The sequence below is a fragment of the Macaca fascicularis genome, chromosome 8 (assembly GCF_037993035.2).
Source record: "Macaca fascicularis isolate 582-1 chromosome 8, T2T-MFA8v1.1".
Lineage (NCBI taxonomy): Eukaryota > Metazoa > Chordata > Mammalia > Primates > Cercopithecidae > Macaca > Macaca fascicularis.
The window spans coordinates 62,038,810-62,558,795 of NC_088382.1; the positions used below are offsets into that span (position 1 = coordinate 62,038,810).

Consider the following 519,986-nt stretch of genomic DNA (forward strand, 5'->3'; position numbering starts at 1 on the left):
AGTACAACTGACTTTCCTCTTTGGACCCAGACTTCCCTTCAGTCAATTTGGCTTCATTACATGTGTTAAATAGATTTTTTTTTTTAACCAGATCAAATGTAGGTGGAAACTTATTCTAGAGATGTATGAATCTGGGCAGAAACGGAAAAATTACATTAGGATGACTATTTGACATTAGATAGAAAGAACACATAAGCAGAAGGCGTGCTATCAAGAATTTATTATCATTTTTCTTTAATTCAAGTTTCTTTAATTTTAGCTTATATGAATCTAGAGATATACTCTGTATCCAAAGTAATTTTGGAATCAGGAGGGTGGGCCCTGTATCTTGCCACCTATTAGATCTGAATGAATTTGCTGCCACTCCTAGCAAAGGTCTTCCTTATGTCAAAGCATTCCCTGTTCTGGAGGTGAATGCCACATCAAAGGCAGGGACAGCTTGTCAACTGGCCAAAAGTCCTGTCCACTTTAAGGCAAGCAGACCAGCTGTCAGAACAGAAATGTCTCCGAATGACTGGCAGGCTCAAGTGCACTCTGGGGACCTCACCAGGGCTCGTTCTGGACAGTGGATTCCATGGGAAAGGGATACTAGTCTCTAGATAACAGCCTGAGAAAGATCACATCAAAACTCGTTATCAGTTTTTATTTCCTACCATACACCAAATGTACAGCACTGAACACAATTTTGTTGCTTTGATGTAAGAAATATTAAATGTTTGGAGAAACAGTATACAAACAAACTACCTCAAATAAAAAAATGCATACATCATTGCCTTTTTGTTGTTTACAAAAGACCAATTTACAGTATTGATCATTAACATAGTTGAAAAGAAAATAAATTCAGTGCACATTACAAAACACATCAAGTACAAAGTAGGCAAATAAATACAAACATACTTCACAAAACATCCTGCTCAAACTATGCCAACACAAATAAATTAACCTGAAGTCATAGTAAATCATAGTAATAAATATGTAGGTTGGTAAGAGATTTCTTTTAAATTAAATAAAATATATAACAAACTTGTTAAAATATTTAGCAAATTAAACGTTTGTCTTTGTAATAAGTGAACTCATTTGTATGCATCCATGAAGTACTGTATAGCAAAATGTTTGCGAGTACATAACTGTAATAGAAAATTTTGTTTGGTGTCCCATTTATAACAGACAGCACATATGGTAGCTCATTTTTTAAATTGATTTTTAAATAAACACCGTTTCTACCTAAGAACAGACAGTTCATCTTCACTAAACTAAGATTCAAGAGTTCAAATGAACTCCAAACCAAACATAAGCCTCACTTAATGCATAACAATGACCACAATTTCATGGGAGTGGAATTATTATTGAGTATTGTTTTTCATTTGTGCAGGTAACAGTAATAACAGTGGGATATATCAAGCCTGTGAATGCCATCACGTTCCATCTAAATATCCATGAGGTTAATAAAAAATAAACACTTTCGTTTATAGCACAGAAAATTAAGCCCACACTAAGTTCATGTGTACATTTACACAGAGGCACGTCTGCACATGAAATGTGTGTGCACACCAAAAAGGCAGTTTAGCTGGTTGTCTATACCTTTTCCTTAAAAAAAATAAATATAAAAAAACTTTTGAAACAATGCTTAACTACTTTACAATCCCTGAAATAGACATTGCCTTTACTATAGCAACTATGAAACTCTGACCCATTCAGAAATTCAAGATTGTGGGCTCAATTCAAAGTGTGGATGAGTGTGTGTGTGTGTGTGTGTGTGTGAGAGAATGCCTGTGTGTGTGAGTGTGTGTGTATATTTTGTAGTACTTGAAGGTCTATGGCAAGATTTCTATCAAATTGAATGTTGTCTTGTTTCCTATGGAGGGTGAGACCCAAGTTGCCAGTGTTTGAAGTAATCACTCAGATTGGAGTAACATTTCTTCATGTGTTACTATATTTTCCATTCCTTTCCAGTCAACCCAGTAAGATAAATGCTATTTCAGGGGATACGGTATCTACAAAATTTTTCATTTGGATGTGTTTGTATTTGCTAAGTACAAATATACACCAATATTGTCACTTGTATATTGTACCAACATATGGCAGGAAAGCCTGGCTGGTCACACCAAGTCTTATTTTTCATCTTGGGAAACGAGTTGCCAACGATCTGATATGACTTGAAAAACAAACAGACAAGTCTGCATCACTAAAAAAGCTTATGTTTCTTTAAAACATTTCAAATAAATAATTCATATTAACGAAAACCGTCCAGCCAAGTCGAATACTTTGCTGATTGCTATGTTTAATTATTGCTAACAAATTCTGAGCAGGCTGTTTTCCAGCATCCTGTGCTTTTGTGAGTGCGGATTACCCACTAGTGGGCGCCATTTGTCTTCTTATTCCTTCTGTGCAGCTCACCTTACCACAAACTCATTTATAAATACAAAAACCAGTGAAAGGTGGGGGAAGAAGTGTGCAATAAAAATCAAACTCAACTATAGTGCAGTCCTTAGACAAGGATTTCCTTCACCCTTTCCTGTTTCCTCATTAAAACCCAGCAAGAAAGATGACTTGAGAATAGCATTTCTATTTAAATCCTATTGGAAAATAAATTAATAACACACTTGTAAAAATATGGCAGACTTCAAAATGCAGTTAAAAGATAAAAAACTCTTCGATTAGTAATAAATAAATTATAAAAATGTCACATTTATTTTACATATACTTTACAAAAAAAGAGTACAATGAGGAAATAAAAGAAAATCATATGAAAATAAATAAGATCTAATAATTGACTGCATTGCTTTTAATCCAAGAAGTCTATCATAGTTTTTCTTTCCTTTTTATATCAGCTGGGGAAAATAAAATTAGTGCAATGTTGCAATTGTAAATGCAGTACGGCAACCTCCACGCCTTAGCAGTACACGAACCACTAACAGATCCATCTGGAGTTTGCTGCTGTTGGTAATTTCTGTTGCCCGGCAGTGCTGTGATCCTACACATGGATACCCTTCACTGCCTGTTTGATACTTTCCAGTAGAGCTTTGCATTCCGGGGAATAGTCCCGTTCCAGATTGCTGTACATGTCTGTGAGTGTATTTACATATGCTTCAAAATTCTGCTCACTGATAGGTCCCTAAATGGAGACAAAACACATTGACCCAATCACAGTGGTTCAGGCTGAGGGAAAAGAAGGACCCAGTGACATCGAAGATCAGTGATCCGGGAGTCAGGAGGGAAGGCAAGGGTGCATATGGCTGCTGGAGTTGCAGGAGATGGAGAGAGATGGAGTGTGTGTGGGATTCATCTGTTCACTCTTAATTCGGGAGACGAATGTGACTGACTTGTACAGTATTTGGGGTTGATTTGGAGCGCATAAAGTATATGTCTGGCTGTGGACTCAGACTCCACAGAACTTTTCTACTTCTCTTGGGAGGCAGTCTCAGCCTTGACTGCACATGCCTTGCACAACAGAGGCTCCTGTTTGTGGAAGGTGAATATTTGTGAGGCTGGGAAGGGTTGCTTGTACTAAGTGGTGCCTTTAACAGCACTGGGCAGAAACTTAAGGTATTTAAGATTTGAGCAAGTTACTCAGTAACAGTTGTGATGGAAAATTTTCCTCCTCCATCCTCAGACCCTTTGAACCTGTTTCTCTCCTGTGGCATCATCGTAATAACACTTTTTACATTTCTCAGTCTTTGCAGGCAGAATATCAATTTCACAAAGTTTAAATTTATTCATCCCCTATTCTTTTTTTCTTTTTTTTTTGTTTGAGACAGAGTCTCGCACTGTCGCCCAGGCTGGAGTGCAGTGGTGTGATCTCAGCTCACTGCAACCTCCGCCTCCCAGGTTCAAGCGATTCTCCTGCCTCAGCCTCCCAAGTAACTGGGATTACAGGTGTGCACCACCACACCTGGCTAATTTTTGTATTTTTAGTAGAGATGGGATTTCACCATGTTAGCCAGGCTGGTCTCAAATACTTGACCTTAGGTGATCCACCCGCCTCGGCCTCCCAAAGTGCTGAGATTACAAGCGTGAGCCACTGCACTTGGCCTCTCTGTTCTTTTTGTATGTGTTGGTCTCTCCTTTACCCAGTGTGATGCTTCAAGGAGAGCACAGGCTGGATATGTGTAAATTTCACACAAATGTGAAACGGAATGAATATCACAAGGGGAATGTTACTCAGTCATTTCTGTTGCCACCATTTTCCCTCCTTTTTAAAAACACATGGCATGAGACTTACTTTGCAAGGTGCTTGGAAGAAAGGACATTTAAATGACAAAGTATAGTGCTATTGTTGCTATTTAAGGAAATAAGCTTTCTAAATTTGAAGCTATTTGGTTGTGCTCTGCTCGGCGAAGTGCTGATCTAAATTATTAGTATTGTCCAATCGTGATTCTCTGTCCCCTTCACTTTCCTGCCTTTGCTGTGCCTTGTGTTTCTTGGACAGTCAGGGAATGGGATGGGGACCCAGGTAGCACAGTGGATAAAGGCCACTCTGCAGGGCCGGGCCCACTTACCTTGTGTTAGCTTTGGAAACTTGATCAAATTAAGTAAGCTCTCTGAGCCCTGATTTCAACTATGGAATGGGAATACTAATGCTCGCTCTTTGGTGCTTTTGTAACATTTTGTGTGATCAGCCCTAAAAATCACCACTGGAGTGCTCTGTGTGGTGAGTACACAAGGCACAAGTTAACTTGTGTAGTACCTATTTTTTATGGCAGCGGTGAAGAAGAAAATACTAAGGAATGCATATTCAAAGTATGATTTATGCAATGTTAATAAATAATATTACAATGATTTTGAATAATTATCTTAATCCTTACCATAGTGGCATCATTTATTTTGCTTTGTGTTCATTATTACATTATTGATTTTTGGCAGGTGGGAGTCAAGAAACATATTTGGAATTGTTTAAGATAAGAACTCCATGCTAAGAACTTGGGTAAAATTGAGGGGCTTAATGTTTCAACCAAAATCAATTATATTTCTTTATCACATTGTTGCTTCCATAAATAATTTCATATATAAAATTGGCATCTTTGGAAAAATTATTCTAAAAATTTAGGTTCTGAGGAGATTAAAAGCATTCAGCAATATAGACTCTCCTCCAAATATTTGTCTGTATTTAAGAATATGTAAAAGAGGCTAATTTTCTATGAATTCCAAATACAGTCATGCAATGTATAACAACATCTCAGTCAATGATAGACTGAATATATGATGGTAGTCCCATAAGATAACAACAGCATATTTTTATGGTTTAGATATGTTTTTCCATGTTTAGATACAGAAATACTAGTAATTGCCTAAAATATTCAGTACACTAACATGCTGCTCCGGTGGGTAACCTCAGAGCAGTAGGCTGTACCATATAGCCTGGGTGTGCAGTAAGTAAAGTAGGGTCTGTCATCTGGGTTTGCAGAAGTTCACTGTATGATGTTCACACAGTGCCAAAATTGCCTAAGGGACACATTTGTTAGAATGTGTGCCCATTATTAAGTGTTGGAGGTCTATAGTTGCATACCTGAAAGACATGCTTCGATTTTGAAAATGAGGATTCCTTGCTCATTTTTTTTTTTTTTTTTTTTTTGCTTTTTATTTTATATGAGGAGAACTGAAGTGGGTTCTTCATACTTCCATATGAAGAAAGCACCTAGTCCATTGGGAATTGAACATCTCTGATTACAGTTCTTGAATTGGGTGGATGATGCAAATAATGGTCTCAGATTTTATAAGACATGGAATCTTCTACTTGGAAATAACATTTTCACTGAGGGAGTTTTGCCCATTCAACTTTCACATGACATTATGAACCAAGCTTCAAAAAAATCCTTTGTTTTTAAATGACTTTGGCCTCTAAAAAAATTCTTGGCCTTAATATAATTTAAATAAATGTATCTACCACGTTCCCAGAGAGGGAGATTACTCCAAACCAGACTGTGATGAAGTGTGGTCACTCTGTGACTGCTCACAGGTCTCCTCAAAGCTCAGTCATGGCAACCCCGTCGGTAAATGCATGATGACACTGCAAATGCTTGTAATGGAACAGCGAGGATCTGGCCTTGAACTTACCATCTGTGGAAGCTGGATGTCAGCAAGGCTTGAAATGAGAGCTTGGCTCAGACCCGCCAGCTCTTTTAGCAGACTTTCATTGTTCTGTTCTATGAGTTTGTTCTCCTCCTCTATCGTCTTTAAGTTGCTCTCCATAGACGTGATCTACAACAGAAATAACTTGGGAATGTGAGTAGTGGAGTTTGGAAGGATCGCAAAAGTTTTCTCCCTGAAAGAAAACACACCAAGTGAATCTGAACACTAAGAGATGCATGCATGCAACTTCTCAGCATGAAGCTGCAGCTCCATTGGATTGTTTGAAGTGCTAGAATCACATCTCCAAATTTTCATCTTCAGCCCAGACTTCCTCAGGAATTGTGGAACTTCTCCACGTGGCTGTATGATGGATATCTCAAACTCAACATGCTTAAAGCAAACTTTGCTATTTTCCCCAAACCTGCTCCATCTGCTGTCTCCCTTTTCCAGCCAGCAGCAACTCAGCTTAAGTGCAGATCCCCCATGACTCTTTCTTTCATACCTCTCCTCCACTGGCGCCTCCTTCAAAATATCCAGGATGAGACCACTGTCCCCTCCACACTGCTGCCCCCTGGGCCAAGCCACCAGTGTGACTGTGCTGCCTTCTCGTGGGTGGCCCTGTGTCTGCCATTACCCCATCTAATCTATTCTCAGCCTTTCCTCAACACAGCCACCAAGATGAGCCTCTTAAAATGCAAGTCAGCATGTCAATCAGAGAGGATGATGTAACTCGTTGGGTCAAAACTGTGTTACAGTTCTGCATACATTCAGAATAAAAACCAAGGTCTTTGAAATGGACTAAGATGCCCCATGTGAGCTGCCCTGTTGCATCTGAGACTGTTCTCCTGTGACCTGCCCCACCCAGCTCACTCACCTGCGACCACATTTCTCTTTGTTATTTCTCAAATCCCCAGACCTTCTCATGATGAGTGCTTTTGTGCTTGCAGGGTTTCTTCTGTCTGAAACACTCTTTCTCCATACCTGTTTGGCCAACTCCCTCATTCCTCAAGTCTTTGCGGATGCCTTTCTTCTCCCTGGGGGCTGGTGGTCCCATTAAGTATTGAAATACAGGTACTCACCCAGCCCCCTGCCATTCTAGCATACAACATAATTGATCATTTATGACTTTTTTGTTTAGTGTCGCTTCCTCCTTCTAGACGATAAGTCTCAAGAGGGCAGAGACTTGTGTTCTTTGCTAATGGTTTTCTAGAGGAATTCCCATGATTTCTAGACAAAAGTGTCAATCTGTGGACCAGATGGCCATTAACTGATGATGGCAACAATGGTCACTCTGGGTAAGGAAACCAAAATTTCAGATGGATTAAAACCCTTTGTCTTAAGCTGTTGTGTGAGGACTTCCAAGAGATCCAGTAACTATGGTGGTATAAAAATCCCCTGCAGGGAAAGGGAGAAAGATACTCAGTCCTATTCTCTGTCTCATTCTTTTGCTGCTAACTTGTTGCAAGAGAGTTATGATTTGTGTTTTAAAAATCTTGAACTGAACTGTTAATTTCCATGGGATGAGGCAGACATTATAAAGAAGAATGCAGAATTGAGAAATTACTTGGGTTTTTAGGTAAAGAATTTGCTCAAGAAAATGTTCAGTAAGATCTGTTTCTAATAAATACTTACACATTCAGAGGTGTTCCAAAAACATTAAATGAAAAAGTTGCTATATTTTACTTGAATTTTGAATGAAACCAAGGATTCTTACCTTTTCATCACATTTTTTTTCTAATGCACTACGTACTCCACCAGACTGTTTGATTATAGGATAATCTGCCTTGTTTGCTTATGAAACCTTTGATGCTACCAGGACAAAAACAGGAGACAGCTTGCCCACAGCTACTGAATCAATGGTAACCTGGGGTAATCCAGCTATTCAGAATTTTACAATAATTATGGAATCTAGAAACACTCAGCATATTGACTCTAAGATATCATATATTTTCACACAAGCTTTAAAAAGTTCAGTGTTTTGTTTCCACCAAAGATTAAGGATCATGAATTACTTTTTTTTTTTTACCTGAGTCTGAAGTTTCATCATATCTGCTTCAATTTTAAGGTTGGATTCATTCAGTTCCTTTATTTCTTCATCCAAATGCCTAATTTCTTCATCACTCTCTATTCCTGTAAAGAGTAAGACTACCTTAGTTCGAACTGAAAACTGTTAACAATTGAATCATATGTTTAATTTGTGATTTGCTACTTGAAAATGAGACTTCCATTTGAAGTGTTTTTACCAAAACAATGCATATCCAGGATTCTGAAAAAGTGGATAAGAGAAATTGCAGATTTAATTTCTTGGTAAGAAAGAAAAGAGAGAGTAGAAAAGTGCCACCGTTACATGTAGCTCGGTTATGTCCCGGGGTGCTGCCAGGCGTGTTTGTATATGTGTCTTCAATTACATCTCACCGCACCCTACAGCGGGACTCGCTCCATTATACCCTCCTCACATATGAAGACACCAAGCCCAGAGAGGTTAAGTGAGGCCTCAGGAATCACTGATAGAAGTTAAATAACCTGCCCAAGTTCAAATTAAGAGGCAGAGCTGGGATTAAACCTCAAAGCCCTTGCATTCCCTTATTCAAAATGCTGCAAGGACAGTTTTATGCTGAGTAATTAAATATCTGTTTAGTTGAATTAGACCTTAGGAACCATGACTGGAGGCAGAGCTGCGGGGCTGCTGGCAGGTGAATTAGAGTCCAGAGACACATTGGCAGAGTCTTCCACATGGACATGGATGAGGAAAATGTAATTTAGGGGGAAGGACATCAGCTTGGGAGTTTGAATCCTGTTCTTGAACATGGGCAACTTACTTATCTTCTTTGTGCTTCAGTTTCTTCTTCTGTAAAATAGGCATGATATCTACACTGTGAGAATGAATGCAATAAAATGTAGAGCGCTAAACATACCACAGGCTCTCAATGAATGGTGGTTATTTCCCATGATTACTTTGTAGAAGGAGTATGACTACATTTGAAAGGTTTCAAGGACTGGGGAAGGTAGTTAATATTAAGGATGCGAGAAGCAGGATTGGAGGTAATTTTATCTCCTAGAAGAATGAGTCTGAACCAGAGTGACAATGAAGAAGGACACGTGAACTTCCACAGTGAGACTTCATAGGAGCAATTTCATGAGAGCAGGATAAAGGGTACTTGGCCTGACACTTGGTTTGAAAGAGATCTGGGCTCTTATACTTTGCTAGGGTGACTACTTTGGGAAATAATCCATTACCTCCTGAAGGTGGATGCTCACATTCTCTATGACCCTCCAATTTCTTCCTTAGGTACACACCCAAAACAAATCGTTGTACACAGGAAGCATGCATAAGGTGTACACAGCAGTATTGCTCGCCAAAAGCACAACTTGAAAGGAAGCCACATGCCCACCAAAAACAACACGGGTGACTCTTAGTAATTTAGTGGGAAGAGAAAAAAAGTAAGCCGAAAGTTACGTCACATACAGCATGATAAAACAGATGGCTATTCTGTGGGTACTTACTGCTTTATTAAAAGTAACTACTTGATAAAGTGAGCCATGCATGGACCAAAGAAGAGAGTGTGTCATAAGATTGATATAATTCTGGGCTCTAAGATTTAATGAAAAAAGGAAAACAAACCAACATATAAGACTTAGGTATCTTAGTAGCTAGACCGGTCTGAATATGAGTCAACAGTATGACATGGCTACTAAGAAAACAACCAACAGTTACCCAGGACCATACTCATGGAACTACAGTATCTGGGACTCAGGATTCATTCTGCACTGTCCGGCTGTGTCTGGAGAATTGCACTGCATCTTGGAGCACCATATTTTACTGGTTGGTGCACTGGTGCAGGAATCTCCTCTCAGACAATTGATGGGTAAGAGCTGGGGAAGAAAGGACTGAAATATCTGGATTCTCAATGAAACAGGTATTTGGAGTGCTATCAGCACTTGAAACTTTTCTGATTTGAGCAATTGAAAACTTCTATTGCTATAAATTTCTTTGACATATTGTTTTTCTTTTCTGCCTTTTTACAGTAGAATTCCACCTCAGAGAATGCTATTTTCTTACATAATATCTGGTGAGGCAGACAAAAACCAAGGAGATGCTTGTAAAACATGAAGTGCTCTGAAGGAAGCACAGAGGCTGCGGGGGTCCCTTCACTGGAGAAGATGCACTCCTTTCAAGGCTTTCAAGATCAGAAGGAGGCAGGCCTGTGAAAAACCAGCCAGGAGTTGAGCATCCAAGAGGAGGGAGGAAGTCCAGAGTCCAGATGGGAAGGGAGTGGGTGCCCCACGGACAGCAAGACAGTAAATGGTGGGAGCAGGCCATGGGGACATCCTGGGAGCTTAGGTTTATTCCAAGTGCAACAGGAGCCAGGGAAGACTTTTAGGTAGGGGATCCGGGATGATGTAGTTGACTTTTCACAAATGTAATTTGGAGTTTTGAGTAGAGGATAGATTGGAGAAGAGACAGAGCAGAAGCCTGAAGACCCATGGGGAGATGATTGCTGGAGTCCTGGCTGGGTGTAGGGAAGTGAGGCCAAGAGAAGGAGGCAGACTCAGGACCTAATCTGTAGGCAGAATATGCAGGACTTGTGAGGGCTGGAGGTAGGGGGCGAGAGAAGAGAGGAATCGACCCCGACTGCTTGCTTCTGCCAGAGTAGGTGGGCAACTGTAGAGCTGTCTCTGTGATGAGGCAGACTGGGGGGCTGAAACTTGCAGTAGGATAAATAAAAGTTCAATTTTGGCCAAGTTATGGGTGCTTGTGAGAAGACCGTTTAAGTGACAGCCTGGGTTCTTGGTTCTGGGACTATATTAGGATTATGTTTCCCTGAGAGCCAACATTCCTGAAGACACCCCAGACTCATAATCAAAATGGGGCCATTTGGAAGATGCCTGGAGCTTGTGAGGGAAGATCATAAGATGAGATCTCAAAAAAGAAACAGTGTCATGGGATCTAATACGTAACAGGCTCCCCATACATGCTCATAGAATTAATCAATGAAGGAATTAATGTTTTTATTATAATTTCTGGGATCTGGGGAGCTATTTTAGCCACAGGATAAATGCAACCAATTTCTTTGTAATGTTTCCTGTTAACATATCACTTTATCTGTTTCCACTGAGTCACTTATCCGTCAAACTTCTCTCTATGCACATAGTCTTTAAAAACCTTTGGATTTCACTCTGCACTTCTGAATATTAACTCATATGATCCTCATTTAAAAACCATGAGATAGAAACATTTATTACCTCAAAGTATGCATGGGAAACCAAGGTACAAAGTAAGTGGTACAGCAGGGATTCAAACATAAGCTCTCTGGTTCCAGAATATGTTCTTTTAACCATGAAAATGCTATCTTTATTCATAGATGTTTCATCTGTTTTGGAAGTATCAGTAAAATGTGTGCCCTGATGTTTACAGATATACTTCTAGTAGGGTGTTGGACTAGCTAGGTATGGCTGATGATCAAGGAAACCATATAAACTATCCACTAAATTATTATTATTATTATTATTATTATTATTATTGAGACAGAGTCTCACTCTGTCACCAGGCTGGAGTGCAGTAGCATGATCTTGGCTCACTGCAACCTCTGCCTCCCAGGTTCAAGCAATTCTCCTGCCTCAGCCTCCTGAGTAGCTGGAACTACAGGCATGCGCCACCATGCCCAGTTGATGTTTTTATTTTTAGTAAAGACAGAGTTTCATCACGTTGGCCAGGATGTTCTCCATCTCTTGACCTTGTGATTCACCCACCTTGCCTCCCAAAGTGCTGGGATTACAGGCGTGAGCCACTGCGCCTAGCCTCTGCTAAATATTTTACTTACTCTTCAGCGACTTTGATTCTTTATATAATTCATCTATGTAAAAGCAAGAGATTATGCTTTCTTTTCATTTAATAATTCTAATGTTTAGTTGGTACTAATCTGTGCCTAATTTGCATATTTGGGGATTATGTCATATATTATATTTTCTTTATATTCTGTATAATTATGCAAGTTATGTATATACCTGTATAGAGCAGGTATTCTCAACTTATAAGAGGCTTTAAGTCCTATAGTTACGTTTTTTCATATTATACAAATGAAGCAATTCTATCATATTTCAAACAAATTCTATTATATTTCTTGAGTGAACTTTTATTTATTTTTTATTTTTTATTTTTTGAGATGGAGTCTCACTCTGTTGCCCAAGCTGGAATGCAGTGGTTCGATCTCGGCTCACTGCAACCTCTGCCCTCTGACTTCAAGCGATTCTCCCACCTCATCCTCCTGAGTAGCTGGGATTACAGGCGCCTGCCACAGCGCCCGGCTAATTTGTTTGTTTGTTTGTTTGTTTTGTTGTTGTTGTTGTTTTTGTATTTTTAGTAGAGACGGGGTTTTACCATCTTGTCCAGGCTGGTTTTGAACTCCTAACCTTGTGATCCACCCTCCTCAGCCTCCCAAAGTTCTGGGATTACAGGTGTGAGCCACCGCGCCCGGCTGAACTTTGATTTTTAAATTGTGTTTACACCACAAAATTGTACTTTTTTTTTATTTATGGGAAAATGAAGTAATGTAAATTTGGCTATTTAGTTACTAAAGGAGTGAAGAGAGTTAATATCCAGAAAGAAATGATATATAACAATGTTTAGGACACACTATTTTGTCACATGAGAAGAGCTAGAAGGAGCTCCTAAGTGCAAGACCATATACATAGACCAATTATCACAACTTCTGCTTGTTTCTACAAAGCACAGAAGGACTGGCATTCTTTCTTATACAGATGGCCTAATTTTATTATCAAGGACTAATAAAGGTCTTTAAAAATTAACGTGGCAATTTAATTATGGCAAGGATGGAGAACTAAGGATCAATTATTCTAAAATTAATGTACACATTTTTTGATATAGACCCTCCATGTTTAAACTGGCTTGTGCATAATATTCCCCTAAAATATTATCTAATTCAACTAATTGCATGAATGATTTGTACCTAGTTTAAATTAATATAGCGTGCTAAAGTTAAAGCCATATGCACTTTATATTTCATTGCAATTTGATTTGATATTTTTAATGTCTGAAGGTGTGTTCGTTTACATCTACTTTAAAGATCATCCAGAGAACAGTCATTGTGGCCTCACTTTAAGGTAAGGGATCATGAGACACAGTATTGTTAGAGAAGACCCCCAAATCACTTTAGGTCCTTCTTGACCTTCAACGAACCACTGACCTGAATTCAGGTGGGCTTTTTCTCCTGCAAAGTCATGGTAAGTTCTTAAGCTTTACAGAGCATCAGCCTCTACTTTCTCAGATTGTAAAACGTGTACTTTTCCAGTTAGTTACCTGTCCACATAGAATGACTGCACCCTGACACTTGTCAATGGGTTCAATCCAGCTCGCTGCTGCTCTATATTCTTTGAAAGCTCAGCTGAAGATGCTAGACGTATAGGGACCCTTTGAAGTGTATGTGCTCAGCCCTGCTGCTCCTGGGTCTCTGTGCAAGTCTGTTGTGGGTTCCGACAGACCACCTGCTGCTGGCTCCCTGCAAAGCTCCATCACAATTTGATGTAATGACGCCAGAGGACTGTTTTGTTTTTATCTTTGTTAGGAGTGGCCTTGTAATTTATATTCTGTTGGATGGATGGTATTGGTGTTCTCCTAATGAGAACTCATAGGAAATATTTTCTTCATGCACTGGGTTCCAGAAGGAGTTTTGCTCTGAATTTACTTACTGCCACGTGATCCACATGGCGATTATAGCTTTCTTCTGTTGTTGGTTTCTAAAAGGCAAGGTCAAATTTGCGATCCTTATTTACCCAGCGAGAAATGACTCTTCACACACGTCTTAGTGTCCTCAGGCTTGCTCCGTCTTGCATTCTTATCTTCAACTTTCCTTTATCTCATTTTTGAATTAATTTTTTGTTTTGTTTTGTTTTGAGACTGAGTCTCACTCTGTTGCCCAGGCTGGAGTGCAGTGGTGCTTTCTTGATTCACTGCAACCTCTGCCTCCAGCGTTCAAGCAATTTCCTGCCTCAGCCTCCCGAGTAGCTGGGACTACAGGTGCGTGCCGCCACACCCGGATAATATTTTTTTGTATTTTTAGTAGAGATAGGGTTTCCCCATGTTGGCTAGTATGGTCTTGATCTCCTGACCTTGTGATCGGCCCACCTCGGCCTCCCAAAGTGCTGGGATTACAGGCGTGAGCCACTGCACCTGGGCGAGTTAAATTTTTAACCAGCATTTAAAAAAAAGTTCATGTAGCTTTGCAGTCCTTATCCTTTAAATACTATTTGAAATGGGACGATAAATAAAGACACACTAAATTGTCCCAATGTCACTGCATATGTACTTAGAGGTATTTAGGGAATGGGGAGTATTTCCAAGGAGGAGTCAGAACATCTAGGGAAAAGCTCTTTTACTGAGCCTGTGAATGTTGGAAAGACGGGAGGAGGCAGCCGGGGCTTTATTCCTCCTCTGCGTGTACACTCCTCTCCTTCGGCGCTTAGCGGTGAGGACCCACGGAGAGAGAGCACCCCCGCCAAGGACCGCTTTAAATAAAGCAGATGAAGGCCTCGGAGGGAAACAGTAGGAAGCTCGAGTGCTTTCCCCCCCTTGGATACCACATATCTTCTTTTTAAAAATCACACACACAAGTTAAAAAGATTGAGCTTCAGGGAAAGTAACAACAGTGAAAGTCCCCAGCTCAATTCCAGTCATGTGCCAAAGATGCCATCAAATAAAGTCTCCAGAGCAAAATAATTGCTCTGCCATTGTTTCTCAAACACTTTGGAATGGTCTTTGATGGAAAACAACACAGGCCCCAGATAATGCTGATTAGAAATCTCAAGAAATGCATTCAAGAATCAAAGGAAAATTGGAGGATCCAAACAGAGAACTCAGAAACTGTATCTCTGAACTCGGAAAGCAGATTGACACTAAGGAAATATCTAGGGAAATGTAGACTTAGGTAAAGATCTGGATGCTAAATCCAAACCTTCCAGAATCTCTATAAAAATATCATGTTGAGCACAGAAGAACACAATTGAAGGATTCAAATACAGATGCTAGAAATTGCTTCCTGAATTTTTATAGCGGATTTATACCAGAAAAATGTGCACATACACACACACATGTACACACAAACACACATGAGAGAACACACACATGTGAGAGAGACTGAAGGACACAACTTCCACTAGTGTATCTTTGTTGCTGTTGTTTTGTTTAGAGATAGGTTCTCTTGCTGTCGCCCAGGCTGGAGTACAGTGGCACTATCATATCTTACTACATCAGCCTCGATCCTGGGCTCCTGGTCTCTACAATCCTCCCATCTCAGCTTCCAGAGTAACTGTGACTACAGGTGTGCACCACCACACTGGGCTAATTTTTTTTTTTTTTTTTTTTTTTTAAGAGATGCGGTCTGGCTGTGTTGCCCAGGCTGGTCACAAACACCTGACCTCAAGCAATCCTCTATACTTGGCCTCCCAAAGTGCTAGGATTATGGGCATAAACCAGCATGCCCTGCCAACCACCAGTGTATCTTAACCCATCATACCCCACTGCTTGACTTTCTCTGTTAGAGATCACTCCTTACTTAAAAATAACCCATCATACCCCACTGCCTGACTTTCTCTGTTGGAGATCACTCCTTATTTAAAAATAAGGAAGACACCAAAAAATTGTTTTTAAACAAAGTTATAATTTTAGTTCAAATCTGAGGAAACCTTTCTTCTTGTACATTAAAATTACACTTCCCACCTAGTGAATACTTTGACACACGAAACCCTTTAGGGAGCCAGGGTCTACACCCTGGAGGAGGTGGTGACAGCCAGCCCTGCGCTCTTACCCCCGGTTGCTTTGAGCTTGATGGTCATGAGTTCTTCAGAAACCTTGCCCTTTTTGATAGCTTGTGCATTGAGAGGACATCCAGATAAGCTGTGAAAATAGAAATTGTACTAATGTATGAGATGTATATTATTTCTTATAAACATTAAGATGTTTTATTCACAACCTACTATTTGTGTTTTTGCTGCCGATTAATTACATTATAACCCATAGTCTCTTTGTAGAGAGTAATGAATACACACCCACTAAAGCAAAGGCAAAATGCCCTCAAATAATGTAAAATGTTTTGCTTTCTTTCCTTAAATCAAGATACAAATAGTTACTGCTGATACACAATTATTATTTAATTTATTTTGTTAAATTGCTATTCATCTGCATTTAAGTAAGTTCTTTTGTTTAGTCGTGGTTACTTTATTTTCTGTAAATGTGAAATTGTACATATATATTATGAATAAGAATTGTTCCCAATTAGTCAAAATTCCATGAGTAATAAAGCAGAATCTAGTTCTTCCTGCCTTTATATAAAGTGTTCCTTGATCTTTATAGAATTACTCAATACAAGCCAAAATAAAGCCCTATCCCACACCCCCATGGCAAATTCAGTTTGGTTATGGGAACGTTTTTTAATATTTTTCTTTAATTTTTACAACATTTTTCATTTAAAAAAAAATCTGTACCCTGGAAGGAGAATAAGAGGAGCTGCCACAAGTGTATTCAGATGCAATCACTGCAGAGGCAGTCTATTACATTGCAGTGGTGTTTATAACCCTTTCCATTTAGTAGTGGCACTCTTCAGCAGGGTTTCTTTCCCTTAATGTCATCTGTTTTATTTAAATTGCACCAGCATGATAAATGACAACATTGAAGAAAACTTGTTTTTCATCATTTATGATCAGATAATTTTGTTGTTCTATCCAGCCATTAATTCCTTTGCAATCTTGCTGCGTTTCCGTAGAAACAATTTTTAGATCAAAATAGTGATGATCATGATCAGTCATTTAAAGTCTTTTTTTCTGCAGAAAGTTAGTCACAACTCATCTATAAAGCAATCATTTCACCCTGAAGCTTGGGACATTTGGCAGAGTGAAAGAAAATATTTCTGAAGCAAAGCCCTTAATAAATGTGTGCTTAATTACTGTATTTTTTTCAAGAATACTAATTATTCTACACTGAGTCTATGAAATATAAAAAATAATAGACATATGCTATTACATATATAGAAAAGGGTATGTAGTTTGCCTAATTTGATAAGCTATACATTTTTCTACACAGAAAAAGAAAATAAAGAAAAGCACAAACTCAACTTGGAAACTGTGTCTTCTATTTTCAGAAGCTTCTCACTGTCAATTGTGGCCTATAAAAGTTTCATTATCTGATTTATAGGGAGTTTGCACGTCTGTCTTGTTTTATGTCACATATTGTATTCTGAGAAAATAATCATGAATATTTATTTGGCAAACTGGATATTCAAAGGTGACCTTTAGTAAGTCCATTTGTAACATAATGGATATTAATATCTCATTAGAACTTCTCTGATCCTCACCCTTAAAGGATCTACTCTGTTCAGACAACACGCCGGAAAACTTTCAGGGTGACACAGTGTTGTGGAAAAGTTAATGAAGCCTCCATCAATAATTACATGACTTAGAAGCAAAGAACATAGTTATGAAAGAGAGGCTTTGCTTCCAAAATGCCACTTGATTTTGTACCTTCCAATGTAGAGTTTTCATATCTTCCAGAATATAAAATGAATCTTAAAAAAAAAAAAAAAGGGCAGGAAAAGCATTTTAAAAGTTCTTTTTCCTTTTGAAGGCAGATGTTAAGAGGCTGAGGTATTTGGCTCCATATTGGAAAGGCAGAAAAAAAAAAATGTGCTTTCTATGGTTTTGACCAAAATTACCATTCTATTACGACATAGTGAGGGATTTTTTATTTTTTATTTTTTTTTGAGGTAGAGTCTCACTAAGTCACCCACACTGAAGTGCACTGGTACAATTTGGCTCACTACAACCTCCACCTCCTGGGCTCAAGCAATTCTCCTGCCTCAGCCTCCTGACTAGCTGGAATCGTAAGTGCGCACCACACCTGGCTAATTTTTATATTTTTAGTAGAGACAGGGTCTCACCATATTGGCCAGGTTGGACTTGAACTCCTGACCTCAAGTGATCTGCCCGCCTTGGCCTCCCAAAGTGCTGGGATTACAGGCGTGAGCCACGGTGCCCAGCTGCAATTTTAAATTATATCTTCCTCTGCCTTCTTAAAGCAAAATAGCAGGTGATACAATGTATGTTGTGAACATAATTGCTTACAATATATTACTAAGCTTCAATAAAATCACAAAGATATGGCATAGCACTAAATGAGTTCTATCAGTCACAGGACTTCTGATTTTAAAGCTACAAATATCCATAATTGTGTGTGTGTGTGTGAGTGTGTGTGTGTGTTTTAACATATCAGTTATCTTCTCAGATTGCTATTTTTTTCAAAGGAAATATTTTGTCATATAGAGATTTAAAGCAAGGTTTGAAGGTAGTTATTATATAAATATAATATGGATATAGTGTGGGGGTCAAATTGTTCTTAACCATCCTACAAAGTGTGTTTTGTAATTATTCCCATTTTGGTTGAGAAAATGTCTATGCACTGGTGCCTGTGACACCTCAGCTTGGTGCCTGGCCCATGGTGAGGACCCATCATCAAACCTTAGGGGAAGCAGGATGACACTGGCTCTAGCATGCCAACCTGTATTCAAAGCAATTCCATAACTTTCCTGTGCTTGTTTCGTCTTCTATCAACTGAGGATAGTTATAATACCTGTAGTTCACAGGGTTTTGTAAAGGTTTAAAGGAATAAACCATGCAAGCTACTTATAACAGCGCTGTCTATGGGCGAGAACCCCAAATACGTGTCAGCTATTTTTAGATAACAAGTGATGGGAAAGAATACGAAGAACCTCAGAGATTTCAGAACCAAATTTGTAACATATAAAAGTCAGTTGTGAGTTATATTCCAAGTCATATAAGTCATCCTGCATATATACACATAGGCTTAATATTATCTTCACAAACAGGAAAGGCGATCATCTGTGTTGAACCCCTACTGTGTGCCAGGCATAAGCCAGGCGTTTTGCGATATTATTCCATTAAATTCTACAGATAGGCCTGGCACAGTGGCTCATGCCTGTAATCCCAGCACTTTGGGAGGCCGAGGTGGGCGGATCATTTGAGTTCAGGAGTTTGAGACCAGCCTGACCAACATGGTGAAACTCAGTCTCTACTAAAAATACAAAAAATTAACTGGGTATGGTGGTCCCAGCTACTTGGGAGGCTGAGGCAGGAGAATTGCTTGAACCTGGGAGGCGGAAGTTGCAGTGAGCTGAGATAGCACCCCTGCACTCCAGCCTGGGTGAGAGTGAGACTCCATCTCCAAATAAATAAATAAATAAAATAAAATATACGCACAGAAAAGAGACAGTTTTCCACCTTAAAGAGAATACCCCACATTAAATACAGTTTCTTAAATATTTGAAATCACAAGAGAAATTCAATTCCATTAAATTCTACACATAGAAAAGAAAGAGTATTCCACCTTAAAGAGAATACCCCAAATTAAATCCAATTTCTTAAATATTTTAAATTGCAAGAGAACTTTTGAGTCAAGAATGCTGAAATCTGAATTACCTTTGTCTACATTCTTCACTGCTTTCCATGTCCTAGAAAATAAAACCTTGGAGGCTGAGTGCGGTGGCTCATGCCTGTAATCCCAACACTTTGGGAGGCCAAGGTGGGCAGATCACCTGAGGTCAGGAGTTCGAGACCACCCTGGCCTACATGGCAAAACCCCGCCTCTACTAAAAATAAAATATTAGCCTGGTGTGGTGGCGTGCACCTGTAGTCCCAGCCACTCAGAAGGCTGAGGCAGAAGAATCATTGAACTGGGGAGGCAGAGGTTGCAGTGAGCCGAGATTGAGCCACTGCACTCCAGCATGGGTGACAGAGTGAGATTCTGTTTCAAAAAAAAAAAAAAAAAGAAAATGAAAAAAGAAAGAAAGAAAGAAAATAGTACCTTGGCGTTAATATTGCAGCCTATATTTTTGAAATCAGAATTTTCTTTCTCTCATTACGAAATACAGAATATGTAAACAGCTACCTATGATGTGTATTTGCAATTTAAAGGATATTCTTTTTTAGAAATGGGGTCTTGTTCTATCACCAGGCTTGAGTGCAGGGGAGCAATCATAGCTCACTGCAGCCTCAAACTCCCAGGCTCAAGCAATCGTCCTGCCTCAGCCTCCTGAGTAGCTGGAACCACAAGCATGTACCACCACCAATAAGCACTACTTATTTCCCCACTCCACTGTTAGTGGGCACCAAGGTTGTTCCCAGCGTGGAGTTGGTAGAGCAACGCTGCTCACGTGTGGTCAGACAGATCTCCGGGTTCTCATAGGCAGAGATCCTCTGGGCATAAGTCTGGCCGTGTGCTGGGGCAAGTGCATAGTTCAGTTTTCAACTTGACTCTTTAAAGACAATTTGCTTCTTAAAGTGGCACTACCAGTTGCTCTGCCACCTACAGAGTGTGGGAGTATCTGTTGCTCCACATCCTCACCAAGCCTTGGCATCATCATTTAAAACTTCTTCACTATTTTTAAAGATAACTTCATTATTGCTAACTGAGGGATGTGCTCACCACAGTACAGCATTAATATTTCATTAGCAGGATCAATATGGATATTACTGAGGTCATTACAAGGAAGTCAAGCTACTGTATAGTAAATGTGCCATTAGGCACACTTGATTTGTGAGTGAAGTTCCTGAATATAAAATAGTAATTCAAACTCAGAATAAAATAAAGTGTGCTATTGTGGACATAGGTCTACATTTGAAAACCATCAAAAAATAAACCACTTGAAAAAGTCAAGTTTTCTCCATAAACAGGTTTTACTGAATATTTAAATACCTTCAAACGAGCAATTCCTGGAAGGCTTTATTTTCTGATATCATCCATATAAATCTTTAGAACTGAGCAAAATCTCAAAAAGCCCCAATTTTGCTCAATGTTTACACTGCTCATATACAAAACATCAATGGTTTCCTAAAGCTTCATTGGATTTTAAACCAGCATCATGTACAGTGACCCAAAAGATGAGACAAGACCCCACTGATGGCAGAAGTATGTAGGGAAGCTTCTAATCTTTTCCTTTAGGTGGAATGTGAACCAAAAAGCTGGACAAAGATCCCTATTGCCCAACAAAGGGCTTGGTTGAATGCGTGACCCTCGGTGGTAAAGGAATGCAGTCACTGGGAACTATAAAAGGGTTTCCAGATCTCCTGTATCCTGCTGCTCACTTTGCAGTCACTGTGTCATTTTCTTTCTGGCTGCTGCGGATGAGTCACACCCTCCCAGTAGCAAAGTAACTACAATTTTGGCCCCAAATTGAGCCAGTCCATAAGACAGAGGGAATTCTATAAATATGTAAAGTGAAAGTTTGCAATTACATAACATAATAGAAGAGATATCACCACTTGGAACTGAAGTAAACCATTAAATGACTGAACCGTTAAGAAATAGCAGCCTAAGCAATATTTTAGAATACAAATAAAACCAACTCTACATTTTCTAGAGCACTTGAAAACTGTGTAGTAATTTTAAGAAATAGAGAAAATAACATTTTTCATTCTTCATGCTCATCCAATATCTATACAACAAAACTTCATGTTATGATATCTCAACTGTTACAGTGAACAACCTTTAGGGGGTTGTTCACAACCCTCTCCCCAAGGCAGCCTAGGTGACAACCGATCACAACACTACAACAAAAAGACAGAAAACTCATGTTACCTTCGGTGGGTGACAAAAACATTATTTACATGGCCCAGCCCATTGCAGCCTGGCAAGGGACAATGTGGTAGCTCTTGCTTGTTCAGTTTCCAGGAGAGGGAGGCTCCATTGAGAGGATTCTCCTTCTGTCTCTTGGCAGCCAGAGGACAACCAGAAGCTGTGCGGTGTGACGTGTATTTACCTGATATGTGACCTTGGCCATCACACCCTATCACAGGACATCTAGAGAGAAAGCAGAGACATTACCAGCCGGGAAGAAGGCAGTGATAGTCCTATGCTCTCCAGAGAACAAGCCATGCAATTATAGAGTTTTAATAAAAGATGCCAACATAACTAGCAAAACAGCATTGCATAAGCAGGCTCTGAGCTACGCGATTTTCATGTATTATCTCACTTAATATTCACTACAATCTACTGGGTAGAGAGTATTATTATCCCATTTTGCAGATGAGGAATAACGAGGCTTAGAGAGCTCAGGTAACTTGCCGCCCATTTTATAAGAAGTGGAGCCAAGTTCATGCCCACACTTTTTAGGTCTAGAGCCAATCACATAAGGACTATGTTATGTTGCTTCCAAGGACCAAAGGTATAACACGTTAACTGCCTTGACAGATGCTACATAGCACATTACTCATAGAATTGGAATTTGGGTTTCTAAATGTTTAAATATTGCATTTAGAACTGTTGTTGAGAAAACAACTTAAATTTCTACGTGTATATCTGCATATATCATCCATGACCTTCCTTAGAGGAAGGAATTCAATTTAGATATAATTTCTCCTTAAGCAAAATTAAAGTTTCAGGGGAAAATGCTGCCATATTTATTACTGTATAGCACTTCCACAATACTACTTTCCTTTAAAACAATTGAGAAACGTGTGAAACTGTTATTGTTTAAAAAAATCTTCTGCATTATCAAAGAGCTGTGGAAATGTAGCTATAAATTGGAAACTTTTCTCAAACCACCAAATAGTTTGACTCATACTTATATTTAATAGGGTGCACCTTCCCTGAAACTCAATCTATGTTCAATTGCATCCCAACCAAGGTCCCTCCCATTTTGCCAACAAGAGACAGCTGACCCCCGTGTCTCAACTGTTGCACTTACTTCAGTTCAGGGTCTTCTTTTTCTTCCTTGGTAGGGGTCATTTTGACACCACCTTTCCTTGCACGAGGGCATCCGGACAAGCTGAAATAGGGACCCGACAAAGAACAAAACAAAATTATGTGATCTCTCTGACTGCTGCCGACAAGTTCATTTCCACATCTCAGAAATAGGATTAATCCTACCTTCTGTGGGAAGCATAATTTCCAGTCACGTGCCCCGAGCCATCGCAGCCTGGGGTTGGACACCTGGAAGGCACAGGAAGAGAGCATGGGCCGAGAAGTTGTAGTGGAGGGAGCGGGGGTCACACCCCAATTATTTAGGTTCTTTGGTAATCACATTAATGTTCCAAGTCTCTGCAGTTCACATGGAGGTAGGCAGAGTCACACAGCCAAACATAACTAAAAACAATGAGCTGCTTTTTGTGTGAGACTGTTTTTGCTTAAATGTAATTATGTTTTGGTTAATAATCAATTTAAATATTTTTTAGAATATATGACTACTGAGCGACAATGGATTAATTGTTATTTATTGTACTTTTTTTTTTTAAACCTCATGTAGAAGGGACTTGAAAATCAGTCCACAACTTATTGCTGGACTTCTGTCTACGTCATGCAAAGCTCTTACCTTTTATGTAAAAAGAAAACTTTTCCAAATTATTATTATTATTATTGAGATGGAGTCTTGCTCTGTGGCCAGGCTACAGTGCAATGCTGTGATCTTCACTCACCGCAACCTCCAACTCCCAGGTTCAAGTGATTCTCCTGCCTCAGCCTCCCAAGTAGCTGGGATTACAGGCACACGCCACCACACCCAGCTAATTTTTGTATTTTTAGTAGAGACAGGGTTTCACCATGTTGGCTAGGCTGATTTCAAACTCCTGACCTCAGGCGATCTGCCCATGTCGACCTCCCAAAGTGCTGGGATTACAGGCATGAACCACTATGCCTGGCCTCCAAATGATTTTTATGAATAATTTATTTTCTCTGATATGCTGTGCCACTATGATAATCCATTGATTTCAGATGAACAACAGTGATACTTGTGAACTGCAGAGACTTGGAACATTTATGGGATTACCAAAGAAACTCAATAATTTGCACCTGGTCTGTCCTGCCTCATGGCCCAAGTTAAACAGTCTTTGGGGAAAATCCATCAATAACTACATCAACAATCAACCATTAAATCTGGAATGAGAAAAGTGAAAAACGACAGGGAATCCAATTTCTACTAGGAATGCTGGTTAGGAATAGGTTTCAAAATATTCTTAAATATAAAAGTTTACGTAGACTTTCACCTTTTTGCTGTCTTTTTTAGAAAATCCCAAATGCAAACAAAAACTAGAGGCCATCACAAAATGTTTGCTTTTCTGAATGCACACTGTGGTTCAGATCAAAAGTTCCATTTGAGAAAAACGATAATCCAAAGAAAAATGTGTTTACTATCCCTTTTCTTCAATTCAATTCCCCTGAACTTTCACAGAATGCATTTATATTCAAGTCTGAGTCAGAAAACAGGGAATAAATGCCTTTTTTTTTTTTTCAAATGTAATATAAAATGAGCACGCATCTCTTGCGGCTAACCAGAGCAACCTACATTGAGTCTTTTATTAACCATTTAAAGACATAATATGTATCCTCCATAATAAGAAAGTTTTACATGCTGGTCTTTCTCTATTAACATGTTTTAGTAAAAAAGTGGTTTTATAGCACATTGATATGGAAATATCTGTGTTGAATAACAGCTTTTGGGCATTCTCCATGAATATCTAAACAAGAAGTCAATAAAATGTCTCTTGGATTTTTCTTGCATGGAAGAGATTTTCTTGTATGGAAAAAACATATCTATGGAAAAAAACCAAAGACATTACTTATTGGAGAGCTGCATAAAATATTAAGTAATGAGTATTGCTATAGGATGTCTAAATTTACATATTTTCAGTGTATTACCCACATTTTTCTAGAAGTTAGTTTTAGAGAAAATATTTAAGAGACCCAATAGCTATAATTAAGATGTGGCAATGTAGAAATGTAGAGCTGATTCGGTAAGATGTTTTGGTACATCTCACTCTTCAGTCTGTTAATTCTTAGTTTCTACTTACTACTTATATTTTAGTCTAGAAAACTGCAAGTCAATAAAATGACTTCTAAAATCCACACTGACAAAGTAAATTGTACTTTACACCGAAAATGAGAAAAGTGGTCAGGCACGGTGGCTCACGTAATCTCAGCAGTTTGGGAGGCTGAGGCAGGCAGATCACCTGGGGTCAAGAGTTCGAGGCCAGCCTGGCCAACATGGTGAAACCCTGTCTCTACTAAAGATACAAAAAGTACTCGGGTGTGGTGGTTGCATGCCTGTCATCCCAGCTACTCAGGAGGCTGAGACAGACAATCTCTTGAACCTGGGAGGCAGAGGTTGCAGTGAGCCGAAGACTGTGCCATTGCACTCCTGCCTGGGTACCTGGGCAACAAGACCAAAACTCCATCTCCAAAAAAAAAAAAAAGACCAAAACTCCATCTCCAAAAAAAAAACAAGACCAAAACTCCATCTCCAAAAAAAAAAAAAAGACCAAAACTCCATCTCCAAAAAAAAAACAAGACCAAAACTCCATCTCCAAAAAAAAAAAAAAAAAGAAAGAAAAAAGAAAGAAAATGAGAAAAGTATATTTCATAGTTTCTTTTACTATTTTTGGTACTAAGATTCCAAATTTTCAAGTCTGTCCATTATCACACCTTCTTTCATAAACTTAGTTTTAAAAATTTTTAGATAAAAATATTTTAAACAACTTGAAAAAGTGAAAGACTAACAAAACACTAAGAAAATATAATACTATTTTATATATTATAATATAATATAATATGATGTATTCTAATATAATATAACACATGAAATGTTACATGTGTTTTAGACACCAAACGCTGATGCTGCTACCTACATATATTGTTTTACCAGTAGATATAACAACACTCACTTTTTCTAACACTTTATTATTTGTAAAAAAAATTAATTAGTTTTGTTTAATCCTATTTCTTTATCTTTTAAAATTTATGCCCTATCATATTTCTAAGGAGGTAAAAGGTTGATTATAAATGTTTATTGTTCTATATGTAATATAATAAGATATGAAAATAAACAAATGTATTAAAAGAAGATGAGCAGGAAAAATGAAATCACTAAGTAAAAGTTAATATATATGTGACTTTGAGATCTTGTAGATGAGGCAGGAATGAGCCCAAACTGTTTTTGGCACCCAAAGTGAAAGGCAGTTGTATGAATCAAAATATTCAGCAGGTTAAGAATTATGCAATTTCCTTAACATTAAATGGCAGGTATGCTTTATGACACCTTCACAGGTCTGATTTAATACATAGATTCTGAAATTTACAGAAAAAAGTATTGTGTTTATTACATCACTCTTTTAAAAAATATTATACAATACAAAGCTCCCAAAGCAAGCAAATTAACTAAATTAAATTACAGTGATTTTGTTTCAGTCATCCCAGCGCTTTAGTGAGAAAGTGCCTTTGCTGTGATCTCAGCAGGCAGGACGTACTGCTTGTTGCTGATCACTTGGGCAATGAATGGGCATTGAACGAGAGGGTCCTACCGTATGGATGAAGGGCAAGCCGGCCACGCTTCCCACACTTACTTAAGCTCCTGAGAGTTGGCAGCCATGAGGGATTTTAGAGTCTTATCTGCTAAAGGACATCCAGAAACACTAGAGAGGGATGAGGAAAAAAACACAACACAACACTGACATATACAAATCTGAGTCAAATGGCGTCCTGAGTCGTGAACATACATTAAATTATTGGTGACTGGGGATTGGGAAAAAAAATAACTGGCTTTGAATCTGGCTTTTCTTTTCTCACCAGTCTGGGCCGGTGGCACTTCAACTGTTTCTCGTAGACTCAGAGTTTCTGTTTATCAAATGAATGACTTTAGCCCAATGAGACTCCCCAGCTCTAATGCTCAGGATGCAACGAGCATTAGAGTCCGTTCCTGCTGCACAACCAGGTGATGGTGCTTTTCCAAAGGGAAGACAAATCCCATCAATGGAGATAGTAGGTGGAAAGATTAAAGCAGCCCCTTTGCACTGTTTAATCTCTCGAATGCCTCAATTTGTTATTTGCCCAGGATTGAGGGTATTACTTTCCCTGGGGCAAATGGTCTATTTGAGTCACTCTGTTGTATTTATTCCTCATTCCACATGAGTCCTCAAGCCACACAGAACCGAAGCCTGACATGAACTCAACTTTTCACTTATAACCCGGACTACAGGATCAGAAAACCATTTTGACCAAGAATCATGATTTTTATATCACATAATTTTATTTCTGACAAACCAAATAAACCAAAAACCCAACCAACTCACTCTCCATTTCCTGCTTCAGATAATACACAGCTAGAAAGGGTGAGAATAAGTATTTAAAATAGAACAAGACCATGAAAATCTGACTGCACATGAGGTCATCGGGTACCTGCGATGAGATGCATAGTTTCCTGTCACGTGGCCACTTCCATCACATCCTGGTGTTGGACAGCTGAGTCAATAGAAGATACATCATTAGAGACAAGCGAATTTCACAGGTTAATTTCCTCTGCCCAGTAGATTATGGAGGAGGTAGCTTCTCTGTGCCAGATAAGTTAACACAGTATAGGACATGCAGAAGCTAGTGTATCAAGGATTTATATTATATAAGAACCAGCAGACTACCTAAAAGAAAACTAAAAATCATAGCATGATGAGTTACTTCCTTAGGTATCTGTTTCAACATCACATTCAATTATTTGATTCCACTGATGTGGGAAAGTGATGTCCTAGTGATGTTGTGAGTTAGCAATCAAAGATGTTTCAATTCATTTGAAAAATATATATGTTGCTGGGCGTGGTGGCTCACGCCTATAATCTCAGCACTTTGGGAGGCGGAGGCAGGTGGATCACCTGAGGTCGGGAGTTCGAGACCAGCCTGACCAGCATGAAGAAACCCTGTCTCTTCTGAAAATACAAAATTAGTCAGGTGCAGTGGCGCATGCCTGTAATCCCAGCTACTAGGAGGCTGAGGCAGGAGAATCGCTTGAACTCAGGAGGTGGACACTGTGGTGAGCCGAGATCGCACCACTGCACTCCAGCCTAGGCAACAAGAGTGAAACTCTGTCTAAAAAAAAAAAAAAAAAAAAAAAAAAAAGAAAAAGAAAAATACATATGTTACAAAAAATAAATATTAGAAACCCACGCTTTACTATGATACCAGCACCAATTGTATGACATATTCCAGAAAGAAATTTTTGTGAGTTTTTAAGAGCAAGGCAGCCTAGTAACTTTATAAACATTTTAGAAAACACTGAAAACCTTTGACTAAAATGTAAACTGATATTTTAGGTGGGAAAGTTGCTGACAGTATGAAACAGGCAAGAAGATCAGTCTGTAAAGCATTCAAGCAATTTCAACCAAAGCTTGAAGCCAGCAAAGACAATTGCTAATTCACCATTAGCCTAAGAATAGGCTCTCAGGCCATCTGCCAAGAATCTCACTCCATTAAGATCTGTGCCCCTGCATTTCATTTTATCTCAGAACCTGGTCATGTCCTGTCCACCTTATGTGTGTTGTAAAAATAATGTAATCAGCTACTCAGGAAACTGAGAAGCAGGAGGATTGCTTGAGCCCAGGAGTTCGAGGTTTCAGTGAGCTATAACTGTGCCACTGTGCTCCGGCCTGGGTGACAGAGTGAGACCCCGTCTCTAAAATAATAATAATCATGAAAGAAGGTAGTTAGGAAGCAGTTTTCTTCCACAATTAATAGATTCCTTGGTTTCTCAGTCATTTAGTTTCCTCTGATGGTGTTCGAAAGTCACTCATTTGTAGGTGTCACTCATAAGCAGGTGAACCCCAGCCTACTCAGTGTTATTTGCGGTGGTGTCAATAATCAGAAGGGAACATCAACTATGCCAGTCATGCATCTGCTCTTTTTTTTTGACATCCTGCCTAAAGCAAGGCCTTATCCAGATATACAGAATACAGGTTTTAGCTTTTTGAAGGGACATTTTGGGATAGACTAACACTATTCCTATATTTTCTGAGTTCTCACTTTCTAAGTATTTTTATTCCTGTGATCCACTTTCCAATCATTTTCAGGTATCTAAAGAAACTATAAGAGTTACAGCATTCCCGTCTTTCAAAGGAATGGTTGATTTTCAGGGTCTGATCCAAGCTAAGTCATTCTGTCTCCTTTCCCCGTCCCTTTTCCTGGATATCAGAAAAATACTGTAAAAGCTATAAATATATGTTAAAAAGTAAAGACAAAAACCAGTTATTAACATTTTGACTGAGTTATCTTGCAAGTGCCATTCACTCACTAAATGTAAAAAAATCTTTTCTGAACATTATACAACTGGAATATTCAGAGAGGTGTTTCAATTGCCTGGGAATTCCCACTTTAGAAATATATCGCCACCTAGTGTTAAAAACAGCATTGCATTTTGTATACATGTATAATTTTTTTTTTTTTTTTTGAGATGGAGTCTCGCTTTGTCACCCAAGCTGGAGTACAGGGGCTCAATCTTGGCTCGCTGCAACCTTTGCCTCCTGGGCTCAAGAGATTCTCCTGCCTCAGCCTCCTGAGTAGCTGGGATTACAGGCATGTACCGCCACGTCCGACTTATTTTTGTGTTTTTAGTAGAAATGGGGTTTCACCATGCTGGCCAGGTTGGTCTCGAACTCCTGACCTCAGGAGATCCACCCGCTTCAGCATCCCAAAGTGCTGGAATTACAGGCGTGAGCCTCCACGCCTGGCCTATTTTATATTTTTAAGTTACTCCCATTAATATTGCCAGGAGAAGCCAAGAAGTGCCAGCGGTTTTTAAACATCAGCTATAAATTACCTATAAAATATAATAATAAAATATGCATTTAATTAGTTGATAATTTATTTTTAAGTTTGGCGGTATTAAAAGTTCAAGAAATGATGAAAGAACTGGAGACAACGTTATACAGGGAAAAGTTGCAGTTTAGAATTTTGATAGCTAGACTAAATTCCAAATCTAGAGTGAAATATCTTACATAATGACATGTGCCAATATTAGCTGGGTGATGTATTTTGGGAAAGTTTTCAGATGAAAACTTCCAATATAAAAATTGGAAGAAAGAAACTAGCTAGTTTTCTCAATAAGTGGCACTGAAACCGTAAGGAAATTCTAAGATAATTAGTGACATCCAAAAAGTCCTAATCTAAACAAAGTTTTTGGTGAGTAATCAAGGTACTGTTAGAAACACAAAGCATAATATAATAAGGACAGGGTGACATGGAATGTGGTATGACTTTTACAAAACAAATATACCAATGCAGATACATGCAAATAAGTGATAGCCATTAAAGCACTCACCCTGTCTAAAATGCATGAATTAGGCTGGGCACAGTGGCTCATGCCTGGAATTCAGCATTTTGGGAGGCCACGGTGAGTGGATCACCTGAGGTCAGGAGTTCGAGACCAGCCTGGCCAACATGGCGAAACCCTGTCTCTACTAAAAATACAAAAATTAGCTGGGTGTGGTGGTGGGCCCCTGTAATCCCAGCTACCCGGGAGGCTGAGGCAGGAGATTGAACCTGGGAGGTGGAGCTTGCAGTGAGCCGAGAACATACCACTGAACTCCAGCCTGGGCAACAGAGCAAGATTCTGGCTCAAAATAAATAAAATAAAATAAAATAAAATGGATGAACTATGAGGCCTCTGAGAGAGTAATTTCTTAAGAATTTTTGGAATGATTATATTCAAAAAATCATTCAAAATCTTTTTGAAATCCTCTTTTATATTTACCTTCACACCATGGAGAAGTGCCCTTTGCAAAATAATCATGCTTCATTTTTCTAACCCAAAATGTTATTGCAGGTTAATTTTCAATCTTTTACACTACATTTAGTTTGGGATGACTTTTATCAATTTCCAACAATCTACCTTTGAAGGATAAAAATTTGCCATTTTTGAAGATATTAAAAATAACACATGGAAAAAAATACACACAAAGATGAAAAGTTTCTAACAGCAGGTCCACGTGGGAAAAGGTGTCTGGCTGGCCTACGTGGCTTCTAAGAAGTTTCTAAAAAGTTAGAAGTGGCTTCTAAGGTCTCAAGTCACTGAACCTGAAACCGTGTTCAATCCGATTTAAGTTCCAGCATGTTTGGAACCATCCGTTACCATCAACTACCAAGCCCCAGGCAGACATCAAGTTTATAAGGGAGCATGCTATTTCAGCCAGTAATGTTTGCCTACAAAATCCTTCGAGAATGCAGAGTCTAAGCTTATTTTAAAGTCATTCACATGTCAACAGGGCAATCCGATGACAGACTTGGAATAATTTTTACTGAACACCTACTATGTGCAAGGCCCTGTTGTTGGCACCTGCATTTGAAATGTATTGCCTGCTCCCAAGTCACTGTCCATGTAGGTGGGTAAATAAGAGGTTGCACAGTGCATATGATGCACCAATGGTGTGAACAAGGTAGAGAAGAGGAAATAAGGGGAAATAAGAGGTTGCACAATAAATATTAGGAACCAATGATGCGGACAAGGTAGAGAGCAAAGACAGAGGAGAGAAGACCCCCAGCACCCACTTCGTGCCCTCTGAGGCTTTGTTCTTGGTGAGGGAGGCAGAAAATAGAGTGGAGGGAAGTCAAGAAAAGATCTGGGAATGGGAGCATCAGGTCTGGGGGTGGGGAAGCACAGTAGCCTGAAGGCCTCTCAAATAAGTGATGTTTGAGAGAAGAGCTGTGCTGAGGGAGGAGAGGATGTGGGCCCTGCAGAGGCCTTGGGGACAGCATTCTGGGCAGAGGGAACAGCAGGCCTAAGGCCCTGCCTAATTCCTGGAGTGCTTAGGGGAAGCAAGAAGCACAAAGCGGGAGGCTGGGGGAGGGGAGCACTCACTGCTCCTGTGGGGTGGTGGGTGGACATGTGGAGGTCACAGCACGGTGGCAGCCAAGGAGTCCTCAGCAAGAGTTAGTGCAGATGGCAGGAAGGAAGGGTTCCAGGATGGAGCTTAGAGGCACCCTACTCTTTAGATGGCTACACATGAGTCTAGAAGGGCTAGCAGTGAGATGAGGGAAGAGTCCAGAGGTGAGGCATCCTAGAGGCCAAGTGTAGACAATGGATTGTGGAGGAGGGAGATCAGTTCCGTGGCATCCTGCTGCCTGTCAAGTAGGAACAGGAGGCTCCAGGACCAAGATCCTGATAGGGGAAGGGGATGCTGAGGGAAGGAAGGTCCCTGGAGATCTGTCTGGGAAAGATTCAGGACGGAAACTGCATCGCACGGTAGCAACAGCTTTCTGGATATGTTCAGCTGGAAAAGGAGGGGGACATAGAGAGTCCAGGTGGAAGCTGCGTCAGGAGAGGTTTTTACAGTTTTTTTTCTTTGAAAAGTTTAAACATATTTTTGATGAGGGATATAGAAGAGAGGGTACAGGCCTGTCCTACGTGGACGCATTACTCCTTGCTGCAAACTCTCATTAACTGACAGCTTTAAATAGATTTATATATGAGTAGATTTGATTAATATTTCATCACACATGGGAAACAGTTTCCTGCATTTCATTCACTCATTCACCCACTAGTACATTACTCGTACTTACTGCCTTCGGGTACCCTGCCCTTTAAACTCTTCTGGGCCTCAGAACCCCTTTGAAAATGCGATGAAAACCAGTAACTCCCTTGCTCAAATAACAATTTACATCAAGTGTCAAAAGGTTGGTAGAGTCCCCAAAGTCAACCCTTAGATCTGCGGGTCAATGGTTATCAGGTTAAGAAGCATTCTAATTGTGTTACCTTATTTTGTTTTTTAATCAACAGGTTTTTAATTCTGTTAGCATATGACCACGTACACCCTCTTAGCTCAGGTGAGGTGCATGTCTAATGTTTAATTGCTGACTGGTAGAAATCACCCTAACGTCAACTGTATAAGCCAGGATATTGTAACTCTAAGTCATGAACTTGAATCTTCGTTCCAGAATCTTCGAGGGCATGGCACTGGGCACTACTTACGTGATTAGTTCCTTTTTGAGATCTCTCGCATGAAGCTTGGGTTTAGGGCTTGGTATAGAGGCCTCTCCAGGAAACTTTTTTTCCTCTAAATTTTCTAGAGAGCTCACTGGGTCTTTCTGGAAAAGAAACAAACAAACAAAAACAAACACAGAAGTCATTAGGGAACCCTGGAAAGACAACTAGATTTAAAATCACTGGGGTCAGGATTGAGTTTTTGGCTTTGGATTTGGACTTGGACTTGGACTTGGCCGAAATACCTTAGAGGATTTGTATAAGAAATAAATAAGATAGGCCAGGCAACATGGCTGATGCCTGTAATCCTCGGTCTTTGGGAGGCCGAGGCAGGGGGATTACAAGGTCAAGAGATCGAGACCATCCTGGCTAACATGGTGAAACTCCATCTCTACTAAAAATACAAAAATTTGCTGGACATGGTGGTGCGTGCCTGTAGTCCCAGCTACTCAGGAGGCTGAGGCAGGAGAATCACTTGAACCCGGGAGGCAGGGGTTACAGTGAGCCGAGATGGTGCCATTGCACTCCAGCCTGGCGACAGAGCAAGACTCCATCTCAAAAAAAAAAAAAAAAGAAAAGAAATAAATGAGATAATAATAATATGTCCTGGTTGCAACAGATCTTTATCCTAAGTGAAGAATGAAAAAGTGGAATTGATATGGAACACCTTTCAAAAGTTCTCATTTTGGCAAATGTGATTCCAGAGGTAGGTATTTCTTGAGCCATGTAATTAGTATTTTAGTATGTTTCAAGGTTTCTTGTATTAGAAATGCTCCCTAGAGAGCACAGGAATTGTTTATATATCCAGCAGTCATAACAGCAGTAAAGCCAAAGAAATATTGCAAAAATGAATCACACAAACTTTTAAACAGAAAAGGGGGAAGTTTTGGTTAACTGAATGCCCTTTTTAATGTACAAATAATTAAGATCTAAATTATTCGTTTAAATATGTAATAACTGAGGCTACAGTATTTAGGCATTTAATTTGATCTTTCTGGATAATTCCTTTTACTTTTGTATTACTTCCCGTTTTTCTGAAATTACTTATTTTGCTAAGTTGGTATCCTGTCACTTTCCTTCCTGGATGGAATGTCTTATTGGATGTTCCTAATTTTCATGCTCTTCTCTTAAGTTTAATACCGACCTTGATTTCATAAAGAAGACTCACTAATCCTTTCAAAGAGTTTATTTACCAAGTGATGTATTATTTCACAGATAACAAATGATGGTTTTTCTCGATCACATAATTAGCTTACTTTCATCATTAATCTTGTATTCAGTAAATATAATAATTTCTGGATTTAATATTAAAACCAGATGAACTAATATAAAAAAACTGTCTTCTAAATCTCAAAAGTACTGATATATTTAAGGTAAGTAAACTATTTTGAATTGTTCAAAATAAATATTTTTAAATTAAATGAATATAAAAATACTATAGCAAAATATAATTTTAGTAATTCTGAGTCTACATTCAAAAGCAATGAGAAAATAAACAAAATTCCTGGATTTTCCCAACCAAAGAAAAATTCTAAATACTGATCTTAGTCATCAAGGCAAATGTAATTTTTTTCATTAATTACTTGGATAACAATTCGATCAATTATTTTACATAAGAACACACTGTAGTAAATACATCGGTACACAGTCTCAAGTGACATTGTCTTCAGATTACATTAATGAAACCTGATTTAGGACAATTCATCAATATTATTGATGGTGTTAAGCGTTTCATTTGTTTTACTGGTAAATGTTTGAAAATAGAAGCCGATAAAAATACACAATTTAAAGATAAAGAGAAATGTGTGCTTGATCATAATTCCACACTAGGATGCAAAGAGAGGTGCTAGTTTAATGCTGCCTCCATGGGATCTACAGCAAAATAGATGATTAGCGCTTATCCTTTTAAAGTGTTATGCTGTAAATGGCTAAAATGAAAAAAATTCCAAATTTTAAGGCCTTAAACCTGATAATTCCACCATCCACTTTATTTAGTCCTATCTGGATTTGGCCTGAGTAGTATTTTCCACTATAATTTAAAAATGTCTTGGCTTTTTGAAAGTAGATACAAATGCTAAATCCAATATTGTCTCAACGTGGAACATCCTTCGTTTTTCTGTTTAGATGCTGATTTTTTTTTTTTTAATGAAAATGGCATAAAGTAAAAAGAGCCATTTTATTACTTATGGCAAAGTTATGAACAAAGTCTCTCCAAGAATACCTGTATATTTACAGATGATTACAAGTTTCTAGCTGTTGTTTTAGGCCTGAATCTATAATTATGGAAGGCAAGAGAATGGGGAATTTTGAAAGAAATAATCAATTATGAAAGTTTAAGTTATTATTTTACTAAATAATATAAACATAAAACTTGCAGGATATATGTTATTTATTTTGGTATAGTAATATGTGGTAATGTTTCAACAGGATAATTTTATTGCATATGACCTTTTAAATATTTTGTAACTTTAACACATAGACTCATATGCATACAATTGTTTTATGAAATAATTGTCTTTTCCCCTTTTCTTTGCTCAACATTCTACCCTTAGAAACCTGCAGAGAGTATATGTATTAAAATCTAGGTGGCTGTCACTAAAAGAATTAGTTTTGTTATGGAGGCATTTTATACTGAATGAATTCCTAAACGGCAGCCAGTGTAAATCAATAGCATTTGTAAAAATCTTTTTCCAAAATTTAAAGTATAATTTTGAAAATAATAATTTTATTTTGTGATTGTGTAAAAGAGGATGTGGTATATATGTGTGTGTTTAGAGAGTACATGCATGCAATGAAATTCCTTTAACGTACAGATGGAAGTTTATATTGATTTCAGTAAAGACCAGGACATAATGGTAACATGAATAACAGATAATAGCATCTGGCACTCTTAACATTTTAAGCCCTGAAATCTTTGGAGAACTGACAGTTGAATGAAAGTGACAGCCCTAGTTATTTCTCAACACTTTCCTTTCGAGATATTTTGAGTTTTTTCCAAATTCAGGAATTTTTTTTAGGGGGCATCTGGACAGGCTATTTCACTGAGAGAGACAGACAATATTTTCTGAAAATTACCACCAAAATTAAGCAACTGTTGTGCATATGAACTAGATAACAATGAATTAGAAATAATCACTCAATTTCTGGTTGTGTATGTGTCTTATGTGGTGGGGGAGAGGAAAGTGGCAAAGGGAAAGATGTGGGTGGGAGCAGGGACATACCACATTCCAGTCTCCAAATGTGAACAATAGATTGTCTGGAACACACGTAGCTATTCCAGGGAAGCTCACTGGAAAGTGACAAAATAGGACCAGTCCTGGAACTGGTTTTTGTAGTCACATCGTGTGTACTTGCCTGGGTCACACGAGTTCCAGTCCTGCACCCGCAGAAACACGTTAGACAACTGTTGCTGCCAACACACCTTGCCACCTGCCATTTCTTCATTCTTCTCTTTTGTCTGTACTATTAAATTTTTCTCAACATTCCCTAAGCAGTCTCCAGTTTTTGGTGATTTTTTTTTTCTTTTCCTTTTCCTCATTTACCTTTTTCTCTTTTTTTTCTTTGTTGTAGGGAATTCTAGGCCTATGACTTAATTTCATATGACCAGGAGCAACAACTTTAGCTCCCTAGGGTTCAAATTTCTCCTCTAAAAAATTTGATAATCATCCTGCTTTTCAGGATTATTGGGATAATGAGATATTGTATATAAAGGTTCCCTATCTTTATTTTATCGTACGTGGTATCCCTCTGATAGCTTCTCAATGAGCACATTTAATACAATCTAATTTTTCAGAATAATACCTACCAAACATTACATTTTTCATTTTCAAGATTCAGAACAGGATGTGAAAAGTACTGTTAGTAGGTTACCTTGGCACAGATGAGGGAACAGAGAACAAGGGTGAGAAACCATATCAGGAGTTAGAGTGATTCAGAAGTACTTTTATGTGTGTGTCTCCACCAGCCTTAGCGTCCCCAAGCAATGAATCACCCTGTTCAGATAGCTGGGACAATAAGCATTTAGCTTAGACAAATATTCTGTCAGCTCAAACCTAGGGCAAGCACTTTGAGTCCAAGAGCTCACTTAGCATCTCCAAAGTCCTCTCTGATACTCTTAGTGACACTGAATTCCCACATAGCTTCTAAATTCCAGATGTCACAATACTTAGGTTGAAAACTGTAGCAGTCCAAGCCTGTGTTGTCAGACCTGGAGTAAGTAAGCCATTCTGTAAAGAGCATAAATCCACTCTAAAGAATCCCATTTTGTGTGTGTGAATTTGCTGGGAAATGAAATACTGTCCCAGATATATATGCATGAGATAAAAACATACTCAAGTTGAATCTATAAAGCTACAAAGATAAATCCAGATGATTTTTTGAAATTAAGCAAAAGCAGGATTAAAAAGTAACGTAAAATATTTCTTACGAAATCTCATTTTCTGGCATTCTAGGTGATAAGAACTGTGGCTAAGGAGGTGATAGGAACGGGTCTCTGAGAACATGAAGAGTGCAATGTTGACATCGTTGCTGAGGGCACAAAAGTATAATCATTGTCAAACAATGCAAGACACCCTAGATGAAGATGAGAACCTACTTGAGGCAAATGTGTTTTGTTACTACCCAGGATTGGATGCTTATGCCTGACACTTTCTGGTGAATGCATTCGCCATAATCACAAGGATGAGTGCAGAAAGCCCAAATGCCACTCTGCACATGGCACTGAGATACTCCCAGAAATGAGAACATGTGGGATTTTGAACCTGCATGAAGCAGTTATACTTAATTCATGAGACACTGTCCTTCCTGTAACATAAGGACTTCTACTGGACCCACATCCACACATCCTGGGCCAAGGGTCAGGTTTCCCTTTAGGGCTGTAGACGCAATGTGCCATGATCTGAGCAGCAGTGGCCTGGCTGGAGATTAAGCAGTCGTGTGAGTTGAAGGACATTCCCTTACCCAAAGCTAACTCTGCGTCAACAATTTTGATCTCATCACAATTGTGCCTCTTAACCTTCCCACTTCCTAGCTTACTGCTTACTTCCATTTCAGTCAAGATGTGCAGGATACTCGAGGGATGTGAACACTGACAGACTTTTAGATGATACACATAGTCAGAATTAGGTGTAACCTCTGTTCTTTGGCACAAGTCTGAGGTGGCAGTGGGCACAGTGGTCGGGGGAAAGATGCACTCTTGCCAGTTTGTGGTTGTCATTTAAGGCAAATGAGCTTCTTATACTTTGCATGTGTCAGTTTCATGTTCGTTATAGTCAAACATGTATTATTTTAATAAATGATTCTTCTAAAATAGTACTATGATAGATTAATTAAGGCCATTCTTAGATGCTTTGGGTGAATCTTGAAAAGCCAAGCAGAATAAAATGACTAAGGCCAGTATGAGAGAATCGAATCAAAAGCTGCAGTGTGTGAATCCCCTCATCCTTTCATGTGATGGCTTGAGTGGTGGAGACACACAGGCTGCCTCAGATGCTGAGGGCGTCTTCCAGGGGTCCACACCCAGCCACCTGATGCAGTTAGCCATTCCTCCCTCTCCACATTGTGTGCCTGTGCATGTTACTCTGTTTATCAGTATATTTGGTTACAGGTCAGTCTTCTGAGCACACACATGACTGTGGCACACAGGCATGGTAGAAGCGTGTCCTATTCATTGCTGTATATCCAGGTCCCATGTCACTGACTGGACTTGGAGATGTTGGCAAAACTGTGCTGAATGAAAGAAGGAAGAAAGACAGAATGGAAGGAAAGAAGGGAGGGAGGGAGGGAGGAAGGGGAGCGGGGAGAGGAGAGGGGGAAGGGAAGGAAGGGGAAGGGGAAGGGGAAGAGGAGGGGAGGGGAGGGGAGTGGAGGGCAGGGGAGGGGAGGGGAGGGGAAGGAAGGGAAGGGAAGGGAAGGGAAGGGAAGGGAAGGGAAAGGAAGGGAAGGGAAGGGAGGGGAAAGGAAGGGAAGGGAAGGGAAGGGAAGGGAAGGGAAGGGAAGGGAAGGGAAGGGCAAGGGGAAGGAAAAACAGCCCAATCCTGTGATCAAAACTGTGTATGTTGACTTATACTCTGAGATGTTAAGCATGTGCAAAAATCAAATTAGATCTCACCACCCAAGGTCTCTAAACTTCAAAAAGCTGTAAAGGGTGTTGCACACTTCTGCAGAGAATGGCTATTTCAGTTCTTTACACATATCAACTGGCAAGCCCATCAACAACTTCCCTGACAAACAGCTAAATAGGATTACTTACTGTAATAATTAAGGTCACATCTGCAATTACATAGAGTCTAAACAATTGAGAGTTCTGACTATCGGTTCTTTTGAATGACACTGAGTAATCCATGGCTAATCAGGTCTAGTCAGGTGGCTCAAGCCATAAGGCAAAGGTTAGATGGATTCCTGCACCGTCGCACCATCTGGCTTTCGGGGCCAAAACCACCTCCAAGATAATCAAATACACAAATAGATCTCCTTGACTTTAAGATTAATTTGATTTAGACATCCAACATTTTGATCCAAAACAATGAATCTATACATAGGTATGCTAACACAGTTCCTTCACAAAACCATGGAAAGAAATCTGACATGACTCAAAGATTCTTACTTGACCCTGATTTGATTTCATCTTCAACCCTCTGGTTCAGAGAGAATTAGTAAGCTGGCATTTCAATGTTGAGCAATACATTGCCCCTTACAGCTGTTATATGAAGGGATAGATAATATAATCTCTTGGGCAGGGCACAAAATTTCAGCCTTAATAGGAATAAAATTCACTATAGTGACATTATTTTAGGCAAGTGATAATGAAAGTTGGATTTGTTAATGAATTTCCTCTGGCATTAAAAATCATCACTTTATCAAAATCTAAAGCAAGGTACAAAATTACATATCATCTAAACAGGAATGTGAAACATAATTTAGGAGGGAAGAGCTAGTGATACCCTGCAATCATGCTGTCTTCAACTTACTGATTGACATATGGAAACAGTACCTCTTTCTCCTCCTCTGTCTTCCCGTGAGTTTTGCTATAGTTGATAGGAGTGTCCCAGCCCTCTTGGTCACAAAGAGCCTGATAGAATGCCGCATTGACCAGAATGCTGCTTGTTTTGAATGGGGAAGAGGAAGGAGTTGGAATAGAAGTGTTAGAGGAAGTTAGGGGTGCAGCCTTGTCCAGGATTCGATTTTTTTTCATGCTTAAGTCCAATGTGCCATTTTCATCCACTTCTATTTCGGCTCCCTGGTATACAATAGGAAACAGAAAACCATTTAAGCAGTTTGCAGTTACAGCCTAGCCATGTGGGGCTTTTAAGGGATCATTTTAAATGTAAGCTTTTATGTAAGTATATCTGCTTTTAAATCTAGCTTTCTGATTTGCATTGGGTAATGTTCAATTCTTAGGCAGACTTTAAGAACAGCCCCATTAGTGAGCTTTGTGTTTCTGGGTTTAAACAAAGTAAGCTTAATGTAAATAAGATGCTCCAAATACTAAATGTATTGGCTAAAATGGTTTTATGAAAAAAAAAATATATATATATATATACACACACACACACATATACACACACATTTACAAGTTTAGCTTTACATCTTCTTTTCTAGTTTACAGAATTATCACTCCCAATTCATCATTTAAAGCATTCACATTTGTGTTTATCAAAAGGCATGTATAACTTTCCAACCCTTCAAATCATAATATTAATCTCACATGAGAAATATGCAAAAATAACCCGCTGGAAGATAATTTTTATTGGAATATTAAACTAATATAAAAGCAACATTTTACCCTAGGCTATTTGAGCCGTAAACGCTTTGCTCAACTGTAGGGGGCAGGGACACGGAGGCAGACAGTGCAAACCACACTTCACCCGGTGGTGATAGAGGGCGTGCTTTGGGTAGCAGCTGACAGCCTGACTGAGGTTGAAGCCCTAGAGTGAAAACTTCAGAATACTACAAAAGGGCTTATTTTCTCCACATTTAGTGTGAGACTTAAAACTAAATTCACTGCACAATATTTCTTCTTGAGATACCTTCTACCTTTTGCCATGTGTTATTTCTTGGTTTTGTTTTTCTGTGTCAGGAGGAACAGTACCCCATTCTGTATTTGGTTCAAGCTCCAGCAAACTGCTCACGTGCCTCGTATGTTCTGCAAGATTCGCACACTGGGACGGCTCATGTGGTGTCATGAATTGTGAACATTACTATGCAGTCATTCTCCGAAGGTAGGAGGAAGGTGCCTGTCATTTTTCTAAATGGGTCAAATAACACCTTTCTGGTATTTTCTCCATCTTCCATCAATTTAAAATTAACTTCCTGATAATTTGGCTACTCTCTTTTTTTCTTTTGGCTGGCCACTCTTCTTTGAATATTTAGCAAGCTCCTTAACTCTTGTGGTAACCAGATACTTCCCAGGGGATTTGTTTTAACTCTTCCCTTTAAACAACCCTCACTCCCAGCCCCTAAACAGGCGCCACTGGTCTGCGTCAGCTGGTCTTGCTGCTTGTGCCTGACTTAGAAAATAAAAGCCCTTCTTTTATTTGCTTGTTTTACCTGCAAAGTTCGTATTTTCAATCTCTCAGCCTACGAGATAGATATGCTTTACTACATTTGTGGGAGGTAAATACACTTCTAATATGCTGTACTAAGATGCTTTGGCCGTATCTTTCTGTCCCTTTTTAGTAAATAGTTTAATCTCTCGTGATAGTTTTAAGCCCCGAATTTGGCAGTACAGCTTATCCGGGATAATAACTTAGTAACCACAACATCTTATGCCATCTGTATAATATCAAATACATTTTTATACCAGCATTAATAAACCTTAGTTACAAAAATCCAAGATATTAACCATATCAGTGCCACGTGTGCTCTCTCTCCACAATCTCACAATGTATTCTGCCAGGAGCGCATCAAAACAATTTTTGGCTTCGTAGCTGACATGTAAATAGCAATGAAACAGAGCTATAGTAATCAAGTTTAATGGCCAACGTAAAGTAAAATGCTAAATATTGTAGTTGCTGACATTTTTCATAAAAAAATAAAAAAAAAAACTTGGGTTAAGACTGCACAACCAACATTCACATAAAATTCCAGACCTCTGTGACAGATGGCTTAGGAAAAAGAAGCCATGTGACTGGGCTGCAGAGTTTTATAGTGCAAAACCCATAAATAGTGCAGATTCGATTTCTCTGAAAAATATCAACTCTTCCAAGACAAGATTAATATATATTTTAGTTTTTACAGACAAAAATTCTAAATAGTCCATTAAGACAATGATAGATTCTAGGAGTTGTTACGATTACACATTTCGAGTCAATCGCTCCTAATGTTTAAAAGAGGCGCTTTCCTACATCCTGCGCCCAGCCTGCTGCTCTGAGCACCTGACTTCACTGGGAGAGAGCGGGCGGCTCGCTGGGGAGCAGGGTACAGATGGGCTTTAAGTGAGCGCACAGATGCCTTCAACAATTACACGCAGTACCAGAGAAGGGTCCCTTTCTGCCCATAGATGGGCGATCACACGTTTACAGCATGGGCTTTTATTCAGAGCAGTATCAATGGGCATCACTTCTCTCTGTGCTTGAAACTCCAAATGGCAGCACAAAAGGGAGGGAGGGGCTGGGGGAGCTGTGGCAGATATGCATCCCCCACCCCCTCAAACTTCTAATATTCTGATTTCTTCAAGTGTTATTCTGGATCCTTATTTTAAGTATTTAAATTTAAAGTTCTCTTGGGGGTAGGTATAGGATTACTGCTATTCATGCTCTTTCCGACTGAGAGGGGATATCCCAGGCCATCGATTCCAGCCACTTTTGAGCTACTGATGATACTACCTATGTTTTATTTATTCATTAAGTTATTGAGAAAGCACTTCACATTTTTAAGACACTATATTCTAGGGAAAATAAAATTGGAAAATAGGTTGTTTCTGCCTTCAAGAAACTTATTTTTTATGCATATAGATTTTTAGTGAAGGTAATTTTATAATTTAATGTAAATTATAATTAAACTGAAGGTTGAACTAATTACTCATTGTAATCCTTACCTTTACTACAAAATAAGAAGTGACCTAGATGGCCACTAACAGAGAAATACTTAATGAAAATATGCTACCCCTATTTAATGGCATATTATGTGGTCAGGAAAGTGATAATTATGAACACTGTTTCTACATGGAAAATACTTGTATCACTGACAGCAGAGAACAATGTGGCATTCCTACTATATTTGCAACTAGGGAAAAAAGAGAGAAATGTGTTTTCTGAAAAAGAACCAAAAGGAAAATACAAAAACGATTGTAGGTCTTTGCATATAGAAGGTAGGCTTGTGGCTATTTTCTTCTACTATTTTTCAGGCAAATGATAACATTATATTGTTTTAGCAATTTTAAGTGATCACACATTCAAAGTTTGCGACAAAGTAAAGATAAAATTGGAATTTTAACTTAAATGTTATCTTGTGAAAATTATTAATTTTCCAAACATTGATAAAACAAGAAAGCACTATTTTCCTGACTTGGCAAGCTGTCTGCTGAATACAGGATGGGTCACCTGCCATCTTTTCCCTGTTGACTTGGCTGAGAGGAAGTGCAAAACTAAGTGTCCTTCTGATTAGGTTTCTGCCATAATTAGCCCCTGGCTTTCATCTAGCAGCTGATGTTTTTTATTCTTGCTTCAAGGTTTTTTGTTTTGGGGGTATCTTTTCCATACTGAAAGCTATGTTAAATATGTTTCCAAAGTAAGCAGGGCATTAACAGTAAACAGATGAAATGAAAATATCTTATTCTTACTAAATGGTAATTATTAAAGCTGTTTAGATTATAAATTTGCAAAATACACTCAATATAAACAGAGGAGAAATGATCGGAGAAGAAATAACTAATATAAGGTATAAAATTTAAATGAAATTTAAAACAGCTTCCCCAAGATCTTTGGGACTTGGAATCACAGTTCACGCTGGTTGGCCAGGAGCTTAGCTGCTCTAAGATCTTAAGAAGAGAAGTTAGACAGGCATTAGTTAAAATTTCTGTTCCAATAATTATGGTTGTGCCACTCAGAGAAAGTACTTTAGTATCTCTGTACTACTGTTTTTTCATCTGCAAAATGGGATAATAATATCTGCTTTACAGAAATTCTAGGGGATTAAAAGGGATTAATGTGAGCCACATGCTTACTTATAGTACCTGGCACATAATACGTCTTGCATAAATGACAGCTGATAATCATAATAATTTGACCGAGTTTGTTTTTTCAACTTTTACTTTAGATTCAGGGATTTGGACGAGGTTTCTGAATACCAAAAGAGACATGTCCTTAGGCTACTATACACAGGGCTAAAAAGCCAATTATTAAATATCTGGTTTCCTTGCACCTGTATCAACCAGTGCCTTGTGATCCCTGACCCAAGACCCTCATAACATTTCACTCAGAATGTGTGGCAAATCTGCCCCGCTCTTAAAGTTACCAGAAAAGGCGGCATCAGGGTTCTCACCGCCCAGAGGGTCGCCAGACTTCCTGATACCAGGCGGCAAGAATGGCGATGCCACATCATGTTATTTCTAGGCCTTGTTCAAGCACAAAACAGACTTTGAACTTTAAACATTTCAAGCAAGTGTCAATTTTTTGTTTTCTTTTAAGGCACACTCTGCATATGCCATTTTGTCTAAACAGGTGGGGAAAACACCAAAACAAACAACAGAATGCCTGGCAAGCAGCAGTGATGAGGATAAAGATAGACTGTAAGGCCTGTTCCTACCTCTGGTGATCAGGGTGGGAGGAAGGAAGAAAACGGGGGTGCATCTGCCTGAGGCCTGTACCAGAGGAAGATGCTCAGGAGGCCCAGTAGACCCAGGACTCTCTCCCACCTGTGGCCCTGTGGCAAGACCAAAGGGGAGCTCTTTGGAGCTGTGGCCCCTTTGTGTCTTCCAAATCATATTAATTCCAAATTAAAATGAAGGACACTATATGCATCTTACAACCAAGTTCTAGAATCAGTCTGGGTACAGTGGTTCATGCCTGTAATCCTAGAATTTTGGGAGACTGAGGCAGGAGAATCTCACTTGAGCCCAGAAGTTGAAAGTTGCAATGAGCTGTGATCACACCACTGCACTCCAGCTTAGGTGACAGAGCAGATCTTCTCTCAAAACAAAAAAAAAGAAAGAAAAAAAGTTTTAGAATAAAAATAAAGTTGATATTGTGGCCCACGCCTGTAATCCCAGCACTTTGGGAGGCCGAGACAGGCAGATCACCTGAGGTCAGGAGTTCAAGACCAGCCTGGCCAACATGGTGAAACCCTGTCTGTACTAAAAACATAAAAATCAGCCAGGTGTGGTGGCGCAAGCCGGTAGTCCCAGCTACTTGGGAGGCTGAGGCAGGAGAATTGCTTGAACCCGGGAAGCAGAGGTTGCAGTGAGTTAAGATTACACCAATGCACTCCAGCCTGGGCGACAGAGTGAGACTCTGTCTCAAAAAAATAATAATAAAAGAAAATTTTAAAAAATTAAGTAAATAAAGCTAATACTTCAGACAAATTTACCTTTAACCATTATGTCATCCACTAAGCATTGATAGTGTTAATTGTTTTCTCCTGATTTAATTCCTCAAAGAGATACATATTGGTGGTACAAATATGTTATATCTATGCTGGATTGTATTTTAACAAATAAATAATTCCTTTGAAAATCTTCTGCCTTCGGGACATAATGGGCTCTGGTTTGGGCAGTGATTGGCAATGTCACAGCACTGGTGCCTTCAGACTGGAGCGTGATGGGAGCCTACACTTGAGGGATGCTGGTTGAGTGAATGGATGACCATGTGAACAGCAGCATAAGCCCTCTGTGTTGGGAAGGGGTGGATCAGTGACATGTTCCAGTTTTGGGAGCCAAGAGACTTTGCAAGGAGGAGAACATTTTGGAATGTTCTCCTCCTTCATTATATTTTTAAAGTGTGTAGGAAATCAAAGTTTTTTTGCCCCTCTGAAAACAACCTATGATCTTCTATAAGAGTAGCGATTTTACAAAGCACCAATTCAGATTGCCCATTAAGCTTGGAGTCCGTTGTAAGATTGCGTACAGCCAGTTAATCTGTATTAGCCCCAACATGTGGGCATGAAGGCAATTTCAAAGTTAGTGTTCTTTGGCTTGATGTCAAAATGGTTGTGCCCATGGGTGACGGTAAGATCTGTAATTCATGCTCCTATGGGATGCTTTATGCAAATAAGAGATTCTCATTGTGTAAAAGAAAGAACTGGATGCAAATAGAGGGGAACTAAGAAATCAACCCTCAACCAAGTTCTGGTCAAATTCCCTGCAAAGCCACCATGCCTTTCCTGGACGAAAGGAAGCTCGCCTTTTCAAGCTTAGCTCTCTACCCTGAAGGCAGGGACAGCTCCCAGAGGGTCACTTCTTTTCTCCTGCTTTATTGGTAAGCTCCTCAAGAGCAAAGTCTATGACTGACCCTAACCTGTGGCTGGGGCTGTCCAGCACTTAGAGACCTTTGGTTGGTTCAGCTATGAGTCCATCTACCAGGATAGCTTGCTAATATATCCAAAGTGCTCCGCTGAAGCTGTATATTTCAAGACCCTTGTTTCTACACATGAAACTCAAGAGATCTATGGATTTGAGCTATGAGAAATAAGCATACTAGTAGCCTACCATCATGGAAGAATCAAATAATAGGGGAGAGAGAATCAGGCTAGCATTCAATGTGGAGGCAAAGTCTGTCTCTTCTTATTCCTACATTAAGTAAAAGGCAGAACTGACAACAGAAAAGGCCCACATCAGGCATGGTTTCATCAGAGGCTCAGTTTCAGGGTGAATTACCTTGGCTTTCTCTCACTTTTGCTAAAATAATTATCTTTTGTTAATTCAAGAATATATGAGATTCTCTTCAACATTAAGAAAATAAAGTCCAACCAGGATAGATTCGAGAAATTGTTACAGTTGTATGCAAATGTGTGCACGTGCATGTGTGCACGTGTGCGTGTGTGTGTGTGTGTATGCATGCACTGGCAGAAGGATTCTGCACAAAGTGACCATCTAGGTCACCATATTTATCCCATTTTAGCAACTACTATGCAAAGAAGACAATTTTCATGGGAAAATGGTTTTTAGAACTCCCAGCATAACAAACTCCTTTGGGAAGTCAATCTGTGTGCTCTCTGTCTCCTCCACCCTCGTCACCACATCTATTGTTTGGTTTCTGCAGTTAAGACTTGGTTGGCACTGAAAGGCTGAGGCATGCGGTGAGCTCCTGTCACCTGGGCATGCAGGATGAGCTCCGTGGAGCAGCCTGGCACCAAGCTCTCCCACCAGGAGCCCGAGAACACACACTGAAAATCGACTATTTGGTTTTTTGAAATGTGTCCATCTACCAATTGCTTTTCTAACCAAAAATATGTTTTTAAAAGAGAACATATATTGATAAGGGGAAAAGCACTGTAATTTTAGTCATCTTTGATATGTTGCTTGGTGTCATTGTCATAGAAGACGGAGAATCTAAAGGTGAGAGGCAGAATTCTGAGGAACAGGAACACATCTATAGGCATAGATGGACAGTATTCATTCTAGAACCCCTTACCCAAGTAATTTCAGTAACATTAATAATTATAATATTGGTTCCTATATTCTCATAGGACAGCCTGAACAACCAAATGATAAGGCACTAAGAAGGAAGCTATTTTAGTATTTCTCCAAGTAGATAGCTACTAGAATATATATACCTTTTAAAATGAGAACTTTATTCAGATTTTAAAAAATGAATTTCAAAATAAAGTTGCTTTAAAAATTCCCTAAATCACCTAGGTAAATAATTTGTGGTTGGAATCTTTTGAATTTGGATGGCCTGGTATACATATGTATATCTTTTTTATTTTTAGAGGATGTGCTTCTCTTTGTTTAAGAACCTCATTTGTTTAAAAATTGTTTTTGAGTGGTTTTTGGCCACCAACTCTTCCTGGGGTTTACTTGGCTCAGTTTTGTCCAGAAGCTAATTCTGATTCTTCTGTCAAATGCTCGGTGGCACTGTGTTACCTGCTCTCCTGAAGGCCTGGCACAGCACAGGCAGCAGCTGACCATGCCGGGGACCCGCACACTTAAAGGGGAAAAGAGAAGCCGTGGTCTTCAAGTGCTCAAGTTTCAGGGTTGGCATTTAACTCAGAAAATCTTCCACATAAAGCAGGGTAACATTTCTTCTCAAGTGAGTCTGGGTAACTTATTTCCGTGGCTTCAGCCATCTAGGTAGGGAAATCATTTCTTTGAACTGAAGCCCTTTCTGTAAATAGGAGTTTCTGCTCCAGCTGACAGCAGGGGCAAATGGCTGAGCCGCTCTTACAAGCTCTGTGGATCGCTGTGACTGTGGCATCAGAAGCCCTTCGCTGTCAAAGGGCATGAAGGATCTTTGTTTTTTTGTTTTCATCAAGTTACCTCTCAGTATCAATTGGGAAGGAAAGGAGAGGGTATTGGAGAAATGTGATTAATTTCATGGGCTTCAGAAATGTGGTGTTTTTAAAACTTCACAGAATGTGATTTTGTATTTGAATGCCCTGAGTTCTCAACTCTCCCTGAATCATCTCCTGTTGATTTAATGTATCCAGGTTCTACCACATGTCCCTGGAGAATACTGTGGCGACTCAGACTATCTTATGTTACACAATAGTAACATGTGCAATGATAAAATTTCATGGGTCAATTTTGCAAATGTTTTACAAGTCACCCTTTGGTCACACATTTCTTACCATCTTTGATTTGCAGACACTGGAAAGCTTCCATTGTTGAGATTTATTTTAATAGCAACCCTCTTTTCTCGTGTGTCAAATTCCCCATCGCAAAAATAGCTTGGAAATGTGTAAATTCTCCCCAGCCCATCTCTGTAACTCACTTCTCCCCAAACTTTGGTACCCCAACTTCAAGAGGAGCCACGAGCAAGATGAGCACACTTTCATCCTTCTTTGACCCCACCAAACTCATCCCTGCCTGCGTTCCTCTGAGCCTCTTCCTGAGACAGGGAGGGGATCGCTTCAGAGGTGGGGGAGTGAAGTGGTAGTGAATGTGGTTAGGAACATGAAAGGCAGTTTATTCTCACGGTTCAGTCGCTGGCCCACCCTCCAGGCTCTTGGACTGGCCTACCTTGGCATGCAGACTCTGTGGCTTGTTGGAGAGGATGTCTGTGGCTTCCCTGCAGCGGGTGGAAAGGTTCAGGATGGCAGCAGCTGCTGCTATGTGGGTGTCTTCACTACATTGACCGTAGCTATAAGAGCTGGCACGGCCAGGGCTCTGGGTGTGGGCGCCTGCACTAGGCAGTCGATTAGGAAATTTCACTGGATTTGAAAAATGCTTTGCTGTTGAAGAGAGATTTGATTAGCAATTGCATGTACGTGGTTTTAGTCATTAAGTAGATTTGTTTTTTTTAAAGACGTAACTTCTTGCATTAAAATATGTGAAGAATAAATTAAAACACGATCCATTATCCATGGGAACATTAAATGAAGGTTATCCAGACCTGTTTTCCCAGAGATTCACAGAACAAATGATGTAATTGCATGGAGAGAAAGCCTATTCTCTTAATATTTTTGTATTTACACTTCTTATGACAAAAACTCCATAACTAATGTTATGGGGCAGGTGCACTGGCAACATTTGTGACAAAAATTGTAGATAGAAAAACACACTAGCAAAACCCACCAGGGACTACAGAGAGTTTAAGGCAAACCCACTGGAAAACTGCATATATGTGAGTACCAGTGATTCCACTGGTGGAAAAAAAAATGTGTCCTTTCAATATTTGTTTTCACAATAACTATTTCTACTTAGACATGGAATTGTATTTTTATTATTTGATATGCAGGCTTGTTTTGTCCTTAAACCAGTAGAAGTTGTTCTTCATCCAACTAGATGGAACTAAATAGATGGTGGAGTCTTTAATCAGCTGGCATTTTGCATATTTAGGAAGAGAGAGATAAATAAAGGGCAGGGAGGAAATGTTCTCAAGGTGAACAGAAAGGCAATTTAGTTATCAAGGCTGAGTTTCCATTTTATGTTTCTGTTGTGGGTACCAAAGCATTACTGAGAGATAGAATTAAACATATTTCTCTTCATTCTTGAGTATTTGTAAACATCACTCAAGGTTACAGGAGAAATACTCAAGATTTAATGTGAGTTAATATAAAAACATTTAGCTTTTTATTTTATATTAATTTTTTTATTTTAAATATTTGATTCTTACTTTTCATAAAACAAAACTTAAAACACTGGCAAATGTTATATTTCTATAATTACAAGAATATGAAAATGTCACTGAATGTTTTGCACTTTAAAAAATCAATATCCATACTATATGAGTGCATTGAATGCTCTTAGTAACTAGCTTTGCCAGAATTAAACATATATGTATGTGTGTATACTGCGTGTATATATAATAAAATTGTATATCTGTATAGGCACACATAAAATTGCATGGATAGATAGATATAAAACTATGTGTGTATAACTTTTCCCCTAAATCTAACAGGTTGTTAATGGTTATTTATGTTAGTTGGAACGTATATTTGATAAGATTAAGTAAAATATCTTTTAGAGTGTAATGTACCTCTCCCTGATAGGCAAATTCCTTTCAAGTCTGTTTACTACTGGGTTTAGATGAAATTCTAGTTCTCCGAAAGAATTCATCAACATCACACAATGCGGTAAACATTCTGTGCTCTTAAGAGCACTCAGTTTCCGTAGCCTGGTATAAGTTCAAAGGGATTCTATGGCTATGCAGAATGTTGTAAAAAATTCATGGTCTAGGAGAACGCAACGTGTGCATTATTTAGCTCCTTCCTTTGTGGAAGTTAAGTGACCATAATGAAGAAATCATGGCCTCGATTGGTTCCCAATATTTCCTTTCACACCTTTTCATTAGAATGTTTAAGGACTCCCAACAAGTTGAAGAAATGTGTAAGAAGAAAAAACACCAGGTTTTATATATTATACCATACTTGAGTTATGGTGTTCTATATGGATGTGTTAGCATTAAAGAATATTAATGCATTTTAAGTGTTTCCATATTAATGCTTCAGTTTGTGAGTAGTTTCCACAGCCACACCATTCTTCTATTATAGTAAAATCCTGACTTTCAGATTGTTTCTTAGACTTCTCATCTTCCCTTCCACCTTCAGTTTGAACGCTTTTGCTGAGTTGAGTAATATTTTAAATAGCATTTCAACATTTTACCTATTAATTTCCATAATTTCAATAAAAATAAATATTACTGCATTACAACAGTCATCACATTTTTCAATATAGTAATCCAAACTCCAGCTAACTGTGAGTTAAATATTTCTTTAGAATTATTGTAGTTAGATTTAACAATAGCATCATATTTGCAGAATAATTAACTCATTAACTATTCACTATATTATGCGTAACTTCAGTGTAAAATCAGTAACATTGATCAACTTATTATTGTTTTCCTTATTGTATTTCACTCGAATATATTTCCTCTCCTGCCAGCTGTATGTAGTATATCATATATTTAAGTACAGCCCCCTGGCCCCTGATACACACATACACCCATACACAAGAAGCATTTTGGAGAAATGGGTATTAGAGCTCAAAGCTTACATTCAGGAAATGGTGGTGTTTTTCTTCCTTGCACTGTTTGTATGAGAGGGCGTTTACCAAAAACTTGGGCATCAAAACTGGCATAATCAAATGGTACTTTTCCAAACTTCTCTTGTTCTTTTGACACTGTGGCTCTGGGAGAGGTGATGGCTTGTGACGGGAAATTGAATTCAATTTGCTTCACCAAGCTTGTCCTGGAGAAGGGAGATGAAGCAGTTCAAAAGAAATATAGTGAAACTACTGGTGAGCACATTAGTGTCAGAATTTACAATAGATACGTGCGTCGCTCCTGAAGGTATCCACAGAGACACTGAACAATAAGAGAGATGGGGCCATGGCAGGACAGAGCAGCGTGCTCCGGACCCATAGGGCCAGATGGAAAGATGCTCTGGGCTGTACGTCGCTACCATGATGCTGCGTACTCTGTGTCCCAGTCCTCCCATCAGCAAATTAAGAATATGCAATCCTCCATTCATCTTATGAAGACATCATGAGCAAATATTTGATGCTTGTTAGCATTTTGAGTTCTTAAAGGAAAGCCATGTCAGGTGGGTGTGGTGGCTCACGCCTGTAATCCCAGCCCTTTGGGAGGCCAAGGCGGGTCGATCTCAGGAGTTCGAGACCAGCCTGGCCAACATGGTGAAACCCCCGTCTGTACTAAAAATGCAAAACTTAGGCAGGTGTGGTGGCACACACCTATAATCCCAGCTACTCAGGAGGCTGAGGCAGGAGAATCACTTGAACCCAGGAGGCAGAGGTTGCAGTGAGCTGAGATCATGTCACTGCACTCCACCCTGGGAGACAGAGCAAGACTCCATCTCAAAAAAAAAAAAAAAAAAAAAAAAAAGCCATGTTACCATCAGTAAATACTGGTTAAGGCACTGACAAGGTGTGCACGTTCTGCTTGTTAGATTTGTTCATTAGATTGGCAATGAATAGTCACAACTGTGACCAGTGAGGAAGTGTCATTATATTTCGTTCAGAAGTGATGCTAAGCCCTGCTCAGTCCTGCAGAGCTGGCAGAAATCTGATGCCTAAGAGGGGCAGTGCAGATACCAGAGATTTGATTCCTGAATTGGGAGTTTCTTCCTGGGCTTTTCACCTTTTTTCCCTGCCTTCAGTCAGAATGTTTTTGCTGATATATGTAATACTTTAAATGGCATTTCAATATTTTATCAACTGAATTACCATCATTTCAATATGAATCACATTTACTGTATTATAATATCTATCACATTTTCAACATAATTATCACAATCTAAGCTAAATGTGAATTATATATTCTTTTAGAATTGTTGTATTTGGATTAAACAAGGGCATCATATTTATGTAGCACTGATTCCAGCCAAGTAAAACACAACTGATTTTCTGCTGTGGTCTAATGGTAAGAGAACATAAACAAATATACTTCCAAAATTTAGCAATATTAAAATATATATTTTTCTCTTTTTTCCACCAAAAATCATCAAACTCATCAGAATGTCAAAGTTTTCAATGAGTTTTTTTGGATTAGATTTTACAAAAACTTTTTAGCTGCTATATAAAAACATCTGAACAACGAGTTGATCTTATTATTGCCTATATAACCTGGTTTAGAGCCTTAAAGCTGTATATATATTCTAATCTAAAACAATATTAATATTTTAAGAAATGAGCAAAATGAAATTCAATGTTCTTTCTATATTTGCTAACTAACTTACCTGGGGAGAAACTAGAGTATACAGTCATACCAACCAAGAATCCTACTTTAAGATTTTTAATTGCTACTTATTCAGTAATTCATGATTTTCACTTGACATATGTTCTTCACACATGTGATTTAAATGCCAATTTTGACTCTTTTAATCAAATCTATAGAAGCAAAATATTAAGGGAAGCCGTATCTTGAAAACGTGGAAATGTCTAATAACTGGTTTTGTATTTCAGTGACTCAGTAACAATAGTTATCTGATCATCTAGCTTAATCCTGAAATCATTTTCCCTACAACAATGATTTTATGGCAATAAACATATAACTTCACATTAAATATCATACATACATACTTTAATATTTAGATATAAGATCTTCCAAATTTCTAGACATCACCAAGAGCCTGGGAGTTACCAGGACCAATAGGAGATATTTTATTAATAGCTGTCAATCATGGAATGAATTTTTGTTTTAAATACATTATATGTGCTTGTGGAACTGAAGGATGAATATATAACATCACATATTTTGCTATATATATGCGATGAAAGGTAGGAGTGACTTTTGATGGCATTTTCTCCTGGCGGAAAGGTGAAGTCAGTGATGAAGGGGTGCTCATTTGACTTGTGGGTATACTTAGTAACCCACAATTCTGATTAATGTAAGCTATGGTATATTCATTCTTTTAGATTCACCCCTATTATGTTACCTTGGCAAAGAGATGACTTTCAAGTTAAACTTCTGAAGAGTTTAGTAGTTCATTTCAGCAACGACGTCATTAACTAAACCAGCCTCTGGTCTAGTGGGGTGGGCTGCACACCCAGGTCTACTGGGGCTGAGAGGGGAGGCCGAGCCACAGGGAACTGACACACGAAGGGCCAGAGGCCCCGCTGTGCAGGAGCCTGGATGAAGAGAGCACCGAGAACATCGTTGGGGGTTCATACCTGTGGGCCTGGTCAGGACACTGCCCAGTTTGGGGAGAATCAAGCTGATTTTTATCCTGGGACATTGCCAGTTTTTCAGCTGCAGCAATTGGACAACCAGAAAGACTGTTTAAAAAAGGAAACACAGGAGGATTTGAGTTAAAATGATAATATGATTTGTTTTGGCATGTGCCTCACAGCACACTTGGCACACACTAAATGTTAAGTCATATTAATAGTTCACTTAGCACCATGCACACACTGAAAGATCCCAAAGGGTTTTGCAAACTACAGTGTCAATACTTGCTCCCAGCCCCATCTCAGAGGTGAAAGGTAGCAAACTCGTTTTTAAACATAAAAGCATTATGTAAGGGATAAATAGCGAAAGCTTTTGGAAACTTCTTAATATTCTAAGTGAAGGTGCTCATTCCAATTGCAATGTGTCCAACTGTAGAAGTTAGCATGATAACTCCTTGACTTATCTTGGCATCTTTAGAAACATTTTAGGAACTCAGTTCTTCATCTTAGTTGAAATTCAAAGTGCAGAATGTGAAGTTTGCTGGCATAGTGCTTATAGGTCACATAGTACCTCACTGCCACATAATCGACTTGTAATATAAAACGTGAATATCAAACCATCAGCATTTTCACCCCAAATATTTATAGATACACAATACATTTGCATGTAAATGCACATATGTGTGTCTTATGCTAGTTGCAATTTCAATGAAATGATGTCTACCCTACACCTGGTTTATAGTTACAACCACTGAAGCCCTGTTGGTACCTTTTTAATGTCTATTGGACAGGATACAGGATAACCTAGAAGCAACTCTTTGCTATGTTAAAACAGCAATGGTGAGGTTCTGGAGCAAACGACAACACATTCTATTTGTATGATTATATCAATAGGTAACCCCAGCAACTTCAAATGTAATGTTTTTTCATTATCATAACTGGCTGCTAATAGACACATTTCTAAGAAAGCAAATGATGAGGTCCTTTCTTTTTGACAATGCACATGCTGAGAATATTTCTTCTCTATTTCAAGTGTCACATATTGCATAGTGATGCAGCAATTTTCATCACACATTGCTAACCCATTATTTTATTGGTGGAACATTGCTACCACATTTTTTTAAATGCAAAGTGATTGTCGTCTAATGAGAATTACCTCCTGTGGGTGTTGCGGTTGCTGTTCACATGACCCCTTCCTGTGCATCCCGGTGTGGGACACTTGAGCACATTTTCATGCATGGCAAGAACTAAGCACAAAACAACACATAAAGGAAAGAATACTTTACCATAAATACAAAGCACACTAACACATGTATCTCTCAACTTTGCATTTAAATGACTTTAGTTCCATCATCCACCATGCTTTTTCTATTCAGACACAAACAAGTGAGCATGGAAGAACTTCAGAAATCAAATCCAGCAAGCTTGATGAAGTTTTAATTTCTCTAAACTCCACATTATGTTTACACTAGACTTCAATGAGATGATTCTGCTGATATTTAATGTATACTGAAAAGCTTGTAACCTTCCCTTCCCATGAATGTGATTTTCCCTGGGGGATGGATGGAGAACACCATTTGTCATATAGTTCTTTCTATCTTTTCCCCGCAGTTTGAAGTTCTGTGTATAGTCTTCTTTATTTTCTAAGTAATATTATTTTGATTCTTTGTCCATCCACCCCCTACTCCCCACACCCCACTGCCGTTTGGTTACTGGGAGAAAAGTATGGTTGAGCGAACAGCCAGAGAACCAGTCTGAGGAACTGCTAATCTGGCAAGACAGCACTGAGCTGATGAGACTTAGTGACTTGCAAAATCTCACTTTTGAGAAGATTGATGTTGAGCACTTCCATTTTTGCATTTTGTTTTGGCCCAAAAGATGTCTCAATAAGTAGGTTCACAAAGTGAACAGGTCGATATTGTACAGTGTAGAAAGTGGCAGCTCTCTACTCCACTGCCAGTGGACAGAGAGCTCACAGCAGGGCTGAGGGTAGAGAGGGGGCCAAGGCTTGCTCCTACTCAGGGCCCTCCATTGCTGCAGGATGCCCTGAGACAACACCAAGGAGCGTGTTCCCACTGGAGAGGAAGCCAGGAGGACAATGGTTACCGCCTTGTGATGCCTCAAGGCAGACTGGTCCTGAGCTTAAGGAATCCATGCTTCCAGGTGAAACAGAACTGTGTAGTCACACAGCTTAATAACCACGCCTTATTTTTATATTCTGATGATTTAACATCTGGGGCCTTGCTGACTGTGGAGGGACTGCTCCTCCCAGGCTACCCAATTCCCAGAGAGAATGAACAACTTTCCCACAGCACACTTTAAAAATGCAATCCAGCCTATCTGGAACCCACAGCCCAACTACCTCCTTTACTGGGCACTCACCGTCTGGGGCACTGTTCTTCTGACCTGATCGCTCCAGAGGCAGGTACTAGACAACTAGGGACAGCCCTTATGTCCCCATGCCTGCTGAAATCATTCAAACTGGCCAGTCCTAAGGTTGCTTACCCTGCCCCATCAGAAACCACCATAAAGACTCTGGCCCACTGTCTGCACTCCCTCTACCCCTGAACTCCCTGTGCTTTCCTGGGTGGCCCTCGATGCTGTGGCCTGGCCCTTCCTTTGGGCACTGTGAGGAGCTAGCTGTTTTCCTATGGCAATTGTCTCTTGATCTGTTGGCTTTCTTGCACCTTGAATTTTCTATAAATACACTGTGTTTTAAAACCCACAGCTAGATGGAATTGGCTTGACACAGTTTAAAAAACTCTGTTTCCATTCTTAATTCCAAATTGGGAGAGAAAGATCTTGATGATCAGGTGTGTATAAGAAGGAGGCTTCTGCTTTGAGGGACAAGCAGTACTCACTTTCCAGGGGAACCCGCACTTTGTGGGGACACCCCGAAAGGCTGCGGTGGTGGGGGTAGAGCCCCGTCACGTGTCCCGTGCCATCACACCCAGGGATCGGGCACTTGGTCTCCCTTTTTTCAGGCCTTGGTGAATCTATGGAGAAATTAAATTGAGAAATGCATTTGGTTATTCTTGTTTTTCTTCCCATTCAATAGAATGGCCTTGCAGGGTAACATTCTCACTTCATTCAGTTTTACTGTTATAAACATTCTTCTCACGTTGCCTTGAATAAGACCCTCAACTAAGACCTGTGGAAACAGAAAACATGTTTTCAATTTTCTTGGTTTCATAAGTAAAGGCTGACACAGGGCAAGGGAGTGTTAAAATACAGAGATGGTTTTAAGTTGTCATGTCACATATTGCAGTTAGAGCCTCATTATGAAAAATCAACCCTGTGCCAGGGGATGAACAGGCTCCCGAAAAGAAAAAAAGTCAGAAAGAATTTATTTAAACCAAAACCATTTCTTATTGAAAGTCTAGAAAAAGATGGATTCAAAATGACAAAAACAAAGAAACCACCATATCTGAGAAAGACCTGTCTGGCCTTGGCCCTGCAGGTCCTTGGGCTTGAGAGTGGACAGCAGAGCCTGCTCCCTGCAGAGCAGCTGGCAGAGTTAGGACAGGGCAAGGATACTGGCTTGTGTCCTGTATGTCCAGTGCTAGTGATTCACGGTCTCGAGATTCCAACACCCCCACGGGTTGCCACTTGGGATCAGCGTGCAGTGAGTACAGGGAAGAAGCTGCTGATCTCACTCTAAATGCAGAATCCGAAAACTGAGACAGCAGGAAGACTTGGAAGGGAAATGTTCTTGCAGGAGGCTTACAGAAAATAAAAGTGCAAAGAGTGCAGACCACGGAGCAGCAGTCCAGAGAGCACCCTCAGGAACACCAGTGTGGGTGGGGCCCATGGGAGCAGCCAGGCATGGCGAGGGACACCACCTGCTCATGCATTTTCTGGGAGCCTGGGGAGGGTGAGGCTCCAGACAAGCTTGGGGTTTGATTTTCTGGCACACACTTTGCCACAACTTAAAGGGTTACATAAATATATGCAATAAATGAGGACCAAACATGAATACTGGTGAGCTTAGAACTAACACAGATGAGGCCTTATTCAGAAATGTTCACATTCATGCCTGAGATGGCAGATAAAGTTGAAACAGAGATTCACTCCTAGAGCCAAATTGCCCCCCTAACTTGTGCTGGGAATAACACCAACCATGGGGAGCGCCTGTCCCACGGCACTTGGGTCAGGGAGAAGAAAGAGCATGAGAAGATGCACAGGAGCCCTCAGAGAGGGGCAATGCAGGAGGAAAGGAGGCTACCGGGGTCTGCAACATGAGGCCTCAGGAATAATGAGCACCTAGATGCTAAGAGTGAAAACAGGGGCCTGGCGCGGTGGCTCAAGCCTGTAATCCCAGCACTTTGGGAGGCCGAGACGGGCGGATCACGAGGTCAGGAAATCGAGACCATCCTGCCTAACACGGTGAAACCCTGTGTCTACAAAAAATAAAAAAAAATAATAATAAAAAAATTAGCCGGGCCTGGTGGTGCGCGCCTGTAGTCCCAGTTACTCGGAGGCTGAGGCAGGAGAATGGCGTGAACCCGGAAGGCGGAGCTTGCAGTGAGCTGAGATCGGCCACTGCACTCCAGCCTGGGCGACAGAGCAAGACTCTGTCTCAAAAAAAAAAAAAAAAAAAAGGGAGTGAAAACAGGCAGTGTGGTCCTGCCCGAGAAGATGCTGACAATGGAACACGGGGCCTGCGTGCGAGGGTGCGGAGCCTCCTGTGCTCCTGTGCAACGGAGCACAAAGTCTGGCCACTGTCACGGGATGCGACAGACATTTCCTGGGCGCTGTATTGCGAGAGCAGACGTGCCTCTGCCATACCATGGCACCCCAGTTGCTGGATGATCAACAGTCCTGGGCAGATGGGGCACAGCAGGTTGAATGTAATGCAATTATATGGGGGCATGGATTCAGCAGAAGGGGGAAGAGCCAAGGATCCTTCCAGTGGTTCTGTGCTGAGGGTCAGGGAGGTCAAGAGACAAGGCAGGAAGTCTCAAATGAGCAAGGAATGGCCAGATGATGGGGCTGCGGCCAGCAGGGGGCATTTAAGGAAAGATAGGACCTAAATGTGCCGGTGTCAACACTATTCTCTCTGCATTTCGTAATAGACAAATTAAGAGTTTTGCGATGCTCTGTGATTTGCGGATATATGTTTTATTTAATCCAAAAATAGTGCCAAATTTCAAGTTGATGTGAAATCTGTAGACCAGTAGGTCCAAATTCTTAAAATCTGATTAGGGGAACTGAGGGGCCTGACACCATAGGAGAGTAAGTTAGAAAAAAAGGAGAAGAGCAATAATGTGTATTTCGATGCCCTTCCTCTCTTGGACCTTGCCCAGGTAAGGCCACGTTTCTAAACCACATTGAAAGGATTGGCGTCGCACACTTCCCCTCCTCACCACACTGTTTGTCTGCAGGAAGCCGGAGAGGGTGCTAGAGATAAGGCAGGCTGGCTCCTGCCCAGGTGCAGCCCACTGACAGTCCACCGTGCCCCTTTGTCTGCAAGTCCCTCCTCTGCTGGGTGAAACACAGATGCAGGGAAATGCTCTGGAGGGCAGAACCTGTTTGCTTGATAAGAAGCCAGAGCTTGAGCTTGGGGCGACTCTCAGGCTTGGCTCTTCCTCTGTTTTCTTTGTACAGTGTTGCATAATGAGGGTGACCTTATACTCTGGTGATGTTACACCTTGGTTTTCCTGGGACTGTCCTCATTCACATCTGATGTACTCATGTAATGGTTCATAGTGTTCCCCTTTTCACAAGCAGGACAGTCAATGACATGGCGACTGTACTTACATTGCAACCTAAATCTCACTAAATGCTTAGTGGCAAGAGTCTAACCAAACTAATTTTAGAATTGCTGACTCATCTGAAAACTGGGGTTAAATGAGATTTTAAAACTCCTGAGTTTTCTCCTTAACAGTGAAGTTGCATGGGCAAGGTGTCTGGGAAGTTAGGCTGGTATTTTGGAGAATATGGCATCAGTTGGGATGAGCATTGAGTTAACAGCATGGAGCGCATGTCAGAGACAAAAAACATCCTTCTTGTGCCATTGGATCCCACATTGGGAACAAGGAACAGGAAAGGAATACTCAGTTTGGACTCTGCAGGCCTCCTCTAGACTAAGCCTGTGGCTCTTCAATGTGGGCTTCACCTTCTTCACCTGTTTTGCTGACTAGCCTGCCTGGTCTTGATCTTGCAGAGGCTGCCCCCATGCCTCAGGCACTAGGATATACCACTGACTCATCCAGCCCTAGTAGGAATTCGGTAAGTCTCCAACTGGCCCAAATGTTTACAAGCACAAATTATATGCCCTTAATTTTTGAAAACAAAAAAAGAAGTTTTAAAAGCTCTATAAAATTATCCAAAGGATCATCAAATACTTTAAGATGTGGCTCAAATAATTAAGTTTCTATAAATACTAGGTTTAATTGCCTGTAAGGTATCATCAATTGTTTAACAAAACAAAACAAATCATCATTTTGTGTGCTACTTAGAAAGAAAAAAATGATTGGTAATTAAACTATGGTATATTCTTCTGAGTTCAGAGATGATAAAATGGAGAAATGATCATGCCTGTAATCCCAGCACTTTGGGAGGCCGAGGAAGGTGAATCACGTTCGAGACTAGCCTGGCCAACATGGGGAAACCCCGTCTCCACTAAAAATACAAAAATTAGCTGGGTGTGGTGGCAAGCACCTGTAATCCCAGCTACTCGGGGGGCTGAGGCAGGAGAATCACTTGAACCTGGGAGGCGGAGGTTGCAGTGCACTGAGATGGCACCACTGCACTCCGGCCTGGGTGACAGAGCAAAACTCAAAAATAAATAACTAAATAGAAATGATATCTCTTAGGATCAATAAAATATAGTATGTCAGAAATTGTGGATTTGGGGAATTTTGAGTAAATCCCATTTTTTTTCTGATTTTGTAGTTTCCTTAAAAAGTTAAATACAATAAGTTGCACATTAGTGGGAGTGCAGAGCTAGATACAGTGTCCTGTCCTGAACCACAGGCTAGTCATTAATATTCTGTCCCCACTCCAACCCTTGCAGGATGTTTGCATGGCATTATCTTGCTCCTCACTACATGACACCATTTTATCCTTTTTTGTTTCCTCAGCTCGGAGCTGTAAGACATTATTTGTCAAGATTGCAGGTGAGTGCTAAAATGGATTTAAAATGACAAAATATACAATTTGTTTCTGGATAACTCTCAGCAATCAGAACTTCTCAACCACACTAACATGTTATTCTTGTAAGCTGTTTGGGTCCACTGCCCTGATTTTTCCTAAGGTACTCCTCTCCCTAATTCTGTGGCTCTCAGGTTTCAGAGAGACCAAGAATCACCTGGAAGCTGATGGGAAAAAAAAGTGCAAATTCTGGAGCACTGATGATGATGGAATCTGAAAATACTCATCTTAAACAAGCATTCTAGACACTAAGGATTGCTCTTGGGAAGCTCCATAAAACTGCTAGAACCAGCATCAGGCTCATCTGGTGTAAGACTCTGGGGAGAAAGAGCAGGGCGAATGCTCCAGTGAAGCAGGAACACACTTTTCCCAAGGCCTGAAGAACAACTCCAAAACCTCCTCAAAGCACACCTACTCTCTCATTGAAGTTTGGCCCAGAGATGTACGAGCCCCGAGTTAGAGAGCCAGTGAAAGTGTAGGCTCATAAACGCATTAACATCCAGGTTTATCCCAAAAAGGACCAGAGCATCCTGCCTGGCTTGCAGTTTTATCCAAGGATGAGGGTGGCAAAGGAAAATTAAGTTTCTGGAATTGATTTAAGATCCAATAAATACTGATGTACTTCCAATAATGTCAAATAAAGTTATTTCTAAAGGTATGATGCATTTTTAAAAAGCAGTTAAATTAAAAGAAATAGATTCAATGAACTTTTTTTCATGTGTGAAAATACCCAAAACTAACACAGCTTGACTGGAGAATAATCTAGAGAGTGGGGGAAAAGAAAGAAATTGTTTATTTTATAATTATACATTGATTTTTAAGTTGCATTAAACTGTCAAAAAGCTATCTGAAAAAAAATCAAATCTGACTTTTTTTTTCAAACCCTAAAGCACTTTTATTCCTAAAATAAATGCAAAAATGGGTCTTACGTTTATTGTGAAAGATTTGTCTTCCACCCATGTCGATAACTTTGGTTTGCCTCCTTTCTCCTGCTAGGTGCTCCAGCAGGAACCTGTCCAGTTCTTTGTAGGTGTTATGGAAAACACAACCTCGCTCAGCCTGAAGAGCAATTGCCTGCTCCAGCAAACTTAAGTTCCCCTTGGCCTTTTCCAGGTCACTAGACTCTTCCGTCATTACTGCCAGGCTCTCGCTATCTTCCTCCTCAATATCAGGGAATGAGGGCTGGGTGTTGCCATCCAGGGGTTCTGCATGAGCATTCTGTGGGTCTTTCCTTTCTGTTTCAGAATCACACCTGTTCTCACAAGGGATAAATTTGTCACCCTCAGTTTTTATTTCAGGAACTTCCAATAGGTCTTTTTTATGATCTGTTAAAACATACTTTGGGACTCTAGGTGGTTTGGTTTCTTCTGAGAAGTTGGAGCCACTGTCCCAGCCATTTTCTGCACTTTCAGAGTTACTTTCATTGTCATCAGAGGAGCAGAAGGGTGGCTGAGAATCATCGATCTTGTCTCTTCCATCATCAGAATGAATCAGAAAACACTCGTCTGCTTCATCGCTCTCTGCTTTTAAAGATTGGATGCCACTGTCATTTAAGTTTTCACTTGTGGTCTGAACAGACACATTTTTTTCAAATTTCCCCAAGTGCATTAAAGACTTGACCACGAGCTCTTGATAACAAGAGTATCTGTCTTCCTTCCTACTGGAGTTTTCTTGTGCAGCTGAAAGGAGACTTTCATCCATAGGTTTTATCATGACTTCCTCTACGGAGAAAGAAAACCAATATTTGAAGAGCAAGAACAAAAAATATTTTAGAAAATTGCAACAAGTTATATGGATACACACACATGTATTCACATACATATGTACATACACATACATATATGTACACATATACATACATAGTATGTGTAATATATAATCTCTATTAATTTTATAAACATTGGTGAGAAAAACATATATCCTCTTAAGAGAAAACTTAGACCTTAATATTCTAAGAACTGTGTTAAAAGAAATGAGCTATTATAATTTCCAACATGTTAAGAGGTAAGTACCTCTGAGGTATTGACCAAGACAAGAAGTAGACACTTAACACTAATAGTATTTGCTGAATGTGAAATTATTGTTACTGTACTTCTTATATTCCCAACTCTTAGGCAACCAGAAGAAAATCAAACATATATAATAGTATACATTGTAAAGGAAATATTAATCAGTTTCTCTGTTAGCATGGCAATGTATTTTCAAAGCCATTTGGTTTATGTTCTCTACTCTCTAGTCTTTCTCAGACATACTTTCAGATTTTATGGACTGATAGCTAAGATACAATACATCTTTCTGAGGTTTTCAAGACTTCCTGTTTACCTTTGTAATTGTCATCCTAAAATTCCAAATTGAAGGAAACACAAACAGGAAAATTAGCATGATCAAATCATATCTTAAATAGTAGTAACACATTTTCTGGTCCATTACGTGCATGCACTTGTGTAACAAGAAAATGAAACAAGGTGGGGCGTTGGAGAGTGCTGAATGGTAACTAGCTGTTCTCAGTACAAGGCTGCTTTGGGTCCTGAATGTTAAGGCACCCCGTGAGAGGCACTCCGTGAGAGGCACCCCGTGAGGAGCCCCCTCGTGCCTGTCCATCCAGCACAGTCTATGGAGTGGCTATTGTCCCAGGCAGCCATTGTTGTCTGTGTCATCCCCCCCTTGCTCTGGGAGTGGCCAGGTTGCGGTGATGGAGTGTATAGACGATAATCAGCCTACCCAAGCCTGTCCCAGTGCAAGACACAGCAAGTGAAAGTGGATTCACAGGTGACTCCAGCCCAGGCCCAGGCACTTGGGGTGTGCCCAGTGCACACCAGTCTGCGAAGTGCCTGCAACACTGCCCAGACATCCAAAAAATAGGAGGCCTGTTTCTGTGTCTCAAAGGCAGGGTGGGGGGATGGGAAGCAACCAGTAATAAGTCCCCATTAAAGACTGTTAAAGACACCAAGAGCAGTGCATTCTGTGCTAATAAACATCTTTGGAGGGAAGAAAAGCACAGCCATCGGTGTGAGCGCTGAGGGAGAGAGTGCCTGTGTGAAAGACAATGTGTCTTTTTGGTCTCATTTAATTTTTTATAAACATTGTCTCTGACAAGGACACTCAAAAATACATCTCCATCATCTTCCTTTCTGGTAATTATCTCCCTAAATCAACACTGGACTGCCAAGATCAAGTAAATATTGCCATAGTAACTAAAAGCATTTTTGGATGAAGGGAAGAATTCAGTCACAACACTAGCCCCTGTAAATAATGCTGATTATAGGGTGCAGTCTTTTGTTGGGATCTATTCAACATAAACTGAAAAATTTAACATTTTAGTTCCTAGAAAAGAGGCTGGATAAACAGGCACATAATATTTGATAGGATGGCCTAGCCTCTCCTGAATTCATATCAGAGGAACTCCAGGTTTAAATAATATATTAAACATAGTCTAAAATGCAAATGAAGTTTTTCTCAATATCACAGTTGGCTATTAAGAGAAAGTGTAAAGGGTTATGATAATTTTAAAGTATTATGAACTACAGAAAACAAATAAAAAGCATTTTCAGTGAATATGCTCAATTCATTGAACTATTCTCTCACTCCACTTAACTACCCACATGTGTATGATAATGATTTATAGACATTATACCTAATTATGCATATTTGGGCTGTGTTAGAGTGCTAACAAAAGCTCTAGAAAGCAACAATTACCTCTGTTGCTTAGCTACATAGTTTAAAATATTCCTATTAAGTGCAGATCACCAGAGAGGCGGGAGTGACAAAAATGCACATGTGCACGACAATGCATTTCACTGTGCTGCTGCCAACTGCTCGCATTTTGGGTCATTTCCAGTTTACATAATTGTTTGGTTCAACTGTTTGTTATATGCTAAAAGAAAATATTTATTAATTATTCCTCAGAAAAAGAGGAGCGCCACCGACAGAGGTGCCTGCACAGCACACGCGGGTTTCTAGGGATGTTCTGCAAATCTGCAAACCAACTTTCCACATTCCACCCCCCTCCCAGGCTTTCACTGGAGTCATAAGAAAAAAAGTTGGGTTTGCTTTGGAAGCTGAGAGATCTGTGATGGGGCGCTTGTTTCTCCCAGCTTTGCAATGAGTTGCTTTCGTTTTCTCAGGCTGTGTGTGTTTATTTCCTTTGGGGGCCTGGTGATTTATTTTGTGCCTCTGCCACTGAACCAACCTAAAAAACGCTGTTGTTAGCATCAGGTGGACTTAGGCTTGAGTTCTGATCCTGCCACCCTCTCTTGCGAGCTCAGTGGGGCTGCGTCACCTGTCTGAGCTTGGCACCACCACTGGCACATTGAGGAGAACAGTTATCACCCTGTGCACCCTGTGGGGGCCACACGGGAATACCCAATAGGCATCCAGTCAAGGGTGGCTCTCTTGCCCCTGCCCCAGATACTATTTTAGAAGGTAGTCATGGCAGGGGTTCTATGCAACCCTTATCATAAATAAGATGGGCTTTTTTACCTAGGATAATTACTAACATTGACCCCCAAGGATGGGCAGAGTTCCACTGTTGAGAAGGCTCAACTCAGTTCATCCCCACTCCCAGCACACTATGCCATGTTCACTAACTGCCTTTGGAAATTGAGTGAGTGCATGATGTGCAATGTGGAGGGAGAAACTTCTAGGGGGATGAGGTGGTGTGGCTGGCCTGGCACTACCTGCTATGTGACCTTGGACAGGCCCTTGGTTGCCTGAGACTGGGTCCTCATCTTCAAAACAAGGAAGATCCAATGATCTGATGACTGGATGGGTACTTCAAGGATCCCTCCTAGGACAACAAACTGTTATGTTCCTGGCATGGTGTTCAGCTGTTTATTTCATGTAATTGTCACAATAAGCACAAGAAAGGCATTTTCTACTCCAGTTCACAGAAGGAAACTACAATTTTACAGAGGGCCAGGCTTGCTAGAGACCACATGGCCAGCCAGTGCAAGACTGAGACACAGGACCAGGGCTACGTGGTCCCCACTCCAGCTCTGCCCTCTGAAACATGCTACTCCAGGTCCCGCAACCATGGAAGGCCATATGTCCTGGTTGGTGTTTTGGAAACACAGTGACCCTTAGGAGAAATGACTAAGAACACTAGTAGCTCATTATTTTCCCAAGTTTGGATATTTTCAAGAGTGAATTCATATGCAGAAGATACTAGAATGCAATTGCCAGTTAACTTTTTTTCTTTTTCTTTTTCTTTTTTTTTTTTTTGAGACAGAGTCTCCCTCTGTCACCCAGGCTGGAGTGCAGTGGCTCAATCTCTGCTCACTGCAACGTCTACCTCCTAGGTTCAAGTGATTCTCCTGCCTCAGCATCCTGAGTAGCTGGGATTACAGGAAAGCGCCACCACACCTGGCTATTTTTTTTTTTTTTTTTTTGTATTTTTAGTAGAGACGGGGGTTTCAGCATGTTGGTCAGGCAGGTCTTGAACTCCTGTCCTCGTGATCAGCCAGCCTAGGCCTCCCAAAGTGCTGGGGTTATAGGAGTGAGCCATCACACCCAGCCAGTTGTCAGGTAACTTTCAAGGAGAAGAACGATGATGCTCAAATTATAAGTAAAATAAACAACACGACCAAACAAAACTAAAAGTGAACCAACCTCAACTTTCTTAACAACAAAACTCTAATAGGTTAGAAAATTTCTAGGGTCAGCTCTTGGGAGGGCATAACCAGAGGGTTACAGCCAGAGAGCAGACTGTTCACTGGTCCAGGCCTTTCTCCATCCTGAGTGCATTCACAGTGCGGGGAGATGCTGGGATGCTTTTCTAGAGTAAAAAGTAAATGCTTCTGCCTGATACATACAAGGTCACAGTTGTTTATTTACTTTAAACCAAGACCTCTACTCGGAGTTTTCTGGTAATCCTACAGATACATATTAATGAATCCTGGCATAGATGTTGGCTGTTCTGCAACGATACAACTTTAAAACATCCTCTGAAAGTCACAGCATATTTTGAGTTTGTCTCCTTTAGTAACACTGGAAATATAATTGGATTTCAGTTCTGTTTCTGTAACTAGCTAGGTTACTTTTATAGGTAAATGGGCTTTCCCGGCCTCTTGAATATGTACATTTTGCTGGGAATAAAAGCCTTGGAAAAAATGAATTCATCTTTCAAAGTTCTGAAAGCAGAGTGGTTTATCCCTTATTTGCTATTAGTTGAAAGATAATATGTGTTAAAAGTGTCCTCCCAGCCCCTAGAACTTCTATGACTGTGGCAGATTTCCCCATGAGCTTGTGGTTATGCTGCTGGGGACCCCACACCGGGGCTTGGTTAATCTTCCTTCTGGTGACTCTCATTCTCCCTGCCTGTGTCAGGAAAGCCTGTGCTTATTGCTCTTCCTCCCTTCTGGCAGTACTTTGCAAGCTCGTCTCCTCAAGAAGGAAGAGGTAACTGCATGGTTTGTCCATATTCTCTTCTATCCCCTTAACAGTGATCTGCATCTTTTTGAAAGACAGCAGGTTGAGGATATGGATGAAGTTTGTGCTATAAAATGGAATAAAACTTTGCAGCATTCAAGCTTCTGACCTCAGTCTCTTTCTGAGCACTATCCCTTCTCTCATTATCTGAGCTTCCCAGCTGCAGATGATATAATTGGGAACACACCTGGCCAGGTAAATAGCCTGGGGCAACCAGAGTAAATGAGAGGCCAGATGAAAAGCCCTATGCTGGCTTGGGCACTAACTCAGCTCTCCTTCCTCGTAGTGGGGTGGGGAGTAACTTGTTCAGAGGGCCGAAGGCAACTTAGAATCTTTGTTCTTTTGACCAGGCACAGGGCCTGCCATTCCTGGAAACTGTGACTGCATAATTTGACATTGTAGGAACTTTGCCCAGTCTGCATTCTGAAGGTAGTCAGTGCGTGAGGACAGCTGAATTACAGAGCATAGTTAGCTGGGAAATAATTATTTTTGCTTGTCCTTCCAATTGTTTCCTAATTATCTTCCTTCTAACACCTATAAGATGCATTACTTTCAGCATCAAATCTCTTTGGTCCCCAGTGATTTCATCTGTAAAACTGTGCCCATAATCACACATACTCGTGGCATTATGTGGACTAATCGATATCATTTACGTGTCTGGAATATATTAAGAACTCAAAAACAATGGTCACCACTGCTGTAATTTTAGCGTATTCATTATTATTATTAGTGGTTCTAATATGAAATATGAAAATAGTTAACCTTTTCTTGTGAACCTGCAAATAAATGTCCATTAGTGCCTGTAACTGTGTGTTTAACTGGAGGACATCTGGACAATATATTCAGTTGGTTAATATGAAACATGTACAGTGGTCAACAAACTACAATAGAAGGTGACAAGTCAGCGATCCAGATATAGTCTGTTTTCACAACAGTTACAAGAATGTGCTGATGCAAAAGCACACACATTTTCTTAAACGCTTGGCTAATTAATGTCAGTTGGTGTATTATACTACAAGTCCAACCACAAATGATTCAAAGACTTTCCCTAATACTAGATTCAACCTGCAAATTTTCATGAATCAACAAATAAAACTGAGCCATGCACGGTGACTCACACCTGTAATCCCAGCACTTTGGGAGGCTGAGGCAGGTGATCACTTCAGGTCAGGTGTTTGAGACCAGCTTAGCCAACATAGTGAAACCCTGTCTCTACCAAAAATACAAAAATTAGCTGGGTGTGACTGTAATCCCAGCTACTTAGGAGGATGAGGCAGGAGAATCGCTTGAAGCCGGGAGGCAGAGGTTGCAGTGAGCTGAGTTCCCACCATTGCACTCCAGCCTGGGTGACAGAGTGAGACTCCATCTCAAAAATCAAAAACAAAACAACAACAACAACAACAACAAAACGAATAAAATTGATCAGTTCAAGGAAACAAAAAAGTCAAGGGTGATTATAATTTACAGATGAGCTATGAGGCTTTAAATCACATGCTAAATACAGAAAAGCCAAAGAATTTACTTAAATACCTTCAAATCAGAATACAGCTTTGTTTTAACCACAGAACTGCAAACTCTACTTTCAAGTCAGTATTACTGAATCTAGGATGATTCTGAACTGAGATTTGTGCTCACTCATAAGTATGCCCTTAAATCTTTTATATTAATTCTTATTGCTAACTATAATTCTACATACCATAAAAATGTATTATATAAGAATCTCATTGCCTTTTGTTTGCATATTTAGTACTTCTTTTTAAGTAACAAATTATTTAGTGTATTTTGATTCCTTTAAAATTCACATTCAGAAAAAAAAATTATGTTTAGTAGAATATACACCTAGTTTCATTTTTCTACTAAGTCAAGTTTTAGATCTTAATTTTTTCTATAACTTTTGAGAGTTTTTGCATGTCGCTCAGCTTCGCCTCATGCACAAAGTGATCAGTGATGGAATTCCAACTCCTAGAGGCATGTGACTACCAGGAACTAATGCGAATAACATTCAATGGGGAAAAAAGAAATCCTCAAATTTTGAAACAGTAACTATATTTCACTTAGCACACAAAAGTTTGTTTGATGAGTAAGTGAAGAAGTGAATCAATGAACTGAAATGTGCTGCTAAAGGGAAACTTAAGTAACTTATTTTTGAAATAATGAGCACAGTGATATACATCATTTTCCTTCAGTCTCCTTCTGAAGAAGACTCTAGTCTGCCAACTTGAGGTTGCTTCTATATGTGATTGCTATAAGCATTTATTCAAAAACGCTAAAAATATTAAGGCCACAGACCACTTGCATTGGTTCATGTTGTTATTACCAATTATATTTTGGAGTAAAAACCATACATGTTGATAAAAAAAATTTAAAAAACGTTTTAACTGTAATATATACATATATATCATAATCACTAATGAACATTATATTTAACTTGATCATTGCAAAGGTGTCTTAAAGTTTAAATATGCCCTTCAATCTAAAGGATTCTTTCAGGAATCCTTCCTATTAGGAAGAAAAAGTACTCTTCAACTCTAAGACTTAGTATCTTGCATTTTCTTCAAAAAGAGGCATAGTTCAATTATCTGCTTTTGAAAATGGATAGGGCAAGATTCTCTGTTGCTTATCAATGGACCCTCCACAGTTACTGATTAAAAAGTGGGTCCTCAATAAATAAATATCAGGTAAAATAAATGTTTGATTTTGCTTCCAAATCTGAATATACTTTTACAACCATACCAACCATACAAACCACACGCTCTACATGAATTAGCACAGAGTCCTTGGAGCCAGGGAGCAGGTAAAGTTTAGGCTCTCCTCCTTGCTACCTGCAGTAGAGTGATCATGCGTTTCCAAGGGGCCATCGTCCTCTGTCCTGTCGCTGCGGTCTTCTTGGCAGTCTGTGTTTGGGCTGTAGTGTCGGGGCTTCATTAGCAGGGACTTCCTTTTGTTGACTGGAACCCCCAAAGCCGGATCTTCAGCTCTTCTCTTCTTTGCCATGGAACAATCATAGGCAACACTGTAGTGATTGAGGAAAATTAAGAATATGGTAAACTAGCATTTACTGCTGTTTGGCATTTAACTTTCATGAAGTCTAACCTAAAGCCTTTGGAAACTTGGGACTAGAGGTTTAGGGTTGGTCATTGGCACTAACAAAAACATCCCATCTGTGGACTCCACTGAACTGTGTGGATTCTATTTTACTGCCTATCAGAATAGTTGTTGTTTTTTTTTTTTTTAAATCATCCTTAATCCTGAGTAAGCATATGTTAATCTGTGCTTTGCTTGGCACTACACTAAATACCCAGGGAGGGATGAAACAAGATTTGCACTGGTTTGCTAATCCTAAGAAACAGCTAATGTGAAAAATATACCACCAGATACAAAAAAAAAAAAAAAAAATGTGTCCAGTATGGATAAATCACAAGGTTTTTCAAACAGTTGTTTGCTACTGAAACTGCTTATCTCTGCCACAGTTGTGGCTCAAACTTGAAATGTCACATATCTTGTACTTTCACTTAAAAGAAAGAAGCATAGAGCAAGGGGGCTAGCTATGAACATCCTGTCTCCCATCTCCAGTCATCAAACACAAAAAAAGTGGAAAGATGCTACATGGCACTCTGCCTTCTGATTCTCACTCACTTGGCACACAGAACAAATAAAAGGAGGAGAAATAAGATTGGATTTCACAAAAATGGACAACAGTTTATCCTCACTCCTGTTCTCATATGGTTTTATTTGGAAATGCTCCTGAGGGTGGCCCTTTCAAAATAGATTTCCTGCATATAGCTCGCTCAGAATTAATGCAGATCACTCTATGTGTGAAGTTAAGACAAACATTCTCTTGGCAAGATCCATGAAAACCAGAGGGTTTAGCCAACTGTGAGTCTATGAGAGATATTTATTAAATGTACTTTGAAGAAAAATGTGGAGCTTTAGATGAAAAGATCCAGAGAAGAGAATCCTAGACTCAGAGTAAAAAGATATGACTTACTCCATCTCTAGAAGACGACTAAATCCTCAGGAATATTACTAAATAAAGAAAGGCCTTAAACCATTATTTTACAAACATCAACGCAAAAGATGGTGGCCTATTCATGACAATGATTCATTTATAGTCACACAAGAACTCTTGGCTTTAGAAGAGTAGATTCAAAAACTTCCAATGGGGGAAAAAGTGTCATTTCTTCTAAGAAAGAAGAAAAAAGATCCTGGAAGAAGAGATAATTAGAGAGCTGGAAATGTCTTTAAGAAGATTAAAAAGTAGAGAATTAAAAATCACCCTGATGGGTAAAAGAAGAGTGAAGTTTCTAAATCAAGCAATATGCTTTCACAAAACTTCTCTGATGAACCTAAATGTAAAGTGACCATGTACAGAATATGGAGCAAAATAGAATATAACCAGATGACCATGGGAGCAAACACCGCCATGATAAGAAGATGGGGCAGGAAGTGAGGACCAACATGGACTGCGTCTGCTCATTTGTCAAGGAAAACAGAAGTCTACACCATAGATTATGATGTAGTGAGAGCCAGCACAAAGAAGCAGAAACACCCTTATGCTTGCCTTCTTTGTCAAAGGAGACTGGCTTTGAGGGGCTGAACAGGGAGGCAGAATAAACGGATCAAAGAGGCATAGAGTTCCTAGAGAAACTCTCTTCAGGAGGTTCAAGAGGTTCCCTAAAGTAGTTCAAGTATCCTGAGTCAAATGAATTTCCACCAAAAAAAATCCTTGCAAAATATAAAACTAAGATCATTAAGCCATCATCATGAGCTAAGATTTGTAGCAAATGGGAGAGGCTCCTACGTCATTCAGATATTAAAGCAGGGAAAGGAAATGGATTCTAAAAGTCATAGTAATTTAAGCATAACATTGGTATTGGGAAAACAGCTAACAAAGGATGTTAAAGTGAAGATGTTTCAAGATCCTGATTTTAATTCTTTTACATAAATACCCAGAAGTGGAGCTGCTGGATCATATGGTGGTTGTATTTTTGAGGAACATTCACCCAGTTTTCTACATCCATTACATTTCTGTGTTCATTGCAGCTATCCCCAACAGCCAAGATGTGGAAACCACCTAAATGTCCATGAATAATTGACAAATGGATATGTGGTGCATACATACAATGAAATACTCTTCATTCTTTAAAGAGAAGGAAATATTGTAATATGTAACAATGTAGATGAAGCTTGAGGATGTTATTCTCAGTGAAATAAGCCAGACAGATGAAAGACAAATGCTGTGTGACTGCACTATAAGTATCTACAATAGTCAAAATTATAAAATCAGAGTGGGATGGTGGTTGCCAGGGAATGGGGGAGGGGGAAATGAGAGTTATTAATCAAACAGGCATAAAGTTTCAGTCAAGCAAGATGAATTAGCTCTAGAGATCTGCTGTTCAACACTATACCTAGAATCAACAATAGTGTACGGCACACTTAAAAGTGAGATCTCATGCTGCATCTTCCATAATAGAACTGAGGAAGGAGGAGAAGGAGAAAGAGGAGATTATTTGTTGGCATTAGGAAGCATTCATCAGTGAGACCTCGGGTGGCAGGGGTGGTTACTAAAAGATTGGTCATCAAAAAGATTGTCATTTATTTCTTTGATGACTGGAGTGATGAATGGGCCTGAACTCATACTACCTTTAAGATCCTTACAAACTGTATCTTGTTAATATCATCATCCAAATGTACTTATAAAAGCTAGTAACATTCCCAGAATCACATTAACTACTAATAGTGGGGCTGATATTTGAATCCAAGTCTATAGGGCCCCAAAGCTCACACCCTCTCCTCCATTTTACTACATCAGGACATAGACGTGGGTAATTTCTGTATGCATTTGATAATTGGTTAAAGTAGAACCCGGATGAAACAGCAACCTCTCTAACTAGAAGAAAGGTGCCTGACACAGGACCTTGCCCACTGATTTGAGTGAGAATATATACAACAGTCATCCAGCCTGAAGAAGACACTGAGTTACAGCAATGAGAAACACCTTGCAAAATAATAACTAAGACACTCCCAAAATGTCTATAGCCTGCGGCAGGAGAATGAACCTAATGAGATGGCAGTTGATGACTATAAAAATCAAGTTCAACATTTGGGTCCAAATAATAACTGTGTGAGTGTAAGATGAAGAGGATATGTAAGGTTTTTATCAGAACTACAAGTTTAGCTTATAATAAACTATTGTATTTTATAATAAGAGTATGTGAAATCACGTAAGTAATACTAGCTGTGTAATCTGCAACAGAGAGTTAAATTTTTGGAATATCAAATTCTTCATCTACCAAATGGAATTAATAACTTCCATATCACAGGGTTTGTGGATAAAAGAGATAATATCTGTGCTAGTAGTGACAAAAATAGGTAAAGATGGAACTGTCCTGGCTCCCAGCTCAGGGCTCTCTGGACTCCATCAACACTGGCTAATGCTGTCACTTTGCAGCATCACAAGCTTTCTCCCTGGCACGCTACAGAGATTTATGCATGCATGTATGTCCATAAATGCATTCTACTTTTTAACATATTATTTATATTTACATAAATTGCATTAGATTTACACATAACATTTGCTTTAAGTCTCACATTCTGTGCATTTCTCCACTGGAAAATACCCACAGCCCCGGCAGCATTTGGAACTAAAATGAAAGGCTTTATAATAAATATTACTCTTTGTGTGTGTATGGAAAATGGTCCCTTTTCCTAGTTTTCCCCGAGGGCACACTATTTTGGCTTTATTATGACACTTCACTGTGACACTGCAATGAGGGAAAGCCATGCTTTACATGTCACTGAGAGAAATGCCACAAAATGCTAACATATCTTCTCAAGGTTGCCAGAAATCATTTCCACTGGGTTGTGTTTTCCCATCTGCGGAGCTCTGAAATGTTAAGGAAATAAATGAGCTCTATTATCTATATTTTTCTAGTAGATGAGAAATAAAGAGAAAAAATACACTCAGCCCTGCATTTATTGTTCTATTCAATCAAACTGTTGCTTTAAACATCCAGCGTCCCCCAGGGAACTTTATCAATGCACCAAATATCTTTCAACTCTATACTTTTCAGGTTTTGACTATATTAAAATATATTTAAAAGATCTGTATTTTTTACTTGAAACTTTTTGATTACATATTTGAGAAATGCCTTTACTTAGAAACTTGAATTCTCATTTGAAATGGTATTCCCTTTGATGACAACAGTTGGCTGAACATTTTTTTGAAAAATAATTGAAGCAAACCATAATTACATAACACTAGTGATCAATTCTGCACTGGAAGTATGTTGAGAAGTCAAATAAGTTGACCTTTCAGGTTTCAGAAAAGATACATTAGGAAAATGTGAAACCCCCACATCTAGAGTTTTCAAGTTATCTACTATAGTAATACATTCTCAATGAAGTTTTCAGAAGGTATGCAACATATTTTTTAAATGTAGGTTCAGCAATAGATGCATTCTGTGCACACATCCCAAAAAGAATAAAATACAAAAATAAACAAAGATTGTGAACCTCTGAGTCCGAGGAAAACACTTACATGCTTTAACATTTACATGGAAAATTCTTAACAGGTATTCCTACTGATTTCTTCTAATTAGACAGAACACCACAGATTCATTGAAAGGGGCCAAGAAGTATGGATCTGAATTAAGACTAAGAAGATTGATGGAAAAAAACAAAGGTATGATGATTTAAAAAGAAAAAATTAAACTATTATTATTTGCAGAGGCATGATTGTGTCTGAGGAAAATCCAAAGGAATCTACAGATACAATTTAAAAACAAGTACATTTAGTGAGTTCACTATTCAAAAATTCATTGTACTTCTATAAACCAGTCACAAACAATTAGAAAATAAAAATTTAAAAACATTGGCAATAGCATAGAACTATGAAATACCTACGAATAAATCTAACAGATGTACAAACCTATACACAATAAAGAACATAGTGAGAAAACCAGTGAAGGCCTACATAAATAGAGAGATGCAAAGTGTTCGTGGATGAAAAGACTCAGTATAGTAATTTCAACTTTCCCCTTCTTTGTCGATTAGATTCAATGCAATTCCTACCAATACCTCCACAGGATATTTCTTAGAAGTTAACAAATTAACTCTACAATTTCTGTGGAAATGAAAAGAACCAAGAAGAGAAAAGACAATGTTGGAAAAGAACAACAAAGTTGGAAGACTTACAATGTTGGATGTCAAAACTTATCATAAAACTGTGGTAGCTGAGATGAGGTATTATTGGTGCAAACTTAAAAAAAAAAAAAACAGACCAATGGAACAGCATAGATATTCCATTCATCGGGTCCAGAAGTAGACCCACATATATATGGTTAATTGATGACAAAGGCATCATTGGGCAAAGGGTTGTTTCTTCAGTGAACAGTGCTTGATTAATCGGATATCTATCTGAAAAAGAGATGCCTCTACTTGTACCTCACAGTATATACAATAAACTCCAGAAGGATTGTGAATTTGTACTGTAAAATAATAAAATTTCTAGAAGAAAATGTGAGATAATATCTTCAAAATGTGAGATAATATCTTAACGACATTGGGGTAGGCAAAATTTTCTCAGGCAGATTACAAACAACACTAATTTAAAGGAAAACACTGACAAATCAGAACACATTAAAATGAAAAACTTTTATTTATCAGAAGTTGCCAACCAGTAAGGGGAGCCTCCTATTAACATTCCACTTCTCCATCCATTTACACAAGCACTGTCAGGTTGTGAAGAGTCATGAACCCCGCTTCTTCATATGCACACTCTTCTATACGTATGACACGCTATATGGTTTTCCAAAGACCATTAAGAGAAAAGATGCAAGAGTGGGAGAAGGTATTTGCAGTACCTACATAAAAAAATAACTTATATACGGAATATATAAAGAATTCTTCCAAATAAATAAGAAAAGACAGACTGCCAATTTTAAACCTAGGCAAAGTACATGGGCAGTCACTTCACAAAAGAACTTTTGGCTGATACACAAATGCAAACGTGCTCAGATTCTTTCATCTCCAGGGAAATGCAAACACCTACACTTCGGTACTGTCCATGACAACTGGGATGGCTAAAATGAAAAGACCAACAAAACCCCAAATGTCGGTGAGGATCTCAGGCAACTGGAACGCTCATACACTACTGGCACAGGTAAATCAGTATGGCTGCTTTGGAAACTGCTCGGCAATATCTACTAAAGGTGAACAGATGTCTACCCATGGCCCAGAAATTCCATTCCTAAGTGCATACCTGAAAGAGCCATGTCTATATATGCACAAAAAGGCATGTTCAATAATATTCACAGCAGTAGTCTCTCCCAAACTGGAAACATCGCATAGTCCTTTGACAGCAGAATGAATAAAAAGATGGTGGAATATTCATGCCCCTGAATATGCTAGCCATGAGGAAAAGGCAACTGTTGCTACAAATAACACTGATGAATCTCATGCACATATGGTTGAATCAAAGAATCTAGGCAATGAAAGTGCATACATAATGTCCAAAACCAGCACAATTAATCGATGAAGGCGGAGTCAGGGGTGATGACTTTTGTAAGGGTCACAGCTGGGGGAGGTATGAAGGAAATGGCTGGGTTGCTGATAAAGTCCTGTTCCTTGTTCTGATGGTGGTTTCATGGGTATGTTCATCTAGTGAAAAATCATTAGGCTATACATACATAAGTTGCAAATTTTTTGGATATGTGTTATACTTCAATCAAGTGTTACTTTAAAAAAAAAAAAGAGTCTTAGTAGGTCCATTTGCAGCCTGATTATGTTCAGCCAACGTAAGCTGCAAATTTCTTTGATAACCAAAAGTGTTTATAGACTAAAGTTAAAGGTCCTGACTTTAATTGTAGGTTCTAACCCAGTGGAACCAATGATAACAGGTAAGATTTAGTGAGTACTTGCAATGTGCCAGGGAGTGCTCTAAATAATTTACATGTATCAGCCCACTGGATTCTTGTAATAATATCCTGGGGTTGGTGCTATTATATCTCTAGAGCTCAGAGAGGTTGATTTGTAAAATATAAAATAGCCATTAATGAAAGAGCCCAGATTTGAACTCAGGCAGTCTGGACCTAAATTATACCTATAATTACTTAATACTAGCCTTAAAACTCTCCATATCATACTGTTCAATGATTTAATGAGCTTTATTTGGTTTAGAATTACAGTCCTCAACTTTTTCTTAAAGGATAATAGATCACTTTTTTGAGATACTGATGGAGAAAATTTTCCTTGACCTAGGAAAGGACAGGCATTTTTCATTTACTAAATATAAGATGAGGCATGATTAAAGAGAGGTGATCCTTTTTGTTTTTTGGTTGAGAGTTTGTCTTGCATATGTTCTCAGTGGTAGCCGCGTGTGCATTTGACCTAATTACCCAATACATAAATTACTTAAAGAACCATGTCTGAGTTAATTTGCATTTCTATACTACATTTCTAAAACAAATGCAATCTATACTTAAAATAATGATTATTAATTAATGCAATTGATTTTTAATTCCTTTTGCGTACTTCTAGTTAAAACAAAACTCAACAATTATTCAGCAATATCAATGTATATGGCCAGTACTATATTTCCAGCTTGTATACCTTTGGAAATATTCACCTATTCAATAAATATGTAATAAGTGCTAAATAAACATTTATTTAGCAATGTCCTAAGTTTTAAGGATATAGCATTGAATAAAATTGAAAAAGTGTCTCTCTTCCTAGAGTTTTATTATGGAGAAAGGAGATAGAAAATTGTTAAACTGAGTAAAATACTAGTATGTTCGAAGATGTTTGCTTTGGAAAAAGATACATCAGAGAAGGGAAATAGGAAATATAAGTTAGCAAAGGATCAGAGTTTGAGATCATGTGGTCAGGAAAAGCCCCATTAAGAAGATTGAATGTTAGTAAAGATCCGAAGGAGGTTAGGTAAGGGAGAAAATGCAGAAACAGTGGGGCACAAGATTGCACGCAGCAGAAACAGCAGGTACAAAGGCCCTGAGACAGCGCTGTGCAAGGCACATTTGAAGGTGAACACGAAGGCTCAGGCGCAATGAGGGAGGAGGAATAATAGGAGATGAGGTCAGGGAAATAATGGATTCAGATTATGCTGAGAACTACAGACCATTTTAGGAACTTTGACTCTTAGTGAGATTTGAATATGTTGTAGTGTTTTGACAGAGTGACAGGGGCTGATTTGTATTTTAGGAGGACTATTCTGGCTTCCATGTTAAGAACAGGTTGTAGATAGAAGGTTAGAAACAAGGAGCATGGTCAGGGGTTATGGCAATAAACCAGAGGAGAGATGTGAGTGATTTGGATTGTGGCTGTACTAGCAGTGGTGGTGAGAACTGGTGAGATTCTGAATACATTTGCAAGAGAAAGCAAATGGAATAATGAGAGATTAGATGATGGATGTAAAAGACAGTAAAGGGTCAAGGATGCCTACAAGGATTTTCTCTTAAGAACTGGAATCATGCAGTTACCATTTCTGAGATGGATAAGACTTGCAGAAGCAGGATTCACAAGGGTTGGAGATCGGGAGTTCAAACTGGAGCACGTTAAACTTGCAACGCTCACTGCATATGGTGACAGGATCTGGAACGTTTGGCTGATGCACTAAAAAATACTAAATCCTGAGAGTGCCCTGGACCCTCTGAGCCAAACAATTAGTCCCCTTCTCCCTGCATCACATTGGAGATGATGAATACATGCTTCCATCACCCCTCCTTGCCCCTTAACAATAACCAACATCAACACACCACAGCATCTGGCTTTCTAAGAGTGGGAAGGGTACATGGGCCAAAAGGAGCTGCAAGATCTAGCTCATATGCATGGCAGGAGCTAGAGGTTTACAGACAGGCTGGATCCTGAAGGTGCTGGATCAAAGGTATGGAATATCAACTTGGATAAGGGAAAGTTGATGTGCAAGCCATCTCCTATACTGCATTGACTTTTGAAAGCCTAGAAAAACAATAGCTCACACTAATCAGTGATTCCAGAATTGCCATCGCAAAGGATAAAGAAGGGATCAAAAGATTCAGAGAAGTGGACATTCTAGGACAGATACCTTGCATAGGCCAGGAAACCCATCCCAATAAAAATCCATGATCCTTGGCTTTTTGTCTCTGGGCCTGAGGCAGTTCTTAAACTCAGAACCCAATGATTGAAAGAGAACAGCCCGTCCTTTCAAGGAAGTTCCCTATGGTGAAGGTCTCCCTAGTCTTTTTTCTTAAGGACCTATGGTCATTTACTTGGAGAACAATTGCCCTGGGGAAAAAAGACTACACAGCATTCAAGGACTATTGCACTCATTGTCTGAGTTGATACCTAGGGACCGAAGCTTCATTATGGCCCTTTGATAGAGTGGGAGAATATGGGGGCAGATCACAAATTAAACCCTGTCCCGGGGGTGTCCTGGCTTCACAAATTTTTCTCATGGGTGTACCACTGGTCTCTGCATGTACAATTGGTGCAGATACATATTGGCTTCTTGGCTAGTGTGGTAGGAGCTAATAAAGTGAGACCCACAAATGAAATCCTCTAAAACTTCTCCCATTCTGTTACCAGATAATAGATTTAAACATTATATTCTAGATGGAATGGCAAACACTAGTACAGGCTGGGTATCTCAAACCTGAAGATCCAAAATGCTCCAAAATTTGGGGGTGGAGCAAGATGGCCGAATAGGAAATCATTGGAACGTACCTCAAAATAATAAGAGCTATTTATGACAAACCCACAGCCAATATCATACTGAATGGGCAAAAACTGGAAAAATTCCCTTTGAAAACTGGCACAAGACAGGGATGCCCTCTCTCACCACTCCTATTCAACATAGTGTTGGAAGTTCTGGCTAGGCAATTAGGCAAGAGAAAGAAATCAAGGGTATTCAGTTAGGAAAAGAAGAAGTCAAATTGTCCCTGTTTGCAGATGACATGATTGTATATTTAGAAAACCCCATTGTCTCAGCCCAAAATCTCCTTAAGCTGATAAGCAACTTCAGCAAAGTCTCAGGATACAAAATTAATGTGCAAAAATCACAAGCATTCTTATACACCAGTAACAGACAAACAGAGAGCCAAATCAGGAATGAACTTCCATTCACAATTGCTTCAAAGAGAATCAAATACCTAGGAATCCAACTTACAAGGGATGTAAAGGACCTCTTCAAGGAGAACTACAAACCACTGCTCAGTGAAATCAAAGAGGACACAAACAAATGGAAGAACATACCATGCTCATGGATAGGAAGAATCAATATCGTGAAAATGGCCATACTGCCCAAGGTAATTTATAGATTCAATGCCATCCCCATCAAGCTACCAACGAGTTTCTTCACAGAATTGGAAAAAACTGCTTTAAAGTTCATATGGAACCAAAAAAGAGCCCGCATCTCCAAGACAATCCTAAGTCAAAAGAACAAAGCTGGAGGCATCACGCTACCTGACTTCAAACTATACTACAAGGCTACAGTAACCAAAACAGCGTGGTACTGGTACCAAAACAGAGATATAGACCAATGGAACAGAACAGAGTCCTCAGAAATAATACCACACATCTACAGCCATCTGATCTTTGACAAACCTGAGAGAAACAAGAAATGGGGAAAGGATTCCCTATTTAATAAATGGTGCTGGGAAAATTGGCTAGCCATAAGTAGAAAGCTGAAACTGGATCCTTTCCTTACTCCTTATATGAAAATTAATTCAAGATGGATTAGAGACTTAAATGTTAGACCTAACACCATAAAAATCCTAGAGGAAAACCTAGGTAGTACCATTCAGGACATAGGCATGGGCAAAGACTTCATGTCTAAAACACCAAAAGCAACGGCAGCAAAAGCCAAAATTGACAAATGGGATCTCATTAAACTAAAGAGCTTCTGCACAGCAAAAGAAACTACCATCAGAGTGAACAGGCAACCTACAGAATCGGAGAAAATTTTTGCAATCTACTCATCTGACAAAGGGCTAATATCCAGAACCTACAAAGAACTCAAACAAATGTACAAAAAAAAAGAAAAACAACCCCATCAAAAAGTGGGCAAAGGATATGAACAGACATTTCTCAAAAGAAGACATTCATACAGCCAACAGACACATGAAAAAATGCTCATCATCACTGGCCATCAGAGAAATGCAAATCAAAAACCACAATGAGATACCATCTCACACCAGTTAGAATGGCAATCATTAAAAAGTCAGGAAACAACAGGTGCTGGAGAGGATGTGGAGAAATAGGAACACTTTTATACTGTTGGTGGGATTGTAAACTAGTTCAACCATTATGGAAAACAGTATGGCGATTCCTCAAGGATCTAGAACTAGATGTACCATATGACCCAGCCATCCCATTACTGGGTATATACCCAAAGGATTATAAATTATGCTGCTATAAAGACACATGCACACGTATGTTTATTGCAGCACTATTCACAATAGCAAAGACTTGGAATCAACCCAAATGTCCATCAGTGACAGATTGGATTAAGAAAATGTGGCACATATACACCATGGAATACTATGCAGCCATCAAAAAGGATGAGTTTGTGTCCTTTGTAGGGACATGGATGCAGCTGGAAACCATCATTCTTAGCAAACTATCACAAGAACAGAAAACCAAACACCACATGTTCTCACTCATAGGTGGGAACTGAACAATGAGCTCACTTGGAATTAGGAAGGGGAACATCACACACCGGGGCCTATCATGGGGAGGGGGGAGGGGGGAGGGATTGCATTGGGAGTTATACCTGATGTAAATGACGAGTTGATGGGTGCAGCACACCAACATGGCACAAGTATACATATGTAACAAACCTGCACGTTATGCACATGTACCCTACAACTTAAAGTATAATAATAATAAATAAATTTTTAAAAAATGCTCCAAAATTTGAATTTTGGGGGCATTGACATGATGCCACACGTGGAAAATTCCACACCTGACCTCATGTGATAGGTGCAGTCAAAACGTTGTTTCATGCACAAAATTTTAAAAAATATTGTACGAAATTAACTTCAGTCCATGTGCAAAACATGTATATAAAACAGAAATGAATTTCATGTGTAGACTTGGGTCCCGTTCCCAAGATATCTCATTATGTATATGCAAAAATTCCAAATTCTGAAAAATCCAAAATCCGATACACTTCTATGTCCCAAGCATTTCAGATAAGGGAGATTCAAGTTGTACCACCCTTAAAACTTATAGAATGCATGGTTGATGGTCCCTATCATTTTTTTTCCATTTAATTAACCAGTGTGGACCCTACAAGACTGATCCTGGAGGCTGACAGTGGACTGCTGTCAAGTCAAACAAGTACTGATTCCAACATAGCTGCTATGCCAAAATATGAGATCTTTGCTTTAGTGGATTAACATAGACTCAAATGCATGTTTTGCGGTTCCTGACATGGTAAATGTGTTCTTTTCCATCTCTATCAGGAAGCAGAACCAAGAGTCGTTAGTATTCTGACGATGAGATCATGCAGAGCTGTGATCTTGCTGAAGGCCGTGCTAACTGCTGTCCTTTGTCAGGATGTAGTCTGAAGGGACCCAGAGAATCTGGATAACCCACAGACCATTCCATTAGTAAATTTTGTTGATGATACCATGCTAAGGAGAACAGAGAAGTGTTTGAGAGGTGGAAGATAAGTCAAACGAAGATTCGGGGCACACCATATCAGTGAAGCCCTTAGGGGCTCAGTGGTCTGGGACATTCTGGCATGTGCCCACTTATAACGAAGGACAAATTATATTGCATCTCACACTTCCCACCACTGGGAAGGAAGCATAATGTCGTATTGGCTGTTTTAGGATCTGGTGATAGCATATTCCACACTTGGGACTACTGCTCTGAATCACACATTGAGAGACAAGGCCAGCTTTGGCTGCACGGTGAGTCCAGGCTGCAGTGTGGGAAGCCCTGTTGCTTGGACCATACAACCTGGTAAAGCCAATGGTTTGTTTAGAGGTATCTGTGCTCAGAAAAGATGCCAATGGAATTCATGGCAGGGTCTAACAGACAAATCACAATGCAGACCCACAGGGGACTGGAGCAATGCCATGTCATGTGTAGGAGAGAATTATACACTGCTAGAAAAACAGCCCTAGTAGAGATAAAATCCCTGACCGTGTGTCAGAGCCGACCATCATGAACTGGATTCTATTAGACCCACCAAGTCATAATGTCAAGCAGGCCCAGAAACAATCCATCATGAGATGGAAAGTCAAGATTCAGCTGAAGGAAGTCTAGCGGGAACAAGCAAGCCACATGAGCAGGCAGCCCAGACCCACGACATCCACCACAGTGGCAGGAGTTCCTCACATTTGACTGCCACATGCAGAGCATGTGCAGGTTTCTGAATGCCAGCTATGAAGAAAAGGAAGAGCTAGTTCGTACATGGGTCACGTGAGCATCTGAGCACAGTCTGAAGACGGTCAGCAGGTCGCAACTTGAGGGTGAGTCTGAGAGGAGCAGAGAGAAGAAGTCTTCCCAATGGGCAGAGTTATAGGTCAGGGCTTCGGTGCAGCTGGTTCTCCACTTTGTGTGGAGAGAAAAGTGGCTGAGGTAAGAAAATATGTGGGCCCATGGGCAAAGTGAAGAGCTTTGCTAGTCAGGCAGGGACAAGGGGATGAATGATTTAACTGGAATATCAGGGAAAAGGAGGTCTGAGGAGGAGGCATGTGGGTGAACTCAGGAGACTGGGGGTGAAATGGGAAGGTCTTAATTTTGCATGATAACAGTCACTGAAGGGCATTTACCAGAGGAGGCATTAATCCACCCACAGACAGAACAACCTGACCAGGTGTTGTCTAGTCTGTTTTCAAGCTTCCCAGGGCCGGCATAGTGAGGTCATTGATGGGACTGGGCAGGGACTGGGGCATTGAACAGGCCCAACAGCACAGGCTCTCACTAAGACTGATGTAGCTATGCCCACAGCCCAATGTCCAATCTGCCTCCAAAATAAATCAATGTTGACAATGAATCCTCCCAACACGGAGCCATTCCTGGAAGAAACCAAGCAATCACCGGACCCTTCCACTCTAGAAGGGGCAGTAACTGAACTTGACTGGAACTGACACGAATTCTGGGCATGAGTTTGCCTTCTCTGCCTTCAGGGCCTCAGCTGGGACAATATCTACCTGAGGTCATGCAGAGTGTCTGCTCTACCAACAGGAAATCCTCATGCATCTCCCTGGACCTAGGAACCCACTTAGGAAAATAACCATGGAAATACAATCATAAGATTCACTGATACTATCACATATCACACAGCTCAGAAATTGCTAGCCTGATGGAGCAGCAAAATGACCTCGTGGAGGCACAGCTGAGAGGCTAGCTTGGAGGTGACACCTACCAGGATGAGTGTCTTCCTGAGAGGCATCATGCCTAATAAAAAATCATTAGAGAATGCGATGTCTTCAACAGTTTGAATATAAGGATCCAAAAACAAAAAAGGTACAGTTAGAAGGAGATTGGTTTACCATAATTCCTTTACTACTTAAAGGATTTGTACATTTATTACCCCAAATCTAGGTCCTGTGGGTATGAGGATCTTGGTTCCCAAGGGGAGAATGCTGCCACTAGGGTACATGGCAAGAGTCCTATTCAACTCTGAGCTCAGACTCCTTCTCAGTCACCTGGGTTCTTGTGCTGAGAGACAACAGGCAAGGAAAATAGTCACCATCCTGGCGGGAGTCACTGACCCTGGTCACTGGAAGTTGTAGGGCTGGGGGCTTATTACATATTGGGACAGGATATATATAGTACCCAAGTGATCCACTGGAGGTATCTCTTTACTGTTTCTGGCCCAAACTTGCCAGCAAATCAACAGGTTAGCAGGCAGAGAATCTGAAGGTCATGGCGACCAAGGGCTCAAAGGATCTGAGTCGTGCAACCAAGTAAACTGTCTAGATAAGCAGAGGAACTTGGCAAGGATGAAGGGAATGGGTAGAAGTATAGGTACATAATGAAGTTAATATACAAAGCAAGTATAAAAGGATTCAAATTGAAAAGGTGTAGATGTTAGTGGATACCATGGTATGCACTTCCTCTTCCCTTCAGGACTAAGGTGCACATCTTCCCCACTGGCTGAAAGTATGGGGAGCTGATGGGCCTTAGCTGAATTCACTTCTGAAAATTGCCCTCAACCAGAGAGCCATTTAACCCAAAGTCATATCTCCCTGGGACAGCCCATATTCACACTTGCCTCAAGGCAGGACTGACTCTGAAGAGGAACCTATCACCAAAGCTCTTGGCAGAGTTGGCTAAGGCTTCCATAGAACCTGCACTGCAATTCAAACTCTCTCTGCCCAGTCCTGCTTCCCTCACATCTGACAGGTACTACTCCCTGGCAGGCTGTGCTGCAAGATACACAAACAATCTGTACATGGCTAACTGGGCTGCATTTTTAGGAAATCAGGAGACAGGACCCTGGGGAAAAGTTACAGTCTTGTGCATTCATCTGAAATAGGCCTTGTGATTCCTAAGAGAGTTAACGGGCCACTGTAAATGACAAATTCACTTTTACCCAGTGAGGACTGTGAAGCTATTGCTCCTTCTGTAAGGATAATCCCTGAACTTCATGAGCCGACTCGCTCACCTATGTCTTAGAAACTTTGTGACCACACTCTTGTTTACAGAGCTACAGTGTGTCCAATAGTGAACCTATAATTGAAGCCTTCTCCTATTACTCATGTCATAAATTCAGCAACTAATAAGTTGTTGCTATTTATTGATGGTTGGTTTGCTGTCATGGAACACTGATTCCATTGACAAGGTTATCTGATAATATCAGGTTTATAAAAGGGGAGAATTTTTTACCATAAGGCCAAAGCTAACAGATGCTTTTTTTCTCATTTAGTTGGGATTAAGTCTTATAAATGATAAATTAATCGAATATCGTCTACCACAGAATTTTTTTCATAAAATAACCAAGCCATTACAAGATACAATTTAATAACAGTAAGAGGAGTAACAGGAAATTTCCTCTGAATCGTGAGGTAATAGTAGGTAGGTGGGATTCCCCGGCTACCACTTCACGCTGGATGAATAGACCTTTCTTTGTGATGTAATTCCGGTGACACCATCACAACACATTGCTTCTGTGCCAGCAAGGCATTTGGCATTCACCCTGATTATAAACCTTATCTCTCTACATTATAATCATCTTCCCCAGTAACCTGGAAACATCTACAAGAGAACAGAAACCGTTTCTTGCTCGTTTTTATATCTCTTGTGCATAACATAAGGTCTGTGTGTTAGGAGCATGCTCAGTGAATGACCACTGAAGTTAAGCCCCAGTCAGATGCGAGCATATGAAGATGTATGTTGGTGAAAGCACACATCTTGCATCTGGAGAACTGCCTTCCTCCGGGAGAGCCATCAACAGCCACCCATTACTGTGCAGATGATGGGACTAACTTCCCTTATCCATGTGGGCTTCTCTGCCCAGCTCCCCACCACTGAGGATGTGTTTTTGCTAGACAGCCAAAGAAGAGACAGGAAGTAAGTCAGCTGAAGCCGGAGAGCCAAGTAACCCTAACTGGTCCACACAAAGATTGACTGAATGACCGCGACATCATGAACTGATCAGTTCCAAAATCTGCTCTTCAAAAACATGAACAATCATACAGTTTTAAAGATAATTTAATCCTCACATGGACCAAAGTTTTTAAAGAAACAACTGTTCAGTCATTGGCTAAAACACAAAATTATACACCAACATTTGAAATACCATTTAATATAAAATACAAATAAATGTCTTCCAATTTACACTCAAAGACAATATGTCTTAGTTAAATCATTTGGGCACTCCCAAACTCCTCTTAAGTGCCTAGAAATTGACTGAGCAGTTCAGCTACTGCATAGCCATGGATTAGCTATACAATATAGAAACAGGATCTGGCTTCTTCAAAAAGGTGACATAATGGATCATAGGGATGTACCGGAAAGAGTAGAAGTTGAATATAATAAGATAAAATTAGAAAATTGAAGACACTAAGAGATGAACATTATGTGGCTTTTAGAATCAACATACTGAAAGAATTCAGATACAAAGAGAGATTTATTACTATTTTTGTTTGCTAGTGAATTTGGCTTCATTAAAGCCCACACTGTTATTTTAATTTGAGTAATACTTCAAAATACTTTCTTTTGAGTATATAATACAATAAAATATATGTGATTTTATACTTATTTTGTCAAACAGCATTATAAAACAAAAAGTATTAGGAAAAAATTAAATGAATTATCTTATTTTGATCATAAAGACAAAAATAAAATTTACTTAGTTTATGAATATTTGCCTTACCAAAATCATCACTACATCTGAGGAAGGAATATTTAAAATAATCTTAAAAAAACATTTAAAGAATATTATTGCAGCATTTTAATTGATCTTGGATAAGTACTGAGTTTTATTATAGACTGTATCTGCTAAAAAATATTAAATGTGGTTGAGTAACAAAAACACATTAATCATCTAAGGTAATCATATTCCCATTAAATGAATTTATAGAATTGAGTTCAAAGTGCCTCAATTTTATCTTAACTAACTTGGTGAATAATCTAAATTATCTTGTTTTTTCTTTTTTTTTTTTCTTGAAGTTTGCATTTCTAACCAAAAAATAAAGTAAAACAATAAGAGCTGTGAAATGCCACAATAATGGGGGATAAAAATCCTGTACTTTATTTGTATATATCATCTTAGCATGTGATCAGACCACATCGATTCCACATTTTGTAAATTCACAAACACCTAGTTTTAGAAGAAAATAAAATGTTCCCCCATTTAGTATTTCATCTAATTTGAAATAGCAATCACGTTACCAAGCAGAAATTTTATTAGCAGAATATGCTTGCAAAAAATGGTTAATTAAAAGCAAAAAAGACTTGGGTGCTGCTTAAGCACAGAAGTAGAGGTCTAGGACAGAGGGTAAGACTGGGAGGTGCCCTTGTCTCTCCCCTTCTTTCCTCCCACCTGCCTAGGCTAGGGCTACAAGGCTGCTCCTGGGTCAGTGGAGGAACCAACCATGCCGGCTCAGTTTTTCCCTGGGAGAAAGTTTGGTAAACCCTAAACGTCATACTTAAAAGAAAAAGAAACCTTAAATACAAGTGTCTTCATATTCTTTTCAAAACCGCCCATGAATGATGCAGAAGCTTCATTCACCCCACCACGTAATCCACTTCCTCTGTTTTTATTTGGCAAATGCCTGCATTCGTCCTGTGAGGACTGATGTCCTATGAGGACTGATGTCCCGTGTCTTTTCTCCCTGATTTCATACGGCAGTCCCCCCTTGTCCATGCTTTCATTTTCCATGGTTTCAGTTGACTGTAGTCAACCGAGATCTGAAAATAGGTGAGTATAGTATAATATGTATTTTGAGAGAGAGACCTCATTTGTATAACTTTTATTGCAGCCTATTTTTATAACTGTTCTATTTTATTATTAGTTATGTTGTTAATGTCTTTATGTGCCTATGTTATAACTTAAACTTTATCATAGGTATGTATGTATAGGAAAAAACATAGTGTATATAGGGTTTGGTACTATCTGAGGTTTCAGGCAGCCACCAGGGTCTTGGAATTAACCCTCAAGGAGAAGGGAGCCAACTGCCATTCACGCATAGCACAGGTCCCAGGGCCTCCTGGAGGTAAGGGTTATTTGCTATGCATCTTCTAGGCACTGTGGAAACACTTTTTGCAGTTTGAGGAGAAATGGAACCCTTGCATGCATACTTCCAAGAAAAGGAGAAACAGTTAACTTTGTCGTAAAAGTTGGAGTTCAAAGTAAATTGCAGTTATTTTATAAACAAGATAAGAATTTTACATTTTAATGGAGGTTGTTGAATAGAATGCAGAACCAGGAGCCACGTCCTAGCAAAATCCATTTCAAAATTCTATTTCGGCTTTCGGTGTTGAATGGGGACATTGGAACATAGTAAGTGACAGTGATTGTAAAATACTTAGAAAAATGCCTGCTGCAAAGTTACTCTTAAACAAAAGTAACAAAGGCAATTAATATTTTATTCATGTACCTAAACTTAAGTTCATGTGAATTATCCAGACAACTCGGGATGTGTTGGGGAGGTTATTGTGGACAGCGTAAGAAAATTGTCTCTGTAACACATCATGTCCAAATCCATCAAATACTAAGTTCCTATTTATGTTTGTGATGCAGGCACAGCCTTACTAATGAAAACGATCTCATTTATTCACAAAGTAAACATCATTAGCTGATGATGGGGTTGGAGCTTCTTTGTTACTCTGGGTCAGTCACCCCCAGAAGCACTCAAACCAGGGCCACATATGTAAAATTGAGTTAATTTAGGAGGGCTTTAAGTGAAGACCAGGAAATATAAAGGTCTAATTAGTACGGTAATGAATAAAGTACAGATGTCCTTCTGTTCTCTAGCATGAACACTTAGAGTAGAAATCTGAAGAAGGAAAGATAAAATAAAAAGAAGGAACAGTGAGAAAGACTGGGTAAGATGGAAGAAAACAGAAGGAATGAAGGCAGGGAGGCCAGAAAGAAGGAAGGGAACTAAGTGTGCACATGTCACAGTTACATAGTCAAAGGTTAGCAGAAACACAGACACAGCACAACCCACAGAGAGACAGCCTACAGGGCAGACATGATAATAGAAGATAGAGACCCACAGAGGGAAAAAAGCAAAACAAAACAAGCACACACACACACACACATACACAAAGACAGAACTTCTTCAGTAATATGAGCAATATAGTACTTTTCTGGCTTTTTAAGTTACTAAGACAAAAGGCTTTCTAAAGACCATATGGCTGGGTTTTTTTCCTTTCTTTTTTTCTTTTTTCCTTTTTCTGGGAGACAGAGTCTTGCTCTGTCACCTAGGCTGGAGTGCAATGTGCAGTGGTGCGATTCGGCTCACTGCAACCTTCATGATTCTCCTGCCTCAGCCTCTTGAGTAGCTGGGACTACAGGCACCTGCCACCAGGCCTGGCTAATTTTTGTATTTTTAGTAGAGATGGGGTTTCACCATACTGGCCAGGCTAGTCTCAAACTCCTGACCTTGTGACCCCCCAGCCTCGGCCTCCCAAAGTGCTGGGATTACAAGCGTGAGCCACTGCGCCCGGCCATGGCTGTTTTATAACTACTATCATACATGTCAATTTCACTTGTTGACATTTAGCCGAATATGGAGGTGTGGCTCATAAATCTAGGCTCCTTTTTTAGTTTTCTGCACACACACAAAAAACTAAAAACCTATAGATATACACAGGTCTTTGCTAAATATGAATAAGATTTGTTTGATATTTGGAATACTTCCATTTATCCTTCTCCACTTCACTGGAACATTGCATGAATCATTTAACAGAACTCACTAACATCCTGGAGTAATATTTAAAAGAAGGACCATGTGTTACAGTAGTCATGTGCATACGGAGTTAGCAAGGATCACCTACTTTGATATATTATTATAATTATGTGTGTATAAATGTATGTGTAGTATCTCTATGTGTGTGTGTATGTATATATATATGTATACACACAAATCTGTGGAATGTTTCCGCAGCCAAGTATCCTATTGAATTACAAATAACTTGAAACAGAAATAACCTGATAGAGGAGCACTCAGCTGAAAATGAAGCCTGCAAGCTCCACATATCACTTCCTGTAGCCCTAACCCCTTCTACACGTACCTGTGCCTTCCTCCGCATGCAATACCAGAGCTACTGACAAATGACACTTCCCCAGGCCCACCTCCTTCCAGCCCCACTGAGGAGCTGTGGGCACCTAGAGGTCAATAGGCTTAGCCCCGACACTGCTTCTGCCATGGCCTCATTGGTACTCATGGGGTGCCCTGATGTTTCCATTCACCGGTGGAGGTGGAAGTGGCTGTTTTGCCAGTGCTTACTTCCTAGTTTAAGATTTCATCACATAACCTTTTTTTCTTTAACATTTAATATTCTTATTCAGGTTATTATACAACTGCTCTTTCTGGAGAATGTCAAAGCCACCCGTGACACGGTTCTGAGCCAGTCTGTTCATCTAGACAACGTGGACAGTAGCACTCACCTCCTGGTACTAAAGATCAAGCAAGCAAGACAAGGCATTTAAAAGTGTCTGCACAGTTTCTGAGACACAGGCAGTGCTTCAGGGCATGGAAGGGCTCAGGATGCTCAGTTTACCCTTTGAACCTCATGTTGGCTGGCTGGACTTCTGGGAGCTATCCTGCAAATGTAAATCGTTACTTATAGGGCTGTTCCCATGGTACACAGGCATCGCGTGGGGTTAAAAACCTGTCTGCAGCCTTGGTCTACTGTGTTGCCAAGAGATTGCCCTGCATCTGTTATAAATATAGAAATAAACAGAACATCAAAGCTTGATTCATGAAGGCATAAAATTATAAAAATTGAAGACTTTTGGATCGTGAACTACAAGCTTTCTTCTGATATATGATTTTCTGTTGCTTTTAAAAGATGAGGATATCTTGTTAAACAAAGGCCAGTAGAAGTAAATTCAAAGTAATGGAGAGAACCGTGTTTCACATGTACTCAAGGAGCAATCTCTATTCCTATATATCCTTGCTCCTTTGACCCAAGACCAGCTAAACCCATAGCAAGCCAAGAACCAGACTTCTGGAAGAGTTTGCCACACACTCTCGTTTAGCTCATTTGTATGGAGTGCCTGCTCTGTGACAGCAGAAGTTCCTGGGCAATTTCTTTTCCTTCAAACTCAGGTCAAACCCCCAGTCAGAAGGAGCTGCTCATTCCACTGTGCTCCCTTACATAAATCTGTTGTATAGGAATTACCACAATGTGTTTTCATGACTTGTAGGTGTTAGCTTTCAAAAACTGTGAGTTCCTGTGTCTCATTCCAATGCCTTCTACAGTACTCAGAACACATTTATTCAGTTTTTTTTTTTCATTACCTCCTATAATGTGGCAGGCACTATTCTAGATGTTGTGGGTATTATCAATGAGATAGGAGATTCCTGCTCCACAAAACTTACATTCTTGTGAAAAAAATACAGATTAGGAACAAAGTAAATAAGTAGTTGGATTGTGTGTCAAAAGGTGACAAATTTTTTTCATAAAAAATAAAGCAGAAGGAGAATAATAAAGAAAGCTGGAATAGGGGCTTGTAATTGTAAAGGCTAAGGTCAAGGAAGTTCTTGCTGACAAGGAGGCATTGAGCAAAAACCTGGTGCAAGTGAGCATGTGAGACGCACAGTTATGCAGGGAGCAACATTCCAGACAGTGGGAATAGCATGCCAAAGCCTGAGACTTGGCAGGTCTGGGGGACCCAGCACGGATTCTAGTTGGGCAGGGGGCAATGAACAGGCAGGGAGACCAGGCCAGAGTAAAGATGTGGTCTTTTTCTTTAAGAAAGGGGAAACTCATTGAAGGGCTTCTGACTGTCTCATGGAGTGAATCTTACATGAGGAAGAACAGAGGCAGGAAAGCCGTGAGAAGGTGCTGACAGTGATTGGAGTGAGCTGTGATGGCTTAGGGGCCTGTGACAGCAGCACAGGTGGTGAGAAATGGTCAGATTCATTTTGAAGTTAGAGCCATCAGGATATTTGGACAGACTGGATACAGTATCTGAAGAGGAGAGTCGAGGATGCCTCCAAGACTTTTGAATGTCCCCATTTACTGATATGGGAAGATGATGGGTATATCGATTTATGGCAGAAGATAATGATTTTAATTTTGAATACTTATCAGAGATCCATTTGCAGATGCTGTCTACACAGTCGGTTATATGAGTCTGAAATTCAGGAAAGAGAGAAGTGCTGGGGATGTAAAATTATGGACATGCAAATGTATTGAAAGCCCCACGGAGATCACCAAAAGATCACCACCAAAGAGGATCAAGGATGCACCTTGGGGAATCCAGTGTCAGAGACTGGGGTGTTGAGGAACCAGCAAGCAGACCTGAGAAGATGCAGTCTGAGAGGTAGAGGAAACCAGGGAGGTTGCAGTGTTGGGAAGCCAAGTTTCTTTGTCAATGGCCAGGCTTGTGTGAGCCTTCCAGCCCTTCCTTGAAGAACGCAGAGCTTGCTGATCCTCCAGGACAGACTGTAGGCTCTGGGTCAGCTTCCAAAGACCAGGAGGGTGGCCCTTAGGGTCTTGGGAGAATTACCTTGAGCACTTTGAGGAGTCTAGGAGTCTACTTCGCTCTATTCTCACAGGGGCAATCTGGAAGAATAGAATTTACCCTGAGCCTCGACATTGGAGCAAAGGCAAAGAGAACGCCCCCAGGGGCATGTTACAATATTTCCCTATGCAGGGTTCACTCCCCTGCCCTGATTTTGCAGGGGACCCTAGAAGAACATTCCCCACCCCAGTTTTGAGAACCACCCCCAGGCTAGCCTCCCAGAGTAGTTCCTGTGCCTCAGGCAGAGAACCACAGTGAGAATCCTTTCAACAAAACAAAACAAAAAACCCACTGTTCAGATGCAACTCTTCGTCCCAATCTACATTGTCCATGCCCGGCTGTTCAGCTTTCAATCTCGTCTAAGAGTTCCCGGGTTCTGGCAGTCACTTTGCTTTCTGGCTCGGCAGTCTGACAACACGCCCGTCCTCAGACTCCCTGGGCTGACCCCTTCCTACAAGCAGCTCAGGAATGGGCAGTGGGCGCATTGTTTCCAGTTTTATTTTCTCTTCCCAGTTGAAAATGACCAAATGAAACCAAGTGAGACATTGGCAGAATTAAGAACATCTCCTTTGTATGTCTGATACTTTGATAAAATACACTTATAAAGGAAGACCCTTATTGATTGTAGAAAAATGAACTAGAAACGATTAAACAGAATAGGCTGATTTGTAATTGAGGGGCCAATGGAAACTGCTGGCTAAACAGCCTTGGTTTTAAAGGGGCCAGAACTAGATTGTTACGTGGGTAGGGTTCAGGTGTTCTTATCACAATAAAATAAAATTTTCTTAAAAATATAAGTAAAGGGATAGAATTAGGGAAAGAACTTACGATCTTGGAAGGAAAGAAGTTGTAAGCACTTTAAAGACAGTTATAGAGAATCAACATGTTAAATAGAAATGCGTTTATCATGAATTACAAGCTACATTATTTATTCTCAAAACAAACAAGGGTAGATAATGTAAAATAAAATATTTCTCTAGTAACATCCTGTACGAGGCCTACACTGGTAAATAAAACAGATTTTTTGTCTTTAAAAAGTAGTCAGTATATTAAAAAGGCAGAATTATATATGATAAAGTTTTGTTTTCTAAAAAAATATAGTTTTTTCCTTTTTTATTGTCTCCCCAACGAAATTGTAAAGCCGAAGGCAGATAATCTGCTTTCTTCTTCTGAATGGGTGGACAGATGGATGAGTGAATGACAAAATAGCTACAATTCAAAGTAATAAGTGTTTTGAAACAGACAAGTAAAGAACTGCTTAGGGAACACAATGGGAAAAAGTCTTAGTCTGGGAGGTCATGGGGATACCTCATGGAGAAGGTGGTGTCAGTCTTGAGCCTGAAAGAACGAGTACAAATTCCATACGCCAAAAGACAAAGGAAAGAATTATGTCAGGCATGGCCTAGAACAGAGTTGAGATGGAAAGAACGTTTTCTAACATGAAAAATTAGAAGTAGCGTTAGATGTAGGATTTTCTCAGAAAACAGGATGGTGATGATATTGAAAAAACAAAATTTGTTGGTGGGAAGGGGGATAAAAATGATTTTCTCCTACAGGGAGAAGAAACTAAATGAGAAGAAAAATGATGCAAGCAAAAAACCCAAATGAAAAGGTAGCAAAGGAGAATATCAAAGATAAAAATGAACTCACAAGATACAGCTGAATACATCAACAGGTTAAACATACAGGGATAGATAATGTAAAATAAAATATTTCTCAAGTAACATCATGTATGAGGCCTACACTGGTAAATAAAATAGATTCCTTGTCTTCAAAAAGTAGGCAGTATATTAAAAAGTCAGAATTAGGTATGATAAATTAAAACTTTTTTAAAGGTATGTTTTGAGATGGAGGGGGCAGGGGAAACTGTGACACCAGGGCTCAAAGTGCTCTATGCAAAAAGTTTCATTAGTCAAGAAGGCAGCAAGGCTTGGTCTTTGAACACTTTTCCAAGGCCACACAGCTAGTCAGGGAAACAGCCCTGGAAACCAGGGCTGCTGTTAACCCAGTGTTCCTTCCACCACAAAAACTCTCGGCTTTTCTGCCAACCTTCATACCACAGAATTTGACAAACCAGTCAAATTCTAGGCAAGGGTTTGCAGTAGAGTTTTGAGAATTTGCCCATTGAGACGAAATATTGGAAACCAGAGCACATGATATTTGGATTGTAGGGAGTTCATTTGTCAACATTATGGGACACATTTTATTTCAGTTCACATTTTAAGCAGCAAAAAAATTTACAAGGTGTCAGAAACATTATGTTTACAAGCATATAATATAATTAAAATGAGACCTCAAATAGGTATAGTTTACTTAAAAGATAGCAAGATAGGAAGTATTCTGCCTGATGATTAAAGTTCATGCATTTCTTCAAGTAGGACCGGGGAGAAACGAGATATGCTGTCAAATAATTTTGCTTGCATTGGAGGTGCTGAAGAGTGCATGAGGGTGAGAAGATTTGGACCAAAGAGAGCCAATGACCTGTGCAGTGCCTGAGCAAGTCCAAAGGAGCTTTAGGAATTTAGTTTCTAAATTACCAAAGCTGCAAGGGAGCTGTGTGACAGACATATGGAATTTGACGGAGACTTCAGATTCTGTCAGAGACATGTAATGAAATACTCTGAGAACACAATCTAGGTGGTTATAGAGTCATCTGTGGAAGCATATAAAATAGGATCTTAAAAGTTTCCATCCTTAAACTCTGATTTCTGATACATGATGAATGTTTAAGGAAGATCTGGTTGATTTCAAACACTTCTAAGAGATAAAAACAAAGATAGACCAAGAGTTGTGCATTTTGCCACACTACTGTCAAGATTTGGACATTTGTTCTGTATTCTGCTGTTTTTCTTCAAATAGAAATGCAAACAATGATTAACATTCCCCAAGAATTCATAGATCAAGAAAATACCAAAGAAACCCAGACTTTTGACTTTTCAGCCAACCTTCATACCACTAAAAATTAGCAATGGTGAGAAGAGTTTTTCTAAGTAATTAGTAAAGTTCAACCTATGGTCTCTGTGATGTGTGCCTCTCACACTTCCAAACACCCATTAATTTCTTATAAATCTTGTTAAAAGGCCAGAGAGAGCCCTGGAGTCTGCATTTCCAGTGAGCCTCCAGGGGATGCCATGGTTCTGAGCCGGCAGGCTCTGGGGGCACCTCTGAGTCCCAAGCTGGACGTGATCTCCTCTCACACTCAACAATGCTGTTACATAACACCCTGGGTTTGTTACCAATGCTGTGAATTGCATATCCACTGCAACATCTAATACTGTGCTAGAGCACAAGAACAAATATCAAAGGAAATATTCATGCCTCAGTCAAGAGTGGCAAATTCTGCTGTGTAAAAGTATTTATGTTACAAGAAAAGAAAAGCTAAATGGATGAAAAAATTATCTCTGTAGGTAAGCTCTGACAATGCAAAAGCAGCAATACAAGTCAATCCTCACATATAGCCTGCAGTGGTGATATTTTGCCACAGTTTTAGAAGATGTCTGATTTTTAGAGATGTTAGTGCCTTAGACTCTCAAATCCTGTAATCTATTGGTTGACAGAGGCCACCAATATCCTTGTGATAATAGTTGAATGTAGAGAAAAACAAGCAAAGAAAATGAAGCACGTTTTCCTGCTCTTATTTTGTTTCTGAGTCTCTTAACTCTATGGACATTTATTCATTAGCTCCATAGTATTTTTCTAAAATACAGATATTAAGATTTAAAGTACACCTTAGACAAGTTGGGGAGTGCTCTGTCCTGTGTAATCACCATTTTATATATATACATATATATACACACACACACTATGCTTTATTACAGTGTGTTGGTTGGTATAATCATGGTTATATATATTATGTACTATGTAATTTATGTAATATATACATTTTATTACATACATGTGATAAAAACTGGAAAAACCTTAACTATTTAGTCCTTTGTGGTTAGGGTACTATGAAGGAAGAGGATTCCACTTTTAGTCCATTTGTAAATGACTATTACAGGCCTCAGGTGTAGGTTAAGTGACTCACACCTCCCATACTGCAAAATCAGCCTTGGAAGTACAAGGCCCTTGATAGGTCATCGCTTGGGAGATGGCATTTCAAAAGAAAAAACAAATAAAATGGACGTATATTTGAGTCATTCCTAGATATTTTAACATCTACTTAAAATCACATAATTATCTTCTAGGAAACAATTTAGAAGGAAATGGTAGTGGTCTGCTTTTTTAAATTTTTTTTTTAATTTTGATTTTATTTGTATTTTATTTTATTGTATTTCCTAGATTGCACAATCTAGGCTCACTGCAACCTCCACCTCCTGGGTTCAAGCAATTCTCCTGCTTCAGCTTCCCTAGTAGATGGGATCACAGGTGCGTGCCACCACCCCTGGCTAATTTTCATATTTTTAGTAGAGACAGGGTTTCGCTATGTTGGCCAAGCTGGCCTCAAACTCCTAACCTCAAGTGTTCCACCTGCCTTAGTCTTCCAAAGTGCTGGGATTACAGGGATGAGCCACCATGCCCGGCCAGCAGTCTCTTTATAATTAGCAGTGCAGGGAATTATGAAGATGTGGCAGGGTTTGTCGGAAGGTTAGGATACTTTTCAGCTTGATATATTAATTTATTGATAAAATTTAAATTAATAGTCCCCCCAAGTATGGATGGTAAAGTGGCATGCAGCAGCCTGCAGTGGCAGCAGACAATATCCCGTGGCTGCAGGGGGTGCGGGCTCTGGACTGGAGACGGGACCTGAGTCCTGTCTCTGGTTCAGTCGCTTCCCTGTCACAGGCCAGGTATAAAGCACTTAACTTCCATGAACTCAGCACATATGAGTAAATGCAGGTAATGTCATTTGTCCTGACGACCTTACGGGCTTGCCCTATGGCTCCAACCAGATGCTGTGCACATTGTTCCAACAAATCATTCAGTGCGTACCTGTTGAGGCCCACTCAATACACCTTCAGCGCTAAATGCTAGAATAGGCTATGCAAATACATAAACATACAAGAGCGTTAGAGGTCATCAGCTTTTCTTGTTAAACTACAAACTCTTTTTTGTTTTTGTTCTTATGGAAAGCTTCCCCAATATATTTTAAGACACTTTTCTGCCCTAGTAAGAACAGTACAGTAAACAAAAAATAATCTCTGCAATGCTTCTGTTGGTGTGAGACCTCCAGCCTCATGTTCCACACGGAGCCCCTCCATCACACAGAGGCATGGACAAGACCGATGCCGGGGTGACTGAACCCTACAGACAACTCCCCCACACCCTGGAGGGACACTTCTCCCTTCTAAATTAATCCTCATCATCAGCTTCTTGGGTGATCAGTCTCGAGTCCCTCTCAAAGTGGCTTATAGGTAAAAAGGGTTTTCTTGAAGGCGTTAGTTTCTTGGATTCTAATGTTCAGGTCTGTCCTAGTATTGAAAAAGATACATTGCCAACATGATATAGGAGTTACGCTATTAAATCTCTAAAACATTCATTGAGCCCCACATTTGGAAATAATACCACAAAAAGGAAAGAAGAGAGTTTCTCCCTTACTTTCTCTAACCTCATGATTAAAATGATTAATTTCCTTTTGCCTGGCTGATGGACTTATGGAACACTTAACTATTAGAAATCAGGATCAGTTCACTTTTTTCTTTAGTTGTCACCTCCAGAAATCTTTATGTAATAAGTTCCAATAAAATTATGACCACTAAAGGAAACTGAATTCTAAAAAAAAACTTCCAAAATATTAAAGTATTTATTACTGATATAAAGACTATAGTGAATGAAATAAGATAAAAGAAAAACTAGAAAGCCATCTAGATCTGTAATGCATAACAATTTTCACATACTCATGAAATGTTATTGTTAAATCTATAACTAGGCCAGGCATGGTGGCTCACACCTATAGTCCCGGCACTTTGGGAGGCCAAGGCAAGGAGATTACTTGAGGTCGAGAGTTTGATGGAGACCAGGCTGAGCAACATAGTGAGAACCTCATCTGTACAGAAATAAACAAAATTAGCCGGGTGTGGTGGCGCATGCCTGTAGTTCCAGCTACTCCAAAGACTGAGGTCGAAGGATTGCCCGAGCCCAGGAGGTTAAGGCTCCAATGAGCCAAGGTCACGCTACTGTACTCCAGCCTGGGTGACAGAGTGAGATCCTGTCTCAAAATAAATAAATAAAATAAACCTATAATTTATTGATTAGAGAGCTCATAAAATATTTAACATTTTAAAACTTAGAGGAAAATGCCAAATGATAGGATTTTATATAAAGTAAGAAATTATGTAAAATAAAACAAAGAGAGAAACTTCAATTAAAACTTTCATTACCAAACTTAAGCTGACAAATTGGTACACAGCAAAAAGACCGTGAATGGACAGAGAGATTTGACTCTAATATGCTTAAGAGGCCTGAATTCATTTGTCTCTCTAAGTAGTCACATACGAGTCATTTCAGGGGCTAGAATATATTTTCCTAATTAGAGGAAGGGGGCTGGACTGGTGTAAAAACACTTTGCCAATGCAAGAGACAATTACCAATATTAGTAGATGCAATAGCATGAGGTTCAGACTAAGGATAATAGTAATAAAAGAAAAGCGCAGAGATAATTCAATGGTCATGATTTAGAAAGACACAGGAGAGCCTTCTCGACACCACCTGTAACCTGAATCGTGTTAGAGGAAAGACTGGAAATGCTAATAAGGAATATGATTAAAGGTGGGCCTGTGGTTATAAATTGCTTTTTTAATGGTGATGATAGTAGCTGACATAGAGTATAATAAGAAGATGAGAATGTCAGTATCAATTTTATTAGTGCCATGAACAATATACAGTATATTTAAATTAGCTTCATTTGTATTAGTACTTTTGTAAGTAGTCGCCCTAGAAGCAATAACATGTCCAATGCATTCTAAAAAGAAGAACCAAATAAAGTTGCCAGTGTTCTCTACAAAATAGCCATAACTTTTACGCTGGGGAAAACATGCCACATTTCCTAAGATATTCAGAATTCAGGCACACAGTTGTGCTGGATCACAACAAACCTGTGGAAAAAATTGCAAGAGGAATTGCAGGAAATGGACAAAAATTTAAAAGATGCTAAAAATATAAGCTTCCATATGAATCAGTACTTTTCCCCCAAGATTTACATAGAATAATAATTAAAATCTATGTCTGGGTCAACTTAAACTACTTAAGAAACAACTTGGGGCCGGGCGCTGTGGCTCAAGCCTGTAATCCCAGCGCTTTGGGAGGCCGAGGTAGGTGGATCCCAAGGTCAGGAAATCGAGACTCTCCTGACTCACACAGTGAAACCCTGTCTCTACTAAAAATACAAAAAATTAGCCGGGCGTGGTGGCACATGCCTGTAGTCCCAGCTACTCCAGGGGCTGAGGCAGGAGAATAGCTTGAACCTAGGAGGCGGAAGTTGCAGTGAACCGAGATTGCTCCACTGCAGTCCAGCCTGGGCAACACGGTGAGGCTCCACCAAAACCAAAAAGAAACAACTTGGGACCTTGTCTGTCTAAGCACAGTCATTCTGTTGAACAGAAATGATTATAAAATTTCAAATAATCACTTAGTGATTTTTATAAGCTGGATCTCGTTAAAGAAAAATAGGTGAATTAATGTTTTTTATAAATTTTCCCAACAATTATCATCAGCTTTCTGAGTTACTCTAATAACAAATAAGTTAAAATGAAATATCTGACAAAAAATAATCTTTAGAGAATTAGGAAAACAGAAACATTATTATCTTAAACTACATTATTTGTCCAAATTTAAGAAAACTAGGCTGTTTGAAAGATAAACCATAAGGGTTAAAAATATAGACTGTGAGAAATTTGTTGCTTACATCGCTTTTTGGTTTCTACTCTAAACAGTATTAATTGTGTGTGAGAGAAAGACTAGTCTGGTGGGTGAGAAGCTGGCCTTTGAGTCCGAAGTCTGGATTGCCTACCAGCTGTGTAGCCTTGGGTTATTTCCATAAATTATTTATTTTCACTTTATTCATCTGAAAATTGAAATATCAGAGTTTCTGCCTTATAAGGTTATCGGGAAGATTAAGTGAGATAATAGAGATTAAGAAAGCCCAAGAGTGTCTGGCACATAGGACCCCAATAAATATTAGTTTATTGGCTGGATGTGGTGGCTCATGCCTGTAATCCCAGCACTTTGGGAAGCCGAGATGGGCAGATCACCTGAGATCAGGAGTTTGAGACCAGTCTGACCAACATGGAGAAACCCCGTCTCTACTAAAAATACAAAATTAGCCCAGCATGGTGGCGCACGCCTGTAATCCCAGCTACTCTAGGGACTGAGGCAGGAGAATCACTTGAACCCGGGAGGTAGAGGTTGTAGTGAACTGAGATCGTGCCATTGCACTCCAGCTTGGGCAACAAGAGCAAAACTCTATCTCTCTCTCTATATATATATACATATATATATAATTATTATTAATGCTACTGACATGCTCAAATAGTAATTTCTATTTCTCCACATAGAGCACAGTAAACATTTCTTCCCACAAATTTGCTTCTCTCTGCTAATACCTAACTTTTTCTCTATGAATTATATTTTTCTTTTTAGGCCAATGTACACACATTAATTCCTTAAAGATTATCTTGTATAAAAGTTGCCTTCAAGAAACATCACTAAAATTAAGGGCTTTTTTTCTCCAAATGGCTTGATTCCTTTAAAAGGCTCTGGTGTCCCTCACCATGTAAGTGAGTGGCCTCGTGTCCACGGGCACACTGATTCTACAACAAGAACCAAGAAACCACTCCAGGGACTGCAAACACGTCCCCCACTTGGAGCACTGGGTCATTTTAAACTTCTCTTGAACATTCTACAGGGGATATAAATAAAGCCTCCAGAAAGATAAGAATTTTAAATAAGAGCAAATTCTAAAGGCAATAATTTAAATGACCAAGGTTATTCAACAGTTTAATCCTGTCCAAATGTAGGGGTATACTATATGTCCTGTTCTTATCAAAATACTTTCAAAATCAAAATTCTTAAGCTGGGTGCAGTGGCTCACTCCTGTTAATCTCAGAGCTTTGGGAAGCTGAGGTGGGAGGAACGCTTGAGCCCAGGAGTTTGAGACCAGCCTAGGCAACATAGCAAGACACTGTCTCTACTAAAAATATAAAAATTAGCCAGGTGTGGTGGCACATACCTGTACTCCCAGCTACTCAAGAGGCTGAGGCAGGAGGATTGCCTGAGCCCAGGAGTTTGAGGTTGCAGTGAACCATGATCGCACCACTGCACTCCAGCCTGAGAGACTGAGTGAGACCGTTTGAGACCATGTCTCAAAAAAATAAATAGATAAAAATAAAATAAAATTCGTAAGACAAAATTGATTACACAGGTAGGGCCATGGATTCCCTACTGAAAAACTCCACAGAGAAGAGCATCTGCATGAATTCTAACAGATAAGTGTTTTGCTACATAAATGAACCAAGGCTATGACAGAGATCATAAGCCACATGGAAGCAACAGTGACAGCCTGTGTTTTAGGGGAATCACAAGCTCAGTTGCCTGGAGAAAGAACTGTGTAAATTGCATACCTTACAAAGTTTAAGTGTATTAGACACTGTTACACATCCTCCATTTTTCAAACATTTCCCTGAGGAACAAATACAGACCACTGCTGTTTCTGGAAAGGTGGACTACATAGTGGATTTGGGACTTCCTAGGTTGTCAATAGCACATGTAGATAAATATACAGAGCAATTATCTTGTTCCTGACAGAAAATGTGTCATCTGCATGTGTTTCTTCCTAAAAAAATATACTTTCTTTTGACTACACCTTGACAAAGACACTGAAAGAAAATCTAATTAGAATTTATCCTGGAAAACATGTTAGGGTGGAATTTTCACAACATTGTCTAGGTGTAGTAGCAACAATATCTGTGATGAAAATGCATGAACCCACTCAAAAAAAACTATTGGTCACACTATGTTCCCATGTTTAGGTTAAAAAATTAGTTGCCTGATGGAATCATCTAATAATAATAATTATTATTATTATTATTATTTTGAGATGGAGTCTCACTCTGTCACCCAGGCTGGAGTGCAGTGGTATGATCTCAGCTCACTGCAACCTCCACTTCCCAGGTTCAAGCAATTCTCCTGCCTCAGCCTCCTGAGTTGCTGGGACTATAGGTTCACGCCGCCATGCCCAGCTAGTTTTTTGTACTTTAGTAGTATCGGGGTTTCACCATGTTGCCCAGGCTGGTCTCGAACTCCTGAGCTCAGGAAATCTGCTCACCTCGGCCTGGAATCATCTAATTATTTAATGCAAGAAGTGGATAACTTAGGATCTGGGTTATCCACCAGTCAGGTTCATGGATAACAGCTCAGCTCTTCCCTGACCATCAGTGTGAAATCCAACCGCATGCGAGGTGTGCACAAAGGGAGCACACGCTTGATGAAGAAAAGTGGGCTACCACTCACATCACAGCAAAACGTTGTTTTGTTATGTCATTAATACAATAGATTGAGTTGTTCGGGATCAAGTATCAGTACAGTTATTCTCCTCTGCCTTCCTGGTGCATACAGAGCGTCTGGATGAAAAAAGCCCTTTCGCCAATTCCTTCTGTTAAAACAAGTATTCTGAGGCTTCAGAAGTACAAATTATTCAAATAATCAAAGCCCATTAATGTGAAAAAAAGTAATACAGGGCAAATCTTACCTGAGCTCCTGGATTAGCGAATCCATTGGCACTGTTGACAAAAAAAGAAGAAAAAGAAGACCCAATCAGTTGATAATTTTCAAAACTGTATAATGGAAACTTTTCACCCACCTAGAGGTAACGACCAACAAGTTTCTCACTGGGTGGGTTTATCTTTTCTTGCTCTGGTTCTTTGGAGATGAGAGGACAGATGGATGTGGCCCAGAATAGGCAGACTGTGGGTTGAGTACCTTGGGTGACCCTGGGGCCTGGTAATCATAGATTGGATTTTCCAGGTACCTGTCCTTAAAGATTCATTGAAAATTCACAGGAGCACAAATGACTCAGATTATTTTTTAAATACATTTTATTTTTAGTAGAAAATTATTCAAAAGGAATCTCAAGATTATATTTTTAGTAATATTAACACATATTCAAATAAAACTGGTAAAACTTTACTAAATAAATATGTCCCATGCTTTTACTCGTAAACTTCCTCCATATAGAAACGGGAGGATGAGCTTCAGCCATGTTAATATCACCAACCTTTTAAAAATGAAGAACTTACAGGAAAAACAGCTTTGATTTTTCTGACTGAAATGATGGGAACTAAAGAAGTTCATGTTTATAAATACCTGCCTACACAAGGATAAGCAGCATATTGAGAGAGACAACAGGTGGTTTCAAAGATTACTCATGCCTCACGAGAAACAGTTGTTTCATTTCTAGAAGAACATTTTGGCTCTATTAAGGGTGTTCATGCCTGTGCCAGAGGAATTTAAAGTCCAAAAGGAATTGCAAATTTTAAAAAACCCACATTTTAAAAGTATGACAGAATACTGTGCTTTTAGAAGTCAAAAGAAGAAATTCAAATAATCCAAATACACACCCTAGCATGCTGATATTTATGGCAGGCATAAACTTATTCCAAATAATGGGTCAAATAGCTTTTCTTAAGCTGGTATCCTATTGAGAAGTTTGCTCCATAAAAAAGCTATTGTTTAGAAATACTACATTCCAAATATTAGGATATATAATGTGGTTACTTTAAAAGTAATATAAAGTAAGACTGGAAAATAATACAGTATAAAATTTCTGTTTAGGTAGAAAAAAGTCTCATGAGCACAGCATTATTCTGCATTTTGGTTACCATGGTTAATGATAAGCATGGTTATATTTTAACTGAAAACAATTATCCTTGAATTTATTAAAAATTTTGGGATTCTGGACTTTGCTCAAAGAGGAATTAACTACCTTGACTACATATACAAATATACAGATAATGAAAGCATTCCATTTGATCAGCCACTGTCAACTGTACATCTCAACACCCTTCTAAAGAGCTGCAGGGTTACGGCTTTGCCGCAGCTCTTCCTCTGTGAGGTGGATTCCAAGGAGGGTGGGGTGGGGAGGGGGGGTAGGGAACAGCTATCCGAGTATTTTCAGAGGCTGTGGTGAACCTAGAGTTTTCCACTTAGAATTAAGGGTCACAAAAATATAGCCAATTATAATAAAATTTATTTTCCTTAAGGGGTATTATTGCCAGTCAATCCTGTTTTCCAGATGTTTAGATCATCAAGGGCCTGTTTATATTTCAATATTACATTACCATCTGTTGGTTACAAAAAGAGAGGGATAACCAGCAAGTTAAACCTTCCAAACATCAGAGCTGCTGGAAATTCCCAGCAGAGACAGTCAAAAAACAAACACCATCATTTTACTTGAACTGAGTTTAGGTTGGGAACCACTAAACCAGATAACATAAAAATCAAAACCTGCTTTGGCAATAAACTAATCATTCTGTCTTTTCCTTTGGCCATTAATTTGAAGTTTTCCATGAAACATCCTTCACTTGCTGAACCTTATGCTGTTTTGCGTGATGTTCAAATCCACTCATGATTGCATTTTGTAAAAATTAGCATCGTATATCATTTGGACTTTTCTGAATTCTTTAACTCCTAGTTCATAATATTTTGCCTCTCCATGCCAAGAGCCAGTGTCCTAGCTTGATTTGAAAAAAGAAGCCCCAAGGAAGTTGTAGTCATTCTGACTGCACAGGAGGGACTGAGCACTGGAACTCTCATATTTCATGGTGTGGTAGGCATAGTGTCATAGAACCTGCTTGCTAACTCACCCTCAGTTCCTTTAGAGCGAGTACGCAGCGTTTTATCTTCAGCCTCTGCATCCATCTATAACATGAACACAAAGTCCTAAGGTCATTCCTTTGACATTGACCAAAATATGAAAACATGTAATTAGAAGTTCTGAAGGTCATTATGAAAAACAGTAGCCTTCCATGCTCTTGACTCACAGCCCGGCTCTATAGTACATAACCGTGACTCCCCACACACACCACCAGCTTTGGAAATACATCCACAGTTGCTGGAAACCAGAGAGAACAGCGACAAGAGGGCAGATGTCCTTGTCCACAAGTGTTTGAAGTGACTCAAACACTTCTGGCATTACAAAGATGGAAAAAGGCTCGTCTCATTAACAGTGGCTGTGAAGGAGACGAAACCTCACATGTCAAACCAAAAGATTTCAGACCAATTTACTAAAATCTAAGTCCTTTCTTCTGAATACATATCTCTTTCTAAGCTTGGGAAAAAAATGATTCCTTGTGAAAAAAATACCATGAAGACAAACCCCTGAAATGCCCCCAGAAAATACCATTAGAAATTTTGATTATCAACAATGACATACGTTTACTCTTATAATTTCAGAATAAATGCCAGTTATAATCATTCAAAGGTATAAGGAAGGTGAAATTTGAGTGATATATATGTCAGTGTCAAATTCCCCAAAACATCATTACTAAATATTTTAAATGTCATCAAATCAATTATCAAAGGGATGCAAAGACTTTAAAAGCCTGTTGTTTTCAGACTCTGACCATGATACACTCATCCATTTCACTAGAATCCACTAATCATCTCTTAGTCTAATTCACTTCTGTACATTATCAGAAGAAATTCTTAAACGTAAATAAGTTGCTTTGCTTGTTGAAAGTCAGAGGCAGGCAGAAGGTGCGCTCAGTGGCTCCCATCCTTAAATCCTGACACTAGCTCCGATGCGGTGTGACTGCAATGGTAATGGGAGCTGCATTTCTGCTCTCAGAGGCTGAGTTGTGATTGAAGGCACTGACCTGCCATAGACTTATAATAGGGGAGCAGGTGTGGCAATGATGGACTTTAATTTCCTTTAATAAACCTTTTATGTGCCACACTTTTACTGCCATTCGACGCTCTCCAAGGTCCTGCACATAATAGGTTCATTACTTTTGATTACTATAGTCTATTGAGACAAACAACTCCAGAACACACTATATATTATGTTCAGTTAAACCAATATAGACTATTTATCCATTGTGCATTTTTTCACCTGCAACACTACAGACAAAATTAACGACAGCTCTCGTAAGCTAAAACTATTAAAACCACCAGAACTCTTTTGTCATCATTTCATAATAAACACCACACCAATCGCTGAACTGCTTTTTAAACTAGCAAACAAAAAGTGTTCACTGCCTTTGCTGAACGGCAGTTGCTATAGTCTAAATAAAATGGTCCATTGTTATGAATACTTTAAAACTACAAAATAAGAGAAAACAACAATGAAACACGGGTGATTTTTTTCCTGTCGATTTTCCTTCTTTTCAAGCCATATGAGTTTATGACAGATGTGACACTGCCTAAGATGAAAATGGCTTGGTTTACTCAGGATAGTAAGCACTGCGTTGTGAAATCCCCCTCTGCCCGTGAGTATCTCTGTTGCATACAAAGTGGCTCAACTCTAGCGAACGCCCCTCCATGTGCTAAATGAATAACTAGATGACAAGAGATCAGTAGCATGTGAGGGTTAAAATAATGAAAACCAACACATATTTCTGAGGAAGCCACTTCTATGTGTGAGCCTCCACAAAGCAACACCAATCTATTGTTATCTTGCCACATGGATGCTATTAACTCACCCTAACCCTCTGAAGAATTACCCAGAAGGCAAGAATGAACTCCGTGAGTTTCTTTAGCAAAACTAAACATAACCCGCAAAGAGTGCCAGTGGACACAAATCAAAATTTCAGAAGCACACTTAAGTGCAATCTTCTTTAGACCAGCTTTAAGCTGAATTCTATTTTGCAATTCAGCTACCCAAGGGCCTGGTTGCCTTGTCACCACTCCAGGCAGCCGCTCCCCACTAAAGTCATTGGAAAGGATACATAAATATTCATGGACCTCCCTTTGACTGTGCTTGGAATGCTGGTCTCATAATTGTGTTCTGTTTGAGCTATTGTCCTCTTGTTGGTCTAGGATATAGATATCCTATACAAACATATTTAAAAACTGAGAACTCATTCATAGAACTAAGTTTTCAAATTTAACTTGTGGGTCAAGTTGCAGGAGTGAAATGGATCAAGGCCATAATATACAACTCAATTGTTTCACTTGCTTTCTCTTCTTCACACGTAAAAAACAAAAGTTACTACATTGTGTCTACTCAAGTCTGGGGGTCATTGGGAAATAAGAACATAAGAAACCCAAGGCGTATGTGTTTTTCAGTGTGGAGAGTTTATTGCTCAGGAGATAGTGCTTTCTTCTCATAAATCTCAATTCAAAAATAGGTTTTGGTTTCTAGAACCTTGTCTATGGGAGTAGATATTTTAAGTATTCTTCATTTGGATTATTCTCATGGACCCCAATAAATTGCCAATGGAAAGGTTTAAGTCTTGTAAAATCAGGCCTCATGTTCAATGAGTTCCTTGTCCAAGTAATGGATCATTAGAAGTGGAAAAAGATTTCTACTTCAGTGTGTGTGTTCAGGCCCCTGGGATGGGGTGGAGGTAGATTATCATTCTTTCAAAGTCTTCCAGAATTAGAGATGAGGCACATGATTATGATGTGATTCAAGAAATCAACCTAATTTGTACTGCAGTCTTGAAAATTACACTTCTTATTGGGAACTTTGTTTTCTTCTCCCTGGAAAAGAAGACTTGATCGTCTTTACTGCTTAAGCCCCGATACTACTGACAAGCTTGTAATTAATTCTGTAAAACCTAACGAGTCATTTCTTTTCTCAAAACAGATGTTTTATTTTTTTAAAAAGCTGTCCCTTTCCAAATTTCTCAGGGCATTTATATACTTCATTCTCATATACCTCATTATAGATGAAAACCGACAGAAGGTATATTCTGAAATTCCTATAATGGGTTCTTCCTGGCTTTGAGAATCTACTTCTCGATAGGAGTAAGAACAGTAAGGGTAAACTCTGCCACTCTTATTTTCCCTAACTTGAAACTACTTTAAGAAAAAAGTTCAGTTTAAATGATAACTATCAACTTATTATGTACAATAGTTACATAAAAAGGAGAAAAAAGTGGTTCTTGCTCAGTCACTAATTCTTAATAATGCCACGAAAAAACATTTTGAAAAGGGCTTAATGTTCCAGTTTTCTGGGGAGAGAGGTGAATGCAAGGTGAAATGGCAATAGGAAAAGACATGTATAAAATAAAGAGGCCAAAAAGCAAAACTTGGAGGAAAACATGCAAGTGCTAACAATGGAAATAAGCAGGCATACAATGAGGAAGAAAAATGACCAGAAAATGGAATTGAACTCTTGAGTTGAGTTTGGAAAGCTCTCATTTAATATCTTTATGTACTTACAAACCTATAAACAGATGTATAAAGTGATTTCCTAGTACTTGTACTTGACGTCTTTTCTTACTGGAGTTTACATCAGGGGCAATAAGCAGGTCTCTTCCACATCGCCCCAGTGCACAGATCTGGTACCTTCTTTTGGACTGAAGAGGAAGTCCTGGAATTGCTGTTTTGTGGGAGGGAAGAGATTCAAGGAGCAGGACATAGAACTCATAAACTCCATTTTGCTTTCATTCACACAAGCCAATTACTGACATGTGTGGAGGTTTTATTTCCCTTAGATTTTATTTTTCACTTAAAATTCTATTTTAACCTAATGACAAATAAAATGAAAACACAAAACAAAACCCAGCTGTCCAAGTAAAAATTTAATTACTTATTAAAAAACACTGTCTAGTTAGATATATCATGCAGGTAGCTACTCTTTGCTTTTTTTTTTTTTGAGATGAGATTTTGCTCCTTTTCCCCAGGCTGGAGTACAATGGCATGATCTCGGCGCACTGTAACCTCACCTCTGCCTCCCGGGTTCAAGTGATTCTCCTGCCTCAGCCTCCCAAGTAGCTGGGATTGCAGGCTTGTGTCACCATGCCTGACTAATTTTTTTTTTTTTTTTTTTTTTTTTTTTTTTTAGTAGAGACTGGGTTTCACTATGGTGGTCAGGTTGGCCTTGAACTCCTGACCTCAGGTGATCCACCTGCCTTGGCCTCCCAAAGTGCTGGGATTACAGGGGTGAGCCACCACACCCGGCTGCCACTCTTAATTTAAGAAGTCCATCACACACATTCAACTTGCAGTAAGCTCCCTTTTGAACCAGATTTTGCTCTGCTCATCTCCTGAGATTTTTGACCTGGCAGTGCGGCTCCATCGCTGTTTCACATTGCTCTTGTGAGATGTCGTTTCAATCCTGGGGACTCACAGCAATGGTGGGAGGAAGATCTGTGACTGCTGAGAAGAGCAGCTGGGGTCCTTTCCATGAGGAACGCTTTATCTACAGTGGACGCTTCCTTTTCAAAAAACAAGTGTTTAAAAAAAATGGTGAAGAAAAACTCAGGAAGTTGGAAATGGCTAGGCCCAGAAAACCGAACAACTAGATGACGCCAGCATCTTGGACTGAAACTTGGCCAAATTGAAGAACAAAGAATCTTCCACTGAGTGCCCTTTCTTTTGATGATTCTGGCATCATTTTGTTTTAAACATAGCTTTGGGGCAGCTCACAATGGGAGCAAAGATGTTTACCTGTCACACAGCAGAAATCATGGGAAAAATGAGCTGCAGTACTAAAAGGATGCTAGTTGACTTGTGGAGAGGAATACTAAGAATGTTTAAGTATGTTTTTTCTCTGTTCTTCCCTTCTTCTTATTTTTCTAGTTTTGTTTTCATACATTTATTAGTAACTCAGGAAGAATAGGAACAAATTCAGAAAGTAAACTTTAAAAAAAATTAAATTCTAACAAACCCATATCTTTTTTATGCCACCTGTGATGACATATTTATAATTTTCAGAACTTTTCATCTTTTATTTGCACACTATTCTTGATTTCAATGCTCTGTTCTCATATACCTCTTATTGTACTGTCTTTGGTTCTATATAGAGAGCTGAAGAATCGAAGGATGTGTGCACTTTGGATTTATGATCTTTCTCCTTGTCTCCCCTAATCGCTCCTACCCCTGTAAATACCAAACTCAAAGAAAAACCTAGATTCAGTACGCTGTCATTTTAAGTACAGTTTTCTGGGAAGCAGATCTTCCTGAGGGCCATGTGTAGGCACATTCCCCTCAGAGGAGATGATTTTCAAAGGAAATTTCCTAGAGCTTAGGATGCACTGCCTTAAATGCACTGCCTTAGGCCGGGTGCGGTGGCTCACGCCTGTAATCCCAGCACTTTGGGAGGCCGAGGCGGGTGGATCACGAGGCCAGGAGATCGAGACCATCCTGGCTAACACGGTGAAACTAAAAATTTAGCCAGGCGTGGTGGCGGGCACCTGTAGTCCCAGCTACTTGGGAGGCTGAGGCAGGAGAATGGCGTGAACCCGGGAGGTGGAGCTAGCAGTGAGCTGAGATGGCACCACTGCACTTCAGCCTGGGCGACAGAGTAAGACTCTGTCTCAAAAAAAAAAAAAAAAAAAGAAATGCACTGCCGTAAAGAAATCTGAGACCTGAAACAAGCTTGGGTAGCATCGTAAGGTGAATGGTTGGTTTTCATTCTCCCTGATTTCTGAGTTGTCACTGCTGGTGTAGACTTCATCCTGCAACTTTGTGCAACTGGCAATGCTGAATATAAACCAAAGCCATGTGTTGGTGTCTTTTTGCCAAACGACTCCAGCAAATAGTCCTATTATTCCCTTAGGTAACCAACTTGTGCCAAGGATTTCTATTAGTCGCCGTACCACGGCCTCAGAGTCACAGCTTTGTGACATTAGGGGACAATCTCCAGCTTTATGTTTTAGAAGACGGTTTGTTTTTTGATATATATTTTTAATATGCCCAGTTTAAAGATAACTCGGGGCAAGTAACACACTAAAAGGGCCTTTAAAATTTTTTTCTTGCTGATATTTTGAGATGCATCTGTTGCAAAATATGTCAATGTTAGAAATCAAGCTCCTTCATATAGGGATAGATCATTTGAAATAGATTTCTCTCAAGAATAATCCAATTCCTTACTTTTTAGTGTTTGCATAAATTCACTCCAGAAGTCATCCACAGTACTTTTTAAAACATTGTGCTTTTAAAAATCTTGCTTATTTACTCTTAATCCATAAACAAACTAATTTCTAACACAAATGAATGTAAACTGGATTTCGAAAAACATTTTAACATAGAAACTTTCTTTAAAGGCAAACATGTGTGAACAAATAACACATACCAATCAATATGAAAAGGGCTGTAGGCTCAGAGGACTTTGCCTATTTAATATTTTAAAATATTAAATAGCTGTGCCTCTGAAAAAAATCACAATTCTAAATTCAGCACTAACAATAAATTTGTAAGCAAATCCACAGAGAAAGATCTGTTGTAGAGGAGAGCTTTCATATAAATTCTTTGATTGAATTCACTTTCTTTCAACGTGTTCTACTTTTTAATAAATAAAAATGTCGCCTTACCTCTCTTTTTCTCCAGGTAACTTGTATGCCAACTCAGTTTGCCCTGCTGTGTCAGGGGTACTAAATAAATGACTTTGTCTGATTTAGTGATAAATCCTGAAATTCATTCTATTGAGATAAGAAATCAAACAAGAAAAATATATCAGGCTGGACGAATAAATAGAAGAGCGGCAATAAACACTTAAGTGAACAATCAACAAAGTGTTGACACTTATCTATAGTTTGGTTGTACTAGAGTACAAATAGAATGACAATTCTTATACTATGTATCAATGGGAAAAATTGTTTTTTATTTTTTAAGGTAAGCCAAATTTATTTTTGTCTTTATTACCAAACTATCTATCTATCTATCCATCTACTTACCTCTGTATTACTTCTTCAATTTAGTTGGGAAGTTCGATAAGAGGGACTCTCAATGATCATTACTATTATTTTTATTTTTAACCACCAAAATAAAAAGTTTAGAAAAGATTTGGAATGTACTATACTCAAGCGGTCACAAAAGGCAGATCCAAAATGTATTCGTTTGTTACTTAGGGTTCTTTTTAAAGAGACCATCATAACATGATACTAATCCTTTTGCTAATGCTTTAACTTTTTGTCCAATGAAACGATTTGCCCTTGGTTTACTCTGTGTTCAGTCATCATACACAGAGCTGCCTCACCTCTATTTGGTCCTGGGGATGAGCACAGAATCAGTTTTCATCAGGCCATTTGGCCCTTGAGAGAAAACTTTGAAATTCAGTGTGGTGCACTCAACGTACTACAGGAACCAATTTATACAAATACCATGTATATCCATGCACAATTAAAATGTTTATGTCTGGCAGTTCTGATGTTTTAAAACACAAGCCACCAACCTTCCTTGCAGAAGATTTCTGCCGTCCTGCCTTCTCTACCCTTTGCAGTATATCAAAGTGCTCAGCTTTTTAATCATAGACTTCTGTATTTCTTGTAGGATTTGACCAGACATTAAGTAGATGCTTCTTCAACTCAAGTCAGCAACTATAGTTCCTGTGGAAAAATGGAGACAAAATTCTCAAGTGATAGAGCAGATTACTGCACATGATGTGAGAATTGAAAAGTAGCACAGGAGCTTGGGAATTCTTAGTTCGTGTTTGATTGCAACTAAAAAAAAAATGGCTTTCTCTCCAAATGTTTTTGGCCTGTTCTATTGCACCCTCAGTTCAGAAAGAGTTCTGAAGCTTTCCACCTGCCTATTCCCCTTTGTTTGCCATACACTAACCTAAAACAAAAGATCCTGGAAAACAGTCACACTGGCAAACAAAGCTCTTTCTAAATCCTGAAAGTAATGGCTTTTTGTCTAATACCCTATCGTGTTATGTATTTATTAGCAATACATTTTCCATTTATTTTCTCAAAGATTGCCAATAAAGAACTGAATCACATAAGGGAGTAGCTGTAAAGCCTCTGAGTTCCCTAATGTCAAACTCATTAGCATTCGAATAAGCACACAGCAGCACATCATCTGCACAATTGCAATTTTTTACTACTTTTAATAGCATTTCTCAAAGGGCTCATTTTCAACTTTCTTCAGTGGTTAGTTGGTTCTCAGGGGAAAAGTAGCTTCCTGACGCTCACAGCTTCCACTCAACAGCCCGGCCGTTTGCTGTCAGATGCATCAGCCCTCTGCCCTAACCCCATCTGCCGTGGCTCCCCTCCCTGGGGAAGAGAGTGAAGGCAGCACAGCTGAGATCGGCTTGGAGAAGTGCACAGAGGGCACTGACAAAATATAAGTTTAGAAATATGATTTGACACAATAGAGCTCATGAAGTCTAAGCACACCAAAATACAAATGGGAACGAGGAGCCCTGCAGAGGCTCTCCATCCATGTGTCTATCATTAATAACTCCACCCACCTGCTGTTTGGAAGCACACCCTTGGCAGATACCAAAAGGAATCTGCCACTGACATCGGATCCCTCTAGCCCCTGCATGTGCACTGTTAGATCAAGGAGATACCTTTAAAAAACCATTTGTCTTAACTGCCATACTTTTTTGAGTTTGATCTTAAGTACATTATGAGAGTTAAGGCCTTACCAAAATATTCATGCAGTATACATATTTTTGAAGGCAGTTAACCTAAGACTTAGAATCTTGATCAAGCTCTCAGAACTTGTAACTGTTAGTTTCAGCCCCCGCCTGCTTAGATGAATACTTCTGCATTGAAACTCATTTTTTAATGAAAAAGGAATCTTAAAAAAGGAAACAATAGGACAAGCAAGGTGTTAGTAACCTAATGGGCTACCCAATTCTTAAATGTGCTCTCTGATGATGACATGGCTTCGCTTGTTAAATGAAGTCATCACGAAGGACTACATTTGTCCACTTTACTATCTGCCAATAATTAGGGACTCTCAGTCCTTTATGGCTGCTTAATGGGTGAGTACTACTTCTGAGAAAGACAATTCTTTAAACCTGTGCTACAAGGTAATGAGTCTGGTGTGTTACTTTCTTCAAAAATAGAGTATATCAGATTATATTTTTTCAGGTAGAATGAATGACCTAAACTGATAATGATATACATGTTAATTGTATCCCCAAAGTAGACAATCATAGATTTATTTATGGGTCCTTGGCCAGGTGTGGTGGCTCACACCTGTAATCCCAGCACTTTGGGAGGCCGAGGCAGGTGGATCACATGAGGCCAGGAGTTCGAGACCAGCCTGGCCAACATGGTGAAACGCCATCTCTATGAAAAATACAAAAATTAGCCAAGTGTGGTGGTGCACACCTGTAATCCCAGCTACTTGAGAGGCTGAGACACAAGAATCACTTGAGCCCAGGAGACAGAGGTTGCAATGAGCCAAGATCGCACCGCTATACTCCATCCTGAGCAGCAGAGTGAGACTCTGTCTCAAAAAAAAAAATTTACTTATGGTTCCAAAGGATGTAATTTTTTTTTAAGCCCTCAGAACTAAAGTCAAAGGGAAAACTTTGTTGAAACAGCAAATGAGTTTAATATGAAATGTATGTAGCACGCATAGCCTTGTACTATAGTAACTAATACAAGGTCATCAGCATCACCAATTTCATTTTGGAACTTGCATACCACGGGAACCAGAACATTCTGTGGTTCTGATATAAACCACAGCATCCTCTCAGAAGTTCAGAATGTTGATACAGACTCCAAAGACCACTCTGAGATTTGTTTTTTTTTAATAAGTAAACATAAAAATTTTAGCACATTTACCTTAGTATTGCTATCCCTTGAGGCCATATCTTCACAATTTACAATAGATTGAGCTCTTAATCGCTCTTCTAACGTTAATATCTTCACCAATTATTTGTTAGTTGGAATGATGAAAAAGAGGGGATTAACCTTGCCTGGCTCAGTTTTTTGAATGTTAAGACAAGTTCTTTACAGTCCCAAGTTTCTAGCTTTAGTTTTATATTAGTCAGTATGATACTTTAAGTTATAGTCAAGTTTGTATAACCCATATTGCTCCATTAAATTTCTAATGAAAACTTAAACCCTTTATTTTAGAGTTCCTAATCAATCAGCTGCAGAATTGGTATTTTCAACATAGCAAGAGATTATATATTTAGAAGTTGATGAACAAAAATTATGTAAGCCTTTTCCACTTTATATTTATGCCATCAAAAATGACTTTCTTCTGCCTAGCTTTCCAGGTTGATATTAGGGCATATGCTTCGTTGGCTGGAGCAAATGAAGATAAGCACTAAATTTCATTTAAGATGTTTAGGCAAAGACAAACACTCTTTGTTGGCCATAAACTTCATTTTTACCACCAGCCCAGAATTAGGCCCCTGATCACAGCAGGAGTAGAAACAAGAGCTTCAGCAAAACTGGAATCACTCTGCAGGATAAACAGCTCCCATGGCAAAGTGGGTCAATGGTATCTCGCTTACTTTTAGGGAGGATGTCTCAGATTTTAAATCGTTGCATATTCAACAAGATGAATTATTTGATATTAGCAAACAGACTACTTTTCTTGATCACCTTTTAACATTTTTTGCCTCCCCGAGTGATTGCTGTAAATATACACACAAAACTTCTTGTTATTCAGTATAGCTTGTCATTTTAAAAGAATAAAATTTGTCAATGCACACAATTTCTGTGGATTAATTTAAATGATTTTTACCCGTTTGCCCAGCTTTTTGAAATCTCTGCCTTAAGAACCTTTCAAAGAATTTTCAGTACAGGGAATGCTATAGCAACTCTCATAGGCTCTCAGAAAAACGCAATTTTTGCTTTTGCAGATTGTTAAAGTCAGAGCATCACAATAACTTCCGGTTCTCACTGTGATAGATATGAAGTAATTGCACTTACACTAGTACGCATAACAGTGTTTGTATTTGTCCTTCCAGTCCCTGTAAAAATAAAACATAGATCTCTTCTCCTTAAGCTCTGAAGCAATTCCAATAACTTATGCAAGACCTATATTTCTCTCTGCAAGATGATTTAACTTTCACCTGATTTAAGTAACAAAATAGCCCTCAAAGATACTTAAAGCCTTGCTGTAATTAACATAACTGCATTTAGATGCCATTCATGACTGATAATTCTAACACCTTGTGGGAAAAAAAAGTTGCATGCTGTAAACATTATAAACATATTCAAATAAGCTTAACACAATCTGCCATGCTTATTTCTGCCTAGATCATGGACCAGCGAAATGGTTAATGCAAATGGATTTATAATTTGCTTTGGGGGGCCAGTTTCTTCTCCTTATTTATTAGCCCAGCTGATGGGGCAGATTTGATGAGGCACTTCTGGAATAATTGAGTCATCACACAAAGAAGGCTGCTAGCATTCAGAGTGGTTTTATCAGCAGCAAGCAGGCCTGATTACTGACAATTACACTCTGATCCGGTGATGGAGGAGAAAGAGCCAACGAGTGGGAAATGTCCGTGTTTCTATCCAGGAATAATTTCTACATTCATTTTACATGCTAAGTGTTTCCTATCTCTGCATAATAAACTGTAAACAGGAATAGATGGCACAATGTCCCTTAATATTTCCTGGTAATGAAGACACAAATGTACAGTGAGTGCTGATAAATATAGATGAAACATAAGCTATTCTCCCAGTCTGTATTGTTACCTTTAAAACAAATGCATTTTTGTGGTAAAAGCATAATCATAGCTAATGCAAAAAAATGACAGAAGATTGAAACTGTCCTTGTAACTACATAGAAACTTTGTAAAAGTCCTGTTAATCACTGCTGCTTTAAAGGCTGGCGAGCTGAAGGTGAGATACTAGAAACCACATCATTTTGTTTCTCAACAGTCAACTGTGAAGAACTCCTTGGGTTAGATGCAGCAAAGGACAGAGCAACAGTGACCTCCATTAACACTCAGAGAGAGCACATCTCCATGCTAAACTGAGAAAACAATGAAGCTGGCACAAGGCGACATCTTCACTAGCATGGATTTCAATTTCCCTTCCATCAGGCCTTTCAACAAAACATTGACCATGAATAGTAAAGTTAGATCTAAGATTGCTTGATTCGTCAAGCAGAGCAATGCATTGCTGTCTTTGGGGTGGCATTTTTAACCACTTGTTTACAAGGTTTATTAACAAAATACTATGAGCAAAAAACGCATCTCACAGAGATGCTGGATTAAACTAGCTTTCCCTGTAACCCGGAATCTACTTGGAAACACCTAGAGAAAGGAAATGTTCACACTTCTTAATGTGCTTCCGTAGATTTTAGTGGGAAAATTTTAATTTTCTGTAATATTAAGTTTCCTCTTTTAAAAAACCAATCAGGTACGAAGCTCCACATAATGAACCTGCCTGGGTCTGTTTGCTTAATCTTTTCTCTAAAGCCCCTTCCTGGCTTCCAAAGAAATAAAAGTTATTCTCTGTTTTCCTGTGGTAACTATGGAAACTCTGTTTTATTAAACTAACCACTTAACTTCAAGGCTTGTGTGGCAACTAAATGTGCTATTTTCAGTAAATCTATACTAAACAACCTGATAATGTCAAAACATTTTTAATAAAGTTCAAAGAGCACTTGTTGATTCACAAATAAAGCTTTTTATTATGTAAAGGGAATTTTCTCTATTTAAGCTATTTCATTATATAGATTATTACACAATGTACTTGATAGCTTTAGACATTTTCCATTTTCCTTATCTATCTTTAAGAGGTTCTTTAGAATTTTTTCAAAAATTCTGCTATTTTTCCCAACAGTAACTGTTTGTTTTTCAAAAAATCTTCCTCATATTTTGTACCTTTGAATTAAGATAAAATATAGTTATTTATCTTTGTTATCTGACTATGAAATATGGAATGGGAGAATATACTGAAATTTGCAAAGCAAATGACACAACTCAATTGTGGAGGTCAATGGGGCACTGGATTTTTGCAGAATGATCCTTGGATTTTATTCTCACTACAGTGTTTAATTTAATACAGATTTTTTAAAAATACGAGTATTATTCTCCTAAGAATTTACTCATTATTTGTTCAGTACACACATATTGAGAAGAAATCTACAGATTGCCCTGCTAGACAGTGGGCATAAAAGGATACGTAAAGCACAATTCTTGTTCTCAAGAGTTCAAACGAGGAAGTTGAATATTCTGATATTATGTGCAAGGTATTATTACAGAGGGAGGCAGAAGGAACAATGGGAACACAGACTTAGACCAGACTGGAAAAGCTTCCAGAAGATGATGATTCCTGAAAAATTCATCCCTAGAGAGATTCAGAGAACTATGACTAGGATAAAGCAATGTCCCCAAAGACCAATTGAAAGGACACCAATGGTTGAAATTGTTCTTGGCTTTGTTAAACAATGAATTAAAACCATATTTTTATATAGTTACAAGAGGGTCAGAGAATTGATGGTCAAATTAGATACCTAAAATGAAATGTTTTGAATTTGATGATTTCATTTCTACGTTTCAAAGGAACTTTTTCCTTTAGCGTCAGAACTGCAAGATCTGTCTGCTGAAATGTGATTTGTCATTCATATTGTGGTTGACAGCATCACCCAGAATTCTGTATTCCAATAGTGTTTTGATGGCACTCTCATCTTGATGACGATGTTCTGCCTGATATTAGCTTGTCTAGGTCCAGTTTCCCTTCCCTAGGCTGGTGGGTTCATGGAAGCAAAGGGCTCTATTGTTGACCTTTTGATGTAACATAATTTTGTGGCCATAATAGGTGCTCAATACACTATTATTGAATTGAATTGAAATAAGTGAAAAATAACACTTTTCAGATGCTTGAGATAATTGTTAATTGGATTTCAATACAAAACAACCGAGACATTTTAGCATCTGGAATAGTATAGATTTTATCTGTTTGATTGCCATGCCAGTTAAGAAGAATTTACAATTTTTTCTTCTTTTATGTTGAAAACATCAGCTCCCAACATGCAAAGGAGAGCAAGTGTGAAGTGTAATAGATTTTATGGTCAGATTTTTTCAAATATCTACTTTTATCTCATTTACGTGAAAAGTTATGGCTTATGATTTAAATGGATCCTTTTGCAGGAATAAAAGTTAAATGTAAAATAGAAATAATAGTCATATTTTTCCAGATTTGGAAAGAAAACTATATAGGAAGATCTTCAACTCATTTAAACTATAACACAGTCCCTAGTTCTTAGACTTCACTTTTCTCACTTATAGTTTCCAGACTGGCCTGACTATTGTGCACCTACATTTATTTTAAGCAATGTATGTTCATATATTCATACTGATGACTTTTGTATGGGAGAGAAAATGGCACTCACCATAAGTAAAGACAAAACCAATTTATTTTTTTAATCAAAATGATGAGGCAACACAGTATTTTCTAAATAAATACACCTCACCTTTACCAAACTCACAGAGTGATAGGCATTCTTGTGAGAATTTGTATGTGCTTTCTTACTTAGTCATCTTAGCATGTCTATGGTGAAGTATTATTGATGTTACATATGAGAAAAGGGAAGGAAATTGAGCTCACCACCTTACCCGGGGTTCACACAGGTAGAAAGAGGTAGAACCAGGATTCACATGGCCACCATCTGCTTTCAAACTCTAGGCTCGGCATTCTTTGACTGTCAGGTCTCTGCAGCAGAGACCTGGCCTTCTGTCCCTCAATGTTCCATTCCACTCAGCCATGCTCAGGTAAACGTGGACTCACTAAAAAGTCCAATAAAGCGTGTACTCATTTGTACCTTGGGTGACACAGGTATTGCATTTACAAATATTTCATATAAAGAATTTCTGGAGAAGGAGGGTGTCACAAAGTAGAAAACAGAACTCTCTGAGTTGGCAATAACCATCATTCTAATTGACAAAATCAATATTCCAATTCTTACAGACTACCAATCTTAGCCTCTCAAGAACATTTTCTCTTTACTCAAATACAGGAATTTACTTATAGGATTTAGATTGCCAGCTGCAAAACATGTCCCATCTATTGGGGGCTTATTTTATGTATTAGTTTTCTATTGCTGCTGTAACAAATTTTTACAAATTTGATGGCTTAAAAAGGCAGAAAGGTGTTATCTTATAGTTTTAGAGGTCCAAAGTCTGGTATGGTCTCACCAGACTAAAACCAAGTTCAGCTACACTCCATTCTGGAGGTTCCAAGGGAGAATGCATTTCCTCACTCATTGGGCTGTTGGTGGAATCCAGTTCCTTGCTGTCGTAGGACTGAGTTCCCTGTTTTCTTGAGGAGAGCCATTCCCAGCTTCCATAGCCCACTCCTTTTTCGGTGAATGGCCTGCTTCCTCCATTTTCAATGCCAGCAATGCTGGGTAATGTTGAGTCCCACTCACATCTCATCTCCCCAGCTCATTCCTTGGCCTTTTTCTGAAGGACCATGTGATTAGTTGGCCTTTTTTAGATAAACAGGATAATCTCAAAGGTCTTCATTAAATCACATCCCTTTTGTCATGCAAGATAACATATTCACAGATTTCCGGGATTTCATGGATATTTTGGGGGGAGGGTACCTTATCCTGTCTACCACATTTTTAAATCATACATGTTAATTCTGAATGTCTTACATATTAATGCCCCTAATATCAGACATATGAAGTCATGAATCAGGATGAGCAGGTATAAACACTCCTCAAAAATCTATATGAATATAACCCAAATTACCATGAGGATACCAACAATAACCAAAGCAAGCATCTTTTCTGGTCCTCTAAAATAAAGTTCCTTAACTTCTCAGGTTTTTGATGGATGTTGAGAAGTTGGAGATTCTTTTTCTTTGGGGGAAAAGTTTATTTTTAAATAGATTTTACTTACCTTCCCTAAAAGCTACTGGATCTGAACTGGAGAGTTTCCATCACTCCTGAGGAAAAGCATCGGAGGAGGAAAAATGGAAAGAAAAACAAAAAGAAAACATAATTAAATGGCATTTATCTACAGCTTATTAACTGTATAAAACAATCCTTTCAAGTAATTTCCATGCTGACTATTAGAATATGGGTTAAGATATTACCGATCTTCAATAGTTAAACAATATTCATTTGAAAGAACTCTGCCTTAATGAGAAAAACAGGTGTCTACTGTTATCAGAAAATGCTTTTTAGATTTGAGGCCTTTTGTTCATAAGTACATTTGAGAACCTTTTCTAGGGACACACCTGAGAGTGAAAGTGAATTATCAATGACAATCTTTTCTGGGAAAAAAAAAAAAAAAAGAATCAGTGGTTTAACACTAATTTCTAATCAGATCCTACAGAAAGGAACAGCCCGCACGGCAGCTGTACTTTTCCCAGGGTTAATTACCTTTCACTGCTCTCTACTAATGAGTCAGCTGTTCCTGTCATTGCACACTACACTGGTTCATCTGGAACTCTAGCTGTGGACAAACACAGGAGTGACAGTCCCATTTACATACGGGGTGGGGGCATGTTGTGTAAAGATTTCAAAAGGATTTTTTAAAAAATCCTTTAATTCTCATGTGTCTCCACGCTAAAAATATTTTTACAAAGAAGGTTGTACTTGGTCAGCTACTGTTCTTCCTCCCAGATCCCTGGGTTCACCACTAGTAGATATAAAATAGTGCCGAACCCTTGGAAAGAGGCGAACTTCACCATCTCCACAGAAAGCTTTGTCTCACTGATGCCTTGACACCAGAACAATCACCCTATAGGATGGAAGGATAGCCTCAAAAGTTTGCAACTTCTACCACTAGTAAAAAGACTTCTGGAAAAATTCATACTGCAGAAAATTAGATTCAAGGTAAAAAACAACCTAAGAGAAAAAGATCCCCAAAATATCTTAGCATTGCTTGTACATGAAAAGTGAATTAGAAAATTGCAAGTTCCACAAAAAAAAAAAAAGTTGGACTTGAAAGCTATGTTTTGACCTAATATGTCTAGATCACTGTGGGAAATTATATATATGTATGTGTAAGTGTGTATATATATACAATTTATTACCCAGATAATAGCTCTTTCATATAGTGGCTCTGCTTTCCATCCCATAATGCAGACACAGTCACAGTGGGCCCTTATATATTTTTTATCGTGGCAACCAGAAGTTTAAGCATCACTTCCCTCCTTTTAATTCCAGAGGTAACTGAGAGGGATGTCCAAACAGTAAGCATACACTGAGTTCCACTTTCCTAGCTTCCAGAATGCCTCTGAGTAAAGGATACCCTCTCACTGGTAAGTTCCTCACTTTAAGTCTTAAAATTTTAGAACAGTGGCTCTCGGACGTTAATATGCATCAGAATCACCTGGGCGGGGTTTTTTTGTTTGTTTGTTTTTTTGTTTTTTTTTTTTGATGGAGTCTTGCTCTGTAGCCAGGCTGGAGTGCAGTGGCATGATCTCGGCTCACCACAACCTCCGCCTTCCGGGTTCAAGCGATTCTTCTGCCTCAGCCACAGGAGTAGTGGGGACTACAGGTGCATGCCACCACGCCCAGTGAATTTTTGTATTTTTAGTAGAAACGGGGTTTCATCATGTTGGCCAGGATGGTCTTGATCTCTTGACCTCGTGATCCGCCCGCCTCGGCCTCCCAAAGTGCTGGGATTACAGGCGTGAGCTGCAGTGCCCGGCCGGGTGGCTTCTTAAGTGGCACGTTCTGGTGCCAACACTCTGAGGTTCTCACAAGGGTCCAGGTGCTCCTGTTGCTCCATGGACTGCACTGAACAGCAAAGTGTCAGAGCAGTGGCTGTGGAACCTCAATGACATCAGAATCTCCTGGAGGGCTTGTGAAAGCCCAGGCTATGCATTCCGTAGATCCGTGGTGGGACATGAGAATGTGCATTTCCAAGTTCCCAGATGATGTTGGTGTTGATAAGTTTGCAGACCATACTTTGAAAACTACTTCTCAGGTATTCAATATTAAATGTGTTGAAGAATCCCAACCCCCAAAAGCTAAATATACCCACGTAGAGCAGAAGTGCTTCCACTTTATTTTTGAGCTATTTATTTGCTCTGGTTTTAATACTCTACGATAGAAAGGAACAGATAAAAAGTGAATGTTCTGGCCCATCATTGAAATACATTCTCAGATCCACTTTATAGCTTATTGAACTTGATCTTCCCTTCAGATGAAGCCATTCATGTCAAGAAAGAAATGGCAATTATGTACTTCTTCATTCAAGGTGCCATTATCAAATATAAGCTCACAAATTACAAATCTAAGAGTTTGCACAATATTTAAACTTGCCAAAAGCAAATAAAATACGGGAATGAATTAATTACAAATTATATTATAAAAACAAATTTAAATGTCAAACAAAGATGCAAATTTCCTTGAGACATTCAATATTTTTATCAGCCCTAGTAAATTCTGACTTACTTTCCAAATGGTGCAGCAGGTTTCTTATATATAGTGGTATATGAGGTGTTCCTTGTTGATCATTGCTATTTTGAAGAACACATTATCCTGAAAACTTCTTGGAGGATGGAAACATTTTAGTCTAATACTAAAAATATATTTGCATTGCTGTTCACATAAATATCTCTGTGATAAAGCTGTTACAAGGGTATTTTGCAATATTGTTCACAGGAATACATATTTCAGGAAGAAGGCAATAATAAGATAAATTATAGAATAAAACATCTGCTGAATATCTTTCAATAAAGAGATGGAGGGTGCTTCTCTAAACAGCAAGTCATTCACCAAGCAGAAGTTAGGTGCTTTGGCAGTGATCTGCTCAGTTCATAAAGGACTAGTTAGTGTTCTAAACAAGAACTTATCAACTAGTTCTCCAGTAAAGCTGGGAGAATGTAAGCACATGAGAAAGATTTTAAAAGAATCAGTGCCCCTTCTGAATTCTCACTGCCACCTACTTGTTTTTGCTGTTCCACAGATATTTATTTTAAAAAGCTACTTTAAAATATCAGTCTCATCTAAATACAAGAGGATAATATCACAAATAAAAAAATGTGATTAATAGCAGTGTAACTAACCCTCTTGGTATAGAACACTATTATTTAATTAATTCATTAATTTATGTACTCAAATCTTCATTAAGCACCTATTCTTCTGGAGAATGTTTGTATAAACCAGTGGAGTCCTCAGTGAGTGAAGAGGGGTGTATAGTGAATGCCACTCCAATAGTGAATCTATTTCTGTTGCATAAATCAAAGAGATAATAAAATAAAAATCTCCCTGCAGATGTGGAGGCCAAATTTATTTCTTGATAACATGGGAGAACAATCTGATAAGTTTGACAAAAACTCCACCCTAGGAGTACAAACATCAGGGTGTGTAGTTTGAGTGAAGAAGAATTCCTAATCCTACAGATCTAGGATGGACAGACATTCTGTTGTCATGGTGTGAGCCTGTTGTCATGGTGTGAATGTCAAGATCCTAGTTGATCCCTCTCTCCTTGGATGGCTTTCAAGAGTTACAATGATTCAGATTAAATAAGTGCCTCTAGTTATTTGAATATCTGATTGATAGTTGTCTTCCATGACCAATGAGAGGTCAGTACAGTTTATGTCAGGCGTTTTGTCCAATGCTTATCCAATTTAAGTCATTATTTTCATTGGCTTTCACCAGCCAATTGGCTTCTCTCTAGATCACAGTGTCTCATTAGCTGTGGCAAATTACTGAGGGAATCTGACCTTTTTGGTTTTCTTTTTAAAGTCAATTAAATTTAATCAAATTTGTTATTGGATATTGACACATTATAACTATATGTTTATGGAATACAAAGTGATGTGTATGTAGAATGCAGAATCATTGAATCAAGCTAATTTGCACATCCATCACCTCAAATATTTATCATTGATTCCTCTTGCCTAACTGAAACATTGCACCTTTGACCAACATCTCCCCAATCCCTACTACCCCAACCTCTGGTAACCACCATTCTGTTCCCTGACTCTATGTCCAGTCCTTCTTGGTTTTCTGTCCAAGGTAACAGATTATTTATTTTTTGGCTATGTTAAATTTTTCCAAAAAAAAAGCATGCACAGGCATTCCCAAAAAATGCCTTAGAAGAACAACAGAATCCCAGCCTTTAAAGATTTAATTTATACAAGGTGCTTTCAAAGTGAATGACAACCACTAAGGAAAACGGTGTTGAGATTTCTTAAAGAACTAAAAGTAGAACTACCAAACTCGGCTCACTGCAACCTCTGCCCCCGGGTTCAAGTGATTCTCCTGCCTCAGCCTCCTGAGTAGCTAGGATTACAGATGCCTGCCACCACGCCCTAATTTTTTGTATTTTTAGTAGAGACAGGGTTTCGCCATCTTGACCAGGCTGGTCTGAACTCCTGACCTCGTAATCCATCCGCCTCGGCCTCCCAAAGTGCTGGCATGAGCCACCAGGCCCTGCCAGAACTACTGTTTGATCCAGCAACCCCACTACTGCGTATCTACCCAGAGGAAAAAAGTCATTATACCAAAAAGATACTTGCACACGCATGTTTGCAGCAGCACAATTTGCAATTGCAAAAAAATGTGAAACCAAGCCAAATGTCCATCAATCAACAACTGGATAAAGAAACTGTGTGTGTGTGTGTGTGTGTGTGTGTGTGTGTGTGTGTGTGTGTGTGTGTGACAGAATACTACACAGCCATAAAAAGGAATGAATTAATGGCATTCTCAGCAACCTGGATGGGATTGGAGACCATTAGTCTAAGTGAAGTAACTCAGGAATGGAAAACCAAACATTGTATGTTCTCACGCATAAGTGGGAGCTAAGGTGTAAGGATGCAAAGGCATAAGAATGATATAATGGACTTTAGGGACTTGGGAGAAAGGGTGGGAAGAGGGTGAGGAATAAAAGACTACAAATTGGGTTCAGTGTATACTGCTTGGGTGATGGGTGCACCAAAATCTCACGAATCACCACTAAAGAATTTACTCATGTAACCAAATATCACCTGTTCCCCAAAAACCTATGGAAATAAAAAGTTTTAAAAGCAATAAGCATTAATTAAAAAAAATGACACAGATGAATGCCACTTAAAAAATACATAAAAATAAAAAAAGAATGTTCCTTAAAGGAAATTCTTGCCTTGTGGTAAACTAGATGAACTAGAGTTCATCTCCTGAACTTCTCCTGCCCCACACCTGGTCTCTGGGTTCCCACAGGAAACCACACCTGCTCCTATGGTAGCCCCTAACCCACAGAGGAGTCCTGATTCAGAGCTCATGATCAGCTTCAGACTGGAAGCTCCTACAAGAAGGGCAAGGGGGCTCTTCTCTCTGCTTCTCCTTTGTAAGCAAGGTGCTCCTGAGGGCATGGCCTATTCACATGAGAACCAGCTGACTAAGTGTTGTATTAAGAAAAAAAGGGAAGTATGATGAGGCCCCTGACCCTGTGATTTGAATTTTAGGAAAACTATGGACCAAATATTTAGAGATAAAACAGTAAATATCCACAGCCTGTAGCAAAAAGTGATGCTGGTGAAAACATGCAGTTCCAATTCATTTGTAAGACTCATACATGTGAAGCTTAAACCAGGTAATTCTGTATTATTTGTTATATCTCAAAACTAGTGAAGTAGGAAATAATCTTATGAACAGTTTACTCATAAGTTGAGATTAGTTTTACAAATTAAGAAAATACAAATGGATAAAAAGCCTATGCAGTATTGCTGTATCTTCGACATAAGAACAACTATCAGCTTTGGTGCAGGGGGAGCGGATATTAACACTGAAGGACCGCCACTGCCAGATCAATCATATGCTACAATTAAAGGAGTGACTGGCATATTAAAAACGCCGAAAGAAAATACTAAACTAAACTGGGTAGTTCTGAAAATACCGGGCAATAAATAAAAAGAAAATAGAAGAAATAAAATATTATTTATCATGACAATATAAATGAATATGCTAAGCAACATACTGATCTTGGATTAAATAGTGGCAGTGGTGGGAAGTAGAAAATAGCAGATGATGCTTTAAAATGGTCTAAAGGAGGCAACAAGTAAGCATGAATCAGAGGAGGCTTCCAGCAATTGCTGCAGTCACTATACATTGCCACTGACGAAGGCATTGGACTAGGCATTGCATAGTTATGGTATTTAAATCTCACCACAATCTAAGGAGGTTCACATTATTATTCCCAATTTAAGCTGAGCAAACTTAAGTCACTCTTTTAGTACGAGCTAGTATTCAGAACTATATCTAGGCTGAACGCAGTGGCTCACGTCTGTAATCCTAACACCTTGGGAGGCCAAGGCGGGTGGATCTCTTGAGTTCAGGAGTTCAAGACCAACCTAGCCAACATGGTGAAACCCTATCTCTACTAAAAATATAAAAATTAGCTGGGCACGGTGGCAGGTGCCTGTAATCCCAGCTACTTGAGAGGCTGAGGCAGGAGAATCGCTTGAACTTAGGAGGTGGAGGTTGCAGTGAACCGAGATGGCGCCACTGCACTCCAGCCTGGGCAACAGAGTGAGACTCCCTTTCAAAAAAAAAAAAAAAACAACGATATCTGATGCCAACATTCTTTCTGCTGTGTAGCTCTAGCTAAGATGGCAGTGGAAGCAAGATACCTGAACATCTTTCTTTGAGAAAATCATAGAAAGACCCACAATGATAGGGTGGTCTCTTAGGGAATGTGAGTTTTTGTGCTGAATTAGACAGGAGATAGACTGGATAGACTATTGGAATACCAGTCAAAAAAGCTAAGATAATGGGAACACTGAAATACGGTAAAAATCATAAACCTGGTATGCTGGGGAGGACAGCAATAAATGACCTGGGAAATACTTTACGGATGATTGGAGACTGTGAGCACTGTCTGATTCAGCAGAGTTAGAACGGTGACACACTCTGTCTCTCAAGTAACACCAACCTACGTTCGAATCCTAACTCTGCTGTTCTGTGATTTCAGAACTGCAGTTACCTCCCTCACCATCAGGTTCCTCATCTGTTAAAAGGGACAAACAGATCCTCCCTCTAGAACTGCAAGGATCGCATGAGATGCCACGGATAAAAGCATGGTACACAGTGGACCTTCAGTAAAATGCCATGATCCAAAAAGAGATCAGTCCCTAGGCAAAGCCCACAGGTATGTGGTCCACAATGAATGCCCCAATGTGGGCATGGCGAGGACTTGTGTTGATGAGAGTAATTACATCTCTGAGGATTAAGCAGCTCATTTTCTTCAAGAGAACATGGAGTTAGTAGGATAATTCGTTAAGCATTCATTAAAAAATATTCATTTTTTTCTATTATTCTATTATTTCTTTACACTAGATACTATTATAAATGCTTTATGTATATTAACTCAATCTGCATAACAAATGTATGAATCAGGAACTATTAATTATTTCCATCTTTAAAGTTAGGAGATTGAAATGCAGAGCATCTCAGTGCTTGCCTGGGGCCACATAGCTCCTGAGGAGTAGCACTGGGATTGGACTCTTGCACTAAAGCCCATTTGTTAGATCAAAACAATCTATCATCATCACAAGATGGGTGATGGAGATGAAGGGATGGATAACACAGATATTATATTTCAGTGTGGGAGCCAAACTCAAAAACAAGGAAACAATAAATATTCAATGCAGTTGAAAGCAGTGATAAATGCAATGGGACAATAATGTAGGCTAGAAGATGGGCTATTTCACATTGAGGCAGGAATGACCTTTGCTGACTGAAGAAAGGATGCAAGAACCATGTGCCATAGTGTAAACAGTTAAAGCCCTTGTACCTAGAATAAATAAAAAACCATTACAGCTCAATAATAAAAAGACAACCCAATCAAAAATGGGCAAAGGACTTGAATACACATTTCTACAAAGAATGACCACTAAGCACATGAAAAGATGTTCAACATCATTAGTCATTAAGGAAATGCAAATTAAAATCATGATGAGATACCACTGTGAACCCATTAAGACGGTGAAAATAAAAAAGACTGACAATAGCAAGTGTCGAAGAGGATGCAAAGAAATCCAGCCTTCACATGTTGCTAGTAGAAATGTAAAATGTTCAGCAACATTGAAAAATAGCTGGCAATTTCTCAAATGGTTAAACATAGAGTTACTATATAATCCAACAATTGACTTCTAGGTACACACCCAAGAAGAATGAAGACATGTGTCTACTTGAGAAATTGTACATAAATATTCATAACAGCATTATTCACGGTAACCAAAAATTGGAAACAATCCAAATGTCTATCAACCAATTAAAGGAACACAAGAGGTGGTACATCCAATCAGTGGAATGTTATTCAGCAATAAAAAGGAATGAAGTACTAAATTAGTGCAACCTCTATAGAAAACAGTAAAGACATTTCTCAAAGAACTAAAAACAGAACTACCATTCAATCCAGGAATACCACCACCGGTATCTACCCAAAGGAAAAAAATTATTACACCAAAAAGATACCTGAACATGTATGTTTGTTGTAGCATTAGTCACAATAGCAAAGACATGAAATCCACCTAATTGTCCATCAACGGATGACTGGATGAAGAAAATGTGGCTTAAACACGCATGTGCATATACATGTATACACCATGGAATACTGCTCAACCACAGAAAAGAGTGAAACCATGTCCTTTGTAGCAAGATGAATGGAACTAGATGCCATTACTTTAAGGAAAGTAAGTTGGAAACAGAAAGTCAAATACCACATGTTCTCACTAATAAATAGGAACAATGTATGAACACGGACATAGAAAGTTGAATAATAGACATAGGAGACTCGGAAGGATGGGAGGTGGGAGGAGGGTGAGGGATGAAAAATTACTTAATAGGTATAATGTACCCTATTTGGATGATGGTGACATTAAAAACTCAGACTTCACCACTGTGCAATATATCCATGTAACAAAACTGCACTTGTACCTCCTATATCTATACCGATAAAAGGAATGAAGTAGTTATATATGCCGAAACATGGATGAGCCTTGAAAACATGACAAGTAAAAGAAGCCAGGCAAAAAGATCACATATTATGTGACTCCATTTATATGAAATGCCCGGAATAGGCAAATCTACAGAGACATAAAGTAGATGAGTTGTTGTGCAGGGCTGGGAGGATTATGTTGCATCTTCCCTTTGGAAGGTGAGAGATAAGGGGTGCAGAGTTTCTTTTTTGGAAAATAAAAATGTTCTAAAATTGACCATGACGATGAATGCAAAACTCTGAATATACTAAAAACCATTAAACTGTACACTTGAAATGGGTAAATTGTATGATATGTGAATTATATCTCAAGAAAGCTGTTAAGAAAACAGGTGGAAACACAGAGACCACAGTAAGATGCCTGCATGCTATTTTAAGAATGATAGGCAGTTCTTGGACAGCTTTGAGCGCTGGCATCACACAGGGAAATCAGTTTTTGGACCATGGCAGTCAACTGGGTATGAGAAGATGAGCCTAGATGGGGTGGAGGTGGTAAAGGTGAAGAGAATGCAAGCAGTTGAAGTTCTAACTCCATTACAAAAAGAAAAAGCAAAAAAAAAAAAACCACCCCACAAATTAAGAACAGATGTGTATCAGCTGCCTGCTATGATCCAAACGCATGACTTTCAACTCCCCAACATGGGGTTTCTATTAGAGAAGGCAAGCTCTTCCTTATCTCATGCCTCCTACTTTTTCTCTATAGGACCCCAGATGGGGAGAACAGTTTCCATTTCCCAACCCCAATCTCCTTTTTTGAGACAGGATCTCACTCTCTCACCCAGACTGGAGTGCAGTGGCATGCTCATGGCTCACTGCAGCCTTGACCTCCCTGGCTCAAGCAATCCTCCCACCTCAGCCTCCTGACTAGCTGGGACCACAAGCACAGGCCACCACACTTGGCTAATTTTTGTATTTTTTGTAGAGACAGAGTTTTGTCATTTTGTCCAGGCTAGTCTCAAACTCCTGGGCTCAAGCGATCCGCCCACCTCAGCCTCCCAAAGTGCTGTAATTACAGGCGTGAGCCACCAAGCCCAGCCTCCACTTTCCCTTTAGCCTTTCTAATTGCATGAATTGTTTAAGACTGTTTCAAATCCAAGAGAAAAATCGCTAGCTTTTCTGGTTCTCATTAGTTTTTTAGTTTTCTAAGTTTCTATGCCAATATCAATTATATATAATTGATGTATGATAATATAAAACTTAAGTGTTAGATAGAATGTTTTCTTTTTAATTATACTATGTAAATATAATAATTAACAAAGACTAACATGTTAAAGGAACTTGTAGTTTAAAACTGTTTCACACTGAGTCTACAGAATTTTGCTACCTCATTTTACAGAAAATTTTGAGACTATTAATTCTGAATAGTCTTAACATCTCATCTGTAGGCTTATACAGGTGTCTTAATCTGTGTGCATTCCTCCTTTCTTCTGGTTTTAGAGGAAGAAAAGAGATCCTCTCCTTTCTAAGGATGGGTTCTTTACTGGGCTCACTTTACATTTGTTTCCTGCTTCATCTACTTTTTCTTTCTTCTGTATCTGAAAACTTTTCTGTCTTCTTATCTCTCCTGGTTCTTTCTCCTCGGCATAGAAACACATTTATTCTTTACATATTACTATCTCTGTTTTTCAGGGTCAAACTTCTTAATAGTCCCAGAGGCTTCCTTTCTTTTCTTACCTTGCTTTCACTACACAACTCATGGACTGCTATCTGGCACATCTAATGGTGCCGGATCAGTCTATTTTCAGAGCAACTCACATGATTGCTCAGTCTTTTCCTAAATAAGCCATTTATGTCTCTGGTTTATGTCTCACTCTACATATTCTCCTTGGAAACCACATCCAAAAGTGTATCTCTTCATCCCAGGTCTCACTCCTGAATTTCAGATCCACTAATCAACTGTACATTCAATGTCACCACCCGGTTGTCTCTCATTCAATATGTACAAGAAAGGACCCATTACTTTTCCCTCTAAACAACCTCTTCCTTCCGAATCTCCTATCTTGGCTAACCATTCATCTGGTAATCCAAGCCAGATACCTGTCATTTATGAGTCTTTATCAGTTTTCAAATATATGTCCTGGGCTTGCCTCTTGCATAGGACAGGTCCTACTGTACTGTGATTGCCATTTGCTCCTGTCACCTGCATTGGAATAAGTTCCTTGAGTACTTATGTCTACATTCTCACTTCTTGATTCAGTTGCTGGAAACTAGTCAATGTTCAATATGTTTGTTGAATGGATGGATTCAAGACTCCTTAAATGCCTCTTCTGTAAAATCTTCCTTGATGCTACCTTTAAACAAAGGTGGTCCTTCTATTCTTTAAGACAGAACTTAATTTTTTAGAGGAAAATAGAATTGGCCACACCTGGTGAAGATGCTCTGGCCCCACATACGTTAAGGCTGAGTAATATAGTGAAACTGGATGTGGCCACAGCCTATTCTGTCTTTGTAGAGGGTGCTGTGCAAGTCTGTCCTAGCATGTGAACAAAAACCCAGACAAGGTTGGCAGCTTTGCCTACGTATCACTTTCTTCTACTGTGGCTTATAGGGTTATTAGGGGCAGATGCTGTGGCTCATATTCACTGTCTACACTTCTGATACTTTTAGGCCTGTAAATATTTCTTAGTCAACTGATTGCACAGAACCTAAATAACTTGCTCACAATTTTCTAACTAACGTTTTTGACTTCATTGTCTTGGAAACTTTAGTACATGAAAAATACAAACATCATTCTAAATCATATTCAGCTGGAATAAAATATCTTAATCTCCTGTGAACATGATGTGACATCTACCTAGGAGGAACTATAATAATGTAATTGAAACTCTTCCTTCTTTTTTTTCCATTAGAGGCACAAAAATGGGGAAATTCTTCATTTCTACATGCTTTCTTTTATAAAAGCAAACATGTACACATATCTCAATATGTTAAAGTTTCTTCGCTAGGTACTGAGAAGAATAAAATGATTTTAAATACAGTTTCTCTTCTAAGTGATTTTTGTCAACCCTCAATAACTTGACTCTTTTTACTTATTAGTACACTTTCAACATGGCATTTTTCAAAAGACTAAAAAACGCTTGCAGATTAATCTATAATAAGTTAAGGAAACTATACAAGCATTGTAACAGTAACTACCTAATTAAGATCTAAAATACAAAATAAATATTACAGTGTGTCTAAACATATTAGCAACCTGTAATCTATCTTTTCAAATATTTTTTAAAGCAATTGAGCCTTCTTTCAAGTGCAATCTTAGTGACAAGCCCATAGAGTAAAAGCACAGAGGCAGACTGTTGGGTGGCTGCACACCCACTCTGGGGGCTATGGTGCCTGAGGTTGAATCCAGTCTCTGACCAAGCAGCTCCGGCATCACGGACAAATTGCATGGCTCTCCATGGTGCAGTTTTCTCCATGATAAACAGGGGATGCTAGCCGACCTTATCTTATAGACTGTTGCTTTGGTGACATTGTGAGAATAAAAAGAATTAATTAATATAAAGTACTTAGGTAGCCAGGCACTGTGGCTCATGCCTGTAATCCCAGCAGTTTGCGGATCTGAGGCAGGCTGATCATTTGAGGTCAGCAGTTCAAGACCAGCCTGGGCAACATGGTGAAACTCCATGATTTAGTAGAGGTTTCTATTAAACCTCTACTAAAAATACAAAAATTAGCTGGGGGTGGTGGCAGGCACCTGTAATCCCAGCTACTCGGGAGGGAGGCTGAGGCAGATTTATTTGAATCCCGGAGGCAGAGGTTGTAATGAGCGGAGATCACGCCATTGCACTCCAGCCAGGGCAACAATAGTGAGACTCCGCCTCAAAAAAAAATATACTTAGAAGAGTGGTTGGCTCTATGTCAGTGTTATTATTATTATTATTGGACAAAAATATTTTCTGCTTGACACTAAAATACTCAGAGGAAGAATTCAATTACCAGATGTTTCTATGTATCTATGTTTATATTCACAGAGCTAAGATTTCTGGCTATTTGGCCAAATGTTGAACTTTGGATCTAATGTGTAGCATCAGAGCTGAAGCTCCTGTGATTCTCAGAACAGGCTACTTCTGATATCAAGGTTAATTGGTGTGCTAAATATACATGTCTCACAGAGGTATAATGAGTGCTTCTGCAGTCTTTGAATTATTTTTCAAATTCATAGGATGTTTTAAATTTTAAAAAGTTCATGGAGTTATAGAATTTGGGGATGTAAAGGGCTCCAGGGGTCCCCTAGCATGACCCTTAATATGACAGATCTTATTAATAAGAAAAATAAAGCAACTTGTCAAGTCACTTCATCAGGATCATTCAACTACTTAATGATATTTAACTATGACTGGAACCCAGGTGTACTTGGGACTCAGCATCATTTGACACTATATTGCTGTCACAGATTTTTCCTCTCTATTCTGTTCCCAGAGACACTGTATCCTAAGGAGAGATTAAGGGAAAGGGTGTGGGGAACAGTCAGATTTGGGCTCAATCTGGGTTCAAGGCTGGTGACATAAGGAAGGGCATCTTCACATCTCTAGTCAGTTGCTTCATTTGTAAAAATAGGATACTAATGGAATTATTATGAGCATTAAATTACATAATGCATCTAAAGAACTTGACACAATGCCTGGCACAGTGTAAGCACTTCACAAATGTTAAGGATCATTATTATAATTATTGTCACATATATCACCATTGTTCTGAACAAATTATATGTACAATGTTGGTACCAAAAGTTCTTTTTCTCATTTACCAAACCCTAAGACATATTTCTTCAGTCAATGATTTTCCATAGGGTGGCAGGGAGTGGGTGTGAAAGAGAGAAAGAGAGAGAGAGAGAGAGAGAGAGCTGTGCATATGCATGTTTCCATTATTTGACAAAGTCAGGTAGCCCTGGATCCTATGGCTTCTTCAATTCCCCTCAGCTTACTTGCAGTCCCTGTGATAATGGCCTGTGTGCTAACCCTAATATGCAAAACCTGACCCTTGGATCCTCCAGCTGATAAGATTTGATTATGGAAGAAACATTCCCAAGGAAGTAGGGCATCGGTTATGGAACTTCACCAAACTTCAAATGTTTACAGTAGCAAAGATGGGCCATGATGAGACTGAATGGGAAACCTGGTCAGTACATGATTTATACCAAGATAAAAATGCTTGGAAATTTGACCTCTAAACCAAAAGGTCTGTATTATCAGCTGTAGCTGTTCTACAATCTGAAATCGAAAGCTGGAAGGGTCTTCAACTGAATGTGAGTATTTCAGAAAAATAAATACCAGTGGGATATTCTATTAGTTCTGAAAGTCTAAGTGAAATATATCTAATTTACCTGTGAAAACCAATGTAAGCAATATCTGGAAGAGTTTTCTTGTTTGCTCATTTTGTTTAGAGTTGGAACCTGCTTTTCAGGAATGAAATGACAGAGCTATAATCCCTAGCAAAAAAATTCCCAAATACATCATAGAAACTAGGATAATCCTTCATGAAGTCAGAAGCAAAAAAAAGAAAACAGGAAATAACTTCCTTTATCATTAAAATAACCACAGCATCCACTCCTATCCCCATTCTTCCATTTCCCCAGGTCTGACACTCTGCAGATGACCGCCCTTATTTGTCCCTACATGTTTTCCAAAATATAAAAGTGAAATAGAGTCCCAAGGGCACTGTACTTGAAAGGTTATGAGAGTTAGAGAATTTTAACCATGCCTGCCAAACCAGCAGATGGCTTGTGATTATAATTATATGCATCAATAAAACGAATAATCTTTACAAAATTTGAATTTCTACTAAAGTAAGGGATTTAGTAAGCAGATGCAACAGAATGCATTTTCTTTAACCCTTTTGGTAGACACTAGTGTCTTTCACACACAAAAAAGATCCAGGACTGCGTAGATAGTAGGTTGTGTACTCTAATTTTTGCCCCTTTCTAGAGTAGTCATAGTGTCAGCCTCAATCTTTTCCTGATTTCATTTACTTCATGAACATATTTCAACCTCACCTCATTTTCACCCTTCAGAATAGAAATGTTAAGACTAATTCTCCACCATTGTTTGATATTTGAAAGAAAATTTAAAAGAGGTAAATACCTTCATTCTAATTCATACCAAGTATACTATAGAAACAAAAGAGCAAACAGTGGACACATCTTTCTATCTGATGGTATTCTTTTACAAATTAGATTTTCAATAACACGTTTTTGTTTTCATATTCTCTTTAATCTACATTCCAGGAATGAAAATACTCTTTATTCTATTTAAATAATTAACCATTTCCTTTCAGTTTGCTTCTGCCTGTCATTATAAGTAAGAGTAACTAAGTTTTATCTCATGCCAAGCATGAATTCACTCATATTGAAATTGGATATATATATGACACATCTGAAAAAAAGGATGGGGTGAGGTTTACACACTGGCCTTCTGCCATGTTTCCTTCATGAAGGAACCTCAGAATTTAGGGAATTAAGTTAAGCTAGCTTTGTTTACTTTCAAATCTTGGAAGGAGTAGAGAAAATGTACCACAAAAATTTTCATTCTTATTTTTTTATAAAATAGTAATGGAAATATTTTTATAGAATTACCAAGTGTAACTCTTCATTAGAATAGTATCAATTAATATACATTTCACCCAGCATACCAACAAATATAATATTTAAGAATATCTGGAGAACCTATATTTAGTGCAGATATCTCTAGCACCTTCAAAGTTAGTTGCACTATATAAATCAAAAAAAGTAAAACAGTCTGATCTAAAATGTTCTTATAGTATTGTAGTTAACTCCACTTAATAGTATAAACAAGTTACTAATAAAACTTTAAAGGCATTGACATTTTTGCAGGTCAATGCAATTTACCTATGGACACAAGATATACGAGATCAGAAATTCTCAGCAACAAAATTCTTTCAAGTTACAACTTAAATATATAGATCAAACCCTATCAGAACAAATGTTCTGACAAGTTAAACCAAAAGAGTAATAAGTTTTTGCCTAAAAATTTATAAATTTGATGTAACATTTGACAACACTATATTCAAATACTCGTAAAGAAATTCAGATATCTCTTGAGTTCACTAGAATGGAATTTTATCTCCTAAGATTAAATATTCAGCAATTAACTGGGTTCAAGATTCTTTACATAGGTGATAAAAATAAATAAAGTAAAATATTTTTCAATTATAACATCCTTAAAGAGGGAAAACTTAAACCAAATTCAATGTATCAATTAAAAGAAACAATCTAAGCCAAAAAACTTATGAAATAAATCCCAAAGGGGCAAAAAAATTAAAAAAAAAAAAACAGAAAGAAGAAAACCCCATAATCTTAAGAGTTAAAGACCTATGCTGTAAATACTTAAGTTATAGATGTTTCCTTTTTAAATTCAATGAAATTAAATATTTCTGCTTATAGGGAGTTTAAGTTGACGAGTAATAAAATTTTTAGGTATACTTTTGTTAGCTACTAATAAAACTCTGCATAATAAGCCAATTTAATCACATATGCTTAATATATGTTTAGAATTTTTAACATGTTACCTTAGTCTTGATATGAGCACGCAGACACATAAAATGGAATTGTCACAATGCTTCAGGGACACTCACAAAATTGGGGGCTCTGGAAATGAAAATACGAGAAAGAGTTCTGTACTGGTACGAGAGAATGCACAGGCGGTGTGTGACATGACATTGGCACGTCCACTTGCTGCCTCAAACCGCAAGTGAAAGTTAAAAACACCAAACACAATATGCCAGGGGCATTAGGTAGATGATCTTACTTAATTTTCACATAAGTTATAAGGCAACATTTATCTCCCATCACTCTTGCTCCCATCTAACAGACTAGGAAACCGAGGCCCAGAAAAGTTAGAGAACTTATCCAGGGCACAGACTGAGTCAGTGGAAGAACCAGGTTTCAGATATGTGAACTCGAAAAGGGAGTGTTGTAGATTCTCTTGTCACTTTGTCACTCATATGCACTTAGGATGACTGCCTTATTCTCTAGCAAGCATTTTATAGCTCCTCTTAGATGGGGATCCTTAGGGGTGGAAAAGAGGTATTACTAACAGCATCTACTACAGTCCTCTGAACTAAGCAGTTTTAATATTTATTTGTTAAATGAGTGAATCAGAATAAAAGTTCAGTAATACAAAGTTTATTTCTGACAACACAAAATAAGTTTCTCAAATTTCTTTAAAGAAGGAAGTTGTCAAGTAGATAAAGCCATGCATATTTTCTTTAAATAAAAAAATATATATTTCAGATGCAAGACCCATATAGGTGGAAACAAGTTTACATAAACCAAAAGTAATGATCTGGGCCTTCTCATTTTAATGACAACACAGACCTATTCTGTTTTGAAGAATGACAATTACATTTCTGTAAAAGTAGCTCCACTCCTTTTCATCCACAGCGATGCAACTAAACGAACTTCAGTCAAGTTTGTACACCCTTTGCTATACTGGTAAGGATGTGGGTAAAATATGTACAGCCAGCCAAAACAATTACGTGTTTTCTGAAACATTCACTCTTGTATTAACAGGAGGGAACATTAACAACTATAGAAAAAAAAATTGTAATACATGAGATTCAAAAATAAAACATTCATCACAGAAAGAGAGCCTAATACATTTATAATGCCTGAAAGAGTGAACTAGTTGCACAACTCTGCCTTAAACTAAATTTGTTAGGCAGCAACTGTAGCCATTTTTAGATGGTTTGCTTTTTCCATGATTTCTATCACATGAAAGGCATAATGATGATATGACATATTAGAAAAATCTCAACTTAGTAAAATCAAAATCTATTTTCCCCACATATATTTTACTTGAAATTAAAAAGACACTATTATACCACTTTCTTCACAAAATTTATTGCCTCCTTATTTCTGGCTATTGTTAAAACAATACTTAGAGTTGGTAATATACAACATATATTACATTCTCTACAGACACGCATATAGTTCTAAACAAATTAGATAAACAAAATGAATGTTAGGGGCACATTTAATAGAGGAAAAGTACTTCATGAAAAAAATGATTAAGAAGTATGTGACCTCTGATCACCCAGACCGTATTATTTACCTATATTATGAATCTTTCATGAATACTACTAATAAGCTATTTATTTAGTATCACAATACTGCTATATCCTTAGAGAAATAAATATTTTTCAGTATAAGTAATGAAAGTTAGCAAACTGATTTCTATACAGAGTTTTAATTCACGAACAGATGATTATGACATGCCATTCTAACATTAAATGACAGTGGCTTTAAAATTGAATACTGATACTGATATTATGAACACATCTATTTTAAAACACCACACTTACATTAACAATACTTTTTAAATATTTTCGATGAGACCGTCAGAGTTTATTAAACCACTGACAACCCACTTAGCGGACAGTTCTTAGAATAAAATATTTAATTTACCTGAATGTCTTGTAACAATATCATCCTCTCTTGAACTAAACATCCTCTGAATACACAAATCTAAGGCAGACAGACATTTCAGCAAGGCAAATAAGACTTTCTGGCAACTTCCTGTTGCCATATTTCTCTAAAAGGATCCTGCAATGTTACACTTCAATCCTGCAAACGCATTTTTCCAAGGGACACAGCAAGCCAATGCTGCTCCAGTGTCAGAAGCTTTGATTTTTTTCCCAAGTACAGCAAGCAAATAACCACTAATCCTATTCAATATTACAGATTCACAGTAATGATACTATTTCCAGATTCAAGAGAAATTAAATACAAGAGGAAAAGAGGAGCTTTTGTTTTCTTGTTTTGTTGTGCTTGATTGGTTGGTTTTTAAGACACTGATGAAGGAAATAGTTATTCTATCTATGTTATTAAATATATATTAGGGGCTGGGGCAATTTTGCTTTGTCAAGAATGAACTTCACTGCTCACATTCGTGCCCCAGGTTTCCATTATCTTTCAGAAGCAGTAAGACTAACTAAATTTAAAGTTGCCTCGTACATTTGAAAGTTTTCAAACCTGAACCAATAACCTGAATGGTAGTTATGGGCAAAAGCACCATTTCTCCAACAAATAGCCTACCTCTCAAATTCAAGTTCACTTGCATTTTGGGGTTTACTTACTTTTTAAATTTACAAACTTTTGTGAAACAGCAAAACAAAACAACAATAACAACAAAATAAGAACACTGATCACTGAAGCGGTATTTCCAGAAGTGATAGCAAAATCCCTTCATTCTGACCTACTTGTCGAGAAACGGACTTTCAGCCCCACGGTTAGGCTAAGATCTGTTCCACTTTCTCCCTAGGGCTTAATTGCCAGACTGACTTACCGGTGCCTCCTAGCCTTTGTTCTGCCTCTCACGCTGACATCAGGGAAGCAGTGATGTAGAATAAAGCAGGGGTGGGCTAGGTTAGTCCAGTGTTTGTGTCGTTGTGTGGTGTGCAGGGACACTCTGTGATACTCTAGTGAGCTGCTAAGCTTTTTTTGTAGGCTTTGTGTCATTTACTTAACGACCAATCTCATTAGCTGCCAGGGTACAATGGGCTGATGCATTTTCTATGTACATACTCCACACAGTGACCCTCAAGGTTGCCGAAGGTCTATTTAATCAGTCAAATGCTGAATATATTTGCAGTAAATCACTAAAAAAATTTAAAAAATATGAGAATACTGAGGTGTCTTACAGACTTAATATTTCCTGGTGGTTATTTGCAGGTAATAAAATGCATGCATATTTAGCCCAAACAAGGATAGAGCAGGTGGAGATGAATTGTGGTTTCCACTGGTTTGCACTGGTGACCTTAATTTTAGGAAACTTTCAGATCAAAGATATTTTCTCTTAGCAAGGAGCCCAGATTTGAAATTTAATTTCTGTGTTAGTTTAATCATATTAGCACAACAAAAAAGAATTGCTTTCTTGAGCAGTTTCTCCTTCCTCCTTCCTCGCCCCCACCCCAGTCCTACCCCCTACCCAAGCAGCCTCAGACCTGGCAAAGTTGCATTTATGCCCTCTTTCAGTTACAAGGTAAAAACCCTTTTAACTCCTATGAAAAATGAAATGCTGAGAGCACTATGAATGACGACAGCTGTCCATAAGTATCAGGGAGAGTTCTATTGTCCAGCTTGTCCCTGGATAAAATGAATACTTTACAGCAGAGGCTGTTCAGCTTGGCTAAAGAGTGTGGGGAGAAGGGGAGGAGGTCACTGGAGATTTCGCACACTAATTTAATCTGGGAAAAGGACAGGCTCTGCATCTCCCTTGAACAGACTGGCAGCAATCTGGGCCCCCACAGAACTATCTCCTTTTGCCTGTGCTCTATTTATTCCTTATCTCTGTTTACCAACCGCTAGGTCCCTTTCATTCACACCACGAGGCCGTTTTCCTACTATCAGTCAGCAGCTGACACTGTGGAAGAGCCTCAAAGGCAAAAAAAAAAAAAAAAAAAAAAAAAGATCAAAACTAAACCAAAGCTGTATAAACAATGCCACAGTACAAGTAAATGCATAAACCCTGATTCTTAACCCAACCCACAGGGTGCAAACAGAACCTTTATAGTAAATCCAACAAACCCACCACAGTGAGCTGTGGGCCGCAGAGAAAGAAAAGTCAAAACACCATTCATGAAATCACCATCCAAAAAAAAAAAAAAAAAAATTGCTAAAATATACACTGGCTACTGAAGCAGCCTTACTTTCAGGGATATTCTTATCTCTATCATAGATCAATTAACTGGCCACCAAGAGATACTTACCTGGCTGGGAAAGGTGACCTATACATTTCTAAGGGAAGCCTGGCTCTCATTAAAATGCCAGCAGTTAAAAAAATATCCACCAACATGATTACAAGCTAAAGAGGATGAAGCAACACCAACTTTTCCAACACCTTATCACACTGATTGAATTTAAACAGTTCAAGACTCTTGGTATTAAACCCCCATTTTTTTTAAGTAAAGATATTAAAAAGTCCTGTACAATCCAATCAATGAAATCTTCTTCATGTCTTGTGGATTTTACCTCCTTATGTCAAAATGATTAGCATGGCAGAGAAGTTGGGAGAAGACTACTTCATGGACAACTTTTTAATATTTTGAAGCACTCTGCAGGGTGTGATCAAAAACGGAGATTAGAGCAACTAGTTTAAAGTGTGGAAAGAGGAGAAAATAAAATAAGTGTTTTTTGAACTGTGTAACCTTTGAGGAAATACAAATCTTGAAAACTTTACTTATATTAATGTTAAGTGCTAAATACTTACCTGAATATTTCAACAAATGGGAAAAGCCCTGCTTAATATAAACATTTCTTTGAAGTGATTCAGAATTTGTATATAACATATATGTGTATGTATAGACGTATATATATGAATATATTATAAGCATAGGTATACACACTGCCTCTCATATACACATACACAAAATGAGAAGTGCATAATTTCTAATGCCTGGAGTTCCTCATATTAAAAACTGAGATTTACTTTAAATTTCCCTGGGCTTTTTTAAATCATTGAAATGATTGGGAATGATTGGTTATTGTCATAAAAATCAACACCGCATTGACTCAATCACTAAGATCTTTACCAGCAAAAGGAAAGACAATGCAGCTCATTATCTAGGATGATCAATTGGTCCAGATTTCAGTTTGTGTTTTCACCTATATGCATTATGAGCAATGAAGTCTTTACTACTTGGATCCTTTTTTCCAAATGAATTAATGAATTAAATTTATCCTTTCACCAGCTGCTAGGCAGCAGATGGAACCATTTCTGAAGCCTTGTTGAATTCAATCCATAAAACTCATTTCCTAGGATTAGCCGTCCAAAGTTTCTTTTAATGTTTATATACCGCTTGGGATTTTGAATTTCATGATGTTAAACTTTCAATTTAACTATTCTTTTTGCATTTCATATCAAACAATTATGATCTTTTGGATTTCTATAGCAGACATGGCAGGTCACATAAGGACAAGAATTAATTTCAAGAGCAATAAAGTCATGCAAGTTACATTTTTTTGATATGTCTGTTCACATTGCTCTACTACCATAGAAACTATTTGCAATTAACTGTTGTCAACCTAAAGAGTTATATATTTAATAGCTATACATTTTGTTTATTTATGCATAAATAGTTTAAAGCTGCAACTGGAAACATTCATTAACATTACGAGAGCTTAAAGTTTTTCTGGGTTTTGCAATTAGTTATAGGAGTAAGGTTGTTACTTACTGCAAGTAAGATTGTTAATTATCTACAAATAATTTCTGTATATACCAGATTAAATTTATCCAATGAGAATTTAATTCTGACTTCTAAAAAATGGAAATAAAGACAATTATTCAGAGTATGTATGTTAACTTTTTAAGGAGGCAGCTACCATGGACAGCTCCTAACATTTCTGCTCTTTTCTAGGTCATTTGCAGTTGTCTAATTTAAGAGAAACCAGGAAACTTCAAATCTTACTAGTTCATGTTATAGTTGAATACTAATGACCACTCTGAAAAAAAAAAAGACTCCTTTAAACATAACCACATTAGGATCTCATAAAAGTTTCAATGTACTTTGAAACGTTTTAAATACAACCACCTTATGCTCTCTAAGGTACAGTATATCCAAATTTAAAATATAAAAGCTTTTAAGCTTAAAATGATGCTCCTACCATAACATAAATACAACTAAAAAAGAGTGAATTGCTTTTATGTGCAACAGTGATTTCCGCTAATTTGGCAAGAGAAATCTATATTAATCTAATATTGTAGTAAGCCAAGAAGGCCACATAATAATCACCACTGAGTAATTGAATATTTAGAAGAAGGAGAAAAGAGAACATTGGTAATCTTAAGTTACAGGCATAAAAGTAGGATACCATGCAGATGATATTTGCAAAGCAAAATAAAAAGCAAAGTTAGGGAAGTCTAATTTTAGTCTTACTTTGGATTCTGAATTTGATTATTGCCTAGAACTTATTTACTATTTCCCTAACATAATGATAGTGCACACGATTATATTCAACATTTCTTCATCAGTTTTTTTTTTCTTTTTAGTGTACTGGATTTTGCAGTATTAGCTGTGGCATGAGAGTTGATAGAACTTTTTTTTCTGACAATTAGCTACTTTCTTATTTGGAAAATTAAGGTGATAGAAGTTACAGTGCATACTTTGACTGTTGACTGCCTTGTTCTTTGAAACTGAAAAACACTCCAGTTATTTCCACATGTACCAAAGTAAGCATCTTTAATAAATGCTTTATTAAAACAAAAGTAATATGAGGCAAAGTATTGTTTATCAAAGGTTTTGAAATTTTTCTGTATAACTAAGTAATATTTCATTGAAATCATCCTTCCGCAAAATTTTGTTCAAGATCAGTATTTTCTCTTTCATTCTTCAGCCTTTCTGGTATTATTTATTCTTTAACTTTCTGATGAGTCTTCTGACATCTACATTTATCAAAAATGAACAGTATCATTTTTATAGGAGGCTACTCTTATCCAATTCTCTAAATATTTAAAGACAAAATTATAACTACCATACTTATCAATTTAAATTTCCTGGGGACCTCCCACAAACTCTTTTCCTTATGTATAGCTACTATCAGAATTTGGACTTTTCAAAAAGCATACATAAAACATCTTTTTAATATCGGTTATTCATATACAATTGTGTTAACTTCTCATCCCTCGCAAAGATCTCCACAATTCTAGAGAGATGTCAGATTTGGGATCTCACTGGTAATTTTTGCAATCTCATAATTATTTCCACTTTACTTTTTTGCTAAGCAAAAGGTGTACTAAATCTCATTTCATATCAAATAGTCTCTGTTGCAAATTTGCACGTTTCAAAAATCTATATGAACAAAAGCGTTACTGGTGCAGTATAAATGTAATTGCACCATGACATTTTATTCTGAAATTCTTCTCAAATCAGATACAATAAGCTTTATTTATTTATTTATTTGCCAAAGAGAGAGTGAAAGTGTGAGAGACTGAGAGACAGAGAAAGAGGCAGAAAGAGAAATACATTTAAAATAATGCTCAAATATACATCACAACAGACATCAGAAACAGAAGTTCAAAACAAACATCAGAAAAACCATCAACACAGTTCTAAACTTCAACCTTTGCTAACATCCACCCCCCCAAAAAACAAAAGTGAATGTTCTGACTTAAGACCTAAAAACTTGCTAAAATTCCGAGTGACTTAAATGTCAGTGTGAGCAGTATGCGGTTCAAAAGTTTTAAACTTACTTTTTTGTTTGTTTCCAAAACTTATATTTCTCTCCTCCCTGGTGTGCTGAACGGAAACACTAAAGCTGTTTCTTTGAAAGGTAGTTCCCATGATATGACATCCAGTGCCTTTGACTGCTTAGAGATAAGCACCTGCGTTTGTGTCCCCTCCTTACGTCACACCTCCCTATTCAGACCTTCTCAATATGATTCACATTTGCACATCAACAGCCTCATGCGCATACACAGATTTTTTTCGGCTCTGGGCCCAAAACTTTCACTTTAATTTTCATCACATGATTGCTGTGGCATATGTCCTTCCAAACCTCCCATATATCAGTCATCATGCAAATGAGATGGAATATCACTCCTCTGCAGCAGATGGCCAGGGATGATAACAATGGCTCAACAGAGGAGATTCAATGTCCCTGACTTTATCGCCACGGCAACAACAACCTAAAATATATGTAATGGAAGTGGTGCTTATTAATTTTGCAGGCTCGAGTGTTCTGATTTTGTGAGTGAATGGGCTGAGTTAAAAAGGGGGCTGTGTCCTCCTGCCTCTAGAAGACTATCTATAAAAGCCAGGGACCTGGAAATTATTTTCAGTGACTAAGAAGGCAACAGCCTAGCAATTATTTGAGTAATTAGGTGTAATTCCTCCCTGTAGGCCTTGTACCCTCCTGTGCTTGCTTCACAGAAGCTCACGAATTAGACAGGCACAGATACTGAAAAGAAAAGTGCCTCAAGATACAGCGGGAGAGCTTGCAGGGGCCCTGTCACTTGGCCTCCACCAGGCTTGGTAAACACAAGCCCCAAGCTATAAGTAAATAGAGGCCCCACTTCACAAACACAGACCAATTAAAATGACAAAGGCAACCACACTTCTGGGTGGAGCTTAGGAAAGCTTTATGCTGCACTAGACTCCGTGTGAGTGGCACACAGAATGGTCTCTGCGCGGCCCCGAGCGCTCTATTTCCATGACTGGCTGTCAGGATTGGACACTTGCTCCCACGTCTCTGCAGGTTATGCTGCTCTCACAGGGATTTTTTTCATGGGGCTACTTTTTTCCCTGACTCCAAGTGGACATTTGATACCCTTCCCACTCCTAACAGTATTTTAAAAAATTAAGTAATGGAAAAGGCAGTTCATCCTCCCAAATTTGCCACAAGCCCTTTTACATCTTAAAGGAATGACTGTCAAACGGCCCAAACCAACGGGAGCTTTTATGAAACATGCAAGGATGAAAAATGGAGTGAAAAACCTGTCTCCAAATATTTTCCTGGAAACTCTTTTGAAAACACCCTCTACAACATTTTTCATACTAATCAATAGAAAGATTTAATTTTTTTCTGCTTGTAGGGCTGAACTACATATTAACATTTTTAAAACTTTAAGTTTCCTTATTTTTCACTGCTTTTAAGAAAACCACCATGGAAGCATCATCTTATAAGAGCAAACTCTACTCTGTGTCCATTATAAAAAAGACATGAATAAGAACTTGTTGCCTTGGAAGAGAAGAGCTGTAAAAATCAAAGAGGAATTCAAACCTTTTCGTGTCCTTTCAACATTCAATAAACCTCAGACACTGTGCAAGGCTCTCTGTACAGATGAGGCACATGAGAGAAAATAGCTCAGTCTTCTCTTCCAGAAAGATCTAAATAAATTGTTCGAGGTCCCTTGCCCCATTGCTCCCTCACAGTGTTTTGGTTTTTTGAGAGGCACTTTCACCCCCTCTGGCTGGCCCCAGCTTTCTTTCCCTGGAGTTCATTCCTCCCAAGGAACAGGAAGCACAGGAGAGGAAATGGAGCCTCCTAGCCAGTGATGCTAACTTCCTTCAAGTCTATATCCATCAAAATAAAGCCAGTCCATCACTTGCTTAAATGGGGTGCAACACTACATGCTTTACCACCTGACTTTAAAAACAGTTATCTTTCCCATGCGAGGGAGTGTATGCATGCAGATTCACTTTCCTTCTTAGCATGTGGGCTAATATCAATTCATCAATGTTTTGCAGTACATTTGGCATTGTGAAGAATATAATTGCCTAGTGCAAAATTTCATTGTGCTATTTAAAGGTGATACTCCAACGCAAAGACAAATTTGGAGCAGCAAATGTCCAATCTGATTTTTTGCTTGTTTGTTTTGAGAAGTGTCTCCCTCTGTCACCCAGGCTGAATGAAATGCAGTGGCACAATCACAGCGCACTGCAGCCTCAACATCCTGGGCTTAAGCGATCCTCCTGCTTCAGTCTCCCAAAGTGCTGGGAATACAGGTGTGAGTCAGTGCGCTCGGTCATCTAATCTGAAAATTCCCACACTAAGAGTATACAGAGAACTTAAACTCCATGTGAAATGAATCTCTACACTGAGCTATCAGTGATAGCATTAGTGAACCAATACATGAGGCAAATGTGGTTGCCACAGGTACAGTGTGGCGACAACATGGATTTCTAGCTGACAGTGCACCTGATCAATTTTAGTGGTTTTAATGAATATCATTATCAGAAATAAAGTCACCTAATAATAGGAATTAAAAATAATAGCTCTTTGGGACACAAATGACATACCATACTATTCACCTATTTTAAGTATATAATTAAATAACTTGTAGTATATTCATAGTGGTGCAACTGTTAGCAAGATTTTAGAACATTTTCATCATTCCTTGCCAAAAATGTCATACTCATTAGCAGTCACTCCCCATTCACCACACTTCCACCCACCAATTCCCTCCCTCACACCCAGGCAACCACTAATCTATTTCCGTCTGTATAAATTTGCCAATTTTGGACATTTTATAGTAATGGAATCACATAATATGTTGTCCTTTATTACTGGCCTCTTTCACTTACCACAATACTTTCAAGGTTTATCCACATTGTAGCATGTATCAGTACTTTATTTCTTTGTATTATTGATTAATATTCTATTATTTGGATATACTACATTTTATTTATCCAGTCATTGATGATGGACACTTATAAATAAGGATACTATAAACACTCATGTACAAGTGTTTGTGTGGACATATGTTTTTATTTCTCTTGAATAACTACTTAGAAGTAGAATTGCTGGATCATTTGGTAATCTCTATATTTAATTGTTTGAGGAACTGCCAAAGAGTTTTTCAAAGTGTCTGCACAATTTACATTTCCACCAGCAGTGTATAAGAGTTCCAACTTCTCTATATACTCACTAACACTTGTTATTGTCTATCTTTTCTATTATGACTGTTTCAGTGGGTGTGAGGTGACATTGCACAGTGGTTTCGATTAGCATTTCCCTAATGACTAATGACACTAGCATTTTTTTTATTGTGCTTATTGATCATTTGTATATCTTTTTTGGAGGACTGTTTATTCTGAGCTTTTACCCAGTTTTAAGTTATTTGTCTTTTCATTATTGAGTTGTAGATGCTCTTTATATGTGTATTCTAGATTCAAGTTTCTTATCAGATATAGAATTTGCAAAACTTTTCTCCCATTGTGTGGGCTGTCTTTTCACTGTCATGTTTTCCTTTAAAACACAAAGGATTTTATTTTGATGAAGTTCAATTTATCTATATGTTTCTTTAATTATTTGTGCTTTGGTGTCATAGCTAAGAAACTATTGCCAAATTCAATGTCACAAAGATTACACCTGTTTTCTTCCAAGAGTTTTAGAATTTTAATTCTTACATTTAGGTTTTTTATTCATTTTGAGTTAATATTTGTATCTGCTGTGAGGTAGAAATCCAACTGCATTCTTTTCCATGTGAATATCCAGTTGTTCCAGCAACATTTGTTGAAAAGTATATTCTTTTCCTATTGAACTGTCTTGACACCCTTGTTGGAAATCAATTGATCATAGACATGGGAATTTATTTCTAGACTCTCAATTCTATTTCATTGATGTACATATTTATCCTTATACCAGTACCACACTGTCTTGATTACTGTAGCTCTGTAGTGAGTTTTGAAATTGGGAAGTGTGAGTTCTCCAACTTTGTTCTTCTTTTCCAGGATTGTTTTGACGATTATGGGTCCATTGAATTTCTATATAAAACTTAGGATCAACTTGTCAACTTCTGAAAATAAGCCATCTGGGATTTTGATAGGGAATGTATTAAATCTGTACATCACTTACAACTTCTAATCCATGAACATATCTTTCCATTTATTTATTTTGGCTCTTAAAAATTTCTTTCAACAATGTTCTATAGTGTTCAGAGTTAAGATTTACACTTCTCTTGTTAAATTTATTCCTAATTGTTTTATGCTTTTATAAGCCATTGTAAACAAAATTGATTCCCTATGTTTATATCTTGCAACCTTGCTAAACTTGGTTCTTAGCTCTAAATAGCATTTTTAGTGGGTTCCTTGGGATTTTCTAAATACAAATCTGTATGAAAAATCATGTTGTCTGCAAATGGAAATAGTTTTACTACTTCCTTTCCAATCCAGATGACTTATATTTCTTTTTATTGCTTGACTGTCCTGGCTAAAACCCCAATATAGGGTAGAAGTGGCAAAAGCAGACATCATTGTTTTGTTCCTAATTTTATGGGGAAATACTTTGGTTTTTAGCATGATATTAGCTAATTTTGGAATTTTGGAAGCTCAGCTTAAAAGCGTTTTCAACTTAAAAAGCTAACTGCTTTCTGGCACAGTAACCTGCCCTACATTGGTGCAACCCCTAGGGAGACCAAAAACAAATCCTCTACTCTAAAATTTTACAAGTCTCTTGTGTGAGACCTGTCATGGTGCTGGCCAGACCTAATCCCTAGCTGTCCCTCTAAAACCTGCTGAGACACAACTAGAAGAGCCTGACACAGGGCATTCATTCTCTCTAGATTGGGCTATCTTTGTGACTCAGAGCATCCATGAGGTAGTCAGTAACAGCCTGGCAGGGCTAAGTGGGAGAGTTTCCCTTTGGATACTTCAGGTTCTCATAGTAAGGGTCAACTGGACCCCAAGTTCAGTGATGCTGGAGAAGCCAAACTGCAAGTTTGACTTCTGGGTCTTCCACCTGTCATGCCAGCATTTGTGCCATGCTCAGTCAGATTCAGGTGTAGACAGCACACCTAAATTCCACCTGCTGCCTGGGATTAAACCAATCAACCTCTAGACATAAGTTTATTGCCTGTTCACTTCATACTTGCAATATTTAATCTCTACATGTGGACTCTGGGTAATTTCTCGATCTATTTGCAGAAGTAGTTATATTTATAGTCAATAAGATGTAGCAAAGTAAAATCAGATATTATTAAAATCATAAAATCAAATGACATTTTGATAATGAATGAAAGATGATAAATGATTCCTATAATGATGATGATGATGATGATTATATTAGCAACAGTAATGATAGCTAAGACTTATTTTAGTGCTTATATTATGCCATGCACTGTTCTGAGTGCTTTTCATGGGTTAATTAGGAAGCAGAGGCACTCTTCCAACTAACTTTTCCCAGTCCAAACCGTTAGCCACTGAGCTAGAATTCAGACTCAGATGCTCTTAACCACAAGTACATGCTCTTAACCACAAGGCAATACTGTGAATTTCACTTACATCTACACATCCTACCAGCCAGTAAAAACCACCATGGATATGATAAGGAAACTCTCCAGTGAATTTTTCAGTGACCCTTTTCTTTTGTCCTTTGTCTTTTTTATAAGAAATTTATACCAGTAAAAAAAGTTTCTAATGCTGCATCTTCTAAACTTTTACAAAGCTGTTATCACTTAACAAAGTGAAGTTTTCTTCAAATTGATGTCATCAATAAGAAATCTTACTTATTTTTCTTTTAGCCGGTGATTCGCTCCATCAGCAGAATGAACGTGAACACTAAAATGAACATGACCATAATCTAAAATGAATATGAACACTAAGACGTAGTTTACAATATGGCGAGGAGTAAGGTATTTGCTAAGGAGTATTGTCTATCTATGTATATTTCTATACCTGTATGTATATCTATACCTACACCTATGCCTACACCTACGGCTGCATCTATATTTGTCTATTATGTCTATATTTATATCTTTTCAATATGGCTTTCATATCAGATGGATAAAGTTCTTGTTCTTCGCAAAGCAACTGAATTATATATGGTCCATGCATTTGGTACACAGCTCAATCACTCTGTCTTGTTCTTATTTATCATGTGACATGTGGCATCACCAGCTGCATGAAATCTGGCTTAAGATCCCTTTGCACACTTTATATGTATGATGAAGTGGAGCTTTAGATCATGGACTGTAGGTGACCTGAAACAGTTCCTGAAGTGTTCATCTACTTCATTCCTCAACCCTCTTACTCCCTCGCATTACTAGAGCTGGAAGCCCAGCCCTGGGCACGCACTGGGCATGTGTAAGTCATTCTAGCTGCACAGGTCAGTAATTTCTCATTTCTATGCACACTTCCTTCTTCTATACACATACACATACCACAGTTTTTTTCTATTTAGATTGATTTGTCTTAAACTAGTTTATTCTCCTTTTTACAGAAAGTCAAGTAAAGCTTATAATGACTCCACTTAGAAAAAAAAAACACACATTTCCTGGACAGATAATTTAAGTTCCAAGTTGTCTTCTAGCTGTGATTTGACATAGTAGACCACAATGTCTCAAACAAAGGATTCTCTGCAGCTTCCACAATTAGTTTTGTAAATGTGTATGGAATAAGTGTCTTTATGACTGAATAGTTGGCATTTAACACAACAAAAAGAAATGACAGAGCAAAAGAGGAAGGATGGTTTCAAAATGGCCTAAGCAAAACCAACAAGCCTGTTGGCAAACACTCTGAATGTCCTGGGATTGGAGGTGAGGGTGACATGCTGTGCTGATGCTCAGCTGCTGCCACTGATGGCTAAAGAGGGAAGAAAAAGAAAAAACACATCTAAATAAATCATTTGCAAAGACTTTTAAAATGGGTGAAGTGTTTCCAGAGTTCACACAATATTTTTCTTACACTTTGCTGAACAGACATCATGACCAGGGGCTATTTTGGCCCTAATCCCAGGAAATGAGGCAAAGATGACAAATGATGTGATTTGGGGGACTGTCTCGGATTTGGTGAGTCTCCTGTCATTCACTATTCATCTCTGCTCTACACCGTGGTTAAGAGCTTTCAGTCGTGTGGAAATGTTCAGTTTGTTAATGAGATTGTTCACCATTTCACTGCTGTAGGATTCAAGACCCTTTCTCATTTTCCTTGCTTGTTCTATGTTAACTCCCAAATATAAACTTTCTCAATCTTAGCAGGATGTTCAGATTTTAAGATTCTAGTTCTGTTGAGTCACTGATTAGTTACCATGCTGAGAATTATTTCTCTTTGCTTCCAATTTGGTTTCTATAACACATCTACCCATCCACGGCCTTGAGACTCAAACAAACCTTTTAGCATTCCCACAGCTCCCCACATCCCTTTAAAAATGTCTTTAACTACCTTTCCAACCCTATTTCCAAGGTTTTGACCCAACATTTCATCCTCCATTATCTGGGCTTTTAACATCTCCCAGGACCCAGTCTTTCTAAAAGCCCCAGAGAAATGTGTCTCATTCCAGGTTATCCTATTCCCTGCCTTCAGTATTATTTTTCTAAAAAGGAAATCCAGTGATCCCCATCCTGATGGCTTTCCTTTTCTTCCTGACAAACAATTAGACTATGTTTCCAACTGTCTTACTCAATTTTCTGTTGCTATAAGAGAACACCACAGATTGGGTACAAAGTTTATTAAGCTCATGGTTTTGCAGGCTGGGAAGTCCAAGAGCATGGCACCAGCATTTGCTCAGCATATGTTGAGGGCCTTCTTGCTGTGTCAAAAACATGATGAAAGGATGGAAGGGGAAGAGCATGTGTGCAAAAGAGAGACCCTGCTTTTAAAACAAAGCCACTCTAGTGAGAACTAATCCACTCTTGCAATAATGGAGTTAATCCATTTATAAGGGGGGAGCCCTAATGATCCAGTTGCCTCTCAAAGGCCCCATCTATCATCACCACCACAATGGCAACCAAGTTTCCAACACATAAACTTTTGGGGCATGCATTCAAACCACAGCACTGACACGCCTTTGAAGTTAGGTGTGGGTCTGTGCCAACGCAGTGCAGCAGTATGTGCCAACGCAGTGCAGCAGTATATGTATTTGGAACTTCTGGTATGGCAGTAAAACCCGCCCAAACAAAATCTGTAAGTTTTATTCCCTTCTACCGACCTCACAGGATGACCTCCAAAGCCACATGTTGAAGATGGCAGAGCTCCAGTGAATCTGAGTCCTGAATGACTATGTGTACCAAAGCACACAACTTCCCTCACAAAACAAGAACCTTTAAGACTATTTACATGACCAATAAATGAACTACTCTTGTGTTTGTGTCATTGTACATTTTTCTGCTGATTTCTAATAAAGTTAGTATTATCCAAATAAATACATCTCCTACGTAAGAGTCTTTTTCACCTGTAAGATTAAGTCCAAATTTCTGAGTACCATTTGAACTTTCTCTGTTTTGCCCAAGGCTGCCTTTGCAACTGCCTTACCTCCTACTCGCTGCACACAGACTGCACTGTTGACTTCTCTCCATTTACTGAAGGCATCATGCTCATTCTAGCCTGGGGAAAACTTTATTTAATCTCTAGACATCATTTGCGAGGCATAAGTGACTGTCTCCCAGAAAACTCTTATCAAAAGGGGCCAAAACTTTTTCCACTGCTCAACTCAGGCTGAGTTGTTACAAAGGTTGCGGTTTTTCCCCTGAAGCCCACATCTGTAGAGCCCCTTCGGCTGACGTTGTGCCTCAGTGCTTCTGTGAAGGGCTTCTCCTGTCTCCTTGGCTTTTAGTTGCCCCAGTTTGAATTCTCACAAAGAGCAGTTTAAAAATAGTGCTGGTTTCCATTTCCCACACACATCCAGATTAGAGAATGATCAGTGATTAGCACATTGCAATTTGAGAAGACTTTATTCTTCTGGCATGTACAGAGAAGATGTGGTTGCTCCTGGGCTCCTCCATCTAACCCATTTCCCAGGTAGATATACAGATAGCTCAAGATACTTCAAGCTTTGCAGAGAAAACAAGCTACCTACATAATCCCAAAATATTAAAATAGATCTATAAACCGTTGACATTGGAAGATTTTGAAGTTATCAAATGCAAGTGCTTACCCAGAGCTGAATTTCACAGAACATCTCTGACAAGGATGTACTCAAGTGACTGTGGAGGGCATCAGTTCTATCTATCTATCTATTAGCGTGGCACTCTGAGTGCCAAGTGTTGTTCCTCATTTTTAACTATGGTTATGATCAATATCTTGGTGTTCTCATTTTTCTGTGTATATTTAATCCTACTAATTTCTCATAATACCATGTAGATTTTATTTTATTTCTTTTTTTATTTTTTATTTTTTTAAAGTAGAGACAGGGTTTCACTATGTTGGCCAGGCTGGTCTTGAACTCCTGACCTTAGGTGATCCACCCACCTCAGCCTTCCAGAGTGCTGGGATTACAGGTGTGAGGCACTGTGCTGGCTTTTTTTTTTTTTTTTTTTGGAGGGGGGTGGGGACAGAGTCTTGCTCTGTCGCCCAGGCTGGCGTGCAGTGGCATGATTTGGCTCACTGCAACCTCTGCCTCCTGGCTTCAGCCTCCTGAGTAGCTGGGATTACAGGTGCTTGCCACCACGCCTGGCTAATTTTTGTATTTTTAGTAGAGCCGAGGTTTCACCAGGTTAGCCAGGTTGGTTATGAATTCCTGACCTCAAGTAACCTGCCCGCCTTGGCCTCCCAAAGTTCTGGGATTGCAGGCGTGAGCCACCACGCCTGGCAATACCATGTAGATTTTTGTAAGTGAAATCCATCAGAGCTCCCTTTAGTTATCGTACACTCTTTAAAACAGTGATTTTTTCAACTGAATTTATGTCCAAGTGTTTTGGGGTACAGTGTCCTAATTCGTGAACATTAAGGAATAAGATTTTAAGAAAACTGATACCCATGTGGAAATTATAGAGATGCCTTTTTCTTATCAATGAATCTAGCGTGAAAATCACTGCAAATCATGTTTCACCCATCTGGGGTTTAAAAATTACCCATATCAGCCAATTAAAACATGTCTCTAAGATTTTTTGTAATTCAGTTCAGCAAAACAAAGCTCTTGTCTTTCTTGGGTGGCTGTGATATTTATTTGAAGCTATGGACACTAGCAGGAGAGAATGAAGCTCATTAAAAAAAAAAGGGAGAAATCCAGACACAAGAAGCTTAAGGGATAAAGTTCCCGGTTTTAATCATTTCTGAAACTCAAATGCATTCCTGCCCTTCCCACGAAACCTGACTTTTGTCCTCATAGTTTGAATTATTAGAATTCTGTCCTTGTGAACAAGAGTCCTGATAAATACATAGCATTTATTTTAAGTGCAAGAAGCTGAGTAATATTCAAGAACAGCTTTTGAAAATGAGAAAAAAAACAGAAGTATATTGAAGACAAATCTAGACTGCCCAGGACACCTGAATCTAAAGATGCTCAAAGAGTTAAGACACAGCTTAAAGGAGAAGTTCTGGCTCAGGAGAAATGTGAGAAGGTGGCCTTCAAACACCAGTGATTTCTGCAAATTTTTGTCTGTAATTGTTCATTTTCTAGAAAACATTTCTTCTACCTGGTCCCAAATGCTCCTCTCTAGTCTCTTAGTGGAGAATGAGAAAGGTGCCAGCTACCAAGAACTTAAATTCCAGAATAAACAGAAAAACAAATGAATACAAGGTGATGGCTGTGCGTGAAATAAAGCTGCACGATGGAACTGAGAATGACTGGGTAAGCGTCGGACAAATGATGGAAGGCGTCACTGAAAAGATGATGTTTGTTACCTGAAAGACTAAATATCTGATGGCAGAGAGCCCCAAGCAGAGGACAAGGCAACTGCTGAAGCCCTAAGGAGATAGAGCAGGAGCCTGGTATATTTGAAAGAAAATAGGAAGAGCCTCCGGTGCAACAGGTGAACAATGGGGAGAAGAGGAAATGAGGTCAGAGACCTGGCCAGGATCCTGTGATTTGGGGTTTAAGGCTGTGCCAAGATGTTTGGATTTACTGTAAGTGTGATGGGAAGTTATGGGAGGGCTCCAGTTAGAGGAGAAACACAATCTGGCTTCTGTTTTTAGAAGATTGCTCCAGCAGCAGTATGGAGAATAAATTGAAGGGATACAGAGTGGCAAGCAAGCAGACAAATGAAATGGCATTGAAACAAAGCAGACAGCCAAAGGCAGCTTATGTTCTAGAAGGGTGGCCATGGAGATGAAGAAGTATGGTCGATTCAGGAAATAGTTTGGGAATAGAATCCACAGAATTTGCTGGTGGTGAAATAAGAAATACTTATTTTTGGGGACTTGAACAACTTCATGGAAGGTAGTTCATTTAGTGTCAAAGGGAAACTGAAAGAAATGCCCTGGTGGGTTAGGAAAATAGAGTTATCTTGTAGCCATGATAAAATTAAGAATAAAATTATTATTTGGGGATAATTCTGGACTTTAGTGGAAAGTCTCATTTGGAATTTGGGTGTCATAGCCATGTAGCTAGTATTTCAAGATCAAGGGACTGGATAAGATTCCACAGGGAGGCTACAGTGAGGAAAGAACAGAAATCTAAGGGCCACACCATAGAACAAGCTTATATTTAGGGACAAGCACAGAAGGTGAAGCCAGGAGAGGAGGCTGAGCGGAAGTCACAGATGTCAAGAGAAAACAGTTGATTAAAAAGGAGCACGTGATTAACTGTATCAAGTACTGGCAGACAAATTAGTTGAGGACAGAAAAGATCATTGAATCGGCAATTTGAGGTCAATAATGTGGTCAAATACTATTTAAACTATGCAAGAGCAGTTTTGAAAATGGTGAGATTGTCAAGAACAATTAAAGGGAAAAATGCTATTGTAAGGATAAAATGCAATGATCTGAGGGAAAGCCAGGATGCCCAGAAGTGGAGGCTGGGCTGATGGATCTTTCAGGACTTGTTACAGTGGCAGTGAGCAGAGTAATAGGGATGTAAGCGTAGTTGGAGATGGGACCAGGGAAAAACTTCTTTAAACTGGAGATGTTGTTTTGTGCTGAAGACACCAGAGAAGGACAAACTGCTAGTGAAATAGAGAGAGGGTATGGTAACAGGAGCAAACCCTTAAAGAAGTGGACAGGTGTGGAATCCATTGCACACATGAAAAGAATGTATAGATTCAGGATGGCAGGCAGATCTCACAGGGGAAGGATAGCAGAGTTTCTGCCACTTTTTTTTTTTTTTTTTTGAGACAGAGTCTCACTCTGTTGCCCAGGCTGGAGTGCAATGGCGCGATCTTGGCTCACTGCAGCCTCCACCTCCCAGGTTTAAGCGATTCTCCTGCTTCAGTCTCCCGAATAACTGGGAATACAGGCATGTGCCACCATGCCTGGCTAATTTTTTTGGTATTTTTAGTAGAGATGGGTTTTCACCATGTTGGCCAGGCTGGTTTCGAACTCCTGACCTCAAGTGATCTGCCCACCTCAGCCTCCCAAAGTGCTAGGATTACAGATGTGAGCCACCGCACCTGGCCTCTTCCACTATTTCTTAGAGGAGCAAGAAAGTGTTGGTGGTTTGGGACTAGTGGGGGCTATAAAGCAGTCCCCTTTCTCTGCAGCCCTGTGCCTCTGGGTCAGTGTAGGTGTAGAGCTGAGGGGTCTCTGGAGAGGAGGAAGATTAAGTCTTAAGCAGGTGAATACAATTGAGGGCAGGTGTAGCAGAGGGCTGTGGTGGCCCTGAAGGGGTGGAATGATGAGTCATGGATACCTGTGCTTGGAAAGGCTGGGGACGTCATCATGGGGGGGCGGGGGGGAAGAGGGCGGGATGCTTGGAATGACTTCTGTGACAGTGCAGTGCAGTCGTTGGTGATGATAGGGTCACAGGTATGACAATGGGGATGAACTCTGAGGGGATTAACAGGTAAGATCCTGGGAGGTGAGGAGGTGGTGAACGAAAGGTCATACTTTAGGGAGCCAAGCATGTTGCCAAGAGTGGTATTAGGAGGGTGGTGAGAAAGAGGACCCTGGACTGGGGCTGGAACCATCTGGGAATATGCAGGAGTACACAGGAACCAGCAACAAGGAATAGCAAGGAACCTTAAGAGAGCAAGACTTTGCAATACATTGGAATGTTGGAAATTTGCAGAAGAAATAAGTTGAAAGTAGCAATGGGGTGCAAGACCATCAGCTCTCCTTCTAACTCAGAGGTAAGTTAAAAAATAAACATACCCCCCAAACCCTCTACACTCCCCTCAGAGGAGATTTAGTGCTGACGGTGTCCTCAGAAGACAGTGTACTAAAAGTTCCACATCTCCAAGAGCTTTAGTATTGAATGGGGAAATACATACCTATTATTAGCCAACCAAAAAAGCACGGTAGAATAATTATTATGCAGCCTATACTTAAGATAAGTGTTATACGTTTCCTTTGCTGCAGAAAAATGTTAAGCAGGGTATTCTCTCAACACACTTCACCTGGGAATCCACAGAGAGCACATGGCTGCCAGGCTTGGTGGCAAAAAGCAGAAACTTCTGGCTGCCAGGTCCTGAGCTGATCTTAGACACATTCTCTCTGGGAATTCCTAGACTGCTGTCTCATTTCCACTTCCATCTCAGCATCTAATTCATCTAGGGCAGACATCTGAGATCAGAGTGAGATTAATAGGACACAGACCAGGAAAATACATGTAATGATCATAGTTCACCCCAAAATATGAACTTGGTGACTTATTGTTATTTGTTTACCCTCATCAGCAAGTTCCCTTTGGGAGGAATAGAATGCATTGGAATGTGTCACTGTGTGTTTGCCGATTAGGACAAAATTCAAATACTGAGAAATATCAGAGAGTATTTTGGTCCATTGTGAATGGGTCTGTACATCCTAAAATGAATCCTCGTCCTTCTTTATCTCCAGCAACTGAGTGGTAATGAAGACAGCAATCACAGCCTTCCCAGGTCTTCTCCTATTCAAAGAGTTGTCTGCAAGTTTTAAGTGTGTTTCAACTACCGTACTAAGCATTGACAAAAGATGTATAGACTAGCTCCTGACTTAACGGGTTTTAAAAGCTCGAGCATACCAAGGACACACATGAAGGAAGAGCTCCTCCCGACATTCAGCAGGCCTGGCACATTCTACAGATGGCTGGGTGGGGACACAGAAGCAGAGAAGAGCATCTGTCTATCTATCTATCTATCTATCTATCTATCTATCTATCTATCTATCTATCTATCTATCTCTATCTACCAAAATATTGTTTGCCTAGAAAGAACTTACAGCAGCTTATAAGAATTCATGAAATACACAGGTGTGTAATAAATCTAGAGGAGGAGCAAAGGAAGAAAAAACCAAGCTAGGAGACATAAAAGAGGCCAGGCATATGCTGAAGAACACAAGAACGCAGAGCAGAAAGCCCTGATCCCTTGGGGCTGGAAGGTGGCACATGCCGCCAACATTGCTGTAAAGCCTCTTGACAAGCACCATGTAAGGGGCACCTGTTACACAGCTCACAGCACCAACAAGGTCACAGCAGACCTGCTGCTTGGGAGAAGTGCAGCTACTCTTGGCACTGAGGTCAGACTGAATGTTTGTCTTACTCTGCAGAACACAGTGGGCAGTGCCCTCCACAGCATCCTCACAGCACGTTTTGATGCTGTTCCTCAGTACAGAATGCTGACATCAGTGTGTGGAGTCCAAACTGAACAGTTCTGCTGCTGTAACTTAATCTACGGAAAAATTTTAGACTACCCAGGATATTCTTCAAACACTATCACCAGATATTACTTCTATCAAAGATGTAGGCCAATGCTGGGCGGCAATGACTTTACACCTGAATAAGTGACCCATCACCCTCTATCTGGATGTGGACTGAGAGTTTACACCCAGGAAACCATTCTGATGAATTCTGTTGCAGAGATAAATGGGTGAATGCATTCTCACATGGCCTGAATCTGATGGTTTTCTCCAAGAAAATGGTGATGACAGGTGTAACCGGATGCCCCATTCCAAAGGATAAGATTAATGTAGTTCTGGCAAACCAGGCTTCAGAAAGATCTGCAGGTTGTCACTTAATAGGATGTTAGAAGTACATGAAGGCAAAATCTGTGTCACTGCTACAGACATCCCTGAGACAATACTAGCTGCCTGTTAGGCCAGCAAGCAGCTGGGCTAGGTGCGAGTTCAGTGCAAATAAGGGTGACTCCATGCAATCAGAAGCCACGTGTTGGAGTGGTCCTTGGGCAAATTAGAGTGCGTTATGAGCTGTTTGGATTCTCCTCTGAGTGACTCTTCCATGCATACTTTGAGAGCCAGAAGGAGAGTGACTCTTTTCTCTGCACTGCCAATTTCATGGTGGGATTATGTCGTCAAAATGGGAGATGGTCCTTAGAAGTCACTGGGAATTATTTTACAGATGTCCTTATTTTACAGATGAGGAAGTTGATAGAAGTTGGCGCAGGCCCAGTTTACTGGATTGCATATTGGATCTCTGACCCAGAATCTAATGTCTTTTATTCCGGCACTCTCTGCAGAAACATTCTCTCTTACAAGTTCAGAGATGGAAACTGCCGAGTGAGTCTGTGAAGGCTCTTAAAACTTATGTTGTTGAAGAAAAGTCAAAGTCATCCTTGAGTTTAAAAAACAGCTTGTGTTAATCAGGGCAAAACCACATTTTTATCCCTTGTAAATGATCTGTAATTTTTAATTAGTTAGTTTCCCCTCCCCCACACATGTAATATTTATCTAGAGAAAATTTGGAAAATAAAACAGAACGACAATAATTTGTTTTATTTTCCTACAGAATTTCTCTCATGGAAAAATGTTTTTCTTATTTTATATTATTGTGAATATACTGCATATAAAATTTTACCTTTTAACTTCATTTAACCTCATAGCATAAGAGCTAAATCATCTGAACTCTGTAAAAATTATTTTAGTGGATGACGTCAACACACTTAATTTCATCAAATGTTTGCTCTGTGATAAGCTCAATCATTTCCCTGCTGTGCTCCAGGGGCTTTTTAGTGGCTCTCCATTATACACAATGCTGTGATGGACATCCTTGTTTGAAAATGTCTTTTTCCCTTTTGTGTGTGTGTGGTGAGAACACTCACGACCTTCCCTCTTCACAGATTTTAAGTATATAGTACAGCATTGTTACCTGAAGTCCCCATGACATGCCTTAGATCTTTAAAACCTACTCATCTTGCACAACTGAAACTTAAAAATTAGTAAGTCTGTGATGTGATGGATATGAAATTAGTTTGATTGTAGTGATTATTATACAATGTGTCCACATACCAAATCATCATGTTGTACACCCTGAATATATACAACTTTGAAAAATGCATCTTCCAAGAAAAAAAAGTAGGCAAGTGGTTGTTTGGGGGTGATGCAGGGGCAAGGGGTGATAACTGAAGGCTACATTTTTTTTTTTGAGGTAGTGATTATGTTCTAAAATTGATAGTGGTGAAGTGTACACAACTCTTCAAATTTATTTAAATCTATTGAATTGTGCACTTTAAGTGGGTGAAGTGTGTATTATGTGAATTATGACTCAATCAAGTGGTTATAATTTTTTTTTTTTTTTTGAGATGGAGTCTTGCTCTGTTGCCCAGGCTGGAGTGCAGTGGTGTGATCTCGGCTCACTGCAACCTCCACCTCCCAGGTTCAAGCCATTCTCCTGCCTCAGCCTCCTGAGTAGCTGGGACTACAGGCGCCCGCCACCACGCCCGGCTAATTTTTTGTGTTTTTAGTAGAGACGGGGTTTTACCATGTTAGCCAGGATGGTCTCGATCTCCTGACCTCGTGATCCACCCGCCTTGGCCTCCCAAAGAGGGTTATAAATTTTTAAAGTCTCTTTCCTTATTTAGAATTATCTCAGAAAAAAATTTTAAAAATAAAAATACTGCACCAAAGTGTATCCATGTATTTAAAGTGTTTGATACCTTCTTCCAGATTGTATTCCACTACAGTGGTACCAACGCACACTGCCACCATGGATCCAGGAGAGACTTTTCCCATTCTCTTTCCAATAGTGAATCCGTAGTGCTGTTGAATAGCTTTCAAATCTCACTAAGGCACTATTCCTTGCCATGTGTAACATCTAGGGGCTTACCAATAGATACTCAATACCACCACTTCATAACTCTTCCCCAATTTTCCCTCCCTGAAAGTGCATGGAATCATGAAATCTAAGATTTTTGCAGGAAACAGATCTCACAGAAGTCATGAGTATGAATACCCATGTGGTTTATAATAATAGTTTTCCTTTAGTTTCTCTGTTCTCCACCCATGCATTATTAATACCTCCAAATGACATTCAGACTGCGATTCTGTCATTTATCTTCCTTCCTAACATATTCTTCTTTAAGTCATCATTTCCTTGAAGACAGTAGCTATTTTTTACACAACTGCAGTGCATTGTACAGTGTGTAATGCTGAGAAGAAGCTGTTCAACAAATGTTTGTGGAATACACAGATAAATGAACAAATGCTTTCTTACTGGTGCTGCAAGTAACTTTAAAGTAAAGTTTTGGTCTATTCACTTCTTAAAGGCTAAACTTAGGTTTATATATTTTGTCATTAAATTGAAGAGAGAACAAGAGGACATGCCTAAAGTTTTTGCAGATTAAGGCAGAGTAGTGGTTCATAAATGTTGAATACACGACTTTCTTCCCTAAGAACTATCTGGAGACCCTTATCTTACCCCATACAGAAAAATCAACTTAAAATGGATTAAAGACTTAAATGTAAGATCAGAAACTGTAAAACTCCTAGAAGAAAACAAAGGGGAAAAGTTTCATGGCATTATTCTTGGCAGTGATTTCATGGGCATAACACCAAAAATACAGGCAACAAAAAAACAAAAATAAACAAATGAGACTACAGCAAACTGAAAAGCTTCTGCACAGGCAAGGGAACAATCAACAGAGTGAAAATGCAACCCACAGAATGGGAGAAAATATTTGCAAGCCATATATGTGATAAGGGGTTAATCTCCAAAATATATAATGAACTTCTACAACTCAATAGCAAAAAAATCTGATAACCCAATTTAAAAATAGCCTAAGAACTTGAACAGACATTTCTCCAAAGGAGACATGCAAATGGCCAACAGATATATAGGTATAGATATAGATATAGATATAGATATGTTCAACATCACTAATCATCAGGGAAATGCAAATTAAAATAATGAGACATCACCTCACACCTATCAGGAAGGTGATTATAGACAACAACAAAAAAGACAAGTGTTGCGAGGATATGGAGAAAAGAGAACACTTGTATACTGTGGTTGGGAATGGAAATTAGTACAGGTTCAGCCATTATGGAAATCAGTATGGTGATTCCTCAGAAAAATTAAGAATAGAACTACCATATGATCCAGCAATCCCTCTTCTGGGTATATATCCAGAGGAATTAAAATCAGGGTCTCAACACTCCCATATTCACTGTAGCATTATTCACCATAGTTAAGATGTGAAAACAACCTTCATAAATGACAAGCACTGCATTCCACTCATGTGAGGTTATCTAAAATAGTCAAATTTATAGAATCAAATAATAAGATGGAAATTAGCTGGGAGGGGAAAGAAATGGGGAGTTATTAATCAATGTGCATAAAATTTCAGTCAAGCAAAATGAAACAAGCTCTAGAGATCTGCTGTACAACACTGTACCTAGAGTCAACAATAATGTGCACTTAAAAATCTGTTAAGAGAGCAGATTTCAATTAAGTGTTTTCAACACAATTATTTTAAAGACTATATGTTTAAAAGAAAAAGACTGGAGGAGCAGTGTGAAGAAGAAGAGGCGAGAACGACCCCCGGACCGACCAAAGCCCGCGCGCGCTGCATCCCGCGTCCAGCACCTACGTCCCGCCGCCGTCGCCACCATGCCCAAGAGAAAGGCTGAAGGGGATGCTAAAGGAGATAAAGCCAAGGTGAAGGACGAACCACAGAGAAGATCCGCGAGGTTGTCTGCTAAACCTGCTCCTCCAAAGCCAGAGCCCAAGCCTAAAAAGGCCCCTGCAAAGAAGGGAGAGAAGGTACCCAAAGGGAAAAAGGGAAAAGCTGATGCTGGCAAGGAGGAGAATAACCCTGCAGAAAACGGAGATGCCAAAACAGACCAGGCACAGAAAGCTGAAGGTGCTGGAGATGCCAAGTGAAGTGTGTGCATTTTTGATAACTGTGTACTTCTGGTGACTGTACAGTTTGAAATACTATTTTTTATCAAGTTTTATAAAAATGCAGAATTTTGTTTTACTTTTTTTTTTTTTTTTTTTTTAAAGCTATGTTGTTAGCACACAGAACACTTCATTGTTGTTTTTGGGGGAAGGGGCATATGTCACTAATAGAATGTCTCCAAAGCTGGATTAATGTGGGGGAAACACCTTTCCCTTCTAGTTTTGAGAGACTTCCTCTTGGTTCCCAGGAGGAGGGAGTCCCTGACTTTGACACACATGGCCACCTTGGCACAAAAGCCTTGTGGTATGGAAAAACAAATTTGTTTTTATGTCCTCTTCTCCCTTTCCATCTTTCAGCATAGACTTAACTCCCTTAAGCCCAGACATCTGTTGGGACCTGACCCGTAGTCATTGGTTACCAGTGTGTCAGGCAATCTGGACTTTCCAGTGATGCCACTGAGATGGCACCTGTCAAAACAGCATTGGTTCCATTTCTAGATTGTGGATCTTCAGATAAATTCTGCCATTTTCATTTCACTTCCTGAAAGTCAGGGTCGGCTTGTGAAAAGTTGTTAAACAACATGCTAAATGTGAAATGTCAACCCTCACTCTAAACTTTCCCTGTTCAGAGCATCAGATGAAGACTTCATTGGGTTTTATAGTGGCTTTCTGATTTTTGGTAGTCCATTGAAGAAGGGAGTTTGAAAGTTGTTGTATACTGTTAACGATTGTCTGCCCATGTCCTGCCTGAAATACCATGATTGTTTATGGAAAGTATCTTTAATAAAGCTGGATACAGTTTGGCTTGGGAAAAAAAAAAAGAAAAAGACTGGAAAGGTTCTGAAAAGAGCCAAAAAGTCCGTCTGAATTACTAACATCACATCCATATCTACGTTAAGCAGTAGTTGGACAGTTTTATCCATCATCCATCTGATACCAGCCTGAGTTGCAGTCTAAGCTGGGAATCATGGAGAGGGGAGGACAGACTGAGCCCAAATTATACTCACATGTGCTCAATAAACATCTAGTAGAATAAATTAAATTTGAATAAAAAAGAACTATCTGGAGAATTTCAACACAACAGAAGAAAATTTACAAAAGTTGTAATTCATAGGAGATCTTAATAAAAAACGTTTTGAAACATGAGAGCCCCCAGGTCCCCAAATGCCATAATAGCAGAATGAGTTGCATTTCCAGAGCACAATAGTATAGGTTAACTCGGAATATTCCACAATTCCCCACGTCTAAGAGTTACAGTCAACTCTAACATCATATGCATTCAGTTTTTCGAGCTTAAAAGTATACAAGGATCTGTCAACAGAAGCCTTTTATTTCTTTTACAACAAGAGAACACTGTTTATAATGTGACACTGGCTGCTCAGGCAAAATGGGTTCTATTAGAACTAATTTAATTTTCCATAAGTTGGTCTATTTGCATTTTGAGTCCCCAGTTAGATGACTAGGTGCTACTTTACAGATTGATCTTGTTTCAAGCTCTAGTGTATGGACAATGCTTAATCAGTGTGTATATCAGAAAATAAACATAATCATCAAGCACACTAATTAAGCCTAGAAAATGTTGCAACATGCATACAGTGTATGGATTAACAAGGCAATTCATTAAAATCTCAATTACACATACTATATTTCTCATACATTTTATTCCACAATGCTTCAGACGAGTTCAGCAGTTCTATAACCCATTGACACTACTCTCTTAAGTGAATTTCTTTTAAATCATGACACATCTGTGTATCCTCACTACACTGAAGGCCTCTACAGGAGTAACACTTCTGGCCTTAAACCGGATAACTTTGCAAACTTTTTTAAAGAAGTTAAAGAAGAAGAGGCCAACTGTTAATAGGAACCTTGAAAATAATTGAGACTGAAAGATAGAAATGTATCAAATGCAATCATCACTAAACAGTATCCTATTTCCACACTTTCACTCCTGAAATTTAATGATTGATATTTAGGTGCTACACAGAATTCCTTTAGAAGAAAATACATCAAAAAAAGTTAACATAAAATACATTATGTAGATAAAATGTTTCATGTAGATAAGACATTCACATGTGTATATACATATATATGTTAAATACTAGAAATGTATGTATATATGTAAAGTATACATTTCCTTTACCTGCAAACTTGGCTTTCAGCAATCAGTTATTTCTCAACCAAAATTCCAGTAGCGAGTATAACAGAAATAGGAAAAAGAGTTGTATGATGTTTCCGTTGCAAATTTCTTTTTTTGTTGTTCTGTCAAAAATCAGCCATTTCCTAAAAATATGTAATAAGTGGGGAGAAGGAGACAGGGGTAGGTCCTGTTTACTCCATCTTCTTCAACACCTTAATTCATGCATGCACTGATGTGTTTTCATAGTCACATTGTATCGCATTCTTGTTGCACATAGTTTTGATACGCAACACATCAATTTTCAAGGAACCATCACATTATAAGCAACAACCCAATTTTTAAAACTTGTCCAGATCTCCAGTTATGTTTTGGAGTCTATAAAAACCAGTTAATTTCATATTTTAATAATTCTTGTATTTTTCCCTTTTCCCCAATTTTTTGTTTCAAAGAAAGCTATTTATGAAACAGTGTCATTTTGTTTAAATTTCACCTTTTTACTTGTTAAGTACTTACTTGTGGGAAATACACAGAACGTTGTTTATGTTTTTATCTTAAGTCAAGTCAAAAGTCACAAGAGCTTTGTGACATTTTAATTCTGATGTTTTTTTAAACTGAGAATGTTACTTATTCCTCCAGATTAAAAACCTGCCAGCATTGGTAGGTTTGGTTTCTGTATGATACACAGAAAGCAAAAGCCCTAGACATTAACCAATATAAAATTTGAATTTAAATACTTAAAAATAATTTAATGAAAGATGTTTCCATATTTTTTTTTTTACTTCAAGCAAAAACTAAAAATAAACCTTAACTATTGAACCTGGAAATAGGGAAACTACATGAGTAAATAAAAACTTGTGACCTTGTGAATGGCAACGACACTGTTTTCTGCCATCTAAATATGATGTTGCTTATTTTGTCCTTTTAAAAAGTAAATTATAAATAAAATGAGATGGATGACTTTTGCTAAAGTTCAGTTCAAGTTTAAATTCATTTGTTTCAGTTTATTAACTTTGAAGCGATTTTGTCTCAGGGCATTTCGTGTGTCATATCATCACGCTTTGCAAATTCAATCCATCACAGCTGAAGGTCCAAACCATAATCGTTCCTTCATTATGAAATGCAAGTGCACGGAAAGTAGATGTGTATCTGGGGTAAATTATTATCCTCTAACTAAAAAGTTGGAGGAGTTATAGAAAATAGGCTATGGTTTTTAGAAACTAAGCAGACATATCTGTAAAATGAAGCTGTTAGAATAAATCATTTAATATTTTTTAGGAGAAGGGCATCACAAACCATTTTGTGAAGCAAATAAAACCTGCGAGCCCTGTTCATGAGTACATCTGCACAGTTACCAATATGAGATTCTTCATAGCACTGTGAGATGGTGCTTCTCATACCCACACCTCATAAGTGACACAAGAGAAAACAACCAGAAGTCCCCTAAATTTAGGAGGTCAGAGTCCATCAGTATAGCAAGCAGCAAGAAACAAATGTGAGAAGCACTTCTTTACGGACCCAGGAAAACACACCACCCTACGCTACACAACACACACACACACCATATGCATACCACATCCTACACATCATACATGCAGACCACACAGACCACATACCACACACACACACACACCCTACATGCACACTGCACACAAGCCATCACACATACACACGACACAATGAAACACACACCACGCATATCACATACCACACACACACCACATGCACACCACACACCACACATAGCACATACACACCACACAGGCAAACTACGCACCACACACACCAAACACACACCACATACACACACCCCATACATACCACACACACACACCACATGCACACATACCACATGCACACCATGTACCATACATCACACATACACACCACACACACCATACACACAAACACACACCACACACACACATCACACATGCAAGCCACACACCACACACATCAAATGCACACAAGATACCACATGCACACACACCACACATACCACACAGGCATAACATATATCATACATCACACACACACACCACAAACTACACATATACCACATAATCACACACTACATACACCACACACACCATGCATACACATACCACATACCACATACCACACACACACATACCACACAGACACTACATACCACACCTCACACAAACACACCGCGTGTCACACATACACACCATACATGCACAGCCCCCCACACACATGCCACATACTACACATATACACACCATATGTTCACACACACATGCAACACCTACACACACCACACCTACACACACCACACACAACGCATGCACACCAAACATAAGATGACCTCTATGAAAGCAAAAAAAGAAAAGTTATTTTCCCAGTTCTTTTAGGAAAATTATGCTAGACATTCCAGGAGCCTACGTTGTGTGGCAGGAGGCAAACACCTTGCCTCAGTGAGGGCGTGGTGCCTCCTGGTGCCCCTCCGCCCATTCTCTCTCCGATCACACACCCCCAATGCCACCACAGCAGATCACCTCAATTACCATCAACAAAACCAAGTCCATGCCTTTATCTCCACAGGGAGTTAAATACTCTATTTTGAAGGTGGAAAATAAAGAATTATCTGCTATAAAATCTTTTTTTTTTTGAGACAGAGTTTTGCTCTAATTGCCCATGCTGGAGTGCAGTGGTGTGATCTCGGCTCACTGCAACCTCTGACTCCTGGGTTTGAGCAATTCTCCTGCCTCACCCTCCTGAGTAGCTGGGATTACTGGTGCCCGCCACCATGCCCAGCTAATTTTTGTATTTTTAGTATAGATGGGGTTTCGCCATGTTGGCCAGGCTGGTCATGAACTCCTGACCTCAGGTGATTCACCCACCTTGGCCTCTCAAGGTGCTGGGATTATAAGCATGAGCCACCGCGCCCGGCCAAAGGCTATAAAACTTTATGTTTCAACTGTGTTGGAGACCTCTTGGGTCAGAGACTGCCTGAAGGACTGCAGAAGGCATGGAGTGGCACGGTGCTGAGAGAGGCCTCAGAAGCCACAGGAAGCACTCTGGATGTGAGAAACAGAGACCAGCTAAAGACACTCGTCACCATCACATCCACTCCTGCTCATCTCACATCCACTCCTGCTCATCTCACATGCACTCCTGCTCATCTCGAGCCTGGTTCTTGGGTGACATCATAAACCACCTCAAGTCCTCTCCGCTTCCAGCCCCTGAACCATGGAAATCAAGGATCTTCTCTTTATCCTAAAGCATGATGATACCCCCCTAATAGCAGAATGTAGTACTTTTCTCCACTTTCTTCCACTGCAATGTTGAGATTTCTAACCAAGGAAAGAATGTACCATATCATGATGTTCTTAGACTGCAGAAGAAATGTATTAAATATCATTTTATCTATGTTTGTGGTTTTGATGATCTATGCTTTGCCTCATCGGAAAGAGGATTTGAAGTACTTATAATTATGCTCTTAAAAACATGCTAAACATATAAAATACTGTATTTCTTCATCAAGGTGAATAACTTTAAGAGTAGAAATAAACTTAGATGCTTAATCTCACCATCAGCAATACTTAGAAATCATAAAATAACAAAAGTATTTTAGGTCATCTTTTAATTCAAGGATTACTTAAAAGTTCTACATTTTCCAGGTCTTGTTGCTGAGATGAGTATATTTTCATATGAAGAAAAAGTGATCCTTTAAGACCATTTTTATCTCATAATCTTTTATTTTCTGTGTTATCAGAGCAACCACACAGACCTGATAGCAATTCCATTATTGATAACAGCCATAAAATAGAAAATGGGTAATTGGAGTGAACAGGACACATCATTAGGTTTTGCATAATATTGTATAACTGCACAAAATATTATTAATTGTTTTTATAAAGATACAATATGCTTTAGTAGACAGAACTTCCTAGCTGATAATAGCAATACCACATTTACCAATGACTCTGAAAGCTACACATTTTGGCTTGCTTATCTTGAGTTGGATGAGTGGATTTTAATCTAAACGTTGACAGCATCCTCTTAACAGATTTTAGGCCAGGAATGAGCATAATGATTGTCCCCTGACATCAAACATTCTGGGAAAGAGCTTTCTTCACAGAGGATGATAAGGCATTATGTAGATTCTATTTGCTGAGCTATATGGAGAGTCAATGGTGTAAAAATAAAAACACCTTCTTGTGCAAAAAAAATGAATATACAGAATATTTTTAAACATAGGCAAATGATTAAATAACATATACATGGAGGCAAGAAAGGAAGCTGACAGATATCTGGGGGACATCTACCAACCTCTGGTTCCCTGGAGCTCTGGTTTTAGTTCACTCTGCAAAGTGAATGGAGATAAAGCCCTATCCTAGCTATTCAATTTGGGAAGGAGATTTGGAGATACTACCCCTTTTCCTTCTACTCCCAACGCCCGCTCCTTGGGAAGCCCAGAGCCTTGGAAAGAAATGCTCATGATGAAAAGAGAACTAGGAAAAAAACACAAGCACACACACAAACAAACACACTTGCCCTACCAAGAGTCACTGACAGAAAACTGTCATGCCTCGGACCTGCCTCTGAGAAAAGGTGGAAAACCACCTACCTAGATATGCAGAGTAAAAATCCCACTTTCAAACAATAATAATAACTTGTAACAAGAATTCGGCCCTCACATGGGCATGGCACTAGAATTCACCTACTGTTGTGGCCCCTAAAAAGGCCAAGTTAAGAGTTTAGTTTTCAAGTGGTCTGGGTTGCCTCCTGCTGGAGGCAAGTACAAATTCCCCTGAAGGAAGAGATTTGCAATGAATCTTGGAAGAATCCCCCAGGTAAAGTTCCAATGCATACAAATGCTCAAGTCTTTTAAAAGACAATAATAAATCAGAAAATAATTTTTAAAAAAATAATAAAACTAATGAGTGAGAGACAGTAAACAGAAGAAAAAGACAGCAGTGTCGGACCCATAAAGACTGCAAATTGTGGGAATAACAGTTAGAGAATATAAAATATTTAGCATAGTTAAAGCAGTCAATGAACATATCTAATCTATGATTATTGAAGAGGAAACTATTAAAAGTGACAAGGCAGACTGACAAAGAATTAAGTATAACATCTAGGAATAAAAACTACGTAACAAATAAAATAATAACCTTGGCATGCGTACCTAACAACAGGTTAGATACATGTAAAGAACTGGGAGACACATCTGAAGGAACAACTCAGACTATAGCACAGAGATAAGGAGATTAAAATATTAAAGTTATGAAAAGATATGGAACACAGAGTGAAAAATCTTAACTCACATCTAATAGAAATCACAGAAAAAAATAGTAAGAAGAATTGGAGAACTGCAATATTCAAAGAGAAGCTGGGTGGAAATTTCCTCAGATTTCTGAGTTATAATGAACTCTACCCAGAATAAATTTTAAAAATCTAAACCTGCATACAAGACAGTAAAAATGCAGAATACTTAATAAAGAGACAAGAATATTTGTAAAACAGAGATTATTTGAAGGGAAATATAGTGAGTTGGTAGCTATCTTCTCCACAACAAAAAAGAAGCCAGGTGTTGGTGGATGAGCATCTCTAAAGGCTGAGAGAAACTAAGAGAAACACCACCAAGTTGGATATGCAACGTGAACAATTCTGTCTTCACCATCTTCAAATAAACACAAATTAAAAGACTTCACTACACATAGACCCACCTCTAAGGTATCTCTTAAAGAATGTACTTCAGGAGGAAAAAAATCATCCAAAACAAAAATCTGACATGCAAAAGCAATGATGACTGGAGAGGAGGGTTAGTTTGTGTGCTAAACAGATACCAATGCTAGAAAGAATAAGACTCACACCTTATTTTGGGGGAAATTATTAAAGTTTGAAAATAATACAGGAGGCAGGAGGGTGGCTTTGAGTTGAAGAAGCCCACGGTTGCATTGTTAGAGAGAATGGAGAAGGTCTTGGTTAATTTTAAATTTAAGTAAAACATAAATGTGAAAATTTGTAGGAATAACCACTAAAAGAATGAAGTGTTGAATTAAAAAAATTAATCAGTTCAAAATAAGGTAAGAAGGAGGAAAAGAAACAAAGAAAAAGCAGAGTAAAGAGAAATTACCAGATACAATGGCAAAAATAAATTGTAATATACAAAAAATCACAATAAATGTAAGGGGACTAATCTTTCTAGTCATAAAACAACATTTTCATGGCTCACTTTTTAAAAATACAACTATATGGCTTCTTAAATCCTTATAATCTATGTACACATGAACATATATACATGTATATATTACATATTTATATTATGGATGAGATGTATAATCACTTATGTTTACATGTGTATAACATACACCTAGAACTTAAGAACAAAAAGCAGAAAGTAAAAAGTTGTAAAATGTATCAAGCAAACACAAATCAAAAGAAACTATATTAATATCTGGCAAAATTGATTCAAAAGCAAAGGCATTATTAAATGGCTTTATTATTAATGACCTTATTTAAGTTCTTTTATAATGACAAAATTTTCAGTTTATCAGGAACATATAACAATTTGGGACTTGTAAGCATCCATTACCACAGCCTTAAAACATGTAAAGCAAAAATTAAGACAAATCTAATAAAAATGGACACATCTATCATAATATAAAAGTTTTAAACAAATCCTTCCAGTAACTGACTGATAAATCAGACAAAAGTCAGTCAGGCCACAGATGATTTAGATAATACACAGACTTGAACTAAAAGACACATATACCCCAAGCATTCCTTATAAACATACACAGAACATTATAAAAATAATGTTATACTAGAAAATAAACTCAAATTAGTAATATCATAGAGACCATGTTAGGTAAGCAAAAGGTAATTAACTTAGAAATCAATAACAAAGAGTAAGTTAAAACCACACATTAAAAAACTAAAAGTTTAAATGCTTCTAAATAACTCATAAAGCTCATGGTAATTAGAAAACACTCTGACAGAAAAATAACAAAAATATTACGCATTAAAACTCACGGGATATAGGAAATGTTATCTACTTAGGGATAATGTGTAGCCTTAAATGTATGTATATTTTACATTAAAAAGAAGAAAACTTGAAAAGTAATGAGTTAAACAGCCAGTTTAAGAACTTGGAAAAACAAACAAGAAAATAATCATAAAGAAATGTTAAGAAACAAAGTAACAAATAGCAAATTTAACATAAATGAAAAGAAAGATAAAATTAAAAGGATCAACAAAGTCAAGCATTGTTTGAAGAGACTAATGAAAAAATTCAGATGAGAATGATCAAGGAAAGAAGAATAGTACGAATAAACTATTAGAAATGCAAAAGAAGGAAAACTCATGGAAACATTAGGAATGTGAATAATCTGAACAACCTTATATTTGAAGACTGGAGACACAAATTCCTCTAAAAACATAATAGGCTAGCCTGTCTCAGAATGATCTAGATAGCTAATGGTATCACAGAATTAATTAAATTGAAATAGTACATTAAATTATCCCCTGAAAAACAAACAAAACAAAGCTAAACATCCTGAATGTGGCATATATACATCACGGAATACTACTCAGTCATAAAAAAAATGAAATAATGACATTCACAGGAATCTGGATGAATTTGAAGATGATTATTCTAAATGAAGTAACTCAGGAATGGAAACCAAACATTGCATGTTCTTGCTCATAAGTGGGAGCTAAGCTATGTGAACACAAAGGCATAAGAATGATACAATGGACTTTGGGGACTCAGGGGAAAGGGTGGGAGATGGGTGAAGGATATAAGACTACACACTGGGTACAATGTACACTGCTTAGATGATGGGTGCACCAAAATCTCAGAAATCACCACTAAAGAACTTATTCGTGTAACCAAACACCACCTGTTCCCCCAAAACCTATTGAAATAAAATAAAAAAAGCTAAGCTTTCTGGAACTTCTTTTTCCAGAACATTAACAAAGATATGATTCCAATCACATTCAACTCATACAGAAAGGAGACACAAAGGGGACAGACACCCTTCAATTCATTTTATGAAGTAAAGTAGAATAATTCAAAAACCAGGGGGAAAAAAAGAAGAAAAAACCTAAGAGAAGGAAATTCCAGGATAATCTTACCTGTGAACATAGACAAAAATCCTGAACAAAATATTATTAAACCCATCTAATAATGTACCAAAAAGATAATCCATTGTGACAAAATTGGGCTAATTAATTTCAGTAAGTAAAGGTTCATTCAACATTAAAAATTCTAATCATCTAACAGCTTACACAGAAAAATTAAGTGTATGCCAATGGGTGGCTGACCACTGTGGGCCATGGGAGGTTCAAGTCACTGGGGACCTCTGAGGGCCTGTGAGAAACACACTGAGGATGGCCCCACCAGGGGTGAGGAAGCTGGGTAGGTGCCACCCTCCATTACTGGATGTGAGGATCTCCCTGGCACCCCTGGTCTACCTTGTGTAGGCTGAGCACAATCTCAGAAAATAGTCCACAGGCAGAGAAGCTTAGGTGCTCGAGGTATGAACCCCTCGGCCAGTACGAGAACCATCCTCCAGAGCCGCAGTGCCGCTGGGGTGAGTCACGGGGAAGGGTGGGGCTCTTACAGCACCTGCCACTTAGACAAGGAAGAGCAAGGGAAGAGGCCCTGAGAAAGTTTGGTGCCCAGTGCCTTCGGGAGTAAGGAGGAGGATGCAAGACCTTGGATAGTAAGGAATTGGCTTTCTCATCCAAGAGAACGGAGGGGTTTGGGCAGAAGGGTGGCATATGTGACGTGCGCTTTTAAAGAGGTACTCTGGCTACTGTGCCATGAATAGTATATAAGAAAGCAAGAGTGGAAGCAGGAACACCAGGTAAGGGGCTACAATCCAGGCTAGAGATGATCAAGGATGGATCAGGGCACTGGGGACTGAGCCCAGGAGAAGTGTTCGCATTCTGGATGTGTTTTGGTTAGAACTGATGACTTGCTGATGGATTAGATATGGAACGGGTGAGAAAGAGAGAAGTCACAGATGGCTCCGAAGTTTTGGGCTTGACAGTGGATGGAAATAAACTAGGAGAGACCTGAGCTAAGGCAAAGATAAGGCACTCGTGCCTAACCCACCATGATGGAGGTGACTGTCAGACATTGAGATGGAGATGCTGAGAAGGTTTGGTAACGAGTTTAGAGATCAGGGAAAGGCGAGCATCGGCAGCACAGCGATTGTGTCCAAAGTCGCAAGACTGCTTATGAGATAACTCAGGTGTGACCCAGGTCACTCCACAGTCTGGTAACTGACAAAGAATGAGCAAAGACAATTGAGAAGGAAGGAAGAGCAAGTGAGACAGGAAGAAAATGAGGAGATGGCAGTGAACTGAAAGCCCAGTTAAAAAAAAGAAAGACACTTCCAGAAGTCAATGGTAGTGATGGAGGTTCAGGAAAAGGAGAGTCATCATGTCAAATCTTGCTGAGAGGCCAAGTACAGGAAGACTGAGATCGAGACTCAGCTGCTGGAAGTCATGTGTTAAAGGCACTGTTGGCTTTCACAGGGGCAGTTTCTTTGCATGGAGCAGTGACCTTTGAGAGGAGTACTGACAGTTCTGGCAGGAAAGTGAACTGCATGTCACATCCCTGGGAGGCAGTTAGATGGGAACTTGCAGAAGTTCTCTTCTGAGTCTGCAATTTCCTTGGTAAAATTTCATCAACTGAGAGTGAATATGGAGGAAGAAGCGTGGGAGGTTTGAGAAGACAAGAAAAGATATGAAATAGTCTTCTACAAGAGTAGAAACTTTTGTCGTGAATGCACACGGCAAATCCATAGTGATGGCCACGTGGAATTGGGGCTGATTTTACAATGGGATCCGTCAGCTTGGTTGATTTTTCCTGAAGCATTTAACCCACACTGGTACACATGCAAGGAGGCAAAAATAGGATTTCACTAAGACTGGAATTTTGTCAACACAGTAAGATGAAGCAAGTGAGAGGCAGAGCCAAGGTGGTGTGCGTGGAGGTGATTTTAAGGCTGATTATGGAATTGTGGGCTTTAGGCCCTGCTGTGTTCAAAGGATGTTACGGTTAGAATATCAGAGGAACTGCCTGGACGAGGGAAGGCAGTGTACTCAAAAGTGATTTCTTTTTTTTTATTTAATTTTTTATTATACTTTAAGTTCTAGGGTACATGTGCACAACGTGCAGGTTTGTTACATATGTATACATGTTGCTGTGCTGCACCCATTAACTCGTCATTTACATTAGGTATATCTCCTAATGCTATCCCTCCCCCTCCCCCCACCCCACGACAGGCCCCAGTGTATGATGTTCCCCTTCCTGTGTCCAGGTGTCCTCATTGTTCAATTCCCACCTATGAGTGAGAATGTGCGCTGTTTGGTTTTCTGTTCTTGCGATAGTTTGCTGAGAATTATGGTTTCCAGCTGCGTCCATGTCCCTACAGAGGACATAAACTCATCCTTTTTTATGACTGCATAGTATTCCATGGTGTATATGTGCCACATTTTCTTAATCCAGTCTGTCACTGATGGACATTTGGGTTGGTTCCAAGTCTTTGCTATTGTGAATAGTGCTGCAATAAACATACGTGTGCATGTGTCTTTATAGCAGCATGATTTATAATCCTTCGGGTATATACCCAGTAATGGGATGGCTAATTGGTTATCATACTTTTAAGGATTTATTTCCCTTCTATATTCTGTCTCATGTCAGAAGGCACAATTAAGACAAAAGACACAGGCAAGAGGGAGGAAACGTTGAACAACCATAAGGAAGAACATTCCTAACAATAAGAGCTGTTCAAAATTGGTTATCATACCTTTAAGGATTTATTTCCCTTCTATATTCTGTCTCACGTCAGAAGGCACATATACACCATGGAACACTGTGCAGCCATAAAAAACGATGAGTTCATGTCCTTTGTAGGGACATGGATGCAGCTGGAAACCATCATTCTCAGAAAACTATCACAAGAACAGAAAACCAAACACCGCACGTTCTCACTCATAGGTGGGAATTGAACAATGAGAACACTTGGACACAGGAAGGTGTATTTCTAGTTCTAGATCCTTGAGGAATTGCCACACTGTCTTCCACAATGGTTGAACGAGTTTACAGTCCCACCAACAGTGTAAAAATGTTCCTATTTCTCCACATCCTCTCTAGCACTTACTGTTTCCTGACTTTTTAATGATCACCATTCTAACTGGTGTGAGATGGTATCACATTGTGGTTTTGATTTGCATTTCTCTGATGGCTAGTGATGATGAGCATTTTTTCATGTGTCTGTTGGCTGCATAAATGTCTTCTCAAAAGGTATTTCTTAAAGTGAGGTAAGGAAGCCAGTGGCAGACCCTTGAGCATGAGGAGGGATACAAGTAATTGAAGGGCTAGGTCTTGGAAAGAATCATCTCTGACACAGCTTCTATGTGGATGTTGAAATCGCCCAGAAAATATCACCCAGAGTGTAAGCCCAGAGCTCAGGGAAATGAGGGGAATGACCAATGTGTCTCCAAGTGACCATCCCTATGAGAGAACACAGGACATGGCTGTGCAGGGAGGAACCAGGATGGTCTAGAAGCAGTGACAGGGAGCCAGGAGGACACATGTCTCACTGGGGTAGACCTGAGAGAGGAAAAGCATCACACTCAAGGGGAGGCAGTGTCCTCTGGGAGCACCAGGTTTTGGTTAGAAGAGCAAGTTCAAGAAGTCCAGGTTACAGAAAGCTTTACTGATGATGAACCATGAGTCCCAGACAATTCCGGAGCTTTGAGAACTGAGAAGGAACGGGAAATTGAAATGGACTAGGGAATGTGAAGACCCTCAGGGGAACTGGAGTGAAGGAGAAATATAACCCTCCCCCCAAAAAAATCAAATGTAGTTTAATTATGCATTGGCTCATTCTCATCACAATTTTTTTTAGGAAAATTGGTTATCATACCTTTAAGGATTTATTTCCCTTCTGTAATTCTGTCTCATGTCAGAAGGCACAATTAAGACAAAAGACACAGGCAAGAGAGAGGAAATGTTGAACAAACATAAGGAAGAACATTCCTAACAATAAGAGCTGTTCAAAATGGAATGTGCTAACTTATCACTGGAAGGTGTGGGGAGAGACTGGATGGCTGTCTGTGGGATGCTTCTGAGATTTTCCACAAGGACTAAAGCTGGATGGGTGGCTTCTAAGACCCTTTTCAGTTCCAAGACTCTCGGGATTTGGTATCCATTACATGAGAAAAATAAACATTTATCCTCATATTCATCATTGCCATAATGCTTGATTCTGGTCCAAACTAAAACCAATGATATTGGACCATTCCCCTTACACAGTCTGATTTTTACTCTTAAAAAATAAAGACTAAAAATATAATTCCTTACATGTAATGACGATGGAACTTCTTGTTCCCTATATCCAACACCTGTTGCTAACTTTCTGTTGCTGAGAAAACTGTCTATACCTCAACAATAGAATTGCCTTGTGTTTTCTTTATCTGCTTTGTCATTTGTGCCCAACCTCTCCTCCTAACACAAGAAGTCAGATGCCAGACTCTGACCCAGAGTGGTTGCCATTAGCGTTGCGTGGGGAGCAAAAGGTGCTCTGAGTCCAAGAAAAAGGTGGCTGCCAATGACAAGAAACACACAAAGCTTTCAATCCGAGAGCCTGGGGATCAAGGCTAGAATTTGAAACCACGTTGATTCCCCGGAGGGACTCAAGGCTGTGACCTGAAATGATGGGCCCCCTGCTGATGCCGAGAAATGCTATCAAGGCCTTCAACTTCCTTGGAATATATCCAATTTCTGCGACATTTTTCTAGTAGTCTTCAGTGGCTCTTTCCCAAGAGAAGCATGTCTCTCCTGAATTAGGTGCATTGACAAATCAAAATACCACTTTTGAGGTTACTTCTCTTTGCCTTATAGTTCTCTACTTCTCCTGGAGCCAGGACAGTGTTAAACTTACACACTTCACCCTAAACCATCTGGTCAAGCCTCTTAGTCTTTTATTCACTACAACACCCGCTGCTACTGCTGCTACTACCACTGCTTGATGATTCCAGACATTTATTTTTTTGCCAGACAAGATTTTAAAAAAATCTTTCTGCTATATCCTTGCCAAAAGGAGTTTGTTTTTGCCTTTCTTTCCTATTAAGTTCGTTTGGCTGCCTAGAATAATTAACTGAAATCGAAGTTGTTCTCCAGGAATTTAGAGGACCATGTATCAGTGAATATTCCTTCACATGAGGTTTAGTTTTGGTCAGTTTGCAAATGTCCACACTCAAAAATGGAAGAGGGTGAGCTTTAAAAGGAAGTAACGTTGTGTTGTGCATTGGGCACAGTACGAAGCTGGCATTACTTTTTTTCCGTTTTACATGTAAGAAGTAACAGCATTGAAGAGATTAACTGCATTGCCTAAAGTCACATCATTGTGTGGAAAACAGCAGAGTAGAGCTTCAAATGCAGGTATCGGACCCAAATTCTATAACTGTCTTATGCTACATTACCTCTTCATGCATGATGCTTTTCAAGCTGTCTGTGATCTTCACATAAGTAAAAAATATTCTTACCATCATTATGATCAGCTCTTCTTTATTGCAAGTTCTTTTAACTTAACAGGCTATAAAGATGACAAAAAGTTGTGAGAGCTGGCCAGTAGCTAGGATATACATATAGGTGCAGAAATATGGGTCACCTCCATTTTGTACTGACTATGCGTGGTCAGGCATTTGGGGTTTTCCTCACGTTTGAAACCAGTTATGTCTGACTCAACAATTCATGCTCATTGCACCAAGCCATACTGCTTCACAGCAATGGTATCTGGCTACTAGATAATCAAGTCTTTGGTTCTCAAAGCATGGTCTCTGGGCCAGCATCATCTGGAAACTTGTTAGAAGTGCAGATTCTTAAACCCCACCCCAGACCTCCTGAATCAGAAACTCTGGGGCTGTGGCTTGGAAGTCTGTGGTTTAACCAATCCACCAGGGCTTGATTCTGGTTAAGTGTGATACAGGCACGCTCAAGTTTGAAAACTAGTGGTCTAAAGAAAAAAAAAACTGGGCAAAAATCTACAATATCCAAGGCTGAAATATGTTACTAATTTTTTATACAAATACTTTTCCAAAAAATCTAGAATTTCAGTAAGCCTTTTAAACATTAATAGCAGGATATATGAAGGTCCAGATAAATTAGAAGAAATTCAAAATGATGGTCATCCCCAAATTTCTATGTACATAGAATCTATCCGTAATACCAAAGGTTTTGCAAGCGTTGCTGAACATTTTTTAAAGCATTACATAGTATGCTAAGATTACGGTAAAATTATCTGGGTAATTTTTCTGCTATATTAACTAGTTTCTTTTTCTCTTTGTGTTTTATTACATTCAAGAAGATGATGTCTGTGTATTCTTTGTCTCAAAGAGGAGGTAGGGGAGCCTCCAAGTCTTCCTAGCGCTTTTATTTCGAAAACCAATAAACAAGCAAAGAAATATAGAATTTAAAATCTTAGTCCAGTTGAGGGGGTTTTCAGACACAGAGCAACATCTGAAACAAATCCTTAATAGAAATTCTCCCAGAACAAGTAGAGAGAAGGGAAGATACCGGTGGCCATGAAGAAGGGAGCTGCCCTGCCTCAAGGCTATGCAGAGAGTACACCGCGTGCACTAATAACCAAGTAACCCCCAAGCTTTGGCACTGCGTATACAAAGGTGGACAGGCAACTTCAGGCAGAACTGAAGTTAAGTTTTTCTGCTCACCCAGCACAATGGACGCTCTGAACTAAAAACTAAGAGGCATTTTTTAAAATGATGTTACATATCTGAGCTAGTGGGCTGAGATTCCCACCTATTACATCTTAATTTACACTAATTTTACAGGAGTCAATTCAGCTTCCCAGGGCTTCAAACAAAAGACCCAGGGACCAAGCTGAAAGCTCTAAGACGGACTGAAGCAGATTTGAGCAGTTTTCCCATGCAAAGGGCTCAGAGGCTCAGGAAATATCAGTCACAACCATAAACTGAAGCATGTTATGTGCAATGTGCATCCTGTGAAAAACTTTCTTTCTCCAACTAATCTGACAGAAATCTACCTCAAATATAAACAGAACTGAAGCTAAATGCCGACTTCATCACCCGGCCCTATGCCTGATTCAGTACTGCTAGCAGTGTTTCAAAAGTCCCTTCCATGGGACAACCAGTTCATCCCTTGGTATTACCCTGAGTAGCAGCAGAAGCCACTCACTTCCACTGTGATGTGCTGCGTGGGACCGTTGCATCCTCACACAGATTCAGAAAATCTGCAAATTAGACTCAGAAGAAGGGCATGAGGAAGGAAAGGAACAAGATCAGGCCAAGATGAGAAAATATAATGAGAAAATGCCTTTAAAACAATAAGAAATTCAGGTAATCATTCAGTGTTGCCTATTAAGACTATTAATAGGCCAGGCATGGTGGCTCATGCCTATAATCCCAGCACTTTGAGAGGCAGAGGCCAGTGGATCACCCGAGGTCAGGAGTTCAAGACCAACCTGGCCAATAGGGTGAAACTCATCTCTACTAAAAATACAAAAATTAGCTGGGCGTGGTGGCACATGCTTATAATCCCAGCTACTTGGGAGGCTGAGGCAGGAGAATCACTTGAACCTGGGACGCAGAGGTTGCAGTGAGCCAAGATCACGTCACTGCACTACAGTCTGGGTGACAAATTGAGAAGCAGTCTCAAAAAAAAAAGTGTTATTAAAACTTTAGGAGGATAAAGATTGTGGTTATTGGCCCACAAACATCAAAAAAAGTCATCAAAAATATTGGCTAGAGCAGATTCTGAGTACAGGATGGAATTCTGATAACAGCATCAAGGAGAAGAGGGAAGGTGAGAAATCTTGGCAGTGTGGGCTTTGCTGACTCCACCACTAGCTCTGCCTTCTTGGGCACCTGGAGATTCATGGCATGTGTGCAAGGTCCTGGAACCTTTCTCCATTTTCCTACATGACCATCAGAGTTCAGGAACTCTCCATCTGCACCTGTAACTGCAATGAAAGGTAACTGAGCTGTAGCAAACAACCTTTCCTCTGAATCAAAGAATTCCAGCCCCTGCAGGTCAGAAAGCATCTTAGATGCTACCCCTCTACAGATGGTAAAAATAGGGTTGAATTTTTCAAGAAAGCTTACATTAAAGCCTGGGTCTTAGGCCAGGCACAGTGGGTCATGCCTATAATCCCAGCAATTTGGGAGGCCAAGGCAGTGGGAGACCAGCCTAGGCAACACAGTAAAACCCTGTGTCCACAAAAAATACCAAATATTAGTCAGGGGTGGTAGTGCATGCCTGATGTCCCAGCCACTTGGGAGGCTGAGGCAGGAGAATCACCTGAGCCCAGGAAGTTAAGGCTTCAGTGATCGCACCACTGCACTCCAGCCTCGGGGACAGATCAGGACCCTGTCTCAAAAAACAAACAAACAAACAAACAAACAGAAAGAAAGAAACCAACAACAACAACCTAGGTCTTTCCATTGTAGCTTAATGATGATATGAACTAAGAAGACTTCAGGAAGCAGGAAGTTTTGCCCATAACACCCCAGTGTCATGAGGATTTTGATGTTGACCACCATACTGCAAGCAGGCCTGCTACTCTGAGCTCCTCCAGCCGATGTCATTCACTTTTTTCTCCAGGAAAATAAGCCATTGGGGTGGGCTGCTCACAATGTTGAAGTAACTGATGATCACTTCTGTCAAATTCACTCTCTCACCCTCCACATTGCAGGCACTCATCAGCTTCTCTTTGACTTCCATCCCAGTGGTGGGAAGCGGGAGCCACATGGAGCACATTGCATTGTTGGAAAGGTAGATACTCACATCTACAGGGTTGCAGCTGGGTGCTAGGTTCTTTGACAAGCCTTGCCTTTTAACCCTGGTTAGAGATGGGGGTGATTATACCCTTTTCTTTTAATAGACTGGGAAATGATAGTTCAGAGAAGCAAAGTGACTGGCCTGAGATCATGGAGTCAGTTAAAGGTGGAGCAAGGATTGGAACACAGGTCTTAAGGCAGCATCTTCAGGTGCATCGAACTCTTATGATACACCGGGTACAACTCCAGTGGGGGCATGTCCCTCCTCACATGGAGACCATCTGTCTCCGGCAGCTTTGATCTCTCACTGCCTTTCCCTTAGCCCAGCCCCAACTGCAAATCCACTCCTCCTTCATGTGACCACCCTTTATCTTGCTGACACCCAGCTCACTGAAGGCTCCCACCTGACCTTATCTCTCCTTGATAAGCATCCTTAGCTCCTTGGTGGGCTGGGCATATGACAGGATTTGGAGACATCTCACTCTCCTGATGGATTTTCAGTGAACACATTGTGTTCCCGCAAAGGGAAATGCTACACTTCAGACCTGCTCAGAGATGAAGATGCTTAATGAGTAAGAGCTTGAGATGATGGAATGCTTATGTATCAATAAATAATGCTTTCAAAATTATCTTTAAAGCACAAAGGATGGAGAAACCAAAAAAGGTTGATGCATACTTGTCCCATTTGATATTAGAAAGAGGGAGGTTCATCAGTAGAACTTCCTCTGTATTGAGGCAAGTATGCATCAACAGAGGCAAGTATTCCTCAGTACAGAGGAAGTTCTCTGACACAGAGTTCTGTGTAAGAGGCAGGGATGTTGAGTCTTACTTCTGAGTGTGTCTCTAGGACCAAGCATGAGGTGTGGAAGACCCTTCTGAACCCTGCGCATCCAGTTGTCTCCTTTTAGCCCACAGAATCTGCTCAGGGAAGCCTTTCTTTACCAGCCCTGACCGCCACTCTCCCATCCTCTCCTCACCAACCAGATGAGGTCAGGTCTGGTTTTCCTGATAGAGAACCTCACGGACTCCTGTGCTTTCCTCCCTGACTTCCTCATTATCACCTTGTTTGTACTCTCCACCACCTTGTTCTCGCCTTAAGGCTTCCTACCAATCGTTCGCCCCGTGAACACTGTGTTGCTGGTTGCTGGTGTCTGTCCATCACCAGCTTAAACAGCATGTCCTTGTGGAGTGCCAGTTCAGAACATCACCCCGCAGTCACCCCACGTCACAGTCTCTGTCCATCAGGGTGCCCCATTGAGTTCAGCATAGCATCCATCACTGCCTGATACTATCAGCTTATGGAGGAATCTCTTTTCCCACCACAATATGAGCTGCAGAAGAACAAAGATTCCATCAGTCTTTTTCACTGCCCCAACCCTACCTAGTAGGTGTCACCAAACATCTGCTGGTTAAGCTCCCATTTTTCAACCAATGCCTTTTCTTCCCCACCACAGGCAGGTCACACAGGCTGTTTCTTAGTTGCACCCACACGATGCCCACGGTGGCTGGCAAGGCACTGGCACACAGGGCAAGCCCTATCAGTGTGTGGAGATGCTGACTGCTTGTTAAGGTTGTTATTTGCTTTGAAAAAGTGAAATGGACCTACCACCACCTTTAGCTTAACCACTTATCAAAAAAGTTTGACATTGTTGGAAATTGTTAAGTTGAATATTAAATTAATCTTGCAGTCTTTCTCTTTTGCAGAACCAATTTAATGATGCACTTGATGAGTGCTTTACATAAATTATACTCTAGATAAATTCATCCACTTTAAAGAACTACAACTACTCATTAAAACATATATGTATTTCTATATCTTCTTTTGATTTAGAAAAAAACCTTTATTATATTGTATCCTTCAAATTCTCACTTTTCAGTTTCATTCATAGATGTGATTTCCATTATTTTACATAATATTCATATAATGGATGGAAGAAAATGTACATTAACAAGTTTTGTGGGGTTTTTTTTTGCTTTTGTTTGTTTGTTTGTTTTTATGGAGACAGGATCTCACTTTGTTACCCAGGCTGGAGTGCCGTGGCAAGAACATGGCTCACTGCAGCCTCGACCTCCTTGGCTCAAGTGATCCTCCCACCTCAGTCTCTTGAGTTAGCTGGGACCACAGGTGCGCATCACCACACCCAGCTAATTTTTATATTTTTGTACAGATGATGTTTCACCATGTTGCCAAGGCTGGTCTCGAACTCCTGGATTCAAGATGTCTGCCTACCTCAACCTCCCAAAGTGCTAGGATTACAGATGTGAGCCACCACACCCCACCATAAACAACTTTTATTTACTGAAAATTTCTAAAGTAAATATTAACTCTTCTTTGAGAAAATATATTTAACTTGCAAAGCAGACATATGCTCACTGATACCACTTCTGGGGCTCCATGCATTAATGTTGAAAAAACATTTATTTCTGCACAGTGCTTAAGAATTACCTATTTAAATGCTTTAATAATGCAGTGTCACTTTACTTACACACAGAAATGCACTGATGTCAGAGGTACTGCTGCTTGGATGCCAGATGGTACCACATCATATGACAGTGGGAAGACAAACAGAACTGGTTACATTTTGTGCATGCATGTGTGTGCCTGTGTGTGTGTATCAGTGACAGAAATGCTTGATTAAATATATTATGTGTGCATGAACTATCTGCTAGGAGATGTGATGATACTAGAAGATATTATTTCTTACAAGTATATGTACCTAATGCCTTAAGCAGCCTCAGGTGTGTGTCTATCGAACAGAATCTTTACACTCTGGACTCTGACGTGGTATTAACATAAAATGAATAAGCTACTGACACACTCTGCTATGGGGAGCAGTCTTGGCTCAGCATTCCTGTCAGCGATCACTGGGAATACCGAGGAAGCCATTTAACTCCAATGTGTGTCTATTGAGTTTAATTGTTTTTTACTTTTATTCAGATTTACAATTGAGTGTTTTTAAATGATGGGACTCATCTACAAAACCTCATTCCACAAGCAAACACACACAAAGCCTTGGTTTTGTAATACTGAGACACTAGTGTTTAGAAATTGGCCTGTCAATCAATTCGGTCTCCTCCCTTCCAATAAAGAAGGGAAACCTCAGATATGGGATCTGTGTATAATGAAGTTATTCTGGCCTCTTTCCTATGAACAAATAGGCACCCAGAACTCATCAAATTATATATCATTCTAGGATGGCCTCAGCTCTGTCTATACAAGTTTGGCAATTAATCAATCATGAGAATTACGTGCTTTCCCTCTGGACCTTGAATTCCTTGTGTGTAGCTATTTATGTGTCCACATACATACCCCTAAAATGTGGTTTTGCCACTTGTGAGAAGTAGCATTCTCCAGCTTGACACAGGAAGTGTTTTAGTTTTTCATCTCACCTTCTGCTTCATTAGAGAATTACCAAAGGTGGCAAGGGAGAGCAGAAACAATGCAGTGAAGGGTCAGGAGGCAGCACTGGCTGCTCTGTTCTGCAGGGCCAGGCTGTGCAGGACAGGGAAGCCCTGACTCTGCTGCATGAACCAGAGATGGCCACCATGACTGATCTGCAGGGAAGAGGGAAAAGCTGGGTGATTTCATGTGTACAGCGCATGTGCCAATGTGACGGGTAACTTAGGGAGCATGTGCTTAGTGGTAAGTGCGTTTTTTCCTATCTGCTTAGTGTTGAAACAGCTTTCTTCTGCTCTGCACTCCAAAATAAAAGTGAAAGGAGAATGCTTTGCCCCAGTGTTTCTGTCTCTCGGGTCAGTGGCCAACATAACATTTGTCACAACGCTTGGCTCTCTCATTTCTTACATCCAGAGCATGGTTCTTGCGGGAGTTCTTTGTATGACCTATAATTTTTTTATGCTTTTGTTATATTTGTTGCTTTTACTTTCTCTCTTTTGTCTGTGAAATTTGATTGAGCTTGTTGGCGATTCAGTTTCCTCATTGATAAATGGGAGTAATGCCTTCCTCCTATGATTATCATGCAGATTAAATAGGATATTATTTATACATAATATGTCATTTTTGAACTGTAACACACTACACAAATGTTAGTAAACTTCTGAGTGGAGCTCCAAGATTATATCAATAATTTCTTGTCCTAGAATTGAATCTGAAGCCTCATCTCAAAGTGGAGAAAGATGATTTCCTTTAAGTTCAGATTCAAGTGACTTTCACAGCTGACTCGGAGTTCCACGCAGTGGCCCATAGCCCACTTTTCCATGTGCTTTTGCACACACCCTCCGCACTGCACAAGGCTCACAGGTGTATGACTTCAAGCGACCAGTGAGTCCAGGGCACAGTTTATCTGTTTAGGTGAATTTTAGTGCAGTGCTAATGGGGCTCCAGTCCCACCAGAGCTTCTCCAGTGCCTCTGTGAGGCACAAGGAAAGGACGTTTCCACATATCATAAGTGGAAGAGTCTTTAAACAAATTTGCTCTGAATAAGGTGGGAAGTATCACTGGCCCAAAATGAAGCCAACCTGAGATCCGTCATTCACTCCTGACCCTGAACCAGAAAGGAACTGAAAAATTGACTGGTTGAACTCCCTGAAACAAATGATGCTTGAGTGGTTTCATGCATCATAACTGCCTTGAATGTAAATGGGGCCATCAGTCAGCAGGATGCTGTGGGTTCCCCTCCATCCCTGTGAGGCCCCTCCCGTGGGGACCAAGACCCCCAGGAACTTGCCGTTCTAGCACACCCCCAGCTAGTCAGGGCCCCTCCTGACCAGGGACCAAGGCTTCGGGGAAGACTCTGGAGAAGGCTCAGAAGAAACTGGTAGGCAGGGATCTGGCATCTGTCCCTCCCTGACAATATTATTAGAGAGTTTTGCATTTTAGCCTTGGCAGGCTTACACCCTGCTCATACAAAAGTAAATAAGACAGGTGGTGCTTTTCAGCGTATGCCTAGAGCGAAAACTAAAGCAGATTCCTGCAGTCTCAGTTCTTCCTGGGCACTGAGTCAGGAGCACCATAAGATTTGTCTCTATACTTCATCCTCTCGGTTCTTATATGGAACATGTGATTCTTGGCAGGGTAAGCCCCCACATTTAGGCTAACTCTCTGGACTCATGGCTACTCTGTGGAGAGGACGATATTGCTGCAGGAGCCATGCTTACCGCCTTCTCACATACATTTGTAAGTTGCTATATGCTACTGTGCTTTATCTCTTAAAACAAATATATGCTTATATGCTTGCCATTTGTATGATGAACTTAGAATGAAAATAAAAGGAGATGGATAGGAGTCATTTTCGGACAAGATTTACCTCTAAGGAGTCTGCCAGGCAGCAATTCATTTCATCACCTCCAGCCTGACAAACCATTGACATTAAAGCAAAGGCATGTCCTAATCGTCACGCATGTAACCACTTTTTTTCTTTTTTTCACATTTGTATGCTAATCACGAGAAGCAAAAATAGACTTAGATTGGAAATCAAAGATTGGTTGTATACAGGTAATAGAGTGCTTGAACGCTTTATTTAAAGATAGAAGGCTCTTGAACCAGGCTTTATTATTGAACTAAGACTATCTATCCTTTTTGACACTTTTTAAATTAAGTTCTTCCTCTAATTTATGTTTTTGTCAGCTTTCTTCCCTTACCTGGTTTTAAGCTGGCTTTTTTTCCCTCTCTCTCTAAGTAATAAACTACTCCAGAGGAGAGAAAAAAAATTTTAATGACCCTCGAAATTCAGATTAACAAAATGGATCATTTTGTATACAGCCACAGAATTATGAAGCCTTCTGAAATATCAGTACAGAAATTTCGCCTGATGCAAAATTTCATTTTCTCTCTCTCTGACATATCTCTGACTTCCCCTTTTAAAAATGGAGTGGTTATAGTCCCTCTTTAGTAAGGTCAAACACTGAAAAGTAAAGGGGTTTCAGGGACAATTTTGAGGCTTCTCTTTTTTTTTTTTTTTTTGAATTAAGGGAGACAAGCTCCAACAATGTGTTAGCACATCAGATAGAAAATAGTTTGTCGAAGCTGGACTTGCAGCGCCAGTTCTGCCTGCCTCTTCCCCGCACGCTCAATCTGCCTCCTTATTATTGTTAAGCCAGCCTGCCTCCCAGTATGTTCTGCGTCCCATCTGACTTCCGCAGAGTTCGAGGGAGCTTAGGACAAACAGAACAGGGGAGCAGCTGCATGGGATGAGTGGTGGCAGCCAGATAATCTACCATGATGTCTTTCTGGAAGAAAAACTGGGGACAACGTAATTTCCCCAACTTAACCCCTGCCTGGAAAATGCAAGCCAAACTTAACAAGCAAGTTCGGCAGCTGCTTGGCGTCATTTTGTTTTAACATCATGCATATAAAAAAAGAAATAGTGCAATGCTAGGGGAAAGGGGAATTTTCAATTGCTTAGACCTGATAAAGAAAAAGTAGCGATCAAAAATCATTTTTAAAAATAACAATGACTTGTTGGTAACATATTTTCCCCTACGGTTATTTGATTTCTCAACAGACACCTTTCATTGACATCTGGCTGATTTCCACAAATGGCATGTTTCTGCTTTTCCCACATTAGGGAAGCTGGTTCTTTGGCCCAAAGTGCTTTTACAGCCTACCTGTATTTTACCAGCCCCTCCTAGGCTGAGGGAACTCCCTGTCCTCTGCAAGAATGTCAAAAGCCACCCATCTTTCACCACCTAATGGTCCCATCAGCAGAGAGGCACACAGCACAGTGAACATCGAGCATGCACACCAGCAAGCCCAGGCTCGAGTTCTGACCGTCACTTACTGGTGGTAATGTAACTAACTCAGCTGACTTACTTTCTTGCTTGCTGTAACTCAGCTTCCTTATCTCTGGAATGGGGCAGTAATTGATTCTACCTTTCCAAGTTACTGTGTGCACTAGAATAAAGTCTGGCACATAGTAGGCACTATAATACTATGTTTGTTAAGCTAAATAGAATCAACGTATTTCATTTTAAAATACTTAATCAGACAATGATTTATTAAATAACCATGAGAAATCACAGCGCCTGGTGCTACAGATAAATCTCACATGCTTTAGAAAGGTTGCAGTCTAGTACAGGAACTAAGACAAGTGTGCAATTAAGTACTAAACAAACAGAATCAAAACTAGACATGTTCTAAGCATGAATTCCTAAAGAAAATATCAATAGGGTATAATTTAAAAAAAACATATTAGGCCACCACATCTGGCCTAATACGGTTTTTATAAGAATTACTAGCTCTTAATAATGAGATAATAATGCGCAAGTCCCAGAAATAAATGGGACAGAACTGACATCCCGTGAACAGATCCCAACTCATATAAGAATCTGTGTGTAGTGTAGAAAGCTTCACCTTGATTCCACAGGGACCAGTTGCAGCCCTGTGTGCTGACACCGCAGTGCAGCGCAGGCTGTGGGGGGTGCAGTCGCACATGAGCTCAGAGCCCGGCTCCCCAACTTCCAGGCCCTGTCATTGTACATGAAGTATGTGACAGTGCCACAGCCCCCTTCCCCTATCTCTAAAATGGGGTGCTAATACCTGCATTACTTCACTGGATTCCTGCAAGGAGGAAGCAGTGCATGTAAAGCACAGAGTACTTGCTCAATAAGCGACAATATACGGTACAATCTTTTTTTAAAAAAATTTTTAAACAATAATTTACATGCATTCCTAACTTGTAAATATACCACAATAAATTTCAGACAAATTAAAAAGTAAAAATTTAATGTTGAACTTAAAGCCAGCCTAGAAAAATAGTATGTTTGTTCTGGCAGGACTAAGGTTCTAAGATAAAATCAATGGAAGAAATTATAAACAACAAAAACAATAGGTTTGACTTTATAAAATTTGAAAAGTTAAAGGTGCCTGCATCAAAACATCATAAATTATAAAAGCTATTAATAAAATAGAAATAATTGTAACAAACATGTAATGTATAACTAATTCCCAGATTTTACAACAATACATTTTAAGTTAATCAGTCAAACGGCAAAGAATAAGAAATGACAAGTCACATACGAAGAAAGCCAAATGGACATTTTTCTAAATGTCTGCTATGCATGCCCAGGAAACAAAGTGACCATTACCACAACTATGAGTAAATGAGAGCTGTTCACAGAAGTTGTCTAAAATGGGATTTCTCACCTGAAATTAATTGACAATAGCAAACATTTTAATTCTCGTTGTTTTCCCCAATGACATTCCCTTTATGTTATCTTCTATAACCTCATTCTTGCACCCTTTGGACCCAGCTCTCTACTTCTAAATTGACACTGCCAGGTGGAATTTCAGACCCTGATGCAGGGCTAGCCATGAGAGCTTCATCAGAGTCCTCCGCTGCTCCCTGGCTTTCAGCTAGAGGGGGACCCTATAAGGCATTTTAGGGCTTACCCTGGAAACAGTACATTTCAGTGCTGCACATATTTCACTGGCCTGAGTGCAGTTATTGGCTCAAAATTAATGCCAGAAAGGCTGAGAGAAACAATCTGTGTGCCCAGGAAGAGGAACTGGGATTGGTGGGCATCTAGCTGGTTTCAGCTACATTATGATACATTCAAAGCATTGAATATTAAGTAGCACTATAAAGGGATGTTTCTGAAGAATATTTGATGACATGGAGAAAGCCTCATTTTATGGTTATGATTCAAAACAAAATGTTGGATCAGACAATTAGCACTAATCTAATTAAGTAAAAGGCATAAATAGATGTGACTAAAAGTTATATATCAAAATATTAACAACTGATAAATTACAGGTACCTTACATTTATTTTTCTACTTTCCTCTTTTCCAAACCATGTGTGACAAGCATGTATTATAATTATTTTAAAATTTAAAAAAGACTGAGAAACTTTCCTTTGAAGATGGAGATTTCAGCTTAGCATTCAACTGCATGGAGCCACGAAATTATATGAAATTATATCAATAGATTTACCATTACTTTTACACATACTCCTTTTTACATTTTATACTTTCCATTCAAGATACTATTTCTACCTGAAATAGAGAACTAATCATTGTCTTATTTCCTCTTCTATCTTGAAAGACTGTTTTGTTGGGTTTTTCTCTTGGCACAATGAAGATAATCTCCCCTCTCTGGCATCCATTGTTACTGCTAGAAATTCAGCTGTCAGTCTAATTTCTGTGTCTTTGTAAGTGATCTCTCTTCCCTAACTAGTCATTCTCTTTGGTCTGAATTTTTATTACTGCGTGTAGATTTCTTTGTATTTTAATTGGCTTTGGAATTGTTGGGTTTCCTGGATTTGGGCCTTGGTATCTTTCAACAATTCAGTAAAATTCCCAGTGATTATATTTTGGAATATTGCCTCATCCCCACTCATCTATTTTTCCCCCTAGGGCTCAGATTTATATGCATATATATAAAATCATACACACGCACACACACATATGTATACACACATATGTGTACATGTATAAACTTATCAGCCATTTGATTTCTTAGCTACTCTTTCATAGTTCTTATTTCTTTGTTTCTCTCTGAGCAGCATTTTAAATAATGTTTTTAGTCTACCTTCTATTCATGAATTCAATTCTCTCTTTAATTTTGTCTAGTTTGTTCTCCTGTAATCTTGAAAAACTTTCAATCACATTTTTATTACTAGTTGTTACATTGTGTTCTTTTTCAAATCTTCAAAGTCAATTTTAAAATATCAGTCTCCAGTTTTGTATTTTCAAGCCTCTCTTTTTATCTTAAAACATATTAAACTGACTTATTTTCTACTCGAAATTGGATAATTACCCTCTCTGAAACATGTGCAGGCTGTGCTTTGCTCTGTTATTTCTCTTATTTCCTTTGGAGGTTTTCAAATGTGAGTCCATGTGTCTTGCAAAAATTTTTTCAGGCCTACATGAAGTAGCATTGTTTTGGAGCAGGTTTTTATTTGCTTTTTTGCCAATCACCTGAAAGTATTATCAACCTGAGACCACTTTAAATTAAATTCTCAATTTCAGCTTTTCAACTACATAAGTGGTATGAACTCAGGCCAAAAGTGGGTGTACGCTTCACCTCTGGGTTACAAATATTCATGGAAGTTTACTTTTCTGCCACAGAGCTCAGTTCAAGTCATGCTATTTTAAGGTGTGTTACCTCTCCTGAGGTGTAGCCCCTGGGTCCTGGCTCTGCTCTGGGAAGCCCACGATGGATTTCTTCCTTCCTGTGCCTCTTGTGTCATCAAAACAGAAGCTCTAGACCACAGCATTGGCAGATAGCACTCTTAGGGCACAAGTTGCTTTGACACTTTTTGATAAATTCGTTGAGGTCCCTGATTGTAAATGGTTTTCAGCCTTCTGTTGATTCCTTCTGCTTATTTAGCTCAGTGGTATATTTCAAAACACAAATAATCCGGCTTTTTCGATTTTTAAAATGTTTCCATTGAGAGGGTATGTAAGTTGGTTCTTCCACCCTGCTGCCAACCATGGAATTGCTTTTCTCTGTTTGTAATTTCTTACTTATTAAGCCAGGTAGTGAGGAGATGGCTGTGTGTTATATTACTATACAGATTCTTGAATACTTGAACATTCATGGAACAGAATAAAAGAGGAACCAAACATTAAGTTCAAGAAGATTTTAGAAAACAAATTTTAATAAAAGTAGATTAAAGAGATGACTAAATTCTTAATATGGTAAGTAACTTAGAGAACAGAGAATTATATGTAGCTATGACAAATATATTTAAGCAATTCGTTCTTTGTTTTCTTTTTTGCTTTTTGCCCAAATCTATGATATAGACTAGGAGTTGGCAGACAGAACTATGGGCCCAATCCTGCCCTCCACCTGTTTTTGTATGACTCTCAATTTAAAATGGTTTTTACGTTTTTTAATAGTTGGGGGGAAATGGAGAATAATATTTCATGATACATGAAAATTATATGAAATTTACATTTCAGTGTTTATAATAAAGTTCTATAGGAACCCAGCCATACTCATTTACATCCTGTCCCTGGCTGCTTTCATGCTAGAAGAGCAGAGTTGAATAGTTCTGAGAGTGACCGTATGGCCCACAGAGACTATTATTTACTCCTGACCCTTTATAGAAAACCATACTAACTCCTGGGAAAAAAAACAAACCTCTAGCAGAACTGTCAGAATGAGATGTGAGAGACGGAAAGAGAAAGAGAAAGTAGAGACTCACCATACACGTTTTAAAATGGAATATAACCACAGATACAGAAGAGATTTTAAACATTACAACTTTCTTTGAAAGTAAATTTGTAAATGTCAATGACACAAAGTATTTTCTAGGAAAATGCACATTAACAAAATGTCATCAGGAAAAAGTAGATTGTCTGAATAGATTTCTAATAATGGAAGAAATGTTTAAAGTTGTCACAGAGATATACCTCCTTCCCTTCAAAATGGCCATACATGTTAATGCTATTATAAGCAGGTTTCTTCAAATCAAATAATTTCTATTTAACTCCTTTGAGGAAAAAATTAGAAAAACAATCTTTTCAATTTCCTAAAATAGTATAATCTTGATAACAAAATATTAAAAAGATAGCATAAGTGACACCAAACTACTGAAAAATAGTCAAATTAAATCTAACCATATAGTTAAAGAATGGTGTGCTATAAACAAGTACTATCTTCTCTAAAAGTGTAAGAATAGTTCAGTATTAAAACGTTTAATAATGCACTGGTTATGTTACTAAGTCATAGAGGAAAAGCAAACTATCATCTCAGCATATGTCAAAAACGTATTTGATAAAATTCAACATTCTTGATAAAAACTCAGTAAAACAAGAATTGATATTTATTTCTAATATGATATATAAAAAAGTGTATCTCAAATCAACTGCCCACATTTACACAAATTGAAACACTGAAAACATTTCCAATTAAGAAAAGATAAATTATTGTCACATTATTCAACATTTCTCTGAAAGTACAATTCTATGAAATACTAGAAAGTCAATAGAAAATCCATCACTATTTGCAGATATTATGATTTGCTTGTAAAAATCCAAGAAAAGCAATTGAAAAATGATGAAACATATTATTCCTGCCTGCCTGTCATCCTTCCTCCTTTTTTCCCTCCTTTCCTTCCTTCCTTCCAGGATGGTACTATATGTCAGAGTCAAAGTTGCTGAGGAAGGCATCCAAGTAAGGAGGTGGTGTGGGCACGCCCTGGCAAGGCTACTGGAGTGCAGGCCAGGTGAGGACAGTGTCCACATAGTCCAGGAAGACTGGCATGTGGGGTCAGAGCCACAGCAGAGTGAAGATGGCTTCCCTCAGAGGGGCTGCGGGACTCCGAGCCTGCAGAGGGCATCTATGCAGAGTGAGAGTGGCAGCCTGTCTGTTTCTGAGGAGGGCATCCACATAGGTGCAGGAGAAGTTTGGGAGCAACGGGGTGGAGAGTGGACACAGTGGCAGAGATTGGTTAAATACAGGGATGATAAATGAATAAGAATGTATGTTGGGGATGTTCAAAGCCACGTCTCCCAATGTCAGAGAGAAATGCTACAAATGTGGAAAGAAATGCTACAAATGTGAAAATTAAACTAAACCTTCAGGTGCTGGACTGGAATTGGAGGTATAGAATCATTGTTTTCAATAAGTACATGCTTTTCAATAAGTATATAAATTGATAGATGCAGAAATAAATATAGATTTCAACGGTGCATGCATGCCTGTATTTATGTATGTTTATTTGTTTATGTAGAAATCTATTCCCTAACTCTGTTCAGTGAGAGAGTCTGTCCGCAACCACACCTCCACGGCAATGGGCACACCAAGCACCCAGGTCTTGGTTGCTAAGTACTGTTCTCCACTAGCAGGGAACTGGACTCCTCAGAGAAATGGCTGAATCCAAGGCTGAGGCAAGGGCAGAAAAGCACAAAGTGGACCTGAACACTTTATAGTGTGAAAAAATTATGGGAATATGTCAAAAGGACATGAAGCCAGCTTGACAGAGTTCTGTTGGCCATATCTGGGGCAATTTGAGCATCAACATAAATAATGATAGGAACTTATAACCCCTTGAATAATAAATCTATACAGGTATAAAAATACATTTTAAACACTAGAGCAAAATAACCCCTTCCTTAGAGTAGAATACCAAAAAATACATGTAGGAGGAATGAAGTCATTAGAAACATCATCATTTGTCAATCCTAATAGTAATAATTAAATAAGCCAAGAAGCATCAATGGATGCTAAAAGCCAATGGGTGAAGGTTGATAGGAAACTTTCTTACCTAGTCTCAAAGGACCTCCCATTCCAAAAAAAAAAAATTCTTATTTATTAAAAAGGAAAAAAGAGTAACTTTATTATAGGGAAACCTGGCAGATACTACCTTGTGTTAGTTTCTGAAGGGTGCCATAACAGATTACCACAAAATTGGTGGCTTAAAATGAAACAGATTTATTCTCTCACAGCCCTGGAGGCCAGAAGTGTGAAGTTAAGGTGTCAGCAGGACCATGAACCCTCTGAAGGCACGGGGAAGGACCCTTCCTCGCCACTTCTTGCCTCCAGTGGCCATGGGCAGTCCTTGGGGTCCCCTCGTTTGCAGATGCATCACTCCATTCTTTGCCTCCTTTGTCTCGTTGCCTTCGTCCCTTTATGTTTGTGTTTTCATGTCTCTCTTTTCTTGAAAGAACACCAGTTATTGGATTTAAGGTCACTCTAATCCAGCATGACCTTATCTTAACTGGATTACATCTGCAAAGACTTTATTTCCAAAGGTATGTGCATGTGACCACACTCACAACTATCAGGGTTAAGAGTTCAATGTATCTTTTGGCGGCACGCAATTCAACACGTGACACACCTTAATCAAGAGATCACAGTGGACATAAGTAATGGGACCAATACAACTTACACAACATTTGATAGGCTGCAATGAAGAGGAGGTAACATCACTTCTGTGATGTTCCTGCCAAAGATCCACAAACAATGCAAACATGAAGAAACACAAATTCATATGGACAGTCTATGAAATGATCCATAGTGTTCAAAAGCATCAAAGTAGTGCAAGTTAAGGAAAAACTTAGGAATTATTCTAGATTGAAAGAGTATAAAAAAATAAGACACTAAATGCAGTGCTTTGTCCTGGATTGAATCATTTTCTTGTAACAGACATTATTTGATACAATTGGCAAGACTTGAATGGGGTCTCTGGATTGCATGGTGGAAATCCAAGGAGTTAATTTCCTGATTTTCATGGTAATTTACTATATTGTGATTACGTCCTTTCTTGTAGGAATTACTAAAGTATTTGGGGTGATGGGGCATCATGTTGGCAACTTACTCTAAAATAGTTTTGGAAAAAGCACCCTTTACTATTCATGAATGTCTTCCGTAAGCCTAAAATTACTTCTCAATAACCATCATTTATAACATAAAAAGCAATAAAGATTAAAATAACTGCAGGATATAAAATAAACTTAGTTAAATGAAGAAAGAGACTATGTTCCTCGATAGAAATAATCTGTATGTTTAAAATAAAGTTATCATATAAAATTCCAATTAAAATACTAGAATTTCTTAATAGAGTAAATCTGAAAAAGATCACTGTGTGAGTACACACACACACACACACACACACACACACACATGCACCCGCACACCATCCTATCTATACTGATAAGGTTAAAAGTAAGGAGAGAAACAATATCAGAGAATTAAAATGTAGATTATATTAATTTAAGCAGTTAGATGGAATTTTTAAAAATCATTTGGATTCAGAAATATTAATTCTAAAAACTTACTGGAAGGAAATTATCTTATATAACTTAAGAAAGATACATACATAAAAGAAGCTCACTGAAATGATGTTTATCATATCAAAACTTACAAACAAGGTAAATGAACAATGATGTGCATATTGTTGGATTTAGGATGATTTTCTTTTTTGTGCTTTGTTTTAGTCCATTTGGGCTGCTATTACAAATTACCATAAGCTGGGTAGTTTAGACAACAGAAATTTATTTTTTGCAGTTCAGAAGACCAAGAAGTTCAAGATCAAGGTCCTGGAATAGTCAGCATCTGGGAAGGGCCTACTCCCTAGTTCCTACATGTCCATTTTCTTGCTGTGTTCTCACATGGAGGAAGGGGCAAGAGAGCTCTCTGGGTCTCTCTTACGAGAGCACTAATCCTATTCATAAAGGTTCCATCACCTTGGGGGTTAGGATTTCAATATACGAATGTTGGGAGGGACACAAACATTCAGTCTATAGCATGCTTTAATTGTATTTGTTCTTTTTTCTTTAATGACTGTAAAATTTAGGTAATCCATGTAATTAAAAATGTAAATGTGAGAAGTACATTGTGCTGAAATGTTGAAAGATAATTTAAAAATAAATAATAGCTTAAATAGTAGTAGGAAATTCTGGGGTCTGGCTCATGGACAGTCCCTAGTCCAATGTAGCATAAGAATAATATAGTTTAGGTAATGTCTATATGATATGGCTAGAAAATGGTTTATACCACAGTAAATGGAAGCATTTATTATAGTAGGTCATGTCCTCCTTTTGGAAAAAGCCTTTCACTTGGGCATCCTAGAAAACCTTGCTCGGTTTTCCTCCCAACTCAGTGGCCACGCCTGATTCTCACTCCTCGGTCTCACCTGTGTCTGTGTGGTGCATGAGTACTAAGCTGTTGGTCTCCTTGATCCTCTCCTTACCCTCATTCCTGTGTTGCTGTCATTCAGTCTCGGGGCATTAAAGACAATTTCTGAGCTCGCAGCTCTCACAGTTGTAGCTCCCGCTTGGACCTCTTCTCTGAACTCACTTGTCTGTCAAACGGCCTACTTGCATCTTCTCTAGGATGTGAAATAAAAATTTCATATGAAAACTTCTTACCTTCTCTTTCACCACAGCTGTCTAGTCTTCCCCATCTCAGCTAATGCCAACCCATTCATCCAGATGCTGAGTGTGAAAATCTAGAAGCCTCCCTGTCCTCTATCTTTCTCTCACTCCCCGCATCCAGCGTATCAGCAAATCTTCTGGGCTCTTCCTTCACAATATCTCCAGAGAAGACCATTTCTCACCACCTGCAGGGTGCCCATCTACCACCATGGTGCAAGCACTCAATCTCCTGCCTGGATGACTGCAAGTGTCTCCTAACAGGACTCCTGGCTTGCACCATTGCCTCTTCACTATGTCCTCTCAACTAAGCCAGAATGCTCTTTTTAAAGTGTTTATCAGATAAAGCACCTTGCAAATTCTTCAGGGCCTCCCTGTGTCTCTCAGAGGGAAGGCCTCATCCTTCCAATGGCCTTGAGGCTGCAGACCCAGTGGCTCTCCGTGATCTGTCTGACGTCTTCCCCTACACCTCCCCACTCGGCCACATTGGTCTGGCCACACAGCCATGCTCCACATCAGGTAGCACGGCTGCCTAGGTTTAAACACTCTTCCCCACATTCGTGTTGCTCATTCTCTCACCTCCTTTAAATCTTTACTCAAATGTCATATTTTCAGTGATGCCAGCTCTGGCCGTCTTAGCTAAAAGGCTAATTTGGTGCCTCTTTGCCGTGAGCTGAGGATCCTCCCTAGAATGATCACATTCTGGCATGCTTAGCAATTCCCTTGTTTATTACACTGATTTTCTGGTTCCTCTGCTGCAATGCGGAATCCTTAAGGGCAGGGATGTTGGTCTATTGTGTTCCCTGATATGTAGAACAGAAGAGGGCTGACATAGAGAAGATGTGCAGTGAGTTTGTTGAAAAAAACAAATACATGAAGAAATAAATACATGAAAACAAATATTGGGAAGGGCATCATGCACCAAGGCGAGGAGTGTGTAGTAAGTCCGGTGTGTGAGGTCAAAAGGGAAATCCATGCAAGATTTCTAGAAAATATAATGGGCTATATAGTAGCCGAATAATCTGATAACAGTTTGAAGAACAAAGTACAATAGCAGAAAAAGAGTCAGGACACTTGCTGGAATGTGGTGGCCCTGGAAAGAAGCAAAGGCCTGAAATAGGTCAGTGGTGGTGCAAGTGGAAACCAGGGGCCCTGAGGATCCTGGACTTACCTGGTTTAATTATTGATATAATACAAATGAAAGAAAGAAATAGAAATCAAATCTATTTCCCAAACTTTGATGGAAAAGTCACATTCAATGGCAAGGACCACAGTAACTTTTGCACCAACCTAATATATTATTAAGTTTATAAATATGTAATACATTTAGACATTAAATTTAGCATATTTAATAGCCCAACATTTATTTGAAATATAAACTAGGGTCCGAATGTTCTCAGGTACAACTTTCAAACTGAGGTTTTGTCTGTAGAATAAAAAGATTAAAAATTCATTTGGGCTCAGGGGCTCAAGCCTGTAACCCCAGCTACTTGGGAGGTTGAGGCAGAAGGATCACTTGAGCCAAAAGTTCGAGACCAACCTGGGCAACATAGTGAGGTCTTGTCTCTAGAAAAAAAAGAAAATCAAGATGTGAACTGCTGGAATTTTGACTTAAGAAGAAAATATACCAGAGGTGATTCTAGAGCAAGAATTATATGAAATTACCAGTACCCGTAAAATGATTCCCTAAAGTTCTTTGAATTAGCCCAAATTTCAAGCTCCAAAATGTGGTAATTCGAATAAGATCCAGAAGGGAAGACAAACAGTGAACAAAACTCAGTCTTGTTAATGGTTAGAAGAGTTCTATTATCTTCATCATACTTTTGGGCATTCTGTCAAAGTCCATGTTAATCAATAATCTTTAGTTACTAGGGAATTCAGGAAGTCATATATACATTATATATCATAACAATATTAACTATTGGAACTCCAGATTTTTATTTTTTAGATTTTCCCTCACCCACTGCATAACTTTAAATGACTATACTTTTTCTGATTTATAAAAGCAATAAGCAGACAATTGTGAAAATTTAGAAAAAGTAAGAAAAATCATCTCTTAGCAACCAAATAATCACTGTTAAGATTTTGACATAGCCCTTTTATTTCTTATGTATGAATGTGTATATGAGGATGTGATACCCAGACATGCAGTTTTTAATGCTGTGTACACTTGTCTGTATTTTCTTAGTTATTACAGTGGCCTAAGCAACCCCTTGTTGCTGTAACTCTTTTCATGACTCACTTAATGATTGCATAATATGTTCTGCATGTATAACTTGATTGACTACTCTCTAATGTTGGGTATACTGATATTTTGCTTGGAAAGGGTAAATAAAATTTTCATGTGTACAATGAAGTGAAGAGAGAAGAAAATAGACACTTGGGTAGCATGAATGTCTTCATCTTGAAATAGGAGCACAAAATGTTTTTTAAAGAAACCTGAAGAGCCTTTTCTTATCTCCCTGATTCCTGCCAGTGACATACTTTGGAACCATGTTGAAGGTCATAGGAGCTCTGCCAGGAAGACCCAGGGAGAATGAATGAGCATGCATCAAACTGTTCTCTACATTTTTAGACCTTTTTTTAAACATTCACTCTAGTCTGCTCTCTCATACCAAGACTGGTCCCAGAGCACAATTAAACCGAGGCAAACAAACCACATCGGCGGTGAGCAAAAGTGCCTGCACAGAGCTATGCCACTCTCACTATTTTTTAAAATCCAAAGCAAAGAATATTATTGTTATTTTGTATCTTGTAGAACATTGTACTATACGTTTTCTCACTTAATTTCCAAAATAACTCTGTGAATTTGGCAGTACAGACAATTCTATTATTTCACATTTAATAGATATGGGCTCAGACAGGCTGGATAATGTTTCTTGAAACACACAGCCAGAAATAAGCAGAGCCACAGCTCAAAGACAGCCTTACTCACTCCTGCCCTGTGTTCTCTCCATTCTACTCTTTCAGAGGAAAAAATGTTTGATGATTGGAAGTTCTTGAGAGTAAGAAATATCTCCCAGAAACGTCACCTTGAATTTCATTACATGAGTCATATGCGCCTTCCTGAAAGGAGAACTGTGTCCAGGGAAGTGAGTGGATTTGGCCAGGATTCTGAAGCTATCCTAGGAGGGAGGCAGGAGCCTCCAAGAACCAATGGGTAACCCCTTGTTGCTGAAACTCTTTTCATGACTCACTTAATGATTGCATAATATATTCTGCATGTATAACTTGATTGACTACTCTCTAATGTTGGATATACTGATATCCAACAGGGAACAACTGGGGAGATGCTAGAATGGCCACCAGCTCCATTTGGACTGCACCCTCCACATTTGCTGTCCAGGTGCCTGTGTCGGCTCAGGGGGTCTGGGGTAGTTGTCTAATGATTGCCAAAGCCAAGGCTATAACTAAGTGTTGCAAGTAAGCTAGTGCTCACCATGGTACATAGATGGACATATTCTATTTCTATAAATATGTATTAAACATTAGCTAAGTGGCTACTGTGTATCAGTCACTGCAGTGGACAAAACATGGGAAGCCAAGGGGAAAAAACAAAACCTCATCTTCCTTCTGATGAATACAAAGATTGAAATAGAGATCTAACATAAGGGTTGGTACTGCTAGGCTCAGTGAAGAACAACAAAGCCAAGTAAATGGCAAGGGAGTGAGGGTGGTGGGCGGCGGTGGCTACCCAAGGTGCAGTGGTCAATTACGAGTTCCTTTTAATTATGCTAGAAATCCAGTGGCATAGGCCAGGTGTGGTGGCTCACGCCTGTAATTCTAGCATTTTGGGAGGCTGAGGTGGGTGGATCACCTGAGGTCAGGAGTTGGAGACCAGCCTGACCAACATGGTGAAACCCCATCTCTGCTAAAAATACAAAAATCAACCAGGTGTGGTGGCACACGCCTGTAATCTCAGCTACTCAGGAGGCTGAGGCAGGAGAATAACTTGAACCTGGGAAGCGGAGTTTGCAGTGAGCCGAGATTGTCATTGCACTCCAGCCTGGGCAACAGAGCAAGACTCCAACTCAAAAAAAAAAAAGAGAGAGAGAAATCACGTGGCTCATGGAAACTATGAAATATGAGTATTATTTTCTTATCATGAGACTAAAATACAGTTTCTTTAAGCAGTGAGATTATTTAAACAATAATAAGAATAAATAATAGTAAAGTGATGCAAAAATATAAAATAAATAGGAAAGTAGTACCCAAATAGCAAGCATGTAGGGTGTGGGTGGGGGAAACCATACATCATCTGCTTCCTTCTCTTACCTGCAAATACCTGCAGCCCAGACCACCATGACCTACTCAGATTCAGGGCATTATGGACTCCAGAGTCAGCAGCACAATCTCATAAACCAAACTATTTTACTTTCCTCACCCAGGACTAGAAGCAGAAGCATTTAATACAATGATGTTAACGCCATTCTTTTTCTACCTGCCCCACGTTCTACATTACGTGCATAATGTATACTGTGCTTGGGGCAGGGGAAAGACAGAAATCAAGAAATGCACATTCTGCATCCTGAATTCAGAGAGGCCATGTTTAGTCATTCAAATCCTCACTTAGTGTTTAATCTATATATATTTTCAATCCTACATTAGTGACATGTTCTGTACCCATGGCACTGCAATGCTTAAAATATGAATTAGGAAGAGAACAAGAGATCTCATTTTTCTTTCCTGCAGTTTAATGGGAGTGATGATGGCCTGGCAATTATGCATCTTGGTTGCTACAGATGTCATCAGTGTTAGGAGCAGATAGGTAAAGCAACCAAAGGACTCTGTGTAATGTCTGTTTGTGATACTAAAACAGCAACAGTTCCACAAGGAAGTTTTTCTGCACACCTACACATGTACATTATAAACATAATGAGCACTGAGTAACTATTATGTCTTTTATTCCCCTTAATTGAAGGTTGCTCAATATTTCCACTATAATCCCTTGTGTCTTTGACATAGTTTCGATTGTGTTTTTGAATTAGAATTATATCTAAATTTCATGCAGGCAAGGTGGACAGGAGTTGTTTGTGTTATTCTAGGCTTCGTTTTGAAAGAAAAAATGCTGCACAAAGAAATTTAGGAAAAAATAGAGGAAATTTTTAAGTCTACTCTTTTTTTTTTTTTTTTTTTTTTGCATTTTGTACTCTAGTGATCATGAATGGCTCCTATTTCCGGGCCACTGCAATGTGGCTGCAGTCTACTGTTTCCAACCTTCTCTTCCTCTCTGTTTCTTCTTGCGGCCTCCAGTTTATCCAGAGAGAGGTAGGTGTCTTAGGCTATGATAAGGAGTTGACTTTCATTCAAGGTGCAGCAGGGAGTCTTGGGAGCCATGAGCAGGTGAGTGATGAGACCCAAGCCACACTTTCAAAGGTCCCAACTGCTCTGTGGAGAATGGGCAGGTGGGCTGGGTGCCACTGGGAAGCTGCAGCAGCAGTCACCAGGAATGCCACAGACTGAGGTAGTGCGGTGAGCACAGGGACAAGTGGTCAGATTCAAGATATATTCCAGAGCACTCATCAGACTTCTCAATGGATTGGACATGGAAATGAACTAAAGACAGAAAACTCCAAGATCCTCTCCAGAGCAAACAGGTGAGTAGTGAAGGCTGGGGAAGAAGCAGATAGGGAAGGGGTCCATTGTCAACATTCTTTCCTGGACATGTTCTGTTTGAAATGTTTGTCCAACCCTCGGGGGCTATGTTGTGGGCAACTGGACATTCCTGCGGGGCTCATCCGTGAGGACCACGCTGAGCTGGACATTGAGGGCATCTTTCACATCCTCTCTTGTTATGTTCTCTCTCCTGAACTTTAAAAACCTTTATGGCTTTAAAGTTGCTGCAGCCTAAAGCCTAATGTTGTCCTTGCTCCTAGCAGCTCCTAAGACCTCTGTCAAGGAGTATTTTCCATACTGACTCCTCCCTTCCTGCCTGTGAGACTTTCCCCTCTATAGTTCTATTGTTTCATCAAAAAATAATCTAATGATCCCATCTTGAAGACTTCATTAAAGGCATTGTATTAGTCCATTTTCATACTGCTATAACAATACTACCAGAGACTGGATAATTTATATAGAAAAAGAGGTTTAATTGACTCACAGTTCTGCAAACCTCAGGAAACTTACAATCATGGCAGAAGGGAAGGCAGGCACGTTTCATATGGTGGCATGGCAGAAGGGAAGGCAGGCACGTTTCATATGGTGGCAGGAGAGAGAGAGTGTGAGCAAGTGAAGGAAGAACTGTCAAACATATACAAAACCATCAGATCTTGTGATAACTCACTCACTATCATGAGAACACTATGGGGGAAATGCCCCCATGATTCAATCTCCACCCACCAGGTTCCTCCCTCAACATGTGGGGATTAGGGAATTATGGGGATTGCAATTCAACATGAGATTGGGTGGAGACACAGCCAAACAATATCAGGCACTTAGCACAATCTTTAGAAATATGAAACCACTGGACAATGTCGGCATTGAGTAACTGGGTAAAAAACAAGCTCACAGAAATAATATCTTGTACATGCGTTTATTGCTATTTAAACACAAGCCCGTTCATATGCGCTTTTGCATTAACCTCTCTTAAGACCTCATGAGATATGTTATGAGTTATTATTCCATGTTTATTATTCAGGAAATGAGTGGAGAGATATTTGATAACTTACACAAATCAGACAGATAGACAGTTGCTGAAACAGGCCTGGACATCTTTCTCCCTCAAGCCCATATTCTATCTATATCCAATTTACTAGGATTCTCAAATGATCGATCTACTCCTCAAGGTCAGGGTCCAGATGTGGACAGGTGGCACCCATGACCCTTCAGGAAAGCACTTGCCATTTACTCTGTCACAAGGAGGGCTGTTAACAGGCTGCCTCCAGCAGTTAATGCCTTCATAATGCCACATGCCTTCAAAGGAATTTCTATAACTGACCCCCTCCACTACCTCAACTACGATAAATCAAAAACAGCCTCACATGGAGAAGAGAGGTGGCAGAGATTAATGCCATTCTTGGCGGTCTCAAGGATGTAGCATGGTGTTCCCAATCACATCTCCATTCGATTCACCAGAATGGATCCTCCTGAAACCAGATGGATCCTAGGAGAATGGTCAGATACAGTATCTTTGCTAGAGCAGATCAATATAACATCAGCCACATGATATTGATGCAGTGAGTGCATTCTTCTCTATCCCAATCAGAAAAAAGACCAGAAACATGGAGTGCACAGCAGTGTTCACTTAGTGATGCTCCAGCCCAAATGCCTGGCCACGAGAAAGCAGTTAGCTTGAGCGGACCTGCAGAAAAACACAGCTTTGCAGGGCCAGCTGCTTTGCTGCCTTGGCCACCTGAGCTATAGACCCTATGATGTTGGAGGGGTCAGTGATGCAAAAAAGACACAGTGTAGCATTTGTGTCAAGCTTCAAGCTCCAGGGCAGGGAACAATGCCAGCCCCTGGGTTTCTAGAGCAAGGGCATTGTATCCACAACTGAGAACTTTATGCATGTTTGGTACCATAGGACGCCAAGTATCTATGTGTCCTAAACAGCCCATCCTGAACTAGGTCCTTGAAGACGGATCCTGAATGAGACTTGAGGGCACAGGTAAGCTGCATGAGCAGGTAGCCCAAAGCCATGTGCTCCCAGGCCCTTCTCCCAGCTTGTACCTATGGTTGTGTGGTGTCCAGCTGAATAACCCCCTTCCTCGCCACTCCATGGAAGGACAAGCCCAAGCTCTTTAAGAAATGGTGGCAGGATTCTTGTTTCATTTTGTTTTAGCCTTTTAATTGTTACTGCTCAAAACACCTCATTTTTAAATTTAGCATTCTGACTCTGTGTTTGTACCTTGAACTCTTTCATGATTTTCTGCTCCCTGATAAGGAACACATGTTTGATCCTGCCACAAATACATTCAGCACACATGGCACCACTGCAAGCCCTGCTGGCATGTTTTTTGTTTTTTTTTCCTTCTAGACAACCTGATAAGAACTTCAGGTCTCACAGCAAGAAGCCCTCAAAATGTGCCTGGGTACACACCACATGCAGACTTTGGTGTTTCCCCAAATGTCTTGGTATAAAAGTAAACAACTCTATTACCAGGGCTTGGGACAGCCTAGTTTTGTTAGAGGCTATATTGTAGGAAAGCCTACGACAGTACATCAAATGCTGGGCCATTCTGAGTGCCTCTAGACAGTGTCTCCGAAAGAGGTAAAAGAAGCTCAATTGTGGCAGGATTATTCTATACTCAAGGTAGGAAGGAATATGTGCAGGATTCTGTCTATCTGGGCACCCCTTGGCTGTGAAGAGACAAATACAGTGCAGCCACTCTTGCCTGAGAAGTGTGTGGTTACCAGGGCCCAGACACCTTGGGATGGAGAGCTTGGGCTGCACCACTGGGTAAGCACTGAGACCAGCAGAGGCAATGGCTGAGGCTTAGAGGAACTTAGAAGGGATCGTTGCTGCCCCGAGGCCACCTGCAGCAATGGGAGCTGTGGTTCCTCCCACAAGCTCAGTCCTGGAAACTTCTGCCCAGAGAGAGAGGCCACTGGGATCCCAGAGGTACTGCTCCCCAAACACAGAAGGAAAAGTGGAGCCCCTCCTTGGCAAGGGAGTGGTGGCCACAATGAAAGAGCTTCCATTCAGCCATGGGAGTGCAGTCAGCTGATGGCTCCACTGGGCTACTTTCAGGACCCAGCACAGTTCTCGAGCCAAAGCCAGACTCTTCCTTGGCAGTCTCTGCTGTTAAGAGTACCACAAGGGCACCAGGGCCCACCATTCCTGCCCAAAATGGGGCCTGAGAGCTGCATGGTGGTCTGAGGCTCTCCTGCCCTGTCCCAGTTGCTCGCCCTTTTGTCTTTTCTTGGCCTTAACTCCCAGGAAACCTCCAACACTCCTAACTGAGAACCTGCTCCAGAAAGTGGCCATGGCATGGCATTGCCTCCAGGCCATGGGCACAGGACTGTGTGCCGCTGGTTGGGTGGGGATACAGATCTGGAGAATATGACATTCTTTAATGGACCCAACAGGCCCATTTAATGGACCCTTTGAATCTGCCCCTACTCTAGGGCATGTAACAGCTGAGGTGTCTCACTGCCTCTGTTTCCTGAAGACATTACTGTACCTGTCCCCATGACAGTCATCAAAGGCACTGGCCTCAAACTCAGCTTAACTAGTGCTAACTCCAGAGCAGACCAGATTAATAGCTGGTTCTGCTTCAGGTTCTGATTCTGTGTAAATCATGACTTATAGCCCAGCTTTCTCCTCTCCCTTTTGCTGATGGCCCCTTTTCCAGGGTACTGAAAATGCCTGCGACCTTAGGCTGTCCAACAACCCAACCAACCACGGCCTCCATCATTCTTCAGTCCCTTCCTCCCCTAGAACCCTCCTTGGCCCCAACCAGAGCCTCCTCTGTGCCCACTGGCACCTTCTCTCTTACCCACTCATTGTGAGACTGCCTGGTCCTCCCTCCAGATTCGTGGGGCAGCAGGGATTGGCACAGCCATTAATCATTCCACAGAGAGACTCCTGCCCTGACACAGCCAGCCAGCCTCGATTCTAAAGCAGCTGGGACCTAAGAGGTTCAGACCTCACTTTCCGAAGAACAGTGGACAGAGGGGGCCAGGAGAAAGGGCATGAACCCTGGCCCCCACTGGAGATGGTGTGGCTTCAAATCACTCTTCAGAAAATTGAAATGCTGGCAGGGAGGCTCAATCTTAAAGAGGCATCAGATTTCCTCTTTCATAAACGGCCAATGCTCTGATTCTACATTGCTTATCCAGAAGTAAAATAAACTAAAACAATTAAAGTAGTGTTGATTTAATTATATCCTATTTCCATCCTTGTATAGAAACAAAACTGACTCTATTCAGTAAGGAAATTCAACAAGGCTTTGCCATATTTCCATGGTGATCCTCTCTTCTGATGTGGTAGAAAATAGAAGAGGCTATTTATTAAGATGCTTCATTGTAAAGAACGCATTTTTAATTAAGCATATATAACAGCCCCTCATTGACCCATCAACCTTGGGAGGTGAGTGATATCACTAAGGCAGCATATCCACATGGCCAATTCCACCTCACCAAACCTTTGCTCAGATGTCCCTTCAAGGAGGCCAACATGTACATTTCTATTCAACACTGTACCCCCACTTATCCACCTTAACCTATTGGCTTGTTTGTTTGTTCGTCTATAGTACTTATTATCTTCTGTATTCTCTTTAATGTACTTACTATTATTGTATTGTCAGCCATCTTCCACAAAAATTTAGGTTTCATTAGAGGAGGAAGCTTCTAAGCTTTTACCTATTTTGTTCCTGATACCAAATACCTAAAACAGTACTCAGAATAGAGTAGTGCTGGTGAATGTTTGTTAAAGAAAGTGTGTGTTATGAGTAACTGCAACTTAGCTATATCGCTGTCAAGCAAATTTAAATTAGAAACTTCAGTTAACCATCTTTCCCATGTTTTCTTGGTTATATACCTCCCTACTATTTGCTCTTTCTTCTGCCATTTTTAAAGTACTCAAGTCAAAAAAGAAAAAAGCCTCATTATGAAAATGAAAATTATTACAGATTATACTAACGTTTGACATCACCCTGAAACATAATCACTATGAGAAGTCTAATGTGCAGTCTTCTGGAATCTTCTCTACTTATTGATACACACATAAATGGACCCATTAAAATTATTGTGGTGTTTTGCATTTTTAGGTGAAAGGTATCAATTGTGCATATCCTACAACTTAAAAGGTTCATTGATGTGACATACACATATTACATAACACAGGTCAAATTAAAATTTCTAATTAGAATTTCAGTGTGAATATACCAACATTTATTAAGTTATCCCATAATCATGGCCACTGAGAATGTCATAACATCATTGAATGTGTCTCCCTTTATGCAAGTATTTCTTGAGAACAAATATGACAAAGTAGAATTTCCAGGCAATAGGATTTACATATTTTAAATTTTAATAGTTACCATCAAAATGCCACCCAGTGCCTGTGCTGGTAGGGGCTCCCCCAGCAGCAATGAGAGTGCTGTGCACAGACCCTCATCTACCTGTGACATTACCAAACTTTATAATTTTTGCAAAACTTTTTATAATTTGTGTAGAATTTATAGTTTTATAATATCGAGTCTTCCCATGAACACAAGATAACTCCACATTCAAGTTTTATTTTATGAACTTCATTACTTTTTTTATAGCTTTCTCCATAAGGATAATGGTTATTTTGGTTGGGTGTTACTGTAGACACTTTAGACTTACTATTACTATTTTGAATGTAGTTCCCCCCATCCTCACATTACATTTCCTAAGTCACTATCACCTATATATAGAAAAGCTAATACTATTTTGCATTGTTAATGTCTGCTTCTCAGCATTTGTCACTTGATTCTATTTGACTTTCTAGCTCAGTGGTCATGTGCTGTATGGTATATCTTCTCTTGAATATGTTACATCTTTAAACTTCTTATTTTACCATATTAGCAAGGACCTCCAGATCCATGCATTAAAGAAGTGGCGAGAATGACCATGCTTGGCTTCAAGGGGGATTTTTCTAAAGTATCACCCTTATCAGGAATTCAGGAAGATGTCCTTTATCTTAAAGAAAGCTTCATCTCTACCCAATTCACAAGCAATGTTTATCGTGAGTCTTAAACTTTATAAATGTTTATTATTCTCTCTAATTCAAACTTCAACTAATCTCACGTAGCAAGCTGTGTTCATATTTTGATTTTTTTCAAAGCCATCTTTTGACTGTAGTGGTTTGAATGGTCACCTCAAAAAAGATATATTCACATTCTAATCCCCAGAACCTGTGACTGTGACCTTATTTGAAAAGAGTCTTTACAGAAGTAATTAATTTAGGGATCTTGATGAGATCATCCTGGATTGCCCAGGTAGGCCCTAAATCCAATAATGTGTCCTTATAAGAGACAGAAGAGAAGACACAGACACAGGGGAAGGCCACGTGAATGAAGGTGAAGCCAGTGCTTGGAGTGAAGCTGCTGCAAGTCAAGGGACACCTGGAACCACCAGAAGCTGGAAGAAACACAAATCCACCCTAGAGCCTTGGGAGGGAGCGTGGCCCTGCCAACACCTTAATTTCAGATTTCTAGTCTCTATAACTGTAAGAGGACACATTTCTGTTGTTTTAAGCCACCCAGCTTGTGGCAATTTGTTAAATCAGCTCTAGGAAATTATTATATTGCTGGACCTGACTGTTTCTCCCTATGCCATCATGGTATGTTTATTTACTATTTCTTCCACTTTCTCTGGAATTATCTAGCTGTTTCATTTGTACAATAAAAGTTCTTAAAATGCAGTTTGTTTGTGTTTCAACTTTTTGTCTAATACATTCATTTAAGGATATAAATTTTTCCTTTTGCATTCTAATTTCATGATATTCTACAAAGCTGAACACATAGATTATTCATTATTTCTCATTTTAAATAGTTTACCATGTCCATTTGACTTTTCTCATGGTAAAATTTAGTTAGAAATATTACATGGAATATTTGGCCACATTTTTCTTGTACATTTCTAAATTCACATTCATTATTGGTAATGGAAGAAAACCTAGGCAATATCATTCAGGACAGAGGCACAGGCAAAGATTTCATGATGAAGATGCCAAAAGTGATTGTAACAAAAGCAAAAATTGATAAACGGGATCTAGTTAAACTAAAGAGCTTCTGCACAGCAAAAGAAACTATCAACAGAGTAAACACAAAACCTATAGAATGTGAGAAAATTGTTGCAATCTGTGCATCTGACATATCCAGCATCTATAAGGAACTTAAATTTACAAGAAAAAAAAATTACAAGAAAAAACAAACAATCTCATTAAAAAGTGGGCAAAGGACATGAACAGACACTTCTCAAAAGAAGACATACATGCAGCCAACAAACATGAAAAAAAGCCCAAGATCACTGATAATTAGAGAAAGGCAAATCAAAACCACAATGAGATACCATCTTATACCATGGGAATGGCTATTATTAAAAAGTCAAAAAACAGCAGATGCTGGCAACGTTGTGGAGAAAAAGGAATGCTTTTACACTGTTGGTGGTAGTGTAAATTTGTTCAACCATTGTGGAAGACAGTGGCTATTCCTCAAAGACCTAGAGGCCCCAGAAGTACCATTCAACCCAGCAATCCCATTACTGTGTATATACCCAAAGGAATATAAATTGTTCTATTATAAAAACACAAACAAACATATGGTCATTGCAGCACTATTCACAATAGCAAAGATATGGAATCAACCTAAATGCCCATCAATGATAAGATGGGCTTTTAGGATTAGAAAATGTGGTACATATATTGGGTAAGAAAATGTGGTACACATACACCATGGAATCCTATGCAGCCATAAAAAGGAACAAGATCATATCCTTTGCAGGGACATGGATGGATTATCCTTAGCAAACTAACACAGGAACAGAAAACCAAATACTGCATATTCTCACTTATAAGTGGGAGCTAAATTATGAGAACACATGGACACATGGGCGGGTGGGACAACAACATACACCAGGGCCTGTTGGAGGTTGGGGGGTGGGAAGAGGGAGAGGATCACGAAGAATAGTTAGTGGATGCTGGGCTTAATACCTGGATTATGGGATGATCTGTGCAGCAAACCACCATGGCACATGTTTACCTATGTAACAAGTCTACACATTCTGTACATGTACTCCTGAACTTAAATAAAAGTTGGAAATTTAAAAATGTGTATTTTTAAGGACACCATTCAGAAAACAAACAAACAAAAAATATTGGTGAAAGTGGCTATAACTTTTTTTATTTGTGGAAACTTTCAGTTCAGGAGAATATGATCCATTTTTGTTGATTTCAGGTATGTTTGAAAGAAAATGCATTTGCTTTCATTCAATACAAAGCATTTCTGTGTGTACATATGTATGTACTAATTAACCATGCCATGCAAATCCTCTAAATCATTATAGGTTTTTGTCTACTAGATCTGTTATTATCTGAGAAATGCCTGTTGTGTTCTTTTATGATTGTGCATTCGTTGATTTCTTCTTATAGTTTTTTTCATCTCTTCTTTCCATTTTCCAGACCTTCGTTTTTGATGCATAAATATGCATCTACAATATGTTTCTCTGTTTTAGTTTATCATTATGAAATATCTTCCTTTATAGTTTTTAACAATTTTCTTTTACCATAAACCCTTTTTTGCACTATAGTAATTCTTTAGTTACTAGTGCTGTGTAGCAAAGTACCCCGTAAGTTTCGTATTATAAAACAACAAATATTTTATCTGGTTCATAATTCTGTGAGACAGGAATTCAGGAAGGGCTCAGCTGGGTGATTCTCGATTGAGGTTTCTTGTTTGCTTCTGGTCAGATGTGAGCTGGGGTAACCTCATCTGAAGGTTTGACCAGGCTGGACTTGCACGGCTGGCAATCCTCTGAAGATCTTAGCAGAGTGCCTGCATGTGCCTTCTCTAACATGATGGTCTCAGAATAGGCAGACTTCTTCCATGGCAACTGGCTTCCCCAAAGAGTGAGTATTCCAAGAGGACCAGGTGGAAGCTGGATGGCCTTTTCTGACCAGGTCTTGAAAGTCACATCACATCACTACAGCCATCTTTACTGGTTGACACAAAGACCAGCAATCCCAGATTCAAGAGGAGGAGACAGAAACTCTCTACCTCTCAATAAGAGGAATGTCAAGAAAATTTGGGCCTATATTTTAAAATCTCTCTCTCTATATATATGTAGTATGTAAACATTTTCCTTAAAGATACAGTGTTAAGTAAAAGTAGAAAGTACAGAAACGTTTGTGCGGTTTGCTATAATTTATGTAAACAAGAAAGAATTACATATATTATAAATGTGTGTTTATATTTTTTGTATGCCAAGGAATGTTTTAGGGAGGATATTCAAGAAAGTGATCTTCTAGGTGGCCTCTGTGGAGGAAACCCACAGGGCTGGAGGGCAGACATGGAAAGGAGGCTGTGTAAATGTTCATACTATTGATTTTTTTTTTTTACCACAAATAAATAAAATTGAATTTAAAAATAAAAACTTAAGCTGCATATTGGGAGAAGATATATGTAAAACATGTAATTCACAAGGAATTCTTTTTCAGGATTTATAAAGAATTCATGTAAATTAATAAATACACACATACAACCTAATTTTGAAAAGGGTGAGACAAGTCTATTCACAATCAACTTACTGGGACACCCAAATCCTGAAAACAAAAATGCTCGATTTCACGAATAATCAGGGAAGTGCTAAGTGAAACTACCGTGAGATACTATCGGATCGGCAAACATTAAAAAGTATCATAATACCCAATCTGGTGAGGATGCAGAACAAAGCAGCTCAGGCACTGCTGTAAATTAAGACAACATTGAAACAATTTGGTAACACCTAGAAAAGTTAAAGATGCATCTGCCTTATGACCCAGCCGTTCAGCCACAGGAGATGCAGCCTAGAGAAACTTTAGACTGTGTATGAGGACATCCACAAGGATGCTCACACTGCATTGTTCATGTCAGTGGAAATTAAGAAATGCTCATCAATAGGGATATAGTGGAGTACATTCATACCGTGAAATGTAGTTAAAATATTTGACTAACTTACCTTCGACATCATGTTTCAAAATGTTTACATTCAGTAAACATAATTGGAGTGAAGAAATGTCAAGTTGTAGAAGGAACCTTTTAGCATGTCACCAAAGTCACAGATTTTCAGTCACACAAGAGCAGGGCCATGTATTGTTTATGCCTATATGCATGGGTGCAGAAAATATAAAAACCTGGACAGGAAGAGACACTCCAATCTCAGGGTGAGGCTACCTTTCGGAGGGGACAAAGGACCATGGCCAGGGTGGAGCACAGAGGAAGCTGGGCCTCGGAATGACTATTCAATTTCTTAAGGAAGATCTAAAGACCTTTGGCAACATGATAATACTCTTAAATCTGGGTAGTGCTATTAACTGTTAGCTGCAGTGTCATCTACACTTCTCTGTCAATGTGAAATACTTTGACAACAACCAGGAAGCATTTCTAAAGGATCGATTTTAATCAATCACTATTTAAATAATAATCAAGACAATGGCCACAAAGTGCAAATAATTGACACAACGTTTTTGTTATTCTGTTTATTTAGTTCATTTTGGCTAATGTGAATGGAAATTAGCTGCAAACAGCTGTGAAAGGAGAACACCCCGTTGCCTCCTGGTAAGCAGTGAGCTTATTTTCATATTCCTAGTATCACAGAGTGATGCCAATACAATCACCAGCTAGGTCATTTATGAGTTTCACAATGCTTGTCAAAAACAGTGGCAAACAAATAAAGTTTTTAAGTAATTAAGTCAGAAAAGGATTTAATGTATTTTAAATATGTTTTTAAAATTGCTTGTAGAGATCTATACAGTGAAAGTAGGCCCTCACCCTGATGCTTTGCCACCCAAGAGATATCATTAGAATTACCATTAAATAGAGCCTAGAAGTGCTTTGTTTCTAAGTCTTTATCCACTCAACAGAACCTCTCTATCATCTCCTAAATAATCACAGCAAAGCCATATTTTTAAGTTATTAAACTAGACACATTGCTTTTATTCCCAGTGTCCTGCCTTCCCTCCCATCCGTATGGTGACTGTGGGAGCAACCATTCTGTACAATACAATGCTGCCTTCTTGGCACTCTTGATTGAGTTGGAAGTGGGCTTCTAACAAGTTGGGTCAGTTAGGGTTCTTCTCTGAAATTTTTGGAAAAATATTCTGTAATGAGAGAGAAGCATGAAGCTGGTATGGAAGGCAAGGAGGAGGGAGAGGAGTCTTGGCAACCTGTGAGTTCCTTTCTTCAGTTTTTCCTGCAATTCTCATTTTTTCCACAGGCTGGCTGTCTTGTGAGATAGTCAGATACTTTCCTACTAGATCTCTCCTTCCCTTTATCTACTTGAGTTAGTTCGGATTGAATTTCTGAACTTGCAACAAAGGGCAGTTTTCATGAATACTATTACTGGCTGTTGTTTATCATATGTACAATGATTAAAAATAAAATTCTAAATATTGTGACAATGATATCTGATCAACTTGTTTACATCAAAACAACTCTAATCAAACAACTACTTGAATTATATAATACAGAATAAGCTATACATAATGTGGTTATTTCCTAACACATTCTTTTCAATAAAATATCACTCAACCGTTTGTCTCATCCCTAAGGATGAATTATTTGTCCTGCTGGTCCAGAGAGACAGAGCTCAATGTGATCATGAAGCTGTGTCTTGCTCCTTCACGTGAAGGTATTTCTTTCCAGTAGAGTAGATCAAATAGAGCACTAATTGTTTTGACATCCAAAGAATACGGAACTTCCCTTGTCATGTAATTCGTTTTGATTAAAAACTAAACAATATCCATAGTGAAGTCATAATCCCAGGCAAAGAAAATACCACAGTCAAGAGTTCACTTTAAAAGAATCTGATAGCTATCATTGATGATTTGGTGTGTTATTGAACACTTTGAGAATATTGCATCCACCATCACCACCAAAGGAATCAGCAACTTGCTATCTCTCATCCATCTAGTGATAGCCCTTCACTGAGCACTGATTTCTCACTGGGCATGGCCTCAGAGCTTCAGAGCAGTAGGAGTCAAACAGGTTGCCTTGAACCTAGCTCCTCGGAGGAGCCCTGGGCCAAGAAATCGGGTCCCATTCTACATAATAGCTATGTTCAGGAACTCTGTGCATGGAGGGGAAAGAGCTGGGCTCTAGACACAAAAGCAACATGTCTAGAGTTATGAATTTTTAAAAAATCACATAAAACCAGGGGAGGCGGAGAGGCCAAGAGGCTAGAGCTCTTCATTCCCACCCGCATTTTAACGACAGATGTTCCATTTGATCTACTTTGTATCTGAGGTTCAGTGAAAGATTTAATTTGAAATACATGTGGCACCATCAAACTATGTTTAACAGCCACCATGCAGGGACTTTAAGGAATTAAGAAGTACTACGTCCTCCTGAAGGAGGCAGCTAACATTGTCACAAAGGAGAAAGATCTGTCCAGCGTTTCTGGTTTATTGTGGTGTCCAGCGTGCTGTGATGTAAACTTCAAATACCTTTCTTTTTAAAGCTTCCTTTCTCCTGCTGGGCTACAGCTGTCCTGTTTTTCCTGCTGGAGATGGTGTTTAGTGCTACAGTGAGAACTAGAGAGGATTGAGTAACTCTGTAGTCAAGCTCAGGTACCAACAGTGTCTCTTTTGAGTACTTCCGACTTGGTCTTGTTTAAATTTAAATCCAAAACCCTCTGCCTCCCATCAGTCTCTGAGCTTCTAGACCAATCCATAGCTCAGAGACTCTGGGTGAGGGGGAGGCTGGGTGGGGTGACTGTGTATGGTTTGCTCCCACACACTTCCACTTCCGGCCTGCCTTTAGTGCTCGCTCTTCTCACTTTTCCAGACAGAATAACAGAGAGATGGCAAGTATGACCTTTGTAATGGGAAAGATCCAAGGTACTCTTTGTTCCTCTAACTGCAACCATTTGTCTAAGGTTTCAGTAACCTGAAGAGCAGCCCCAACATGTCAGGGAGCTCATGGCCCTTACTACTGGGGCACATGTCCAACCAAGACAAGGAACTTCATCTGCCTTCCAGGCTTCACAACTTGAAGCTCAACCCTTTTTCCTTGGCTATGGGGGGAGAATGTTCCCCAGACTCTGTCACAAACAATGGGTCCCTGGAGAGCTGGGAATGAGGATGGCGGTGGTAGGTGTTTGGGTCCCTTCTGAGCTGGTTTCTATCATGAAGCTCTGGGGAGAGGTGGCATGAGGTCCTTTGGGATCTTTAGTGCCATTGGGCCTCAGGTTTGTTACTGTCCTTAATTCCAAGACAGTAAGAACAATCTCACTAGCAGTCAATTACAGGTTGATAGATGATGAATGGACGAATGGATGGATGGATGGATGGATGGATGGATGGATGGATGGATGGATGGATGAATGGATGAATAGACAGATAGAGAGAATGACCAGATAGAGGTCTCAAATGTGTAGCATGGGTCATAAGAGTTCTGGGGACTAAAGGAATGCCATGGTCAGGTAAGGTTTCACAGAGGAGGGGCCTAGAAAGGTACTTTGAAGGATGGACTATAGCAAAAAGACAAGGCTCTCCAGGTGGAAGGAAACATATAGGCAGATGCATGGCAATGGGGACTAGTGATGATCACTCTGACTTCAGGAGCTATAATTGTGCCATTTCTGAGTGCTTACTCTATGCCGGGTAGCATACTATGTGCTTTACAGAAAACTATTTCAATTACTCTTTGTAGCAACTTTATAAGGTACATATTATCAATGTCCTTTAAGAGAGGAAAAAATAATTAACATTTTTAGTGATTATACTGGGCATAGAAAAATGACTTGATATTCATTGCTTCATTTAATCTGTGTCATAGTCTATGAAGGAAGTTCTATTTTTATGGCAGTGACTATAGCAATTATATAGCTTGCTCTAAATAATAAAATCAATATGTGACAAAGCTGGACTTAACGTCCAGACATGTTGATCCAAACAGCCAATCAAGACCCCTTGCGAAACCCCACTGGGAAATAAGTTTGGAAAAATAAGTTGGACATTTGAAAAATGTTTTAATACTAGTCTATAAGGATGGAGGAATTAATTTTTAAGCAATGAAGGACCAATACAAGTTTTAAAGATAATAGCTGCAAAATCAAATGTCACCTTATGAAAATTAACCAATTTGCGATGTTCTGAGCAAATTGTGAGTCAAAAAAAAATGGGAGAGAGGGAGGGAAATACAGAAAAGTTAATCACAATGGTGGAGCTGCTGATGAGGGAGGGAATATACTGCAGAGAGGGGGAAAAGAAAAATCTGACAAAGGAAATCATTGAAATGCTTCATGACTAATTCGATGTAGTTCCAACTCTGGGTACCTGAGAAAACGATAGCCCCATTTATGGAAACAGGTAAGACCCGAAGAAATCATTTGAAAAGGAATTAGTTTATTATTCCCTGTTAAGAAATCTGTAAATGCCTGAATCCATATTGCTTACAACAGAACAGAAATTCATATGTTTCTACTGGAGGTAATCTAAGAATGGTCAATTTCTGGTATTACCATATCTAAGAATGACATATTCCCTATAATCATTATGCATCCTGAAATCTTAATTAGAACAAGGTAACTATGCGTTGTTATAATTATTATTACATCATACTAATGTATTAATAACAACAATACTTTTTTTAAAATGATAAAATGAAAACAGAATAATTTCCCTATGTTTTATACTTAGAGTGACTTTTCTGATCTTCAGTATATCAAAATTCAAATATAAAATTCTATGTTTTTAAAATTTCCCTATTTCCAGCTAGGAATTTTTGGAACTTTCCAAACAAGACTCTGTGCTACTCTTTTTCTGCTATTACCCATCCTCACTTAGGCTAACTGAGGATCTAAAGAAAAAAGATCACATAAGCCACTCAACTTCATAAATAAATGGGAGCTAGCCCCGTGATACCCATTTGTTGGAAGTCCCAACAAACTGTTCATTTCTCCCAAGTGTTCCTTTTCAATATATTAGGATATCAGCAGTAAGCTGCTTCTGAGATGCTGTAGAGAATACCTAGTCATTGTTTCATAAAACCTTTGGTTGAGTCCTAGCCTGACTTCAGACCCTCATCCATAGTTAGCTAGAGGTTATAGGTAGAAAAATACAAAGCATAGAGAAAAATTTTAAAAGCCTTGTGCCTCCAAACACAAGACACAGTCTCAACTGCTTATATTTCTAACAGTGGGGTATAAACTAAAAAAAAAAAATGAGGCTAAAATTTGATTGGCTAGCCTCTATCTTACCATGGAGTCTCATTTCCACAATGGTGACAGTGGGATTTGGCCTGCAGCAGTGGGAAAGGGGAGGACAGAGTGAGTTCACAAGAACTGGGAATGAGAGAATTTACCACAGACAGAGGCACAGGATGCTAAAAGCAAGACTTTTCTGGCAACATTAGGCGCCACCATGTAGGAAATGTTTATTGGCGTGACCTTTGGTTTAGTGTGTGAAGGTTTATATGATTGGGGAGAACCACAGGATTCAGATTTGCAGAAATGAAAGATGCATAGTAATGAAGCTCGTTCTGTATTAAAATGGCCACAAGTGAAATATATATTTAGGCAGGTGAGGCTATAGGCATATTACAAATCCACAACAGAAGGCAAAGTCAATGGTGCCTCCCGTATCCCAATAACAATGCATAAAATGTATATTTCAAAGCTAGAAAGTGATAATCATGGAAAATTTATAGGAGGGATATCTGAAAGGCAGCTGAAAGGCCCAGAAGCCATAGGGAGCACACGATTTCATAAATACTGAAAAAGAATTATTGCAGGTCCCCTACCAAGCCCATTATACATGTCAGAACTCTGGAAATTTGAGGACAGTGATTTAACGCCTGAGATGGTGACTGCCAAGAATGAATATGTCACAGCTTCTCACAGGAGTGAAGAAACCACCACAGGACTGGCAGCAGCCAATCGACAGCCTGCAAAGAGTCCACTGGCCCAGGCCAACACCAAGTAGTGTTTCTGGGGAGCCAGAGAGGCAGTGTCCAAGGGAGACTGCCCACTCTCTCAAGGTGCCACTGGAGAGGGAGCCCCATAGCCTCCATTTAAGCTTGGTTTTATTGTTACTTGGTCCACAGTTGCTTGCAACCTCCTGTGGCCAAATCACTCACAACCAATAAAGGATGTAAAAGCAAAAGTGATAATTCTTCTATTCTGTCTGCAAATATCAGAGCAATTACCTACTGATCATGTACTCATAAGGATCTCCAGGATGTTTTCCGGGTACAGTCATCTCTTGGAATCTGCATTCTCCCATACCAATGGGATGTCTCTTTTGGTAGAAGTGAAGTTAGATGCAGTAAGGTATTCTTCTCAGTTCTTCTTATTTATTGGATGGATTCATGTGGCAAGACTGGTCAGCCCTGCTCTTTCTTGAAATCTGTCCAGCCGTCTCAACTCACCAAAAAAGAGTTTGTATAGAACCCACTGCGTCTTGTTCTGACTGTCTGTGATGAAGAACGTAGTTGAAAATATACCACGGAGATTTTTTAAAAGAGTACCATCGTCCTGTGATCTAGAGTAGCAACTTGAATTTCCAGCATCTCTGGTTACTCTGATATTCTCAGCATCTTGTTCATTCTGTGGTAGAGCACCACTGTTTTATGTTTTCCAGGCAGCATTTTTCTCCATATTGTTTTAGACACGGTGCCATTATAATCACTTGCAATTGACCAGTAATTGTTGTAGAAGCAGGCCTCCCTCTGCCAGTGCCACCCAGTTGCTGGACTACACCCAGCTGAGTGCAGTAAGTTCCAGAATGCAATCAAAGCTAAACCCCATCAGTATCCAGGTTTCTCATTATGAAGTTGAGCCAACACTTGCTTCAATGCAATACCTCCCTCTTACAGGGCACACACAAAGCCACTCCATTTTAGCTGTAATTCAGGCCCCTGAAATGCCTCCATAGGAAAACTCAATAGGAGACTCAGCCATGATCATTAATTCATGTTCGGAGATCTTATTCTTGCAATTGTCTTTATAGCTGAGATGGCTACGTGTGCTGATATCCCATCTGGAAAATGGGAGGAGGAATATTTTCTTTCAGGAACATGAGAATAATCTTAACTCAAGAAACAAAGCCTAAAGTGCATCCTATAGCCTTAGCAGAGTGAGAGAATAGCCCCAGGAAACAGAGCTGTCTCTGAGTATTTATCCTAGTTTCGGTTTGTGATTAAGTTTGAATCACACAAGGGAAGTGCAAATCCTGTACTAATAAAGCCTCAACAGTTTTCCTGTCTCCTAAGCTATTCAATCATGAGCAGCCTAGAGTAATAGAACCAGAATGAGAACTTATTAACAGGGTGGTCTTGGCCATAACTTGCTGTATATAAAATGACATTAGTAGGACGAAGACACCTCACCAGATGGCCACGAGGCTTAGACACAGTAGTGGCTCAACACTGGTTTGCTCTCTGATATAACTTTCCACCCCATCTGTTAATAATTATGGTGATAATAATAATCACTAGCATTTATTGACTGTTACTGAGAAAAGAAAACACGGATGTGAACCATGATTCACATCCACAACTTAGCACATGGTGTTCATACTTTCAGAATTTACAAAACTCTTAAAGACATTTTAATGACAACATAAGCTCCCTCCATCACCCAGGTCTGGTTAAGCAGCACCTCACATTATGTGTTCCCTAGCACTGAGATCTCCAGCCTACTGTATACAGCATTATCCTAGGCATGTGTGACTTCACATGTTTGTAAAAATGATAATAATTTAGAAAATTATCATAAAGATGCAAGCCTTTCAGAGATAATTTACAGTTTAATTTTTCCAATAAAAAAATACCACCTTTTTTGGGCAAGTGGACTGCATGTGGAGGAAAGTGTGCCAAGCCCACTGCCGATAAACAGGGGAAGTTTCTGTCTGCTGGGGTAGGGAGTGCTGGCTCTCCCCCAGCCCTCAAGTAATTCACATTGAAACTTGGTAATGTGGCTGATTCATAAAACACAACTTTCCCCAGCCGTATTTCCTTGGTTCTCTAACATCACCTTTTATGCCCTGATGATTCATTTATTTCAGTTCATTTTAAAATTTGGTATTAATTCTGCTTTCTGTCACTCAGCATATTCCAATGACTAAAAAACAGGAGAACCTTTTTAGAGGAATACTGTGTGTATCTGTGTGTGTTTGTGTTTGTGTTTCTGCATTTGTTTTTCTGTGTGCATTTCTGGGTGTGTATTCCTATGTATGTATTTCTGTGCGTGTGTGTGTGTTTCTGTGTGTGTGTGTGTTTCCATGTATGGGGAATGGTAAAAAAAAGACTGGCACTGCCCTTTGAGTTAGAGATGTTGGGAGATTTCTTACTTCCTGTGAGTGCAAGCTTCATAGAGACAGCCTCCAGCAGATCCCAAACTGTACGTTCATGACAGCACAGGATCCTCTCTGAACATGTTCCTTGTTTGTGAAATCCTGGAGTCTCTAAAGAAACCAGGAGGCCGGGCATGGTGGCTCATGCTTGTAATCCCAGCACTTTGGGAGGCCGAGGCAGACGATTTAACTGAGGTCAGGAGTTCAAGAGCAAACTGGCCAACATAGCGAAACCCCGTCCCTATAAAAATACAAAAATTAGCCAGGGTGTTGTGGTGGGTGCCTGTTATCCTAGCTACTCAGGAGGCTGAGGCAGGAGAATTGCTTGAACCTGGGAAGCAAAGGTTGCAGTGAGCCGATATTGCACCACTGCATCTGCACTCCAGCCTGGGCCACAGAGCGAGTCTCTGTCTGAAAACTAACTAACTAACTAAATAAATAAATAAATAAATGAAAAAAGAAAAGAAAGAAACCAGGAAAGGTTGAACCCAAACCCAATTTCTATTAGTGCTTCTCCAGAAGGTTAAAGAGGTTGCAAAATATCACTACTTACCCTTCTCTGTATCCAAAAGGATCAGCCATCTGTTTTCCTAGCTAATAGTGGGTTGGCTAGTGAATGTTTCTGTTGTGCTACGGAGTGCCACAGTGGGCTCCAAGGGCCCTTTGTCTTGCATGTTTACATGTTTTATAAATGACTGAGTGTGACAGAGCCCTGAGTATCTCAGGACTCTTATTGAACCTTGGGCAAAAAAACATTAAAAATGATCTTAAGATATTCATTTGCCCTAGGATGCAGAAGGAATTTTACACCGTTTTCTTTATGTGTCTGGTAGATTAATATTTCCTTTATGTTAATATGAGAGTTTATTATTCTTATCTTCATTTAATGTCCTGGAACCAGGTGAGACAATTTTGCGAGTTTAATGATCACTGGCACAAAGTACACGAGAGGGTCACTCAGGACAGGCCATCCCTTTCAAGGCATTTTGCCAAAAGAGCCTGGAGTTAATTAATTAATACTGGGAAATCCCCTGCCAGTCCCAGCTTTGACAGACAAAAAATAATAAGACTCTTCTAGGCTGTAGGCCAATACACCTCTTTCATAAAAATTAAAAGCCTAACTAGAACTCTGATAGCAAATGTCCCTTTTCAAAGAATAGCTAATCTAAAATTCATTACAGGGGATAACGGAAAAATAAATGGTGGGCCCAGGAATCTTTTGATAGAATATATGGCATCCAGGTCATTCTCTATCATAAGTCAAATTACTTTGATGGCTACGTTGGAGTTTATGCTGATACAATACAGCTTTCACACATTATGACGTCACATCCAACATGTGGAGATGACTGACTTTGGGCATGCCCTGTGCTCACCTGGCAGGTGATGGCGTGGGCAGGAAGTGCACAGCCTGCCTTTACCTTACGTGAACACTGTTTCTGGGCAATAGGCAAAGAACTGAAGAGGACAAGCTAGAAAAGGGCTCCTTGTCTGTCTCTATAAACCTCGTGTGTGTACATCTTAGCGAGCCCATAGACAAAAAAGGCAAAGAAGCAGAGACCAAGAGGGAGCGCCTAAGAGGCACAGAAAAAGAAAGCCACAGAGACAGAGAGATGGAGAGACATACAGACAGCGGAGAGCCAAGGCACAGGGGAAGGGGCAGGCGGAGGCAAGCACTTCCTGGTGAACTCGGTCCCCTGTGTGATTGGCTGCTCCTAGAGAACAGTTTCCCTGGCTGCAGTTGCTGTGCAACTGCTTCCTGCAATTAACTGACTGTATTGACTTTGTCTGCTTCTCCCCCTCCCTTAACCTCTTGTTTGCCGAGCCATCTGAGGAGCCACACCTTCGACTGGAAGAGGTAGGTTCAATTAGCACACTGTACATCTTGTCAACCCACCTCCACTTGAAGCTCTGATATAGATATAAACAAATATGTGTTCATGTCCTTTATATATTTATTCACATATATGTTTATCTGTATTTATGAATAATATTTGTTATATAATATACACATATATTAATATATGCATATATCTATGCACACACATATATCTCCTAAATTATCTTAAGGTCCGTGTAAATACAAAATTTATTTTTTAAGAGGTTATTTCCAGAGCATTGTATGGGCCTATGCACACATACACAAGTAACCAAGACTTGACACAACCAGCCCGTCTCTGCAATGAGAAGCGAAGAGGGAGAAAACTCAGGGAAGACACGGCTTTAGGTAGGACATTAACATCTACATATGTAAAAACTAGAAAAATGGCTGAAAAATCATAGTCACAGAATAAATGTAATGACTGAATGAATGAATAAGTGAACTATCACACATAGTTGTAATTACTGAAACTTTTCTTTTTAAACAGGTCCTTCATAGCGGACACGTGTGCATCTCAAAGTGCAAAGCCCCACTGGGAAACACCAGTTTGGGGATCATGATTTTATGTAGTGGGTGAGCGGTTGGCTTAAGGTGGTCATTTCAATTACCTATCATAATAGATAATTGGAGCCAAATCTTCCCATTTAGCAAGCCCTCAGTAAATGTTTTGGGGTTTTGGGGGAGAGAAGGAAGGACTCCTCACATTCTGCCATCATCACAGAATTATTTTTAAAAAGTCAAGCAATTTTGTCAAATAATTCTGTGTGAAAAAGTATATGTAAATATATATTTATGTGAGTGTGTATGCATATATACACATATAAAACAAATATATATTTATGTGTGTATGTATATATACATATATAGAACAAATATATAAAATAAATATAACCAAATGAGTTACATTGGCCATTATAAGTATAACTACTCATTGTTACCAGTTATATATTAAATATTATACTAAACAACCGAAACAATAATTAAAATCAAATTACTATTTTGGATAAATAATATTTGTAATGGGTAGAAATATTTGATTGATAGGTCTTAATTTTTGAGCATGGTCCCACTTATGCTGTATTGATGTATGTTTTTCTTTTTTATCATTTCTAAGAACTATGATCACAACATTTTCTCTAAGAAATATCTTGAAGTGCCTAAACCTTGGTCAATGTTTCTTTCCACATTCAATTTAAGAGAAGAGAATTCTTTTATGATGGAAGCATATTCACTTGGACCTAGAACTCATTCTTTCTTATTGCTATAGAAGGCATGTTAAAGATACTACTTCCACTTTCCCAAGAGCATCCAAAGTAGCTTTTTTTAAAATTAAAATTCAGACCGGGCACGGTGACTTAAGCCTGTAATCCCAGCACTATAGGAGGCTGAGGTGGGGGGATCACAAGGTCAGGAATTCGAGACCAGCTTGACCAACATGGTGAAATCCCATCTCTACTAAAAGTACAAAAATTAGCCAGGCGTGGTGATGCGTGCTTGTAATCCCAACTACTCAGGAGGCTGAGGCAGGAGAATTGCTTGATCCTGGGAGGCAGAGGTAGCAGTGAGCCGAGATTGTGCCACTGCACTCTAGCCTGGGCAACAGAGTGAGACTCTGTCAAAGAAAAAAAAAAATTCCAGTGGGTCCTGCCTATGCACAAGGCACATAGAACTAATCATTCGACAACCCTAGAGGACCTTATTACTACCTCCACTTTCCAGCTGAGCATACTGGCTCTTGGGGAGGTTGAATCAATTGCCACAAATGTAGAACAACATGAACTGAGGCGGGATTCAGACCCAAGCCTGTCGGACTCTGGAGCCCAAGTTTTCATCCATCAAGCTGATGTCCACCTTTCTGGGCCAGAGGAGAGACTCAACTGTGCTTTGAGCCATTGATGAGCTGTAAAGTGAGATACATATTTGAGGTATTAAAGAGGAAATTCTTCAACTAGGTTATCCTAAGTGTTTCTCAAGGGAAAGTTTTCTGCATTTTCTTGTATAACTAATCATTCTACCAAATAAGACCTGCATAGCATTTTCTATTTAAAAAAAAAAAAAAAAAAAAAAAAAAAAAAAAAAAGAGGTTAAATAGAAAAGACAAGCAGCTGAGAGAACACCACTGAGAATTCTTTAAAGAAAGCAACCAGCTCAGCAGGGGCACCTATATTTAGCCAATGAGTCAGACACATTTTCTTACCTAGGAAGCCAGTGGGCTGAACCAATAGGTTGTAGTTTCAGTTGAAAGGAGACAGAAAAAAATGTGGTGAAGGAAAAGAAAGAAAAGAACTCTGAGAACAATAGGATTCTTGAAAGGAGCAAATGATAGAAATAGGCAATGCCAAAGTAAAGTCAGAGAAAGAAAACTGGGGTGGGGGTGAAGCCAGGGAGGAGAAAAAGGAAACCTGAAAATAAGAAAAATAAGTTCTAGAAAAGAAAAAGAGGAACATACTTCTCTAGTTCTTTCTTTATATTTGATAAACTTTGAAATTGTGCCGACTTTCATTAAAAACTATTATGTACAATATGTGAATCTTTCAGTCCCAGGAAAGTATGACTCTCTTGCTACTGAAACTGGGCCACGCCAAATAGAATATCTTACTTCTACATATATTCAGTATTAATAATTGCACAAGTTTATTGCTTTTAACAGAAGAAATAGACAAGTTTCTGCAAGGTCTCAGAAAAGCCAGGGGGTTCCACTTCTGTGAAAGAGAATTGTTCTGGGGGAGTGGGTCAGCCCTATCCCCGGAGAGACACTTGTCAGCTACAGGGCAGCACTCAGATATCGCAGGAGAGGCCCTTCGCTCTCTCAGACCAGGTGATAAAAATGATAAAAATGCAGTTTGATGACCCTGAGAACAGACATATGCTGTACATTTAAAACTTTGTTTTATATTCTCTGCAGGATATTTGATGCCACAGAATCCCTATTTAGTTGAAATGATTTGAATCTTTCTTCCACACTTTAGCCAACAACATTTAGCTTATCTCTATTTGTTGCCTTCATTCTCTAATTTAATATAAAGACATAAATAAATAAATTTTCACTAAAAAAAGTGTCACATTTGGCAAATTCTGTTTCCTAATTCTCCCTTGATAGTATGGTTTAAAATGTGAAGGAAAAAAATTATTTCACCTGATTTACAACTGTTCTTAATAGTATGTGTTTTGGCTGAAAAGGAAAGCACTCACATGTATAACTCACCTTTGAAATTTCCATAGAAAGACCACTCTTCCTTGTAGAAATCTGGATCATGCAATGACACCACTAGAAAATTTAAATGTGTACAAGGATATCCAGACAGATACTGAACTTTTATTTAGTTTCCTTCTTATGGTCTACAGGACATTCTTATAGGAAAATATTTGACTCATTTTAAGGATCTGATAAATTATGTTTCCAAGGATTGAGGTTTAATAGGGACTATGGGGCTTTTTGTATCTCTCTGCTCAAAAATCAAGCTAAATGGTATGTCTTCCCAAAGGGAAATGTGGAAAAAAAATTATGTTTTCCTCAAAGCTACCTCTGTATTTTCTCTCTGTTGGCAGTTACGGTTCTAAGGATTGGATCAAATCAGCTCACCTGCTCCACCTTGCTCATTTCTCTCAGCAAATCCGATGACTCAGAAGGAACCCTTCACCAACTGCCCATTCCCGCATGCCAACCCACAGAGCTACCTCCAAGCTTGCTCCACCCACCTTCTGTCACCACCTTCCCTTTTCTTGTCTCAAAAGTCATCATGAAAATGTAAATGTTGCCACAATTTGTTGGAAAAATAACAAAATTACAGTATGTGAAAGAGTATCTTGAAAATTGAATTGGAAATTTCTCTGATTTTTGCCTTAACACTATAGAATTTTATTTCTAGAATTTTACCTTGTTTTCTCAATTTTTTCCCACCAGGTGATAGAGAAATTAGCTATCTTATGACTTCAGGACATCTCTTGATTTTCTAAAATGAACCCTAAACTTAATACATCCAAAATGGAATGCAAGCTCTCTATCTGAAACAAAGTAAAATTTTAAATAAGTAAATATTCTTTTCCAAGGTTCTAGGTTCCAGAGAATAGCATAACCACCCCAAGATCCAGGAATCTTCCTAGACATCTCCCTCCCTCTCACCTGCCTCAGACGATCCACCACCAATCCTCTCTGTTCCACCTCCTCCCAAACCCAAGGGAATACAGGTGAATTATTCCTTATCCAAAATGGTTGGGACCAGAAAAGTTTCAAGTTTCAGATACTTTAGTATTTTGGAACATTTTGCTACACATAATAAGATATCTTGGAGATGAAACACAAGTCAAAGCACGGATTTCATGTATGTTTCACATATGTTTTATTCACTTAGCCTGAAGGTGATCTTACACAATATTTCTGGTAATTTTGCACATGAATGAAAGTTTGTATGAAGTACTTACATTTGAAGTTTTCTACCTGTGGTGTCATGTCAGCACTCAAAAAGTTTTGGATCTTGGAGCATTTCAGATTTCAGATTTTTGCATCAGGGGTGCTCAACCTGTACCACCTCTTGCCGGGACCTTCGAACGTCCTCCTGATTGGATATCCTCTCTGTTCCCTCCTTTAATCCATTCTCCATACTGCAGCCAACAAGCTGTCCTCTGTAAGCACCTCCCTTCACCCTCCGATTACACACTTCAGAGGCTTCTCAGTGCTGTTAGAATAGAAGCAATAATCTCCACGTGGCCTACAGGGTCAGCCTGTGTGGTCCCCATCCGTCTCCCCTCTTGTCCCATCATCTCCCCTTCCCTGCTGCCCGTCTTGTCTATTCTTCACAAAGAATACTCCTTCAAGCCCTCTTCACCTAGTTAACTCCTATCTCAAGAGGCACTAGTGAACAGAAATGCAGTGGATGGGATTCTTAACCGATGTCCCTACTGCTTCTTGGATTATTATTATTATTATTATTAATTATTATTTTTGAGACAGAGTCTCCCTCTGTTGCCCAGGTTGGAGTGCAGTGTCACAATCTCAGCTCACTGCAACCTCTGCCTCCCAGGTTCAAGTGATTCTCCTGCCTCAGCCTCCCAGGTAGGTGGAATTACAGGCACGCACCACCCCACTCAGCTAATTTTTTATATTTGCAGTACAGATGGGGTTTCACTATGTTGACCAGGCTGGTCTCAAATTCCTGGCATCAAGTGATCTGCCCACCTTGGTCTCTCAAAGTACTGGGATTACAGGCATGAGCCACCACACCGGCCTGCTTCTTGGATTATTTAGGTGAAAATGCAAGAAAATCCTCAGAGTCGTCTCTGGAGCCAGGTCTACATTTTCTGCTCTCCCACAGTCAGGAAGAAAGGAAAGATGAGCATAGCTAGCTGGATAAAAACAATGGCACCAGTATTAACTGGAGAAGGAGGAAATCGGGAAAAGCCTTGCCATAGGTTTTCTCTATTCACAAGTGAGGTGGGGTGAGGTGGGAAGCGGGTAGACCTAGTGACATCTTGCTTCCTATCTTGTCAGTGATACAAGCATATTTATTATGAAAGAAAATACATAAACATTGGAATTGGGCAAGAAGCCACATTTGTATCTGTCAATGAAATATAATCAATTAATTTTTTTTTTAGAAGACCACACTTTCTGACACTCCAGGGTGGTGTATGCAGGCAGGGGTTGTAAGCCCTGAGGCTCAGAGTGACCCCTACCATGCCCCTTCTGTAGTTTCTGTCACACTCCTTAGTCATTCATAAAATATTTTTTCTACCCTTAAAATAATAGGAAAACCATCTACCTTCATTGTGCATGATTTTGACACAAAGTAATGCAACCAGTTTCTAACAATCAACTAGTGCTTTCAGAATAACATCGCCTTTTCAAGTGCCCACTCCATTGAAATATGCAGGAAACATTTTCAGAAATTTCTTTATTCCAGATCTTTCATAGACCAAGTAAAGATGTTTGTTTTTTCAAAAGGTTGCTTAATGATCATTCTTTTTGACATTACACGATGGAAAGTCAACAATGTGACATTTGCCATAAGAAAAACAGAAAGATGGGGCTGAGAAATACAATAACAAGAGCTGCCACTGCAACCGCCAGGAAGTCTGGGATGATTTTTCGGTGCAATTTGTTTCTCTTCGTCTGGCAAAGGTTTTGGCTTCAGCTTCATGTTCTTTGATTATTATTATGCCTGTCTACTAGTGAGTGGAAACTGCAAGTACTCTCTCTGTCTTTCCACCCTGGATGAGTGAAAAGAAGAAATAAGCCAAAGTCACTCTGAACAGGAATTAAAAGAAAACTATTCCACCATTGGCTCGAAAGATCCAGATGGGTGATGTATCTATATAGCTCCATTCACTGATGGTTCAATTACTTAGCCTCTCCCATACGTATCAGGGAAATATCTCTGATGAGCAGTGTGAGGGTGTGGGGCTAAACCCAGAAAGATATATCACATGCTCTCTTGGAACTAATTTATTCAGGCTAAGCCATCAGCTGTCTTTATTGCTGATAGAGTGGGCATTTCTCAGGGATACCAAAGCTTCTCTATCTACAGCAAAGCCCTCAGTAAGCTGTATCGCAGGGCACCTCAGCCTCAGTGCAGCGGTTGTACAAAACCTTGCTTCACTCAGCAGTGGTCATTGAAGAATGACTGTGTGAATAAGCCTAACCGGTTTTCCTCGTTTCCCAAGTTTTAAGGCCAAATTGATCTAAAACTCTAGCCCATACCCTTTATATTTGGTGACAGTATCTACCAGGTTAAGAATGTCAGGATGAATTAGATGGCATCTTTATGTAGGGAATATGGCTACATCTATTTCAAGGACTTCCTTTTCAATTTTATTTATTTATTTACTTGTTTATTTATTTTTGAGACAGAGTGTCACTCTTGTCGCGCAGGCTGGAGTACAATGGCACGATCTCGGCTCACTGCAACCTCCACCTCCTGTGTACAAGCAGTTCTCCTGCCTCAGCCTCCTGGGTAGCTGGGATTACAGGCATGTGCCACCACATCTGGCTAATTTTGTATTTTTAGTAGAGATAGGGTTTCACCATGTTGGCCAGGCTGGTCTTGAACTCCTGACCTCAGGCGATCGGCCCACCTCAGCCTCCCAAAGTACTGGGATCACAGGCATGAGCCACCGTGCCCAGTCAGGCATCCTTTAAAATGGCATATCTTCTAGGGATTCCTAATACAAAATTAAAATCTATAATTTTGATGTAAAATATTTTATGAATTACAGGAATTACAGTCATCCCTCAGTATCCAAGGCAGATTGGTTCATCTCGGCTCACTGCAGCCTTGACCTCCTGGGCACAGGTGATCCTCCCACCTCAGCCTCCTAAGTAGCTGGGACCACAGGCACAGGCTACCATCCCCAGTTAATTTTTGTATTTTTAGTAGAGACAGGGTTTTGCCATGTTGCCCAGGCTGATCTGAAACTCCCGGACTAAAGTGATCCACCCGTGTTGGCCTCCCAAAATGCTGGGATTACAGGTGTGAGTCACCACACCTGGCTTCTTTTATTTTTTCTTCTTTTCTTTCTTTTTTTAAAGATAAGGTCTTGCTCTGTCGCCCAAGCTAAAGTGCAGTGCCCAGTCACAGCTCACTGCAGCCTCAACCTTCTGAGCTCAATCGATCCTCCTACTTCAGTCTCCTGAATAGCTGAGACAACAGACACATGCCACCATACCCAGCTATTTTCAAAAATTTTGGTGGGGGGAGAGAGGGTCTCACTATGTTGTCCAGACTAATCTCAAACTTGGGCCTCAAGTGATCCTCCCACCTCAGCCTCCCAAGTAGCTCACAGTTCTTTTTTTTTTCTTTTTTATACTTAAAGTTCTAGGGTACCTGTGCACAATGTGCAGGTTTGTTACATATGTATACATGTGCCATGTTGGTGTGCTGCACCCATTAACTCATCATTTACATTAGGTATATCTCCTGCTATCCCTCCCCCCTCCCCCCTAGCCACAATAGGCCCCAATGTGTGATGTTCCCCTTCCTGTGTCCAAGTGATCTCATTGTTCAATTCCCACCTATGAGTGAGAACATGTGGTGTTTGGTTTTCTGTTCTTGAGATAGTTTGCTGAGAATGATGGTTTCCAGCTTCATCCATGTCCCTACAAAGGACATGAACTCATCATTTTTTATGGCTGCATAGTATTCCATGGTGTATATGTGCCACATTTTCTTAATCCAGTTTGTCACACTCACAGTTCTTTAAGTCAGAAGTTCACCTGCAAAATGGTTGAGTTCTCTACTTAGGGTTTCACAAGTCCAAAATCAAGGCTTTGGCAGGATCTACAGTCATCTGGGGCTGGAAACCTCTTCCATGCCCATCCAGGCTGTGGCAGGATTCACTCCTGTAGGTTTAGGACTGAGTCCCTCTTCTCCTGCTGGCTGGCACCAGACTGCTCTGAGCCCCAAGAGGCCATTCTCAGTCCTTACCATGTGGACCCCATCCTCAAAGTCAACTATAGAAAACTCTCTCACATCAAACTCCTCTCCTGCTGGGCTTCTCTGACATGTTCCTTCCCAACCTCTAGACCTAGATCTCAAGGGCTCAGGACATTCGGTCAGGCCACTGGGGATAAGCTCCCTTCCTAAACCAACTGTACCACACAACAAAACCTCACCATGGAGGTAAGCTCCATCCTGCTCACAGTCCCAGGATCCTGCAGGGCACATACAGCAGGGTTCGCAGATCTTGGGGGCCACCTCAGAATCCTGCCTCCATACAAGTTTTGAATTTTAAGGAGTCCCCAGTTCCACAGATCTGCCTGATGGCTTCTACCTGGTGTACAGTGGCGGAGCACTGGGCTGAGGTCCGAGGTCTGAGGTCTAAAGACAGCTCAGCTCACTCCTTCAGCACCATCGCTTCACCCTCTGCTGGGCTTGGGGCCAGCCCAAGGCCACTCCTCACGGCCACACAAAGGGCGCTCGGGGGCCACTGCTCTGAGCTGTCATCTCTTCTTTCCCGTGTCACCTCTTTCCTAGTTCTATTTTAGTTATTTGGATGTTACTCATTTTTGTGGATCTTTTGACACCTTTAATTGCTCTTCTCTTCCCACGCCTATTAAGTTTTCTCACCCTTTGATATTGGCATTAGGAGCATTTTAAATAATTTGCCAAATAATGTTTTACCACTGCTGTTTTCTGTAAGTTACATTGCTTTGCCTTTAACCCTGTATTAATTTTGCTGAAAAGTGTTAAATAGCATGAAGTTGGGTTATTTTACACACAAGATTGTAGGGCTTCCTAGATTCAAAGTCTTATTTCTTCATATGTATACTGACTAAAAGCAAAGGCAAGTTAATAATGGAAATTTGCTTTGAAGTTCAATGCCATCTTTTGGCGCACAGCTACAGTGTGCCTATTCAGCCAGACCGTGAGCCTCAACTCTAAGAAAGAGTTACAACATTATTCCAACACTGAAATTCTTTCAAAGTCGTTAATAAAGCTAAAGCACAGAACTATTACCATCGATACCAGACCAACAATTCTTCAAGCCCTGGCACATTTCACTGGTGTACGTTTGATGTGCCCTGAAGCTTATATTTGTTCCTGACTCATATGAATAAATAGAGAACTACTCAGTCTTCCTTCTGGTCCTCCCCTACCGCGGGCCTGGATCCAGTGCAGGAAACTCAGAGACAAGATGTGGTTCTATGACCACATGGACAAAGTGGAGAAGAGCCACATTTTAATGTTCCAAAAAGTCTATTTACAGTGTTTTCATCATGTATCAGTGGCCTGCGATATCACCTGGGTATGATTTCATTTGTATCTCAGTGCAGAAGAGATGGATGATTTGCACTCATTCTCAAATAACAAACAAAAATTTCTCCACTCCCTTTGTTATCTGTCCCCTTGCCCCTCACCCCACAAAACTGCTAGAAAACATGACCCACTTTCCTTAAGACACACTCTAGTGCTGTCTACACAAGGAATAGGAGTGCTATTTGTTCTCCACCTACTTCCAAAGTTCAAATATACCTCCCTGTCGTCACCAAATTCGTCTTAATTGTGTAGTGAGAAATAAAGAACTGTGAAGTGCCTGCAATGAACCTTAACAAAAATGAGAAGGGATAGTTCCGAGAAATGCTTCACAAAAGAACTGAGTTTCTATGCCTCTTCCTGAGTTCAAAATGGGCACAACTGAAAACCTAAGATTTCCTGGAGTCCTGGGGCCAAAAGCATAAAAATACAGCGGTGAATGAGATTGACATTACCTTAAATCATGCTAAATACTAGGAAAGTCTATTCTCTTCTAACTGCAACCCCTCCCAATCAAACTGCACCCTGTAGTTCACATGAGAAAATGCAGCTTACTAGGCATCTTAGTTCACACGAAATAAATTGCCATCCACTCCCCTTAAAAAAGTTAAAGTTTTTTTTTTGTTTTGTTTTTCACTTTGGAGACCCCAAAATCAAACACGCAGAAAGAGATAAAACGTAGTTCTTCCACTTGGCTTCCATCAGGATGATATGGTTAACTTTGAGTTGAAATACATGCAAATAAGGTTCAACTTCTTAAGACACTGAAGGAAAGTATCTAAAATGTCTAAAAATTTGCTAAGACTTGGAGACCTTTTCTGCACATCTGTTTGTGTTGAGCAGAGTAACAGCCTCCTAAAGAAGTCCGCATCTTCATCCCTAGAAATGAAGACTGCGTTGCCTTGCATGGCAAAGGGGAATCAAGGCTGCTAATCAACAGGCCTTCAGATGAGGGGATTTTCCTGGGGCATCCAGGAGGGCCCAATGTCATCACAAGGGTCCTTCAACCAACGTTAGAATTTACATCATATTCCCACATATGTCCAGATTTTTAAATTATCCCCAAAGAGTCTGTGGTCAGAATTTTGTTATAAATAAGACAGAGTTGGTGTGTCCTCCCTGAGATTCACTTTGATAGAATAGTGAGATTTTCTTTGCATTTCCCACTCAATGCTGCAGCTCTACATCCAGGATCCATGGCTCCCAGAGCTGTACTGTTGGACGCAGAGCAGCCCCTGCCCCTCAGGCTCCCAGCTCCCCACTGCCTGGCCCAGTGGAGGGGACAGCTGGTATGGCAGGATCCCCTCATGGCCTGCCAAAGAGCACCCACCTCCTTGTATTTAAGAAATATTTTTCCAAAGAGTATGGCCTTCAGAAATCTGCTGTATTTAGAGGGGTGGAGGGACTGGGGAGATGTTGGTCAAAGGACACAAAATTTCAAGTAGACAGGAGGAATACATTCAAAAGATCTAGTACACATCATAGTAACTGCAGTTAATAACAGTATACTGATTACTTTTTAGTGTTCCTAAGAGAGTAGCTTTTAAGTGTTCACACCACAAAATAAATGATAAATATGTGAGGTCATGCACATGTTAAATAGCTTAATTTAGCCCTTTCACAATGTATACACATATCAAGACATCATGTTTCACACCATAAATAATGTACAATTTTTACTTGTCAATTAAAAAAATATGTTGTATTCACAGCCAAAAAGAAACAAAAAGAAATCATATTCATGGGAGGAATCCAGAACAGAAATGAAGCCAAAAGAAAGAGAAAAGGAAAAAGACTCTAGGACCTTATATATGACTCCACATAACTCTCACCCCCAAAATATTACAAGACCATCTAGGAGACCAACAGCTGTTGCCAAAGAGCAGCCCAGGTCTTTTGTTTATTCATTCAACAAACATTATGGTTTATGATGTTCCAGACCACGATGGAGATGAGAACATGAGTGTTAGTTTATTATGTTGTAAAGTCTTTCATCAGATGTGACATTTCTAGAAACAACTTTATGTGCGTCAGCCAGCTGTGCAGCACATCTCAAACTTCAGCGTGCACACAAACCTTCCAGGGGCCTGCAAGGAGCACTCTGATGCAGGAGGTCTGGGGTGGTGCCTGAGAGCCTGCATTTCTAATGGGATGTGAAAAGATGGTGAAGTTGCTGGTCCAGGGCCTGCAGTTTGGGTAGCAGGGCACTATAATCCAGGACTCTGTTTCATCCACCTCAATTCACTGTTGCTCTCCTAAGAACATTTTATAAAATCCTGAGACAAGATATGTTTCCCCATCACTACTGCACAACTATATTACACAGGGCAATAATCTTTTTGGATGTTGACCTTTGTAAGTGTCATATAAAAGTGAATGGCAAAATGAAAGAACAAGGTATATTTTCATTTTTGTGTGAGGGAGAGACATATGGATGAGGTATCAATCTGGAAATACGTTGCCTACAGTCATCAAAATAGAATGACTCAAAATGTCAACAGCTCTGAAGCTCTTGAACTGACGAAGCAAGCAGGTGCGGCATTTGTCAGCAGGATGAGGAAGAGGTGCCCATCATAAACAAGGGACTGGAGGGTTCAGAAAGAGCTTTCAAGGAAGTAAAGCTCTTTAGCCAGGGCAGAGGTGGGGGCAAGGAGGGCAAGTGAATGCCCTGCGTATGGAAATAAACCAGGCCGTTACTAACCCGCCAGACAATAAAGCTTCAGGAGAGTTGGGTTTTACTACCATATTTCACAGAGCACCGTGCCTGAACTGCTCCCAGATGCACAGTTCAGGTTCACGCTCCTCATCTCCCTTCCTTCTTTATATGAGGTGATCATATCTTTTACTCACAGAGCTGGGAACGATGTCCTTGAATGTACCAACCATAGACGTTTCTATCATTAAAGCTTGATTATAAAATCTCCCCTAAGAACAAACGGTGGGGACTGTGCTAGCTTTATAAAAGTTCCATTAGTCCTCCGAGCAAAGTCCCCGTGGCCAAAAACCAAATCCCTCACATGCAGTGGAGCCATCACTGACCGTAAAGGACAGAGCAGCTATGACCTTTCACACAGAGAGTCATTTGTAAGTGAATTAAAAGTATCACCACAGGATTAAAATGGTCGCTATGAATCAACAATTTCTGATACACAGATACCACTCAGCAAGCTAAGGAGTTAAGTAGAATAATGGGATTACGTTATTTAATTACAGATTTATAAAAATTTCTTTTCAAACCCAGATTCCACATCCCTAAAATACTTCTAAAGGTATTTTAAGTACTCATTTATCTTTTCACTGGAAAGTATTAATATTTCCTGCTATTTTAAAGGAAATATTATACTCTATTGGGAAGGTATTCTCAGCTAACATAAACACACAGTATGGCTATGCTAATAAAGTATTTTCAAGCAGCAAAAAATTACCATTTTATGCAGATGATAATGTAATGTTTAACCAGTAAAATAATTCCCTCATTTATTATAATAGCTGTAATTATAATAGCTGTATCATCATTAATAGCTATATAATAGCTGTACAGCTATTAATACTAAGGTACAAAATCAATTTAAATTTAGTCAGAACTTTTGTTATTATCAAAAAGTTATTAAGACTCCTTTTATGTAGAATTTTAATGTGCCCCCAAAGCGTTCTAAGTACTTCAGCCAATTAATAAAGAGCAAGATACTATAAAAGAAGCCTTATTTTTTTTCTAAACTAATACAGTGTGTGTAACAAAGTTTTAGAGTCTTACCATTTTTTAAGATGTAGAAAAATGTTAGAATAATTTAAACAGGAGCCTGGAAAGTGTCTTACATCCCTGATGAAATACATTAAATCTGATTAAAGACCCCTACAATAATAGCCCTTTTATGGGGTTTTTTTTTTTTTTTTTGGTTTTTTTTGAGACGGAGTTTCAAGCTAGAGTGCAATAGCACGATCTTGGTTCACTGCAACCTCTGCCTCCCGGATTCAAGCCATTCTGCCTCAGCCTCCCAAGTAGCTGGGATTACAGGAGCCCACCACCTCACTCCACTAGTTTTTGTATTTTTAATAGAGACGGGATTTTGCCATGTTGGCCAGGCTGGTCACGAACCCCCGACCTCAGGTGACCCGCCTGCCTCAGCCTCCCAAAGTGTTGGGAATACAGACATGAGCCACCGCGCCCGACCAATAACTGCCATTTCTAATGAGGGAAGATCTTAATCAGTAACATATCAAAATAGATACACCACCTGAAATTATTCACATTTTGTAGTTAATATATACATTTAACCATAAAAAGGTTTAATAAATAATAATAAAGCTGATAACTTTGCAAGTTTTACCATGTGCCAATAACCATGTTTAATACTTTATTTTATTATTTGATTGTAAGGTATGTATTATTGTTATTATTATTGTCATTGTTATTCTCATTGTATAAATAAGAAAACTGAGATGTTACAATATGGCAGTCACTGAATTTGAGCTTAAGTGACTTTGACTCCAAAGTTTATGTGCTTGGCTAATATGCTTTGCTTTCGCAATACATACAATTATAACATATTCTTTAATTTCCAAACAAACCAAAACTAGGAAAAATGTCACTTTTCTCTTTCTTTTAAAAATTTTCAAGTATTTATTATTATTTACTATAGCCACCATGCTGTACACTAGATCTCCAGGACGTACTCATCATAACAATATCCCTTACTTTTCAATTTAAAAGATAAACCTAGACTTGGGGCTCTAGATGACAAATTAGTCAGCCAGATTTGTCTCTTATCCTTCCTGATATCCCACAGAAATGAATGTTAAAACTGATTTTAAAAAAAAAAAAAAAAAAGGAAAGAACCTCACATCAACAATTGGAGAGAGCTTGTCAAAGAATGATGACTTCACTATATTTCAAGAAAATGAAAAGCAGATGAGAGTGAATGGATGCATGAAATGAAGGGAGAAAGCTATGACCCAGAATGTTCTGTTGAGAGGCTGCAGAAGAGATAATACCAGTCTGTCTGACAAACTCCAGTGAGTCTAAAAGTGATGGGGATGATGTAAGCAGGAGTAAACCTGCAGCAGTCCCAGCTGCCTTCATCTCCACTCCAGCTCTTCCAACCACGCCCATAGAGGATGTGAAGTTGAAATGTCCACACAGGCAAAACCTGACAGCTGTCCTCTAAAGACTTGTCATTAAGTGTCTGGGAAGCTCCAAGACATCTCATGCATGCGTTTCTACCTCCAGGGAAAAGCCTTCTTATTCTGACATTTGGTAGGGCCTCAGCTTGACTCCTTTCTTATCTGCTTACTAGAAAGCAAAGATTCCTAGTGATTAAACCTTTCTCTACTCTGCCCAGAATCTTCAGCCAGAATTTCTACTCAAAGAAGAGATACAGAATTTCAAAAACATCTTAAATATATAATAACAAAGAACAGTTATACTTTCTACCCAAGAAATCATAAACAGATCATTCGTTATATGAAAAAATAATCACTAGAAAGAGAAAGACCAAACATATCAATGGAAAAACTGACCCCAGAGGAATTAGAGTAAATTCAGGGAACACAATAAAAATGAAAAACTAACAACCCCAAATAATAAAATTAAAAATAGTAGCTGAGATATTATATGCATACAATGAGAAAAAGGCCATACGTAAAATTTTTAAACAGAAAATAAGAGGACTCTCTTAAAATTTAAATATGGAATTGTCAAAATAAAAATCTGAAGAGAAGCCCTAAAACACAAAGTTAAGAAAAAAGAAAATTTTATATTATGTAAAATAAAAAGACAAAAAGACCAGGAATATGAGAGAAAAGATGAGACCAGTCCAATAGTTCCAACACGCAATGAAAAAGACCCCTAGAAAAACTGAGAAAGTAGAAAGGAGGAAATGACAATAAAATGATTTCTCATAGTGAAAGAGGAGTTGAATTTCCAAACTACAAGGCCCCTAGTGGGCAGCTCAATAAATAAACAATGTGACGACCCACACGCATTATCATCACATGTCAGAGCATCACGAGCTCTAGTAGGAAAAATAAAGCCAACTTAAAGCGATGATAAACACACTGCATCAGCCTTCTCGCTAGCCACACTGTTGCTACAAGTTAGTAGAATAGTACCTTAAAAGCCTTGAAGGAAAATAATTTGTTTTAACCTAGAATGTTAGCTCCAGCAAAACTTCAAGTGTGAGATCAAAATAAAGACATTTTTGGATAGCTGTGGATTCAAGAGGATAGAAAGATTTCGAGGGTGGGGAGAGATGGAGAAGGACTAAATGGAATGAGTGGTATGATTTTAGGAAAAGACAATGGGAGATGAACAATCTCTTGGGGAGAAAGGAGGAAATGGCTGGAATAGGGGAAAGCAAAGAGAAATTCTGGAAAATCCAAAAAATATAAACAAAACCATGGTCTAAGTAAAAAGCAATTTAATCTGTGGTTTCATCTGAAGAAATAAAAGGTGTGTAAGAAAAGAGTTCATTTGGCCTTGATGATGGAAACAATGTCCCTAGAGTGATCCAGCAGTCAGAGCATTGGGCACACGAAGGTAGCTAGGTAGTCCTGGCACAATGCCTCTTGGTCTAGAACAAAATGTTATTTGTAAGGTTATGGTGACATAAATAGTAAGCAAGAAATAATAATTAAGAAGTAATAAATAATATAAATCTGTAAGGTTATAATGACATAAAATATAAATAGCTTTTACTATAAAAGCAGGAAAAGCTTGGTGGTGACTACAAGATGAAATGCAGACATTCCTCAACATTCTGAAAGTATAAATTGATGAGAAGTGGGACATGGAAGACAGGAAAGCAGTGGAAACAGCAGAGGTGCTTATACTCATCTTACAAAGCAGGGTGTTGATAGAAAATGGTGTGATCGATATGGACCAGAACAGTTCAAATACATTATAGGCAATGTCAAAGTAATCAATAGAAGAGCTAAAAATATTTATATATCAAACATTGGAATGAAGAGAGAGGAGAAATGATAGAATAAAGGTGATTTTTCCTCATTTTTCTTGCTGATGAGTCAATAGATATTTCCTAAAATTCATAAATAAAAACACGGTTTATCGTATGAATAGTTAGCCATTAATGACTACTTACTGTATCCCAAGTACTATTCTAGGACGTTTTATGCATTAATTCCCACAACAACCCAAAGAGAAAAATGAAGAAACTGAGGCACAGAGATGTTAAAGAACTTGCCCAGGGAAACCCATCTCGGGAAATGGTGGAGCCTGGATTCAAATCCACCTCGTCTGGCTTTGAGCCTGTGCACTTGATCAAGGCATAAACTTCCTTCTCACAGCACCACAGACGGAGTGTTTCCAGAGTGCCAGGCACCAATCCAATTTCTTTAGATGAGTTGATTTAATATGGACATATATTAAGACAACATATATTTAAATAGAGATGTGTATCAATATTTTTCTCATTTTACAGATGAAGAAACTGAGGTGAGCAAACTATGGTCCATGAGCCAGATGTGGACTGAAGCCTGATTTTGAGTGGCTCACGAGTTGGTTTTTACATTTTTTAAGTGTGAAGGAAGGGGAAGGAAGAGATGAAAGAAGGGGAGGAAAAGGAGAGGAGAAACAGGTATCACATGTGGCTCACAAAACCTAAAATATTTTATATCTGATCATTTACAGAAATGATTTACCAACCCCAGTTCTGTCAGTTCTACAGTTAAAAGCCAGGCAAGTGGATGCCTCAGATAAGGACTGCATCTCTCAGCCTCATTGGAACTAAGGAAGACCATGAGGCTTTGCTTTGCTTTGAATAAGAGAAAGCCCAACCACCGGCAGCTTCTGAACATCTTGGTTCAAAACAGCAGACATGCCTCACCACTGTCCTGTCTTCTTCTATTTTAAAAAAAAATGTTTTAACTGACAGATAAAATTGTATATATTTCAGCTGGGTGCGGTGGCTTAGGCCTGTAATCCCAGCACTTTGGGAAGCCGAGGCGGGCGTATCACCTGAGGTCAGAAGTTTGAGAACAGCCTGGCCAACATGGTGAAACCCCGTCTCTACTAAAAATACAAAATTAGCTGGGCATGGTGGTGTGCACCTGTAATCCCAGTTACTTGGGAGGCTGAGGCAGAAGAATTGCTTGAACGCAGGAGGCAGAGGTTGCTGTGAGCCAAGATCACGCCATTGCACTCCAGTCTGGGCAAAAAAAATGCGAAACTCCATCTCAAAAAAAATTGTATATATTTATCCTGTACAGTATGATGTTTTGAAGTATATATACATTGTGAAATGACCAAATCTAGCTGATCAACATATGCATTATTAGATATAGTTATCATTTGTGTGCTGGGAACACTTAACACCCACTGTCTTAGCATTTTCCAAGGATACAATATATTTGCAACACCCTATCATACAATAGATCTCTCAAACTGATTTCTTCTAGCTGAAGTTTTGTACCCTTTGACCAACATCTCCCCCACGCCCAACCCCCATGCCCCAACCATTCTCTGGTCACCACCGTGCTCCTCTGCACTTCTGGATTCCACACATGAGTGAGACTGTACAGTATTTGCCTTTCCAAGCCTTACTCGTTTTTTGTTCAATCTGGAAATCACAAGGTCCTCCAGGTTCATCCACGTTGCAGCACTTGACAATATCTCCTTCTTTCTCCCTTCCCTTGTTCTTTTCCTTTTATCCTTCCCACGGGTGGAGACATGGTAGACAGCCTGTGTCCTGAAGGCCTTGTGGGGTAAAGCTGCCATAACTCTGCTGAACTGCCAACCTTCTAAACTTCATGTGAATAAGACATGCCTTTTTATCTTTATTAATCACTGTATTTTAAGTATTTGCTTCTCTCAGCTAAACCTACTGCTTACCAATAAAATATCATAGTGTATTACTCTTATGTTTTTTTAATGTAACTTACTCAAAGATGTTGCATAGAGTTTGAGCTCATCCCACCCAACCATTTAAAAATAGGTCCTCACTCCATATTATAGGGTAATGCTTTTCAAATTGAAACAAAATGATCATCTTTTCCTATACCTAAGTAGTCATTTAACTCTGTTTTCCGGGACAAATATAAAGGTGTGAGAATACTGAGTGGAAACCAATCTGACTTATAGGGATTGAAGCAAAACAAATTTCTGATTTCTAGCACAAATGTGTAGCTCAACTTACAAATCTAGGTTTTCTGTGTATCAGTCAGGGTCCTGGTGGGAAACAGATGGCACGCTCAAGCCGGGTAATGTGAGGAGTGTTATATAAAGAGACTGCAAAGGTGTGAGCAGGATGTGGGAATCAGTAAGGAATCGTGGAATATCCCAGGCAGAGCAAGGAGGGGGAGGTGGGGGTCAGGGGGAAGAAGGAGGACTATTTGGAAAGCACCTAGCAGGGTCTGGAGGTTTTGAGATAGGCACACCTCTCCCCACAGCAACTGTGCAGGGAGAAACAGAGGGATCAGGAATTGAACACAGCAGCTCCACGCCCTTCCTCCTGTTCCACACCCCGCAGGGCCTCCTATTACAGAACCCAGCCTGAAGTCTGAGGAGGGACCAGGGTGCGAAGTGTGGGGATGAGCATGGAGGGACCAGGGACAATAGCCATCCAGGTCTCCCAAGACAGAAAACCCAAAGTGTGTGGGTTAAAACATCCTTTGAGGTTCTAACTTGATCATTATGCTCATGAAAAATAACTCTTTGCATTAGAAGCTCTTATTAGGTATCCCTGTCCTTGTATTCTATTAGGGACAGAGGAACACAGTGGATTATAGCACTAGAGACTGTTTCCCAAAAATCTGAGGGAAAATAAACTTCTGTGACATGTTTGGCCTTAAGACAAACGAATCTGGTGATCTCCTGTGTACAAATATGCAAGGTCTGATTTAGACAGCAGAGACCCCCACAGCCAGAAAATTACGTCATGGCCCCAAACATCAGAGGGTACTCAAGTACCATCCCTATTTTAATGAGAAATGAGGTACAGTCATCCTTCATTTGGAAACAGCAGCAACTGCAAACCGAACAATCCTTTTCTAACTCTTGAAAAGTTGTTTTCAAAATTTTGAGACAGACTACAACAAACCCTGTATGTTCCCAGAGAGGAAGTGGGGGAGGCAAGATCATGGGCCTTCTATCATCCCTCTATGCCATTTTCATCACAACACTCACCTCTCATATCACTTGATAGATATATATATATACACACACACTTTTTTTTTTGAGATGGGTTTTTTTTTCTTTTTTTTTTTTTTTCAGATGGAGTCTCGCTCTGTTGCCCAGGCTGGAGTTCAGTGGCCCAATCTCAGCTCACTGCAACCTCTGTCTCCCGGGTTCAAGGAATTCTCTTGCCTCAGCCTCCTGAGTAGCTGGGACTACAGGCATGTGCCACCAAGCCCAGCTAATTTTTCATATTTTTAGTAGAGATGGGGTTTTACTGTGTTAGTCAGGATGGTCTCTATCTCCTGACCGCATGATCCACCTGCCTCAGCCTCCCAAAGTGCTGGGATTACAAGCGTGAGCCACCGCACCCGGCTGTCTTTTTTTGACTGCTACTCTCAATAAATGCTAGTGTGTTAATAACAGATAATAAGTCTGTATTGGTATCTCCTAGTAGATGCTAAATTAATGTTTGTTAAATGAATGAATATCAAAATATATTTATTTTCCAACACATTATTTGGCATAAGGCTTACTTGGTACAAAATGGATCATTTCAGAATACCTCACTACCACTTTCTAGTTTATCAGCATCTGATGAGATGAGAAAACAATAAACTCCTATTTCAAGTGACACTTCCTCCAGGAAGCCTTCCATGAACAATTGAAAGTGCTGTCTCCACCGAATCTGCAGAGTACAGAGTACACTGACTTGCCTTTCAGGTCTTGTTAGCAATGTTTTCTACACACCAGCTATTCCTCACTACCAGGTACTTAATTACAGATTCCTTGAAAACAAAGCTTAATTGCATACTACATATTTTTCACACAATGGTTCCTTCCCCATAGGAGCCCAATGCTTATTAAATCAACACTGAGATATACTAAACTCTCATGACATAACAGCATCTTTTCTATTTGCCATCTTTGACAAATTTTTTATACGTCTTCTTGGTAATTCTGGAAGCAAACACATGAATTGTCCTGTCAAGTGGAACTAATGTTAATTATACCAGCTCAAGTGGGAGAGGGAAAAATACTTTTAAAAAGTTAAATGTGATCTTCAAATATTTATATTATGAGTGAAGATTTGGGGCAACTTCTTTAAACTTCAAATTAAAACTCCATTGATCTAGCTTTGATTTATTTTAAGGACAAATGGCATGACCTCGGGTGGTTCACAACAATGAACAATCAGTTAAAACTCTAGAATCTAAAGATTGGATAGAAAAACAAGAACTTCAAGTTATGCAGTCACAGAGTCTGAGAAGAGTACTTCAATCATTGGTACAAATGTGTGTTAACACTGGAATCAATTTTATAGAGATCAAAACAATTTATATGCAAGTAGCTGCAATGGAAATTCAGAAAACCATGTACATGTGGCATCGATGAAAACCCAAACCTGCAGAGCACCTGGAGTTGGAAACCAGGTGGATGAAAGAGCCAAAATGCAAAGTGCAGTCGATTTGGCAGGTTCCAATGCCAAACAGAGCACCTGCCCCCCACCTCTTTGTATATCCATATACTTTGGCACGGTTTGCCACGTCTGCTAAGAGTGACTCTTGAGGAGTGAGAGGCGATGGAGAAACAATGGAGACAAAGTTAGCCTAGATTGCACTTGGCGCAGACAAGACCACAAGCCCCAGCTTTCCCCAGGCATTAGGCTTACTTGCACATTGTGTAATGTAAGATTTCCTCAATATCCAAGCAACACAGTGAGCACAAAGACAAATCAATACTCTCAACTGGGTGCTTTTTTTGAAACTAGCTTAAACATGGTCATGGAACCCAGAGAGTGCTCAGAGATTTAAAGATTCACAATCCTCATTTTCCCCAGAATCTATGTGTGCATCTCTTCTCTGTATATTTATGAGTTTATTTTAAGTGAAAGTCACAATGTCACCTGAATGAACCCATCGGCTAGGTCTAGGGCTGTTTTCCAGGTGAAGATAGACACAAGGTGTGTGAAAGGTTTGGATCAGCAACAATCAAGGAGCCTCTACTCTCTGCCAGGCCCCGTGCTGGGCACTAGCGACACACATGAAGAAGACACCATCCCCTTCTCCAGTGGGATGAATAAATAAGTCCTGTGTGTTTTCATTCTGCCTTCATTAAAAGGGAAAACCACAGTACTGGGCAAAACATTGCAGAGAACTGTCGGAGAAGAAATGTTAGCTGCTGAATTACCACCTATATACCAGGCAGCAGGTATTTAAAATTCCTCATTTCTTGTTCATGAGTGTACTAAGAGTTAGGTGACCAATATTCATTTCACAGAAGGGTCAAACTGAAGTTCAGCATGTAATAAAATAAACAAGCTGTGATCTTCCAGCTACTATGGTAGACTCAGGAATCATCCAGTCCAGTCTGATTCTAAACTCCTGTTCTTTCCACTTTTCCACACTTTTTCCCACAAATAGGCAGTACACAGCAATCCAGCATCAAGGGGTTTGTTGTATATCAAAGGGAGTAAGATGTGGACACAAACAACAGTATCCAAAGATAGAGTTATGTATTAAAAGACAAATAGAATATGCTAATGTGGGACAATTCTTAGATAATAATAGTAATACCATTTATTGAACATTTAATAATGTACCTCACACTGTCGAAGCACTTTACATGTTTTTGTCTAAATTTCTAAAAGGATAAAATAAGCATAATCTTTCTTAGAAGGCTCATTATAAATAAATTATTTTAAAGCCATAAATAATGTAGTGCCCTGTGGCAAATAATATTTTTAACCACTATAAATAATGTTTTAGAAAGTCCTTTGGTCACAACAAATAACGGTACTAGATGCTGAGAGGAGATAAAGAAGAAATAGAAAATATTACATTTGCTGCCAGAAAGTTTCTAGTCTAAATAAAAACACACTGTCACAGACACACACACAAAAATGTATGAGCAACTAGGAATTAACATAGAGAAAGTATTTACATAAATATTAATGGGAGGCAAAGTGAATGTATTATTATGAAAATAAGAGTTTTAATCAGGTGTTTCAAAGCATGTGCCAGGGAAGAACTGAAAGATAATTATAGGTAAGGGAAATGGACTAGAACTGTAAACAAATAAGAAAAGAAAGAGTTGAATATAATAAGATAATTAGTGTAACTCACCTAGCATGGTGCCTGACCAAAAGGCAATGTTCAGTGAATGTCAATTTCTGCCTCTCCCTTTGCCTCTGCTGTACTTAAGTCTCCTGGTTGCAGGAAATAGGAATACAGCTCCATCTGCTTTAAGCCAAACTAGGTTATGTATATTGGCCCATGGTGTAGCTACAAAGTCCAGGAGATGCCTATTTCTAGTTCTCAGCCCCTTTCCTCAGTGCTTTGCTCTTGGGCCAGCCCACTCTGCCTGCTGAACAGCGTCTTCCAAATACAGGCTTTCACTCTCCCCGCCCAAGTCCAGCACCAAAGAACACTAATCTTTCCAAAACTTTGAATCACTGTCATATACTCGGTTGTCCCCAGTCAGGACTGAGTTATGTGCTCACCACTTGACCTCTGAAAGGGCTTTTGCTTTTACCAGAAATGAAATGGCGAGTGACTGGAGATTTTTGAGAAGCAGAGAGGCATGATCTGACTTTAGTTTTACAAGAATCACACAATCTGCAGCAAGTGAGAGTAAAACCTGGAAATCCAGTCTAGAGGCTCTAGCAGCAATCAGATGAGCCATGATGGTTGCCTCGACTGGGTAAAGGCAGGGGGAGTCTTGAGAAGTGGTCAGATTCAGGATACAGTATTTTCAGAGCATGGCCAAGACAATTTCCTGAATGATTGGATATGGTATGCAAGAGTAGGAAAGGAGTCAAGGATAATATGTGAAGCCTGAGTAAATGAAAGATGAAGCAGGTCTCTGATACAGAAAGTCAAGACATCCAAGTAAAAATCTGGAGCAGGCAGGGGATACATAGTGTTTGACTTCACAAGAGAAGTCTGGGATGGAGATATAATAATAAGAACATGGACAGAAAGAGATGAGGACCCTGGATTGGGCCCTGGAGCCCTCCAGTGTTATTTTGTATGGAAAGAGAAAAGGAATAAACAAAGGAAAGTGAGGGAAGTTACCAGTGAGATAGGAGGAAACTCAAGAGAGTGTGATGTCCCTGATGCCTAGTGAAGAAGTTGAGCAAGAAACAGAAGGGATCAAGAGGCTCAAGCTTTAGACTGGTCAAGACAGACGTCCTTCAACAGCCCACCTCTAATGCTGGCAGTGCTTGGCACTAGAGCACAAATATAGGCTCCCCATGTGTCTAAATACTTGAACATTATAAATCAAATTCAAAGACTGTTAAGATAAAACATATTCCATTCTCTTGCATTGAGAATTACACCTTCATAAAAGCCTAGAAGGCCATGTCCAAATGGAGACTTTTCAGACTCCTCATAGCTCTAGAGGGAACTCAGCAGCACAGGGGTGTTGGCCCATCCCCTTTTCCCTCCCACACTGTGAGGATTCCTGCAGACACAGGTGTGAACATCCCAGCCCACTCCTAGACTTGGGAAAGACTTGGGCCCTTATTATCTGCCAATGACCACCCTCTCCCTTCCACTCCATCAAGAAGTTCACAGTGCCAAAGCAATGTTCCCACCTGGAGCCAGTGCCCTTATCTATAGACCATGCTTTGGTAACTGGGCTCATGGAAGGATCTATCTAATGGCCGTGAACCTACCTCCGGGGCCTGTGTGGGTCTCCTCCCAGTTTCATCCTCCCAACCGTATGCCCCCAATCCCTAGAGTAGCCAAAATGTAGTTGTTTGCAAAAATGTAGACAGAATGAGGACACATAGGCTGGTATGTTCACATTTGTGGATAATGATAATAAAGATTACTAAAAAAGGAGACATAAAGCTAGGTTGAAAATGACAGAGGTGGGAACTCTAGGTCTCTATTCATCCACAGAAGCAGTAAGCTGGCAACAACCACCAGAATCATCTTCTATAGAATTTTGGAATTCCATCAAAAACTTATGACAATGAGTGATAGGTGTGGTAATAAAAGAAGCCACTGTTTTGCAGTAAAACTTACCGTGACATCTTAAACTGCCTATCATTCTCCAATCCTTAGGTAAGTGGTGATAGTGAGGTCAAGCAGCCCACACTGCTGGTTCAGGTTTCTAGTTTCAAAGGGAGCAATACAGGCATTATTCTCAAGGGACTGTGGTTGTCTATTTTGATCTGCCGAGTAGCTCCCTGAACAAATGGAACAGGGCTTGCCTTCATTTCATCTGACTTGAAGCATTACAAGGACTAGGGCAGCTTCCTGAAAAGTTTTTGCTAAAAAATTGCAAGTATTGAGCACAGCAGCCAGGAGCAAGGGATAACAACCAGACAAGCAACACTCAGGCTGAAAATCAGTGGAAGAAAAGGGTTGGAAAAGGAAGTACATGGGAGAATAAAGGATTTTAAAAATTCCCATGTACACAGGGAATCAGGAAGGACATGCACAAGCTTAGAGTTGCACAAGGACATGCACATGCATGTTCTGAAAAAGCCTGAGAAAACCCTAAGCTGTCACCTCTGGCTGACGTTCAGGCTTCATACAAGCAGGAACTGAAGGCTAAAGTGGAGTTGTAAACAGCCTGGCTAAATATTAAAGGAATGTCCCAATACAGAGTCAGTTTGAAAAGACTGGGAGAGTATTTATTAATATTTATGGTTCTTTCTTTTTCTTTCATTAGCCCCAAGTATTTAAGAAAACTCTGTCAAAACACTAGGTGACCTCTAAGCTAACAGAACACAGACTTCAGTGGCCACACATACACACACAAAGGCAGACTTTATGAAAATAGTTTAGAAATGTCACTAAACAAGCAAACAGTAGCAACTCACAACAAGTGGGAGAAACAAACCTCAGTGAAGGGGGAGAGTCTGATATACAGAGTTGTCACATTATAATATTCAAAATGTCTAGTTTTCAACAAGAATTTATAAGGCACACAAAAGAAACAAAAAATTATGGTCCATTCACAGAAAAAGAGAAATCAGTAGAAACGGTCATTGAGGAAGCCTGAACATTGATAGGACTTACTAGACAAAAACTTTAAAATTTAAATATGTTCAAAGAGTTGAAGAAAACCATAGAATGCCTTCTAGAAAGAAGAAAACAAACATAAAAATGCATCACCAAATAGAAAATATCAATGAAGAGAGAGAAATTTTCAAAATAAAGGAAATAGAAATTCTGGAGTTGAAAACCACAATAACTGAAATGAAAAATTCACTAGAATGGTTCAACAGCAGATTTGAGCAGGCAGAAGAAAGAATTCATGGATTTCAATATAAGTCATCTGAGATTATTCAGTCTGGAAGATCAGGAAAAATAATGGGTATTAGGCTGAATACCTGGGTGACATAATAATCTGTACAACAAACCCCCATGACACCTATGTAACACACCTCCACATGTACCCCTGAATTTAAAATAAAAATATTAAAAAACTATTGTGAGTACATAGTAGGTGTATATATTTATGGGGTACATGAGATATTTTGATACAAGCTTGCAATGTGAAATAATCACATCAGGGAGAATGGAGTTTCCATTCCCTCGAGCATTTATCCTTTGTGTTACAAGCAATCTAATTACACTCTTTTACACAAAAGAAAGCATTAATGGAAGAATTGAGAAACAAAAGTTCTAAATTTACAGAAAAGAAACAGAAAACTGGCAGAAGTAAGTCCTTTCTTACCAGTGACTACTTTAAATGTAAATGGAACAAACTATCCAATTAAAATGCAGTCATCAAAAGAATGGATATGAACAAATATGACCCAACTATATACTACTTATGAAACACTCACTTTAGATCCAAATACACAGATTAAAAGTGAAAGGATGGAAAAAGATATTCCAAGCAAATAGTAACTGAAACAGAGATGATTTTACTACACAAATGTGAGATGAAATAAAATATAAGACAAAATTTGTTTAAAGAGACACAAAATATATTGTTTATCAACAAAAGGGTCAATCCATCGTGAAGATATAACAATTATAAACGTATTTACATATAACAAATCTCCCAAATCTATAAATATATATATTTATATATAAAACAGACTCAAAGGGAAAAATAGTTCCTCAATAATATTTGGAAATTTTAATTCCCCACTTGTGTTAATGAATAGATCAATAAGGAAATAGAGGCCTTGAACAATAGTATAAGCCAGTTAGACCCAAATTATATGTCTAGATGGCTCCACCTCACAGCTGCAGAATACACATCTTCTCAAGCACAGATAGATGATTCTCTAACATAGGCCATATGTTGGACCACAAAACAAGTCTCAATCAATTTTAATAGGTTAAAATTATAGAAAGTATTTTCTCTAACCACAATGGAATAAAAGTTGAAATTAATAACAGAATGAAAACTGAAAAAATTACATGTGCATGAAAATTAATCAATACACTTTTTAATCAGCCAGGGGGCCAAAGAATAAATTATAAGTAAAGTTAGAAAATACTTTGAGATAAATGAAAATGAAAATACAACATGCCAACATCTATGGCATCCACTGAAAGCCAAGCTCAGAGGGAAATTTATAGCTATAAACACCTCTACTCGAAGAGAAAAAGGATCCCAAATTAATAACCACCTTTACACATTAAGGAACTAGAAAAATAGGAGCAAGCTAAACCCAAAACTAGAGGAAACCGCAGAATAAAAATTAGAGTGGAGTTAAATGAAATAGAGTAGAAGAACAATACAATCAACAAAACCTAAAGTAGTTTATTCTAAAAAGGGAACAAAATTGACTAACTTCAGCTAGACTGACAAGAAATGAGAGAAGACTCAGATTACTAAAACCACAAATAAAAGTAGAACTATTGCTACTAACTTTATAGAAATAAAAAGAATTACAAGAAAATACTTTGAATAATTGTATACCAACAACCTAGATAACCTAGATGAAATGGAAACATTTCTAGAAACACACTAACTACCAAAACTGACTCAAGAAGACATAGAAAACTTGTATATACCTTTAGCAAGTAAAGAGATTGAAGAAGTAATAATAATAATAAACCACAAAACTACCATGAAAGAGTAGGCCAGTATCAGTGAATTGGCCTGGTAAATTCTATCAAACATTTAAAGAGGAATTAACCCCAAATTCTTCTCAAACTCTTCCAAAAAAAATAGAAGAAGAAGGAATACATCCTAACTCATTCTATGAGGCCAGCCTTACCCTTATACCAAAGCCAGATAAAGACATCACAAGAAAAAAACAAAAACCTCTAGATCAATATTGCTTGTGAATATACAAGCAAAAATCTCCACAAAAATACTAGGAACCAAATCTATTTAATAACATCATATTAAGAGTATTATACTCTATGACCAAGTGTGATTTATCCCCAGAATGCAAAAAAATGGTTCAATATGTGCACAATCAATCAACTACATTGACATGGCATTAATAGAATGGAGAAAAAAAAACACATGATATCTTGATTGATACAGAAAAAGCTTTGAGAAAAATTCAATACTATTTCATGACAAAAACATTCAACAAACTATAATAGAAAGAGAAGGGAACTGCCTCCACATGGTAAAAGGCATTTAAGCAACTAAATAGAGGTGACAGATACACAACATTGTGAATCTACTAAATGCCACTGAATTTTACACTTTAAAGTTGTTAACTTTCAGTTATGTGAACTTTACTTCAATTAAAAAAGGAGAAGGAGAAAGAAGCAAAGAAAGCGTAGCTGCCATAACCACGATGAACAAGGCTGATGGGTTTCCTGCTCTTATAGGGCTTAAATGCGAATGTAGTAGACACATAAGAAGCAAAGAAATAACTAACATGTGTTGAAAACTTACTATGTGCCAGGCACTATTCTAAGCACTTTGAGTACAAAATCATGAACTCATCAGAACTTTCCAGTGAAACAGGTGATCTCCTTTTAACAGATAAAGAAATCAAAGCACAGAGAGATAAAATGACTTGTCCCAATTCAAGTAGTAAAAAAATGGCAGAGCCGGGATTTTAATCCAAAGAGTCTAACTTCACAGACTATGTTCATAACTATTATACTATATAATGTCACAGCTCTGGGGAGCAAAAAATAAAGCAGGGTATTGGAGATGGCACTGCTGAGATTCCTAAGTACTCTACTGACATACATTTTGATTGCTATAATTAAATTTGGCTGCTACACATTAAGATTGATAAAAGTACACAGTGAATAGTCTGAAGAATTTTAAAAGAACTTGGAATGTGCCATTTGCCTTGCATCCATTTGCGATAAGAATAAATACAGCAACAAGTAGCAAACCAAGTTCACATTGTTAACCATGAAATCACAAGTAATTTTCAAACTTCTTATTGGAATCACTGGCTTATATAAAATTAGTATGAGAAACTAATTTAAATATTATCAAGTTCAACTCCATTCTTCTATAGTTAGGAAAATATTTTGGATAAACTAAATAACTTGCTACTTTGTGCCAAAGTTTATAGTTCAATCCCCTAAATCTTAACCTGTCAGTCTTTCCAGCATACTGTACTCGTACCTACGTAGATCCAGCTATCAAATTTCAGAGAGTTGGTATGAAAAATAATTAAATATGCATTTTTATATTAAATACTTAAGTTGAAATTTTTATAAGCATATACAAATATATATTTAAAATATCATTTTAAATAAATGCTTTATTTAGGCCACATAATTAAATATAAATATATTGTGAAGTATGCTTCATTCAGGCTACATAATTAAATATAAATATATTATGGTACATCTTTTCACATATCAGCTTTTGCTCCTTAACAAAATATTGTGGTAGTTGGGCTTCAACAAATAATGCAAAAAAAAAATTATTATACCTAAACAAGTATTTTCTTAAAATATACAAGGACATGATGATGAGAATATAGAAACAAGAGCTAGGAAATCCTATAGCACCTTGGAAAAATCAAGTGAACTGAGACAAATTGTAGACATTATTAAGTTTTGCTAAACCCAAACAGGTGTTGCTAAGTATTTTTCAATTTATTTTATACCCATGTGTTAGAAGGAAAATGTCACCCATATGTGTTTAATTCAATTTCACTTAAGCTGAGAACAATATAATTGTTGGAGAGTTATTTAATGCCCAGTAAGTTTTTTGAGTTTTACAAAGCCTTCCTTCTCCCTCTGAACAAGCAAGCGGTGTTTTGCCAGCACAGAACAGAACTCGAACGGGAGGTGCAGATTGAGTTTGGTTCTAAACTTAGAGCACACAAATTTGAGTGACTGCCAAGCCTGCTGAAATGTGTTTTCTCCAGTCTTCTTAAACTGCATGAGGATTTCAAAGAAGAAATTGTAAAGCCTTCCATTGTGAGTTTTCTCTTACCATTGACTACTTCCTGAATTGAAAACCATGCATTGCATATAAGCTTGTGATGTATTTTATCAGGTCCCGGTCTCAAAATATTTCACTGTAGTATATTTTCCCCAAAAATGTTATCGTGCAACATTTTAAAGCCTATATAGTTTCCTTGACTTAGATATAGAACCGATTATCTTTGGCTATAATACTCTTGAAATCTACCTTCAATCATCAAACAAGAAGCAAGAAGTGGACCAGGGAAATATTTATAAAAAAGACAATATATAATCAATAGACTTTCTAATTTCTGATCACACCAGAGTCTCAGATGAATCACTAGAGTCTTGAGGGGGATGGGAAAGTATTAGTGAAATCAGCAGATTGATCAAGACATATGGAAGGCATGAAAATGCCTGAGAGTGGGAGAAGGGAGAGAAAGGACATTCAAAACAAGGGGCCATGTCGATCAGTTCACTCCTTGCCAATAAGCTGAAAAACATGTCATGGAGAATTTACCATTTAAATGGGATGACATTTAAATAATTCCTTTTGTTCGTGTTTTTGAGACTTCTCTATAATTCATAAAGTGGCATGAATTATTTTGCGTATTTCTATTCCTTTTAACAATTTTTTTTCACCTAATTTCAAATCTTAATCTTTTGCATAACAGCTAAACGATGCTAAGAAACATTAAGGTGGCTGAAAGAGAAAGAAAGAGTTAACATCTCTAAGAACAAATTTTTTAATTATTAAAAAAATGCATTTGGGATCATGCTGAGAGGTAGGGTTTTATTTCTATATTTCGTTTATTAGTGATCATTTCAGCTGATTAGGGATCAGATCTTTATTTCCATCTCTGCAATTCCAAGCATTTGTTGATTTCACACTTTATTTTTTTTCTTTCAGGATGAAACCCAATATGTCTGAAAATAATTTTTCTACAGGTGTTGCTTCAGTCTTAGGTTAATTATTGGTTTATCTATATTCTTTACACTTTGAACCAATATGCTAGTTCAAAATTTTAAAAACACTACCTGGCTTTTAATTTATCAAAAAAGGGGGGTTATAAAATCAGCTTTCATTTTATGCTATCCGAGTGAACTTGAACCTGGGATGTTTTCCCAGTCAATTCAGATTAACCAACGGTTGCATTAATGGTCACTTTTACAAATACAGTAATGTGATGTCATTTCACAGACATTTAAAAATTATTCCCTTACATTGATATGAAAGGTACATTGCACAAATATAATGTAAGCTACCATATTTTTAAAGGTAGACAAAATAGGCTCATTTAGCAATTTTGCCAGAAATCAAATCAAACCAAGAAATAATCAGTGACCAGCAGTCTTAGGCAGCACAGTTCAGTGAGTAGCCGTGGCTGTCAGGCTGCCTCCATTCAAATGCTGTTTTCAACAACCGGCAGCATTAGGCACATTTATTTTCTCTTTGCCTAGATTTTTTCATTTATGAGATTAAACAATCATAGTACAACCTACAAACATAGGATTATTGTGGAAATAAATGAGTTAATACTTAGAGCAATGCTTGGCATACAGACTAAGTCGCATTCTTGTTAGATATAATTATATAATACATTTTTCCCATAGAATTCTGCAAATATAATTTTTCAGTGCCCTTTCTGATGCATTGCTGAGGACACAAGCGATCCTTGACCCATGACTATTTAAATTTAGTTATTCAAATTTATGTATTTGGTAGATTTCTCCAGGCTATTCCTTCCAGCAGGACACAGACTTCCCTGTAGGGTCCTTCTTACACTTAATGCCTTTGGTACCCAAGGTCCACATCTTCTGGACTTCAGCATCAGGAATTCAAAACCCTCCCTCAAATACAAGCCCTGTCAATGACTAGAGAGATGTGTTAAAAATCTCCCACAGTGACTGTAGATTTGTCTGTTTCACCTGTACATTCTTTTCATTTTGTGCTTCATATTTTGAGGCTATGATATTAAGTGGGTAAACATTTAGAATTTTTGAATCTTTCTTGTGAATCAGCCCATTTGGGAGTTATTTAGGAATATCTTCCTAGCTGTTTGCTTTTAGTCTTTTATATATCTCTTTCTCATATTCAGCCTGTCAATTAATAAAACAATCACATGATTGGTTTCTATCATGGGCTCAGTGTGAATTATACACACTATAGAGAACTCTATCCTGTATATTTTTAAGTATGCCATTATTTTCTTGGATCGTTACATTGGCAAAGTATTGTGTTTTTATCATAATATTGGAATTGGTTTATAATTTTTTTATCTAGCAGTGCCTGTTCATTCATGCATTCAACATATATTAACCATGTTACATGTGCTAGGCCTCAGCAAGATAAGGAGCCCAACTAAGGAACTCTTCAGACTCTCAATTTGGTTATAACCCAATAATGTAGAATTCAAGTGGTTTTTTTTCCTAGGATTATATTATTTCTCACTTCAATTGTTGTGGTGGATATTATCTGTGCGTGTGAGAGTTTTTCTATAACTTCAGAACTTTTATAATAACCATGATCCAGTTTTATAAAAGTAAGGCCAGTCCTAATTCTAGGTGCGTTAGGCATGTCTCTGGCAAGATTATTCTACAAAGAAGGAAGTACAGGAATCATTGGCAAAAGTCAATGGCTCAATCAAAGCATGGGAATATCTGACATTATTTTTCAAGATCCCCACAATTTGAAAGGACTATGGTATCTATTACATTATTCCAGTTGTAGTGGTACTTTCCTGACAGTATGGATTATTCAACAACATGAAACCATCTTTAAGCTCTTGCTTCAGACAATTTACACTCTTTCACTAGTTTGTAAAACAAAGGCTGCAGCAAAGTTTCTTTGAAAATTAGATAATGACTTATCATTGCATGGGTTTCCTCCTATATGTATTTCTTATTTTATAGCTAACTTTTGCCTTTTTTTTCAGCCTCTAGTAGATTGGCCCATATTAAAAAAAAAAAAACAAAACAAAAAAAAAAACAAAACAAAAAACATTGAAATGAGGAAATCTAAGAAGACTTCCCAAGACCAGCTCTGCAAGGAAAAGGACTCTGGTTAATAGGAGAGTGGGAGCCAGGCCTGAGGCTCATCATGTCTTTCTCGCTGCATTCCATATCTTTGACATCTCGCTCGCCTACAATTGCTTGTGTTCAAATGGGTATACACAGTATAATATTGGAATTGGTTCATAATTTAGGCTGTAGCAAGAACCAGGATTGTATGGCTGAGTTGTCTCACACTCAGTCACTGCAGACTACCCTGAAAATGGAGGACATGTTTTATAACTTCTTAAAATACAAATGGGGAATTGAGTTAAGAGTTAGGAATATATTTTAAACAGAAGTAAATGAAATGGAGGTGTTCCTGAAAACAAAGAAACTTTAAAAAATTTATATGACTAAAAAATGTTATATACATAATATATACAGGTAACTTTCCTCATAGAAACCAGAAACTAGTTTTTTAAAAAACTTACATTATTTATTTTCATGACTATACTATAACATATCAATAAAGATAATAGCTTGCAAATATCTTATACTTATCAAATGCCAGGCACAGTTTTGGGTTTGAGATGGGGTGGTTTCTCAGACAGTGTCTTGCTGTGTCACCCAAGCTGGAATGAGTGTTCGTGCAACCACAGCTCACTACAGCCTTGACCTCACAGGCTCAAGTAATCCTCCCACTTCAGCCTCCTGAGTAGCTTGGACTACAGGTGTATGCTACCATGCCTGGCTAATTTTTTTATTTTTTGTAGAGATAGGGGTCTCACTCTGCTGACCAGGCTGGCCTCAAACTCCTAACTTCAACCAATTCTCCTGCCTCGGCCCTACCAAAGCCAGGTACAGTTTTGAGTGTATCTCATGGATTATTACTTCATTAGACAACACAATAGCCTTTGAGGGAATTATCATCATTGTTCCCACTTTACAAATGAGGTGAATGACACTGGGAGAGGACACACAACTTGTCCAGAGGGGGTGGAGGTAGGACTTGAACCCAGGGATGCAGTCTCAGGACCTCAGTCACAATTGGTTCAGCACTCAGGACACTAGCCCAGAGCCCACCTGTTCCCACCGCGCCTGCTCCCCACCTCTGCTCCCCTACCTCTGAGCTTCCTCTTTTCTGGCCTCTCCCTGTTTCAGTGTTGCCCCTCACAGAAACCACTATTCTCTACAGCGAGCAGAGGCAGCTTTCTAAAACATAAATCCCACCGTGCTTCCCCCTCTCCTCAGAACAACACCTACGGGCTTCCCCTTGCCCCAGGAAGCCCTACAAGATCTGGCCCCTGTCTCTCTTTCCAGCCTCACTGCCCACTCCAATAATGCTGGGCTTCCTGCTATTCTGTGAATAAGTCTTGTTCGTTTTCTCTCAGGACCTTGGCACATGCTATTTCCCCTGCCTGGGATATTCACACAGTGAGAGTTCACAGGATGAGACCCATCGCTTCATCTGGGTAACTGCCCACGTCACCTCCTCAAAGATGCCCCTGCCCTCCCTTATGTGAACTGGAGAAAAAGCACCCACATCAGCCTCCTCACCAGCCACTTCCTTACCCTGTTTTTATTTTCTTCACCAATTTATTACCTGATATTGTCTTATTGTTTGTACTTATTTGTTAATTTGTTTATCAGTTTTACCAATGTAGTGCAAACCCCACGAGTTCAGGGACTGTGTGTCATTCATTATACTATGTTCCCAAGATCTATAAAAGTGCCTAGAAAATAGCGGGACACAATAATTACAGGTTGAATGAGCTGATTGATTAAACAGTTAAAATATCCTTAGGATAGGCCTGGTGTAGTGACTCACGCCTGTAATCCCAGGACTTTGGGAGGCCAAGGCGGGCAGTTCACTTGAGGCCAGGAGTTCGAGACTAGCCTGACCAACATGGTGAAGTCTATCTCTACTAAAAATACAAAAATTAGCTGGGCGTGGTGGTACATGCCTGTAATCCCAGCAACTTGGGAGGCTGAGGCACCAGAATCGCTTGAACCGGGGAAGTGGAGGTGGAGGCTGCAGTGAGCCGAGATCGTGCCACTGCACTCCTGGATGACAGAGCAGGACGCTGTCACACACACACAAAATATATTTTACCTTCTAGGTCGCATGCCTGGAATCCCTGCTACTCGGGAGGCTGAAGCATGAGAATCGCTTGAACCCGGGAGGTGGAGGTTGCAGTGAGCCAATATCGGTCCACTGCACTCCAACCTGGGTGACAGAGTGAAACTTTGTCTCAAAAAAATAAAACTTAGAAATTTAAAAATTTAAAAAAATATTCTTAGGATAAATACTAAGAAATTGGAATCACTACCAAATCAAAGTATATAAACATATAAAGGTCATTGATGTATGTTGCAATTTTCTTTCTGGAAAATGTGTGTGATGAATATTACATTAAATTTTAACCATCAAAAGCATTAAAGAACCCAACCAATTACAATAGCCCCAAAAGGGGGGCAATGGTTTAAGACTATCCAACCCATACACCAATTAGTGTTTGGTCCTATCTCTTGGACCTTATTGTGACCAATTAACAAGTTAAACAAACCTGACTAAACTGGTAGTATTAGGGGTGGGGAGAATGATCATGAATATAGGGTGCTTGAGCCTGTAGCCCCTGATCACCTTCCATTCCTCAACCTATGACAACTCCAGCCTCAACTAAGAACTCACATCTGGAGGGGGGAAGAAAATGACTGCCACGTTTTCTTGACCTTTTAAGTATTTTGATTGACTTTGTAAAAATTAGTAGTCTAGTGAAGCTTATTGACAAGGTGTCTGAGTTAGTACTTCTGCAGGATTATAACATCATTTTCACTTGGGATTTTAGTGTTAAGATAGGGTCTTGTCTATTTCTCTAGCTTAATAGGCTTTGGATTTCCTAGGTACATGATATTTGCTTTCTAAGAATATATTGCAATGGCAATCTCTTGGGGGAAAAATTCTTGCAAGTTTTATATGGAATTCCTGCCTCTCGGTACACACTTAGCTGTGTTTCTTTTTTCATTAAGCATCCCTAACACCCAAAAATAGAAGGAAAAAAACCTATTTGTCATAAAAAAATACCAGTGTCAGAAAAACTGCTGTTTAATTTCTAAAAGAAGGAAAATAGTCTTAAATGTTTTGACAGAGAACAAAATTCACAAACAAATGGAGAATTTGTGAATAACAACAAAATTTGGAGAAATGTTACAACCCAAAAATGTTCACCAGCTGCTTAGAAATCAAAATTCTGGTGTTTCTTGTGGATCATTTAGTTCCACAACACAATGACTAAAAGAATCAATAGCAAATGGAGACCTAAAAAGAGAGAATATATTAGTTAGGGTAGGCTAAAGTGATATTAACTAAAGGACGCCAAAATGCATCATGTTCAAACATAATGGATTCTTAGTTTTTTCTCGTATAACAATCCAAGGAAGAGTTGTTGGTCAGTGGGGAGCTCACTGCCACATAGTGACTCAGAGATCCAGGTTTCTGCATGTTGTGGCCACATCATTCCTTAGAGTCTTCTGACAACCAAAGAAAATAACCTGGAAGATTCATACATACTTCAAACATCTATAAAAATGCCTGAAAAAATAGTGGGCAACAACAATAACAGGATGAATACACTGACTGATAAAAGAGTAGTTAAAATATCCTTAGGATAAATATTCAGAAATTAGAATCACTACCAATTGGAATCAAATGGCATAAACATAGAAAGGTCCTTGGTACCCACTACATACCACCCTCAGCCTAGGTGGGGCACTCTTCTCCTCCTTTTACATCCCGTTCCACTGTTGAGAAACCATCACCTAACCATACCTAACAGCAAAAAGGGCCAGAAAGTCAGTCCTTTGCTTGACAACCACACCGCAGCAATCACATTTGCTGAAAAAAGGAAAAACAGATTCTAGTGACCGAAAGCCATATTCGCCAGATATCAAAGGATATGCACTATTTAATAATGTCTATTGGAATCTGAATGAAAATTATATTTCTATGATGCGGTCGAGACTGCTAATTGACCTCCAAACAAATTCTTCTTTTTCTATTGTAATAAGGCCCCTAAATTTTAACCAGGCAAATGGTCTCCTAGACTAAAGACACTTTTCCCAGCTTCCCTTGTAATTAGTTGTGGTCCTGTCACTAAGTTCTGGCCAAAGGGAAAAGCGTGGAACTGGAGTATACTATTTCTGAGTCATGCCCTTAAGAAAAAGAGAAATACTCTCTCCTTCCTGCTGACTGGATTGTGGATGACGTGGTAAGCCATCTGGTACTGTGTTGATGAGGGCAAAACCTTTGGTATCATTGAGCAAAAAGATTCAAGGAGCCCAGATTCTGACAACATACCAGCCTACTTATGCCCAGACAGTTAAATGAGAGAGAAATACACTTCTATCTTGTTTAAGCCACTGTTTTTTTATAAATCTCCATTACAGATGCCAAACCTATAACTAATACATATGGCAAACAATATGGAATTCTGTTCATCCCTGATTCAACATTTAAAATGTCATAAAAAGGGAAAGAAAAAAAGAAACTTGGCTGAAGACAGAAAATATAAACGTATTGATTCTAGTCATACAACACAAATTGAACTAGATATTAGTGGCCTTTTTCATTAAATGTGTGACTATCAAAGGTGAGGTAATAATAAAAAATAATCACCATCCCTGCTCAAGGGCCAAATTCATCCTTATGATGTTCATGAAAAATGCTGCGTGGTTTATTTAGACAATTGCCTGAAAATGCTCTGGAGGGGTTCTCTGTGTTTCCCTAGAATAGCATGTGGCAGTATTTGCCAAAGAATATACACCTAGTCAGACCAATGCAGGTTTCAGATGTCAATCACAGCGCATGGTCACCCACTCCTCACAGACACGCATGTGCACACAGCGACCAGGTTAGCTGTGAGAGCTCATGCTCCATGGAAACTACATTGTAAATAAAACCCCAACCAAAATAGAAGCACCACTTTGGTTTTGCACTGGGGATTGTTGTAAGAGATGACAAAGACCGTTGCTATTCAGGGTTGAGGTGAGGGGTCTAGCCTCTAATAAGGAACTTCCTGTGACAACCAAGACAAGGTAAATAAAGGGCCAAAGTAGGTTAAGCTCTAATATGAAAGATGCGAACACCTAATGGGAATATTTCTTTGATCTTTAATAAGGATGTTTATCAGGCAGGCACATGTGTGCGTGTGTGTGTGTACGCATGCGTGTCACTGTGTGTGTGTGTGTGCACACGTTCTGCAGCAAAGAGCTAGAACTGCTTAGAGGTGGGAAGCTACAACACTGTTCCAGGCCCATGATGTACCCAGTGGTCAGGCCTTCTGGAGTCTTAAAGGAGCTACACATGCATGTTTAAGCATTCTGGACATTCCATAAACAAAACATAACTACAAGTGTACAGATTTTGAAGTTAATACTCAATGTTACTGAAATAATCACACTGCTAGCATCAAGCAGGCTTCCTCATGACGGCCTGCCTCTGGGACTGATGGACTTTCCTTGCGCTTCTGACTCTGCAGGTATGAGGGCCCCTTTCTATCATCACCCCTTGCCTTCAGGGGCTCTTACTCATTGTCTCATCTTCCTCTCTGAAGTTGCTAAGAGGCAATCACAAAACCTAGTTCCCTGCCTATGTATATCCCCACCAATTAATTTTTGCATGTGTGTACTGAAATAAGCCAACTGATCCAGTCTATGTAGAAGGAGAAACATGTTTCTATGTCTTAATTTACGAAATGTAGCGGCTTTTATAGTAGGGTAATGCTTGGGCTCTGGAGTCAGATAAAAGTGGATTAAAATCCTAAAATCCTAATACAACACTAGGCAACACTTATGTGCCTGGCACTATGCATATAAACTCATGAATCCTCAAAACAATACTGTACGGTGGTTTTACTAGTATCCTATTGTTTAACAAGACTTGAACCTGGGCAATTCCCTCTTGGGCGCTATGCTGCCAACCACTGTGCTCCACCACCGCCTCCTGGCCCTATGAGCTGTATGCTGCTCGACTCTTAGCTTCCTAGGTAAAACAAAGGCAAATAATGTAGCATCTACTCCATAATAACACTGAGAGAATTTAATGAATGTAATGAGCTAGTCCTAATCAAAGTTCTGAAAGCAGCTCTTGGTATATAGAAAGTGGCCAATAAATGGTAACTAAAAATATACTAGTTTGCAAACCAATCATTTGGTTATTATTGGACAGCAATTTTCAAACTTTCACTGAAGCCATATAGGCTTTCATGTGTGACAATGATGTTCTCAAAACTGTGTCAAATCATGCATACGATGTATTATTGAAAAGACACCAAGAGACTAGGTGCTGTTAAAAAAATATATTGTTAATTTTAGTTATGGCAATGACATTGTGATCATCTAAGAAAATATCCTTTTCTTGAGATGCATATTGAACTGAAGTATATTGGATAAAATGACATGATAAGCTTTACGCTTTTGCAGTATTCCACCAAAGAAAAGGCAATAGCGGAATAAATACAATCATGCACTGCATAATGGCATTCCAGTCAATGACAGACTGCATACACACGGTGATCCCATAAGACTATAATGGAGTTGGAAAAGTCCCATCGCCTAGTGACGTCACAACCATCCTAACATCACAGAGCAATGCATGCCTCACATGTCTGTGGGGATGCTGGAGTAAGCAACCCTACTGCACTGCCAGTCTGTAAAGGTCTAGCACATACTGTTATATACAGTCCATGATACTTAATAATGATAAATATGTTTCTGCTTTGTGTATTTACTATACTATAATTTTGTCATCATTTTATAGTGTCCTCCTTCTACTTATTTAAAAAAAAAAAGTTAAGTATATAGTAGCCTCAGGCAGGTCCTTCAGGAGGGATTACAGAAGAAGGTATTGCTGTCATAGAGATGACAGCTCCACGTATGTTGTTGCCCCGAAGACCTTCCAGTGAGACAAGATGTGGCAGTGGAAGATAGTGATATTGATGGTCCTGACCCTTTGTAGGCCTTTTGTGTGGGTTTGGGTCTTAGTTTTTAACAAAAAAGTTTTTAAAATTTTTTTAAAGTAGTAAAAATTTTAAAAATAGTAAAAAGCTTACAGAATAAAGATGTAAAGAAAAAATATTTTTACTCAGCTGTACAATGTCTTTGTGTTGTAATCTAAGTGTTATTACAAAAGAGTCAGAAAGCTAAAAAAAAGTTAAAAGTTTATAAATTTTAAAAGTTACAGTAAACTACAGTTAACTTATTATGGAAGAGAAAACAAGTTTTTATACATTTATTACAGCCTAAGTGTCCAGTGTTTATAAAGTCTACAGCAGTGTACAAGAATGTGTTAGGCCTTCACCACTCATTCACTGGCTCACCCAGAGCAACTTCCATCCTGCACCTCCATTCATGGTAAGTGCCCTGTGCAGGCGGACCATTTTTAATCTTTTAGAGTGTATTTTTACAGTACCTTTTCTATGTTTAAATATGTTTAGATACACAAATACCACTGGGCTCCAACTGCCCACAATAGCATGCTGTACATGTACAGGTTGTAGTCTAGGAGCAATACAGCCTGGGTATGTAGTAGGCTGTACCATCTGGGTCTGTGTAAGTACACTCTATGATGTTTGCACAATGACAAAATCACCTAACAACTCATTTCTCAAATCGTATCCCCATTGTTAAGTGACACATAACTATATAGCAAAATGTTTATGCTTATGAAGCTGGGTAATGGATAGTATAAATGTTTATTGTACAGTGCATACCTGAATTTTTTCAAAATAAAAAATTTAAAGGATTTTTTAAAACACCATGAAAAGTTTTGTACAGCTTATTCTTAAAACTCCCTTCAGCAGAATGCCATGTTCTGGGGGTACCCAGGAGTTCTGCAGAGGAGCCTCAGTTATGAGGTCAGCACAGAGTTCCTAGGTCTCTGCCCACCTTCAGCCAGAGCTGCTCCACTTACACCTCCTGTCCTTAGTGGAAAGTCATATAAGAGTTTGTTTCTGGGAAAGGAGGGGAAGGTGTCACACAGTTCAATCAGCCTGGGAGACAGAAGGTGACATCCTCATTTTCCCCTTTCAGAGAATAAGCCCTCCCTCCTCCCCAAAGTCCCCACGTTGAATCTCATGCTATCAAGTGATATCACATATCATCTCCAACTTATAATTACTTATCAACTCCCAATCATCTCTCCTCATTTCTGGAAGATGTTAGCTCCTGCTTTCTATTGCTGTGACCACCGCCATCCTGTTTTAATTTTTGGTAATGTCAGTGCATGTGCAGGTGATGCTTCCCACCCCTGCCCTCTCGGTTTCCTGAGCCCTCCTCTCCAGTGATCCTGTTATTCGCCCATTCTCAGGAGCTCCTTCCCAGACTCAAAGCCAGCAGACTCCACACAAGCCAGTCTCATGCATCCTGCTCCCTGAGTGCTATCTGCTAGCACCTCCTCCAATACCCCCACCCCAAACCCTCCTAGGTCACCGGACGACTTGTCTTTTTCACTGATCTTCATGATCTTCCTGTCTTCACTCTCCTCTTTTCCTAATGTAAGTTTCAGGGTCAGTTATTCTAATACATTTCTTAGATATGCCCCCAACTCTGTTGCCTCTCGAGACCTCGCTATGTCGTACTTGTTTGGCAGAAGCATCCAGCTCTATGCCTGCTCCATCCCTGCACCCATGTAACTGAGCAAGGCTGGAGAAGCACCCAATACCACGCTGACCCAGCTCCCACGAATTCAGGAGCACGCATCTCAAGTGGGGCCTCCAGGTCACAGGTTGCAACATCCTCCTGGGGCGTGCACTCCTCACACTCCAGGGCAAACAGTTCTCGCTATCATTCTGTTTCTCAGTTCTCTAGTACCTCCTTGCCTGCCTCTCTCTCAGCAGATGGCCTTGCTTTCTACTTAACAGAGAAAATTCAGACAATCCAAAGATAATTTCCAGAGACTCTCTACTGGGTTGAAGAGTGCGCCCAAAATCCACGTCTACCAAAAACCCATAAATAATGACCTTATTTGGAAATAGGGTCTTTACAAATGTAATGGAGTTGAAATAAGGCCCTGCTGCATTAGGGTGGTCCTTAAATCCAGTATGACTGGTGTCCTTAGAATAGGAAACAAGATACAGGGACACAAAGGAGGCACGTGAGGAGGATGATCATGTGGAATGGAGGCAGAGACTGGGTGATGCATCTAGAAGCCAGGAACACGGAGGAGCACAGGCAGCCGCCAGAAGTGGGAGAGGCAGGAACACACTCCCTCAGAGCCTCCAGAAGGAAGCAGCCCTATTGGCATCTTGATATCAGACTTCTAGCCTCCTGATCTATGAGAAAATGAATTTCCATTTTTTTCTTTATTTTTTAAGTTCCAGGGTACATGTGCAGGAGTACAGATTTGTTATATATGTAAACGTGTGCCATGGAGGTTTGCTGCACAGATCAACTCATCACCTAGGGATTAAGCCCAGTACGCATTAGCTCTTTTCCCCAATGCTCTCCACCCACCCGTCCCCCTACCAACAGGCTGCAGTTTGTGTTGTTCCCCTCCCTGTCTCCATGTTCTCACTGTTCAGCTCCCACTTATTAGTGTGAGCATGTGGTGTCTGGTTTTCTGTTCCTGCGATAGTTTGCTGAGGATACTGGTTTCCAGCTTCATCCATATGCCTGCAAAGGACGTGATCTCATTCCTTTTGATGGTTGCATAGTATTCCATTGTGTATATGCACCACATCTGTGGTACTTTGTTATGGCAGCCACAGGAAACTCACAGACTCCACTCATGCACTTACCCAAAGGCTGCAGAAGCCACAGACCTTTCCTCCTCATGTGTTAACACAAACTCTCCAGACTCCTAGTCCAAACAAATCCCTCTTCAACTTGATCCTGTCTCCTCTCACTCAGGAACATCCTCTTTCTTTCCCTTTCTTTCTTTCTTTCCCTTCCTTCCTTCCTTTCTTTTTCTTTCTTTCTTTCTTTCTTTCTTTCTTTCTTTCTTTCTTTCTTTCTTTCTTTCTCTTTCTTTCTTTCTTTTCTCTCTCTCTCTCTCTCTCTCTCTCCTCTCTCTCTGCCTATTTTTAAATTGGGCAGCATGATTCCCAACAGCACAGAAACATGCTGTTATTTCTCTCATCTTAAAACCAAAATGACAAAACAAAACAAAATCTTCACTTGACTCCACTTTCCCTGCAGCCATCAACTCTTTTATTTGCTCCCTTTTGCAGGAAAACTCCTCCTTCCTCAAATCCTCTCTCAAAACCACTGCCTTAGCCTTTGCCTCTCATGAAGCTTCCCTTACCAGGGCCCCAGAAAACCTTGACTTGCTGGATCCAAGGACCTATTCTCAGGCCTTATTTTACTGAACCAACAAGCAGCATCTGACCGAGCTATTACTCTCTTCTCTTAACTCTCTCTTCTCTCAGCTTTCAGGAAAGCACACTCTGTTGTTTTTCTTCGTGGTCACTGATTATTTCTTCTCAATTTCCTTCACTGGTTCCTCCTACTTGCCTCATCCTAAATGTGGAATGCCCCAGTGGAATGCCCCTTGGTCCTCTTTCCTCTCTATCCTCAATCCCATGGCGATGGCACAGATTTAAACACTCTGTAAGCCAACAACTTCCAAATGTGCTTCTGCAGCCGAGACCTTTCTCCAGCACTCCACACTCACATCGACTGCCTATTTGGTATCTTCACTAGGATGTCTAGCACACACATTAAATCAACACGCCCAGACCGAGCCGCAGGTCTTCACCAGCCCCCCTGCAGCTCTTCACCAGCTCCACCTGCAGCCTTTCCCATATTAAAAGAGGCAACTTCCTCCCTCTACTTGCTCAAGTCAAAAGCTAGGATGGAGCCTTGCATCTACTACTTCGCTCACATTCCATCTTCAGTCTTTCAGGAAATTGTACTTGCTCTACCTTCAGAGCACATCCAGATTCTGGCTGTCTAGACTAGCTCTGTCACGATCACCCAGGTTTTGCCGCCACCATCTCTCACCTGGAGAGCAACAGCCCCTTACAGGTCTCCTTGACTCTGCCCTCACCTGCCCCCCACAACCGATTATCAGCACAGAAATCAAAATTCATCTGCTCGAAACCTGCAATGTTTCCCCATACTACTCAGAGTACAAGCCAACACTCTCACGGTGACCTCTAAGGGACCGTGCAGTTCATTGCTGTTTCATCTCTCTGACCTTCTCTCTTTCCTCCACCCACACACAGTTCAACACAACGGGATCCTTTTCTGAACACACCCAGCTTACCCACCAGGAGGCCTCTGTGCTGGCTCTTTCCTTTGCCGAAGACACTCTTCTCCCAGGAGGCTGCTCAGCTGATTCTGTGGCCTCCTTCAAATCTTTGTGCAAACCTCACCTTCCCTATGTAGCCCACAATGACTACTTAACACTGCAAATTGCTTCTCACTCACCCCCAAGGTCCTTGGCTTCCCCTATCTGCCCTACTCTTTCTTTCCATCTATAGTACTCATCATCTTCTAAAATACTTGTGGTTCACTTATTTATTATTGCTATTACTGATGGTCTGTCTCCCTGCACTAGACGCCAAGCCCCTTATGGGGAGCGTCTTTGTCTCCTTCACTCATTGTGCATCCTAAGCACCTAGAACAGAGCCCAGTACACAGTGAGCATTTAAGCCACACCTGTTCTCTAGGGAGGACAGGATGAGGAAGTTGGTGGCAGCCCCATCACTGATCTGGCTGAATCTGAGTTTACATGACCGAATTCTAAGGTAATACATGAATGCCTTTCCTTTCATAATGCCTTCATAAACCTAAGCTCAGTCAATTTGGGCTTTAATGGGTTCAGGATTTTTATCCTTATTAAGTACTTAAAATGCAGCTAAACTCTGTTCCCAATTAATTAAATGTGAAACCATATATCTTAACTAACGGTCTGTCTAGGGTTAACACTGATGCCCTCTTATGACAATACATGTACTTAGGAAGGATGCCACATACACTCGAAGGTAGATCAAAGGAGCACCATAACCATAGCCAAATGTATTTTTGAACCTCTAATAGCACACAGAAAACATTGGTGTTGTAGGCCACAATGTATTGCTGTATACAACATGGTTAAAATATTTCAACCTAGAAAAAAAATAATTACATAACCTAAATGCTGACCATACCCATTCAAGTAAGATTCAATAAAGAATGCACAGGACAACTAGCTTTGTTCTTTTCTGGTGTTTATGCTTCTACCTATATCTGATTTAGTGCAACACAACCTCACAACTCTATATCTATGTGGTAACTGATAAATCGGGATATTTAGTTACTGTTCTATAAGTTGACATGGGCCAAATGATGGGAAGAAACAGCTCCAAGATATAGTGAAAGGATAACATTTCATGTTGTGGTTCATGAGGGGAGTTCAACCTTAGAAAGAGCAATGAAAAACTGTTCAGCATCACTAATCATCAGAGAAATGCAAATTAAAACTACACTGAAATGTCAACTCACCCAGTTAAAATGACTTTTATTCAAAAGACAGGCAATAAAAAATGCTGGCAAGGATGAAGAGAAAGGAGAACCCTTATACACTGTTGGTGGGAATGTAAATTAGTACAACCACTATGGAGAACAGTGTGGAAGTACTTCAAATACTGCAAGTAGAACTATGACATGATCCAGCAATCTCACTGATGGATGTATACCCAAGAGAAAGGAAATCAGTATTTCTAAAAGAGATCTGTACTCCCATGTTTATTGCAGCACTATTCACAATAGCAAAGACTAGGAAGCAAACTCTTTATCAGTGGATGAATCGATAAAGAAAATGTGGTACATATATACACAATGGAATATTATCCAGTCATAAAAAAGAATGAGATACTGTCATTTGCAGCAACATGGATGGAACTAGAGGGCATTATAATTTTGGAATAGAAAGACAATAATTTGGAAGCACAAAGACAGATTTCACATGTACTCATTTATTCGTGGGAGATAAAAATTTGCTTGGGAACTCATGGAGATAAAGAATGCAATGGTGATTATCAGAGGCAGGGAAGGGTAGTGGGAATAGAGAGAGGATGGTTAATGAGTATATAAAATACAGCTCAATGGATTAAACAAGACCTAGTATTTGGTAGCACAGCAGGGTGACTAGAGTCAAAAATAATTTATCATATATTTTAAAACAACTAGAAGAGTGAATTGGAATGTTCCTAATACAAAGAAATTATACGTGTTTAAAGTAATGGATATTCCAGTTACCCTGATTGACCATTGCCTACTGTATGTCTCTATCAAAATATCACATGTACCCCAGAAGTATACACAACTATAAGGTATCTACAATAATTACAATTTTTTTATAAAAAGAGCAATGAGCTATTTATTGCTAAAAAGGGCATCCTTTCTTACAAAAATGTCTGTGCTGAACCACAAAGTAAGGTGCATGTGCACTGAAAATCACATGTTTTAATGTTCTCAAAGTGTTGTGTCATTTTGCTAAGCCAAGACGGCAGGCAGTCATGTGAAAAAGAGAGGCAGAGCTTCAGGTGTACATTTAATTAAGATATAATAAATCCTGTATATATATATGCTACCCAAGCATAAGTTTTTCACACATTGGGGAGTGTGAAACTTCACCTCTGACTGGTTTCCCTTTGTGCCATAACTTATCTGGTTAATTACTTAATCTGAACACTTTTAGAGATAATAAAGACTGAGTACTTGGAGAACTAAAATGTTATTCTCCCATTTGTTTTTCAATGAGAGAATATCACTCAAATATTGAATGTGCTAGAATTCCTACCTCATTTTCTTGATTGCATCAAACATTGTAATGATAAGCAAAACAGACCTATGTGATACGAGTAAGAACCACAGAGTCGTTACGAGCTGCTGCAAGCAATGATTCTGTGTCCCTCATCATGCTTTTGATTGTGTCATAATTCTTGTATTCCATATATTGTACCTCATTCGAAATTTTACTAAAGATCAAATGTTGCCACATCAAATAATGCTATCTACACATCTTCTTTAAAGTAATAATAATCAAGCCTGTAATCCCAGCACTTTGGGAGGCCGAGACGGGCGGATCACGAGGTCAGGAGATCGAGACCATCCTGGGTAACACAGTGAAACCCCGTCTCTACTAAAAATACAAAAACTTAGCCGGGCGAGGTGGCAGGCGCCTGTAGTCCCAGCTACTGGGGAGGCTGAGGCAGGAGAATGGCGTGAACCCGGGAGGCGGAGCTTGCAGTGAGCTGAGATCCGGCCACTGCACTCCAGCCTGGGTGACAGAGCGAGACTCCGTCTCAAAAAAATAAATAAATAAAATAAATAAAGTAATAATAAAATCTTTTTTTTTTTTTTTTTTTTGAGACAGGGTCTTGCTCTGTCACCCAGGCTGAAGTGCAGTGGCTCGATCTCAACCACTGCAACCTCCACCTCCCAGGTTCAAGCGATTCTCCTGCCTCAGCACTCCAAACAGTTGGGATTACAGGTGTGCGCAGTTATGCCTGGCTAATTTTTGTATTTTTTGTAGAGACAGGGTTTCACCATGTTGGCCAGGCTGGTCTCAAACTCCTGACCTCAAGTAATCCACCTGACTCAGCCTCCCAAAGTGCTAGGATTACAGGCATGAGCCACCACACCCAGCCAGTACAATCTATTTCTAAGGCTAAGATAGATCCAAGCTCATAGGTAACTATTTCCTATGCACCGTGAAGTATAGTTGTCCCTTGAACAACACAGTTTGAACTCCAAAGTTCCACATATGCACATTTTTTTCAATGAATATATTACAAAATTTTGGGGACATTTCCAACACTTCAAAAAAATGCAGATGGATTTTGTAGCCTATAAATATTGAAAAAAATACAAAAAGGTATGTCACAAATACATAAAATATTAATATATGTAGACTCTAGTCTATTGTATCACTTACTACCATAAAATACACACGAATATATTTAAAAAGTTAAAGTTTATCAAAACTCACACATACACTTACAGACTATACATGGCATCATTCACAGTTGAGAGAAATGTAAACAAATAGAAAAATGAAGTATTAAAATCATAACTGTATAAGATTAACTTTAGAACACACTGTACCACCGTAATAATTTTGTAGCCACCTCCTGTTGTGATTGTGGTGAGCCCAAGTGTTGCTAGTATCTGCTCAAAATGCCATGTGACATTCATCATCTCCAAGTGAGCAGCTCTTCTCTCCAGTAAATTGCATTTCATGGTAAAAAGCGATCTCTCATAGTTCCCGAATATTTTTCATCGTGTTTAGTGCAATACCATAAACTTTGAGTAACACCATGGGACCCACACAAAGTATCACTAGGGATCCTGGAGGAGCTCCCAAGAAGCAGAGAAAAGTCATGACATTACAAGGAAAAGTTGATTTGTTTGATATGGACAGTAATTGAGGTCTGCAATTGCCTGCCATTTCAGACGAATCATCTTGCAAACAGATGGCACAAATGTATGATATTCATATATACAGTACAGAACTATAAACGCATTTTCCATACCTTATTTTTTCTTAATATTTTCTTTTTCCAGCTAACTTTATTATAAAAATACAGTATGTAATGCACATGAAAATATGTGTTAATCAATTGTTTATGTTATCAGTAAGGCTTCTAGTCAACTACTACTATTAGTAGTTAAGTTTGGGGGGAGTGGAAAGTATACGAGGAATTTTCAACTGCGTGGGAGGCGGGCACCACTAATCTCCATGTTGTTCAAAGGTGCACTGCACAATGTTGCATTGATCCACAGAGAAAGAACACATCTGTCTCCTCTCCCTAGCACTCCCTATATATTCTTCTATCTTTGTGTAAAACATTAGAGGCAAATTCCAATCTCATAGTTAGAAATATCTTCCCATATGATATACTATCCAGTGTCATCCAGAAGAATCTAACAATTATGGAAATGCCGATGCCTAAATTCATTCATTTAAAAAAAGTATTCATCTCCTCCTAGAGGCCTGGCAATTGATCTTATTCCCTGCTTTACCTTTAGACCCTAACATCATGGTTTTGGGGGATTGATGGTTCAGGAGAGAATCAGCATTCAGTCAATAACTATTGACTATGAATGAATGAAGCCTTGCAAGGTAAGCTGTACTGGGTGTCGGGAGGGAAAGTTCAGGCTGTGCCCCAGGGGTGGAGCGTTCGAGTTCCGTGAATGCTCACGGGCAGGGCCCCTCTCAACAACAGTCTTTCCTTCTGGTATTTTCTCCTAACTGCAAATACAGAAAGTGTTAAGAGAAGAAGATTATAAATATGGTCAGTATTGTGGTGGCCTGATGAAGTAACGTGGAACTCACTGCTACCTAACTTTCATTCTCGCCACAAGTTCCCTGTATTTAGCAATTGAAGGAAGTTCTTCTGTAGGGTGGAAAAGGAGAGGCATGTCCCAGCTACCTGCGGACTAAGAACCAGTACAGGCCACATGCTTTTGGAACCCTATACATAGCTCCTATCCAGTGAGGGGAGTCATCTCACCTTCCATAACGTCTTCTCGGAAGATTCCAGACGTCATTCCCCAACAAAGACAGTCGGCACCATGGAGCATGGAGCGGATTCATACGCCATCTTATGCTTCTCTCTGTTTTCTTCTGTGTAGCTTTGCCTCCCAAATGAGACAGAAACCCTTGAAGGGAGTAACTTTAATTTTTACAGTCCATCTCCAAGACTTAACAAATACTTCATAACTACTTAAAAATATTTACAAATTCATTGGTTTCTATCAAAACAGCTGCTCTTACAACTTATTTTAGTACATACTATTAATATTCTAAACTGGCCATAATATATTTTGCCATCCCCCAAAAGCAAAGATTCTTGGATTCATCTCATAAGTACAACATGTTAACTCATCGCGTTAATAATTATCATACACTGCTGGGCAGATTGCACCAGATCCTGGAATGTCATCAATTAATACTGAGCACTGAGTGTTATTAGTATGTGTTCTTGTTAATCAGGACTAGAATTCTCCCATCTGAGGCCAACCTGTGAGTATTTTCTCAAATTTTTCCCTGCCTTCCTTCCAAACTGGAAACACTATATTTGAAGCACATTACAAACAATGCACAATGCTCATTAATCTTGCTTTTTTGTGAACAAAATTCATGAAATTTGAAAGAATACAATAATAACTTACTAAGTAAGCTTCAAGGGCTATATGCTGCATTAAAAAAAATTTAAAAGATAAATAAATAAAAACCTAAGTTACAGATTTGCCACAGGCCACAGAAAACCCTCTCTGGACAAACTTAAGATGTTTCCTACGGTATGTGATTCAATAGTAGTCAGGGATCCTGATTTGGGGTTTGTTTGTTATTTCTTTCTCTCAAAGCCCAAAACCTCCTGGCATCCAAACCTGGCAGAGCCGCCTATCCATTTAAAGCCTTCTATCAGATTACCAAGACCGTGTGATGTCTCCCGTAAAGCTGGATAACATTTACAGCAGTTTGTATCCAGTACAAAGCTTCTCATAAATAAATAGGGCTAGAGGCATGTTTGGATGGCAGAGGGCAGCTTCCTGCCTCATTCTTACTGAAAGGTGGCCCTGGTTTAGTACAGATATGGTTTACTGGCAGAAAAAAAAAATAAGAAGCAAAAATAAAAAACACTCTGTTATCATCTGGTTAAGTGGTGGGATGTTCAGATGTTCAGACATGAAGCATGAAGCTCAAGAAAACATTTTTAGCTTAATCTTGAAGGCAAGTGATTGACTTTGTAGTGTTTCAAGGCATTTTCTCTTTTTTTTTTTCTTATTCTTTTTGTATAGCAGAACAGTTTGTTTGCTTGGAATCGCTGAGACACAAAACATCTTGTCCAAAAGACACAAAGAAGAGGATGAACAGAGATGAAAGGAAAGGAAAGCAGAAGAGATTTTCACAGGAAAGGGGAGGAATCCGAGGAGTACAGTCACCGTGAAGCAGTGAGAAGCAGGAAGGAAGAGAAGCTCCTTCAAGGAAGTTCATTTACAATTTTTTTTTTTATAAAGATATAGGGCAAGAAAGTGCCGCATGAAAGAGAAACTAATAAATTTCCAGACCCTGGCGACAAAGTACAGCACAGCCAGGAGAGATGGCTCTCAGGGAACACTCCCTGGGGAAGTGGACATTCTGTGACAGCAGCCAGCTTCTGAGGAAGAGGCCCAGAGCAAATGTGTCACAAGAGTCATCTGGTAACACAAAGTACACGCTTTCCAGTAAACCTTTCTATTGTAAAGCCTGGGTTCTCCTTCTCTTCTCTGCCCTCTCCTCTTCTTCTTCTTCTCTTCTTCTTCTCTACTACTTTCCCTCACTTCTCTGCTACTGAACTCAAAGCAAGCTCTTAACCTTTTATGTTCTGAAACTCAAAGAGAAGAGTAAACTCAAAGGGCGACTTCTATTTCAGGGTTCAGCCTTCAAATTAACTTTATTAGAAAGATAAACAGGCAAGTGCAAGTTCTCAGTGTGGCTTACTGCTAGTCATTTAAAGAAGGAGAACAAATTCTATTATTCTAAACTGTTTTCCTTGCTCCTTCCCCAAGAAAAATACACAAACAGAAATGTTTTAAAAGTTAGCCTTGAGTTCTGATAAATATATAATGAACACATAAAATGATCTGAAAAACCACCTCACCTTGATGACTTTTATTTATTTTTTAATTTATTTTTATTACTTATTTATTTATTTATTTTTGAGATGGAGTCCTGCTCTATCACCCGGGCTGGAGTGCAGTGGCACAATCTCGACTCACTGTAACTTCCGCCTCCCCGGTTCAAGCAATTCTCCTGCCTCAGCCTCCTGAGTAGCTGGCATTACAGGTGTGCACCACCATGACAGCTAATTTTTGTATTTTTAGTAGAGACAGGGTTTCACCATGTTGGTCAGGCTGGTCTCTTAACTCCTGACCTCGTGATCCGTCCGTCTTGGCCTCCCAAAGTGCTGGGATTACAGGCGTGAGCCACCGTGCGTGGCCCCATTTTTATTCATTTTTAAAAGATAGGATCTCAGTTTGTCACCCAGGCTGGAGTGCAGTGGCACAATCATGGCTTACTGCAGCCTCAAACTCCTGGCTCACGGGATCCTCCTGCCTCAGCCTCCTGAGTAGCTGGGACTATGAGCCCGCACCACCTCACACAGCTTGTTTTAGCTTTGCTTTGTTTTGGAAAGGAGGTCTATGTTGCCCAGGCCGATCTCAAACTCCTGGGCTCAAGCTAGGCCTTCCAAAGTGCTAGGATTACAGGACTTTTAACTTTTAAACACGATTTCCAAAAGAAATGCACTTCTATACCATACTCAGGATATACTTCATACATTCCATCCTTGCCATACAGCAAGACTCTAAATCAGAGTTGAGATTTTGGAAACAAATGGGAGAGTAATGTTGAACATGAAAACATGCAGTATAGCCAAAATTACAACCTATTTCTATCCCCTGGCAATTACTGTCCCATCATGGTAACTTTTTTACAGAAATCAAAGCAAAGAGAAGGTCTGATGATAGCAGCATAATCTCTAAGTGCCTGCTGGATGTCACTTCTATTATTCTCCTATTTTAATAGATAATTTATAGGCAAATCTCAGGAACAAAGCAGTCAGGGAGCACCACAATCCAGCTCCAAACTCTTCTCCGCTTTCCCTCCTACCAAGTCCCCCCACTTTGCTCTTTCCTCCTTCCCCACTTCACTCATCCTCTCCACACACACACACACACAATTTCTCACACACTTCCATTTCACACACAAATACACATTCATACAAACACACACTCTCTCACAAACACACTCCAGGCTACTCCATATTCCCTGATTCAGCCATTCTCTTTCATTGCTACACACCTTAATTCAACTCTCTCTCCAATCTACAATGCCACACACCCCCCTGCCCTCCTAACAGCCTGTCCAAAATCTTCAATGGCTAATTTAAGTATCGCTTTTGGGTAGAGGTGTCTTGGCTGCCTTTTCCCAAGTGTCATTCTAATTGCTTTCACTTTACTTTTATACATTCATTTCCCTCTTATCACACTCATCCATTTCTACCATGCATTTTGGCTTTATGTGTGTGCACAGGGGTGTGTGTGTGTGTGTGTGTGTGTGTGTGTGTATCTATCACCATCACTGGGCCCCTTAAAAATGGAACTATGCCATGTGCCACTTTGGATATATTCAGTGCTGTGAGCACAGTATGGCATCAGTACCAACACCGGGTACTGTTGGAGGACATAGAAGAAATCGGCAGCACTTACAGTCGGTTAATTCATTTCAAGAGAAACATACTAACATTACTAATAGTAGTACCTTACATTGACTAGTACTTTCACACAAATTATTTCATTTAATGTGTCCAACAACCCTCCACCCATCTTAAGATAGAAACGTGAGACTCAGAAATTTTTCAGTTTCTAGAAGGTTCTGATTGACAAGATTGAACTAGAAATACAGAATGTAAATGTACGTTGAAGCTGGCAGGGATGAGCTGGTTCCCTCAGAAACTCTTGTCATGGCTAAGAAATGCATCCCCAACTGTTAATCCACCCTATGGTATCCCATGGAGCTCCCTAGGAAGGGACGCTAAGCATGAGAGTTGAAACGACAAAGCACACATAAGAGATCACAGCTTGATCCAGCACTTTGGGAGGCCAAGGCAGGCTGATCACCTGAGGTCAGAAGTTCACGATCAGCCTGGCCAACATGGTGAAAACCCACCTCTACTAAAAAAAAACAAAAATTAGCTGGGCGTGATGGCAAGAGCCTGTAATCCCAGCTATTTTGGAGGCTGAGGCAGGAGAATCGCTTGAACCCTTGAGGTGGAAGTTGCAGTGAACCAAGATCGCACCACTGCACTCCAGTCTGGGCGACAGTGAGACTCTGACTCAAAAAAAAAGACACACTAGCTTGGATTCCTGGGCCTCCCATTCCACCTGCTGCCCACTCTGCCATGCCTCCTACTGTCCCAGAGCCCTCTCACTTAACTTCACAGAAAACAAATTAAAAAAAAAAAAAAGAAGACTTTTCCAGTTCATGCATGCAATAAAGCCAACATGTAATCACTATTTGCATGGATTTCAGTGAGGGAAGTAAAAGAGAGAACAGCTGACAGAATTGCAGTAGAGTCGAGCGACCCCTGTCAGGGTGCTGCAGTGGAGATTTCTGAACTTGGTTTGAGAATAAGGAAAACCTCTCACTCTCTTGCCGCATCCTAGGGAAGGGCCCTCACAAATGTCAGCACCTCTTCTGTAGCTTACAGGCCTCCTACTTCATCACACCCTCTGACCCCAGTCATTCCATGCCTGGGACTTGATTATGAAGAAGGAAATCCAAATGCAAACAAAGATGCACATACACACAGACATTGATTGCCTTCTTCATCACAGGAAAACGATAGATAGTAGAACGTCCAACCAATGAGAAGGAATTGGTTACATAAAATAGGACAAAATATCACACAGTCATTGAAAATTACTTTTATAAAGCATGTTTAATGCCATGATAGAATTTATATTATACAATTTTAAATAAATTTTTAAAAATTTTAAAATAAGAAATGCACTGGTATATATAGTGTATCCAACTATGTCAAAAATACAAATACATAAAAAGATTGCAATGAAATATCAAAATGTTTAGCACTTTGATTCTGTGCAATGGTATTATTGTTTTTATTTCCAGGTTTTTTTCTACTTTCTAAATGAGTTTTTACCACTCTCATAATTAGAAAAGGCAGTCTTGTTTTTTTAAAAAGAAAAATGCAAGCAAATGAGAAAAACTAGGGAGACAAATTTTGGTTCTTTATTAAAAAAAAAAAAACTAATGCTAAAACAAAATTGTTAGTTTTATAAAGGAATGTTACTCTTGATGTCTTACACAACCCAAGCCATCTCTTCCTAAATTTGTGAATAGATACTTTTGTTCATTTTTGAATATTATCCTTTTTTTTATTTTAAAAGTAGAGAGTTCTCCTTATAAGCCTGCTAACTCTAGAGACATCAAAGCATTGCTTTAGTGGAGTTTGTGTCAGGGCCATGTCAAATGTGCCAGTCAAAGCAACCACCCTACTACAATGACCAATTTAAAGACTAGAAAACAGTCATGCTATCCTAAGATCATAACATACTATCTTATCATCCTGTAGGTTTTCTGTTCCTCAAATCCACGAAAAGCTATCAGAGATAAATGCTCTAGTAAACCAACTAGTATAATTAAAATAACACTTTCTAAATGGGCTTTCTAAACGGAAGCACTTTGGAAAACATATTCAGCTTTTTAAAAAACCAAAAGAAAAAAGTCTGTTACTGTCATTCCATGATAAGTTATAATACCAAATTTACGTATAATTTCTTCCCTCCTTCCTTTCCTTTCCTCTTTCTCTCTCTTAGCCTTTTTCTTTCCTCTTTTCTGCATCCATCTATCCGTCCCTTCCTTCCTTTTGGTTTTTTGTCTTCTATCTCCAAACTGAAAAAGTCCAGAGATTTTAAAATTTCAACTGACGATAGATACAATGAAAAATTATCATCTCTAAATCTCTTGGCCAACTTATCTTCAGCCTGTTTCACCTTTTCTCCTCTGTCTTGGAGAGTTCAAGTAACATTTTTGATGGAATCTTTGTTTTGGTAAAAATATTTCAAAAAAAGTCACTGTCACTATTACCAATATGTTGGTTCCACTAGAGTGTGCCCCTAGGTTTAGGGTTAAACCAAACTCAAAATCATTATTGTCAATAGCCAAGGCAATGTGAGATCGTATTTCTCTTAAACTGTTTGTCTCTGCTTGACTTTGGGTTTCCTTCCCTAAAAGACGATGTTGTTTTTTACAGGTCAGGCTTATTTTGTGGAGAAGATTGCTTCTTCACAAAATAGAAATTTCGCTTTCATTATCTTCATTATTCCACCACTGTTGAAGGATATACAAAATGCTGACTCTTCTCAGGGCTAGTGTTAGAAAAGGCATAAAAAGTGTATGTTCATAACAGTTACCATGACCCAAGCAGATGAATAATTACACTAACTTGCCTGCCAGGAATGTCTGGATAGATCCTTTGACAGCCTAAGATATTTTGCAACATTTTTTTTTTTTTTTAAAGAAAAAGAAAAGAATTGGTTTGTGAACACAGGTAACTTCTAAAGTTTTAAGTAAAAGTGGCATGATCAGTGACTAAACATAACTCCTGTTTTGAGTTCATTTAACCAACACTGACATTTGTCCACTGGACAGGTCACTGCCAGCACCCCGCCCCCCCTCCCATGCCGGACACTATTCTACAGAAGGTGGAAAGCTAGCAGAGTGTCCGCTCTGACCGGAGTCTATGCTTGCAGGGGAGAGAGATGAAATGATTCAATATAATAGATACAGTCAGTTTTGCTGTAACGCTTGTTTTGAAAATGCGAGTTTGTTCCAACGTGATTGATATACTAGGAGCAATTTGAGCATAAGGAGCATAAGGCAAATTTTGTTTTGCTTATGTGCGATGTCATCTGTGAGAAACACTGGGCGAACACGAAGATGTGCACCCGGCTGAGCAGGGCCCAGGAAAACGCCAGCGCGCTCCGAGCACACCTTGAATTCCTGCGGGTTCCCAGCTCCCGGGAGCTGCAGAGCCTCAGCTACCCACACTCATTGTGAGTCCCCTCTCCTCGAGTTCAGACTCCTCCTCCCACCCGCCTCCAACTCCCACCTCCACAACAAGCCTTGGGTCTTCCTTCTCAAGGTAAAGTGCCATATTTATGGCAGCACGTTGCACACGGCTGAGCCATGTACCATGGATGAAAGTGCTAGCGTTTTTACTAGGTTTCCATCTGTGTTTTAAGGTGCTAGGAATAAAGTGTTGAGTACTGGTCCCAGTCTCCCCATCAGCCCCGGGGTGCTTGTTGGGTAATTTCGCACAGTGCACGATGGCGTAACTGACGGCGGGAATGAGTGTCCCAGAGGAAGGATGGAAGGGAATAGCGTAGGAAAGGAGAGAGAAGTCTATTCCGATGGGAGGTCAGGGAGGGCCTTTCTCAAAAGGTGTCTCTCCACTGAAAACCCAGAGGATAAAGAACAAGCAATACTAGGTGTCGGCGAGAAGGGAGAGAGAAGGGCAGACCAGGGCCTGAGAAGCGTGCAGCGGGCCAGGCTGCATGAAGCCCAGAGAGCCACACAGGGAAGAGGAGGCGAGGCAAACCTGGCGCTCAGGCGAGATGCTGCCCGGTGCTTGACCGTGGCGCTCCCAGGCCTCAGCACAGAGCACGGAAGTCGCCTTTGAAGGAGGAGAGCACGGAGGGCTCCAGCAAGGGAGCAGCACCGTCAGGCTCCTGGTTGGCGCCCGGCAGTCAGAGAAGGTGTGGAGAGGAAAAGGAATGAAGCAGGGAGCCCGGTGAGGAGTCTAGCAGTGGAGGTTTGCAGGAAAGCTGCTTTTTCCCTGGACAGGGGATGATGTGCTCCAGAGACGGCCTGGAGGAGCCCTTCTGAATGATGAGATGTGATGATATTAAAAGAGGAAAACCCAGGGACGCCGGAATGTACGACCCCATCGTCTTTGGTGGGGTCAAGGCACTTTCTTCTGAACACACCAAAGTCCTCCCTAAAGGCTTTAGCACTGGCTGTGTGCTCTAGGTACACCAACTCCTTCAACCCTAGGCATGAGGCAGCAAGGAGGAAGCTGCCTTGAGTCGTCACCTGGATGGAAATCTGCTGGGCGCCAGAGAGCCCGCACCTCTCCCGCTCTGCACACACCGCCCGTGCACACGCCGAGTAAGGAGACTGCAGAAGAGCGGCCCAATTGGCCATGCAAGGGCATTCCTGCATCGTGCAGGTCCCCTGGGTCACAGGAAGCTGCTCTCTGAAAAGCGGCTGCCCGCCTCCAGCCACGTGTTCGCCACCTTGCTTAAAGGAGCCTCACCTCGTCTACCTGGTCTACCTGCTCCCGGGCCAACCAGAGCCGTGGGGCAGTAGACAAAGCCAGGAACCAGAGACCAGGTAGTGGGGCTCAGATTAACAGGAAATGTTTACAAGGAAAATACAGATACAGCTGGCTATTATGCATTTTTCTGTACATTTACTCCAACAACAGCAAAAAGTTTAATTAAACATTTAAATATCTGGAGAGACATGTTTTACCACTTTCCTCTCTTGTCCAACTCTTCTGGTTGGCTAGAGATGGGTACCGGATGGCCAGTATTTGATTCTAGAAAGAGGGAACCAATGGCTCTAAGACAGGGCCATTTCCCATGCAAGCATGCTGCTTTGCAGAGAAGCGGGGAAAGTGGGGAGCAGATTGTTTGAACTCTGATGTGGAGTCAATGTCTTCGGGCTGACACAGCTTCAGAGCGGCACACCTCCCTTCCTCCCTTCCCGTTATCTCCCTGTCTGCTAGGCAAATATTGACTTTGTGCTGATCTGAAGTCTGACTTAGCAATCTGTTAGGACGAAAAGCAACAAAGCCAGCAGGTAAATCTCTGTAAAAAAGTCCAAAGTGCACTATTTACACGCACATCACTCTGTCTCTCAAGACAAAAAGCAAGGCTTCCCTCTTATGTCAGTGGACAAGATGCATTTAAACTTTCTTTACAAGAAGGACCAAAACAGAATCAGAAAATATTTTCTTAAAATAATAGCTATGAAAAAAAAGAGAGTGAAAAGTTGTCGAAATATGTCCGATTCCAACATTTGAGGTGAATGTCCCCATCCCCTTGATTTGCTTGCATTGAGCACTATATTTTGAGGGACGGTGACCTGGCAAGAAAGAGAAATGGATGGGCAATAAGTGGACCCAACTGCACAGGGCTAGACTCCGAGGACAGCAGCTGAACAATGGCTGCAGACGTGGACTTCTCCCCACACACATGCCCACTGGGCCCGTGCCACAGCGACGGTGGCATGGAGCACTACAGAAGGAAAGTACCCACTAAATGGTGCAAACACGGCCTTGCCCATCTGTCATAAACATTAGGTCCAAAGGCCACAGGTGCAGACGGCACTAAAAAGTAAAAATTACACTCGGGCAGAGGCCACTTGATAAAACAGGAAGAAGAGAAATCTAGGATTGGTTTCCAATCAATAAATGGATAACAACAGTCTATTCATCTTTGGCACCTGTTGTTTCTTCCTCTCTCTGGTTTGCCATGAATAAAGCTGTTTTATTTGTAAAAGATGCTGTGTGTACCCAGGACCAGCCTCTGTCTATTGTGCACGCGGCAAAGTTTGTCTTTGGTGCTCTCCATGGCCAGCTGGCCCACGCTGCTTCCTCCCTGTCCTACCAGGTGTCAGCGCCTCTGCTCTTTCACCCCCTTCCCCTGGTGCGAACCCACCCCCAGAGCCTTCTCTCATTCTCCTGGGTAAATACTGTTTGATTTCACAAATGTATCTTTAACACCTAGTAGCAAGCAAAGCACTGTGCTAGACCAGAAAGGAAAAGTTGAAAGGCTGTAAACTCAGCCACCACCCAGGTAGCTGACAGACCAGCAAGGGTGCAGACATTCACACAGCTCAGCAGAGAGCAGATACTACAAGTGGGCTGGTGGAGTGCAAACAAATTGCCATGGAAGCATGGAGGAAGGAGAATTTCAGTCGTGCATCTCACAAAGACATTGCCATCAATCATGGGCCACATAACAGTGGTCCCATGATTTATAATACCACATGTTTACTGTATTTTTTCTATATTTAGATACCAAACGACTTGCCATTGTGTTACAGCTGCCTACAGTATTCAGGACAGTAACCTACTGTACAGCCTAGGAGCAATAGACTGTACCCTATAGCCTAGATGTGTACTGGGTGCTACCATCTGTTTGTGTCCACTCTGATGTTTGCAGGACAATGAAGTCACCTAAGGATGCATCTTTTGGAACACATCCCTGTCATTGGGCAACACATGACTGTAATTTCAAATGGAGAAATTTGACCCAAGGAGCCCTGGGGAAGAGGTGGGATTTGAACTATGACTTGAATAATGGAAAGGACAGGGAAGAGTTCTGAATGGCAGGAAAAGGGAAGAAGGGCACTCCAAGTAGATGGAAGAGTAGAAATAGAGGTAACAAAGTTCTGGAGTTTGGAGGGTTCAGGCAGTATTCGAGGGGCAGTAGTCCACATGTCTTTTTGAGTTTTAGATCCATCAATGATTAGCTGTTTAACCTCAGAAATCTACTTAGCCTCTCTGAGCCTTAATTTCCTCATCAGAAAAATGAGAATGCATTCAATCAACACATTTACGTGCCAGGATCTGTGCATGGAGTTGAGGGTAAACCGAATTAAGAATATCTACCTGAGAGGATTTATGTTGGAATTGAAGGAGAACATCTACATGAACTTAGCACAGTTTCCTAGCAAGGAGTAGTTTTGACAACTAGCTGCTGATGCTGGTGATGAGCATGGTGATGGTGAAGGTGGTGGTAAGTGGGGAGTGGTGGTGGTGGCGGTAGTAGTGGTGGTGGTGAGGATGGTGAAAAAGCAGGTGGTGATGGTGCAGGTGGAGATGCTGATGGAGATGAGTGGTTCACTATGCTGGGAAAGTAGAACATGAGGCATGAGGTTAGCAAGAGAGGTTACCAAGAGCTTAAGAATAGGGAAGACATTGCCTTAATAGAGCAGAAATTATACCCATGTGGAAATAATGGCCTTAATATAACAGATAAAATTCCAATATTGTTACTGATGCAGGGTCTTGACCACAAGTCCAGAAACAAACAAAGCAATGAAAGAATAAAGCAATGAAAGCACAGATTTATTGAAACAGATGTATTGAAAGTACACTCCACAGAGTGGTGGCAGGCTAGAGCAAACAGCTGAAGAGCACTGGTTACAGAGTTTTCTGGGGTTAAAACACCCTCTAGAGGTTTCTCATTGGTTACTTGGTTACACACTGTGTAAATGAAGGAGTAGCTCATGACCAGTCTGATTGGTTGCAGAAGGTGGCCAGTCAAAGGCTGAAAGGAAAGTACAAGGTTACACATGAAGACTTGGTCCATGACCAGTCTGACTGGTCTGACTGGTTGTGGGCGGGGGGGACCAATCAGAGGTACTTTCTATTTTTCATCTGTGATACTGTGTAAAGGGAGTAGCCTCTGATCCTTTGTTACTTGGATGTGGAGAGGTGGGGTTTTCCTTTTGATTCAGTTCTGGGAAGTCAGCACAAATTGGCCTTAAGTTCCCTGCCTCTAGACCCTATTTGCCTGCTTCAATATGGAATTCACTTTGGGTGGACAAAGTTCTGAGCAGGCATTAGGTGCTCCTGAGAACCCTGAAACCCCACTTTCTATTTACTCCAAGGCTGGCTCCGTGGTGCAATCCACACGTCTAGTAAAATTAATTTAATCAACTCAAAATAGGAAAGTGTTAAGAATGATGTATCCTTCTCTGTCACTTTTGGAAAACGTGGTCACTGATGCCCAGACCTGTGGCACAGACCCCTTAGAATCCACAACAGGGGAGAGAAATGTAGGGCAGATAATAACACATGTGCAGCCAGCATCACCATATAGACTCAGTCCTGAACTAGTGTCCTCAAAATGTATTGCAGCATGTCCTCAAACTGCATTGACCAGTTTCACATGGTCAACCATTTTCTGTTCACTGACCATGTAAAACTGCAGATACGCTCCTCTCAGAAAAACTGTTATTACAAGACAAAATAAAGTCACACTTAAGAGGCAGTAATTTTGCATATTTATGGGAAATGAAAAAAAAAATGCATAAGGCTGGACACAGTGGCACAAGCCTTGTAATCCCAGCACTTTGGGAAGTTAAGGCAGGCGAATCACCTGAGGTCAGGAGTTTAAGACCAGCCTGGCCAATATGGTGAAACCCTGTCTCTACTAAAAATACAAAAATTAGCCAGGTGTGTTGGCAGGCACCTGTAATGCCAGCTACTTGGGAGGCTGAGGCAGGACAATGACTTGAATACAGGAGGCAGAGGTTGCAGTGAGCTGAGACTCTGCCACTGCACTCCGCCTGGGTGACAAGAGCGGAACTCCATCTCAAAACAACAACAAAAAAATCATGAAGCTATTAATAATGTTCTTTATATAAGGCACACCTCCAAACACCACACACATCTGCACATGCATCTCCGTCTCTCTCTGCTCCAAAACACAAGTCAAAGGCTACTGCCAAGATCATCTAAGTGTAATTCTCATCATATCTTCATACTCACAGATCGACAGCAATACCCATTAATGTGTGGTGTGTTCTCTACCAGAATGTCCCACAGGCACCGTTCCCATCCCCCTGTCTTAATGAAGGGCATCCTAATCTCTCCAGATGCAGAGGAGCCATCCCAAGTTGTCACACGTGAACCCTATAGCCATTCCCTCAGTAATTTCTGCCAATTCCACCTGTCATGTTTTTCCTTTGTCGGTGTTTGAGTTTTTGGTCTTGCTATAAATTGCCCTTCCCTACTCCAATCTTTCTTAAAATTAAAAATATATATATCTTCAGAAAAATTTCACAATTTCCCTCATGTACTCTTGAGGGAAGTGGATCTGGGGTAGGCTGTAATCCTCAAAACATACAAAAAAAGGTCTTCAAAATCTTCCTTAGTCCTCCTTCTCTCCAAAAGTGCATCCCATGAGAGCTGCTCAGACTTCCTGTCCTCTGTTTTCCAATTCCTGCCTGAGCAGGCTCTTTCCCAAGTCCCAGCTCCCCCTTCCACCTCCTCTTTCCTCTTCTTCATGTCTCAGAATTTTTTTAAATCCTAGTAATTCCTATGCTCTCTGTAAAACAAGAAAATATTCCTCGAAGCTCCCTCTCTTTAAATGGTGTGGGAAGGGAAGTTAGATAACTGCTTTTATATTTCGTATTTTAATTCTCACCACAAAATGAACACTGAGGGCAACCTAGTACATTATATTCTGCCTGTGTCCTTTACTATATCATCATCCTACACAGTTTTGTTTGTTTCTCCAACTGGAGTATAAATTCCTTAAGCAAAGAACCTTAGAACACTTGCTAAATGAATGAAAATTTTACCTTTTTCAAAACCAGTCTTCTGTGCTTGGTGTTAGCTGTTGGCTTTTGAAAATGAACATGCTGATCAAGTGAAGGGAAAAGAAACTACAGAAACACAGCTGACGCAATGATTCAAGACATGAGAGTGGATACGCACCAAGAAGGGAACATTTCCGGAACCATATGGCAAGGAGGCCAGAAAGTCTATTAACGTCAGTCATGAGGGAGGTCTCTCATTGGAAAAATTCTATCAGAGAAAGTTTATAATTATGGATACCACAGAGTGTCCTGGCTGGGCTGGAGTATGACTTTGACCTATTTCAACATAGGGACCACCACCATCTGCCCTGTACAACAGCACTTCACTGAGCATCTACTACATGCCAAGTACTGTTCTAAGGGCAGAGACAGATGTGTGAGCAAAAGAGACACAATCCTCTGCTTTGTTCATGGAGCATATAAATAAAGAAGAGAAATCAAACATATTACACTGGAGATTGATAAGTGCTTCGGAAAGCAAAGAAACAAAACTGCAAGTAGGGAGAGCTGTTAGGAGTGGAGTGGGACTTGCCAGCTTAACAGGGTGATCCAGAAAGACATTGTTGAAAAGTTAGCATTTCAGTCAGGAAGTGAGGGCCTAAGGGAACCATGAAGATATCTAGGTAAGAGCCCAGGAATCTTTTGGGGAGAGCTGGCTTGTGGCTTAGGTGCTAGAACCATCTCTGGTGAATATAAAGCTGCCATGGTCAGAGAGAAGCCAAATTACAGACATTGACTTTCTTGCGGTCCATGAGAAAGAACTTAACATGAGGAAGGGAGGAAACTGATGTGCTTACTGGGATCCAAATACAGAAAACTGTTGAGGGTACTGGCGACTTCATATCCTGCTTGGCCACTGGCCAAAACCTGTCCTTAGGAATGAGCATGCCTGGAAAAGCAGTATCCTCCACAAAACTGAAAGTGCTCTCCCACTTAAATATTTAATTTTAGGATTCAAGCAAACTTGGTGGGATAGGCGAAACTTAATTTAAGTAAACCTAGAAACTGAACTTAAGAAAACTTTTACAGAATTACTAAAAATGATATGTTTATGGAAATTGAAAAGTATTTGTGTGTAAAACACACAAAATCCATATGCCCACATATTTAAACATACAAAAAATAAGCACAAAAATAAATGGTAGACAAAATTTCTAACTCTTTTTTAAAATGAATTTTATTGTATATATTTCGGTTTACAACATGATATTACAGGAAACATATAGGTAGTAAAATAGTCACAGCAGTGAAGCAGATTAATGTACCTTCATCTCATGTAGTTACTTTTTGTGACAGGAGCAGTTAGAAACTACTTATTTACAAAAATGCCTAATACAATTTTATTTACTATAGTCTTCACATTATATTAAATCTCTAGACTTGTTCATTCTACACATGACTACATTATTTTTTTGACCTACATCCCCCCATTTCCTCCCCCACCTTCACCCCTAGTAACCACTAGTTTATTCTCTCTGTATGTATCTTACATATAAGTGAGATTACATATTATTTTTCTTTCTGTGTCTGGCTTATTTCACTTAGCATAATGTCCTCCAGCTTTATCCATGTTGTGGCAAATGGCAAGATCCTTTGTAAGACTGAATAATATTCCATTGGTGTATTAGTCCGTTCTCACACTGCTATGAAGAAATACCCAAGACTGGATAATTTATAAAGAAAAGAAGTTTAATTGACTCACAGTTCCACATGGCTGGGGGAGGCCTCAGGAAATTTACTACCATGGCAGAAGGGGAAGCAAGCATGTCGTTTTTCACAAGGCAGCAGGAGAGAGAAGTGCCAAGCAAAGGGGGAAAAGCCCCGTAAAAAACCACCAGATGTCACGAGAATTCACTCACTCATGAGAACAGCATGGGGGAACCACCCCCATGATGTAATTACCTCCAACAAGGTCCCTCCCCCAACACATGGAGATTACAATTCAGATTACAATTCAAGATGAGATTTGGGTGAGGACACAGAGCTGGACCATATCAACTGGTAAATATATAATACATTTTCTTTATCCATTTGTCCATCAATGAACACTTACGTTGTTTCCATATCTTGGCTATTGTGAATAATGCTGCAATGAATATTTGCATCTTTCACATCTTTACAAGATGTTAAGTTCATCTCCTCTGGATGTATACCCAGAAAGAGGATTTCTGGATGATAAAGTAGTTCTATTTTGAATTTCTTTGGAAACCTCCATAGTTTTTTTCATAATGGCTGCATCAATCTACATTTTCACCAACAGTGTGCTATGGTTCCATTTTCTCCAGACCCTTACCAACATTTATCTCTTGTCTTTTTGATAATAATCATCCTAACAGGTATGAAGTGATAACTAATAGAATTGTTGTTTTAGTTTGCATTTCCTTAATGACTACTAATGTTGTGCACCTCTTCATATATATGTTGGCCATTCTTCTTTGGAGAAATGTCTGTTCAGGTCCTTCACTCATTTTTGTTTACATTAGGTTATGTTTTTCTGCTATTGAGCTATAAGAGTTCTTCATAAATTTTGGAAACTAACTCCTTATCAGATATGTGGTTTGAAATATTGTTCCTGTTGGTTGCTTTCTTTGCTGTGCAGCAACTTTTAGTTTGATATAGTCCTATTTATTTGTTTTTGCTTTTGTGGCCTGAGGTTTTTGAGTGATATCAAAAAAATCACAGCCAAGACCAATGTCAAGCAGCTTTTCCCCTATCTTCTCACCTAGGAGTTTTATGGTTTCAGGTCTTACATTTAGGCCTTTTATCCATTTTGAGACTTTTGTGTATGGTATAAGAGTCCAATTTTATTCATTTGCATATGGAAATCTAATTTTTCCATCACTATTTATTGAAGAGACTATCCTTTAACCATTATGTCTTGTTTATACCCTTGTCAAAAATTAGTTAAGTGTTTATGCTTGAATCTATTTCTGGGTACTCTATTCTGTTCCACTGGTCTATGGTTCTGTTTTAACACCAATACCATACTGTTTTGATTACTATAGCTTTGTAATATAATTTTAAATCAGGAAGTGTGATGTCTCTATTTTATTTTTCTTAGTATTGCTGTGGCTAGTCAGGCATTTCTGTGGTTTCATACAAATTTTAGAGTTTTTTTTCAATTTCTATGAAGAATAATATTGGAATTTTGACAAGGATTGCATTAAATCTGTATATTGCTTTAAGAAGCATGGTCATTTTAACAATATTAGTTCTTCCTACACATGGACACATTTATTTGTGCCTTCTTCAATTTCTCTTTTTGATGTTTTACAGTTTTCAGCATACAAATCTTAAACTGTATTGGATAAATTTATTCCTAAGCATCTCTAAACAATCAAAATGGGATCATTTTCTTGATTTTGTTCCAGCTTGGATGAAATATAACTGATTTTCTATATTGATTTTATATCCTACAAATTTACTGAATTCATGTATTAGTTTTAAGAGTTTCTGTGGAATCTATGGGCTTTCTGTATATAAAATCATGTCATCTGCAAATAGAGATAATTTTCCTTCTTTTGTCATTGGATGCCTTCTATTTCTTTTCTCATCTGACTGCTTTTGCTAGTAGTCAGTACTAGGTTGAATGAAGCAGTGAGAATGGGCATTCCTGCCTTGTATCAGATCATAGTGGAAGAGCTTTCAGTTGCTCACCATTGATCATGATGCTAGCTGTGGGTTTTTATAAATGGCCTTTATCATGTTGAGGAACTTTTCTTCTGTATTTAAACTGTTAAGAGTTTTGATCCTGAAAGAGCCAAAAAAAATCCTGAACTTTGTCAAATGTTTTGTCCACATCAGTTGAGATACAGAATTGAGATGTCAATTGAGAATAATCATGGAGTCATTTTCCTTCATTCTACTAATGTGATGTATCACATTGATTTGTGTATTTTAGACCAAATATGCATGCCAGCAATAAACTTGGTCATGATGTATAATGTTTTTGATGCATCGTTGAATTGGGTTTGCTAATATTTTATTGAGGATTTTTGTACCAACATTCATCAGAGACATTGGCCTGTAGTTTTCCTTTTCTGTGGTGTCTTTGGCTTAGGTATCAAGGTAATACTGCCCTCATAAAATGTGTTTGGAAGTATTATCTGTATCTCTATTTTTTTGGAAGAATAGAAGAAGCATTGGTAATAATTCTTCTTTGAATGTTTGATAGAATTCAGCTCTGAAGCCATCTGGTCCTGGGCTTTTTTTGGTTTTTAACTACTTCTTTATTCTCTTGATTTGTTATTGGTAAATTCAAGCTTTCTATTTCTTCCCGATTCAATCTTGGTAGGTTATATTTTTTCTAGAAATTTATTCATCTCCTCTAGGTTATCCCTTTTGTTGGCATACAATTGTTCTGAATAGTTTGTTATGCTCCTTTTTATTTCTGATGTGTCTGTTGTAATGTCTTCACTTTCATTACTGATTTTATTTGTTTGAGTCTTGTCTCTTTTATTTCTTAGTCTAGCTAGAGGATTATTGATTTTGTTTATTTTTTTCAAGGAGCCAATTCTTGGTGTCATGAATTTTGTCTATGGTTTTTCTGTTCTCTTTGATTTATATCTATTCTGATTTTTTTTATTTCTCTCCTGCTAACTTTAGGTTTCATTTGTTACTCTTTTTTTTTTAGCTCCTTGAGGCATACTGTTAGGCTATTTATTTGGGATCTTTCTTCCTTTTTAATGTAGGCATGTATTGCTATAAACTTGCCTCTTAGAACTATTGTTGTTGCAGTTCATAGGTTTTGATACGTTATGTTTCCATTGTCTTTTTTCTCCAGATATTTTTAAATTTCCCTTTGACTTCTTCTTTAACTCATTGATTGCTCAGGAACATGTTTAATCTCCACATATTTGTGAATTTTTCAAGATTCCTCCTGTTAATGATTTCTAGTTTCATACTGTTGTGGTTGGAAAAAATGCTACATATAATTTCAGTCTTCTTGAATTTGTTAACACTTGTTTTGTGGACTGACCTAGGGACTTTCCTGAAGAATGTTCTATGTGCACTAGAGAAGAATGTTTATTCTGCTGCTATTAGATTGAAAGTTCCATATATGTCTGTTAGGTCCATTTGGCCTAAAGTGAAGCTCAAATCTAGTGTTTCCTTATTAATTTTATGTCTGGTTGATCTATCCATTGTTGAAAGTGGGGTGTTGAATCCCCAGCTATTATTGTATTGCTATCTAGTTCTTCATTCATGCCCATTAATATTTGCTTTATATACTTAGGTATTCCAATGCTGGGTGCATATATATTTACAACTGTTATGTCTTCTTGGTAGGTTGGCCCTTTTACCACTGAATAATGACAATCTTTGTCTCCTGTAACAGTTTTTAACTTGAAGTCTATTTATCTTTTAACTTGAAGTCTATTTATAAACATAGCCATCTCTTCTCTTTCAGTTACTATTTGCATGGAATATCTTCTTTCATTCCCTGACTTTCAGCCTATGTGTGTCCCTAAAGCTACGATGGGTCTCTTGTAGGCAGCATGAAGTTGGATGTTGGGTTTCTCTTCATTTAGACACCCTCTGCCTTTTGATTGGAAAGTTTAATCTATTTACATTCAGTTATTATTGACAGGTATTGGCTTAACTCTGCCATTTTGTTAATTGTTTTCTGGTTTTTTGTAGATTCTTTTTCCTTTCTTCCTCTTTCATTGTCTGCCTTTGTGATTTGATGATTTTCTGTAGTGCTAAGCTTTGATTCTGTTTTCTTCCTTATTTGTGTATTTGTTATAATTTTTTGTTTTGTGTACCATGGGGCTTACATGAAACATCTTATAGTTATAATACATTATTATAAGATGATAACTACTTAACTTTGATCACATAAAAATACTCTAGACTTTTAACCTCTCCCCGTCAGCCACAATTTATGTTTTTGTTGTCACAATTTACATATTTTTATACTGCATATTTCTTAGCAACTTAATGTAGCCATAGTTATTTTTGACCATTTTGACATTTAACCTTCATACTAGAGAGTTGGAAGATTTACACACAACCACTACAGTAATTACATATTCTGAATTTGACAATGAATGAACCTCTACTGGTGAGCTTTATATTGTCATATGTTTTCATGACAGTAATCATCATCCTTTTGTTTCTGGTTAAAGAATTCCCTTAAATATTTCTTGTAAGGCAGGTCTAGTAGTGATAAATTTCCTTAGCTTTTGCTTCTCTGGGAAAGACTTTATTTCTCCTTTATTTCTGAAAGTCAGCACTACTAAGTGTAATATTCTTGGCTGACAGGTTTTTTTTTTTCTTTCAGCACTTTCAGTATATTGTTCCATTCTCTTCTGGCTTGCAAGGTTTCTGCTGATAAATCTGCTGATAGTCTAATAGAGATCTCCTGATATGTCATTAGATATTTTTCTCTTGCTGCTTTTTAAATTCTCTCTCTGTCTTTGATTTCTGATATTTTTATTGTAATATGCCTTGGTGAGGCCCTCTTTGGATTAAACCCATTTAGAGATCATTAAGCTTCATAAATCTGAATGTCTGTTTTTCTCCCAAGACTTGAGAATTTTTCAGCAACTCATTTGTTAAATAAGTTTTCCATGCCTTTCCCCTTCTTCTCCCTCTGATAACTCCATATTGAAATATTTTTTCACTTAATGAGTGTCTTATAAATCCCATAGACTTTCTTCACTCTTTTTTCCTCCCAACTAGGTTATTTCAAAATACTTCTTTTCAAGTTCAGAGATTCTTTCTTCTGCTTGATCTAGTCTGCTGTTGAAGCTGTCAATTTTTAAAATTTTATTCGTTGAGTTATTCAGCTACAAGATTTCTGTTTGATTCTTTTTTATGATAGCTATCTCTTTGTGGACTTTCTCATTCAGATCATGATTTGTTTTCCTGATTTTGTTGAATTGTTTATCTGTATTCTCTTGTTTCCTTAAAATTATTATTTTTAATTCCTTTTTAAGCAATTTCTATTTCAATTCCTTTGTGGCCAGTTACTAGTGAATTATGTTCCTCCTTTTGTGGTGTCATGTTTCCTTGCTTTTTCATATTTCTTATGTCCCTATGTTGATGCCTGTGCATCCACTGGAACAGTTGCCTCTTCTAATTTTATAGAGGGCTTTCATAGGGAAAGATTTTTGCCTGTAGATGAGTCCTAGGATGTCAGGTCAGCAGGGTACTTGGCTCTGGTTCTGAGTGGGTACAGTAGTGTAGTCTCTGTGCAGCTTCTTCGGCTGTGATTAACATCAGCAATGACTGCGAGTACCTCAGTGTCTTAGGCTGTAGGAGCTTGTGGCAGTGGTGGTGGCATGGTAGTTAGGGTTCTTGGCAGCAAGTGCATTAGGGGTTCTCCTGTTGTCATTTTCCCCACAGTAGGCACACTTAGCTGAGGGGATCCTTGTTGGTATCAGGTGTGACATGGGCCACAGGCAGCCATAGCATCACTGTATTCAAGGACACATGTGATTGGAATGGCTATAGAACTGGGGTCCTGGGCTCAGTGTCTTATTGAACTACTGTGGCACCTGAGATGTGGGCACAGGTTCATTCTCTGAGGCACAGGTGGATGCAGGTCTCCCACCAAGCAAAGGACTTTGACTTTGAGGCATTTCCCAGGAACTTGGGCCCAGGGTTCAGGGATGTAGCTGTGACTCATCCTGGTGATCAGGGCACAGCACTGACATGAGTCCAGGGAAGCAGGGGTGTTCCAGAGGCTCAGTCCCCAGAAAGCAGGGGACAGCTGCAATTCAGGTCTTAGAACCAATAGTGCACAATGGCAATTCAGGCATCAGAAGTGGAGGTACTGCATAGTGATGACTGTGGTCCCAGAGCAGTAGGATACAGCAGTAGGTCAGTCTCTCTGAGGCCAGGTGCAGTGGCAGCAAGGACCCAAGAATAGTGGAGCACAGTTACTGCTTGGGCTCTGGGAAGCAGGCGCCACTTCTGAGGGAGATGTGTGTCTCATCAAGTCAGACTCCAGAGAGCTGTCCCAGACCCAGGAAGGTGGGGCACGGCAGCTGTTCAGCCAGGGGTGGGGCAGCACAGCTCAGCCAACACTCTGTTTCTCTAGGGGCCAGTATACCACATCAGCTCAGCACTATGGGGTGTGGCTGCTCTGCTGGGCTGCAATCCAGGAACCTGAAGAGTAGACTGCCATAAGGGCTTGGATACCAGAGATGTAGCTCCTCCCCTGGACCAAATTTCCAATTTTCTGGGGGTGGGACATTGGGCTAGTTCAGGCACTGAAGTGCATGACTGCTCCACTGGGCCTCGGGTCCAAGTAGCTGGGGCTGGGGCACAGTAGCAACTTGGACGGGGGACATGGAGTGGCTTCTAGGTCGCTTGTTCCCAGGGAATAAGAAGTTGCTGTGGCTCAGCTGGGGAATGTTGCACTACCGTGCTTGAGAGCATGGTGCAATGTTGGCTGGGCCTCAGCGATAAAGGGATACAGTAGCTACTGGATCCCCAAGCAGGACACACTCTAGCAGTGGCTCTAGTTTCCAGATGGCACAGTGCAGTAGCAGCTTGGCCTAGGCACAATGTGGGCTCCTCCTTTGCAGCAGTGCAGCTATGTGAACTCCAGGCAGCTCCCCAAGCTGAGCTCAGGGACCTGGAGGACTGTAAGATTCTCCAGTAGTGAAGACTGCTTGTGTCCACAATGGTAATGGGGGCTGCTGGGTACCTCCTGCTTACCTTTTCCCCACAGGAAGGAGTCCTTCTTGGTTCTGAGCTGAATAAGAGAATAGGGTGGCACAGGTGGGGTGGCAAGGGGTGGCATGATTCCTCCCCTTCTGTATGAGCCCAGACTTAATGTTTGTGCTCCACTGGATTTCTGCCACTCCTGCTATACTCCCACACTCTTCTTCAGCCACTCTGATCAAAATGTAGTTGCTTATTCATTGTTTATTCATTTTTTGTGGGGGTAGGCCAGGAAATGGGTGTTGGGCACTTTTAGTCAGTCAACTTGCTGGTATCACTCCTCTCTAACTCTTAATATGACTGTAAGTAACTTAAACATCAACGAAATTAATCATGAATTAAATATGCCTCAGTAAATAACAAACTATAAAGCAAAAAGAACAGAAACACTGGTGATCAGGTACCAAGCTTTTCTCTCCTAGCAGATACCAAACCTGGTCACTGATGGAAAGGGCTTCTGGTCTAAGATTTGATGTAAATCTTCTAATGGCTACCATTATATCTAAACAGCATAATAGTTTGATTTTCGATTTGGCTATCAGGTAAATCACACTGATTATCAGTTCTGAACAAGATCTATTGTCACCTTGCCATAAACAATGAAGAAATATTAAACATTTATAACAATCTCATAAAGAATAGTAATGCCGAAAGAAAGCTTTCTAAGGCATCATTAATTAAAAATAAATAAATTTGATTAACCACATTAGAAAAAGATTGGATTAGCTTTCCATTCTTTCTATATAAAATATTATACGAGCACTGTCAATAAAGAGGTGCTCAAAAAAGTATTAAAAACAATATAGGAATAGGCTGGGCATGGTGGCTCATGCCTGTAATCCCAGCACTTTGGGGGGCCAAGGTGGGCAGATCACTTGGGGTCAGGAGTTCGAGACCAGCCTGGCCAAAATGGAGAAACCCCATCTCTATTAAAATACAAATAATAATAATAATAATATATGAATATAAAGGTTGTCGATCAATAAAAACAATTTAATAATGAAAATAGTATCTTTAACTTGTTTTGCTTTCAATATATGTCTGCATGTTTAAATGTGTAATTTCTTATCATTATATTTACTCATTCTAAATAAACATTTGTTCTGGAACATAAATTCGTACTTATTATTTTGTATTCTTATCTCAAAAGAGGCCCCCACAATTTTATAAGCTTCAGGCTCCCCAAATACGGCTCTGCACCCTGATAATTGTTTGCAGTGTTTTCGAAGACATTACTATGAATTTGACCTCACATTGTTTTATGCAGTCACAGAAATTTCCTCTCAGGACGTTCAGATGCCTCGGGTACATTATCAATTCATCCTCCTGGAGAATCTGTCTCAGAACATCCTGCCTGTTCCATTCTGTACCAGTTGGCTTCTAGCTCTACAGAACTATCATCCTCAAACCTCACTCACCCACATTCTGGGATCCCTCACCTCTGTCTGGTAATAGACCCCTGTTTCCTGGATGCCACCTTTTCCTCCTTCTTAATTTAATCCTTCAATTTTGTGGAGCATATCCTCCAGTAGCTTTGGAGATAGGAAACCTGGAAGTTAAAATGTTTAAAACGTTTTTGACTCTTGCATATTTTCAACCATCTTTATTCAGCCTTCACACTTGATTGATAGCTTGGCTGTGTGTAAAAATCCAGGTTAGGACTAAGTACCACTGCTTCTATGACATAGTTCAAAATCATCATATTTTGTGATTTTTCTCTTTAACTCTCTCTCTAAGCTTAAAGATTCATTATTTTGTCCTCAAAGTTCTACAATTTCAGAACTACAGGTGTGCTAACTATGTGTTTTCATTCTTCTTGTAGACAAACCCTATAAGAATAGCAACTTGAGGAGCTCACTTTCCTGGAACTATCTTGAATTGGTTTGTTGATGATTTCTTCCCCTTAGTGTCAAATTTTCCTATTTTCCTCCTATATTTCAACTGATACATTTTCTCCATTTGGAAAGAAGGTTCCTCAACTTCACCTCCTAATGCTTCTATGGAGCATTTGTATTTTGCCATCACTTTATAAACTTTTTTAAATTATTTTTATTTCTAAGAGTTTTTTGTTGTTGTTCTCCAAGTAACCTGTTTCACGATTATATCACTTTGGGGACATTAATATGAGTTGTGGTTTTTTCCTTCATCTTTGTCATTTCCATTTCCTCCAAGCTGCTTTGATCTGTTTGCCAGTTTTGGTTACTCGTCATTTCTCTGGTAGGCCTTGGTTAGCCTCTAACATTTAAGGGTGACATAATGGAGGGCTGAGGGGGTTCTGGGTATGGGAGTGGGCTTGTTGACTGGGAGCTGGACTGGCAGGTGGTCTTCCGCTGTCAACATCTCAGGAGTTTTCTTCTTGGGTCCAAATCCCAGGAGGGGAATTTCTGGATGATAAAGACCTGTCTGCTATTATTGCAGGAGCCTGGTAGGGGGAGAGAATGAGGATGGGAATCTCAGCCTCCAGAATGCAAATATTCACTCAATCCACTTGACTTCTGGGTGTGTACACTCAGGTGTGGCTGGGGTCCTTCAGGGGAGAAACCTTCTTGTATTACCAATTTCAAAAAATAAACCTGTGTCATCAGCCTCAGTGAGTGTGGCTGGTCTCCAGCGATATGTGAGGGAGGGAGTATTGGCAATATCCCTCTATTTCTGTGGACCTCCAATCAGGCTCCTTTATGTCAACTGCCTCACTTCACTTTCCACTTCTAAAATTACCAAGTACTCCCAATTTCTTAGCCACTGGGGGATTTTGCCCTATAAACTTCACATCCATTGTCTTTAGATTTTGAGGGGCCTGCTAGGTCATTTACATCTCATTCATCTATATCCTGGCTTCTAAAATTTCTTAAATTATCTTTATTATTTCTGTGGGGATTTGGGAAAAAGCAAAAGTAGATGTATATGTACAATCTACCATCTTTGCCCAGAATCCTCCAGATGGATTTCAGAGATATATCTCCTACACGTTTCATTCCATTTTACTTCTCTTGCCTTTCCTTCCCATCGTATGTTATTCTCTCTTTTCTGTTCTCGTTTTGGTAATGCTTTCTTTGGTCTCCATGACATTCCTTTCTTGTGTGCTTATTTAACCAGTACTGCTTTTCAACTTCTTTTGTCTTTTTGAACTAGTTTGGATAAATTCTCCTTTACTTATCACATGCCCCACCATTTCTGACACCCGTTTATCTGCTCCTTGGAACTCAGGTTGGGGAGTTGGTTATTTTCTCTTCTCCTACTCTTGTTCAACTTGACTATATGGGAAGAAGTCAAAAGGAGCTTCCCCTTGGGTTTGGGTACTTATGGTTGGTGGACTAGGATTCTTCACTTTAAGATCCTGCATCAGTGCTCTGGCTACACACCTAGAGGCACCTTGGATCCTTACCACAATTCAGTGGAGCCAGACACACAATCTGCCCCAGGCCTTCCCTTAACCTGTTTTGGGTTTTCTCCCCAGGGATCATATAGTTCCCTTCCTCGTGAGTGGGGGAAAGGCAGGAAAATCAACAGGTTGAGGTCCTGAGCAAGGTCCTACAGCAAGGGAGACGAACTTCGCCTGGGGTCTTCCTCGCCTTCATCGCTTGGGCCTCTGCCAGCTAAAGAATTGTGTTTTGCTTTCTCTTTCATTTTCCATCCTGCTAAATCTCTGCTATTTGCTAAGATAAAATTAGCTTCGATGACTCTAACCTTCCTACTTCCTCTTGTTCTCCATTTTTTCAGCCCAGGAAAAACACCCAAGTTCCATATTCAGGGATCTTCTCCTTCTTTCCTTTGGAATGTGTGTATCCTTCCAGTCTTCTCTCCAAGCTGGGCCATGGTGGTAAAGCTTTTCGGGTTTTCATCCACTCACCTCACCTCGCTCAAATGTCAGGGTGAGGTAAAGTCTTGTCTCTTTCCCTGGTCTCTGCTTTCAAAGTTTACAAATCATGGCAAAATGTTATAATGATTTTTTTTCTGATATTTTTTAAATTCTGTTTTGTACTTTTAAAACTTCACTCTATTTACCGTGGACATCATCAATGCTATTTAAGGATTAATTTTTAAAGTTTTCTTTCTGAAAATGTTGCCAACTTATTTCTTCAGTTTCCTCACATACAAAATGTGGATATAATAATGTCTACCTAGTGGATATGTTGTGAAAATCCAATGAAATAAGTATTGTGAAGCATTTTGTGTGTTCCTAGATTCATAATACAACCACACAAGACTACAGGTTAGAAACTAGAGACACTGTATCTCCCTAGACTAATAAGTAAATCGCTCAATAACGAAGCCAACAAAGATAGGTAATACCGTTTGGCAACCATGATAATGATAACTGATTCAGGAAAGGATCATCAGCAGATATTAAAACCAATGAGATAAAAACTAAAATATTTACATATCCCCAAAGTATCTTTTTACAAGGTAAAATACTTACAAAAGGAAAAAGAGTAACTTTGCTTTGATTGATACTTACAAAAGGAAAAATAGTAGCTCTGCTATGATGAAGTCCAGCAGATATCACCTTACCCAAATTAACAAACTGGTAATGTGGAAAATCAATCTGTGTGCTTCCTGACATCACGCATCACAAACTACAAAGAACATAATATTACTTCTATGGAATTCCTGCCAAAATGAATAGCTTGAATCAAATCAGGGGAAACATCAGAAAAACCCAAACAGGAAAAATTTACAAGGTAGCTGGCCTCTCTGTCTACAAATGTCAGGATCATGAGAGATAAAGACTTAGAAAATGTCCCTGATTAAAAGAGACTAAAGAGGCATGACAATTAAATACAATGCATGGGCTTGGATTGAATCCTGGACCACAGTTGTTTTGCTTTGTTTGTCTTTACGGTGGTAGAATCTGAATAAAGTGTATAGGTTGTATTACTGTTAATTTCATGGCCTTGAACTTGTCTGGTGGGTATGTAAGATTACATCCATGTGTTTAGGAACGTACACTGAGATGTGTCGCAGTAAAGGGGAATCACATCTACAACTTATCACAGATATTTCATCATGAAAAATATAAACATACGTATGTATTCACATACACACATACATACACACAGAAATAGAAATAGATGACGGGAAGCAAATGTGCTCAGAGGTGAATGACTGGGAAATCTGGGTGATTCTGGAATTATTTATACTACAACTTTTGTACTTATAGCTTTTTCTAAGTTTGAAATTGTTTCAAAATAAAAAGGTTTGAAATATCAGTACTAAGGCATAAATGCCTTAGAGACAGGTCTGTTTCTGAAGCAGTAATGAGGAAAGCTGTGGTTCAGGATTTAAATCCTAACGTCAACACTTCGGGGTTTTATGATCTTAAATTTTTATCCTTACTTCTCTGAAAATCTCAGTCCCATCATCTGTAGAATGAAGGTAACAGGAACAACCTCTAAGAGCTTTTAAGAGAATTAAGTGAGACAGCACATCCAAAGCACTGAGATCCGCCCCGCACAGAGAAGTGCTCAGGTATTTGTTGGGAGAATGAATGACACGCACTGCCGAGACAGAAGGAGCCAGGGCAGAGGGGCGTTTCCAGGCCCAGGAGCACATGTTCACATCACTCCTACCCCAGCCTCACAACAGACCTAAGATTTAAGAGAGAGAGGGCAGGCCATGTGAAGGATAAAGAAGGAAGGAGGAAAAGAAGCCGAACCAGATGTAGCGCAAAGACCCAGCACTATTTTCAGGAACTAACCTCAGCAGAAGGTGCAAAGCAGAGGTGTGGGGACATGGCCAGCAAGTCTCTCTTTCCCTCACTGTCCCCTGAGCATTCTGAGAAATTTAAAACTAACTCATCATGTGATATTTCTACCATTTCCCCATCTTTTCTCTCAAGCTATAAGTATCAACTTATCTGAATTTTAACCAACTCTTTAGAAAAACAAAACCCCCAAAATTCTAGTGGGGGTTTAATGCTCAGACTGTTTTTCTATAAGATAAACAGTAAACATATCTTTCTTAAAAAAAAAAATTTTTTCCAGATTCTTCCAAGTACTCAAAACAACATGCAGCCCATAACTTTAAGTTACCTTGACCAGACCCACTTACTATTTTGACCAGTCGATCTGTTATCACCTCAGAACTCTAATTATGTTTATGCCTTTTGAACAAGCTGATGAAAAGAAACATTTGCTTAAGGTTCCCATCAATGAATGCAGAGCTTAGACTAGTCTTTAGCTTATACAAACGTTATGCTTATTAATTCAGAATATTCATTCAGTTATTGAAACATGATGACAAAACTGTACAGTGAAAGACTGATTCTCTATTATACATATTAGCATTGCACAGAAATCCTTTGGCTCAGGAATAACTGTCCGAGACTCGAGATTCATATATCTCTTTGAATTTTTAAAACGGTGATTTAGGTATCAAAACTATAACATCAATGCTCTGAATACACAGATTATAAATTATCAAAATAAGTCCATTCTGATTAAGAACTCTCCAGCTGGATTTCAGCTTAAGAAATTCTAAAACTGCCTATGCGCAGTCCAGTCCACGCCAACAACCACAGCATCCTTTTTAATTAAAAGCCAGTGAGATGACTCATGCCACCTGTTTCATTGATCCTGCTACATTCCTATTTTGGTCAGAGTTCTCTCTTAAGGATTAAAACTTTTATGAAAACAAATAGCAAATATTTATTCAAATTGATTACTATTATTTCACATCCTGACAACTACATTTCCTACTATAAAATTATATTTATCTATATTAATTTTAATAACCCAAGGATTATTCAAAGTGACAATCACAGTGGGTAAATGTAGCTGTTGGAAGGGCTAGTAGCTAAAGCAACTATCATATATTTTCACATATCAATGGAAATAGCCTTCCTAAAATTTGTTATAGACCCAGAAAAGTAGATTCTTAAAAATCTGCCTACTTAGACACATTTCAATGTAATGTTTACTTCTCAGTAAGTATATTGAACAGAACGAAATACAACAAATCCAAGGAGAAAGGAATGGTGAGGGGTGGCGGAAGGGGTGGTCACCATGCTTTTATGGTTGGATCCAGATGACACATCATTAATTGCTGAAGTTCTCTAGACTTTGAGTTCAATGTGGAGTTGATAGGGAGACGTCTGCAGAAGCCCTGTACTCAGACAGCAATCTGCTCCCACTTACAGAGCTCCATGAGTGGGATTTGCAGGCTGTCCATGTTATATTGCCTTATTTGCCATCATTCCAGGCACTAGTCAATCGACTGTGAAGACGAGTCAAAATAAAGGGCAAAAAAGGTAATGGTCTAACTTCACTGTCTGCCTAGATGAGGTGAAATATTTTCTTTTAAACGCAGCAGAGAATGTAATCAATGTTAAGCAGAGGAACCTTGCACAAACAACAGGACCAGAGATTCCAATTACTCTCTCCTCTATTCTTCAGGAACTATTTGGGAGGTAATTATAAAACTCTTCCTCTAAGCAAAATGCAACAAGACTCTAACCATTGCTTCCCAGTGGGTTATGTGAGAAACAAGATGCAGAGAATGATTCTCACAGGTCAGCGTGTGTGTGAATCAGCTGGAGTCCTGAGGCATCTCTCAGAGATTGGGGGGCAGTCACTCCCTGGCGGGCCAGCGATCTGGCCTTGAAGGAGTCCTTGGGGCCACCCAGGGATAAGAGTTTGGGGCCCTAGGAACTGTGAGGAAGAGTTAAACAGAACCCAGAACACACGATGTGGGTTGTGGCCTTCCCCCCAAATGCAAACGAGAGCTTGACAAAGGGAACACGCAGGCAGCCAGCTGAGGTCTTAACATCCGAGTGGATCCTTTTGTGAAATCCATCCCTCTCTTCACCAAATCATTCACATTAGCCTGTTACATGAAAGTCTTTGGTGTTTTTCCTTTTGCTACACACATTACTCATACAGGGAAGGGAAGTGAGCTGAGAGTTCAAGGGCACTTTTGACTAGAACCAGATGAATTGTTGCAGTTGCCTGGGAAACCTTTGAAGACAACCATACTTGATATGTCAAATAACTGAAGTTAACATGAGTCAAAGTCATCTAGAAGGTAAATCCAAAAAAGCTAATGGCATAAGAGAGACACTTGGCTTGTAAAAGTAGTTCCAATTTGTTATGCGCTCGTGAACTTTTGAAAAGAGGAAAGGATTTTATCACCCTAATTAGCCTATAAGAATGATCATCTTAAATGCTAACTTTCAGATTACAGAATAAAATTTAGTGAAAAGACATTTAGATCCCCTAAACATTTATGCATAGACGATGAAACTCGAGTTTTATAGTAACCCTAAAGCAAAATATAACATGTCTCCAGAGATTTGTCCCCTCACGTTCTTTGGAATTCTGTTCCAGTCTAGTAGGTTTTTCTTTCCAGATTTCAAGTGTAAAATGTATGTCCAATGTAGAGTATCACGTGTTTTATTATAAAACAAAAAATGTTTTCTGTGGTAATTCTGAGAAGAAAAAAATTAACAAGTAAAACAATGTGATATCATTTTGCATCAGGGAAATATGGATTTAATGGGAAACTTCCTTAAGCTGCATTTTGCTTCAAACGCTGTGTTACATAGGGAATCTTCCACGAATCTGAATTTGTGATTTTTTTCAATACTTTCATCAAAAAAATCACCCAAAAAAGCTGTAAAATGAAAATTTGTGCACATGACTAATACTAGACTTCACATAGTCTTTTATAATAAAATAAATCAAAAGGAAAATCGAAGTGAAAACATCTCTGATGACCTCAGGGAATTAAAATTTTGTCCCTTGCAACTCAATCCTTCCATGTTAAAGGGGCCCATTTCGAGATTAGCATGTATGGGGAGTTTTATTATTATTTTAGAGATTTATGATTTTGGTGGAGGACGCTGTCCAAAAACGGCTACTTTCACGCAGAGATTTTCACTTTAGGTTTCAAGACATCTGTTTGGAAACTCCTTGGAGAGTTCATTGCTCTGCGCTGCCCTCTTCTGGTAAGCCTGTGTAAATGGTTTCTGGAAAAGAGACCTGTGCCGCCATGGTTTCCATCCTCCTACATTTCTACCCCAATTCATCAATACATTGCTCAAGGGCCTAGATTTCCTATGTGGTGATGTACAGAACTGAACTTTAATTCAAATCGTTTAAAGGTATAATCAAAGTAAAGCTTTTTTTTTAGTTTGGATTTATTTTTATTTTTATTTCGTGTTGTAAATACAGGTTTTCCCAGATAACTTGCAAAGTCACAAACTAAGGACACCGTCTCACCTAAAAAGTTTGGTTACAAAGTCAGTAAGAAAAATGATGTTATTTTTGAATAACATCAAAATAATTTAATGTGGGACTATGAATAATTTAATGTAGGACCATGTTGCTAGGAATGTCATTTTTATCTTGGCCACATGAAGGTGGCTTACAAGAGAATCACTACTTTGGCATAAATTATTTAGGTTGATCTGAAGGGACCATTCCTGCTAATTTGACAGCAATTTATCTGAAATAGTTAGAAAGATCAAGCCTCCAAGTTATGTGCAATAAATGTATTCACCAACTGCCAGAAAATCAGAAGCTCTTCCTGACTGCAACAGCACTGTGAGCCTCACTGTCTGCTCTCCTCTGGTTACAAGTGCTTTCCTTAACCCACAGTCACGAGACAGAAAACTGCACAGTCCTGAGAACCAACAGCTAATTTCTATGCAAACTGAAAGAACAATCTTGTCATAGTGCTAACGTTATGTGTATATATCATACCAACAAATAAAAGTGGTTATTATGCTTTGCTCAAGAAACTCATCTACCATCCCAAGTACTGCGTAGTGGCCAATGCAATCTTTGTCCTTCTGAACCTCCTTCAAAATACCCATTCAAAAGTCCAAAATAATGTTCATTTTCAGTGACCTAAATTAGCTAGAGATTTTTTAAAATCTTATGGCTCAAAGAAAGAACCATGAAGGTTGATTCCTCAGTGCCTGTGTTCCAGTAAACAGACATATAGCATGCATATGTTGCAGGTCTCCTATAGCGACAAACAAATGGTTCAAGCATTCAACGTGTCTTCATATTTGATGCTTATTATGTGAAAGCAACAGATGTACTTCTCGTCTGAGCACAGAAAAAGTGATGTTTTTAAAAATCTTAAATAGAAAATGAGTCAGTCCCAGTGCAAATATAAATCTAAAAGAAATTCCATACTGTACAAGTAATATTTGCAGTATTAAATACATTGACTTTTTCGCAGAACTGTCTGCCGAGTATTATACTCAGTCAGATCCCCTCGACCTGGTGAACATGTCTTTGACTGCTCCACAGCCGGCATTAGAAACCACTCAGGTGGTCGCTGATGGTCACGGTGGACACATGGCTGCCATGCCCATGCCCACGAGAGGGAGGGGCAGAAGGTGAGCCCTCCTAACTCCTCCTCGCCCATCTCGTGTCAGTGGTATGTGTTTTCATTCAAAGTTCAACCCAGTGCGATGTAATAAAATAACCTAAATGTACTTTTTACAGTATTTTTTCTTACCTTTACCTGGCGAATGTCTACAGGTGTGTCGAAAGTTATCTTTTCCTGGATGTGTTCCAAAATGCTCTTATGCTATTTCTCTTAGGATTTCTCCACGCTGCCCCATTCAGAAATTTTATTATTTTCTAAGGGATAAGAAAAGATATGAAAATTATCATAAGAAAGCCATTGATTTTCAATCAAAGCTACACAAATGCCAAACCAATGTGAATAGCACCTTCCACAACTCTGCCAGGCACTGGTTTTTGTGTGGGATGATGCCAGCTTCTCTCTTCATGTGGCTTTATTAAAAGCCATGGTTTCTGAGATGTAAAACACCCACAGTTACCTCAACCATTTTTTCCTCCTTACCTCTAGTATTCCCGTGAGGTCACATTCAGTTAAAAACATCCTGCCCTTCTCCCTACAAAAAGGTTCCATAGAATCAGAACGCAGAGGCGCTGCAACTTGCTAACTTTGCTCTGTGTTATTTACCAACCGCACAAAGAAAATGCTGTCTATTCAGAACTCATTTCAAAACTCTTTTCACTGAGAGTGAGCGAACAAGCGGGCTCATGTCCCGAGCCCAGTCACATCTCCAGCGGTCCGGTGATGGCCGTGGGGCCGGCACCGAGTGGCACGGCCTCCGCGGTGGCCCACAAGGGTCTGTTGTCCATGCCGCGTGGGCCGCGCAGGCCGGTGGGAGTCAAGAAAGGGGGAGGAGTGGGGGATCTTTCACTTTCTCACCCCACTTTCTTTACTTGCTTGCCCCGAATATCTGTTACGAGGCAGCCCTCTCCCCTCAAAGCCCCTTCATCCTGAACGTGCATGATGCCCCTGCAGTGACAATACAGAATCTGCTCAGTGGGCCTGGGTTCGAGGCCCAAGCTCGTCACTGGGTTGCTGCGGTTGGGTAGGTAACTTAAACCACCTGGAATTCAGTTTCTCTTTGTGTTATGGTGACTGCACCTGGCTCACTGGGTTTGAGGAGTAACCAGATTTTAGGACAGACTCCTTCTCTCTCTGTCCTACTCAGATCCCAGTAGGACACTTACCCTCCCCCTGTGCCAAGGAGTGCAGAGGAAACAGCCCAAGGACTTCTTTAGCGACTCTGGATCCCTCAGCCAGATCATGGATATGGAAAAAGCTGAGATTAGAAAGAGGACGTCGTGAAGGGACCTCCCTGGCCTTCTGTCCCGCCTCCCCAAGGCCCATGGAACGGGGGCTTCAAGGCTTGCTTCTGCAGTTGGGAGATGGGAGCCAGCCACACAAACACAAGCAGACCATGCAGCAGCGTCTGTCCCAGAATCTGCCTAAGATGGCAAAGGCGTTGGCAAACAGCTCTGGGGCCAGAGCCAGAGAGCGTGGATGGGTGCATGCAGCACAGACTGCACCTGCTGACCGCAGGTGGGGATGGAGGACGAAGGGGAATAAGAATTCCCAGGACCAGTTGTGTGTCCTGGGTCAGCAAGAGAAATCCTGTCCAACATGTGCAAAAGGGATCCTTAGAGGTAGGAGGAGACTCAGGCAAGAAGGGGGTGGAGGGTATCCATTGGACAGCCAGGGCTAACGAAGGTAGGGTCCACTGACCACCTGAAGGAAGGGAGATGCACCCACCAGGAATGAGGGAGCCGCAAGAATAAGGAAGCTACTGGGTGCTTCCAAAGCCTCACTGCTCCAGAGAGTCCATCATAGAGAGTTGACCCAAACCATTTGCCAGACCAGAAAATAGAACACCAGCCAGCCAGGTTAGAAGGGCTGAAGTTCCTACCTCTCCTTCCTGCATGCACCCAACACACACCCTACCACCATAGCAGTTGCGGTGAGATGGCCTGGGAGCAGGAGCTGGGAGACAGCAGAGCCTCCTCAGCCTCCCCTCCCCACTGCAGGCACACAGGCAGGACATGTGAAGGGGGTGTAGCTAGACCAAAGTCAGTTTTTGATTATTGCATGGAACCAGACACTGTAAGTGCTGAAATGAAACTGCGTCTGTGACCAGAAGACTTTTTGAATTATCTAAGAATGAGCAGAAGAGCCGTGGGGCCTGCCAGAGTTTTCATCCAGGGGTCATGGACGTTGGTCCCACTGAATAAAGTTTACAAGAACAACAGGAACAAAATCAAGTTGTATTTTGAATCTGTTGTGTTGTGTTTTCTTAACATATCAATTACTTGAGCTGCACATGATAAACTCTTCTGCTAGACTAGAAGGTGCAGGAAAACAGAGACCCTACAATTTACGTTCCTTGAGGTTTCCCCAGAGTCAAACACCTGGCCCATGGAAGCCAGCTAGCTGTTCTGCCTGTTCTTATTTGATTATTTTATTTTAAGCTATGCCTGTCTTTCTAGAGAAATCTAGATCAATGTATTTTCTCTCAAATTTCTTGATTGCCTCTAAAACATTCTTACTACTACATTAGTTTTTCTTTATGTACTTCTCCAAAGGCAATCTCTGTCTGCCCGTATGTCTTTCAGAGAACCTTATATATATATATGACATTATACTGCATATAGAAGGCACAAGCTGAGTCTTATGCAAGGTTTAATGATTGATAATCGAAAGAAGACTAATCAAAGAGCTCTTTAGCAAGCTTACTGGAAAAACTCAAGGCACTTCGCAAACTCTGTCAGCATTTTTTCTTTTGAGTTTCTCTTTGTGGATCAACATTGATCATTTTTCCAGAAAAAGAAAAAAAAGACACCAGGACTTTTTGTGACCTTCCCATTCCTTTTACACCCTACCCCATCCCACATGCCAAAGAATTTCCAAGAAGGGCTTCACTAGCTACTTCTCTACTCTGAGTTGCAGATAAGTTCAAGTATTTTGAATGGCACAGAAGCGATTTCTCTTTGGCCAAAAGAGAAACTCAGGGGAATGAAAAAAATTAAAGGCAAGCCTACTTGTGAGCTTCCCAAACTGAGCAAGTTTGGGTGCAGCATATGTAGTCTCAGTTTTGGAAACCACAATATGCCATTCATCCCTAACTAGATGACGGGACAGAAATGTTGTTGCTGAACCAACCAAGGGAAATATGCTTGCTGATTACCCAAAACAAACTTGCAAAATTCAACTTCTAGTGCTTCAAATTTTCAGATGGGAAAATTTTTCTTACGTATAATTTTGAATATTTTTTTCACTTGCTAAGTGAAGATGAGGTAACCTGGGGGCACATTTGAAAAGATGGGGTTCTTACCTGATAAAATATGAATCAAGAACAAAAACAATTGCTGGTTAAGAAAATTCCAGAATAGCCAAGCAGAGTCCCTTCCTCAAGATGAGAATGGGTATGTGTGGAGAAAGAGTGGGTGGTGTCAAAGACACTGACAGTAAAACACAGACCTTTGGGGCATGTGATTTGGTTCAGCCGATGAAACACAAACTACTGATGCCCTTTGTTACTGAAAAACCTTTCATCCATTCATCAAGGACCCCCATTCACAGCACCCCCCTCCTGGGGCTGCAATGTAGTCTTTTCTCCTAAGAGCTGATATTGAGGCCCAGGACTCAGGAAAGTTGACAAAGCAAGCCAGGAATTTCCACTGGGGCCATGCCAGGGGCACTGCCTTGGGAGACACAATCACGGGCCTTCCTCCTGAGGACAGCCTCTTGACTCAGCTCATTCTTTCTACTTCCCCATCTCTCTCCTCATTGAGAAAAAAAGCCAAAATAGATATCCTTTGGTCTGCCCAAATACAAATCCTACTTATTTGTCCATCAATTATCTCTGAACTTCCCAAAGCACGTCAACAAAGCATTTTATCTACAGGTACCTATTGTTTAGGGCTATAGTCTTTGGAGAAGTTGAATTTGCGGTAATCCATCTATACACAAATACTCATCAGTCAATAAGAAGCTATTACTATGAGCAATGGCGGAACATTCCAGGAAGATGGCAAAATCTAGACAGCGTTCCACAAAATGTGCTGTGAGATACTGAATTTCTGGCTGCTTCAAAGTGTTTATCACTCGCTAAAACGGCCATTTTATTAAGTACTCATTTTTTTCAATATCATTAAAACAGTCATATAGTTGTCTTCTATTCAGAAATGACTGCTGCCTAGGATTTGGGGTTTGTTGTTTATTTTGTTTTGGGCTTTTTTCCCCTGGAATACTAGATTTATCGGAATCAGAGAATGAATACCAAAGGTTGACCTAACATTTATCCTCAAATTGTGGCTCCTGGAGAAGTCAATATGACAAGACGATAACCTAATAATTATTGGAGAGGACATCATTTTCTCTGAAGAACTGCGCCCAAGCAAAATAGGTAATGATTACTCATGCTCGGATTCCATAGCTTTAATTATCAGCTTTCTGAAGATGCCTTTTGGAGTCTGCAGGCAGCACTGGCAAAGATGAAAAGAAAAAGAAAACGTTTTGCTGGCAACTTATAAAGTACAACTAGCACTCCCATCTCCACCGCGCGGCAAAATGCACAGCCTCGGCAGGTCACGCCGGATCAGAGCTACAGAATGGGTGTGAGAAGCTGGCCGGGCCGCAGCGGCTACGTGTCTCCAGCACTGTGAACCTAGGAAGAGGGAGCCCACATATTCCTGATTCTTTTCCCGTGAACCATGCCAAATTTTTTTTTAATTCTTTGAGAAACCCGTGGGTGGGCACAGATGGAAAGTGGGAAGCTGCAAAAGGGAAGAAGATGGTATTGGAGTGGAGCGTAGAGCCAGGCGCGCCTCTGCAGGCGCGTCCTCGCGAACCCAGATGGCGCCGCCCCTGCGCTCGGTTCTCTGGCTCTGCTGCCTCCGCCGCGCCCCCTATAGGCCGCCAGGGCCGAGGAACCGAGGCCGAGAGCAGCCACCCCAGACCTGTCTATTTACAACAATAAGCCCACGGGCTGCCGCTCAGTATGCAACCAGTTGTTCCGTGCACACAACAAACATTTTTAAAGAGCAGCATCGGATTAAAAAAAAAAAAAAAAGAGTTGATACTGCTCTCCAATGTTATAAAAGGCTTGTCGCTTTATGATTGTTGTACATGTTCAATTTGATGCCATTAATTTAAGAAGCCTCTTTACTTCCCACTTTCAGGTGAGCCCGGAACTCGGCTTAGGGAAAGGAATCCCCTTTACCCATCCAGAAAACATAAAAGCAGCCCTTTCCTAATGGAGTCTCAGCAAAAGCAGTCAACTTAGGAAATATTAGCGCAGCCTGGAGTTTGGAGACTCTCCGTGCAGCACACGTGCCAGGTAGGCAATGAGGCGAGAGGAAAGCGGGTCGGCCAGGCTCGGAGCTGGGTGTTCCCAAAGCTGGAGGGAGAGGAGCCTTGCACATTTACGCACTTATCCTCTACACGTAGGTGAGACTGCATCAGAGAGCGGCGTGGTGGCCCGTGACGGTAATCTGCGCTTTTGACTCTTTGGAAGAAGACAAGCTGACGAGGAGGAGGAGGAGGTTTAGACGAGGATTAAATTATTAGCACAAGGCAGCTGCAGAAACATGCTCTGTGGCCGCCCTCCAGAGCCATTTCTCAGGCTACCTTGCAGCTTGCGGTTGTTAGGGCCCTCTCCCAGATCCAGGCTTCCTTTTCCTCTGGTGTTGTGAGATGGGGAGCACACACTCACGGTGGGCTGCGCGGGAGGACTGAGGGGCTGCCCTCCGTGAAGATGGGGCCCAGGGCCAACACATGGGTGCTCCTGGAGGCTCAGCTCCCACCTCTCCCTTCTTAATCCAACCAGACCTGCCCCACATTCATGTTGCTCTGTACATCCACGCAGCCCAGCACGAATATTGTAGGCAAACCCATGCCTCAATACCAGCACTGGGAAAATAAAAAAACACGTCCACTGAAAGTCTGAAAAGGCCTTGGTATCCAGGCATGCTCTAGCGAAACAGTTTTAAGTTTTTATGGCAGCAGAGCCTTTCCTGAAATGCTGAACCCAAAACATACAAAAACCAAATCGCCATAATGAGAGAGAGGCATTAGACTGCAGCTATTAAGATCATGACTCCAGCCTGTCATCTAAGCTACCCGGGAGGCTGATGCAGGAGGATTGCTTGAGCCCAGGAGGTGGAGACCAGCCCAGGGAACATAGCAAGACTCCTGTCTCTAAAAAAAACCTTTAAAATGTAACAAATTTAAAAACTTGGCATGGTGGCGTGCGCCTGTAATCATCACTATTCAGGAGGCTGAAGTGGGAGGATTGCTAAAGCCCAGGAGCTTGAGGCTGCAGTGAGCCATGATTGCACCTCTGCACTCCAGCCTAGGAGACAGAGCGAGTCTTTCCGACCCCCGCCCCCGTTTCCAAAACAAAAAAAGAAAGAAAGAAGAGTATGACTCTGACACCTGATTATTAGCTTCAAACCCAGCTGTGCATTTACTATTTATGCGACTTGTCTTTTTTCCCAGTGTTTTACCAGGGCATTGCCTGAACCATAGTAGATGCTACACAAATGTTGGCTTAATTATTGATGGCCGCCCCACAAAACTCTTAGTAGCCAGACTGCCTCTGACTCAACGATATTTGTGAACAGCCCTAGGTGATCCATTAGTTCAAATTTATCCTTGTTTTTAATGCTAGGCCTAAAATTGATCAGCGATTCTGGGCTGTTCTAGGAAGATCCAGATTATAAGCACATTCCTTGGCTTTACAGAGCAGAGGTCTGAAAGCTCTGTTCTAGGAAGATCCAGATTATAAGCACTTTCCTTGGCTTTACAGAGCAGAGGTCTGAAAGCTGTGTTCTATAGCTCGAGGGTTCTTTGGATGCAATTTAGGGCCACTGAGGGGTGAGAAAGAAGTTGAGTGCAGTAAGCTCTGAGTCCCTGCACACCTTAGCTTTAGTAGTAATAACACTAACAAGCACATAGACATCATTTGCTGCATAACAGGCCCCGCTCTCACCACTTTACGCAAATGAATTTTATCCCCATGACAACACTAAGTGCAAAATATGATTGTTCTCACTTGGGGAAACTGAGACCCAAGGTCAGCAAGTGGCTTGTTCAAAGTTGCATGAAGACCAGTTCTACTCTGGGAGCTTGTGGTCCAGCGGCCAAGACAGATACAGAACAAATAAAGCATTGGGATGCATTTTTGGAAAGGAGATGCCTACAGCCTAGTGGGGAAAATAGCAAGGGGTTCTTCCTTTCCGTGGAACTCAGAAGGGCTTCCCTGGAGAAATGATGTTTAATCTGAGCTGGGGAAAGCAGTAAGAACTAGATAAGGAATGGAATTATTTCCTGACCAAAGGAATGGCATGTGGAAAGGGCCCACTCAAGAAAAGGAGCTCTGCCCGGACTCCTTTAGGTGTCCTATAGGTGTGACAGTGGCTCACACCTATAGTCCCAACTCTTTGGGAGGCCAAGGTGGGTGGATCAGTTGAGTCTAGGAGTTTGAGACCAGCCTGGCCAACATGGTGAAACCCCGTCTCTAGTAAAACTACAAAAATTAGCCGGGTGTGGTAGCACATGCCTGTATTCTCAGTTACTTGGGAGGCTGAGGCAGGAGACTCACTTGAACCAGCGAGGCAGAGCTTGCAGTGAGCTGAGATCACGCCACTGAACTCCAGCCTGGGCAACAGAGTGAGACTCTGAGGAGAAGAGGAAGAGGAAGAGGAAGAAAGAAGAAGAAGAAGAAGAAGGAGAAGGGGAAGAGGAAGGGGGAGTTCGGGAAAGCAGCTGAAGTCCAGGGGGTGAGGGACAATGCCCACAGGAGTGGACAAGGCAGCAAAGAATGAAGCCCCTGCAGCCAGAGCCCGGAGCCGCCAGCTCGGCTGCAGGTCAGCTTGCTTGCCTCCAGGTCTCTGTGGTCCTGGGTTGCCTGGTCTCTGGATTTATTTCCATGTTCTTATCAACGTTTCCTTCAAGGATAGAAAAATGGGCCTCATGGAATATTTCCAGGAAAAATTAAAAATAGATGTGATTCATAAGTAACACAAGAGCACAAACCCTTAAATCCGTGTAACAAACCTGGATTGTCCTTCTACCACATGCTTCGCGGCATTCTTTCATAGAAAAGTGAATTCCTACAGGTTGCTCCCCAAAAAACCATCCTCCAATCAGTCTATTATATCATTTCATTTAAAAAAAAGCATTAAAATTTTCCAAAGCTGTTGGGTTTTTTATTTTTTGTAAGCTTTCTTGTAAATAAAGACTTTTTTAGGACTTATTCAGTCATCTTGGGTAATGAATTAATGTTTTCATTCAAGATCTTAAAAATATGACAAACATATATAAAGCAAATATGTTACATTTTGAGTTACAGTCAGCCCATAGACTGAACTAATAAAATAGCCTTAATAGAAAAGATTTTATACTTCTGTTCTTCCTTTATTTTACTTAAATGTTCTATGCCCAAATCATTTATTTTGCCTTTAAAACTAGGCAGTGGAAGTCCAGTACCTGCCTTGGGGTCTGGTGGGAGGAGCCTCACTCTCTGCTCAGAGGGAGAGTTCCAGGGCCTTTGCCACCAACTAGCTAGGTGATTGTAGTGAGTTGGCTGATATGTATGACCTTAAGAGACCCACTCTCATTTAAAGTAGAAATTTAAAAATATCCACAAACCAAAACCCTAGCAATTAACCTGGATTCAATACAAAAAGTATTCACTGGCTCCGTGCCCCGTGCCCACAACTGTACTGCATCCTTTAAAAACGCCACTCTCTTCCTGGAGCAGGACTCACCCAACTCCCTTGAAAGTTTCTGATCTTAGGAAAGGAAGAAAACCTACTCACTTCCACTTTCCCATGCCCACTCCCATCAACACTTTAAATTCTGTACAGAGAAAAGAATGTATGCATTAAGAGCAGTCAATTTGTAAGCCTTGCCCGCTTCTGCTATAGGAGCTGATGTTTGGCTTGTGCCTACTCACGTGTTTACCTTCATCACAACTGCCAAGGGAAAGAGGGAAGTTGGGGAAAGAGGGAAAAAGGAAACAGGAGAGTGAGTCTTCATTAGAGCTGCTGTGTCCCGGGACACACTCCGGAACCACAGGTGAGCTGAGTCCCGGGACTCTTGGGAATGGCATCCGCAATGACCAGCCTGCACTGATCCCTGCATGGACCTGGCATTCAGTCACCTGCTTGTATCCTGGGACTACATCCAGTGCAAAGGAATCAGAGTTGAAGGGCAGAAAGCAACCACATTTCTCCCACCAAATTTTTGGAGGAAGGACATTAGGAACTAGTAAAATTATTTTGGCTTATCATAAAAAGAATTATGTGTTTTTTTAAAGAACTGTTTTAATGATAGGTTTAACATTTTTATCTGAATTATAAGCATTCATGCACCTGCACACTTCAATACATTCATAAAAACCCAAGAGCAATACAAAGCCTTGAATAATAGCAGCAGCTGGCATACATTTTTTTTTTGCCATTCTTCTCTCAAAAACATAGTCCTGATTATGTATAGATAATAATGCATGTTATTCACCTTTCTACCAGAAAATTAAGAGAGTTAACTAAAATACGTGATTTATAGGGCCATTCCTGAATAGAAAATAAAAGAAGCTTTCACATTTATAAAAATAGAGCCTGCAAAATTGAATAAGGTACAGATATTTCTCATTTGAAAGAACATTTTAAAACCTAATAATATCAGTATAACGTCACATGGTCTTTGAAGAGAAGTTTTACATCTGATGTATCCTTGAAAACCCCTGGAACCTAGCAATATTACTTGGTGAATATTGGTTAAATAAATGAATAAACCACAAAACAAAAAGCTCCCCACACACACACACACACACACGATAATGAAGGCCATTAAACACTGGAATCAGGAGCTGCAAGAAGCCAAGTTAGAAAAAACTTATAAATTATAGTAATCCTCCAGTTTCCATGGGTGTAAATGTTCCTAGAGGATTTCTGTTAAAGATACAGATAACTCTCCATCACTGGCCGCTCATAGTAGATCTTGATTCAGTAAGTCTGGTGCCGAACCCAGGACTCTGCATTTTAACTAGGCCCCTAGGAGTCCCACCATAAGTTGAGGAGTGTCACTTTAGTGCAGAGTTCAACAATTCCAAGCATGGTCTACTGATGAAAGTGCCTTGGCCGGGCGCGGTAGCTCACATCTGTAATACCAGCACTTTGGGAGGCTGAGGCTGAGGGATCACCCTGAGGTCAGGAATTTGATACCAGCCTGGCCAACATGGCAGAAAACCCATCTCTACTAAAAATACAAAAATTAGCCAGGCATGGTGGCCGGTGCCTATAATCCCAGCTACTTGGGAGGCGGAGGCAGGTGAATCGCTTGAACCCAGGAGGCGGAGGCTGCAGTGAGCTGAGATCGTGCCACTGCACTCCAGCCTGGACAACAGAGCGAGACTCCACCTCCAAAATAAAAAATGAAAAATAAAAAAAGAAAGTGTCTCCCTGGGGCTGAGCTGCCAAGGCTCAGCCCCCAGGGCTACCACCTCTTGATTTCATACCGCTGGGCAAAGACTTCATCTCTGGGTGCTTCAGTTTCCATATCTGCAAATTTGGCCACAAGGAAAGCAGCTGTCTACTAATTGATTATTAAAGTAGCTAAAACCATACAGTGTTAGGTACAGTACAGATATAGGCCTTAAGTCATCCTAAAACTGATATGAGGAGTCGGTTTACTTGTACATCATCTCTTAAACACAAAATGTGCCTGGGCTGAATCGTGTCCCCCAAAATCTCATAAGTTGAAGTCCTACCCCTAGCATCTCAGAGCATGACCATATTTGGAGATGGGGTCTTTATGGGAGTGATTAAGAAAAACTGAGGTTATTGGGGTGAGCCCTAATCTAATGTGACTGGTGTCCTTACAAGATGAGAAAATTTGGACACAGACAGAAATACACAGAGGGAATTCTGCACAATATCAACTCTTTCCTGGGTCTCCAGTCTGCCAACCTGCCCTACAGATATCAGCCTTGCCAACCATCACAATCCCAAGAGCCAATTCTTAAAATAAATCTAGAGAGATGAATGACAGATGATACAGACAGAGATACAGAGATACAGCCTATTGCTTCTGTTTCTCTAGAGAACCCTAATACAGCCTCTGAAGATAATAAAAGTGATGTTTCTTGGATACTTCTAATTCTTTCCAAAAGTAACTACTCTGCAGTAAGCCTCTAAAAGGATGGAGAGGGTCGGAGCAGCTGAGAGTCCCAGAGGGTGTACTATGCAGTGGGCTGCTCTTCGTTTCCCCCTGAACCCAGATCCCACCCAACTCCCAATCTCTAGTTCTGCTCAGTGTTCTTCAGCCCTCTGAGGCTGTTTACATGTAGGACCCACTGCAAGTGAGTCCTCTGAGGGTGCTGATGTGTGTTGTGGGAAGTCAGGGACCCCAAATGGAGGGACCCGCTGAAGCCATGACAGAGGAACACAAATCGTGAAGACATTTATTAGTTCCCCAAATTAATACTTAAAATTTATTAACGCCTGTTTTTACTGCCACCTCTGAACATAAATTGTGAAGATTTCATGGACATTTATCACTTCCCCAATCAATACTCTTATAATTTCCTGTGCTTGTCTTTAATCTCTTAATCCTGTCATCTTCGTAAGCTGTTGCCTCAGGACCCCGTGATGATTGCATTAACTGCACAAATTGTTTGTAAAGCACGTGTGTTTGAACAATATGAAATCTGGGCACCTTGAAAAAAGAACAGGATAACAGCGATGTTCAAAGAACAAGGGAGATAACCATTAGGTCTGACTGCCTGGAAGCTGGGCAGAACAGAACCATATTTCTCTTATTACCGAAAACGGGTAAGAGAAATACCGCAGAATTCTTTCCCCAGTAAGGAATATTAACAATTAACAGCCCTGGGAAAAGAATGCATTCCCGGGGGGGCTCTAAAATGGCCACCCTAGGAATGTCTGCCTTATGCAGATGTAAATAGGGATGAAACACGTCCTCGTCTCCTGCAGCGCCCCCAGGCTTGCTAGGATTAGGAAATTCCAGCCTGGCGAATTCTAATCAGACTGGTTCTCTGCTCTTGAACCCTGTTAAGATGTTTATCAATGACAACACGTGCGCAACTGGACATGGAAGTTCATTAGTGATTCTAATTTCACCCTGACCTTGTGATCTCGCCCTGACCTTCTGCCTCATGATCTTTTGTTGCCCTTGAAGCATGTGATCTCTGTGACCCACACCCTGTTCTTACACTCCCTCCCCTTTGATAATTGCTGATTTTTTGTTGGTTTTATGGCTCAAGGGGCACCACGGAACCTGCCAACATGTTATGTCTCCCCTGGACACCCAGCTTTAAAATATCTCTCTTTTGTACTCTTTCCCTTTATTTCTCAGACCAGCCGACACTTAGGGAAATAGAAAAGAACCTATGTTGAAATATCAGGGGCTGAATTTCCCCCGATAGATGTGGCTTCTGCTTTTCGAGATTTATCTAGGTAGAGCTGAGCTGTATGGGGCATCTTCCTGGACTTGGATATTGAGGTCTTCCGCTCCTCGCTCCTAACCACTCTCACCCCACAGCCCCACCAAGCCATGAAAGCCAGTCATCAAGACTTGGGGCACTGTTATTTTTACTATCAAAACCACCTTCTTGGCTGGGAGTGGTGGCTCGCACCTGTAATCCCAGCACTTTGGAAGGCTAAAGCAGATGAATGACTTGAGGCCAGGAGTTCAAGACCAGCCTAGGCAACATAGTGAAACCCTGCCTTTACAAAAGATACAAAAATTAGGCAGTTGTGGTGGTGCATGCCCGTGGTCCTAGCTACTCAGGAGACTGAGGTGGGAGGGTCTCTTAAGCCCAGGAGGTGGAGGTTACAGTGAGTCGAGATTGTATCACTACACTCCAGTCTGGGCAACAGAGCAAGACTCTATCTCAAAAACAAACAAACAAAAAAGTCTTCTTTCATTCTGAAGGCAGCAGACCCAGGTTGTCTGCAACCTGTTTGATTTAGAAGCACATTGAGCCTGCACCTCTGCTCCTGGTTTATTTAGGTAGATCTCTCCAGCCCTAGAAGTTCTCCTCTGTGCCTGTGCAGATGTGCTTTACTTTGGAGGTTGCCTAACCTGAGCTAGGGAAGATGTCCCAGGTCCCCAAAATAAACATTCTAGACAAAAATAATTGAATTCTGAAACATATATGAAAATATTTGAAATGCTTCTTGAGACAATTTTGTTGTGACTATACATTGCAAACAATTACGGTGGCTTATTCACCTAAATCTCCTCAGCATCTAGTTTGTCGTGAGTGGATACTCAGGAGAGATTTAAGGGATGTGGAATGTCTGAAGGAATGAATGGGATTTACCTCTGTAATTACAACACACCATAATGATCCAGAAGTAAACTGAGCTTTGCTTTCTATCCTTTAAGTCTAGGAAGCTGCAGGATTTCCCAATTTTCACTATAGCCATTAATATGTAAATTGCCTGTCCATTTATTTAATAAAATGGTAGAATAGGAGAGCTGTGCTTTATAAAAACTTGTCTAAAGTGAACATAATCATATAGAATAAACACCTACCTGAAAACCATAAGAAAAAATAAGTTTCCAAATCCCTTGCTAAGAGTAGTCAAGTAAACTCCAGGTATCAATGTATTAACTTTATTTTTTAAATAATATGCTCTTGTCTGGATTGGAGTACATATTTCTTTAGAGGATCCAACCTTTACCATAGTTTTAAGAGAATAATGATTTGTATCACTAGAGGGAGACACAGTTTGCCAAAAAGCTATTACCAGGCAGAACTGAAAACTTTCCAGTTTTAAGACTGAAACAACAAGAAATAAAGCTGCTACATATTGCTTCCCATATTCATATCACTGTGATTTTAACAAGTTCAAAACTAGAATTATTGAAAACAATAGGCTAATTTTTTCTGTCTGAAATAATATTGAAACTGTGAATCAAAGGTAGAAATGGACATTGTCAAACTTTAGTGAAACACTAAAATTCAGACATGACAACATTGAAATACCAGAATTTTTCAACTATTTCAAGACAATAAAAATCGGTACACAAAGATTGTATCTATGTGCTTAAGTGTCTGCCTCTGTGAACAGCTGCTTTTCTAACATAAAAATGAATTCATCTAAATCTCTCTCCCAGGTAAAGAAGTCAGAGTTGAATTCCATACTTACATCACAACACAAAATGGAAGACTTGACTTTTAGACCTTGGTATAACAGTAAAATGTTAGATTTCTACTTCTTAATTAAAGAACAACAAACATGCTTTTTTTTTTTTTTTGGTGTATGTATAGTACATGTACTTGTGTTTAAACCACAGTTCAGTGAAACTAAAATGTGATTATGTTTCAAGCAGATGGGCTTGTTTTGTTTTGTTTTTTACTAATTTACATTTACATTTCCTACCTGGATTCTGAAGACATTTGAAATTGTTTTTATTATTCTCATTTTATAGGAAGAAAATTAAGGCAGAGCTATTTGAAGTAACTTCTCATAGACACAAAAGAAGCATGAGGTCCCAAGCCCAGATCTTTGGTTACTAGTTTCACATTCTTGTTATCCAACAAGGTAGCCATGAAAATTGTGCTAGAAACCCAGGAATTGGAAAGAGAAGACTACAAAGTTTTAGGAGAAGCAGCAGCATTCTTCCCTAAGATTGGGGCCAGAGAAATAAAATTTGGAAGATAGCTTGTTTCTAGCTTCATGATCTTCTGTGATTTAGCAGTGTCAATGTAATTCAACATACCACTAGTTTCTTTTTCTTTTTCTTTTTCTTTTTTTTTTTGAATGGAGTCTCTGTCGCCCAGGGTGGAGTGTGGTGGTGTCATCTCAGGTCACTGCAACCTCTGCCTCCCGGGTTCAAGAGATTCTCCTACCTCAGCCTCCTGAATAGCTGGGATTACAGGCACGCGCCATCACACCCAGTTAATTTCTGTATTTTTTTAGTACAGACAGGGTTTCATCATGTTGGTCAGGCTGGTCTTAAACTCCTGACCTCATGATCTGCCTGCCTCAACCTCCCAAAGTGCTAGGATTACAGGTATGAGCCACTGCACACAGCCTTACCACTCTTTTCTATAGGCAATTTTTTCTAAGGAATCTCATAGACAATTCTTTTGGAAATTGCAGAGCACAGTTGGGAAAAAAAAAACAGGAATACTATGTAAATCTCTTTATTGAGGATCCAAGAGCAGAACAAACTCTATGGAAGCCAAAGGGACCAATACGGACTGGACATTTGAATTTTTAATGCCTATCTGAAAAAAAGTTTAGGTTTTGAAGCAGCTTGGCATCTGTAAGAGATCTTTACCTACAAAAGGCAAAAAGTATAGTTAAGAAGTGATGCAGTTAGAAGTCCACACCCTGGTGAACAACCGGTTATTATAATAATAATAATAATAATATCATCCAACACTAGCTTAGAATGGCCTCCCTAGCTCGTTCCTCACCAATGACTCCTGTCCCTTTCTCACCACTTTTTGTGTATCCTTCTACTGTTCTAGACCAATTCTGTCCTCTTTCTCCAGATCATTCTGTTCTTCACTGCCCCTTCTGTATTTACTGAAATATGTTTTCTTTAACCCTGGTATTTGTTCTACTTATTGAATGAAACATCAGTTTCCGTTGTTCATTTTTAAATATTGGTTAGAGATTTACTATATCTCTTCTAAAAACTAAAGTTCTTTCTTTCTGTTGTATGTCGTACCAATCAATTCTTTTTTTTCCAATGATTCAATGACCTGCAATGAAAATCATTCCCTTGCCCCATCCTTTCTCTTTCAAACTCTTATCATCATGACTGACATTCAGCTGTCTGCTGTTAGCAGCACTCACTTTTTCTTAGGCCACTGTATTTCCAGGGAGATCACGGAGAGAAATGCAAACTTATAAGAATAGGTGGTGGCAAAAGTACACCCACAGCCACAGCGATTCACTTCCATGAATGTCACTGAGATCTTTGGGATTCCATAGGAAACAACTGAAGCAAAGTCCTGATGCCCAGAAGCCAGCCCCAAAGAAATGCCCTCCTATAACTGGAGCTTTTGAAGTAAAGAGAGTGCAGGCACTGTTAGTGCCATACAGTAAGTCCTCCACGGGAGCAGCTCCTGGTGTGGTGAGTGGTGTGAGGTGTCCTCACTGGGACAGAGAACACCCTTGCACTTGATGCTTCCCAACACCGATGCTGCAATTGTCGGGATCACCACCGCATCAAGAACAGGCTGCTAATCCTCCCAAAAGCTGTCATGAGAAAGCCAAATTTGCCACAGTGTCATTTGTGCAAGGATAATGACATCATATTTTATGTCATTTGCAGCCTTAGTTTGTGATTACATGCATGGCAAGAAAAAAAAAAAAACAGAAAGTATACTTGGCAGGAATTATGGCACAAGCTGAGTTCTAGCTGTCCTCTCCTTGGAAACATCTTTCAGTTTTCACAATGAGCCACTGCTGACTGCTTCCTGACACTGCCAAGTACTAAGATGTGAAGTTGCACGGGTTCCTGGGTCCCTTCCCTTGTTACTTCTCAGGCATTTGAAACACTGCTGTGATCGTGACCCTAACCAGCCTCTGTCAGCACTATTCCCTGCACTCGAGAAATGGTGTTTCCTAAGGTTTGGCTAAAGAGAAAATGCAACCAATCAATAAAATGTTTAAGTGCTAGTATTTTATAAAATACTGAGGGGAAGAAAACTTTACCTGAGTATAAAAACTCAGTTTACTCATAAAACCACAGCAGCACTGTGTTAGAACTGCCGGTCCTTTATTAGCTGAGTAGCAATGGTACACTTTAGCCAGGGCAAGGGAAGAGGGGACGTACATTTGAGTCTGTAATTACATCCATTTTAGAATGGTTTCTTGTCTTCCCTGGGAAATATTCCAAGTCAGATGTCAAAGGACAGCTGTTTTACTCCAGATGTTTTTGGAGATCGCCAACGTACATTTAGATTGAGAGTCAAGACACAGGAATTTAAAAAACATAAAATGGCTCTTTTATGATGCATTTAAATTAATTTCTTTTAGTATTTAGAACAAAAGGAAGAACAGATGGTGTAGATGTAGTTTAAAGTGAGAGCCATTAAAATAATCTTAGCCAGAAAGAGAGTTTTCCATAACAGGAATTCATGAACCATAAGATTTTAAGCAAATTTTTTAAATGGCTCATACAATAAGAGACTATATCATTTCAATTGTATTTCATACACTAAACTGATATGTAATAAGTACACTCAGGATTTCAATATTATGTTAGAGTACTAAAAATTATGAAATGTCAAGAAAAAAGAGTAACTGAAAAAAGATAAAATTACACATTGTTTTCTTCAAGAGTACACTCAGATTTTATAATTTTTCAGTTTTAAATCTCCAATCATTAGTCCCCAGTTTATATAATTTGTATATGTCTTATATTCGTGGAAAGAAAAGGAATACATTTTAATGTAATAAAGTTATTTATGGCTTCTAGGCTTTAAATTACCTAGTTCTTTCCTTAACATTGCACATTGTTAAAAGAAGATGGTAGCAATTCACATTATTTCCATTGATAAAGTGATTTGTACCTCCAAATATGGCAATTTCTTACAAACCCATAAAAATGTGTGTATGTACATAATTTAACATACGTACACTTATGTAATACTTTAACTCCCTTTCACGAATAGGACACATGCATTGTATCAAGAAGAGTCCTGCCGCATGACACAAACCCTACAGCTATTGAACTTCAAATACCGAGTCAGTAATTTTTGGCTAACAGATTCGGACAACAGTTATAATCTTATTGATAACTCCCAACGAGAGAACAATTGTTAGTGATGATAATGGAGCCAGAGTTTAATGAAGGTGGCGGGGGCTGGTCCAGTAATAATAGCTCAGGCATAAAGTTTAAACCTCTTTATTGCGTAGCTGACCCCAATTACATCCCAAGACAAATAACACCGTTTACTCAAACACCTGATGCCAAATGTAGCCACTTCAAATTTCTCCCTCATAGGAGCCTCTGATCATTTCAGGAGTATTTGAACAATGGACATTAATTGTCAGTTTTGTATTTGATATGCTGGACCTCTCTGAAGTTGACTGAAGTATTTTTTAAATGTCTTGGTTTATTGAGAATGATTTTTAAAAAGCATTTTAAAAGCACTTCCCTTAACTCATCCATGTAAAAAAAAAAAAAAAAACATATATATATATATATATATATAATGTTTTAATGATGTCACAAGCCAAGGTGGAGATTAGGCACATGATGAACAGTTCATGCAAAATGCAGTGTGCTCTCTAATGGCACCTGAGTGCCCTGGTTACATCAAAATAGAGTGATAACTGTATTTATTTCAGAAATGATAACATTATTCAAAATGTGAAGAATTACCATTTGGTACTAACACAGAGCATTTGAACACTGCAAGAATTGCTTTGAACTAAAGCACAGAAAATATATATTTTTTTCTTTTTTTGACGCGGAGTCTCACTCTGTCACCCAGACTGGAGTGCAGTGGTGCGATCTTGGTGCACGCCACTGCGTCCGGTTAATTTTTGTGTTTTTAGTAGAGAGAGGGTTTCACCATGTTGGCCTGGCTGATCTTGAACTCCTGACCTTAGGTGATCCACCCACCTCGGCCTCCCAAAGTGCTGAGATTACAGGTGTAAGCCACCATGCCCAGCTGAAAGTATTTTTAATTCAAGATTTCTGGAAGACAAGACCCCAGGTCATTTATCTCAGTAATGCTATTTTACATAAACAACAAAAATCTGGAATCTAGCTCTGGAATCTGGCTGACAGAGTTTGCAATCCCTGCGAGGTGATTTTGGACGTGGTACTTATCCTTGCTATGCTGTTTTCTCATCTATAAAACAGAGCCATAATGCACCTGTTTCAAATGAGTTCATGTGTGTAAGGAACCTGGCACTGTATCTGTTTCATAGGAGTGTCAAGCTATATTATTATTATTAGGATTATCAATAGAAAAATGGCTCTGCACTCATTCAACTGAATAAAGCACACTATTCTTATTTAATGAAGTGCAGGGACAAGCCCTGGACCAAGCCCATATTCTTATCCTCTGCCTACAGTCTACAGAGAAAAAGACAGGAACTCAGTGACGGCAGTACTGGCTTATGGGAGAGTGCTGTCCCTTGGGACAGGAGGGCAGGAAAGAGCATCTTGACAAAATCAAATATACCTGTGGATCAGCAGATGTACCATTGCCCAAACGGGAACACATTGCCTTTCCCCATGACAGTTATGAGTATTGCTACACAATTTATCCACTCATGATGTTTTGGATTGGGTTAAGCCTACTAAACTGGCCTACTAGTCCACTTTGCTCCCCAGATCGTTTTCTGTCATTCAACACCCATTGGATTTTTCTCTCCCTTAGAATTGTGTTGTTTATTTTGATCTTACCTTGTGAAAAGTCTAACCTGAAATGTCCTCGAGCTAGAGCACAAGGGTTTAAATGTCAACCTAAGCTTTTTTTTTTTTTTTTTAAAGGAACAATATCAAACAGGATGAAATAACTAAAGAAATCTAGACTGAATCCTTGGTCTAACCTGAAAGCAATATCAAAAGACAGGATGATTTGTGAAGGTGCTTCCTGGCTATAGAATGCTCAATTGTATTCAAAGTTAAAGAAGTTGAAGGAAGTAAATAAGGCAGTGCTAGGATATGACAAAGAGAACAAGGAATGAATACTCAGCACAAGAGTGCTGGAAGGTCTCCAGTGCACACAGGTGAACACCAGGGTGTCCACCTCGTCCCTACTGCACGGGACTGCCCTGGTTTCAGCACTGAAAGCCTCGCAGCCTAGGAACTCCCCTGAGTCCCAGGCAAACCGGAAAGGTTGGTCACCCTCAAAATACGTATATGTTTGCTTGTCTCTTTTCCCTGGATATTTTTTTCCTTACAATAGTTTATTAGTTTGTTCATTTCGCTAGTATTTTTTCCAAGGCTCCAAGATTCCAGGCCTCCTGGTAGGTGCTGCAGACACAGTGGCCCATCACAGACAGACTGTGTCCCTGCTTTTATACAGCTTACGTCCCGTGAAGGAGGCACAGGTAACCAAGCAACCACACGCCAAAAAGAGGGAAGTGTTACAAAGATAATAAAATTCAGCTCATGAGACAGAGTCACTTCTCAGGGTGGGGAGGCTCAGAGGCAGCATTTGAGCCCTGGATGATAGGAAGAAGCCAGCCATGTGAATAGCAGGGGAAGGACATCACAGGCAAAGCGGACAAGGCAGAAGCCAGGGGAAAGCTTGTGGCAGGCATACTGGAAGGCAGGCCACTGGGGTGGGAGATCAGTGGGTTGTGGGGGCCTGATAGCAGAGGACTTTCATAGGTGGGTTAAGGGCTTTGGATCTTACTCTAACTGCATTGGAGGGTACTGGAGAGTTTGAAGCAAGGAAATGTAAGGGATAAAGAGGTTCATATGATCCAATTTGCTTTTTTGTAAATCTCCCTGTTGAGTATATGAACAATGGGGCACAGGAGGATAAAAGTGGAAGGAAGGGGACCGGGCAGAAGGCTACTGTAGCCCACAGGGTGATGCCTGCCTAGGTCAGTGGTTCTCAGATGAATCCGGACCAGGTGCATCAGCAGCACCTGAAACCCTCCAGAAATGCAAGTTTTGAGGCCTCACCTCGGAACAGCAGAGTCAGCATCCCTGAGCCAGCCCAGCCATCCATGATGCAGCAAGCCTTTCAGGTGACTCTGATGCAGCGGAAGCGTGAGGACTTCTGGCCCAGGGCCAGGGCTTGGAATGCATTAAAAACACTGGTGCTGTGGTGGACCTTAAACTGACTAAGTCAGAATTGTTGAAAAAGAGATTTCTGGGGACAGTGGCTAATTTGGGCGGTGGAGAAAGGGTAAGTATTTAGGAGCAACCTGAGGCCTTTCCCTTAGGCAGCTGGGCAGAGGCTGGTGATCAGTTGTAACTGCTTTCCATCCTCCTCTCTCCACTTCACTCACCTGTCATGCCAGAAGGATTCTTCTAAAATACGAATGGATCAAGCCACTAACTCATGTTAAAATAATTTTTTCTCCCTTTCCAGAAACCCCACTATTAACACAGCTAACTCTTCATCCGCAAAGATTGTGGCTCCAATCCCCAAATCAAAAACATGCTAGGCCGGGCCCGGGGGCTCACGACTGTAATCCCACTGAGGTGGGTGGATCATGAGGTCAGGAGATGGAGACCATCCTGGCTAACACAGTGAAACCCCATCTCTACTAAAAGAAATACAAAAAAATCAGCCAGGTGTCTTGAGGGGCACCTGTAGTACCAGCTACTCGGGAGGCTGAGGCAGGAGAATGGAGTGAACCCAGGAGGTGGAGCTCGCAGTGAGCCAAGATGCACCACTGCACTCCAGCCTGGGTGATAGAGTGAGACTCCGTCCCAAAAAAACAAAAAAGAAAGACACATGCTAGGTGTTTTGGCAGATGGAATTTAATACAGGGAACTAGTTTCACAGGCTTTAGAGGAATAAAAGAGTGAACAGCTGCAATAGCCCAGAGATCAGGCCTGTGGAAAGCAACTTCCTTGCCCCAGGGCTAGAGGAACAAAGCCTCAGTGTGGGAAGCTCTGATGGGGCCCTGCATGGGGCTGGGTGCTTCCTTGAAAGGGAGGAACCCACAGAGCAGAGTGAAAACCTGAGAATGGGCATGCTTCACCTCTTAGGGGACACAGGAGGGTGATTTCAGGAATGCCCAGAAAAGAAAGATGTTAACAGCCACCACCAGAGCATGCTGACAGGATGGCCCATGACCCTGCTTCCTGTTCTGCTGGCCAGCCTCCCTATAGGCCCCACTATTGGCAGATGCTAACAGGGATCCTCTGTCTGAGGACCAAGGTGGTTTGCAGACTTCCTTCCCCAGCATCCCAGATCCTTGAGGACAGCATTGGAGTTGAGAATTAGGAACTGCATGACTGGCACACAGAATAAAGGATGCTTCCTCTAGGATCTCTTCCCTGATCCTCACCCTGGACCAAAGTCGGTCCTCCTACACTTGTTCCCATGGCACTGTCGAGCCTTTCCCTCCTAGAGTTATCCTCACGGAGCTACCAGTCTCCCCTGTTGGTCCCCAGGTTCTGTTAAGGGCAGAGACTGCGCCAGACTTCAATACCTGGGGGAAAATAAATGCTAATCAGTGTTTTCTCAGTGCCTGCACTCATGTCTTGGCACAACAGGCAATTATAAATGTTTGTTGAATGTGCTAGGCATTGTAACAAGCAGCGTAAATATAGAGATGAATAAAAGGAGAAACTGGCCGGGCGCGGTGGCTCAAGCCTGTAATCCCAGCACTTTGGGAGGCCGAGACGGGCGGATCATAAGGTCAGGAGATCGAGACCATCCTGGCCTACACGGTGAAACCCCATCTCTACTAAAAAATACAAAAAACTAGCCGGGCGAGGTAGCGGGCGCCTGTAGTCCCAGCTACTCGGGAGGCTGAGGCAGGACAATGGCGTAAACCCGGGAGCGGAGCTTGCAGTGAGCTGAGATCCGGTCACTGCACTCCAACCTGGGCAACAGAGCGAGACTCCATCTCAGAAATAAATAAATAAATAAATAAATAAATAAATAAATAAATAAATGGAGAAACTTCTTCAGGAACTAGTAGACCACTGAGAAAAAAATCAAGCACCATGTCTGATCTTTAGAAAAACAAAAACAACACCAATAAGCATTTTGTTTTTATAACATTCCATTAGGCAAGTTTTCATTCACTGGATATGTTAAATAGACAAACGAAAGGCTTTCCTAGAAGAGCTAAAATACTCTAAAATCACAGTGTGCTTAGGAGCTTCATAATACCATATAAGAATGTAATACACCAGGCTAGCATGTGAAAAGAATGAGCATCCTACTAGACCACAGCTCCACCCAGGACGATTCCATGCGAATCTCCCCACTGCCACACCCTGCCAAGTCTCAGCTCTCAAGCCCAGCATTCAAGATTCCTTACAAATGGGCCCCTATCTGCTGTGCCAACCTGATCCCGCTGCACAGCCTAATTAATTTGCATATTATTCCCTGAACATATCAGGAGCAATCATCCCATGTCTGGTTCTTTGCCTACCGAATAAAAATTTTGTCGAGCAAGAAGTTATTTTGATATAAAGGTAGACATCAATATTTGTTTTCCCCAAGTATCTACATAGTCATGGAATAAACAATCTCTTCACTAGGAATTTTACATGCCCTTTTTAATATATTGACAATTCCCCCTTTGAGTCCCTGTCTACTTCTGGGTGTTCCATTGTGTGCTGTGTATCATTTACCTCCTTTGGCACAAACTATGAACTATTTTCATTGCTGCAGCTCTCAAACCTATGAGGCTGTGACGCCGCCCCTTACTTAGGATCCTCAGGATCTTTAATCAGACATGTTCCTTGCATCAGGATTAACTAGAAAACCACTTGTAATCTCATTTGTTTCAACTATAGCAAGAGTTGCTTTTAAAAATCCTTACTTTTGGCCGGGCACGGTCGCTCATGCCTGTAATTCTAGCACTTTGGGAGGCTGAGGCGGGCGGATCACGAGGTCAGGAGTTTGAGACCAGCTTGCCCAACATGGTGAAACCCTGTCTCTACTAGCAAAAAATTAGCCTGGTGTGGCGGCATGTGCCTGTAATCCCAGCTACTCAGGAGGCTGAGGCAGGAGAATCGCTTGAATCCGGGAGGCAGAGGTTGTAGTGAGCCAAGATCACACCACTGCAGTCCAGCCTGGGGGACAGAGTGAGACTCTGTCTCAAAAAGAAAAAAAAATCCTTACTTTTCCACCTCTAGATAGATAGTAAACTTAAATGCAAACACTGCATTTTGTTCTTTCTCATATTCTTCCATAGGATCCACGCTCTATGAGACTGCTCCATGCCAAACTGCTGAAAGAAAAATCAAAAAGCTACTTGTAAAAGTAAATTTAAAGATGTATTATTTCCTTAGCATGAAAACATAATTCCTTAACACAAAATTAGATGAACAAGCTGACTGGAATGAGACTTAACCTCAACAGGAAATAAATGAAGCGGGCTCACAGAGCCAAGCAGTCTGCAGAGGAGTGCGGGTCAGGGAGGCATTCTATCCTATCATGTTGGAGTGCTGCTTGATCTACAGCTGCTCCAAGATGCTCTCTCGGAAACACTGGCTAGAAACAGCATTTTTCACTTTTGTGTTATGCATGAGTCACACATGCATACATGCACACGCACACACACACACGCATACACACACCACCACCACCATTTCTACTGTTGCAGTGGCCAAGTTCAATGACTATGACATTCTCAACATAAAAATAAACTTGAAATCTTGGAAAATACACTACTCCACTTCTCTCCATAGTTGAACTAGATGACAACCTATTCTAGTTCTATTGCTAGAATCCGAGCCGCATGTGTAGGTATGTCTGCCTGTGTAGTAAGAGCAGTTGATTTTACACACCGGCACCAGGGCACTAGAAACTAAAAGGCTTGGCTGGGAGCCGTGGCTCATACCTGTAGTCCCAGCACTTTGGGAGGCCAAGGCAGGTGGATCACCTGAGGCTGAGAATTTGAGACCAGCCTGGCTAAGATGAAGAAACCCCGTCTCTACTAAAAATACAAAAATTACAAAATTAGCCAGGCGTTGTGGTGTATGCCTGTAATCCCAGCTACTGGGGAGGCTGAGGCAGGAGAATTGCTTGAATCTGGGAGGCGGAGGTTTGTGGTAAGCCTAGACCACACCATTGCACTCCAGCCTGAACAACAAAAGCGAAACTCCGTCTTAGAAAAAAAAAAAAAAAGAAAGAAAGAAGCTAGAAACTCTCTTTCCTCTGATGGCCAAAATACACAGTCCCTGGGTGGGATATGGGGCACTGCAAAGCACATACTGGGATCTCAGTGTTATTTCCTACAGAACCCTCCTTGGTAGCCCAAAAACGCAAGAGAATTTCTAGCTCTCCTTAATTCCGGGGTGTCAGTGGATATCAGGATATAGGATGAGCTACATAAAGAAACAGTAAATCCACAGGGTCTCATATGGAAGCTCCTAGGACACTGAGCTGGCCACTGAGCACTTGGAATGTGGTTCAATCAAATTAATATCTGCTGTAAGTGTAAAACACACACTGGATTTCAAAGATTTGGTATGACCAAATAAAGAAGGTAAAATATCTCATCAATTGAAATGTTAATATTCTGATTATATTGAGTTAAATGATTTTAAGACTACTTTTTCCTTTTTTTTTTTTTTTTTTTTTTTTTGACCAGGTCTCACTGTGTCACCCAGGCTAGAGTGCAGCAGAACGATCATAGCTCACAGCTGCCTCGAATTCCTAGGCTCCAGCAATCCTCCCACCTCAGCCTCCTGAGTAGTTGGGATTACAGGTGTGTGCCACCAAGCCAGCTAATTTTTCCTTTTTTTTAATGTGGTCACTAAAAATTTTCAATTGCATATGTTGCTTGTACATGTGGTTGACATTATATTTCTATTGGGTAACACTCATCTGCATGGTTGTCTACCCATCTAAGTAGAGAAGTTCATAGGTATGGCTGTCTAACAAGACAGTGGAATTGGGTTTTGTTGTGTCTTCCCTGCACCTGAATTTACATAGTATGTCTGATGGAACTAGCCATCCATCTGACTTGAATCTTCTTTTAATTCAAGTAGTAAGTCAACTTGGGCCAAACAACTGAACCTCATGATGCATAGCCACAGTGTTTAAAAAATGTCCCCCACCATTTCAGAAGAAAGATTTGCCTATTTCTATGTGGGGAAAAAAGGGAAGGAAAAAACCCTCTGGTCTCGGCACAGAGTTACCCAATATTATAAGATTATTCATCTTCATGAAAAACTTGTCCTGTGAGACTATAAACAAATTGCACAACCAGTAAACAAAACTTCTGACTGCTTTTTGGGCTTCTTGAGGTAGGAGGCCAAGGTGCAAACAGCAGCTCTAACACATCTCATCTGTGTGACCCTGGAAAAGGTATTCACTTTTCTATCTATGCCAGAAAAATGAGGAAAATAGCAATACAGTACCCACCTATAGTGTCGCTGAGATGATGCAATAAGATAATTCTGTTATGCACTCAGAATGGTCAACAACTATTATTTCTTAAGTGTATCATTGCTACCCTTCCCGTGTCTATGATAATGGTGATTATTGATTTTAAAGAATCAGAAAATTGTATCTCGACTTTAAACAGTGCTCAGAGTCACAGAGATTAGAGTAAAAAACATTTACCAGTAACCCCTTTACCTTTCTGTGTGCCTAACAATATATCCTGTGCAGAAACTCACAGTATAAGCAACTCAGTATGGGTTTTTTCCCATTTTCTTTTCTTCTGTTTCCATTTAGATAGTAAGAAAATGCTATTGAGTAGACACCTTAATTTGTTATTTTGAATATACAATTCTGTATTCATTTCCTATTTCTGCTGTAACAAATTACCACAAATTTAGTGATTTAAACCAACACACTTTTATTCTCTGACAGCTCAAAATGTCAAAACTCCAAATTCAGTTTCACTGAGATAAAGTCAAGGTGTCCCGGGGCTGGTTCCTTCTGGAGGCCCTGAGGGGAAAATTGGTTTCTTGCCTTTTTCAGCTGGTAGCAGCACCTGCATTCCTAGGCTTGTGGCCCCCTCCTCCATCTTCAAAGCACATCACCCCAGTCTCTGCTTCCATCATCACAGCCCCTTCTAGTCTGTCTCTGAGGGCTCTTTCCACCTCCTATAAGAACCCTCATGATTACACCAGGCCCACCTGGACAATCCCCCTATCACAAGAGCCTTAACTTATTCACATCTGCAACGTGCCTTGAGCCATAGAAACTAACATTCACAGTTCTGGAGATTAGGGCATGGACATATTTGGAGGATCATTATTTAGCTTACCAGAAATTCCAAAACAGAATTATTTAGAATGCATAAGTTGTTATGCACTAAAATTAAACAGAATGCCTCCCTTGACCATAGAATGTCATAATATGAATTAAAGAGGCCAAACTCAGCTCCAGTGAAGCCACTGCCCACCATGGCGCTTTACTGACCCCTGCTTGACCTCACCCGCCATGGCCTCTCCCTGCCTCTCGCCGGCTCCCCAGACCCCAACATACTTCTCTTTGTCATCAGTTTTCATTCCCTTATGTGTTCATGCTCTACTCTTATTATTCCTACCAGCCTATTTTCTCCACCCTCTCACCCTATAATATGCTGTTCATATCTCTTTTATGACACACAACACATTCTGCTCCTGTTTCTTTGAGCTCATGGTTAGAGGAGTAACGACTCTTGATTGTTCTTCAGTTAATAATTCCTCAGAGTGTTTAACTTGTTGCCTGCCCTTAGCATGTGGGCAGTGAGGATTTTTTGAATTATTTCCTAGCACATCCCCTTAATATGTGAAGCACACTATCAGACACAAAGGAGATACAGTAATCCCTCCTTATCCGAGGTTTTGCTTTTCACAGTTTCAATTCCCCGGGATCAACTGCAGTCTGAAAATAGGTAAGTACAGGACCATAAGATATTTTGAGAGAGACCACATTCACATAACTTTTATTACAGTATACTGTTATAATTGTTCTATTAGTTATTATTGCTAATCTTTTACTATGCCTCATTTATAAATTAAACTTTATCTTAGGTATTATACATAGAAAAATAACAATACAGTCATACGCCACACAACATTTCAGTCAATGATGGATCACATATACTATGGTGGTGCCATAAGATTATACTGGAGCTGGAAGCTTCCTATCACCTAATGATGTCATAGCTGTCCTAATGTCGCAGTACAACATATTACTCCTGTGTTTGTGGTGATTCTGGTGTACACAAACCCACTGCACTGCTAGTCATATAAAAGTACAGCACACAGCATTATGTACAGTACAGAATGTGTGATAATGCCAATAAACCACCACATTATTGGTTTGTGTATGTACTATATACTTTTATCATTATTTGAGAGTGTATTTTTTTCTAATTATTTCTTTAATGTTAACTGTAAAATAGCCTCACGCAGGTCCTTCAGGAGGTATCCAGAAGGCATTGGTATCCTAGGAGATGGCAGCTCCGTGTTTGTTATTGCCCTGGAAGACCTTCCAGTAGGACAAGATGTGGAAGTGGAAGAAATGACCTTGGCAAGCCTAACTCTGCGTAGGCCTAGACTAATGTGTTGTGTTTGTGTCTTTGTTTTTAACAAGAAAGTTTAAACAGCAAAATTAAAATTAAAAATATTAAAAATAGAAAAAAGCTTATAGAAGAAGGATATAAAGAAAGAAAATATTTGTGTACAGCTGGATGTGTTTGTGTTGTAAGCTAAGTGATATCACAAGTTTAGACGTTTACAAAGTAAAAAAGTTATTGTACACTAAGGTTGATTTATTATTGAAGAAATAAATTGTTAAATAAATTTAGTGTATCCTAGATGTTCAGTGCTTAAAAAGCCTATAGTAGTGCACAGTAATGTCCTAGGTCTTCACATTCACTCACTGACTCACCCAGAGCAACTTTTAGCCTTGCAACCTACATTCATGGGAAGGGGAAATAACAGGTGTACCATTTTTTATATTTTATACTGTACTTTTACTGTACCTTTCTATGTTTCAGTATGTTTAGACACACAAATATTTATCATTGTGTTATAATTGTCTACAGTGTTCATTACAGTAACATGCTATGCAAGTGTGTAACCTAGGAGGAATAGGTTATACCACAAAGCCTAGGCATGTAATATGCATTACTACCTAGGTTGTGTAAGTGCCCTCTGTGTTGTTTGCACAATGACAATATCACCTAATGGTGCATTCCTCAGAGTGTATCCACATCATTAAGAACACGTGACTCTCTGTGTGTGGGGGGGGTTGGTATTATTTGAGGTTTCAGGCATCCACTAAAAATCTTAGAACTATCCCCCACTGATAATGGGGGGCCATGGTAACCTCCTCTTCTGGCCATAATTAAGTAACAGGAATCAGATTTTCCCTTCCACCTTAAACTAGAAAGCCACACACAAAACACAAGAAACAACAACGTGCAGGCAATGGACAACAGATGTGCAAGGCTAGTACCTCTGAGAGAATGAACAAAAACGGGAAGTACTGCCTGAGCCCTGGCAGGAGCCTGACAGTTTGGCTTAGTTGAGAAGACAAGAAATCTGAGTCTGGGAGGACAAGGTAATTGGAATTCACAGATCAGCACCAGAAATAAGAATACGCATGGAGAAAGCTCGTCAGATTTGCAGATGTTAATTATACTTCCCATAAGTCCTCATCTGAGTATTGATCTGTGTACACAAGGGAGCTACCCAAAGCAGGGGAAAAAACAGCCAGAAAGCAGGAGGCTGGGAACAGTTTGTATTCACATCAGCCAGAGGGAAAAGACTTCTTAATCTGAGCAGAACCCTCAGAAAATATTGCCTTAAGAATGGGACTAAATTAACCCTAGACAAAAGACTTCTAGACTCTTTTGAACAAACTTACAAGCAAATCTAGAAAGAATTTCATTGGTTATAAGTAACTGCATTCCAGAACCAAGTGCAACACTATTTAAAGAAATACAACAAAATCCAGTACCCAACTTCATTCACAATGGCCAAAAATGGCCAACATTCAACTAACATTTACCAGGTATAAAAGAAACAGAAAAATATGATTCAAGTATAAAGGAAACAGGAAAATTATTTATTATTTAACATCTAGGATGTTAAAATAACTATTATAAATGTGTTTATTATGCTCAAGAATCTAGAAGGAAATGTGAACTTAATTTAGTGAGAAACGGGAAGATATAAAAAGACTCACAGAACTAGAGACGAAAACACAACATCTAAAACAAAAATAAACTCGATGGATATAAAGGATACAGTTGCAGCAATTTATCAATATATTATTCTAACCATTAACTATAAGTCATCAGACCATGTTTGTTCATAAAGACAAAAGCATTCTGGTGACTCAACAAGCAAAAAAAGAATAAAAAAAAAAAAAAGACCCACATTGTTAGTGATATTTTTAAGCTGGAAGGTCCAGGGCATTGCCGTACCATGAAACCTAGACATGCTCCAATTTCACGGACATTGATGCTGAAGATGATTGAGGCACATTTGACTGTGCATGTCAGAATCCATGAGTTTAATTAAAGTTATGATGTGAACAAAGAGTGTCCATTAGACAAGAAGAATTTGGTCTTGGCAAGTGATATTTGCATCAATTTGCTTAATTAGATCAGTACTTTTAAAACAATTTGTAAAGCATAGGATTAAAAGGCTGAATTTCAAAGGGTTTAGCAGAAGCCACAATCATGGTTTCAAACAAATCATCTGCAAGAAATTGTAGGCTGAAAATAGCAATTAGCAGCCCACAGAAAAAAATTTTAATGGAGACCATTTCTATCAATTGAATCACCATGTATAATATGGCTTGGCTTGAATCACTGATAACTTAACCTTCACCAAATTTTCCAGAGTGGAAGCAAACTGCCCCTCTTGTTTATTTCAGCATTGGATTTCAACTAAAAATTAATCCCAGGTGCAAAAACATTCTGGGTCATTTTGCCTTTGGGGGAAGAACAACAGAGGAGGCAGGGTTAGTGAAGCTTGGTCCTAGGCTCATCTCTTCATCCTCTTACTTTAAAAAAGGAAACACAGTCCCTGGGTATATGGAATCAATCCATAGCCACTGACCTAGTAAATCTACTTCCAGTTAAAGTTATAATTTAACAGTCCAGTGAAAATTTATTTTATTTATTCCAAAACAAATAGCTTAATCATAGCCCTGCCCATTTCTCTTCCCAAAAGAGAAAAGAAACATTTGGGGGCAAAATATTTCCATGGAGAAGATAAAATTTTAGCATAAAATAAAGGACACTCGCTCATTTATGCCAAAACTTGTTTCAGGAGCATTCAGAGCAAGTAAGCAGCCTGGCCATTATCTGTCAGCCTCTGCCCTAAACTTTCTCTTTAAAAATCCTTCAGGGTTTTGTTAATTTTCTATGACTCAAGTTTATAAGACCCTGAGAGTCTCCATAATCCTGATGTTTATGAGTAAAAGTGTTAAGTAAATTATAATGCATCTCCATTTTTAAAAATAATGTACATCTCTCCATTATCTCCTACTACTCCCTCCACCCACTGTTCTTCAGGTAATAGGTCTATGTAGTGATTCTAGACACTGATTCAGAAATTATCTTCCTGCAAGTATAAAGTTAAAACAGAGTAACTATTCATATAATGAGGAACCTCACTTCAAAACTGAAACCTCAACTAGTGTCTCCCAAAGAGGAGAACTGGATTTCCACCTTACAGATGACCACCATTTTCCAAAGCTACTCATTGAATTTGGGGTTGGGGGGATGTTCTTTGTGCCTACCGAATTTCATTAGGATAACAGCCCTGTGTGGGTTCCTGTTGGGGTTTTTCTGGGGAGGGAGGGGGTTGTGTGAGTCACAAAATACCTGGATCGCCATAAGTTCCATGTGATTACCCACACAGTGCTGGTCTGATGCTGTTAGTTTAAACAAAGGCCTACAGGATATGTACTTTTGCACACACGCCACACACCACACAAACCACACATTACACACACACCACACACAAACCACACACACCACACACTGTGCACAAACACACATTACACACACACCACACAACATGTACATGTCACACACACCACACCCCATGCACACACATGCCACACACACACTACATATATACCACACACAGACTCCCCAAACCACACACACACCACACACACACGTCCTTTTGAATACAGTTTTTCAGGGGGTGTATGATGTTTGTGTCATGTGTTCATGGTATGTAGCTAGCGGATGTGTTTGTGTATGAGGGTGTTTATGTGGAATGAGCACGTGGTGTGTGTGGAGTGTTTCTGTGTGGTGGAGGCTCTGTGTGTGGCATGCGAATGCATGGTGTGTGTGTGTGCGGTGTGTGTGGCATGTGTGTTTGTGTGTGTATGGTGTGTGATGTGTATGGTGAATGTATGTTGTGTGCATGTGGTGTGTGGACGTGGCATGCATGTGTGTGGCACATGGTGTGGGGGGGTGTGGTGTGTGGTGTATGTGGTGTGTGTAGTGTGTGAGGTGTGTGCATTGTGTGTGTTGTGTGTGGGGTGGGGTGTGTGGAGGGTGTAGGGGGTTGTATGTGTTGTGGTGTGTGGTATGGCTGGTGTGATGTGTGGAGTGTGGGGGAGGTGAGGTGTGTGTGGTCTGTGTGTGTGGGGTGTGCAGGATGTGTGGAATGTGTATGTGGTGTGCATGGTGTGTGCAGTGTGTGTGATGGATGCGGTTTCTGTGGAATGTGTGTGGTGTGCAGAATGTGTGTGTTGTGTGTGTTTGGTGTGGGGAGTCTGTGTGTGGTATATGTGTAGTGTGTGTGTGGCATGTGTGTGCATGGGGTGTGGTGTGTGTGTGGTGTGTGTGACGTGTACATGTTGTGTGGTGTGTGTGTATATGCGTGTTTGTGCACAGTGTGTGGTGTGTGTGGTTTGTGCGTGGTGTGTGGTGTGTGTGTAATGTGTGGTGTGTGGCGTGTGTGCATGGTGTGTAGTGTGTGTGTATGGTGTGGTGTGTGTGTAATGTGCGTGTGTGGCGTGTGTGTGCATGGTATGGGGGGGAGTGTGGTTTGTGCATGGTGTGCGGTGTGGTGTGCAGTCTAGATGTCTTTCGGGAAGGACTCAGGAGGAAGGTGACATTGGAAGGAAGACTTGGAGGAGAGGAGGCAGCGGAGCAGGCGGGTACCTCCTGACGCCGGAGCATGGGATGTGTTCAAAAGATCCAGAAAGCAGGGGAGCGGAGTAGGGAAAGAAGTCAAAGAGCAAAGAGAGAGGTCCGTCCCACAGGACCCATTAAGGAACTGGCATATCCTCTGCGTGCGATGGAGCACCCCTGAAAGGCCTGAGCAGAGAGGCACGTGGGGATCTGACTCTCATTTCCCCAAAGCTGCTGGGACTGAGGGCTGATCCTGCGCAGAAGGCCGAGCTGCCGCGCAGCGCAGAGCCCATGGCGGAAGCGCTGGATCTGCCGGAAGCGTTGGGATCCCGGTGCGTCCGAAGGCCGCGGGGTGGGGGCCGGGAGGTTTGGATGCTGAGATTTGTGAGCAGGGGATAGAGATCAGTAACACCCAGATTCTGGGCCTGAGAAACTGGAGAATGAAAATCCCACGTACTGACACAGTAAGACCAAGTGAGGAAAAAAGATTTTACAGGTAAAGGCAAGACACCAGAAGCTCCGTTTTGGACTTGTCTTCAGGATATCGCTTGTCACCCTATTATAACTGTCGGGTCCGGAAACACCACCAGTCCTCGTCCAGTCCACGCGGATGGCCACGTGCAAGGAAAGGAGCCTGGAAGCCTGAGGCTGCGGAGATGGGTAGGCCAGGACCCGGCTCAGCTACTGCAGCTTCATGCAGGAGTGCTGCCTGAAGAAGGGTGTGAGCAGAGTAGCATGACCAGGATTTCATTTTAACACAATGCCCTGGTGACAACATGGAAAAAACCCTAGGAAAAGCCATGTATGGATGGCAAATACTTACATGCTAATAATAGGAAGTTCTGAATATATGTGAATATGTTCAGATTAAATTGCAGAAAATCATTTTAAGAGCACTGGTTTTATTTCTCTTTCTGCCCATACAGATTACTTCCTATTTAGCATTTCCTGCCATTTCACACAATGACAAGTTGCGTAGAACTAGCAGGGGAGCTACTGTACCATCACCTGATGTGGGCAACTAAGTCCTTTCCATCCCTGCTCTACTGCAGGTCAGCTGTGCCTCTGGGAATCAGCATACTTCAGATTGGAGAAGGACTTTTTAATTAATAAAATTTGACTTGCCAATATTTGATTTACATCCTACTATTTAGAGATACATGTTTACACACAGAATCTGCCTACCAAAAACTTGTCTTCCTTTCTCTTCCTTTAGAGAGAAAACAGCACACTTTACCAAGCATACCAAGATAAATTTTGTCCTTAAAATAAAAATAAGAACCTAAATTTTTAATACAAGACTTGCTTGTACAGACAACAAACCTTTCAATTCTGAGTAATATAATCATTTCCCTATAATTCACCTTGATCTTAATTGCTGATAATGAAAATGAATTAATGAAATGAATAATTATTCATTTTGGGGTAATAAAAATGTGACAAAAACACTATCTTAAACGAGTTGATTCATGATTGAAATAATCTGTAATAGAATTTTAACAAAAACTTTATAATATCCTCACTAAATTCGCAGAACAGTCTTCAATTCAAATCTGTATGTTCACAATACATTTTAATAGCTATTATTTCATTTTGTCTTCAAAATAACTTTGTGAAGAAGATGTTACTTTTTTTCAGTAACAACAGGAGGAAGGGGAAGCAATTTTGCACTTAATCTATTTTCCCAAAGATTTAATTTTCTGAGAGGGCTCAGGACAATTTATATCTCATGAATCTTGAAATGTAAAGCACCAAGAGCCACAACATAGCTGGGTGCTGGGGCAAAGCCATGCAGGGAAGAGGGGAGCTGTTGAAATATATAGGATCATCCCCAAAACTGGCAACCTCCCATTCTCACAAAAAAAAACAATAAACCTTATTCTCGTTGAAGGATTTCAGACTAACATTTTTATAACTATCTCTACTATCCACTCAGCTTCAACAGTGACCTCTTTCCCTTGCTGATATAGGCCCACCTGACATAAGAAAAAATGGAGATTCCAGGCTAGGCATGGTAGTTCACACCTGTAATCCCAAAACTTTGAGAGGCCAAGGCAGGAGGATGGCCTGAAGTCTGGAGTTCAAGACCAACCTGGCCAACATGGTTAAACACTGTCTCTACTAAAAATATAAAAATTATCCGGGCATGGTGGTATGTGCCTGTAATCCCAGCTACTCAGGAGACTGAGGCAGGAGTATCGCCAGAACTCGGGAGGTGGAGCTTTCAGTGAGCCGAGATCACGCCATTGTACTCCAGCCTGGGCAACAGAGCAAGACACCATCAAAAAAAAGGAGAAGGAAGGAAGGAACCAACGAAGGGAGGGAGGGAGGGAGGGAAAGAAAGAGAGAGAGAAAGAAAAGAGAAAGAAAGAAAGAAAGAAAGAAAGAAAGAAAGAAAGAAAGAAAGAAAGAAAGAAAGAAAGAAAGAAAGAAAGAAAGAAAGAAAGAAAAGGAAGGAAGGAAGGAAGGAAGGAAGGAAGGAAGGAAGGAAGGAAGGAAGGAAGGAAGGAAGGAAGGAAGGAGAAAAAAAAAGAAAAGAAAAGAAAAGAAGAAAGATTCCACTTTCTTTTTCTTTTTCTTTGTCTTTTTTTTGAGATGGAGTCTCGCTCTGTTGCCCAGGCTGGAGCACAGTGATGCATCTTGGCTCACTAAACCTCCACCTCCTGAGTTCAAGCGATTCTCCCGCCTCAGCCTCCCGAGTAGCTTGGGCTACATGTGCATGCCACCACACTCGGCTGATTTTTTTTTGTATTTTTTTAGGAGAGACGGGGTTTCACCGTGTTAGCCAGGATGGTCTCCATCTCCTGACTTCGTGATCTACCCGCCTCAGCCTCCCAAAGTGCTAGGACTACAGGCATGAGCCACTGCGCCCGGCTGAGATTCCACTTTCGTAAAGAGAAGAAAGAACCTGGATTAGTCCCAGCACTTTGAGGTTTATCTGAGGTGCGATTATTGCTAATTGACAACTTTTCTAGAAAAGGATTCCTTTCTTTTTGTCTCCTCGGGCAACTTCCCATTTATCACAAATAATGTTGTATATTTAACAAATAACACAAGACATCAGTTAAATTTGAATTTCGGAAAAACAATAATTTTTAGTATAAGTATACCCCAAATATCACATAGAACATAAACTTTAAAAATTACTTGTTTATCTGAAATTCAAATTTAACTGGGTGTCTTGTATCTGATCTGGGAAGCTTAATCCCAGAGTAACTAAAAAAGAATCTCAAGCAGGGATTTTCATTCCCCCGAGTCACTGAATCCAACATAAAAAAATCTCATCAGTCTGGCATTCTATCTGAGGAGCTTATCTGAGAAATCCTGTCATTAATTAGAAACGGCCAAATCTAGAGGCATCAAAGGAGCTTTCTTTATTGTTATCTCCCACAGACCTCTCCTTTTGCCCCCCACTCCCCACGGTGTCCCAAAAGAAAATGTAGCTATGTTGGTCATTAAAACACCTGCCTCCCAATATTACTGTGTTTTGAGACTTTTGAGGTAGAAACTGCGCTAGTCACTGGGACCTGTTCTGTCTGCTACACACCAAAAAGCCCCAGTATCAACGGGGATGTTCCATTTCATAGGCAGACTCAGAAGGACTCACCTTAGAAATAATCATCACTTCTGGCTCACGCTTGTAATCCCAGCATCTTGGGAGGCCAAGATGGGTAGATCACTTAAGGTCAGGAGTTTGAGACCAGCGTGGCCAACAGAAGTGAGTCACTTTTCCCAGCCTGTTTTTTGTTTCTTTAACAAAAACTGATAGGAATTGTTACGGGTATAGTGTTGACTCTAAACCAAATTGGGTTATATAATCATATAACAATACTAATTTTTCCAATCCATAAATATGGGTTGTATCTCTGTATATGTTTTCAATCGTTTTGATCAATGTTTGTAGATTTCAAGGTACAAACTTCTCCCCTTTTAACATTTATTCCTAAGTATTTCTTACTTTAAGTTCTCTAGCAAATGGAAGTGTTTTTTAATTTTGTTTTAAAATTGTTTATTCTTAATGTCTGAAAAATCAATTAATTTTTGGTGCTGATATTATATTCTGCAAATACACTGAATGTGTTTATTATTTCCAGTAGTATTTTGACTGCCTGTTTGTGATTTTCTACACAGAAGAGCATGTCATCTACATAAAAATATAATTTTACTTCTTTCTTTCTGATTCGGATGAGTTTTATTTCTTTTGCTATTTAATTGCTCTGGCTGGGACAGCCAGTATTTATTGAATAGAAGGGATGAAAGCATTCTTGCATCATGCAAGATCTTACAGGAAAAGCATTCCATTTTCCCTGCTTGGTTATTTCAGCTGTGGTTATTTCATGGATGGGCTTTCTATTGTTGAGGTAAATTTCCTTCTCTATTTTGTTTAGGGTTTCGACTAGATGTTGAATTTTGTGAATTGCTTTTTCTCCATCTATTGAGATGATGTGGTTTTCATCATTCATTCTGTTCAAGTGGTATATCACATTGATTTGCTTGAATATGTTGAACTATCCTTGCATCCCAGAAAAGTGTGGCATTTGGACATCTACAATCATTTTTATATCCTCTTGAATACAGGTTGCCAGTACAAGGGATCTTCAAGAAGTTCATGAAAAACCGTGCTTTATGAGAAAATTGTGCATGAATTTCACACTTTTTGCACCAAAATACACTAGTTCAAGTCTGTTATAACATGTCTGAACAGGCTCTAGTTTGAGACACTCAGAAGGAAAATACATAAATTTGAAAAGAGACTCTATTGAAGCAATATAAATTCTGCTAAAATTGAAACAAGAAGAAACATCAAATTTATAATGAGCCCAGGCACAGTGGCTCAGGCCTGTAATCCCAGCACTTTCGCAGGCCAAGACAGATGGGTCAAGTGAGCCCCAGTATTCAAGACCAGCCTGCTCAACATGGTAAAACTTTTTTCTTTACACCCTTGTTTACAAAAAATACAAAAATTAGCTGGACATGGTGGCACATGCCTACAGGCTCAGCTACTGTTGAGTCTGCAGTGGGAGAATGTCTTGAGCTTGGGAGGTCAAGGCTGCAGTGAGCTGTGATCATGCCACTGCACTCCAGCATGAGTGATGGAGTGAGACACCATCTCAAAGAAACAATACTTACGGTATAGTTTGGGTAGAGGAATAATGCAATCACTGATGCTTTATGAAAAGGTTATGGGAATTATGCCCAAAAGAAATCACCAGTTTGTAAATGGATAACTCATTTTGAATTGGGACAAGACAATGCTGAAAGTGATGCACAGAGTGGCAGGCAGACCATCCACATCAGTTTTACAGAAAAAAAAAGACTGACAGCTAACAGCACAAACAATAGGTAGGAGTTCGAGAACAGCCTGGTTAACATGATGAAACCCTGTCTCTACCAAAAATACAAAAATTAGCTGGGCATGGTAGCGGGTGCCTGTAATCCCAGCTGCTTGGGAGGCTGAGGCAGGAGAATCACCTGAACCTGGGAAGCAGAGGTTGCAGTGAGCCAAGATCACACTACTGCACTCCAGTCTGGGTGATAAGAGTCAAATTCCGTGTTAAAAAAAAAAAAAAAAAAAAAGATGTCAAGCCCCTTCTCTTCCTCTCTCTGCCATCTTGGTGTGTGCTTGACTCCACTTCTCACCATGTCTTCTCACAAGGCTTTCAGGATTAAGCAATTCCTGGCCAAGAAACAAAAGCAAAATCATCCCATTCCCCAGTGGATTGGGAAGAAAACTGGTAATAAAATCAGGTACAACTCCGCCCTCCTCGGCCTCCCAAAGTCCTGGGATTACAGCCATGAGCCACCACGCCTGGCCATTGGAGGCATTGGAAAAGAACCAAGCTGGGTCTCTAAGGAATTGTACATGAGATGGCACACATATTTATGCTGCCTGAAGGTCACAGTCACGTTACCATATCGAGCTGAAAATGTCACCACTCTCTGAAGAGTCGGGCATGTTTTACTGGGAATATAATTTTTCTCTCTGAATCTGTTATGAACATGTTGGTTGGCTGGGTTCAGTAATAAATATGCGAGACTTTTCATTTCAAAAAATAAGAAAGAATCACCACTTCCACATAGATTTTGAGGAGGTTAAATATCCTATGATCCCCATTCTGTGGACCAGAACAATTGGCACCACTCCTGTGATCACTGTTTCTGAAATTCTGCCATCTAACCAAAACTTCCTTTTCTTCCACAACGCTCGCTCACTTACCTGGATTTTAGTTTCTCCAGCGGCCACTTCTTAACTTTCCTTAATACATGTTTCAGCTCCATTTATTGATTTACCAGTGTTAGACTATTTTTACTGACTCTCATCCATGAAAGAGTAATGTTTGTATATTACAATTCCCCCACCTTATCTGCCTCCCCTCCCTTTCTAATTCAATAAACCATTATCTTATGCCGTTGTTTTTAAATGATTGTATATGTAAATCTCTGTATTTGATTTATGTGCTTTATGTATTGTCTTCCGTGGGCTAACAATGCAGCATAAAGAAAGCCCTTCGCCCCCTGTTCTGGCCCTTCCATCCCACTCCTGCTCTCCTGCATTCTATTGTTACTTCTACATCATCGAGATCTGGGAAGCTTATATCCAATCCTGTAACCAGAATCCCTGTGGGTAGCATTTATCCTTGATTCTATTTTCAATTGTTTCTCTTTTTAGCTCTTGTTTGGCTAGATGTCTTCATCAGTTTCTTCAAAAAGGCTCAGACAGTATTTCCTGAGTTTTAAATAACTGAAAATATCTGTTGCCATTAGAGCCGAACTAAGTAAGGGCCATATAAAATTTTCATTTCTCCACTATCTCCTCATATTAAAAGATGCTGCTGAGTCTGAGACCAACGTGACTTTCCCTCTGTATTTTGTTTGTTTTGATTCACAGAGTTCTGCCTCTGTCTAGCCTATAACGTTACCAGAATATCATAAGGATCATTTTGTCTCTTTTCTTCTGGGACAAAGGGTACCATTTTAATTTGAAGACTTGGACACTCCTTTATTTTTTAAAAAGTTTTCTTCTTCTTTATGTCTTTGAAATTTTTCTGCTTTGTCTTTATGTCACTTTGTGTCTCTATTGAGACCCCAGGTGCATTAACTGGAAAATAATATTTCCTAGTTCCTTTCATAAATCTTTATTTATACAAGGTCTCTTTTATTTTATTTTATTATTTTCCATATTTTGTGCTTTATTACTATTACTTTTCTCCACAGCCACCTATTATATTTAATTTATATATACTTCTAATAAATTCTCTATATGCTTACTTATTAATACATGTGTATATTTGTAAAAATATATAGTATTTTACTGTGTGCATATTTTTAACCTACCTAAATAACATTCTGAACTATTCTTCCTATTTTATACTCACTGTATGTTCTGATATCTAACCATGACTCTAGGTAAATCCTAGATTGTTATTTCTGATTGCTGTCCAGTACCCTACATATGAGGCCCGGGGTTTATTCCTCAATTCCCCTACCTATGGCCACCCAGCTTACCTCCAATTCCTTAACAAAACTATGATTTATTAAACATTTCTGTACATATCTCTTCATGGACTTGTACAAAATTTTTCTTGGAAGGAGTAACCAGGAATTGGCTCCCTGGGTTATAGAAACATATATTCTTAATATTATTTAGATGTTGGGTGACTAGTTAAAGCTGCAACTAACAGTGTTTACAGATTCTCTATTACTCATATCTTCACCAGCACTTAATGTGAATCAGTTTTCTAATTTTTCCTATCCATGTGGACTCAAAGTCATCTCTTACCGTTGTTTTAATTTCATTTCTCATTTACTAAGATAGCTAAACATCCCTTCACATGCTTTATTAAACATTCAGTTTTCTTCTTCTGCAAAATGTCTATTTACACCCTTTGTCCATTTTCTATCAGGTTTACTGTATTTCCCTTTCTGACTTCTAATAGTCTAGATATTGATTCTTGTTGGCATTGGACATTGCAAATATCTTCATCTAGTCCATCAACCAGTTACTAATTTTGTCTTTGTTGTCCTTTATAGAATAGAAATATTTAGTTTTGACATAATAAAATCCATCTATTTTTTCACTTATGGTTTTTACTTTGGCAAATTTTAAATAAATTATTCCTACTTAAAAGTCACAAGAATATTTTCCTACATTTTCTTCTATTTGATTTGTAATTTTATTTTTCACATTTAGAGTACGAATTGGCCTGGAGCTCACCTGTATGTCCAAAGTTAAAAAGTTTAAAATTTTCCTCCAAATACAATAGTGGGCCAATTTTTCAAGTCTCATCAACGAATAAGACGTGCTTCCCACTAATTCACATTGCCTCTGCTATCACACATCAAGCTTGGTGAACATGGGTTTTCTTCTCTGCTTTGCTAGGTTCTTGGTTGGCTCCCACAGACAACCACACATTCCATGAGGATGGCCTTGTAAAATGGGATGCATGCCAACTCTTTGCCCTACTTTTTCAAAATTGCCTAACCTTTTTGTGGAGCCTTATTCTTTCATATAAATTTCAGAATCAGTTCCCCAAGCACCCACAAACATCTGCTGGGATTTTAATTCAAACTGAATTGAACGTATAACTATTTGGGAAAAATTAACATTTTCATCACTATCTGGTGGTTCTAAAATGTTTTTAAATTGTTTCTAATTTTTCACCCTAAAGATATCGTCCATTCTTTGCCAGGTAATTTTCTAGAAACTCTATAGTTTTATTGTTATTTTAATTGATAATTTATTTCCATCATTTCTCTAGATGAGTAATAGTGGTGTGCATGACTGCTGATCACACCCCCTGTATGTCATGAGGGCTTGTGTCGTGGTTGAGACTGCATGTGTGTAAACGTATGTATGTGTGTGCTTGTGAATAGCAGCCTCAGAGCAACTGACACCTGGCAGTTGTTCCTTACAAAGATATATCTGGAGCTTCTGCCTCCACCAGGCACCCTTCCACTCTGTGATATGCAATGAGGTCGGGAACCCTGCAGGTACCCTGTGACCCCAGACCACCCCGGTTCATGTAAAGGAGCATGGGTTGGCCCCATTAGAATTGTGCCACCCACTGCTGGAAAATGTGGCCCAACATGAAATTTCAGAAATATTTTTCCACTCTGTGTGCTCTCCATTCATTCTGCTCAAACTGTATTGTATTTGGCAAATATTTCTATCACACGATTTAGGATTATGAAAAGTAAGTTTTTCTCCTTTACCTTTTTTTCTTGCTTTTAGCAGTTTCAAGGAGATAAATGTCTTCACTCTGATATTTCTAACTGGAATGTCTCTAAATCTCGACCTGTCCATCCATTTTTCTCCATGTCTGCTGCTGTCACCAGAGTTTAAACCACCAAAAATGGCAAAGGGTTACTCAGCATCCTTTTCTGCCCCAGCCAATCTGATACCCACCCTACAACCAGACTGTTCTACTTCTTAAGACGCAAGATGGATCACATTACAACCAGTCCTGGCCTTGCTCTGAGGGTAAAACGCCCACTCCTCCCAGGGGGCCACCATGACCTTCTCACCTCCTCCCTCCCCAGGGCTTCCGCGCTCTTGCAGCGCGTCTGGATTCACATGGCTGCTTGTGTCATCATCTGTTTTGGGAAGACAGCTGGCTGAGGTTTATTTTGATGCGTTTTTAAAACTAAGGTCTACTATACCTGAAAGCGATCCCAGTAAAATGCCCTGAAAAAGTGCTAAACAAAACACCCTGTGAAAATTTCATACCACCACCATTGTCCCACCTCTACTCTGAATGTATTGACTTGACTTCTTGACAATTTGTTAGGACCTTTTTTTAACCCTGTAACAATAGAACCACTGTCAGACCCAAGATACAGACTAACCTCTAAGGAAAGAGGAACTCAAACATCTGGTTTCGTTAACATCTGTCAACGAAGACGTGTCTCTCAATTTCCCACTAAAGTAATTATGAAAAAAAGAAAACAGAAAATAAGAAATGCACACAACCTCCAAAGCCTGATGCCAGAATCTTAGAAGTCTATTCACTAAAAAGACTTTCCATTAAAGAATTTCTTTTCCACTAAAAGTAAGGTGGATGAAAATGAGCTGAAAACACACACACACAAACACACATATGCACACAGCACAACACAAACAAAGGCTACTGGACAGTGCAATAAAGAAACACAGTGAGGCCAGGCGCCGTGGCTCACACCTGTAATCCCAGCACTTTGGGAGGCCGAGGTGGGTAGATCACCTGAGGTCAGAAGTTCAAGACCAGCCTGACCAACATGGTGAAACCCCGTCTCTACTAGAATACAAAAAGTAGCCAGGCATGGTGGTGGGTGCCTGTAATCTCAGCTACTCGGGAGGCTGAGCCAAGAGAATGCTTGAACCCAGGAAGTGGAGGTTGCAGTGAGCAGAGATGGTGCCATTGCCCTCCAGCCTGGGCAACAAGAGCGGAACTCCATCTCAAACACACACACACACACACACACGCACACACTTACAAAGAAATATTTACTTAGTTTTTAAAAGAAGATACTTTCATTAGTGGTATTATCACTAATGTGTGACACTAACAGAATCCATTTCTATGACAGGGCTTAGAAACCAGCAACTTCACTCGTAGGTAAATACACAATACTCCTAGGTAAATACACAAGAGAAATGGTAACATATATCCACACAAAAACTTGCACACAAATGTTCATAGCTGAGTTATTCATAATAGCCACAAAATAGAAATAACTCAAATACAGATATGTAAAAGGACAAATATTGTATAATTCCATTTATATGCAATGTTCAGAATAGGCAAATCTGTAAAGACCAAAAGTAGATTAGTGGTTGCCAGAAGATAAGGGGAAGGGAAAATGAAAAGTGACTACAAGTAGGTACAGGATGTCTTTGGAAGTATTAGAAATGTTCTGAAATTACATGGTGTTAGATAGTTATAATAGTTGCACAACTTTGTGAATATACCAAAAACACAGAATTGTATAGTTTTTAACAGAATGAATTTCATGGCATGTGAACTATATGTCGATTTAAAAGTGGGGTGGGCTTTAAAAATATATATCCCTGATATAGTCTTGAGAAGAAAATATTTGAAAATATATTCCAGCCATTTAAGATACAAATCAAAGAAATTTCATATTAAATATTTCATATTAAAATATTATTTTATAGAATTATATTATTAGCTATACATTATTTTATATAGTATATAAAATATAATATTAATATAATATTAAAAGAATAGTTACTAAAGATTAAAAAACAGGACAAGATCATGCCAATGCTTTGAGATAAAGCTGTAATGAGCAGCCTGCATATGCACAACAAGATTTCCTCCTCTGCTCTCCCTCACCGACACGTCCTCCACACACTTTAGGTATAATCTGCCTCTCAGTCCCAGGCAAGCACTGGAATCTGTGAGAATGCCTGTTGATAGATCAGATAACACTAATGAATGTTGATAATTTTTCATTAACATAAATGTCAATGGCATCTCTGTGACATACAGTATGAGGTAGAGAACAGGAAAATGGATGAGTAGGAAGGTGCCCACAAGCACAGCGGCACTAGCAGGATAATAAACCACAGTTCCACAAAGAAACGATGCTTCAATGCCTATTTGTCCTGGTGGGACGGAAAGATAGGGAGGCTCAGCGGTGAGATAAAAACATATATTTAAAAAATCAGGCCTAGCATGGTGGCTCATGCCTGTAATCCCAGCACTTTGGGAGGCTGAGGCAGCCAGATCACCTGAGGTCAGGAGTTCGAGACCAGCCTGGTCAACATGACAAAACCCTGTCTCTACTAAAAATACAAAAATTAGCTGGGCATGGTGGCACATGCCTATAATCCCATGTACTTGGGAGGCTGAGGCAGGAGAATCACTTGAACCCAGGAGGTGGACGTTGCAGTAAGCCAAAATTGTGCCATTGCACTCCAGCCTGGGCAACAAGAGTGAAACTCTGTCTCAGAAAAAAAAACAAAAAAACAAAAAAACAAATCAACAAACAGAAATTCTAAAACTGTTTTTAGTTGTGAATTTAAAAAAAATTCACTCAATAAGTCTAACAGCAGAATGGAAATGACAGAGAAAAAAGTCAATTAACTTGAAAATGAAGCCATAGAAATTATCCAATCTGAAGAAAAGGAAAAAATAAAAATTATAACTGAGTCTCAAAAACCAGTGGGATAATAGTCAAACGTTTTATATACTATAGCTGCATATTAAATAATTTTAGAAGAGAGTGAATGGGACAGAACAATATTTGAAGAAATAATGGCCAAAAAAAGTCCCAATTCGATGAAAGATATAAATTTACAGGCTCAAGTTCAGTGTATCCCAGGTAGGATAAAACCAAATAAAACCATGCCTAGCTACATAGAGACAAACTGTTGAAAACTAAAGACAGAAAATCTTGAAAACTGCCAGAGGAAAAACAACACATTACATACAGGGAACAATATTTGAGTGATCACTGACATCTCGCCAGAAGCTAATGAAGCCAAAGAAAAATAAAAGTGGAAACTGCATCTTTAATGTGAGAAAAGAAAGAGTCAAGCCAGTGAAAATATCCTCCAAGAATGAGATTAAAGGAAATACACTAAAAAAGAATACAAAAGCCAAGCATTTGTTGACAGAAAACATGTTATAAAAAATCTATTTAAAAAGTTATTCTGGCTAAAGTAAAATGACACTAGAGGGAAACTCAGATTTTCAGGAAAGAATGAAGACCATCAGAAATGGTAAAAATCTAGGTAAATATAGGAAGACTATTATAATTCTTATTTTCTTTAAAATACATATGACTAAAGCAAAAAATACAACATAATTTAATGAGATTTACAATGTATGTAAATGTAATACGTACGACAACTCTAGCATAAATAATAGCATGGGGATGGTAAACAGTCCTACATAGCTACCAGGTTTCTACATTTCACAAAGTATGCAATCCTATTTCTAAGTAGATTGTGAAAACTTAAGAAGATATATCCCTAGAACAACCACTTAAAGAAAACATCAACAGGTAAAGATCGAAAAGCTTAATAGATCAATTAAAATGGCATTCTAATAAATACTCAAAAGTTCATTAAAAAGGTAAGAAAGGAGAAACAAAGAAATTAAAAAACATAAACTATAAATAGTAAAATATCAGCCGGGCATGGTGGCTCATGCCTGTAATCCCAGCACTTTAGGAAGCCAGGGCTGGTGGATCATTTGAGCCCAGAGGTTCAAGACCAGCCTGGGCAAAATGGCAGATCCCCATCTCTACAAAAAATACAAAAACTGGCCAGGCAAGGTGGTGCATTCCAGTAGTGCCAGCCACTCAGGAGGCTGAGGTGGGAGGATTGTTTGAGTCCAGGAAGTCAAGGCTGCAATGAGCCATGATCATGCCACCGTACTCCAGCCTGAGTGACAGAGCAAGACCCTGTCTCAAAAATAAATAAATAAATTCATATGAATGACGACTTAATTATAATTATTTTTCAAGTTGTTGGAGTAACTACTTCAATTAAAAGGCAGAGAGACAAAAAAAGCAAGACCCAACTATATACTGTCTCAGGAAGCACACTATAAAAATAAAGATCCAGATAGTTAAATGTAAACGGAGAGTGTGATACTTCAGTTTATGTGTCAGCTTGTCTGGGTTAAGGGATACTTAGATAGCTGACTAACCATTATTTCTGGATGTGTCTGTGAGGATGTTTCCAGACAGATTAGCATGTGAATCGGTACAGTAAGTAATGAAGATCTGCCCTCCCCATGGTAGGTGGCCATCAGCCAATCTGTGAGGGCCTGAATAGAATAAAAAGATGAGGAAAGGCAAATTTGCTCTTTCTTCTGGAGCTGGGACACCCATCCTTTTCTGCACTTGAACATCAGAGCTTCAGGTTCTCAGGCCCAGGGCTTACACCAGCAGGATCCCTTCCCCCATCTCCACTCCCCACCAGCACACCCCATCCCCAGGCTCATGTCTTCAGACTCAGACTGAACCACACCCCCTACTTTCCTGGATCACCAGCTTGCAGATGTCAGACAGTGGGACTTCTCAGCCTCCATAATCACATGAGCTAATTTCTATACTAAATCCTCTTTTATCTGTTCACATACCTACCTATCCAACCATCTCCTATTGCTTCTATTTCTCTGAGGAACTCTAATACAGATAGAAAATGATATACTATGAAAACAGTTATATGAAGACTGGAGTAACTACATTAACATCAGATAAAATATGCTGCAAGACAAAAAGTAGTAACAGAGATAAAAAGGGACATTTCATAATGAAAAAAAGTTTAATTCATTAGCATCATAATCATAAATATGTACACTTAGCACAAAGTTAAAAATGCATGAAGCAAAAACTATTAGAAGTAAAAGAAGAAATAGACAATTTCACAACAAACATTAAAGATTATAACATTCTTCTCCTACCAATTGATAGAATAACGAGACAAAATATAATTACCCAGATTATCAACCATCTTTCTTTAATTGATATTTATAGCACAATTGCAGAATACAAATTCTTTTTTTTTTTTTTGAGACGGAGTCTCGCTTGCCACCCAGGCTGGAGTGCAGTGGCCGGATCTCAGCTCACTGCAAGCTCCGCCTCCCGGGTTCACGCCATTCTCCTGCCTCAGCCTCCCGGTAGCTGGGACTACAGGTGCCCATCACCGCGCCCAGCTAGTTTTTTGTATTTTTTAGTAGAGACGGGGTTTCACCGTGTTAGCCAGGATGGTCTCGATCTCCTGACCTCGTGATCCGCCCGTCTCGGCCTCCCAAAGTGCTGGGATTACAGGCTTGAGCCACCGCGCCCGGCCAGAATACAAATTCTTTTCAAGCACATACAGTTTACTAAAACAAAAAAATTTACAGGCTCATAAAATAAGTTTAAATCAATTTAGGTGGGGCAGAGCAAGATGGCTGAATAGGAACAGCTCCAGTCTCCAGCTCCCAGCGCCAGCGACACAGAAGATGGGTGATTTCTGCATTTTCAACGGAGGTACCAGGTTCATCTCACTAGGGAGTGCCGGACAATTGGTGCTGGTCAGCTGCTGCAGCCCGACCAGCGAGAACTGAAGCAGGGCGAGGCATCGCCTCACCTGGGAAGCGCAAGGGGGAAGGGAATCCCTTTTCATAGCCAGGGGAAATGAGACACACAACACCTGGAAAATTGGGTAACTCCCACCCCAATACTGTGCTTTACCAAGGGTCTTAGCAAACGGCACACCTGGAGATTATATCCCACACCAGGCCAGGAGGGTCCCACGCACGTGGAGCCTCCCTCATTGCTAGCACAGCAGTCTGCGATCTAACGGCAAGGCAGCAGTGAGGCTGGGGGAGGGGCGCTCACCATTGCTGAGGCTTAAGTAGGTAAACAAAGTCGCTAGGAAGCTCCAACTGGGTGGAGCCCACAGCAGCTCAAGGAGGCCAGCCTGTCTCTGTAGACTCCACCTCTGGGGACAGGGCACAGCTAAACAAACAAACAAACAAAAAGCAGCAGAAACCTCTGCAGACACAAACGACCCTATCTGACAGCTTTGAAGAGAGCAGTGGATCTCCGAACACAGAGGTTGAGATCTGAGAACTGACAGACTGCCTACTCAAGTGGGTGCCTGACCCCTGAGTAGCCTAACTGGGAGACATCCCCCACTAGGGGCAGACCGACACCCCACACCTCACACGGTGGGGTACACCCCTGAGACAAAGCTTCCAAAGCAAGAATCAGACAGGTGCACTCCCTGTTCAGCCATATTCTGTCTTCTGCAGCCTCTACTGCTGATACCCAGGCAAACAGGGTCTGGAGTGGACCTCAAGCAATCTCCAACAGACCTACAGCTGAGGGTCCTGACTGTTAGAAGGAAAACTAACAAACAGAAAGGACACCCACACCAAAACCCCATCAGTACGTCACCATCATCAAAGACCAGAGGCAGATAAAACCACAAAGATGGGGGAAAAGCAGGGCAGAAAAGCTGGAAATTCAAAAAATAAGATCGCATCTCCCCCTCCAAAGGAACACAGCTCATCGCCAGCAACGGATAAAAGCTAGACGGAGAATGGCTTTGATGAGTTGAGAGAAGAAGGCTTCAGTCCATCAAACTTCTCAGAGCTAAAGGAGGAATTAACGTACCCAGGGCAAAGAAACTAAAAATCTTGAAAAAAGAATGGAAGAATGGATAACTAGAATAATCAATGCAGAGAAGGCCATAAACGAACTGACAGAGATAAAAACCATGACACGAAAAATACATGACAAATGCACAAGCTTCAGTAACTGACTCGATCAACTGGAAGAAAGAGTATCAGCGATTGAGGATCAAATGAATGAAATGAAGCGAGAAGAGAAGTCTAAAGAAAAAAGAGGAAAAATAAGTGAACAAAGCCTTCAAGAAGTATGGGATTATGTGAAAAGACCAAATCTACGTCTGACTGGGGTGCCTGAAAGTGAGGGGGAAAATGGAACCAAGTTGGAAAATACTCTTCAGGTTATCATCCAGGAGAATGTCCCCAACCTAGTAAGGCAGACCAACATTCAATTCAGGAAATACAGAGAATGCCACAAAGATACTCCTCGAGAAGAGCAACTCCGAGACACGTAATTGTCAGATTCACCAAAGTTGAAATGAAGGAAAAGCTGTTAAGGGCATCCAGAGAGACAGGTCGGGTTACCCACAAAGGGAAGCCCATCAGACTAACAGCAGATCTCTCAGCAGAAACTCTACAAGCCAGAAGAGAGTGGGGGCCAATATTCAACATTCTTAAAGAAAAGAATTTTCAACCCAGAATTTCATATCCAGCCAAACCAAGTTTCATAAGTGAAGGAGAAATAAAATCCTTTACAGATAAGCAAACGCTTAGAGATTTTGTCACCACCAGGCCTTCCTTACAAGAGACCCTGAAGGAAGCACTAAACATGGAAAGGAACAACCGGTAACAGCCATTGCAAAAACATGCCAAAATGTAAAGACCATCGATACTAGGAAGAAACTGCATCAACTAACGAGCAAAATAACCAGTTAATATCATAATGACAGGATCAAGTTCACACATAACAATATTAACCTTAAATGTAAATGGACTAAATTGTCCAATTAAAAGACACAGACTGGCAAATTGGATAAATAGTCAAGACCCATCAGTTTGTTGTATTGAGGAGTCAGGAGACCCATCTCACGTGCAGAGACACACATAGGCTCAAAATAAAGGAATGGAGGAAGATCTACCAAGCAAATGGAGAACAAAAAAAAAAAAGCAGGGGTTGCAATACTAGTCTCTGATAAAACAGACGTTAAACCATCAAAGATCAAAAGAGACAAAGAAGGCCACTACATAATGGTAAAGGGATCAATTCAACAGGAAGAGCTAGCTATCCTAAATATATATGCACCCAACACAGGAGCACCCAGATTCATAAAGCAAGTCCTTAGAGACTTACAAAGAGACTTAGACTCCCATACAATAATAATGGGAGACTTCAACACCCCACTGTCAACATTAGAGAGATCAATGAGGCAGAAAGTTAACAAGGATATCCAGGAATTGAACTCAACTCTGCACCAAGCAGACCTAATAGACATCTACAGAACTCTCCACCCCAAATCAACAGAATATACATTCTTCTCAGCACCACATCCCACTTATTCCAAAATTGACCATATAATTGGAAGTAAAGCACTCCTCAGCAAATGTACAAGAACAGATATTATAACAAACTGTCTCTCAGACCACAGTCCAATCAAACTAGAGCTCAGGACTAAGAAACTCAATCAAAACCATTCAACTACATGGAAACTGAACAACCTGCTCCTGAATGACTACTGGGTACATAACAAAATGAAGGCAGAAATAAAGATGTTCTTTGAAACCAATGAGAACAAAGATACAACATACCAGAATCTCTGGAACTCATTTAAAGCAGTGTGTAGAGGGAAATTTATAGCACTAAATGCTCACAAGAGAAAGCTGGAAAGATCTAAAATTGACACTCTAACTTCACAGTTAAAAGAACTAGAGAAGCAAGAGCAAACACATTCAAAAGCTAGTAGAAGGCAAGAAATAACTAAGATCAGAGCAGAACTGAAGGAGATAGAGACACAAAAAACCCTCCGAAACATCAATGAATCCAGGAGTTGGCTTTTTGAAAACATCAACAAAATTGATAGACCGCTAGCAAGACTAATAAAGAGGAAAAGAGAGAAGAATCAAATAGATGCAATAAAAAATGATAAAGGGGATATCACCACCGACCCCACAGAAATACAAACTACCATCAGAGAATACTATAAACACCTCTACGCAAATAAACTAGAAAATCTAGAAGAAATGGATAATTTCCTGGACACTTACACTCTCCCAAGACTAAACCAGGAAGAATTTGAATCCCTGAATAGACCAATAGTAGGCTCTGAAATTGAGGCAATAATTAATAGCCTACCAACCAAAAAAAGTCAAGGACAAGATGGATTCACAGTTGAATTCTACCAGAGGTACAAGGAGGAGCTCGTACTATTCCTTCTGAAAGTATTCCAATCAATAGAAAAAGAGGGAATCCTCCCTAACTCATTTTATGAGGCCAACATCATCCTGATACCAAAGCCTAGCAGAGACACAACAAGACAAGAGAATTTTAGACCAACATCCCTGATGAACATTGATGCAAAAATCCTCAATAAAATACTGGCAAACTGAATCCAGCAGTACACCAAAAAGCTTATCCACAATGATCAAGTGGGCTTCATCCCTGGGATGCAAGGCTGGTTCAACATATGCAAATCAACAAACGTAATCCAGCATATAAACAGAACCAAAGACAAAAACCACATGATTATCTCAATAGATGCAGAAAAGGCCTTTGACAAATTTCAACAGCGCTTCATGCTAAAAACTCTCAATAAATTCAGTAATGATGGAATGTATCTCAAAAGAATAAGAGCTATTTATGACAAACCCACAGCCAATATCATACTGAATGGGCAAAAACTGGAAGCATTCCCTTTGAAAACTGGCACAAGACAGAGATGCCCTCTCTCACCACTCCTATTCAACATAGTGTTGGAAGTTCTGGCTAGGGCAATCAGGCAAGAGAAAGAAATAAGGGTATTCAATTAGGAAAAGAAGAAGTCAAATTGTCCCTGTTTGCAGATGACATGATTGCATATTTAGAAAACCCCATCATCTCAGCCCACAATCTCCTTAAGCTGATAAGCAACTTCAGCAAAGTCTCAGGATACAAAATCAATGTGCAAAAATCACAAGCGTTCCTATACACCAGTAACAGACAGAGAGCCAAATCATGAATGAACTTCCATTCACAATTGCTTCAAAGAGAATAAAATACCTAGGAATACAACTTACAAAGGATGTAAAGGACCTCTTCAAGGAGAACTACAAACCACTGCTCAGTGAAATAAAAGAAGACATAAACAAATGGAAGAACATACCATGCTCATGGATAAGAAGAATCAATATCGTGAAAATGGCCACACTGCCCAAGGTAATTTATAGATTCAATGCCATCCCCATCAAGCTACCAATGAGTTTCTTCACAGAATTGGAAAAAACTGATTTAAAGTTCATATGGAACCAAAAAAGAGCCCGCATTGCCAAGACAATCCTAAGTCAAAAGAACAAAGCTGGAGGCATCATGCTACCTGACTTCAAACTATACTACAAGGCTACAGTAACCAAAACAGCATGGTACTGGTACCAAAACAGAGACATAGACCAATGGAACAGAACAGAATCCTCAGAAATAATACCATACATCTACAGCCATCTGATCTTTGACAAACCTCGGAAAAACAAGAAATGGGGAAAGGATTCCCTATTTAATAAATGGTGCTGGGAAAATTGGCTAGCCATAAGTAGAAAGCTGAACCTGGACCCTTTCCTTACTCCTTATACGAAAATTAATTCAAGATGGATTAGAGACTTAAATGTTAGACCTAATACCATAAAAACCCTGGAAGAAAACCTAGGTAATACATTCAGGACATAGGCATGGGCAAGGACTTCATGTCTAAAACACCAAAAGCAATGGCAACAAAAGCCAAAATTGACAAATGGGATCTCATTAAACTAAAGAGCTTCTGCACAGCAAAAGAAACAACCATCAGAGTGAACAGGCAACCTACAGAATGGGAGAAAATTTTTGCAATCTACTCATCTGACAAAGGGCTAATATCCAGAACCTACGAAGAACTCAGTCAAATTTACAAGAGAAAAACAAACAACCCCAACAAAAAGTGAGCAAAGGATATGAACAGACATTTCTCAAAAGAAGACATGCATACAGCCAACAGACACATGAAAAAATGCTCATCATCACTGGCCATCAGAGAAATGCAAATCAAAACCACAATGAGATACCATCTCATACCAGTTAGAATGGCGATCATTAAAAAGTTAGGAAACAACAGGTGCTGGAGAGGATGTGGAGAAATAGGAACACTTTTACACTGTTGGTGGGATTGTAAACTAGTTCAACCATTATGGAAAGCAGTATGGTGATTCCTCAAGGATCTAGAAGTAGAAGTACCATATGACCCAGCCATCCCATTACTGGGTATATAGCCAAAGGATTATAAATCATGCTGCTGTAAAGACACATACACACGTATATTCATTGCAGCACTATTCACAATAGTAAAGACTTGGAATCAACCTAAATGTCCATCAGTGACAGACTGGATTAAGAAAATGTGGTACATATACACCATGGAATACTATGCAGCCATAAAAAAGGATGAGTTTGTGTCCTTTGTAGGGACATGGATGCAGTTGGAAACCATCATTCTCAGCAAACTATCGCAAGAACAGAAAACCAAACACCTCATGTTCTCACTCATAGGTGGGAACTGAACAATGAGATCACTTGGACCCAGGAAGGGGAACATCACACACCGGGGCCTATCATGGGGAGGGGGGAGGGGGGAGGGATTGCATTGGGAGTTATACCTGATGTAAATGACGAGTTGATGGGTGCAGCACACCAACATGGCACAAGTATACATATGTAACAAACCTGCACGTTATGCACAGGTACCCTACAACTTAAAGTATAATAATAATAAATAAATTTTAAAAAAAAATGAAAAAGAGGTTATCAATATAGATCCTACAAACATTAAAACATTAAAAGATAATAAACAATATTCTCAAAAACAACTTTATACTACCAAATATGAAAACTTTGATGAAATAGAACATTTCCTTGAAAAACACATCCTTCAAAAATTGAGAATGAAACAGAAAATCTGAACAACCCTATAACTTTTTTAAAAATTGAATTTGTTATCAGAACACTTTCTATAAAGAACTCCAGGTTCAGATGGTTTCACTGGTATATTCTAAATCAATCTTATATAAATTTTATTTCTGAAAATAGAGAAGAGGGGACACTTTTCAACTCATTAGATAAGGTCATTCCAAAGTTTGGCAAGGATTACAAACGCAAAAAGGAAATTGCAGACCAATACCTTTCATGAAAATGAATGCAAATATACTTAATAAAATTAGCAAATTAGACCTGGCAATTATTACCAAATAGGGCTAACCCCAATATTGCAAGGCTGGTTTAATATTTGAGAATCAACATAATCCATCCCATTAATAGAATAAAAATTAAAACTACATGATCATTTTAATAGACATAGAAAGGCATTTGACAAAAAAATTATTTTTTAATTTTAGAAAACACCCAGAAAACCAGCAATAGAAGAAAATTTTATCAGTCTAATAAAAGGGATCTAAGAAAAGCCTATAGCTGATATCATATTTAATGGTAAAATATTAACCACTTTCTTCCTAACAACACCAAGGGAAGAATACCCAGTCATTTTACTTCTAGTCAACATATGGAGGTTCTAGCTGTTGTAAAGGGCCAACAAAAAGAAATAACAAGTAAAAAGATTGACAGAAAGAAGTAAAATTGTTTTTATTTGCAAAAAACATAATTATTAGTACAAAAAATTCTAATAATTACTGAACTAATAAGTGATATTAAAGTTGTGGGATAAAAGGTTGAGATAGATACCAACCATCTTTCTTTAACTGATATTTGTATGTATAATGTCTTTCATATACTAACATAAAACAACTGAAAACTAACAATTTTTAAATCCAATTGCAATACCACTGAAAAGTATGAAATATCAAGGAATAGATTTAACAGAAAATGGAAACAAGATCTCTAGATTTAAAACTACAGAACATTGTTGAGAAAAATTAATGACCTGAAGAAATGAAGAGATGTTCCATGTTCGGAGATTGTAAAACTCAATATTGTTATGACATCAGTTCCTCCCCAAAATGATCTATAGATTCAAAAGAATCATATTTGTAATCCCAACAGAGTTTTAAAATAGATTTTGACAAACTGATCGTAGAGTTTTTGCAGAAAGGATAGAGGACCAAGACAGCCTCAAGTGATCTTGCAAAATAATATCTAAGTTGGAGGACTTACAGCTATCTGACTTCAAGAATTACTGACAAGTACGAATCTCAGGATAGTGTCGATCTTAAGGATCAACAAACAAATCAAAGGAAAAGAAGGGAGAGCCTAGCAACAGACACATATATTTAAAGACTATCTCATTTTTTGAAAACTCTCCAAAATAATCCAATGGAGAACAGATATAGTCTTTTTGACAAATAGAACTGGAGTAGCTAGATGTCTTTGTGGGGAAAAAAAAATGACATTCAATACCTTACACCATACACGAAAATTGATTCAAAATGGACCATAGACCTAAATGTAAAGGCTAAGGCCATAAGAAAATACATAATAGCTTTCATATTTGCGAGTATGTATGCAAAGGTTTCTAAAGTTATAGAAATAAATAATCATGAAAGAAAAATATTAATGAATTAGACTTCATCAAAATTAAAACCTTACCCTCATGAAAAGATACCACTAAGAACAAGAATGACATTCACAGACATAAAGAACATATTCAAAAAACCTTTATCTGACAAATTGCTTGCACCTGACATATATCAAGAATTGTTACTACTAAAGAATAAGACAAGTATTTCAATTGTGTAAATGGGCAAATTTAAAACAGATACTTCACAAAAGATGTAGAAATGACCAGTAAGTTCATGAAAAAGTGCCTAACATCATGGCGATCAGCAAAATCCAAAGGAAAACCAAACAAGATAGCACCACATGGCCACAAGGATGGCTAAAACTAAAAAGATCAGTAACACCAAATACTGGTGAAGATGAGGAACAACTGGAATTCTTACATATTGATGATGGGAGTGTTAACTAGAATAACCACCTTGCAAAATGTACTGACAGTTTCTGACAAAACTAAGCATACACCTATTCTACGACCCAACAATTTCACCGTTAGGTATATATCCAAAAGAAATGAAAACAAGCATGCTAAAAGCAGTTTTGTTCATAAAAGCCTAAATCTGGAAATAGCCTAAATCTGGAAATAGCCTACATGTCAATGAATAAACAAATGGGTGCCAAATTCATACAATAGAATGCTATGCAGTATTTTTTTTATAAAAGACAGCTGATGCATACACCAATTTGGAGGAATCTCAAAAACAATGCTGAGTGAAAAAATGCCTATGCAAAAGAATACAATGTGTTCGATTCCATTCATACGAATTTCTAGAACAGCAAGCCTCATCTATGGTAGAAAAGAATCATTACAGTGATTACCACTGGGTGTTAAAGATGGAAATTAACTGGGAAGAAGTAGGAGAAACTTCCTCGGGTAAAAATAATATTTTTTTTAGATAAACCGAGGTGTACGTTTTCCAAAAGTCAAATCTAGTGTGTACTTAAGATTTGTAAATATATCTGTAAATTATACATTAAAATTACATAAATATTATTATATAACATGATATATATTATAATATAGTTTGGATATTTATTCCCACAAACCTCATGTTGAAATTTGGTACCCACTATTAGAGGTGGGGCCTAATAGGAGTTATTGGGTCATGGGGGGCAGATTTCTGAGTATATGAATTTCCTTCCTTGAGGTGGGAGGGTGAGAAAGTTGTCGCTCTATTTGTTTCTGAGAGAGCTCGTTGGTAAAAGGAGCCTGGCACTTCTCTTCCCTCTCACTTCCTCTCCCGTCCTGTGATCTCTACACAGCTCCATTCACCTTCTGCCATGAGTAGAAGCAGCCTGAGGCCCTCCCTAGATGCAGATGCCCAAACTTGAACTTTTCCAGACATCAGAATCATCAGCCAAAATCTTTTCTCTTTATAAATTACCCAGCCTCAGATATTCCTTTGCAGTAACACTAAAAAGGCTAAGACAAGCAATACTTTATATTATTTAGCATGTATTATTACTAATATAATGTGAAATACAACATTATTTCAGGATAGTTGGAGAGGGAGAAAGATTTGCAAAGCAGACAACACAATATCTGTTCCATGAGGTTCTTAAGTTTAGGTGAACATCAAAAGCTCAGATCTGTGAGATACACAAGAACATGTGTTATATTTGATATGTAGTTATATAAATTATAATACTTGTCTAAAACAAAAATTATACACAAATATTGAACTCTAATTAATGAGTGTTAATTCTTATTTAGTCAAATGTCTGCAATTTACTCTGATGGACAGAAGGAACAAGAGATGAGTACATGTGATAAAACAGATATACTAAAGTGTTAATGGTAGAATTTCAGTTGTGAGTCTATAGATATTTACCGTGAAGTTTTGTCAACTTTGTCACATCCTTGAAGCTTTTCAAATTAAAAAATTAGATATTTTTATGAAGCACATATTTTTGTGGAAATTTATGCATCTATATGTGTGTATTTGTACACAGGTACGCATGCATGTATGTGTGCTAAACAAAATCTAAGGACCTCAATGACAAAGTATAATAAAACTTTTGTGGCCATGTTCCATATCATTAAAGCCTCAAATCCTCGTATTAAATACAGAAACGTCTTTTAAAACAACTTTGGCCCTGTCCAAAACATCTTCCTTTAGCCATCTGCACAGGGAGGATCTTGATTCTGAAGTGTACCTGCTCTGGGCACCTCACTCTGCAAAGAGAAGTCTCACCTCATCATCAGTTGAAATTCAAAGTATGCAAATATTTTACTAACAATAAGTTAGCTTTTTTTCCCCTACTGCTGCTAGGGGAAAAAAAATGACCCATCCATTGAAAGATACATTTATGCTTGGATCCAGCCAGACTATCATGGATCTAAAGATATTTGTATCAAAATAGTAAATACAGTATTGTTGGATTCTTCCTAGAACTGGCGTGATGGTCTACAGGGCACTGAAGGACATTATAAGAAATGTGTATGGAACTCAGTATTGTAAATATTAAAAGGATGTTGCTAATACCATAGTCCAATATAATTCCATGTCCTCATTATATAAGAATGAGAAGTATCCATTTCATTGTTTTCAGTATCAGGAAAAGTTTTACTTACCCTGAGTGACCAGCATATTTATACATGGATGGCGTGACTATTACACTCATGCCATCTCAGTTTGCTGCAAGGAAACTCAGAGCCAAATTCGCAACGCACCACTAGAAGTGACCCTTAGATAAACATCCTAGAATCATAAAATTCCCGTGCCCTTATTTCCTCTTCCCCATATTTTCCACCTGAATATTTCGTTCACTGTGATGGTTTGTATCTTTTCTAAAATTATTTTTTAACTCAAATTAGCACCTATGACAGTTTTTGTCATTAATATAATTAGTGATCATGATCTATTTTATCACCAGCATCCCTCTGTTTAACTATATATCTTTGGCATTATGTTTATGCCTACAAAAAAACTTTATGCAGCCCTTTTAAGTAATTAAAATAAATCATATAGAGGACTTATTGTAAGGAAAGAAGCAGGGAGAAAGAAAATCAGCAAGGGAAAGCAAGGAACATTACAAAATTCCGCCCCATCAGAAAAAATATGTAAAATATTAATAAAATGTCACTCTTTGCTGACTCAAATCCAACGAAATACAAATTCATGTCAGCACCCGCATTCAGCAACCTATTGATCCAATGTCTCCAAAACAAATACACAAAGTGGATTTAAGGCTTACTAATAATGAGTGTTAGTCATCAGATATCATATAGCTCTTACCAACCAGGTTTGTGGATTGTTGTTTTAAGGGAAAAAAGTAGTCACCTCACACCTTTTCTTCCGTACAATGAATAGAAGAAGGAAAATATTTTTGCCACAAACTCTACATGGATTATGGGATAGATATTATGCCGTCAGAATCAAGAAATTATAAGTAGAAATCACAGCATAAGAGATTTTTTATGATGCCCCAAAATAACCATTTTGTAAACATAAACATACTTGTTTAGCAATAATACTTTGAGTGCCTATTATTCATACAATACTACATTATTTCAGGGTCGTTGGAGAGGAAGAAAGGTTTGCAAAGTAGACGACACAGTATTTGTTCCATGAGGTTCTTAAGTTTAGGTGAACATCTGAAGCCCAGATCTGTGAGATGCCTGAGAGCACTAGTAGAAGAGGGACAATCGCAGGGACCACTGTGAGCTCCATGTTTCACATTCAAGTTCTACAGGGAAGTGGCGAAGGGATCCCATGACTGTGAGGGTGCAATGGGCCCCTGGGAGACTTGCCTCAGGCCATGTCCTGGGGTTTTTAAAGCCTTGTGGCAGATGTGCTGGTGAGCAACACGCAGCAGTTCCATCAGGACAGAGTGACTCACCAGAATATGGAAAAAACATGTTTCACAACTTAAGAGTGAATAAAGCTGTGGCTACGCTTCTCTACCATGTATAACCAGTGTGGGTCAGGTATTTCAGTATGGAATACATGCTTTTACGTACACATCAAGCAATTTTCATCTAGCTTTAGTCACCAAGTGTAAGCAATACTGAGGCTTTTAACAAGGTAATATACACTAAATTTCCTTTCAAAGTAAGCACAGACTAATCAAAAAATAACAAGGAGAGGGCGAAGCATCCCAAACTAAACATAATTAATCTTACACTAGAAAGTAAGACCATTTTTTTACACAGGCAGTAAAACTCTAAGATGTTCTCATCCATTTGTGTCAGAAAGAAAATGACAAGCAAAAAAAGAAGAATTGTTAGCAATGAAAGCACAGCAATACTTTCATCTGAATTTTGAATTAAAAAGCCAACATATAATTTCTTTAAAATTGTTTAAATTCTTACTTGTAAAAGCAGTTGGAAAATGCGCTCCAAACCAGCTGAAGGGAAACGTCGTCTGACAGTTTTGAAGAACTCACATCTAAAACCTTGACACATACAAAGCATTAAAAAAAAAAAAGGAAAGAAAACTTTCCACAAACTTTGAAGCCACGTGACTCCAACTTTAGTCCCCGTAGCAACTTCTCCTTTTCCCCTGTTTGTCCATATTCAAAACTTTCATGCTAATGTATACAGATTTACCTATTATATGCAGGGGATTTGCATTTAGTTCTCTGTGTAAGACTGAATCACAAATTAAGTAATATCTTTTTGTGAAAAATTGAACTTTTTTATGACCTTCTTAATTACTGTAAAGACTACAGCCTATTATCTTATGGAGTGACTGAGACTATTTTAATTGCTCTTTGACCTCTTTGCTATGTGTTTCACCTAATTCATCAGAAGCTGTCATGGTTCAATGGTATAAACAATAAACAAAAATCCAGGAGGGGAAATGTAAGAGAGAGACTCTGGCACAGGCATATCTGCAGCCTCAGAGTAGTACCTTCTGCAGGGGCTGCCAGAGTCCATCAGAGAAAACATGCCACAGGGGTCTTATACAAAGCACTATTTGGTGTGGCGTTTGACATTTTACATTACTTTAGTTATGTACCTATAACTAGAAAAGCAAATTCCACACATACATTACTGACTTTAAATATTTGGGATCCAAATGAACTAGGTGGGATAAATCTTTTTTTAGAAGTTACCATTCATGAAAAACAAATACAAACAAAAGCAAGCAAACAAACAAAAGCCCATGTCTAAGTCTTAGAATCGGGTTCAACACTTCTCAGACTAGGTTTACCTGTGCCAAACTTTGATTAATATAGGAAGTTCCTTCTCTCTCATTTTACAAAAGACCAATATTGCTGTTGTATAATTAAGTGAATAACAGAGAGAGAGAAAAAAAAAGCTTTAGACAGTTCTTTTGTTAACTAAAAGCTTCAGGAGTATTCCTGCCAATAACTCTGACAATGTAAATGAAGATTATTGGCACAATCCAAATTGATCAAAATGTGCAAGAAGTTTCTTGGGGGAGAAAGTTAAAGATAAGTCTTCCCTTAGCTTTTGTCTTAAAGCACAAAATTTTTGTTTATAAACCAAGCCCCAATTTTTCAAATAAATAATGTAGCGAAATGGCATATATTTATCAACATCTCTAGTGACATTTACTGACCATTTATTTTTTAAATATCTAAGATTCCTTTTCTAGAATGGTTAAAAAACTGTGTCAAAGTTGTTTTTCAAAAATCATTTTGAGAAACTGTGCTTTAAATACAGCAATAACAGGCAAACAAATTTGAAGGTACTGAAAAGCTACACTAAAGCGTTTAGTCTTGAGACCATCTCATTGGATTCCATGTTATTCAAGATAGCCATCAAGGTTGAGCCAATTTCAACTATGTAATTCCTAAGAAAACGGCAATAGAAAAATATCCATCACCAATTTCAGTCATTTGATGCAACTTTCATCCAAAAGCAAGATTTTTTTGGTCAAAAATACAGTCATAATTTCAACATTGTCCTTGTCTATGAAATTTGGAAAATAACAATACATGTTATTATTAAAGGTTAGGACAGGTGTTCAGAGTGAGTTTTATTATGAAACAGTTTGGTGCTAGCTCTAGATAGTATTAATATCTGTAACCAAATATATTTGAAAAGCAAATACCCAGCACCCTGCTGCTATAGAAATAAAGCAAATAATAACAAAAGGTGGGGTTCTCTCTCATTACATCTTAGGCTAGCTCTTGAAAACACCATATTTCTGCTTCAAGCAACAATCAAAAAGAGTGGAAAAGTAACTGAACTTTTATAAAACTTTAAAATTCAACTTTCATAGCACTTCATGGTAAGATTCAAATCAGTTCACATATTATTTAAAATTGTGATAAGTGGCTTAAAATTCTAAATGATGCTTAAAACGTCTTTTGAAATGTCTATTACATTAGAATTTTTCAGTGGATAACTTAAGTGCTGCTTTAGAATCAAGGAACAATACCTTGAGGTGTGTTAAACTTTGAAAATTTACTTGGAACCCAAGTGCATTAATAAAACAAAATCCAAACTAGCAGTCAAATCAGGTAGAGCAAGACTCCAGCAGTTTCAAAAACATTTGCATGAGAACTTTGCATTTGTTAACATGAACAAAATTGTCCTTTCAGCCACGTGGTTAGGAAAGAGAATTCCATCATGAGCAAGAAAATAAGTATTAAACCAGAGAGTAAAACTGAACCTTAATCATACTTATTTGATTTGGTTCAAGAGCATTCTAAACAATGACTACTTTGATAGAGACATTTTGAAATCTTCAGACCCTAAGGAAGTAAAAAATCAACATAATGACACCCACATAAATTTAAACAAGTTAAACATAAAACAACATATCTGATCTTTTAGTACAGCAGTCCCCAGTCTTTCTGGCACCAGGGACTGGTTGTGTGGAAGACAATTTTTTCACAGATGGGGTGGCAGAGGGGATGGTTTTGGGATGATTCAAGTGCATTACATGTATTGTGCACTTTACTTCTGTTATTATTACATTGTAATATATGATGAAATAATTCTGTAACTCACCATAATGTAGACTCAGTGGGAGCTCTGAGCTTGTTTTTCTGCCACTAGAGAGTCCCATCTGGGGGCGATGGGAGACAATGACAGATCATCGCGCGTTAGATTCTCATAAGGAGCAGGCAACCCAGATCCCTCACATGTGCAGTTCACAATAGGGTTTGTGCTTCCACGAGAATCTAATGCCACCGCTGATCTGACAGGAGGCAGAGCCCAGGCAGTAATGCTCACTTGCCTGCTGCTCACTTCCTGTCATGCGGCCCAGTTCCTAACGGGCCACGGCCCAGTATCGGTCCATAGCCCAGGGGTTGGGGACCCCTGTTCTAGTATACTGCACACATTTTTTTTAACACTTGGTATAATTGCCACTAACTCACTTACCTAACAGACCATAACCTGTGTTATGCTTTCCCCAGTTGTTGAAATGCTGTAGAGAGTAAGTACTGCCACATTTTAGAGGAAGAGCAAGCCCTCACTGAAGGGAAGGCTTGCGGAAGGTTCTTGACACGTGCTGGTGGAATGAGTGATGGTGCGGATGGCTGAACCCTACCTTGTGATTATGTAGGAAAGCAACACAGCCTCTCATGCGTATGTCAGAGCACAACACAGGCTATTTGGTTTCCTTACTTGAGGCCTCCATGTTATCAAATCCAGAAACAACTTTGAAAATGTCACTCTTAGCATGATTTCAATAGCATAAATACCAAAATATCAGCAGAGTCTACCCAGTGATGGACAAGGTAAAGATTATGTTCATTTCCTCAACAAAAGCTGCTGGTTGGGTTACTGACTCTCACAGGATCTGACCTAAATGTCTATCCATGAGGTACACAGATATTTGAGATTTCTTTTTTTTTTTTTTTTTTTTTGGTCTTTGATGTTTCTTAGTTCCTTAATATACATAAAGAAGTGAAAGTAGTTCAGTGTTGAGGAAGTAGTTCATTATTGACTTCAATTAGGATAGGGTTGTTAAACTTCATTGCTTGTGGTTCTAGTGTTTAAAACTGGTAATTGGTATAACAGTACACTGCAGTGTTTTGGTAATTTTCACAGTAATATGCCACTCTCATCCCTGTTCCTGCATGACCTGTGGTGGTTAATAGCATCATTATGGATCTAGGAAGAGCCACCCTTCTTTTTCCTTTTTACACAACACTGTGTTGGCCAGACAATCTCACAAATTTCATCCATGAAACACATTTATCCAAATTTATTTCCTCTCTCTTAACTACCTTGATTCAAGCCCTCAAAATCTTTTGCCAAGACTTTGTAATTTACCTGCTGACCTCTTCACATTTCAACCCTCCTGCCACTGGAGCAAACAAGGATGCAGGCAGGCCACTCATCTAAGGAATCAGATCTGCACTTTTTAAACTTTTGGTAAATGTACTGCATAATGTGGAACCAGTTCACTTTTGTAGGCTCATCTTTTCACTACATCCCGGCTCTGAGCACTCACAGCACCTTGATCCCAAACACTTTATACCTGTCTGTGTGTGTGTCATTTGAGGGCCTTACACAAAATAAAACTTTGCTTGATACATATGCAAGACATTTACTTCTGCTTCAAAATAATGGAGCAAATAAAGTGAAAGCTACATACAGCACTAAGTATAACACAGTATAACATTTCTAAATAGTTTATAACAACTTAGACTGGAGAGACAGTGATACATTGGGTGATTTTCATAAATGTTTCTCTTATTTTGGTTCATAAAGCCTACTCTTTATTTGTCCTAAAGGGATATTTTCAGAGCAAAGAACAAGACAAAATGAGTTTAAGTTGCACTCAAAAATGCATTTGGGGCCAGGCACAGTGGCTCATACCTGTAATCCCAGCAATTTGGGAGGCCAAGGTAGGCAGATTCCTTGAGTACAGGAGTTCAAGACCAGCCTGGGCAACATGGTGAAACCCAATTTCTACAAAGTACAAAAATTAGCTGGGCATGGTGGTGCACACCTATAGGCCCAGCTGCTCAGGAGGCTGAGGGGGCAGATCACCTGAGCCCAGGACACGGAGGCTGCAGTGAGCTGTACTCACAACACTACACTCCAGCATGGGTGAAAGAGTGAGACCCTGTCTCAAAAAAAAAAAAAGCAGTTGGGCTGGGCATGGTGGCTCCTACCTGTAATCCCAGGCACTAGGGAGGCTGAGGCAGGAGGATTACTTGAGGCCAGGAGTTTGAGACCAGCATGGGCAGCATAACAAGACCCCCATCTCTATTAACCAGGCATAGTAGTGTGTGCTGATAGTCCCAGCTACTCAAGATGCTGAGGCAAGAGGATCACTTGAACCCCAGGAGTTTGAAACTGCGGTGAGCTATCATTGTACCACTGCACTCCAGCCTGAGGGACAGAGTGAGAACTTGTCTCTTAAAAAAAAAAAAAAAAGAAAGAAAGACATGCACTTGATCAGAAGGAAGAACATTCAAGAATCAACATTCAATAGTGAGTTCATCAATACTGAACAGTGAAATTAATAAAAATAAAAACTCATAAGTAATATAATAAACCGGGACAGCATTCTACCAAACAATTACATATCAAATTCAGAATAGAAAATTATCAACAAACTTTAGGGTGAAGATTTCTAAGTGGATTTAAGAGATCTTATTGAAAAATGTTTTCCTCAATTTTTTTATTTGTAATTGATATTCGTCATCTTAGGAAGCTGACAAAATCTAAATAATTTTAGGTAACTTACCAAATTGTCTTTTTGTCACTTTCATTTGATAAATAAGTGAGATGCCCAAAATCATAATCAACTAACTGAATCTGTTCAAAAAGCAATTTTATCAATAATAAATTTTTTGCCATTTTATTAACATTTATCAGCACAGGCTAATATTATCAGCCTATATTTGTTCATATTAGCTCATATTTTCAGCATTAGCTAATTTCCAAAAGGAATTAAGTTCTAGTAACAACTCTGAAGTTTGTATTTCCCTGTTTTGTTTTTTATTTGGTTCAATTTTGAATCAAAATTAAACATAAGTTAATTTCAATTTGAAAATGAAACCTGTCTTGCTTGGCACGGCTTTCTTCATTTGATTTATGGTCTCACTAAGTCTGTGATGACGCATACCCTCCATGGAGGTGACTAGGTCAAGCTCCCAGTCATTTTCCAAACTGACTTGAGGAATTTTTAAATGTATCATTTCAGGGAGAGGAATTTTAAATTTGCAATTCAGAGTACAAAAAAAAACACCCTTTTTTATTGTGTTTAATTGTAGTTCTATTGGTTTATAAATTTAAGATAGACAAATCATATTAGTGTGACTAGTCTGTAAATACAAGATTTTTTAAATTACTTTGTGTTGTACCACATTTTAAAAACTTGACAAAATAAATTCTCAGACTATCCTAGCATTTTTCATAATAATTTACACTCTGCCCAACTTGAACTCTACAGGAAATTTTTCTTTACACTTTCATTTTAAAGTGGTTATTTTCCTTAAAGATAAAAACAGGGGGAAAAAAATAAAAGAAAACAGTGTTTCATGTTTCTCCTGAAATAGCTGAAAACTTAGTCATTTTCCTTAGAAGCCACTTTAATACAGAACAAAAGAAAACTTGGGATTAGACAGATGGCTTTATTGACTGAGGTAAAGTTCACATCTGAGGATCTTGTCCGTCTTGTAAAACTGCATTGTCCACATGAGACTGCCAAGTAGTGTTGTGAGGCGCACAAATACTCACCCTGCATAAAGGGCTGCCACGGGGTGAGTCTTCCCCCTGCGAAGGTGGCACTCCCGCCCTGCAGCTCCCTCCCTTCTCTGCCAGGCAAGTCCCCTGCGGTGGCCCCTGAACAGGAAGCACTCACCACTGCCTGACTTTCCAGGCAAAGGAGATCCTGTAATCAGCGACTCTTTCACTCGTGACAAACCTGAAAAATCCTCATGACAAACCTGACAGATCGACCTCGCGAGATCCTTCCGTTTACCTCCTCTCCTCCCAGCGGCTCTTTCCTAACAGCCTGGCATTATTTTGCAAGGGGGGCCATTTCTGCTGCTGTAGTGAGAAGTTTTGTTTTTTCCGTTTTTTTTGGTTTTTTGTTTGTTTGTTTTGAGACAGAGTCTCACTCTGTCGCCCAGGCTGGAGTGCAGCGGCGCGATCTCGGCTCACTGCAACCTCTGCCTCCCGGGTTCAAGGGATTCTCCTGCCTCAGCCTCTGGAGTAGCTGGAAATACAGGAGGAGTTTTTAATGACTTCAGACTGAGAGTACCTGGCTACAGCAGCTTCCCCAGTAAGTGAGAAAAGCATTTCTAGAGACCTGACTCTTGTACTGCATTCAGGAAATAGAACAAAAGATTAGTTATGCACATTTGGTGCTGCCCATTTGCTCACAGACCAACAACTTTCACTGGATGTTCGTCCACATAGAGGCATCTCCCATCGTTTTCTCTCAGCGTCTGTGCGAGCTTGCTCTCCTGTTCATGTAGCAAAACAAACTGACAATTAAGAATCAAACTTTCTCCCTTTCTCAATATCTATTTCTTTAATTATATTGATTTAATTGATACATGCATTTTTAAATTGTGGTTAATTATTTAAGCAGCAATCGTTTCCATTTCTAAATATGCCTATTGGTGGTAGGTGAGCCCTTGTGGGTACTTTTAAAAAGTCATTATTTTTAAGGCAAATTTAAGTTCACAGCAAAACTGAGTGGAAAGTGAAGAGATTTCCCATATACCTCCTGCTTCACACTGCACAGCCTTCCCTGTTACCGATAACCCCCGCAGAGTGGCACATTTGATACAATTGATGAATCTACACTGACACATCATTATCACCCAGAGTCCAAGGTTTACATTCGGGTACATCAGGGTGTTGTACACTCCATGAGTTTGAATAAACATATAATGACATGTATCCAACACTCTGCTGTCATGCAAAGTATTTCACCACCCTAAAAATTCTCTGTGCTCTGCCTATTCATCCCTCCCTCCTCCTTAAACCCTAGCAACTACTGATTGTTTTTCCTGTCTCCACAGCTTTGCCTTTTCCAGAAAGTCACATAGTCAGAATCAAAAATTACATAGGCTTTTAGACTGGCTTCGTTCACTTAGCAATCTTCATTCAAGTTTCCTCCACGTATTTTCGTGCCATGATATCTTACTTCTTCTTAGTTCTGAATAGTATTCCAATGTCTACATGTACCGCAGTTTATTTATTCATTCTTCTACTGAAGAACATCTTGGTTGCTTCCAAGTTTGGGCACTCAAGAATAAAGCTGCTGGCCAGGCGCGGTGGCTCACGCCTGTAATCCCAGCGCTTTGGGAGGCCAAGGTGGGAGGATCATGAGGTCAGGAGTTCCAGACCAGCCTGGTCAACATGGTGAAACCCCATCTCTAATAAAAATACAAAAATTAGCTCGGCATGGTGGCACGTGCCTGTAATCCCAACTACTTGGGAGGCTGAGGAAAGAGAATCGCTTGACCCCAGTGAGCCGAGATTGCACCACCGCACTCCAGCCTGGGCAACAGAGTGAGACTCCATCTCAAAAACAAACAAACAAACAAACAAACAAAAAGACTAAAGCTGCTATAAACATCCATGGCAGGTTTTTGTGTGGATATCAAGTTTCCAAGGATCACAATTGTTGGATGATATGGCAAAAGTATGTTTACTCTTATAAGAAACTGCCAAACTGTCTTCCAAAGTGGCTCTACAAGTTTTACGCCCACCAGCAATGAATGAGGGGTCCTGTTGCTCTGCATCCTCACCAGCATTTGTTGTCAGTGTTCTGGATTTTGGCCACTCTAATAAGTGAGTAGTGGTAAGTCACTGCTGTTTAAATTTGCATTTCCCTGATGGCATATGATGTGGAACCCCTATAGGTACAAGGCTTGCATAGTCTCAGCTCATCCTATGGAGTAAGTATCATTTTGATCTTTGTTGCAAAGAGAAGGGAGGACAGTTGGAAAAGGTACATGCGCTGCTCCAGGTCGCACAGCTGGTCTGAATATCCCAGAGTGATTCTGGGAGTCAGCTGGTTTACATCATCTGTTTGCTCATCAAACCTGCTGTGCACAGCAACATGCAGGATACTAACTTGATTCCATACTTAATGCATCAGCAAACACTGTCAGCTCTACCTTAGAAATATCTATGGAATTCAACTCTTTTTCACCATCTCCACTGCCACCAGCCTGGGCCCAGCCATTATGGCCTCTCGCCTGGATTGGAGCAGAAGCCTCCTAACCATCCCGCTAGTGCCTCACCTCTGTGGGTCTACCCTGCACACACCTGCCACAGGAGCCAACAAAGACCCAGCCTGATATCCTCCACTCAGGACCCTCCAGGGGTTGCAAGTACCTTAGGGTGCAGTCCCAAATCTTTGCTGTGCCCTGGAAAGCTCTGTCTGTCTGTCTTGCCCCAACCCCCTCTCCCCTCCTCCCCTCCTGGCAGCTCCTAGAGCAGGTCAGGAGGGTTCCACCTCAAGGCCTTTGCAATCACCCCCGCTCTACCTGGGAGGCCCTTCCTCAGATGTCCCAGTGGCTCACTGCTGCTGCTCATCAGACATCTGCTCCACTGTCGCCTCAGCCCGGCGGCCTTCCTCCAGCACCTGGAAGGAAGGAGCACCCTCTGGGATTAGGCTTTGTTTCTCTTCATAGCAACAGCTCTCCTCTGTACATTAGATGTTCACATGTTTACTGTCTGCTTCTTGAATGGATTGTAAACTCTGAGACACCAGCAATTTCAACTTCTCTGTTCACTGCTGTGTTTCCAGTGCTGAGATGTGTTTGGTACAAGATAGGCCCTCAGTACCAATTAACTGATTGAATGAATGAATCTTTATTTCTGACCTCAGAGAAACTCCAGCAATTTAGTACTTACTTGCTACAGTTTGGACACGGGTGGTTTGTCTCAGCCAGAGCTCCTGTTAAAATTTGGTCCCTGGTGTGGCAGTGCTGGGAGGAGGCGCCTAGTGGGAGGCGTTTGGGCCATGTAGGTGAAACCTTCGTGAGTGGCTTAGTGCTGTTCTCACAGCAGTGAGTGAGTTCTCACTCTGGCAAGACCAGATCAGTTCTCACAAAAATAAATTATTTTGACCTAGCACACGGCCCCCATCAGGAGCTAAGCAGGTACTGGGACAATGCTTCTCATACTTCCAAGCCTGTAGAACTGTGAGCTAAATAAACCTCTTTTCTTTATAAATTATCTAGTCTCAGGGATTCTGTTACAGCAACATGAAGTGGACGAAGACACTATTCCAGGCTACACGATACACAATAGTAGAACCCACAATATGTCACCATTATGCCAACCTCGTCCAGAGATCCATGTTTCAAAGATTCTGTGGGACCTGATTAAGTAGCCTGTGGTCAAATAACTTTGGGAAACACTGGCTTAACTGATGTTAAGCAGTTATATTTACTGCAGGACTTCTCAGTGCTTTTAATGTGCTAATACATGTTGATCTTATACAAGAAAAGAACAATACCTGCAGCAAATCCCAAATTGAATTGAACATGGGGCTCCTTTGCCATAGGCAATTAATATTCCAATGCACTCTGCAGAATGCTAAGCTAGTTATTCCAGTGCCTTAATGGTTAAAAAGTGATCATTAGGCTACTTTTTAAAATTTTATTTTATTTTTATTATTTTTTTTTAACTTTTAGTATTTTTATTTCAATAGTTTTTGGGGAACAGATGGTGTTTTATTGCATGGAAAAGTTCTTTAGTGGTGCTTTCTGAGATTTTGGTACACCAGTCACCTGAACAGTGTACACTGTCCCCAATATATGCTCTTTTATTCCTCACTTCCCTTTTACCTTTCCCCCTGAGTTCCCAAAGTCCATTATATCATTATTTTGCCTTTGCATCCTCGTAGCTTAGCTTCTACTTATAAGTGAGAACCTATGATGTTTAGTTTTCCCTTCCTGAGCTATGGGTTTTGTTTTTGTTTTTTTTTTTGTTTTTTTTTTTTTTTTGAGACAGAGTCTCGCTCTGTTGCCCAGGCTGGAGTGCAGTGGTGCGATCTCAGCTCACTGCAAGCTCTGCCTCACAGGTTTACGCCATTCTCCTGCCTCAGCCTCCCGAGTAGCTGGGACTACAGGCCCCTGCCACCTCGCCCAGCTAGTTTTTTTGTATTTTTTAGTAGAGACGGGGTTTCACCGTGTTAGCCAGGATGGTCTCGATCTCCTGACCTCGTGATCCGCCCATCTCGGCCTCCCAAAGTGCTGGGATTACAGGCTTGAGCCACCGTGCCCGGCCTTAAGATTTTTTTTGAATAGAAACAGGGTGTCACTCTGTCACCCAGGCTGGAATGCAATTGCACAATCATAACTCACTGCAGCCTCAACCTCCTGGCCTTAAGCGATCCTCCCAATGCAGCCTTCTGAGTAGCTAGGACTACAGGCACAGGCCACCATGCCCAACTACTCTTTTTAATTTCTTGTAGGGATTGAGGAGTCTCACTATGTTGCCCAGGCTAGTCTCGAACTCCTGGCTTCAAGTCATTCTCCTGCCTCTGCCTGCCAAAGTGCTGGGATTACAGGTTTTTGGTTTTTGACAAGAGTTTACAGGCCAGGCACAGTGGCTCACACCTGTAATCCCAGCACTTTAGAAGGCTGAGGCAGATAGATCGCTTGAGATCAGGAGTTCAAGACCAGCCTGGCCAACATGGCAAAACCCTGTCTCCACTAAAAATACAAAAATTAGCCAGGCATGGTGGCGCATGCCTGTAATCCCAGCTACTCTGGAGGCTGAGGCAGGAGAATTACTTGAACCCAGGAGGTGGAGGTTGCAGTGAGCCAAGATTGTGCCACTGCACTCCAGCCTGGGCAACAGAGTGAGACGCCTTCTAGAAAACAAAAAACAAAAAGAGAATTTATCAATCCCTGAAGATCATGTTCAGTTCTATTAGTAATAATCATCCTACAGAAAGAGCTACCAAAGGCTCCTAAGAAGTGACTGTCAGCTGGGTGTAATGGCTCATGCCTCTAATCCCAGCATTTTGTGAGGCAGAGGCAGGAGAGTTGCTTGAGCCCAGAAATTTGAGACCAGCCTGGGTAACATAGTGACACCTTCCCTCTACAAAAAAAAAAAAAAAAGAGAGAAAAGGAAAGAAATGACTGTCAGTCTGGTGTGGTTTGCTGTGTGCCACAAGCTGTCCCTCAGCACAGTGTGCACCAGACAACATTCCCCTGCAGAGTTCCCCCTCCTCAGCCTGCTCTCCATGCTGGGGCCTCAGTGCCCATACTTGGGGCCCACAGCTGTCCTGGTGTGCTTCCCAGAATGCCCCTTCCCTTTAGCACCCCCTGGGACCTAGGACCATCAGAATTTTTTTCCCTCATGTCCAGAATCTGGGCTCTGGAAACTGCTGCACCCATCTGATTAGCATTCATCACTAATAGCCCCAGCAAAATCCTTCCCCTCATAGATGATTTTAGTACTTCTCCCAGTGTGTTTAACACACTGGACTGCCCAGTGTGACTTTTAACACACAAGAGTAGAGTCTGGGGGAATATTTGCTTGGAAGCGAAGGGGCATTTCACATCCCTCCTAAATGCGCTGATATTTGAGTCCCTACTCTTCTGCCAGTGACTGCACTAAGCCTTTATTCCAACATGATCTCTAATGCCCACAGGAACCCTCTGTAGATATTATATATATCTTTTAAAGATTGATGCTAAGGAACAGAGAGAACTTGCTCAAGGTCACATAGTCAGTATGGAATTCTCAGTGTGTCATCACCTTCCCCAAACCTCCTCTTTCTCCCCAAGACAGTCAGGTCCTCCCACAGTGGGGTCCCACTAGCAGAGACCTTGCTACCCATCAGGCCCTGCACAAGGCACCCTGGTCAATCTGTTGGGCAACATAAACCTTCAAAGAGTAAACATTGGTCGTTAGTGAGTGAAGGCAGCACCCCGTAAACATAATTATTCCCATTCCGCATATGCGAAAACTGAGGCTACAAACGATTTAAAGAATGATCATAAGGCACATGACAACATCCTCATGGCCTTGCAGAGTGTGGCCTCTAGGAAGTATGCAATGCATGTTTGTTGAATTAGAAATTGTGGAGGGACAGATGGGTGGATGGATGGATGGATGGATGGATGGATAGATAGATGGAAGGATGTGTGAGTGGGGGGTGGATAAATATATCTAAGACTAGCTCTGTATTCCAGTCTCAAAAAATATTAAGATTTACTGGCTTGATGATATGCTGACATTAAAAACAAATGGGAACATTTAATGAGGGCGATAGAAGCTATTCATAAATAACCCTTTAATGTTCTTAATGAATGTGCCTATAATTGTCCTCATTTCTTCTTCTTGTGTACTTCTTATCGGTTTTCCTCTGTCCTTCGGTGTATAAAATGATTTTCTCTCACCATTCCTGTTTCCTGCTCTGTTGTATCTATGGTATTTTCAGCTATCTGGGAATTTTGTTAAAGAGTGTCAAATCATACCCTAGGAAATGTAGCAAAAATAGAAACTATTGATAGGAATATGTAGAGTAATATTTGTACGCATATGGTCAAGCTGCTCAAAATAGCACACTATAGCTAGCATTGTCTTTGCCAGCAGGCCCTGTGATTGGAGCCTGGTGTTCTGATACTTTGCACAGTGTTAATGGTGACAGTTCTGAAATGGGGGTGACCATGGTGCATGGCAGAAATGAGAGGGGTAGACATCAGGGTGTAATTTAGTTCTCTGTCTTCTCTCTTCTTGCTGATGATTTGCTGTTGTGCAGCACATCTCTGGAAATAAAATTCAATTTTAAAAAACCAAGTTAGACAGCAAAAGACAGTTAAATTTGACTGTCAAGAATGTCTGGAAGCAATTGGAGATTGCATCTACTTCATACACTGCGATGAGGCACACTTGCCATGACCGCCGGCAGCCACCAGGTAGACAGCGCTGCTCTGTCTAGACACAGACACCACCTAGAGCCCCAAACACACTGAGCTCCTGGTTGTGGATGTGCTGTGGATATTTGCCCCATTCCACCCCCAACTGAGACGCTTGATGAAGTCACACTTGATTGAAATTGTGCTTCTCCCAGGCCCCGTCAGGCATCACCTATCTGTTTAAACTTCACCGTCTATCTTAGCAAAGAAACAGAGTGGAGAGTTTCAATATACATTGCAACATAATATCGTGCACAGGGTCTGCAAGGAAGCCCCCAAACAGCCCTTTCTACAAAGCCAGATTTGATATGCAAAACAGCCTAATAAAAGGTACAAGATGAAGTTGCTACGTAAAGTTAACGACATGGAAAGTAAAGAAGCAATTTCTAAACTAAAATAAATGTCAACTACAGCATATCCGGAGAGGGCTCTTGCTGACAGGTCAGCAGGTCAAAGGAAAGTAACCTTCCCTAGAGTCAATGTTCAAGGCAGAGCCCCTGGCTTGAACAGCAGCCTGCTGTTGGATGCCTCTCTGTGTGGGCTATCTGGTCACCCCAAGCCTCCTGCCCTCAGGCTAGCAGAGGCCTGGGCCTGCCTACCTGCTGAAGCAAATCTCCAGCTAGAGCCTGTAGCTTGCTCCCAAGGATGTTCTATCCTTAGGAATAAGTGAATTGGAAGGTGCTTAGCACAAGACCTAGCACATGGAGAGCCCTCAAAAAAACAGTAGCTAACATTAAGCTCCCTCTAGCCAATTTCCTGCCATCAAGAAAATAATATTAATAACAGTACGAGACACCAGTTTGACTTTTTTGTTATAACCAGTTGTGGTTATAGGTAAGGAATATATCAAACCATTGGAGGAATTCAAACCGTTCACAAGCCATCACCCAAAATTTCCTACACATAAAACAAGTTGCTGAGAGGAAATAAAACTGCCCTCTGAACATGCATATCATGTATCACTGTTGCAGCCAGCCCCAGAGCCTGCAGAACTGCCTATAACATACAAGGTGTGCAATAAATATGCGTTAAATGAATGTTCTCTTGATCACACTACATGTAAAACATCAAGAATTGTTACAACAAAGGATTAGCAAGCCTGGTGGCCTGAAACTGGTTCTGCCATTGACAAGTCTATAGCATATGGCAAGCTACTCCACATAACTTATAAAAGGCATCCCTTCCCCATAGGATGTTACAAAATGATATGAAACAGGAACTCACATTGGTCCTGTATACTCACATCACAGGATTTAGAGATGGAAGATCTGTTTTGCTCTGTTGTGTCCATGTTATTTCCAGCTGTTGGGGAATGTGGTTACAGTGTCAAGTCACATGCGTGTGCTTCTATTCTTCTTTTAGGTTTACAATGGCATTCCTTTTAGGCTTGCTGTCATTCCCTACACTTCATTAGGAAATGGAGGCTTATAGAAATTAACTAATTGGCTGAACCTTATATTGCTTGTAAGTAGAAAAAGGGGTTCAAGCATGGGATGTCTGGCCCAGAGTTGGTTGTTTTTCCCAGGAAACTGTACCCCACCACCCAGTAACCATTTTGAGTACTGACTGTTTCACATATTAATACAGGATCTTTCTTGGAGGTCACGCTAACGTCTGAGTAGTGATTGTTTTCTGTATTAACACAAGATCTTTCTTGGAGGTCATGCTAACGTAGATAAAATGGAATGTCACCTGAGATGTGCCACAGTTGGGAATTCTCTGGGGGTCTGATCCACATCCATTCCTCTATCCTTTTTTCTCAGATTTGTTCTAACCGTGCTCCATGAGTCCATGTGACTCCAGGAAGCCAAATCTACCCCCATATCCGAGGTGGACACTGATTCTTCTAATCCAGTTTGGGTGGGTCATTTCTCCTGTTGGTCATTGGTTCAGCATTAAGTTATGTTGCAGTTAAAGCTAATTAGACCAGAGGAGGGCCTTCCAAGAAGGATCATATTAGTTCTTCTGTGAAAGCTTCAGGGTACCACTCTTCTTTGGACACCACAGGAAAGCCTGGAGCCTTAGCAAACGGCTGGATATGATTCTGAGAGCCACAGGCAAAGTGACGTGGAGGATGGTGGAGGAGAGAGTCAGGAAGACCCTTACCCTTATACCAGGCTGAGCTGCTGGGTGAATCAGTTCTGGAAGTGCTCCTGCCTCTAGAATCCTGATTTCATGAGCCAATGAATACCCTTCATGTTTAAGCCACTTTGAGTTGAATTATCTGTTACTTCAGTGAAAGCAGAATAACTAAGATACTCTACAGAATTTTAAAATTCTATTATCTGACCCCTACGATGAATATTCTCTGAAAAATAAAAATGTGGGGACTATTGTACTGTGCTGAAAAAGAAATACCAAGTCAATACACAAAATAGTTCTACCTTGAGAGCATTAAAATTTTCTCAAGAACAGACTACTTTGTGCATAGACAAATATAAATCTGTTACGTGAATTTAAAAAATTAAGTAGTTGAAACTCTACTAAGGTGGAATCTAAAATTCATCTTTTCCTAATTTTGCATTATCATATATACAAATATAAAAATGGAAATGGAAGCATATGGGACTTTGGGCATATCACCATGTGCTTCTCAAATTCCAGTTGGATATCCTGATGGAGCCTTCTACTGGGTAGAGCAGCAGTCTTACTGCCCCTGTCCTGGCCTCTCACTGCTCAGTTTACCTCGTGCTTTCCTCACAAGAAGTGAGAAGTGGGGCCCATTGATGGGTTGGGTTGAGTTGAGGGTCAAAAGGAAGATTGTCTCTAGAAGTGACTGTAACTGAAAGAGTCTCAGAAATTCAGAGCCTTGCTGTGTGAGGCTCTCGGCACTACTCCTCCAAATCCAAAATTCTACCCTGTTTTGTGTTAAGCCTTTATTTTTTCTCAAAACAAAGATCTAAGACCCAAAGAGGCTCAAAAACTAGTTTATCTCAAAACAGAATCCCTGATCCCCTTCCCTGAAAATAGCCCTTCCAATCAGCTGGAAGCAACAAAGCCAAGGTTGGCTTTGAATGTCATTGTTTTCCCTCTCTTTCCTTCCTCTCACTGTTATGCAGCTCCTAATACAAAATAAGCAAGTCATCAGGGCCTGAGGTTTGCACACAGAACCAGGAACAAGCTGGTGAAAGGCTGTAGCTTTGAGAAAATTGCATGCTTTAGTTACTGTGCTTCTACTGGTACCAGCCTCATTGGAACAGAGTAAGTCACAAATCAGTGTCTTCCTCAGGAACAGTGAGTGGAATACACGACCCAAACCTAACGCTTCTGGTTCTGAAAAAAATACCAAATAAATGATTTCTGTTTAAAACGTGCACTCTGCATCCTTCACTGTGCAGAGTGACTTCTTGGGCCCTTGGGGCCACAAGGGATATGTCCACTGCTGCTTTCAGATCCAACCTCCTGAGTGCAGGAGACAGGGCTTGGGAGTGGGCAAGCTGCCTGGACTGTCACTTCTGTGACATTCATCCCAGTCTTTTAGTTTGAATTCTGATGTCACAAGTGCAGAGGAAAATTCTCCTGAACAGAATTGGGCAGCGAGAGACTTGTACCAAGGCCTCTAAAAGTTAATTATCTGGTCAGTGACAATACACTCATCCCTGGTAAGAGAAAAAAACAAACTCTGCAATAGAAAAATCATCAACTTTTCTCAAGTGACAGCAGTAGAGAAGGGATCGGCCTTCCTACCTGAGAGCAAGATGCAACCTTGAAAGCAAGATGCAATTTTGCTGTTTATGTTGTCTTTTTTTTTTTTTTTTTTTTCTTTGCCATGTTTAAGTAGTGTTCAAGCCTCATTCTTCTAAAGATACCTCAGCTAAACTAAAGAGCCTGGCAAAATTGTATTGGCACTTCACAGAAACATTTTTTTTCTCTGAAGGGAGAAAAAACCTTGACATCACTGTAACTCTTTAATTTATATTCTTTCATTTGATCTTGTTCAGCACTTATGCCAACTCCGTAAGAGAAACTACAGCTTGGAAATAATACACCTCCTTAGGGTGGAAATTTTCTTGACTCAATACATTTTTTAAAATTTTGCCCTCCATTCCTTTTTCTGTCCCAAATTTGAAAAGAGGTCCCTGTTGAAAGTACCCAATTTAGAGATGAAAAAACTGAGATCCTGGGAATTTAAGCAGCCTTTCCAAGATCACACAGATGATACAGAGAGCTGATCCTAGAACTCCCATACTCCAAAGCCCTGCTCTTTCCACTCCCTGCTTGGGAGCCTCTCATCCTATGGAACTGAGAAACTGCTACTGCACCCCAGACGCTAGGTGGTACCTCCCAGAAAGTGGGAAATAGGGTTGGCAAGGGTCTTGCGTCTTTTGCTCTTTCTACATTATTTGGATATTTTATATTCAGAATACATTCTTTCCTAACTTGATTATTAAAGGAACAAAAATGTATTTTTCCAGCTTTATTGAGGTATAATTGACAGAAAAATTGTATAATTCAAGATGTCCAATGCAAGGATTTGATATACATATACATTGTGAAATGATTTTCACAATCAAGTTAACGACATATTCATCACCACACATTGTTACTATTCTGTGTGTGTGAGGGTGAGGACACAAGATCTACCGTCTTAGCAAATTTCAAGTGTACGATACAGTATTCTTAACAAAAGTTGCCATCCTGTGTGTTAGATCTCCAGAGCTTACTCATAACTGAAAGTTTGAAAATGGATAAATACACTTTAATAATCGTTGAGCACTGTCGAATACTAAGTAGCTCTGAGGTGTCCTTGTTCATTTTGCTATGTGTGTTATTGTGTTTTCATGTGTTCTATATGTATGACTTCATTTAATTCACAGGGTAGCCATACCATAAAACTACACACAGGAAATAGGAGAAAGTGCACAATTATTCCATTATCCAATTCCGTAGTTGAGTAATTCAGCTCAAGGATTCACAGCAGATCCTTACTTTGTGTCTGCCCAACCTCACTTCTCTCTCTTTGACTCCCTTCTGGATCTAATTGGCTACCAGAACTACTCACTCAAAAACATCCTTACTTCCTTTACGCCCTTTCTTCTTTCCATACTTCCCCAATGCTGATGAAAACGTTTAGAAAGTCATGCAGAATGCTGTCCTTAAAATATGTAGTCTGCCACTCAGCTGGACAGCTGGACAGCTCCCTGGTCAGCCATTTTTCTTATCCTTGATTCATTTCCTTTCCTTGTCTAAATATTCCAAATCTTGACTACTTTCCTCAAGATGCTGGTGCAGTTCCTAACTTCTTCAGTCTCAGAAGGGATAAACTTGTCTATAATTTCATCAACATACTAGAGGCTACACAGCACCTTCCTCCACCCACACAGTCTCCGTGGCCACGCCCACCCAAGGACTCCCCTACACACTCAGAGTAAGACCCTCAGGCCCCCGCCTCCGCCCAGGCACTTCCGCCATCCCCTCTCCTCCAGAACTGTGCGCGGCCCTTTTTCTCCTATATTCCCACTTCTCTTCTCCTTCACCTTGGCCCATCGGTATGTTTATTTACCTCCTATCTTTACAGAGACTTTTCTTCATGCTACGGCCTAACTCGTCCCGTCCCCTTCCTATCCAAATGCCCAAAGTATAGCGCCTCCTCTTTTCCTCTCCTTCACTCCTCAACTCATCTGTCTTCTCTCCATCTTACCACAGCTCTGCTGAAATGGTATATTCACGTGGATGTTCAATTAACTGGTCAAAAAGTCAGAGAGTATCTTTCAGTCCAGTCTTACTTTATACCTCCCCGACACTGCATCAGTCCTTTCTTAAAGGACTCGGCGTCCTTGGTTCCAGGACGGTTGGTCCTCCCCTCCAACTGGGCTTCATTCTTCTACTACTCCTTTGATGGCAACTGTCCTAGTTTTCTGTCCCCAGCCCATGGATGCTGATCATTCTCGCTATGTGTTATCATTCGCCTTAAGATTCCAAATAAATGCTTATTCCTAAATCCACATGATGCACCCAGATCCAAACATCAGACTTAAGCTAATTACCAAATATTTCCACCTAGTTATTTCCTAATACCACATATCCAACCATTCTAACACGTCCAAAACTCAGTTTACCTTTCATATAAAGCAGCGTTAGTAGAGCCACCATCATCCCCCAACCATTCACCTCGAAACCTTGGAATAATCCCTGACTCATTTCTCTCACACTCTGTGTTCAATCAGTCAAACGTGTTTTGCCAATTTTAATTCCGAAGTGTAGCAGATTATATTTTCACAGATGGCCACGACAATATCCCCCACCCCAAACACTATTCCGGAATGTGGCCTCACCCACTCCCATCAAGAGGCGAATATACTTCTCCACCCGCGAGCAGGGGGACTCGGTGACCCCTTCGACCAACAGACGCGGCAGAAGGAAGAGGCGCCGCTCCAGGCAACACTTACCTGGGGGGCAACTCCTGTTTCCTGTGTCTTGGGAGCCAATCTTGGAGATCACCATGCTGTGAGAAGCCCAAGCTATGTAGAGGGCCTAGAAGATGCAACACTACATATGAGGAGAGAAAAAGGCAAAGGGCCAAGAGGCGCCAAACATGCCATGAAGAAGCCATCTTAGAAGAAGATCTGACAGTCCCAGCTACACTGACTGTGTCCCGGTCTTAACTTCATCCTTCCTAGGCCTTTCTAGAAAACTTTGAGTAAGTCCTACACCAACTGAGGTAAACAGCCTGGTGGTGAAAGAGTTCATAGAATTCCAACTTAGATGGTTCCCTATGTTTTCTCTATTTCCTTTAGAAATCTGTGACTGTGACCACCCCGTACCATGACCTCAGGCTGGTGCAGCTGAGAGCGGCCAGCTAGGCTGGTGTCCTTCTTCCCTCCCCATCTCACCGTGGACCTCTCACGACAGGGGTTAGAGAAGGGCTTCTCAGCTCGGGGCTGAGGAGTCACCTCACTGCTGAGCTGGAGCCTCCAAAAGCTTCCTCCAGACCCCCAGAAGAGGAAGGAGAAGGCTCTGCTCGTCTCCACCCAGGCCCGACTTAGCGAAGCCTGGTGTGTGCTGCTAAGCACTCGGGTCCCTCAACCCGCCGCACTTCCGGAGCCCCACGCAAGCCTGCGTACCGCGGGTAGTGCGACCCTGAGCGGCAGCAGAGCAGGACCGGGCTTCCCAGAAGTCGCCCTACATTTTCAGGGTGCAGAAGAGTCATCAAAGGACTTGTCAACGTGCACATTTTGGAGCTCCACCTCCAATGCCTGTTTTCTGGGGTGCACCCAGGAACTGTGCTTTTAAACGGACCTCCCAGGGTATTGAAAAAGGTACTTGGTAAACCACACTTTGAGATACACAGTTCTAATGTTCTAACGAAATGTCAGTCATGTACTCTGCTTTCAAGGGGTTTACAGTCAAACCAAATATATCTTAAATAATATAATCTAGTATATACCAAATACCAAGAGAGATGACGTGAATGTCGATAAAGGAATTCAAGAAAATGGCACGCATCTGGACAGTGTGGGATCTGTCTTGGGTTTAATGAAGATCAGCTTCTGGTGGCTCAAGGGTCCTCAAAATGCAGTGGCGAGCCAACAGCGTCTGCCTTCCCTGGGCCCTTGTTGGAAATGCAGATTCTAGGGCCGCACTCAGAATTACTGACTGAGAACCCCTGGGGTGGGCCGGGCCGTTCGTGTTTTGACACCGTCTCCCAGCTCACATTGGGCACCACTCAGTGGTATAGAAATGCCCCCAGGAAATGTCCAGAGACCAGACTACACCGGTTGCCTGAAGAGAACATTTGGTGATGTATGAAAAGAAAAATGTGTCCTAAACAAACCAAATCAGCGGCTGTTTCTGCCATGCTGATGGGGGATGTGTGTGTGACAGGTGCCTGGAAAGTGTGTGTCTTTCCCCCGTCGTGACAGCAAGCCATCCACCATGCCCAGGGTCCCACCGCCATGCTAAAAATACGAGTTTGCATGGAACAGTCCTCTCTTCATGGTTTCGGATTTAAAACATAGCCATTGGAATAAGTCATGACTGGTATATAAAGACCACCATAAGACGGTATTAAGTGGTGCAGTATTTGTTTAGTTTACTTTTAGCATTCCAGCTGTACCAGTGAAATGATAAATTTTTTCCGAGACTGCGGTGGGGGTGGAGGAGTGTGTTCTTTGAAAGTGGTAAAAAGCCAACAGGTTTCAAAACAGTAATGGTTAATAAACTTATATGTGCACTCAATATGTTATGCTTACAGCATGATGTGTCGTGAATAAACAGGAATTGTAGTTAGTAATAAAAATATGAAATATGTTCATTAAATTGCAGGATAGAGGTACATTAATCACAAAAAGCTTTATTTCAGAAAGCCATTTGCACTGTTTGAACTACTAATAAGTAATCTGAGTCAAGAATATGGCTTACAACTTCTCTTATTATAAACCTGTGGGGTAATGTCATGGACTATAATTAATCTGTTTGTAAGAACAAAAACAAGGAAGTACTGTATCCCAGGGAAAGGTCTGTTTTATTTTAATGAACTGGAGAAATATGCCTCTTTTAAAAATGTCATTTTATCATTTGTAACATGGACTATTAGATAAAGTCTGTGGTTCTTCACCTTGTAATCTTGTAATAATGTTACATACTAAGGGTTTCACTGCTGAAGAATCATTTATAGCTACTAAATGAGGAAGGAAGTTAGTGCAGCAATGTTGTAGTAAATGTAGTCAAAGTAAGACTTCTAGTCAAAGATTCACAATCATGTTTGGGATTTTATTGGCATGTGTGTTCAGTAAGCTGGATATTAGAGAAAATATCCAGCACAGAGTTCTGGGAAGAAGCTAAAGAGTGTCCAACCAATAAAGTTAAAAAGAACAGTATCTCGTGTCATTCTGATAACTACAATTACATTATCTTCTTCCACTACACTCTTTCTTTGCTTCCAGAATGAACACATTGAAAGTTTTCCCATATAATATTTTCATAGATTATAAACTTCAGTTTATTATTCTTGTGTTAAAGTTTTATAATTTGACACATTTATTTAAGCCTGTCATTATCTTGTACCTATCTAGAAGGAAGCGTTCAGAGTGTAGGCTTTTGACTGAATAAGAATTAATAGTCACCACGTTTGTACTTTTTTTTTTTGTAAAATCAGACATTTAGCATTCATCTTGTTCTGTATCTGTAAAAAAAATAACTTTTAAAGCAATTTCACAAACATCCAGAGCACATCTAGAAATTGCTGGCATATTCAGAGGAGGGGGAAGGGCAGGATGGGGAAAGGTTGGCCAACAGATACAAAGTTACAATCACATAGGAAGACTACTTTTTGGTGTTGTATTGCAGTGGTTCCCAACCTTTTTGGTACCAGGGACCAGTTTCACGGAAGACAATTTTTACACAGACCAGGGGTGGAGCAGGGGATGTTGGCAGCTGGTTTTGGGATGATTCAAATGCATTATACTTACTGTGCACTTTATTACTATTATTATTACATTGTAATATATAATGAAATAATTACACAACTCACCATAATGTAGAATCAGTGAGAGCCCTGAGCTTGTTTTCCTGCAACTAAACAGTCCCATCTGGGGGTGATGGGAGACAGTGACAGATCATCAGGCATTAGATTCTCCTAAGGTGCATGCAATGTACATGCCTCACATGTGCAGTTACAGTTCATGCTCCTATAAGAATCTAATGCTGCTGCTGCTCTGACAGGACGGGGAGCTCAGGCGGTAATGCCAGCCATGGGGAGTGGCTGTAAATATAGGCAAAGCTTCATTTGCTTGCCCGCTGCTTACCTTTTGCTGTGTGGCCTGGTTCCTAACAGGCCATGAAGTGGTACTGGTTCATGGCCTTAGGGTTGGGGACCCCTGTTTTATTGCACAGTGGGGTGTATCAAAACATCAACTGTACCCTGTAAGTATGTACAACTATAAAGTGTCAATTACAAATAAATTTTTAAAGTTTTAGTGAATAATTCATAATTAGAATTATGTTTCTTTTCCAAATAAAATGACACAATATAAAGTAGATAATAACCGGAGGTCCAATCTAGCTTGTTTTCATTCCCAATACTTGCTCTATGTGCTTTGTAAGTTATTTCAATTTATTCTATGATGGTGGAAAAACAGTTTCTGCACCACTAGTGAAAAATTATGATGTATTGACTATTATGATGCATTGACCTTATGCAATCACTATGCCTCATGCCTTTCTCTGCAAATGTAGTAAATAATTCCGAGCAAGTCCACTAGGAGGAGTTCTTGCTACAACTATAAAACAAAAGATAGCTTTTGCCATTTGCTGATTGAGACATTTGGTACTTGCCTTAATTTTTTCTGCATACTCACATTGGCAAACAAAAATGCATGCTCCACAGGCAGCAGATAAAATGTAAAAATATTCAAATAAGACTTTATTAAATAAAGCAAGGACGATAATCGAAGCCAACTTTTATAAACTTGTATTGCCCTCTAAATGAAGACAAAGAAAGTGATATGTACAACTGCAGACAATTTGCCATGACTATATTCTTCAAAAGAATAATATAGTTTAACAGGAGGGATAAAAACAGATTTTCTTATAGCCTCAATTAAATATTTCTATTTCAAAAATATTCCATTTATATTAAATTTGCTGATCGTTCTAAAATTACAATGATAAAATGTGTTCCTGTCAAATGTTCCTACAGAATTCAAAAACCTATCTGCAAACCTATATCATTTTCACTCAGACTGCCTTGATGCTCTGTGTTTTGAATGTATTGATTTTCTCCATCTCTGGAGTGAGAATGACTTTTTGTTATGAATTTTACCATTTATAAAAGTAATAAAGCATACAAATAGGTGGTCTCCTACACAGAATTTGAGTATAACATGCCTATAAAATATTTATTTTGAACCATGGTGTGCATGTGTATGTGCACATGTATGCACAAGCATGTGTGCACACATGTGCATGTGTGTAATGCGTTCCTACGCATGTATGTGCTAGCACGGTCATACTGGTTCACTGATATTAATAAGAAAGTGAGCCATATTTTTTCTTTTTATTTATTGGCTAATGAGCAATAGACTTGACTTCCTTGGAAGGAAAAATAGCTTTAAGTCATCTATGGAAGGATGGATGCAAAGAAAGTAAACAACCGCATGACAGAAAGATCAGAGCTGCATTTCTAACCTTTCCTGGCACTGAGAGCCTGACTTCCGGGCCTTGTGAAGGAGCCAGACCTCCATGAGTGAAGAGCAGACGGAACAGGCAGTAGTAAGACATTATAAACATTTTCGAAAATGATTCTACAAAGCCAAGCGGCCTGTGGAGTAGCAATGGGGGAGGGGAGACTGGGGAGAGAACAGCAACCTGACTCTGAGATTGTTCAGCAGGTGGCAAACACTACCAAATGATGCTGGTATTAAAACCGTGGAGTGGGGGGAGCCGGCTGGAGCGCTGGGAGGAGGAGCAGATGCTCCCGTTCCCGGGTCCCGCGTCCGCCCGTGCTTCTGGAGCCATTTTCCATACGACACCCATTTGTTTAGCTCAAATTCTAGGCCAAGAGCTACAGTGGCTCCAACCTCGTCAAAGGCAGGACATTCTATGGAAGTACACAAGATGCTATTCAGACTGGCACTAAAATCCTCATTACCTGCGGGATACAATTCAGTTTCTTAGCATGACACTCAGGGCCTCCACCATCCACGCTCTCACTGCCTCCCGGCGTGGCCGCCTCCACTTCCTTTCCTGAAAGCCACACTCTATTCAAGGAATCATTCCGTCATCACGTGGTGCTCCTTCCTACCTTCTCAAGCTCTCCCTACCTGAGATACCCTCCTGCCTGCCTGTCAATATCCTCTAAGGCTCTGGAGAAAGGCCAGATGCCGTGGCAACTCCTCTAGTCCTCTTGCCGGCCCAAATTCCTCTCCAGGGTGCCCTGTGGCACGTATGATTTTGCTATGAGATCGTGGAAGTCCACACTTTTACCTTCCCTATTCATCTGCAAGAACTCTAAGGAAATGCACTCGCCTTCCTCACCATGCATTTGTATCCTATGCAAGACCCTGCCACCGCCTTCCACAACTCATCCCTCAACACTTACTATGGGCATCCCCTCAGTTTAATCTGCTGGCGTTTCAATCCCCAATTCTCCCCTTGCCAGCTGTGCGACCTTGGGCGTGTTGCTTAGACTCTTAGTGCCTCAGTGCCTCCATCTGTGAAATGGGGTAACAATGCCCTGCCTCACTGGATAACTGTGAGGATCAAAGGCATTATCTCATATGTAGTGTGTGCCAGACTCCTGGCTGGTAGAAGGGGCTCAGGACTCCTTAGCTTATTTTTCCTAACTTTTTCCAGACATGGATTCTTTTTTTTTCTTCTTTTTTTTTTTTTTTTCGATGGAGTCTCGCCCTGTCGCCAGGCTGGAGTGCAGTGGTGCCATCTTGGTTCACTGCAACCTCCACATCCCCGGTTCAAGCGAATCTCCTGCCTCAGCCCCCTGAGTAGCTGGGACTACAGGCTTGCACCACCACGTCTGGCTAATTTTTGTATTTTTAGTCGAGACAGGGCTTCACCATGTTGGCCAGGATGGTCTTGATCTCTTGACCTCATAATCCGCCTGCCTCGGCCTCCCAAAGTGCTGGGATTGCAGGTGTGAGCCACCGCACCCAGCCAGACATGGGTTCTTACCATGTTACACAGACTGGTCTCCTGGGCTCAAGCAATCTTCCTGACACAGCCTCCCAGAAAGCTGGGACCGCAGGCACCACCAACATGCCCAGCCATTATTTTTTTATTATTGCTGTTGTTGTTATTGTTTATATAGCAACACTATAAGATAGTTGTTATCTCAACCTTTACAGGAAGCCACACGAGTCGGGATCTGAAGTCAGGTCTGACTGTAGAGCCAGTGCTCCTGACTTCTCATGTCCAGCATGACATTTAATATTGTTTCTTAAACAAAAGAAAAAGAATTTCTGGTAAAGTTGTTGAATATGTAACAAAGACTTTAAAATAACTGGCTTAAAGTGATTTGGGTTAGAATATTAGATTCTGAAAGACCTCCAAAATCATTAAATCTAAACTTTATTCTTTACAAATGAGGATGTTCAGGCATATTCATGCATGTCAAAAATTTGCTGAGCAGATACTAGGCATGAAGAACTGGCACAGGCATTTGGATGGGGGGGAAAAAAAGCAAGAGCTGGGATGCTTGCCCTTGAAGAGGTTTTAGACCAATAGAAAAATCTTCAAGTAACCTAACTCTGAGAGTGTGCAGGTTATGCTGAACTACTTAGCAACTGCCCAGACTCCAGATCTCAGGTTCTTGCTCAGAAGGCTCTGCCTTTTTTCTTTGTATTACCATGTTATGGTGAAATAAACAATTCAGCTTAACATGGAAATTTCTGTAGGAAATGCTTTGCTTTTAAAAACTCTCATTTCCCAGAAATTCATCTTTCCCACAGTGACCTTGATGGCCCCGAGCATGTCTTGAAGCAGTGACATTGCACAGGGTTAAATACACAATCCACTCACTGTCTTCCACACCCTCCCTGCAGAACTTCAAATGTGTGCACCAGCCAGAAAAGTCCGCCATTGCCTTCTCCCACCCTCCTGTCCATGCATTTCCTCTTTCTCTGTGAATTCCTTGTGACAATTCATGTTCATTGTCAATACAGTGGGATCACGTGATGATTTAATAAATCAAACAGATAATGAAGAAATCGCAATTTAAGTAAATCAATAATAAATGTTGATTTCCCTAGGAACAAAGGACAGAAGTCTTGTAATTAGATGCATATCACTAGCCGGGCATGATGGAACACACCTATAGTCCCAGCTACTTGGGAGGCTGAGGTGGGAGGATCACTTCAGCCTGGGAGGTTGAGGCTGCAGTGAGCTGTGATTGCACCACTGCACTCGAGCCTGGATGACAGAATAAGACCCTGTCTCAAAGGAAAAAAAAAAAAAACGAGATGTACATCAATGCCCCTAGCTGAACTGATAAGGATATACATCTGGATGGAGGCTTCATTCAGAGTTTTAACAGCAGTCTCCCCCATGTAAAATAGAAAGTGATGCTTTATGCTTGCTTGGCTGAGTGCATGCTAGAAATGATTATAGGTCAGGAAATGGATAATGACCTAAGCAAATTAACACAGGAACAGAAAACCAAATACTGCATGTTCCCACGTATAAGTGAAAGCTAGACAATGAGTACACATGGACACAAAGAAGAAAACAACAGACACTGGGGCCTACCTGAGGGTGAGGGGTGGGAGGAGGTAAAGATTGAAAAACTACCTATCTGGCATTATACTGACTACCTGGGTGACAAAAATATCTGTACACCAAACCCTCACGACATGCAATTTACTCAGGTAGCAAACCTGCCCATGTACCCCTTGAGCCTAAAATAAAAATTAGAAAGAAAAAAAAGAATTAAAAAAAAAGAAAATGGATATTTAAAATACTATTTAAAATATATTTAAAATGATGTCCGCAAAAATAACTGAGTAGGGACATCCAGGAGCCATCTTATCCCAGAAACACTGAAAACCTTGGGAAAACTATCAGAATCAACCTTATCAGAGCTCTGGAAACTGGTCAAAGGTTTACAGCAACCAAGTGATCATTTAGGCGGGAGAAAGGTAGCTGAAGTTGGATAAGAGATCTTTGTGGCATTGTCCTAGCATCCCCTTCCCAGGCACAGTGGAGGTCTTGCAGATGGTAGCCTGCATTCCCAGTGTGAGTGTCTGATTCTGGAGAGAGCAGAACAGTCGCTGTTTCCAAGGAATTATGTTCGTCTGCTTTGATCTGACTGGGGTTTCCCCAAAGGAATGCCTAAATCAGGATGCAGAGACTACTTGGTTCTTGAAAACTATGAAAGCCAAATGAATAAACTGCTGCTACCTAGGGCAAAAAATAACAACTGGGACAAGCATTGAGCCATTGGGAGCAAAAAAATAGCAGGTGGGGCGAACAATAGAACTGTCAAAACCTGGGAGGGAAAACCAGTGAGTGAGATTTTGAGGAGACACAGGGGCTTTGAAAAGTTACTGCATATAAGAGGAAACCCAAAACGCACATTCTTGGGACAGAGTTTATGTTGAGCAAAGGCCTGAAAAGACCCTGGCTGGTCTTAGGCTCAGTGCAAGCAAGAAGCATAGGCAAGGATAGGGCTGTAAATGATTCAGTTAGGCATTAAAGGAGTGTCCCAGCACCACACCCGTCTGCAAATACCTGGAGGTTATATTTTCTTTTCTTCCTTCATTTTCTATTTTCTTTTGCACATCATAATACTTAAAATGCAAGTTTTAACAAATGATTATGAAGCATACATAGAAATAAGAATGTTTGGCTCATTCACAGAAAGAAAGAATTAACAGAAACCGTCCCTGAGGAAGCACAGACAGTAGATTTACTAGACAAAGACAAATGTCTTCAATACATTCAAAAAGCCAAAGGAAACCATGAACAAAAGCATTGAAGGAAATCAGGAGAGTGATGTCTCCGCAAATTAAGAATATCAATAAAGAAACACAAATTATAAAAGCCAAATAGAAACTGTGGCGCTGAAAAGTACAATAACTGAAGTCAAAGGTTTACTGGAGGAGTTCCACAACATATTTGAGCAGATAGAACAAAGAATCAGTGAGCTTGAAGATAAGTCAAATTAAATTATCCAGTTTGAGGAACAGAAAAAATAAGAATTTTTAAAAATGAACTGAACTTAAGAGACCCATTGATGTCTCAGAAAGTGAGGAGAGAGGCCTCACACATGGTGGCTCACACCTGTAATCCCAGAACTTTGGGAGGCCAAGGCAGGAGGATCACCTGAGCTCAGGAGTTTGATACCAGCCTTGGTGACACAGTGAGACCCTGTCTTTATTTTTTAAAAAATAATAATTAATCGAAAAAAAGAAAGTGAGGAGAGAAAGAGGCAGAAAAATATTTGGAGAAATAATAATTGAAAACATCCCAAATTTGATAAAAGACATGAATTTACACATCCAAGAAACTTGATGAACTCAAAGTAAGATAAATTCAAAGAGATCCACAGCAAAACAGCCTGATATCATCAAATTGTCAAAAGAGCAAATCTTAAAATCAACAAGAGAGAAGCAAAACGTACAAGTGATCTTCAATAAGATTTTCAGCTGATATCGCTTCAGAAACCATGGAAGTTAGAAGGCAGCAGGATAACATACTTAAGGTGCTAGGGAGAAAAGATAACCAATCTGTCAACTGTCCTGGCAAAGCTATCCTTCAAGAGTAAATGAGAAAGTAAGATGTCCTCAGATAAACAAAAGCTGAGGGAATTTATTACTAACCTGCCCTACAAGAAGTGTCAAAGGGTGCCTTCCAGGCTGAAATGAAAGGACACTAACCATATGAAGAAATGAAGATCACTAGTGAAGGCAACCCTAAAGGTAAATATAAAAGCAAGCATTATTGTATTTTTGGTGTGTAACTCCTTTTTTTCCCCTGTGATTTAAAAGACAAAGGCATAAGACACTAACTAGAAATCTATGTTAATGAGTATCAAATGGATAAAGATATAATCTGTGACAATAACAATATAAAAACGGAGGAACACATATGTATAGGAATAGAGTATATGCTATTGCAGCTAAGCTGGTATTAATTTAAGCCTGGTTGTTTAAAGTTTAAGATGTTAACTAGAATCTCCAAGATAACCACTAAGAAAATAACTAAAAAATATACAGGAATGGAAATAAGAAGGGGGTTCAGAATATACAAATGCATAGAGACAGAAAGCAGATCAGTGGTGGTTCTAGGGTCTGATGGGGAGTTGGGGGAAATGGGAAGTGACTCTTCGTTGGTTTTTCACTGGTGGCATTGATAAAGCTCTGGTACTAGATGATGGCGATGGCTGCACAACAATGTGTGTGCACTCAATGCCACTAAACTGTACACTTGAGAATTGCTACAATACTAAATTTTACATAATCTGTATGTTACCAAAACTCTGTTTATTTTTTATTTTTTCTTAAAGACAGGGTCTTGCTATGTTGCCAAGGCTGTTCTCAAACTCCTGGGCTTAAGCAATCCTCCTGCCTTGGCCTCTCAAAGTGCTGGGATTACAGGTGTGAGCCATAGTGCCCAGCCACCACAATTCTTTTAAAAGGTTAAAAAAAAAAAGAAAAGAAAACATTGAAACAGGAAATTTCCCTTGATCACTTTGCAGGCCTCATGACAGGGGTTCCTGGCTTACTCAGCACGCAGCTTTCAACCCCTCATGGGAGGGGGAGCACAGAGGTAAGTGGGTGCAGGCACTGGAGCAAGTGCTTTTGGGCATCAGTAGGAGCAAAACTCTGTGCAGCCTCGCAGCATCATCTATTGGGAAGTACCCACAACCCTCAAAGCCCCAGAGGGCGTGTGTTACAGTGCTCTTGTAGCTTTGCCATCCACAGACAGCTTAAGTGTTTGACAGCTCAGTGGGCCCTCTGCCTTTTTGCATGAGACAGTTGCTGTGTGTCAGCAAGAGCAGAGGGTTAGTGTGACAGCCTTCTATATCCCAAGCTCTTGTCCAGCATCCAGGAAAAATCAGGTCGCCCAGATGAATTGAAGGATAGTAAATTTGGGGAGTTTATTTCTGATGAAAGTGCCTCTCAGTGGGAGGGGGAGCTGGAAAGGGGATGGAGTGGGAAGGTATTTTTCTTCTGAAGTATGGTCATCTCCAGCTGGACTCTTCTCCGAAGTCCCACCATCAAGCTGTCCCTCTGAAGTCAAGCTGCTTCTCTCCAATGTTCGTCTGCTTCTTCTCTTTTCCCCTTCTCTGCTCTCTGCCAGTGGAGCCTGGGGTTTTTATGGGAACAGAATGGAGGGTTGGGTGGGCCAGGGGTGGTTTTGGAAAAAGCAGTATTTGAACCAGAAAACAGGGATGTTCTCACTATGGGCCACAGTTCCAGGCTTCAGGGTGGGGCTTTTCCAGGGACCCCACCCTTTTCTGCCTAGAATTTCTCTGCCTCCCATCCCTATCACCACCACAGCCTTCACTCAAAGAGACCATTCCAACTGCTTCAGGCCTTAATAAGAACCCAGATCCAATTCTGTGCCATAGAAGTTAAAACAAGCATCTGGAAACATACTCACTCCTCCTTCTCCAAGTCATGCTGCATGTTCCCCAGATGCCTTCACAGCCTTCGAGGCCCTGACATCAGCCATGCCAGATATTACACAAAATAAGGCAAGGAGAACTGAGTCCTGGTGCTCAGTGATTAACAAGGATGGTAAATTATGATAATGAGTGTTATTGATAACAATAAGGAAAATTCTCACCCCAACTTCTTAAATGTTCTGTTTTGTTTAGTGATTAGCACCTTAGACTTAATTCTATTTATCATTAATATCACTCTGTTATTAATTCATTAAGAATCTGTTTTCTTTACTAGAGAGTGAATTTCTGTTGATCCCTACATCTGGTAATATCTGGAACATAATGAGTATTTAACCAATATCGACTGACTAAATATGTGCACATCTTTACAATGTTCCAGGAAACAGGGAGTCTGATTCCTTAAGAAGCCAAAGGATAAAAATATAGAAACTCTTCACCAGGAGAGATAAGCCTCGGGATTGAAGGATCCAGGGATTTTAATGATACTGTCTGCTTTTCCTTGATGTACAAAGTCATATGTACAGACGGAATGTGTTGGTAGGGCTGTGGAAATAATGAGGCTATCATTTATTCAAATGCATTTGTATTTGTTTTGTTTTATTTCATTTGTCAATCTAAGTTCTAGGAGTCCCTTTCTCCTTCCTGAATTTTTGTAAATAATCTAGGTTTGGGTTGGTTTCTAATGTTGGCAAACGGTGCTTAGTTATCTGGTTTTTGTCTTGAAGCTTGAAGAGATCCACCAAGTTAAGTAAAACAGAGTTCTCCGGCAAAAAAAAAAATAAATAAAAAATAAATCAGAAAACACTGTGATAACACTTTGGGAGTTTCATTGCCATTTGTTGTTTGATTTATTGCTTCTGGTTTGCAATAATTCTTTAGAAGCTGAATACAATTGTAAAAGAAATATACTGTCTGAACCAATTTTCCTGTACTTTGCAATTCAATTCTTGACTTCAAATGAAAGTTACTTTTTCATTTTTAAAAAGGTGTATGTGTGTGTATTCTACCACTGAGATTACCTCCAAATACTTACAAGAGTTAGTAATTCCTTGTGGGTTTTTTTTTTTTTCCAGCTCATTTAAACTTGTTAACACTTCAGGAGAATGCTACATGCTGAAATTGGGAGCCCATCACACAATAACAGCTAACTGTTAGCACTGGCAGAGGCAGCTATGCTAAGAGCTAACGAAGTCTGAACTTCAGGACTGAGCTTCAGGCGTTGCAGGAGATGTGTATACACAACTTAGTTTCTTAATCTTATAGGAGAAAATTTGCCTCCATAGCACCTGGAGATGTTGACCGCTTTGGTATGGTATTTTGCAGCTGATGTATATTGTCTTCTGGGGTTAGTGTCATACAATTGCATTTGGTGTCATACAATTTGAATTTTTCTTTAAAGAGTTTAAATGTAACAAGATGATCTGCTCATTTTAAAACTGTCTGAGGTTTTCAGCTGTTTTAAGCTACTAAGTTTTTAGTAACCGTTTTTGATTGTTGTTATTTATTTATTTATTTATTTATTTATTTGAGACAGAGTCTCACTCTGTCACCCAGGCTGTTTGAGACAGAGTTTTGCTCTTGTTGCCCAGGCTGGAGTGCAATGGCACCATCTTAGCTCACCGCAACTTCTGTCTCCCATGTTCAAGCGATTCTCCTGCCTCAGCCTCCTGAGTAGCTGCGATTACAGGCATGTGCCGCCATGCCCAGCTAATTTCGTATTTTTAGTGGAGACAGGGTTTCTCCATGTTGGTAAGGCTGGTCTCGAACTCCTGACCTCAGGTGATCCGCCCACCTCAGTCTCCCAAAGAGTAACCTTTTACAGTAGCAAATAGGAAAGGATGCAATACAATAATATTGTATACAATATTACAATAACACAATAACATAAAATACTGTGACAAAGACATCCACAACTAATTGGCTAGACTATCAAGAATTCAGGAAGCACTTAAGATTAGTACTTGCACAGGAAAACTTAGAATGCCCTGAAATCATACAGCTCATATACAAAAGAGAGTTGATAGTTTTCCCTAATTTGATAACAACCCTAAAACTTTATATGGCATCATTGTGAAGTTGAAAGAAATTTCTTGAACTATTAATAATGATAAACAAATCTTGATCAAGAATGCTAGAGTTAAGACTTACTAATTTTGTTATAGAAAAGCATAGTACATAGAATTGTCATATGGGGAGAAAAGAAGGAGAAAAGTGCAGTAAAAAATAATGATAAATGAGAGGTGTCAGGCAACTAATAAAAATATGATGCTGTTTCAATTGGGTTGTCTGGCAATTATGACATTGGTCTGCTTTTTAAATATTCACCTAATTTTGCATTTGCGCTTTTGTAATCTCTTTAAAAATTGTTCAACCTTTGAACTCCACAAAGTCCAGATTCTCGCTGGAGACCAGGCTCTCTGCTAACCTGCTGCCCGCAGTGTTCCGACCCATTTTTACCACCACCAGCCCCTCCACTGAAACAGCAGGGTCACATGCCCCAAGTTACTTGACTATCTCAGAGGCTTGTGTTTGAACCAGTGTCTAACTCCAAGACCCATCCCTTAGGCATACAGCAGAGGTTCTCAAAGTGTGGTCCCTGGTCGGCAGCCTGAAATCTCCTGGCTATGCATCAGATCTGTTGAGTCAGAGCCTCGGGGCTGGAGCTCCACAACCCCTGGCTTAACAGCCTTTCCAGGTGATTCGGATGCACACGAAATTCTAAGAACCACTCTCCTAAAATATAGTCTGTAAGGCCAACAACCAGCCTCCCTTGTCAGGAACGCTCCTGCATCCTCACAACATACCATGATTTCCTGGTGTGAGATCAGAACCCCGAGTCACTCAGAAGGTGCTCTCACAAATTTCACCCGTCCTTTAGTGAAATAATACCCTTAAAAGAATTATAGCGAGTAGCTGTCTATTGGCAAATGTTATTAAGGACTGATGTTCCGTTCCAAGCCAGAAACTTCAGCAGTGCAGGGTACTGCACACACGGTGGCCGCTGAAGCCCAGAATTTCCCCAGCCTTTCAGGAGCAACTCTGACGGTCAGGCGCCATCTGGTGGAAGGATCTTGGCACTGCACAAAAATAACAAGTGTAGTGGGCAAGATTTGGTTTTGTTTGTTGTGCTTTATTTTTCCTCCAACTTATCAAGGACCGAAAATAGTTTTGTAAAAGATAATGACAATTTGGAAAACTAAAATGAAGAAAACATACATATAAAGTCTTTTTTTTTTTTTTGAGATTCGAATTGCTATGAAAGTTTCCAATGCTGGCTTTCCCCTGTCCTCATCCCCGGCCAGAGTGTGCAGGCTAGCTGGGGTCCACAGTCTGAGTAGCGTTGCATTGTTTAACATGCAAGATATACACCTAAGAACTTTTATTTTTGCAGAAAGTGTTACCTTTGTTAGAATGAAGAAAGAATAAACATGCTTGTCTAAACACAAACATAGATTCTGCACTGGTCCTGAAGTGACCATCAGATCACCATGCACTAGTGAGATTTCTGACATTTATTTAAATTTTCATCCCAGTTGGAAAGGATAAAAAATTGTTTAAATAAAAATAAATAAATAAAATTTGTTGTTGTTATTTGTATTTTGCTTCTTAAAAAGAGAAAGAGTACATATTTCTAAAGCAATCTGTTGCTGTGAGTTAATAAGGATTTTTTTAATCTCTGTTTATCAGGTTTTTGCTTTCATTATTTACTTTGCATTCGACATTTCAGCATCATTACACAATGCCATCACAATGACTAAGTGGTGAAGAACAACTCAATACAATGGCTAAAAATCAAATAGGTGTTTAAGGTTTCATTATTGAAAATCTAATTGACAATGAGCTGACTGATTAGAAATAAATCAACTAGAACAGAGAAATTCAGTCAACATTACCGAACACAAATATAAACATTAACTTACATCACTAAATCTTAAAATAGTGTCCAGAATGACAAATTAAAACTTGAAATAAGGATCAATCATTAACCAGTTGCCTAAGAATATATTTGAAAAACTTAATAAAAGCAAATTACAAGTAATCACATGTAATGATTATCTCAGCAGAAAATTTATTGTGACTCCAGTACAAGTTATTTTAAAATAAATTTTCTTCTTTCTCATCATCTCTAAAGCACATGCATTTCACACCTTTTAAAGTCTCTATCTTTGTAAGATGACTGAAAGCTCCTCAGCCTTTCATTCATGATTTAATTGCGTAAAATTTTAATTCAATACCAATTGAGCAAGTAGGTTTTTATTGTTTTCTCATTTGCAGATTTAACAAATTTTCATCAAAGTGCTATTCCTTCTAGTTTTAACCATTTGTAAATTTTAAAGAATATATAATTTGTCTTATTTAATTACATTTCTTCTAAGGAAGACTACTTATTTCTTTCTATTGTGAACCATTAACGATTAAAAAAAAAAAAAGTTATTCACGGGAAGGCCGACTTTATTTGAGACCATCTCAGTAGGCATAGACAATTGCAATGGGAATTTGCAGTAGGGGAGAAATTTGGCTCCACTCTGAATACAGCCTTGGCAAGTCAGAATTGATATCCAAGGAGCCAGATTGGGGTCAGGGAATGGAAAATTACTAAGAGGAAAGTCAGGGGTAAGGGGGATTCTGGCTAACCTGACCTAGGAGGATTCTCAAAGGTAGGCCAGGCTAATCAGACCCCACCTGGAGGGTGGGGGAGTATAAGACACCCAGACATTGAGGGTGATGAGACATGTAGGGTAGAGGGTTCTGGCTGAACTGACTTCACGGGTTTCTTACTAGACTAGAAGTGGATTTTACAAGGAAGTGCACAGATGGACCTAAGAGAAAGTTCAGGAGCCTGGCTAAAGTTTGATCAAGAAAAGAATCTTTGTTAGTGCCCCCCTTTTGTTCAAGGAGAGAAGAAACTTTGTTAATTCCTTTGGAAAATAGAAATCCAATTTCTTGTTCAGTCACCTTTTGTTCATTGAAGATCTGCTGATCCATCTGCTGGAACTTGATGGTGAGGAGGCCTCCTGGATGGCACTCACAGTCAGATATTTAACAAGTGGAGTTTCTATGTAAACACAAGAAAACAAGACTAATAGCTGGAAACTCCATTTCTGAGTCGAGAGGACAGCCAGCCAAGCTTGAAGCACCTTCAGCTGGTAGAGCCATGATGGCGGGTATGGCCATCGACGGAGTCCCTGGTTTGTAGCCAATTGCTTGTGGTGATGGTATTGAGTGTTCTGCTGAACCTTCTGAGTGGCCACACATCAACAGGCACGAAGGCTGTCTGCTGGATTTGTTGTGGGTATTTCTCTGAAGTTTATACAAGTTCCTATTATCTTCAACTTGCAGGGCTTCAGGAAAATGGAAGTTTTAGTTTTTAGGGATGCCAGGTCAGGAAGGTAGGAGAAAATTGGAAACGTTAATTTAGAGAGTTGTAACCAGATATGGAAGGAAGCTAGAAGAACTGAGCAAGACCAGTCAGGTTCACAGGCCGATAATAAAACCTCAAAGATAAAGAACAGGGACAGAACCTCATAACTCTCAGGTTGTGCTATAGTTTTCTATTGGAATGTAATTTTTCTTTCTAAAACCACCATTATTTCTATCAAAGTAAGACTATTTTGTTTGCAAGGTAAGTTTCATCCCATTAACCTTAGCCTGATCATTTTTGTAAGTGCAGCAAGAAAAGTAGTTCACCAAAAGGCTTTGCTTAGTTTGTGCTGCTGGAACTTTCCATTAAGAATCTCATTTTAGACTTTTAAAAGCTGCTTGAGGCTACAAAGTCAAGCCAAGAACTCATCACCAGACTTCACCTTCAATACCTAGAGATTTGGGTGAATTATTCTCTTTTTAGAGTCCCTAAGATATTTTAAGTTTCCTGGACCAGGAAGTGACCTTTCTTACTCATCTATAAGGCAAGGAATGCTGTAAATCAGGTACTAGGGCATTTTTCCCCCCAAAAGGGTTTTGTAAGCCTTGGCTCCATAAAGTCAGCTTTAGTTCCTGAAAACTGTCTGGTCATACCTGATTTTGTGTACATCATTCTCAAATATGACATTCCAGTCAAAACCCATGTAATATGACCAATGTTTCCAATAAAACCATGTCTTATTATAACGAGAACAGATTCTTATTGAGCTTATGCAAAATAACTACATTGCAATGAAAATAGAAATACTCAACAAGCATTTCCAAAGTCCGTGCAGAGTTTCCAAAGTCTGGGGAAAAAAAATCAATGTTTCATTTTTGTTTATAAAGGCATACTTTACCACATAGCTGTAGGCTATAAATAGCTAAAGAGGATGGGGGAAAAGGGTTCCTTATATCTGGCAAATAAAACATTGAAGCACAAGAAATGTTCCACAATAAAAACTGTAATCCTGCTTTCTCAGTCTATTCATTCCCCTGCAGCTCACCTGTGCTGCTTGATCTTGGATGAAGTCTCATGAACCCATCAGTTTCTTCATGAGCATTCTAAAAATTCTGACCCAGTCCACTGCTATGATCTTCAGGTTCTCAGAAACCTGTTCCTGTCAGTTTATTTTTGTGAATATCTTTAAAGGTGAAACACTTCTGGATTACAGCTGCTTATAAAAGCTTGAGGAAAGCATCAGAGTAAAACAGCCTGTGAACAATAAAAGACTTAAAATAGCCATAAAGATCTGATAAGAGTTCATTTAGTAAGAAAAGTTAGGTATTTCTGTAGCATATAACATTTTCACATAATAACTGGAATTATGACTGATGACATTATGCCACACATAATAGGAACAGCAAACATACAGACAGATTTCTATGAATTTTACAGCAGTTCTGAAATACTTATATTAGCAACATTTACCTATACAAATATAACATAGGGAAGGTTAAGTATCACTTTTCATTTGACAGCATCTCCCATGTGACTTAGCCTATCAAATAAACCTAATTAGTTAACATTTCTTTTACACAGTGAAAGACAAAGCCTTTTTCCAGGGGCCCTCTGCTGGCAAATTCTGTGAAAGTTAAAAGGAAAGAATTTCAAATCTCTAAGACAAAAAATTGGGAAATTGTCCATTTATCTACATGGCTCCCAGCAATCAGTTTGAATACCTGTATTTTATGAATGCAATGAATGTTTTCAAATCATAGGGGAGCATGCGTGTGTCCAGCATAGTCCCTGGAACATGGTAGATATGCTTTTTGATGATGTGAGAAGGAGCGGAAAGAGTGGAGGGAATACCTCTAATTCGGTAGAGGTTAATACTGCTAATTAATCTTGGCCTGATCATTTTCATAAATGCAGCAAGAATGGTAGTTCACCAAAAGGCCTTTGCTTAATTTGCTTTGCTGGAACTTTTCATAAAGAATCTCATATTGTACTTTTAAAAGCCGCTTAACGCTAGAAAGTCAAATCAAGAATTCGTCTTCAACTTCAAATCAGACTTCACCTTCACTACCTGTAAAATCTATAGGGTGAATTCCTCTCTTCTCAGAGTCTCTAAGATGTTTCAAGTTTCCTGGGCCAGGAAGCGACCTTTCTTACTCATCTGTAAGGCAAGGAACCCTATAAGCCAGGCACCAGCACTTTTTTTTTTTTTTTCTCAAGAGGGCTTTGTAAGCATTAGCTCCATAAAGTCAACTTGAGTTCCTGAAAACTATCTGGTCATATCTGGGGTGAGGCTGGAGAATTTCATGCTAACCTACTACTCAGATGGTACTGAAGCTGCCTGTTCTCTGAGCAGCACTGAGCAGGTTAATTCCTTCCAGGAGCTGAAGCTGTGGAGCCAGCCCTCGTGGGGCCTTCTCCAAGCACCACTGGCTCTGCCACCCACGCTCACTCCACAAACCCCCAAGGAGCCAAGATGCGGTACCAGATCTCAGTGGAGGTCCAAGGGAGGGGGAGACCAAGAAACCATGTCTCTCCTAAGATGAGTGTCAGAGAGGCAGAAAGCAGAGCAGGAATGTCCAAGGGGCTAAGGGAGGGGGAATGGGGACTTCGTATTTAATGGGGACAGAGTTTCTGCTCTACAATACAAATGGTTCTGGAGATGAAGGGTCTCCTTCTCTGAGCATGAGCTGTTTCCACCTTGTGGCCATCATGAATGAGACTCTTCTGTTTTGTGCCCTATTCTGGTGGCATGTGTTCATGCATGGTAGTGATGGGGCTGCCATCACACTCTGAAGAGCCTTCTATATTTGGCGATCTTTTTGCATTTTAAGTCTTGTCTTCCCTGCATGGCATCCAGAACTCTCAGGCAGGTGAACTTGGCTCTGCCAATCAGCTGCGCGCAGACCAGGCTGACTGGGAAGGGGGTGTTACCCGGAAGTGCGGGAATTCTCGGTTCTGGTCTAACATAAGAGAAAGAATTGGGCCAAGAGACAATTCGTAATGTAAGCCAAAGGTTTTTTAAGGAAACAAGAGTATACTCTGACAGAGGAGTGGGAAACCACTTGGGCTGGTCCAGCTGGGAAAATAACCGTAGCAGTGTTTATTTAAAGAGACAGGGTGTTCTGGAAGACGAGGCGGTGTGGCTGCTGGGGAGTGAGCCAGCAGCAGCCAGTGCCGGGATCTCTCTTTAGGAGAATCTTACATGATTACTCACAAAGGGGCATGAGGGGATGTCACGTGCAATCATGTTTTAGGCAGTCCCCTTAGGCACGCTTGCTCTGTTGGTTGTACATGCTAGTACACGTGCCTTATGTCACATTAGTATCTAAAATCTCCACTTAGAGGTGTGTTTTTTACTGTTACACTGAGCAAAAGCCTACCCCACCGTGAGTTATTGGAGGACTGGCATGCTTCTCAGCGGGGAAAGTTCCTAGCATGGCTATCTCTGGCTAAGGCACGATAAGCCCCCTTCCGGGCTGGAGGAGCCCAATCACAGGGCCGAAGTAGCCAGCATAGCCACTGTCTTTTTGCTGACTGTCAGTGGGCAGTGCCTTCAAGACTTATTTTCCCAGGGGCTCCCTTGCCTGTTCATCTCTGGCTATCTGCCTATTCTAACCGAGGCACGTCAGGAATCGGGCTTGATGCAGGACATCCATCTGGCTGGCTCCCTTACAGTGGCGGTTTCTGTCTTGGGGTATCTGCCAGAAGTTGCCAGAAAGCGGAGTCCCGGGAGCAGTGCAAACCACAGTCTCTTGTCCCAGGCAGACGCACTGCTACAAGGTGAATTGTGTTCCCCAAAATTCCTGTGTTGGAGTCCCAGGCCCCGGTATCTGACTGTATTTGGAGATAGGCTCTTTAAGGAGGTAATTAAGTTAAGATGAGGCCATTAGGGTGAACCTTTATCCAATCTGATATTGTCCTTATATGGAAAGAAAATTTGGACACACGCACACACAAAGAGCCATCAAGGAATTGCTCAAACTCGAGTCCATCAAATAATTTCTTTTCTCTGCTTCCTCATTCACCTTATAAAAAAAGCCTTCCCCTTGTGCTCATCCCCTGTGAAAGCCGCCCAATTTCCCCATAGGAATGATATTTAGGAATAAACAGAGAATTTGACCCTCCTGGTCTTAAAACTTGAAACTTATATTTGTCTTGTCTGAGTTCCTTTTTTGGGAAACCAACCCTCAGGCAAGGGACTGAAACTCACCAGGTCCCCGCATCTGGAGGACATACAGACCCCTCCTTCCTGGTGCTTGCTCCTATGCCCCTCCCTAACTGCTGTTTTCTCCACAGGTGGTTACCTTCATTTCTTACTGTATAAACCACTCCTTCCCCCACCCCCTCCCATTTTAGTTCCTTGAGGAGACAGATTTGAAACAATGTCCACTTCTCTTCGGGGAAGCCACCTGAAGGGCCTTCTTTGTCTCTGTGGCTTTACCTGCGGTGAGCGGCAGGACCTAGACCGAACCCCTGGGGTTTCGTAGCAGGAGGAACCCTGGCACTGCCCATTCCTGAACTACTGTTTGCTAAAGTAAACTCTTGAATATTTGAATATGCCTCAGTTTATCTTTTAACAATATGTTTATGCTGGACACAAGGAGAACTGAGAGCCTAGAGAGCTGAAGTGTCTCCAGACGCCTAAAAAATTAAAGGCAGAATTCTCCCCTGAGAAGATTGTATGAGGGATTACAGGAAGGTCAACAGCGCAGAGAAACACTGGTTCACATCAGGTGAGTAAGGCCAGGACCAGCGACCCCTACCGTCAAGACGAGGGATTGGGTCCCTCATGTAGGCGCAGAAATCCTCATGATCAGATATAATGCTATGTGCTACAGATGCCATGGTGATTGGTGTCTGATAAAATACAGTTACAGTCTTGTGGGAGAAGTAGTATAATACAAGAACATAATTCATTATCCTATGATTGAAAAAACAACAATAATAATCATCGGGGCCTATAGAGGTATATGTCTTTAACTGGTCTTCATGAAGTACTATTAAGTGCAAGTCTTTACCTATACCCTTTGAGAAATATTTTATGCTTTTCTCAGCTGTAAACTCATGGGGATGGTGTCCTATATGGTACGGCACTCTTGTTTATCATATAAACCCATTGTCATAATGATGTTACATCTTTGTGAATTTGTCAGCATAAATGTGTGTGTGTTTGAGGACAATTCAAATATGTGTCTTTGCCTCCTCAGGGAGTTTAAAGTGTGCAGCAGCATCAGAAATCACCAGAAGCTGTGTTCGGAGGCTAAAAATGGCATTTGCTTAATTTTGCAGAAGCCAAGATTCTGAGCCAAATTATTCTGATTCTGATTCCCAGAGTCTGAAAGAGGATGAGACACCACCTTCCTTTTTATTTACAGATAAAGGTTCAGGTTTCATTCCAAGTGGGCACCATCTGCCGCTTCCTTCATGTTTGGTGTTCTCTTTGAAGCCCTTTAAGTTTCTGTCTGGAAAAGAGCCCACTAATGTCATGTTAAATACAAACTCACCCTCTTTCTTTTTGGCTTGCCATAGTCACACCTTGAGAATGAGGTTAGAGCATCCATAAGACCAAGACCTATAACCTGTCTGACTTCCCGTCCTAGAAGCTACTGGTCAAATTCCTGGGTTCTTCAAGCATACAATATTTCCTAAATATTCCAAAGTGGAATTAAAAAGTCTTCTCTCACAGGCCAGATGCAGTGGCTCATGCCTGTAATCCCAGCACTTTAGGAGGCCTAGGCAGGCAGATTGCTTGAGGCCAGGAGTTCAAGACCAGCCTGGCCAATACAGTGAAATCCCATCTCTACTAAAAAAAAAACAAAAAAAAATTATCCAGGTGTGGTGGCACATACCTGTAATCCCAGCTACTCGGGATGCTGAGTCAGGAGAGTCGCTTGAGACCAGGAGGCAGAGGTTGAAGTGAGCAGAGATCACACCACTGCACTCCAGCCTGGGTGACAGAGCTAGATTCTGTCTCAGGAAAAAAAAAGTCTTCTCTCACAAACCTTCCTTACAGGAGAATTCATAACAATACATATAGATACTCCATTGTCCAGTGGGTGGAGTTTCATCTCCACCCTCACCTCTCCAGGAAGGGCTAGACTTAGTGACTTGTTTCCAAATAGTACAGCAGGGAAAGGGAAGACAGTAACTTCATAGTGGAGAGACCTGGCAGACATCACCTTCACCAGGTGAAGTCACACTACTGGTGAAGTCACATGTCTATGAAGTATCCCCTAACATGATGTGGCAAAAAGAGCACTTCACCTCTTGATTTCTATTCCTAAAACCTCTAATGCCAGTCTAATAAGGAGGAAAACATTAAGGATATTAAACATTCCTGAACATATTTAATAAAGAGTCCTAGGCTGGTGGACACTCTTCAGCATTCCTGGCCACTACTCCTCAAGTTGTCAAGGTTATAAAGACAAGGAAAGACTGAGAAACTGTGGCAGACTGGAAGAACTAAGGAGATAGGATGACTAAATGCAGTGTGAGTCCCCGAATTTGATCTTGGATCAGGAGGAAGACATTCATAGAATATATGGTGAAACCCAAATAAAGTCTGAAATTAAGTTACTAGGAAAGTACAAACATTGGTTCCTTAATTTTGACAAATTAACCATGAAAAAGATTTCACTGATGAAAGACACTGCTTGAGGGGTAGATGGAAATCTATACTATCTTTGCAACTTTTCTGCAAATCTAAAATTGTTCTAAAAACAGCTTATTGTTAAAAGTCTGCTCTTACGGAAGTTGAGTTGATAATTGAGAAATGGCAAGATAACAAGAAAAGTCACATAGCATTAGCTATTCATAATTAATGTAAGAAAAAACATAGATTGAAAATTTGAAGATATGAGCATATTTCTGAACACCAAAGATTCTTTAGTTCATCAGTTCTCAGCTCAATGAGAAGTAAACAACACTTTTCAGCATTTCATTGCAGTATTCAGCTCTTTCTCTGGCCATTTTACTTTCAGCCTTACCCTAGTACATTAAAAAACAAAGTTTCTGTTTTTCATTCTAGATCTCTTAACCCCAGTGAAGCCGAAAGCTGTCATCATGGCCATTTCCACTCTCCCTGTAGCTCTTTGACTTCCTCGCATTTATTTTATTTATTTATTTATTTATTTGAGATGGAATTGTGCTCTTGTCACCCAGGCTGAAGTGCAATGGCGCAATCTCGGCTCACTGCAACCTCTGCTTCCCAGGTTCAAGTGATTCTCCTACCTTAGCCTCCTGAGTAGCTGAAACTACAGGCACGTGCCACCACACCTGGCTAATTTTTGTAATTTTGGTAGAGTCAGGGTTTCACCATGTCGGTTAAGTTGGTCTCAAACTCCTGACCTCAGGTGATCCGCCCGCCTCAGCCTCCCAAAGTGCTGGGATTACAGGCATGAGCCACTGTGCTTGGCCATATTTAATTTCTGTATTAGCACCACAATTGCTTTGGGAGAATTACCTTGCCCTGTTGAGTATTATCTAGTAAGACTGTGAATCAGATTGTGCCGGCTCCTTTTAGCCAAGGCTGGATGCATGACTAGAAAGTTAGGCAATCCCACTTCTTAGAAGCTGAAACCTGAGCAGAGGGACAAAACATATGCCCCTTTGTTATTCCAGCAGCTGGGCTCTGTCAAGTTGTATACCTAGACCACTTGAATCTCCCTTCTATTTCCTAGTCTAATTATCCTGTCTTCCATCACTCAATGAGATCTCTCGTATTCCCAAAACACAATTATCTCCCCATATGCCTAGTACAGAGCCAGCTGCTCATTCTAGAGTACCTTTCTGGAAAAGGTGTATATTTGAGGAAAAATCAGAGGTAGCATAGGTCTAATCCATGTCCCAGTAAATGTATGGAAGCACATGACTAAGCATCAAGAGATACAGCTGACACAGTTTAGGAACAGTCTTCCACCATGTTGGCTGACATGGATTAGGCAGAGCTGAACTACAGCCAAGTGAAATCACACTGCATTTAACATTTGCCTTTAATGTCAAAATAGTGTCTTCTTTGTGTTCTATCATAACTGCAAAGTTTCCTGCTATAGTTTAGGACTCCCTTTTTGTTTTGTTAAGTCTTGTGCAACTTAACAATCGCTGATCAACTGAAGAAATGCAAACGTTGACTGGGTGTTTGATGATATTAAGGAATAATCATTAATGTTTAGAGGCAATAATGATTTTAAGGGCATGTCACATGTTTAATAAAGAGTCCTGTCTTCTAGACATGTACGCTGAAATATTTGTTGATTAAATAAATGACTGAAGCTTGCCTCAAAATAACTCAGAAGCTGAGGAAAGCTGGGGAAAGGATGAAGGAAATGTGTCAATATGTCCACATATGAATACACAGATGTTCTTTACTACTTTTGTATGTTTAGAGTGTTCCAAAATTCAAAAATATGGTAAAACAATGCCTGATTCTATCTCAATTATACATTACTATTATAGTTACTATTAATAACAAGAATTTTGTGAGCTTTATTTGCAGTTAATTGAGAGACAATTAACTGAACCATACTAAGAATTTCAACTCTCCTCATCCTCTCTGCCATACTGGCTGATCACTGACCAGCTTGCAAAGAATAGTAAGCATTCTAAGGGAAGAAAAAGAAAATTCTAAATGAATTTTTCTTTTCTCCTCCTAAAGAATCTATTTTTAATATTTTGCTGACTATGAAACTCCCATTTTGAGTCTGAATCTCTAAACTGATTACATGACATAAGGGTTAGGGGCAAATCTGCTTATAAGAAAGGGAACCAAGGACAGATTTCACACAAGGCATTTTGGTCCTCAATTAATTTGTATGAACAGCGCCTTTCAAGAAACAAGTTTAGTCTGGGTGCGGTGGCTCACGCCTATAATCCCAGCACTTTGGGAGGACAAGGAGGGTGGATCACTTGAGGTGAGCAGTTCAAGACCAGCCTGGCCAACATGACAAAACCCCATCTCTACTAAAAATACAAAAAAATTAGCTGGGCATGGTGGCACATGCCTGTAGTCCCAGCTACTTGGGAGGCTGAGACATGAGAATCGCTTGAACCTGGGCAACAGAGGTTGCAGTAAGCCAAGATCTCACCGCTGCACTTGAGCCTGGGTGACAGAGTGAGACTCTGTCTCAATTTAAAAAAAAAAAAGAAGAAGAAAGAAAGAAAGAAAGAAAGAAAGAAAGAGAGAGAGAGAGAGAGAAAGAAAGAAAGAAAGAAAGAAAGAAAGAAAGAAAGAAAGAAAGAAAGAAAGAAAGAAAGAAAGAGAAAGAAAGAAGGAAGGAAGGAAGGAAAGAAAGAAAGAAAGAAAGAAAGAAAGAAAGAAAGAAAGAAAGAAAGAAAGAAAGAAAGAAAGAAAGAAAGAAAGAAAGAAAGAAAGAAAAAGAAAGAAAGAAATTTGGCATAATCACTTACATTTCAATAACTTCAGTTTAGAGGAGAATGAGCTAACTGGGTATGTTACTGCTGTTTTGCTTTGATCTTTGCTTTTTGAACCCAGAAGTGTTTTCCTGCTTTTCCTGATCCATAAAGAAGCAAGATTAGGAGGGCACAAAAGACGCCTTCCTAATTTTGCTTCTTTATGTATCAAGACATCAGAGGCCTAGGACATCTATGGCCATGGCCTCTGGGTTGACCAGACTGTCTGAAAGCTTCACGCCTTAACGATGACAACCCTCGTAAATTCCACAGGCGTCAGCACTGGGATCACAGATCACTATGCAAAAGTTTGCCTCAGGCACATCTTGCCACTTTTTGCCCAAATTCAGAACCTTGGTTTGATGTCCACTACAGTCTCCTTTTTAGTTCCTTTAAACAAAATGTTTTAAGATTAAATGTTCATGGTTGCAGTTAATGAGTTTTGTAAGGGTATTCAAATAACTGCCCACCTTGCATGAACCCAAATCTCCCTCTTGCATTGAGGCCACTGTCGGGGAGATCAGTAAATCTCGAACTCAGGGAAGCCACAGCATCATCTCGTCTACTTATCTCTTTAATTTTTAGTTATTTCTTCACTGCTGTCATCTGAGAATTTCCTTTTCTTTCTGAAAATCCAACTATGCATTTTAAAGTATCTGGGTCTCCAGCATTTCTAGCTACAACAGGAGGGCTCGTACATTACCTCATCCTCTATCTTGCTAGAACTCATAGTCTGATTAAGTCGCATACCTGTCTCTTCCCCTAGACAAGTAACTCCCTAAAGAAAATGACCACTTTCTGATCTTCTCATTCTGCTCATAGCAACAAGCCAGCACATGGAAGTCACTCAAGAGTCAATATTGAATGAAGCAGTGAGTTGATTTTCTTTTTGGTGATACATGGAATGCAAATCATCCTTTCTTTTTTAATCTATTATGAAAAATATCACAAAAAAAGAGAACTTGAATTGATCAAACCATTCCAAAAATCCACTCTTCTAAGATGGCATCTCCCATAAATTCCAAATTGTCAACAATGAATTCCAAATGATCAGCAAAGTCTCTAACTAGGCTAGAGACTATATCTATTTAGGCTATATCTAGCCTATTTTGCCCAAATTTAAAATACATACAAAGTGTTCAAAAAATAATAAATTATAGTAAACCCCCATTGACAGGCTACTCCAAATAAAAGAATGTCACAGAGTCTTAGAAGGCTGCCATGGTCTTTCTCCGACTATGTCTTCTCCTTTCTTCTCCAGAGGTGTCCACTGTCCTGACTTATTTATTTTATTTTATGGTGTTATTACTTTATGATTGTGTCCCTATGTAAAATATTACTCAGGTTTGAAAAATGAAATACCATATGAAAAATTGAGCTTAGCCATATAAAGAGAAGCCAATATTTCCCACAGCATATAAAGTTCCCCTGAAGAATAAAAATTTAGGCTCTCTGGATTATAATCTGGACTGGGCTACCCTGTGATCTTATAAAACCACTTCTGGGCAAGCCAATGGGTGAACTATGCAGAGGATTATAGGAAGCTCATCAACACGAGGTCAAGACAAGCCAAAGGTGAGAAAGTCCCTTGGCCAGAGTTTGCAAGTGGGTGCATGTTCTCCAGTTAAAAAGAGGATGCAATTGCTGCTGAGATCTCAGTAATAACAGTTCACCTGGTATCTGTCTCTTGAGTCACATTGCTCTAATCTAGACTGATCAGCCTCTCTTAGGGCACAGCTGTCATCCTGGAGTCTTCATTCACTGTCATTCTCGGGATTCCCATGGCCCTCTGCTGTGATGAACCTACTGTTTCCTGTTTGCGATGTTTTCCTCTTCTACTCTAACTGTCATTGTTTTGGTGGAGCTCATCCTCCTCCAATAGCTTTTTGAGAAAAAAAAAAAAAAAGAGCATGACAGTAAGTGTTGAAGCCATTAAAGCTTGAAAACATATTTGTTTTACCCTTACACGTGATCATTTCATTAGGAGTGGAATTTGAAGGAGGATATCATTTTCTTCAGAGTCTTGAAGATGTTTTTTACCTTGTCTCCCTGCTTCAAGTATTCTGCCAAGAAATCCAAAATCATCCTGATTCTTTGTAGGTGACATAAATTGTTTTTTCTCTCCAGAAGTTGAGAAAAACCTCTGCCGTGAACTCAGTGTTCTTAAACTTCATAATGATTTGTCACTAGGCACTTAGTTACTCCTTCCAATCTAAAAACTCATACCTTTCCATTTGAAATGTATTCTGGGTTAGTTTATTGGTGACTTTGTCTTCTCAACTTTTTTTCTGTGCTTTAAATGTTTAGCATTCAGATGTTAGGCAATGTAGATGGACCCTCAGATTTTCTTGTGTATGCTTCCTGTACTTCCACCTTCTTCTCTCTCCCACTGGTTTTTGTTTTATATTTTATGTTATTTAGATTTTACAGTACCATCTCTGTCACATAGTCTTTTTTTATTTTAAAGTATTAAGTGTGTGGGCATAGTGGCTCATGCCTGTAATTCCAGTACTTTGGGAGGCTGAGGCAGGAGGATCACTTGAGCCCAGGAATTTGAGACCAGCTTGGGCAACATGGTGAAACCCTGTCTCTACAAAAATTACAAAAAAATTAGCCAGGTTGTGGTGACACACGCCTGTGGTCCCAGTTGCTCAGGAGGCTGAGGTGGGAGAATCACCTGAACCTGGGAGGCCGAGGCTGCAATGAGCCATGATTGTGCCACTGCACTCCAGACTGGGCAACAGAGCGGGACCTTGCCTCACAAAAAAAAAAAAAAGAAAAAGAAAAATAGAAGAAGAAGAAGAAAATAAAGTGTAAGGCAATTCTTAGCTTATGGGCTGCACAAAAATAAGCCATGGACACGATTTGGCCTGCAAACTGTATTTTTCCAACCCTGATCTAAACAACATCTTTAATATGAAAGATCAAAAATATGATACTGGAATCCCAGAGAAAAATCAAGATTATACAAGAGGAAGACATTTTCTCACATAATATTCTTAGATCATTTTCTTACATAATACCTTAAATAATATCCTTAGATCAGTGTTTCTTGGCCTCAGCACTGTTAGCAGTTTGGGACAGATACTTTTTTGTTTTGGAGGCAGAAGGAAAATAACTCTCAACCTAGAAGTTTATAATCATTTGTTTTCAAAAATAAGGGCAAAATAAAGATGTTATTGAACTAACAAAGACTGAGAAGGTTAAATCCTCACAGATTCGCACTAGAAAAACTATAAAGCATACATTTCAGGAGGAGGAAAATTAAACCTAGAGGAATTAGTGGGATGCAAGGAACAATGGTGTCCAAATGTTATGACCAAAATATGAAAAATGTAAACTAGCATTGGCTGAACAAAGTACTAACAATCACAATGACTGATTTGGGAATATAAAAAGGTGAAACTAAAATACTAAACAAAACTTACATGACATCATGTAAAAAGTGAGTGGAGTTAAAAGATGTTCTAAGGTATTTGTATCATTCAGAAGACAAGTAGCATACTGTTAACACTACCTATGTCTAAGATGAGTATTCATGCCAGAAAGTGTGGGGTTTTCTCCTGCTTCTGTGAATGTTCTAACAGCTTGGCCCATACTAGGTTTGTACAGGTCGTAAGGCTGACATGTAGAGAAAACAGCAGGTGGCCTAGAAACATACACAGCATGAGGGTCTGTCTTTGTGTCCTCTTTGCTATTGAAAGTGGTAGCTTTAAAGTTTATCGCCATCTCCTGGTTTCTGTTTCCATGGTTGTGGTCAGAATTTAAACAATTCAGCAGTGATGGCATTCATTTTTTCAGAGTAGTCAGCACAAGATACAAACAAAATATAAATATTTTTGCAAATCATTTTAGGAATAAAGAAGAATACATATTTGGACACACACACAACAAATGCTGGTTCAACTATTTTGTGAACAATTAATTATCCATATAAATGTGATTTCATTTCTTGTATGTCATTCCCAATTTGAAGGCTGTAATTAGAAGCATTATGTGATGCACTACAAATCTCCTATTTTTCCCTCCAGATCTACTCTTTAGCTTTGTCCACCATCATCTTTGTCCCAGGAGGACAGTGTGTGTGACTTCATCGACAGCCATGCCCCCTGGTTCAGACCATGGCAAATACAGTAGGGAATCATAGGAGGGAGGAAAGTGAAGCCAGTTTGCTTATTTCTTCAGCTTCCTCTATGCCTACAAGTGTACCTTTTTGAAAAGCAACCAAATTCATACACTATTCTTCCTCTGGATTCCAGTAAGTGCTACCTGCCCTGATTTTTTGAGCATAGAAGTCATGATAGTACGAGAGGTACTAGGTCCCTAACTATTGCACTGTTACTTGTGGTTCTTCTACAGCAATATCTTTCTAAATAGTCCCTTTGTAAATAAACCCCTTCAAGTTATCTTATTTTGAGTATGCTTTCTATATCCTGTTGGCATCCCGATAAATAGAGTCATTGACACTGGGAGTAGCACCCCACTTCTGGTACCAAAGTCTGTATCTATTTTCTATTGCCACAGTAACAAATGACCTCTAATTTGGTGGTTTAAAATTACACAAATTTATTACCTTACAGTTCTACAGGTCAGAAGTCTAAAATCAAAGTGTCAGCAGGGCTTCATTCCTTTTGGAGGCTTCAGGGGGAGAATTCATTTTCTTGCCCTTTTGGCTTTTAGAGGCACCTGCATTCTTTGTCTCTTCCTTGCATCATTCCAGCTTCTTGCTTCTGCTCTCCTATCTCCTGTTACTTACTCTGCTCCTCTTGCTGCTCTCTCCTAAGGACTTTTGTGATTACCTCAGACCCACCCAGATAATCTAGGATTGTCCCCCACCTCAGTATGCTTAATCACATCTACAAAACAATTTCACAGCAATACCGAGATAAGTGTTTGATCGAATAGCTAGGGACTATAGCCTGGTCGTTTACACATAAACCTGACCATAGCATAGCTCCAGGAAGCAGACTCTCCAATCTGGATTCTGGAATTGGGTGGCACATGGTTGTATATTTGAGAAATGCAAGAATAAGACTCTTACCGGGCATAAATGGGACACAGGTCATCTACAACACGCTAGAGCATCAGGATTACTCAAATTGTCACTGCAGGTAGCACTGCATAATGTATAGATGGAGATCAAGTTACTGAGCCATCAAGTATCTGTGACACGGTGGACACAGTAGTGAGGATGGAGGCTGTGGAGCTGCGCCACTTCTCCTAACAGCCATGGAGAGTATACCAGGGGAAAAGGAAAATTAAAAAGTAAAAACATAAATTCAAATTTGCACATGAACATGAATCTGAGCATACAATTTAGTGCATTCATAGAGAACCAGAAAGCCCGCCATGGTAACAGAACAGGTGTATCAACTTCTAATCACAGAGTAGGTATAACTGAAATGTAACCAAGCCAGGGTCTCTTGGAAATGTTAGCAGAGTTACAACACCATGTGAATGCTTGACCCATTCACCTCTCTTATGCTAAAATAAGGGTTCTGTTCAGAAGACACGGGTCTCTGAGTCATGGGATGGGGACATATGGGTAGAAATGAATGAAGTTAAATTTGATCATCTAAATTCACTGAAATTTCCTTCTCCACCTCATTCTACCACCCCTACACTGAGGAAATTAGTCATCTTCAAAATACAAGTCTTTCAGTGATACACCTATAAACAATACTTTATGAATGACAATTCTTCTCAGGACACACCCCACTACTTCTCATTGCCTCCAGGCCTACATGAGTTAGATCCTCAAATATCGCAGATGATGAGAAATAAGACTTGCTCTAGAAAGAGATAATTTTGCCAAACTTACTGACAGATGCCCAGGCGCATCTGTGGAAATAGATTCTTAAGAAGTAAGGCCGGCTGGGCACGGTGGCTCACGCCTGTAATTCCAGCACTTTGGGAGGTCGAGGTGGGCAGATCAGAAGGTCAGGAGATCAAGACCATTCTTGCCAACAAGGTGAAACCCTGTCTCTACCAAAAATACAAAAATTAGCTGGGCATGGCGGTGCGTGCCTGTAATCCCAGCTGCTCGAGAGGCTGAGGCAGGAGAATCCCTTGAACCTGGGAGGTGGAGGTTGCAGTGAGCCGAGATTGCGCCACTCCAATCTAGAGACAGAGGGAGACTCCGTCTCAACAACAAAAAAAAAAAAAAGAAGAAGAAGTAAGGCCAAGAAGGATGGAATAAGGGACTCAATCTGTCTGAGTTTATTGAAATCATACAATTTCATCTGGGATGTGGGATTTATTGGGTTGGCTTGAGGCTTTGTGAGTGGTATTAACAGTCTGTTCAGTTGGATGATTGATGCTTGAAATCAGCAATGTCCCACAGTCATTGAGGTCAAATGTCAGAACATCACTAAAGCATTAAAAAGAGAGGAGTTCAAAAGTCCTGGTAAATGGGGTATTTCTTATGATTCCATTAGGAGTGATCTGCCTACTATTCCTTCTGAGGGCCCTGAAGAAACTCCTTTCACCAAGACAATATAAATGCATTGCTGGCGGGTACAGTGGCTCGTGCTTGTAATCCCAGCACCTTGGAAGGTTGAGGAGGGCAGATCACAAGGCCAGGAGCTCAAGACCAGCCTGGGCATCATGGCAAGACCCCGTCTCTACTGAAAATACAAAAATTAGCCTGGCATGGTGGTGTGTGCCTGTAGCCCAGGGGAGGATTGCTTGAGCCTAAGAGGTGGAGGCAGCAGTGAGCTGAGATCGCGCATGCCAGCCTGGGGGACAGAGCCAGACCACATCTCAAAAAAACAAAACAAAAAACCATCCCCTATAAAAAAACAAAGACAGAAAGAGAGAAAAGCTGGGAATAACTACCTGATCTGTGTGTGAGTTTGTGTGTTATATGGGTTTAGCCTGAAGGCAGTTGGGGTCAGTCAGGGCGAAGCCCCTTCGCACCATCTAAAACACCAATCACTGGGAATAATCTGGATATCTGAAATTGTATAGCTTAGAACTCCCATTCCATTCGCATCTCACTGATCTTTACCATCTCTTTCTCTAAACGGCATACTCAGAAGGGTCTTATGTTCATTTTGGGGAAAATACAACCCAAATCATTGAAGCAAGAGATCCTAGATGGCACGTACCACCGACAGCTGTTGCTGGTGCCTGATTCGGTAGGATGCCTGTGGCTGGGGGCACGCATCCGGCACGTCACTTCACAGACGCTGCCAGCACAGCACAGCCTCCCACCAACAGGCCTCGGAGAAGCCCTGGTTCTGTGCAGATTGGCAAAGTATGGAGGAAAGGAAGAAAGGAGACACCCAGCTCCTTACGGTTCCTTTAAACTGTGACACCAGCCCATTCCTGCCCTGTGTACCTCAATATATCTAATCTACTCCTGTTCACACACTGCTTCTTAAATATCTTTTCTTTTTTTTTTTTTTTTTTTTTTTTTTTTTTTGAGACAGCATCTCACTTTGTCTCCCAGGCTCAAGTGCAGTGGTGTGACCATGGCACACTGCAGGCTCAAGCTACCAGGTTCAAGCAATCCTCCTGCCTCAGCCTCCTGAGTAGCTGGGACTACAGGCCCACACCACATCATCCAGCTAATTTTTTTTATTTTTTGTAAGGATGAGGTCTCACTATGTTGCCCAGGCTGATAAACTCCTGGGCTCCAGCAATCCTCCTGCCTTGGCCTCCCAAGTGCTGGGTTTACAGACGTGAGCCACTGTGCCCAGTTCTTAAATATTTTAACCACAGTCTCTTCAAATCTCATCTACTCTGTCTTTACTTTCCCAGATACCAATCCTATGTCTCTATTGTACCCTGGACTCACATCTAAGATTTTCTGCATGCTTTTGCCTTTTCTGGTTATGACTTTGGGTTTTTTTTTTTTTTTTTTTAAATGTAACTCATTCTCTCTGTCCAAGCTGATTCATGAACTCCACTTCCAGTCCAATCTGCCCTGCAGACACCAGCATGTCCATCCCAGGAATAACAATGTACCCACTGGACTCAGACCCAGCTGGAAAGATTTATACTATTTGAGGCAGTGTAACATAGTCCAAAGAATGTCATACTTAGAGTCAAAAACCTATGATTAAATCTTAACTCTGCTACTTGTTATCTGTTTAAATTAGAAGAAGTTATTAAAAATCACTTGGCTTCCATCTCTTTATCTTTGAAATGAGGCTGAACACTGATGATATCTACCTCCTATTCATATGAAATTAATGAACATGAGAAACTGCTCAGCCTAATATTTTGCACACGCTACACATTCAAAAATAAATGGTTATTGTCTAGGTTTTACTCTAATAAGCATCGTTAAGTCATTTCCATTAGAACACAGGTCAGAAATTCATATATTGATATTTTCATATTTTAAGTCATTGCACAAATATTTTAAAGCTGCAGAACTAAAATTCTAATTTTGGAAGCTGCTATTTTAATAATAATTATATAACTCCAAATGATGATTAAGTGAGATTCTAATTCTTTACAGCAAACCAAGTACATTCCATGGCTCACTGAAGGCCCTTTTGCACACTGGCAATAAATCAGCAATGCAGTGGAATTAGTAAAATAAACAGAAGGCACCTTCTTCCTTCTTGTCCCTATTATAGCTTCTTTTCTTGGTATTTAACTCAAGCAAATGGATTGAAGAGATGTTCAATATTTCACGGAAGCAAGAACCTTTAACAGACTGCTGGAAATATTTGCCCTCTAGGGCACAAAGTGGCAAGTGAACTGCAGTTTTATTTCCTAGGAAAAGCCCGCTCTTTGCTGTCAACACCTGATCCAGTCTAAGTCAGTCAGACTCTCCTTACTGAGAACTTCCACTTCGGAATGGATGTAGAAGTGAGCATATTGAGAGCTGGATCTTACCAACGGCAATGTTTTTGGAGGAAGTTCTGCAAATTCTCACTGCTAAGGTTCCAGGAGCTTTATAATTATAGTCCTTCCAGAGGCCAGGTTTGACCCCAAGGACTGCCCCACTAACTCAGAGATTATCTCTATTTGCTTAATCTAAATCAGATTGTTTCTGTTTCTTGGAACCAAAGTAATTTTGAACATGTATACAAATATATTTTATAAGATAAAAAAGCTAAACATTTCTTTATGTATTTATTTCTATGTTTCAGAGTGACTAAAAAGGATCTTTTTATTAAACTTTTTAAATTTTTTTTAAATTGTATTCTTTTTAACTTTTATTTATTTACTTATTTATTTATTTATTTTTGAGACAAAATCTTGCTCTGTCACTCAGGCCAGAGTGCAGTGATGCAATCTCAGCTCCCTGAAACCTCCACCTCCTGAGTTCAAGTGATTCTCCTGCCTCAGCCTCCAGAGTAGCTGGGATTGCAGGTACCCACCACCAAGCCTGGCTAATTTTTGTATTTTTAGTAGAGATGGGGTTTCACCATCTTGGTCAGGCTGGTCTCAAACTCCTGACCTCAAGTGATCCTCCCACCTCAGCCTCCCAAATTGCTGGGATTACAGGCATGAACCACCATGTCCGGCCTTGACTTTTATTTTAAATTCAGGGATAGATGTGCAGGTTTCTTTCTTTGTTTCTTGTTACCTATGTAAACTTGTGTCCCAGGAGTTTAGTGTACAGATTACTTTGTCATCCAGGTAATAAGCATAGTATCCCACAGGTAGTTTTTTTTATCCTTACCCTCCTCCCACCCTTCACCCTCAAGTAGGCCTTGGTGTCTATTGCTGCCTTCTTTGTGTCCATGTGTACTCAATACTTAGCTCTCACTTATAAGCAAGAACATGCGGTATTTGACTTTCTGTTCCTGTGTTAGTTTGCTTAAGATAATGGCCTCCAGCTCCACCCATGTTGCTGAAAATAACATGATCTCATTCTTTTTATGATTGCATAGTATTCCGTGGTGTTTATGTATCACGTTTTTTTTTATTCAGTCTACCATTGATGGGCATCTAGATTGATTCCATATCTTTGCTCTTGTGAATAGTGCTGCAAGGAACATATGCATGAATGTGTCTTTATGATAGAATGATTTATATTCCTTTGCTTATATACCCAACAATGGCATTGCTGGGTCAAATGGTAATTCTGTTTTAAGTTCTTTGAGGAATTGCCGCACTGCTTTCCACAATGACTCAGCTAGTTTACATTCCCACTGGCAACATGTAAAGATTTACTTTTCTCCACAACCACACCAGCATCTGTTGTTTTTTAAGTTTATAACAGTAGCCATTCTGACTGGTGTGAGATGATATTTCACTGTGGTTTTGATTTGCCTTTCTCTAATGATTAGTGATGTTGAGCATTTTTTCATATGCTTGTTGGCCGCATGTATGTCTTCTTTAGAACAGCCCTCCTAACTGGGGTGAGATGATACTTCATTGTGGTTTTGATTTGCATTTCCCTGATGATTAGTGATGTTTAGCATTTTTTCATATATTTGTTAGCCATATTTGTGTGTCTACTTTTGAGAAATTTCTGTTCAGAAATTTTGCCCATCTTTTAATCAAATCTTTTTTTTTTTTTTTTTCTGTTGACATGTTTGGAGTCCTTGTATATCCTGAATATTAATCCCCTGTCAAATGAATAGCAAATACTTTCTCCCATTCTATAGGTTATCTTTTCACTTTTCACAAATACTTTTTAGTTTGATATAATCCTGTTTGTTGGATACTAAAAAAGTCTGCTTAAAAAAAGAGAAAAAAGAGAAAGATATAATCCCATTTTTTTTCTATGTGATGTGCTTTTAAGATATTGTTCATAAAATCTTTACCCAGACCAATGTCCTGAAGCATTTTTCCTATGTTTTCATCTAGTAGTTTTATAGCTTTAGGTCTTACACTTAGTTCTTTAATCCATTTTGAGTTGATTCTGGTATGAGAGGTGGGGGTCATTTCATTCTTCTGGGTGTGCATTTCCAGTTTTCCCAGCACTGTCCTTTCCCCAGTGAGTGTTCTTGGCACCTTTGTCACAATTCAGTTGACTATAGATATATGGATTAATTTCTGGGTTCTCTATTCTGTTACATTGGTCTATTTGTCTGTTTTTATGCCAGTACTATGATGCCAATACCGTGATGCTTTGGTTACTATAGTTTTGTAGTATATTTTTGAAGTCTAGTAGTTCTTTTTGCTCAGGATTGCTTTGGCTATTCAGGGTCATTTGTGGTTTCATACAAACATTAAGATTTTTTTCTTACTTCTGTGGAGAATGCCATTGGTATTTTAATAGGGATTGCATTGAATCTGTAAGTTGCTTTGGGTAGTTGCTCATTTTAACAATATCAATTCTTTTTTATGTTTTATTTTATGTTATTTATATTTTATTTTATTTTATTTTATTTTAGATCCAAGGGGTACATGTGCTTGCTTCTTACATGGGTAAGTTGCATACTGAAGGAGATTGGGATTCTAGTGTACCCATTACCTAAATAGTGAACATTGTACTCGACCAGTAATTTTTTTAACTCCTCCACAATCCTCCTCTTTTTTGGAGTCCCCAGTGTCTACTATTTCCATCTTTATGACCATTTGTGCCCATTGTTTAGCTCTCACAAGTGAGAATGTGTGGTATTTTTTTTGTTTTGTTTCTGAGTTATTTCACTTAGCATAATGGCCTCTAGCTCCATCCATGTTGCTGCAAAGGACATGATTTCATTCTTTTTTGGGGGTGCATAGTATTTCATTTTATACATATATATCTTATGTATTATGTATATAAAATATATAATATATATTTTATATATATATGTATCTTTAATCCAACCATTGATAAACACATAGATTGGTTCTATGACTTTGCTATGGTAAATAGTGCAGTGATACACACACCTGTACAGGCATATTTTTAATATAATGATTTATTTTCCTTTGGGTAGATACTCAGTAGTGGGATTGCTGGGTTAAGTTGTAGTTCTATTTTTAGTTATTTGAGAAATCTCCATACTACTGTCCATAGAGGTTGAACTAATTTATGTTCCTACCAGCAATATATAAAATTTTACTTTCTCCACACCCATGCCAACATGTGTTCTTTTTTGACTTTTTGATAATATCCACTCTGTATTAAGCCATTCTTGCATTGCTATAAAGAAATACCAGAGATTGGGTAATTTATAAAGAAAAGAGGTTTAATTGGCTCCCAGTTCTGCAGGCTTTACAAGAAGCATGATGTTGGCATCTACTGGGGAAGTCTCAGGAAGCTTTCATTATAGCAGAAGGCAAAAGGGAAGCAGACATATCATATGACAAGAACAGGAGCAAGAGAGAGGGACACACATTTTTAAACAACCAGGTCCCATGAGAACTCACTCACTATTACAAGGGCAGCACCAAGAGGATCATGCTAAACCATCCATGAGAAATCCACCCCTGTGATTCAGTCATTTTCCACCAGGCCCCATCTCTAATTCTGCGGATTACAGTTCAACAAGAGATTTGGGCAGGAACAAATATACAAACTATGTCACATTCTGACATACGATAATATCTCTTTGTGGTATTAATTTGCATTTCTTTTTTAAAATTTCAGCTTCTGTTTTAGATCTAGGGGGTAAATATGCAGGTTTGTTACATGCATATATTGCACCCAGGTAGTTGGTCTAGTACCCAATAGGTGTTTTTGTAACCCACACCCACATTTTTTCTTCCCCCATCTAATAATCTGCAGTGTCTATTGTTCCCAAGTTTGTGTCCATGTGTGTCCAGTGTTTAGCTCCTGCTTACAAATGAGAACATGTGGCATTTGGTTTTCTGTTCCTGTGTCAGTTTGCTTAGGATTATGGCCTCCAGCTTCATCCATGGTGCTGCAAAGGACATTATTTCATTCTTTTATGTGGCTGCATAGTAGTTCATAGTTGTGTATGTACCACATTTTCTTTATCCAACCCACCATTGAGGGGTACCCAGATTGATTCCATGTCTTTGCTATTGTAAATAGCATGGAAAAATATCAACTCTCTGGCTTTGTGTCATAATCTTATTCAGAGTGACCTTGACCACTTTTTGCTTCCACAAGATATCACACTGGTCTGTCCATTGCATTGATGACATTATGCTGATTGGATCCAATGAGCAAGAAGTACCAAACACACTGAACTTATTGGTGAGAAATTTGTGTGCCAGAGGATAGGAAATAAATCCAACTAAAATTCAGGGAACTTCTACCTCAGTAAAATGTTTAGGGGTCCAGTGGTGTGGGGTCTGTCAAGATATTTCTTCTAAAGTGAAGATAAGTTGCTGCATTTGATCCCTGCTACAATCAAGAAAGAGGCACAGCACCTAGTGGGCCTATTTGGATTTTGGAGGCAACACATTCCTCATTTGGGTGTGTCACTCCAGCCCATTTATCAAGTGACCCGAAAAGCTGCCAGTTTTGAGTGGGGTCCAGAACAGGAGAAGGCTCTGCAACAGCTCTAGGCTGTTGGAGGGCTCTACAATTTTGGAGCAAGGTCCTGCCATCTTTTGCAGATAACTACTCTGCTTTTGAGAGACAGATCTTGGCAAGTTATTGGACCTTGGTGGAAACCGAATGTTTGACTCTGGGTCATCAAGTCACCATGTGACCTGAACTGCCTATGATGAATTGGGTGCTTTCTGACTGGTTCAGGCATAGCAGCATTCCATCACCAAATGTAAGTGGTATATATGTGATTGGGCTCAAGTATGTCCTGAAGGTATAAGTAAGTTACATGAGGAAATGGCCCAAATGCCCATGGTCTCCACTTCTGCCACCTGCCTTCTCTCCATTAGCCTGCACCGATGGCCTCATGGAAAGTTCCCTATGATCAGTTGACAAAGGAAGAGAAGACTGGGGCCTGATTCACAGATGGTTCTGCACAGTATGCAGGCACCACTCAAAAGTAGACAGCTGCAGCACTACAGCCGTTTTCTAGGACAATCCTGAAGGACAGTGGTGAAAGCAATTCTTCCCAGTGGGCAGAACTTCCAGCAGTGCACCTGGTTGTGCACTTTACATGGAAGAAATAACCAGATGTGCGATTATATGCTGATTCATATGCTGTAGTCAATGGTTTGTCTGGATGGTCAGGGACTTGGAAGAAGCGTGATTGGAAAATTGCTGACAAACAAATTTAGAGAAGAGGTGTGTGGATGAACCTCTCTGAATGGTCAAAACTGTGAAGATATTTGTATCCCATGTGAGTGCTCACCAACAGGTGACCTTAGTGGAGGAGGAGTTTAATAATCAAGTGGATAGGATGACCCGTTCTGCGGACACCACTCAACCTCTTTCCCTAGCCACTCCATCATTGCCCAATGGGCCCATGAACAAAGTGGCCATGGTGGCAGGGATGGAGGTTACACATGGGCTCAGCAACATGGACTTCCACTCACTAAGGCTGACCTGGCTTCGGTCACTGCTGACTGCCCAATTTGCCAGCAGCAGAGACCAACACTGCTGACTACCCAATTTGCCAGCAGCAGAGACCAACACTGAGCCCTTGATATGGCACCATTTCTTGGGGTGATCAGCCAGCTACCTGGTGACAGGTTGATTATACTGGACCTCTTCCATCTTGGAAAGGGCAGAGGTTTGTCCTCACTGTAACAGACACTTACTCTAGATATAGGTTTGCCTATCCTGCAAGCAATGCTTCTGCCAAGACTACCATCCATGGACTCACAGCATGCCTTATCCACCATCATGGTATTCCACACAGCATTGCTTCTGACCAAGGCACTCACTTTACTGCTAAAGAAGTGTGGCAGTGGGCTCATGCTCATGGAATTCACTGGTCTTACCATGTTCCCAATCACCCTAATGCAGCTGGATTGATAGAACGGTGGAATGGCCTTTTGAAGTCACAATTACAATGCCAACTAAGCAACGATACTTTGCAGGGCTGGGGCATAGTTCTTCAGAAAGCTGTGTATGCTCTAAATCAATGTCCAATATATGGTACTGTTTCTCCCATAGCCAAGATTCACAGGTCCAGGAATCAAGGGGTAGAAGTGGAAGTGGCACCATTTGCCATCACCCCTAGCGATCCACTAGCAAAAATTTGCTTCCTGTTACCACAACATTACGTTCTGCTGGCCTAGAGGTCTTAGTTCCTGAGGGAGGAATGCTGCCACCAGGCGACACAACAACTATTCCATTAAACTGGAAGTTAAGATTGCCACCTGCACACTTTGTCTCCTCCTACCTTTAAGTCAACAGGCTAAGAAGGGAGTTACAGTGTTGGTTGAGGTGATTGACCCGGACCATCGAGATGAAATATGTCTACTACTCTGTAATGGAAGTAAGGAAGAGTATGCATAGAATACAGGAGATTCACCAGAGCATCTCTCAGTATTACCATGCCCTGTGATTAAGGTCAATGGGAAACTGCAACAGCTCAGCCCAGGCAGGAGTACAAATGGTCCAGACACTTCAGGAATGAAAGTTTGGGTCACTCCCCCAGGAAAAAAAACCACAACCTGCTGAGGTGCTTGCTAAAGGCAAAGGGAATACAGAATGGGTAGTAAAAGAAGATAGTCATCAATAGCAGCTACAACCACGTGACCAGCTCCAGAAATGAGGACTATAACTGTCATGAGTATTTCCTCCTTCTTTTGTTAAAAACATATTTGTGCAGGTATATACTTGTACTAAGAAAATATCTTCATTTTATTTCCTTTTCCTTTATCATGTGACACAAGATTTACTGACTTCATATCAGCATTTAAGTATTGTTAACTTTATGTAACAGTATTTGGGTTGGGGATTGGTGAGTTTCCCATTGTATGAAGGATAGTTGTGTTATGCTAGGCATAATTATGACCTCATTATTTTCTTAATTTGAAGATTATGTATGATCTCAGGAGATATGTATGGGTTTGAGTAGACAAGAGGTGGATTTGTGATGATTAATACTGAGTGTCAACTTGATTGGATTGAGGGATACAAAGTATTAATCCTGGGTGTGTCTGTGTGGGTGTTGCCAAAAGAGATTAACATTTGAGTCAGTGGGCTGGGGAAGGCAGACCACCTTTAATCTGGTGGGCACCATCTAATCAGCTGCCAGCAAATATGAAGCAGACAGAAAAATGTGAAAAAGAGAGAGATGGGCCTAGCCTCTCAGCCTACATCTTTCTCCCATGCTGGATTTTTCCTGCCTTCTAACATCAGACTCCAAGTTTTTCAGTTCTGGGACTTGGACTGGCTTTCCTTGTTCCTCAGTTCACAGACAGCATACTGTGAGACCTTGTGATCACGTAAGTTAATACTTAATAAACTCATATATATATATACACACACACACACACATATATGTGTATACATATATACAATTCATATATATATACACACACACACATATATACACACACACACATCCTATTAGTTCTGTCCCTCTAAGAGAACACTACTACATCTGACTTGATGGAGATAGGTAAAAAGAGCAGTATATGTATCTCAAACCATCTCTTCTCTGTCTCTCTCTCTCTCTCTCTCTCTCCCCTCTCTCTCTCTCCCGCACTCCCTTTCTACACTTCTTCCCCTTCATCAACCTCCCCACCTAGGATTGGCACACACTGAAGAGGCAAAGATTCACCTTTGTCAAGGATCAAGAGGTAGCTCAGGGTTCTGTGAAACACAAGGAGATGTCGTTTACCTTGCTGGGGGCTACACAGCAGGAGCTCGGGAGAAAGTTCCCCAGGAGCAAGGTGTTAGGGAGCTGCCAGGCCAAAGCCAAGGCCCAAATATAAAACTCACCACTAAATCTCCATAGGGACCAGATAGAAGAGGGATCACAGTTCTTCAAAGAGGATGAAAGGAAGTCAAACTGAAAAAATCCCAAGTTAAAAATGTCCATCAGATGTCAAATAATAGCAGCTTCTGAGCCAAATAGTCTCAAATAAGGCTCCAAATTTTTTTTTTTTTTTTTTTTTTGCTGGCATATACATTGGAATTTTTCTAGTAAATGCCAACATTTAGAAACTGAGATGTTTCACATAAAAATCCAGATTGCAGTCTTCCTAGAGAAATCAAAAGGAAGCCTGCTTTCTCACTTAGCAGCATGGCCAGTGAGATGCAGTGGGGCTACAAACCTGCCCTACCCCAGACTGCATCGGGTCTCTGTGGTACAATCAAATCACTTGTGTTAATCACCTGGCCCACAGGCATTGAGTTTCAATGCCAGTGTAAAGTTCTTTGAATTCATGAGTTAGATAAATTGAAGCAGTTACAGGACTAGAAATGAAGTGGGTAAACACAACGTTTTCATAGAAAACATAAGTTTTGATGAGTCACTAGAAAACTGCTCAATAGTGTTTTCATAAGTCATTGTCTGCTTTTTATTACCGGTTACAGTGTGTTTGTTAATCTCATTCATTGGAGTATGAGATGATTGTTTATTCCTTCACTACACAAAGTACCTACTATGAACCAGGCATTGTTGTAGGTTCTAGAAATACTTCAGAAGACAGTCTCTTCTCTTGTAGACAGAATTCATCGTCATTTATTGTGACGAGGTAGATAAGAAACCATCAAGTGTGATTGCGTAGACTGATAATGATTTGAAGCAAATTAAGCCAGAAAATGTGGGGAAAGGCTAATTTAGATAGGGTTAGATTTTCCAGTCAACCATTTTTTACCATGTGGAAAATGATAGGACATATATACCTCCTCTCCCCCACCCCAAGGTTAAAGCCCACTTCCTCTCTTCTAGAAAGTCTCAAGGGGTAGCTTTACTAACTACGTTCTGCCTTTCAAACCAAAAGATCTACACGAAGTAGAAAGTTAGGTAATTATACAGACAGCTCTAAGCTTAACAGGGTGGTTTGCCTAAATCTTTTAAGTGCCTAATTGAGAACAGCCCACTTAGTTGATGTAGCTCTAAATATTCTGAAAACATTGTTAACCTCCTGGTTTGCTGCTTAGACAATGAGATCATTTATCTGATGTGTGGATATTACTTTACCAAGTAACCATGAATATTTTACCCTACTCACGTTTCAATCACTCATTTGTCCATGTGAGAAAATTTTCTCACTGTATTAATGAGAATTAATGTATTAATACAATGAGAAAATGAGGATCATGTAGTAAAATAAACATGATTTTAACTGGAGTAATATTTAATATATCTTTGTGTGTTTTTGAGAAATATATAGCATGCAACACATTTCTGAGGTATACTACTCATCTATGAGAATGTTTAAAATCTAATTTCACAGAATTGCATCTGAAATCATTTATCTTATTAAAACCACACTAATCTCGAAGCCCCTTTAGGCTATTTTCTGTATTTCAGCCAAATATGTCTCACCAGTAAGTTCTTTTATATCATCATTCAACAGCTTCTTCATTTTATAAAAACAGTCCTCAGCTCCCCAGATACTTATAATCAAAACCTACTTCATTTTCCCAGATATAGTATTATAGTTATTATAAGTAAAATTAACTAAAAAGTAGTCTTTTTCCATTATTATATAGCATTACTGCAGGATTTTCTCCCCCACCTCAGATTTTTTAAACATAATTATTTGTAAATCTTTGCTCATAGACCAAAATAAGTAAAACCAAAAATTGAGAATGGAGCTTCATAATATTCCTGAAGCCAAGGGGCATTTTTTTAGCTTGGTTTTCTGAGGAACAAAGGACAATGTATGTATACATACACAAATAAGACATGATACAGTGTCTGGAAGTTATGCAAGAGACAAAAGGCACTGCATAATTGAAATGATGGCTTCCATGAGGCACAGAGATACATATGTCTTCATGACACCAACACAAGCAGTTGGCAAGTGATACAAAGTCAATGACTGCACTGTTGACGTATTGTGAAGCAACTCATGATTTGTCTACTCATTAAAGGGATGGAGGTTCTCCATTGTTTTGTTGTAGGTTCACGATTTTTTTTTCATTGTTGTTTTTAAATAGAACTTCTTGGATGCATCAGAGTATTCTGCTACATTCTAAACAGAGCATCCAGACCACCCATACATTCCTCTCACTCCTTGATATACAGCTCGCCAGTCCAAGAACAACTGGACTTCTTTGTATTTAAGAGAGCAATACCAGATGTTCTAACTTTAAAAGGCAGAAATTGTCTCAGGATTCTAATTATCAATTCAAACAATACATATTTATACACATATACATATATGGTAATCACACTTCAAAAGCATAACCTCTATTACAAACATCTTTAATTCAAAGGAAACAACACATTTTTTCATATTTCAGCTTTAATAAAATTCACATTTCAAATTAATGCAAGTGAAGACAAGTTCTAAATAAATGTATTTAAATATTAAATAAGAATTATAAAATTTAACTTGGTACATGATGATTTGACAAATATATTACTAACAGTCATATACAAAAAAATCATTATTTCTCACTGGTACTCTCAGATATAATTTACACAATTATATGTTTAGATTGTAAAGAAAATAATATATCTAGTAAAAATAAAATACAATCACACAATTTTTAATATCTCATTTTCAATATGTGATTCAAACTGTTTTACAAAATTATAAATTACTGTATACACAAAAAGATAAAGCAAGAAAGACCCATTCTGTGACAGGTCACAGCTACCAGTTATTTCTGGGAAGTCTCTTATTTTACTCATCTTCATATCCATAAAATTATAAATTTCATCTTTTTTTTACATTTTGCATGATCTGAGGCACTTTTTCTTCACATTAGATGTACATTCTTAGGAAATGCCTGTGGGGGGAAAAGAAGAACCATATCATTTATGACCTGGTTTTTAGAATACTTACAAACATGTACAGTTTCAACAGTTTATTTTATTTTGCTTAAAGAATCTGTGGACTCCTAATTTACAGTCTAATCCTGAGAATGCAGACTAATTTGTGTGCAGAGGGGCAGGAAGGTTGATCAGTACTTTTAGAGACTTTAAATATTGACTTTTCCCTTAAAGATTTATGATATCTAGACATACCAAAACAGAAAAGAATTTGACACCTTGTGAACAACTCATTAAATATCCCTAACATTTATTAATCTGTAATATTGATTGCAAACCTTATTAAATAAATAATTCGAAACAGATAACTCATAGAAAAAAATCACTAAGTCTCTAAAATCTATAATTTTCAAAAGTCATGTTTATCAGCTCTGTCTTCTATGATCTAGCCCAGGAGAATGTAAATTTGTGTACATTATCTTAAATTATAATACAGTACTTGTTTGGGAAAACTTTTCCAGTATTGTGTTGTTTGGGGACTTTAGGTAAATTTACTCATTTACATGGAATATATTAAAAATGAAGAAAGAGATAAATATAACTTGGTTTAGGTCATTTCAATAACCAAGTGAATTATCTTGATTCATGTTTTGTGTTGTTCAAAAGAGTTGAAACCAGGCACGGTGGCTCATGTCTGTAATTCCAACACTTTGGGCAGCCAAGATGGGAGGATCGCTTGAGCCCAAGAGCTCGAGACCAGCCTAGGCAACATAGTGGGACTCTGTTGCCACCAAAAAAAAAAAAAAATTAGATGAGCATGGTAGCATGAGCCTGTAGTCCCAGGTGCTTGAGAGGCTAAGGTGGGAGGATCACTGGAGCCTGAGAGGTTGAGGTCACACTGAACTATGATCAAGCCACTGCACTCCAACCTGGGCAACAGAGTAAGACCTTGTCTCACAAAAAAAAAAAAAAAAAAAAAAAAAAGGAAAGAAAAGAAAGAAAGAAAAAAACATTGAAACAGGTAGGTTGAGAGTGATTGAATTAAGTATCCTGCCACTACAATAATCTAGTTTATTTTCTTAATCTAAAAAAAAAAATTTCAATTTAGCAACTGTAGATATGCAGAACTAACAGTTCTAATTATTATCATTAATGTGTGATAATCAATTTTAAAGTAAGACTAAGTATAGCAACAATAATAGGTCAGGATTGTCTCAGTAATTGTCACAACAAAACTGTGAGATAGTTTAAGTAAATCCCCATGCAGTTATTTATGATATTGATACTGAGTTACACTGGCCAGTTCAAGATATTCATGATTAATTTTAGACTACAAGTCCTCTATGACTTTTTTTTTTTTTTTTTTGACGGAGTCTTGCTCTGTCGCCAAGCCTGGAATGCAGTGCCATGATCTCAGCTCACTGCAATCTCCACCTCCTGGGTTCAAGCAATTCTCCTGCCTCAGCCTCCCGAGTAGCTGGGACAACAGGCACGCACCACCACATGGCTAATTTTTGTATTTTTAGTAGAGACAGGGCTTCACAATGTTGGCCAAGCTGGTCTCGAACTCCTGATTTCAAGTGATCCACCCACGTCAGCATCCCAAAGTGCTGGGATTACAGGTGTGAGCGACGGTGCCCAGCCATCCTCTTATGACTTTCACTTCCACCTTCACAACTGAGGAACCAGTTGCCTTAAAAGGACTTGTCCATGGTACTGAAATGCTGACCCAAAAAAAGTTGACTTGGTACTACACTGCGAAAGAACTACTGATTAGAGAAACATTTGCAAAGAAATAAGTATCTTTCAGTATTTTGTATAGAGTCTACTTTTTAAAATAAATGTTACAATTTACATTCAATTTATTTAGGATCGTACAAATACTTTATTGCCCAAGGGCTCCTAGCATAAATTAGCCAGAATGAAAATTCTGGTTTACCATTTCACTCTTGTAAAGTAATAGGCTAGAGCAAGAAATAATTACATGTTCATTATCTTTTTTATTCTTTGCTTTTTCTCTTATTATTACAATATCTTCTCTCTGTTTCCTACTTAGAGTACCAAAACTGTACCAAAATTTTAAGACCTGGCTTCATTTTTATTATATATTTTGGACAGTTAAAAAATAGAACTGTATAAGTACTTCTGTTCATCTAATGTCTATCTGCGTAATGCTTCTGCACAATCATGAAACAACACTAAATGCTGAAAGATTTTTGGAAATCTCTCAGGGCTGGTAAGGTTGTCAAAAAACTATTTTAATTCAATCACTGCTGAGGATATTTTAAACTAATTCATTAAAACGGTCTTTTCATTTGGACCAAGTTTTAACACTTACTGAAAAATCCATAGATTAAGTTCATAGGTATTGCTAAAATAGGCTTCCTGGCTTCTGACATTATTCAAACATTTTCTTAAGAAGATTAGGCTATTAACAGAGTGAAGAGACAACACGTAGAATGGGAGAAAGATTTGCAAACTATCCAGCTGACAAGGGACTAATATCCAGAATACACAAACAATTAAACAGCAAAAACCAGATAATCTGATTTAAAAGAGGGCAAAGTATCTGAACAGACATTTCTCAAAAGAAGACATACAAAAGTCTAACAAATATATGAAAAAAATGCCAAATATCACTAATCATCAGGGAAATGCAAATCATAACCATGATGACATATTATCTCACACCAGTTAGAATGGCTATTGTCAAAAAGACAAAAACAAATGCTAGTGAGGAGCAGAGAAAAAGGAACCTTTATACACTGTTGGTGAGAATGTAAATTAGTACAGCCATTATGAACAAAGGTGTGGAAGTTTCTCAAAAACAAAACTAAAAATGGAACTACCATATAATCCCAAAAATCCCACTACTGGGTATTTATCCAAAGGAAAGAAATCAGTATATCAAAGAAATTCCTGCACCTCTATATTAACTGCAGTACTAGTCACAATAGCCAAGACAGGCAATCAATCTAAATGTCCATCAATGGATGAATGGATAAAGAAAATGTTGTGTATATACACAAAGGAATACTATTCAGCTATATAAAGAATGAAATGCTACCATTTAAGGCCATATGGATGAAGCTGGAGGACATTATGGTAAGTGAAATAAGTCAGCCACAGAAAGGTAAATATTCTCACTCATATAAGGGAGCTAAAAAAAAATTAAGCACATAGAAGTAGAGAGTAGAATGTTGGGTATTAGAAGCTAAAGAGGGCCAGGAATGGTGGCTCATGCTTGTAATCCCAGCAGTTTGGGAGGTTGAGGCCGGTATATCACTTGAGGTCAGGAGTTTGAGACCAGCTTGGCCAACATGAAAAAACCCTGTCTCCACTGAAAATACAAAAGGTAGCCAGGCTTGGTGGCATGTGCTTGTAGTCCCAGCTACTTGGGAGGCTGAGGCAGGAGAATCGCTTGGACCTGGGAGGCGGAAATTGCAGAGATTGCACTACTGCACTCCAGCCTGGAGACAGAGCAAGACTCTGTCTCAGAAAAAAAAAAAAAAGAAAAAAAAAAAGGCTAAAGGGGAGTGGGAGGCACAGCTGGGGAGCGGTTGGTTAGTGAATACAAACTACAGCTAGACATGAGGGTTCTGGGGCTCTGCAGCACTGTAGGGTGAATCTGGTTAACCGTAATTTATTGTATATTTTTTCAAAGCTGCAAAAGAAGGTTTTGAATGCTCACAGTATAAAAAATAATAAATGTTTGAGGCATATCAAACATTTATTAGTATTAAATTTTAGATTAAAATTTAAAATTTAATTTAGATTATTTTTCATAGACCACGACTCTACTTCCCACAGAGCCTGGGTGGGGGGAAGAGCTCTCAGGCACATTCTTTTAAGGGCATGGAAGTATGTAAAGTGTTGTTATATTATTTAAATTATATATTTAAATTAAATTTTAAATTAGTATCACATTTTGATTAAGTATCAAAATGTCACACTGTACCCCATAAATACGTACAATCATGTGTCAACTAAAAAGAAAAGGAAAAAATGTTAAAAAATAAAGTTAGACTATTAAGCAGGATAAGAAAAATAAATATATACTCACAGGGTAGGTTTGCTAGGTCTGGGAGCACAGTGGACTCACTGCTAATCTTGTTAACAATCTAGCACATCTTTTGTAATCTAGGAAAAACATTTAAAGATAAATTATGTATAGAGTTACTAGAAATGTTGGGGAAATCCTGTTATTGTTGTCACTAATTCATATAACAATAACTACAATTTAATAAATACCTACTATGTCAAGTGGTGAAAATGGATTTTCTCATCAATTCTTTTAATAACACAATCTGGAAGGTGCTATTCCTATATTCACTTTAGAGGTGAGACAAGAGCCTCAGAATGTTAATTAATACCCCATAACTAGTCAAAAGCTTTATGCCAAACCATGTGCTTTCTCCACCATGCTTGGCTACCATTAGTCATTCTGCCTGTAATCCAATGTGATTGACTTTCTCTAGCCATTTAACACAAGTTGTTTTATTTTATTTTATTTTGGAATTTTTACTTATTTATTTATTTATTTATTTATTTATTTATTTATTTTTATTTTGAAGCCAGATTGTAAGATTGGCTAACTTTTGTATTTTTGGTAGAGACAGGGTTTCACCATGTTGCCAAGGCTGGTCTCCAACACCTGAGCTTAAGCGATCTGCCTGCCTTGACCTCCCAAAGTGCTGGGATTACAGTCGTGAGCCATCCCACCCGGCCTAAACACAAGTTGTTTTTGAAAAACATTATAACAAATACAACTTAATATGCTGAGTAAAAGTCAATACTCCTCAAGATGAGCAATCTAGTTAAAAAGAAACAAAATGCTTAGAATTCATGTTCTTTAAAAGGAAAGTTGAGGCTTAGAAAGGAATTTAGAAACAGCAAACGGAGTTACCACACATAGTCATAATTTTGGCACTTTAAATGATAGTGCTTAAATATTATGTTTAGAATTATTATTAACTTCAGTAACTTAAGTATCCAAAAGAATTCATTATAGCAACTTTTACATGCTATCATTACTCAGAAAAATCCAGCATCATTATATAAATGATGTGATATAAAAAATATTTACTTTAAAATAACTTAGGAAAAAATTTTTACTTAGAGTTCGCAGTCATCTCATTTTTTTTTTTCATTTATTTGAGACAGCACCCTATTTATGTCAAAGAATTTGAATCATGATAAAATGTTTAAATCCTAACAAACACTTTGGTCTTTAAGGAAATCTGGCTATTATCAGATTTGAATAGATTCCCAATTAGAATATGGTTTCATTCCTTACAGCAACAGTACACACAAACCTTAGGTACTGTCAGTGTTATAAATCAGTGTTATAAATAGAATGTCAATGGTTAGTCTACTTCTTCCCATCCACAGACATTTGAAGTTTAAAATTACACACATTTATTGTTGGATAATTTTTTTAAAAAAAAACCCACCCAAGTTACTTACAAGCTGGTGTTGAGCACTCCCTGGTATTGTAATAGAGTCGGTGGAAATGTTTGCTGCATTCTGGTGAAAATGTGACTGGCCCTAGAGCACAGGAAAAGAATGCTTATTATAAACATAGGCATGTTTTCCAAACAAATTTCCTAGCACTTTATGAGTGGACATAATATAACAGCACTTTACATACTTCCATGCCCTTAAAAGAACATGCCTGAGAGCTCTTCCCCCACCCAGGCTCTGTGGGAGGTAGAGTTGTGGTCTATGAAAAATAATCTAAATTCATTCCACATTCTCAACATCTCACATAATGGAATCTTCACATGTAGTACAACTATGTAGAAAAATTAAAAGGAAAAAGTTCTGGACAGAAAATAAAAAGACTGTAGAGAGCAAATTGAGTGCATGAGAAGTACAAAAAATAAGTATCTTTGGTTTCTACTTTCTGTTTTTATCTAAAGCAATTAATGTTTACATGCCAAGACATTTATTCCATTTTCTAATTATAGTAATTTGTGTCGTATTAGTGTCTAGGATAATTGTAAAATGGAATGGGCAGGGCCTTGAGAAGTCCTTTGTCTCTCCCTTTAAATCCAAGGTAGGGCCCATCAAGACTTTCATCCCGGATGGGGAGTAGTGGCTCACGTCTGCAATCCCAGCACTTTGGGAGGCCAAGGCAGGAGGATCACTTGAGCTCAGGAGTTCAAGAACAGCCTAAGCACCATAGTGAGACCCTGTCTCTGCAAAAAATAAAAATAAAAAATTAGCCAGGCATGGCAGCACACACCTGTAGTCCCAGTTCAGTTACTGTAGAGGCTGAGGCAGAAGGATCCTTGAGCCCAGGAGTTGGAGGCTACAGTGAGCTATGACTGCACCACTGCACTCCAGCCTGAGCAACAGAGTAAGACCCTATCTCTTAAAAAAAAAAAAAAAAAAAAAAAACACACAGAACAACAACAACAACAAAATGTTCATCCCTCCGTCCCTCTGGTGTCTGCTTCTCGTGGGGTCCACAGTCATGTCACTAACAGCTGCCTCAAAAGGCTCAACATCCCCACACATCCCTGTGCCCTGCAGGTGCATCTCCACTTGATCCTGAGGACCATCCTTTCTGTTAATAAACAGGTAGGGCCCTTGGACTTGACTAAGTGGGCAAACCACATCTTTCCCACATCACAGGCCTGAGGTGTAAAAGAAAAAAAAGTAGCTGGGATGACTGGGAACAGAGAGGTAATGCCAATAGTAAATATGGGGGTGTACTGTTCACAATAATTCAGTGATTTGCTAGAAATTGGGGCATAGGATGATGTGCAAATGATTCACAAAGTTGATAGGAAGAACAAAACAGTGTCATGGGACAGTATTTATCTGTGCTTACGATGTGGCAGGTGGGCCTGGTGCAGTGGCTCACAACTATAATCCCAATGCTTTGGGAGGCCAAGGCAGGAGGATCACTTGAGCTAGGAGTTCAAGACCAACCTGGGCAACATAGTGAGACCCCATCTCTAAAGAAAATAAAAAATTAGCTGGGTGTGATGGCACAGTAGTCTCAGCTACTTCGGAGGCTGAGGTGGGAGGATCCCTTGAGCCTATTTGTTCAAGGCTGCAGTGAGCCATGATCTCACCACTGAACTCCAACCTGAGTGATGGAATCAGACCCTGTCTCAAAAATAAAAAATTTTTGACCTGGCGCGGTGGCTCACACTTGGAGGCCGAAGCGGGCGGATCGCTTAGGCCAGGAGTTTGACACCAGCCTGACCAACATGGTGAAACCCCATCTCTACTAAAAATACAAAAAAGTAGCCAGGCATGGTGGTGCATGCCTGTAATCCCAGCTATTTGGGAGGCTGAGGCAGGAGAATTGCTTGAACCGGGAGGCGGAGGTTGCAGTGAGCCGAGATCACGCCACTGCACACCAGCCTGGGCAACAAGAGCGAAACTCTGTCTCAGAAAATAATAATAATAATTAATAAACAAATATATTTTTAAAAGATGTAGTATATGAAAGTCTGTCCCTCCCTATTCAAAACATTTCTATTGCCCCCTCTCTCCCTACCCCTCACCAGACTGGGGAACATAGTCTGAATTCCCCAGCATGCCATTTAAGATTATCCACAACGTGACTCCAAGCTACCTTTCCAGCCATATACTTGACCAGGGCCACATACGCCCCACATACCTAAGCCCACCCACAGTCCATGCATACCTGTCCTTGCCTAAACCACACCCTGTGCCTTCATGGCTTACTCAATGCACTCCTTCTGAAGAGAAGGTCTCTCTCACCACGGGAAAGCCTTATTCATCCCTTAAAGCCCACCTTAAATACTGTGTCTACTACAAGCCTTTCTTGGTAGTTCTTGGTCACATTATTCACTTCCTGTGTATCCTTAAAAAGTGGTTCATACTTCTATTACTTATTAAGGGCTGGTTTACATTACAGTTAACACAAGTTAGTAGCATCCGTCCATCTCCCCAACTGGACCATGAGTCACTTACAGACATTTATTTTCATATTCCTAGTGCCTGACATAGTAACCTGTACACATTCTTTTTATTTAGTTAATAGAATCACTGATAAATTTTGTACTTACCTGTGAAATGCTTTATGAATTTGTCTTTTAAGTTAGAATCTCTTGGGAATATTTCTGAAAAGAAAAAAAACCTTCAGAATTTCTTGAATGCATTTCTCCCATTTAAAAATATCCTTAATACTTTGGGAGGCCGAGATGGGTGGATCACGAGGTCAGGAGATCGAGACCTTCCTGGCTAACACGGTGAAACCCCATCTCTACTAAAATATACAAAAAACTAGCCCGGCAAGGTGGCGGGCGCCTGCAGTCCCAGTTACCCCGAAGGCTGAGCCAGGAGAATGGCGTGAACCCGGGAGGCGGAGCTTGCAGTGAGCTGAGATCCGGCCACTGCACTCCAGCCTAGGCAACAGAGCAAGACTCCGTCTCAAAAAAAAAAAAAAAAATCCTTAATATGCTAAATACTTAATAAGGCACTAAACACATGAATTCGTGACAGTTTATTTAGCTGAGTCCAAACTGATATCTCCAGCCCTGACCATTTCCTGGGCTCCAAAGTTCCAATACACCTACCTCACTGCTTGCTCTACGGCATGAAGGGTACCTTACAGCCCTCTCAAAACTGTACAGTCGCAATGGAAGGTCTCCTTTTCCTCTGCCCAGGCCTGTTTGTCTCCATGTTCCTCAGTCCACTGAAGACTGACTGAAGTGGCATTACTCTCGATCAGGCCCCAGCTCAAGAAGTTATGCTTGACTTCCTTTTTCCCTCACCACTACACCCAACCCATGAGTTAGTTTTATGTATTCCACCTCCAACAAATTATTCCAGACCCACTCACTTCTTTCTCCTTCCCTCAACATGAGTCTGGCCCAAGCCATCGTCCTTTTGTGACCATGCCTTGGCAGTGGCCTCCTAACCCCTCCTCTCCTGCCCATAATCATCTTTCTCCCCAGTAGCCAGAACAAACAAACTGAAATGTACTATAGGTCATGATCTCTCCCACTTGGAAGGCTTTGTGCTTAATATATAATAAAATTTAAAAATAAAAGTGTATCTCAGGCTTTACCTTGTACTCACTAAAACTACACCATCCAGAAAATGCAATTTATACAAACAATTGGGAGCACGTGCAACACTTTCAAAGGAAGAGAAAACTTAAACTTTAGTAAAATAGTGGAGCCTCATGGTTTGTTGGTAGGTATACATTTAAACTTACAACATTGTAAGAATATAATAGGGAAGTGAACGTTTGTCATCCCCCTCTAGGAGAGTCTGAGCCACCACGGTGATGAGTGTGACTTCGCCAGGACAAGGCAGTGGTGACTGAGGCTTGGAAAATGCAGACGCAGTAATTCTAACTGTTCCTTACATGCCATGAGCTCCTGAGGGACTTCGGAACCCTTTCCTGTGCAGGGAGCTCCCCAGTTCCGGGCAGCCTTCTGCGAGTTCAGGGCCTGGCTCAGGGCGTGATTGTGTGGGTGCAGCAGGAATGCAGAGAGATCGGAGCTCCCCTCCCATTTGACAATGAACACCTGCACTTTACAAACAATTAAAACTAATCCAGGAAAACAAAGCAGCAGTAAAATGAAAGTACTTCATCACATAAACCTTTCCTCTTCTCTTCGATAATGCTCCAGCTCAAACATAGGTCTTTTCCCCTGTACTTCTCAGAAAGCAAAAATAGCAAATTGGCTTCTGTGGTGTCAATATTTGGGCCAGGTAGTTACAGTGGTGCATTCTGAAAAATGAATGAGAGCTGAGTACAGCAGAAGCACCTCCTGTGGCTAAGGCGTGCTCAAAGACTTCATAAATAATTCTATTTCTGAAAGCATTTTAGAGTATAATTTTAATCTCTAGACCCTGTGACAAGGACGACACTCAGGTGTGTAGAAAATTGCATATTTTAAGTAAATTACCCTCCTCATCTCCGCCCCATAACACATTTTATAACTTCTATCAAAGCAGATGTCACATTCTGGTTAGCATGACAGGGCACTGTGTGTGTCTGTCTTCCCCGCAATTATGGCTTCCTGAGGAAAGGCATGCGGTCTTGTCCCCCTGTACAACCCGGCTTTGCTGGCAGAGGCACCTGGCACACGTTCAAGGAATAGGAAGCCGAGAGGGCTGCTACTGCTCAAATGGAAACATCAGTGCCTCCTTGCACTCAGTACAGCCCACCAAGAAAACCACAATTTCAATACACTTGAATTTTAACTTCAAAGCACAAACATCATATAGGAATACAAGAATGTACAACAGATTGATTTAACTGAAACAGAAAAGTGGTGTTTAAGTCCATACCTGAAGTAACAAGCCAGAGATAAGAATGTAAGAAGAGATGGGAATGGGGAGGACTGCAGCCTGTTTAAGCATTGGGGGAAAAGTCTAGAGCTGCTGAAGAAGAGGTGGGTGAGACAAGACTGCCGGCACAGGTGGGCTTTAGAGTCAAGTTGTACACAAACTTTGTGCTTAATTCTGTAGGTGATGAGAAGTCAAAGGGCTTTAGGCAAAGGAAAGGCAAGGTTAAGCTACATTTTCAAAAGATCATTGAGGGAGGGAGGGAATGATGAGAATTGGTCAAAGGATTCAAAGCTGCAGATGGGTAGGATGAGCAAGTCTAGAGGAGGACTGCAGGGAGTAATGATGTGTTGTATGTGGAACAATGGTTGAGAGAGCAGAGTTCAGGAGTTCTCACCATCAAAAAAAAAGGGTAACTGTGAGATGATGGATGTGATTTGCTTGACCACAGTAACCACTGCACTCTGTATACATATATCAATACATTATGCTGTGCACTTTAAAGACATACAATAAAAATAAATAAAATTATATACACCATTTAAACATTTTTTAATAAGCAAACTTTGTTTTTTTGAGACAGAGTCTTGCTCTGTTGCCCAGGCTGGAGTGCAATGGTGCAATCATGACTCACTGCAGCCTCCAACACCTGGGCTCAAGCAGTCCTCCCACCTCAGCCTCCCAAAGTGTTGGAATTAGAGACATGAGCCACTGAGCCCAGCATCAACTATTTTTAATAATAAAAAACAATGATGCCTAAGTATTGTGAAAGGAAAATAAATCTCAGGACCCCAAAATCACTAAGCCAAGGGAAAAGTCAAGCTGAGAACTATGTCAGGCAAACCTGCCTCCCATTAATTCCTAAATAAGATAGCTACAAAGATAAAAAGCCACATTCCTCCCTCATGATCTGTCCACAAAAAAATTCTTTGTGGATGGAGGATAGAGAGAACTTGAAGTCATCCCTCTGAGGCTCACCTGAGACAAATACATATGATTGCTTCCTGTGCCCTATTGTTTATGTAAAACTGCAGATTCACCGAGCCACACTAAATTGTGTATTCAGTGGAAGGCTGATCAAGGACTCAAAAGAATGCAAACTTTTGTCCCTTATCTACTTCTGACCTGGAACCCCCCCACCCACCTCCCTCCCTGCACATACCCCTTTCCCCTCAAACCCGTTTCACCTCCCCCATCCCCCTTAAACTTGTCTTGCCTTTCTGAACCCAACCAATGTACATCTTATACATACTGACTGATGTCTCATGTCTCCCTAAAATGTATAAAAGCAAGCTGTACCCTAATCACCTTGAGCACATGTCAGCAGGACCTCCTGAGGTTGTATCATGGGTGCATCCTTAACCTTGACAAAATAAACTTTCTAAATTGATTGAGACCTCTCTCAGATACTTTTTTTTTTTTTTTTTTTTTTGAGACAGAGTCTCGCTCTGTTGCCCAGGCTGGAGTGCAGTGGCGCGATCTCAGCTCACTGCAAGTCTCAGATACTTTTTGGCTTACAGTACAGAGGGCAAAGAATAGATGCAGAGAGACAAGTTAAAAGGTTTACAGTCATGTGCTGTTTAATGATGGGAATACGTTTGGAGAAATGCATCATTAGGTGATTCCTTCATTGTGGGAGCATCATAGAGTGCACTTACATAAACCTTGGGGGGAGAGCCTCCTGCACACTCAGGCTATTGCTCCTAGGCTACAAAACCTGTTGTGCTGAATACTGTAGGCAGCTGTAACACCATAGTGAGTATCTGTGAATCTAAACATATCTACACATAGAAAAGGAACAGTAAAAAATACAGTATTATAATCTAAGGACCACCATGGTATATGCAGTCTGTAGGTGACAGAAACGTCCTTTTGTGGCACGTGACTATAACTGTATTTTTTTTTTTTTTTTTTTTTTTTTTGAGACGGAGTCTTGCTCTCTCACCCAGGCTGGAGTGCAGTGGCCAGATCTCAGCTCACTGCAAGCTCCGCCTCCCGGGTTCACGCCATTCTCCTGCCTCAGCCTCCCCGGTAGCTGGGACTACAGGCACCCGCCACCTCGCCGGGCTGGTTTTTTGTATTTTTTAGTAGAGACGGGGTTTCACCGGATTAGTCAGGATGGTCTCGATCTCCTGACCTCATGATCCGCCCGTCTCGGCCTCCCAAAGTGCTGGGATTACAGGCTTGAGCCACCGCGCCCGGCCAACTATAACTGTATTGACTAGCACTGGCCTATGCAGGGGCTAGCAAACAACAGCTCCTGAGGCAGATCCAGCCTGCACCTGTGTTTATGAATAAAACTCTGCTGCAACATGCCCACATCCATTTGTTTAGGGGTCGTCAGTGGCTGCTTTTTCACTACAAGGGCAGAACTGAGTAATTGTTGCAGAGATAGTATGGCTCACTGTACAGAGCAGAAAAGTTCCTCTTCAAAGCTCCTCTTGGTTTAAAAATAAAATAATAGACACTAGGAATAATATCTTCTTACTCCAAAGCGTCTTATCACCTACTAGTTCTTATACTTTAGCCCAGTTAGTTGCTTTGGCTTGCATGTCTGGACAGGCCCAGGCAAGTCTTAGCTCATAGCTTATGCCCCTTCCTTGTTTGGAAATGTTATTGCTTCCTTAAACCTTTTGTAAGCAACTTCCTTTTCTTCTTTATTCTCCCTTGAACTTACCTATTTAGGGAAGTTTTTAGGTTATTAGCACATCGGGTATCAGTTTAAGACTGTGAGGTCCAGCTCCAGCCAATGGATGCAGGACACAGCAGTAAGGATGACCCAAATGCATAAGGGATAAATATATCTGCTTTTCCTTTTTTCAGGTGTGCTCTCACCATTGTTCCATCTGCGAGGGGCACCCTTTCTGTAGATAGTAAAGATTGCCTTGCTGAGAGATCCTTTGTCTCCACGCTTTTCTTTGCAGCACCAATTATCTGTTTCTAACACTCACAAAGCCCAAAATATTGACTGTGTGGCCCTTTCTAAAGAAAGTTTGCCAATCCCTGCTCTGCAGCACACTCCCATTTGTATAAAAACAAACTAAAATGGTGGGAGGTGCCGGGGAGCAGAATTCTGGGGGTGGAGAGAAGAGATGCTTTTCCATGCACACCCTTTTTATTACTTTTAACTTTTTTGAATATAAATCTGTATTAATTCTTCAATAAAAACTAATTGAAAATGAATTTGCATTTAGTGACTAGATGCACCTAATAGTTTTGATCTACAAAATATTAAATAAACAACTGAATATAAGAAAATTACCCTAGGCCAAGCATAGTGGTTCATGCCCACAATTCCAACACTTTGGGAGGTTGAGGCAGGTGGATCACCTGAGGTCAGGAGTTCGAGACCAGCCTGACCAACACAGTGAAACCCCATCTCCATTAAAAATACAAAAAAATTAGCCAGGCATGGTAGCGTGTGCCAGTAATCCCAGCTACTCAGTAGGCTGAAGCAGGAAAATCACTTGAACCTGGGAGATGGAGGTTGCAGTGAGCCAAGATCACACCATTGCACTCCAGCCTGGGTGACAGAGCAAGACTCCATCTCAAAATAAATAAATAAATAAATAGATAGATAAATAAATTTTAAAAACTAAATAAAAAGAAAACTCCCCCTAAACAACGAAACTAGTTGATTTCTCTCAGATGGAAAATGTTCTGAGAGCAGCATCTATGATGAGATAAATGGGAGCCACACATGTAATTCTAAATGTTTAGTAGCCACATTTAAAAAGTAAAAAGAAATGTGTGAATTAATTTAATCATTTGGCCAGTCACAGCAACTCACACCTGTCATCCCAGGACTTTGCAAGGATGAAGCTGGAGGGTTGCTTGGGCCCAGGAGTTTGAGACCAGCCCGGGCAACATAGTGAGACCTCCTTTCTAAAGTTAAAATTAGAATTAAAATTTTAAAAATAATAATTTATTTTAACCGAGTATAGCCAAAGTGTTACCATTTCAACTTGTTATCAACAATATTAATTACTAATGAGATATTTTACTTTTTTTGCACTAAGTTTTCAAAATCCAGGGTGGATTTTGCACATTCAGCACATCTCAGTTTGGACCAGCCACATGACAAGTGCTCAGTAGCCTCATAGCTCCTGGATGTGGTGTTGGACAGCACAAGTCTGAAATGTAACTTCAGGCTGGATGTGGTGGCTTATGCCTGTAATCTCGGCACTTTGGGAAACCGAGGTGGACAGATCGCCCGAAGTCAGGAGTTCAAGACCAGCCTGGTCAACATGGTGAAACCCCGTCTCCACTAAAAATACAAAAAATTAGCCAGGCACAGTGGCACACGCCTGTAATCCCAGCTACTCAGGAGGCTGAGGCAGGGGAATCGCTTGAACCTGGGAGGCAGAGGTTGCAGGGAGCGGAGATTGCACACTCCAGCCTAGGCGACAAGAGTAAGACTCCATCTCAAAAGAAAAAAAAAAAAAGAAGAAAAAATAAAATAAAATGTAAGCTTCAAATGACAACTAGATGGGAGGAAGAAGTGCTAGTGTTCTATAGCACTGCAGGATGACTACAGTAAACCATAATACACTATACAATTTCATGTAGCTAGAAGGAGGATATTGAATGTTCCCAACACAAAGAAATGACAATTGTTTGAGATGGATATGCTAATGACCCTGATCAGATCACTGTGCATTATAGAGATTGAAACATCACTATGTTGGCCGGGCGCGGTGGCTCACGCCTGTAATCCCAGCACTTTGGGAGGCCGAGGTGGGCGGATCACGAGGTCAGGAGATCGAGACCATCCTGGCTAACACGGTGAAACCCCGTCTCTACTAAAAAATACAAAAAACTAGCCGGGCGAGATGGCGGGCGCCTGTAGTCCCAGCTACTCGGGAGGATGAGGCAGGAGAATGGCGGGAACCCGGGAGGCGGAGCTTGCAGTGAGCTGAGATCCGGCCACTGCACTCCAGCCTGGGCGACAGACAGAGACTCCGTCTCAAAAAAAAAAAAAAAAAAGAAACATCACTATGTACCCATTATTTGCCAATTAAAAAACAAAATAAAATGTATGCTTCATTTCTGTGATACATAACTATGATTATATAAAAGATTACATTATTTGGGAGGGTTAAAATCAAACAGGTCTCTAGGTAATGCATGATCATTATCTTGGAAAAATTTGAATAAATGACTATCTCATTCATCCAATTTGTAAAAGTTTCTAGTTTTTATTTACTAAAACAGTTGCCATCTGCTGCTCTCCTCAATTGTAAGTTTACAAAATCTTTTAAAGAAATAGATTTGCATACATATGTACATATATATGTTGGCATACTTATCTCTTATTCTTATATTCTTGTTTAAAAATGAGCCATGATCATGTGAAATAATTTAAACAATACAGTACAACCAGAAAACAAAATAATTGAAAATGTTTATTGTTTGCTTCTACCTGCATATAATTTGACTATCTTCCATAAAGATAATTTGTTCTGATATGACTTACTGTTGACAAGCCTTGTTAATTGATCCTCAGTCCTTTGTGAGGTACTATGGAACATTACTTTATGTTTCAATCTAGCATTACATTAGGTACTTAAATCAAAATGTTTGCTGTACAGTTCTTTCAGTTATTTATTTTAAAGACAAGACACTACTAATCTCATTACTAATCAATCTAATCATTGTATAACTAGTTCCCATTTCAAAAATAAGAACGATTACCTTTATTACAGCAGTACTGACAGAATTATAGATGAGAACTGTTTTTGGAGAAAAATTCTATTTTAATTTCAATATGACAAATTCAAATTTTTAAAATATATAGCAGAAAAAGCTATACTATATTAAATATATAATAGTAGAAAAAGCTACTTCAACCTCTGCCTTCATCGTCACATGAAGTTCTCCTGTGTCTCTGTATCTTCCCATGGCTGTCATCTTATTAACAATACCAGTTGTACTGAAAAAGGCCCGACTCTAGTATAACCTTTTAAATATATTAAAGCTGACTTTTAAATATGTTTAAGAAATATATATTTTTTTAATACTAAATTGGCCAGGCATGGTGGCTCACGTCTGTAATCTCAGCACTTTGGGAGGCTGAAGCAGGTGGATCACTTGAGGTCAGGAGTTTGAGACCAGCCTGGCCAACATGGTGAAATCCCTTCTCTATTAAAAGTACAAAAATTAGTCGAGCATGGTGGCATATGCAATCCCAGTTACTTGAGAGGCCGAGGCAGGATAATCTCTTGAACCAGGGAAGCGGAGGTTGCAGTGAGCCCAGGTCGCACCACTGCACTCCAGCCTGAGTGACAGAGTGAGACTCCATCTCAAAAATAAATAAATAAATACATAAAAATACTAAATTAAAAGCATTCAAAAATAAACTGCCATAAAATGTGTGCCTTCTTCTTTCTTTATGTAGTTACATAACATCTGTACCAGTATATACTTGTAAATGTATAAATATTTGTAAATACATGTTTTTATATCATGCTTCTTCTGTTACAGTTTAAGATATTTAAATAGAGGGATGTATGTGTGTAACTCTCTTTTTGACACACACATTAGCCAGGTGGTTTAATGAGACCTACATGCCATTTAGGCTGCAAATTACGCAGAGGATATAAAAGTAAACTCAAATTGGTTGCTTATTATCTTCTAAGTTTTTGCTACGTTCTACAGACTAGCAGTGTCAGCATCTTCTGGGAGCATGTTAGAAATGCAAATCAAGCCCAGATTTACAGAGTCAGACTTTTATTTTACTGGAACACAGTATGTTGGATAGACTCCCATTGGTATAATTTTGTGTGGCACTTTTGAGCTGCAGAGACAGAGTTGAGTAGTTGCAAGCACTTTCTCAAACTTTACATATGGAATAAGTACAGATGAATTCTGCCTTCAGAAAAGACCATATACTGTGTATTTGTTTCCTAGGGCCACCATAACAAAGTTCTACATCTTATATCAACAGAGGCTTACTGTCTCACAGTTCTGGAGGCAAGAAGTCTGAAATCAAGATGTGAGCAGGGCCATGCTTTCTCTGAAGTTTTGAGGGAAGGATCCTTCCTTGCCTGTTCCAGCTCTGGTGGCTGCCAGTGATCCTTGGCATTGTTTGGCTTGTCGATGGTCCACTCCAATCTCTGCCTTCATTGTCACATGGAGTTCTCCTGTGTCTCTCTATCTTCCCATGGCCGTCATCTTACTAAGACATCAGTTATACTGAAAAGGGGCCAATTCTACTCCAGTATGACCTCATCATAACTAATTACATCTGCAATGACCCTATTTCCCAATAAGGCCATACTCTGAGGCACTGGGGAACTAGATCCTCAACATATTTTGGGGAAGGGGAACACAAACTCCTAATGTATGAAATCTGAATTCACTAAACAAATAAATTGGAATTATTTGCATTATAAAAGTGAATTATTTTCACAATAATTTGCTCAAAATTTTTTAAAATGATTTAACCAAGACATCAAAAAACATGACTTATTTACAAAATTTCAGTGGGGAATAACTTTTACATAAATAAATATATTCTGTAATGTGAGGTTTTATTACAACCTCCTGTGAAAGAAATCAGCTAGTCCATTTAGCCAATGCAAGTTGTAAAGACCCACCTACAAAGAATATCCTGACTGAAAAACTTCTGAAAATAGAAAATACGTATTTTTATTTATTTTTTTTAGAGACAGAGTCTTGCCCTGTCACCACAGCTGGAGTGCAGTGGTACAATCATAGCTCACTGCAGCTTCAAACTGCTGGGCTTAAGCAATCCTCCTGCCTCAGCCTCCCAAGTAGCTGGGACTACAGGCATGCCACCATGCCTGGTTAATTCATTTTTTTAAAAAAACTTTTTGTAGAGAAGGGGACTTACTTTGTTGCCCAAGCTGGTCCTGAACTCCTGGCCTCAAGAGATCCTCCTGCCTTAGCCTCCCAACAAGTTGAGATTTCAGGTGTGAGCCACTTTGCCCCACCAGAAATATTTTTAAAACATCACTCACTCCAGGTTATTTATATTACTTAAAGTTTTTGTAGTAGTGTTAATTTAGATTTTTTTTCTTTTTTTTTTTTTTTTTTTTGAGAAGGAGTCTTGCTCTGTCACCCAGGCTGGAGTGCAGTGGCCGGATCTCAGTTCACTGCAAGCTCCGCCTCCCGGGTTCACGCCATTCTCCTGCCTCAGCCTCCCGAGTAGCTGGGACGACAGGCACCCGCCACCTCGCCCGGCTAGTTTTTTGTATTTTTTAGTAGAGACGGGGTTTTGCCGTGAGGATGGTCTCGATCTCCTGACCTCGTGATCCGCCCGTCTCGGCCTCCCAAAGTGCTGGGATTACAGGCTTGAGCCACCGCGCCCGGCCTAGATTTTTTTTTTTTTTTCCTTATTTTCTAAGTAGCTTTTGAAAAAAAATAAATTATCATTTATTTATAATTATTCTTTCTGTGACAGATAGCTTTAAAAGGCAGTATTTACATCCTAAAACTAAAACCCAATGTTTTGGAAGATGTCAACCACCTTCAAGAGTGAGATAAAATTTTTAAAATAAGCTTTTATTATTGAGCAGTTTTAGATGCACAGAAAAATTATGTAATACAAAGCATTCCCATATGCCCTGCCCTGGTGTCTCCTATTATTAACATTACATTAGTATGGCACATTTCTTGCAATTAGTGAGCCAATACTGATACATTCTTACTTACTAAAGTGCACACTCCTTTCAGATTTCCTTCACTTTTCCTTGATGTCCTTTTTTTGTCCCAGGATTCCACATTACACTTAGTCATTATGTCTCCTTAAGCGTCTCTTGGCTGTGAGTCTCTCAAAATTTCCCTGTTTTGATAACTTTGAGCATTTGGAGGAGTCTTGGTCAGGTATGTTATAGAATGTCCCTCATTTGAGATTTGCCTGATGTTTTCCTTGTAATTAAACTGAGATTATGGGTTTTAGGGAGGAAGACCACCAAGGGAAAATGCCATTTTCATCACATCCTGTGAAGAGTGCCCACTTTTAGTGTAATTTACTTTTGCTGATGTTGACCTTGACCTCCTGGCTGAGTCCCTGTGTGTCAGGATTCTTACTGCAAAGCTACTCCTTCCCCGCTCCCCTCCCCCTGCCCCACACTGTACTTCTCAGAAGGAGGTCTCTATGCTCAGCCCACACTTGAGGACAGGGGAGTTATGCGTCCCTTCTTTGAGGACATAGGATCTACATGCATTATTTAGAATTCTTCTGCATGAGAGGTTTGTCTCTTCTCCTCCAGTTATTTATTTACTCAATCATTTATTTACACAAGCAATGACTGATGAATAATTTATATTTTGTGTTATAATCTAATACTACTTGCTTTATTTTGTATCTCAGATGGCTCTGACTCTGGCCATTACGAAATGTTTTAGTTGGCTCCTGTGTTCCTTTGACTCTGTCATTGGTAAGTTTCTGTTGTTATTTTTATTGCTTTGTATTTTTTATCACTTTTAAAAACTTTCTGGCATTACCAGATACTCTAGGCTCATTTCTTATTATTTTCTGTCCTAGTCTTGGTTTTAGGGATTTCCCCAATGAACCCTGGTTCTTTTGCTGGAGAATGGCATTAGAAACCAAGATCAGGGCATTTGGTGCGCTCCTGCTGACTACAGTGTGGCTGCTTCTAGTCCCTCGCAGCTGACAGAGCAAGGAAAAATGTGTATGGTGTAAGTGAGCACCTTGATTTTTATACATCTGGTGCTTACATTATTTCTAAAATTGGACTACGGTGCTTAATAGGATATGTTTTGGGGGCTGGGCACAATGTCATCCCAACACTTTGGGAGGCCAAGGTGGAAAAATCACTTGAAGCCAGAAGTTCGAGACCAGCCTGTACAACATAGTGAGACTCTATCTCTACAAAAACTTTTAAAATGAGCTGAGCATGGTGGTGCATGACTGTGGTCCAAGCTACTTGGGAGGCTGAGACAGAAGGATCCCTTGAGCCCAGGAGTTAGAAGCTGCAGTGAGCTCTGATCGTGCCACTGCCCACAGAGTGACACTCCATTTCTAAAAAAAAAAAAAAAAAAATTGGAAGATGCAGCATCTGTAACATTTCACTGATTATAAGAACTGCCTAAAATTTATTTTAAATGATCTGACTTCAAACACATAGTCATATCGAATCAGACTCTATACTCAACCGTGTCCTATGTCCTCTCTTAGGACTGGACAGTCATGCTTTGCTTTCTCAGCAAAAGTAAAGTTCTGTGTCCAGCCAGACCTCCAAAGATGCCTTGGGTTTTTTTGTAAATTCAGGTAGACAAGCTAAATAATCTCTAAAGTCCTTTTGAAGTCCTCTTATATTATGCAATATTATGATAAAATTCTACCATTAGATTGCATATTCACAAAAGGACAGAATATTAAATGAGCCCAGAAAACTTGAAAAAATACAAAGTCATGTTATAAAGTAGATTATTTTCTTGTTGTAAACCACAGAACAATTCATGTTTAATTTAAATTTTAGCAATTTCATCTGAAGACTGATCTCATGAAAATGATTTATTCAGTTTCTAGTTTAATCTAGTTAATCCCTCTTCCAGATTTAAAATGATCATTTCCATAGACACTTTAAAAGATAAACAAGATTCTTATAAAAATGCTAAAACAGGGCCGGGTGCGGTGGCTCATGCCTGCAATCTCAGCACTTTGGGAGGCCGAGGTGGGCAGATCACCTGAGGTCAGGAGTTCAAAACCAGCCTGACCAACATGGAGAAACCCCATCTCCACTAAAAATACAAAAATTAGCTGGGCATGGTGGCACATGCCTGTAATCCCAGCTACTCGGGATGCTGAGGCAGGGGAATCACTTGAACCCGGGAGGTGGAGGTTGTGGTGAGCCGAGATCACACCATTGCACTCCAGCCTGGGCAACAAGAGTGAAGCTCTGTCACAAAAAAAAAAAAAAAAAAAAAAAATGCTAAAACATTTCAAAAACAAATAGATGTACCACATTTCACAAAGTGACAAGATTTTTATGTGTAATCAGTTATTAGGCACGACAACCAAATGACAGTAGATTAGTACTTGCAGAAAACACAGGATCTAGCCCTAATAATATTCTTGGATTAGGCAGTGAGAAGACTTATCAACAAACTAAGCGACTGGGAAACTCCAGAGGGCTGTTAATCCAGCAATAAATTTACCACCCTAGAAACACAATCTCTAACAATAAAAAACTTGCCTTTACTTTGACCAGAAATAAAGGACAGAGAGCAGGTTTGAAGGCAGAACACAGGTTTAGGTAGAAAAGGGTCAAGTTTGAGATTCTGTAGCTGAGATATTCAGCAGATAATGAATATACTAATTTAAAGGACAAGGTAAAGAAAAAGGAAGAAGATACCTTTTGGAATCTTCCATGGATTTTGTGAAAAATCCATTGATAAGCATGGAACCTTGGGGTACATAAACACTTAAAGGCTGAAGAAGAGATGTTTGGAGAGAGAAAGAAGGAATGGTCAGAGAAGAAGAGAACAAAGCAAGAATAAGTGTGGAATCAGGAATCATTTAAAGAGGAAGAGACGGGTCAACTGCAGCAAAGCATTGAACAGGCCAAGTAAGATGAAGGCCGACAAATGCCCACTGGAGTCAACTGGAGTCCAGGTGGGATCATGGGCAGGAAGAGGCGATGGAGGGCTGGAACACAGATGAAGCTGGCAGAGGATATCGGATTTTGCCCTGTGAGCTGTATTAACCATGAATTTTTATTTTCGTATTTCCAATGCTTTGACATCTTGGGGACTTGCTGACCCTGGAGAGAATGCCCCTCCTAGGGTAGCTTTCCTAGAGAGAGTAAACTCACAGAGACAGGACACAGGTTTAGGTAGGAAAGGGTCAAGATCGAGATTCTGTAGCTGAGATAGTCAGCAGATAATTCATATATAAATTTAAAGGACAAGGTAAAGAAACAGTGCAAGCTCACCTTTCATTTACAAAGCAGCCAATGCAAAACCTTCACCACTTCGTCTACTGGGCTCTCTAACTCTGGGCCAACATTCCTCCACCCTAATCACTCCAGGGCCAGGTACCCGATGACTAGCAGCAGCCTTTAGTGCCAGAGCCCACTGAAATCATTCACACCAGCCAACCCTAAGCCCGCTTACCCTGCCATGCCTTGGCTTTCCTGGGGAAATCACAGTACAACCTCTTGCCCACTTTTTCCCCATTCCTCCTTCCTCATGACCCGCCCTGGTGCTTCCCCTGTGGCCTTGTGTGGTTCGCTGTGCTCCTGTCTTTAGGGACACATGAAGATAAACTTCTTCCTTTATGATAGTCATTTCCAGGCGTCTGTGTCTCACTATCTCTGATTAAAACAAGTCCCAGGTATATTTTAAAACAAGCATGGTGGTCGATCCTGCATGGAATGGTGATCTAGTCATATATACTTTATATACGCTGGAAATGATGCAAAAATTGGCTACAAGAAAGCTTTCATCTCTCCTTCTAATCTTCCATAACAATTTTAAACTAACTTTTTCTAAATATAGCGTGTTGTTTCCTAGATGAGGCAATGAAATTCTTTATGCAGCAAGAGTTTTGCAGTATATTTCAAAATACCTTATTATGAATGTTTTTGAAATGTGTAATTACTACCTGATTACCATATGTTAAAGATTTTACCAAAGTAATGTAAAATATTGGATTAGACAGTAAAACAGAAAAAGCATTTATAAGAAATATTTTTCTTAAGAATGGAATATATGTGGGTTTAGAAGACTGGATGGATAAAACTCTCAACAGGAATGATACAGTAATACAACTGAACCAAAATTTAATTCATCAACAAACGAGATAAGCAGGTTTATTGCTCATTGTCCACATAACCTAACCTATGTGTTACATTTCCTTTCTTTCTTGTGAAGTATCTTTTATTTTTGCTATATCTATAAAGAATTCTTTAAGGTGTGGCTATTTTAACATTTCATCAATTAATACAGTAGTAATGAGAAATTATTTAATGTAGTAATTAATTTTTATTCTTTTGACTTAAAGTTCAGAGTATGACCCCTGCCCTACTTTGTTTTTCAATCTATTAGAGACTTTATTTTCAAATCTGTTAGAAATCACAAAAGATAGTTATAAGAAAAAGTTACACAAACAGTATTCCAAACTCAATGTGTAACTTGTTGTTTTTCCTTTCTTAGCATCAGGCATATCTGCTGGCGATAGAAAATCTCCTATAAACAAATATAACCAAGCTCTGAAGCAGTCATGATGATATCCGTCTTTTCAGGTTCACCATGGCTGACGCCCGGGTGGTGCTTGGAGAGAGTAAGAAGCTGCCTGCCTGCAGCTCCTAGGCCAGGAGCCTGGTCAGGTGCTCCACATATCTCCCCTGTTGTTACATCTTCACGAGAAGCCTCATGATGGGGTCTTCCCTGTGGCGCAGACAAGGCACCTGGAACTCAGAGATCCACTCCTTCCCAATTCCACAGCAAGCCTGGAACCAGTGCTTTCTGTCTCATGGAAATGATCAATAGCCAATCTGATACTGTCGATAAACTTTTTACAAATCTATCAGCCAGAAATAATCACCTTTTGGGGTTTCAATTTTTTGGCGTTTTTGTTTTCCGGTTTTCTCACATGTAATCATTGCATAATAAAGATAAGACTTTTTTTAACAGTTGGCTTATATAATTTGCCTTATGTTTACAGAGAAAACAGAGCCTACCAAGTGTGAGTAGACACATACATAAGATGAGTAGTAATTACGGATTCTGTAGAAGTTAAGCAAAGTTGAAGACTCATATATTCAGTTTGTAAAATATTAACAGAAGTATAAAATGTTGGCCGTGGTGGTAGCTCACGCCTGTAATTCTAGCACTCTGGAAGGCCAAGGACTGCAGATCATTTGAGGTCAGGAGTTTGAGACCAGCCTGTGCAATGTAGCAAAACCCATCTCTACTAAAAACACACAAAAAATTACTGGGTGTGGTGGCATGTGCCTGTAGTCCCAGCTACTTGTGAGGCTAAGTTGGGAGGTTGAGGCTGTAGTGAGCTGAGATCGAACCATTTCACTCCAGCCTGGGCAACCAGAGTGAGACTGTCTCAAAAAAAAAAAAAAAGAAGAAGAAGAAGAAGAAGTATAAAATGTTCATAATGGGGCCTGATGCAGTGGCTCACTCCTGTAATCCCAGCACTTTGGGAGGCCGAGGCAGGTGGATCACTTGAGGTCGGGAGTTCAAGACAAGCCTGGCCAACATGGCAAAACCCTGTCTCTACTATATATATATATATAATGTATATATCTGCCTTTCTTTCCAAGGAAGCCAGGACCTTCTTGGAAAATCAAGAGAACTCACAGCAGATTTATGACCGGAAAGAGACCAGCCCCATGCTACTTATTAAGCACATTCATTTGCCATTGTCCAGCATAACCTCATCAAAACTCCTTCACATGCTCTCCTTAAGCTCCACATCAGCGAGGTTTTATATTAAAACAGCAACAGCAACCACAACAACACAAATCTGACCCCAGAAAGCCTGTAGAAATAAGGTAAACATGAAATACCTTGAAAAGGCAGCGGTAGCAAAGGAAACGTCACATACATCAATACTTGCTAACAGTCCCCTTACACTGCTACCTCTCACACCTCAAGCCAATTTCCTTTCTGTCAAAAACTCTGAACCTCCTCTCTACTCCCACCATGGCCCTGTTCTCAGCCTTCTGACTCTGTTTTTCTTTCAGTGGATGAGTGTTCTGATGTTTCTTTCCTTTGGCAGAGTTTGAGGTTTGGTCCCTTGTTTGTGCCATTCTGCTGGTGGCGCAGTGACCAAAGACAAAGGGAGGAGGGAAACAGGAATGAGAGAGCAGGAGTGAAGGTTACTGGGAATTCTTATCCCAATAGGACACACTGTCAGGGGCACTAATAGAATTGGAGATGATGTAGAAGGTCACCATAAAGCTCTCAAGAGGGTCTGAACTAGAGTGGTGGGAAGGACACTAAAAAGGAAGACCCAGATTCGAGAGACATCGGAGGCAGGAATTACGAACTGAATTATGCTCCTCAAGCACAATTGTCAACAATGTTGCTCATCACAGCGACCACAGCTGTGTGTTAAATGGCTAAATGACGGGACGGATACATGCATGAACAAGTGGGCTGTGAGAAGGAAGGAGGACCAAGGACGGTGAATCAGGAGTGTTCCTGGGAACCTAACACATCTCCTCCAGTCCCCCACTCTCCGCAATCCTCATGGCATGCTGTCTGGCCCCTCCTGCCTCAAGGTTTCCTAGTTACTACTCCCTCTCCCTGGAAATGATCCCCCCACCTCCAGCTCACATCTGCATTTAGGGAAGTTGCCAGGCCTACAGAAAAAGGCAGACAGCGCAACTGCAGGAGCAGCAAAGATTTCTGAACCTAGAACAGGTACATTAGGTCTGGGCGATGGTGCTTATTATGTCACTACAGAAATATGGAGCCATCATTCCAGGCACATCTGACAAGGATGAGAGTCCTTGACCTCCCGGACCTGCGAGACATTTTCCTCCTGAATGAACGATAACCCCTGCCACCTGCTGAGTGCGCCCCTTGAGAACATCCAGATAGGCCCTTGCCCTCTATATTCTCATGTCCTTGTTTGTCCCTGATCCATGTGCAAGTACTCCATTCACAGACTCAGATACAGATGTTATGAGCCACCCTTTTCTCCCCTTGTGAATGTAGTGTAGCAATCAAAAACTTACACAACTACAGTCACAGAAAGCAATGTCTTTGAGGGTGCCCACAGGGCACTTTCCGTCTGACTATATTGTTGTTTAAAACTTCAGATGGTTGCCACTTTTAACTTTTTATTTTTATTTTTATTTTTATTTTTTTTGAGACGGAGTCTCGCTCTGTCGCCCAGGCTGGAGTGCAGTGGCCGGATCTCAGCTCACTGCAAGCTCCGCCTCCCGGGTTCACGCCATTCTCCTGCCTCAGCCTCCCCAGTAGCTGGGACTACAGGCGCCCGCCACCTTGCCCGGCTAGTTTTTTGTATTTTTTAGTAGAGACGGGGTTTCACCGGGTTAGCCAGGATGGTCTCGATCTCCTGACCTTGTGATCCGCCCGTCTCGGCCTCCCAAAGTGCTGGGATTACAGGCTTGAGCCACCGCGCCCGGCCCACTTTTAACTTTTAATAAAATATTTTTGGCCAGGCACAGTGGCTCACGCCTGTAATTCCAGCACTTTGGGAGACCGAGGTGGGCAGATCACCTGAGGTCAGGAGTTTGAGACCAGCCTAGCGCAACATCGTGAAATCCCTTCTCTACTAAAACTACAAAAAAAGAAAAATAAAAATTAGCCGGGCGTGGTGGTGCACCTGTAATACTTGGGAGGCTGAGGCAGGAGAATGGCTTGAACCTGGGAGGCAGAGGTTGCAGTGAGCCCAGATCACACCACTGCACTCCAGCCTGGGTGACAAGAGCGAAACTCCATCTCAAAATAAATAAATAAATAAATAAATAAATAAATAAATAAATAAATAAATAAAATATTGTTTTATCTCTTGTAACTCACTTCGGTAAGTCTTCACTGTCTGAATCAAAGAGAAAAGATCTGTTGAATGAAACAGGTCTGAATGAATGTGTGCCCTCCACCTTTCTGTACTTTGAGAGCCTTTCTCCCAGATCTTTCACATTCCAAAGTCACATTTTATTCTCTGAGATAAATATTTCAGGCTAACAATAATTTTAAGTCGAAGTGCATGATCCGTGTGCACCATTGTTGCATGGCCGCGCTGCGGACACTGACCCTGTGCCTTCCCCCACCTGAGGGCTCCCCAGTGGCAGGCTGGACTGAGAGGCTCTGCCGGGGTTGTCCACACACCAGCTGGGCAGCCCACCTCAGCTTCCCACCTTCTCCATCCCCTCCCCGGGGCAGGACACCCTGCTCACTCAGTGCAGGTGTGCACCAGCCCCTCCCTCCACACCCAAGTGTGCAGGAGAGCACAGACACTGCTGTCTGCTCCTCTGGGTGGCCTCCGCCCTCTGCATGGTGACAGACAGGAACTCGAAGAAAGTTTGTGGAGTGAATAAGTATATATTTATATCATAACTACTGTGGAAAAAAATGATACTAAGAAGCCGTTGTTTGCTTTCTTAGCCATGAAGCCTGAGGAGAAGGGATAAGGAGCTGTGCTCCCATGGCCAGCCACTGGCTGCGGGGCATCCCCAGGCCACCCTAGGCCCTCTCCTCTTCTCAAGCCTGATGGAGGCCACCAAATGTCCCTGCAGAGGGGCCCTTCTGTCCCAGTCTCGCCGGCAGCTTCACCTTGCTTTACTGTTGCTGGGTGTGAACAGAAACGTGTCAGGAGCTTCTCGCTTCTGTCCCCATCTTCCTTCCCTGCGTGTCCTGCCCTCCTCCCTTCAGCGCTGCCCAAATGCCCGGCCGCCCCCTCGGACCTCCTTTTCCAAGGCCTTTTCCGTTTTCCCTGCATTCACAAGAGCTCTTCTCTGCCCGTGGGTGTCTCATGACCCTCTAGAGCGTGACTTTTTCCTCTCTCATTCCTTCCACTCCCCTTGGGCACCTAAGTAGCAGGAACCCGAATTGTACAAAGTTGATTTGGGAGCAGCCGGCTGCGTCTTGGGCCCTTCTAAAATGATCTAGGAAAGGTTCCAGTAACATAAGCTGCCGCCTGCTGAAACTGGCGCATCCTCAGCCACTCGCTGCGGCCAGCGTGAAGGGGAAGGGAACTGGGCATTCCTGGCACCGTCAGGTGTCTACGAACAGCAATCTTAGTTAATTCTCAAAACCCCGGAAAACCCAGAAATGAGGCGCTGACAGGGACCTAACCTGTCCACCACGCCTAGGCCGGTGGGACTGAAACCCATGTCTTTGGGCTGCTTTACCAGTTTATTTCCAAAAAGGCCTCCCACACCTGGGAGGGGACATAGAAGGCTGGTCCCATTGCCAGCCGGATTTCTTTACTTAACTCTCAACCGTGGTAAATCTAATACGCTTACGACCTCTTTCTGAGAGCTGGGAATCTGCAGAGATGCTCTGTTCTCTGCTGTACTAATCTCAAGCTTCCCAAAGCGAGTGCCTCACCCAGCTCCTAGGGGAATCCACGGAGCCCCAGGTGCAGGGCAAAGGATGGGGCGGGACGGGGACATCCTACCTGCGCTCCGGGAGCCGCTGGGAGTCCGGCCGGCCCCGGCCGCGGGAAGGAAAAGTAACGGCTTGGGCTCCTCATTCGTGACGTGCGCTCCCCTGCGCCCCCGCGGCCTCCCGTGGGCTCCGGGCGGGGACAAAGCCAGCGCCAGCAGGAGGAGTGCGGGCAGCGGGGCACCAGGCTTGAAGGGCCACATGTTCGCAAGCGGGCAGAAGAGGGTGGGAGGCTCGTGGAGGATCCTGACGCAGTTCCGGAGGTTGCGCAGCCCAAGAGATGGCCCCCTGGACCAGAGCGCGGCTACGCGGCCGGCCGCAGTCCTCACCGCGCGCCTGCCCTTGTCTGCGTCCCGGGGGTCGGCTGGAGCTGCACTGGGACTCGGCCCCCAGAGTGCCGAAGCCTAAGCGCTGCGGGGCGCGGGGCGGGAACGGGAGGCGGTGCCTGGGGCCACCCGGTCGTCCCCCAGGATGAGGGCGTGTCCCAGCGCGCGGGACCCTCGGAAGTCCGTGCAGCCTGCCCTGACGGACACCAATCTCGGACTCAGGGGGTCTCAGGGCTCCCTACGCAACGCCTGCCTTGGACCCGGACCCTAAGCTCGCTCTCTGGTCGGCATCCCTGGGAGGACCCAGAAAGGTACCCGCCGCGTCGCCCCGGCGGTTCTCCCTGGGCTCTGTCTCCCGCCACCCCCACCCCGCAAGCCTCGGCGTCCGTCACGGATTCCCCTAGTTGGCTGGGGTCAGTAGAACCCGCGGTGCCTAGGTCGGGACGGAAAAAAGCAGCGCCGAGATGCGGCCTGGATGAGCGGAGATCGCCGCACCTTGGACGCAAAGGTGCCGGGTGCGCTCACCTGCCGAGCCCCTCCCTGCTCGCTCAGGAACCATGGCCACTCCGTCACGCCAGCCGCCCCTGCCCCAGCTCTGGAGGCCAGACCTGCCCTCCTGGGCGCAGCACCGCGTTCTCTTCCGCGTGGGGGAGAAGAGGGCGGAGGAGGTCTAGGGCTGGGCACCGGGGACACACGCCCAGCTTCCCTGGCCATCCTGCATGGAGTGGCTGGTTTCAGTGCTTCCCCAAGTGAAATCGCCAGGGTTGACCAGTGCGCCCAAGAAAGCAGCCGGCTGAATTTTTCTTCAAATTAGGGAACTCTTCTAAAGAGTTTTAGTGTTAACAACTTAAAAAATGAAATTAAGACCAGTCGTCCTGATTAAAATAAAGTGAGCATCTCTGATCAAACCGCGCTCTGTAAACTGCTGTTGTTTTAGTTATTTCAGCCGCCTGCTTTATTGCTTTATATTAAGCATATTGAAAAATGTTGAAATTGCTCTCTAATCAACTGACTACTAATTATCTCCTCATATGCAAAGTGCAAACAGGTGAACGGAAGAGAACAGGAATAACTAAGGAAACTGAGGCTCCATTACTCCTTAGACATTGCCCAATGTTACATTACTCTACAAAAAAAAAAAAAAAATCTTGTCGGTCACAGATCCTGAAAAATGACCTCAACTCCTTCAAATCGTTTATCTAGGTTTGGCATGTCCGACATGCCCTAGAAATTGGGGAAACAAAGCAAGCTTTGCAGGAGCGCTGTGAAATCGTGCCTTTGGATGATGCTCTTTTGAGGAAGCTGTTACACGGGTGAAGACTGCTGCTTCCAATCGTTTCACTGTCAAGCTTGCATAGGAATATGGTATTTCCTAAGCAAACACAGCGGTGTAACAGAATGGCTTCCACCACCGAAGACCCAGAAGAGTCTTCCTAGAAAAACAGGTTAAGAGTCTGAAGGCCCTACTTAGGTGGAATAAACGCTTTCTCACAGCTCTACTTAAGCGAAATAAGAAAACATTAGAAGTTCACAGACATTGACAGGCAGTTCAAAAATAATTTTATTGGAAAATAAAAAAATAGGGACTAGTCTGGAAAACGATGGGGCAATGCAGTATGAAATAATGCTGGAGAAGAAGTGATACTGAAACCATGACAAATGGATTTTTTAATCAACCATCTATCAGGAGCAAATGACAGCAAAACCTGAAAGCTGAATTATTTCCCTCTTCCTACACGTTGAAAGCTAGAGGAAATAAACAAAGCAATGAAGTTTTCGAGACTGACAGCTTGGGGTCTACTTTCAGCGTCATTAGCCATAGGACCCTGAGCAAACCATTTAGTCTTCTCTCTAGCAAGGTTAAGAGGTTGAACTTCAGTGGTTCTCAGACTGTATATCATGTGAAAGAGAGGCTGTAAAAAAATGCAGGTTCCCACACCCCTCGGGATGCAGTCCCCCAGAAGAATCCCGTAAATCTGCACCCAGAAGGATCCCGTAAATCCGCATTTTAAGGGACTCTGGGTAGTTCTGAAGCAAGTGGTCCTTTGAAACCCACCTTTATTCGTTCAACAAAAATGATGTGAATGCACACTGTGGAGCAGGCAGTGAAAACACAGCGGAGCCACCACAATGGGTAAAATACACGAAATCCTCATCTTTGTGGAGCATCTAGCTTCAGGGATCTAGGTTGCCAACACAATGCTTTTATTGTAAATAAACAGGTTGCCTATAGCTAAGTCACTCTTTGCTTTTGTTCTTTGTTCATTGCGTATCTTTGACTACTTTTCTAACTGCCCCAACTAAATGCTGCTTGCCCTGCCTCTTGCTAATTTGTTTAGAGGCAACTTGAAGTGTTCATGTCGACATGCCCTCAGTAACACTTGCTAATTTATTATTTAGTGTATAAGGAGGGGTTATCCGTGTAGAAACGGGTACTTAGTAACTAACGTTTAAAGTAATCCAAAGTTTTTTAAACTGTAACTGTTACAAGCTATTTTAAGCCTTGAAACTCAAGGCACTTATTTTCTTTACAACTTAGCTAATAAATTAAACAAGTGAAGTTTCCTTATTTAACACCAACAAACCCTATTAAACATTTCAAAATACAATCACATATTTAATATAATTGATTTTCTTAAACATTTTTAAAAACAGAAAAGTCACAAGTATTGAAAAAATCCATTGCTACATCTCCCCCAAAATATTGGTAATATTGATAATATAAACTTGAGGTTCTCTAGACAGAACTAACAGGATATATATATATATATATATATAAACTTAATAAACTCCTACACATATATATAGGAGTTTATTAAGTATTAACTTACACAATCACAAGATCCCACAACAGGCTGTCTGCAAGTTTGAGCAACAAGGAGACCCAGTCCAAGTCTCAGAACTGAAGAACTTTGGAATCCGATGTCCGAGGGCAGGAAGCATCCAGTATGGGAGAAAGATGTAGGCTAGGAGGCTAGGCCAGTCTCACCTGTTCACATTTTTCTGCCTGCTTTATATTCGCTGGCAGCTAATTAGATGGCTCCCACTAGATTAAGGGTGGGTCTGCCTTCCCCAGCCCACTGACTCAAATGTTAATCTCTTTTGGCAACACCCTCACAGACACACCCAAGATCAATATTTTATATACTTCAATCCAATCAAGTTGACACTCAGTATTAACCATCACAAGAATAAGATTATGACACAAACCCAGAGAGTCGATATACCCCTGAGGTAGGACAGTAAAGGTATATTGCTGGCCTTGCCAGATGAAGGAAAATTGCTTCTGGTGGGCCTTATGGACGGGAATGGAGAAAATGGCATTTGCCAAGTCAATGTCTGCATACTGGATGCTAGGAGATGTGGTAATTTGCTCAAGCAATGAAACTACATCTGGTACTGCAGCTGCAATTGGAGTCACCACTTGGTTAAGTTTATGATAATCCACTGTCATTCTCCAAGATCCATCTGTCTTCTGCACAGGCCAAACAGGAGAGTTTAATGGGAATGTTGGGGGAATCCAAATCACCTCCCCTGCATCTTTCAAGTCCTTGATAGTGGCACTAATCTCCTCAATTCCTCCAGGTATGCAATATTGTTTTTGATTTACTATTTTTCTAGGTAGAAGCAGCTCTAATGGCTTCCATTTGGCCTTTCCCACCATGAAAGCCCTCAGCCTACCAGTCAGGGAGCCAATATGGGGGTTCTGCCAGCTGCTAAGTATGTCTATGCCAATTTTGCATTCTGGCACTGGGGAAATGACCACAGGATGAGTCTGGGGACCCACTGGAACCTAGTGTAAGTTGGACCTGAGCTAGAGCTCCTTTAATTACCTGACCTCCATAAGCCCCTACTTTAACTGGAGGACCATAATGACATTTTGGGTCCCCTGGAATCAACATCAGCTCAGAGCCAGGGTCCAGTAGCCCCCAAAATGTCTGATCATTTCCCTTTCCCAATGCACAGTTACCCTGGTGAAAGGCTGGAGGTCTCCTTGAGGAAGGATGGGGAAAAGATTCACTGCATAAATTGTCAGTAATGTAGTAGGGTCCTTCCTCAAGGGGACCCAGACTCAAGGGGTTCTGGGTTTGTAAACTAGCTCAAGTCTGGAAATTGATTGAGGGGCCATCATTCTCTGTTTTTGTAATTCAAATTAGTCTTTTGTCCATTCGAACTAGAATTTTTCTCCTTATATAAATTAAGAAGGAATGCAGTAGGCTTCCCATCAATTTCACTTCTAGGAACACTGTGATTAATTAGCCAATGGCAGAGCTCCACACGAGTCAGACTATTCTGATTGCTGCTTTGCCTCTGCTGTCCATTATGTTAGCTACGCCCACCTTGCATTTGACGGTTGAGTGCTACCACTTGGCCCCTGCCTCCTTGGGATCCAATTATGCCCATTGTATTTAAATTTTGTAGTTGAATGACTATGGTTCCCACCATTAGATCTGACATACAGAAAAGAGCAATTACAGGGCTCTTCAAAGATGCAAGTGCTGCCCTCACAAATCTTTATCACAATGCATTGGTAAAGGCTATATCTTCTGGACCCTCCCAGCTGGAATGAGTAGGTGTAAAGTGACTAAGCCACTCCACCATCCCAATCTCCCTAAGCCTTTGGATTCCCTCCTCTACATTAAACCAAGGGAGGTCAGGCATTTCCAGCTTGCTCTCAGTGAGCTATCTTTTAATCCATATTTCAGCTAACTGAGCAAATCAGCTATTAGAACCTTTTTTTAACTCCCCAAGCTGCAACATTAAAAGCAGAGTCCCTACTTAGTGGGTCCAAATCAATAAATTAAGCCTGATCCAACTCTATGTTCCTTCCACCATTATCCCATACCCTTAATGTCCATTTCCATGCCTGTTCTCCAGATTTCTGTTTATATACATTAGGGAACTTAAGCAGTTCTTTTCAAATGTAGTGCACCTCCTCATAGGTCACACTCTCCACCTTACCACTAGGGGCCTGAGAGAACTTTAGTCTAGTTATAGGTCAGGAAACAAACAGGGGTGGTGGGGGTGGCTCCTAAGGAGAATCAACATTATTTTGCCTGGCAACTGCTTCAAGGGAGGCCATCACTGTTGCCTCGGGCAGTGCAGGGTTTATCTCCTCAAACAAAGGTGGAAAGGCTAATGGCAGCATGGGTCAGGGAGGGGATTTTGCCACTACTGGGGATGGAGAAGCTGTTCTTTCTGGCAAAAAAGGTTCATCAGAGTTTACAAACCCTGGATCAGGGTCCTCCCACACGTCCCATTCCAAGTTGCAGGGTCCTATTCTTTTGCCATCAATGCCCTCACTTTAACAGTAGACACCTGGTGAGGCTGTGCACACACCTTTCGTTACAGGTCAGCCACTCACATGATACGAACTTGTGTCTGTCTTTCCACAATTTCAGCGCTTTCTCTACAGGAGATGAGGCTCTCACTTAAGGCAATCTTTGCAGATTTCAGACTCAGTATCTGCTTCTGAAGTCAGGAGATGGAATCCCTAAATTCCTCATTTTCTTTCATCACTTTGTCCACTGAACTTAGGAGCAAGCAACCATCTTCATTATGTTCATTGGGTCTTCACATATAGTCAAAGATATTATGTATAGAGTCACTAAACTCCTTGCCTCTCATGAACAGTGAATCAGGAATGTTAAATGTATTTATTTTGCATAATTCTCTAAACAGTTCATGCCAAGGACTATCAGTGTTCTCCACACTATTAGAAGTAGAGTCCTTAGCATTTTGGGGTCTAATAATATTAAGCAGCCAGCTCCAAAAACCCCAAAACCAATGAAAGAACTCCATCTTTAATATTATGCTCCTCTAGAACCACTCCCGGTACCAAAATTTGTATTAGTCAGAGTTCTCTAGAGGGCCAGAACTAATAGGAGAGATAGAGAGATAGATAGATAGATAGATAGATAGATAGATAGATAGATAGATAGATAGAGATAGATAGATAGATAGATATATTAGTTTATTAAGTATTAACTTACACAACCACAAGATCCCACAATAGGCTGTCTGTAAGCTTGAGGAGAAAGGAGAGCCAGTTCAAGTATCAAAACTGAAGAACTCTGGAGTCCAAAGTTTGAGGGCAGGAAGCATCCAGTACAGGAGTGTTGGGAGCAAGCCCCCCAAAATCTGACCATAAACTGGCCCCAAAACTGGCCATAAACAAAATCTCTGCAGCGCTGTAACATGCTCATAATGGCCCTAAGGCACACGCTGGAAGGTTGTGGGTTTACCAGAATGAGGGCAAGGAACACCTGGGCGGAAAACCACTTAAAGGCATTCTTAAGCCACAAACAATAGCATGAACAATCTGTGGACATGCTCCTGCTGCAGTTAACTAGCCCAATCTATTCCTTTATTTTGGCCCATCCCTTGGTTTCCCATAAGGGATACTTTTAGTTCACCGAATAGCTATAGAAACAATGCTAATGACTTGTTTGCTATTAATAAATACGTGGGTAAATCTCTGTTCTGGGCTCTCAGCTCTGAAGGCTGTGAGACCCATGATTTCCCACTTCACACCTCTATATTTCTGTGTGTGTGTCTTTAATTCCTGTAGCGCTGCAGGGTTAGGGTCTCCCCAGCCGAGCTGGTCTTGGCACAGGAGAAAGATGTAGGCTGGAAGGCTAGGCTAGTCTCGCCTTTTTACATTTTTCTGCCTGCTTTATATTCGCTGGCAGCTGATTAGATGGTGCCCACTAGATTAGGGGTGGGTCTGCCTTCCCCAGCCCACTGACTCAAATGTTAATCTCTTTTGGCAACACCCTCACAGACACACCCAGGATCAATACATTGTATCCTTCAATCCAATCAAGTTGACACTCAGTATTAACCATTACAAAATTTAATTTTTAAAAATCATCATCTCTATCTGTATGCATGTTTTGTAAGTTCTTGGATACAAGGCTATTTTTCTGATCAAAATAAATAGAAGTCGTGCGTCAGGTTGGAAGTCCTGTTTTAGATTAGGTTAGGTTATTGATTCGAGGTTATCTGATAGAAAATAAGGAGCTTGATTTGATTATTAATTAGAGGAACAGGTCAGGACAGTAACATAAAAACCTGGAACTCCCAAGATGATTAAACCATAGAGTTTATGGAATCAGGCCCCTTTTTACAGCAATAAAATATTTCTCATCCATGTCTCTCTAGAACTTGGTGTGTTACATTTTACTCTGACCTTTTTTTCTTTTTACTACAACCTCTGACACAACTTTTAAAATAATTTCCTTCAGTTTTTTCTGCCTATATTCATGGAATTGCATGCCACGCATGCACACGCACACACAAACACACCCCATTTGTAAGACTGTTACTTAATATTTTGCTACCTGATTTGACCTAAACTTCATCTAATACATGCATAGTGTGAATGGAGCAATATATGACATTTTCTCTAAATATGATTGTTAAATCACATAAGCGCCTCCTCTATGGTACCACATAATTTTCCACTTTTGAGTAAAATTAAGAATCTGTAATAATAATCACAATATCATTTATCCTTCTTTTGATGCTCAAACAACACTATCTGGTCAACAGGAGCTCTGTGGCCTGTCTCCTTTCTTTTTGGCACTCCACAGCATCTGTGAGAGCAACAAAGGTGTCCAGGCACACCTTGATTTCCCTTATTGCTTTTCATCAGGGAGAGACATTTATCTGGCCACTCTGGAGGAGATTTTACTGGAGATGGGGCTGAGTTTGGTCCGCATGAGAGCACATGGCAGGGGCAACAAAGATCTGTGTATTAAGGGTCCTGAATTCATGCAGTAGTTTCCAGCTTATCTATGACTTTACTAAGCCCTTTCTTAAAATTATTTTTTCAAATATGTTTTTAATTTTCCCTTTTAGAGCTACTACTAGTTCTTCAGAGTTTTCATTATGTGTGTGACTTATACAATATATATGTAACTTATACAATGACATAGTAAAACTAACAGAAGAAAACAAAGGGGAAAAATGAATAGGGTCATTTGTAATGTAAATGAATATATAATAGACATATTTATAAACTAACTTACTTCCTATAACAAACTGGTTTTATGACAACCTGCAATTTCTAAAAAACATAAAGTTTTTTGTTTGATATGCTGAATAGTAATTATTCTGTATTTCTTATCGTCTTAGGAAAAATATTTTACAGTGAAGCATCTAAATACAGAAAGTATGTTCGGGTTAAAGGAAATTAGGAAATTGCTTTCTCTTTGTTCAAGACTCCTTGTCCATATTTCCCTTTTAATCAAGGACAGGCAAGAAGAGAATTATGTGGTATATTTATGCTGCACAGTTGTCCTTAGGGGAACTGCGATGATTCCACACTGACAGTCTCTGCCAAATGAGGCATTGGTCGGGACTTGATGGAAGAGCTGCCTGGGATACACACAAGCACAGATGATGACACTGTGAAGAGTGGCCACTCTAAATGCACGGGGGAATTTTAAAGATTATCCTGGAATTATAAAAAGCTTAATTTATAAATGTCTGTTTATTTCCTCTCTTACATGTTTAGTCTGAGCTACTTTACATCACTTTTACAACTCAGAGTCAGCTAAGTGGCATACTTAAAGCGGGAGGAAAAAGATAATATTTATAATTCTACGGCAAGTACATCATAGTGTATTCTGTTCATATTTTTGAGCTGAGATACTCAGAAGATTAAAAAAATTGTTATATTCTTAGGTAACTGAATCATTACAAACTTTTAAAAATTTTTCCTATGCTGAGTACACATAAACCATGTGACTGGGAATAATTTTTTTTAAAGTAAAAGGTTAGAAGTTAATTTAAAAGTATTTCACAAACTTTGACATGTAAAATGCTATGCGGAGTAAAATTGAGTTATAAGGCACCATCCTGATCTCAAAGGGGAAACAAGATAACATATGTTGAAATGCCAGATCTTAAGACACACTAAATAAGAGAGTCAAGGGACACATTTCCAATAATTCATGTATTGAGGTGAAAGAGGGATTGGATAAGTATGATTAAGATACACAAAATAATATTTATGTTTTTAATATATACGATCATCTTAAAATAAACTATTGACAATATTTTTGAATACTTTAACAACTGTCAGGCTGTGCTTACATTAATAAAAATCAGTCACAGGACGTGGTAGCAGCAATTTAATAATGCTTTCTTGTTCAGCTGCTGTTGAGTGAGAGTGGAGAGAGGAAGCAGTTGAATGTGGAAGTTGGAAAATGGGCCCTGCGTCTATCTACATGGATTCAAATCCCAGCTCCATCACTTAATAGCTGTGTGGCCTTAAGGGATATTGGACTCTCTTCAAGCCTCCGTTTGCTCACCATAAGACAAGAATAATAATCTACCACTTTTAGTGACTGCCATGTATAGGTTAGACTTATTTTTAGGTTCCTTTAAAGTCAGCACCATGGCAGAAATTTCAGGACAGCCAGAGACCAGCTGCCAGTTGGTTCTCTACACGGTTTGAGCCCACTCAGATAACTGCTCATGGTTTTCAGTTCTCTGCTAGTGATGTGAATACCATTTTCATTTCTTTGGAGAGATCTGTATTTTTCTGCGGTCACCAGACCACAGAAGGCTTTCGCCTGCAAACAGGTACTTGCTTTGAGGGGAGATGTTTCTGTCTACTTCATAACATCTCATACATCTCAGAAAATAGAGCTGGCTTAAAGCTTGGGATAATGAACTCTCAGGCCAGTTTGTTAGAAACGCCACCAGAGTCTGAAGTCACAAGCTCTCTGAGATATATTGGACTTGTGTACTTCCCTTTAGACCATATCTAAAGCTTGCCTCCTGTGGGTGTTCTTTATGGACGGTCCACACCTCACCACTTCTTCAACCAGTGGCAAGTAAAAGGGGTCCCATCAAATTCCTCCTTCTGGGACCCCACATTGCACTTAAACAGATTAGCCGGTGATTGCTTTCCTTATGTTGTCTCCCAACCTATATCTTGAACATTTCCAGCCTGAAGACAGGGCATACACTTTTTGTTCTCCCTCAATAATTTGAACGGAGCTCAGTAAATATTTTGGGGACAAGCTGATTTGAGAGAGTGAGAGAAATCAACATCATTCTTGCCAACATGCTGTAAAATATTTCTCTTCCTGTGCAGGGAAACAATTAGAATGGGAAGTTTATTCACCAGTAGGTGGCAGTGTAGACAGATTATTATAGCAGAAAAACAGTAAATTGCTAAAAATGCCTGATTTCATGTTTCATTCCTGCAATACATTTTCTAACACTTCCAGTGTCCTTGCTTTTCCTCTCAGCTCTGTCTGCCACTGCCCTGCGTGACTGTTGCCTGAACAATTGTTTTGGCTTCTTAACAAAGCTCTCCAGTCTTGACCCTCTTCTAGTAGCCCCTGATATTTCTGCCAAATCACATTCATAAGTGCTGATCCGATTGTGTCAATGTCCTGTGTAAGCTCATAGGTGCTCTCTATGTTGTGCAGTGCCAAGTCCAAGCAACCAAACTGGTTTTCCAAACTGTTGACATTTGGAACCTTTGTAATTTTCACTCTTACTTTATTATCCAGCTACACTGGTCTTCTCAATTGTTTTTTTTTTTTTTTTTTTTTTTTTTCTTCTAGCAAGGATATCCCATTGCTCTGAGCCTAGTATATCCTTAGAATATTTATTATTCAGATATGCATAAATCCTATATGTACATCACATAAATATCCATCCTTATATTCCTACTCATTCCCTACAGCCTGCCCAGTTGGAATTGATTACTCTGTTCCTTATTCCCGAAGTACTTTGTTCCTTGAAGGCTTTCTATCCCACTGGAACTGTTTTCAAGATCAGATGAGCGACGTGGGCGCTATTTCTAAGTACTGTGAACTTCCAGAGAGAGGGAGTGGTATGTGTGTGTTCATGGATGAGAGAAAGAGTATGCACTCAAAACATTAGTTTAAAAGTTTAGGCTGGCTCGGTGGCTCATGCCCGTAATCCCAGCACTTTGGGAGGCTGAGGCGGGTGGATCACGAGGTCAAGAGATCAAGACCATCCTGGCCAACATGGTGAAACCCGTCTCTACTAAAAATACAAAAATTAGCTGGGCATGGTGGTGCGCGCCTGTAGTCCCAGTTACTCAGGAGGCTGAGGCAGGAGAATCACTGGAACCCAGGAGGCGGAGGTTGCAGTGAGGCAATATCACGCTGCTGCACTCTAGCCTGGTGACAGAGTGAGACTTGGTCTCAAAAAAAAAAAAGGGTTTAACAGATTGTCATTGTATCTTCATTACAAAATGCTTGCCAATACCATCATAAAGAAACAAAGATAATTTATTAGAGGCACGGTAGTCTTTGCCGAAAATGATGCTGAAGAAATTGGACACCTATAGGAAAAAAGAAAAAGAAAACCATAGACACAGTACACCTTTCATGAATACTAACTTAAAATGAATCATAGGCCTAAATGAAATGTAAGACTATAACTTCTAGAAGAAAATCTAGTTGAAAATACAGATGATCTTGGATTTGGTAATGAGTTTTTAGATTTGGTAATGAGTTTTTATATATATATCACCAAAGGTACAATTCATGACAAAAAAAATTGATAGATTGGACTTTATCAAAATTTAAAACATTTACTCTATGAAAGATACTGTTAAGAGAATGAAAAGATAAGCCACACACTGGGAGAAAATATTTGTAAAAAATATAGCAGATAAAGAATTTGAATCCAAAATATAAAAAGAACTCGTAAAACTCAGAAAACAAACAACTCAGTTTAAAAATAGACAAAATGGCCAGGCACGGTGGCTCATGCCTGTAATCCCAGCGCTCTGGGAGTGGAGTTTACAGATAAACAAGGGAAGAAGCTAGAATCATCCACGTGATAATAGATTCAAACTAGAAACCTCAATATACATTCATGTTTAGTTTAATATGGGTACACACTGTTACACATAGAAATATGTATGGATATATGTATACACACTGGTTAGTACACACACACTGCCTTACCCTGTCAGCGCAGAGGGTCTAGAGGCAGTAACACCCAGTAATGAGGAGCACACCTGCAGCCCAGGTCCTGGTTTCTAACAGTATTTACTAATAAAAGGGTCCTGGGCTCCTTGGACAACTGGCCAATTCTAACACTGGGGCAGGTACTACTCAAGAGGAGCCTGAAGTATCTTGTAGTGACAAAAGGAAGTGCAAAAAAAAAAAAAAAAAAAAAACCCACACATACATGCAATGAAGGGGAGAGAGGTGTCTGTCAAAGGAATTCAGGAGCCAACTAAAAGAGCCATCTAGGTATGAAGCCCAGCATGCATTAACTCTTTTTCCTAATGCTCTGCCCCCTGACACCCTGCTCTCCCCAAACAGGCCCTGGCGTGTATTATTCCCCTTCCTGTGTTCTCATTGTTCAGCTCCCACTTATAAATGAGAATATGCAGTGTTTGGTTTTCTGTCCCTGCATTAGTTTGCTGAGAATAATGGCTTCCAGCTTCATCCATGTCCCTGCAAAGGGTATGATCTTGCTCCTTTTTATGACTGCATAGTATTCTATGGTGTATGTATCACATTTTCTTTATCCAGTCTATCATTGATGGGCATTTGGGTGGATTCCATGTCTTTGCTATTGTGAGTAGTGCTTCAGTGAACATACAGGTACATGTATCATTATAATAGAATGACTTATATTCCAAGTATATACTGAGTATATACCCAGTAATGGAATTGCTGGGTCAAATGGTATCTCCAGTTCTAAAACTTTGAGGAATCACCACACTGTCTTCCACAGTGGTGAACTAATTTACTAATTAGAACTAATTCTCACCAACAGTGTAAAAGTGTTCCTATTTCTCTGCTACCTCATCACTAAAAATTAGCTGGACATAGTGGTGGGCACCTGTAGTCCTAAATCCTCAGAAGACTGAGGTGGACTCAGAAGATTGAGGTGCTTAAGCCTGGGAGGTCAAGGCTGCAGTGAGCCGTGATCACACCACTACACTTCAGCCTGGGCAACAGAGTGAGACCCTGTCTAAAAAAAACATTCTAAAATAGGAAGTCCATTTAAACAAAAGTCCACATCATGTGTAATTCTAATGAATTATATAGGAAAATTACTTTCCATACAACAAAAGAGTAAAATTTTAAAGCACTATCCTTGATTTTGTAACTTTTTCCGGAAAACTACTGAACATACCATCATCACAATATATAGTAATGTTGTCTGTCATAGCATTTTGGCATACTTTCCGTGGTTCTCAAATGTAGGTCATACTGTCTCCTCAGAGGGCCACTGCAAATCTGGAAGAGTGAGTTGAATTGATATGTTGCATGGGAATTAGTACTGGCATTTAGAGGATGTAAGCAGGGATGTTAAAAATCCTACAAATCAGTAAAGGCATGGTGGTGCACGCCTGTAGTCCCAGCTATTCCAGAGGCTGAGGCAGGAGAGTTGCTTGAGCCCAGAAGTTCAAGCCTTTAGTGATGAATTGTGCTTGTGAAGCCACTGCACTCCAGCCTGGGCAACATAGCAAGACCCTGTCTCTAAAAAAATATAAGTTAAAATTTCAAAAATCCTGCAAATCAAAAGGCAGACCCACACAATGAATAAGTTTTCTGCCCCAAATACCAACAAGGTTGTTCACTGAGAAACACTTAAAATGGAAGTATTATTTCCATTTCCCAACTACATAAACTGTCATATCACGGGACTAAATTTTACTATTATTTGACCATCTTGGTTTGGTACCACTTTTTACATACTGAAATTACTTTCTTATATTATCGTCATCTTCTTCAATCAAGTCCTGGGATTGAGCTAGAGCAGTCATCTTGATGTTACAAATAAATAACTTGAGAAGCACAGAGGTTTTGTGGCACCCTCATGTGACTCAGAAGCCAACCCTACCATAACTTTCTGTGGGAATGCAAGTGAATCTACGTTTCTCAGTTTGGAGAAATATCTAAAATAAGGAGCTGGGTCGCTCACACTGACTCCTCCTTCTAATCAACTCACAGGTGGAAGAGATGTTTGGAGTTAGTAATTTTCCTAAATTCCATCATTCTTCCTCTCACTCACTAAAAAGAAAATGTACAGTTTTGTTGTCACAAGACAGATCTTCCTTGATTTAAAGTTAACCATATTTTAAGGGAAGATGTAGTTAAGTCTTTCTTTTTTTTTTCTTATAATTAATTCTTACATCCTACAGTCTGTTCTTTCTCGATAAGCTGCAGTGTTCTGTAAAAATGACATGATAGTTGAGGTATGCACCTTCCATTCTTTTAAATTTACATGGTAAGTTTTACTTATAAAAATTTAAGAAATCACTTTCTACATGAGTAGCATCAACAATAAAAAACAGAGTTATCTTCACAATGAATAAACTATACTCTTGTGACTATTTCAGGAAAGAGGTTACTGGTTAATTTAATTTTGTGATTAACTTAGTGTTCACAATATACTAAATTTTTTTCAAAATTTGTTTTAGAACTACAGTTTAAGTCACAGAAACATACCCAGAAGAATAACAGGGATAGAACATATTGGGCAAGGCACGCCCCATTGGTGAGGAGAAATATGCAAAAGCCCAAATTAGATACAAAACTCACTTAATAGGCCAAGCAGAGTGACTCACAGCACTTTGGGAAGCCGAGGCTGGCAGATCACCTGAGATCAGGAGTTCAAGACTAGCCTGGACAGCATGGCGAAATCCCGTCTCTACTAAAAGTACAAAAATTAGCCAGGCGTCGTGACGCATGCCTGTAATCCCTGCTACTCAGGAGTCTAAAGGAGGAGAATCGCTTGAACCTGGGAGGCGGAGGTTGCAGTGAGCCAAGATTGCACCACTGCATTCCAGCCTGGGCAACAAAGCTAGACTCTGTAAAACTAAACTAAACTAAACTAAAATAAAATATACATAAATAAAAACAACCCTCACTTTAAAAATGTATACATTAGAGGAATAAAGCTAAATGTTTTTAAGGACTATTTCCATGAAGTTTACTCTTCATTCTTGGAATATTTCTCTCCAGATTACCAGTCAATGATTTAAAACAAGAGTGAAATCCACCTAAGAGAGAAATGTTATCAAGTGGTTTCAGCTGTGTCAGAAGCACCACTGCTTTGTGAAAGGTAAATTACAGCATGATTGAATAATTACAGTTTTCTTTATCAGTCTATGGTCAGTTTGAATGATCTGGATCAACATCCTGGGAATTTACCTAATTTCATTAACCTCACACTTCACAACAATTCAGCATATGTGGCTAAACCAATCCATTATATGTTGGTTCTTTTAACTTTCAATCCAGAATATAAACTTTTTCTGATGTTCTCAAATGTTATCAGAGTTAAAGACAGGAGTTCCTACTCTCCTCAACCTTTAGTGTTCCTAAGAACCACACAGGAATTGAGTGAAAACAGTTTTCTCAGGTCCCATCTCTAGAAATTTTGATTTTTAGACCTGAGTGTGGGAACCAGGGAACCGCAATTTTTTTTTTTTTGAGACGGAGTCTCGCTCTGTCGCCCAGGCTGGAGTGCAGTGGCCGGATCTCAACTCACTGCAAGCTCCGCCTCCCGGGTTCACGCCATTCTCCTGCCTCAGTCTCCCGAGTAGCTGGGACTACAGGCGCCTGCCACCTTGCCCGGCTAGTTTTTTGTACTTTTTAGTAGAGACGGGGTTTCACCGTGTTAGCCAGGATGGTCTCGATCTCCTGACCTCGTGATCCGCCCGTCTCGGCCTCCCAAAGTGCTGGGATTACAGGCTTGAGCCACCGCGCCCGGCCGGAACTGCATTTTTAATGAACAACCCCTCCCCTACTCACCATCCTGGAAAAAAAAAAAAATTCTGTGCAGAGAGTCTGTGAATCACACTTTTAAAGTGTTTTTAATTTTGTAATGCTTTATATTGAAATCATTTTAGACTCACACAAAAGTTGGAAAAGTAGTACAAAGAGTTCCTATATACCATTTACCCAGCTACGCTAAATGCTAACACCTTATGTAACCATAGTACAATCATCAAACCCAGGAAATTAAAATTAATACAATATTATCAACTACTCCCCAGGCTGGATGCACACGCAGCCACGTTCTCTGCTGACGTCCCTTTCCCGGTCCGGGAGATGACCCAGAATCCCACTCTGCTTTATGAGTAGGCCCTCCTTAGTCTCCTTCAATTTGGGAAGTTCCTCAGACTCCTGTCTTTCATGACCTTGACACTTTTCAAGAACACTGACTAGTTATTTTGTAGAATGTCTCTCAGTTTGGGTTTTCTTCTTTTTCTTTTTTTTAGACAGGATCTAATGCTGTTGCCCAGGCTAGAGTGCAGCAGTGCGATCATAGCTCACTGTAGCCTCAAACTCCGGGACTCAAGCAATCCTCCTACCTCAGCTACCCAAGTAGCTGAAACCACAGGCATACACCACTATGCCCACTTATTTTTATCTTTTTTATTTTTTGTGGGGACAGGGTCTTGCTATGTTGCCCAGGCTGTTCTTGAACACCTTGGCTCAAGAGATCCTCCCTCTTCCCCCTCCCAAAGTGCTGGGATTACAGGCATGAGCCACTGCACTCGCCCAGTTTGGGTTTTCCAAAGTCTCTTTGTGATTAAATTTTGCTCGGGTATTTTGGCAAGAACACCACAGAAGCAACAGTGTGCCCACTCAGGGCATCTTATCAGGAGGCAGGTGATGTCACTATGTCTCCTTACTGCTATTATATTTGATCACTTGGTCAAACTGGCATTTGCCAGATGGCTCCACAGTAAATTCACTGGTTTTCCCTTTGTAATTAGTAAGTATCCTATGGGAAGATACTCCTTGGCCAAATGCCTTGTTTCTCTTTCTTATTTCTTCTCTCATACTTTTTTTTTTTTTTTTTTTTTTTGAGACAGTGTCTTGCTCTGTCGCCAGGCTGGAGTTCAATGGCACAATCACAGCTCACTGCAACTTCAACCTCCCAGGTTCAAGTGATCCTCCCACCTTAGCCTTCCAAGTACCTGGGACTACAGACACACCACCATTTCCACACCTAGCTAACTTTTAAATTTTTTGTAGAGACGGCATCTTACTATGTTGCCCAGTCTGGTCTCAAACTCCTGGGCTCAAGCGATCCTCCCACCTTTACCTCCCAAAGGACTAGGATTACAGGCTTGAACCACCATGCCCAGCCTCTTCTCTCATATTTTGACTTACTAATTTTAGCAACCATTGATAATGGATGATTGCAGCAATTGCTATGTGTTTACTAAATGGTCACTTTCCATTGTTATTAATGATTCCTTCATTTCTTCTCCCCTCTTTATTTATTTACCTACTCTTACTTATATTTATTCAATTAATTTTTTATATTTGAGATACTAGGCTCTACTAAATAGTCAACCAACATTTTGGGAGCTTCTATGATCAATTAGGCTTTGCTCTTAGTCCTGGACAGGTAAGTGAGTAATAACAGTTATTGCTTTTTAGAACATTTTAGTGTGTTAGACTCAATTGAGTTTGATTAGCATAACATATTTTCACCAAGCCTGCTTTAAGAGACTGAGTTAACTCAACTTCTGGTATTGATCAAGGGCTCTCAAATTTTAGTAAAAATAAGAATCACTTAGGGCCGGGTGTGCTGGTTCACACCTGTAATCCCAGAGTTTTGGGAGACCTAGGTGGGAGGATCACCTGTGGCCAGGAGTTTGAGACCAGCCTGAGCAACACAGCGAGACCATATCTCTACAAAAAAATTTAAAAATTAGCTGGGTCTGGTGGCACATTCCTGAAGTCCCAGATGCGCAGGAGACTGAGGAGGGAGGATCACTTGAGCCCAGGGGTTCAAGGCTAAAACGAGCTATGATTTCAATTAGGAAACTTATGAAACATGCAGACCGAATACAGGGACTGACTCAGTAGAGCCAGAAAGAGACCAGATCATCTGTGTTTGTTGCTATGGGACCTCAATGATTAAGACACAGGGGGTCAAGAACCATACTTGAAAAACTGCTCTAGATTGAGAGCTCTGACAAGAGACTAAAACTCTTTGCAAGGCCCCTGGAGGAGCAAATTAGTCTCCTCTGCTTTGGCATATTTTTAATTAAAAGATGCATTTTCATTTCTTCAGAGAAAATTCTCTTCTTTTCTAAAGCATATAAACAATTCTTTTTGTTTGTTTGTTTGTTTGTTTGTTTGTTTGAGACGGAGCCTCGCTCTGTTGCCCAGGCTGGAGTGCAGTGGCCGGATCTCAGCTCACTGCAAGCTCCGCCTCCCGGGTTCACGCCATTCTCCTGCCTCAGCCTCCCGGGTAGCTGGAACTACAAGCGCCCGCCACCTCACCCGGCTAGTTTTTTGTATTTTTTAGTAGAGACGGGGTTTCACCGTGTTAGCCAGGATGGTCTCGAGCTCCTGACCTCGTGATCCACCCGTCTTGGCCTCCCAAAGTGCTGGGATTACAGGCTTGAGCCACCGCGCCCGGCCAACAATTCTTTTATTTAGGCCTATTAGTCTTTCCGAAGATTCATCAGTTTCTCTGACCAGTGAAGAGAAACATTTGTGGAGGATGAAAATGCACTGGCTTTCTGCTCATTCAGGGTTGTGTGACCATAGCACTTGTTAGCAGTCCTGGAAAAGGGTGGTTTTGCTTAATCTTGTTCCTCTGAGGGCTCTGGATGACCTGAGCATTGTGTATACGTTTCTTGAAAAGCACCATGGAAAAGCAAATGAAACACATTATTGTAGTTTCAAAATTTTGTAAAATGTTAGTGTGTTTAAGTGTTCTGTATGCTGTACAACTTTTACTTCATTCCTAAGGAGGGCCTGAAGCACAGGAGAATGACCAGAACTTAAAGTTTTGGTCATCAAAGGCCAGGACTTCGAAGCCACTTCTGCTTCCCACTGTATGAACGTGGGGAAACCATTGAAGAGCTCTGAGTCTTAGCTCCTCAAAACAATGGGGTAATCCCAGAACCTTGTTGTGCCAACCTCACAGGGAATGAATGAGCTTCCAATGAGATCATAATGCAGGGAAGTATTTTTTGTTTCGATTGCAGTAACTCACAAAAATACTCTTTGTTATTACGGACCACAAATAAATTTAGTTGATTGCTGTTCTTAGAAATAAAGGGCATTAACCCTCGATTCTTAGGGTTCCCTGAAGAAAGTACTGCATTCTATTCAGAGTGTAAAAATGTTTACATGATTAGATTATGATTAGAATAATGAGGGGAACAGCTTTTCCCACCTCAACAGACTATCAATTTATGTGCTGTTTCTTGTTTTATTGGATCTAATAAGCAGCAAAAAGAATGTTCATTTATAATAAATTTTGAGAAACATAATTTGAGCTGTATAGATAGAAATATTATTTATTGCTTTAAATAAACCATTCCAATGATGGTTTGTTTCTTATGAATGGACTCTGTGCCACCAGTTAAATTAATGAATTTTTTCTGAGTGAGATCAATGGTGGAGCTGAGAAACCCGTCAGAAGGAGAGTCTCCAGTCCTCCTGTGCAGCTGAGCATGTTAAGCCTACTATAAAGTTTGTTTAAATTTCTCTCTTAAACAGTCTTAAATATAAAACAAACTCAAACCCTTTAAGGGAAAAAAGTTCCCTTATGTACCTGCTAATTTCCTTGTAAATCTTCCAAGCATGATTAATATGATTACTTAAACCCAACTGTCCAAAGGGGATTTTTGACAGTTTTATGAGGGAATTAGTTATTTTCTATTTTACAGCAAGTCCTTTTCCTCTCAGCTGTAAAGCTGGGTGTCTGGGAGCCCGGGCCTGCCACGCTCAGTCCAGCCTGGTTCACGGCAAAGTCCCCAGGCCGCATCCTGGACGTCTCAACTGCAAAGATGCTCCCCTCTCTCACCTGCGAGTTCTCTTTAAAAACATATATAATGATTAAAAGAATGCCCTTCTCTTTAGCCAAATTACTGCTAAGTAGACCCCCCCTTTCCATCGCACTGAACAGGTGTTTGCGAGCCACCCACGGCCTCCGAGAGCTGCGTTCCTGGGCTCTACTTAGAAGTTACTTTCACCAACAACTTGTCCTATTCTCAGCTCTGGCCTGTCCCCCTTCCCCCAGATTTATGGAGCGGTCATTTTTATTTTTCATTCAGTTCCACTCTATGTCCATCTATCAACTACCCACCTTTAAAAAGGCCAGGGACCTGTTTCCCTTTTTCCCACAGGATATAAAGACTAGAAGCAGTGGTTCTCAAAGCGGTTCCCCCAGGCTCCCCTGGAACCTTAGAAAAGAGAACTGTCCACCTGCTGAGTCAGAATCCTGGGGTGGGACCAAGAGTCTGTGCTTCCACAAGCCCCACAGGGATGCTTGATGCTCACTTGCTTGAGAACCACTTGATTAGAGGATCAGCCGGGGTTCTAGTAGAAAAGCATAGGTAATGAGGACCCCAGCAAATTTGTACAAGCTTGCTAGTCAGTATCAAGCAAGATCATGTAGATTGAATTCAGAAAGAAATATGTTAAGTTTTATTTAATATACTGAAAGAGGATATTTTTGACTGGCTTGGAGAGGAAACAACGTTTTTTGTTTGTTTGTTTAGAGACAGGGTCTCAGTCTGTTGCCCAAGTTGGAGTGCAGTGGAGTTCAAGCTCACTGCAGCCTTGAACTCCTGAGCAGCTGCAATCCTGCTGCCTCAGCCTCCTGAGTAGCTGAACCTACAGGTGTATGCTGTTGTGCTGCCATTTTATTGTTTGTCTTTGTTTAATCCCTCTGATTTTTGTTTCTCTCTTTCCCCTTCCCTGCCTTCTTTTGAGCAAGTAGAATAATTTTGGCATTCCCTTTTACTTATTATCTAAATCATTATTAATTTGGTGACTTTTTGATTAATCTGACTTCACAGTATTTTTTTCAGAGGTTGTTTTCAGGATTATAATACACATTACTTAATCTAATTATAATACACATTACCTGTACTTCTAGTTAGTATGTTACCATTTTAAGTACAAAATTGAAGCCTTACCACAATTAAAGTCCCTTTATTCTTCCTCCTTTGTATTATAGTTATTGTATGTATTATAGCTATCTGAAACACTGAATTGACGTTGCTATAACTCTCAAATTTCAACAGCCATACATCTTTGAAGGACTTAGAAGAAAAACGTAGTCTAACTTATTTACCCAGATATTTATCATTTCTGTTGCCTTTCCTTTAGTTCTGAAGTTCCATGTTTTTCCCTGGTATATTTTTCTCTAAGCTTAAATAATTTTCTCTAGCATTTTTTAGAGTGGGTCTGATGGTGATAATTTTTTTTAAGTTTCCCTTCTCTTAAGAATTTTTTTTAAGTTTTCCTTCTCTTAAGAATTTTTTTTAAGTTTTCCTTCTCCTGTATTTTGCCTTATTCTTGAAGAATATTTTCTCTGGATATAGAATTCAGAGCTGATAGTACTTTACTTCCTGCATTTGAAAAGTGTACTACTTCCTTCTGGCCTTCATGGTTTCTTATAAGAAATTCACTGTTGCCGGGCGCGGTGGCTCAAGCCTGTAATCCCAGCACTTTGGGAGGCCGAGACGGGCGGATCACTAGGTCAGGAGATCGAGACCATCCTGGCTAACACGGTGAAACCCCGTCTCTACTAAAAAATACAAAAAACTAGCCGGGCGTGGTGGCGGCGCCTGTAGTCCCAGCTACTCGGGAGGCTGAGGCAGGAGAATGGCGGGAACCCGGGAGGCGGAGCTTGCAGTGAGCTGAGATCCGGCCACCGCACTCTAGCCTGGGCGGCAGAGCAAGACTCCGTCTCAAAAAAAAAAAAAAAAAAAAAAAATACAAAAAGCCAGGGGAGGTGGTGAGCGCCTGTAGTCCCAGCTACTCGGGAGGCTGAGGCAGGAGAATGGCGGGAACCCGGGAGGCGGAACTTGCAGTGAGCTGAGATCCGGCCACTGCACTCCAGCCTGGGCGACAGAGCGAGACTCTGTCTCAAAAAAAAAAAAAAAAAGAAATTCACTGTTAACTAAATTGTTATATCATCAGTTCATTGTTCTCTGGCTATGACAAGACTTTATCTTTAGTTTTTAGTTGTTTATGTGTCTGTGTATTCTTGTCTTTGAGGTTATTTTGTCTGGAGTTTGCTGAAATTCTTGAATCCGTATGTCTTTTACCAAATTTGGGAAGTTTTCAGCCATTCACTTTTCAAATATTTTTCTGCATCATTTTCTTCTTTCTATTCTTCTGAGATATCAATAATATGAATATTAGACCCTTTGATATTGTGATGTTGTTCTACAGGCCCTGAGTCCCTGTTCATTTTTTTCAGTATTTTTTCGCGTTCTTCAGACTAGATAATTTCTATGGCTCTATTTTCAAGTTCACAGATTTTTAAATTAGTCATCTCTATTCTTCTATTGAAACCATCCAGGTAAGTTCTGACTTATTATATTTTTTAGTCGTAAAATTTCTATTTTAAATACATTTCTTCTATTTTTCTGCTGAGAACCTTTATTGTTCCATTCATTTCCAAAGTGTGCAACCTTTATTTCATGGAACATGGTTACGAAAACTGCATTAATATCTTTGATAATTTCAACATCTGATTTATTTCAGGGTTGACATCTGTTGTCTTTTTCCTTGGTAATTGGTCACATTTTCATGGTTATTTGAATGTCAAGTAATTTTGGATTATATAAAAATGTGGACATTTTGAATATTATATGTGAGACTGAGTTTCAGGAGAATATTTATTTATATAAATATTTTTTGATTCGTCAGACAATAAACTCAATTAAGACTGCAAGTTCTGACTTGCTTTCTGTGGGCAGTGTGTTTCCAGTGTCTTTGAATCATATAACATCAAAACCAGAAAACTGACATTGGTACAAGAGTGTGTGTTATTCTATGGTATTTTATCACACACGTAGTCTTCTGTTTGTTTCTGCCCTACATTTGCACCCCTCAAGCCTTAGTCTGGGAGATGTGTGGTGTTTATATCACAGTTTAGTTCTCATAGCTTTTGCTGTGCTTCTTTGGGTCTGATTTGCATAGGAACAGTTTGGTTGTGAGCTCAGAAATTGCATGGTTCATACACAAAATTAAGGATGTCCTTCTCTATCTCTCTTCTCTCTGGGGTTCTCTCCCCATCCACTCCAGTCCCTTTTCCCAATTGCTTTGGCTGGGAAAGTGGGTTTGATTTAGAGCATTAGCTTCCATGCTGTTGCACATTGTCATGCAACAGTGGCCACTTTCAGGGTGAAGCAGCAGGAGAAAAGAGATAAATGAAGAGGATTTCCTTCATACTCTCCCCACTCAACTCACAGTGGCATGTTTTTTCTTTTTTTTTTTTCTAGTCTTCAAGCCAGAATGAGGGTTTTCCCTGAGTAGTTATTGTTGTCTCCTCTCACTATAGTTATGTGAATCAGATCCCCTCAGGTAAAATTTTAAAAAAATCCAGAAAACTCAACAGTATTCCTGTCATACTGTAAGTTTTGACTTCCCTCATCAATCTGCCTCCTATGGTGTACTTTTCAGTCTTCAGAAAGCTGAATTTTCTATAAATGTCAATTAGACCCTGTTGATTGGTGGGGTTGTTAAATTCTTCTACATCATTGTTGATTTTCTGTTCAGTTATCCTACCAGATGTGAAGGATGGGTGTTAAAGTCTCCAATTCCAATTTGGATATGTCAATTTCTCCTTTCAATTCTATCAGTATTTGCTTCATATGTTTTATGACTTTGTTGTTTAGTGACATACTATAGCAATGCCTTCTTGGTGGATTGACCCTTTTATCATTGTGTATGTACCTCTTTCTCCATGGTAATTTTCTCTGCACTAAAGTTAACTTGATTTGATATTAATATAGCCACTCCTACTTTCTTTTGATTAATATTTGCATTATATATATTTTCTATCTTTTTACTTTCAATCTAAATACATATATACATTTGAAGTTTTTTTAAAAAAAACAGCATATAGTTGAATTGGAGTTTTTTTCTACTGTGCAAATCTCTGTCTTTAATTTTTTTAATCATTTACATGTAATATAATTATTGCTATGTGAAGGCTTTAAGTTTACCATTTCATTTTAAATTTTATGTTTATTCTTTCTGTTTTTGCTTCTATGCTTTCTTTTTTTTGCCTTGTTGTTTGTAACTTGCACCTTTTTGAAGAATTCCATTTGTTTTTATTGATAATGCTTTTGAGGGTATCTCTTTCTTTAGCTTTTTAAAAAGTGGTTGTTAAAGGCATTATATTATACAAACATACCACAGTCCGCTAGTGTTAACATTTTACCAGTTGATGAGAAGTGTACAAAACGTGCCTTCCTTAAATTTCTTTACCCTCGCCTGTTTATAATTGTCCTAAATATTTGCTCTACATACTTTGAAAAACACATCAGATAGTGTTAGTATTTTTACTTAATAATCATCAATTTTTTAATGCAAGAGAAGAATAGTCTATTGTGTTCACACATATTTTTAATAATTCTTTTTTTCTTTCCTCCTTTTTGATGTTCTCATATTTCTCCATTTATCACAACCTTTTTTATTTTATGAATTCCTTTTGCTGGTTTTTAGGATAGATCTTCTGAAGTCAAATTCTTATTGTTTTCCATCATCTGTGTTTGTCTTGATTTCCCCTTAATATCTAAAGAATATTTTTACTGTATATAAAATTATGATCGACAATCATTTCCTCTTAGCACTTGAAAAACATGTGCAACTTCTTTCTAGCTCCCATGGTTTCTGATATTATTTGAATAGCACTGTATTCCAGTCTGGACAACATGGTGAAACTTGTCTCTGGAGAAAACACACACACACACACACACACACACACGCACACAATGAAATGGCAGGCCAACCTAGTCATGTCAATAATTATATTAAGAGTAAAATTTCTGGCCGGACGCGGTGGCTCAAGCCTGTAATCCCAGCACTTTGGGAGGCCGAGACGGGCGGATCACGAGGTCAGGAGATCGAGACCATCCTGGCTGACACAGTGAAACCCCGTCTCTACTAAAAAATACAAAAAACTAGCCGGGCGAGGTGGCGGGCCCCTGTAGTCCTAGCTACTCGGGAGGCTGAGGCAGGAGAATGGCGTGAACCCGGGAGGCGGAGCTTGCAGTGAGCCAAGATCACGCCACTGCACTCCAGCCTGGGCGGCAGAGCGAGACTCTGTCTCAAAAAAAAAAAAAAAAAAAAAAAAAGAGTAAAATTTCTGACCAGGCACGGTGGCTCACACCTGTAATCCCAGCACTTTGGGAGGCCAAGGCGGGCAGATCACCTGAAGTCAGGAGTTTGAGACCAGCCTGGCCAACATGGTGAAACCCGATCTCTACTAAAAATACACAATGAGCTGGGCGTAGTGGCACATTCCTGTAATCCCAGCTACTTGCGAGGCTGAGGCAGGAGAATCGCTTGAACCTGGGAGGTGGAGGTTGCAGTGAGCTCAGATTGTGCCACTGCACTCCAGCCTGGGCTATAAGAGCAAAACTCCATCTCAAAAAAAAAAGAGTAAGAGTAAAATTTTTATTTAGCTCTTCATGCCTTCTGTTTCCTTGCTGAGACTTTCCATTATCTCATTTGTTTCAAACATGACTGTAATTACTTGTTGTCACATTTTATGATAAATATTTAAAATCTTTGACCAAAAATTTCAACAGCTGCATCATCTTGGTGTCTGTTGGTTGTTTTTCCTGTTAAGGTTGAAATTTTTCTTGTTCTTTTAATGAAGGATGAATTTCAAATAGGCATTTGGAGTATTCTGTTATGATACTCTAGATATTTTTTAAATCTTCTGTTTAAGTGCCAGGTGTTGTAGCTCACGCCTGTAATTTTAGCACTTTGGGAAGCTGAGGTGAGAGGATTGCTTGAGGCCAGGAGTTTGAGGCCAGCCTGCATAACATAGTGAGATCCCATCTCTACAAAAACTTTAAAAATTAGCCAGGCATGGTGACACATGCCTGTAGTCCCAGCTACTCAAGCAGCCGAGGTGGGAGGATCACTTGATCCCAAGAGTTCAAGGCTGCATGGAGCTATGATTGTGCCACTGCACTCCAGCCTGGGCAACAGAGTTAGACCCTGTCTCTAAAAAAAAATTAAAATTTAAAAATCTTCTCTTTAAGCAGTCCTGCTCTGACACTACACTTGTGAGGCAAGGTGGGCACTACCTTGTTACTGTCAGTTGGGGTGGAAATCCAGATCTTCCCCTAAGCCTCTATTAGCATCTTAAGTGGGTATACATCTCACACTTCCTGAGTAGGAGTGAAAGCAGGATACTCACTCAGTCTTCTCTGACACCTCAGCATAGGAGAAGGATTGCCTTCTGACATTTAGTCAAGAATGAAAATATATTCTAATTTTGCTAATCGGGATGCAGCTTCTTCCATCATGTTTGCCTTGAGTGCGGTGGTTGTTATGTAAAATTCTCTCACTTGCTAGGCTTCCCCTTTCCTGATTCTCTCACTACATAGAACAAGCTTTACAAGGCAGAGTTTTGTTGTTGTTGTTGTTTGTTTTGTTTTTCTGTACCCGCTTGGCATTTCTTTGTTACCACCTTCTCCTGAATCCAGTCTGAGCTATATGAGGCAAAAAGAAAACTCAGGGAACTCACCCTGTGTCCTGGAGCTCCTAGCTGGGTCTGCCTTCTCCCAATCTTTCAGAGACTTCTTAAGTTTGTCGTATATATAACGTTCAGGGATGTTAGCTGTACTTTATGGTAGAAAAGAAGTGTGTCTACTCCATCTTGTTCCAGACCCAGAAGTCTGTGTGATGCAAGTTTAATCATCCTGTCTCAATTATTTTTTAATAGGGTCACTCATCAAGAGGACTTATAATGGCGTCACCATAAGTCCCTCTTCTGGATTAAAGATTTTATAATTCATTAGCAAACAAGGCAAAATAAGACAAAACTCTTTTGCTTCAAATTTCTGAAAGTCCCTCCAAATTTGATTCTACCTATCACCAACTGTGCAAAGTCATCATTGTTTCATCATCTTCTGATGCAATTTATAGGGCTCGTTCAGAACCCAGCTGTCCTATGACTTCATATTTATCCAGGGTTTTCTTACATCTAATAAAGAGTGCTCAAACAATCAGTTAAATTACCTGCTTACAAAACACTCACATAACTAATTTCTGAGTTGTACGTTAAGGTTTTTCAGAATACATGGTATGTATTTTCTCAATTTTCTTCAATCTAGGAATTAAATCTCACAGAACTTAAATTATTTATCCAAATTAATGGTGAAACCATGAAGCTTAGGATAGTTATTGCCCATATTTGAAGGTTTTTCTCTATGAATCAGAATTTTTCTGTGTGCCTTCAAGAAAACTAGTGAGTTGGAGTTAAAGGGAGAACATTTCAAGAATCAGAGATTATGCAAAGATTAAATGAATTGCCCGTGTTGGTAGTAACTTTTTCTATCTCTGGAGAAATTCAGACATCAGTTAGATTTTATACAACTCTATTGATGATTTATACTAGGTTTGAATTTTAGAATATAGGGGTTAAGGTGAATGTTTGAATTCATGCTTTGTATCTAAACCACAACTGAAAAGATCACATGCCACTCAAATAAATCATTTATTAAATTTGATTCCCCTGGTAAGTTGTCTACTCACTCTCTAAAAAAATTAAAACATTTTAAAAGTTGTCTACTAACTAAGAGAATAGATTTTAACTCATCAACTGCCAAAAGAATCCATCAAATATTTATTGTATGTATAAAATCTGAATAATTGAAAACATTACATGATCATGTTAGATTTTTCATCCACTATTCCTCAGTTCAAAGAGAGATTTGAGTAGGTGTAAGATAAAGAGGCTTGCTGTACTTCACATATGAGTATCAGCCAATTTCAAGAAGACAAGGTTAATTTCATATGCTCTTTGGTGCCCTAATTATTAAAGCAATTGTCACTTTTATAACCAGCATTCCTAGATGTCAAATTGAAGACAGAAAATAGAGTATCATAAACTTGATTACCAATAATTGAAACACCACACTTACTTTAGGAAGATAATAATTGTTGTTTTCAGTGGGACCATACTCTGACAATTGTGAGATTTTGCCTAGTCTCACCTTCTGCCACTAGGAAACATATCCAGGCATATTTGAGAGGAGCAGATGGGCAGTAATAATACATGTTTCCTAAGTGTACTACTCGAAATCTAAATGTCCTTTCCCTTATTTATTTTCTTATTGTGCTATTAGAGGAGTTCAGATGACTTAGATATTGATATCTATAGAGATTTCCTTCATTGAAGTGTCTCTCATTCACAGAATATTGTTTCAGATGCTAAAAATCTCAACTATTTTTTCTGACAGTCAGGAATTGGCATTAAGGCCTTTGTTATACCTTTCTGCTAACATAGTTTGGGATGTGTAGTTAAGACCTTGCTGTAAATTGACCCTCCGGGCTTTGATAAGAAATTAGAATGAAAATGGAAATGTCTGAGTAGGACTAAATGTTGTCTTATTGTTTTGTTTTGTTTTTTGAGACGGAGTCTCGCTCTGTCGCCCAGGCTAGAGTGCAGTGGCGCGATCTCGGCTCACTGCAAGCTCCGCCTCCCGGGTTCCCGCCATTCTCCTGCCTCAGCCTCCCGAGTAGCTGGGACTACAGGCGCCGCCACCACGCCCGGCTAATTTTTTTGTATTTTTAGTGGAGACGGGGTTTCATTGTGTTAGCCAGGATGGTCTCGATCTCCTGACCTCGTGATCCGCCAGTCTCGGCCTCCCAAAGTGCTGGGATTACAGGCTTGAGCCACCGCGCCCGGCAATGTTGTCTTATTACATGAAAATATCTTTGAATTGTGACTTATTCCTGCAAACAAGATGTTCTGTTTTTATTCCTGGTAAAATAATTTTAAATATCATCTCTACATTAAAGAAAATCATAATAGAACCAATTAGAATATGTCCATGAACATTTTCTTGAGAATCATCAACTTATGACTTATGTTTTAGAATATTTTTAGTATCATAAATCACATAATTTTAATAAAGTGTATAAATTTAATAAATTTTATTTATTGTACAGATCATTATTTTTAGTACAAACCATTATCAATATTAAGTTTGATATACAAAACTGAGAATATCTAAGGTTATTTTCTACTGATTAGAGTCACAATTTCTTTCTTTCTTTTTTTTTTTTTTTTTTTTTTTGAGATGGAATCCCTTTCTGTCACCCAGGCTGGAGTGTAGTGGCACGATCTTGGCTCACTGCAACCTCCACCTCCCAGGTTCAAGCGATTCTCCTGCCTCAGCCTCCCAAGTAGCTGGGATTACAGGTGCCCATCACCATGCCCAGCTAATTTTTGTATTTTTAGTAGAGACAGAGTTTCTCCATGTTGGACAGGCTGGTCTCGAACTCCTGACCTCAAGTGATCCGCCTGCCTTGGCCTCCCAAAGTGCTGGGATTACAGGAATGAGCCACAGTGCCTGGCCCTGAGTCACAATTTCTAATAGGTTGTCCCCTTAAAATAATCAGTACTCACCAGGAAAAAAGTATTAATAAATGTCTCCGAGGATTGTCACTGGCATGATACATGAATGCAGAGTCATTTTACTGAAATAATTTGTAGTGTAACCCTTCTATTGTTAGCATTGTTATATGACTTTGGAGGCAATGTGCTAATTATAAAAAAAGATAAAGACACACTAAATGTGTGGCCTGTGCTTACATAACAGAGAAATATGCAGGGCTATGCCATGACAATAGTTCACTATCTTTGCCAACACTATCCTAAGCACTTTACATATGCTAACAACTTTAATCCTCCCAGCTGTCCTTCAAGTTGTTAATACTAACACTATCACCATTTTCATTGTATAGATGAAGAAGTGAATCATGCAGCAGGCCACTGGTCCAAGGTCAAAGCTGTTAAGTGGCTGAGACAGAATTTGAACTGGATAGTCTGCTCTAGATATCATGTTCTTAACTCTCACGTAGTAACTTGTTAGTTTCCTCACTCTACATTCATTTATTCACTGACCACAGTCATTGAAACCAAATCCAATTTCACCAGTTTTGCACATCAGGTGGGTTTTTTTTTTTTTTTTCTGACCTGTTTTAGGATGGTACTTGAGATATTTTTATTAATTTGGCTTTCCTGGTCTACAGAAAGAATGTTTGCATCTCTGCAAAATTAGCAATTAGTTCCTTGGCTTGGCTGCAAGCATTTTCACATAACTGCTAAGATAATAAACAACTCCTACTTTTCAACAGCAGAGTTATCTGTTAGAATGCAATAGCCACAAAAGGGCCAGAATTTCAAATGAACAGTGATCATCTAAGAAGCTGTACTCCCCTACAATAGCACAATTCCACATGCATGTTCTCAGTGGTCATTCTGCCTAGTTCTCTGTCATTAGGGAACGCTCAAGCCCCTTCTACTCTAAGTCATTACGCTTGCCAGGCTGTGGGCAATCCAGTCACGTTGGACAATACAGTGTTTAGTGAGTAGCTTTCATCAGATTTAGTCCCACTGTGAGATGTTTACAAGGTCACATTTATTAATGGAAAAATTTATTAATTTAAGGCAACTTAAAAATTTTTGTCTTAAGTTTATGTTAATTTTATCGTGGTTCATATGCAATGTAGGACATACATAAAACAAACATTCCTTCACTGTTTTCAACATTAGCATTTCCACATGCAGCCCTCTTCAGTAATGCAGGAGGAACATGCACCAGCTTCACTGACATCTGATCTGAGGACTAACTTGGACTTTCCAGGACACTTTTCTGGGTCGCTACCAATGGCTATTGCAAGCTGGAATCAGTAGTAATGGACAATAGACCACCTTTGTTTTCCAGGCCTCTCTGGGAGGTGGCAGTGAGTTTAGAAGGTAAAATCTATGAGAAAGCTGAGCCTGAGAGGAGGCCCTAAGATGGAATTTCTAAAGATAGAGAGCAAATGAGGCAACCAGGGACAGTCTCACCAGAGATGCTGCTCAATGTTTGGCTGACAGGAGCATAAACCACTTAAGTCAGGTAGAAAGGGCTATAGGCATGGATACTTTAAGTTTTGATGAACTTGGTGCTCGCTAAAAGGCAGTTCTCAAAAATTCTTTGATACCTATAATCTACCAATGTATACAGCACGGATTAGTCCACGTTTGATGAGACTGCCAAAATATTATTGAATTTACTATGATACCTGATTATATTTTTTCTGTCCAAATTAAGGTTCAGTGCTCTGAGATTTCCCGCCAGCAGTAGTGTATGACGTAATTGTAGTGCTTGTCTCTCAGGTAGCTCAAAAATACCATTAAGTACAGAGCTGGAGAGGCACACATTAGGGGGCACAAAAAAATAATATTTGGCCAGGCACGGTGGCTCACGCCTGTAATTCCAGCACTTTGGGAGGCCGAGGCGGGTGGATTACCTGAGGTCAGGAGTTTGAGACCAGCCTGACCAACATGGTGAAACTCTGTCTCTACTAAAACTACAAAAATTAGCTGGGCGTGGTGGTGCACACCTGTAATCTCAGCTACTCAGGAGGCTGAGGCAAGAGAATTGCTTGAAGGGGGGAGGTGGACGTTGCAGTGAGTCGGAATTGCACCATTGCACTCCAGCCTGGGCAATAAGAGCTAAACTCCGTCTCAAAAAAATAAATAAAATAAAATAAAAGGTTGATTAAGGGCAAGCTTAAATTGAGATGGAGCAGAGACCCCTCTTAGTGGCCTGGCAGGCCCTCTAAGCATGAACATGAAAGAAAATCCTGTTTCTTTCAAGGAAAATTCCAGGCACCTAGTTGGCCTTGAGAAGAAAACGAGCAGCCTGATAAGCAAGAAGGTAACAGTAGCTTAAAACAACAGCCAGGAAGGTTAGAGGCATGAGATGTTTGGTTCCCTATGGAAACTAAAGATAACATCTTAACGTATGTCCCTGAGTTGTTTTTCATAAATCAAATGGAAAATCCTGTCTGCTGGCAAGTAGACCTCAGATGCAGGGAAATTGAGGACTGAATTCTGATCACTGTTCTTTGTTCTAAATTTCTTTGTAAGGGACCTGGAGGAAGTAATGACCACAGGCCAGAGCTCAGCATTCCTCTCTACTGACCCTAGGATTTTAGACAAAGCTTAACAAACTGCAAATTGGAAAATATTTGAATCCACCTATGACGTGTGGGCCCTCTCCTTGACATGTCCCACCTTTTTACACCAAAAGAATGTATAGCCTCCATGTATTGATTTATGACAGCCTGTAACATCTGCCTCCTACTTTGAAAACTCTTACATGTGCCCAGGCACACTGGCTCATGCCTGTAATCCTAGCACTTTGGGAGGCCGAAGCAGGTGGATCACTTGAGGCCAGGAGTTTGAGACCAGCCTGACCAATGTGGAGAAACATCATCTCTACTAAAAATACAAAAATTAGCCAGGCGTGGTGGTGCATACCTGTAATCCCAGCTACTCAGGTGGCTGAGACACAAGAATTGCTTGAACCCAGAAGGTGGAGGTTGCAGTGAGCCAAAATGGTACCACCACACTCCAGCCTAGGCACTGTCTCAAAAGAAAAACAAAGCCTCTTACGTGTAGGCCATCTGGGAGTTTGAAGCTTAAGCATTTGCTGCCTGATCCTCCTCGTGTGGTACACTTTAATAAATGTCTCACTTTCTCTTGCTGTAAATTCTGATGTCAGTGTTTGGCTTTGCTACACCAGGCAGATGGACCCAAGTTCAGTTCAGTAACAGAATCTGTCTGTAGTACATATAGATTGTTCAAAAGTTTTAAAATCACAAATGGAAAGAAGACTAAACATTTTGAAATAATGCCTTAGATGCTATGTGAAAGTTGAATTTTGTGGTAGCTCACACCTCTAATCCTGATAGAGGCAGGAGCAGCCAAATGCCGCCCAGGTCATTGTGCACAGGGGGTTTGCCTAAATATGCCCATGGTGAAAAATTCCATCACTTAACACGTGCATAAGTAAGAGAAATAAATCGATGTGGAGTGGCTCAGACTAAGGGCCCACCTGTGCACTGCAAGAATGGATTGGAGCCACCAGGAATTCACGCCTTATACTGGTGATGAGCCTGGCCTCTTCAGATTGTGTGTGATGGCCTGGTACTCCATTTTTGAGGTAGAAAAGCTGTGTGCAGGATCCCTCTTTTTGTTGAGAGCTTTCCTTTTGCTTAATAAATTCTGCCCTCCTCACCTTTCAATTTGTGTGCCTAATTTTTGCTGGTCATGGGACAAGAACCCGGATTTTAGCTAATCTAAGGAGCAAAAAATCCTGAATCATTTTGGCAGCCCATACAAGGACATGAGGAAGGGTGAGTAAAATGTGGACATCCTCAGATTTTTTTCTGAGGGAAGGGGAATCTGCCCCCCACTCCCAGTCACTCTCAGAGGTCAGGAATATCAGCCTTGGTCCAACTCAGTCTTTTCTATAGCATTTTCCTTCTTTTTCAGGATGGTAATAGCACGTATTTTTTCTTTTACAAATTGTGGGTCCCCCACTCCCATGGCTGCCCCCTTTTCCTCCTGGCTGGGGCACGTGGCCATGTCTACTGCATGTGTGTGCTGTGTCCAATGGCCATGGAGGGCAGGAAGGAGCCAAAACCACTGACCAGGTCCCAAGGTGGCCTCAGGGGCCTGGGCCCAGTGTGGCCGGCTAGCCAGTGTCCCCTGCCACACATCCACAGAGTCTTCACCTTCCCTGGCTGAGGGGTCCAGCTTGGTTCAACAGCAATTAAAAGTTTCTCTCCCTGTTGGAGAAACTCATTTGCATAAGAATAAGAGGTTTCTTCCCCAGGCATCTTTTTCTTTTCTCCACCCTGTCAGCAGTTAACACAGCTCTGTACTTAAGCTATTTTTTCTTTTCTTTTCTCCACCCTGTCAGCAGTTAACACAGCTCGGTACTTCAGCTGTTGTTGTTGCTGTTGTTGTTTTCTCTACGAGATCAGGAGTTAGTGGGTTGGTGCGAAAGTAGTTGCAGTTTTTGCCATTACTTAGAATAGCTGGGACCATGATTGTGTTTGCAACAGCCTAATCACACAGCCCTGCAAGGAGAGGGGGCTTCTCTATGCCAGAGGCTCTTTTTTTTTTTCTTTCCTTTTGGAAGGCATCTTATTAGACCAGGACCCCAATTCACAGGAAACCCTTTTTCTCTCCCTTGTTGGAGGAGGACTCAATTCCACAGCTTCATCTTAGCATTCGGCTTATGTTAAGGAGTCTATGCAACCCCCGAGACATATTTTTATCCTAAACTCAATTCCAAGCTTTGGAACTCGAAGGCTACTGACAGCAGTGGGGACAGGGCATATGTGGGTAAGAGCAAATAATCCAACTCCCTAGCCTCCCTTGTTAACATGGGTGAAAGTCGTGTTGGCACCCATGGGACGGCACCCTGTCAAGGTCGCTGTGACTCACGGATATAAGCACATAAGCTTACATCCTGACTCTATCAGGATATAAACACAGAAGAAAAAAAGAGGGATTCCTCATCTACCTCTCCCTCACATACCCCAGGTATTTTCTGGGGAGAGAAAGGAACTTGGGACTCCTTGCTCCCCTCTTTCTGGATGAGTTGCCAATTTATTTTCAGTCTGTACCCCTTTCAATGTCTCATGAACCCCTGGGACTCCTTCAAAAAAAAAAAAAACCAAAATGCCTTCTTTTTTCCTTTTTCTTCCTCTCTTCTCTCTTCACAGAGGGGTAATTGTGTCCCCATATTACAGAACACTCCATTTGGATGCATCCTCCACACTGAGAAAAGTTAATTTCCCAAACTTTAAACTGGTTGACTTAGAATTGAGCTTGGAGAAAGGGAACCCATAAGTCTGACATGCTGGCAAAGGGTAAAAGTTTTTTTGCCAGTCAGACTTTTGACTTCCCTCTCCCTGTGCCAACCAGTAAAAGAAATGAGAAGGATCAGTGTTTATATTCTCTGTAAACTTTTGATCAATGGAAAAGTATTTATTAGGTTGGTCTTAATCTGTGACCAATCTGGTGTGCTTTGCATGTCTTGAGACTTGTTGGTTTCACTTGTGAGGTTACTTGTGCTAAAAATCAAAAGCCAGAAATATTTGCCCCTTGGCATGGCTAAAGTCAGGTAATAAAAGATTTAAAAGGACTTTCTTAAAGAGTACTCAGCTTAGTTAGAAGTGGATATCCAATCTATAAGTATATTTAAAAGGCCTTTATGTTTTTCTCTTCATGGATCTTGTTTTCCTGAAAAAGGTTTTTTTCTCAGTTGACTAAATTAGTTTTCTCCATTTTGTCTTGCCACTCTTGGTGCATGCATGTGAGACCCTAAGATAACTTCTGAGAGCATGGGACTTCTTAGAAAAACAGAAGGCACCACTGACCCTGTTTGGGGGAGAAACTTCTGTTTTTCTCATAGAAAGTCAGGAATTAAAGGTGGATAGATCTCTCTCAAAATCTGTTTCTGTCTTTCAGCCATACCTGTTTATTGGGCCCTGGAAGCTGCATGCTTTCCTCGACTTACTCTCAAAGGGCTCTACCCAGAGGCCAATAATCCAATTAGGAGATTGGCAAATGAAAACTCTTATAGCTACTGGACCTTCTTCTGTCTGTCTGTGTTATATATGTGATGTCTATTTTAAAAAAAGCTCTAATTAATAGGCTTAAATAAGGATAAGCACTTGGATCAAATATATTTTGAAGCAAAGATAAAACTTGTAATGTCTTTTAGTTCATGTGACTTTAATCTTTGAGAAATAAAAAGTCTTGAAGATTATTGGTAAAATGCAAATGTCATTAAAATATAAATAGGTGGTCTAAATCATGCAGGTCAGATATTAGGTTTGCTAAATGTTTTCAGGTTATAAACTGCTTCTCTGGCTTTTGGTTCAACTTGCCTGTTTCACAATTGGTTAGGCCTGGGCACATGTGGAATTAACCACACCCTTAACTATGCTGGAAGGAGTCAAACTTTATCGTTGCGTAGTACATAATTAAAACAACTTACAGGATTTTACATTAAAGTTAAAAATTGCTAAGAGTCACCATTATAACATGTAATTCAGACCACTGAAAATGGATTTACATGCAAGGTGTGTAAGAACAGTAAAATGTGTTTGTAGTACAAGATTGTAAGAAGGCATGGAAATGTAAATTTTTGGCTAGGGCTAAAGGATTGTTTTGAATTAGATAAGATAAAGCTAAAACTTTAAACAAGTTATGTAAGGTTCGTAAAAATTAATCTTGCAAAATACATTCTGTGTGTGAACATACTAAATTCAAAATAGTATTATGGCTTTTCTGTAAATTGAGCATTGAAATAAAAGCACAGTAAGGTTTTTTTTTTGTTTTTTCTTAAGGCACTAATACACTCTTTAGCAAAATTTGTAAAGAATTTTAAAAGGTTTCTAAGAATCTTAACTTACAGTCAAACTGGTCAAGATTGGATGCAATGGTGTATAAGGTTTCATTTTAAAAATTGGGTTGACATTAATAGTAAACTAATGTAAGTGTAAAATTTGGCTTTCTCTCCTTCATACAAGATTTTCATGTAATAGTAAAAGATAATGAAAGATTTCCATTTGGCTTGCCTATAGTCTGCCAAGGAAAATAAAGAGAAAACAGGAGACAAAATGTTTGGAAAGCTAAGTCTTCCCTCTTAACGAGTAAAGGTTTTTGCCTTGTTTTAAAATGTTTGAGTCATCATTTTGGCAAAATAAATAACTTATGGTAATGTGGAATTCTACTCCATAACATCAAGTGTTTTAAACCTCAAACATATTTAACAGGATTTCCAAAATGAAATTTCAGCTTCAAGGTTCTCTTTCCTGACACCTAGACTTTGGATGCTACAGAAGGTCCCGGAGTACCCAGAAGAGAGGTAAACAGGATTACCTCATACGTTTAGGTAGATGGGATTGCCAAAATGATGTTTAATCTTCTTCTGGTTATATTTTAGTGAATAATATTAATATATGCTCCAAATCTGTATGGGATCTCTAAAGATTCAAATGTCTGAGTATATGCTATCAGTCACAATTAAGGTTGTTACATTAAGTGATTATAAACTACAGAGATAACCAAATTTCTTTGTCAGTCGTGTTTTTGACTGTAACTACCCTGGACATTTTGTTATTCACAGACAATTGTTGTCTTGTTTTGATCTTCTTCAAAAGATGGTTTATAATCAGCTCTAGAACTTTGACAGGTGTTCTTAAATGCAGGTTTCTGATAACATTGGAGATTGTGACATTAGAATAAAGAAAAAACATACAGGAACTATGAAGAGCTGAAATTTTTTTTTTTTTTTTTTTTTTTGAGACGGAGTCTCGCTCTGTCGCCCAGGCTGGAGTGCAGTGGCCGGATCTCAGCTCACTGCAAGCTCCGCCTCCCGGGTTCACGCCATTCTCCTGCCTCAGCCTCCCGAGTAGCTGGGACTACAGGCGCCCGCCACCTCGCCTGGCTAGTTTTTTTTTTTTATATTTTTTAGTAGAGACGGAGTTTCACTGAGTTAGCCAGGATGGTCTCGATCTCCTGACCTCATGATCCGCCCGTCTCGGCCTCCCAAAGTGCTGGGATTACAGGCTTGAGCCACCGCGCCCGGCCTGAAGAGCTGAAATTTTTATGAATATCAAGGAGAATAACTGAATGGACTGAACTAATAGAAAATGAAGTAATTTTTTTTAAATTTTTGTTTAAAACATTGTTGATCCTTGTTTTGTTTTTCAGAGTCAAGAAAACTTATTTTGAGCTATTTATGGCCCTTAATAATTGAGTAAGGTATACTCCTGTGAAAAATGTTTGGAGCATATTTGTTTCTCTCTGCCTGGTTTCTCCAGAATTTGGAAACCAGTTGTGAATATTGTTAACTTATGGCAATATGGTTATTTGCACTGATGCTAATAACCATATAAGAACCCATTTTCTTTTGCCACAGGATGCAATTGGAGAAACTGGTTGTTTTACTAAGGCTTTGACTAGAAGGGTATGCTTATCTTTAAGGAGTCAAGCTCAACCTGCAGAGCCAATAAAAGCCCCTTGGGAAAACTGGCATCATACCTTCTCTACACAGTCCTAGTACAGGGTTTGTAACCTGTGGTGAATAAAGAATGTCACTTCCTAACAGGCCCAGGAACCCCATTTTCTTGGGATCTCAAGAAGAGAGGAATTCACCCAACTTATAGGTACTTGAGGATACAAACCCATCGCTGGGCTTGGCTTTAAAAGGTGCTATCTGAGATTCCTTGTGGAACAGAGTTCCATCAAAGCCAATTTTAAAAGCCTATGTAAAAATAATTATTCTTGCTGCACGTTATGCAAATAATCAGGCCAAATATAAGACTAATGTTTATTTTGCAAACAACTCAGTCCTATCATAATTTTTTTTAACAAAAATGAGGACTGGAGATAAATTATGCTTCAAAACTTATCATACATTGTCATTAAATTCTAGACACATTAGGTGTTTTTAAGCTATTTTGCCTACATTTTAGACTAACCCTGCTTATTCCTGTGAACCAACCAGCAATGTCTGACTGCAGCTCAGAAGAAGTAAAAAGGGATAGGTAATGTAAAAATCTGTATCAGTATTCTAGTTCTGGGCAATTATCCTGCAAATCCTGCCAGGTGATGAGAGTAAATAGAGTACCCATTATCCAGAGGTTTCTTTGTTGGGAAAATAAGACCAAAGGAGCTACCAAAGCCAAGCTCCATGCACACAAATCTTAGCAGGCAGATTGTCACCAGTTATCTGGGCACGCTGGCAGCCTTGGGATTTTTGAGCTGTCCTTAACACCCGTTTTGTTTCATTTTAATACATGTCTTCTAATAACCCTGTTTGTCTCATCTTGTCTTCAGGCCATCAAACTCCAAAGAGTCATGCAACCAGAGCCTCAATTGATGACCCCCTTTTACCAGGGACCCTTAGATAGGCCTCTGAGGAAGACCTGATTGCCCATTTCCCAAAACAGCGCCCCCTGTCTGCAGGAAGCAGTTAAGATCAGTCATCATCTTTATCCTTATTCTAAGGGCAGTTAAATGTACTTCTTTAGATGGGGGAATAATAGAGGCAGGAGACAGCCAAATGCTGCCTAGGTCATTGTGCACAGGGGGCTTGCCTAAACATGCCCATGGTGAAAAATTCCACCCTTTAACAGATGCACAGTAAGGGAAATAAATTGATATGGAGTGGCTCAGACTAAGGGCTCGCCTGTGCACTGGAAGAATGGGGTGGAGCCACCAGGAATTCACGCCTTATGCTGGGGAGGAGCCTGGCCTCTTCAGCTTCTGTGTGGTGGCCTACTATTCAATTTGTAAGGTGGAAAAGCTGCATGCAGGACCCCTCTTTTTGTTGAGACGTTTCCTTTTGCTTGATAAATTCTACCCTCCTCACTTTTCAACGTGTCTTTGTGCCTAATTCTTCCTGCTCATGGGATAAGAACTAAGATTTTAGCTGAACTAAGTTGTCAGAAATCCTGCATCAATCCCAGCACTTTGGGAGGCCGAGTCTGGTGGATCACTTGAGGTCAGCAGTTCGAGACTGGCCTGTCCAACATGACAAAACCTTGTCTCTACTAAAAATACAAAAATTAGCCACATGTGGTGGTGGGTCCCTGTAATCCCAGCTACTTGGGAGGTTGAGGCATGATAATCACTTGAATCCTGGAGGGAGAGGTTGCAGTGAGCCAAGATCATACCACTGCACTCCAGTCTGGGCAACCAAGCAAGACCCTGTCTCAAAAAAAAAAAAAAAAAAAAAAAAAGTTGAAATTTTCCCAGAAGACAAAAGCCATTCAGAAGTAGGTGAGATTAAACTGTTAAGGTAACTTTTAGAGTAGTCTGTGATTTAGACCATTGAGCAACACAATTTTGGGTTTCTGCTTTCTCTTTTGTTACATTCTCTTCAAAAGTTAAAGAAAACAGATTCCAACTCAAAATTTTGTGACATCTTTTGAGATAATTTGACCTATTTATCTATTGATTGTAGTGATTTTCTTGTTCATTTGTATTTATTTTTAATTGTATAAAATAGTAAGCCTTTCTCATATTTGTAGAAATAATATTTCTTTGTGCAATGTTGGGCATTTCATTTTCATTATTATATGTACTAAAGAGAATTGTTCATTTGTGTGTGGAAATATCCACCTGTTTTTAATTTACAGTATTTAATCCTAGGATTCTTGTTCTTTAGTGTTGTCTGCAATTCGTAGCTTCAGTTCATCTGGATATTATTTTGGGGTATTGATGAGATGAGGAGCTAAGTTGATTTTTTTTTTTTTTTTTTTTTTTTTTTTTAGAAGCAATGCAGTTGTCTCCCTTGACTAATTTTATAAGGTGTGCTGATTTGGCTAAGTTGGTCTCATTCCTCTGATGCTTTATGAAAAGGATTCAGTGGACTCAGTTTCCTCCCTCTTTTAATGGTCTTGCAGTCTAAAATGATTGTTTCAGCCCCTAAGCAGAGACAGCTGAGGACCTGTTGTCATGGGAGGAAGTGAATGCCCTGATGGTGGGTGCACTGAATAGTGCTTCAGGGGTTCTACCAGGCAGACGGACAGGAGCTGGCTTTAAAAACTCAAAATAGGCCGGGCGCGGTGGCTCACGCCTGTAATCCCAGCACTTTGGGAGGCCGAGGCGGGTGGATCACAAGGTCAGGAGATCGAGACCATGGTGAAACCCCGTCTCTACTAAAAAAATACAAAAAATGAGCCGGGCGCGGTGGCGGGCGCCTGTAGTTCCAGCTACTCGGGAGGCTGAGGCAGGAGAATGGCGTGAACCCAGGAGGCGGAGCTTGCAGTGAGCCAGGATCGCGCCACTGCACTCCAGCTTGGGCGACAGAGTGAGACTCCGTCTCAAAAAAAAAAAAAAAAAAAAAAAAAACTCGAAATAAATCATCTGGTTATCATCCTTTCACCATCAACAAAGATAAAACTGCCTTTCTCTTTTTCATGCAAATACCTCCTAGGCTATAAGCTATATCATTTAATTTTTTAAAAGGGTGGATCATTTGTTTTGAGCACTGAGTCTTTTCTTGGGGTGCTGTTAATGATTGCAGCAATGTACATATTTTTTAAATGTCACCCTTGTAAAGTGTCATATTTTCCCCGTTTCCTTTCTTTGAATTCCTCCCCCCCCCTTTTTTTTTTTTTTACCATATTTATCCTGTGAGTAGACAAAGACAAAGGATTCTGTTATCTGAAACTGCATCAGGATAGATTTAGGCTAGACACAAAGAACATTTCCAAAATAAAATACACTTGTTTTGGGTACCTTTGCCAGCTGCTGTTCCTGCCTTCCTGGACTCATAGCCTAATGTGACAGGCAAAAAAACAGGATGCTGAATTCAAGACAAACACATGTAAAGTCAGACAATAAGTAAAAAAAAAAAAAAAAAAAAAAAATTCTAAGGCAGCTTCAGGTTTAGCAAATACCTTAAAGTAGTGGTCCAATTTGATGCTTAACATGTTTGATATTGGGAAACTAAAAGGAAGGTAGTGGCCACTTTGGAATGAGAAGAGTCAGAATCAACTGGGGTAGAGGATTGGGACCCCAGCCTCTCAACTCTATATCCCTTTCCTTTCATAGTAGATACTTAAAAGTAAATCTGTTATGAATAAAATAGATTTTACATCTGAGTTAAAGGGAGAATAATACTGCCTGTTGTAGAAAATGGGAAGTGAGGAGTAGGAGTTTGAGATGAGGTCATTTCCATTTGTCTGTAATAGTTGAATTCCTGAATAATGAATAAAGTTCATGGTCCTGACCCTGGGCTAGTTCATTAACCTCTCTACACTTCAATGTCCTTATAAATAAAACAGAGAGAGGGAGAGAGAGAGATTTTATTTCCAGGTTGAGAAAGATGGTTAATCTAGGTCCTGACTATAAGAATTAAAGAAAGAGGAAACAAACACAAAAGATGGCTTGCCAGTCAAGACAGGTTTATTTTAGAGAAAACAAACCTGAGGGGGGTGTCTGGCAGAGTTAGGTCAGAGGTACATTCAGGGTGGGAGAGTTTATCAGATGTTTGGACTGTTTCTGTGTCTCTTTGTGGTGCTTATCTGGGAGGGAGAGTTGTGTCTGTTCCCATTCATCTTTCTGCAGCTGCAGGCATACCCCCTGAGTCTGCTTTTAGCTTCCCTATTTCAGTGCACCTGAAGTGAAAGGAATGTGCTTATTAAGACCCACTGTTTTACCGGGGCCCATTGTATGATGGTGAAGTTTGGCAGTTACCCAAAAGACTTTCCCCTCACCTCCCTCTGTGCCCAGGTTGTCTTACCTGTGTTTTACTGTCTGCTCTTTCTGGCTACTTGTAGTTAGAAGAGAAGTGATTTCCTTAAAATACATGAGGCTAGAAAGGGAGCTGGAACTTAAAGTGACAGTGTTTGTCCAAGATGATGGTACTCTTGCGCTGTCACTGACTCAACTCAATTTTTGAAATTCTAGGAAAGAAATAGGTGGTTAAGATAATTTGGAGCTAAAACTCTGAACAATGCTACTCTGAACAGTGTCAACAGAAACAAAAGGGACTTAGGAGCTTGCTAAGACTTCATTTAGGGGAAAGCATGGAATGGATAGAAATAAATGAAGCCATAGACACTTATGGGAAAATAAAGCATATACATACATATACATATATATTATATATATGCATATATATGTATGTACTGAGACCCACATATATGTGAGAATATATAAATCAACCATTATAATTCTTTTTAAAAAAGGAATGAGGTGGAACACACATATGAAGTCTGTGAATATGCACATTTAACCCTACTTACTCAGATGAAAATGTAGATTATATTTGGCATCTAAGAAATCCTTCTCATGCCCCTTCCTAAAACATGGACTTCTGTCATCATAGTTCATTTGTCTATACTTGAACTTCATATAAATGAAGTAATTCAATATGTAATCATTTGTATCTGTTACCTTTAACTCATTATTATGTCTGTGAAATTACTTCATGTCATGTGTACCAACAATTCATTCACTTAAAGACAGGGTTGCTATGTTGCCCAGATTGGCCTCATACTCTTGCTCCTAAGGGATCTTCCCACCTGAGTCTCCGGAGTAGCTGGGACTACAGGCATGCACTACCACACCCAGCAATAATTCATTCTTTTAAACTGCTACATAATACTCTGCTGTGTGAGTATACCACAATAGATTTATGCATTCTTTTATTGCAAAGCATTTGGGTTGTTTCCAGGTTTTATCTACAAACATTATTTTACATGGCTTTTGGTGAACATATGCAGTCATTACTCTGGGGTAAATATTTAACAGTGAGATTGCCATGTCAGAGTGCAGGACTACATTTAGTTGTGAAATATACTGTCACATTTTTCAAATTACTTCCCACCTGTAGTGTATGAGAATTCCAACTGCCTCCCATCTTTGCCAACAGTTGTAGTTGTTATTGTTAGTCTTTTGAATTTTAAGCATTCTAGTGGGTGTGAAGTGGTACCACATTGTGGTTTTTATTTGCATTTTCCTGATGACTGATGATGTTGAGCACTTATTAAAAATAGTCATTAAAACTGATCATTTGGTTATCCTCTTTTATGAAGAATCCATTCAACACCCAGTTTTGCCCATTTCTAAAATTTGCCTAATTGTCTTTTTCTTAGTATACATCTTGAGTCTAGGACTTGCCTTTTCACTCTCTTAATGGGGTCTTCTGATGAACAGAAGTTCTCAGTTTTCATCTAGTCCAATGTATCAATATTTTCTTTCATATTTTTAAAATTATCCTGTTTAAGAATTTTTTTCTTCACAGGGAAAAGAAGATATTTGTCTATGTTTTCTTCCAAAAGTTTTATTGTTGTATCTTTCCCATTTAGTTCTGTGATCCATTCCAAATAAACTTTTATGTGTCTTAAATAAACTTTGTGGATAGCATGCAGTCAAGGAGAAGGTTCATTTATTTTTCACCTAGCACCTTTTATCAAGAACACTTTCCTGCCGGGCGCGGTGGCTCAAGCCTGTAATCCCAGCACTTTGGGAGGCCGAGACGGGCGGATCACAAGGTCAGGAGATCGAGACCATCCTGGCTAACACGGTGAAACCCCGTCTCTACTAAAAAATACAAAAAACTAGCCGGGCGAGGTGGCGGGCGCCTGTAGTCCCAGCTACTCGGGAGGCTGAGGCAGGAGAATGGCGTGAACCCGGGAGGCGGAGCTTGCAGTGAGCTGAGATCCGGCCACAGCACTCCAGCCTGGGCGACAGAGCGAGACTCCGTCTCAAAAAAAAAAAACAAAAAAAGAACACTTTCCTTTTCTTACTGAATTCAGTGGTGCCTTGGTAATAAATCAGGAGACCATATATACTGTATGTGGGTCTATTTCTGTACTCCGTTTTCCACTTTACTTTTTGAGCACAAATGAGGACTGGATTTGAAATACTGGATAGTAATTTCCCAAAATGCTATTTTTAGATTGCGACATGAATTGTTTGGTCTTGATAGAGTTCTTTTGATTCTTTTCCCTGACTTACTTTCCATCTCTTTATAAGGAAAAAGATAGCAGTGAGCTCCAGAACATGCACTGACAGTGGCAACCCTAGAATTTTTTTTCCATAAATTCTGTTGTCTTTTTCTCATACAGTTTAATAACACAAAATTTAATATGTTGCTTAATCCAATACGCAGAAAGGGAAGCGAAATCATACAAGTACTAAGGAGACTTTATTTTGCATTTTCACAATTCATATTCATTTTCTATATTCATGACAGTATATACGAACATCTGGAAATATCCTACGAATGTTTTGAGATCTGAGAGAAATATCAGATAGTGCTATAATCTAGAACTTTAACTTTTCCTATTTTTTAATGTGTAAAGAAAAATATTACATCACTTTAATGTTAACATTCAATTATAGTTATACAATCTCTGTTTGCAATTACACTACTTAAAATTATCTTTTAATTAGGAGAGTACATTTTTGGCTCCTGCTTGTGAATGAAAACATGAGCTACAAGAAGAAATATTTATATACACTTTGGCTGTGATACTTTTATGAACTGATTCTATATATTCTTTATAAACTGACAACTAAAAAGAACTCTCCTGGCCAGGCCTGGTGGCTCACGCCTGTAATCCCAGCATTTTGGGAGGCTAAGGTGGGTAGATCACGAGGTCAGGAGATCGAGACCATCCTGGCTAACATAGTGAAACCTTGTCCTGGCAGACTGAGGCAGGAGAATTGCTTGAACCCAGGAGGGGGAGGTTGCAGTGAGCCAAGATTGTGCCACTGCACTCCAGCCTGGGTGACAGAGCGAGACTCTGTTTCTAGAAAAAAGAAAAAAGAAAAAAAAAAAAGAACTCTCGCGATTTAATTATTAATCAGTTTCCCTGATGCGTCTGGTGTAACTAATATACCTAATTCAGTTCTCTACAAGTACTTGGTCACTGAACTCTTAATGTCTTCTGAAAAGTTCTAATGTCTATCTCAGAATACACCTGGCTCCTATAAGGACAAATACATTAAGCAGTAAGTGCAGCTTTAATTGTAAAATTATGGATTTCTTTTTTTCCTAGATTCACTCTTGCTTCCTTGAAATGTTAGATGAGCCCTTCTAAGTTCCACCTAACAAACACTGATAGATAGCAGCTGAGTAAATGACAGCTATTCAATAGTTTAGACAAAGAAGGTTCTGTTAAGATAAACTTACAGTAACTGGGCATTGTTCATTAGAAGCCAATTTGGGCTAATTATCACTGTGGAAAGTCTACGGTTTGTTGCATTCACGACATATGCAAAGTAAAGACCAAAAAGGAACCTCAGTTTTGCCTGAGATCTTTCTGTGAAGATCTTAGTTTTTAAGATAAGCCAAATACAGCTAAAGGAGATAGATGTGGAAGAAGTGACAAAGCTAATCACTTTCTCAGTTCAATTATTTTTGAAGCATGTAAACTACCTTAAGAAATGTTGCTGGGCGTGGTGGCTCACGCCTGTAATCCCAGCACTTTGGGAGGCCTAGGCAGGCAGATCACCTGAGGTTGGGAGTTGGACACCAGCCTGACCAACATGGAGAAACTCCATCTCTACTAAAAATACAAAATTAGCAGGTGCGATGGTGCACGCCTGTAATTCCAGCTATTGGGGAGGCTGAGGCAGGAGAATCACTTGAACCCTGGAAGCAGAGGTTGTAGTGAGCTGAGATCGCACCATTGCACTCTAGCCTGGGCAACAAGAGCAAAACTCTATCTCAAAACAAAAAAAAAAAAAAAAAGAAAAGAAATGGTTATGAGGTTTATGAGGCATTTCCGTAACAATCCAAAAAGGGCTCATTTAAATTTTAATAAGTAATCCTCACAGTTTAAAGAACTTGTCTCATTTGGAAAGAAAAAAATAAACGTGTGCTTTAAGGTTAGTTCTCTAAAATATTTAATTCCTATGGGGGAGAAAAACCTCTATATTTCATATATATCATGCTTTCCTTAACTAGTTTTAGAAAAAAGCAAAATTGAACAGTGAAAATAAAAAAGATTGCTCCCAGTGAATGATTTAAATTATTTTTTAAATTATTTTTGAGATGGGAGTCACTCTGTCATCCAGGTTGGAGTGCAGTGGCGCAATCTTAGCTCACTGCAGCCTCTGCCTCCTGGGTACAAGCATTTTCCTGCCTCAGCCTCCCGAGTAGCTGGGATTACGGGTGTCCATGACCATGCCCGGAATAAATTTTTCTATTTTTAGTAGAGACGGGGTTTCACCATGTTGGCCAGGCTGGTCTTGAACTCCTGACTTCAAGTGATCTGCCTGCCTCCACCTCCCAAAGTGCTGGGATTACAGATGTGAGCCACTGTGCTTGGCATGAATGATTTAAATTAAAATAAAGATTAAAGTATTTGAAAATATATTTGTTAAAATTATTTTCAAACACAAAATGTGTATACTAAATAATCTTTAGATGTTGCTAAGCCATCATTAATTTAATTTCACTTTTTTGAGATGGAGTCTTGCTCTGTCACCCAGGCTGGAGTGCCAGGCTGGAGTGCACGATCTCAGTTCACTGCAGCCTCTACCTTCCTGGTCCAAGCAATTCTCCTGCCTCGGCCTCCCAAGTAGCTGGGATTACAGACATGCACCACCGTATCCGGCTAATTTTTGTATTTTTAGTAGAGATGGGGTTTCACCACATTGGTCAGGCCGGTCTTGAACTCCTGACTTCGGGTGATCTGCCCGCCTCGGCCTGCCAAAGTGCTGGGATTATGGGCATGAGCCACCACGCCCAGTCTAAACCAACATTAATTTTAGGATGAAAAGTTAAATATTTTATTTGTAAAAGCTTTTTTTTGTTGTTTTTGTTTTGAGACACAGTCTCTTTCTGTAGCCAAGGATGGAGTGCAGTGGTGTGATCACTCATGACTCACTGCAGTCTCGACCTCCTTGGCTTGAGCAATTTTCCCACCTCAAGTGATCCTCCCACCTCAGCCTACTGAGTAGCTTGGGACCACAGGCGCATGCCACTATGCCTGGCTAATTTTTTGCTTTTTGTAGACACGGTGTTTATTTTGCCCAGGCTGGTCTCACACTCCTGGGCTCAAGCAATCCTCCCTCAGTCTCCCAAAGTGCTGGGACTACAAGCATGAGCCACCACATTTGGCCCACTTTTCATTTTTAAAAGATAAATACAATCTTTATCCCAAAGGAAAACAGGGAAGAGAGTAGAAATGCATTTTAGTGCCTTCTTAAATACATAGGTGTCTTCTCCCACATCTGAGCAACTTTTTATGGGATTTGGTGATGGGGTGAGGTAGGGTGGAGAGCTTACACGCCTTTTTTTGTAAAGAAAGATAATAACAATGAAGCCTAGAAAGACACCCTGCAACTTCTAATCAGTGTTTTGAAAGTATGTGGAAGCTTTCTGAAATCTTTCTAGGAATATGTAAATATTTCTACAGCACTTTCAATATGCAAAAATACTTTTACTTCTTCTCATTGTGGACACCACAGTAAGTTGTGAGGATTATCTTATAGATAGGGAAATTAAAGCTAAAAAAAAAAGTTGCATAGGCTAACGAGTAATTTCCTTTATAATCAGGGTTTCAACCCAGGTCTATAAACCAAAAGTGTTCTGCATCTTGTCAGAATGTGACATTGTATCATATCTACAATTCTAGGCAGCAGGAGCTGCATAAAACACTGGAATTTTCTGGAGGAAAGTGGTTCTAGAGATGTCTAAGCTTAAAATATTTACCAAATAATGAGGTCTATGTTCGACTCAAGCATTTTCGAGGTTCAACTATAGACACTGATGCTGTGGACCTACTGATAAGCTTGGGCGAGGTGCAGTACTGACATTCTAATGAACAGAAAGTAAACTGCAAGCTGTAGACACAGGCAGTTTCGCCTTGCCCTCAGTTCACTCAGAGTGACTTTTCTAAGCATTAGGCTTCAGCATTGTTATGGTCTATTGGTTAAGTGTAATGGATTCACTTTGTTTGATTAGGTTCAGATTTTTCCTTAGAGCGGAGGTTGTATTTCTTTCAAGTACAAGGACTAGATCCAGGTAAAATGACAAAGGTCGGCCTTGCAAATAAATTCTAGCTCTTGGGTATTAACTCTGAAAATGTGGACTCGTTTCTGTAGTAGTGCATTTAATATTACAAGAGGCCCACTGCAGAAAATAGTCAGCACACTATTGGTGTGATGAACCATATCCTTTCAAGGTATGTTCGACTGTCTCTTCTTACATTAATGTACTTGCTCCAGGAAGGAGTCAAGGCAACCACCAGTAACATCCAACTTACTATTAATCTTGAATATATGATCTCTTGAAAAGGTTTGAAAAGAGCTTGTGAGAAAGGTAGACACAGTGGCTCACGCCTGTAATCCCAGCACTTTGGCAGGCGGAGGTGGGAGAATTGCTTTAGTCCGGGAGTTCAAGTCCAACCTGGGTAACATAGCAAGACCCTGTCTGTAGTATAAAAAGTAAATTAGTTGGGCGTAGTGGCAAACACCTGTAGTTACAGCTACTCGGGTGGCTAAGGTGGGAGAATTGCTTGGGCCTGGGAGGTTGAAGCTGCAGTGATTGTGCCCAGTACACTCCAGCCTGGGCGACACAGTGAGACCCCATGCCAAAAAAGAAAAAAATATTTTAAAACGGCTTGCGAGAAAATATCATACAAAATAACTTCAATGAATTGATATTCTAGTCACTTTCCATTTTGCAATTGTAGGCATTTTAATTGGCCCTTCTAATCAAAATAATTTCTCTGTTAATGTGAGTTCAAAGATCATTTTGATGTCAGGCGTTATTTAATGAAGATTTTTCTGAACCTCATTCTAATCATAAACTTCTAGTGATGTGCCCTGAATTAAAATAATTAGAAATAATATTGTGGTGATGCATTGAACAGGTATTTCAGTATGTCAAAAGTTGGAATTTTCCACATTTATGTTAACAATTTGGGCTATTTCCAATTCCAGGATGGTTTAATAGACAAATGCTAAAGCGAACACACAAACAGAATCAGGCACCCCCTACGGCCTGAATAACATTAGACAAGTTTTTTTAAAATATCAATAATTACCTAAAGAATCAGTCTGAGTCTGTGGATGTGTGGCTAGGATTTTAAAACAATGGGCAGTCCAACCAAGATAATGTGGACTCGGCTGTAGTCTCAGAGGTGTAACTAGACTATAATTACAGTCTCAAAAAAGCTAACACCTGAAAAATTGAAAAAGACAGCATGAACCCAACAGGGATGAGAAAGTGACCTAGAGAAGGGTGCTGGGGGAAGGAAGACGTGTGAGCTACACTGAGAAGGCACGTCCACCCACATTAGGCTACCACAGCTGGGCCATTAGGGCACCCGACTACTAACTCTTGCTCCCATTTTCAGCTTTCCAGTCAACGTTTTGGTAATTCTGCTTTCCAACAAAAAGAAAGAATCCATTTATTAGCATATTTTTCTTGGCAACTACATCTTTTTGATTTATACCAGTATCATACCCCGCATGACATGCCCTGCATGTATACAACATGGAAAAACTAGTAGTAAATTATAAAATTTTTCAATTTCAAAAGTTTGATGAAAACACACATAAAAGGAAAGAGATTTCTATCTTTCAAGCAGAGATGACAATACATGCACACACATGTGCTCTAAATGTGGAGAAACATCTCGACATTCCAGTTATATTCACAAGCCTCTACTCACCTCCCGATCCTCTGAACTAGGGATTGTTGCTAGTTCATGATGTGAGATTTCAACTACCTCAAATGAGAATACTCTGTAACAGTAAATGGTTGTTTAATAAAATTAACATTCGATTGTTTGAAAAGCCTCTCTGATGTCTTAGGAGTGCACAATTGTTCATGGTCATCGCTAGTTAATGTGGAGGTCATCTGGGAAATAACAGGTTTCAGAGTTAGGCAGTGACCTCTGTCATACTCCCGCTTCACATGGGAGTATCAGGACCAGAGAGGTGAGAGAATTATCTTATGGAGTAGCATTTTTAGATGCTCTTACTTATGAAGTTATTTAATAAAATACTATTATTTGTAAGGCACTTCAAAATATTTTAAATATGTACAATTGCCTTTAGTGCTAATTGTTAAAAGGAAGAGCCCTCTGGTAAGATTTCCAGTGTGAGACGGCCATTGTCAGTGTTTAAAGAGTAAGTCGCTCACTCATGCTTCCCTGTATTCTTTGATGGCTATACGCTAAACTGGGGGAATATTAATAAAAAAATGCGTTACTTTTAGAAAAGATCTAAGCATATGGTGGCATGAAAACAGAAAGGAAAAGGCACAGATTTTTACTGTACTATGGAGAGCCTACTTTAAAGGTGACATGTTGACAACTCCAGGAGTCGTAACTTCTCAATCAGGTAGAATTTAGAGATAAACTTTTAAGAAATGACTAGGCCAGAAATTGCTGAAAGAATGCAGTTATAGTGTATGCTTGTGAAGATAAGCTTCATACTTTTGGAGAAGTTTAAGAACTCATTCTTTAAGAAACTAGGCAATTCATGTTAGAAGCCTGGGCTGGTTAAGGACCCCACTGATAGAATTCCAGAGAGATTATAAATGACACCTATATTAACTCCTCACTAATACTACAACTATTAGAGGAATTAATTGATGGTATTTCCAGAGCAGTCTAAGAAAAGGATATTACACCACTGACTTGGAACTAGATTGTCAAAAGCATCTTTGCTATTATGTCCCACAAAACTGGAGAGTTCATTCCAAAGCAAAACATAACAGTTGTAAAAATAGCTCTTGAGAGCCTAGTGTTGCAAATTCTTAAAATTGTCAACATTTAAAACTTTAGTGATGGTTTCGTACAGTTAGAGGGATTCCTGTCTCTAGAAGGCCAAAGGGTGACATCGTTAAAATGGTTCACTGGCACAGTATTTCAATGGGACATAGACACTGGGTAAAGAGGCAGTCCTATGTGCATTCTTACAGGACATCTACGTTATATTACTGCTTTGATTAGAAGAGTACATGGAGGACTAATCTTGCATTTTGTTATCTTGAGGCTTGCTACTTGTTTCTACTAACATTAGAATTGGTATTGCTATTAAGCTTCATTTTAAGGTGGTAATGAAACAAACAGGTAGAGCTCTAACTGGTTTCCAAGTCTGAGACACCTAAGAAATATGTAAACCCAAATAGCTAACAGCTGACTGTTCAGTCTCATTACCACTATGTTAAGAATTGTTTGAAATAACTTCCATCTTACCCATAAAGATGATAAACTACACAAAGCATTTTTAAAAAATGGCCAAAGACAGCTTATGTCCTAAGAGTATGACTAACATAAGAGCTATCAATTAGTCTACATATTAATGTTTTCACAGCTTTCCAGTTTTTACTAAGTAAAACTGATAAATCTATGAAAATTAGATTTTAAAGTAAACATTACCAAATTTGGTTGCCTTTAGGCATCATTAAATCATATGCTAAAAACAAACAAACAAACAAACTCCAAGTATACGTATAAATTTTTATCTACATCTTAAAGGGCAATAGCTATTTTAGACCTAACTTAAAAAGAAACGTGATTTTAAAAAGATCACAATTTCCTTGCAGCTACTCTTATACTTTGACTCTGGGTTGGCTCTGTGACTTACTTTGACCAAGTGACATGACTTCCAAGCTTCTTTTGCTTCCACTGTTTAAGAAACCCCAGGCATTTTGATAGAGGCTCAGAAGGAACCAAGGCATCCGTTCCAGACATGATTGCAGTCACATGTGCAAATGGTTATTTTAAGCCAGCAAGTGTAGGAATGAACAGTTACACAACATACACCTGATACAGAAATTAGCACCAACAGTGAAACTGCTGCCCTAACAAAAACTTAGAACACATGACACTGCCTCACAAAGGCTGTAATAGTGAACAAAATTGTACTAACAGAGGCTGGAAAAGTAAAGAAACTGCTACTGAAAGCTGGAAAGACAGGAACTTGTGTCTTGTGGTGGCAAACAACTGGCAAAACTATGAAGTTGTGATTCTGGCTAAGGTGGTTTCCAGGAAATGTTCAAAGCATCAATTGGCTTATTTTGGCTCTGTATAGTAAGGCATGGGAAGACAGAGATGAAACAGAGAATCTGTTCTGCTGGGTTGGATCCAGTCTCTGCAGCAAGTTGAAAATTCTCAAAAGACAGTGTTTCAGGGTAAGGATAGAATCAAGCCTGTGGCTGTTATGCCCTTTGCTATGACTTCAGATTTAAGTCATAAACCTAACAGACCTTCTTATGTAGACAAAAGGTGCTCCTGGGAATCTTGTTTTCCCATAGTACACTAGCCTTCCAGAGAGGTCTGTGTGAATTACGACTTAACTTTTAGAGAACTCCAGTCAGTTTTATAGGAAACCCAAAGTTTTTAAGGAAACTATACTTTGCTGAACACATATAAAGATATTTAAAAATGAAAAGGGCCTCAAGGCCCCCAACTTTGAACAAACAGGAAATAACTAATCTATTGTATAAGTCAACCTCAGAGCATCTGAGGCAAATGCTGCAGTATTAATTTTGAGCAAATGTATTCTTTAGTCCCTTTTTGTTCTCTTGGGCCCATGCATTAAAGTAACGACATTCAGTGATTAAACTATTTTAACCACTAGAAGAAATTAAGGTACACACTGAAGTATTTCCCCCTAATTGGAAAATCACTGTTAGAAGCCAGAAGTGATCAATTTGACTCCTAGATGAGATTATAATTCTGCAACAGTGGCCAAGTCACTAAAGTCTCTGAGCCTGTTAGGCCAGTAGTAATGTCACAGAAAATAGCAGATTAGGACCCTCAGAGAATTGGTCCCTCCACTTAAAGTACCTGATGCAAAAGTCCTGTACAAAATACTAGCAAATTGAGTTCAGCAGCATATCAAAAGGATAATATAATGACCAAGTGAGATCTATTCGCAGAATGCAAGGATGAGTCAACATACAAAAATCAATTGACATATTACACTAACAGAATAAAGAAAAAGTCCCATATAATCATCTCAATTTAGGCAGGAAAAGCATTTGACAAAATTCAACACTTTTTTCATGATAGAAAACGACGACAACAACAACACTCAACAAACTCAGAAGAAAACATCTTCAACTAAAAGATCATATGTGAAAAACCCAAGCTATCATCATACTGTTATGGTGAAAGACTAAAAGCTTTTTCTGTAAAATCAGGAACAAGATAAGGATGTATATTTTCACCATATCTGCTTGACACAGTATTGAAATTCTAGCCAGAGAAATAAGGCAAGAAAAAGAAATAAAAGGCATCCAAACTGGAAAGGAAGATGTACAACCATCCGAATTTGTAGACAATCTGAAAATCCCAAAGAATACATGACACATATACACATAAATGGTAGAGCTAATAAATTCAGCAAAGTTTCAGAGTACAAGATCAACACACAAAAATCAGTTATGTTTCTTTACCCAAGCAATGAATAATATAAGGAAATTAAGAAAACATTTCATTCACAGCAGCACCAAAAAGAACAAAATACCTAGGAATAAATAAACAGAGGCAAAAGTCCTATACACTGAAAACTACAAATTTTGGTGAAAAAAAATTAGACACAAGTGGAAATATTTTGTGTTCATGGATGGTAGACTTAATATTGTTAAGATGGCAACATTCCCCCAACGTGAGCCACAGACTGAATGCAATCCCTATCAAAACACCAATGACTTTTTTTCCAAAATGGAAAAATACCAACCCTAAAATTCATATTGAAGGTGATGGAACCCCTAAGAGCCAAAACAATCTTGGGGAAAAAAAAGTTGAACTCATACTTTCAGATTTCAAAATTTATTACAAAGCTACAGTAATAAAAACACTATCATTCTTTATAAGAATAGTCTCTACAAGTGGTGCTGAGATTACTGGATAGCCAGCCACATGCAAGAGAATGAAGTTGGATCTCTACCTCATACCATACACAAAAATTAACTCAAAACGGAACAACCTAAATATAAAAGAGAATACTATAAAACTCTTAGAAGAAAATATATAAGTAAATCTTTATAACCTTGGATTTGGCAATGGATTCTTAAGTTGTGTCACTAATAAAATACTTCTAAATCATGAGTTTAGTATCCAGAAAATATAAAGAACTCTTACAAATCAATAGTAAAACAAGACAAACTAAAAAACAGGCCAAGAGCTTGAATAGATATTTCTCCAATGAAGACACACAAATGACCCACAAGCAAGTAACACTCACTAAAATGGCCATAATTTTTTCTTTTTTTTTTAAAAAAAAACAAGAAGTGATAGCAAGCATATGAAAAACTTGGAGCCCTCATACATTGCTGGTAAGAGTGTAAAATGTTTCAGCCACTGTTGGAAACAATTTGGCTGTTCTTCAGAAAGTTAAACATAGTATTATCATATTTTCTAACAATTCTCTTAGGATATACCCAAAAGAATTGAAAACAGGTAGCCATGTACATATGTGTTTTCATAGCAGCACTAGTAACTAAAGCCAAAAACCTAAATGTTTATGAAGAGGTGAATGAATAAACAGATTATGGGATATATATATACACACACACACATATATATATAATGGAATATTATTTAGCCATAAAAAATTAAGTATTGATACTGTTCATTTTCAAATTACTAACTTTATGTGAATTTCATCTCAATATAAAAAAATGAAACAAAAGGGACTAAGTTAGATGATTTCTAAGATTTCATAAAGGTTTAAAATTATAAGTCTATAATTCTTCCTTATTTTCTGGATACAGAAGTTCAGCAGTTTAATGCCCTACTCTTGAATATGAGGAGACAAGCCAGGATCATAAGACATTTGAGGAACACTTCCAACATGAAATAAAGACTAAATGAGAAAAAAAGAGCATGGAAGACAACAGAGAGAATAGAAGAAAATTAGAAAACACTAATTTGTATTTTCAGAGTTAAAAAAACAAAACAAAACAGATGCATAGGATTCATGAAAAGGTGATCAGCAATCTTGTAAGTTAAAGCCATAGTTGTCAACGCAAAATTCAATGACATGGCTTAAAAGACACATTGCGCAAACTCCCAGACAACATTAGAATATTAATTAAATAGAATGTAGGAGATAATATAAAAAGACATTTTCTAAAAAAACAAAAACAAAAACAAAAACAAAAAAACTCCCTTAGTGCTACAGGACATACATCTCTAGGCTGAAAGGGTTCTCTGATTGCCTAGTACTAAGAATGGTTGGGGGTTGGCAACTGCAAGACATTATCATCAAACACAATCTATAAAAGAACACAGATGGAATGGTATTAGATTTCACAATACCCCAAACGACAGAAGACAATGTCTGCAAAGAAATGACACTGTTAAACTATCAATCATGAGCCTACTTACAGAGGTTCAGAAAATTTATTTCACGAATTCTTTCCTAGGAAGTCACTTAATCAAAACCTCTAGTACGAAAGAGAAGAGAGTCCATGAAATGCAGCTTCCTAACAAAAATGTTAAGGAAAGTCCTAGAATATGAAATAGCTTAAAGAGCAAACAGATGTTTGAAACAGAACAGTTCCACAATGGAGGTCTGAGAAAAGTGGCTTGATAGACTAAATATGAAGCAGCATCTGCATCTGAAAATACTGAAGCTATGATAACTACAAGGTAACAGCACAATAAGAAAGAAAATAAAAAATCTTCAAATAAAAATCTGTGGGCAGTACAAGAAAAAGTAATCGTCTTAAGTCGTCATAATGCAAATCTTAATGCACAAACTAGAACGTAATAAAGTATACAGGAAAGACAGAAGTGGGCAAGGTATGAAAGAACTAAATCTTATATGAGAAAGTCAATTAAAAATGTACATGGATTTATCAAAATATCAGCATAGCCATATAATTTGGTACTCCATATACAAATGTCTTTACAAGTAAAAGTAATTGCCTCTAGGTGGCAAAATTTGGGAAACAGGACAGGGATCTTGGGGTGTATTATTTTTTGGAAAGAATGTGCATGTGTTTGTATCTTGACAATTTTAAAAAATCAATAAAAATGACCGTTCATATGATTTTTGCTCATTCTTAGTATATCCACTCACCTTTGCCAAAATAAATCAATCTATGTAATTCGTGTGCTTAAAGTTTATGTGTAAAATGTTATTTAAATCTTCACTTATGTAATAAAAGGAGCTACATTTCCATGCAAGTCTGAATAGTACCTTACAGGTTTGATTGTATTACATAAAGAAATCTTTATAATAGCTAACACATGTTGAGTGCTTAGCATATGCCTGAAATTGTTCAAAGCCCTTTACACTTACAATTCTTAATCTGCAAAATATCCCTCTGAGGCAGGTCCTATTATTACCCCATTTTAGACATGAGAAAACTGAGGTTCAGAGTTTATGGAACTCACCTAAAGTTAACATTAGATCTAGAACTGGAAGTGAGGTACCCTAATGCCAAAGATGAGGGTACACCACCTTTACCCAAAGCTAATAACTCAGTTGATGAGTTTAGATTTCCAAGTTTCATTTCTCTTC

The 519,986-nt window shown here is 39.8% G+C and overlaps 3 protein-coding genes and 2 long non-coding RNA genes across 15 annotated transcripts; 2 read left to right on the top strand and 3 right to left on the bottom strand.

The window, feature by feature from the left end:
- Positions 1-629: 629 nt before the first annotated feature.
- On the bottom strand, positions 630-146,833 carry ST18 (ST18 C2H2C-type zinc finger transcription factor). 9 transcript variants are annotated; one of them, XM_073998809.1, is made up of 27 exons: positions 146,735-146,833; positions 139,056-139,134; positions 122,496-122,541; positions 121,206-121,376; positions 114,108-114,261; positions 113,248-113,355; positions 110,157-110,312; positions 106,630-106,684; positions 104,517-104,547; positions 70,497-70,687; positions 62,178-62,969; positions 56,955-57,089; positions 55,250-55,340; positions 54,097-54,201; positions 51,463-51,656; positions 48,988-49,199; positions 39,865-40,110; positions 32,862-32,977; positions 27,314-27,376; positions 26,482-26,550; positions 23,018-23,080; positions 22,836-22,916; positions 21,728-21,949; positions 15,891-15,979; positions 8,096-8,199; positions 6,055-6,198; positions 630-3,115 (listed from the first exon to the last, which is right to left on the bottom strand). In XM_073998809.1, exons 8-27 carry the CDS (start codon positions 106,682-106,684, stop codon positions 2,975-2,977), a joined length of 3,144 nt encoding a protein of 1,047 aa, XP_073854910.1. In that variant the 5' UTR covers positions 110,157-110,312; positions 113,248-113,355; positions 114,108-114,261; positions 121,206-121,376; positions 122,496-122,541; positions 139,056-139,134; positions 146,735-146,833; the 3' UTR covers positions 630-2,974. The 9 variants fall into 9 exon arrangements, with proteins under 9 accessions (XP_073854910.1, XP_073854911.1, XP_005563361.3 ...); XM_073998810.1 differs by lacking the exon at positions 146,735-146,833 and adding an exon at positions 141,833-141,967; XM_005563304.5 differs by lacking the exon at positions 121,206-121,376.
- LOC135964731 (uncharacterized) lies at positions 114,192-309,192 on the bottom strand. Of its 2 annotated transcripts, XR_012416424.1 has the most exons (6): positions 309,118-309,192; positions 308,767-308,891; positions 139,056-139,134; positions 122,496-122,541; positions 121,206-121,376; positions 114,192-114,261 (listed from the first exon to the last, which is right to left on the bottom strand). It is a non-coding gene; the product is annotated as an uncharacterized lncRNA (long non-coding RNA). The 2 variants fall into 2 exon arrangements; XR_010577278.2 differs by lacking the exon at positions 121,206-121,376.
- LOC102115969 (non-histone chromosomal protein HMG-17) lies at positions 165,506-166,703 on the top strand. Its single transcript, XM_005548089.4, has one exon. The coding sequence runs from the start codon at positions 165,610-165,612 to the stop codon at positions 165,880-165,882; it is 273 nt and encodes a 90-aa protein (XP_005548146.2). The 5' UTR covers positions 165,506-165,609; the 3' UTR covers positions 165,883-166,703.
- LOC102133473 (uncharacterized) lies at positions 226,313-230,265 on the top strand. The gene is made up of 3 exons (XR_006700356.3): positions 226,313-226,446; positions 226,958-227,043; positions 230,020-230,265. It is a non-coding gene; the product is annotated as an uncharacterized lncRNA (long non-coding RNA).
- A 124,736-nt stretch (positions 309,193-433,928) lies between the features above and the next one.
- ALKAL1 (ALK and LTK ligand 1) lies at positions 433,929-463,799 on the bottom strand. 2 transcript variants are annotated; one of them, XM_005563307.4, is made up of 5 exons: positions 462,845-463,208; positions 442,509-442,562; positions 439,924-440,004; positions 438,521-438,597; positions 433,929-434,474 (listed from the first exon to the last, which is right to left on the bottom strand). In XM_005563307.4, the coding sequence occupies exons 1-4, from the start codon at positions 463,032-463,034 to the stop codon at positions 438,533-438,535; spliced, it is 390 nt and encodes a 129-aa protein (XP_005563364.1). In that variant the 5' UTR covers positions 463,035-463,208; the 3' UTR covers positions 433,929-434,474; positions 438,521-438,532. The 2 variants fall into 2 exon arrangements, with proteins under 2 accessions (XP_005563364.1, XP_073854913.1); XM_073998812.1 differs by lacking the exon at positions 462,845-463,208 and adding an exon at positions 463,683-463,799 and having other exon boundaries at positions 433,967-434,474.
- Positions 463,800-519,986: the final 56,187 nt, after the last annotated feature.

Coding starts and splice junctions, on each gene's coding strand:
- ST18 (XM_045398240.3), bottom strand. CDS start 106,684: ATGGATGCAGAGGCTGAAGATAAAACGCTGCGTACTCGCTCTAAAGGA. Junction 21,950..22,835: donor AAAGAAGACCCTGAACTGAA/GTAAGTGCAACA, acceptor CTTTCTCTCTAG/ATGTCCTGTGATAGGGTGTG. Junction 15,980..21,727: donor GTTTTTGTCACCCACCGAAG/GTAACATGAGTT, acceptor CTATTTTCACAG/CTTATCTGGATGTCCTCTCA.
- LOC102115969 (XM_005548089.4), top strand. CDS start 165,610: ATGCCCAAGAGAAAGGCTGAAGGGGATGCTAAAGGAGATAAAGCCAAG.
- ALKAL1 (XM_005563307.4), bottom strand. CDS start 463,034: ATGTGGCCCTTCAAGCCTGGTGCCCCGCTGCCCGCACTCCTCCTGCTG. Junction 440,005..442,508: donor ATTCATAAAGCATTTCACAG/GTAAGTACAAAA, acceptor CCTGTGCTCTAG/GGCCAGTCACATTTTCACCA. Junction 438,598..439,923: donor GGAGTGCTCAACACCAGCTT/GTAAGTAACTTG, acceptor TGTTTTTCCTAG/ATTACAAAAGATGTGCTAGA.